Source organism: Vanellus vanellus (assembly GCF_965231255.1).
Source record: "Vanellus vanellus genome assembly, chromosome: 5".
In the NCBI taxonomy this organism is placed as follows: domain Eukaryota; kingdom Metazoa; phylum Chordata; class Aves; order Charadriiformes; family Charadriidae; genus Vanellus; species Vanellus vanellus.
In genome coordinates this window covers 41,914,609-42,482,544 of record NC_138910.1, presented here as the reverse complement: position 1 = coordinate 42,482,544, position 567,936 = coordinate 41,914,609, and the positions used below count along the sequence as shown (strand labels likewise).

The 567,936-nt window shown below is 43.9% G+C and overlaps 10 protein-coding genes across 23 annotated transcripts; 6 read left to right on the top strand and 4 right to left on the bottom strand.

The window, feature by feature from the left end:
- Nucleotides 1–32,814: 32,814 nt before the first annotated feature.
- On the top strand, nt 32,815–60,152 carry MLPH (melanophilin; the record flags this gene model as incomplete). The annotated part of the gene is made up of 17 exons (XM_082484457.1): nt 32,815–32,924; nt 36,891–37,112; nt 37,337–37,473; nt 38,887–38,925; nt 40,029–40,123; nt 41,191–41,319; nt 42,686–42,885; nt 44,190–44,346; nt 49,595–49,678; nt 51,438–51,626; nt 54,638–54,832; nt 57,016–57,171; nt 57,283–57,375; nt 57,879–57,944; nt 58,122–58,179; nt 59,625–59,722; nt 60,126–60,152. 17 exons carry the CDS (start codon nt 32,815–32,817, stop codon nt 60,150–60,152), a joined length of 2,055 nt encoding a protein of 684 aa, XP_082340583.1.
- A 4,559-nt stretch (nt 60,153–64,711) lies between these two features.
- Nucleotides 64,712–65,297, top strand: PRLH (prolactin releasing hormone; the record flags this gene model as incomplete). The annotated part of the gene is made up of 2 exons (XM_082484008.1): nt 64,712–64,847; nt 65,125–65,297. The coding sequence occupies exons 1-2, from the start codon at nt 64,748–64,750 to the stop codon at nt 65,295–65,297; spliced, it is 273 nt and encodes a 90-aa protein (XP_082340134.1). The 5' UTR covers nt 64,712–64,747.
- A 1,959-nt stretch (nt 65,298–67,256) lies between these two features.
- Nucleotides 67,257–74,064, bottom strand: RAB17 (RAB17, member RAS oncogene family). Its single transcript, XM_082483310.1, has 6 exons — nt 73,887–74,064; nt 70,375–70,534; nt 68,830–68,981; nt 68,267–68,392; nt 67,965–68,058; nt 67,257–67,461 (listed from the first exon to the last, which is right to left on the bottom strand). Exons 2-6 carry the CDS (start codon nt 70,529–70,531, stop codon nt 67,349–67,351), a joined length of 642 nt encoding a protein of 213 aa, XP_082339436.1. The 5' UTR covers nt 70,532–70,534; nt 73,887–74,064; the 3' UTR covers nt 67,257–67,348.
- A 16,946-nt stretch (nt 74,065–91,010) lies between these two features.
- On the top strand, nt 91,011–207,077 carry LRRFIP1 (LRR binding FLII interacting protein 1). Of its 11 annotated transcripts, XM_082483247.1 has the most exons (25): nt 91,011–91,182; nt 142,339–142,425; nt 149,864–149,881; nt 153,770–153,817; nt 155,440–155,484; nt 156,011–156,061; nt 158,712–158,744; nt 159,847–159,894; nt 162,981–163,037; nt 167,254–167,334; nt 169,650–169,715; nt 173,464–173,541; nt 182,164–182,196; nt 183,012–183,137; nt 184,488–184,559; nt 186,923–187,093; nt 188,016–188,108; nt 188,575–188,667; nt 189,870–189,962; nt 190,449–190,590; nt 200,390–200,436; nt 201,380–201,497; nt 201,941–202,020; nt 202,688–202,792; nt 204,189–207,077. In XM_082483247.1, the coding sequence occupies exons 1-25, from the start codon at nt 91,093–91,095 to the stop codon at nt 204,297–204,299; spliced, it is 1,986 nt and encodes a 661-aa protein (XP_082339373.1). In that variant the 5' UTR covers nt 91,011–91,092; the 3' UTR covers nt 204,300–207,077. The 11 variants fall into 11 exon arrangements, with proteins under 11 accessions (XP_082339373.1, XP_082339372.1, XP_082339376.1 ...); XM_082483246.1 differs by lacking the exons at nt 200,390–200,436; nt 201,380–201,497; nt 201,941–202,020; nt 202,688–202,792; nt 204,189–207,077 and adding an exon at nt 192,328–195,802; XM_082483249.1 differs by lacking the exons at nt 91,011–91,182; nt 200,390–200,436; nt 201,380–201,497; ... (1 more) ...; nt 202,688–202,792; nt 204,189–207,077 and adding exons at nt 134,305–134,369; nt 192,328–195,802.
- Nucleotides 207,078–207,975: 898 nt separating this feature from the next.
- On the top strand, nt 207,976–219,168 carry RBM44 (RNA binding motif protein 44; the record flags this gene model as incomplete). Its single annotated transcript, XM_082484007.1, has 12 exons — nt 207,976–208,168; nt 210,350–211,953; nt 212,056–212,114; nt 213,325–213,501; nt 214,209–214,383; nt 215,800–215,902; nt 216,224–216,355; nt 217,032–217,105; nt 217,207–217,280; nt 217,584–217,980; nt 218,759–218,910; nt 219,027–219,168. The coding sequence occupies 12 exons, from the start codon at nt 207,976–207,978 to the stop codon at nt 219,166–219,168; spliced, it is 3,282 nt and encodes a 1,093-aa protein (XP_082340133.1).
- Nucleotides 219,169–224,225: 5,057 nt separating this feature from the next.
- RAMP1 (receptor activity modifying protein 1) lies at nt 224,226–256,080 on the top strand. Its single transcript, XM_082483921.1, has 3 exons — nt 224,226–224,406; nt 243,237–243,375; nt 254,620–256,080. Exons 1-3 carry the CDS (start codon nt 224,367–224,369, stop codon nt 254,873–254,875), a joined length of 435 nt encoding a protein of 144 aa, XP_082340047.1. The 5' UTR covers nt 224,226–224,366; the 3' UTR covers nt 254,876–256,080.
- A 1,064-nt stretch (nt 256,081–257,144) lies between these two features.
- UBE2F (ubiquitin conjugating enzyme E2 F (putative)) lies at nt 257,145–350,107 on the bottom strand. 3 transcript variants are annotated; one of them, XM_082483918.1, is made up of 10 exons: nt 350,021–350,107; nt 347,342–347,475; nt 335,872–335,901; nt 331,825–331,890; nt 323,980–324,047; nt 315,268–315,338; nt 309,209–309,266; nt 294,065–294,097; nt 290,463–290,525; nt 257,145–258,567 (listed from the first exon to the last, which is right to left on the bottom strand). In XM_082483918.1, the coding sequence occupies exons 2-10, from the start codon at nt 347,457–347,459 to the stop codon at nt 258,517–258,519; spliced, it is 558 nt and encodes a 185-aa protein (XP_082340044.1). In that variant the 5' UTR covers nt 347,460–347,475; nt 350,021–350,107; the 3' UTR covers nt 257,145–258,516. The 3 variants fall into 3 exon arrangements, with proteins under 3 accessions (XP_082340044.1, XP_082340046.1, XP_082340045.1); XM_082483919.1 differs by lacking the exon at nt 257,145–258,567 and adding an exon at nt 284,737–284,779; XM_082483920.1 differs by lacking the exon at nt 294,065–294,097.
- A 14,747-nt stretch (nt 350,108–364,854) lies between these two features.
- LOC309672477 (interferon lambda-3-like) lies at nt 364,855–366,082 on the bottom strand (the record flags this gene model as incomplete). The annotated part of the gene is made up of 5 exons (XM_082484006.1): nt 364,855–364,950; nt 365,063–365,143; nt 365,255–365,398; nt 365,574–365,651; nt 365,921–366,082. 5 exons carry the CDS (start codon nt 366,080–366,082, stop codon nt 364,855–364,857), a joined length of 561 nt encoding a protein of 186 aa, XP_082340132.1.
- A 5,950-nt stretch (nt 366,083–372,032) lies between these two features.
- LOC309671887 (putative methyltransferase) lies at nt 372,033–376,933 on the bottom strand. 2 transcript variants are annotated; one of them, XM_082483209.1, is made up of 7 exons: nt 376,823–376,933; nt 375,596–375,724; nt 375,194–375,354; nt 374,663–374,876; nt 373,931–374,031; nt 373,045–373,182; nt 372,033–372,452 (listed from the first exon to the last, which is right to left on the bottom strand). In XM_082483209.1, the coding sequence occupies exons 2-7, from the start codon at nt 375,704–375,706 to the stop codon at nt 372,362–372,364; spliced, it is 816 nt and encodes a 271-aa protein (XP_082339335.1). In that variant the 5' UTR covers nt 375,707–375,724; nt 376,823–376,933; the 3' UTR covers nt 372,033–372,361. The 2 variants fall into 2 exon arrangements, with proteins under 2 accessions (XP_082339335.1, XP_082339336.1); XM_082483210.1 differs by lacking the exon at nt 376,823–376,933 and having other exon boundaries at nt 375,596–375,866.
- Nucleotides 376,934–384,971: 8,038 nt separating this feature from the next.
- On the top strand, nt 384,972–400,873 carry MREG (melanoregulin; the record flags this gene model as incomplete). The annotated part of the gene is made up of 5 exons (XM_082483400.1): nt 384,972–385,063; nt 389,590–389,749; nt 398,365–398,455; nt 400,202–400,365; nt 400,739–400,873. 5 exons carry the CDS (start codon nt 384,972–384,974, stop codon nt 400,871–400,873), a joined length of 642 nt encoding a protein of 213 aa, XP_082339526.1.
- Between the last annotated feature and the right edge of the window lie 167,063 nt (nt 400,874–567,936).

Here is a 567,936-nt window from a genome sequence, read left to right as displayed (position 1 = left end):
TTTGGAATAGGAATCGTCACTTACATAATTGGCATTTAATCACCCCTGTGGATTTAGATGTCTTTCTCCTTGCCTATGCTGCCCCACGTAATACCAAATATGTAGGAAAATGGTCAGCCTAGGTTTCTACCACCTATCTTTAAAATATACAATGGCATCTCACTTGTCCTCCTCACCCATCAATGACCACCTGAACATCTTAGCCAACACATTCTCTCTTGCTGTTGCCTCCCCCCAACTTCTTTTTTTTTTTTTAAACAAACACCATAATAATAATTCCCCTGAACATCCCTTATTGCCTCAGATCACCTTTTCAGCTGTCCCAAATATACAAATGGAAATTTAATTACTTGTGAGCCACATGATCTGGCTATACAGCAAAAAGCCCTTGGACTCCCCCAAGTTTGCAGTCCCAGTGGTGGAATAGCCTGAGCTAGCTGATCACATTTGGGAAAGGCACCAAGAATAATATTTTACATGTTGGAGCCAACAATATAATTTATGGAAGTTTCTTATCTGTGATCCACCTGGCAAGTCTTCTGAAGCAATGTCTCCTTCAGGAAAGCTGTGTATCTGTTGTCATAGAGATGGCCAATTTATTATTTAATCTCCATTTCCAAGCCTACAGAGTAGGAACCAGCAAGACTTGCTTAACCAAGAAAATATTCCCCCAAAATGGAATGCAGTGATTTAATACTTTTCGTTCCCCAAAAGGAGCTCAATTACTCAAATGAGCCAAAAGTGATTCAAATACATCAAGTTATTAACTGGATCATCATTAAAAAAAAAAATTTAAAAAAATCAATTTTCTCATAACCATCCTTGCCAAGTCCATCAGTCCAGAAAATTATGACCACTACAAGAGGCTAAGAGGGCCAGGTGGAAGACTCACCCCTCTTTTAGGAAAGCCATGGTAGTTACACAGATGGCCATCGTTGGCACAGCTGGAAACAGAACTAGGTGCCAGAAATTAGAGAAAATTCAGAAATAAACAGCTGATTCCCCTTCCACTGAAGAGACACTCCTTAGGGCTATTAGAAAGGGGTTCAGTGGAAAGGCAGGGACAACCTCCACCTTGTTTCCAGAAACCTGACACTTCCACTGGCTCCCTGTCTGCCAAAGCCAAGTTGGGGTCTGATCCTCCATGAAAAAAGGAGTTTGCTCTTCCAGGTGCTCTACGTGGCATTTATGAATGCTACATAGCATAAGTCAGGCAAAAGCTAGCCCCTGTCCTTCCCCCAAAATTTGTGTATAATAATAACACCAGGTGGAGAGACATTCAATAAGCACCCAGAGCCAGCACCTAACATGCAGCATTAATTAAGACACGACAAGTCTTCCCTGTTACTGGCAACTCCTCGATTCACAGAGGCAGCTGCTGCAGCCCAGAGGTATTGCTATCATTCATAAAAAGACTAAAAAGTCATCCTTGTTAGCTGGAGCTCATCCATCCTCCTGGCTATTGGAGTCCAAACCAAACCTCCCAGTGCCGCCAGTGGGACTGAACCTGCTCTTCTGGTCTGTGTCCCTGATTGCTCCCAGCTTGCTCCCAGAAAACCTAGTTTCACCCAAAGGTCACATGGGGAGGGGAACACTAGGCTCTGCTTCCCCATAGGCACAGAATTAGCCATGGGCATCACTATGGGGTTTGTCCCCTGAGCACGCAAATACAGAAAGGTCCGGAGGTCCCAGAGCTGAGGTTAGCAAAAAGCACAGAGCTTGGGACAGTCACCCATCCAACACCACCAGAGCATCTCCCCTCTGGGAAGAAGAGGTTTCTGGAAGAGCTGCAAGTTTTTTGAGGGCTTGCCTTGCAGCATCCATTAGAGTAAAAATGTTGCTAGCAATGAATGAAAAATATGAAATAAAATGCATGCTATGGAAAAACAACCTGTTAAAATAACGTGTGCTGTAAAAGTGCTAGTCTTTCTTTTCCAAAATGCAGGAGGTTATGCTATCATCCTGTTTATTAGCTGCTGGCATCCTAGCCCTCTGCAGTCACAACAGCTGAGGGTGAACAGAGCATCAAGATAAACCAGTGAAAATTAATGTCTTACCAGCTAATAAATGACAGCACCACGGCAAATATTTGGGGGTTTTGTTTTATTTTGGTTTAATGTTGAGCAGCTGCGAGAGATTTTACAGCCATGAAACATGGCAGAAGGGAAAAGAAAATCTCTCTGGTGTTACGAGAACTCCTCTGCTCACCACATGCCCCATGACCCTCTTGCAGTGGTGGGCAACTGGGCTTTACATCGAATGGGATTTCCATACTCAGTAGTGGATATACACCTACATCTTTAGGGCTGCTTTGGCTTTAAACCCCTTGAAGAACTGCCTTGCCTGTGTTCCAACAAGGAACCTGGGGGAGAGCAAGGGCTGAGCCCACCTCTGTTAGGTCCTTTTGGGTCATGGTTCAGCCCTGGAGCTGTATTTTATGAACCTCTATCCTGACAAACCTGAATGGCCAAAACTCATGAGTCAGCATTTGGGGCACTATGAGATAAACCTGGATATCACAGTGTATTAAAACAACACTCGGTCTCAGCTTTGGTTTATTTGACCTGGCCAGCTGGGAAATAAAACACCTTTTTCAAGCAACAAAAAAATTGGCTGTTCTTTTTAATCATGTTCTTTTTCATTTTAGCCTTTAGGAGGCCTCCAGGTCTATTTCTAGCTTTCTCTGTGACCTCTGTCATGGTATTTTTAGTTACATGAAAACAGAGGGACTTGTTCACCAACAAGAGGTGAGTTTTAGCGCGATGCTTCCCTAAATCCATCCTAAAATCACAGGAGCTGAAATTAGTTTTTAGAAGGAAAAGAAGCAGCAAAGCCTCACAGGAAGAGGTGATTGAAGTTTGTTAGAGACGTACTGACAACTTATGGAAGAGAGGTGCATTTAAGCACAGGTGTTCCTGATCAGGGTTTTTCCTTAATCCCCCCCTCCACAGAACCCTTGTTAGCAGAGGAGGAAGAGTTGGCTGTTTGAAGAAAGAGGTGGGTGAGGAGATAATCTTCCTGTAGGGGATGGTTCTTGAGAAAAAAAAAGCAAGGTCAGCAGTGTTTTTTTGAAGATAATGTGCTTTTTATGGCGTTTGAACTAAAACTCCATTCAGAACTGGTTTGATTAAGCTAACAGCAAGTCTTTGGCTCAGTGAGAAAAGCGGGTTTAAAACAGTAAATGGTGTGATTGTTATTGCTTGGAGGTATGTCTTGCTTGGCTTGCCTTGGTAAGGCACCAGTAGTAACTTGCTTTACTCAACATGTTCTTGCTTTGTGTCTCAAGTTACCACTCGTCACAGAAGCTGGAGGTGGTACCACCTTGAAGGGGGTGGAGCGTAAAACCAGGGATGTGAACTTATGCTAATTTATTTTAATTTTTGATTATGACAAGTATCTATTTTGCAACTTTATTCTCCTGGGTTATTATTATTATTTTCAATAAGGCAATTTCATTCTGGATTTTTTTAAACGCGAAGTTCCTTGTAGTCCTGGGGGGTGAAAGCTCTTGTGGAGCTTTTGATATAACCACTGCAAGCTGGAAAAAAAAATGCTGAAAAACCTGACTTTAGAAAAAGAAAGTATTTTCCTGAACTGTTGAGAATTAGCAACAAAACCTGAGGAGCCAGTCTCTTAATAATTTATGTGCTAAAAGATTAACTCATTTAATCTTCAATAATCTGAAGTTTTTATGTCTGTCTAGAGTTTATATAGTGTGTGGTGACCTCTTAATATTACAGTATGTCCTCCATTTCATCAGAAGTTATACATCTGTTACTAATAATGCTTTCAAAAGGCAATCATTTCTACCACTAACGCAATGAAGTGATTTCCTTAAATATTTTTCCCAGCAGCTATTTTTTGCTTATTGCATACTTCCCTGTGCATAAAATCTGACATTTTAGATTTTTTTTTTTTTTAATTTGAGTGGATGTTTCAAATTCACTTTCTAAGCAATCATTCATTTGCGTGTGTTTTTTCACTACAGTGTAGTTAAAATAAAATCTGTAAAAGTGCAAAGCAGATGAGTAGACTTAAAAAAGCAAAACATAAAAGACAGGAAAAAAATTACTACAGCTGTTACATATCACTTTGATTCATTACATGTGCCTCTCAGCTGGGCTGGCTGGCTTTGAGCGAGGGCGGAAGTATCTATGGCTTTGGTGCGAATAGAAATGTGGTGTGTCACGCGTAGATGTGGATGGCTGCTAGGGCAGATAGAGGGAATAATTAGTGTTGTTGCAAAATACCTCTTAAAACTGAATTCCCAGCTGGGCAGTGCTTCAGGCATTCATGCTATCTATCTTGCTGGACTGGGAGAGAAAGCTCAAGCTGTGCAATCCGATTGCTATCGGAGGGGTTTTCTGTGCTAGTGTTTTGTAGTGGCCTGATGCTTTTCTTCAAGGCTAAAGGGTTGAGCTGGGCAAAACTGACTCTTAGGGTGTGATAACCAGGAAATCGAAACCTAGTGATTTATTTGTGAAATTTGTTCCCGTCGGCTTTCCCTCCCCATGACAGTGTTGTTGCTGAGGGGAGGTGAGCAGTCTTTGGGAAAGGACAGAGGACACAAAGCAACTGTGGTAGGTAGAGCCGTGACTTGCGTGCTCTTATTCTGGGAGCAAACAGCCTGGGTTTGGGCTTGGGCAGCCTATGCAGCTTTGCTAGCTGGTACAGCCAGGGACCTTTGGGATGCTTCACTGCCCTCAACCAAAGTACACGTAGTCCAATTTTCCTGCCCAGCCCCAGGGGCATCCCCCTGCAAATAGCTTTAATTGAAGCCTGCAAAGCAACTGTGGCCCTAAATTCCCTTTGTGTGTAGAGTGTGTCGTCTTGTAGTGGGAGAAAGATGTGGATTTGCACCTGGGTCCCAACAGCTCTTCTGCGAGGGGAACAGGCAGGACCAGACAGAGGGCAAAGTGTTGTCCTGCATACGAGATGCTGTGAGCATCCTTGGAGCGCCCTAAAAGTCTGCTCCATGGGGATGTTGGGGTCAAAACCAAGGGGTGTCTGCCTTTATCTGTGTTTGCTTTGTGGATATTTCCCTGTGCCTCACGGAGTTTCAGAGTTGGAAGGGACCTCTAGAGATCATCTTGTCATCATCACTCTGTTTCCCAACCAAACTGCTCAGCCTGAAATAGCCTTGACTTGGCTGTTCTGTGCTGTATGCATGTCCCTTGGAGGCAGCAGTGAAGCCATGAGGCTGCTCGAAGCCTTGCCAGTGGCTTGAAAGTGGACACCGGCCACGGAGAACAACTATTTGCAGCCCCGACAGTGGGATGGAGTAAGCAGGGAGGAGGAACAGCTCCTGAAATCCTGACGTGGAGCCATGATAGCACGCACTGCCCTCTGGAGGTGGTGCATGCTCCTCTCTTGGCTGGGTGAACCTCACCTTAAGTTTCTCCACACTGTTAAGAGCTCTGAGCTGGGGAAAACATTAGCCAAAAGCCTCTCCTAGCAGTATTTGGACACCTAGGGGCTAAATGCCATGGTTTTTCCCTGTGAAATAGCTCAATCACCTTTGAAAAGCGATGTAAGTCTCCCAAGCCTCTAGGCACCTGGCCACCTCTTCACCATATGGCACCAAATATCACCCGGCCACACAGACTCCAGAGAAGCAAGGCTATTTCTAAAGACTTGAGGTGAGCTGTATGGGACAGATTCTGAATTTATTCACAGCTCCAAGAAGCTGAGTGGAGCCATTTCAATTTGCCCCACCTCTTTTGAAGGATTTCCATTAACGTTGCTGCCATCTGTCATTGATGGCCCCTGGGAAGGTGAGAGTTGTTGAGCTGAGGGCTAATCCTGAAAACATTTCTTCCCGCAAAGGTAGACCTGAGCATTAAAAGCAAACAAGCTTTTAAAAGTGGGAAATTTTCCTGCTTTTGCAAACCACTTGAACTCTGATTTTTTTTTTTTTAAAACTAGCATTCAGCAAAGTGACAGAGTTATGTTGCATTTATATCCTACCTGGACAAGTTCCCTTGGTGCTAGCATTTAATATGAATCACATTCATTTCTGTTCTTATAAGTGCGCTGTTGGCTTAAAATCTGGTTGTTTTCTTCATCTGAAGACTGAGACTAAAATAGTGTAGTTAATAAGAGGAAAGGGAGTATTTGCTAAAAAAAAGGGGAAACTCCCTCGAAGATCAATGACTCTTTATGTATAGTAACCTAAGCCTCCCAGTGCCTCTCCACCCAAACAAATTTGCTCCTTAATGCGGAACACAGATCACTTAAAAAGGTGGAAAAAGTGATGGGCATGTGAGAGCGGTAAGGCTGGCTGTGATTCACAGTGGAGAGCACGCATGCAATGCCACCCGCAGCCAGCCCCGCTGCCGTGCACACCCAACACAGGGCAGCTTCCTCCCTTTGCTGCAAATCAAGTGCATCCAGGCTGGGAAAATACAGCCCAAGGCTGGCAAGACTGTGCAGTTACCCAAGTTTGTACTGATGGAAGGAATAAGATGTTCCCTTCCCTCCTGTTCCCAGACAGGCACGTAGCAGAAGTTTGGAGAGGAACTTTTTTTTTTTTTTTTTTTTTCCTCCTTGACATGCGGGAATACGGTGGGGGCTGGTTTAGCTCACCCCAAAATCAGGGAAGGGAAAGTTAATGCATTTGAATGAAAAATTGCAAAGGTGTTTGAAAACCAGGAAGGGAAGTGGGTAGACTGCTGAAAAATGGAAAGGGAATGAATGACAAGGAGTGGCAGGAGCAAGCGTCTTAGAAATGCAACTGCAGCCCTGGTCATGGTTGAACTCTCTGCAAAGACCAGGGTGGCAAGAGGCTATAAAGTTGGGGATGGAAAGCCCATTTTCCTGAGCTCTGGGAGCTGTGTCCGTATCTCTGGTACTACTAAGTCAAGGGATGGCACCAGGGAGATGCATAGAATTGTTTTGGTTGGAAGAGACCCTTATGATCTTAAAAGTCCAACTGTTAACCTAGCACTGCCAAGTCCACCATTAAACCATATCCCTCAGCACCACATCTGCATGTCTTTGAAATACCTCCAGGGATGGTGACTCACCCACTTCCCTGGGCAGCCTGTTCCAATACTTGATAACCCTTTCAGTGAATAAATTTTTCTAATATCCAATTTAAACCTCCCCTGGTAGGAACTTCAGGCCATTTCCTCTCGTCCTGTTGCCTGTTACGTGGGAGAAGAGACTGACCCCCACCTCGCTAGAACCTCCTTTCAGGTTGTTGCAGAGAGTGATAAGGTCTCCCTTCAGCCTCCTTTTCTCCAGGCGAAACAACCCCAGTTCCCTTAGCTGCCCCTCGTAGGACTTGTTCTCTAGACCCCTCACCACCTGTGTTTCTCTTCTTTGAACATGCTCCAGAAACTCAATGTCTCTCCTGTAGTGAGGGGCCCAAAACTGAACACAGTACTCAAGGTGTGGCCTCACCAGTCCTGAGTACAGGGGGGGCCATCACTTCTCTAGTCCTGCTGGCCACACTATTTCTAATACAAGCCAGGATGCTGTTGGCCTTCTTGGCCATCTGGGCACACTGCTGGCTTATGTTCAGCTGGCTGTTGACCCCCAGGTCCTTCTCCACTGGGCAGCTTTCCAGCCACTCTTCCCCAAGCCTGTAGCACTGCATGGGGTTGCTGTGACCCAAGTGCAGGACCCGGCACTTGGCTGTGTTGATCTTCATATAATTGGCCCTCAGCCTATTGATCCAGCCTGTCCAGATCCCTCTGTAGAGCCTTCCTACCCTCAAACAGATCATTACTCCTGCCTAACTTGCTGTTGTCTGTAAACTGACTGAGGGTGCACTTGATCTCCTCATCCAGGTCGTTAATAAAGATATTAAAGAGAACAGGCCCCAATACTGAGCCCTGGGGAACACCACTTGTGACCGGCCACCAACTGGATTCAAATCCATTCACTACAATGCTTTCGGCCTGGCCATCCAGCAAGATTTTTACCCAGTGAAGCATATGCCCATCCAAGCCTTAAGCAGCCGGTTTCTCCAGGAGAAAGCTGTGGGAAATGGTGTCAAAGGATTTATTAAAGTCTAAGTAGACAACATCCACAGCCTTTCCCTCATTCGCTAAGCATAGTTGTGTCTGTACTCTGCCACTGCATTCCTACATGACCTTGGAGAAGTTCCCCAGCTCCCTGAAACAGCTTCCAGCTGGAGACATTGCTCTGGCCTCAACAAAGCTCCCAAAGTGGGTGGTTGTACCCAAGAAACAGCACTATATAAGCACAGTAGTTATCCAGCCATAAATACTGAATTATTATTTTTTTTAAACCAGTAAGTAATGGTGTAAAGCCAGAAGTTTGAAAAATGTAGCATTCCTCCCCTGAGAGCATATATGAATCATCACAGCAACCAGAAGTGAGCTGAGAGTTTCCCATTGCACCCGCTGGAACCAGACTGGCTTTGGCCACCTCCGCTCCAGACAATTTTGGCCCTTATGCCTGGTCAGGAAACCAATTTGGCTACAACCCTTTCTCACCCTGGGCTCCAGTTGGGAAGGGAGGGCTTTGCTGACCCAAGAGGACAGTGGCAGGGTGTCTCCATGATTAGTCATAGCCACCCGCTCAACAAGAGCATCGCTGCGTGCAAAGCCCTGGGGAGCTGAGGGCAACTGGGGCTATGGAGGGAAAGGGCTGGGAAAGGCAGAAGGGAGTAGGGATGGGGGCTGTGGAGAGGGGAAGTGGCTCCATGCAAGGCTGGAGAGCTCTTGGGGAAAAATATCTGACATTTGGCCCATTTTCCTCTCCACAAATGAGCACGAGAGGATGAGGATTGTCCTTGGAGCCACAACAGTACCGGCCCACCCTGCAGCAGCAGGGACATTCCCAGTAGTGGGACCTGTGTGGGGTGGACAGGCTGACAAGCGTCTCTGACCAGTTCATCCTTCCTCACCTTGAGGAAGGAAGGGTGAGGGCTGCTACCAAACAACTCCCAGCCCTGGGAGCATGCCTCAGGAGCAGGAAAGGAGCAGCGAGTCACCTCCTTAGCCAGGTTCCTTGTAGGGTCCTATTCATGCACCCACCTCCTTGTGCACAAGCAGTTCCACAAACTACTACATGCCCTCCTCGGGGCATCCACCCCAGTGCTTCCCAGGGCATCTCAGTCCCATCCCACCATGCTGTTGCTGCAGTGATTTCAAGGCATCAAAGACAAACGCTGTCCGGCAGCAGCAGGGGAAATACTCTACTCAGTGCTTTTGAATGAATTTAACTCTCTTGCACTGGTGGGGCCAGAAGTGTCCCCGTGCACCTGCGGTGCATGGGCTCGGGGAGGAGGCTCCCGGTGTGAGCAAGCTGGTCGCATCGCTCTGTTTTTCCAAGTGCAATGCAAGCCCGGGGGTAGTTTTCCTCTGAGGACCCCACTCTGCGCATAGGATGGGTTTTGTCCAAAATCCCTTGAAAACTCCCCAAAGACTAACACCCAACTGAGGAAGGGGAACGTAGCACAGTAGCCGCTGAGCCCAGGCTAAGGGCTCCCGTGTGGAAAGCAACACTTACCCCTGAGTGAACCCGCAAAGAAGTTGCTTATTCCAGGATTTTCCACTCCGAAGCACCTCTCACCCTTGCTTCATGGTGTGCCGGCCCTGCTCAGCCTTCCTGGTCTCTGCTCGCCTTGCTGGGTGGGGTGCAAGCACTGGCGGGGCGAGGGAAATGGGGATGTGCTGGTCCCTGCAAGACAGCCGCTGCGGGTCTGAGCGAGGCCAGAGGAGGCGGCTGGCGCGGGAGTGCTGAGGGGCTGGGCGATCCGGCGTCGCAAATGGGATCCAGATGGTTGGTGCTGGCGTTCCCGGGGCTGAGGTCAGAGCTGCTCATCACACGCAGTTCTCCCCCCCCCCCGCCCCCCCCCCCCCCCTTCCCCCAGCTCCGGGGGACGCCTCCGTGCTGTGTGGCTTCCCCTTCCCGTGCTGGCCCCACCATCTCCAAAACGCTTCTCCCTCTTATTGGCAAGAAGAAAAATACATATATAACTGTAAAAGCCCCGCAGGGTCGCAGGAGCTGATTTAACTATGCCTTTTGGTCAGGGAAGGCTGGACTTGGATGTTTGCAGGAGCCAGGATGTGCCAAAGACCATACCACGTTACACAGGGCTTTGGCAAAGGGTCTTTTGGAGATGCTTGAGGCTGCAGAAAGCTCAGCCTCTCCCCCTGAACAGTTACGAGCATCAGTGACGCGGGAAAGAGTCTCTTCTTAATGCAGTTTCCTATTTACATGTAACGGGGTTCTTTTACCTGCCTAGATGGGGATGAAGAAGTGGGGGAATTATGTTGTAGCATAACTTATAAATAAAAGTTAGCTCCTTAGCATAAGGATAAATATCTTAAAATATATGTAGCCTAGTGGAAAGTTTCAAGTAAAAGTCTGAACATTCCTGAACAGTGATTTATTTTTTTTTTTCCCAAAACCTATACACTGCGAAAAAATACCTTTAACCTTTTATTAGGCAGAGCCTATGAGGCAGATCTGGGGGGCTAATTTTATTCCTCTGCCTTGACCAACAGCATGTCACTGCCCAAAGATAAACATTTCAGTCTGGACTGGATTGTGTTTTGCAAGAAATGATGGTATGGAAACATTAATTCTTATCTCTTGCCCTTGTTTGGTTCCATATAAGGCTGGAACTGAGATGGCGTCCCTGGAATCAAATAGTCAAATTCTCTCAATTTCAAATGAGGATTTATTATGTTTGCTCTAGGTTTTGTGCTGTTTGAAAGACTAGCCACATAAAGAAATAGCTGGAATTCTTCAGGAAAGTGCTGAGCCCTGGAACTGATGCAATAGCTCGTTTTAGAAATGGCGCTTGGCTTGGCGTTTGCAGAGACTGAGCGCCGGCCCCACAGAAGGATCCAGCACAAGCATCCCCAGCCGTGTGCCCAAAAGCAAGCAGGATGTCACATCCACCACCCCACCCCACTCCCCAAATCTGGCAAGGTGGAGCTCAAAGGCAGGGTGTTCCCAAATAATAAATGGGCCTGGCAAAGAGAGCTGCAGGTCCTCACTGGGTGTCGGCAGGCAGCTGAATAGGGGATGGAAGAAACGGGGTCCACTGGAAAGCAATGGCAAACACCTAACAGTGGCCAAGATGGGTGAGGGACAGCTGCTAAAGGATAAAATACATATCACGGAGGTGCACTTTGCTGGCAGAAATGTCCAAATTATTTTCCTTCTGAATTTGGTAATGAGGAGAAGAGCCCAACTGGGATGCTGCAGTGGCACCAGGACAACCCCATAAAGCAGCGGCACATGGCCGTGGGTACTCTCACCACATCGTCAGCCTCCTACTGAACAGGCAGGCGCAGGCAATGTGCTGCCCTGCATCTTCTCCGGCCTTTGGGCTTTCAGGCTATAGCCTCTCCTGCACATCTCAGCTCTTCTGTCACCTGTACGACGCACTCAGCAACAATTACATCCACCAAGTGGGGCCCAGCTTGCCCCCATCAGTGGAAATCTGTATGGTTTGGTCATACAAGCTCAAATGCACCCGGGATCTGTATTTCCATTAGTTCACATAACCTTCAAAAACCAGAGTTTTCTGCATGGCAATGAAGGAACATGGGAAACCATTTTCAACTGACTGGCAAAAAAAAAAAGAACAAAACTCAGGAAAGCTCCAGGAACCCCAGAACTGTAGTGAAAAACAGCCAAGATAGAGGATCAGAGATAAATAATGTAACAATATTGGCAAAATGCATATTACCTGCGTTGTATGCCTATCGCAGTTCGATTGAGAACAGATTTAACTTGGAAGTTAGAATTTATTCTTTTTGCAATTCAGAATTTGTCTTAATATGGTTTTAATATTGAAGTGGCTTTTATCAAGAGCTCCGATAATTAAATGAGACTACGAGAGGTCTTAAATTTCCATCTGACTGCCTTTATGACTGTATTAACTAAGCTGAAGGTTTTCTTTTCCAAAAAGGGGGTTTGTAGTGGTGCACAGGGGGGGAGCAGCCAGCCAGGATGCTGAGGGTGTTTCAGGGTGGGGTTATTTTTTTTTTTCTCCTCCTATTTTTGTGTTCATGAGCCCCTGCAAAGCGGTCCCAACCTGCCACGGCAGCAATAAGGAACCCGGAGAACCTCGCTCCAGCTGCTGTGACATTCCGTGTGTGAGTGAAACCCCTGGGGAAGGGGTGACATCTGCAGGGACAGACTTCTTTCCATCCCCAGACACCAAACAAACCCCGTCTGATAATTAGTAAAAGACTGAATCACATCGCATTGGTAATTTCTAGAGACAGCTGGGACTAAGTTTAGCAAGATTTCCTCCCTGGTGTATTAATAACTAGACGTGATTAATGCTATGAGTCAGGAAGAGGATTTTGAGGAATTCACTTTCCACCCACGATACAAAAAGCTCTGTGTGCTCCTTCCTTGCCTGAATGCAAAGGGGACCTTGATGTCCTCTTTTCCTCGGAATAAGGGTCTCAGCTTGGGGCCCTTAAAAAAATTCATTGCAACAGGCAGAGAGTGGTGAGATATTGCATTTCTCTTCTCCGTGTGGATGCACTTCAGCTGGGCCATTTTTACCCCCAATTTAATTTAAATGTTGTGTGGTTTTCCCCTGTGTGTTTCACACAAGCACAGGGAGGCTGGCTCTGGGTCATGTATGGGTGGGGACACCCTGGAACATCCCACCTTGGCTACATCCTTGAGCACCATCTGCTGGCTTTTCCTCCAGGGACTCCTCAGGCATCCACAAAACCCAAGGTCACCTTCTTTCCCTCAGATAAAACCCACTCCTGGAAGATGGGGCAGCTGCTTACTCTGAAATTAGCGGGTACCACCAAAACCAAGGGTTGCTCTGTTATTTTTCCATCACTAGCCTGAGCACAGCAGACTGGAGGTGGGGGGGTCCGGCCACGGCCCTCTCACCCCTATTTCAAAGAACAAGCTCTTTCTCCTGCTGGCAAAGCAAGGCAAAGAGCTGCTCTGCTAGAACAAGGGAAGGGTTGCAGATTGCATTTTCATTTTTCTCGCAATAGATGGTTTTCATTAGTTCCAAAGGATTTGCCGTTGCTTTTGTCCAAATACTTCCTCCACCACCAGCACCCCAGTTAGGAAGCAGGCCAGGAAACATTTTCTGAAGCTTTTCTTTGTTCTGGTTTTCTCCTACACTTTCTGTTTGTCTGTCTGCCTCTGCGCAAATGTGTCCTGATGTATTGGTGCCACATTCGGTACCACCCTCTACTTTGAAACAGCCAGGGCAAATGGGCAGGACCATCTCTAGACCATGCAGAGAGGATGGGGAGAAAGTGGGCTGGGCAAGTCAGGGTGGGAATTAAGGCAAGAGAAGAGCTACCTGGCTCTGCTGTTCCCATCCCACAGTCCTAGCAAAGAAATTAAAACACTGCTGCAAAATCCCCCTCATCCTCAAGGATGAAGTTGTGATAGTGAGTTAAAGGCAAGGTTGCACTTAGAGGGGTCTTGGAAAAGCCTTGGGAATGCTCTAAGCATCCGAAGAACCTGGGAGTAAACTGGGCTTAATTGCAACGAAGGCCACATCCCCTAATTGGCATCAGGGTAAGGAGATTTATACCGCAGGACAGGTCGGTGGAGTGGATATTAGTGTCTTCCCTAACATAGTGCTGCAGATCTCTCTGTCACTGCCTGTATGATTACAGGTAGTTTTGCTGCTCTGTCTCACCTCCTTATGGAGCTGGGCACAGTTTGGAGTCTTTATCTCGGTTCCTACAATCTTGAAAAGCAACAGCAGAAAAAGCCTTAAGAGTGAAACCGAAAATTTCAGCATCTCCCATGTGACTGGAGGAAAAGTCCTTCCTGGGAGGAGAAATGGTTTAAGGCTAATTGAAATGTGGTTTTCTTCCTTTCTTCCCTCTTCTTAAGTGTTATCATTTAAAATCAAAGGTGAAAGAAAAGCTTCACCTAGTGGGACTTATTAGGAGTTATTTTTATTAATTTTGTTTATTAATATATATTATTATCAGAGCTACTGAAATGCATTGCTCTGTGCATCTTTTGTTTCCCCCCCAAATCAAAGCTCTTTAAAATTTCTGTGTATGCTAGAAAACATTTTGCTTTTGATAAATTAGTGATTTCTTAAAAGGTTCCCTGTTTTGCTGCAACGCTTCCAACTGAGGCTAGCACTGCTAATAAATCACAGCAACAGGCTAACCCCAGAAGAAAAAAAAAAGCAAACCTACACCAGGGCTCCATGCATTATCTGAGTGTATATACTCTTAATCTGCATTTGTATGGCCTTTAGTAGGGATCACAACTCAAATGAAGAAACTTGGAACCCCAACCAGCTGCATCCTGCAGAAAGCCCTTCTGCTGAAAGAGCTTTCCAGAGTCTACGATGACAAGGAACAAACTACTCTCAAATATGTAAATAATGTGAATATTTTCCCCTCTAACAAAACACGCAGCTTATAGGTCAGTAAACTAATGTAAACCATGATGCTCAGCTTCTAGGAAAGATGCTAGCTGAGCTCTTTTTCAGAGTAAAAGATAACTTGGGGAGCATGTGTGAGATGCATTTTGGTCAGCTGACCTCGCCAGCCATTGCTTTGTGTTGCTCCTGTTTTCCTGCACTAGATAATTCCAGATGATGCCTTGTACAAGGGGATCAAAAAGTCTTTCAAAGTCTTGGTCTCCAAGTGTAGCGATAGGATGAGGGTTTTAAACTGAAAGAGGGTAGATTTAGAATAGATATTAGGAAGAACTTCTTTACTCTGAAGGTGGTGAGACACTGGCACAGATTGCCCAGGGAAGTTGTGGAGGCCCCATCCCTGGAAGCGTTCAAGGACAGGCTGGATGGAGCTTTGAGCAACCTGGTCTAGTGGGAGGTGTCCCTCCCCGTGGCAGGGGAGTTGGTACTAGATAATCTTTCAGGTCCCTTCCAACTCTAGCCATTCTATGAGCCTATGATTCTATGTGCTGTGGCAACTTCAAAGTCCCGTGCTGCATAAAAAGCCCTTTGAAATGGGCTGAATTTGAATGGTTCAATGAAGTTTCCCATTTTGTGATGGAAATCACTGTTACTAATTACCAGGAAGAGAAGTTAGGTGGCTTAAAAAGAGCTGGAGTTGGAGAAAAGCCAGAAATACTCGCTGCCCACACAGGCGGGATGATGTAACGGCAGATGAGCCAAAGAGGAATTATAAGGAATTATTTATACCCACGAATGAGTATTATGTTAGTCAGGAAAATACAGAGGGGAGAAGACCTAAAGGTTTGCTGTAGCCATTTCACTGGAAACCTGTGGTCATTATGCACCAGTAGTAAAGAGAAAAAATTGTGTGTCATGCTTAGAGGGAGAGGACAGCACTGGAAACCTAAAGCTCTGTATTGATGTAGCACGCAACCCAGTCACCAGGGAGCATGTTTTTGTTAGTGTTACCTATTTAAAGGAATAAGAATATATATTTTTATCTTGCCTGTGTGGGTTTTTCCATGATAAATGGAGCTTTCCACGAGCAGCTCTTGCTTGCAGGTAGGGTGAGAACAAAGCCAGGGGAGCAGCAATGTTGGAGTCTCAAACACGCCGTGGGGATCGTGACCCACACCCCAAACTCACCAGGGCTGCTGCTTCTCCCCTGGGGCAGCAGGTCCTTAATCAGCCCTCATCATGTTTTCCTGCCGGGTGATCTGTGAGAAACACTGCTTCTTTTTAATCTTTGGAGCTGATGCTCAGTTGAACAGGCTTAATTCAGCTGTGAAAATTGGCCCACTCCCCTGTGTTGAAAAGAGCTGTGGATTAAGCGGAGGGGAAAACCCCACATTTTGCTCAAGGTGATCCCATGGATTTGAGGTTGGATCCCTATTCCCCTCTCCATCTCTTACATCATGCAGCTGCTTGGTTTCCTCTCTGGGATTATTTCCTTTGGCTTCATCCCACACCTGATAGTCCCTCTCTGGTCTCTTGGGTCTTAATATACGACATGTATTTTCTTTCCTGAGGGTGTAAGTGACTGCAGGAGCCAGCAGGGTGCTGGCAGCAAAGCCTGGGGAGGGTCGTGGTGGGCAGAGGTGGCTGCTGCTCCCCAGGGCATCACAGATCTGCTGCGACATGGAGGGTGACACCATATTTCCCAGTGGCAACAAAAAGTAGCAGTAGTCACTGAGCATCCTCGCGTTGTGTTGCACCCTGGCAATGCTGTTGCTAAATGTATCCCAGGGGGGGATGCACTTGTTTCTCCTCTTCTCCTCCATGGGGGACTCCTTGCTGTGCCCAGCTGGGTGGCACGGGGCTCTTCGTGCCAGGGAGTCCTGCTGGGCGGGCACAGGGGTCCAGACTGCGTAATCTTGCTCTCTTCCTTATAAACATCCCGTCACTTGATGGAGAGCTGATATAAATAGCGTCTCCACATCATAGCTGTTTTGTTTGGAATCAGCATTGAAAAAAACCCCAGGAAATAGCATGTATGCGGTCAGTATGTATTTATTCCTCAGGGGCTTGTCTGTGATTTGCACCAAGCATATGGAACAACTTGTGCTTGAGATGTTTGCGTCTGAGGCATCTGGATATGCTGAATTTCTAACAAGGAGGTAAAACTGTGTTGTTTCCACAGTGCTATTCACTGCTTTGGGTAGAACTGATGAGGCATCATTTGGGAGATGCTGAATTTTCCCCTGTAAATGGCTAGAAGTCCTTTGGAACCTAATAAGCCAAGGCCTTTGCCCAAATCCACCTAGAAACTCACCCGAAGCATGGGTGCATTTCTGGCTGGCCTTCACAATTTTCAGAGCAATGTATTTTTCTGCATGAGCTGCACCAGAGCTGCAAACACAACCTCAATCATTAATCAGATGTTTTTTCTTTAAGCAAATATCAGTTCCTCAGCGCTGCCAGGTTAGTCACACACAATCAAATGCAAACCAGTAAGTAAGTGTAATTGACTTCAATACTAAATTAAGGTCTGACGGGGTGGAAAAAAACCAAAATTAATCTGATAAAGCTGCACAAATGACTATACACAAGCTCTCACTTAAAATCTGGTTACAATGGGTAAAAGAAAAGCTTTAGAAAGTTATTTGCCTGGGGAAAAGAACGCTGTTTTGCTGAAGTTTGTAAGTTTGGCAAGTGGATTTTTTGTTTGTTGCTTTTTTTTTTTTCCCCCTGAGTAAGCCCTGCGGGTTTTGCAGAGCCAAAGAAGTTGAGTCTTCATCCTGTAGCTCAGTTTTGGGGAGCAAACATTGGCTGCAGAGGCTCAGGAGGTTATTATCCTCCTGGCTGCAGCTGGAAACATCTCCCAGTTACTGAGTTACCGGGCAACCCCTGCAGCAATGAATCTTTCCCCAGATTTAGGCATCTCTTTGGACAACCTGCCGACACCTGCAGCTCCTGCGATGCCGGGACCCCGCTGCAGCCCCTGGGCTGGAGATGTCCCTGGATATGAAAGATCAACCTATCCTGGGGCAGGAAGAGGTGGGGACGGCTTTGCATGGTTACCGTTGCTGTTTATCACCCTTTCCAACCGCTCGTGGCAAAAACGAGTGGAAAAAAAGCCTTCAGCACGCCTTATAAAACCCGGAGCCAGCAGGCTTGCCAGCCTTAATAATGTGGCCTCCTTCAAACGTCTCATTCATTCATTCTGCAGCGGGGACACGTGAAAATAGCATCATTTCCTCCAGGCAGAAGAACAGCATGCTTGTCCCTAAAAATCCCCGCCCTACCTAGCAGCAAGGTACCTGTCAACTACAAGCAAGCTGGAACAGGGCTGATCTTTATAAGACCGAGCATCTATGCAACTAAAATTCTCGAGGAGTGGGCCTGAGTGCCAGCAAAGCCAGATGGGGTTGTTCTGGCTCCCTGTGGTCCGTAAATAATGTGGCCAGGCACTCTGGTCCCTTCCCTCTGGGGCGGCACATCACCACTCCAAGGGAGGAGGCACATGGACAGGGTGAGTCCATGGCAGATGATGCTCTCTCCTAATTTCTTGCTCCCAAAACAGCTGCAAACAGGCACTCTGTGCCATCACCCCAAGGGTTTGCCCGCAAAGGTGAGCTTTCCCCCAACAACAGCAGAGTCCAGCCCAGCGCTGGTCCTTTCATCTGAAAATGCTTTCCAGAGCTCAGATGCTGGAGTTTTTCAGCATATTGGGCCTGATCAGCTTTCACAGGGGATGTTTCATCCTCTTGTGAGCAAATAGTTTAATTCAGCCCCCTCCAAATATATGTAACCTCCATCATCCTGTCCCAATCTCAGGCTGTCTACAGGCTGAGATGGTTTCAGTGTAAATTTTCAAAGTGGGCATGACTTGTAGCTGGATTGAAGGTGCAGCTGGGGGCTGTCCACCTTCCACCAGGTGATGAGTTGTTTCAGTAAAAAGATGGAGCGGTCAAAACCCTGCTTTTCCTGTCTGATAAATGAGGTGGGTTAGCAAACATTCTCAATCTTGAATACCCATTTCTTCACCAAACCTTCTGGTAAATGCTGGATCAGCAGAGGCTTGCTGGGCACAAAAAGCCACTATTTCTTTGTAAAGATGTAAAAAACTGCAGCCCAGCAGTTTTGACAGAGTGCTGCTGCTCAGCAAGGCAGCCACATGCCAGGCCAAGGTCTTATATCTGAGAAAACTGATCGTCCAACTCAAAGCCCAGCTTTAGCTCCACGGCATGCACCAGTATCCATCAGCTCTTGTGAGACTGGAGGCTGCGTACCAATCAGCTCATCTTTCTCGTTGGGGGTAGGGGTAGGTCCCAAAGCTTGGGTCTTCTTGCTTTACTCTGTGTGTATATTTTCCCACTTTATCTAACTCAGGTGTCTCTGGTCCTCCAAACAGAGAGGAGACAGATGCACCATCCACAAATGTCAGCATTTCTTTCATTGGTTTCCTCTCCCAAATCACAGTTAATCTGCATTAGGCTTCTTCCCTGCCTTCAGAGCAATCTAATACTTTTGAAGATTTTTTTGGCCTCTGGCACCGGCAGCTTTGATTCCTCAATCCATCAAGCTTATTGTTCTTGAATTAGAAAGACTCGCATCCAGCCTGGCCACCATTGACATGTGTTTTTGCTTTGTGGGGTCTCGTGCCAGCAGCATCTCTCATGGAGGATGGGTTTTCTCTTGCTGCCTGCCTTCAATGTGGGAGCAACTTTGGCAGGGAGGCGGTGGCAGGCACAGTGGGGAGATGGACCTTCCCAGCTTTTGCTTCGTTTGCAAGGAAAAGATACAGGTCCCGGTGGCGAGTACAAGTGTTTGGTGAATTACTGTTTTGGTCAGTCCCCCCAGGAAAGTGAAATTCTGGTAGGTTGCCAGCTGCCCCAAAATCATTCCTAACGTGAGTCAGATATGAAGGTAAAAGCTAAATGAGTTCATTGCCCTCAAACATTACGTTACCTGGGATGGAAATACAAGAGGAAATTTCCTCTTAGAGCAGCACATACTTGCCGCTAGTTCGAAGAAGCACTATCTGTCTCTTGCTCTGCCAGCGCACCCGCGGTGCCATGGGCTGTGACCCATTCCACTGGCTAACCTTGTCCTAACCTCTCTTCCCCTGAGAAATGGCTTTGGAGATGAGTGGAGCTTGTCCTTATGCCCAACTCTGAGGCAGCCTCATGGCGGGGCCTTCTTTGCTACTCACTCGAGGTGTTTATTTTGGGTTCCTATCGCAAACCTTTCTCGCTGTGCTGATTCGAGGTGAAGTCACCAGCCAGAATATAACTGTGATATATATTAGGTGATCATGATCCTTTTTTGCCCGTAAGGGAAACATTACCCACTGTGAATGCAATGCTGCTGGCAGGCTAGGGCTTAAGCTTCAATGCACGGCCCTTTCTAACCCCAAATCATGTTGAGCACAAACATGGAGAAGACAAAAGCAACTTGCACCTGTCTCTGGGAGGAGGTGAGACAAGCACCCTGCCAATGGGCTGTCAAGGCAGGAGGTTAAACTCCCCCCTACACCTCATCTGCTCCAGCTACTCCTGCTGGTCTCAGCACAACATCCACTGGGCTGCCCTTAACCTTCTGCTTCAGTCAGGGCAGCTTTGCTGGTGACAACAGCATTTTGGGTGCTAACAATGTAAAGATTGACTTAGTGATGTCTGGCCATGCCAGCACCCTCCTGGGGGTGAATGTATTATTAGACTGCAGCTCATAACCTGTCTTTTGCTGGAGACCTCTCTGATGCAGGGCACGCACCTTGGTGGCTCGAGCATGATGGAAAAGGCTGTATCCTGCAAAAGCGCAGCCCAGGCTGCAGCACTGGGGTCCAAGGCTGTCCATCAGCTTCTCCAAATAGCCGTTTCCCCCCAGTTTCTGCATACACACCAGAAGGTGAGCTCTGGCAGGGAATTTACATGATGCCCAGACCAAGGAGGGAACACTGCTGTATGGCAGCTCATGGCCCAGTCTTTGGGCCATGGTGAACCAGAGTGCCACAACAGCCTTGCAGAGCATCCCACTCTCTCTTCAACTCCAAAACCTGGCACAGAACAGGCATAAAAATACCAGCTGGTGCTCCTGGTTTAAGGAAGAGTGCTGGGGCAGAGAGCAACCTGCTGCAGAGCTAACACGGAAGGGTTTTTGTGGATCTGAAGTACCAGTTCAGTAATTTGACCTCCTCCTCTTCTCTGCAGCGGGGAGGCTTTGGTGGAGCAGGAACGTGCAGTGATCTACAGAGTACAGCATGTACGTTGCTCGTGCTGACAGCAGCATGTTCTCACTAATTTCTCCATTGATGTATATTCTCAAGCAGGCTGCCACTAACATCCGTCTCGCTGTGCCACAGAGGAGCGCAAGCCTCCTCAGAAAACATCTGGTCATTTAGTTTTGCCAGTTCTCCGGTTTGCGAGTTCCTGGATCAAATTAGACACTCGCAGGCTGAATGAAAAGCCATTGTATGTGAAATAATCCCCCGCCAAGACTTGTGTCTTGGAGCAGGCAGCGGGGATGTCTGCAGGGCACTGATGCTTCATCTCCTTGGAAGGGCTGATCTGGCCTGTGCCTTAACAGCAGGGGGACCTTTTCTGGTAAGATGACGAAGTAACTGGATACCTGGCAGGGGAATGCTCTCCCTGCACCTATGGCATCATCCTGGAAGCTGGATAAAATCACCATGAAAGGGAACAAGCTCAGATGGTGTTCAGGGACCACCTCTATGTCCAACAGCTCCCAAAGGCTGCTGACTCTTGTGATGTTTGTTGGGCATGGGGTGCAATATATGGCTTTAAGCTGACCTATATGGCTCTAGAGATACGAGGTCTTGTATTGAGGAGTGCCTGCGAAGCAGTGGTTTCCTCCAGCCGTGCTTTGGTGGAGCCCAGGATCACTGTTTTGGGTCAAGGCTGTGCAAGGTGTTGTACAAACATAGGGTGGGAAATTACTTCAGTCCCCAGGGGTTCTCAGTCCAAAGGACAAGACAAAAGAGGTCAATGGCACAAAGAGAAGGGGAAAACACTCCTTTCCCCCCCACAAACTGAGTACTTCCATATCACATACTGGTGGCCCACAGGCATCACAACAAAGTGGGCCATAAGATTTTTAACTGGCGTAGGTTATGGGGTATTTAAAGGAGGATGCTGCAGGGGGGTTTAGATGTATAACAAACAAAGGTCAAATCTTTGGTATTTAACAGCAGGAGCGATTTTTACATAAATGACCTGAAACTCCTCACAGAAATGCTGATTTGGCCTGTATTCAACTAGGATGAGGAATATGAGAGAGAGAGGAGGAGATTTGTTTTTTTTTCACCCCCGTAAGAGGCCAGCCCTGGCCAGGCTTCACCGGTCATGGGATCGCAGTTGGGATTTTCCTTTTCTACCAAGAGAAGGAACAGGGAGGAGAAAAAGGCAATTGTAAGCCCTCCACAGAGGTTGGGAGAACTTTCCAAAGGTAAAAAAAAAATAAGAGGGACTCTTAGAGATGGTGTTTGTTTCTTTTCCATGGCTTCAGCTTTTGGGAGGGTGGGGAGGACACCTCTCCTTTGAGAGTACCTGGCAAGAGAGCTGTGAAAAACTTGTTTATGAAAGAGAAATATGCAGTGTCTTCAGTTATAGACAAAAATCCCAGTGTTTTGTCTCCAAGCCAGGGCAGTGGAGCAGGCAGAATGTGCCTGACCTCAGGAGGCCAGGCTGAGCTGCTCCTGGGCGTCACATTGCCGGAGATCATGGTTGCCAGAGATCATGGTTGCCTGAGGTTGCAAAGGGGGTTTTCTAGACAGGTCATCTAGAAAAGAGGTCCTTGGTCTGGATGATAGGAAGAAGGCAGGCAGAGCTGTTTGGTGGTGTCCAATTTGGGGCATAAAGACCGTGCCCAGAACTTGAGTGATGCTTTGGATGCTTCCACCTTTGGATCATGGCCCAGATTTGCTTTCTCTGAACAGAGTAAGGGGGGTGGCTTCAGCATCCATAGCTGAGGCAAATACCTCCAACCTTGAGGTATCATTCGAGGTGATGGAGGTTTAATATACTCGACAGATAGCTATTCTCACGGCTCAGCTGACAACCAGGAGAGAGTGAATGGAAAGGCATCAAGATGCACATTAGGGATGAAAATTTCTCTCAGGGTTAATGAACAGATCAGAAATGAGAGCGCTTGGCTTGGGAGCAGCAGAGAGAGAGCTGCTTTTGCAAAGCAACAGCCCTTTTTAATATAAATATAAAAAGTCCCTTTTCGTGTGCCGGCTTCCCGTGCTTGCTGCCTGTATTTTTTGCGGGGCTCCACAAGGTGGCACAAGGAAACTGCTCTCTCCAGAGGAGCATCCCTGGGCTGCTCGGGCTCCCCAAACTGCACCTTTCGGCGCTGAGTCTGCACCAGCAACTGTTTGGGGGGGCTTCAGCTCTAGCCTCCATCAGAACTGGAAAAATCCTGCATGGGGATTATTCCTTCCTTAGCTCAAGCAATGTTTTGCTGGATGCCCAGAAAAGACATGCCAAACAGGGTGATGTGCAGCACTTTTGTTGTTTTGGGGAGCTGCAAAACAAGAGAGGATTTGGGGCTGGTCATATTTTGACTGCTGCACCCGTTAGGGGATGCCTCCCCTTCCCCATAACTGTTCACTGGGACCCTTCTGCCATTGGGTACCCACCATGCCCCCAGCCCTGGGTGCACCCCAGGATGAAACCTGAATTACACTGAAGAAGCTGCAAGAAAGCGACCCTGGCTCTGGCTGGAGCTTTATCAGAAATGCCAGCAAAGGAGGAAACCACAGTTACAGACATACAGGAGGTTGGTTTTCTTTTATGAAGTGGAACACACTTTCTGGATGGCATGGGCTAAAAAGTTTCCCTTGTCCTACCAATCCAAGGACCATAGCAAAACAGTTCTGCCTCTCCCACTGCTCGCCGCCTTGGTGCTTATTCTCATGTCTAGAGTCATCTGTGTTGTAGCCTGCCAACTCCGTCATGTCCCACAGACCACCCTTTACCCGTCCAGTCAGAGTATTTCTGGGTGGTAGCTCCCCTTGCCAGACCGAGCAAGTCATGCCCGCTCCCAAGCCACCAGAAGTTAGATGCTTCAATTTTACATCTTCCTTTGAGGAAAAAAACCCCAAACCCAACTAGGCTGCCATTCTGAACCATGCCACAAGTGCCTTTCCTTTGCCAGCCCACTCTCATTTTCACTGTTATTCCCGGGGCAAAGTGGGCTTTGCAGCTCAGATTGGGGGGGGGGGGGGGGGGGGACGGGACCAGGACTCATACAACTCACCCCAAACCACACAAACACAGCCAGGCTTCTGGTTTCCCCTCCAGCTTGCCTGCTCAGACTGCTTCAGCGGCTGGAGGAAAAGCAAAGCAGCTTGTGTTCATTTATTACCGGGTGTAACAAGAGGGTGTTGATAAGCAGATGACTTATCTGAGTTTCTCCAGTGGCCGAGCGAGATGAGCTGTATCCTGTGGAGCCAGCGTGTCACGAGTATTTCGTGCGGTTTAGAGAGTTTTGCTGGGGGGAGTGTTTCATGCTAGCTTGCTTCCATTGCCTGATTGGTACTGTGAAAGTCACCAGGTCCACGTTCACCTCTGCAGAGCCAAGGCCTGGCATTGCTTGTGGCTTTTTTAAGTATGGGGAGGTGATGAGGCTTGCAGAGACTTTGGAGAGGTGCCTGACATTTCACAGACTAGGAAGCACCTAAAATCTGGCAGAGACCAAGGCCTCTTGCCCTGCCCATGTGGCTGGGATGGCAGAGGTGCTACAGAGGACATACACTGGGACCTGAGCTGAGACACCTCGGTGCAAAGCTGCTGCTGAGGTGCCACCAAGGAGCTAGCTTCATGGGTGATGCTCAGATGAATGACCTCATCCCTTGATATTTCCACCACAAAGCCCGCACTGCAGCAGGCTGGTGATCTCAATTGCGAGCTTGCAGAAACAGGAGGGGCAGGCAGAGTCCAGCTTTGCTCCCCAGCACCTCCTGCAGCCACCCTGTGCCCCAGCCAGGTCTCCTTGGGCACAGCCATCCCTGCCCTGGCCAAAAAGCTCTACCCCGCAGTGTGGAGCCTCAGGGCCCAGTAAGTCTCAGAGGACGCTAGGTTGTACTACCACTGGATCATAAATATAAAATATATATGTAACGTTATATAATGTGTGCATCTCACAGTGACGCAAGTGGCTCCGGCTCCACCTGGGCGAGCAGCACCCCAGCGTGGTTGCCTTCAGGGTTAGGCTGTGAGTGATGGAAACAGGACAAGGGCTGATGTTGGCTCGGTGGCTTGGAGAAGCAGACGGGCAGGAATGGTGGCAAGAAGCATAGGAGCCAGATCCTAGCTCGAACCTGCTCATCAGACACTTGTTAGACCAGCAGGGAGCAGCCCTCTGGGCTGTTGCATCCCCAGGGATGGCAGGTGCCTGGGCTCCAGGATGCGCCCTGCCTTCCCCACATCACCCCAGGGAGTAGTGCCAAGCCAAGGTAATGCAAGGAGCTTTCTGGATTCGGGGAGTGGATAATTGCAAGAAGGATTCTTTCCTCACCCTTCCCCCTGTGCAGCCTCTTTGTATTTGGAAGAACAACTCTGCCTTTCCTCCCTGCCTGCCTCCCAGAGCCCTGCCTGCTCTGCACCCTGGCGAGTGGCCACTTCACCCCAGCAAGGCGATGGGAGCCAGCAGCCAGCAGCACGTTCAAAAAAGGATGGGAATAATGGTGCTCACTGGCGGTACAGTGCAGAGACAGACCCATGGAAATTCATTAGAGAACGGATCGACTGGCGAGGCTCTCCTTAGGCGACCTTGCTGGGAGCGCTTGCACGGTGCCGAGGCTGCCGGCTGCCTCCCACCGGTTATTCCCATCCCTCCAGGGTCACATCTGGCAGGGAGAAAAGGAACATGCTCTGCCTTTTCTAGCTGGAAGGCGTCTCACGTCTTGAACAAGGAGGGTGAGGAAGCAGTGGGACAGCCTCAGGAGTGACCAGGGAGCCTCCTGGAAGCTAGAGCTTCAAAACAGAACCTAAGGCAGGTTGGTGGGCTGGAAACAAGCTGCAGCTCAAAACAAATTCCGTGGCTGGTGCCCAAGACACTCAGCTTGAGAGCAAAGAAGGGTGCTGCTGAAGAGCATGGGAAGACTGGCGTGGGGATGGCTGCCAGGGCAGGCACGGCCAGGAGGTGCCCAGGGGCTGGGTGGCAAGCATGGAACAGGTCTCCTTTGAGGGCAAATCATCACAGGGAGCTTCTTCAGGCTCTCTGCTGGTCAGTCCAAAGCCAAGCCACAGCAGGTAATATGGACAGTAGTAAAAAATCATGTGGTTATGGAGGTGATGGGTTTCAGCTAGACATCTGTGGAGTTGCAGGCCACAAGGTTAAGCCAAAGGCACCACATATCCACCTGTCCCTGTGCTCGGGGCCCACCTCCTGGGCTGTGCACCTTCATTTCCATGACTGCACCTGCCTAATCTTATGACTGCTCAAACTTTCTCCAGCCCGAGACATGCCTTCCTGCTCACACCCTTGCTTGGAGTAAAAGCAGAGGCATCTTTGAGCAGAAGGTGCCTGGGCAGGTCTGGGTGTGCCAAAGCACTGCCTCACATTGCAGTAGGTTACTGGGAGGTAACAGAATAAAATATAATTATTTGTTTCAATGTTTGTTGAAAACAAGTAGTCTGAAAACATCCCACAGCATGGGCACACACCTGAAGCCAGTGACTCGGGCACAATGAGTCCACACCAACCTAACAAAGTAGCTCAGAACGACTTTCAGCCTCTACAAAAGACGAAAATAAATAAGGGTAATAGACAGAGTGAGGGAAGGAGAGTTTTGCCATTAGGGCATCTTGGTGAGGTCGGCAGAGGTGTGCCAAGCTGCTCTTCAGCAGCAGTGGCTGGCCCTGATGCCTGCACTCCACCTCCTCTGGGGGGGGAGCCAAGCTCTGGCCCCATTCTCCAATGGTGGCTCTAGGGTCAAATATACTTATTTTCTGCTTAATAGTTCAGAAAGTGATGTCTTCCTCCTGGTCAGGCACCAAGGTTAGCTTATCTCTACCCCTCTGCCACATGACGCTCGTCGGGGTGCTGAGAAATGTGTCGTGTGCAAGGTTTTAGGGTTAAAAGGATTTAAATTTTAGGATTTTCATGTTAGATAGCTCTTTCTGTGGATTTGCAAATGCTTGCTTGATGTTTCCAGTGTTTAAATATTGAAGGCAAAAGGAGATTGACTTTATTTGCAACCCAGTGCCCAGGAGCAGCCCTTGGGGAGCAGAACCCAAGCCAGGCCAGCTCCAATCCTAGTTCTTGTGCGCCCCAAACCCTCCATTCGGTGAGGTAAGGGCACTAGGGGTACACAGGGATTTCCAGAGTGGAAACCATCCCACCTGGCCTTGGAGAGGCTGTGGTTTAGTCTGTGGGGTCTGTGTTGGGGTTCTCTGCCTTTCCGGGGCCTCAGGGCTTTCATTGCAGAAGATGTTGAGCCCCGTTCTGGTCCTTTGTCCTGATTGCCATCTTGGGTGACTTAAAAAGCATAAGCAAGTTTATGATTGCTTGTGTGGGTAGTCAACAAGACCTTCATGAGGGCTTCTGGTTTGGGGTTTCCCTCCGGTGGGAATGGTTTACTTTTCCTTTTCCCAGCTATGAAGTCTTTTCCAAACAGTTTTTAGGGTTGATTTTTCCTCTTTTTGACACCTGTGGATCTCCACTGTCTCCAGAGACTTGCCTCTACTGTCCTTTAAACAAGTTGAGTCCTTCATTATTATCTTTTTCATTACATTGTCTGCCCATCATCACCTCTTAGCAGGCAGGCAGTAGCAAAGGACAGATGTCTGGGGTCTGTCTCTTCTTTGCAGCGATACCAGCCTCTTGTCATGGTAGAGACCCCTCTGGGCTTCAGCAAAGCAGGAATGAGTTCTGTGATGACAGCCTGTGCCTTCAGACAGCCTGGAGCGAGCACCCTAGACATGCACAAGCTGCTTCGGTTCTCAGGTGGTTAGCTCTCTAAAACTGTGTTTGCTTCCGGTTTGACCCTGCTAATTGTCTGAACAGGAACATCCAGTTAGTGCCTTCACCTGATAACTCTGATCTTCACATCTTCACAGATGCTCAGGCTGTTTCCAGTGTAACTGGTGAAGCCTCCAGCCCCTTCCACAGCATTGCTTTCCATATGGATAGTGTTAATCCAAGTCCTCGCTGCAGGCTGAAATCCCAGGCACAGCATAATTACATTTAAGATTTAAAGCGGGGAGGGGGGAATTGAAATTATCAGCATGACCCTCCTGGGCATTTGCTGGGATCGCTTGTGTTGGATGTCTACAGCAAAACTTCCACTTCATCATTGCCAAAATGGTGTGAAAAACTCCAGGTTTTACTGCAAACTAGATGGGACTATCCTACTATATTGCAGCTGGGCCATCCCCTGCCTCGAGACAAGATTCGCATGGCCTATGCTGTGTTTAAGCCGTTTGCAAAGACCTCCACCTCTGCCAGCAACAACTGAGGAGCCCTCAGGCTTCTAGGCTACTGCAGTGGAGGGCATTTGAACACATGGGTTAAAGTCCAGCCCTCTGAGATAGGCTACAACATAGTCTCCAGAAAGAAAGGGTAGAAACCTGATCGTCATGATCTGGTCTGGTCTCCTCGTGGAGCACTGGGAAGGGTAGGGGATCAGCACTCTCATGGCCAGCTTTGGAGGAGTGGGAATGGACTGGCCCGTCTAATGAGCAGTCTCCTCCATCCTAGATCTCATGATCTTTGGAGTATTGAAGTATTCTTGGCCCAATCCACCAGCATTTTGCATTTAAGGTGTATTGAACCACCGGTCTGTGGCTTAACTCCTACATCCGTGTTAAAGCCAGTGATGAACTTTAGCAGGACCCAGATGCTGACCCTGAAGGTGTTTCTCAAATCACATCTCCCAGACTCTGGGTGGGGTTTGTGTGGTCTCCACAGTTCACATAGCCCAAAACAGTCTTTGTTTTTATCCATTGCAGCTGGGTTGCAATAGGACATAATCCATTAAGACACCTGTTTTGGAAGTGACCTTGAATTCATGTTGATTTTGTAGGGATTTACTCGTGTTTGTTCAGCTACTGTTTACCTTAGTAATTCCTATGAGCTGTAGAGGGTGATGGCCTTTACTAACTATTTTACCGCCTGCCCAAAGGCAGATGCTTGAATTATGTTTTTGATCACTGCAAATGATGCATTCCCACAGGACCAAGCTCAACTAGCTTGCTAGGGGAAATCCTGTTCCTGTGAAAAACCTTAATTTCTGGTGGGAACTAGCTTTTTGGTAGGCAAGTGTCTGGGTTTCTCGTATTACTAAAGCAGTAATCAGTGAATAGAAGTTGTGGTATTTGCTCCTTTCCAAAGGCAAGTTGGAAACAGAATAGGAATGGTTCAGTCTCACTCTTGTTAGTAAAACAGGTGAGGAAAGTGCAAATAACTCCCTGATACATGTGAATATAGGGCTGTGAGAGATATGAGGGCAGTATGGTGAACTGGGATCCGGTTTTGTTGCATAGTCCTTTCTGTAAACAATGCAAAGACGCAGTGCTTCTCACATCAGGTTGACAGTAGGCTTGTGGCATAACCCATCAAATATGTGATTAGATCCATGTTAGAAAAATTGGGGTAGATAAGCAAAGGGGGAGATCATTTATCCTGCTGCACCATCATCCAGACATGATCCATAGTGTTCACAAGGTTAGGAAAAATGTCCTTACAGCTTCAACCCTATAAATGATACTCCACGAACTTTGTTTTCAAGTCTTCCCTGACATTAGTTTTCTAATTGCAACAGATGTCACAGCAATATTGTCCATGATAATTAATATTGAATGGCCATTTTCTTTAAGTGAGGCCATTGGGGTCATTCCAAATGAGATGTGTTCATACTGTAACGTAATTAAACAGTTGTATTAATAGATAAAACCCATAACAATCCCTCGTAGGTCACATACAGAAATAGTAGCAGCACTGTACACCCCTTCCCTGTCCTGCTTGTTCTGCTCCAGCATGACGGGGATGATAAGAGGTCTTTGTAAAACTGCCAAGGAGCTGAAGGGAGAAGGAATGCTATACCACCCCTAAGAGATCTCATGACTCAGAGATGATTGCAGGGGGATGGTGGGAGAGGCAGAGGCATCCGTGAAATTGCCTTTGCCAGCAGCAAAGGCTTCCTTAGGGTGAGCACCAATATGTTTGCTGCTGCCTTGTTTGTTGGAGCTGCCCTTGCTATGCTCCTGTGAATAAGGGTCTTGTGTCCTCTCTGCCTGTGGTTTGGATACAGGCTGGAGCTGCCGGCGGATGCTCCTGGTCTGACTCCACCTGGCTTGTTGAAACTCCTCTAGCTTGGCCGGGTGCTTGGGATGACCCTATGCCAATAGGAGTCAAAACACCCATTGGAGTTGTCCATAGAGTGAGGAGCAAAGCTGGAGTTGGCAGCATTGTAAATCAATCCACCCCCCGAGCACTATTTCAGCAGCTTATCCCAATCAGCCTGCTGGTTGTTGCCTGGAAGACCCTGTTTTCCTACCTCTGAGGTTGCAGTTGCACCATGCTGTGCTGCAGTCGCCCCGGCATGGCAATCCACTGCAAAGCACTGCTTGTGTGAGGTGGAAGCAGCATGGCATGTCCTTCTCCTGCATCACCAAGTGCCATTTGACCATCTGGTTTGGGCATAGCTGCCTGCATGTACCAGCACTGGTTTTACCTGTAGGTTGGTGGGAACCTTGCGTAGGCACATCTTCCTTCTGCAGCCCCTGGGGCAGCTGTTTGTAAAACCAGGTTTTGTTATACTTAGAGAAATTGTTGAGTTTTTTCCCTTGGTTTGGCCAAACAGGGCCTTTTGCACCTGGAGATGCCAGGCTCAAAATGAGGATGGGGTAGTAAGAGTATTGGCTGGTTTCACTGTGGTGGCATTTGCTATCTGTAGAAGCGACTGAATTGTATCTTCATCCATCATTTTTGTTGAACTCTGCTTATTGGTTTACTTCCAGTTTATCAGAAAAAACACTGCAAAATGGATGGCTGGAGAAGGTCCAGGCCACTTGTCCTGTGTATCTGTTCACAGTTGTCTTACAAAAGATTACCAAGAACTGCAAAGATAACAGCTCATGTGAATACTATTTTTAAAAGAGTGGCCCTGCATCGAAGAAGGGCATGTTTCTCTTAAAGAAGATACCCCAGAAATGTCATTCTTTTTTTATCTGGCAAGAGTGAAAAATCAGAAATTGAGCCTGAGTTCCATCCGTACCTGGTTTCCCAGAAGAGGCTTAACTTGTAACACATCTCTCTCCCATTTTGACACCCAGGTGCCCAGACCCCCAGCTCAACTGGACTTGAAGTCCAGTTGAGCCTTCAGCTAAGAGGAAACACATAACTTGCCTTGTTCTGTGCGTCCCTGCTCCTAACTTCCACCCCCCACACACGTGGTCACCGCGAGCACTGGTGAACTTTATATAACATCATCTGGTCCTACAACATGTGATAGTGTCTGTGTGAGTGGCTCTAGGTTTGGTTTCTTTTTTTCTTTTGTATGAGTTTATAAGATTTGGAAGCCTCTATTCAGGGTTGGATGATGGGGGAAAGAGTTGTGAGCAGGCGGGGTTAATTGTCCCTCTCAAAGCAGAGGATTTTTGGAAGCTGGTGGTTGCTGGGTCTGAACCGCTAAAAAATTCAACAAACTGCTTTGAAAGAGGGAAAAAAAAGTCTTTCTTTACTGGTACATACACCACCGAGCTTGGGGGGGGGGGAGTTTCCCTGAAGAGATGCAGTTCCCGGGCCAACATAATGCTTGAAATTTATTCTGTGGACCTGCACCTGGGATGTTTCCCACGCAGTGGTGTTCTGGCTACACCAGCACTTTTTGAGGGTATTGGCACTGCTGAGCACTTGTATTTTTCACATTTTCATTGCATGGCAGGCCACATCTTCCTGATTTTATGCAACCTCCTTATCCTTTCAGAGAAAAAAATATTTGGATCTGGGTGGCGCAAACCCCAGCGTTGGAGTTCCTGGCATGATTGTACCCACAGGCCCTGGAACAGGGTCTCGTTGTGATGTTAATTAGTATCTATTGACCCGCTCTGCTGTTCGAATTCGGTAGGGTGCACATGGGCACTCAAATATACTTACGTAAGGAGCAGCTCAACTGATGTCTGGCTCCTGCCAATAAACTAATTGCTTTTGCCGAGACTGCGTCTCCACTGGAAGAGGAGATAGAAATCAATTTCTGGCTTCCAGCAAAGATCATGCATTCCTGATATCCACACTCAATATTGCATCTGTAATCATCACCTTTTCTGCACAAAACTCATCCAAGTTTGGATTCGAAATCCTTTTCTGGCTCTGTTCATAGAGTTTAATCAAATCTTTGTTTCAAGTGAGTTACCAGGGTGTGTAATTCCTTGCACCCGTGGGCAAGCACAATGTCTGAGCAGCAGGGAGGTTAGTCCCACCAGGCAGAATAGTTTTTCTCTCTGGTCTGGCCTTCTGTTTAGATATCTGTCAGGGAAAAAAATTGTGTTTGGTATCGGTATTTGCTCTGATGAAGAAGAGAAACAGGTTTATTTTAATAGCCGAGGTCCAGGGAATTCCTGCTTAGATACACAGGGGGGGTTTTACTGAACAAGAGAAGAGCTTTGATAGTTGGGTTATTGAAATATATATCCCTTTGGGTGTGTGATGTGTTTAACATTTTTCTTAAAGTTCTGTCAAACCATCTTTTCTTGCTAACCGTAAATGAGGGCAGCATTGTGTCCTAATTAAGCTGTTGGCTACAAGCAAAGCTCAGCTTCCCAAATCGCTGCGAGAGTGGTTAGCAAACGCAGGAGGCCAGTCCGCAGCGTGGCAATGCTCTGTGGGGGAAAGACAGATGCTCTTGATTTTTCCTTGCAAAGCTGTTGGCGGGGCAGGGGGGGAAGTGGTTTAATGAGATCAGACAGAGAAGAAAGAGCCGGGGAGCGAGCAGCAGGGGAGCGGAGGCTGGTGGTGGGGCAGGACTCACGGTGACGGAGCTGGTCCCCCTGGGTGTGCTCCTCCCGGGGATGCTCAGCCCCCTCCCAAACCCCGTGGCCTGCCTTCCCCGGGGAGGCGTTTGAAGGTTTCATTTGATTCGCGCACCCCGCATAAAGCAGGCAGCTCCACTGAGAGTAAACGTCTCCTTCAACCCCAGCCAGGCAGACGAGGTCTGGGAGCTGCCTGCAGCTCTGGGCAGGACCCCGGGGGAAGGCAGGGCTGCCCGCCCGGGTGACGGGGAGTCCCCGCAGCCGATAGGCATCGCGCCAGTCCTGCTTGCCGCCTGTCTCTGCGGGCAGGCTCGCCCGGCAGTCCGGCTGCGGCGCTGCCAGGAGCCGGCTGGCCTGCCCGCAGCTCTGCCTCTGCCCGTTTATGTGGGCAGCCACAGAGGTGGGGCTGAGGTCTTCCCCCTCTGTCAGCATCCCAGGGTGCGGGAGAGCGAGCGCTTGGGGTAGCAGGTAACGGGACCGGGTTCGACTTGCTGGGACGAGATGGGGAGGAAGCTGGACCTCTCCAAGCTCACCGATGAGGAGGCCAAGCACGTTTTGGAAGTCGTTCAACGGGACTTTGATCTGCGGAAAAAAGAGGAGGAACGGCTGGAGTGAGTATCTGCTCTCTGGTCCGTGAGGTTGGGTGCAAACAAGCCGTAGCAGCAGATCCCTGTACATCCTGCTGCATATGGTATTGTAGGAATAAAGCAATGCATTGAGGCTGCGGGCGAGGAGGAACAGCCAGGACCTGGCTGTGAAAATCAAACATAATGGTTAATAAATTACGTTATCAGCAGCAAGGTGATGCGTTGGGGCTGCAAAGGTGCAAACTGGCACCGTGCCATCGGTGGTGATGCATATCGATGTCACTACGGCAGTTTATGGGAACAAACATCTGGCCCCTGCTCAGGAAATGCCTTGGCGGGGCTTGACGCTGGCGTGGCTCTCACAGGGAGACTTTACCTTGGAGCAAAGAATGGGATTTGGCTCCCTTGCTTTTGTTTCAGTGGTTCAGCGGGTGCTGGAAGTCTGCAGACTCCTGAAGGATCCTGGAAAAATAACTGAGAGGAGTAGTAAACCTGCTGTAGTCGCCTTAAATATGCTATACGGGGGGCCATGCTGTCCTGGGAAAGTTTTAGGGAGCCACAGATTGAAAATCACTGTAGCAGCAAATGGATGTATCTTCTAAGTCCTTATAAACAGGACATTTGACAAAAGCGCTGTTTAAAAAATGTTCAGACAGATTAGATTAAATTTTGAGCATCATAAATTGTGGGATTTTAGGCCTTGTTCGTTAACTACGTCAAGCATTGAACTTAATAACTTCTTAACTTGATTCCAAGAGGCTACAGTGTCCCTGTTCAGGGTCTGGCCAAGTTCTCCTTATTATCCCGACAGGATGGGCATGCTCCCAGAATGGTTCGGACAGTGCTGCGCTCCCACTGAGCCCTTGTACCCTCCTAGCTCTGAATTTTGTGAGCCAGGGCTGGTGCTGATGGCGCACTAATGCCCCGGGACCAGGAGCTCATTAGTTCCTCTATCAGATCTAAAGGCAAAGGTGAGGGGTGGAAGTCATCCTTCTTCATTTGGGGTATCTGCATCTGAGCTGTTGAAGCATCCCCCAAAAGCTTGCCATCGTGGGTTTCTATGCGAGGCTGTGGGAGCCTCTCAGTTTACACCATTAGTCACGAGAAGCTCTCAGTCTTATATTTTTGAACCTCTGGATTATTTTTTTGCCTAAGAAAAAACAGCCTGTGTGGGAGGCAGAGATAATTCAGTATCATAACTACTGCCTTCCTCTGCTGGTAGCTCTGAAGCGCAGGATGGAGATCAGAGAAGGGTGTTTAAAAAAATTATCACCCTGGAAAGGGTGAATGTCTCCCTTGTGGTGGATCTGAGCTCTGCCTGGAGGAAGGAAGCGGGGAGCCACGTTGCTGTGCCCTGCAGCAAAGAAGTGGGCGAGGTGAATTCCTGACCTTGGCGCCAGACTGGCTTGTCTGGGTCCACTGTGATGCCCAGGAGGCTCCCAGATTGAGTGCCATGGTATGGGAGGTGCAAAACAGGGGGAAGGTCTCAGGATGCTTCTACCCTGGCTGCTGTCTCCATAAGCAGCTTTCCCTCTGTCCCAGCAGTCATGCCTTTTTTTTAAATTTTGTTGTTTAATCCTGCCCCGTGGAGGGCTGGCCTTAACCCAGCGGTGCCTGGCACTGCCCGAGTCTCAGGGGTAGAGCATGATACGTGGACCAAGGCTTGGTTGCCTCTCTCTGCAGGCTCAGTTAAGGCCATATATCAGATATTTCTGTAATACCTGGCATAGACCAGACCACCAGTCTGGGAAAGTCTGCCACGCTCCTGCATGCTGGACACGGAGCTACATGAGCATTTTCTGCCTATAACAAGCTGGGACATGACTCGAGGTTATGGGAGACCCTGCATCCATTCACCCTGTGCTCTGACCATCCTCTTTTGCTTTTCTATTCATTTGTTTTTCTATTCACTGGGCTTGTCTCAACCTGCAAGCCTTGAAGAAATGTTCCCCCCAAGCTTGGTCTTTTTCTTCCCTTTCTGCTGCTTCTCTGCATTTTCTTTGTGGCAGAAGCTATTTGCCAACAATGGACAAAGGCTTCAGCTGGCCAGAAACTGCACAACCATGCGAGGGTAATTAATGCATTGCCCAAGAAATTACATAATGGCCACTTTCTGGGGGCTCTCCTTGCTTCCTTACATAAACACCCCTGCCAGCAACCCCATTTTTGGGGGCCGGCTCCCTGCATCTCTCCTGGAGTTCAGTTGGACCAAACCCACTGCAGTTTGTCATCCCACCACCACTGATTTATTCTGCCATGAACAGAGTGGGGAAAGGGCTGGCTTGTGCTCATGCCAGCAAGAGGAGACAAGAGGCATGTGGTTCCTGCAGGTTTTAAACTGGTTTGGCTGAGACTTGTCCTTCCTTCAGCAGGTCTTGCGGGCAAGGGAGGGGAGGTGAAGGAATCTGACCACTCTCTGGGAACCAGAAAAAGCAGTCCCATGAAAGATCAGATCCTGCTGGAAACAGCCTTAGCACAGGAGTGGAAAAGGAGCACTGAGCCCAACCCAAGGATTTTCTCTTTGGGGGTTTGTTTTCAGTAGCCACATATAAATTTACTGCTGAACGTTTGCACTAGGACATTAGAAAGACTGCTAGGATGGTTGAATAGCTGAATATAAAACATAGGTGCCCAGTTGAGTCTTTGTACCGATTTTTACATGTGCCAGATCCTCGGTTAATGCAAGTTTGTGTCGCTCCAGTGTAAGAGCGAGTGCGGCCTCATGTGCTAGCAGCAAGCTGGTAACAGAAGTCTCCTGCCAAAAAAAAAAAACCAAGAGCTGATCCCTAATGTGCAAACTGATTTGGTTAAACAGAGATTAGCTTGATTTACTTTCATGTCATTCCCACCACCAGCCACATCACTGCTCCCATGGATGTCCTAGTACCACACTGCCACGCCAGCAAGGCTCCTGCTGCGGTCACCCTGGTGTCAGCCCATCTCCCTGGTGGCTAGGGGGCACCAGAAGCATCACCAGAAGCTTCGTGATCCACATTGTGTTCCTGAAGCAGCCTCCAAACCCGATTACTTGAGATTTTTTGGCCCAGGTTGACTTCTGCTCTGGAAAATGCAGCTTCCTAACCCTGCCTAGACAGAAAACAACCTTCTAGGACCTTACCTACAAGTCAAACATTGCCTCTGAGCCATAGCCCAAAAGGCAAACATACCTGAGGTAGTGTGTAGCACGGGGAACAAACAAAAAGCCTTTAGGTAGCTCAGCAGGCCCCCGCCAGCTTGGCAGGTGTTTTGGCTGTCCCTGGCTGTCACCGGGGGTTCGGCCTCACACAGGCACCTTCCTGTGTGGGAACCTGCTCTAACAGCCAGGTCTGGATAGCAAAGGAAGCCTGTAGTGATGGGCTGCCAGAAGAAGGTGCTCTTGGAAAGCACTCGTGTTGGCCGCACTTTCATGGAACCCTTGTGATCATTTCCTCCAGCTGCTGTCCTCTGAATAGCCTCGTTGCACATCACTTCTCAATACGAGTCTGCTGAATTTAGCACTGAAGGACTAGACCAAAGCCCCTTTTAATCCTTTTTACTTTGATTGCTTTTTTTTTTTTAAACTGAGAATTCCAGAAAGCTTTTAATTCCCAGCTGGACTTCAGGCTCAGAGATCGTATTGGGTTGGGATGCAGATCAGACTTCAAGAGTCACTCCCTTAAGGTTCCTGGGACTTATGATCAATACCCTGTGAATTAAATGGGACAGGTTTTGGCACAACCAAATCTAATCCTAAATTTAATGGTGGCAGATACTAGTGTACAGTAAACCTGCACTGAATCTGGAGCCGCTTTCTTTGCTCAGTTCATTTAACTTGTGATATGTTATTTATTAGATTTGGCCTACAGCTGCTTCCACAAACTGAGAGACTCTGTATCTTCCCTAGAAAATTGTTCCTAAAATGATGGAAGCGTGATGGGGTTTGCCACACGAGAGTTTGCAGTGAAATGCTAACAAACCCAAGTTTCTGTGTTTTGGGGATGTTTTCTGCAGGGAGCTGAAATGCAAGATTGACCAGGAGAGCAGCAAGAGAGAGTTTCTGACGAATCAGTCCCACCTCAATGAAACCCACTGCGTCCACTGCCTCCAGCCCTTCAAATTCCTGCTGAACAGCAAGCGCCAGTGCCTGGACTGTCACTTCTACACCTGCAAGAACTGCAGCCGCTACAACAAGAAGGAGCAAGGCTGGGTCTGTGATCCCTGCCGACTCTCCAGGTACCGCTCCTGCGATGGAGGGCGAGGGGTAAGGCGAGCCTTGGGGCTCAGGCTCAAGAAGAGCCACCCAAACTCAACATCCCTGTACGCTGGTTAGAAACCAATTATGCTGGTTAGAAAACAGGCTGTGTTTTTGTTAAGAGACGGTTTTTGCGTGAGGGTCCAGTCACGACGAACCTGGCTGGACTGGCTGACGTGTGTATGTGCATCCTCTCTTTGGCCAGGATCGTGAAGATTGGTTCTCTGGAATGGTACTACGAACATGTGAGATCCCGTTTTAAGAGGTTCGGAAGTGCCAAAGTGCTGCAGTCCCTCTACGGCAGGCTTCAGCCGGGGCAAGCGGTGAACTCCACATTTCTAGGTGAGCAGGAGTGCTGGGGTTTCTCCTGCCCTGCTGTGCACAGGGTGTGCAGGACCGTGGTGGGATGTGCACCAAGGGAGGAACATCAGCATTGATGCTGCTCTGAGTGCCATGTGGTTTCGAGACTGTGCAAAACATTTTGGGGAGGAAGTGGAAGTTCAAAACGGTGTATTCATACTGGGAGCAGCAGAGCAGATGTTCTTGGTGGACTTTTTTTCCTCTGTTAAGGTTTAAGGTTTTACCACACACTTGAGAATATCTCGTGTTTAGTTTTAAAAGTCTCATGTCCTGCAGTCTGTAAGTATGTAAGAGCTACAGCTCTTGTTTTTCTTTCTTTTGGCTCTTTTCGTCACAGGGGAGAAGTTGTGAAATTAACCCAAGTTTAACCTGCAGGTCCAAAACATCCAGCTGGCTGGATAAAGCCAGCACTCATTTTTCCCATGATCTAATGATTTTTACAGCCAATCTGATGATCCTCTGGCACTGACAAAACTGTATCAAAATTAGTGAGTTAGCTGTCATCATAGGTATGTTCTTCAGAGTTTATGGATCTTTGGTATTTCTGAGACTGGTCCAATAGTCCATAAATACATGCTGAAAGCTGTTAATACAGTATTATTTACTGGGTAGCTGCTAGCTGGCACCCATACAGCTCCTGCAGTGCTTTGCCTATTGCCTCGGAAAATCAATGTGGGCTTTATTCCCATCTCGAGGAGCCACAGAAAAGTTTGCACAAATACCATAGCCATGAGCTGATTCAACTGGTCCAATCATTCTTTTATCCAGACCACTCATGGCAGAAATATCAGAAATAGTGTGGAGAGTAGTGGCACTGAATATAAAATTAATGGACCAAGGGACAATTTAGGCAGCATTCAGTCTGAAAATGCATCGGACCACACAGAAAGGACAATCCAAGAGAAAACCAAACCAAGCGTGAGAATAACAGTGCTTTAGGCTTCTTTAAATTGAGATTCTGATCTCTTTTTCAAAAAGAGATGATTTTGTTGTTATTACTTCATTAACACCAGTGAATTGGCTTGACCCTTGAGCAAGCAAGAATCTCCTCCTAGGACATATATCTGGTTGCAGGAGGTACAGCAGAATGACGTGAGACCATTGCATTTTGCGTGGCCATCTGCTGTTGTCTGTGCCATCCTCTGCTGCTGCGCTCCCAGGAGTGTGGCATCAGGACTGTGGAAGCGGTGGCAATAAGCTCTTTGACTTTTAAAAGTCAAGTCCCATCTCTAAGTGCCTGGTTTGTTCTCTCTAAAGAGCCTTTTCAATGATTGTGCCTTGTGATGGCTAGAGAATGAGAACTCCAGTTAACCATAGCTCTGAGGCTTGTTCTCTGTGAGGTACCTGGAGAAAATGTGCTTGCTTATTTTTCCCACTATTTTTCTTTTCATTTAGGTCTTCATGACAGAGTTTACAGCCTGCCAGACATTAACAGTAAGTAAAAAAGAGAATTGCAGAATGCATCTTGCAGTTCAAGAGAGGTTTCCAATGTCTTTTTCTCTTCACACCCCCTGGCTATGGGCACTCCAGCATGATTTGGTGTGGCTGCACCAGGGAGGACATCTCTCCACTGCAGTGGAGGTGGACTGTAACGCTCATCTCTTGCACTGTGGTATGCCTGGGGTCTCCAAGGGTAGGCTTGGATACAACAGGACTCTTAGTTACATGTTCAACTTGAAGCTTGCAAATGCTCATCATCTCAGTGCACCTACACCATACGCTTAAAGCTGGGCATATTCTCACAGAACCCACTGAATCCAGGACTTCAGGTTGTGTTACTTAGGACCCCTTGCAGGAAGGATTCACTGCACCTCATTTTACCTACCTTGACTTCGGACTCAGTCTGGCATTTGTGCTGTTCCCAGTGTACCACTGGGCTTGGCAGGGATCTAGGCACAGAGATGGAGACCCAGAAAGGAATGGGTCACTGATAGATAGTGGAACTGGCTGTGTAGCAGAGGCAGAGCCATGTTGGGCTGAGCTGTAGTGCCTTCAGACACTGGAGTCACCCAGGTAGACCTCGGGGTGCTTTCTGTGGTGCAGGTGTCCTTCATCTTCCTGCAGTGGTCACTTCTACATCTGTGGTGCTGCGCAGCTGGAAGGGGAAGCAATGAGAGGCCAGCCAAGCTTTTGCAAGATCAAGTGCTAAGAGTGGGTGTCTGCAGTGCTGCCTGGGAACTGCACCCCAAAGAGCTTCTACCCTACAGTGTTCACTTTGTGCCAACTGCAGCACTGGGTTACCTTAAGATGCTCCTGTCTGTTTCCCATCTGTTGACCACTTCCCTTTACTTGTGCAACCTACTGACCACAGAGTAGTGCGCAAAAAAAAAAAAAAAAAAAAAAAAAATTAAAAAAAAGAAAGGAAAAAAAAAGTGGGAGGCATTTCTAATCTTCTAATCTGGACCTTTTCACCCCATATAAGAAGCACAGCCTCACCTACAGGTGTACTGGTGTGACCACCGTGGTGGGGACTTACCTCCGCCAAGAACAGGGTACAGGAGCTGCCCATACACAGCATGCCATTGTCTCCCCTCTAGGTGAATGCCAGCTCCTCACTAGCGGTGGCATTGAGCACGACAGCGATGACGAAGATGATGTCCTTCGTGGAGCTGAAGCAGAGTGCTACAGCAGAGTAAGCATTTTGTTCTGGGTTCCCTCCTGCCTCACTCTGTGCCCTCAGCTGCTGCTGGCCTGCCTTGGGTGGTGGTGGCGGTGATGGTGGTGGTTTTCTGTGCCACATTCAAAAGGGGGCCTTTCTCTTTGTTTTCCTTCTCTAAGTCCCTTTCCCAGTTCACATAGAAACAACCAAACCAGTAAAATCACAGATACTTGCCCTCTGGAAAAAAAGACCCGCTCCTGACAGTACAGAAGTCCCTAATTAATAAAAAAGTCCTGGCTCCTACCCATGTATGAGAACCCACCTGTTTTTTTTTACCAGAAGAATAGATATGTGGTAGAGTAGCGAAGCACAGCTGGGTTCATTGATTTATCTCCTATTTGTTTTTTTTTTTTTGTCTGGGACTGTGTGTATGGATTGACATGCAGATTTAGAAGCCTAATAGGAAGTGTATTTGTCCTTGAAGCATCTGTGAAATCTGACGGTGTGTTTGAAATGCTGGTATGGTTACTTACATGCTGTTACACACATACCATCTCAGGCTGCAGCTACAGGTATGTGCGGCATTTCACACGCTTGGTAATTCATTTTGGTCTGCTTCTGAAGTCTTAGAGGCTTGTCCAAGCTGCTCCTGCCCCAAGGCAGATGATGACCTCCCAAATATCTAGTGAGATCTGCACACAGCATCCCTTCTCTGAAGATGGGAAGGTGCCTCAGGACTCAAAAGCATCTTCTGGATCTCCCTCTGAGCTGTAACCTGGCTCAGCTTTCCCATAGTGCCTTTATAAACCAGAAGAAAGCTTCTCACTGTCTGCTCATGGCCACAGTCCTGATCCAGAGACTGTGGAAATCAGGAACCCACTCTTCCTTGACTACAGCATAAGCACACACTGTCCTATATACCTGACTCCATGCAAGCAGGACGTTGGACTCAAATTTTCTCTGCAAATAGCAGGAGCCTTGCTTTAGGCTGTGCAGACTCAGGCAAACTAAGGAGACAAGGGCCCTCCCTCCCCCTTTCTTCAAGGTCAACTGTGTTTTATGGTGAATTTTCCTTTCTTGCACTTCCTACGCTGACTAAGATGCGCAAGACAAAGCGCCTGCTGTCTGTCCATCCCTTTGATTTTGAACTGGACTCAGAGTACTCTGCTCAGTCTCGCCGCCAGTCTGTGCAGCTCTCTCCAGCAGCCAGCAGCCCGGATGCTTTCCAGGTATTGGGAGAGTGCTGGGGGGTACCTTTCCTCTCTTCTTCCTCCTTGTTACCTCTGCTACCTTCAGCTGGTGTTGAGATATGATGGTGCTGATCCTCGATCCCCATAACCCTGCTTGCTATCTCTTTCCCTATTTCAAGTCCTTTGCCTTGTGGTGAGTCAAAAGTAGGACTGAAATGAGGATGAGTGGTGAAATGAGGTAGCAAGAGGCTCTCTGCAGACAACAGTTTTCTTATGTTGCCCCAAGGCTCTGGGACACCCTAATTTCCAGCGAGCATTTGGAGGTTCAATACTCAAGTGGCAAAATGAAACCAGACTCCTCTCCCATCATCCCATCCAGATTGCGGCTGGTTTTGCCATGTGGTGGCACTGGGGATGTAATTAGTCAGGGACACACTACCCTTCTGAGATTGAGAAGATGAATCCTGCAGAGCCAGCATGACTGCAGGGATAGCACCTGAGGGGTGGGGGTCCCCATCAATCAGAGGGGAGAGCACAGGGGGAACAAAACCCGCATGAACACTGGTTATTTCTGTATAGGAAACTATGTATGTCATAGTGTCCGGAGCTCCTGACCAGGAACAGAACCCCCAGGCAGCTCTAGCACCAGTGACTGCAGTGAGCTGCTCCTTGTGATCCCAGCAAGGACTTGGGGTCAACCATCCCCAGCTTCCAGCTCCAGGGAGCAATGCAGACGGGGCTGCCCTGGATGTGGCAAAAGGTCTTCCAGCCTGACATGCTTCAGATCAAGCTTTTTGGGCTGCTCCTGTTTGTCTTTCCTGTTGAAATTTCACTTTAAATAAATTAAGCAACTTTAAACTTTAAACTGTACCCCCGGGTAGAACTAGGGGGGCTGAGATGTGTAGCAAAGGCTTTAAAAAAAAAAGAAAATTCACATCATTACATGTAAATTGATAAGAATTTGGGGCTCACCCAAGCAGATTCATTCTTTTGATATCTAAGCCCGTCATTATGCAGGAGAATTTGACGTGAGCCTAGGGAAGGCTGGCCTCTGCCGAATTAGATTTATCAGTTGCAGATTATCTGAGGGGCAGAAGGTGGCTACTGTTTGAATAAGCGACAGGGTACGGTGTTTTAAAAGACTAGAGCTTTATGGGGCCTAGCTGCAGGGACTTTGTGCCTAGTTCATGTAAAAATTCACAGTGCCCCCTGGCAGTGATGAGAAGTATTGCCCAGGGTTCATGAGCAAAATAAATAAGCCTTTAAAATGGATTATTAGGAACTGGCATTACAAAAGGTCAATCCACGCATGTATTGGAGGATAAAGCTAGGAGCTGTTAGTGAAGATCAGGAGAGGCAGGGAGACCTTGTGGGCAACTGCTCAGCAGCAATCCTTATTTCTCAGTCCTTCACAGATTTCCCCAACTCAGCTGACGATGCCTCCCAGAAGGAGTCCAGGATCACAGAGGCAGATCTGGTCTTCCACCACATCTTGCAGGAACAGGGACCAGGTGTGAGCCCTCCGGAGCAGCACTTCAGCACAGAGGTTCGGCTCACCGTCAATTCACGGAGAAGAAGCCTGGAAAGAAACGCAAAACCTGGTAGGTGTCTCTGGCCAGGTTCCTCTTGTATCTTCGGGAAAAGTGGCTGGAAGACTTTGACCAATATGAAAATGCCTTTGATTTTTTGAACAACCTCAAAGCCACTAAAAAGCTTGAGTGTCAAGACAAAATATCCATCAGCAAAAGTGATTTTTTTTTTTTCTTATGAAGGAATCAGCTGAAGTTACTTGTTTGTAATGGGCTGGTCTTGTTCCCAACAAACTGAATTCTCAAAGCCAGAGGGGTTCTTCGTAAGGTGTCCATCCCTTTCGTATCTGGAGGTCTTGTCCAGGGTAGAAACTAGATACAATCAAATGACACTACTAGAAACAACATGATGTGTTTCCTCCTGCAGGCAGTGACGGATGAGTTGAACTCCTTGCCAAAGGATTGTGTGGGTGCAGAAAGCTTGCAGTATTAAAGGGACTTGAACCGGAGTAAGACTGGGCAAAAACTGGAGGCAAGCACTAGGAATTGCTTAGTAGCATCCTTATAGCTGGGCAGGGGCACCAGCAGGCTACAAGATCTGTGGTTTCGTGAGTCTATAAATACCCTAGCAAATGAGGTGTAGGATTTGCCTTTTACTACTTCTGTTTTTCCTTCTGTGATAGCAGAGCCAGGAGGCTCTGGATAGTGGCTTGTGCACATGCAGCTGTAGAATATATCCTTCTGAGTCTCCAACTGCTTGGTTGCATTTTCAGGGCACTCAGAAACGTTGGGTAAACCTTACCGTGAGCTGTTTAAATTCCCACTGGGATGACACAGCAGCAGGCCCCTCTGGCATGTTAATTCCATTTTCTCTCATTGTTTTTGTCTCATTTGAAATTCTCCTTTAAAAAGGAGACTTTATGGCCTTTTAAATGTTCCATCCTAGACTGGTACCTCTCTAGCCTGAGCTAAACATCTTCCAGCACTTGGATAATGCATGAAGGGTGGTGTCTAAACCTGGGCTCCAATAAAATTGGGAAGGCAATAGCAGTTTTAGGTGAGTGGCCTGGCTGTTTGGGGCATGCAAGAGCAAGGACAATGCTCCCTGTGCCCACCATTATCTCAGTGGTGTTGTGCAGGACCCTGATGAGCTAGCTGCTGTTGTGGCCATAGTGGATGGAGCTGCAGCCTGGCCTAGAGTAGCTATCCATAACCTCAGTCTCTCTTGCAGAAGCATCTCCTGCAAAAGGATAGAAAGTGTGATTTGGATAAGTGTCTCATTATTTGCTTGTCTTAAGGATGGGACCGATGTCTAGGAAGGAACTCAAGGGTGTGAATCTCTTGTGCCTTTGTGCTGAAGCCTTCTCTCTCCAAAGGCAGCCCCAGGAATCAGCAGTCCCAGTCCCGTTACTCTGCAGATATGGATACCTCTGATGAGGATGTGAAGGGAGCCCAGTTCCCCACCTACCCACCCCATCACACGAAACGCCGGAGCAGAGCCTCCTCCCAGGATAATGTCAGCCACTCCGGGAATCAGGTACCAAACAGCTGTTAAACTTCTTTTGAGACCAAGTCTGTGGCCAAGCTTCTCTTGCCGTAAGTGGTGCTTGTTATCTGTCAGGTGCAGGATGGTGCCATCTGGTTGAGAGGAGAAGAAAAGCAGTTACTGGGGTGCAACCACAGTAATCAGTCTCCCAGCCAGGATAGATGTGGAGCATGAGCAGAAAAGCTGGTGTGCTCTAGGTATCCACACAACCATTGCCCTTTCTGTGCAGGGGCAGTTTGGTGCCTATACTTCCCATGTACGGGTCCAAGAGTGAGCAGGGTGGATCCCAGATCTGTGTAGACTCAAGATCCCTCTTCCTCTTCAGCTCAGGAACTGAAAAAGCTGGGAGTGTAGCCATTTTGCACTGCCAGAGCAACTGTGGGATGACCTAGGAGCTGGCTCATCTAGGTGTCGCATCATGGTTGTGTGGCACCAACAAGATGAATGCCCAGGCCACGTCCTGCCCTTCATGTTGTGAGGGACCTGCCAAGGTGGTTGTGAATTGAGACCAGGGCAGAGACCTGGGAAGGTGCATTCAAGTCTCCTTCATTCATTAAGGTGAGGAACAATAGACTTTTCTCTGCACTGTTAGGATAATGCAGAAGTACTCTGTAGCCCTCTGCTCCTTCTCTCAGTTCCTCCTTCCAGTCCTTCCACTTTTACAGCTGTGGCAAAGAGAAAATCAGGCACTGGTGCTTTACTCTGCCCATGCTGCTGTCGCAGTAACAACCCTGCCTTCATTGCTGTTAATTTTCCAGCCTGTCCTTATTAATCTGCAAGTTACCTATGGTTTTCTGTGTCCCCAAAAAGGCTTTCTTCAATTGAATGCACCATTGATTTATGATCAGATCAAGGTTTGGAGAGGGATATTTAACAAGCATCAAGATCCTTTTCTTCCTTTGTAGTGTATAGTGTTCTTGCCCTGGTAGGACTGGGTCGAGATGACCTGTCATGTATGTCTCCTGAATGATGTTAATAGGGGGACAGTCTAGCGAAGGGTGTCAAAAAGGCTGCAAGCTTGTGTTTTAATTGTCAAGCAAGGACCTGCTGTTCCTGATGCCACCTTTGCAAATGGTGGGTGGTGGGAACAGTAAAAAGCATCCATCAGACCTCTCAAGCTGCAAAATTCACGGTGATGTTTGACTACACAGACACACAGGGAGAGCCCGCTGCTTGTTTCTGCTCACAGCTGGTAATTCTGCACATCCTGGACCTCTTTGGGTAATCATTGAGGGGATTTGTAACCAGAACCATCCCTCTGCACCACACTTCATGTGCCTGTGTAGGGAAACCTTCCTTTTGCCTTTTATATCTCTCAGCACATTTTAATTAGTAAATGCCATTCCTTTTTCAGTCAGCAGTAAATGGAAGAACCCTGGACTGGTTATCCTTAATGAGGCCACGGTACGTTAGGCATGAAATGTGCACTGTGCTTTGCAGTGGGGAAATGGGACCAAATTCCCACCAATGCTTCAGATGACTTCCTTCATCAGCCAGGCAAGCTCTCGCTTCAGGGCAGTCCAGCATGCCTTGCGGTTTGCTCCATCACACCAGTATGAAGGCTGCTGTGGAGCCTTGTCACTCTAATGGTTACGAGACATATTCTCACTCCCAATTTAACCCCATTTGCTCTTATGCCAACATTGTTCATTAGGTTAAATAGCTCTTCATCCTTCCTGCCCTTTGTGCTGCTGATGGGTTTACAGCTAGCAACCACCCTCCTGCAGAGCCTTCTCCTCAACCAGCAGGAAGAGACCCAGCTCTCTGCTGGACCATTAACTTCAGAATGATGCACGTGTGCAACATTGTCGCTGTTGGCCAAGGAGAGGCCAGGTACAAGTCCAAAGAAGGTAGAAGGCAAGAATCATAGAATCATAGAATGGTTTAGGTTGGAAGGGACCTTGAAGATCATCAAGTTCCAACTCCCCTGCCATAGGCAGGGACACCTCCCACTAGACCAGGTTGCCCAAGGCCACATCCAGCCTGGCCTTAAACACCTCCAGGGATGGGGCCTCAACAACTTCTCTGGGCAAACTGTTCCAGTGCCTTACCACCCTCAAAGTGAAAAGTTTCTTCCTAATGTTTAATCTAAACCTGCCCTCTTCCAGTTTAAGACCATTCCCCCTTGTCTTATCACTACATGCCCTAGTAAAAAGTCCTTCCCCAGCTCTCCTGTAGGCCCCCTTTAGGTACTGGAAGGCTGCAATAAGATGTCCCCAGAGCCTTCTCTTCTCCAGGATGAACAGCCCCAACTCTTTCAGCCTCTCCTCATAGGAGAGGTGCTCCAGCCCTTAGATCATCCTCGTGGCCCTCCTCTGGACCCACTTCAGTGCTAGCCAACTCTGTTGTATTGGCAGAGCTGGAAGAGTTTCAGAACCGGCTGTTGTCCATCCTCTCATCCTGAGGTTGGAGGAGATGGAGGGGCTGAGGCTGGTAGGAGGGCAAAGGATTTGGGACCGTGAGCAGCAAAGTCTTGTCCTGACCAGCAAAGCGATGGCTCTTGAGCTGCTTACAGGAACTTCCAGGGTATGTCATGTAGCCATCATCAGGGCTTCTGGGGTATCCCAGCCCCTCATGGATCATCCCAGGGCACAGCAAGGATGGCTGAGTACGACTGGTCACCCTGGCACTGCACTTCTCAGAGGCTGTGTCCTTTGGCGATTGAAGATGTTGGCCTGTGGGGTGTAGGGTCCAGAAACATGTTTGCTAACCCTGTTTTGAATCCCATAACCTGGCTTCTAAAGCAATGTTTTCCTGGTAGACACCTTGTTGGCATCTGAAGGTTTTAGGAGTTGGAGAGCTCAGCTCTTTGCCTTGCACCACTTTGACCCCACAGATGAAAACCCTGTTTCCTAAAACTGCCTTAGGTGCAAGTTTGTCAAAATACGTTTGATCTGAAAATCGCTTTTGCTGTAATTCTGGAGAAAATACACTGTTCAGTCCCAAACATAAGGAACAACTTTTCCAGTATAAAAAAAGTGGAGGCTGTTCCCTAGCCCTGTGACTCCAGGAGCTGAAAGTGCTAGAACAAAATTTAGAAGAAAAAAAAAAAACTCTATTAAAAAAAGCTCTTAAACCTGATGAGATATGAAAAGAAGCCCTGAATTGGTAACTGTGCAGGTCTTGGCCTTTAGGTCTTTAGAAGCCAGGTAGGAACAGGACCAAGCCACAGGGAATAGCACCAATTTATGAAGTTTCTCCACAAAAGCTGTTCTGCTGTACCTCAAGGGAGCTCAGTGATTCTGGATTCCTGAAGCTTCGATGCCATCTGGTTTCTCTTCTTTACATAAAGCTTCTGTTAGAAGTCTTGGGTATTTGAGAGGCTGGAGGCAGCACCTCTGCTAGAGTAACCTGTCTTACCTCCCCAGGAGCAAGTGACAGTTTACCCTAACTGATGTCCTCCTTATGGGCTGTGGTTTAAGTTTCTTCACTTTAAATGTTTTAATACAGAGCAGCATTTGCTAGCCTTTGTCTTGTGGAGAGCACTGCAGAGCAGTCCAGCCCCTGATGGGGATGCACCCTAACGGGGAGACCACCGTGCATTAAAACCAGCCTTGCTTGGGAAGAAGAACGAAACCAAGGTCTTCGCCTCCTATCCTTGTAGCCCATCAACAGTGAACTGTGCATTATGCTCTGACCTCTCTGAACCTCTGTGTTATGGTGTCACAGTGGTGCCGAGTGCTCAGCTCGTCACCATCTCTTCCTCTGAAGCTGATGGCCCATCACAGACTTCTCGTTGTCACCAGGAGCGATGCAAGAGTCAAGCCTTAAACAGTGTGGAGAAACCACTTAGAGATGGACTGGATTGCTTCCTGCCTGTGTGTTTAATGCTGCTTAAAGATGCATTCAGTTCAGGACAGTAATTACAGCACTCTGCTCTCAGAAGTGTCAGGTTTTTATATTCATCTTCCCTTAAGCAGATGCAATCTCTCCAAGCTGTTGTGAGGATCTAATTAATTAAACACCAGGAAGCACAAAAACTAAGTGAGAGGATGGAAATGTTATAAAAACAAAGCCAAGCCCTCGCATCTCTGTTAGTGCATTTACTTACTGCATTTGCTGCTCATTCCCCTTTGAATGGGAGGCAGCCACTCAGAACTGAAGTGATGTGAGAGATAGCATTTTATCTGTATAAAATGGGCAATATTTCTCATCATTTGTGTTTTATTTGTTTGGATCAAAGGAGAAAAACTTTTTTTTTTTTTAAGAAAGTAAAACGTCCATCTCTAAAAGAAAAAAAAAAGCTTCCTTTTATGTTTTCAGTGATTTAACCACAAAAGTTTGTCTTGGCTCTTGAGCATAGAAAGCAACTTCTCTTTTATATTCCCTTCCCTTCCCTTCCCTTCCCTTCCCTTCCCTTCCCTTCCCTTCCCTTCCCTTCCCTTCCCTTCCCTTCCCTTCCCTTCCCTTCCCTTCCCTTCCCTTCCCTTCCCTTCCCTTCCCTTCCCTTCCCTTCCCTTCCCTTCCCTTCCCTTCCCTTCCCTTCCCTTCCCTTCCCTTCCCTTCCCTTCCCTTCCCTTCCCTTCCCTTCCCTTCCCTTCCCTTCCCTTCCCTTCCCTTCCCTTCCCTTCCCTTCCCTTCCCTTCCCTTCCCTTTTTCAGTTGGAAGTAAGGGAGAAAGGAGGGGCAAGCATCTAGGCAAATCAGTGCATGGAGAAGTCAGAAAATTTCAAAGTGTGTTGTGGAAAAGACTCAATTTTAGTTTTCCTATCTGGACTTTTTAATGGGAAATTCTTCCTTTCTTCCCTCTTCCTTTCCAGTGCTGTATTAGCAGGGGGGGCGATGGGGCAGTAGCTGCTTGCAAAACATGTTAGTAGTGAGAGAATACTGCTGCTGACTTGAATTTGGGACAGCATGTGAATGATGGCAAGATAGATGGCTTTGTTACAGCCTGATGCTTTTGTCTGGACAAGGGACACAACGGGTCCAGTGATGTGGTTTTATGTTCACTGCATCAAAGCTACCGATGCTGCTTTGGTGGGAATTGCGCTGTACTGAGTACTCAGCATCGCTTTGAGTTTTCCAGATTCAAGGAGTGGCCGTGCACCCCCTGGAGCTCTTCAGGGTATCCAGGGCCATTTTTTTTAAGACATTATTTTTTGATGTCTTTTAACCTAGCCCATGGTGGCAGTGCCTTGCTGCTTGCTTTCTTCTGGTGGTTGCACTGTTTTCTCACTGCCCTGGCAGCGGTGGCTGGTCTGTTCTCTACTCCTTTTCTCTTTCTTTCTCCTTTTCTCTAGATTCATGAGCTCAGCAAACGCATGTCAGCAATTGAACGCATGCTGAACCGCTTGGAGGAAAAAATCCTGGTGCGCTCTGATGAGGTAACCAGGCAAAGCCGGGCACCCTTTCTGCAGGGAGAGAGCATGGGCTGTGCTGGTCCCTTCCCTTTGTCATTGGAGGGGCTGCTCTGAAACAGCCAGCATTGCAGGCAGAAAGCCAGCTAGACAAAATGACTCAGGTTTTTAGATTTTAATCCTCCGTTTTGGCCTTGGAGGCTCTTCTCTAGTTTCAGGTGATGGCGTGCTTTCGAAAACAGTGCTTAGCAGGACAGAAACAGAAACAAGTTTCACCCGTGCATATGGGCCCTCGTGCAAGCTAGTGCCTTCCTTGCCCCTTCTGCGCAAGGAATATTGTGTTCCAATTTAATATTCTATGAAAAGCTAATTTCAAGAGTATTTTTAAGAGGGTGTTGGTACATCTGCAGAACTGTGACGGCTCATTTGAAATCATGGGACAATCAATTAGTACCTATGGGGAAATGATCTGGTTATTGTGAATATGAGATCTGAGTCAAGAGGGATTTCTGTCTCTCTTTTGAGTTGCCCTTGTCTTACCATGCCATCAAGCTTGGAAGAAAACAGCTAAATTAAGTTAGAGATGGACAGCAATGTAGAATCTGTGAATACTTAGGTCGCTTAACATTGATTTGGGGTTTCTAATTTTAGACTAGGTAACCTTCTTTTCCTTCATGTGAACCCATCAACATGAGCTGCTCTGGCGGCTGATGGCTTGGTAGAATGGACAGTGATAATTACAGAGAAGTCCCTTAGGCGTAGATGAAACAATGCAATTTCTTCTTTTTTCTAAAATTTGTAATGGGGATGGCCATGTTTGTAATCATTCAGTGTTTCTGTCAGTAAATCTGACCAAGGGAGTAGGAGATGTGCACGTTTGCAGGTTCCCATGCTTTATTCTTATGGTTAGGGCAGATCAGAGTAGAGGCAACGGGTCTAAACTGCTGCGGGACAGGCTGAGGTTAACTATTAAGCAAAGTTTTCTAGCAGAAAGGATAACAGAGCCCGGGAATAGGTTGCCTGGGAGAAAGATTGCCTGCTGCGGATGCCATTGTTCAAGGTTGTGAAGAACAGCTTAGACAAAAACCCATAAGGTATGACACAAATAATTGTATTCCCTTCTTAACACAAGGGACAGTGAGTTCAGTAACTTCTGGGGATCCCTTCCAGCACCTGGGAGTTTAAAGGATGCTTCTCCAGGTAACATGAATTGTACCTAATAAGAGGGCCAGGTGGAAATATGCCATCTATCCTACAGGAAAATTTGTTGCATGTTTTCTCATCGCAAGGAAGATTACCTAGACGCTACGAAAGCTACCTTGAGGAGCGGTAGTTCATGAGGCTGCTTCCCTTAGCCTGATGGACTGTGTCTTTGGGTTGCTGTGAATTCTGCTCTCAGAGCCACTGTGGTTCTTAATGAAAATGCAGTGATTTTTGGCCCCAAATCTCTGATGCACACTTTTTTAAGGAGGGGGAAAACACAATTTCCCACAGGGAAAAACAAAGAAATTCTGCATGTGGGGAAAATGGATGGCAGATTCTTTAGATCAAGAGTTTGTATTCCTCAGCATGGAGCTGGAGTGCAGCTCACTGGGCTCTGCTGCTTCTCTAGGCAGTCTGACCACCTCTTGTGAAAATGGGTGTGGAGAGGGGTCTCAATGTCCCCTTTGTGAAGTCCATCTCTGGAGCACTCCTCAAGGTCCTCCACTGGCCAGTCTTGGTTAGTGTGTCTGGACCTGTCCACCACAGGGGACTCTTACACCACTCCCTCCTTCTGCTCTTTCAGTCTCCAGCCCCAGAGCCCCAACTTGATCCCGATGCCGAGGAGGAGGAGTTGAAGAGAAAGCTGGAGGAGTTAGCCAGCAATATCAGTGACAAAGAAATCTCTTCTGAAGAAGAGGAGCATGAAGAAAAGAGAGCAAAGAAACCAGAGATTGGTTGCTCCAGTGATGACCTGGCCAGAGATGCTCGAAAGGTAATCTGCGTCCTCCCACCCATACTGTTCTCAGCTCCATCTGCAGTTCCTTCTGTGCTCAATGGCTTATAGCTTACATCATGGTAATGCATCTCTTGTTCTGTCCCACACCTCCACCTCGATGCCTCCCAGGGCTGTCTGACTCGGCTGTCTGCTTAAATGGGGTGTCAAGGGATAGGGAAGTCCCAGGATGTGGGATCTGGACCTCTCTCCTTGTAGGCTCTCCCAGTAGCCTGCAAGTCATGGAGAGGTACACAACCTCCACATCTGCTTAGAAGAGTTGTCTCAGGATCTGGATGTCATTAGGGAGAAGAGAGTCCTGGGGTAGGACAAGAGCTCAGTGATGATTTAGTACTGGCAGCCTTTATCAGACACCTGCTACAGCCTGAAATGTCTCATCCAGACCTGTCAGTGCTCCCCTGCTAAGCAAGGGACTCCCAAAATCCCTGGTCCTGCTTTCACTCTGCTAGTTCAGCACCTCCTGTACTTACAGCACTGTGCTGGCTCCTGTCCCCTACTCAGTGGTGGGTCATCCATGGGGACGTGGGTCAGGGAGAGGAGGAGGGTTCACAGCATCCATGCAGCCCTGTTCCCATCACCCCAGAGGGTCCCTCACCCCCATGGCCCAGCGCAGCTCTGATTTAGCCCCCTGCCTGCTGGGTGCATTTTGGAGATCTACTTTTCCCCCGTGTATCCCCACAGCAGGGATAGAAAGGCATTCGTTTGTGTGTGGCCTTGCAGGGGAGTCACTTCCCTGGCTGGAGAGCGAGAGCAGACAGAGGCACTGGACCGCTTCCCCCTCACCTCGCCTGACAGGTGGTAGGGCTGGGTGACAGTCCTGGGGACGAGCAGCCAATGACAGCCCAGGTGACTCAGACACACATCAAAGAAAGGGAAAACTTGTGTCTCTCCAGTTGCGTGTAGCCTCCTGAGACAGTCCATTAGCACAAAACGGAGAGGTCAGCGTTCCTTGTTGGGTCTCTAATGGCTTATTTGTTCATCTCCTCCCTTCTGCCTTGGCAATGCATGGGGTACACGTGCGTTGGCTCTGACACACCTGCATCTGGCGAGCGCGGTGAAGGGAGCAAGCGGGGGTTGTGCTGCCCCTCTCCTCTCTTGCCAAAGCTCCTTTCATCCAAGGCTGCGGAAACTTTCGTGGTGCCACGAAGCCTCTCCTTAATGTTCTTTTTGTCCTCAGCCTCACAAGGCTGCTGCTGGGCTTGGAGAGTGTGGCTGCATGTACACATTTAGTGAGTCTGCGTGGTGCCTTCAGTGAGTCTGTCTCAGGTACAAGTCTCTGCACGGCTCTATGTAAAATGTCAGGATTAGAGCAAGCGACTGTTCCCAGGACAGCTTCCCTCATGGTTTTGGGTACCATTTGCTGTGCTCTTACTGCCATTCGATCAGCGGTGTGCTGCATCATTACCAAAAGACTCCTTTACTGCCTCCTCTTTCCTAAAAGCTGCTTTTATATGATTGTTGCAGCCAGACTTAACTACTACTCATGGGTTGAATGATGTGCATCTTCTTTGTAACCATTTCCAGCTAATTGCAGCACAGCGGATAAGTGGTAACTCACCAAGCCAAGGTAACTTAATTCCTGTGTCTGATCTGCAGCAGACAGGCTCAAACCCTGACCTGCACTGAGGAACAAGATGTTAGTGGGGTATCGGTGTAAGCATCTTGATTCTCGTAAAATGAAGCCTGGATTCTCTAGATTTGATACTTTCTTTGACCAAAACCCAGGTATGAAGCAGGGAGGATATAAGCATAGTTATTGTTTCTCAGCGGGGTCGTGCAGGCAGGTAACACAGGAGCTGTACGGCAGCTCCTAAGCAAAGAGAGACCCAGCTGGGTTGCAACAACTCAAAACCACAACCAAGCAAAACTGAACCTGAGAAGTGAAGAAAAATTTAGCCTTTTGCATTGCACTAACACTCAAAGTGTCAAATACCTTCTTGCAGTATTGAGTTAGAAATGCCTGCAGTGGTGTGTAGATGGACCACCGTTGGTTAAAGGCTTTGGTGTCTGTGTGGATTTTTTTAACAGCAACTTTCCTCATACTTAGATCAGATCCAGGGTTGGAGTGAGCATGATTCTGAGTTTGTTTTCACGTGAGTCTCCTCTCCAGACAGGAGGAAGTCTTCTCACTAGGGAACATGGCAATAAAATCCCACACTCTTAATGGAAAATGTGAAAGAACTCTGCTGTACCATGAAGGCACCATAAAAAGATAAAAATATCAGCTGGACTGAGTTAGCTGGTTCTCTGCTTGCCTGGAAATACATGCAGTTGTAAACACAACTGTTTGTCGCCAGTGCATACATCACCCCCATCTCCTTGGTTTCTAGGGAACTATCAGTTGAGAGAGAGACGATGAGTTTCTTCAATCTATTTTTACATGGGCTTAGTGCCTTATTAAGTGAAAGGCAGCACTTACAAGCGTTATTGCCATCAGTGCTCCTTGGGGTGGGAAGGGGACATTAGTCCCAAGTTCTGGCAGTGTGGCAATACAATAATTTTATGGGTTGGATTTATAATTTTTTTTTGCCACAAACTTAAGGAGTTATTTGCATCCATGCTCAGGCCTGCTGAAGTGTAAAGCAATATGCTGCAATTAGACCTTAACTGCCGAGGAACTGAGTGGCTTTCAGGTGGCCAGGTGCTGCTGCTGTCAGACAGCTCCGATGGCACCGCTTCCAGCAAGAAACACATCCCTTGATAACCTCTTTTCCAAGCCTTTTGAAATGACTTCTTTTGTCACAGCCATCCTCCAGAAAGCATGGGCTGAGATCAAAGCTCTGCTTTAGCCACGCATCCATCTCCGGTGGAGAGCCCTTCAGGAACAGCGTAAGCGCTTTAATTATCATTTCTCCATCTTTCTCCAGCTCCTGAAGGTCTGATGCCCCTTTCACCCCTGACTTGCGTTGTTTTGTACACCACGTTAAAATAACGTCCTTATTTTTTTCCCCCCTCTCACCCTCCGCTTTGGCTGTGCTGGGCATTTGCAGAGGTCATCGGCTCAGGCTTTGAGCGAAATCACAGCCAAAGTACTGAGAGCCATAAACGCCACGGAGAAAGCGGTGTGTGAGTCGTTGCATGGAGAAAGCCAGTGCAACGGCGGCTGTGCCCCCCCCGCAGGGCAGCTTCCCAGCCTGGGAGACGGGAAAGAGGTGGCCGAAGCATACCGTGAGCTTGAAGAAAACGTAAGGTTCACGAGAGCTTTCTGCAAGCAGGGAGGGCATTGGGGGGGTGGGAATTCAGAGGAAATCCCCCAAAATTTCTTGTTAGTGGGTAGTTCAGCATTAAAGGGATGGCACCACAGAAGGATTAAAGAGTCTGGTCTTGGCTGACAGTGGCCAGGGCTGTCTTACAAGGGAAATGGCACAACAGCAAGTGCAGATGCTGTGTCTTGTGGCTTCCCTTGCCTTGGTCCCCAGTTCCCTCTGGGTGAGCGCCTGGGAAAGAGGACAAGCGTGGTCCCCAGCTTGCTGTAGCATTGCTTTGCTGGACCTCAGCAGTCCTGTGCTCCAGCTGCAGTGAAAGCTTTTGTCCCACTTCTCTCCCGCACTGTGTTTCATCAAGGCTTTTACGAACGAGGATAACGTGACCTATCTGTTCGCTAAGGCTGACTTGTGCCTGGGGCTGATAGGCTTGTGCAGGTGACAAGTTTACATCTAGAGCATAATCCCCTGCTGGGTTTGTGTGACTGTGTGAAGCACCGACAATTTTTTTAGCTACTGTAAACCTGTATGAATCGATTCCCCGTGGGAAATGGATTGTATCCGCAGTGCCATTTACCAAGCTGCAAAGAAACAGTTCAAAGATGGGGCAAAGAGTCGTATCTCCATCTGGGTGGTCAGGTTTCATTGTCAGAAATGTCCTGTGATGGGGAGCAGGTTTTTATAACACTCTCTGTGGCTCATCTCTCATCAGGGAAAGCTCATACATAAAAGCAGGGAGCTGCCGGGAGTAGACTGTGCCCAGAAACTGCACCACCTGGCTGTTTTCCTGCCAAATGCAGCATCCCCGGGAAAGAGGGGTGGCTGGATGAAGGTTTTGAGGTTCCCCCTCTCCCAGGAGAGGGGATGGGACTGGGAAGGATGCGAACTTCAGGCTTAGTGCTGCTGCCGTCAGCAGTGGGGCAGGGGCGAGGCAGTGGGTAGATGATGGCCCCGGGAGCTGCGTGCTCATCCTGCTGTTCCCTCCGGGGCCCTGGCTGAGTCACAGCTGGCTCACCGCTCTGCTCTCTGAGGGATGCCACCAGCCTCAGAGGGCACTGGGAGAGTTTGACAGCCCAACAACAAATTGCGTCCCTGTGACTCACAGGTTGAGTGGCTTCATGGATAGCACCCGCAAATGTTTGCAGTCAGTTACAGCCTTGGGGTTTGCACTGCGATCAGTAGGACTTACGGGATGGTGGGGCTTGTTGCTGTGATTTGGGTGTATGCTCGGTACTTCAGTGCATGCAGGGGGCTCATGCCAGGCAGCTTCATGCAATATCCAGCCCAGGAAAAGTGGTGAGAGCTGGAGAAGCCAGAATTGCATTAGTAGTACCAAGATTTGGGGATCATTCAGCAAAACAGTGGCCACAACCCATCTGATCACCTTATGTGATTGCATACCAACATCGCAAATTGCCTTGCTTGGACTCACATCCTTGTAGTAGCCCAGGAGGAGGCAACTGACAGTAAACCCAGTGGTTTTATTGGGGTAGGTGCTTTTATACTTCTTATCTAGATGGCAAAAGTAACCTGTTGCTTCCCATAGCTACCGTGCATCCCCAGTCAGCACTTCCATGTTCACTCCACTGCTGCACTGGGCTCCATTTGCACAAGTGTTTGCTGGAACTCTCGGCTGGGATCATTCCTGTGTATCCAGAGCAGTTCCTGGACAAAGCTGCCTTTTGCAGGGGTCATGTTGGTTAACTGCCCAGGGCCAAATTCCCAAATCCTGACCCTACTCCCAGGCAACCCAGCAACACAGACTGAGCAGATTTGGCGGGTCAGTCTATCTCCTTCCCAGCTTGCTGCCTCCACGGGACACGGCAGCCTGCAGTTGTTTGCAGGTACCTGCCTCCCCTCTGAGCACACGGCACGAAGCTGCCGATGCTACTCAAGCAGGTCACTGAGTTTTGGTCCTTCCTGTGTTCTCATTGAGCCTTTTGCCACTTCACCCCACTGGTAATTGCTCTCAAAAAGCCTGGGGAAGGGAGGAAATGAGACGAAAAGCCCTGTCAGAGCTGACTGGTACTGTCTGTGCTGCAAGGCAAGGCAGCAGTCATAAAATAGTGGCGGGAGCTGCTGCGTCTGGGGCTGCAGTCACACCAGGAGAGGACTCCAGGGAGATTAATTCTGCAATGTGGTTGGTTTTTTTTCTTGTGTTTCAGGTGTACCTGACTGCTGGGAAGACCTACCAGCTTGAGAAGACACTGAAGGAACTTGAGGAAGGGGCTCAGCACAGCGGCACTACTGACTCGGAGCTGTCAGAGCTGGAGGACAAAGTCGCCTCCACAGCTGCTCAGGTGCAACAGGCAGAGAGCGAGGTGAGGGCTTGGCTCTGAGAGCTGCTTTGCCCAGACCCCTGGCCAGTGATGGCAAACAAAGCTGGTGATCCTTCGGCCTCCATCTGTATGTTTTTTTTCCTCCCTCTAAAGATATCAGACATCGAATCTCGAATTGCGGCTCTGTCGGCTGCAGGGCTGACAGTGAAGTCCGTGGAAAAGGCGAGGAAGAAGTCGAGCGGGCAGGTGAGCATGGAGGACGATGGGTATGAGAGGTCCCAGCCCCAAGATACATGTGCACCCCCCGAGTCATTTCTGCTGTCCCTGGGTGCTGAGAAGGACTGCCTGGCACGCTGAGCTGTGCCCAGCTCCTTCTCTGCTGCCTGGTACTCTGCCCTAAGGCTCTAAGAGTGAATGTCTTACTGAGGATGGGGGACAATGCTGATTCCTTACATGCATCAAGGGAGGATTTTGTATTTGGGCACTGGTGCTCTTCCTGGGGCTGCCAGAAGGGCACGCAGGGCTGCTACATACATCACAGTCTGGACTCAGCTCCTGTGTTCCCATACTGATTTGCGTAATCACAATCCATCGGGCAGAGTTGCTACCATGGCAGTACACTGCCTCTTCTGCTCACCTTAGGATCAGTCCAGGTTAAACAAACGAGGTGAAAATGCAAAGAAAGGCAGACCGAGTCATCTGCCTCCTCTGCACCCCCAGAGAAACCTCTGTCCTTCCTCTGCCCGCAGGCTGCCTGCCTCCGCTCTCCAGGTCCTGCCAGCAGCAGTCCACGGGAGTCTTCAGATGACGTTAAAGTGAGTATATGTTTAAACTGTGTGGGCTAGTGTACCTTTTGGCTGTGCACGTGGCACAGTATTAAGCCTGGGGACAACCAGGGCCTCCAGGGAGCTGCTTTTGAAGTGGTGGCCTCAGAGGGGACCTCCGTCCTCCCATCCCCTTCCCTACAGCAGGCTGCTCCCCTTCTCTTGCAGGCGATGCCCGGACTTCAGGGGTTCAGGAGGAAGTTCAACAGTCCCTTCGAAATCACCAGTAAGGACCGTGGCGCTGTCGGAGGGAGGTGGAGACATGTGGGTGGATGGGCTGGGCTTTGGAGGACACTCAGTCCTCTCTCTTTCTGCATCCACTTGTGTGTCTGCATTGTGGGTCCCCTTCCCTGTGCTCGTGGCCTCCTGTTAGGACAGCCTCAGGGGAAACCTCTTCTGTGGTGGGTAACTTAGAAAGGAGGAGGCAGCTGGCAGGATTGGGGACAGTGATGGGAGAGCAGAGTTCAGGCTGAGTTGGCTCTGTCCGCCAAGAACCAGGACTTTCTCTGCAGCTTGGGCTCCTGCCACCCCAGAGTTCAGGGAGACATCTGCATTACTTCATTTGTGGCAACCTGTTGGGTGGTAGACCTCAAAGCCTTGCCTAAGACCATCATCTCTTCTGATAGCAATTTCTTCCTTGCTTGGCCATCTTGGGGAAGGTATCCTTGACCTTGTTGGGCACCTGCCTCGGCCACTGCCCTCTGGTGGCGGGCAAGAGGCCCTCCACAGCCAAGCTATGACAAATGGCAGCTTGGGAGTGCTTCAAATTAGACGTGACCTGAAACTTGGCACAGCAGCTTGTGTGGCAAGGGGCAATCACTGGAAACGTTTCATCCTGACCGGTATCAGCAAGACCCATTAGGAAATTACTTTTCTATTTCTCTCTTATCTTGCCTCATAAGCTGACAGGCAGAAAGAATGGCTCTCCTTTCAGATAATGGAAGATGAAGGGAGGGAAGGGGGAAAGAGATCATTTAATGCAGAGAAAGAATCGCATTTCCCCTGTGCGTGAAGACAATTAACAGTGCCTTTTCCCAAGGTGAGGCTGGTAGGTGGAAAGGGCCCTTCTTGTGCTGAGGAGGAATCATCTGCTCTCCTTCCTGTGAAGGGCAGGCAGATAAAGGCAGCCCAGGGGACACGTCAGCCCCGCAAGGAGATAGAGGCATGTGCAATCAGGACAGATGTCACCAAGCGAGACTAATTCCCCCTGCCTGGGCTGGGTGATAGGGTGACTTGATCTCCTGACCACCCTCCCCACATGCCAATGACTTGCAAAGCTGGACCTGCAAAGGTTCAGCTAGCGGAGGTTGATGGGAGAGAAGGAGAGATGACTTGGTAGATCAAGAGAGGGTCGAATCCTTTGGGCGTGAGAGGTCCTCACAGTCTAGGCTTTTGCTGTACTATGGAGGTTTCCAGAACAGAGGTCTTGGCAGTTGACCCCTGGCAGGCTGACCCAAGCTCACATGGTGCTCTGGAAAACATGATTAGCAGCATCTTTTGCCTGCCTGTTGTCAAAGGGCTTCCCACCACCGTCCTGGAGAGAGAAGTGCAGTCATGCAACCAAAATCACAGTAAGCGGGGGATAGTAAAACCCAAATGGCTTGGTGGGTAACTGAAACTTCTAGCAAGGTGGATGAGGACCTGCTGCCCATCTCTCTTCTTTCATGACAGGTCTTGATGACTCCTTCGACCGCAACTCTGTTTACCGTGGCTCCCTGACACAGAGAAACCCCAATGGAAAGAACAGGAAAGTGGAGCGGCTCTTTGCGGTATGAAGCCAGCTACTCGAGAGGGTGACTGGCCTGGGCTCCACATGGGACCTGACTCCCTGGGTGTGTGCAGAGACACCTGTCCCTCCCCATACTCCCATTGACCCCGTGGAGCCCCAGGCTCTCAGCGTTGGTCTCACCATGCCAGCTGATGAGGGCAGGCATATATGAGCATCACCCCCTGAGGTCTGGGATGCCCCAGAGTGGGGGGACCAAACAAGATGTACTTTTTTGAATTCCCACTGTCCACATGGCCCGTGGGATGGGGCAGGTCCTTGCTCCATGCAATGGTAGCTGGAGGGGACAGGGAGCATGCTGGCCTCGTCACCTGGGTCAGCAGAGGTAGCTCAGGGTGGTGTGGGCACATCAGTGAGCTGAGGTTTCTCCCTTTGGTGCCTTGCAGAAGCCTGTGATGACCCACCTGTCCTGAGGAGAAGGGGACCCTCCTGCCACTGCATTTCACTGATGATACAAGACCTCAGCACGAAGCCTCGCTGCCTTCCCCCCAACGCTTATGCTTCCTTCTTCCCATGCCCATCTCTCCCTAAAACCCTGGACAGGAGGGAAGCCAAAGGCCATGGGCAGGGGTCTTGCCAGGAGCTGCTGGGGAGAGGAGCGAGGCACTGGGGTGTGGACACATGGCCAGGGGCTCTCATGGGAGGATGAAGGCATGAGACCTCAACTTTGGGCAGTTCTTTGATATTGGGTCAACCAAGGGGACCAGAGGACTGCAGAGCTGGAGCGACCTCCTTGGAGGGAGCTGGACATCAGTGCGGCTTTCCAGCATGAGAACTGGGGGCAGTGACATGGCCCTCGCTTTGCAAAAGCTGGTCCCAGCCCTTGACAAAAGGCCAATGTCATCTTCCACAGTCATCTCATCACTGTCGGGGCCTGTCCCTGCTCTCTCCCAGGCTGGTGCTGAGCAAGGACAGGAGCTGACAGCAGACATGGGATGCCCATGGGGTACCCCAGGCAGAGCAGGGACCCAGTCATTCCAGGCTGGGACTTTCATCTTGGTGCTGGTCCCGGCTCCCTGTGATGTCCCGTGGAGCATCGTTTCCCTTCCCTGAGCAGCAAAGCAGAGTGAGAGCAGCACTGGCTCCCTCCCAGCAAACACTTGGCCAACAGAGCTTTGCATGAAGCTATGTGAACACCCGCTGAGGCTTCTTGCCACCATGCCTGAAGCAGCTGTGACTATCTGGGGACATGGGTGAGGTGAGGCCTGCAGGAAGCAGTGGCAAGAAAGGTGGAAGAAAGGCTGGAGGCCTTGTTGGGAATTGGTTTGTTTTTCCAGCTCTCAAAGATGTCCCCTGTCCCTGTGAGGTTATACCAGCAAATTCAGGAGGACTCCAGTGAGCAGAGTGTAGGTGCTTCTGTGGAGGCTTTCTCCACTCCACAGAGGGGTCAGGCCATGTGGATGAGCATGTGCCACGTCCCTGATGATGAGACTGTAGGATCTGGTAGGACCATCTGATCCTTTGGAGGGGCTGTGGATGGCCTTTGGGCACTGCAGTGGCCCTGGGCTCCTGCCAGGTGACAGCAGCATTGGAAACGCCCTCCTCCAGAACACCCAAAATGTTCGTTTTCCTCCAGCATTTAATTCTCCACATCCACTGATCCCAGTGGATCAGTGCCTGGCCCCATATCCATGGCCAGGATATAGGGATGGAGAGGGGGTCGCTTTCTCTTGCAGAAAACTTTGGAAGAGGTTCATGGTAGAAAATTTCGCTTGGTACCCACTGGTCCCTGTCCTTTATAGCCCCCACCTCCCTCCCTCTGCAGCAGGTGGTGTGGGGAGGATTGCTCACAGCCAGAGTGGGGATGTCAGATTGATGCTGGCAGTTTCCCATCAATGGCCACTCAGACTGGACCATTTTAGGCTATTCCTGTGCATCTGAACTAAAACCACTTTAATTATGCAAGTATTCTCATGCAAGTAACATGTATATTTGGCTTTGGTAGTAGTAGAGACTGCTAACTGCCTAGAAATTGGTCCCGCAGTCATCCCAGAGCAGTCTTGTAAGTCCATAGTCTGGGCTTCTCAGCTGGAAACAAAAGCAGTTTCTTATTTTAAAATGAATTCCTTTTGGCCTGAAGTTGAAAAGGGTAAGTGCAAACCACTGCCATTGTAGAAAGTCTCCCGGACACCGCAGCATTGCCAGGTGCACAGCTTGCTGCTCAGCCAGCCTCGGTGCTAGGCTGGCAGAATGGAGCTCCACCAAGATCTGGGCAACACTATGGGTTTGCACCCACCCTTCTGGTGTCAGCACCTCTTGCTGTAACCAGTTTCAGCTGTAACTCAAGTCCTTCCACGCAACCACCCAGATGCTTGACCCTGTGAAGAAGTCCTTGCAGTGAGCCTCAGCAGTGCAAATTAAGGTGTTGTTCAGGCTGTAGTCACCCATGTTGTTATTTGCTGATTTCCTGCCCCATTTGCCTGTGTAGAGAATATATATATATATATGTACACTAAATCATGCAATAAAGCCATCTTTGTGTCCAGAACCTAGGACCCTTTTTGCAGTGCCTGTTCTTTCAGCTCACTTGAGCAAAAGTTCCTTTCTTTCCCCATCCTCTCCTTTAACCAGCTGGTGCACCCCCTGCTTTAAAACTAGGCAGGTGAAAGCAGACAGGAGCCAAATCAGCAGCACCAAAGCAGCACGGAGAGAGACAGTGATGAATGGGATGGCAGTATGATGTGTCAGATGCTGGTCACAAAGACACAGGTGGGATGAGTGTGGGTCAGTGGTACCCAGTGGTGAGGCCAGCCAGGCAAAAGGGATGCACCGTGTGGGGATAAGGAGGGGCTGACTCTGAAATGTGCTGCTGCAACTTGCATGGAAAACCAGGAGCAAATCTGGGAGCCAAAGCCACCTGAAACACAAGCCCACATCAAGAGGTTGCTTTAAATCTGTAGTAAATAACAGCAATGACCTTGGTGTTGAGAGAGCCCTGCTGAGCCCAGGGTCTGGGTTTCCTTGGCTGATGGGTTTTTTTTTCTCTTCTGTTCATCCCTTTCCCTGCCTTTCATGCCCCTCTGCAGCCACCACCATCTGTCCCATCCTGCTCCTGTGACAATCCCCCAACACTGGCTGTGCTCAGGCATGGGAGCCAACCACAGCATGATATGGAGATCTGTCCCAGGCCAATGCCAGGCCCACAGGGGGTGGCAGACAGACTCTGCCCCTGCCCCTGCCCCCGCCACTAGTGACAGTGTCTTCACCATCCTGCCAACACAGAGATGTCCTTGTTTTGGAACGTTCCTCAAAGTCTCAGAAATTCCAGTTTTGCCTGTGGGTGGACGTGTGTTCAGACCGAGCAGCCCCTTATGCTGAGGATCCGAGCTGGCTCCTCCAGCGTTGCACCTGGCAGAACAAACATCAGCAGAAACCTTTACCTGGGAGTGGTTTAACCCATTTAAAATGGAAGGTTTGAAGCCCTCACAAGGCAGGGATGAACCCGCTCCTGCTAGCCTGTGTGCCCTAGCAAGTCACCTTGCCCTCTTCTCTCTATTTAATTTTCTGGTTTCCTTAAAACAGCTTTTTTGGGGGGGTCAGGGGAGTTGAAGGAGAAAGGGTGGTGGCACCCAGTGTAACTCCTGCAGTGCAGCAGGTTTGTGGCAGCAGGACCCCAGCATTCAGGGCAGCATCACCCACCAACCCCCCGCAGTGCGCTTTGGGCAAGGGGCTCCCTGCAAGTGGGGTGATGGAGCAGAAAACTTCCCCTTGTCCAAAATAACAGGAGGTTGAGGACAGGGATTAACATGTTCCTAAGCTGTCTGCCTCGGCCAGCAGAAGATAAAATGCTGGTCCCTTCTGAGTCATGAAAATCCCTGTGCTGATTTGATGAGAGGGGACGGCAGGGAGGGGAGATGCCCCAGCTCAGTCCCCGCAGGGCCTCGCCTCTGACATCAGCACGAAACCGGCCATAAAAACGGCAACGAGAGGGGACTCCGGCTCAGACGCGGCTGCTCGGTTCAGCGGGACGGCAGCCAGGCACCTCGCCTTGCTGCATCGTGGTAAGTGCAGCCCCAGCGGGGGCGAGCGCCGCTTTTCTCTTCCTCTCATGATGCTTTTGTTGCTGGATAATTTCCCGAGAACCGCTTTGCCTCTGTGTGTGTGTCCTTGTGTCTGTCCAGCTGGCTGGGGGGTTTCCATAAGGGGGTTGTAAAGAGTTGGTGGCCGTAGCAAACCTGAGCACTCCAGGAGCCCAGACTGGCTCCTGCCCAGCACGCTGCAAACTTCTCCTTTGCAAAAGTCCCTGGAAATAAAGCTGCCACCATGTCCCCGCCATGTCCTGCTTAACCTGGCTCTCCTGCTTCTGCCCCTTGCCCTGCTCCCTTGTTGATCAAGCCCAACGCTCAGCCCTCTCTGCATGGTCCTGCTCATTGCCTCGGTGCCATAAAGCATGTTACAGGGGGCTCCCAAGTTATCATTTCAACGGTCGGGTCCAGGGGTGGGTGCCAAGGGTGCAGATGTGGCCACGGTCCATCCGTTACCCTGCATCCAGCGCATATGTGCCTCCAGCCCCACATTTCAGCACTGGCCCCTCTCCCCATCTCCTGGGCTGTGGGGTCCCACCACCGTGAGCACGCTGGGTGTCCTGGCCAGAAAGAGCAATGCCAGTGCCCATGGCCTAAGGCACTAGGCTAGGACTAAAACCTATTTTAATTAACATGAGGTTTGTACAACTCATGTTTGCAGGGGCTATTTTCCCCAGAGGTATCAGCCCCAGCAAACCCCCCAGGTTCTGATCAAGCTGCCCCGTGCTCTTTGCATCACAGCCAGCCTGGGCGTACTGTGGGGAGTCCCATCCCTCCATTGCTGCCTTCCCCTCCCGATGGGGGTGGCTCACTGAGAGCGTTTAACTGAGGAAACCCAAGCAGGGTGTCTCTGAGACAATATGCCTGAAACCACTTTGCTCCTGCAGCCACTTTGGAGACTGCCATCTTCGTGGCACCAGCGGGAAGCGCCCAGGGGCCAGGAAGTTTTGGGGCCAAGCCGCTGCAGCAGGAGGACATCAGGGATGAAGCTGGGGACCGCCTGCCTCTTGTGCCTGCTGCTCACCTGCCTCACCCTGCCCGTCACCCACGGCCACATCCACAAGCACTCCATGGAAATCAGGAGTAAGGAGAGCAGGAGTAAGGGACTCCCCCAGCCAACACCCCCCCATCCCCTTCTGCATCCCCAGACTCAGCTGCATGGGGGGGAGGAGGGGAGTGTCACTATGTAGAAGCAAAGGTTTGCTTCGAAACAGTCTTTCCCACAGCTTTTATACCTCCCCGGCCCCTCTTCCGACTCCCCTGTGGTTCATCATCGCGCTCACCCATGGGTGCAATGCCCTGTCACCCCTCCATGTCCCTCCCATCACCCCTTGACAGTTCCTTGGCTTTTGCCTTGCAGACCCGGACATCGACCCCTCCTGGTACACGGGGCGTGGGATCAGGCCGGTGGGGCGGTTTGGGAGGCGACGAGCCCTGGGCGAAGGCATCCATCCCGGGGGGGCTGGCCGGCGGCAAGCCTGTGCCCCTTCCCGCCCGCACCCCCAGCCCCCCCGGGAAGAGCGGAGCCCCTGAGCTGAAGCCAACAATAAAAGTCCTTCTCCTCTCAGCCCCTGTGTACTAACCTCTCTGCTCCAAAATGCAGTTCTGGGGGTAACAGGGGGATGCAGGGAGTTGCAGGATGGGGGGTGAAACCCCCAAAATTGCTGGTCTTGACGCAGTTCTGCAGCCTGCCCCAGCAGTGTGTGCAGTGCAGCAGCACTTCCCTCCCTGCATGACACGGCATGTTTACCCCTCCCACCCACCCATCCCCCAAAAACACCCTAAAAATAAGCCCTAGAGGCCCCTTTCCCAGTTGCATCCCCTGGGGTCCCCACAGCATGCCGGCACCCATGGGGGACACTGACACCTTCATTTCCATGGTGTTGGGGTCAGAAACCGCCACCCCGTTTGCATGACCTGGGTCAGAAGTGCTCAGGGACCACATGGGACCCCATCCACTACGCTGTGTGTCCCCAAACTTCCCCTCACAAGCTGTGCCCCCAAGGAAGATAATTTTCTCCACTCTCCAGTTTGGGGGCAAAAGGGGCCACAGGGGAGAGTGACCCCCAGCCCTCAGCATCCCTGCCTGCAGCTCCTGGTGCAGCACTGGGAGTCTGAGGCTGTTTGGGAAGAGGAGGGTTAATCTCAGGAGGGAGGGGGCAGATCGGGGGGCATGAGTGGCAATTAGCACCCCTGCCTCCCAGCTGCCCTAAGGAAGGGGATTTAGGCAGGAGGAGGCAGCAGCTTTCCTTTCTTGCTGGGAAGAAGCTTCTGTCCTGACCTGGGACAGCTCAGCCCTGGGGAAACATCACAGGTGGGTGCCTCTGGCTGGTGTGGGGTCCTGGGGAAGTTTGGGGGTCCCTGGGTGGGGCCTGGCCTGGCAAACCTGGGCAACAGGTGCCCTCCTCAATGTGGGGAGTGTCTTCAAGGGTGTCTGCTGCCTCATGGCCAAGCTCAGCCTGGCCAAGCTTTGCACTGGCATTGCTGTCAAGGCATGCCTCAAAAACCCAGTGGCTGCGTTGCCCTGTGGACGGGATGAGTTGGTGCCAAGCTTTGCTTGTGGCCGTGCTGGTGTTGCCACAGCCTGTCCTGGAAAGGACAGAACGTGTCCTGAGCCCAACATCCCCTGGGTTTTACCGGGCACTGACATGGTTTTGGAGACAGCCCAGGTGGTCTGGGGATGGAGGAGGTGAGAAATTATCCTTCCCTGTAAAAGCAAGAGCGCTTTCCTCCTTGCAATCTGGTCAGGTTCCTGCTAGGGCTGTGTTGACACAGCAGCCAGTGAAGACCATGGTAGCCCCATGATGTTTCTCAGCACAGCTCCCACCTTCTCCTTTTCCAGCCAAGGCATGTTCCTGCAGTGTAATCCGTAATGCAGAAAGGGGAGGCCCTGCAAGGCACAGGGTACCGTGGTGCCTGGCATTTGCTTTGGCCCTGCTCTGCCCCCAAACCTGGCTCTTGTAGTGGTGACAAATCAGTGATTTCTCTCGAGGATGGGCTGTGACCCCATCCCACGCTGCAGCTCCAGGCAATCGGGGCTCAAATGGGTCAGGCAATGGGAGCACCAGCTCTGGTCCCTGCTGCCTCTGGGCTTCCTGAAGTCCCTGCTTACGGGCTGACATCCAGGTCAGAGAGGGGAAAAAAAAACAATACCTTTAGGACAATGTTCTCTTTATTTGCAGCTTGGGCATAAAGCCACCGGGATATACCTGCTTTGCTCCAGAAAGTTAAACCCTCCCGTTTTGGATGGGAAGGGACACAGAGGAGCTGAGGGATGGCGGGGGGGGGTGGGGGGTGTCACCAGTCAGGGCTGGTGGCAGCAGCGTCAGAATGTCATGCTTCTCTCTGCAAGCAGAAAGTTGGTGGAAGAAACCCCCAGGATTTACCTTCTGGAGGAAGCCAGTGCTGGAGGGTTTAAGAGGCCCTGTGCCCCCAGGACAGATTCTGACTTTGCTCCAAGGGGGAGGCTGGTTGGGCTGAGCTGCCCCTGCAGTTCTGTGTCTCCCTGCTTTGTCATTTCTCTTCTTGGAGACCTCATCCAGCCACTGCTGGCAGTGCAACCTGGGGTCCAGAGCTGCCCATCCTCAGAGCCGGCAGCACCCCATTTTTGCCTCACTCTCCCCTAGGTCAACTGTTGACCTCCCCCGTGGGGATGTGGTGGATGCCTTCTCTCGTTCCCGTTGCAGGAGCTGTTGGGCTAGGAAGAAACACAAGGTGAGATAGGGCTTAATTCTCCTATCAGTGGGCTGGGATGTGATGGCTGTCCTGTCCCACCCCAGGGGAGACACCAAGGGCCACTGGTACCATCCCACGGTAACCGTGTCAGATGTCCACTGAACAGTTACACCGGGGATGTCATTACACATAGATTGGATACTAAAGCAAAAGAAAATTGTAGGTTTGGGAGAGGGCCTGAAATCCACCTCTGATGTTGGAGCATCCTGGGATGGATCTGTCCATCCTTCTGCCCTAAGAAGTGTGGCACATTTCACAGAAACCATGGACTGCTGTGGCTGTGACCCTTGCAGCTGCTGGGTGTGGCACAGGCTGGACCAGCCAGGAAGATGATCTCAGTGGCAAGCATAAGCAATGAAGGGGGTCAGCTTTGCAGGGGGGAAGGCGTTTACAGCCTTGAAGCAGGGATTTGGGGCCTATGGTTCACCTGCCTCTGCTGTCATCTAGAGCCATCACACAACTCACCTATGGCCATAAAGATATCATTTACTTGGTGGTTGGATTTTGCAGATGTCTCCATGAACAGGAGGCCTTTGGTCCTTGCAAACTCTTCCCCCTCCTAGGCAGAGACAAGCAGAGTTATTCCCTCAGCCCTCTCTGGGGCTGCTTGTTTGGTTATGGTGGCATTTTATGGCAGGTCAATAATTATACAAGAACTTTGGAAGCGTCTAAAAGCCTTTTAAATTCTTGGCTTTGCTAGGACGTATCCAAGTGCTTGCTGGCAAGGGGGTGATGCGGGGACCTGGGAACTCACCACAGATGCTCACCTCAGTGGCGACTTCTCGCTCAGCAGCAAGGTCCGTTTTGTTGCCCACTAAAGCAATGACAATTTCATCGGGAAGGAATTCCTTCTCCAGGTCCCTCAGCCACAGCTTTGCTCGGTTGAGCGTTTCCTGGAGAGGTGGAGACAAAACCAGTCAGTGATCGGGTTTTGATTTAACCCCTTTGTCTCAGGCATAGCAAAGCTGGGCGGGTGGCACCAAACCAAAGGGGGTGAAGAGATGCGGTGGGGAGGCTTTGATTGCCCTCTCTCTCAGGGAAACAGATCACCAGCCTTTAAACACCTTTAGGGATAAATCAGCCTTGGATGGGATGCACCCTTTCTGCACGGCAGCAGAAATCACCCCTGGGGTGGTGGTATTGTCCTGCATGGGCAGGGACAGCCCCTGGCATGTCCCAGGTGGGATTCATCTTAGGCAGTGCTCATGTACTGCTTTGCGCTCTACCAAGGACAAACACCATCATCTGGACACCTCTGCCGGACTAGTAGGTGCTGAGCTGCAGCATGGCATAATTTCAGCACAGATGGGATCAGCATCCTCTGCCTTACCTTGTTGGTGATATCATAAACAAGGAGAGCAGCGTGGGCTCCCCGATAGTAGAGATGGCACACGCTTTGGTACTTCTCCTGGCCTGCTGTGTCCCAGATCTCAAACTTGATGGTGGCTAACTCCAGGTTGAGCGTCTGTGTGAAGAATGAGCCTGCAAGCAAGATGCAGGGTGCATGTTTGCTTGCAGCAAGAGCAGAGAGCTCAGCTCTGCTGCTGTGAGGTCAAACCCATCCTGAGGGCCTGTAACAATGCTTTAATGCACAAAATTAGGTCAAGTTTCTCATAAGCACTGGCACCATTCATGGGACGTCATGTCACAAGGCAGGGCAGCATGTGGCAGGCTGGGAGCCCTTCCTGGCAGCAGATTTGGGTGGATGCACACCAGTTTTGATATTAGACAGCTCCAAGATCTGCAGAATAGCCCCCAGACAGAGATCCACTTCCACCTTGTTGGCGGGTCAGAACTGTGAATAGGAATATCCACCAAAAAGGGCTCCCACTGGTGGGGAGCTTCCATCCCTGCTCCCAGGGAGCAGATGGCTGCTGTGGACCAGCCAGAGCCAAGGCAGAGGGACAAGGGAAGAAGCTTCACAGTGCCTCGCCCTCCTCCACCAGCTACCTCTTCAGGTTCCAGGTGGGACCACAACTTCTGTGCCTGCTGTGCCTTCTTAGGGCAAAGCCCAGGTATAATAATGAAAAATGAACATCTATAATGTCTAAGTGCTGTAGAAAGCTCTCCTGATGTGAATGTACAGGGGAGGCAGCTTGATCCCAGCAGGCACGTTGGCCCGAGGGAGATCATAGAGGGAGCAGGGCTCTCACAGCTCTCCAGGTGGTTTTCATCAAAGCATGAGCATGCATATGGCCTGCCTTTGGGCATGGGTTGTTCAGCGTGGCTTGTCAGGACAGGATGCGCTGGGGCAGATGCTTTCCCTCTTGCCAACACGGCAGAGTGTGGGGTTTGCAGGGTGGAGCGGTCTGCACTCTTGTCTCTGCAGGCAGGCTGGAGGAACTAGACGCTACTGTGAGCCTCCCATTGGGCAATGCTGCGGGGTCATGCCACAGCTGGCCACCACCTCCTGGACTGTCCTACCCACCTGTATCCCAGCCAGAACCTCCTTGCTCCAGCAGGACATTGAGGCTGGGGCAGTACATGTACAGGAAAGACTCCCCTGGGGTGTCTGAATAGCTGTGAGGGCAGCACAGGACCAAGCATGCAGATGAGGTCACACAGTCTGGACCCCGGGTTTCACTCACTCATTTCACTGCTGATCTGCCTCCAAAAAGCAGCACTAAACCAAATTTGTGCAATTTGGATGTGGCTTCGCTTACAGCCTCGAGCTGAGGAAAATGGGCTGCAGAGATCTGAAGGTGACAGTGACGGGGGAGGCCAGGTTCTGGGGCAAGTTTGTATCATGTTCAAAAGTGGGTCTGTGCTACTGCAGGATGTACTAACCTGTTCTGCATCCCACCCCACTGCAAGGAAGCGCATCAGGCCTGGTCTCTTGTCCAGAGCCATCACGCTATTGAAGCCACTCACTCACATCCCACAGTTGGCAGCGACTCCTTGAAGTCATTTTTCACATATCGGTAGGCCAGGCTTGACTTTCCCACTGATGTGCTCCCCAGCAGAACCACCTTGTACATGTAGGTGGGATGAATTCCCTCCAGGGAGGTGTCCGGCATTGCTTTCTGTGCCATGCTCTGCAAGGAAACCAGCTCTGTTCAAAACAAATCTGCAGTGATCCCGGGTCCATCAGCTGAGCCTTCTGCATGAGGTCCTGACCAATGGCAGGTGGGGTTTAACCTCAAAATAGGCTAGAATAAAACCATTGATATCCTGAAATGAATTTAATACATCAAACCATCTGCCACTTTCAGTTATGACCACAGGGTGGAGATCTTTAGGAAGAAACGATGCAAGAAGCCTTCCTGCATGTAGACAAAGAGATTAGACTGGGGGCATCTCCTTTAAAGAAAGAACATGCTGGAGAAAGCTAATGTCAGATACAGATACAGATACAGAGGTATCACTTATAGGCGTGTCTTGCTCTTGAGCATGATTCCTTCCCCAAAGTCCTGGTGAAGAGCTTAGGCTGAAGTTCCACGTTTATTGTGGGTCTTGGTTAGAAGTTATACCAGGGGAGCCTAACTCAGGCTGAAGGTGAGCTCAGGGGTGGAGGTGATGCTGCTACCACCTTGCTAAGGACACTGCCCAGGGAATGGCAGGGCACCTCAAGAGCTGATGGACGTTGTGGTAGCACCTTCAAGTCAGCATGTTGCTCACCCTGGTGAAAAAGCAGGAGTGAGAGGAACTGACTCAAGCACGCTTGAGGGACAGCAGCGCACAAGGCAGATGCCACATGCTCCTGCACTGTGGATTAAGAAACCCCAGGCAGACCAAGATTGTGAAGGCTCACACCCTCGTGACCATTGCACCACAGACTGTGACTCTGCATCACTCAGGGTGGTGCACCACTCCACTGCGCAGTTGACCAGGGACAGTGGGGGAGGACAGCCCAAAATAATGGTGGTTGCCTCAAACCTGACTTGAAACACTGCCTGCAGTGTTGGCCGTACCCTGGGAAGCAAACGGTCAGTGTGAGCCCTCCTGGATGGCATGCGTCCCTTTCTTCCAGCCTTGAGCTCAAGGAAGTAATAATGCCCCACTGTCAGTGGGAACTGTCAGCACAGGGCAGTGAATAATGCTGTCTTGCAGCTAGCCAAAGCTTTGTCCTAGCTCCTCCTTACAGGGCTCCTTCTCCAAAAATACTCAGCTCAAGTGGAGAGCTATGCAGGAGAGAGGGATGTTCATGCAGAGCTTGAAGATGAAGGGTCATGGGGTCTTGAACTGAGCAGGAGAGGGCATGAAATGACGTTGCATGCCCTTATCCCACCTCACGCAGCAGCAAGGTGGAAATATGCCACCAGCAAGCCTGTAACTGCTGTGTGCAGAGATGGGATGTACCTCCTATATAGATCTAATCTTCCAACACCCAAAGGCAGCAAAGGAACCTTGTGAAGGATGCTGAAATGTTCATGTCCTGCTGCTGGTCCCTGCCTGTGTGTCCTGACCCTCTCACTGCTATTGCATGCCAGCTGAAGAGCCCCCCATGCCAGGGTGAACACTGCTGGTGTAGAGCACTTCCTTCCATGTGCTTTTGAAGAAAGCCCTGGTCAGCCAGCGAGCAGGGACCTGCAAGACTTGTAATGAAGATTTGGTGCAATTACTGTAATTTCTACCTGGGGCTCACCAGAGTCTGGAGTGCAGGAGTTGCGGGTGAGCAAGAAGTACCTCTATAAAGACACCTAATGGCAGCACTAGCAATGTAGCTCCCAGCCCAGGAAGGTCTCTGCAGCTCCCTCATCTGACAAAAGCCTCTTGTTCCTGCATGCTGCTCATCCCATGCGTCTCCTTCATTTTGCCTGTCTTCCCCCTGCAATCTGGCAGACTCCAGACCTTTAATTCTCCTGCCTTTCCTGAGCTGTTATCAAAGCAGGCTGTCATTAAGAGCATTCCTTGGTGCTGGCTGAACTGCGTCTGTAGATGCGAGTGATTGTTCTTCTATGTGAGGTGGACTTTCATCCCCTGAAAAGCCAGGGGATCCTGGCTTTTTCACCCCCTTAAAAGTCATCTTCTCCCCCAGCACATACAGCCCTGTGATGAAGAACAGGATCACTGTTTGTGCAGAACAGCTAGTTAGGGGTGGGTTATATTTTTTTTAAGCAGGAAAAACACAAATCCTGTGGCACAATGTAAGAGTGCTCCTTATGGTATTAATTATGTATGTTTGCGTCTTTGTAGGCCTGGAAATAAGAATGCTCTCCTTTCTGGGCAGTTACGTTAGCTACCATAGGTGATATGCCCTAAAACTCTCTAGAGAAGCAAGAAGTTGCACAAAACCACCCAAGATCGTCTGTATTAAACTAAATTTCTCATTATTTCACTCTGCTGCTCTCTCTTTAACCCTAGAAGGCTGCATTGATGCTGGAACAAAGCTCACCTGAGAATTACTCTAATGATAGAAATTTCCTTGCAAATTTTTCATGCTAGCAAGCACCCTCTTAGAGATGGGGAGTTTTGCCAAAGCTCATTTGAAACAATTTCTTTTCTGTTTTAAGAAGCAGAAAGTGAATCTCCCTTTCCACCCAAGGAAAACAGCACGGAAGCAAAACAAGTGGCTTTGTTTTGATTCAATGGAAAATAGGATTTAAAGCAAACTGGTTTGTTTTTCCTTTTTGTTGAAAAAGGACCATACGGAGTAAAACCCTCTGCTCACTGGCTAAGGGGCTATGGGAAAACCCCTCCAGAAATCTCATGTGGCTGGTAGTCACCCTTCTACAGCTGCTCCCTGCCCTGGGAAGAGCCTGTCAGTGAGACCCATCTTAAGGTTACAGTCAGCCCTGCAAATCCAGAATGCTGCTCTGGCAGGTTTATCAATGCCTGCTGTGGGTGCAGATAAGATGCTGCTGCCTGAAGCAGAGGAGGCTCGTTTTTCATCTGGAAAACTCCCTGACTTCCCTGGGCTGGGACTGACTGAACATATCCAGGAGAAACTTTTAAAGCAACTTTCCTGGTGATTTCTGAGTTAAGTCCCAGCACAGTGCACCTGCATGCCAGAAAGCTTCTGTTGACATGACTAGAATAAGTTTGATTTATCTCACTGCAGACTTGAAACTCTGAAGAAGTCACTGAAGCTTCCGTGCAAAACGGCGTTAGCAAATTTTCCCATGCAGGGAAATACCATGAGGTGTAACCTGAACTGGGACTGCTTAGATGTTGGATTTCTGGTAAAGAATAACTCGGCAATTTAGGGAGCAGCCTGGGGAACAGCTGAGGTGCTACAAGTCCTAGAGGCCATGCCAAGGGGCAGGGAAAGCTGAACCTGCTCAGATTCAACATAAAGAGCCAGAGGTTAGTCTAGACAAGCATTTCTCTTCAATCAACTGTAAAAACCCTGTTGGTGGATTCAGTCTCCAGATACAGCTTAATATTTTGTGACAGCTGAGTCTAGCAGCAGATATTTGGGGCAGGCTTGCCTGATCTTACACTTACCTAGAAGGTGAGTACTGAAACGGCCACAACGCAGATCATTTCTCACTTCCTAATGGAGGATTAAGTGTCGTTTCACCCAGGAAATTGTGCTCTCGGCCAGGCATCCCTGTTCCCCCGACTCAATGTCTCCTCTCTCCTTCCAGTGGGCGGATATGTGGAGGCAGCTCTGACCAGCGTTAACCAGTCTCCCCTATGGAGCCCACTGGTTTAATGTAAATCAAGTTAAAGGTAATCTGTTTGCTGGGTGCAGCAGCAGCGCCAGATCGGTGACACTGCACTTGAACCGCCTGCCCTCACTGTTTCCAAGAAGGAACCTGACAAATCTGTTTATGAGGGTGACTCAGTTGTTTATAATTAGCAGGAAAGTAGACTTTATCTAAGGAGCATCCTTTCAAACTCGTGTTTTGTGGGCATAAACACTAGTAAAAAAAACCAGAAACATGCAGTGGCAGAGTAGATATTTGCCCTGGAATGCAACAGTAAGGACTTGGCTTTTGCCACTCAATAAATTAGTATCTCTGCAGTATTTTTAACCTGGGGAGGGGGGATCCTGGTATATTTATTGCCAGGGAATAAGCCTTTTATTTCAAAAGAAAAATAGTAAAAAAAAAGAAAAGAAATGCATACCTTTGGTGATAGAGCTACTGAGAAGTGTTATTTAAGACTCTACTTAACTTCCTGGGAAATTAATGATGTTTAAGTCTAATGATGTCTAACCGATGTCTAAGCTTTTCTAAACCACAAGCTCTAAGAAGATCCTAAAACCATTAAAGTCATTTGCTGAGTTTCTGAAGGGGTGCAGCAGTGAACGAGAACCACAGTTAATAAGCTCCCTGGAAAAAACAGGGCCCTAATGTTACCCATGTAAGTCTGCAGTATCTAGCCCTGCAATTTCTGGACATGATATTTTTAGGTTCTTTCAGATCTAGATTTTTTTTTTTCCCCTCTGGATAGTGGTCATGCACCTACCTCCCTAATTAACTTCTAGTATTCATCTCCAAGCACTCCTCTGCTTTTGGGAGCCTCCTCTTACCCACTAAACCTCTCGCAGCACTGGTGTAAGAGCACGGCTGCTTGGAAAGTTCACTTAAGCCAGGTTTACCTAGGGATACGAAAATCCCAGCTGCGAAGACTTCATCAGTGTTAGATTTACATAGTGCTGATTTCTCAATGCAATCAGCCCTCCTTAAAGCTAAGGGGAACAGAATAAGGGTTATTAACTGTGCAGCTGGAGCAGGTTGGGGAAATACGGCAGCAATAAATGGAGGCTGCCCTGGGCTGTGGATAAGACCAAGCGCTCTGCTAAGAGAAGCTCTTCCGCTTCCCAAGAGGACTGGGTAGGGCAGAGGACTTCCTAAAAATCTCTTCTCTCAGGCAGGGAGTCACTGAGGATGTTGCCACACTCCCTGCTGGATGTCCCTCTGTGGCTGGAATGCGGGGCTGCTTCCCGGTGGGAGGATGACAGTCCCAGGAGCTTGTCTGGGAAAGGCACCTTGGAGATGGTGGGTCAGGGCTGGGGCCTGTCCTGCGGGGAACGCCCCGGCGGAGGATGCCTTTACCTTCCCGAAGCCTTGCTCTCCTCCCAGTGCTCTGGTCTGTGGCGTCAGGGGTGGTGGGGAGACGGCCCCGTCCAGCTGCTCGAGCCTCTCCATGCCGGGGACAGATAAAAGCGAAACCACTCGTCGCTGCCGGGGAGTGGTGTCAAAGGTGAGAGGCGATCGGAGATCAGTGAACCTTAGACCTGGCGGTGAGCCGGGTAAGGCGGGACCACAGGGCTGCCGTCACGCCAAGCAGGGCTGGTGGACATGCCCCCACACTCCCACCATCCATCCGTCCCTCCCTCCTTCCCTGCTCCCCATGCTGGGGTTTGGCGATGGGTTTTGACAGACTGATGAACGGGTGGGTGGGTTTTTCCCCATGCCTTGATGCCCGAGGCCAGCCCGGCTACCAGGGGCACAGGGAGTAAAAGCAGCCCGCACCTTACCACGGGGGGTTTGCAGGCCAGTGAGGGCTGGGTGCAGCACGGGCTGGAGCCATGGCGTACCAGGGATCTGGCCTTCTCCGTGTTTTATAACATGGCAATCTCTGCTGACGCACGTTAGACCTGGCTTTGGTTGAGTGCCAAGGTAAGGACTCGGATAACTTGGGCCTGGGATTGCCAAAGCGATTTGTTTTCAGGAGGGATTCGTTTTCTGGTCTGCGACCAGATGGCACACCCGCTTCTCTTGCAAAGCACTTCAGCAGACAAGCTGGGGAGGTGCAAAGCGAGTAAAAATTGAGCACCCGAGCTTTTACTGCCTTTTAATTAAGGTAATAGCTAGTTACCACAGGCAGCTGGGGCTTGGTGATTTGGAGAAAGCTGCTTTCGTTAGAGGTCTAATACCTTGAGAGAGAAATCACAGTGTATTAATGTATTTGGATACCAGGTCTGGATAGAGAAGAGGAAGATCTGATAATTAAAAATCTAAATTAACATTGGTTTTGTAGTTCTGTTACTCATCTTGTCATAGTGTATTTCAAGTACCAGCTCCCAAAGTTTTCAGGAAGTGAAACTGACTTTACAAAATCTAGTCCTAATAGTTACAGGGAGCAGGGTGAAAAGCAGGAGTCCTACAAGCAAGCTTAAAAAAATATTGCAGTTTTGAAATGAAGAGCATGTCTTGTGATTTCCAAGGCCTGACTACTGCAGCCTGATTACTTCTCATTTCTATAATGAAACAACATTTACAGATGCCCGGCAGTTGCACAGATGTCATACGGGAGTGGTGCCTCCACCAAGTTTAATCACCATGAGAAGTTTTGGTCTGTGACCAAAATGACAGCATATTTCCCTTTGTTTGGGAACGTGTCCATGCACAGATTTGCACCGTCACAGCTAAACTGGCTTGAGTATACATATATCATATAACATATCTCCAGTCTGAGAGTAGATCTTACCCTGCACGCAGCTTTTTTGCCAGAGGAAGGGAAAGCATTACCTTCACAGGTCCCTTCCAATCAGCTCTATAGAGGTTAGGACAGGATTTGGGATCCTTTGAAGATAATCCTCCTAACAACCCTATGAAAACCCAAACTGTCTGAGGCTGGTATAAATTTTCAGCACAGAAGCAGTTTAGGTGTTCCCATTCCTCTTCCATAACTCGTTTCACAAGGCTGTGCTGTGAAATGAGCTGGCTTAAAGCCTTATTTTCTTCTAGGGCTTTGGGTAGATCAGTTCCTCAGTGGGAGTCCCTGTGTGACCCTGGGAACGGTGGCGTTGGCACAGCAGAGGGGTAGAAAGGTGTTTCAGGGTTTGGGAAGGGATTAGGGCATGAATACCTTAGGTTGGGATTGCTGCAGGACACTTCCCATTGTGAATGTAAACCTCTGACAAACCCAGATTATATCAGTACATTTTGGATGCTTATTGGCCCAGGGAATGCAGCTGGCCATCAAAATTCATTTTAATTTTTGGAGGTATATGTACCCCATCTGCAAGGATCTCGTGCTTGTACTGTTTGAGTGTCTTACAGCAGTGAGCAATGCTGAAAGGCAGCCTGCTCCCATTTACCCACTGCTTTGGACTTACAAGCTATGGTTAACATCATGGGCCTAAATTAAGCATCTAATTCTCAGTAGAAAATGAGGCTCTTGGTCTTGGCTGGAAGGCTTTGAAGCCTTATGAAAGGATTGCTTTGTAGCTGCTAAGAGAAACTTCATTTCCAATTTGCACTGCCGCAATAAGCAGCCATCTCCTGCACTGTTGTTTTCATACCTGTCTCATCTGCCTGAGCAGATGTTATGTCTCAGATGCCTTTGTTAACGGCTTTTATAAAAGGAGATGGTGTAAACGAGATGCCTGCTCGAAGCACTATGGGCTGGATGGTGGACGTGCCCTGGAGTCCTCTGGAGCCCAGGGGGGCCAGCCCCTTGTGTGGGCTGGGGCATCTGCCTCCTGGATGGGCCCTTCTCTGGTTCCTGGTGAGCCAGACCCCGCTAGAGGGCACAGCTCATCTACGATTTAAGATAACAGGGATGTCTGCTCCCGAGTCTCATTTCTGAACTGGGCAACTAAATAGACACTAGTCAGTGAGGGTGATGAGAGAGATGGACTGAGATCCTCCTGACTGACTGCTGTGAGGAAGCATTAGCTCATTGATATGAGCACTGTAAATCACCCCTTGCTTAAGGAAGAGCAGTTGGGTGGAAAAGGCAGCAGGGTCCATGAATAAGGGCACTACCCTGAGCTGGAAACAAAGACTAAAACCTCAGCTTTGCCACTTGACTGCCGTCTGCTTGTGGGAAGAGTTATTTTGCCTCTCCTGTCTTGTTTCTCCCACTCCCCCTGGCTTGTCTGCTTGGTCTACATGTGCTCCACGGTGTGTTCTGTGCAGGCAGCCCAGTGCAGGGGTCTGATCCTCCATGGAGGATCTCACACTGCTGAACTGACACTAAGACCTTGTATTCCTCAGAAATTGTTAACTGCTTAGCCACAGCTTTAGCGGTTTTGGACCCCTGAGATCCCTGAATAGCATGAAGTTGTTCCCGATGTGTCAGTTTTCATCTGAAATGCTCCCATTTCTTCTTATTTAGCGTGTTTCAAGAGTACGGATGTGGTCTCAGCAGCCCTGCTCAGCTGAGCGCTGCTTGTGCCGCTTGCTTGGACACCTCCAGGCTCTTGTTTTCTGCTCACATTGCAGTGCCGCTGCACCATTTTACATGGGAACAGGTGGCTGTCATTTCACTCCTGAATTTGGCTGGTCTGATGTATTGGCTTGGCAAGGCAAGGTTTTGGTAGTGGGGGAGCTACAGGGGGTGGCTTCTGTGAGAAGCTGCTAGAAGCTTCCCCTATGTCCAATAGAGCCAACGCCCACCGGCTCCAAGATGGACGCTCCACTGGCCAAGGCTGAGCCCATCAGCGACAGTGGTAGTGCCTCTGTGATAACGTGTAAGAAGGAGGGTGGCGAAACAACTGTGCAATTGCAGCTGGAGAGAAGAGTGAGAATATGTGAGAGAAACAACTCTGCAGATGCTAAAATCAGCGAAGGGGGGGGGGGGGGGTGCTCCAGGCACTGGAGCGGACATTCCCCTGCAGCCCATGGTGAAGACCATGGTAAGGCAGGCTGTGTCCCTGCAGCCCATAGAGGACCCCAAGCTGGAGCAGGCAGATGCACCTGAAGGAAGGAGGCTGTGACCCTGTGGGAAGCCTGTGCTGGAGCAAGCTTCTGGCGGGACCTGTGGAGGGAGGAGCCCACACTGGAGCAGGTTTGCTGGTGGGACTTGTCACCCCATGGGGGACTCGCATTGGAGCAGTCTACTCCTGAAGGGCTGCATCCTGTGGAAAGGACCCATGCTGGAGCAGTTCATGAAGAACTGTTGCCTGTGGGAAGGACTCACATCGGAGAATTTTGTGGACAACTGTCTCCTGTGGGAGGGACCTCATGCTGGAGCAGGGGAAGAATGTGAGGAGTCCTCCCCCTGAGGAGGAAGAAGCGGCAGAAATGTGTGATGAACTGACCACAACCCCCATTCTCCATCCCCCTGCGCCACTGCGAGGGAGGAGGTAGAGAACTCGGGAGTGAAGTTGAGCCTGAGAAGACGGGAGGGGTGGGGAGAAGGTGTTTTAAGATTTGACTTTATTTCTCATTATCCTACTCTGATTTTGATGGGTAATAAATTAAATTAATTTCCCCAAATTGAGTCTGTTTTGCACATGATAGTAATTGCTGAGTAATCTCTCCTTGTCCTTATCTGGACCCATGAGCCTTTCATCATGTGTTCTCTCCCCTGTCCAGCTGAGGAGGGAAGTGATAGAGCAGTTTCGGTGGGCACCTGGCATCCAGCCAGGATCAGCCCACCACATCCAACAAGGAACAGCCACATATACCTGAGCGTGTTTCAGCTACCCAGATTATACTGTGAGCACTGGTGTCCACCTTGTCTCTTGCTCTCTGAAGAAAATGTCTGAAAGTACAAGTGACTTTTTGGTTTGTTTTTTTTTTTTTTTTTTGATCTCCTGCTGCTGGGGGATGTGGAGGAGCAGAAAAAATGTGTTATTTACACTGGAAGGGCTTTGTGAAACTTTTCTGGCCTAAACTGCAGAGCCTGGGTTTGCTAGAGCTGCTTTAAAGTTAGACCTGTACAGACTGAAGCTGCTACAAGAGGGATAGAGCAGTATGAGCTCACTAGATACGGTGGCCTGGAAATCCTTGTTTGCTTTTTCAGAAAGCTGTGCCATCTATAATGCAGGCACATACGTATGCAGGTGTTTTAGAAAGTATGGGGGGTGTAGTTGATAGCGTCTCAATCCTGCTGTTGTCCTGTGCTTTGGTGTGATGGCTTTAGGGCTCTGGGCTGCTCTGAAAGTCCACAGTGGTCACAGGTCACTGCTGACCTGATGTAAAGCCTCTGCTGTTGCAAACTGCCCTATATATAGGCTCTGATGGGCTGCTTCTGTATTGCCAGGCTTTCCGAGAGCGTAACCCGTCATCTTGATGCTGTTGCAAAGCCAACACTGTGTCTATTGTGAGCTCTGGCTAGCTGGACAGAAGTGAGGTTATGGCCAGATTTAGACAGCTGGCGATGGGCATGCAGAGCCCAGAATTAATGATCATAGACATGTGGCTTTCGTTATGACCTTGCCTGAGTGATTTTGGCTCCTGGACCAGCTGTAGGACAGACAACTTGTCTCTCTGCACCACCAACTTCAAAGGAATCAGTCACTTGTGTGCGAGTATATATAGCATGCCTTGCTTTTGGGATATAACTATTTCAGTTTAGCTAGTATTGCTATAAATGAACTCAGGGATCAGAATCCACCTGTAGTCCTGACCCTGCTCTTGCAGAGCAGCTCTCCTCACTATGCTCCTTTGAGTGGGACTCTGAAATGCTGAATGTTGGTCTGGGGAGCCCCCAGCCAGCTTTGAGAGAGGTGGGCATGCTGCCTCTCACTGAGCAAGCCAGTCTGGCCCTTGTCAGTGGCCAGCAGATACAGAGCCTCAGAAATAAGCTTATATAGATACTTTAAATTTTTCAAAGCCGATTTATTTCAAGAAACATCTGAAACCGCAATAAGCAAAATTAATTCAAACTAATTGGTCGATCCAAAGGTCACAACAAATTATATTCTCAAAACTATTTGCCAATCCTGTGCTGTTAAATGTGTAATACCTTTTTTGCATGATGGTTCTCATAGAAAACATGGGTTAATCACAGAGGCCTGGCTTGGAATGGAAATGCTTTTTCTAAGCATCCTGGTCTTTGATGTTTCCCCTTTTTTGTGCATGCAGTAACGTCATGAACTGATGCAATAAGATGAGCTAGAGGCCAGCTTCTGAAGCCTGAAGACCAATGGTAGCCTGAAGACCCACGGTAGCCTGAAGACCCAGGGCAGCCCATTCATGATCATGCAGGCAAGGTTTGTCACCACTGCAATGGAGCCTTAGAAGATAATTTTGTCAGTTTTGAGAGGAGGAAGGGCTGTGCCTTTGTTAATGAAAGAAAAGATTGGGCTCCTCACCGTTGCACTGGTAAAGAGTTAAGACATATTTTGAGGATTGGCAGAGTTGTAATGATGAACAGATCATTTGCACTGAGGTTCGAAACCAAGCCTGCCATGAACTGCTTCAGGCTTCTAAAATGCTGGTCTTCCTGTATTAATTATTAATATCGCTAAAACACTCCAGAGATTGGCTTGGAAACATTAAACAAGCTTAATATTAATGGCTCCCAGATGATAAGTGATGGTGAATATTAGCACGTGTTAAAGACCGAGGAGGGAAAATAACTACTGACTACAATAAACATTTTAAGTATAGTGGGGTTAAATTACAAAAGGAATACAAGTGTGAACCACAAGAAAGGCTTTCTTATAGCATTGCCTTCTACCCGTCTCAAGAGACACCTTTGAAATTACACCTGATGGGCCACAATAAATAGCCTTGAAGCATAGGGATGTGCTGAGGTGGGAAATGTCTGCCACGCACCTTCTTACTCTTGAGAGGAAGCATACTCCAGCTAGAGACTGTTTCAGGCAGCTGCCTACCCATGCTGCTACCTGCTAGCCACAATCCCTTGTGATTTATAGGGGTATTTTCAAAACTTGCGTAAGTGTTGCTATGAACAGCCCCTGCTGCAGGTGCTGGAGGTGGGGTGGAAAGAAATATGAAAAGTAGTCAGTGTTCCCTAGTAGTGCATGGAGTGGTTCTTGCCACGTGTCTAACAAGTAAATTGCAGCTTTAGTGAAGAGTACGTGTGGCTTCCTCTAGTAAAAATATATGCATCTAACATTTTGCTTATCCCAAACTTCATGTTCTATTTTACTCAGCAGACCTGGGCCAGAAGGACCCCTCTCCAGAAGTCCAGCCCACCTTGCCAAAAGAGCTGGAATGCAGAGACCTTTTGGCTCTAGCTTGGGTACCTGACATCAGAGGGAGAGACGGCTCCTGAAGGGTATGGAAAAGAAGGAAACAGTTCTGTGAAATGAGAGACGTCGTTATCTAAAGAGGTGCAGGTCTTGCAGTGTTTTACATGATTAAAGCACTTAAGCACTCTCTTCCACGTGCATGGTTGGGTGCCTACCGTGAGCTCTGTGTGCTGCTTTTTTGCCAGTGGGGATATCACATTTGGGATGGACCTTGACCTCTCCAGTAAACTTGGTGGCAACTTGCCAGCTGGCTGAAGCTACTAGTCTGGGATTGGCGCACACTTACAGAGTGATCACACATGTTCCCTTAGGAAACTAGGCTAAAAATGGCTGTAGGCAGTACCTTTCTACGCAAAGGGCTATAGAGGAGCTCACTGACAGCCAAAAGTTGCTCCCAAGTGCAGTAATCTCCCCCAGAAGTGTTTCATCTGCTGTGTTTGTGAGACAGTTGTAATGAATGCAACTGAAAACAGTTTGCCGGTGCTTGGAAAGAGAAATATTTAAGAAATGCTGTCTAGCACAGAATTGGAAGGCTCATGTGGGTGTGAATATAATTTTATTTTCCCTGAAGCCCCCACCCAGCTTTTGGCTGTATAGCACAGACATGTTCATAGGGCATTTTATGATTTGTTTTGCCTCCCCATGCTTTGCAGCAGGCTGGTGGCCACATTGTAGTCTTGATTTTTAAGGTCACGTCTAAACATCTGGCTGGGTTTCAGCTGGTTCTCAGTCTCATGGACTGGGTGTTATAGGCACGGCCTGTAAAAGCACAAGAATAGAAATTATTTCATCAGTGTAAGCCTAAGCAACCTCATTTTACACCAGCCACTGCTGGAAGAGTAGTAAAGCAGTCAGCATTACACAGAGGTGAAATGAGTCATCTGTTGCCAATAAACTAAGAAGGAACGGAGATGCCTCAGGGGGGAACCATTATCTGCTGCTACTAGAGCAACTCCTTTTATAATTGAAAAAGGTATTAAAAATTATTCTGGGAATTTCTAATTAGTTTAGTTGAGCCATTAATGCGTTCAGGATGTTTCAGAAACTTAAACTAGTAACTGCCCCAAAAGAGGCCACCACAGAGAAGTGTCTTTCCTGCCTTTCCCCTCTGCCACTGCAGCTACAAGGTCAGGGAGGATGAAAACTTCTGTAGAAATTGAGGTTGGGCAACAAAGGTGGTGTCTGTCAATCCCTGGGGAGATGCATCCTTCTAACAGTACCCAGCCCTACAAGGCTTAAGGCTGGAAACCCTGCAATAGTAAGTAGCTGTACATTGAGTAGCTGTCCTTAGGGAAATGCACAGCTAGGAAAGGCAGAAGACAAAAGAAAGGAAAAGCAGGGACTTGTGGCTGAGGCCATTCTGCTCCTGCCTCTGGCATGTATTTCCAGTCTGGTCCTTGACCAGCCATTCAGCCAGCTATGGAAGTTGGTGGTTTCTAGACGCAAGCACACATTTTGCTTTCTGTCCACTTTGGGGTATTCAATGCTTTATTTATTTATTTCTGTTTACATGCAGCTGAAATGAAAGGATTCTGCGGCAACTCATTGTGCTTGGGGGAAAAAAAAAATCTTTCAATTGTTTCTACAACTGGAAAGAAATCTAAACTGGAGAATTTGGCAACACTTGCCTGACTGTTTTGGCTCTGTTGATGGAGAACAGAGGAGCTAATTCCTTCACATTCCTACAGGGGAGGATCAGAAGGGTTTAGGTGTCGTAATAATTAACGCTGCGGAAAAGCCTACAGGAAAATTGCAGCGCACGGTAACCGCTGCAGGGCTGGGATGGGGTGCAGTAACTAACAGATGAATTGGCTTGGGGGTGCACAGTGAGGCGGAGGGCAGGGAAAGCGTGCTGGGCAGATGAGTCAGTTCCACATGCCATTCATCAGTCACTGTGCACGGAAAAACAGGAATGCTAGAGATGCCAGAAAAATGTGTTATGACTTAAAATCAGATGCACCAGCTCTAACACACTGTAATATAGGAAGTGTTTTGTCTCTGTTTCCTCTAATGCTTTGTTACCAGTATCTTCTTTCACTTCCCAGTTTAGGCAAACTTCTTTATTTCAGGAAACTATAATGACCTGCCTTCCTGCCCTCCTAGTGATTATCACAGCTGGAATCTGAAATCCTTTAGCACCAGCATGGCTTATTTTAGGTAAACCAGGAATTATTAGCTGACACCATCAGTTTGCTGCTGTTTTGTGTAGGTGGGTGACCAGAGAGGTGACAGGAGATGGGGTAGCGATGCACAGCTTCAGTTCATAATGCAGAACCATGAGACACCAGACAAAGGTGCTCTTCTGTCTGATGTTGAGTTGTGGGAACTGTTCCCTGAGAACAGACATGACAATTTTTCATTTTGCTAAAAAATAAGTGAGTGGAAGATATCTCTTCCCTGACAAGCATGGAAGATGGTTAGAAGCAGAGCATGGTTAAGTTCTGCTGTGCTTGAGAAAGGGGATGTTTTGCCTCTGATTTGTGCTTTGGATGAATCTGGATGGATTTCCACAGGGACAACAAACAGCACCTCCTTTCCCCTCTTCCGCTCCAGCTCAGGAAGTTAAACTGTGATGTGGTTTCACATAAACTTTTCCAAAATGATGTTCATATGCCATTTTATGGAACAGTATGACTAATTAGTGCAAGCACTTGGTCTGCTACAAACAATTCGTTGTTTTTAGATCATGTGTTGTGGCTATGTTTTATTGCAGTCCAAAACAAGTAGAGTTTAAGAAAACCTGGAGGGCCTGATTGGAAAATGTGGCTCAGCTTAAGTCTCCAACATTTGAGATGGGAGTGGATGAGGCCACACAGCACGGAGCAGACAAACCATGGGGAAAATCAAATAAGCAGGCAGCGTCAAGCCCTTGTACCAAGGCCATGTGATTCCTCACTCTCGTGTCTATGTGCTGTCAGTGCGGCGAGGACACTGCCACAATGGCAGGAGGAATGCTTTGATATATTAATCCCAAAGTGATGCAGAGCCAGTTCCTCAGCTGCTTCAGCTGATGTAATGCATTGTTTTCACCGAAGCCATCCTGATTTTGTCTGGCTGAAGGACTAACTAGTTCAGACTATTTTCTTGGACAGATGTAGAGGCTGTATTCCCAAATTAAATATGTATATTGATCTCTTGTCTGCATTCTGCCCAGGCCTTGGGAAGAAAAGGCGGGCGGTATGCAGGTCTTGGCACTGTAATACCCAAGCGTCCCACAGCCTGGAATGGGTTTTATCCCCATAGCACTTGAGGTAGGAAATGAGGAATGTTTTTAGGCTATGTGGAAGAGATGTATGATGTATCTTCTTCTGAAAATAGCCTGGCCCTCTCTTAAAGCTTAGCTTTTTTTTTTACGCAAGAGGGGAACCCAAAGGCAGAGAAACAGCCAGATTTTGCAGCTCACTGCAGTGCTGTGGCAGGCTGGGAATAGCAGGTAGGAGGACAGATAGCAAAGAGCAGATCATAACAGGCTGCCTTTGTGAGCCAGGTGCAGCAAGCGGTTGCTGTTCAGCAGCCTAGGACAGGTTTGGGTCCGTGCAACTAAGCTGCTGTGAAGCTGGCTTTGCTTTGCTTCACGCTGAAACACTTTGAGCAGTGGCGTGTCTGCTGCTAATTAGATTAGGTCCACAGAGGCAGTTCCCATTTTTAGCCCAAGATGGGCAGTTTTCAGGGAGCTCAGTGACAGTTTGCAAATTGCAGGTAAGTTCCTTGCTTGGCAGGGTAATGGAGAGCTTGCACGACTGCCATGTTGGTCTGGGTGAAGGCTGGCTTACGTCCGCCAAACAGGAGCGTCGGTGGGACCAGGACAACCTCTCTGGGGCTACTGCAGTGTCAGCTGTGATGGACATTCATGTCTCAAATTTAGTGGCAGGGCGGAGAACCCATGTTGTTTGGGTTAGTGCTTGTTAAGGCAGACAGACTGTCAGTATAGTACTTACCACAGACTTAACATACTTCACCCCGGCTGCCCAAAAATTGCTTTTGGATGCATGTCCAGAACTTTGGCAAGAAACCTCTGATTTCCAGACTACAATTATATATGGCCTGTTTAGCTGTATGCTTTTGTGCTAACTTGGCTCTAAGCTTTACATAGCAGCATCCCCACCCCTTTTCTCCAAAGTAGTTTATAGAAAAGAGACGCCTTTGACTAGACGAGCCAACGCCTTCTCATCTCAGGAAAGGTCCTCCTGCTGCTTATCCTAGGAGCTTTTCTCTCCACAGCTATGCAAGTTTGAGTCCTTAACATGGAAAAGCAGACTTGCAGGCACTATTTTAGGCAAGGTCTTGTGGATGTTTGTGCAATGGTATAAATATTTGCACTGGTAGACCCTTACCTGAAGTGCTCTAATATTAAATGTAATTTGTTGGCGTTTGTGTTGTGATGGTGGCACACAACAAACCTGTGATCAGTTTATGACCCCAGAACTTCTTCCTCTTCTCTCATTTACAGTGGATGAGAGCATGAATTTAGTCTTTGACATGATATTTGCTGTCTGCTTGATTTTGTTCCACTTGTTTATCAAGTCCTTAACCTCTTCCCATTCTTGTATCACTTTATCCTCCTTCATTGATAATGCTTCATAATACTGTGTCATCAGTCTATTTCATTAGTGCTGTCCTACTTGTGTCAGGGCACTAATGAAAATATTAAATGAAATCAACCCCAAGATTAACCTTTGAAAAACTCCCTCCAAAGCAAAAGTCTTCCTCAACCTTGAAAGAGTTCAAATTCTGAGACCTCGAGATCCCCAAAGTGGCATCTTCAGTGACCTGTAAAAAATTTACAGATGAGAAACTATCTCTCATGACATGCTAAGGTGGCTAGAGGAGGCCAATAAGTAATTGAGGTGTTTTGGCAAGATGAAGACAACAAATAAACCCTCTTCAGAAAAAAAAACACATCTTTAATATAGCGAGTAAGTTGCTGTTGGTAAACAGGGAACAAGATAACCATCGGCTGCTGTTGTGGGATTTTTTTTTCCAGTCCTCCTAAAGCTTGACTTGGAAGCCCACCACTTTATGGACTGTATTCTCCTTGGTTAATCAAAGCTCATTGATCTCTGGACACCTGGGAAGGCATTTATCAGTTACAGCCTTGCTGTGATGAATCACTGGGTGACTACAAGCCCCAGGCTAGACACGATGAATCTAAGCAAGGTTCCCAGCTTGCCAGAGCTCTATTGATGCAAATAGTGACTCTGCTGACTTCAAGAGATGAAGCAACAGTAATAAATCTCATCCAGACAAAATCTGCGTGGACACTACCAGTCTCCTGAGCCCTGTCTTGACACTGCTCAAATGTGGCAACAACATCTGAAAGCTTTTCCCAGGAGGTCTGATTTGCTGAAGAGCATCATCTTGGGCTCCTTAGGAGGTCTGTTAAGTACAAGTCCTTTAGTTGCACCAGTGGTTTTTTTTTCTGCAGTATTTCAGTGCCAGCACATATTTGTCTGTGATGTAATTTTTTTCCATTAGTAAATTCACAGACCCTGCTGGATACCACTGCTGTTATGTTTGCAAAATGTTAAAATGCTAATGGAGCTCTTCTCGTTTCACGTAACTTGACAATATGAAATATTGGCCTCCTAAGTGTAGATTTTCCAAGGTACTTAAGCCTTCCGCTCTCCTTGGACTAATGGACATCTTGTTCAAGCTGTCAGGCTTCGTTTCTGGTTTGGCAGATGCTGTGATCTTATGGTGAAGGAGAGAGGTGCCCATGTGGTTTCTTTTAACACCATCAGCTAGTCACTGAATTCCCCTAACCCAGGGCTTGCTGCTAATAGAGATGTAATCATATTTTGCTGCACAGAATATAAAACCATCCATTTTATTATGTAAAAGCGGTCTGTTGAGCACACCAGCAGTTTTAACAGCTGATTGCTTGTTCTTATTCTCAAGAGTGAGGTTTTACAAGACGGTTTGGTTTAAGAGCAGCACAGAGAGAAAATTGTATCTTTGAGGTGTGCTCTGCATGAAACGGCCTCCTTGCACACAGGATATTGGAGAATGAGGTACGTACTATGCTCTTAAAATACAGCCCTTTGAAACAGGCACAGAAAACTCAGTCTTGTCTGAGTATCATTAATCACAGTTATGACTCTCGGACAAAACGAGCCTCGACTTCATGTTGCTTGTTAAAATAAGAAATGTACATTTCAATATTTCATTTTCAGCTGCATTCCCTGCACTTCATAGCGTAGCCAAAACTAATGTGTTTGAATCATTTCATATTTATTTGGACAAATTCTGTATGTACAGTATTTTTATAACAAGACGGCTTATTTTGACTCTGTTAAAAGAGAAAAATTACTCTAAGTGTCTGGAATGCAAGAAAAAAGGATTTCTTACACTGCAGCACGTGTTCAACGTGTGATTTGAAATCTGACTGCTGTCACCCAGTGGCTTCTCTTCCAAGTTCTCTGCCTTTTTTTAAAAAAAAATATTATTTATTTCATTCTTTTGTCAAAGCCCTCTCAATAGTAGGTTTTCGGATGTAAACCTGTATAGTACAAGCCTCAGTTTGTCTGCAAGGCCAAGCCTTTGTAAGGCTTTCAGCCAGGAAGTCAAAGAGCACTAATGCAAATCTTACTGCACCACAGAACTGGAAATTCCTTGCATGGGTACAGTGATGCAGCTGCACAGGTGGCTGAAATCCCTGGGTAACATGGGCCTAAAAATAATGCACTGCCCTATGTCTTTGGCCAGAATTCGTCAAAGGGCAGGGCAAATGCAAGGATAAGGGCTCAGGTAACGAGTTATGCAGAGCCTGAAAGGGTGATAGTGCTAAGCCAGGTCTCGGGGAGGTGAGGTTGGAGCTGAGGTGGCTGAAGAAGGGAAGCCTGTAGGATATCTAGGAAAGCCAGACACAGCAAAGCTTTGTCTCTGTAGCAGCACCAGAGCTTACTTTTAAGGCCCCAGCACTGCCTTGCAGAGCAGGTGCTTTTTTTTATGCTTGTGTGGAGTCAAAGTAAGCTTGATGCCAGTAGGGAACTCATCTATCTGCTTCTGCTGACAAAATAATCATTTGTTTCTTGTAAAGATAAATAGTCCCCAGAGGTAAGAAGCAGCATCAATTCAATACCACTACCCAGTCATCGGAAGAGCCATGGTTCACAAAACAACTGTGATGTGAGCGGTGAGTGCATGCACAGCCCAAATGCTGCCTTTAAAAAAAAAAAAAGAGATAGTGTTTGGTTGCTCTGAGAAAGTTGTAGACATTGAAGCACAGCTGGGGTGATGGCAGGTTGAAGGAGAGGGCGGGCTTCGGGTTTCCTCTTGAAAGCAATGCTAAACAGGAGAAAACTGTCAAAAGTGGAGGGATTCCTATTCAGGCTGCAGATCCCAGGGCTGAGAGGAGGGGACCTACCTGTCAGGGTGGCTGATCAGGAGTTTGTTAGGAGCTGTCAATTATGCATCTACTCTAAAGTCAATGGCTGCATCTCAAAGGTCTGCTCAATCTCTTGCCAAGTTCAGACCACAGCATTTCTGCTTGGGGTGCAGGGTGCTGGTGGTCACCATGGCTGCTGAGGAGCAGAGGACAATCACATGGAGACAACCGCTTCAGCACAGGCACCAGCTATAAATAGGCACCTTGAAGTCACTTGTATAAAAAGCAACAAGTGAGAATTAAATAGTTTCACAAGAACAAGTAACAGCTGGGACTGATGGAGGGCATCTATACCCTCTTGGGGAAAGGGGTTCTGCTAAAACCTTTTTTTTTTTTTTTCTTTTCCTAATACAGCCACCAGTTGCTTTATGCTCTGGTACATGCCCTCATGGGAAGGGATGATATATTAAACTGCTTGACACAGTTTTGAATTTGAGGATGACCCAAATCTCAGTTGTCGTACATGAAAAGTGCCAGGTAAACATTGGGCTGACCAGAGCAGGCAGGCGTTGCCTTTTACCTTTATCAAGTTTGAATCCATGGGAAAATTGAGTTGTAAAGATTAAACGTAGCTTGCTGGCCTTTGTCAGGAAGGGGGTGGGTGGGTTTTGCAGCCCTTTTTTCTGTCACACGTCTGTGTAACGCGTCTGGCGTCCTGAGCTTGAGAGACTTAGAATTCATATTTAAGGAATTATTGTGAAAATTGAGGTACAAGGGCCATGACAGGAATCCTGGAGAATACATGCTCCTTGTCAATGTGAATTAATTAAGCACGGATGTATTTGACACTAGAATTAATCACGTCCACTTACACTTAATAGGAAAATTCACGGTTGAAGGGATCCCACAGGGCTACGAGGCCGGGTGAAGGTTTGGGCAACGAGGCGGCGAGTTCCTGGCCGTATTTTTGGCAGAGACACCCACCCCCTTCCCCCCCCCCCCAGGTTTATGGCTGATGAGGTTTTGACGCCCGTTTCCCCGATTTCAGGGAAATTTTCTTCAGTTTTGCGAACAAGAGGCCTCGAGAGGGCAAGTCACCGGCGGGCGGGGGGGGCTGGGAAGGCCGGGGAAGCTGTGCCCGGGCAGGGGCGTGGGTGCCGCGGGATGGAGGTCCCCAACGGGGTTGCTCACGGCTGAGGAAGCCGCTGCAGAAGCGGGGGTGGGCGGGGAGGGGGCGACCCGCCCGCGCCCCGCTTTCGGGGAGGGGAGCGGACGGGGTGTCCATGAGGGGCGTGAGGCGGCGCCCGGCCCATCCCCTCAGGGCGGGGGGCGGCGGCGCATGCGCGGCGGGGGGCGGTGACGGCCCCGCTCTTCACGCCGGCGCCGGCGAGCGGTAGAGGCGGCGGCGGCGGCGGTGGGAGGGTTGGGGCCGGTGGCTGTGGTGGTGGAGGAGGTGGTGGAAGAGCGGGCCCGCCATGGGGACGCAAGGGGCCGGGCGAAAGCGGCTGCCTAACCGGGAGCGCCTGACGGCGGAGGACGATGCGCTCAACCAGATCGCCCGTGAGGTGAGCGGTGAGCGGCGAGCGGCGAACCCCCCCCCCTTCTCCTCCCTCCCCGGCTCCCCCGACCGCCGCGCAGGCGCCCCCGGGCAGCGGGCACCGCGGCCGACCAAGGGCAGGTTGATGAAAGGCGAAATAAAAATCGCGTTCGTCTCAGCGGTGCCGGCCTGTTTCGTGATCCGAGGGCACCGCTTCAGTCTGAGGCGCTTAAAGTGTTCATCGCGGGGGGGGGGCGGGGAGGGAACGGGGTGCGGTGCCGGCCCGGGCAGAAATCCCGCCTTGCTCCAGCCCCTCAGCCAGGGGAAATTAATTGTCTGCTGCTGAGGGTGGTGTTAGTGACCGACAGCCAGAAAATAGGCCGCTTGGTTGGATGTCTTTTTTTTTTTTTTTTATTATGGATACATATAAATCAAAAAACCGAAAACCAGAAGACTGCGGGATGCTGCTAGATGCAGGCATAAGTGTACAATCTGACTTGGAAAGTCACGTATATCTATATTTGATGAGTTAGGCTTGCTGCTCGCTAGACACTGCATTGTGCTTGATCTGACTTTAAACCATTAAAACCAGCTGATGGCTGTTTTCTTTCTACCTCCTTATCCATGCCTGTTCTATAGACTTGCATTGGTTCAATGGTGAATAGGATGACATGAATTTGTGTTTTTTTTATGCTTACTAAAGCTGACACAGGTTGTTCTGCATCCTTCCTCCCACAGTTTTCCAATGGGGGAGATGGGCAACCCCAGCCTGAGATTGGTATAAGTGGCTGTGGGGTTGTTCTTCATTGTGTCTAAGCTGGTCCGATGCTGGCTGCTGCTGAAGGTGGCCATCATCTTCCCCTAGCATGGGTTATGTGTGTCTGCTCCCCACCTTGTGTTGGTCTGACCCTGAGATGGGTTGTAAGATAAATGGCTCTTCTGGAAGAGATTTAAGGCTCTCTTGGTTTCCTCTTGTGAATCACAGTTACAGCAGGATCTGTTAAATGCTAACGTTCATCTTATTTTTGGTGGTAGCTGGCTGTTGGATTGAGTTAGCTGTAACATTGTGAACCTCAGATATTGTCACTAACGGCAGCCCTGACATGGGAAGTCTTTACTAGTCTTGTGTACCATTTTGTAGTGGTTTGTGTAGTGGTTTGGAATACATGCAGTAGACTAATCTCTGTGTGAGTGATAGTCAGATTTTCGTGGCAGTATCATGAGAAGATGGGAAAGTTCCTAGGGATGGAGTTTGAGGTAGGAGGACAAGAATGTGTCATGTCCTGGACATAAGATAGCAAGTAAGAGTGATTGTGCTGTCAGAGTTTGAGTCATGATAATGTCCTAGGAATTGCTTTGGGATGAGGGTTTAAATTCCACAACTGTGCCCTGGCCGTACTGTCATTCGATCAAGGAAAACATCAATCTGTAATAGGGGGCCTAGGTTGTCCTTTAGTGTTCTTTGTTTCTCTCCTGCTTTTGCTGTTCTTTAGCTTATGTACTGCTTTTTACTGTATTGTGAAGTGGTTTGAGGCCTTAAATATTGCGTTGTGTGTTGTGTTTTTTTTTTTCCTGTTTTTTTTTTTTTTTTTTTTTTTCTTCTGGGGATTGTTTAAAGGACAACTCAATTTGGTTAAAAAGCCCAACACAAGCATGTCTTTTATCTTTTCCCTTGAGTGATAAAACTGCGAACTGCCAAGTTCAAAGTTCAGCATTTTCCCATATTATTTTAACTCTTTGCATTACTCTGTCTTGGGTTTTATGCACTTACAGTAGTTTTGTTGTTTAACTGCCTGTTCTCCACACAAGGGTTCACAGATTAATCTTTCCATGTGATCTTAAGAACTCTTAAAATTTAAAGTAAGCCTTTTGTCTCCTCCTGGTAAAGATGCTGAGAGCCTTCATGTTGAGAAGGGTACAAGGGTTACTGAAGTTCTGGCTCTTCCAGCCTTCCTCACAGGTGTATAGGCAAAGCCGAGATATAGACATGTTTCGTTTGTACATAGGTTTTCACTCTTCGCTTTCCTTTGGTCTTCTTTTGTTATCCAGAAGCCACAGGTGCTTGCAAGTTTTTTAGTAGATTCTAAAATCTCATTTTGCCATGTTCAGATGGGAGACTAAAAGAGCATCCAAACTAGATTTATTCATAGAGGTACTTTTACCCTGGGATCTCTGGGAGTAAGTTGAAATGTGTGCATCTTCTCTCCTTTTGGTTTTCTTCCAAAAGGACTGTGTTGCTCTGACACTTACCAGTTGTTGTATTTTGTAATTGTCAGATAATCTTGAAGAATCAACAGTTCTTGCTATGCTGCGTGCTCCTATAAGAACACATTAAAACTTGTAAAGACTCTTAAACTCCTGCTGTTTGAAACAGAATTATTTTTTTTTTAATTTGCAACCAGGATGTCTTGCTGTGTATGTGCAGCCTTGTGTAGACTGAAAGAGAGCCTTGCACAGTGAAGAAGGCAGTCCTCGCCCCTGTGGGATGTGAAAACCATCTTAAAGAGGAAGTAACTAAGCAAGCGGAAGGAAATTGTAAAAGTGAAGCATATTGTAGTGACAGGATTTTAGCAGCAGTATTAGTAATGTTAAGCAGCAGTAGTAAGCTTTAATGTTTGAGGCAGTTTCTGAACTAGATCAGCTACAAGTAGTTTGTCACCTTGTCTAGACCCGTTTAGAGCAGACATAGAAGGTTCAGTTACTGTAAATCACCTTGCCCGTCAGGAGAGAGTGGTATCATACCACTAAATCTGGCTGTTGAGTTTCTGACTTATATGGTAATTAAATGAATGACAAATATGTAATTATGGTTAAAATAAGAACGTGGTGTTCTGAGTTTCTAACAGAGACAGGTGACTGCCACTCAGGATTTGCTGTACACACACCTAGCTTGTATTTCTGAGGTTATTTTTTCCGGGTGTCAGCTCTTAGAGATGAGAGCGAAGCTGATCGATGATAGGCTTCTCCGCTTTCAGACTCATGTTGACGGCAGTAGATTATTCTGTGTTTAGGTCAATGGAAACTTTTGGGCTATTTTATTCCTCTCTGTGAATACATGCCAGCAGCGTTTGCAAAATTTAGCAGTCTGATACTCCTCAAGGTCTGTGCCAGCATGGCCAGCAGTAATCGTGTATGCGTACTGTGCAGTCATCGCTCTGTTCTCTCGAGCTGGTGTGCCCCTGGTTCAGGAAGGCAGAGTCCTGGGCTGCTAAACCTTACAGGGTCTGGCTTCGTGCTTGGGTTAGAGGGGTTTGATGGGATAACTTGAGACGTTGTTTCTTTTTTCCCCTAACTTCTGCTCTGCTCTTTGCTAGCTACAGTAATAATTAAGTGTTGCACAAGCAGAAGGAATTTTGCAAATCCAACGAGGAACTGCCATCTGTGTAAATGAGATATTGCTCTTATAGGCAGATAATACTGGTTACTGGGTTTTATTTTCTTGAATGAGCAAGAACAAGGTCAAGGTAAATTTTTTTGGTTTTATCAGGAAAGTAATTTACACCTTGTTTTGCTAATGTTTTGTAAACAGATGGGTGTTGTACTGCTTAGAAAAACAATCCTGCCTTGTCTCATCTCAGCTAGAAATGTTCTCTTTTTCATTCAGCAAGTTACAGAGTGGGACTCTTTAGCTGGTAGCTAATTTGAAGTTAGTAATTCAAGCAACATAACATTACTGTCTTTAATAGTAAAAATAAAGTTATGAGGGAAGCTTTTCACTCTTTGTACGCTGTATGTCACTTTCAAGGTTTCAAGAACTGTCACATATGTAATTACTATTTTTTTAAATAACTGGCATGATGAAATTTACAGTCCATAAACAGATTTGTTTCACTGAGGATTTCAGTTTTGGCATTTGGCATTGACTTACATTCTTAATGATTCAAAAATTGGGATGTTACACTCCTATGAAGGCACAGAAGTGTAGCTCAAATTGCAGGTGAAGCCAGCCGGCTTTACTGGTTACAGTAAGAAGGCACTTAGTAACTTCAAAAGCCTGAGTCGGAGTTTCAGGACTAGTGAAGAGATGCTATAATTGTTGTATATGGAGTCTAAAGGCCTGGCTTTTAAATTGAGGGATGATTTGGGGGGAGAATTCCCTGGTTTATACAACAATTTGGATGACCTGCATAAATAGAGATAGAAGCAATTTGGTAAAAATTGAAGCTGACACAAGCAGAATGGATATTTATATATGGGAACGCAAGCCATACAAACTTTATTGAACTGTTACGCAAACCAGAGCATTTAAAGCATTGTTTTTCCCTAAGGATGTACTAGGTAATGCCCATGTAGTGTCTGTGTGCCTCGTTAGTATAGCGGTGGAACATTTTAGAGCAGTATTTGGCATTTAAGAGATGCGTGGAGACTTCAGTAAGCCAGATAAATATTCCAAGAGAAGCCCTTAAAAACAGTCTGTTTTATGCAGCACCAGCTGCATGTACTTGACTTATTTTTTAATTTCATTACTTTCTGCCTTTACAAGTGTTCATGTATCAGCCCGAGAGAACAAATGATCTGAAAAAGCATGCCTGGCTGTAGGTCTGTCTTCTAGAAAAGAACTTTATGAAAGGAGGGATGCCCATGGAGGGCTTGACTCAGCCTGGTTGACCTAAATATAGGAAGGAAGGAGGACTTTGTAAGCAATGCTTGCCAGTAGGGTGTGGAGAACTTCCAAAATTGAGATGATTTTATGTAGCAAATGTGCTCTTGTTCATCGAATGCTCCTTTTCCCTAATGTTTTATGTCTATATATCCAACAAATGGCATTGGCTTCACTTACAATCTTTCCCAAAGGAAATGTGTGAAGGAGAAGCTTTGGATGGTTTAAGAAGCAAAACAAAAATCTTAAGACCCATCTCCTTTTAGTTAAATGGGTGATTGTAGCCTATAACCCAGTGTACAGTCTGCCTCACAGTATGCCTATTGCAAATTTAAATAATTAGTTGTCTGTTTTTTGTGTCCATGCCTGGCCTGAGTCCTCTTCAGCTGTTCTCTCGCTATCTGAGGAAACAGCTGTTTAGGAACTGTGATTCCTATTTCAGTCAAGCAAGAGACTACTGGTAGGATTAACAACATGGGAAGCCCAGCCTTTTTCTTTGCAAGCCCAGATGCTGAGCTTGTCTGCAGGATGTAATACTAATCATTACCTCATCCAGAAGGATGTTTTTCCAGGCCTGTTGCTGAATAAAGTTGGAGTTCAAGTGTACTTGCAAGGCTTTCAATGCTGTTTGGGTGTTGGTTTTTTTCATCCTTTGGTTGCAAGGAGCATAATCTGCATAGCATTTTGGGCTTGTGAAACAGGGTATTTGTCCCTCCTGTCAAGACAGCAGGTTGCCAGTGGCAGTGAATCTGTCTAGCAAGACATAAGCACTCATAGGCAAACCTTAAAATAGCAGCTCTGAAAGAGCAGCTGTTGTCTCGCTTGAGTTTAAATACTTTTTGGGGGAGAAGTTGCCCATTGGAATCGGGGAGGGAGGAGGCGAGGAACTGCAGTAAGCCAAAATTTCCTTCAGATAGTCATAAGGTGGCTTTGAGAGTTTTCTTTGGGTTTTGGTTTTTGTGTTGGTGTTTTTTTTTTTTTTTTTTTTTTTTTTACTACAGTAGATGCTTCCGAGAATGGAAAGTGGATATAGTTGCACAGGCATTTAATCTTGGAACTCTCTGGTTCTGGTGTTATCTGGTACTCTCACTCATCGCTAAGTCTACTAGAGATGAATAGCTGGCCTTGCAGATAGTAGAACAATAACTGATGTTTGGGCTTTTGTCACACAATAAAGATGATGTCTTCCCATAAGAAGCATCTGTAACCAGCTACTCCCAAGGCACTCTCCTTTTCTCTTTCAGCTTACGTCAGTTAGGGAACAAGAATTAGGCTGTAGAACTTTCCCAGCTAAAGCTGGAAAAATAACCATTGAAATAATAATATTAAATCAGGCAGAAATACCTTTAAAAAGCATCTGTATGGATGAGCTTGGTCTTCAGTCTTGCAAGTTAGTGTTGGCCAATTCCTGGTGAATGCAATTTTTACACTATGGAGAGCTGAGATGAGTTGTTCTGGTACAGATCGCTGTGGTTTAAGGCTACTGTGATTGCTGGGTTCCAGCCTAGCATCTTTGCCTATAGTTCTCTTTTAAACTTTTAAGAGTAAGATGGTGTAAGGTAAATTGTCCCTGGTGAAGAACTGCTGTATGCTGCTTCATCCTCTGCCCTGTCAGTAGTGTAACTTCTTACAGGAGAATGAAACTAGCAACTGGAGATAGTAATCTCTTAAATTGAGTAGTCTGATGTGCTAGAGCTCATTTGCAGGTACTCTTTGTATTTTGAGGATGGAGAGCCATCAGTGTTGCTGGTTGGTAGCAGGAAATGTAAGGCAACTCTTAAAGGCCTGGTTGTAGAAGCTTTAACTGTTGAAACTGAAGCTTGGTGTGGCGTAATAAATACGAAATAAGGCAATACTTTACTGTTAGTAATTTGATGGTTTTAATTAGCTGGGAGGAATCGAACTAGTTGCCATGCAGTGCCTGCAGTGTGTAAATGGCTTCGGGTAGGTGAATGACCATGTGACATAATTTTCTGTTACAAACGTGTGGAAATTCTGGTCAGGCTGTTTAAAAAGTACTGATGTGTTTGTTTGGTTGTTTGTTTTTTTGATGCCACAGAACTCATGTATTCAGAGGCTGGAAAAAAGCACAGAAGTAATACTTCACATTGACAAGAATGTGCCGTAACTGACTGCTGTACTAGTTTGATAACTGTCCTTACCTAGAGTACTCGCTGGTGAGACCTGAGCACCGAAGACATTTCCTATGCGTATTTGGATGGATTTCTAATTTTGCCTTTAAACAAACTGATCTAAGCAGTATGAAGTGTAGAGGACAGTGTGAAGGGCAAGGCCTGGGAAGTATTTCCTGATGAGCAGAGCTAGGAGCAGTTTTATGACCTAACCAACTGAGAGTTTAGGGCATTGAGAGAGGAGAAGACGCAGACTAACTGACTGATGCTGTTTCCAAAACTGAGGGTTGCTCGTGTTGGGATGTGCATGTATGCCTAAACCAAAAATTGGGCAGAAAGGAGTGTATCCCTGGTTAAATGAAGCAACATCCCCAAGACAGATTTGACTGGCGCTTCAGCATCCAGCCTGCAGTCCGGTTCTCTGTTCCTTCATCCCCTCAGTGTGTCATGTTTTCCTGTAAGTGAATTTTCAATACAGTGTGTACCCCTTTAGGATGTGGAATTCTGGAGAGAGAGTAGTTTTCTTCAAATCCTTTGAAAAAGGTTGGGTTTATTATCAGACACAAAAATTGAAAGTTTTAACAAAACTAGCTATTTCTGGGTTAAGGAAAGATGGATGTTTTGGCATTGAATATAATGGCACAACTGGTGTAAAACTTTGAATGACTAGTTCTGATTAGATTAGATATATAGATTAGATTGAAATATCTTTTGTTAATTTAGGGACTTAAGATACTGTTCAGTGCCAATAAAGATGAGTATCTGCGCTAATTGCTCATTAAAAATTTCTGACCTAGAACTGGAAAGTTGATTGCTTTGTGATGTACTTTCAGTAAAATATCCTGCGTGGGATCTGAAAAGAGGCAGACTTGTTCAGTCGCATCTGCTTTGCCTTTCTGCGTGCTTGCAGCCTGTGAGCCAGCAGCTTGGCACGGGCTGTGGCTTTATCCACCTAAACACTGCTGCAGCATTTAAGAATAGAGCTGGAGACAGCGAACAGGGGAAGTGATCCGATAGTGTCAAATCCGAGCTGTGTTCCAGTCTTGGATGTGGTGAGGAAGCTTTTTCATTTGCTATTGCTTCTAGCTCCTTGCTGGTTTGTCACAGCTCTTCTCCACAGCCCTTTTCTCCTTCCTGCATGCTGCTTTTGTGTGCAAGATGAGAGAATTTCTTTCATGGTACAGCTTAATCCTAACACTATACTTGCAAAAACACTGGATGCCTTCTAGTTCTTCGATGCTTCGTGATCTCCTGTGCCCTTTGAGAAAATATTTAGATTTTGTTTTTATATTATATGTTGCTGTACAAGAAATCAGAGTCTTTGGTAAACCAAAATTGCCAGGTGCATCACCACTGCTGTGTTCCTATTTTTAATACTTGGTAATTAGGTAGGGCAGTGCTTGTTATCATTGGCATGTGAAGAAATGCAAAAACAACAGTTAAGTTTCAGAGCAGCAATTTTCTTTCCTCTTTGCTGTCAAGAGAGTTTATGTGAATGAGAGTGGATTATTCAATTTGTATTCAAACTTCTACCAAAGAAACAAGCAAGATAGCATCTCCAACTGCTTCTGGCTTCCTCAAAAGTACGTTTGCAGAGTTGGGTGTTTCCCACCATAACGTCATTACTTGCAGTTTTTAGATGTAATTAGTGTCAGATTGATTTATCTTTCCCAGAACAGAAATCTTACTGAAAGCGAGTTCCACAAACGCAGTTTATTTGCGTGTTTACTGCTTTAGCTGGTTGGTCAGTGACTTGTGTTTTAATATTGCCTGCAATGAAGTGCTGATGCCTCTGTCCTGAGTGGTCCCACTGGTGGTTCTTTGCAGACTGTTCATGCAGTCCCACAGATGCCTTGAGCACAGATCTCTGCACAGACAGAGAACACAAAGGAATAATGTTTCTTCCCTGTTGGTTTCTGCTCTTACATATCTTGTGATCTTTCCCTTTGCCAGTATCTGATTTAAATTTAGTATTATTTTTTTCTTTTGCCTTCTTCTTTTGAGTGCTTCCTACGTCCCAAAATACCCTTTCTTTAATCCCACATTTGAATACCAAATTTAGTTGAGTCTGTCTCTTCTGTCTGCTTTTGCCAGTCTCTTCCAGTAGACAGAAACAGAATGCAGGAGTATCTGGCACACTAAAAGCTGGGTCAGGTTTTTAAACTTGTTCCCTCAGGTCAGATGGATTTCAGCCATCCCCACTTGGGTCTTCTAATTATGGAGCGTTTATCAGTTAACATACTAGGATGACAGGAGAGCAAGGAAAGGCTCTTGGTGTGCTTCACGTGCAGAAAAGTCCCTGTGTGCCAGTCTCCTATCGGAGTCTTGTCGCTTCACTTTTTTTCCCTTTTAAAACACATCTCTTTAGGTTCAGATATTTCAGATATGGCTGTTTGTGGTGGTGCCAATGTACTACACTCTTCACATGGAAACAAGAAAGCGTATTTGCTTTTGCTGACTATGAACAGTAAAAGATAACAGCCTACTGTGTTTTTTTCATCTGTGTAATAGCTTCTTGTTTCTCTCTCATTGCAAACTTGAAGCTCTTTCAATTGAGTTGCTAGGAAAACAGCAGATAGAACTTTGTGTTTTTTAAAAAATAAGTTAGTTTATATTTTAATTGTCTACAACCCTATTACTTTGTTGTGCAACTGTGCGTTTTCCATAAGCTGTTTTCTTTAAAATGTCTGTTCTCCCATATGAAATGTGTTTGTGCTGGTCTTGATTGTATTCCTTTGAATGTGTTGCTGAGCTCTAAGAGGATTTACATTGACAAATATGTTGAGTTAACATCTGTTGAAAATTGAAGTGGGCTTTTGGGATGTTTTTTTGTGGTACCCAAAGGTCATGCTATTCCATTGTTTATTAAATATGAAACTTAAATCTGCCCTGATGTGAAATGAGTACGTTGAAACAGTGATGTGACCTAACCTTTACATGAACTGTGGAGGAATCTAGGGGCTCTGGGAAATAGTATGATTGTGTGTGGATACAAGGGATAATGTTGGTATATGTAGACAATGTCAGTGTTTTATTTATAGAGGGTTACACAATGTTTTTAGTAATATTTGTGTATTCTTTTCTAATTATCCTGGGGAAAAAAAAATCATTATTTGGTGAACTAGAGCAAGCGAAGAAAAGTTTTCTCTGTGTGCTGGTGAAATGCTTTTGTGTCCCTGATGGAATAAATATATACTGTCAGACTTAGCAACAATTTTCAGGCTAGCAGAAAGGCATCTGGGAATCTGGAACTTCTTGTCTGACCAAACAACCTACACATTTAGCATTAGAAAATAAAGGTTTGTAGTGAGCTATGCTCTCAAAGCAAGCTAGTCTTTTTTTTTTTCTTTTTTTTTTTTTTTTGGGGGGGGGAGGGGGGGGCGCTCATCCTGTTAATACAAAAGAAAGCTTCTTGTAGAGATCTGCATTACCTGGAGTTGTTTCTCTGAGGTCTGCTACCTGGGCTGCTGGCCTGATAAATCTGGTCTTTCAGTCTTCCTGCTATAAAATCAATAGAATGTACCAAAAATATTAGCCTATTATCTTGGATAATGAGCTCTGTGAATACAGCAATCAGGTAAAAAAACCTTATGTGCAACATTTCTAAGATTGCTTGGTGTACCTCAGGAGCTGGTACTAAACCTTATGGGAATTGGGTTTTCATTGTAATTTCTTCGAATAGAATGTGATTCTCGGAGGGCTGAGCTTTTGCCTATGGTTTATCTCTCACCATTTCTTGTTACTTGCCATTTTTCAAACACAGCTGTTCCTGGCATCGAACTAATTGATCAACACAATTTGAGTGTTAAATAGACTGTGAGACTGAGGATAAATTTATAATTGTATCTGCTGGGTGGTAATTGCTGTTGGGGGGGGGGGGGGGGGGGGAGGAGGAGCAAGCAAAGAAGGGACTTGACCAGGGGAGGGCTGCCTCTATGTCTTAAGCTGTTGATATATTCTGACTGGCATTCTTTGATTTCAAGAATTCCAGTAAATAGCTGTGAAGGTCATTTTTGTTGTACAACTAAACAAGGTGTGTGTGGCCTGGTAGCGTATTTCAGACTGAATTCATTTGTTAGTAAGGGTTAGGACACAGATTCTCCAGGTAATCCATTATAGCTCAGACCTAGTTTGGATACAGTAATCCTGTCCCACCCCCACACAAAAGCTGTCCAATCGTTTCTTAAACAATGCTGGTTTTTTTAGCTTTAATCTGAGTTGATGGGTTGTTCAGTGCCGACTCACTTGGGGCCAATTGTCTTGACATGTCCTGGCTCTCTCAGGGAATTCCTCTTCCCATGAGGGAATGGGTTGTGGAATGATAGCAAGCATGAGAAGGTAACTCCTGTCCTCTGGCCAGGTAAGAGTATCTTGTAGATAAAAACAGGAATTTGGAATTGGTTGTAATGGTGAGGTATGGAGAATAGTGTGTTTTTTCTTTTTTTTTTTTTTTTTTTTAGTAATTTATTTATTTTTTGACAGGTCTCTTAAAATTCCTTGAGAACTGTGAATTTGTAAAATGTTTTCTCCGTGAAGTTTCCTCTGTGTGCTTTTTCTGCAAACTGAATGTAGAACTTGGCTCCTCTTCTGAAGAGACACGGTTAGAGTGCTGTTACTAAATGTTTGAAGTTTGATATTGTGCTTAAAGGACAGAAAATGTGGTAGAGCATGATGCAGTAGAAGCTGTTATCCATACTCTGCAGTGTACAGCTGTACTGACAAGAAAAGGCAATTTCACCAGGCTTTTATTTAAGTGGTTTCTCTGGATATTGACACTTTTCCTTAAATCAGATTTGCTTAAGCAGGTTTTGGTATTTCTTTGGTTCACGTTACAAGTCAAGAATTTCAGCTTGTATTTGAAGTGTTGCGACTCTTCTGTCAGAATACAGGTAGCCTGAAGGAGAGCTGTAGGTTATTTGTTATTGCACAATATCTAAGTTAATCAAAAGCACAGTTTCTCGGCAGGAAGGTGATATAACTTGAAGTATTGCATGCAACTCTTTCCCACCTAGCTATCCCCAAAAGCTTTTTACGCACAGGTAGCAAATGTTCCAGTGCTTAACAGAAGTATAAAGTAGTGAGTGGCATGAAAATGGTTTTATTTTATAAATAAAACATATACACACCTTTTCCATATACAAGAGAACTATTGTAAAAATTGTCCTTCTCTGGTGATGTCTCTTGTAGTGTCCTTCATACAATCTAAGTACTAGACTTCTGATCTTCTCCAGTACTTACGATGCCTCTAGGTCCTTTTTTAAAATTTGATATAAGTCAGTGTAGTTGAAGAGGTAATGAAAAACAGTGCCTTGCAACTTGTAACCATTATACTGTAGTGCCACAAAACATCATAATGTAAACACAATAAAATGGTCTATTACCAGATTGCTTTATTAACTCTAATCAGTCTAAAGAGCTAAATTTAATTAAATCTGCTTGTGGATGAGAACATTCCACCCATGGAAAGGTGCACTAAAGGTCATCTCCAGTTTTAAATCTTAATGTTGCATGTAAAAATCTGTTTTGTCTTTCATTTGCTTGAAGCCAGGTAGGAATGTAGCTTTAAGGATTTTTTTATTATTATTAATTATTATTTGAAGGCGTCTGATCTCCCTGACTCTCTGTGACAGAAAACAGAAGTATATCTATGAGGTGTGAGGAAATAATTTTGTGTATTAGATGTGTGTAGCTGTAGGTATTTCTCACTTGTTGAAAGTGTACGTAAACAAAGATTGAGCCCTTTGTTCGGACTTGATACTTGAATGTTTATGTTTTGAGCTCCCACATATTAAAGTACTTAAAAACAAATTACTGTTTACAGTTAAATACCTCGAATTTTAGGTCAGCCCTTTCCAGGTATAAAGGCTCTTAAATGAGGAAGAAGGAGAATGTCTATTTTCAAACACGGGGCTGGAAAAGAAAAATGCCACTGGATACATATGAAAACTTTTTTCACTACTAAAAATTTGTCTTGGACTTATTTTTTTTGAAAGGGTGCTCAAACAGTGGTGAGTGCCCACATTTTTGAGTGACTTCTACAGCATTATCCCTTGTTTTAACAATTATTTTTTTCATTAAGTTTTGGAGGTATACTCTGCACATCTGTCTCACCATGAGATCTTACATTAAATGTCACAACACACTGATTTTCCTCCTGCTGTCAAGGAGCTGTAGGATTGAGGATCAAAACTATTGTTATAAGTGCTTAGTATAGATAACATAATTATTATTTTGACTCCCTAACAATTTAAATAGTACTCATATCAACTGTTAGTGTAGTATCCATATAACTAAGTTTGATTATGCAGCCTGGTAAAGTAAGGCTGACATGAACACTGTCAAGTGTTTTCTTTAAAAGAACATTCTATGTCGCACCTGAGATGAGGAGCAATGCCGTGCTGAACAGTCAGCGCTACCTAATACTGGAGAGAGACATGCTAAAGTAGACAATAAGTATTCTGAAAACTAGGCATGTTAAAAAGCCTTCCTGGACCCTTTGTCAGTAGTCATTATAAAAATTCATTTCACTTGAGTTTTTGATATTAAACTTAGGGAGTTCCAGGAATTTATACCATGGGCATTGCAGGAAATCCTGCCTAGCAGCCTGCAAATCCAAGTGTCGTCTTGGGAAGGCCTGCAGACTTTAATAAACTGTATCATGGGTAACTCTGTTATGCCTAGATGGTGGGTGGAAACCTTAGGTGTATTTATTTCTATGTAGGATGAACTCCACACTTTTCTATTAGTAAATGCATGAAGGTTCCTTGGATGTATTTTTAGTATGTTGCTTTTAAAAAAAGAAAAGATGTGGGGAGATGGAGGGGAAGGAAGCTAAGGCCACCTGAGGGAAAGGTCTGATGGTGGTGCAAAGCAAAGCAGCAGCTGACAAGGTCTGATGCTGAAGCCTAAGACATTAGGCAGGTAAAGGTCTGTGTAGTATAGCTTTGTAACTCCTGAAGTATTTTGTCTACTTCTGTGCTCAAATCTTTATTTCTGCTGCTCTGAGTAATATGCTTTATGAAAGGCTTTTACTAATGTAAAGAAATTAAATAATCAAGTTAATAGTGGTAGGTGTGATGAGTCTGTCCAAAGACTGGATTATATTTTTGTTCCTGTTCTACATGCACTCTTATTCCTTGAGAACATTCTGCCGTGCTTTGGTCATACGAAAGTAAGTTGTCTTCCCACCCAGAACTTGCATCCAGTGTTAAAAAGGCCCCATATTATTCAGACATACTGTGAAGCGGATAGCCAGTTTATATATAGAAACAACACACTTCTAGTACTCTCTTTAATGTGCTAAGCTTGACAGAATTCCATTTGAGATGCAGTAAGTGGTTACTCTGGCTGGATTTGCTTGTTGATGAACACTGAGGAAAAGAGGGAAAGTATTGTATTGCAAATAAGGGCAAACCAGATATTTAACATCATAGACTGAATTGTTTCCTTCAAAATACTATACTTTAGAAAGGGCTAATACAGTAGTTCTGTGATTTGTTTGTTTATTGACAGACTGTCTTCAGTCTGCTTTTGCTTCAGTTCTACAACAGGAATACAGGCACACTGGGTGCGATGGGATGTAATATTCATCCTAATACTGCCAAACCACAATTGTATAAATGGATTTAATTTCTGATTCTGTGGTGTTGCAGTGAGTTCTGTCTGAAGGGTGACCTGATTGTATGGGGAGCACCTTGGAAAGCGCAAAAGTGAGATTTCTTTTTATGTACCATAATGGTCTTGTGGACAGTTTTCTGTTCTCTTAATAGTTAATTTGAAATAACTTTCTTGCACCCAGTTTTTAAACCAGGCTGATTTTTATAGTGCATGAAAATACTTAGGCTGGGTGGGAGTCTGCAATAAATATTTTTATTCCCTAAAGCGTTGGCTCTTGACCAACTTCTGTGTTCTTACTCATCAGCTGCTGGTCTTAATTCTCCTTAATTAAAACTTTGTATCTCTGAAGAGCAGAAATAATTCTTTATGCATGATTCTTGCTGCTGTGTGTTGTCCCATTAATGAGATGCTGAGATTCCTGGGTTCTTGAAGGCAGTTCATTCAGGAGCCTGGCTATGCTGCTGCTGTTTGGCACTGTGCAAAATCAATCAATATAGGTGCTGGCTTCAAAGCGTTCTTGTTTCTTTCTTAAGTTTTATTAGAGCCAGAGACCCTTGAAAGGTTATATGACTGGCAGTGCTCAGAACCACACTTTTTTTTTTCTCCATTAAAAAAAACCCAAACAAATGAAATCAAGCTTTCAGCATAAAGATCGGGTCTCTTGAATAAAAGAGGTCCAAGCTGAGCACTTTTTAGTTTGTCAAGCAGTGCTTATTTTAGAAATGGGCTAGTTCAGGGGCATGAGAGAAAATCATGGTAATGCCATCAAATGTCAATGTCAAAGTGCTTGATATTTGTTTTGCTTGAATGCTTTTTATTGTTACTGCTTTTAGAAGATAATGTTCTGTGCAACTGCTTTCTTGTTTTCATGCATCTCGTGCTCATGTCAGCTGTCTTCGCTATGGAATATTCGAAGCTCATCAAATCAAAAAGTTTTAGCCTTTTTTTGTTACACTTTAGTGAAATACAGAAAACTACAGGAGCTTGTTTTATTCTCTTCTCTGGTGGCTTTTTCTACCACAGCATTGTTCGGAATTCCAAGGGAAAGGGTTAGGGCTGGAATGGAAATGGAGAGTGAACTTTCCTCACTTGGACATTGACTCAAACCAAGAACAAAGTGATCCTGGCAGAGTACCATGGGAAAATCTGTGCCTCTGAGGCAGTCAAATGCCACGTTTTACAACTGCAACGTTTATTCAGAAAGGGGAAAAAAAGAAAAATAAGTTGATCATGCAAAAAGGGGAAGAGAAGGAGGAGGCAGGCATCTTATGCCTTAAAATATCTTTGAAAGAAAAGTGCTGGTGTTGATTTTAACAGCTCCTTGGAAGTTGTGCCATCTTTCAAGGAGCGGGCATGATGCTGTAGGTCCATCCACTGTAGCAGTAAAGCAATTGCCCTTCTGTGAGAGATGGGGAGAAATGGTGCTTAAGTCTTGCCTGACTAGCATAGACATGAGGGCGGAACCCGGTTATGGTACATCTTTATCTGCTGTTTCTTAACTCCCAAGCAGTTGTTTCCCTCACCTTGCTGTTTCCCGTTATTTGAGAGGAGAAGCAATGCCGGCTCTGGCAGAGTGTCTGAGTGATGCCTGTGGTTTAGCTAAGTAGGGTGTCACAGGAATGAGCTTCCTGTCCTTAACGGTTGTGTCTTCTTCCCCTCCTTGCCGCTGACTCACGCTTGCAATCAAATGAAAAAGTTAACCCCTTAAAAGTGAAAAAAGGGAAAAAATAATAACATTTCTGTGAGTGCAGAGTGCAGGAAAACTAGTCTCTTTTTTTTTTTTTTTTTTTTCCCCCTTCTCCTTTGGAGTTTGTATTTGCCTCAGTACTAGAAATGTACTGACCAGTTGTTCAGGATGAAGTAGGTCAAAACGTGAACTGGCTCAGTCTCTGGTTCGGGTGTCACAGGCAGGCGGCAGAGGTTTTCCACATGTATATGTTGCTGGCTAATTTGCAATTCCATTCTGAAATAGATTAGAGATCTGCAGCAGCTTGTTTGAGTCCAGGGTCTTGGACATCAATGATAGCATTATGAGAAAGGCCTTTTTCTTTGTAGAAGACCGGCTTTTTCCTGCCTGAATTTGGCAAGATAGGAAGCCAAAATTGAGGGATTATTATTGAGATGAATTGATTGGGAAGTTAACCTTGATGCAGCCAGTCCTTCACTGATCTCCTTGTCAGGATGGTTTTAATCTAGTATTGGTCTTTAGCATCTGAAATCTATTATAAAGTGATTACATTGGATGCAATTGTACTTTATAAACCACAGCCTGAGTTCAGCAAAAATTGCATTGGACCTACTCATTGTGAGTATAAGCTCCCTAGTGCAATGGATGTTGTATTCCAGAAGACAAGGTATATATTTAGAAGTAATACTGATTTATTAATAAAATTAGACAAAATGAGCTTTTCTGCTCGGCAGTTTTTCTGCTCCTCTAATATATCTCTTTTCCAGTAGACATCTGAGTTCTTCCCCTTCCCCCAAAAAGTTTGGCAAGTTCAAACTATATAATTTTAAGTATTTATCTCAGAGAAAAGAATCATTAGGACATAAGAGTTAATGAATGTGGTGAAAGAGCAGACAGGACAAGCCAAGAGACTCTTAATACTTCTGACTGCTTTTGTATGTAGTGCACCTTTTATCACTGCATTTGGACTGGAGTCATTTCCTCGCGTCCAAGATTTTTGGCATCCTCTTCACTTACTCTAGTTGTAGAGGCCTTAGACCATGACTGTTTAGCAGTAATCTCAAAGAGCTTTTTTGGAAAGAAGAGCTAGGAAAGCATTCTGGTAAAGTTCAGGAACAGAACCATCAGCTTCATCTGTTCCTCCTGCTGTCAGAGTGGCAAAGCTAAATGTGGGAAGTGTGTTTGAGCAAAGGGAGCAAGGTCATAGCTCTGTTGCTGGCAACAAATGGCATACATCTCTGGGTGGACTCTGTGAGTTTGTGTACGTTTACTTCTGGTAAAAAAACTGAGTAACAGTGGAAAAACTAGACTAGAGCTTCGTGCTGTGATCACAGCTAATTTTTTTTTTTTCCTCCATGCAGAAAGGCTGAAAGGTTAGCTAATTTCTCTTATAATATTATGTTGCAGCCACTTGCCATCTGAAGCTAGAGCTTTGTCAAAAAAAGACATTGAAAATGGCAGCTGAGAGCTGAAAAAACTCACACACTTTAAAAGAAGAGGGATTCCTTGTGCCTGTTGCTGTTCAGACGCTGTTTGGGGCTTTTGCAGGATTCTCTGACAACACCTCCCTGCGTTACAGATGTACTATCATTACCATATTGTGGAACCAGGTGGTAGTTTTGCAAGTTTGGTCTGTGAGATAATTTTATGAAATTTGCATGACACAGTAAATCTGTGCACAACAACTGGAGTTGAACCAGTCTCTGTACTACTGGTTTGAGATCTCCCTCTGGTCTCCCTTCTCTGCAGCTGCAATTTCCCCTATTTCTCCTCCTCTTCAAAGGTAACAGCATCTACTGTCCGCTGATGACAGTCCCCCTCTAGGCCCCTGATGCTTGCAGTCATTCAGATGTCACTTGAGGCTAACTCCTTAGCCAAAAGCTAGATTTCCTAATTGCTACAAAATGTGAGTTGAGGTACAAAAACACATCTGGAAGATGATTTATATAAAGGCTTTAAGACTAGCATAAATTCTTTCTGATGCTTTCTCAGAAGTCCATTTTGTGAAGTCCAAGTGAATTTTGGGATTTGCTGGAAAAGGAGGGGAAATATGGACTCGTATTTCGTTGTTAAAGCTTGTCTACAAAGATGTTAATTTGCCTGTTTCAGCTGTTTATTTTATTGAGTGAAGTAGCTCCATCGTGCTGAGCAATTCAGTGTAATAGATTATCAAATGGATTCTTAAAAAAAAAAATCAGAAAAATTGCTCAGGGCTTTAGTTTGTACTGGCAATTACTGTGAAAGACCTTTCTGACTTTTATAATTATAGTTAATAGCCTTATAAATATTCTTCAAATATAATGAAAGGAAATTACATGTTAGAGAAGTAAAGATTAGGTTTCTCTGTTGCTGAGGATTAAATCAGAGTTCTACTAGAGCCTATTAAAAACAAGACCTCACAGAGAAAGTGGCAACTTCCTGGCAAAGATTTTATTGATACCTCTAGTTTAAGGAAATGATATTGTTTATATACCTTGAGTGTCAGATTTAATAATTGTATAGAATATTTTCATAATAGTAAATATGCTAGGTGTACTTAACTTGTGTAGTGTTGAGTTTCTGCAGTGTAAGAAATGATATTCAGATAAACTCTCCTAATCTGTGTAACACTGTAGCTTTATAGTCTCCTAGGGTGTCAAGTCCTCAAAGCTGCTTTTGGTGATAGTGTTTGGCCTTTCAACACTGAATGTTAATGGCATTAAGTTGAAAGTGGCTTTACCTTTCATAAAAGTGAAGGCTTTGTATGTTTGTCAAAAGACAGGGGTTTTAAGATCCCATGCCTTTGGCAAGGCTTCTTGTGGTTCATGGGGTGGGGTGTGGAAACTGGTTTCTAAAATTAAACCAAACTTTCACATAACTTCCCCCCCCCCCCCCCCACTTTCTCCCAGTGGGAATGTGTAACATAGTCTACAGATATGGAAAAGCAAAGAGTCCCCTATTAAAGAATTTTCATACCAGGACTGGTCAACACTAACATCTCCAATCTCTGCTTGTTTTTTTTTGTAGTCTTGAAGGATAAATTACTTGCGTCATTTTGAACCTGATCTACTCTCTTTACCCTTTCGCCTGTTGGATGGGAAGGGTGAGAGTGTTTCCTGCAATCATTCCCTTGCAGGGAGGCGAACAAATAACGAAGGGTTGTGTTACATGCTGTAGTTATGAGAGTTATTTGGAGATGGCAGAGTTGGTCAACAGCTGCAGCCCTCTGCTATCGTGTGAAATGTTTGCTTTTTTGCCACACTGCTTATTTTAATGAACTCCATCTGTACGCAGTGCAGTCCATAATAGAAAGCAGATTGCTGGGCTGATGGTGTCTACAGTGCAATATAGATGCTATGAGTTGCCCAGACTACTGAGTTGCAGATGAAGGTTGAATATGAAAATGAGGCAGATTTTTTTTTTTTTTTTTTTAGTGCAGAAGCACTTTCCAAAATGTTGAAATTTTACCTGAAAAGGAAAGAGATTGAGGGGTGGGAGGAGGGTGAGGCAGCAGTTGCTTACAAAGGAGCTTACACTTTTCTGAGAGTGACAGCTCATAATCTGAAATTTATTTTGTTTATTTTTCCCCCTTCCAAAAGTCATGATGATAGTGGCTTACCATTTGGCATTTCACCGCTATTGAAAGTGATTTTCTTTGTCTCTGGTTTTATTCAGACAGTATATTGGTGTAGAAGCTTGATTTCCTGTCCTTTAAGCTCTTGCGAAGACAAATGTGACAAAGGAAACGCAGAATGGGTTCATTTTAAGATAAATTCCAATGAAAGTCAAAGCACTTTCCTTAATCAAAACGAAATAAGACAAATAACTCCTAGATTAGACATTGTTAATAAGACTTAAATGACATGATTTTTTTTAGCTGCAGCTTATTCAGGTAAAATTGCTTCTGCCTGAGTCTAAATATATGAAGTATGGCATCCAAAGCCATAGTCAGCTTACTGGGAATGTACAATGTAGCATATTTTCCTTTCCCTCTGCCATAGGTTGAATAGAAAGCCTCAAACAGCTTACTATACCAAAAATAAGGCTGTATAAATATCTGAGCACATGGAAAAATAACTCTTCTATTACCACCACATTAGAAATTAAAAGAATTACTCAATTTTAGGCACTCAGCAGGGACCTCTCAAATTAGTAACAAGTCTGTGAACCCAAGCATCCAGATTTTCAGCAGATTTCTGGAAATGAGCAAGGCAGTGCTGGCACATGCACTGAGATGACCATTACTAAGTAGTATTTCAGAGGAAGTGTTTGTCTGACAGCTTGTACTTCCAACAGCTGACATTTTTCAACCAAAAGTGTATGCCAAATTAGGTAACTTTACATTGCTTTTTTTCACAGAATCACAGAATTATCAGAGTTGGAAGGGACCTCTAGAGATTATCTAGTCCAACTCCCCTGCTAGAGCAGGATTGCCTAGAGCACATTACTCAGGACTGCATCCAGGCGGGTCTTGAAAATTTCCAGGGAAGGGGACTCCACCACCTCCCTGGGCAGCCTGTTCCAGTGCTCTGTCACCCTCACTGTAAAGAAGTGTTTCTGTGTATTTGAACGGAACTTCCTGTGTTCTAACTTGTGCCCATTACCCCTCGTCCTGTCACTGGGAACCATTGAAAAGAGCCTGGCTCCATCCTCCTTCAACCCACCCTTTAGATACTTGTACACCATAATAAGGTCTCCCCTCAGCCTTCTCTTCTCCAGGCTAAAGAGTCCCAGCTCTCTCAGCCTTTCCTCATAAGGGAGATGCTCCAAGCCCTTAATCATCTTAGTTGCTCTTCGCTGGACTTGCTCCAGCAGTTCCCTGTCCCTCTTGAACTGGGGAGCCCAAAATTGGACACAGTACTCCAGTTGTGGCCTCACCAGTGCAGACCTCCCTCGACCTACTGGCCACACTCTTCCCTATGCAGCCCAGGATTCCATTGGCCTTTTTGGCAACAAGGGCACATTGCTGGGCCATGGATAATTTACCGTCTACTAGGACCCCCAGATCCTTCTCCTCCAAGCTACTTCCCAGCAGGTCCGTCCCTAACCTGTACTGGTGCCTAGCATTCTTCCTCCCCAGGTGGAGGACCTTGCACTTGGTTTTGTTGAACCTCATTAGGTTCTTCTCTGCCCAGCTCTCCAGTCTGTCCAGGTCACGCTGGATGGCAGCACGGTCCTCTGGGGTGTCAGCCACCCCACCCAGTTTGGTATCATCAGCAAACTTGCTGAGGATACACTCTGTCCCCTCATCCAGGTCATTAATGAATATATTAAACAAAATTGGACCGAGTATTGACCCCTGGGGGACACCACTGGTTACAGGCCTCCAACTAGACTCTGTGCCGCTGATCACAACCCTCTGAGTTCTGTCCCGCAGCCAACTCTCAATCCACCTCACTGTCACCTCATCTAGCCCATACTTCCTCAGCTTCCTAATGAGGATGTCATGGGAGACGGTGTCAAAAGCCTTGCTAAAGTCAAGGTAGATGACATCCATGACTTTCCCCTCATCCAGCCAACCAGTTATAACATCATAGAAAGCTATCAGATTGGTCAAGCATGATTTACTCTTGGTAAATCCATGTTGACCACTTCCAATAACTTCCTGTTCCTCAACGTGTTTGGAGGTGACATCCAGAATGAGTTGCTCCATTACCTTCCCAGGGACAGAGGTGAGACTAACTGGTCTGTAGTTCCCTGGGTCCTCCTTCTTGCCTTTTTTGAAGATTGGAGTGATGTCAGCCTTCCTCCAGTCCTCAGGCACCTCTCCTGTTTTTCTCTTTGTATTCTACCTGCTTCTCCTTAGATTGTGTCATTGATATAAAGAATGCACAGCTTAATCTGTGACTGTCTGAATGCATAAATTAGTCACCTGAGCACTTGTAATAAACTTAAAATGATAGTATGGAAGGGAATTAATGCCTTAGGCTGTTGTTAGTGGGTTCTGTAAACTTTTGTCTCTAGCTGTCAGGCCTGTGTTGATACTAAGGAAGATGCTGTTGCAGTTGGATGCCTGTGAAAACAATTAGGATGGAAGAGATGCGAGTTTCTTTTCTGCCTCTTAATCTTGGGACAGCTTGCCGGTGGAGATTTCTTGGTGGAGTGTAAATTCCTCTCACCTCTCCATGCGGTGTTTACAAGGAGTTCAGGATTGCGGCATGTTGCAGTACTTTTGCTTATGTTAGAATAATCTCAGTCTTCCAGGCAGATTTGTGTGTAGGATGTTTGCTAGCACTTTTCTTAATGAAAAGTTAATCACCACCTACTCACTACAAAGCCTGCATAATGAAGGAAGGGAGAGTATTTTACAACTTCTTCTGATTGACATAATTAAGAAGGTGCTAAAATTCTAGATAGTAAAGCTGTCTTGGTCCTGTTCCTTAGGTATTATTTTCTGTTTTGTCAAAGGTTAAACATGAGTTTGTCTTATTCATCAAAATGCAGGATATTAATTCCTAGATTTTAACCACAAAAATACCCTATGGTTGACATGCTAGGCTAAGTTTGAGGTTTATTTGTCTGCACTATGGAAATATCTCGGTGTCATTGCTGCTAAAGTCACTTTGCCTATATTTCTGTCTTGGTTGCATGAGGGACTATGAAACAGCCAGTCATTCCATTTTTTGCACTGATAAATTCCAGTATTTTCACAATCTGTTTTGTCATCAATAAAACTGTAGCTTCAACTTTTTGCTTACACTTTATGCTTTTGATATTTTAATATTGGCAACTCTTGGGTTTCAAGATGGAATTCATATGTCATTTGCAAAGTTAATAAGTCATCAAGATAAATTGTCATCTCAGTTCTGAGCTTCCCTTTCCACCTCCACTTGGGAGCGTGGTGCAGTCATCCCTGAAAAGTTACTTAGATTCACACAGCGTTGAGGAAGAAGAGCTGAGACTAGCTGCCAGTTAATTCTTGGAGGTGACTGTATCTTCTCATGGGTCTGCGCAAGTCCTGAATCTGCTCTTACTGAACTTGGTGGGAATTACGCAGAATGTGGTAAGGCCTGTGGTGTTGGAGAGCCTATAGATACATCTACAGAAGGGATCAGGGAGACAAGTTGAAAAAGACATTCAGACCCTTGTATTCAGTTGAACTGTTTGTGTCTACTGTGCTTGAGTCTTATTTCTCTGTGAAGGAAATGAAATCGGGCAGTTGCTGTTATTCTCCTAGTGCAAACAAGAATACGTTGCTATGCTTCTGGAAAGCTTTTTGCAGCATGCATGCTTTCCTTGCTTCCAGCCCTGAAGTTGAGAATAAAAACACTTTCAGGTGAAATTAAGTGTTCATGAAGAATTTAGACTGTATAGATTTGCTTTTTAGGACTGAATTTCTTCTGCTGCTCCCAGAGCTACAGATCTTCTCTTCTGCTTAGTTTGGGTGAGAGGCGGACTTTAGCATGTTGGTTGTTTTCATGAGCCTGTCCTCCTTCTGTTTGTTCACATACCTAAGTGGAGTATTTATTTATTTATTACAAACTGATGGTGTCAGTTGACAAATATAAAAACTAATGCTAAACATGGGATGAGAATTAAAGGGGTTTTGACTGGATTAACCAGGATTTTGCTGGAGAAATGGGTTAGAAATTCACTGTATCATGTGTCAAGGTTCCTCTCTTGTTTAATTTGCTGAAGTGGTCTGTTTATAAATTGTTGCAGAAGTAAAACATTATTAGACTCTGCTTTACTAATGATATAGCAGCTGATGGGTATTTCAAATTTTAATATAGGCTGTCACTGACTTTGGTTTAAGTATAGATTTGGAAAAATCAAGATGCTGCCCATTTTTAAATACAATATTCTGTAAATACCTCTGTGTTAATAGAGCTTAATAACTTTTTACTTCAGACAATTTTGCCCATAAGGTCTTCTGGAGCAGCATGAAATGTATCAACTACCGGTGAATTGGATATTGAAAACCTAATGTTCAGATCCATGAAAATATTTTCTTGAGTCTCTAGGTCTCAGTGACTTCAAAACCACCTCGTGCTTGCCTCCATATCTGTAGTTGTCTGTATTTTTTCTCATGTGTTGTGCGGTTAAGGCTCACGTTGGAGACCTTAGAACAGGATGCTTAGGCTGAGTGTCTCTCTCCAGTGTGGCCTCATCCCATTGAGGCTTGCCTCAGTTCAAGAGTCCAATGCCTTGGTTCTTCCTTTCAGTAACCAGAAGTTTAATGATGAGAACATTGCACAGATCCCAATGTTGTGTTCTCTGAAAGCTTTAGGTAATTGACTCTTGCAGGTTTGTGTCCATGAGACTGAAAACCTTCTAGTATGTAACTCCAAGGAAAAAGTTTCATATTTAAAAGGTTGATTCTTGTAATTTCCAGTCTGATCAATGTTTATATTTTAAAATAATAAAAATTAGAACTTATCAACATTTTTTTTTTTTGTATGTGACTATTTCAGTTTCTCTTTGAAACGCTTTCCTAGAAAGCCCAGTAATGTGTATGATGGACCACTGCTTGAGGCGCTGGGACTGAGGATGCCCTGGGGCAGTGTGGTATGAATCTAATGTAATGGTCTGAGTGTTTCAGTGAACGTGTTTAAAGGATAAAAAGCACAAGAACCGTGCTGAACTCAGGATGAAATGCCTCTGTTACAGAAAAGGTTTAAATGACACTGTGAAGAATGAAGGGCTAATATAAGGAGAAAAGATTATTTTTATATACAGCTTGTGCATTAGAAAAAACTTGGTTGCATACTGTCAATTCTGGTGCTTCTTTAACATCAGGAATGTAATATTCTACTTATATTTAGCAGAGCTCTTCTTCTGTAGGGACACAAATATTTGTTTTTATTGTCAAGGCTATAGGCAGTTCTGTTGGATTCAGAACAGTGCTGGTGCTTTGTATCACTGAGGGACTATGAAGCTGGGGACTTTGGTACTATTTATGCTATGGCAAAATTGAAAAGCCCATTAAAAGAACCCTAATAATTATGTTTATGAAGAGCATTAATACCTACTAGACATGAAGAAATCTAGTTTTGGAGGGTGATGTATACTGTGAGGAGCACATGGCTTTCTAGAGTCCTGTTTTGGCTTTCATGTCATCAGAATGGCATTTGCTAGTAGTAAATACATTTAATAAAACTAATTTTAGACCTATAGGTCAGCACTTAGATTTGTTTTCTCCTTGTTAGTCTTACAACTAGATCAGCTTTTAAATTTTATAATAAACAGGACTTTGAAATCTCATTTCTTCCCCATTTGCCAGGTACTGTCACAAAAGTGAGAGAATGTGGTGGTTATCAGTTTTGTAGCTTGTACTCTTTATAAGTCAGACTCCATTTTTTAACACTTGAATCATATTTCCAGCACTAGGGATTTTTTTCCTTTCTTACTCAATTTTCCTTTTGTTCCTGATCTTTTGTGTCTTTTGTTAGCGACAGAAATACTGTTGCTTAAATCAGCTGTGTTGTCATGGGGAAGCTTCACAGCACAAATGTGATGAAAAATGGCCAATTTTTCTTTTTTTTTTTTTCTCTCTTCTTACTGAGATACCACAGCAGAATGAGCAGAGAAATCATTTCTGTAGCACCCTACGGGGCAGCCTGTGGATGGACAAGAACTATCAGGCAGTCTTGGTTCAGCTGTGCCACCGCTACTGGATTTGAAAGCTGAACAAAGGAAAAGGGAACAGTAATCTGTTGTCATATAGGAGTGTCCCTTGGCATCCATCAGCAGTCCAAGTCAGGCTTTTTTCTTAGCGCAACAGACTTGTGAAGCAGTGTATCTCCTGCAGAAAGAAGCACATGGTGAGTACGCTTTTGCCATCTGTCCCTTGTCTCTCCTATCCATCTAGTTAAGACCGGAGCTGTCGTTGCTCCGGAGGATGGAGCGGGACGGGTGGCAGCTGCTGTGTGCTAGCAGTGTGCATTAATGCCCTAAGGAGATCGGATCAAGCGGTGCCTGCCCACGAGTTGCGAAAGGGGAATGGTACAGGAGGTACAGATTCAGCACAAGAGGAAGGCGTGAATTCCTCTTGTAAATGCCAAAGCTTTCACCACGTGAATATTGAGGTTCTGCAACTGCCTCTGTGGGCTGGTATGTGTGTACCTCACTGATCCTCTGGGTAGAGGTTTTTATGGGATTCATGATAATCAGCCTGTTTAGAGTTCTTTCAGATGCAGTGAAATTGATGGAAGAACATGGCAGAAGCTCAATCCTGAACGTCATTAAGGGAAAATAAACCCTTCAGCTGCCTTTGGTGGTGGTGAGGGGTGGCTGTTATTTCAAGTGATGCAATATCATGGAAAAATTTAAAAGGTCAAATAGATATGGTTTCTTATATGGGGAGAATGATCAATATTCCCGACAGCATACTTATGTAAAATTTACAGGACTAACAAAAACTGCACAAGAAGAGAAAGACGATAAATAGTTTCTATATAATTTCTTCACAGGAGCGATAGCTAGAATGAAAGCTGTATGATTGGTTTTTGTAAGGAGGTAGGAGTGTATAACTTTACAGTGACTATGGCAGAAGGCTTTCTTTTTCCAGAGCATTTAAGCCATATGAGTCTGCATGAAAGCGAGGAATGGATTCTAGTAGTAGCATACTAAAGCTGTCACCTACTTTGCTATCTACGTGCCATTTGGAGAACAGAGCCTAAACAGCATGAAACATCTAATATAGGGCAAACATCGTGTTTAATCCTGATCAACTAAGTTTATTTTGTTGTGTATGATGGTATCAGCTGGATCACTTGGGTACTATTGACCTAGTAGTGGTGTCAGCGTTATACTTGGTCTGCATTGTCTGTCACAACTACAGCCTGTTATATGGCATAAATTATTAGACAGGTGAGTTGTGATCTCCCGTAGTCTCTGGATGCCACCAAAACATGAACAGTTAAAAGGATATTTATAAAATAAGAGAGCTGAAATGGATACGTATTTGTGAAGATTAAATACTGCAACAGAGCTGTAATGATAAACCATCCAGATTAAGCGTAATGGAATATCTCTAAAAGTGTTAAACCAGAGCCTGGTGAACAAACTAAGGGCAATTTTGTATCGGTCTTTTAAAATTTGTCAGCCTGCTTGTGTTTTTAGTGTGAAAAATCTTGTTAGAGGAAGTCAGATCATAACAAATAATTTCTGGTTCAAAATTGGCCACTGGAGAGGTGGACTTGTAAGTCTCAGCATGGTAAACTCCTAGTGTGTGCGTTGCATCCTTTGCAGTGGGCATTTGAGTGGCTGGGCTCTCCTTTTAACTCATATTTAAGTGGCACAGCACAAGTCACTCTTGGGTGTGATTTACCTGCAAAGCACGTGTTTGCTTTGCTCTCCATGATAAGCTCAGTGGGATCCTATATCTGATGCAGAAAGTAAAATGCCGTCATTGCGTAGGGGTAGAAGTGCAGGGCTTATTGGATTCAGTGCTTGTGTCCAAGTGTAGCCCCTGCCTGATACTCTGTGTGCGACTCCGGTCTCTGCAGGGAAGAGGGACAGCAGCAGAGCGTGCTGCTGGGCTGGCTGCCAGGGGCCCTGGTTAGAAGCTGCAGTGTCCTCAAGTGGAAGGTGTGCAGCCCCAAGGCATTTCTTAAAGACTGATGTTTTCTGAATCTTCGCTATTGTAACCACCCTGCCTCTCCCCTACTGTTTGGAAATGGGGGAGAGCAGGGGCATCCTTCCCTCCCACCCCTCAAAGCAGTGTTTGGCCAGGGGGGAAATCCTTGTTCCTAGGTTAGAGTGGAAGAACTAGCCAATGAGGAGTACAGATTGCGCTGGGGGCCTCTGTGGCATCTGGCTGTCCTGACTGCTGCTTACCCAGTGTTCAGTATCGGTGCTCAGCATTTAGCCTGCTGTAAAGCAAATTCTGATATGTGCTTAATACGAAGTGACCTGTTACTCCTTCTGAATTAGATATTACCTAAATTCTTCAAAAGCAGGCAATTAGCGAATTCCTGTATAGCTGAAAAGCTGTTTCCATGGACATATCTTTTTATGTAGAGTTTCCTTAGGATGTTACTGTGGACTTATTTGTCTCTTAAATAATCCATGGATGGATTTTCCTCCTGCTGTTCAGATAAAAAATAATATGGGGTATCTGACACACTTAGAAATATTATTTGACATCCTAATTTCTAGCTACTAAGTGTGCCTTTCTTGCTATTCACTCGTTCTTGTGTGTAATGTTTCCTTGTGTCCAGGTAATTGCTAGGATATTAGCTGTAGTGCCTTTGTAGGTGTAGTGTGCCACGTTGTGGTGATCTGATAGATACTCTTGAAGCATGTGAGCATCTCCGAGCACTTTGTTGCAGAAGAATGGTTATAACGGCATTTTTGTCAAAACCTGGACTGTTTATCATGCTTATTTCTAGTATATAGCTGGTTTATGGCAGAGCTTCTCCTATTTGGGAAAAGCAAGACTGAATCTCGTCAGACCTGCTATGGACGCTAGACTGGGTTTGCACAAACTGTAGTTATATATTCCAACGACTTTTCCAGTATTAGTACTATAGGCTTACAATGAAGCGGACTTGGCTGACTGGAGCTCTTGTCGAGCCGTTAACATAACTGGGGAGTGTCCTCTGAACATTCAAGGTTGTTTTCAGATAACCTTAACATTGCCAGAATTTCAAAGCCCTGTATAGTTAGTAATGATATAATTCTACAGGCTCTTTTCCCCCTGTATGAAAGGAGCAGTGATGAGATTTTGAGATATTGCTACCCACTGTGAAGTGACCATTTCATTAACTGTGTAAAATCTTGCAGCTCCACATGTTTTATTTAGAGGGAATCTTAAACCTGCTGTTAACTAATGCATAGTTTACTATCTAAAGAAAAATTACTTACTAATGGATGAATTTTCAACATTTACCTTAAAAATTCAAAGTTCAGGTTTGGATACCTAATTCTGCTTGGGCTAAATGGGCATTTAGCTTCATAATTATTTTACTAAGAAACAAAGAAACATAAGACTACTACAGACTCCTAGGGCCACTGAGGACAGGTTCCTGTTCTTAAAGAGTGGGATCTGTCTCATGAAAATTTGCTGGCCCAATACTCAGCACTTCTACCTTCTTTCTTAGCTTATTTAAATCTGTTTTTCAGAGAAACTGTGCATCGCTCCCTGGATTTACTTTATTCTGCTTGTTCTCTGCTAGCAGCTATATGAAGAACTGGCTGTGTAGCAGGAACACTACATTTCCTAAATAGACTGAGGCTTGATGACCTCAAGGTTTTTTTTAAAACCTTTTTTGGCACCTTTATCTCTACATATAAATAGCCTACAAGTCTGTTCTTCAGCATTGGCTAGACCTAAAGTAGTGTTAAATGCTTTTGCGAGGCGAAAGTAGGCTTTCTCAGTTACATGTAGATGGAACCTATCCAAGCTGTATGCTATATTTACACATTTTCATTCCCTAACAAGTTTTACTCCATAAGGCGCATGCAATATCAGCAGATTCTGTATAGTGTATTTAAAATGCACTCTTAACAAAAGATTTGTGCTGGATTTAAAGACAAGTAAGTTTTTCCATAATTTGGAGCTGTTGACAGTAGCTAGATACAAACTATCTTAAACTTATTCATACAATTTTTTAGGTAATGTTTTGATCAGCAGTAATTCTTAGATCTTTTGAAAAGTTATTTAAAATGGTCAGGTTCACTACTTGCTTCATTGGTGTTTGCTGTGAATAGCTGAATAAGTTTGTCATTCATGCCCTTGAGTCTCAACTGCTTGATTTTTGGAATTGGCTTCGCAAGTGTACTTTTTTTATCAGCAGGCTGCTTGTAATGCAGGAGACAGGAGTGCTTCACAACTGTATAAAGTACACTGGCTCAATATCCTCGTGTAACTGCCAGGGAAGAGCAGGTGGACATTTGGAGTTCAACAGGGACAAACTAATGGATTTATCTGCATTTGCAAAAAGGTCACAAGGAATTCTCAGTGACCTCGAGGAGATGTTTTTCCTTTCAGGCAGCATCTCAAGTTTCAAAGAGCTCTGTTAACTTCCCTGGTTAATTGGTGCTGTTGAGCCATGGAGACTTGCTACCTATTAAAGCGTCATTGCTTCTGGCAACGTGGAAGGCTTTGAGGTCGACTTTCCAAATTTTAGTTGGTTTAAACTCTTGTACTATCTGACTGTGCAAGGTGATATGGCTATAAGCATCATTAAAGCTTTGGATATCATGAATATTTTCTGAAACATTACTATCCATGAAACATGAACTGTTGTCAGAGCTAAGAAAATAAATGGAAGTTATTCTGGTGTATAATTTCCTTATGTGTTGCTTGTTTTCATATGACCCAAAAGCCTGCTCTAGCTTAAGTAGTAAAATATATTGTGGTTATTAAAATATCTGACATTAACATTCTTGAATGATTATACCAGCAAAGCTTGTATTCTCTGTCAGACATATCTCTAAAACCAGTTATGGTTTGTGTGTCTGTGGCTCTGAGTAATTCTGCATCCATAACAGACAGCTTTAAAAAGTCAGGGAAGCATGAGGGGCAATAAGAGCTTTTATTAAAGCCTGTGTTGATGTGACTGATGTGTGCAAGGTCCATTCCCAAAGAAACCCAGAACATGTAAAAATTGAGTGTGGGTTTTGTTTTTTTTTTTGTCTGTGATACTGGCTTGCTATCTAGTGTGCTGCATTTTACAGATTAATTTAAAATCCTCATTTTTGTTATGATCCAAGGCACAGTTTCAATTAAATTCAGATTCCTACTCCCAACCCCCTGTCTTTTTCAGGTGAGTAATGTGTGTGTATAATGAAATACCTGTTGAGGTCACTGTGGCTAAACCCAGAGTGAGAAACCTGGGAAGGGAGAGCAGTAACAACAACTACAGGGGGGATGAGAAGTCGTCCAAGTGCACCCTGCAGAAGCCACGAGAAGAACTAATGATGGGACTCTCCGCAGCCTCGCACCTCAGCCTGACTGCATGAGGCTGGCTGGACTCCACACTGGCAGGCTCAAAGCCGGAGGGAGCTTTTCCCTAATCCTGGCTCCCTAGCACAGGATGGGTTGTAGCTGGCTGATGGAATGGGTCCTGCAGCAGTGACCTGCTCAGCCTCACTTTGTCAGCCCTCCTGGGATCACCTTGAAGCATGAAAAGAAGAAATCATGTCTTGAAGTATTCGTTCAGAAATCTTCATCCGTCTCCCTTCTCTATTGTAATTTATAGTTAAATGTGCTCTCTTTTTACAATTCCCATTTTTAATGAAGAAAAGGCAATAAAATATTAATAGATCCTGAAATACTGGTCTGGGAGATAGGAGACAAAGTGATGCAGGAGGTTCTGCCTCTAAATAAGCATTTAGTTGAGTCCTCAGCTTCTGCTTTGAGCTCTGAGGTGCTCCTACTTAAAAACCATCTAACTGTCAATGAAGCAGGCTGCTGTCTCACGTTTGTAAGTGAAAGAATAGAAACAAATATGACAGCCTTGTTTTGGGGAGCCTGCAAGAAACAATATTGTGAACCTTTCCAAACTTCTTAATGCATTTTTTTTTTCTGCTGTGTTGAAGTGATGCTGAATGCAGAAGCTGTTACCTTTTGAGAGGCTGGTACTTAAAAAAACCCAAACAACTGTGTAGGTTTTGTTGGAGCTCTTCAAAAGCATTGATGAAGAGCGAGGATACAAAACACGAATTACCGGCAAAATAAACTTAGGTAGGATTTGTGGGTTTTTGGGGGATCTGGGGGTTCTGGAAACTTAACACAAACTCTAAGTATCCCCACCCTTTGTTGGTTTGCTTCTTTACATAGGTGGTTGAAATGCATTTGGTAAGAGTAATAATTTAAGGAAGGCTGAATTACCATGTCCTCAGTAGGGATACAGAGGAGTGTATCTTCTGTGGCTTGTTATCCTCTTTGTTATATGCTAATAATAATGCTAATAATTTTCATCCACATCATCAATGACTGAATAGTCAGATAATTTAAACATTCCTATGAACATTCAGGAATACAGATTTGCGTGATGGAAGTACTGTCTTTTTAGGAACACAAAAAATGTTTGCTTTGCTTGATTGCTGCTCCCTCTTGTGGGCTTCAGGCCAGTTTAAACAAGCTTGAAGTTCATTCTTGGTCTTTTAAGATGGAATAATTAATCAGCATTACTCCTGTGATCTACTGGATGGGATATTGACCTTAAGACTTGCTTCACTGCATACCTTTATGAATTAGAACATTCTTTTCTATCAAAAGGACTAAATCTGTAAAAGCATTCAATTCACTTTTAAAATTTAATTTACTGTTTTTCAAGAACTTATACTGTTGTGCTATTAGTCTATAGTATGATTTTCTTTTTTACAAAAGCAGAGAGAAGTCTGTATTGGAACTGTACCAGACTTGGCAAGTGCCTGCTATACAGACAGTATTAAGGTCTTTCTCGTATCTCATCTTCTGTAGTCAGCACTTCTGAGTTGCACTTCACGGGCTATTGCTCTTGTCCATAGAGAGCTGCTATGTTATGCAAGTTGCTCCTGAAAACAAGATTCCAAAAAAGAGGTCTCTTTGCTTCCTGTATGCTCTCCTGTATACCAGATAAATACAAATGCTGTAGCTATGTGGAAATTTGATTTTTTTTTTTTTTGTTTTGTTTTGTTTTTCCTTGTAGTTTCTCAATTGCTCTGCTGGCATAAAATCTCTGCACATAATATGTTGCGTCTGAAGATTTCAAAATACTACTTGCATTTTTTTTCCTCCAGAGGGACACATAATCTCTATTCTCTGGACAAGAAACTAAAGCACTGACGTGGAATTCTGAGTTGCTCCTCATTGATGGCAAAGACCTGTGCAACTTCACTGACTAGTTCTTGGCGTGAAGCTCTTCAAAAATTTCCCACCAAAACTTAAGGGGCAAATTGTTCTGACCTATTGCAAAATGGAAAGGTCACATTAGTGTGACACTGAAATAACAGCAGTTCACATGATCTAATACCAATCTTGCACCATTTCAAAATAATGATACAATTTGTCTTAGCATTGGAAGCTGTTCAGTTTCACTTAACTGATGCTGAACTGTTTGTGTACAGGAGTTGGAATATGGCTATTAAATCTTGGGTCCCCTAGGGTTTGGTGCTCGTTCTCTATGTTTTCATTATGCCTTTTTTATTCTCCTTCCTGATTTTAATTTTTGCTACCATCTTATTTTGCTTCCCTCTTGTGCTCTGTTGTTCTATGTTTATCTGTTTAATCTATGTGCTGTTTTCTGCGTATCCTATGTGCTTTGCTTGGTCTGCAGTTATTTTCAACACCTTTCCCCTTTATCTCTTATTTTCTTTACTTCACACTACCCGTTTGCATAATTTCTCAATACCATATAACTTGTATGGCCAAGAACCTGACATTTCATTAGTGTCTCACCAAGCTGCTTCAGCTATTGGGTATCTGATAACATTTGAAATGTATTACTGCCTCTGTACCTCTTTCAAGAGCATGTAATACGGGGGAGTAATCAGTGGATTAGCTGAAATTTCTGATCGTCATTTTACTTGGCCTTAAAAGAATAAATCAGTCTTGTCTGGATGCAAATACTGCAGTTCTGTGGAGATGCGCAGTGGACTTGGACAAATAATTTCCTGCAAATGTATTTGTTCTTACTGTAATGCTGGTAAAGGTGGGCTTTTGGTTGTGTGTGGTTTTTTTTTGTTTTGTTTTTAAGGTGATTAAACCAGAAAGCAGGTGCACTTGATTTGAGAAACAAAACAGAACTTAGTCTTGTATTTATGCACTTTCTTAAACCTTTATATAACTTCTTGTCACAGATTCGGTAATCACTAAAACAGTACTTTTTTTTTTCAAAATGCGTTATGTTTGTGTGGTGTGGTTTTTTTTTTTGTTTTTTTTTTTTTTTCCTCTCAGCTGGTAGTTTGAGCATTGTTTTAAGCCATTGTGGAGGTCTGTATCCATGTTTTAACGTGCTATAAGTGCAGAGCTGTGTTCAAGATTTGCCAACTTCGATTCAGATGAAACTTGTAGTTCAGTGGAGACCAGAATGTGGTACCCACAGATTACATTGCTTGTAGCAGTCTCTGAATTTCAGTTCCTATTTATATTTCAAATATTTCTACTGGTCAGGAACAAAAAATCTGTTTATGTCTGTGTTCAAAATGATGTTGGCATTTGCCCAGCTCTGGAGCCCTCCCCAACCTGTGTTTATGCTGTAAAGGAGCCGGATGAAATATTGCTGTTTATTGCAGGCTCCAAGTTTGGTTATTGTGCTTACTTTCTCTGTGAGCATGGTCAAGACATGTGTTTGCTCTTCAGCAGTATGTACCAATGGCTGAATTAATTTTGCATGTGTGCTTCCTTACTGAGAGTCTCTCGGCTGACCTCCCCATGTGCTGGGTGCCTGTGGACTGGTCCTGCTGGGAAACACTGGTTACAGCTTTGCTCTGTCACTCAAAGGAAATGGTAGTAGAGCACTAAGAGTCTGAAACAGATTTTTTTTTTTTTTTTTTTTTCCCCATTTGTTGTATCGCACAAAGATATCAAACTAGGAAGAATGCCTGGTCATTAAGGTGGTAATTAATCTTTCATCTTTCACTTTATATTTGATTTAAGCAAAAGTTGCCCAGTTCTGGATGTCACTGATTCATTTGCACTACCGGGATAACCCTAGTGCCTGTATTATAGCAAACATGCTGTTTTTTCTCTCCAAAGAAAGAAATTCAGAAAGCCAAACATACAATTTTTTTTAATAAAGAAATATGTAAAGCCTTTTGAGGTATACATAGATAGCCTTACTGTGGGATGAGTTTTAGGACCTCTTACCTCCCTTAGGTACCCTCTGTTTACATACTACCCCTCTTTATGCCAAATGGCTTTAAGCTCTCCAAAGTCTGCAGTGAACTCTGTGTGACTTTAATTACAAAGGCTGTTCCACAATCAAACAGAAATACAGTATTTAAAAAGTACTATGGAATACAGTCATTCTACTTGTGTGTTTTGAGGTTCAGTTTTATCTAAGTTTTAAACGAGGAAAACAGTCTCTGCGAAACTGCTAATCTAATAGAGGGAGAACTAAAAGGATCAGTGTAGTCACTGTAAAACAGAAATTTCTCTCTTTATAAAAAGAAGTTGGGTAAAACAAGTGTAAGAAACCACTGAATACAGCTTCATGCAAATAAATATTTTGGGAAACAACACTGGGAAGCTTTGTATGCTTTTGTGAAATTCCAGTTCATATTTGTTAATACTGTCAGTTAGCTGGTTTTATTGAATTTTTTCCTTGTAGGAATCATTGTAAACACAACAATTCCGATTCATATACTTGAATAAGTGATCCAGCTGTTTCCAAGGTCAATACTGAGTCCCTCAGAACTATTTTACATGAGTAATAGTATTGATCTAAAGTATGTGAGTGCAGTATTATATATGGTGTATAAAACGTGGTTTTGTTCCTTGAGATGACAGCTGTAGAGTGGTATCCAAATTCTTCTCTGGTGGGAGCAGCCACTTACTGACTAGAGCTATTTTGAGAGGAAACGCCAATTGAAGAAGTGACGTAAATGTGGTTAGTTGATACTGCGTTGGTCCTCTGCCAAATACACTACCTATAGAAAATTGGTTGGGATTTAAAGCTGTAACACGGTTCTGCAGAGCTGCTAGTCAGCATCCTATATTGGAATTGTTCTTTCCTCCCTGTTTTTTTTTTTTTTTTTTTCAGAATATGGAAAGGGAACAAGTAATTTATTGCTAAACAACAGTGCAAGTGGTATGCCCTATATATACATGCTCTGTCAGTTTAGGATCCCTTTCCCATTTGTAAGCAGCAATCTTCCCGTTCTCCAGGCTCTGGAGCTCCAGTGCTTATGAAGATCTCTGTTTTTACAGGTTTCTACAGAACTGATGAGTTGTCATGCTAATTTTCTTCTGAATCTTGCCTCTGAAGCCACTTTGAACTCTCCAGCGTTTTCTCATGGAGCGGGTTGGTTTGAATTGAAGGATGTGTTTTGAGCACTTTTTCTTTCCCACATACCACAGGTCCAGTGCATCTTAAAGTCGAATCCAGTTTGCAGCTAACCCATCTGCAGCAAAGTATGCTTAGTATGCAAAGGGAACCCAACATGGCAACAGAGACCACTCCAGCCACAAGCTGCTGAAGAAGGTGTTAACAAGCTTTTTATTACTAGTGTGCAGGCGAAGGTAGAGAAGGGAAAGAGACCATATTTACCTTCCTAAGTAACTAGTGGATTTTAAAACAGTATCACTTTTAAACCACAGGGGGCGGGGGGGACCATTTACTAAGGGAATAAATGCCTCTAAACCACTGCTAGGATCTATGGAAATGATTACAGGATACCTCACTTTTAACAGTTATTTTGGGATCAGTTCCTTGTGGCAGGGTTTACTTTGGTAACCTATGAAAGCTCATGATGGAGTTCAGTTATTGTTTAGGCTATATTTTTAGCAGGGGCCCCTTGTGACTGCAGGGCAACATAATTTATGAAGCAGGATGCAACTCCCTAATTGTCTTTTACATTGTAGAGCTGTACGTGCTGTTCACTGCAGCCTTCTGCCGAATAAACATTCTCCTTCTTTATGGGGAAAAAAGGTCTGTGTCAACAAGACTTTCCAGCCTCTGGTCACATGCTTAAATTATATCTCTGAGATGGGTTTCCTGGCAAACACATAAGCAAATATTTCTCCAAAGGGGACAACGTTCATGTGTAAATTCCTCATTAGTTGTGGGTCTTGTCCTCTCCTCCTCTTCCCAGTCTTTGGCTCAAAATGTTAAGAAGACCAAGACAAGAATGCTGACCCCTTAAACACAGATAACTCACAACAGTACCATCGGCATGTCAGAGGGGAGCGTGTGCCTGTTCGTACTCCCTGCTCCTGGCGCTTGGGAATTAACAGAAAGAGAAAAACAAAGCTCTGGTATTCTGAGAAACTTTAAAAACAAAATCAGAAAAGAAATCAGTCTTGGAACACCCTTGCAAGAAAAACTTTCCATGAAAAAACTCAATTTAATCTCCCACTAAACTTCAGTCTTGTAGGATTGCATTGTGTGGTCATTGTACATTCAATATGCTGTACTAGTTTATTCTCTGTGGTGAATATAGTTAAACATTTGGGCTGAAACCATAATTATGCTTAGCTGTAAGTCTGAATTTTTGGACTTGGCTTTTACTCTGAATTGGATGTTGGTTGCCTTTTTTGTGTGTCGAGTTGGAGAGTTTGATGAAGTATCTGTGGCACTCCCAGAGTTTTCAAATGCTTCTTGTGTTTCCCCACCTAATGCCCCTAATGGGAGGTAGAACTGAGGTGCAGAACCTCTGCCCTTCTGTGTGGCATTCTTTGAAATTACTGTTGGTTTTCCAATTTACAAAACTTCGGTCATGGTGGAAATAGTTAATGCAGCTTTGAATTCTTTAAAGATTCTTAGGTTTGAGGTAGAGTCTGGGAGATGATAAAGCTGAGTATTTTTTTTTTTTTAAGAGTAAAAGTCTCTTACTGGATCTCTTTTGTGTATGTGGTTTTTGTTGCGTGTGGTTTTTTGTTTTGTTTTTTCTTTTTTTTTTACACAGATGTCTGTATACTCAGGTTTTGTGAGATGCTCCTAACCAAAGCTCATTATTTTTGGTCTGATCTTTTAAAATCTATGGATTTTTTTTCCCCTCATTATTAAGCAAAGAAACAGAGAAGTTTGAGACTGGGTCAGGAATTTATTGGCTTATGGGAACTATTCTTAAATCTCTCTCTTCTGAAATGGAAAGATCATGTAACTTGTCATATGCCTATATTTCAAATTTCTGAGGCTTTCTGATAGTAGCGAGGCATTAATATACCCGATCTCCAAATGTTCATGACAGAGCATTGCTTTTTGAGTTTTGGAGTTGAATGGATTCCCTGAGCTGAATGATAAATACGTCATGTATAGGCTACCTGAGAGTCTTCCAGCTTCCCCACTAGCATGATTCAGTGTGGTGAGAAGCACTTGCGCCTGGTTCAGCAGTTTCCTTCCTCCTTCTTGCTGTGTTGCGTTCTGCCCTCAATAGAAAAGGATCTGTTGATACTGGCAGTACATTTTGGTGATGAAAACCGGACATTGTTTTCCTAAGAAGCACTTAGTTGTGTATACTTTAGTTCATTGCCTTGGTTACGGTTTACAAGGAGGTTTTGTTAACTTTGCCAGCTGAGCTGCAAGAATGCCAGGATGCCCACAGCAGACACGGATGATGAAGTGAGATGCGTGTGTAGTTTCTTATGTCTTTGTGACTTCTGATGGGTGTTACTCCACAGATTTTTTTTTTTTTTAATAGATTTTCTTGAATGTTAGAAGAACAAGATTACGAACTTAAAAAAAGGCTTGAGTAACGAAATTTTTCTTTTAATATGACACACTTTCCAGCCTTTTTCTCCACAAAATGTGACTTGCTTTGTCTCTTCCCACTGTTTGGAAGAACAGTAGTAAGTGTGATATGGAGGTTCATTACTGAAATTCTAAGACATACTACTTGAAGAGTATAAAGGAAATGTACAATAGAATTTCTTTTTTTAGATGTAAATGAAATAAGCTGAGTTAATTAATATTGGGGTGGGCCAAACTGGAGCCAGTGTGCTCTATGTTGCAGGTTTTTTCAGTGTTTAAACCTGTTTGTAAAGGTTTTGACTGCTTTATTCCTACTTCAAGCCCTGCTTTAGTGCCTCTTAAACTGTCTCTGGCACAACAGGCCTTGAAGACAAAAGTAATCAATTAGGTGTGACCTGTGCTGGAGGCCAAGCTTCCTTGGAATTTGTTTGTGTTATCAGTGATTGTAACATACCTCAAAGATGGCTGTATGATCTTTCCCTCTACCTTCTGACGAAGCTCGTTGGTAGTTATGGTTAAAGAGTTGCAGTGAGGTGTGTTCCCCAAGGAGAGATAAGGAGTCTGTGCCATCAGAAACTGAGCTGCTGTCCTAAGTGCAGTAATTGTTTTCTGCTTACAAGTACCTAAGATGAACTTGCAGTTAACCTGTCAGGTTTCTGAAAACGTCAGCCTACTTTTTTTCTTCTAACTCTCTCTGTTACCTGTTTTTCTTATGCTCGATTTATCATTGTACTACATGTAATGCATATTTCCATCATGAAAATTCTTGCTGTTTAGATGTCTCCCTGAATTAATGTAACTCTTGCAATGTCCTGTTTCAAATGGGAAATGCACAGACACAAGAACCACGCACTTGAAGGCATGATATTTAGCAGAGCTTCATATCCTTTCACTATCTTCCTGAGTATGGGGGAGGTATAACTTAGATAGACGCTGCATTTTTGAGGTGGAGAAAATAAAGATAGATAAATACCCACTTTCAGACAGTGTTCACTAGGTGCTGTGAGTACCCCTCTCTCTGCTCCCAAGTTACATGGCAGCGGTTCGAAGGGCAAGGAGTCAGAGCTGACAACTATGAGCTTAAACATGCTATATAGCTTTGGCAAGCAGTCAAGTAAAATGCATCACTGGCTTCCTAGGTTGTGGCTCAGCTCCTGTAGTTACAGAACTGTATGCACTTGCATTTTATTTAGCGGTGTCTGAAGGATCCAGTGGAGTATCAAGCGCCAAGAGGAAGGAGAGATGAGGAAGAGAGTGTATATGTGAGTATACAGAGAATTCCTGTTCTTGATAAATCTGTCAGGCCCTGTTTGGAAATTCAAGGACAGGGCTCGCTTCATATAAAATCAATTCAGACATGCTGAAGTGTGTGTTATGAATGCTGTCAGCTCTGTATTACCGAAAAATGGAAGTTCACTAGTATTAAAAAGACCTCTTGATGCTTCAGTTCCTACCCAGCAGGTCCATAGCACACTGGTGTGTTTGAATTAATCCTGAGGTATGAAGTGCTTCCTCAAGTAAACCAAATAAACCCAAACATCTTGGCTTCTACATTCATTTAGAAAGTAATTAGAAAAAGGTGTGCGGGGGGGGTCCTCAGTAATTTATGCCTTGTATAGGAAGTACTCACATCTCTGGTGTATTTTCCAAGTGACAGATAGTACAAAAACTGTACAGATGTGCCAGTAAATGTAACAGGACGTTAATTCTCATTAACCAAGAAAACCAGAACGAATTGTCTATTTTAAGCTAAGATGAAAATATGCATACTTCTTCATGCTGAGTTGTTACGACGCTTCAGATTTACATGGTTAACATCAATCTCCTTTCCTTCTCTGTTGAAACTTCTACATATAAGGTAAGGCATATTTTTCCTGAAGAATTAACATCAGTGCCTGGCCCCCAGCAACCTTGGAGTGAGTTGCCATAGTCCAGAAGTGACTTCTTCACAGCTGTTCATGATTTTTGGATTTCTGCAATGCTCGATACTGTTTACTGCACCAAAATGAAATGCTGACCAGTCTCTGGGAATGGGGGCGTAACTTCTCTTGGCCTCCAGGCTGTTCACAACAGACAGCCTTGCTTGGCATCGTAGGGCAGAGCGGAGAGGTTGCCAGCCTGAAGGCAGGATCCCCCAGCATTCAGGGTGCATCTCCAGGCAAGCCAGCCAGCTGGGCAGAAGGCACCGCTGCAGGGCACACCAGGGTATTCTTTCAGTTACTGTAGATTGCTGTTGTTCTTTGGTCTTGCTCAAATAGGATAAGGGAAACCTAGCAGACTAGGAACTCAGTCAGCCTTAAATAATGGGCTTAGGGCTGTATGTTATACCACCTGAATGAATAGGAAAGCGTTTCCTCATCATGTTACGTGTGCCTGGTTCCTGATTTCAGTATAAGCCATACCAGGGGACGAAATGGGTCTCTGTTAAAGACAGATTTAAGTTACAGATGTTTTACCTGTACTGAATATCGACTGCCTATGAAGTGTGCTGGGCAGATTATATTGACTGGCTTCCCTTTCGTCTTTGATTTCAAGTATCTTGCTCTGCAGACATACCTGTCATACCTTTCAGCTAGCATGCTTACCAAGAAGAAATTGAACACAAGGCTATAGTGTATCCTTGAATCTCCAGTTATCAACTTTCAGAGTAGCTTAAGCCTGACTTTTTCCTAATTAAAAAAAACAATACCTTTGAGGCACATGATTATGTTCCTACTTCACAGGGACTTATATTAGTTATAGACCTATTAGTTTCTTTATTTTCATACAGACGTTGAAGTGTATTTAAGACAGTTGAGTTGTTTTTTTTAAAGCCAAGTTGGGTCCTTTACCCTGTAATGCAGGAAAATATGAACAAAGAGGAAAAAATAACTTGTAGGCTCAACAGATGGTTTTGTAGTTTAATGAAAGATGGAGACTTTGGAGACCTTGTTGCAATCTTTCCATACTTAAGGGGGGGTGTTATAGGAATGATGAAGAGAGACATTTTACCAGGACCTGTAGTGATAGGGCAAGGGGTAATGGTTTTAAACTGAAGGAGGGAAGACTGAGATAAGATATGAGGGAAGAAATTTTTCAGTATGAGGTTGGTGAGACACCGGAACAGGTTGCCCAGAGAAGGTTGGATGGGGCTCTGAGCAACCTGATCTAGAGGAAGATGTCCCTGCCTGTGGTGGGGCAGTTGGAGTGGATGGTCTTTGAATCTCCCTTGCAGCCCAAACCAGTCTGTGATTCTATGACTTACGTAAAACTAACCCCTGTTCTACAAATGCAAAGCTTCCCCTTACTTAAGCAGGGTTTCTTCCTGGGCCAAGGTGCAAGTTAGACATCCCTAATGCCTTTTATTTGAAGGAAGCCTGTCTGGCCATTCCAGGGACAGTCGGACACAGCTGGGGTCTAGGGCCTGTCGATGACTCCAGTTGAACTATTCCCCCCAAATGTAAAATAGTGCTGGCGCTTCCAAATTAGCTAAAATATTGTCAGCAGCATGGCAGTGTGTGTTCTGCCAGCATGAAAAAACGGATTCTCTCTACCGGGCTGGCAGCTCATGGAAAAACTGAGCTCAGTTGCTGGGTGGAGGCTTTGCAGGGCTCCCCAATCTGCGCCGGCTGACGGGACAGGAGAGCCAGTGCAGGGTATCGTTGCTAAGGAGCAACCTGTTTTGCTTGTCCCTGCAACCGGGGAAAGTCTGGTGCCAGGAAGAGATGACTCTCCATGATTTCTATTGTTGCTGCTGTAAAAGTTGCAATGGATAAAATGCAGCTTAAGCTTCGGTAATTGTCCCTGCCCTGGTGGTTTCCTCCCTGCCCTCTTGTCTTTTCGAGGGGTAGGTGTGTGCACTTCTGATGAAATTGGGGAGGAATCAAGAGATGGTATGGATGAAATCGGGGTGAATCGAGAGATGGCACTGATTTCCATGGAGCCTGGGTTTCTGCTCTGGCTGTGCCTTGAATTGTTCTTGGCCTCTTGTCCCACTTAGTGTCATTTAAAAACACTTGTGTCCTCTAATTCTTCTGACTTTTCCCTTAGTGCCTTTTAGGCTCACCCTGCTCATCACAAGAGACTTTTTGAAATGCAGGATTTCCCTTTTTTGTCCAGTCACTGTTCCTGATTGCTCTTCTGCAATACTCTCAGGCCTCAATTAGGTGCTTCCTCCCTCCCCCCCAACCTTTTATTTTGCTCCTTTTTTCTATTGCTTAGAGTGCAGTGCTGTTTTTTAAAGAATAAAACCAACACCGGCATCGCTCGTTTTAAGCCCAGCTCTACGCAACCCAACCCACCATACTGATATAATTGCAGCAGATTAGCAACAGTTATGCAGTTTATTTCTGCTGTTCAAATGCTGGCTGGTTGTGAATATGTATTTGTAAGCATCTGTTCAAGTGCTTCTGAACGTTCTCTTCCAGCATGCTGCCCGGAGGGCGGACGTAGGCTAAGCAGGGACTCGGTGGCTTGTTGCCGGGGGTATTTATCGCCCTGGAGCACAATAAGGTTATGAGCTTTCAACCCATTCTCACAGTTGCTTTCTCTGGCTTCCGCTTAAGGGAAGCTCGGCGCACGGGTCCAGTGGGGATTTTGGGATCATAATCGGCGGGAGCGGCGGCAAAGCCTGCCGAGAACCGAAGCGAAGCGCGCTCCCTTCTGCCGCCGGGGCGCCCAGAAGCCGGGACCAGCCCCCGCAGCCGGCCCAGCCCGGCGGAGCGCCGAGCACCCGGCCCTCTCCCCCGGCGCGGGGCCGGCCCCGCCAGCGCCCCGCCCCCGGAGCCGCGGGGGGGGGCGGGCCGGGCCGCGCCGCGCCGCTTTCCTGCCGTGCCGTGCGGTGCGGCGGGGGCAGACGGCCGCCGGCGACGGGACGGAGGGGCGGGAGCCATGGAAGAGGCAGGCGGCTGCCTCAGCCCGGCCGCCCGGCAGCAGGTAGGGCGAGGGGCGCTGGCAGCCACCCCACCCGCTGCGGGGGTGCCCGCGGGCGTCGGGGCTTTCCGCCCCAGCGGCGACAGGTGGCCGCACAGCCTGCCGCTCCACGTGGTGGCCGGGCCCGGCGGCGTGTGCCCTTGGGCGGCTGTCACAGCGCTCTGCGCCCGCCCGGCTTCCCGCGGGCTTCCCCCTGTGGCGTGTGCCCGGGCTGCCTGAGCTGGCCGGTGGCGATCCGGGCACCGGGGGAGGGTGCTGGGGCCCGGGGTGGGCTCTGCACGGCCGGAGTTCGGGCTCCTTCTGGGGGGTGTGTGCGGTTCACAGCAGCTCTTGTAGAGGTGGGTGCTAGTGCGGTACTTACTGCTGCCGCTGATTGACAGCTGCGTACAGTAGCTAATTCTTCAAACCGCATGGACTTTTCTAAGGCTTTCTTTTAAAAAATCAGTAGTTAAAATATAAGCTACCTCTCAGTTTGGTACAGGAGCAGATATGCGAACTGAACCTGTTGCGTGTTTTCTAAATAAAGTTTCAAAACAGCCCCTTGTGACCGTAAAATGTTAATGGGTTGATTAGTCATCTATTGACATAAACTGTCACTCTTCGGTTCACCACTGTCACTGTGAATGGGAGAGGAGCTGTTAGGCAAGCCCATAATGGGCCTGTCTGTCTAACCAGCGACGCTGGTACCTGGGTATTAGAAGGGAATCCTTATGTTTATGTGTAGGCTAAGGTTCGCGAACGTGCTGCCTTTTGATGCTAATTTGCATTTAAGGGAAAGGTGAGGCGTCAAGCAGGATGTTGACTGACCGAGCCCTACGTGACTCATAGGCTCATTGTCATATGAGCGAGTGGTGCAAAGTATGTTTATATTTATAACTCAGATGCAAAAAATTTCAGGTAAATATGCTGGTTTGACCTCTAAGCATAGAAGTCATTTATAGATGCTCTTGTTTCAATACTAAGGAGTGGGTGGTAACTCATGGTAAGCTCCTGGAATTAGCTGTTTTAGATCATTTGTTACTCAAGTAGAGATGGGGAAAAACATTGCTGTGGGTTAGCAGGTGTTTTACCTGATAGCTGTATTGGTCAGGTGTATTACAGGAATATTGCAAATCAGGTGCTGCTTGTCTAAATAGACTTTAAATTCGTTAGAAGTATAATGTAACCTTAGCACGTTTCTTTTGTCTGATGAAGCATGTGACTTATGTAAATAGAGTGAACAGTTGTATAACACTTGAGGAAAAGCCTTTATCTGCAGAATATTGGACGGTATCAATCATGAAAAATTATGCTTGTCCCAAAAGCGGCTTACTGGCTGTATCTTAAGCATGTTGGCAAGAAGTTTGAATCAGCCTGAGAACAGTAATTGCAGAAATCCATAATAGTAGTTGCATACAGTGAGCAAGTGTAATTTAGTAGGGCACACTTGTGTTTTAAAGTTTCTCTGGCAGTAGAATTGCAGAGCTTCCTGACTATGGTTTGGTACTGGCAAACTAACGCTTCAGTCCTCCACAAAAAACATGATAGTAACTTTGATTACTAGTCTTAGAAGCAGATAATTTTGACTACATTGGAATTAAGGGATGCTTTGTATAGATCGAAAACTCTTACCTATGTAGCTATGTGGCAAGTCAACGTAGTCATCTTTCACTGCTCAAAAAAGCAGCATAATTTCCTGCCTTTGTTGGCTGTTTCTTGGGGCTTCCAGTTGAACAATGAACTCTTGGACATTTCATAAGGGGAAAAAGCTATGAGAATGCACACCTTCAGGATGTGTGTCATTAGCCTCTACCTAACGAAGTCACCTAAATAATTCTCTCATCAAAATGATAATGAATGTGCAGCTTCCCCGACGCTGTGCTCAGGGCCAGGAAGTCGTTGCTTCCGTAACCATTGTGCATTATATGCTGGCCCCGGCAGTGCTGGGTATGGGTGCAACCAGACCTCGCCTCGTCTTGATGAGTGGTATTTAAAAAGGGTGTATGTGGGAGTAACTCCTTGCCAGTTGCAGATCTCGTACTCCCACTTCTCCCCACTGCCTCATGCTGCAGACAGGAGGAGGAGAAGCTTCTCACCCTTTCTAGCTGATATCAAATGTCTCTTGGCTTTTTTTTTTTTTTTTTCTTTCCCCTCAGATGCAGTTGTACCTCAGTAGTGAACCAGGTTACAACCTGCTTAGTTTTCCCCTGTTCAGAGCTAAACATACTGAACTCCTTAAGGCAGGATAAAGCTCTGCTGCTGCATAGGACTGGATTTTTATTTTAAAATTAGTGACACTTAAGGGGTGTCGAGTGCTGAGCAAGTGGACCAACAAAAGCAATGAATGTTTTGGAGTGCAGCAGTATACTTGTTTTGGGGGTTAGAGGCTGTAAATCATTCAGGGCAACTGCAATAAAATGGCAAAAATGCAGGCTGTGTAGTTGTAGTATTTGAGCAAGTTACATAAATTAAGGCGATTATTTTTCAGCTGGTGTGGATTTCCATGTTCATCTCAGCAGTGTGGTTGCAATCTCCTCTTGTTTTGCCCATGGGGCTTTACAGAGGCCCCTTAGGAGTGTTTTGTTTGGTTGGGGTTTTTTTTTTTGACATGCACAGTATGCTGAAGCTGCCAGTTCTCCTTGTCAGATGAGCAATACTTCATAAAAGGGAAGTTACAAAAGCTTTGTAATGAGTGCAATTAGGCTTCATATTTTTATTCTTCTGTTTTTGCCAGTCATCTGTCACTTTTGATTGAGGCCTGTATTGCTCACTGAGTCACTAGTGAATTTTAGATGATTTTAAGATTACTTCCTTCAATCTTAGTGATTTTTTTTTTTTTTTTTTTAATCTTGAATCTGTTGAATATTTATGCTGGCAACCTTGAGACTTTCATTTTAGCTTTTCTAGTCTGAATTTAAGAAGTCTATATGAATTTATTGATGATTTCATGAATTCAGCTGTGTTTATTGTGGGGTATGGTGTCTGTCTCTGCTACTGCACTTAGAGGTGACTTGGGTCTGGGCTCTGACAAGTGCTTGGGCTGGATGAAGGCCAAAGTCATCCAGGCAGAGCCTGTTTTGGTTTAGTCAGCACAGAGAGAGAAATGTGAAGTTAAAGTTGCTGTTTGCAGGGTGTGCAAGAAATCATGGTATTTATAGCACAGAACTATTAATGTGAAAACAGAATCCAAGACTTTTTCAAAGAGTGTGGTTTGACAAACTCAGACTAGTTTAGTCATGCCCCTGCTTTTGAGGAAGAGGTCCATAATAAATCTGACACTCTTGCGTATTAGTCTAAAAGTCTGTAGATGACAGCGGAGCTTGTATTATGAATGTCCGTGCCATGTGGCTCACTATTGTGAACATGTGGCTACTCCTGTCAGGAGGTGTGCTATGCTTCTGTACAGGAAAATCTGTATGTAATAGTTCCTGTTTCTCTCCCACACTTGCTGCAGAATTTGTTGGATATTAGGGTTGCTACCAGACTTTCAGTTTGACTTTTATGAAATGGTACACAATGAGTGTTAGGTGTGGATTTGTCCCTGCCCTGATTGATTTACTTCCTCCAACCTCGTAAGCAATTCCTGGTTTGTCACCAATGCCACCTACAGAATATCAAAAACATTCACTCGGGTTAAGTCACTGTATTGATTAAAGCATGGTAGGAACAGGATTATGAAGGGCACAGGTTGATCATTTAATGACCAGCCTGATTATAGCATAATACATTTCTGCCATGATAGGGGGCACCCTCCAAAGGTTCGTGTGTAGCATCAGGTGAGCAGGGGTTGGAAACACTGAGATAGGATATTGGTCTTGTGCAGCTGGGGGGCTGTTTTTGCTCTTTGTCAGATGAAGGCTTTCCTGGGGACCTAAGAGTATTCAGGAGCTCTGACTTACCCTCCTGCGGACTCTAGTGGTCCTTTTATGTTAAAGTGGCAAAGGGAGATGGATGATGAGTAAGAGCATGTTAAGTCTTTCTTAACCAACCTTACAAAATAAAATTTATTTGATGGAAGTTTTTGGTTTGTGCTTAATCATTATCTCAATGATGTTTGTATTGCTGATACCATCAGAGACCGTTACTTATCTTGTTGATCAGATCGTTGCACTGAGAACATGTTCTCTTTGTGTGTTTCTTGTCACACGTAGTCTCATTTTGCTGTGGATTTGAAAACCCTTTAGAGAAGGATGGCCTGTATTTTTGTTGGGAACCACAATAGCACCCAGACACCATTGTGAACATGTTTAGAAATATAAGAGCCGGTTTACTTTCAGTATTTGATGCAGAATACCAGAGCTTAAGGTGGGCACTAACAGCAGCCTTCCAACGCACAACATGAGGTTACTGAGAAGCAAAGAGCCAGGCTCTTTGTGGAGGTGCATGGCAGGAGGATGAGACGTTGGGTTTTAACTTGAGAGAGCAGGTCCTGCCATGATACAGGGGTTGGGGAGGAGGGGGAAATAATCACTGTGAGGATGGCCAGGCATTGAAGCAGGAACTCAGAAAGGGTGTGGAGCTGCCAACCTTGGAGGTTTTCAGGAGCCAACTGGACAAAGCCCTGAGCAACATGGTCTGAATTTGATGCTGACCCTGCTTTGAGCAGGAGGGTGGACTGGAGACCTCCTCAGGTCCCTTCCAGCCTGAACAATTGTGTAATTCTTTGATGGGATAAAAATGAATGTTTTAAAATACTAGTGTCCTGGGTGCAGTAACAATTTGTTTTCTTTTTACAGAGGTACCAGTATGTGCTAATGTCAGATTTTTAAATTGAAAAAGGTTAATGGTCCATGGTCATGGAAAGAAAAATTTCAAAAATAAAAAATATGCTTGTTACAAGACGTAAGTCATTGTTAGTCAAAGGTACTAATGGAAAATTTGTTTTTCTTGCATTTCTTAGGCTTTCAAATTGGCTTTGCATGAGCAGGTGGAGGACTGCAAAGCTGGAATAAAATAAAGTAGAGACGTGTCATGGATTCACACTTAAAACTGAAATGTACCATACGTGTAACCTGTCATTTACTAGAATGTTGCACAAAGGAATAGTAATTTAACTTACTGCAGTTGGTATCGGTATCCAGGGAACTGGCAAGCCTTGTTCTCAGGAAGGCTTTAGAATAACTTGCTAGACCTTCTCCCCCTCCCCCCTTCCATGTTTCGTGTTGCTTCGTTTCATTGTATATTGTGCACACTTCTGGAATATAGATAATTCTGCAATTTACCTAGCAAGCACATAAATCCTTTGTCCCTAATGATGCAAGGAAAACTGAAGGGGATATACTTCTGTGTGCGAAGCACAGTATCTGGATTTTACATACAGGCATAGAGTTTTTCTAACATGAAAGCTCAGCTGGTTATAGAAATTCATAAGGACCATATCTGCAGTAATTTCAACATCAAAATAATCTTGTTTCTGTCTTTTTCTGCCAGGTAGGAAGTTAAGATGCACGGTTCGGTGCTGTTTGGTGTGTTTTGCTTGTGGAGGCTTTAGGGTCCTTTGTTTTCCATAGGAGAAAAATATAGCTAATTGTTTGCACTGATGTTGTTCTTCACCCAGATCAGGTGCAGTTTTCAAATGTATGTAAAGAGTTAAGTTTGCTTACTTTCATTTTTGTGGTGTTTCTTGAGACTACTTACAGTTTGTGTGTCAGGGTAAGGGAATGCATCTCTAAACTGTAAAGAATCAAAGGTGGTGTTTAAAGCTGTATCTCCAGTTCCCCCTCTCCCCAAAAAAATCATTAATGAGCTGGAGTCTTTGGAGCAAGATTCCCCTTCCTTGGGGTGTGTGCGTGTTGTGTTTGAACGGCTACTGGCAAAAGGCAGTGGCTGTTACCCAGTATCACATGAATGGCCTGACAGCTTCTTGCGGTGAGTAGCCTGGAGCAGTCCTTGTCTCTGACACAGTCCTTTATTTACAGTGGTACTGACTGTGAGAGAGGCTTATGGTAGTGTTTCTTGAGGTACTGCATTTTATTTTCAGATAAACAGAAATGGGTCATGTAAAGTCAATATAACACTTGTTCCAGTGCTGTGATTTCTTACCTTTAGCATACATCTTACAGCACGTTTATATAGTGGGCATCATAAACGATTTCAAATCATAACAGCAGCAGGCTGTGGGTTTTTTTTTGGTTTGGGTTTTTTTTTTTTTTTTTTTTTTTTTGGACAAGCTGCTTCAGGTTGGTAAGTGCTGTTGAAGCCACAGTCCCTTGAAAACGCTTGTGGTAACACATGCCTACACCCTGGAGCCTGCTGTCATTTGGCTCTGTAAGTAACGGCACCCTGCGATGACAAGAGGAGATGGTTTTCGGGTGTGAGCACAGAGGTCTGCTGTAAGTATGAGACTGTGGGCGCGTTTTGCAATTTCTCTCCATGGTTACCAAGTTACCTCAAAATTCAAGCAATGAACTGAAGAGAGCACGGCGCTCTATACAAAATCAACCCTTCCTGCCGTGGGCATTTTTACCCTCTGAGAAGGTTTTTCTGTTGTTACAAGTAATTTTTCAGGCTGAAATTGTCTGTTGCAAGGATTAAAAACTCATATTTGCACAACAGTGAGCTGCAATAGTCATCAAAAAGAATCTGCCTGCCTACCAGTTCAAGTCTGGGGGCAAAGAAGTAAAACCGGGGAGAATGTCGATAACTGAACGATGGCAGTATTTAGGGATTGGAGCTGTTTGTGGTGGGGTTTTGTAGAAGGTGGATGATGTCAACTTAAATATTGGCCTAGTGACTGTGTGTTTTGGATTTTGTTCTTGTTGGTGAGGATTTAATATCTACAGCACTGCAAGGCTTCTAGTCCTCCCATACACCAGCTTGTGCTTGGTTTTCATTAGCCCTTTTCTGTTAACTGAAAGTTTCAGTCAACCTACTGCTTTTTTTGGTGTTTTGTGTTTTTTTTGTGGTTTTTTTTTTTTTTTCCTTTTTTTAAGATTGTGTCCCTTTTCCACAAGTCTGAGAGGCAAATATACTTAACAGAAGGGAAAGCAAATTGCATCTTTCTTTTTTTATGTTTTTTCTTCTATTTATAAGTGCTGGTGGAAATGCTGGTGTTTTGATTTTCTACATGCTCGACCTTGATATTGCTGCATTTTTTTCATGTTAAATTTGATGCTGTACTTAAAGTAAAAGGTTTCAGAGGCAGAGGAGTTGGGTGTAACACCAGGGTGACTGCTAGTGATGCCTTTTGCTCCCTGCTGAGCTATTCTGAATTATGCTGGGTGAGCCCCTTGCAGTCACGCTGTACCAAGCCAGAGCTAATTTTACATTTTTCTCCGTAAGACTAACTGGTTTTGCTTGGGATTAAAAGCACAATACAAAAAATGTTACTGTATAACATGTTCCAGCACTTCCAACTGGGCTGAAATGAGGAAGCACTGTAGATCTCCCAAGAGGCCCATTCTTGGCAGATTTCCATGCTGGAGAGGTTTGGACTTGAATACGGATGTCTGGAGACTTTAATTGAGTTAGTGCATTTTCTCAGGTTCCCTACTCCCTTGCCTCGATCACTTCAGCCTTAGTTGTTGCGTAGTCATGCTGAACAGTAGCGTTTACCTAACCGCTGTGCCCATGTATGTGAGCGCAATGTCAGTGGTTAAGAAAAATGGCATGTAATATGTTTACTGTTGGTCAAATTAATTCATCAATGAAAAATAATTTGCGCCGCAGGAAAAAAAAAAAGAGCAAAACCTGCCTTTCTTAAATAAATCTTACTGCTTCCTCTCTATCCACACAAATAGTAATTAAAGAAACACAGAGCACTTTTAAACACAGCTGCTAACTGAGGGTAGTGCCTACGCGAGGGTGTATTACCTGCCTGTGAAGCATAACAAGTTATGGAAGGCAGGGCCAGTACTTGTAATAGGGAATTAACTCCTACAGATGTGTTTACAGTCTTGCCGAGTCTCGTCTCCTTACTTTGCACCCTGCTTAACGCTTGTGTTTTACGTTGAATTGTCCAGCTTTTATTTCATTGCTGTGTTCCTGTTTGCAGGCTGAAGCAAGACTCGCAGCAAAGCGAGCGGCGCGGGCAGAGGCACGGGAGATCCGAATGAAAGAACTGGAGAGGCAGCAGAAAGAGGTACGGTCAAGGCTTGGGGAGTGTTTTTATCATCTTCTTTCCTGAATATATATGTATGTAATCTGAGGTCCTGGAACAAAGGGTTAATCTATGTTTGGCTGAAACGTTAATAGTCTGTGTGGAACTAATGCTGCTCAGTTAGTTGATCGTATGATATATCCTGGGAGAAAAACTGGGATTGTAGCAACAATTTTATCTTGGTGAAGCCTGTATAATTATTCACAGAAAACACTGGTGGTTAGTTAGTAATGATTAATAGTAAACTTCGAAGTATGCAGCTTGTTTCTGTGTGTGTTTGGGGGGTTGATTCTTATCACTTCGTTAGAATCTAATGAATATGGAAGACTCTTAGCCCTTGTATAACTCTTCACTTGGAAGTTGTTTTGCTTTGTTGCTGTGAAGCTGGCATTGTGGTCGCCCCCGTTTGTAAATACGATGGTCTGCTGCGGGCAGAAGTAATGATAGAAACTGAATTTGGCAAAACATTACCTTCTCCAAAGCATTGGATTAAATGCTTCGTGTAGTCTCTCCCAAATTCTGGAAGAGCTAGTTGTTTTATACCATCAGCAAAGTTTCTGTGCCTCTGCATGTCAGTGTGTGGGAGATCATGGGCTTCCAGTGTAGGAATGATTGTCAAGACCAAAACTGCTTGTTCTGCTCCTGTTGCGATTGACAAGTAGGAGCTGTACTAAATGTTGTTCTCTCCGCTCCAAGAAACAAAGCAGCATTTGTTTTGAAGCTTTGGAAGCTCAAGCAGTGCCCTCAAGAGTGGGGCTTTAAGCATGGGTTGGCACAGGTGTACCAAAATAGTAATGAGAACAGAAAGGCTTAAAACTTGCATTTGTTGATGTGCATTTGATGGAACAGCAGAGTAGATGTAACAGGGCCAACAGCAATCATAATTTAGTTTTTTCAAATAGACTTTGAAGGAAAGGGAAGAAGTAGGGAGTTTTGGGGCAGGGTGTGGGAACACGTAGTAAGAATAAATGTACATGTGTGCTTTAGGGTGCAGAGAAGGATTCAATTTTGCTTTTAAACAGTAATTGGGATGTGATAGTAGACTAGTGTCAGTGCAGGCTGCAGTAATCAGCCTGCAGAAGAAGCACTTGGGCAGTTTGCCCATGCTCAGCCTTGTGCTGGAGTGTCTCATCTCGTTGAGGCATGTCTGGATGTGTCTTAGCACCCTGTAGCCACAGCTGGGTTAGATGTACACACACCAGGAGTAGGAGCTGTGGAGGAGTGTTGCTGCAAGCACAATACTTGTGGAAGAGAGGAACCGAAGAACCTTTTACTGCTACAGTTGCTGCTTTTTGAAGGATGTTTCTTGCAACGTGGACCACAGTTGAAAGGTCTGGAGTGCAGAGAAGTGTCAGTACTGTCAAGCTTCCTGCTGTGCCTACAGCCTGAGTGATGAGACTTGCCGAGCAGCCTTTGGAAGATCCATGGTAAACAACCACTAGGTGTTTTGTTTGGGCAGCAAAGTAAATATGGGTGTCATGGCACCTGACAGTGGTGTTACCATCTAATTTCCATATAACTTTAATGCAGCTGATGACCCCCTTGAAGATTAAAAGCTAATGCTGCAAAGGGTGTCCTAGTAAATTGAAATTTTGGTATGAAAACTAAAGCTTGTGTGCATGCTTGTGCAGTTAATAACTGAAGAGACAGGGATCTGAAAATCTGTGAAAACTTCTTTGTATAGAGAGAAATCACATGGTACAGGATGTTGCTCTGAAATACCAAATTCAGTGAAAGCTAAGCCAGATATCCACTACAATCTGTTTTGTAATTCACTGGCATAAATTACATTATGTGACTATGCATTTATTTAGTATTTTGCAAATTTGGGTATTCTGTAATTTTTTTCAAGTAGCTTAATCTCAGCCCCCAGATGCAAAGTAGAGCTGGTAAAGATGGCTGCAGGAAGTTTTTCATTGCCACAAGTATCTTGCAGATACAATAAAAGAAAACATAAATACAGAAAATCCCAAGCAGCGATCAACGTGAGAGATTTGGCACCTACTCCTTCCTTGGAGGAGAACATACTGTGATACTGGTGTCTGTACAGCTTGTTGTCTGCTATCTTCGTTTTCCTTTGCAAACTTTTCAGAGAAATAAATAGCACATTCTTACTACTGCCATGGTGAATAACCAGAACTTAAAGCACTTGCTTTACTACTTCAGAAGGCTTTTCACGGCCAGTTTAAGGAGTTAACAAGCAATAAATAAATTTATTGCATGTGTGTGTACTTGTTCATGCTTAAAGCAATGTACATGCTCTTACAGGCTTCTTGTGGAACATGGATTACTTGAGACTATGTTTATGTTGTTGGTCTGGGTTAAAATTTTCCAGATGTTACCATTATAAGCTATAAACATGGTGGTATAGCTCTCGCTGGCAGTGAAATAAGGTGTTTTAATGATTTGGATTTGGACTGGAAATTGGCTCCTCTTCTGCCCACCATATAGTATTAATGACATTTCTTAATGTGCTTCACTTCCCTCATTTTAAAATAATTGGATGAGTTTTGCATTGTGAGTCTACATATGTGTTTTAACTTATGTTCTGCTTGCCATTACAAAAGAAATGTCAACGCATAAGCACCACGTGTCTGAGATTTTTTTTGTTCTGTATCTTATGAATGCTTCTGTAGGTAGAATGAGCAGCCACTTCATGAGCAAGCTATAAAAACGCCCTGTGCTGGTTCTGTAGGCTAGCTGTATGTGAAGAGTGCACCGAAGATTAGTCACAACTGTGTCGTAAAGCTTATCGGTAAATGGTGAGAGCTACACGATGTCATGCCGAGCTCTTCTTTTGGCAGAATTTATTTCATGTAGCACACGTAATTGATGGCAGAAATTGCTGCATAGTCTATTCCTTTGGAAATCTAAAACTGTATTTCTCATCAGCACACTGTTGGTAAGATCCTTTCTTTTCAAAAGAAGCATATGATGAGAAACTCATGGCAGACAGCTTGGCTTTAGATGATGGTGAACGTGTTTGCTGCAGTGTGGGCTCAGCCCTTGCTTAGGCTGCTGTACCTCTTGCCAGTAGTCGCTTCTATTCATCTCATAGTTTGTGTGCTCAGAGGGGTAGCTTTAGTAAACTTGGCTTGAAATATAAGGTGAATCCAAGAATTCTTCTGGAAACTTAATGTCAAGCAACATACTGCTGTAGTAGAGCAATAGTTGGAGAAACAATATAGCAGAAATAGATGGGCTTTTAGAAGAAAACACTCTGAATTGCAGTGTGAGATGTGGGAAAGTTGCTGTGGAAGGCTGCTGCTGCTCGCTGTGGTGGGGCAGGATTGCAGGTGTGTTCTAGAGGCGGTATCATGTCATCACCTGGCATCAGCTCATGCTAGGCAAAAGAAAGAAGGGTAAGTGTGCCAATGTGGGTGGGGTTTTTGGGGGGTTTCTTTTTGTGTTGTGGTTTTTTTTCGTCTCCAAGGAGAGGAAGGTAAGGAGGAGAGCATGACTACAAGTTTAGTAGGAAAGTAATCTAGGTAAATTGTTTTCTGAAGCTGAAGAAAGAAAATTAGCACAAGAATCATGATCTGATTTATGCTGATTTATGAAGATAAGGGTAGTGGTCAATTTTGAATCATATACAGGTGTGTATATTTATATATATAAATATTTATGTTTAGTAGAGAAGGGGTTCCTAGAGATGAGGCTCTAAGAAAGGCACGGGTCTAGTAAATATAACTGCTTGAATGTTTCTGACTTCTTATTCTGTTCTGCTTTGTTGTTGTTATCCACCAAAGATGTAAATAATTAATTTGGAAGTCATGGTAGGCTTTTCTGGTATGCGTCCATGCATAGTAAGTCAGTACAGGAGAGCTCTCATGTGAGGCAATGGCAATGCATGTTCTAAGTGTAAAGGATGATTATATTAAATGATACTTGCTCCCTAGTCTGTTTCCATACCGCTGGTACCCACCCAGCTGGTGGGAGTCAGAGCGGTGATGGGTCCTGTGGTTTTTACCACACCATGCTGCAGTGGTCTTTAAACATCTGGTTTTACAGTTGCAGAGTCTAAAGCCAGTCCATTTGGCTTGTACTGTAGAGATATGTTTGGTACCGAGACAAATGCTTGTGTGCATTCAGATATTTATTTTTAATTCATACAGAAGAGCAAGTCAGGAGTTGTTACTCAGAAAAACTGAGCCAACAAATTGTTAATTCTTGTGGGGCTACCAGGTACAATGGAGAGCAGAATTTTTTTCTTTTTTTTTCTAAAGCCTTTTTTTCCAAGAAATATTTAACAGTAATGTTTCAAGACATGCAAAAGCTGTAGCATTAGGGCTAATTGCAGAGAACGTTTTATGTAGGAGTACCTTCTGTGTGTTTTGCTGGCAAGACTTTAAATGTCTCTTCGAGGACTGACACCTGGAGACCACAATTTAAGATTATATTAGTGTCTGAAATGAAAAGAGAATGATCTCCTCCCACTCCTTAATCTGCAAGACAAGATTCTTGCTTGCCAGTTCACACAGCAGATGAGCCTGTATGTTTAGTTCAAGGCAAGAGCATTGGGCTTGTCTCCTAGCTTCATTTTCAGCTCTCACTTTAAGGACAGCACAAAACTTAGCTTTGCTGGTTTGTAAATACGTTCTTTACCAGCATACTCATTTGCATTTGAATTCATATTTCTTTGGAAGAAAATGTTACCAGGGCTTTCTGTTGTGGGTTTGTTGGTTTGTTTTTTTTTTTTTTTTTTTTCCTATGTCAGTTCCTTGAGCATGTAGTAAATTTATTAAGTGTACTAAAGCCAACTTAATATGGGCAAAAGACTTGCAAACACTCTTGGTCTGCTCACCCATCCTGTTGACTGTGACTTTTGCTCCTTCTTCCCTTCCTAGGGTTTGGTGCCTGCAAGTCTGATCTGAGTTAGCGGGTCCCATGGCACAGCTGGCATTCGAGATTGTTTCAAGGTGTTTAAAATCCCTGGCAGCACAGGAAAAACAAGAGAAAAGCAGAATTCTCATGGCTTGAATGGGAGGGGAGAGGTTGACTATTAAACTTGGTGCTGGGAAGAATTTAAGAAGGTTTGTGATGGTTAATCTGTATCTTTCTTACACAACCGGTGGGAAGATGCACAGAAAAATTTGGAGAGGGACAATGTTGAAGGTGTTTTTAGTAGGATCTTGATTTTTGCCTTTTGCTGCCATCTGACCATGCTTCACTGGCTTGTTCTGTCCTATCCAAAAGTAATTTCTATGAAAAACTTTATTTCTGTGGGAAACCTTATATGATGAGGAAACCAGGAAAGTAGTCTGCCACTAGTAGTGTGGACAAAACCACATTTTTTTTGGTCATATGGTAGTATAGGAAAGTGCTATTTAAGGCATTTGATTGCTTAGATGTCTGTTGACTATGTTAAGGTGTTTGTGGGGGGCATTCCTGCAGTAGAGATTACTGTTAAAGGTGTTTGGTTTTTTTGTGTAACATACTATCTGAGCTGGACAGTACATAGATGAAAGATCAGTTGCTTTGGAGCAGAGCTGTTGTAGTGCTTGTTAGCTGATGGATGACCAGAAAATTCCAGGTTTTATACAAAGTTGGAACAGTTACAATGACGCACTTGGCTTTATCCCTGGCCCCTCTCCACCACCTTCTATGGTGTCTGGCCCTGAACAAGGGCCTTGTTGATATCTTATCCATTGACAATTCAGGTCTTGGACACAAGACCTTTCATGTGTCTCGCTTTGTGCTCAATAGGAATACCTGCTATGCTGAGCCTAAAGCATTGGGGTTTGGAAAATAAGACCTCCATGGTGTTGCCTTGAAGCATGGGTGGAACAATGGCATGGGAAAGTTAAAGCTTAAAGGTTAAACAGCTACATGGTAATTGCCACATCTGAAACAGTGGTGTTTGGCTTCTGTGTATGGATGAAAGGCACTCTGTGTGGAACAGAGAAGCAAAAGGTCAGAGTCAGTATGCAGTCTTGGGAACTGTGGGAGGGTTTAGTTCATTTTCCTCTTCAAGGTTTTCTTAGTAAAAGGTAAGTGAGGTGATTAGCGTGTGGGAATGCTAGCTTCAAATGTGGGTCTCAATTATCCCCCATGCACTTGTAAGGATAGGAATTTATGCTTCTGAGTTATTAAGCTGGGTTCCGCAGTTGTCCTTCATGATTGTGAAGGGGAACCTGATCAGGCCATGGAGGCAAGGACTGACAGAAGTACGCTTTGCCTTCCCAGCATTGGGATGTAGGTTCACCTGAGGTGGCCCAGAAGAGCAATGCATGGCAGGGATCCACTGAATATATCCCCAAACTGACTGCCCTGCCGTCTGCTGACCAGCTGAAGATTGGAGTCAGAGCAATGTACTGTTCCCCTTGGGTTATACTCATAGAGCAGAGGGATGGTGTTGGTGTTTATTCAGCATCAGTGCTTATCTAGGAAGATAAGCAGTAAGGCAGCTGTGGGCTTTTGGACCAGAGCTGTGATACATTTCCTACAGGTACAAAGCTAAGTGTTCAGCAGAGAACTGGGGAGAATGAAGCTGCGGTTTCCTTCTGGATTTGCGTAGCTGGTTACATGTTTTTGAACAAGAAGTGTTTCTTTCTTTAGAAATTCTAGGAGAGTTGCAAGAAAAGAAACCATGTTTTCTGTTTTCACGTGGATTTTACAAAGCTGATCAGTCAAGGGCAGTTCTCCACTTAAGCAAAATTCAGATGTAGTAGAGTGGCTATAATGCTTTTGTGTATTATTAAAATGGTTCAAGACTATGGAACAACTTTGTAGAGTCAGCAGTGCATGTATTAGGGCCTGCAAATGGTGTGAGACTCCATGGAAACATTAAAAATTGAAAAAGCAACCTCGAAAGGCCCTGCAATGCTGGCAACATACGTGCAAGAAATTTGTAGAGACTTCTAACAGGCTGACACTGTGCTGTACATGGATGAGAGATGTATAGCATTGATGCTTTTGTAACTATGCTTCGGCAGTTAAGGACAAAATTTGTCCTTAAAAGAAGAACAGATTTTCTGTAGTTAATACTGTTTGTTTTTATTGTGATGGTAGATGCACAACTGTCATCCTGCGTTAATATTTGGGCATCCATTACTTTGAAGGATGTGGGTTAAAAAAAGGCAAGAGTTCCTACCTTGCAGCTGGGTTAGGCTGTGGTCTGATGCAAAGTCTAGAGAGCAGATGTTGCATGTGCCTCCAAGAGCCTAATGGGTATGTATGAAAACAGGAATGCTGTATTTTAGCTGGGCACATGGAGGAGGCCTAGAAAGTAAATGCTGCTCTCATTCTGCCTAACTCTACAGGACTTCAATGTGAACTTTTTTGGTTTTGTGTTTTGCTGTATATTCTGTATAAATGATTTTTTTTCCACTTTAGAATGAGCTGTGGAACACTGCATTGCTATTTATTCATTTACGCTAGCTTTTGTTTCCTTGTCTCTTTCCTTTCCCTTTTCCCCTAGATCTATCAAGTTCAGAAGGTACGGCTTGCGCTTTTTCATTCTTGTTTGCATGTGTGTGTTCCCATGTCATGAGTCTTGCTAGCATTTCAGAAAAACCTCTTGGGAACAGAAGATGCACATACAGGCTTTGTATTTCCATGCCATTCCCTCCTTCTCTCCCATAGTCTTGTGGGGTGGATAATAAGGGGGAGTGGGGGAAGATGACCTGTGTAAATTGTGTCTGGTGAGGCACTTAATGTAATTTTTTTCTACAGACTTTGGCAAAAAATAAGCAATGAGCAGAAAAGTAATTTGGCAAACCAGCCATCATAGGAGAGTGTGGTTGCTCCATGTGTCACCAAGATCCCTACAGACATGTGTTGAAGGCCAAGAGTATTGCTGAAAGTATTTCAGGCTGGGCAAGCACTTAACGGGTGCCAGCAGGAAGAATGACTTTCAGATGACTTTGTTTGCAGAAAGTCATTGAAGTAAATCAAGGATGCTGTGTTTGAATTTATAATCTTTTGGTAAATAAACTGTATGGCCTTTCTTCCAATGTGACCTAAGCATTATAAATGCTTTTATATTGTTTAATCCTCTCTCACCTTAGTTTGAAGTCAGTCTCCTTTTCATAGTTCTGGATGATGGCGATGATGATGATAATGCTAATAGCTCTAACTGAGGTCACTTGCTATTTAACAACAGAGAGTTTTGGGTTTTGTGTTATGATATTTGGCTGTTTTATACTTCCAGCATGTGAACTGTGTGGTATCTAGAAAGAGAAATAGCTCCAAAGAGATTTTGCAGGGAGGGAGAAAGCTTTCTTCAAGCCTGCCATTTTCTACCTTATTGAATATTTCCTTTTTTTCCTGAGATATTTTTGTTGCTTGCTGAATGATACATGTGTCTTAAAACCACAGCCTGTTTGGTTTTTGTTCTGGCACTCCAGCAGCCTTAACTGCATGTTTCGCTTGCTTGACCTAGCAGTGCGTGTGCTTCTTTGAAATGCTGTTCTCCTCTTTAAGTGCATATGTATATGAAGATAGCTACTCAAATCATGTGTGCTGGTTTTTAATCCTGACCCCATCATTTTGGCAATAAATATATCTTACTCATGTTTTTGTTTGTGGAGTTGACTACATACTGAGTGACTCAAAATTTAACATCTGCCCATGGATCAACAGGCTCGTTATCAATCTCCTTTATAGGAACTAATTTAATCTCCTGGTACAAACGGAGCCCCATAGGAGACAAGGAGGTTGTTTACTGTTGGTGTCCTGACATGGATGAGAAGATAAGTGGGTTAGCCTCACAACATCCTGTAGTGAGTTTGCAAGTCTAGCAGTTTCACTGTCACTTAGTGAGCAAATCTGATCTGGAATTCTCTCTCAATGGTATTAATGTCATTAATTATTTAACTGTAATATCACTTTTCAGGGTAGAAGGGAACTTGAGTCTGGCAATGGCCTCTAACTAAAAACCAAATGAATGGATAAGAAACACTTCTTCCTTTAACCCGTGCGGCCATTCAAACGAAACCCCTCAGGGCAGAACAGAAGAGTCATCATAGAGAAAGAAACAGGACATGGCTGAGGGGGCAAATATACCTGAAGCGTCCAGTGCTGCCAGTTCAGTTCAATATGAGATTTGCCTTTTAAAAGACTATAAATTTAAAATAGTCTCAAGGCAATCTCATTCATTAACATTTTTCTTTTGGGGCTATTAAACATGTAGCTGTGTAATTTTAAATGGTGGAGGAAAAGACAGTAAGTGGAACTTAACTTGTGACATAACAAGTCTTTTAAGGGGTATCTCCTTATCTCCCTTTTGCAAAACTGACTTCAGAAGCCCGTGCCAGAGAGCAGGAAAAGGAAGCAGCAGACCTTACAAAAATTATTAGCATGTTATGGATCCTTCCTGTGTGTGAGAAGATGATTTTCTATTTTCATAGTGTTTTTTCTAAATTGGTTTTAGTGTTAGAAAATGTAATATATACCTGACCTTATTTACTACAAAGCAGATAATCTGCAGATTCTGAATTGTATGCAATCCTGACCAGCTGGAGTTCATATAATTTTCAGGTGTCGTTTTCAGGATGTGATGTATCTAAAACTTAATGTTACTACAGGCTATTGTACGTGTTATGCTTCTGCCTGTAAATAATTAGTCTGAGCATTTGTGAGGAAGTGTGTAATGCTTGAAGAAACAGTGGTTCATGTTATGCGCTCTAATTTCATTTAGTTTAAGGGAGAAATTTCACTTGCATGCCATTTGGCTAGGCATTGTGTAGGGGCATTAGATGTATTTGAGCGCACACTGAGATGCTTTGCAGGGAAAGCAGAAGTGAATGCTTTCCTGTTCTCATAGGGATGTGGTTAAAGAGCTTGTTGAACCGTTGTCTTTTTTCCTTGTTCCAGAGAGATGTTTGCATACTATTTAAATCTGCAATGCAGTAAATTTATTTCCTGTTTGCAAATTACTGGCCTAAAAACTTATTTTCTAATATTTTTTCCTAATAAATGAAATTGCTGTGAGCTCCTTTTTGACCCCAAAACTGACAGAGTTGAAAGGTCCTTGTACAGTTTGGGCTATCCAGGATATGTAATTGAGCACCCTGCTGCCTATTCTACTTCATAACAGACTTTCTTCTCTCCAGAGCTGTTAAGATGAAAATGAAGATGATCTTAACGTGGAGATAATTTTGTTTAATGAGGAAGAACTCTGAAGGGGGAAGAAACTGATACTGTATCAAAGAAGACACAGCTGTTTGTTCTAGTTTATTAATAAATAGCGAATGAGGTTTTAAAGGGTGGAAGTAAAATTACATTAATACCATTGCGCGAGTCCTAAATGCAGAAATGCGGAGTATAATACAGGCAGGTTTTTTTTTGTTTTATTTTTTTGTTATCATTGCCTAAGGTTTTGACTGTTGATACTTCTGCCTCCTTAAGCCTCTAGGAAAGCTGGCAAATGCAGGCTTACTTTTTCCACAAATACATGAACCTCAAAGCACGTAATCTGAATTTTTTCTAAAATACGTATTATGCTTCCTTAAGCAGGATTTCCATTTGCCGATTACTATGCTTTAGGCTGGTGATTTTTCTTCACACAGGAATGTTATGGTCACCATTATAAATGCAAACTTCCCAAGACTAGATTTGAAGTGTGTGTTTGGGGAGGAAGAAAAGTCCTGCTAAACCTGTGGATCGTTGGACAATTTGCTGTCTGGTGGGAATGCAAGTTCATTGGGAAGTTCCCAATGTTGTGCAAATATCTTATGAACTGAGAAACGGTTCAGAAGAGACAGTGTGCTAAGAAAATGCGTGGTGTTTGGTACTGAAATGCAGCGAGCTTTCCAGTCTTGCCTGCTCTTCTATCCTTGTTGGTGATAGCACAGCTGTCAAGATGGTTGAAGTGTAGGCAAAAAGCCTTGTGCTCTGAAAAGGAGCTCTGGGGACTTCTGAATACAGTCAATAAGAACGCACAGAGATTAGTTGCATTGTATTCAACTTGTCTTCCTGGTTTGACAAATCTATACGGTAAACATGATTTGACAGCACTTTTTTTTTATCCCGAAAGTGTTCTTTGTTCGGATCCCTTGTAATGAGACTTGACTTAAGTGGGTCAGGAATTCAAGACTCATTACGTTCCTTGCTCCTGTCCCCACAGCACTGTTTTTTTGCACTGCTGAGAGAGAAGCAGCTGTCGAGTACCCCAGCCATACCCCAAACACCCCTTTCCCCTTGCCAGGCAGCTTTTCCTGGGCACGTGCTGCGGAGGGCTCTGGTGGCACTCAGCGCAGCTTTTCCCTGGCATGTTTGTGTGTGTGGAGCTGTGTGGCTTGGCCGAAACCTGGTAATGCATGTCTAAATGTTCTGTGTTTGCCTTTCTCATCTAAAGTCTGTTTTTTCCCTTTTCTGTCTGTAGAAATATTATGGTCTGGATACTAAATGGGGAGACATCGAGCAATGGATGGTAGGCCTTGATCAACGTAGCTAAACAACTTTTACATGTTGAAGTTTTGTATAGTTCATAGAGTTTGAAATCCACCACAGTAGGTATTTTCATCTATTGGAAACGAGAATTCCACTCTTATCACAAGGATCCTTGCAGTCCACATCAATACATGAAATGTGGCTTGTGATCAGTTTAAAACCGGCAAGGGTTTGATTAGAGCCATCTCTTTTTACAGACCTTTGTCGCCACCCTATTGCTTGAAGATGAGCTTAGCATTATGAAAGCCACTTGTGGTAGAAGGAATAGATGTACTCATTTTACTACTTGTGGATTTTGTTACAATTTGAGTCTTCTCAAATCTGTCTTCAGTTAAATTTTGAGCAAGTTTTATCCATGCTTCTTCAGTTACATTTGTACTTACTGGTCCAGGGGCACTCTTCAGATGCATTGTTGCTGCTACGATGTCAATGCTTGCTTTTTCTGATAATGCAACATCCTGGATTTTATGATTTGCTAAGCCAGTGAAGATGATACCAGATATGCACTTGGCCATTAGCAACATCTGACTGTTTTGACACCCGTAATATAAGATGAAGAAGTTGCTAAAGGGCTGGAAGACATTGGCTTCAAATGTCTTTAAAATATAAGTGAGTTCATAAATATACCAGTGATGCCAGACAAAAACTGTTGTTTGTGGCCTTGCCCTACAAGCTGAGTAGTGCACACTGAAAAAGGCAAAATTGAACAGCTAACTTCCAGTGTGGAAGATAACTTATCGAACTCCCTGACTTCTTTGACCCTTGATAATTAATCGGCATAATTGCTGGTTTGTTGTATGCCTTCTTGAAAGCCTGCTGCCTGCATCTGTCCAGCCAAGATGCTCCAATTTCATGGATAAGCTATTAAGTATCTTCAAATCCTTGCTTGGTGAGCTTAGCTCCACCTTACTAGCAATTCACTTGCTTAGAAATCAGTTCACCTGTAAGAACCATTAACTACAACGTTGAAAATTTTCTATTGCCGTTTCTAAATTCCATGTAAAATCAGTTTGTTAAAATCGGTTTGTTGAAATGTAATATGTCCTAAAGCATTTCCAGGACTAACAATGCCTTTGGTCAGCAAAAGGCAGTGGTGCTGTGTGTCACAGGCAGTAAGCAGAGCACAGATGCTTTTGGTCTGGAAGAAGGGGCCAGACTGTGCCCCTCTGGGATGCTCACTAGAGAGAGACCATTGCCCTGTATTATTTCAAATAGAAGGTTTTTGAGATATATTTTGAAGGACTGCAAAGTGAAAAGCTTAATTACAAAAGCACTGTAAGTATACCAATTCCCAGATGCAGAGAGATGCAATTGAAACATTTTTTTTTAGAGATACAAATAAAGACATCACTGTATACAGTTTTCTGTAAAAGTCATGAAAGCGTGTAGCAGAATAAAACAAAGGGGAAGAAAGTTGGGGTCACAAGTGAGGAGGAAAAAGGGTTTTCTGACTTGACAAGGTGTCACCTTCCATTATTTGCTTTAACCTCACTGAGTCCTAAACATCGCTGAAGCTTCACTGTGTGTTTCTGAAAGCGCTCTGTTGGTGTATCTGTCCTTTCAACACTTCGCTCTTTTTGTTTTTCTCTGCCGCCTTGGTAGGAAGACAGTGAGCGTTATTCCCGTAGAGCCCGAAGAAATGCCTCGGTTAGTATCTACTTTTGCTTTTTATTTATAGCTAGACATTTCAAATTAAGAAAACAGTATATAAGGCAGTTCCTTTTTAAAGGAAAAAAAACAAGCAAGCTTTCCCCATCCCCACCCCAGCCGAGTGAGAACCCCAAAGCCACTTCCTGAATTCTCTGCCCTCTCCCCTGTCATGCTCGGGAGCTTTTGCAAATGTGCTAGAATAAAGGGGGGAAGGGGGTGGAAATAACCTGCTTGGAGCATTTAATGTTCATTTATTCAGACCGTAGGCTGAGAATGTAGAGCAGGGAACACCCAAGCAAGCTTGTCATTCATCGTGTAGTAAAATGCTTGATGGTGTTTCATGGGCAGGATATGATTTCATTTACTTTCCGCTTAGAGTTTTAATGCGGTTCTTTTTTTAAAGACATTTATTTTGTAAGTCTTTTCTTTACTTCTGTTCCATCAGAGCCATCTGCATTTACCTCACTGCCTGTTACTTGTGTTCTTTTCATTGTTTTCTTGTCTTTATACTTTCTTTTGATAGGCTTCGGATGAAGATGAACACATGTCAGTGGGTAGCCGTGGAAGCCTGAGGGTTGGTAAACTGTACAATTTAAGTGTGCATTTGTGTGTTCTGATGTTGCTGTCCCCTATACCACCAGACTGGTTATAGTACTCTGGTAACATCATCCTTCCAAGGTCTTGCCGTATTCCATGTTCAAGGCACATGGGGTTTGGTTTGTTTTCTTTTTTAGAGTACATGGAGGTCAATAATTATTTCAACCAGGGGAATTGTCAGATTTGTATGCACTGTGCAGGAACACCAGCAGAGCACGCGATTTTATAGAAACCTTTCTGGTAAATGCTGTTCACCATTACTGTTGCAGGAAGTACTTAGCCAAAACATTGGTATATGCAGCTATTTCTTGTATGCACCTTGTAAGTTCCCCTATTTCATTACTGATACTGAGAATTTGGGAAGAAGTAGTGCTATCTTACTCCGTGATCAATGTTTACTAGCTCAGGAAACCAAAAGGAAATTATCTGTAGTCTTAAGTGGTTTGGAATTGCAGGTGAACGCTCTCCTCAAAACTGCTTTAGAGATATTTGAAATTCATCTGCAGACTTGCATTTTGTAGAGAGAGGGATTAGTAGAGCACAGAGTGCTCCAATGCAACAGTACTAGTCTGCAGAAAAAGTTCAAACAGTTTTCTCTCAAAATATCCATACAATATTTGTCTAGGTAATACACATGCGTATAAATCTTAACTCCATTCTGGCATAGGCATAATCAGCTTGCGTAATTGTGAAGGTAGTTTAAGCAATTGAGTTATGAACAAGTAATGGTATTGTCTCGGCAAGTGTTGATAGTCTTCAGCAGACGAGCAGAGTGCACAGCTTCTGAGACCTATGGAGAAGCATTGAGCTAACAACAAAACTGAAGCAGCGCTATGGAGGAAATATTCAACAGTCCTGAACTTGAATCAGCTGCGACCAGTTTGTTATGGAGTAATTTGTGCCTAAAACAGTTGTGTTTGAGAATTTGTTCTTCTACTGATGTTGTTCCTAACTTAGCAGTAGTGCTAGTTACGTGGTTAAGATGGATGATCAGGTCTAATTTTATAAAACAAGCAAGACCTGTATCATTCATAGCAAGATCTTTATTTGTAATCCTTGGTTTCTGGCTTCTTTGGAGATTTTGTGTCTTTTTTTTTTTTTCTCCTTAAAAAACTTGCTAATAATTATCTAGGCTAGAGATACTTTGTCAAGAAAAAAAGGTATCCCCCAAAGAACAGAATTGAGTGAAACACCTCATATGCTTCTAGAAGAGTTCTGGGAAAAAAAAATTACCACTGCAAAGCCTGCTCAATGATTTCTAATGGAGTGCACTGTAAGATAGCATAAGATGTACTTAAAATTAGGTGTTGCCTTGTTCCCTTTTTAGTGGAATCCTTATTACTACTCATGAAATGCTGCTAAAATCTGTAAGATTGCAAATTATGCAATTGTTTTTCCAAGTTAGAAGATACCTTAAAGCTCCAAAGATTCAATGAAGAAAAGCATATCTTCACAGCTGAGTGTGAAAACCAATGTTTATTTTACTTACAGTTAAATTTGGACGTGTTTATGAAAGTGTTTTTTGGAGGGGAAAAATTTCTAGGTCAGTTGAAATGTTAGTTCTTTCTATTTAGAAGGTGATTATGATAGAAATAGGTTGTTTAACCGTGGCTACAACTATGTGTCCCTTGATATGGCAAGATGTAAGTACACTGGCATTGTACTTATAGCAGGAAAAAGGGTCTTGCCTCTTTGACACTCAGGCTCACTGCACTGTGAGGGGTTGATGGCTTTAGGGGTGGCTCTTTGAAGCAATGCTTCTTTTCTGTACAGGAAGTTTTCAATGAAATGAGCCAATATCAAATGGTTTTCTCGCTTAAACTTTACCACCCTACTAATCTGTGTGAGTTTTACTCTGGATTTTCTCCTGGAATGTTTTCTAAGTGCGTGTCTGAACTGCAGACACCAGAGATCTGCTGAGCTAGCTTTTGGGGAGCTAGCTTGGATGCTTCTGGCAGAGAAACCATCAATATGAACTGCAAAACCACCTGAGGTGTTGATTAGACCAGGGTAGCAAATTGATTTAAGCTCCACAGCTGTGACTATACTGTATGACTATACTGTAAACAGTGGCCTACTGTGTTGATATAATGCTAGCTTGAGTATATCTCTGCCTCCTGCCAGCAGATCTTCAGCTGTGCTGAAGGAGCACCTTTAATAGCTTTTCTGTGCCTCATCCTGAACCCATCAAAACCATTCTGCCTCTCGTTTCAGTTCTGCAAGCTTGATTCTTTATTACGCGGTTCTTCCTAGGGAAGTTCAGTAGCATCATCCTGTGTTTAAGACACTCGAGCCTCTCTTCAGTCTCTCTTCCGCTGCAAGTGTCCTTGTTCTCCCATTTCTCTAGTCTGAGACTATCCAGCGTGAAATATGGCTGTTATTAATTGCTTGTGATGAAGTCTGTGCATTTTCCTTGTTTTATTTGCTCCCAAGTTCCTGGCTTCTGGCTTTGTGCAAGAAGCACTGCATTATCAAATTCTTTAGTTGGGATTTACCTCTCTGACTGTTGTGGGGTTTTTGTTTGTTTGTTTGGTTTCTTTTGTTTTGAGGGATTCTTCTGATTGCCATAACTGACTTCAGTGTTTTCCTTTGTATTCTGATTTTTCTTTCCTCTCATGCCTTTGCAGTCTCATTTGGAATATGCCAACTCCTACCCAGTGGTGAGAATAGCCTGCAAGTTGCAGTGTGTGTTTAAAAACTAATCATGAAGAAGAAACTAACATCAGTTATGATAGCTGATCTGAGATAAGGGATGATCTAAAACGATCCTGAGGCAGTTTGTCGTCAGTGATGTAAAGATGCTACTTCACTCACCTACCATTCTGATGCAGTTCAGATGAAAAGTGCTGATTAGAGAGATCTAAGCTAGTTCTAGTTCAGTAGTTACTTTAGGAAAGAACAGAATAGCTTTTATTTCCCCTAACTTTCCCACCCTAACTTTCTGTGTTACCTGGTAAAATGATGGACAGACTGTATGTCTGGTTTTATTTTAAGCATAAATCTGGAAAGGAATAAAACTCTCACAAACTCACTCTGGATAGATCTATCATGAATACACTGCCACTTCTGTATCGAGCTGTTACCTTTTCTTTGGAGGATAAAGTCAAACTCTGTGGGTAACAGTAAGATGAGAGCAAGTATTTGCACTGAACACATTGAGATAAAGTGGACTTTTGAACGAACAGAAAGGGCATGGAAGAGAAAATAAGGATTGGGACTTTAAGCTCAGTTTAAAAAATTTCCTGGTACTGCTAGCAGTGCTGTCTTGTGGCAGCACTGTGAAGTAGAGGTGCCTCAATTTCTGCAGAAAGCAAGCTGCAGAGAGCAGTTTTATAGACTCTCTAGCTTTTTCGCTCGCCTTCGTTCCCTGCACTATTTCAAATTAGGAATGCGATGTATCTATTTGTGAGTGACCTATATACAGAAATAGTTCAAACACATTTGGATTTTTGCATGGATGTATTGATGTAGTAAGTATAGACAGCTGGTAGCTCTTCTAATTGACTTAACCCAGCAAGCGTGAATGATTTTAACTGTGGCTACTAAATTTAACAGCGCTATCATCACTTTTAACAATATTCTTTAATAACTAGTCATTTGACTTTGAGATTTGATTTTTCTCATGTGTGCTTACTGAGCCGTGTTGTGTAGAGCTAGAGGAAAATTGGACTGATGTTTTTGCATGTTGATATGCATGCCTGGCTACGGATGGGTGCGCATAACTATTGATCTTTTCATCCTGCATTCTTAATCTCACTGCAGGCTGGATTAGAGAATGAGAGGACCAAAAAGAAGAACTACTCCAAAGCAGTATGTATCTTGACTAACTATCTCGGAGACATTTTTGCATACAAAACCACTGTGATAGGACAAAGGATACGTGCAAATGTGTTGGCTGTAAGAGCTCACCAGCCTAATGTCAAGGATATGGTGTAACTATCAGGACTTGTTGGGTCTGGGACAATACTGAGCATTACTTCATCTGCAAAATGTGGTATAATCCAAACGCGCCAGTGTTGTACATGAAGAGCATCTTGAAAAACTCAAAACCGATCTTGAGGTTTAACATTACACAGAAATAGGTAATACTGATAAAACATATATGTAGTAAATGCTGCGTCTTTCATAAAGGTAGTTCTGCATAGTATCAATGTCTTACTAGCACCTGTACAAATAGGGCACTGCTTAGAGCACTGCAAAGCCAGAACTGGATGGAAGGTAAAGGATAATGTGCTTTTACACAGTCAGGATTTTAGGTGAATCTCATGGGGAGCAATTCCAGGTGGGAAAGAGTCCACAAGAGAGGGCAAAGTGGTGTATTGCTGCTGCAGAGGGAAGGCTGCTCATTGCAGAAAGAGGTTGCCAGGCGGGTTGGGGTTCTTCAGTACATTGGAAATCAGCAGAGAATTTTCTGAGAAGTGGAAGTTGGATATGGGATTGAGAAAGCCTGAAGGAGCAGCACTAGCCACAGTCTAAGGTAAAAAAAAAAAATGTTACCAGTATAAATGGACATAGTGGCAATGAGAAAGTTTTCGGCATCCGTTGAAAGCAAGAGGAAAATACAGAAAAGAATAGGGTCAATTGCACATGAAGGAAGAACAAGTAAAATCTGAATATTTTCACCTCCCCGGTATGCAATTTTATTTGTTCTAGTTTTCATGAAGGTTATGATCAGGTGCTTAGCATGGCAACGTAGCATAGAACAAAGGTCAGTGAGGTCTGATAAAACTGACTCTGCTCTTCAAAAGTTGTCTGGAGCATTTGCCTTCAAAAATACTTTCTGGAGAGGTTGGGTCATAGTGACAAGGGAAGTGACCTGTGCTGTGGGGCTTCGGTTTGAAATCTGAAAGATACAGGGCATATTAAACAAATACGTTTAGAAGTGCCTGAAATATGGAAAATGAATCATCTCAATTTAACTTAATTTCCCTAAGCAGAGTAGTTATTTAAGGGCATAAAGGAAAAGCATTAGGTGTGACTCTAACTCGGCTATGAGGCTCTTGGCATGTCTTTACATTGGGCAAGATCTAGTTCATGTAAAAGAAATGCACAGTTAGTTGAAAGATAACTGTTAGAAAACGAGACTGCTGGAAAGGATCTCATCTGGTCTATTCCTGTGTAAGACAGCATCATCTTTTTCTAAAGGGGAAAACAGTTCTACAGGAGTCTTGCTTAGCTGTCTAAGTACAGGGAGTGAAGGCAGTTTCATGTGAGGTTAGAATAAAAATACTGATGATGAATAGGAGACAACTTGTCAAACCTGAATGACAGTAAAAATAAATGAGGAATACCACATTTAGGAAAAATGAAATACACTGTTAAAAAGTAAGGGATTCTGCATAGGAATGGCTCAGATAATCATCTGAGGTTACATTTAGTCAATATTACATTGCTGAAAAAAGGCAAACTTAATTCCTCAGTGTAGTAATGAAAGGGGCAGTGGAGGTACTTGGTCTGCATAGTGCTGTTGAGGCTGCAGCCCGAGTGTTGGCTTCAGTTGCTGAAGATTTTTTTTTAACCGTTCTTCAGGAAAGTGTTAGAGAAATTCAAGGAGCCTGAAAAAAAAACTAGTAAAAACTGGAAAGAACCCAAGCTATGTGAGAAGGCTATAGCAGTATTTCAAATCAGTTCTTCTTGAAAAAAGAAACTGGATGTTAGCCCTCCATTTGTGGTGATAATATTGCATTTCAGTAGAGAATCTAAGCTTTTCCCAGAAGTTGCTTTACCAGCTTGACTCTAAACTGGTTTCTAAGTTAATTTGTTTAATTTTTGATCGAAGCCACTGTATAGTATATGATAAATATTTTGCCTGGAGATTGATTCAGATTGGATTTAGTGGATTTTCATTTCTGGATTGCATTAAAACTTGGACTTCAAAACTTAATTTGAATAGAAATTCTAATTCAATTTCCACTAGAGAACCCACCACAGAGTGCTTCCTCATTTTCAATGTTAAACTAGGCCTTGTTGTGAAGTGGTGCCTGAATAGTGAATTGCTTGAGAAATCTGAGCTTTTAATGGTATTGACTGAGGTGATTTTGGGGTCTTTCCTCTTTTCTTCAACATCATGTTTCCAGACTAAAAACTGCATTGTAGTGATCGTTTTATTTTATTCCTGACCCTGCTGCCGTAAGGACTTTGAAGCATCTCACCCTGCGTGTGAAATGCTTGTTCTGAGCCTGCTTGTTTTTTTTCCTCCTTTGAGAACAACAAGGCAGGCTATTGAGCATGATGGAGGGCAGCTGAACCAACTGAAATCTCTTACTACTCTTTGGACTGCCACACAAAATGCTGGGATGCGGCAGATGGTCATTGTCTGGGTTTAATTTTGGTGTAACTAGGGGAAAGCTAAAAAGAAGAGATTTCATATAGCATTGCATGTTTGCTAAACTGAATTTCTCAAATATAAACTTAGAATTAAGTCTTCTGCTACAATTTCCTTCTTTTTAATTGCTTAGCTGCCAGAGGTATAAATAACTACAGTGATAAATTTCTTTTATTGTAGTCTCTCATCCTTAGTGTCCCCTTTTTGTCCTGTGTTCCCTTCACAGAGTGTTTGAAGAGACAGGTGGTACAGTGTAGTAATAATAGGGGAAGCAAAAGTGTTTCTTAAAAGCAAAAAAATGGAGTCAGAAAAGGCAAGCAGGAGTATCCTTGACATTTTTGGCTGGTATACAGGTACTGACAGACACAAATGTTCATGTCCTCATGTTTGAAATTATGACCTAATCCTGCACTTCTCCTGTTGCAGGTATGTCTTTGAAGTACTGTCTCTGCTTTTGCTTTTCATAAGTGGTGACTTATGCTAAAAATTCCCTTTTGGGTCTGTGTCAATTTTTTTCTCTCCGTGTTTTTTTTTTTTTTTTTTTTTTTTTTCTCCTTTCCTTCCATAACAGACCAATGGTTATGAGGAAGACGTGTATGGATCATCCCAGAGTAGAAAATCTAGCAGGGTTAGTAGATGATTTATTTTGCTATAAAATCTATTGCTCTATTTAATGGGATTAAAGATAATTAGCAGATTCTTTTCTGTGGTAAAGCAGGTTTTTCCTGTCTTGCATGTTGTGGGTTTTGCAGTTTGTCAGACACGGTGGTGCAGCAATAAGCTGTTTTTAAAAATAAAAAAAAAATAAAAACCCCCAAAATTAGGCCATGAGTGGGAAGGGAAGTCTCCAAATTTGGTACAAGTAGAACTTGGAAGCCAGAACTGCTTAACTTGTAAACAAAATTGGGTAAAAGTTATATTGTGACAAGAAATAGTTTGGTGGGTGGGACCTGGCATGGAGGATTTACATGTGCTTTTCCAACCTGTGTAAATCTGTTCACGTTGTGCTCTTACCCTAAAACTCCCAAGCTTCACCTAGAATTTAGTCCATGTCTTGAGACTTGCATATGTAAAATGGACTTTGGATTTTGAATTTCCCCAAAATGTATGTTGTTTATTTGAAGTTTGCTTAACTAAATGCTTTTTTTCACTTTATGAACTGTATCCTAGGGTTTCTGGAAACTCCCACAGAGGTGAACAGCCAGTGCAAGTGTTACTACTTAACTACTTACCATTGATGTACTTCTATTTCTAGAAATATTCTTGTCAAAAAAAGCTTAATAATTAACTCCATTGTGTGTATGTGGGTCACAATGTTCCCTTCTGTTCCAGCACAAGTGTTTTGTGTAAATTACAGGAATTAATTGTCCAGCTTTGTTAAATATTCAGGGTTGTGCTAATTACTTAAAAGTATTGTCTGAAGTAGAGCCTCTCTGAGGGGTAGGGAGGGGAACTGTTTGAGGTTTTTTTTTGTTTTTTTTTTCCCTTGCCTTTATTTTAACAGAGGCAGACAAAAGCTCAGAGCCTGTTGATCTTTATGCTATCAAGACTTCTAAAGAAATTTAGTGGTATGCAGTCTAAAGCTCTATGTTTAGGGGAAAAATAAACTACTTCTAAGACTCGTTTAGTTAAGTGTTTGAGCAATACATGCTAAACATCACATAGACTTCAGTGAGTTACTTTGTAAGCATGAAGTTAAGCAGGCGCTTGTATAAATAGTGAAATTGGACCTTATATTTTATGTCCATTTTAAAATTTTGTTTCCATATGGTTTTATGCATTTAGCTTGTATATGTGGATAAGAGAAAATGAAATACTGTTGCTTAAACTGTTAAGAAAACAGTATGTCCTGTTGTTGGCACTCTTGCTGATCCATTTGACAAGTTCAAGGAACTTTATTATGTAGTGCTTCTAACAAATGATGTTCTTGTTCTTTAATGACATATTCCAGAGTTCTAAGCACTGCAGGAAGAGCAAAATATCTGTAAGAAAGTCACTTAGGGAAAAGAAGTTGGTTGGTTTCCATTTAAATAATTTAAAATTTTGGTATTAGGGTTCATAGCACGGAGGTTTATGTAGAGCATAATTACGGCAATGTTACTAGTTCCTTGCTAGTTTTGTTATGAAGTGCGGTTTAGATACTTCATTATTTAGAAGGAGGATGAGAGTTTGGGGGTGACTTAGAATAGCTGAAACTCCAAACAAGTTGATGAATGACAGTCTGGATGGCATTTGCTTTTAGGAATACTCTCTTCAAAACCCCAAACCTACCCATAAAAATTGTCAAAGTGACAACAAAAAACTGAGAAGAGGCAGAGTTCTTCAGCTCAGGAAGGAAGTGGTGAGCTTGCTAATAAAATCGTTTTTTCCAAAATAGGTGTCCAATTTTAGGTCACAAAATGGAACAATCTCCACATGGAGATCAGCCTTTGCACATTTTACCTGCAGTGTCATAGGTAGATTCCTTAAAAATGAATAATGCCATGTGCCTAGGTAGTCCACACACAGATTACAAATTCTCTAGGTGGGAATGAAAGTAATTTCTTTAAACTCAGTTCAGTGTGTTCAACTTGCTTTTCAGTTAGTCTTACTTTACTGGCATTCAGGAAGAATGATGCAGAAAGGGTTTGAGATTTTTGAGGTTGGACAATGATTTATCCTTGGTATATACCTGTGAGTGTTGTCTTATCCAGAGATCTGTTTGCCTGCAGTGACAGAAGTCCAGTGTCAAGAACAAACAAGTTTAATTTGCCACAGCTCCCTCATTCGTAAGTGGAGCTAACGCCTATTTAATTTAATGATGCAAGGATTAGTTAGGGCTTGTAAGAAAGTTGAGTAATTGCTGACTACTAAAAGCAGAGTATCTTGGTTGTCTACGCCACCACAAGAAATGACTGGAGAACAGCTGTAAAAGGAGATCTCTGGAGTATAGCAAAAAAGGGAGAGGTGTGGAGGTCTTTCAGAACAACCATTCCCACCAGCGTGCACGCACCCATGGGAAACAGTGCTTAGGAGGCTTTGAAAATACCTTTGCAACTCATGTATTATTGTAGGACTAGTTACAGGAGACTGTGCGAGCACAGAAGTTATTTCACAAGGGTGGGGATGCGGGGAGGTAGCGTTTCCTCTCTTGCCCCTGCATGCTGGCTGCAGCAGGCTGTGCTCCCTCCTAAGCACGCCTTCCTAGGGTGGCTTTGTACGCTGCCCTGCTCGGCTCAGGGCTGCATCTGTCCCTGGCGTGGCAGAGTAACTGTTTTGTCACATTTTAGATGTGCTTTTGGGCTGACGTTTTTCTGTACATGAGGAAAATGCAAAGTCTTCCTAGTATGCCTGTATTTTCTTGATTCCTTTGGCTCTGTGAGATGCATAATGTCTTATGTATGGCTTTCCAATCTGCATTGAGAACAGACCTTGGTTTGCAAATTTAAATATCCCTGCATGTTAAAAACAGCTGTTTATAACAATGTAAGTTGTTCATAATATATTGTTGCATCCTCTTAAAGCTTTTGGGAAGCCAAAATACCTAGATCCACTCAGTATTATAAATATCCTACTGCTGTCAGCCTTCCTGCACCCTGGCAAGCCCTACGTGCCAGCTTTATATTGAAGCGTTTATGCAGCGGAAATTCTCACAGATAATACATGACAGCAGAAAAGCTGAGCTGGCATCCTACACTACAGTACAGGTGCCAGGGGGAATGAATGGAGATGATGTATATCACACTAGATAAATAAAGTAGTGTTTTGGAGGGTAAGGGTGATTTTAAGTCCACTGGAGTTGTCAGTCAGTCACTATTGGTACTTTTAGTGTTTAACTTGAAGTTGAATTAAGATCTCCCCATTCCTGCGGAGACCAAATAGGCAGACCAAAAGTGCCGGGTTGGCTAGATGGTAGGTAGGAAGCTGCATAAAAGAAGGTGTTTAGTTTAGATAGTCTCACTTCTTACAGAAAACTTTTCTTTGCATTGTCTTGCATATCTGACAGTGGGCTGCTCACTTTTCCTGATGGGTGCACCCAACAGTTTTGGTCCCTGGCTTTGCTCTCTGTCTCCCAGCAGAGCTGTCCTGACACCTTCTCCTGCAACTCTTGTGGGTTTAGCTTACAGAGCATAAACTCCTCAAGAATTCCAAAGGAAGCTGACCTACTCTCTGACCAATCTGTTTTTCTGTCCTTGATGGGCAGTGGCAATGCACTCTGTCTGCATCGGTAGGACTACACATGCAAAGAAATAAATCCTTTAAGGCAGGAGACTGGGTTTTTGGGTATGAAGCTATGATGCAGCTATTTATTCTGAGTTCCAGCATGAAAGCTTACGATCTTGTAAAACAGATGTTGTCTGTTTTGTTGGAAGTCCGTTGATAAATACAGCTTCATTTAACTAGAGTTAGGATGAAATTTAGCTGCATGAATTGCATATGTGGTTTTGGAAATGTGGTCCATCTTCTTCCAAGTCCCATGGAAACCATGTCCTTGCAGCATACTGTCACGTTGGATCACAGCAATGAGAAGGGAGGAGACATTGTGAGGGTTTAAAGCCTTTTCAGTGGAAAATAAACCAAACAGGTATTTTGTGCATAAGGTGCTGTAGGAATACAGGAAAGACCTTTTGTTTATTTAAATAAGTCTCTACCTTACAAATGGAAAGGGCACACAATTTTCACACATCCTCATACCTTTAATGCAGTTTCCTTAATGCAGTTAGGTCCTCTTTTTGCATCTGTGACCACTTTGACTCTTTGTAAGCACTTAATCAACTTTTTGCTTCCCGTTTAAAGGAATTTAGAAAGCCCTTCATGTCATGAAGCTGAGTTATCAAGGGTTTTTTTGTTTGTTATTAATGCAGGCTTCATACTACTCTGATATGGGTCTTCACAACAGTGGTTATGCTTCCACATCTCAACCTTCTTCCCAAAATGGAAACTGGGTCTGTTGCTTTCTGGCTTTACCTGGCCTGGACTTGTTCTGACTTCATTTGGATAATACAACCTCTTGTACTTAGGAATGAATTTGGACCAATTCTCAAGAATCTCTGTAGCTCTTTTTAGTGAAACTTAAAAAAAAAAAAAAAAACAAAAAAAAAACTCCAAAACAGACCTCTTAAGATTGGAGTGAGTAATGGAAAGCTGTTTTAAAATGAGCACAATTAGTTTTCCTTTGCTGCTCCTCCCTTTCCTACAGTTATTTTGTTTGCTTTTGGCTTCACTTGGTCTGGAAAAATAAGGGAAATCTTAATTAACTGAAGCTCTCTATTCTATTTGAGGCAACTCTCTGCTGACTTTGTCAGTCTAGCAAGCTTAAGACAGTCCAGGCTGCATAAAATGAAATTACAGGCAAGTAATTCACAGACTGCTACAAGAAAATCGCTGAAGCTTCAAAATCACCCAGGAGGTTGGATTGTCCTCTGCGTGTGGACAGAGCTCAGCCAGGCCGGCTCTAGCAAAGCAGTGCTTGAGCAGTGATCCGCAGCCTGTCCTGCCCGATGGGCAGCAGCACGAGGACATCGCCCGGTGCTTTGTGGTGGCCGGCGATTGGGGACACTGCAGATGAGCGGGGTGGCTTTCAGCAGCACATTGTCTGCAAGCTGTGGGCTGGGGATCACTGCTGGAGTATCTCTTGCACCTAATAATACCGGATACAGTATGTGCTCTATGAACTTAATCTCTGCATCTTGTGAATGATGGTTACTAACAGCAAGTAATTTGCTTTATAATGCTCTGACTTAAGTACTCATAATTTTGTCCTGAATTATTTGGGTTTTCTCTGCATTTCTGTTTAATAATGAAATAGGCAAGAGTTGATCTTATAGCTGTGTGAAACACTCAAAATGTATATCTTAAAACACTTCTGTCTTTGTATGTAGCTCTTTTTCTGGCTTTGGTTGAAGTGAGGAGAAACACCCTTTCTGGCTGCTATACACAAATGTGTGCGAGACAATAACAACTTAACCTAAAATTAAATTATACTGTTTTGCTCTTGCATACTGTCGTGCCCTCCCTTCCTGTAGGAAATGCACGTGTCTGCTTGGTATTCTTAGTCTTTGGGAGTTGAGCTCTAATGCTTTTATGGCACAGATGACTAATATTCTCTACACTGTGTTTCCTTCTGTTGTAGTTCATTATCCTAATGTCTTATCAAGATAGTTAATTCTGCTGTAGGCATCTTTTTTATGTTTCATTTTCTATGCAAAAAAGTTTTGTGCTTGTCTTCCTCAGCCCTCCTTGCTGTACAGTGATGCCCTGCCAGCCAGAAGTTACAGGGTTTGTTGTACTAATGCTCTAAACACAAATACCGAAGCCACTCACCTTCAGCCATGCATATGTTGTCTCTTAGCTCTGTAGTTCCTGTTGGGTCCATTTATTTCACACTCTAGTGTCTGAACCATCTGAATGCATGTGTGCAATGCTGTTTATACAGACCTGGATTTGCTGATCCTTCCTTTTATTCCCATTGGAACTCCGCAACCACTGCTCATGGGGTTGTGATGCTGCCACGTGCTTCTCTCTGGATGGAGATGGTTGTCTTCCTTTTGGTGTAATTAGCTACAGTGTGCAGAAGCAGGCCAGAGAGAGGCAACATCAATTCTTTCTGGTTGTGCAACAGCTAACAAAACTCTGTTTTAAAAATTTTTGCATCCAACTTCCACTCTACTTGTTTAACCTTTAAAATGACCTTCTCTCAGATTTTATTCTCAATGCTTAAAGGTAGAGTTTCCTGTGTTTCCTGAGATTTAGCATGTATATGCTAAACTGGAGCCAGAGTCTTAGAATATGCATCTTTCTCCTTTTTTATTAATTTGGTAAACTGGCTAGTAAGTGAAATCTATCAGGTGTAAGTGTGGGCGTTTTTTTTTGCCCCCCCCATATTATGCCAGCACCAAAAATGAAAGTTAAACAGATTTGAACAACTTAAGAATTGATGTAGCTGTTTTGTTGGAAGGCAACATAAACTGTTGAATTGTTGATTAGGAGAACGGTTAGAAATGCATGACTGTATGATGGACTGGGGGTGGATGTCAGATTCTGCACGTCCCTTGTGGCGTTTCCCAGCTCACTGACTTCAGGTTGTGTTAGATCTTCACTTGCATGTTGCTTGTGGTTGTGTACAGGAGATGTCCCTGTCCTTGCACATACTGTTCATTCCCTTATGTCCCTTGCGCTGCACCTTGTGAACTTGTAATGCTCCAGACTGAAATGAGAAACTAGGTCTGCCAGTCCTGTTCTGACTGTCTTTTAATTGTAGGCGTCTGTGTATGACGAGAGCGTTTACAGTGGGAGTCGTCGGTATAGTGCCTCTAGTTCTCGTGCTGTAAGATATTTTCTGCATTTCCCTGTTGTCTTGTCTCTGTCCTCCAGTAACATGTGTGTACCAGAACACGGCCTTTTCTGGGCTGAGGAACATTTAAGATGGACTGTGTGATTTTCATAGCCTGCTGCCGTAGGCAAAAGTACGAGCACTGTTTCTGTGAGCTTCAATGAAATAATAAGTAGTGATTTAACTGCTGTAGTAACTCCTGGCTTTGTGCAGACCAACTCTGGCTAGCACCAACGCAGCCTGGCGCTAGGCACTCGCCTTCCCTGCGGCAAGGGGAATTCAGCTCTACCTTGCACTTGGTTTGCAGATAAAACACCTTGGAAGGATGGTACATAAAGTCCCTTCCCTCGCTGAGACTTAATTCTTCTTTTGAAAACTGAGAATAAAACAGGGTTTTCTAACAAATAAATAAATAAAATCACTTCCCCATTAGCACTTGTCTGCTAGCATGAAGGAAAGGATTGTTGTGAACGTATGGCTTGCTTGGTTTTGTTTCTTAGATTTATGTTCTGTAGTGATGTCTCAGGCAACTTGTGACAACGTTTTCAAAATACATGCTCCTGTGAGCAGAGGTGTCTGTCATTTATGGGGAAAGACAATATGAGGTATGATAATATAAATTCTTTCCATTCAAAAAAGAGAGGCTGCAGGGTTTGGTTTACAGATTACCTCTTCTCAGATGGGCCCTCTGTGTCATGATGGGTGTTTGCACTAGGCAGTACATCTGCTGCTGTTGTATCTGCCTGGAAAAAATAAATCAGTCTTTTGATTTTTAAATTCTGCTCTGTGGGCCCAGTGCTTATTCTGCCTCTGAACTCCTTTGCTGATTATAAAAAAAAAAAAAAAAAAAAAAAAAAAAAAAAAAAAAAAAACAAAAAAAAAACCCACCCAAACAAACAAAAAAAAACCCCACCCAGAAACAAACCCAACCAATCAAACAAAAAGAAACCCCAGCAAACAAAAAAACACCCAAGACCTGAACAGAAAAAAGCCTCAAGACAAAGCACTGATATTAATTTAATGTTAAAAGTTACAATTTTATTAGCTTGGAGAAGGAAACAAACTTTCAAGAATGCCTGCTAAGCACTTGTTAGCCTTTAAAGGGTTATGCCATCCTCTTGTAATCACACTGATTCACTAGTTGGGCTGTGCATCTTGCTGCTAGTGATGTTAAGCTACTGATGTTAAGCTTCAGATTACTTTGTTTCACATTTGTGCCTTGTTTTCATTTGCCTGCCTCGGAAAACTCATCGGTACTTCTCTGTTTGGTCTGTTGTGGCAGCCTGCAATTCAGTGAAATTGCCACTGAGGCTGTGCTGAGCTGGTTGTTAGCCCTTTGTTTGTATGGGATGTCTTCGTTTGTTTGAGATGAATCTCTCAGAGCTCCAGATGATACACTTCTACTCCTGGGAGAAATTTACAGTGGGCTCTGAGCCCAAACGCTGTTTACAACTCTTTCGGCCACTGTTGATGGCTTGAGCAGGGAACACTGAATAAAATGGTGATGCTTGTTCCCCTTCCTCCATCCCATCCCACCCAGTGCCACAGGTATTTGGAAGCCTGTGTATAGCTCAGCCTTCCCAGTTTCTGTTGCACAGTCACCTGTAGTAATGAGAGAAGTTGAAGTGCAAGGATTTTTGCCTGAAAGGGAATGGCCTTGTCACAGTTGCTGACTTATCTGTGGTTATTTTAACATCTCTGAACCTCGTAGCACTTTTAACATGTAGAGAGTGTGCTGTTTGGGTAGCTGTCCCCAAAGAATGTGTTTGGATGATCAAATGACAGGCGAATGCAGGGGACGAGGCTGAAATGGGCCTTGTCTTGGTCTCAGCTGAACAAGTGGCACTTGCTCCTATATTCTGCCCTGTGATACACAGAGGGCAATTATGGAATAAATAGGTCCTGTGAAACATTAATATGAGATTCATCAGTAGTTAATGCTTTTTCCTTGTCATGTGTTTCACGTTTATTCTACATCCTTGTTATGTTAAAACATAAAACACCAGTGATGGCACAAGGCTTCTCTGCTAGAAATACTTAATAAGAAAACAAAATCTAAGTATTTACTAGAGTGCTTTTTGCTTTAATTTAGAACTTCACGTGGCTGTGATTGCATACAGTTTGCAAGTATCTTCAACGCAGTTCTAAGTTTTACGTATTGTCATATCTGAAATCAAGCTCACTAGTTCAGGTACATGAAGCCAGTGCATGAAGCCAGTGTCACTTAATGTAAGACATCTGAGGACATGGCTTGGTCATGTTCTGCCCTGCTTCAGGGGCTTGCTAATGGCCATGTACCTTGCTATGTACCTTGGATTGTAATGCTTTGTGGTTAGTAACTAAGCTTATGGTTGTACTGTAGCTGAGGTTATTTCCAGCTTACCCTCTTATCATTTACTAGTATTGTAAGCCTAATTTTCATTTAATACTGTGCCACTTTGTTAGCATGACTAATGATGCTGAAACAGTCCTCCAGTAGCTTGGTGAAGACCTGGCTGTCTCTGGAGTCCAGGGGATTCCTGTAGTGGCCAGGTAACTTAATAGAACAAACCTTAAAAAAACACACAACAGAATACATGCATCTCAAAAGTACGATAATTCTTTAGACTTCAGTGTTTTTGTATCTGAGAAACAGTCTTAAGCACCTATAAACTCATGAAGGTCGTTAGCAGCACAGTCTGAGCTGCTGAGAAGAGCAGTTCCTCATGCTTGTTCCTGTCCTGGAACTGCCTCTGCCCTTGTGTCGGTAGAAGCTTTTGCATGTGAAATTTGATGGACTGACATGCCTCTTTAGAAAGGCCGCATTCAATTGCTGTGAGGTAGTAGCAACAGGAAAAATATCATGTCAGGTAAACCTCAAAAACTTCTTTAATTCTAGTCTGTTCTGAATGTATCAAAAACTCCCTTTTATATATGCTTATATATCTTTCTATAAAGTACATCTAAATACAAGCTTGAGTATGAAGTTGCTACTCTGAAATCTGTGAAAATAGATGGAATAATTCTAAAATACGTTTCCAGAATAAGTTTCAGTTCTGTTTCCCTGACACTTCAAATTTTCACTTCCCTTCTCTACTTCTATTCCGTTATTTCCACCTCTGGAAATAAAACAGCATGGACGCATTCTTTGCCCTTGTCAGCAACAGGTCAGCCCTGTCTGTTCTGCATCACTGCTTAGATGTTTGCTTTTAAGAAAGACTGAAATACTTTGGCAGGGGATGAGGACTGCAGGTGCTGGAAGAACAAGAGAGATTCTCAGTCTCTGAGATGGTCTCAGTTTTTATTTTAATCACCACATAGATGGATGTTTCTTGCTTTGGCCTGCAGAGCACGAATTCATATTATATGTGCACAACATTGGAAATATGGGAAGAAAGCTCACCAGAGAACCTCAGAGCTCTTGAAAAGTAGCGGGATTGAGCCTTTTGTATAAAGACTTGAGTTGTTTACTTGTGACTGGTATCTTAAGATATATTAATAAATCAGTAGTATTCTGTCATTCTAAGAATTGTATCAAAACTCTACTTCGTCCATCAGATGAAATTACTGCTTGCCTTAATTTTTAAATGAACAATTGAGGTGTCTGTTCTCTGACTTTCACTGCTATTCCTTTGTCCAGGTGCATGTAACCATTTTTGTAACTAACTTCAGATGTAACACTCTAAATCCTCTCTTGCTTCCCTTCCTAATTCTAATGCTTTTCTTTTTTCTCTGCTTGCTATTCTTGGTTTACCTGCGGCAGCCTTCTGAGTACAGCTGCTACCTTGGTTCAGGATCTCGGGCATCTTCAAGAGCCAGCTCTGCTCGGGCCAGTCCAGTGGTGAGCTCCTATATTTTTCTTTGTCCATAAACTGTTTAATTCCTCTGTTCTTCAAGGTCTTTTTTGTACAGAGGTCACTGTCCCTCGCGAGACAGTTTCTTATGGTATTAATTGGACCCTCTGGGCAATGCTGAAGACAAAGAAGGGGTGAACCAGATGAGAAATTATAAAACCAAAGTAACTTCTATGCGCATGTTTTTATGATAGAAGTACACTTTGGACTCATGTGACAACGCTGAATTTTTTGAGTTGAGTGTAAAGCACATCGGCAAGGGTATTGTGAAAAAGACTGGGTTGTTGATGCTAGTGCTGCATCTCCTTTGGTTATTAAAATCAGGAGTTCCTAAATATTACTGCAGCGTTCCAGTACTTCAGTATCTCTCCATTCAGCAGTATTTTGGTGTTGTGTTGCTGCAAAGCTGCAGGGCTATCCAAAGATTGGATTTGAATTTCTTTGTTCAGACTACAGATTACCAGGTACTGTAGAGTCTTTAGCATGGCGAAGTGCTAGGAGGATTACATGTTCCCGGCATGTCTAGCATCATGAATTCCCAAGCAGTTCTGACTGAACAAGGCTCAAATGCTAAAAGCATGTCCAACCCCTGTGACTGTAGTTGACCAAGACAAAACTTTATATATCGGTAAAAAGCAGGGAAAAAAGTAATTGTCGTCTTTTTTTTCAATGGCATATTGGTGCTTTCTCTTTGAGAGTTTACAACTCTGAATATCTTTCCTGATTGATTTCAGAGCAAGGCCTGATAGTGTGGTGACAGTAGCAGAGTGCAGGAGCGTGTTTCTTAGAGGAAATGTTCAGCTTACAGTAAACTAGTCTATAAAAAAAATTAATCTTCCACGGAGAGTGAGTTTTGAAGTGTTGCACTGAGTTTCAGTAAACTGGCTTTGCTTCATGGAAGCATCCCTCTTTTTTTTTTTTTTTTTTTTCTTTTTTTTCATGCTCTTGTTTGCCTGGGACCTGCCACATATTACCTACCACATCCCCAAGATACAAAGTGATGAAGAGGGTGATACCATAAATTAACGCATACGACGTACTCTTCTAATCATAACATCCTATTGCCTTTGTTGCTTTGCTGATGAGTTAAAACTTAAATGTTGTAAATGTTGCCTTAAGGACTAATTAAAAAGGAGTATTTGGATAGTCAAGCTACCACAGCATGCCACACAGTAAGCTGTAACATGAACATTTGGAGTGTTCCTTTTTAGTAAACACACATAGTCTGCAGTAAGGAATTGCTTTATATCTGATGTCCCCCATCACGCTGGTTCCCTCTTCAGACATAGCCTGCAATTTGAAAACCCGTGTGCTCTGGTGTTTTTCTCCTGTAGTTAGAACTGTGCAGCAGGTCTGCATCCCAGTGGTGAAAGGTGCTTGAACTCTCCCTCAGGGTTGCTTCTTGTCATCAGGCTGGGACTAGGCGAGCCTTTTGATCATCAAGCAAGCCCTTTTCTAAGTGAGAAAGAGCTGAATAAACTGACTGGAACAAAATAAAATGGAACTAATAGAATAGAGCTATGCGCTCTGAAGTGTTGGTGCTCCTTAAAGAGAGTGGTACATCCATGTTTTAAAATGATTATTTCATTTTTTTCATTTAAAAAAAAGATTTTTTGCAGCTATAAATAAATCAGTATTTTAATTAGTCCATGAATCCAAGTCCCTGAGCTATGTGTTTTTGCAGTATATATCTTACATTAGTAATGCTTCTTAAATGGCTTTGCAAACTGAATCGCAATTATCCCCAAAGCAGAAAATAATCAGAATAACTAGGGATTCCATTAAAGTTCTTTAAGAATTGGGTACTCATACATTGAAGTTGGTTTCCATTATGTGTTTTTTCTATGCAGTCTGAGTCATTCACACAAGTTGCTTACAGTCATCACAAAATGCAGTTTGCCTCTCCTGGGAACTAGAGGGGATTTTTTGTCTTCTAATTCTTTGCTTACACTTTGGACTGTTTGTATGCAAGTGGCATGCAAGATGGTTAGCTGTGTCAGCACCGATGCTGGAGAGTTGCCAAGCTGAATCTGTTCTGCAAGGAGACAACAGGCACTTTTTTCTTTTTTTTTTTTTTTTTTTTTTTTAATTAGTGGTTTATTGCAGGGTATGAAGAGCTTCCGTTATTTCCGTGGCCTTGAAGAAGAGCTGAGAATTAACACCATAGTCGGTTGAAAAGGCCCCAATTGCGGGGGCTTTGCTTCTCCTAATGCAAGGTAGTACAAGCCTTGTTAACAGGGTGGCATTCCTCTTACAAGTTGTAATTACTACACTGGGTCAATGCAGCAGCACCTTGTGATTTATTTTTTCTTTTTTTTTTTTCTTTATTAAACAGAGAACACCTTTTCATGTAACTCACAGTAAGGAATCACTTGCCTTGCCTTTTACTAACAGAGGATTCGAAACATTTTGATAACATTTCTAGTTGTGTACTTGATCTTGGCAGTAAAGATGCTGAAATAGAGCCCTGTGTTTCAGTGGGCTTAGCAGTGTATCGCTTCCACTCGTACGTTCCGTAACACTGAAATTAAATGAGAGTTTCTTATGATTATGGGCATTATTGGACAGAAAACCAAATTTGAACTGTTCTCGAGCCTGATTTATCATGAGAAATTATATATTGAGAATGGAGAATGTTTTGATTTAACTTTCTAATTTAAAACATACATTATTTTGTTACTGCAGCCCTTAAAGCTTTTCTCAGAATTTTGTTTCCCCCTTCTATCACTGTTCATTAAACAGTGAGCAAAAAGTGACAGTAGTTTTCCGGCTGCGCACAGCTTTGCCAGCTTGTGTTCTCATTTGTGTTACCGTATTTGTAATGCAGTAAAAGCTAGGAACAGACTTAAACACAACATGTAGATATTTGTCTCTGTATGTATTTTTAAGAATTCAATATGAAGTTTGCCGTTTGATTATTTTTCTTTAACATTTTTCCCACTATCCCCACTAGTGATTATTGTCTGCTGTCCTTGCAGTTACTGCAGGTACGCAAATCTGCTGTTTAATATTAAGGCATTATACTTGATATAAAGTACAGATCTTAAGACTACTGAGAGCAAATATCAGGCCCGTCTGCACAGATGGAGGTAATCTTCTGCCTGAGCTAATGGCATGTTTTGGCTGAGATGGGCTCTTTTAATATGAATTGCTGGCTCTTTTTGTTTGTTTGTTTAAATTAATAAATACTAGTGAAAGCAATTATTTATACATTTGAAATAGAATGCAGTAGTATTTATCTGAATACTTTCTGAGCTAAGGAAGGGAAAATAATAGGAGAGAGCGCATTTTGCTATCCTGAGAAGATGATCTTTCATACTAACTCTCTCCATTCTTGTGGAGTCTCAAACAGTGGGCACAAGCAGTCGGCATGCAGCCTAGCCAGGTGGGCTGGTACAGACAGCAGCATGATCGTACAAAGTGCAAAACTGAAATGCAAGTGTCACTCGGTGAGCATGCAGTCCTCAGGTCACGCATTAACTCATGGTTGCAAATAGCTTTTTTCATTTGAATAATCTTACCATGTTCTCAACGGAAATAAAATGAAGACAGTCAGGCTTAATTTTCATGGAAGCAGTTATCAGTGTGCTCAAGCTTTGCCTTCTTTCCTCTACACATACGGATTTATGGTAGGCTTGTAGCATAGCCCAGCCACTGACAGTCTGGGTGTGCTTTCGGCCCCTCCGGAGTGAGGATTTGCTGCAGTGCTAACTTGCATTTCAGAGACTGATAAGTTTGTTTAAGCAATGACGTTTGGCATAACACTCATTCCTGAGCAAAGATACTTCTGACAAATCCACTTTAGACCTGACAAAGTTCAGCAGTGATTTTCCCCTGCTGACTTTTAAAGGCTTATTGCTAATCGCTAGTGTTAAGGTGCCTCTCATTAGAAAAACACGCAGGAACCTTTTGTGTTACTGCCTGCCCCAGCCCAGCTGTTCAAACTGGTAAGATGGGGATTGTAGGAGGGGTTGTACTGACTGTAGTACTTGTTTTATTAATTCCAGTTTTTGTAGATACCATCCTGTGCTCAGCACTGCCTATTGCAAGATTTTTTTTCAGTGTGGGCCATATTTCCATTTCAAGCTGTGCTGTACTACTTTAAGAGCAGGAAATTATCTTAATTTGATTTGTCACCAAGAAAAAACCCTTGCTTTTATAAGGAAGTTCATCTAAGTGCATGATCTTAGGTGGAGTTGAGCAGTGACAGCCACGTACTGAACGCACTGAAGTTCTCATATCCAAGGGCAGTACGTGGTGCTACCCAACTGCGAACGTTTCATATTTCCCTTCCTCTCTAGCCTTGTTTAGTAGGCTGGAAGCTGGAAATTGTGCCTTAGTCCCCATTCCTCCATTGATTTAAAGATCTGAATAATTTTTTTCTCTTGCAGCTGGTGTGTAATGCTTAACTGTCACAGGGTCTCTGGTCTTTTCAGTAAGTGTTTAAGAGTTGTCTTGTTGGATGCACTGTGGTAGTGCTGTGGGGGCTCTCATTTTGGCTTGGACATTCACTGGTGGCAAAGAGCTTCAAGGGTTAACCTGCTAGCTGACTGTGGAGTAGAGAGAAATACTTTTTCAAGCATTATACTAAAATGTTTTTATTATCTGTGAAAAATAGGCAATATATCCATATATAGACTTGTAGGATGATTTTGCTCTTGTTACGTTTCCAGCTGCGGTAAGCCTCTGATATTGCTGACATTTTTGTAACATGGCTCTGGATTTATTCTGAAATTGCTGTCAGAAGAGGCTGAACTCTGATCCTCTTGTAGTTATTTTGCAGGGAGCAACCTATTCCCCTTGCCAAGACAAAAGATGCATGTGCTGGAGTTACTTGGAAAATTACTTCCTTTTTCTGCTTTTTTTTTATGCAATCAAGTACAAATTGCCCCAATTGTTGGTGAAGAGGAAGGTAATCTGGGATTAGAGACAGACCCATACCCTTGAGAAAATGAAAAATGGTATAATGTTCTAGAAATTAAAGGTCTCGTATCATTTGGTGAATTCCTTTTTAGCTCTCCTCTTCTAGCAAGTATTCTGTTCGTCCTTTATATTTTCAAGTGGGGAAAGTCACAAAGCCACTATATTTGTGCAAAGAGCTATGCTGAGTATAGTACTGTGAAGGTGGAGAGGTTGTTTTCTGTCTGTCTAATCATTACAGTATTCTTTATTGAATGATAATACAGAAGGCAAGAATTTTGTGCTACTTCAAATAAAAATAAACATTTTTTTTCCTGATCTTTCTCTGTTTGATTTCTTACTGGACTTGTAGGGGACCGGGTGAAAGCTGAAAACCTGGAGTTCCCTCTGGTGGCTGAGTGCTGTTGGAAAGCACGATACATCTTTTTAAAGGACTGATACTGCGAATACATTAATCCAAAGATGAGCAGAATTAAAACTCTATAAATATTCTCTAAAATAGACTTCTGTCTTTCTGTAAGACACTTTTTACAGTTTTTTTTGGTGTATCACTGCCACGTAATCATAAAATTAAATGCTGCTAGTTTCAAACTGACTTTTTGCTTAGACAAGTGTTGTGTAGCAGAAGCATCTCTGTAATGAAATGATACTATGTTAAAATGAGGGACTGGCTTTTCTCAAAACAGATTAAATTTTTAAATGTTAATATTCAAATAAATTCGTAGTGGTAATTACTGGCTTTGAGAAGAAAATGCACTGAGTATTCCATTTATGGCACCAAATGGAGGTGTGGATGAGGGCATCACTAGGGAAAATGAAATCTTGTGGGTGTCTTGTTTATTTTGGGGTTGTGTTTTTTTTAACCACCCCAAATTTAGAGGTTATTTAATAGCTTTAATTATTAAAGATTATACTGCCTCAGAGGATTATTAGGTATTGTTTTACCATAAATGTGTAGAAGCTTCACAGGTGTGGTTATGAGTGTGCTGAGTAGAAACGTCCACTGTATGCAAACTCACCACACTGTCTTCAACATTTTCTCCTTTGTAAATGGAAAATCTTATTTGACTCATTTGATTCCTCATTAAAACAGTATGAAGATTTGCTCCCTTCTTTATCTTATTAAAAACTGAGGTTGCACATTTTTTAGAAAATAGAGGACATTCTGAGTGGTGCCCTGAACCCATAAAGTAGACTTTGCAGAAGGTTGTGTATAAGTTTCTGGAGATAGATTTGGGAGGGTGTCTGTATACACTAATCTTTGGTAACACACCAATATTTACACTGCACAGCTGTCTTGATAAACAACAACAGAGTGTTTGGCTGGGCTAGAAGTTTGCCAGTATACCACTTGGAGCTATCTGGTGTGGAAATAATAAACTGACTTTTGCAAACAGCCTATCTCGTTTATTGGGTCTGAACCGAAGTATCTGCCTTCATTAGCAACCTTCTTTTATTGCATACAAATTCAGAGATTTATTCCCCCCCCCTAGTACTTTGTGTATTCAGTGTCTTTGTAAAGTTTATGTCTAGTGCTTTAAGTCTGGCTTATTTTGCTTAGAAGCCTAAGTCTTAAATTTTCTTAATGCTAATCATAAGGAATTTATGATACGAGATGTGTTGTCAGTGTAAAAAGCTGGTTTGTAATAGGTACCTCTCTGTTCTGGGATTTTTTTTTTTTTTCCCTAGGATACCGTGGGTAACATGAAAAATAATGAGTGGGTTCATCCACACATTGCTGTGTGTAATTCAAAGAAAAAAAACCCTATGCCAAATATGAACTGATTGGAAAGAGATGTAGTTTCTTAATGTGTTTTCAATGAAACTTAAAAACTTAACCTCAGCTATCCACTGGCTTACCCTGAATCGGATCTCGTCTGTTTTTTTTTTTTCCCAGTCATTTAAAAAACACTATTCCTTTTAGCTATTAGGCTCTTGATCTAGGGAAGCCATTAATTTTCTAGCAGTCTTTTGGGCAACCATCTTGACTGTGGTGGGGCATGTTCCCAGAAGTTGACATCTTCTGGACTTCCCGAGTTTTGCTGAGTTTTTCCTTTCATTCACTCCTTTTTAAACTTAGTTCCATTTGAGATGGAGATACTTATAAAAAGATTCTGTTGTGAAACGCATTTACCCCCCTTCCCCAGTGAATAATGATGAAACACTTAATTTTAAATTTCCTCTCTTGAGAGCATGTATGTTTTGTTTGGTTTCAGAGCAGGAAAAAGTTGATAGGATAGTTCCTTTCAAGGAATAAAAAAAAATAAGATCTGCTCAGGTTGTATGGGGGTTTTGCTCCGTAACTTTATTTTAAGCATTTAAGCTGTCTGTACACAGGGTAATTTTCTGTACTCCTAAATGCTACTTTGGCTCGATTTTGTTTCTTCTAGACTAGTTTTAGTGCAGGATCTCTTTTCTGAATCAGTAAATTCCAGTGAAGTACTGAAACCAAAAAAGGTCTGTTTACTTAACTTTGAACTGGTCCCTGATATTTGACTTCAGTGTCAGTTTTTGTAGTCTCAACCTCACTTTGATCTTTGCTTGAAGTCACAGTCGCCTTTTGTCTCGAGCAGAGTTTTAAGCTTTAGTTTTGTTTTGGTGTTTGTTTTTTTTCCTTCCCCCGCCCCCGTTTTTCTTCTGGGAGCAGTGCAGACACAATACAGTCCTTCAAGTCTAACTTGATACCTTGCTTTTTGGAATGGGGGAGGATGTGCTGGCAGGGTTCAGGGGTAGCATTTTTTTAGTTAAGGTCCATAAAAAATGTAACTTCAAGAAGCTATCTTGGCCTGCACATCTATTGATCTTTCAATTAAAAAACATAAACTCTCTTCTTAAGTAAATTGCTATTTGGTGTCCATTTGAGGCATATTTTTAAATTGTTCTAAAGTAAATAGGAATAGCTGCGTATGTCAGCACAGCTGTTGCATGCAGCTGTTTTTAAGTCTAGAGAAAGACATCTGGAGCTTTAAGTTCATGGCCATGTAGGCCTTTGTATTCTTCCATTGTTAACTCGTAGATTGAGGGCCATCTTCATGTTTGAAACATTGTGATGTAGAATATGGAAAAAAGTGTTCCTCTGTCTTATTGAATACACTAAATGTTTTTTTTAGTAATAAGTATATCACAGAATCACAGAATTTTCAGAGTTGGAAGGGACCTCTAGAGATCATCTAGTCCAACTCTCCTGCTAAAGCAGGATTGCCTAGAGCACATTACTCAGGACTGCATCCAGGCGGGTCTTGAAAATCTCCAGGGAAGGGGACTCCACAACCTCCCTGGGCAGCCTGTTCCAGTGCTCTGTCACCCTCACCGTAAAGAACTGTTTCCGTGTATTTGAACGGAACTTCCTGTGTTCTAACTTGTGCCCATTGCCCCTCGTCCTGTCACTTGGAACCAATGAAAAGAGCCTGGCTCCATCCTCCTTCAGCCCACCCTTTAGATACTTGTATGCCACTTTAGATACTTGTATTGCACTTAATTATGTACGGCTTAGAAATTTGAGGTGAATTGTCCAGCCTTGTTGCCTCAGATGCCAGCCAGGACAGTGCTGTTCTGAGCTAGCTGCCTTTTGAGTGGGGGGAAATTGCTAATGAAGTCTTTTACTGGTTTAAGAATTCCCTTTCTGATATCATATTGCCTTCACTTCTCCTTTATTATATAATGTTTCCTTTTAAATCTTTGTTTTACAGATTGAGGAAAGGCCAGAAAAAGACTTTGAGAAGGTAAGAAGGATCTTCTGAATTATTTTGCCAATAATGCTTGCTTCACGTTCTTTTTGGTAGGTAGAACTCACAGTGAGTGTACAGAATTCTTCTAGAAAATCCTCTGTGGGACAAAACTTTGAATTAATTTATTACTACATTCTTTTTTAATGACAAACTCCTAAACCTCTGTGGTTATTCAGAGGTTAAGTAGTTGACCTTTAATAACAGTTTGCTGACATTGCTTTAGGCTAAGCCACGTGAATACTGGTTTTCTTTATTAGATTTTAATTATGGTATTATGTAAAAATCAAAGAATAATAAAAAAGAGGTGGATACTGTAGTGGTGACAAATGGCTTAATGCAGAATCCTCACTACACTAAAACAGTTAATGTGGCTACTGCTGCAGAATAGATAAATATCTATGAAAGGAGAGTAGTTTGAGGGATAGTCAAAAGCATCCACAAAATGTATTACTGCAAGTTTTGAAAATATCAGGCAAGATGATACTAGCCCTTAAAGACATTATCTCATTTAGAGTAGTTAGGAGTTCGCATGGCTTCGCTTCTATTTCAGTAGTGATTAAATACATCTAATCAGCCTTTTCTCATTAGTTTCCCTTGTTAAATTTTGATCTTTTGATTTTTCTTAGAAAGTTACATTTTAATCAAATTTGCATAAATTAGAAGTGCAAGGGTTGGTGTAATGTGTGTATTTAAAAAAAAAAAATAAACCAAAACCAACAAAAAAATACCACCCCCAAAACCCCAAACTATACACCCACAAAGTATATTAAAAAAAAAAAATAACCATTTTCAACTGTGTGTAATTGTAGGGAGCACGTACTGTTTCAAGTTTATCAGCAGCTACCTTAGCTTCTCTGGGTGGGACTTCTTCACGAAGAGGCAGTGGGGATACATCTATCTCAGCTGATACGGAGGCATCTATTAGAGAAATTAAGGTAAGAAATACTTAAAACCAGCATAAGTAGTTAGGAATCTGTCTCTTAGCTATGGCTCTTTTGATTAGAATTGTTTTATGCCTTGCATTTGATAAATTAATAAACTAAGATTACTTGAAAGTAGGGCTTACTATAGAAATCGGCAGTAAGAATTGGACTGACAGGCTAATACTAACTAGGACTGTCCCCTGCATTATTATTAAATAGACTAATACTACCTAAAGGATGTTATTAAATATGGTTTAGACTTCTTTCCAAAAAAGAAACTTTCTTGTCTCCTCTTTTGGCAGTTCTGACAAAATTAATTGTGTGCTATAAATGAAAAGTGAATAGTTTTACTACAGAGGTGCTGCTGGGAAGCTAGTGTGTATTGCAGGAATATTTGGGTGAGGTCCTGCGGCATATGATAGCAGATCAGACTGATCATAATAGACACATCTCATACTAACCTAATGAAATAGGAAATGGACACAATATGGCACACTGATAGGAGGATTGAAATAAGGAAAGAAGCACTGCACTTATTGGATGCTGATTTGGGGAGGGGGCTGTATTTTGTAATCTAATTTGTGATTCCATGAAGTTAGACGCCTTTGAATAGCAAATAGCTATGTGATCCAGTGTTCATATCATTGAGTGTTAGTCTGGGTAGTCCGTAGCTAAATTGTTTTTTGTAATCTGTTTTTTAATGCTCCAATCTGAAGACTATTTTAAAATGGGGAATCTTGAGTTCTGCTAACTTTCAGGCATACGATTCACAACTCTTGAAATCACAGCCTGTTTAAAAAAATCTAGAATTTGTATTAGGGCCTCGGATACAAGCAGGTGTGTCCCAGTTTCAGCACTGTAAAATGGCTGAAAGATAGCCATTTGCAGGTGACCAAGGACAAAAGAGGAGAGAGGCTGTGAAATAGGAGTTACAATTAAATTTAGTGTGATGGATGGTTTTCATAAAGTCTTTCCTACATCTCTAGTATAGCCTGTATTTCAGGCTTGCTTTGGGAGCCCTTACCCTTAATAACCAGAATTCCTCAGAGGGTGATAAAGAGGGGGATAGACAAGGGGTGTGTGACTGGGGCATATAATTGTTGGAGGCATTCAAGCTGGGTCTGCATCTTGTCCTTAACGTTGAAGACTTCATTTTTTCCAGTCAAGAAGAGCAAGAATTAGCATAAACTTCCAACCAAGAAATTTAATTGTCTGGCAAGGCTTCACATTAGGATCAGACTGCTAAAGCTATGTGCTAGAAATATTTAAATAAGAACTTTGGATACCTGCTTTTCCCCATCAGCTGCGCTTCTTCCCGTTAGCTTCAGTGGCATCATTCACCTTTCTCACCGTTTCCCCCAGGATATCTATGAGTTAAAGGACCAGATTCAGGATGTAGAAGGCAAATACATGCAGGGACTGAAAGAAATGAAGGTACTGGTTTACTGCAGACTGGGAGTGTGATCATTAACACCAGCTAAACTTTCAGAATCAGTGTGAGACCTAGAACTGACCTTGCATGCTTTCTTCTGGGAGGGTTTGTAAAGTGTGTGAAAAGCGTTTTGCTAACTGGAAAAGTATCTATTCTGATGTCAATTGATTGTGGTGAGAAACGCTTCCGAATGTTAACTGAAAGGTTGATGATTTCTATTGCATGTTGTCTTTGCTGTTTTGAGAAGTTAATCCTTTCCACTAGCAAATTAAAATAATTATGCGTGGGTTTCTTTATAGCTTCCTAATCCAGGAAGCCTCCCAATATTGGAAGATGAACTAATACTCATGTCCTACAGTGCTATGAAAAATCAGAATTTAAAAGCTTGTATATTTTTGTTTTGATAAGGTCCAGCATGCCTTTGGGAAGTGGTGCATATGAGGGTGGTGACTCTCATCTTGGTTTCATATTTAGATCACAGAAGACATCCTCCCAATATTGGAAGATGAACTAATACTCATGTCCTACAGTGCTATGAAAAATCAGAATTTAAAAGCTTGTATATTTTTGTTTTGATAAGGTCCAGCATGCCTTTGGGAAGTGGTGCATATGAGGGTGGTGACTCTCATCTTGGTTTCATATTTAGATCACAGAAGACATCCTTAAACAATTCTTTTAACAAACCTTCATGTAACAAAGTTTGTTATGTGAAGAATGAACGCTCACACCAGTTGGGACAAAGGAAGCGCTTACCACTTTCATGAAGCCATAAATGAATTTTAGTGCAACAACCAACTTACGCATCTGCGTACCACCACTGCATAAGCAAGCAGCAACAGGAGCTGCATTTTTTTTGGAAAAGGCAGTCTTGCAAATATGTATTTAGACATCCAGGCATAAAATGCAACATTTACCAGCATTAATTGCTGATTGCGTCATCGGCTCAATGCTGTGACAGGTGAAGATGATGTCATCTTGAGCGAGTTCTCAATGGAAAAAGAGTAGTTTGGCCCTTTTTCTGTAAAACCTGGTGTGTATTTTTTTCCCTGATCACCGTGTAGCAGGTATAGCAAAATAATCACACTGCATAAAAAATGTAGGTAATTTTTCAGTTTGTTTCCCGTAGACACCCTTTTGTGGTCAATTGTACCTAAGCCAACAAAACGCTGCATGCTGAAGGAGTGGTGCAGCAGCTACCTTAACTTCTTCCTTGCATATATTTCCTTTCCAGCTAATTTCTGGGGTTTAGTCCTACCATTGTTTCCAAATCCTGGCTGCTTTCCTTTGCTTGGTATGTCTCATCCTTGGGCTGGAAAGTGCACCAAAACACAGTTTGTGTGTGAACTGTATAAGTTCGTGTCCTTAAAGACAGATGTCCTTATTTGTCAACAGAAGTGTAAACTAAACTGATTCAACCTTAATTTTGTCGTTATCTCACCACTGCTGTCCCCAGTTCCATTGACTGAATGAAAAGGGAAGTATATGAATCTCACCTGTGCTTTAGATGTAATTCTAATAATTACTTAAGTTCCAAGAGAAATTGCGTGACCTGTAAACTAAAATGTTGACATGAGTGTCTTCCTTGTTTGCATATTTTCACTATTTTCTTGAAGTAACTTGTTTTATTTCTGTATTAAATACTGCAAAATTTGACTGCGCAACATGGAAAAAGATCCTGATCTTTATTTTGCCGTCATCTGTTGTTATAAATACCTCAGTATTTTATATTCAGGTCAAGTTGATAGGAGAGGTTTTTGAGACACTGAGAATTGTCTTGTTGAGCAAATTTGTAAAGAAGGGGTGTGATATACGAAAACTAATGAAAAATGATAGATCAGGTCACAAAAGCTGCAGCTTTTTCATGGCAAGTTCTAATTCCTGAGTCAGTATATTTAGTGGTTCCCACACTGCAAGGATCCACTGAAATTTGTGTGAAGTGACTGTCAAACTGCCTTAATTTAAGGCCTAAGATCATCTAAAATGATCTCAAATCAGGGCCAGTTTACCTTTAAAAAAAAAAAAAATCCAACTTGTCATCTTCAGCAGCTGCTTTAAGCTGCCAATGTGCAGGGGCAGGAGGAGGAGGGAGAAGGAAGAAAACTCTTGAGAAAGCAGAAGCTGAAGCAGCAGAGAACAGGGAACATTTTATCTGAGGTAGGGTTCCTTGCTTGTAAATAGACATCTGATGGGAACACAGGGGAGGTTATCCTCACCTTGGGACAGTTGGTAAGCCTCTCTAGCACGATTAGCACTGGTTTCTGTAGGAGTACTCAGCATGCTTGTGGTTAATGCTTAATTTTCTTGTTGAAGGTATTGATTGGCAGTGTCCTTTATAACTGACTCTGTGGTTGCTCATTCTTTGCAGGACTCTCTAGCCGAAGTTGAAGAGAAATATAAAAAAGCTATGGTGTCAAATGCTCAACTAGACAATGAAAAAACAAATTTCATGTACCAAGTAGATACCCTGAAGGATGCACTCTTAGAGTTAGAAGAACAGCTGGCAGAATCCAGGCGGCAATATGAAGAAAAAAGTAAAGTATGTATATAGCTGTGGCATGTTATTTAACAGGGAAAGTCTGGGGCGGGGGGTGGGGGGGGTGGGTGGGTGGGATGCAGAGACCCTTTGGAGGAGGCAACCAAATTACTATTCAAGATTTTAAATAAGTAATCAGTTTTGTTACTGCTAAAGCAAGTGGAATAGCAGCATACTATGTGGTTGTGATTATACAAATGGGAATCTTCCCGAAGTTTCTATCTTATAAAGCAATTTCTGAAGAACTAAATGAACGTTTTGTATGGTAAGGCTATATTAATATTATCACATGTCCTTTTATATTCCATCTTTAAAGTGAATTCAGGGGGGTTGTTCATAGTGACTTCTGGAGTATTTTTACACACAAAGCTCTCTTCAGAAGGCCTGTGAGAGAGTCGTTTATATAGTTAATGCAGCTACATGGTTGAGTGTTGAATTAAGTTTTACATGAATTTAGCATCAGACAGGTAGTGAGTTGGTGTTAAATAATAAAGCTGTGGCTTGTTTTAGCTTTTCAGATCTGGCTGTTTAGCTTGGGGCATTTGACTTCAAAACACATAGTTCCTGGAAGATACAGTGTGTTTTTTTTAAAGCCTGCAATGTCTAGCTAACTTTTAGTACACGGTTATGTGGAAAGAGTGGGTTAAATTCCCATCCATTCATCTGTGAAGCTGCAGGACTTGAGTCTTGAGTATTCACTGCCAGCCTGCTGCTCAGCTTACAAAACTGGCTAAATAATGTCTGTCACTTCTATATTTGATGAAATAATAGTTTCTTGGAAAAATTGTATTCTTGTGGAAATGTGAGTAGAGGAATATTCAAGAATCGCATTGCAGTAAGCATTTTCTTTGTGTTTGGGCTTATTTTCTCCTTTTTCATGGGATGCTATTTTTGATCAATAAAAATGTCGTTTCGTTATTCATAGGAATTTGAGAGGGAGAAGCATGCTCATAGCATATTGCAGTTTCAGTTCATGGAAATCAAAGAGGCTTTGAAGCAAAGAGAAGAAATGCTTGCAGTAAGTAACTTTTTTTTTTCTTTTAATACTTTCTTTGATTGGTATTTTCCCAGTTAGCAGTAGAAATGTAGAAGGTGAGACATGGAGAATTTTATTCCCTACTCAAGTTTCTCACCTGAAGAAATACTAGTGTTTCAGGCCAAACAGGTTCAGAGCTGACTAATAGAAATAGTACTTTCATAAATATTATCTGAAGTTGGACTTTTTTTTTTTTTGCCTTGTCCGTAATATGAAATAAGCTGTGTTTCGGACAGCTGTTTGTGGAGGTGCAGAAGAAACCAACGAAACTCTCTAACTTTGTCTTCAGGAGTGTAGATTTAGTTGAGATGTCGGAAATTGTGAAACCGTGCACATAGATACTCTTTAGCACCTGACTCTTTTCATTCTTTGGCATCCCTGCAATCTTGAGCTTCTTTGTTAACCTGTTACCTGCTTTCTGTCTTCTTGTTTTGCTCCTGTCTCTCAGGAAATCCAACAGCTGCAAAAGAAACAGCAGAGCTATGTCAGGGAAATTTCTGATCTTCAGGAGACAATAGAATGGAAAGACAAAAAAATAGGGGTAGGACTGTCAACTCCTGAAATGTGTTCAGAGTGGCGCTGTCATTCTCGAGCTGATCCTGCTTTTGCAAAACCTCATGAATAAAATCCTCCTTAGCGACTTTGCTTGGTGTGGCTGTCTTCCTATATTACCAATGAACTATCAAATAGCAGATTTTGTCTTTGGGCACTATCATAAAATCCAAGAAAAATTTATCAGCTGATCTGACTTTGAAACCTAGGGTAATTTATTTGCTGTGGTGCACCATTTGTATTTGCAATATTGAGAAAGGAAGTGCTATTTATAATGCAATTCCATCAGCACTGAGTTTTTGCTTATTCAGGTTTAATCTGCAGACTGAGCAGAAACTCGAGTGTGATACAAAAGCAATAGAGCTATTTATGGGCTATTGGGATGAAAGTCTCCAATTCTCCTTTGCTTCTAATCCCTTCCCAGCACCCTTTATCAAAGCCAAATGGAAACCCACTCTTAAATAAAAGCATGGCTTTCTTCTTTAACAATGAGCACTGAAACACCTGAATATAGAAGGGGAAAGAAATCTGGCAACTTGCCCATGGTTGCAATGTCCAATAATTTGTAGGAATTTGAAATTCAAAATTTTCTGATTTTTTTTTTTTTTTTTTACTGTTCTATTTGTGTATTTATATAGAAATATTGGGGGGGGGGTGAGTAGCAAAATATGCATTTGCACATGGTACATCCCAGTCTAAAGATGATTTATTTGCAGCTTTAAAATTAATTGAAATGTACTGCACCCATGGTGGTAACCCGTGGAATAAAAAGACTAATAAAATCTGCTGGGCCTGCTTTCATGCCATTCTGTTAACACATGGGAACTGCATTATGTCTTCAATGTACACGTTGAAGTAATATGGATACAAATTAACTTGTCTAGCAGATAACAACAAAAAGTGGATCCTCATTTGAAGGATCTCTAATGAAGGATTGGGCTCTGAATGTCTTTAGTATGAATTCCTTGTTATTGAATAAGCTGTGCATTTCTTGGATTTGAAGTTTATCTGTGTGTATGTAAACTCAATCCTTTAATCTGTAAACTTTACCTTTTTCATTCATGCCACTTCCATGAATCTCTGAATATCTTAAATCTGCTCATTCTTGTTTACACTTGCTTTTCATGGTCTTTACTTGTCTCCCTTCCTTTCTTCACATCTCCTCGCTCTCTGTCTGTGTTGGGAACTCAGGCATTAGAGAGGCAGAAAGATTTCTTTGATTCCATAAGGAGTGAGCGGGATGACCTTAGAGATGAAGTGGTTGTGCTGAAGGAGCAACTGAAGGTACGCAAGAGGAATAAAAGAAACTTGTATGCAACTGCTGATTTTTTCCTCCTGTACGTTTTTGCAGAAAATTTGAAAATGGAGTTCTTGCTACTAAGCTAGATTCACATTGCCTATAAGTTGCCATTTCAGGAATTTTCTGTATGAAGTCCTCCCCCCTAATATTGACAGTGAGCCCTTAGCACAGACCGTAGGATTAAGCAGTTGCTTTTGTAGGAGGCGCTTCTCTGAGAACATTTTACGTAGCAGATTTATGTTTTTTTTAAATAAATTAAAAAAAAAAAAAAAGCTGGGATCACACGCTTTCTGGCATAATAGCTAAACTGAGAACAGTAATATTCTGTGCTCTTTTCTAACTTCCAGCCATTTTTAATGGGAGAATTGAAGCAATTGTTTATTCAGACTGTCAAGGATAAGAAGACCTGAATGGTCCTCCCCTTTCTGAGCAGCAGGCTCTAAAGCCTTTTTTTTTTTTCTTCTCCACAGAAACATGGAATAATCCCAGACTCTGACATTGCCACGAATGGGGAAACATCGGACATTCTTGATAACGAAGGACACTTGGATTCTTCCAAAAATGTTCCAGGCACAACACAGGCATTAAAGCCAGGAGGCGATGGGATGCTAGGTAAGTGATGTATATCCTTTCACATCTTTCTGTCTGTCTGTCCATTCATTCATCTTTGCTTGGAGTTTGGGTGTTTGTTAGTGGGACAATTAACATATCACGCAGCATGCTCTTGTCAAGTCACTTCCTATGCATTTTTCTGCTTAATATTTATTATCACTTCAAGTATGTTGTACAGTTTCCTGCAAAGGCAGACTTCCCATTCAAGGCGTCAAAGGATGAGAATACAAATGTTACATTACAGATAAGTAGCAATCATTTAGATTACTATTTAAACCCTGAATTTGAAAATTGTCCCAGAATAATCCTACTGTTGTTCAATATTTTCAGCACGTGTCTTAGAGTCAGAAAAAACTTTTTATTTTCCTATAAAGGAGCTTGTATGTTGGTTCATTTATATACCTGAGAACTGTAGGTGTCTGCTGAACAAGCGCTGGGCACTGATAAAACACACAAACGTATGAATTCATTGTTCTTGGTATTTAGTCCTATGGACCATTTCATTTTAACACCTCAATATTTTTACTCACTATAACAGGATTAACATTGGTAAATTCAAAGAAGATAACTGAGATGGATAGTGTTAGGAAGGAGAAATCTGGTTGGCAAAAAACTTTGTTTTTATGCAGTTGTGATGAATGGCCTCTCAGAGAACTATTACACTAATGGAAGGAAATAAAGTAATAGATTTTTTTTCTGTCAGTTTTGTTCTAAATGAACATACTAATAAGTAGCAACAGGCAACCAACTACTGCAATTGCAAGCTATCTTGCTTTCAGCTGTTGGCTGCTTTTTCCTCACTCAGTTTTTGTGTGGAAACAATATGGAACACCAAAACCAAGGTAAGGGTGTATTTTTAAATGTAACATGTTTTCTATATCTCCTTATTCTGGTGAGGGTTTTCTTTTTGGCTTTGTTTTTTTTTTTTGGAGAGGGGGGTGGTTTTTTGTGGGTGGTTTTTTTTTTGGTGGTGTTTTTTTTTTTTTTTTTTTTTTTTTGGAAATGGGTACAACAGACCCAAAAGCTAACTGTTGAAACCACAAACACTGTTGTTCCAATACCTGTTGCTTCTAAATAAAAGTTGAGGAAAAACTGATAAAGACACCCCCATTTTCCCCATCCCTTTGGCTGGATGAAGTGGCTGTAAGGGGCCCTAAGTGCCTGAGCTTTGGTCTGTGTTGGTAATGTTAAGCAGCTGAACCATTTGCTTGCCAAACAGATTTTACATTCAGTGTTTGTCATATACACTGATGATGCCTGTTTATGACACTTAGGAGGAAAATATTACTGAGTAATTGTTGATTACTTCATTATAATGGCATCAGACACACTCTTGCATGCATAGAGTGGTGTTAGGGCTAGAGTTGTAGATAATACTGCTGAGAAAAAAATAATCTTTGCTGTTAGTGTTACAGCTGCAAGTATTACTGTTAAATCACACTGCTTGAAACAGTCGTGCTCATCTACAAAAGCTGTAATTCACACAGCCAATAGCATAAATGTTTACCTTCACAAAAACACAAGCCAGCACCAGAGACTTCTTGCTTTGAGAGGGTGGTGGTGAATTTCACTGATCAAAACCCTGGACCCTTACTAATTCAATTGCTGCTTTGCCTCACTTCATTGGCAAAAGCTGATCTTTTATTAACCTATTCTTTGACTCATTCTCTTTCGGGTTTTAAATGGGGAGGTAAGTGCTATGGTGTGGTCCGTTCAACTTTCTCAATGGTCTTTTAGGCAAAGCCAATGAAGTGGACATGAAAAATGAGATTTTGGAGGATGTGGGGAAAAAAGAAATCTTGCAGAATACTGAGCATGAGGAACACAAAGAGGAGTCTGAGGAGCAGGAAGTACAGACATTGCATGCTGATGAAAATGCAAAAGCAGAAAAAATGGTTGAAGAATGTGATGCCCTGTCAACAGTGATGTTACCAGATAGTAGATTTACAGAACAAGTTCAAAGCCTTACAGAACATGTATCGGGGAGTGCTTCTTCAAATGATGATAGTGATGCAGATGATTTGGGAAAGGAGACCAAGTCTGCAGGCACCACAGTCCAACACCCTTTTAGTACAGAGGTTGAACACCATGACTTAAATGCAAGGACAAATCAGAACTTGGAGATGGGCTCTCTACAAGGTCATCAGATTTTTGAGACTCCTCAGGAAATGCCTAGTGGCTTGGGTACAGAGCATGAACTGGAAAAAGCTGCACCCAAACAAGAACGAGAGGATCTTGAAACTAGCCATGGCCTGAGTGGTAATGAAATGGATCAGGAAGCCAACGTTGCAATTGAGAGCTGTCATTTGGTTTGTAACCAGGCAGGGCTACCAGAGGTTACAGCAGCAGGCTTGCTTAATGAAGAGACAAATGTGGAGAGTCATGTTGAGGGACTCCAGCACTCAGAAGAAAGTGCTGAAAAGAAGGTTACAAATGTCTTGAAGGAAAAGCTTGTTGAAAGCAAAGACTGCACTGATGGAAGAATTGATAAAACAGGAGGTGATACAGCTGAAGAAGAAAATGAGGTTGGGAACACAGTTCAGGGTCAGACAAGGGAAACACTGTCTGTGGGTTTGGAGGGGACAGAGTTGTGTGAAAGTGGTGTACCAGCAGATATGAGTGAAAAAGAAAGTGGAGGAGATCAGGCACACATCCAACCAGTTTCTTCAGAGGACAGTCCTTCAACATCATCAGAGGAACAAAATATGCAAGATAAATCTCAACTTGAAAAGGCTATGGCTGAGAAGGACGGACAGAAGGAAGCATTAATAGAAGAGTCGGGGATGTGTTCAGGTTCTGCAGAAACAGGGAAGCAAGATAAGGCATCTGTGAAGGCTGTAGGCTGTATTACTGAGGTAAAAGGAAGTGTGCTGCAGCAGGCAGAGCCAGACACAGATGTTGTGAAAGAGGTGACGCCTCAGGAAAACAGTTTAGACCCAGGTCTTTTAGATGACAAAATTAAGGAGTCAGAATTGGAAACAGAGGATGAGTCTGGGAAAGGAAAGGAAAGCAGGACAGAATTGGTAGGAGACTTACAGCCAAAGGTAGAAGTTCAAACAGTTCAGTGTAGTGAAGAAACAACAGGTGATACAGTGGGAGAGAAAAATATTAATTTAGAAGGTGAAGCGCAGAATGTAGTTAAACAAGAGGAAGGTGAATCTAAAGAGGAGATAACTGTAGATGTTAGTGTAACTACTGAAAACAAAGTTGATAAAGAAACACTGAAAGAAAACGAGCAAGGGTTAGAGCTTGCAGACTACCATGGTGGTGGATTTGCTTCTGAGGAAGGTGCAAATAATTCCCTGGCACAGAAAGCTGAGCAGGGTGAAAATGTTAGCGAACAAGTTAAATTGGAGGGTCAAGCAGAGGAAAGACTGGAAGATGATGGTGATGCATTTGATTTTGATGAAGAGTCAAAACAGATACTAGAAACTGATGAAAAATGTGATGGAGGAAAAGCTGATACACAGAAAGAAGAGGGTGATGGAGCAAATGGTGCTGATGGAAAAACTGCCCGAATGGACAAAGCCGGAGAAAGAACAGACAAAATAGAAGCCAAAGATGCCTTGACTGGAGATGACAACTTGCAGCATAAAAAAGGAGATGAGCCTGAAGAAACAGGGTGCTTGCAGGGAGAGGAAGCATCATGGAAAACTGATGAGAAGACTGATGTGATGGAAGATGAAATCAAAGCACCAGATTCTAATAAAGTGGAAAACATACCAGATGAAAATATTTCAGAACAGGATTTGGAAAGTGCTGGCAATAACGGGGATGAAAGCAAGGAGGATTTGCAGGGTGGTAGAAGGGGTAAGGGTAAATCCAGAGATGACTGTACAATATCCTAAGTTCAAAATCTCAAAGCTACACGACTTATATGCCGTTTGATCAGTCCCAATACAGAAGCATGCACTTTGCACAATATATGAGGCCTTAGGAATATTCGTCAAGTTTTTTCTTTATAGGTAGCTCTCATCATAATACAATGTTACATAAGTGGTAATGACGCAAGTATTAAGTTATTCACTGACATACCTAGCCACAATAAATTGTGCGTAGGTTTGGTTTTTGACGTGTCTCAGGTTTAAAGTTCATCACCAAAAAAGCAAGCTTCACAAATCAACTATTCAGACTTGCAATTAGAGTACTCTTAATGTGGATAACTGCTACTGAGGAATTTCTACAGGAAATTCTTTTTTCTAGCCTAGGTGATAGATGTATTGAATGTACTTACGTGCATTGGACCTTTGTGAACTTACACGCATGCTTATATGTGTACTTACATACATTAGATCTACAGTAAGTACATTAACGATTCATGAAGGAACTCAGTAGATCGGCAACACTGATCTGATGTTGGAACTTCTTTCTGAATGATTCAAGCCTAGGAACCAATCTGGGTTTTTTTCTTTACTATGGAAAAAAAAAATACTATCATTCCACCTTGTGTGTATTTCTAATATGGTCATATTGTCATATTCCAAGATGCGGTTAGAACACTGTGAATGTGCTTAGTCTAAACACTTTGGAAGAACAATATACAGTTTGAAGAAAGTACAACATACAGGTCCTAGTTTGCTGAAAGGAATAAATATGTACATGTTTACTTCATCTAGGCACTTTGCACCACAATGGGCCTTTTACACTGTCTCACATGTTTGTGGGTGTTTTTTTTTTCCCCAAAGAAAGTGTCAATACACACTGTAATGTGTGCTTAGGTTTGCTATCAATTACTGTCTAGCTATGAATGTATAAAATATCTATTTTTCCAAGAAGTCTTTTGTTTAAAATTGCATTTCCTTACTGCGTTATTTTTTGCAAGCTATGATTCTGAAGGAATGTTTTTCTCTCTGAAAAATTCTTACCTCTTCCTTTCTGGAAAGAAGACAACTTTGCATGTCTTAATTCTTGTTGGATATTAGACCAAAGATGACTGTTGTTCTGTATACTATCCCCCGTGCCTTTTTGAAAAGCTGGATTGCTTTGAATTGCAGGTATAAATTAGACACTTTGACTCCATTGGTGTATTTCTTCTTGCATCATTGCTAGTGCTTGGGAGGAAAAGGATCTTTTGCGTACTTAAAACTTCATTTAAAGTTGTTTTAAGCAATGAAAGTCCTAAGAGAATGCAAGTTGAGGAGTTGGGGGGGTGGGTGTATGGTTGTATTTGTGTTGATGTTACAAAGTTGATGGAGTACAAACAGACTGCAAAATTTCAAGATATGTATCAAAATGTACTGAGCTGTATATAATTGAAATAAACATATTTTATACTTTAAACTGCCTGTCAAGAGCACTGTTTATAAATCTGCATAAATATTTATTTAAATCTATATAATTTCAAAAAACATTTTTCTGCAGCTTTGTTAAATTTATTGCGTTGTGCTACACAGCTAGAAGAGCTATCTTGTTAGGAATGGGCACCCTTAACTGTAAACCAGTAACTCTTTTCATATGGCTCCTCTCCAATTTACAACAGATCCAGTATGGTTTCTGTAAGTATTAGCAGTTGGTCGTCTTAAGAGTTTACACTAAATGCTAATCTAAAAGTCATAGATCTTAAAAGCATCTCTTCTTACTATGTAGCAGTGTTTATTTAAAGATTTGTCTCTGCTATACTCACAACAGTAATATATGGTTTAATGTTGAAAGTATTTTAAATTTATTTATATTTAAATGTTAAATACACATATATATAATTAAATGTGCTTACCAGGCTTCACCTGTAGATGGATCTATAAACAACTCTGAGTTAAATGAGGCACATGCCAGCATTTCCTGTATTTTTTGTATGAGTTTGTTTCTAATAGAAATCCTTCTGGATGGTTGAAGGAATTAATGGTGAGCTGTCTTTAACTAGCTTTTTCACTTCAGAAAACAAACCATCTGTAACAGGATTCCTTTTTAAAGCCAAGTCACAGAGGAAGAAATAATGACAACTCTAGTCTTAACTAACTGTCCATGTACCAGCTTTTATCCCATAGTAACTAGCCAGCTTTGAGTGAAACTAGGGTAAGAGCAGGAACATGGACAGACAAAGAAGAATAGCTGATGTACTATAAATCCGTTCTTGAACAGTAGCTGCTTGGTACCTCTGGCAGCTGGTCCCTGACTGCTGGAATTGGGCAGGTACCATGGAGGAGAAGGTCCATGGTGTTCTTTACCTCTTTGTTTTTTGCTTGAGTATATGCACATCAAGGGATAAATCATCTTGAAGATAAAGGGAACTGCTAGATATATATTCCAAATTTAATAACTTTAATATTATATGCCAGATAGTATTTGAGTGAAACATGTGCCATAAGAGAGAGGGAGGGGACAGTGTCTCAGGAGGAATTCCCTAGAAAATGCATCTTTTGTAAAGTTAAACAATTGAAAACCGTTTTTTGGCATTTTTTCTGCACTATCTGTAACAGATACAAGAAAAGATCTAGCTTGTCTCTTTCATTCGGTTTGACTTTCAAAGACAGCAAAATATCAAAATCAGTCTTTTCATAATGCCTAACATGAAACCAAGAAATCATGAGATGAACTAACATCAAAATTTGTATTTGCTGCTGTTATGTTACCCATTTTGTTTTGAGCAGGGACAGTCTGCGGATATGTGCTGCAGTAAGCACCACTCTCAGTGTATGACTCTTGTCTCTCAGAATAGCTCCATAGATTCAAATGCTGGCTGGGTTTTCTGTTCAATACATAGTGGCACATGATGCCTGTAGCCCAGGTTTGTGCACTACTGTGAATTCAGAGCTAGCCTTGAAATGCTTTCAAAAGCAGTAGCTGAAGAAAATTACTGTTGTTTTTTGTTTTACTTATTCAGCAAGTAATAGTGAAAGGCCTTGGTCAGTATTTCCTTTATTATGAAAAAGAACGGTCCTCCTGTCATTAGGGGTTGTTAGGTCAACTGTGCCACTGAAGCAACACCCTTTTGAGTCAACTGCATTACCTAAGTAATGAGAATAGTAATTTGATTTACAAACAGACCTGTACAATAGCAGAAGACACTAGTAACCACCACCACTCCCACCACCCCATACAGTCTGTCCTGCTCTCTCTCGGGCCATCCCAGGGCCCAGTTCCTCCATTAGCTCTCTGTTTAGTTCCTTTGCTTATGAAGGCCATGAACTGTTGCAGTGAGTAGCCTGGGAATCATGTTACCAAAGTTAAATTTAAGTGAGATTAATGTCACACTCTCATTATTCATTGCAGTATCTTCCTATGTGAAATAAGGATAATGACTGTAACAGTTGAAAATTGTAATTAGCTGCTTCCTGTCCTAATTCAGTAGATTGCTTTTTTCTGCTCGCCTGTTTCTCAAGGTCCTCAGATCCTTGATTTGTTGGAAGAGCATCTCCTAATGCAAAAATAAGGTGGCTCTGCAGAGATATCAGTTAAAGCTAAAGTAAGTTCTCTGTGTTAGTGTGGGGTTTTAAGATAAGTGAAACCTAAGAGACCTTCATCTATACATGCATAAAACTTTTATACATAAATGGGAATTTTAGCAAACTAATTTTTTCTGTGGTCTTGTAAATCCTGCTGCTGACATGTCATCTGTCCCAGTGGGGTGCACTGATGTCCGTAATGAGGGAAGAGAGAACTGATGGTGAGATCAGATTTGAAGGCTCATCCCAAAATGCTAGCATCCATTTTGCAGGGAAAGGGATTGGGAGAAGCTGATATGCTTCCTTACTGGAGACAAGGAGATCTTTTCTTCAGGCAGGCATATTTCACCCCTCAGCAGTGGTTGTGCTAATGGAAGTTACTTAGCTGTGTGCATGACTAAGTTATTTTCAGGATCAAAGTTGATGATTTGGCCCATTTGGAGTGAGTAAGTTTGGGCTAATTTTGTAGTGGTCTAGAGATTTCCTTCTGCATCAGTCCTTATTCTCTTTCTAATTCTTAGTAACTTCATTTCTTGATCTCTGCTGACCTGTGACTCCCAACTCTGTCTCCGAGTCTGAATATCTCTGACCTTTCTTTTACTGTTTGCTGTCCTTGCTTTCTTGTTGTTTATTTTTCTTCCCTTTCTTTCATTTTTTACAGAATTTCTGTCTTAAGCTTCCTTTCCTTCCCGTATAGATATGTGAAATTGTTTTGTTATTTAGAAGGGGGTTATACTGGTAAATTTTTGTTACTCTTGATAGTTTACAAAAATGTGGTTGGTTTGTTGTTTTTGTTTTATTTTGTTTTTCCATGGTGCTCAGGTGTAACAATGTTGAGTGTGTTACAAATGGCTAAAAAAAGGGGGATAGGACTGGAGGAGGTTCAAAATGAATGCATAGAACTGCTGAACGGGAATGTCACTTTAAGATCTGTATTTGGGTATTGCATCAGAAGCCAAGGTAAAGGTTTTATTCCATGCTCTAGAATGACTGTTGGTATATTGGAGCTTGTATACTTAGGAGGGGAATGACTTACCACATTTTTACTAGGCAATGGACTGTACATGTTTGCCATATAGAGGGACTTTCATTTGAAAACTTCATTTTTCCCCATGATTTGATTCAATATAGATTCTTTATTCCCTTCAGTTCATGCATTAACAAGAAAAAATGGTGAACCACAAGACTTTGGCCTGTTCAGGACTTCACAATGAATGACGACTACAGTGTTGATATTTTTAAAGCTTTTAAAAAATACTTAAGTCTATCTACCTGGTAAAAGCCCACCAGCCTTTTAGCTGCAATTTGTCAATTTCTTTCCTTGCATTTACAAGAAGTCCTTTTTCCTGAGTGACCTATGTATTTTAATCATTTAATTAACAGGCCAGACATTAGATGTGGAGAGCTCAGAACATCCACTGGCTTGCTTCTGCACAGGTGACCGCTTGCTGGGAAGGGAGGCAAACTAAATAAAACGGCAGTAAACGTACATGTCAAATTTGTGGAGTAAGAGGAATAAGACCTGTATGAGGTCAACATATCCTCTTCTAATAAGAATATTTAAATCCTATGTTTCAGTATACTACTGTTGAGGTGTACCTGAACAAACTAAGGTTGTTAATGAGGTAATTGTAGTGATAAGAAAATTCACGAGTACCCGCTAAAAGGCTTTCACATTTTGCCTCCCTTAATAGGGAAGAAAAAAAACAAGTGATTTGGTTATTTATTTCTATTTCTTTTTTCCAGTTGTCTTACTCTGTAGTCTGCACTTTATTAACCAATGCCACACATATCCATGTGCTGATCTGTGGCAATTCCAAGTTCAAGTGTAACACAACAGTTGGTCCGGATTGCCCATCGCCTGCTCAATGTTTGACCAGGGGAATTGACTATGAAGGATTAAAGAGAAAAGAATGTTTTACCAGGCTGCTGTGTTTGAAACAAAAATAAGTCAATGAGCAAATGTTTTTTCTGGTCACAATACTGGAGATAACACAAAATGTTATTGCCATGCTGTTTAGTAAAAGAAGATTTAAAGTGCTGAGAATGTGCTTAGCTATGATTATAGGTGTTTAAAGTATTTTCATTACATTAAACTGTAAAGATTTGTGAGATTTTGTGTTGCAGTTGTGTTTGACCCTAGAGTTCTTGCATGCTAACCTAACGTAGAAGATTAGCCTCTTTGCATGCAGCTGGGTGCTGCTACTGCCGTGACAAGCATGTTCTGTGAGAATGACATAACCTCCCCTGGCTGCAGCCCCTTCCCAGCCCTGTCTGTGGCCTCATTTCCTGTGGTACGTGCATAACTACCTTCATCATTAGTTTCACTAACCTTAATGGTTCAGTCTTATATCAGATGTACTCTGAAATGTGCAGCTCAATCAAATCAACACTGAACTTTCAGTTTTCTCTTTCAGACAGGCTGAAAAAACTCATTGATGAACGAGAATCCTTGCTAGACCAGGTAATCACAGGAAAACTGAAATGCTGTGTGTTTACTAAATGTGTGATAAGAATAGTAGACACTAAAAAAATCAAAATAGCCCTAACGTAAGGCATAGAACAGCAGTGCAGTTGCCTTTCAGAACCTGTGCTGGGTTGCTCTTGCTGAGGACTTAGTGTTGCTTGCCACTTTATTCTTCCTCTGGAACATTTCTCCTGCGTGTTAACTCAGGATGTAGGGGAAGATAGATGGGACCCACTGTGCCTGTTCCATGTTGCTAACCATCACGTTTGGTGCTCAGAGTATTGCAAGTTGCTGTCCTTAGTCACCTAAAACTCCTCCATCACTATTTCTGAAAAGTAATACTTCAAATTGGCCAAGCCCAAGGGAAAAACAAATATGGTCCAGAAGTTGTAGAAACAAACTTTATTGCCAAGAGTAAGCCTTCTGATTGCTGGGCCTGTGGGCAATGGGCCATTTGAAAAGAAATGCTGGAGGAATTGCAGTAGACAAGTAAATATCAATTAAAGTAATTATTGCTGGTACCGTGATATTCCATAGCTTATTCAAAAAAATTTTAGCTGATCTCTTTCTCTGCAGGATGTTCTGTGCTTTCATTGATGGATTATATCCTTGGTCTTGAGACTTCATACACAACCACACACTGTTTTGGGTTTTTAAGAATGTTTTACTTGAATGTGCCTATAGAACTTTTATGGCTTTTCTAATAAAACAGTTGTCTTCCACTCATTTATGGTTGGTCCTGGACTTGTGCATAGGCACCAATACTTAAAATCTGATGAGTCATTTGCCAAAAGAATTTCTAGGAAGTTGTTTTGTAACAAAAGATTTTTTGGAATTTAATGTTTTTTTTAAAAAAATAGTTTTATAATACTTGAGAGAATTTGAGTACTGAGTCACAATTTTCCCTTATTTTAATAACTAATTATTTTGCGTCCTTCAGATTAAAAAATTAAAGGGACAACTGGAAGAAAAGCAAAAGAATGGCAGGATGGAAAATACACAGTCAGAAGATGAAGTTCTAGAAAATGGGACAGATATGCACATGATTGACCTCCAAAGTGAGCTACATTTTGATTTTAAAAGAACTTTTGTGTCCTGCATGTGAGCGAGAAAACGTATCTGTTCAATGACCACATGGCTCTAAGTAAAAATGAGCCCTCTGTTCTAAGGGAGCTTCAAACTGGGAGCCAGCCATGCACCTCTACTAGAGGTGAGGGAACAATTATCCTTTGTTTGAGCAAGATTGCAATTGGAAATCTCCCTTATGTTCCCCAGGAGAGCTGGGTTCAGTTCCTGGTTAATTCTGCTTTCAGAGTGGTCAGAAGGGAATCAGTTGAGACTGGGAATAGTGCCTATCTGCTGAGCACTTTTTTGACAGAAGAGCACTTGCTACTCTACCACTGCCCCGATAGATTCCTGTAGTATGGAAATTTTATGACAGACTTGTTAGACACTGTTAACACTTGTTCTGACATCTCTGATAAATCTGCAATTCTTTTAGGAGATGCCAACAGACAGATCAGTGATCTCAAATTTAAACTAGCAAAGTCTGAGCAAGAGATAACAGCATTGGAGCAGAATGTAAGTTTTTGGCTTGTTCTGTTTGTTTGGGCATGGTGAGAATGCAAAGAGAAAGTGTATTTTATTATATAAGTGAAATCATGATCACTGATTTTCCCTTAAAATAAGAAGCAGGAGTGTTGGAGCATCAAGGCTACCGTACTTAAGTCATAAAGACTAAAATGCTTTCATTGATGTATGGAGAAGAGTGAATATATTATTAATTTTTACTGAAGGAAAAACGATCAAAGACAAAGGTATATTGAGGTATATTACTGAACTATTCAGAATACTTTCTTATGCCTAGCTATTGACAATTTTAAAATGGCTCCTGACATATGATGTAGTATATATGGATTTTATACGAGACACTTCAATTTTGACTGTTTGCTCTTGTCCAGAGTATGTCAGCAATACTCTTGCTAAGATAAATTTAGTCAATGGACTGTATTTTTTTTGTTGCTGGAACCATATTAAATATGGATATGTATAAAAGGTCTAGAGTAAGTTACCATGGCCAGGCTTCCCTGGTATTTTTTTTTTTCCACCCCCTCAGCATGTGCCTTTATTTTAGTAAAGAAAAGTGAGCATCCCTCTGGTTATTTCTTAACTACTTGTGGAAGAGTAAAGCTTCAAAGTAACTTCTTAATACAGCTTTTAATCAAAAAAAAATTGGCCTCCACCTTAGGTAATACGACTGGAAGGTCAGGTAGCCCGATACAAAACTGCTGCTGAAAATGCTGAAAGAGTAGAAGATGAACTGAAAGCAGAGAAACGCAAACTACAGAGAGAGGTAACGCTAAATGCAAAACTGTCATAGGCTGGCAGTCAGCCTGCATTGCACAGGGGAGACCTGTCTGGTGTATTTTAGAGGAGGAACTAGCCTTCTTGGCAGAGCAAAAAATAAACATCTACTTTTAAAATTGCTTTAGTTATTCATTCTAAAAGTTTAACCAAATTTTCAGCACTCAAACTGGAGTAACAGTCACAACTGTGAACTCCCACTGTCTTTTCACCGTTCCTTCCTAAACTGACTTGTAATGCCTTGCTTTGTACCAGAGTTGGTTCTCTGGAGCAAACTCAAGCTCTGTTTGTACAACTTGAATCTAGAAGCAGCCTTCAAATGCTCAGGTTTGCATGCTGCTTTGCAGCTGTGAATGTTCATGTGGTTCAACATTCATCAAGCTGAAGAATGCCTATTTCTACCTCCCTGTCCTTGTCCTTTGTTGTACCTGAAGGTTCGTTACTTTGGGTGTTATAAATTCTGGATTTGTAAATACAAATCACTGGTCTTTTGAGAACATGTGATTTGGAAATTATAGCAGTGGAAAGATGGAAATCCTGCTGTAAGGTTAATTTGGACACTTAATTATTTAAGCACAGTGCCACACCTTACCAGGAATGACAGTCTAAAGTTTCAAGTTTCCAAGTCCAAACTTGAGTGCCAAATGGATGTGAATCATTCTTATTGAGTCTGTTTTTCTTGCTCTGTCAATCTGTTAATGCCTGTTTGCTGTAGTGTGTCCATCTGCAGACTCTGTTCATGTATCTCTCTCTTAGGACACTGCATCTTCAAGCTGCCTGTAACTTTGACCTTATTTGTATTACCAAACTTCATGTTCTCTCCAAGTAGCTGCTACAACCAGCTTAAATGTTTGTCAGCTTCTTTCACACCTGCCTCCTGAGTTTTTTTTTTCAATGTGGCTCTTAGCTTTTTCTAAATACTCCTTCTGCTCTGCTGCCTATAAGTATTGCTTTCTGCAGTCCACCTCTCCTTACTCCCATGACATGGTGAGTTTTATAGAAAACTAAGGCACCAAGGTCAGGGCTGTGGCTGTAGTTCTGGGAACCAGAAACATAAAAGCCAGGCAGCGAGATGGGCATATGTCACCCAGCAGATATACCTGAGCTTCCATGCCTCTGAAGCTGATGCAAACTCTGAGCCATTTGTTCAACATTCTGTAAATACCTTGGATTCTTGGCATTGTGCTTAGAAAATATCAAAGCAACAGCACAGTTACACAACATTTACTTTTAACTCAGCTAGTAGGAGTTTTCAACTTCTTTATCTTGTAAGGAAATTCCAGCAATATGGCCAGTTAGTGTTGGTAACTACAAACCTTGCTTTATCTTTGGAAAGGGAAAACACGAAAGTCATGGGTTTGTTTTTTTCTGCTTCCTTCCTTCAGCTGCGTTCAGCATTGGATAAAACCGAAGAGCTTGAAGTCAGCAATGGTCATCTAGTAAAACGCTTGGAGAAGATGAAAGCCAACCGGAGTGCTTTACTGTCTCAGCAATAACCTCCACTTCTCAATGGAAGCTACTACTACCTGACAGAATCAGAACAAAGTTGCAGATGCTTCTGTCTTTTGCTGTCCGGGATGCTTTGTGTCATGCCTTCTGAGAACAGGCAACCTCAATATTTGCTACGTGCCACCCAGCTGTGGTTCTCTCTACGCAGATTCAAATCTACTGCACTATATACATAGGAGTAGCTGATCCAAATGGCTGTGCCTGCGGGATCCCTTCTACACTGTTCTTTGGGTACATTTGAAGTATAATATCCGCCTACTATATAAGAAGCACATCAGGCGTTGCATTAAGTGCTCCATCCAGAAGGCACAGCAGCCATTTATTGCCATTTAAAATGGTATTCAAAGAAAACACTTTAACTGGACTGGAATTTTGTGTCTTGCTGAAAATTGAAAAAAAAAAACCAACACTAAGTTTTGGACTTTCTCATGACAGTATCTGTAATTTAGTGACTACAGTAGAGTTATTCATAGTAGGTTTTTCATTTACAAATCACTGTGGAACCACAAGCCATTACAAAGCAAAACTCCTTCAGTGGAAATCATGGAAGAAGATGGTCTTGGAAGCAAAAGTGACCTTAAATGACTTTGCCAATAAAACAAAGGTGTTTGGAGGGATTTTTGCACCAGTTAAATCATAAGACTATTTTATTTCAGGGTAAATAGGCAATAGCTTCATTGACTTTTCAACTTTTATTTGTATTATTTAATCCGTGATCTTGGAATTGAAGTAAACTACTTTTAAAGGATGTAAAGTTGCATTAATAAACCAGCATAAGGCCGTGTTTTAAGAAATGGTGGGTTTTGCACTTAAATCTCTCACTCTGGTGCATTTGTCAAAGCAAGAGTCATTTGCTTAAACAAAGTATGTAATGGGTTTTTTACATCAGAAACTATCTACTGATCCATGAACTACTAGGAACTGTGCCGCTACAAAATACAAGTCTAATTTTTAAAAAAGTAACTGATAAGTACAGAAGCACTTTAGAAAATATTCCTGCCTATGGTTTTTCTACAAATACAGAAGCAGCGAATTGTTTCCTTCTAAGGTCATTGTAAAGGTTTTCCACTTTTCATGAAAAATAACATAACCAATAAGAATGTTGCAGGGAGTTTATTATACACAGCTAGCACTACAGCTCTGGTTTATTGGAAATTGTTCTGAATGTACTACTCAAAGGAGAACAGCAGTTATCTGAAGAATAAAGCTGTCCTTCCCCCTTTAGCCCTAACAAAAGCTTGCGAGTAAGGCAGGCGACCAGTCCCTTAGGAACTTGCTCACACTATGAAACAGCATCTCCTGTTTGACAGGAGCAACCTTCTGTTGATGTTGACTGCTTCAATAGATATGGTTCTATCAAGCCAAAGCCAGACCTGGGAGACGGTATCTTTTTAACTTGGTCTTCAGACTCTCTGGTCCAGATCTTTCCCTAGCCTCTTCCTCGCAGACTGGAGTTTAGAGTATAAACCGCTGCTATTTTCAATGTTAAGGGGATCACTGGTATCTTCTTAGAGCACCTTTGCAAATTAACTAAACCAAAAACAGTGTCTGAATGTGTTTCTCTGGTTTGGCTAGAAAATAACACCTTTTGCTTCATCTCTTCTGAGTGCACCGGGAAATTTAGGAATGAATACTAAAATTAATATTCCAGGAAAAGGATGAAGAAGGCTCTTTTTTTTTTTTTTTTTTTTTTTTTTGCGCCCATGGGGAAATAAGTATGTCCTTGTTGATCAACAATGTGATGGAACATGGGGATTAAAGGAATCTTTTAAATGAAATTTCCACTCCAGTTAGGGCTTTGGGTTCTTTTTCTTTTTTTGGTTTTTGAGAGGAACATTCACGTGCAGAGCCAGGTTTCTTGTGGAATACCTCAAAATCGCTGTGGCTACCAATTTACAATTTTCTGTGGCTGACTTGTGTAATTTCTGGTGTGCAAAGCCTCTGGGGTCTAAAAAATGAACTAAAGAGTCTTTCAGAATGCAAACAAACATGCCAAATACAGTATCTTACTAGCTGATGATGTGTGTGTGACTGCTACCGGTCATCATCTTATTTGTGGTAGTGGTGAAAACTCTCTGCTGTGAAGATTGAGGAGAAACAACCTAGCAACTACACTTCGGTCCAAAAGGCTAAAAATAATACTTTGCTCATCAAGAAGTGATGTGTTTATTATTTCAAAGTCAATTGCATCTCACATCCCATAAGCATTAACCTCATGACAGAAATCAGATGTGTATTTCAACCTGGATATGCTCTTAGTAGAAATCTTTGTGTGTGATAAAGTAGCTGAATGTTGAAGCCAGATTTTTTTTGCCCCTAACTTTCAGTATGACTTAGCTTTAGAATAAGGGGACTACTGGTTGGCTTACTACAAACTGTTTTATGTTTTCCTGTGAAGAATGTACCACAACAGGGCTTCAAATAGTAATACTAGCACATGCCCCAATCCTTTTAATTGAGCTCCAAATGGGAGAGTCTCGGTACCTGGCCTGCCGACTGTGAGCGGAGCTGAGGTAGTGGTAGCATGGCAAGGAACAGATCCTGGGGGAACCAGGACAGTTTTTCCTTGAATTTGTATTTTAAATTGCTATTCTTTGTTTTATTTTTTAAATGTTAAATAATTTTATTGTTTGCAAATGGAATGTTACCCAAATTTTTTGTTTTGTTTTGTTTTTTACATCAAAGCTGTTAGGAGATACAAGCGTGGAAAAGGAAATCCATTAGCAGAACTCGCCAATAAAAGTATCACTTGTTTGGGTAGTTTTTATGGAGTGGTCTGTCATTATGCTGTTACTGGTAAAAGTTCTCTTGGAAAATACAGACTTTCTGGATAATGGTGTAATGGGCTCATTTTCCTTTCTAATACATTTCTGTAGACACACAAACGTGAGCAACACCGGTTGTTAAATGTACAGAGGAGCTTGCGAGAGTGAGCACTGGTGTGAGACATACCCCCAAATATTAACATTTTTAATGGCAGAGTTCACAAGGGGGGGGGGGGGGAGGGGGACAGTGTCTCATCAGAAGAAATCTGAATAGTATTGCTAATGGGATTAATCCTTCACTTATGGTGAATGTATAGGTAACCCACACAGTAACGCTCCCTGGAAGAAAACTCCACAACATGAGGCAACTAGGTTCATCAAAAACCTGTCAATTTTGGTATTAAATTTCATCTTGCTTTCATCATGGGCATTGTCACATAGCGATCACTTACCTGATATACGGTGGGGAGGAGGTTAGTGCTTGTCTCTGCTTTTTTAAAAGCTCTAAACAATGAATTATATTGGTATGGGATTTGTTTTAAGCAGCTATGTTTTGCACACTTCATTGGAGAACTTTACTTTAAAAGGAGTAGGGGCCACAACCAACCTTGTAAAAACAATGTGTACGTTTATGATTGGTAACCGCTGTAACAGCATACGTGGTGATGCTCCCCAGTTCGCTGCTTTTGTCTCCACTGCCTGTAATACGCTCCTTCGGACCGAAAGCCTTCCAGCTACTGACAAGTTTTAATAACGCTACGAGAAGACACGCTGCTGTCCCGCCGCAGGCTGCCGTTTGAGCTTTGCGGGCGAAGCGTTGGGAGAACGCCGCGCCGCCGTGAGGGAGGCGGAGAAGAGCCCGCCCGCCGCTGAGGAGACAGGGCCGCCGGTGGTGGCCATGAGGGGGAGCGTGGGAGGGGGAGGGTGGCAGGCAGTTGGCGCAGGCGCCGCGTCGGCCAATCAGACGCTCGAGGGTTCCCGTCGCAGCCAATGGGCTGGAGGCGTGGGCGGGGAGCAGCGGCTGGCGACCGTTGAGCGCGTGCTCCGCCGTGGCTGTTGCCGCGGCGTCGTGGCGGAGGCGCCGGTGCCGGGTGCGGGTCACTGGCTGGGGGCTGGGGGCTTGGTACGGGGTGTTGGGGTGACGGCTTCTTTTGGGCAGCGGGAAGGTTGCTCAGCCATGCCTGTGGCCGAGGTGAGCGCTGTGAGCCGCGGTTCCCCGCCTCGGGGGTTCCCCTCGGGCGAGCGGGGACACTGGGTTGCTCTGAGGACTCCCCCCTCTCCCCCCGAGGGCTCAGCAGCGTCGTTAGTAGCGACTACAAAATTATTGTTATTTATCTAGGGTATACCTAGGGATATTGTGGTTCTTGTTTCTTAACTGTTCTTATGGAACAAAGGGGGAGGGGAAGTCACTTCTGTGTGATAATATGTTGTAATTTCGTATAGGCATCTGAGATGTGCTTTGGCAGTATTACAGCAAGATTTTTAGTTTCACAGATATAATTGCTCAAGACTTCAGTTAGGAGATGAAGGCAAAGTTTAATAAGAAAGCTAACACATGGATCAAGTAACTGGAAGTGCTTAATGAAATCATGGTAGGGTTTTGTTTGGAGGGTGACTGACTTCTGTTGATGAGTTATGTTAAATGATTTAAATTATTTTTATTAAGTGATTTTAAATGGTGTCATTTTAATGATGATCCTTAGTGGAGGAGAATCAGTGGATGCAGGTTCAAGAGACAAGCTGTTTTCCCTGTGAGGAAGTTCTGTCATGAAGTTATCTCTTAGGGGTCCATTCTGCAAACCTTCCTGTGCAGATACAGTGGGTTGCACTGTATATCTGGGGTGGACAAAGCAGTAGCCAAGAAGCAGGCTTGAATTTCCAGTCTCCCCTCATCCTCCCCTAGCAGCTTGTGTCTTGCTGCAGTACATCACTTGGTTCCTTATGGACTGTGTTTCACCAAGCTGGAAGCTTCCTCTGGAGAATGAACCAGTGACTTATGTCTTTAGAAGTGTGTAAAATCCAGTTTATGGGCCTGTTGGTTGGTCTGCATGCCATCGAAGGGCAAAGAGTTACAGTCAGGATTGTGATTTGCTGTGCTTTATGTAACATTATAGTTGGGTTAGAGACTGGTGACTATAAGATAAAATTGTTATATTTCATTTAAGTAGTTTAGAAAGCATACGTAGCTGAGAAATATGTCTAACATTTGTATGTATCTCTCTCTTCATTATAAGCTGGGGGAAAGCAGAGAAGAATTGACAACTATTTGTAAGAAACAAGCTTCGCAAAGAGTGTCTTCCATCCCTACATGCTTTTTCCCTGTATTTCATTCATGTTTGCTATTAAACTTGGTTTGTTGTAAGTCCAGAGCAGGACTGGATTGTGTTTTGCTTTGGTTTGGTGTATTGTCCAGCTTTCTTCTGTTGCTAAAAGAAGCTCTGTGATCCAAGAAGCCATCTTCCTGTTTTCCTTTATGACTTACACTTTCTGGTTGTAAAGATTCTCAGTTTTTTTTACAGTTCTGTGCTTGATAACCATTTCTTCTTGTTTCCATAGAATTAAAAGGAATATGCTTCCATTTCCCCCTTGTCCGACACCTAAAGGTTTTTTAGTTCTTGGGAGGCACAGAGCTCTAAGTTCACCTCTTCACTCACTTAAGTAGTTTTTAAATTTTTTATAGCTCTGGACTGAAGGATGTTCCCTATAGTAAGTATACTGGTAATGGATCAAGAAGCTGTAAGTTTTCAGTGGTAAGGAGTCCTTACAGGCCAGTATACAATCGGGAACGTGAGGTCAGTTTGTGGTCACTGAATCCATGACTATCAGCATCCTGACTCTCAGAGTTAGTACATGCCTTGAAACACCTTGTGTGCTGTTAGGAAGTTAATGTACACCGTACACAGCTTGCTGTTCATCAGTGGGGATTCTGAGGATTCAGACAAGGAATGCTTCAGTGGTAAGAGGATGGAAACTTGGCCAGAAAATAGGAAAGTAAGAAAGAAGCTGTAAGAAAATAGGATTGATTGGTCTCTGAGGATGCTTTTACTCAATTTGCACAGGCAAGAATGGCAAATTCTTTTAACAGCCTTCTGCAAGCTCTTAGGGTTTCTTTGAGAATGTACCATATAATTCCTAGCTTGTCCTGGTTTGAGGTACCACGACACTTCTATAATAGCATGCAGTAGATAAAAATAAGATGGTTAATTTAACATTTTTTTAAACAGTAATGTTGTATACCATGGAGCATCTCAAACCTCTTAATTTTTATTAAGGTGAGAAACTGATAGGAGGAGACAAGCTGATGACTTTGAGAGGTTGCAGTGGAAGTGAGTTGCGGATTACTTCAGAGGAGGAGGACTTAAATGTTTGTACCATGGAATTTGAAAAGAACAGTGATGTTAAAAGCAAAAGATGCTTCAATCAGACCTCACATCTTTTTTCTGATTCTGAAGAAGCTGAGCACACGCTTGTCGGAGACATTGCAGCAAGAGCTAACCACTCTGGTTTCAGCCAGGCACGTTCTGTCAATGTTTCAGAATTAAAGTTGCCAGAGGAAAGCTTACCGTATTTGAATTCATCTTTAGATGCAGATATTGAAATGTATAATAAAAAGAGAACAAGAATTTGCTGTGCATGGGTAGATGAAAGCAAGAAAGAAGCTGATATGTTGGGAAGGGCATGTGACAATACGCACTCTAATTGTGGGGTGTGTGATGATTGCAGACAAAGCCATTTAGGTGAAGATTCACAGCTGGAGTATCTCAGTGCTCATGAGCAAAATTTTGATGATAGGAATAGCTCAAGTGAGTTTTCAGAGCAAAGGGAAACTATAGGAATTGAAACCTTAAAGCTGATGGATCCAGTTCATGAAGTTCCAGGGGGTGGAGTCACAAAGGAACAAAATCTTGTTGATGTGTCAGAATGTTGTTCTCCTGCTTCTGAGTACGGCGTAGGTGACCAAACCTGCCCAGAAGCAGCTATGCCAGAGCTTCCCCACCTGCTTCAGGACTCTCTGTCTCTGCCAGATTGCAATGGTATGACTTGTGATCATCAGGAAGAGCAAACAGAGTATCATAGTGTTGTCTGTGGAAGTATACACGAAAGTTATTCTTGTGGGAGTAAAGAAAGGGTATGTCCAAATCTGCTTGTGTGTGACAGTTTAGGAAATGGAGAGGTGAAAAACATCCCACTGATTGACAGAACACTGCCACCCAAAACAGCTACAAGTTATGGAGTATCTGAAAAGAATGATGGACACATTCGCAGCATCTCAGTGAAGCAAGACAATCCTTTACTGTTGCAAAGGGAAAGGGCACCTGTAGTAGCCATGCAATTTTGCAAACGTGCGGGGGACTCCAGTTTCTACAGTTGTGAAGAATCTGGTGTGCGCGTGCGTGGTGCCAACTGCACCGACTGCACTGCAAAGGATGTTGAAACCCGATTTCCAGTCTCTGAAATTCCCAGTAGCAAGAGTCCCTATTTGGGGATGGAATTTGCAGATAAATGCTCCCATGGAAGTACCAGATGTTTGAACTCAGAACTGGAGCATCATGAAAGCTTTAAAAACGTTGCCTGTGACTCTATGGTTAACCAGGCTGTTGATGCAAGTTCTGATTTTAGAGCTTGCTTTACAACAAGCAGAAGCACCAGTGTTCAAGTCTGTGTCTCGTCCAGGGCTGTTAATACAGAGATAACAATGATGAACAAATCTCGACCCATGGCATGGTGCCGTGAAACCTGTGCAGACGTTGATTGCAATACAGACTGGTCATGTGGAGCTGGTAGTACAGAGGAAGTTCGGTCACAGCTTACTGATACACTGCAAGAACACTCAGATGGCAATACTGCAACAGCTGAAAGAAGTTCAAAAATTCAGGTAATTAAAAAAAACAACAACCAAACAATGTTGAGATACCGACCTTTTTTTAACTTAAAGTTGCTCAGAAATCCGTAACTTTTTAAAATGTTTTCTGTTTAGGAACAGCGGGAATCAAAGAATGAGCTTTGTAGCAGCGATTTAAATATAAGCACTGACAGGTGGGTCATGAATTGTTCTTTTATTCTAGATGCTGGATAAGATCTTTTTCATCATTGAAAGGTTGACAGTGACTTAGCAAAACTGATGATACTTAAAGATTGCTGGGTGGCGGCTCCTATGCTGGGTAGGGCTGCCTTTCAGAGGGACCTGGACAAGTGAAAAGAATGAGCTGAAGTTGAACAAAGACCAAAGCAGTCTTGATCTGCAGTTGCAGACTGGCCAAGAACAAGTTGAGTGTAAGTCAGCAGTGCTCCCATATGGTGAAGAAGGGAAGCTTCATCCTGGGGCTGCATTAGCAAGAGTGCAGCCAGCAGATAGAGGGAAGTGTTCATTCTCAGTGTAGTGCTCGTGAGGTTGTATCTGGAAAGGTATCTCCAACTGTGGGCCTTGTAGTGAAAGAGATTGGCAGACTGGGGAAAGTCTGCCAGAGGACCGTGGAGATGGTGAGGGGAGCTGGTGGAGCACCTGATGTGTGGGGAGAGCTGAGGGAACTGGGTTTGGTCAGTCCAGAAAAGGAAAGGTTGGGAAGGTGGGGAACTTCCCTGCAGTTCTTGGCAATCGGGTGGTGGATTTCCCAGAAGATGGTGTTAAATTCTTTGCAGAGATGCATTTTGAAAGGGCAAGAGCCAGCAGTTACAGTGAGGGGAATTCTAAATGGATGTAAGAAAAAGTTTCTTACAGTGAGATTAGTAGTGGAACAGTGTTGGAGAGGTGGTATTGTTTTCTTTCTTGGAGATTTAAAACAAACAAGAAAACCCCAAATCCAACAACAAAGCTGGACTGGATAAGACCATGAGGTAATTTTGAAGTTAGCCCTGCTTTGAACAGAGGTTTGTACTGCGGACCTCCAGAGATCCCTTCGAACCTAAGATTCTGTGATTCTGGAAACAAAATATTTTTTTCTGTAGATCAGCAGAGTTGCTCAGTTTCTTTTTGTTCTTACAACCACACTTTTTGAATAGAAATTATTATGGTGCTTATGGAGTTTCCATCTCTCAGTTAAGGCTGATTCAAATGTGACAGCTACTGTAAGACACTGTTTTTTCTGTGTAGTAAATAGGAGGAGCTGATTTCATTTTTTTTTCCTTAAATTGTATCAGAAATAGCTTCTGAAAAGCTACTTATTTCAAAATAAAACATAATGAATGTTCAAGGGCTTAAAGTTTTTGTTTATTATTATTATTTATTATTATTATTATTATTTTAAAGGCAGGTACACCTTGAAAAACAAGCTTTGAAGAAATCTGCATCAAGCTACTGTCAAAAAATACTGCAGAGAGCGATTGAAGCAGAATTGCAGATTCTTAACACTCATTATCAGATGTGTTATCAACACTGCTTGAAGATTTACAAACTGGCTTTGGAGGAAAACACATGTTTTAGCAGGCACGTACTTTAATGTTCTTTTAAATGAAATTGATAACTTGGTTAAAAGGCATTAATTGCTAAATGCTACTGATGTATTCTATCCATAGCATGTAATAGTGTTTATAGTTAGCACTGTTGTCCAAAAGAGTTTATGTTCTTGTAACTGCCAAGTCTTATTTCCAGCCTAAAATTGTCTGTAGCACTCACAGACCCAGCAAAAAACAGTTTGTTTCCAGGAATGTCTTTCTGTACAGGAAGTACAGAAGGAATAGTACAGAGAATCTGTTTAAGATTCATAGCGGGGGAGCTGGGAAGGAGACTGTAAAGGAGAAAGAGAGGAGGTGCACAATTGCAAAGAGGTGAGACAGGAGGGGGGTGGCGATTGCAGTCTCTAGCTGATAAAGCATACATCCTGTAACGAACCTGGAATTCCACCAAGAAGTCATGCCCCGGAATGGTTTACTGTGCCACAGGTATGTGTAAAACCTCATTACCGTAGTGTCTGCTCCACAGCTTTGGAAGGGGGTTCAAGAGGGTACTTAGTAATGCTGTGAAGCAGAGTACAGCTCCAGAGAGCTACTGTGTGCATGAGGAGTGAGCTCCTGTTCCTGTGCGACGTGGAGGAATCTTGAAACACTGTAAAATGTTTGGCCAATTCTGGAAGCGGTAAAATAAATTAAATGTCTGTCTACGTTGATCTTATTTTCTTATATGTATTTTAACAGATGTAATGGAAATACTGAATTAGGTTCCTCTCTCATGTTGGTTTTGGAAGAGCTAAAAAAGAATTACAACAGTATGAGAATGAAAATAAAAATGGGTGTACCTTTAAATGCACTTCCACCGCTATCAGTTGAGGTGACGTTGTTCCCAATCTCCTCCTCTTATGTCCCATGCAAGGTAATTTCTTAATTGCTTTTTGGTTTTAATATAAATTGTTTTCTTCAGAAAATTAAGACAAATCTTTTCTTTTTTCACAGTTGTTCAGAAAGGACCTTTGCTATAAGTAAGTAGTCCTCATTTGTGGTATTTACCAAAGTTCAAAATAAATGAGAATTGAGTTGAAAATATGTTAAACTTAGAAAGTCTTTATTTCAGGATGTATCTTGTTGCTCCAAATTGTTTAACTGAAAGACTGGCATAGCACTTTTGGGTACAGTGATTTTTATTTTAAGGAAATTTTTACTCTTCAGTGCTCTAATATGCAAACTATGGAGTTGTATTTTTACTATCTTTATAGCACAAGTTTTCAATCTACAGGTGATTTTCCTGGTTCACAACTTTCACTACTAAAATCTTTGTCTCTAGTCTTAATGCTATCTGTCTTAAAAGAACCCAAATAAACAAAAAACCCACAAAAAAAAAAGACTTTGCTGCCAACAAAGATAATGCGTATAAGCAGCTGTTCTGCTAAAATTGTCATTCAGTTGTGAAGAATGATAGAAAAATAACTTCATGTTTCAGGCAGATGTGTGCTACTGCATGTTCAAGAACCACGTCAAGTTACTTTATGTAAGTGGAGATTAAAACAAATTTGGCAGTAAGTTTTTACTGCATCAGGTAAACAACTAGAGGTCTTTTTCAAATTTCTTGTTAAGCATTAGCAAAATTAATCAAAAATTGCAGAGAGATTTCAAATTGTGAAGACATACGTCGAAACATCACACAGAAAGCCATCTAGGTATAAAGGAAAAACAACCTAACATAAACCTAGAGCATAGTTTTATGTTTCAGTTGCAACCAATGCTTTTATAAAATACAGGTATCAAAAACCTTGGTTCCTATTTTAAGCTAAGGTGTATTAAGCACATTTTATTTATTTTACTGTGAGGTTTTGGAAATATTTAAATCAGTTTTTCAGAGTACTCTGTATCATTGTAGAATTAAAATTGTTGTGTTGTTATCTTGTATAAAATTCTTGGATCCGTTTTAGTTCTGTTTCAGGCACAAGAAAAGCTGACTCTGAAGCACCAAAACTGCAAGAAAGGGAATTTTCTGTCAACATGGTAGGTACTTCTTCTTTACCAAGTTTTCTAGACTTTATGTTGTGAAGCCTAGTCTTCTCCTAGATATAGGCAAATACAATCACTGTCTTCAGGGCTCAAACTGGGATTCTCTGCCAGTAATTGCAAATGCAGCTGATGTGACCAAAATTTTTATTGTCCTTTCAAAACAAAATGACTTGGGAGTTCTTGAAGGTGATCAGTAGGTTAACTTTTTAAAATTCACCTGTTTAATCATTTAATATTCTGAAGCTCAGAAAAATAATGTATAATCAGGTGCAAGTGCTATGACATAACTGAAACGTTTTTATAGGACAATCCACAGACTGTATGTTTAGCTGATGGCGGTCAGCCAAGTGACTCTACTTCCTCCAAGACATTTGAAAAACAAAATAAAGATCAAGATGTAGAACATGGTAAGAGATCTGCTCCTAGTACAAATACTATATTATTCATTAAGTTGCTGGAAAAAAACCCAAACCATACGTAAAACACATGTGGATACTCAACTTTCCTTTCTGTGAAGGACTGCGTAATGTTATATCAGCCCTATCATATCTCAAAAAAAATTTGCTGCTTAAATCAGAAGTGAAAACTAGTATGTGTCACCTCTTCATAATGTAGTACCAAATCATGCAGGTAGCTGGAATCCTCAAGCACACAGAAATTTTCTATTCATTCATATGACATACTGTGGTCTGAATTTTAACACACTGAAATTTATTTCAACTGTCAAGGTTGTGTGAAAAATGAAGAAGGGAATGAATATTGGTTTGATGCTAAAGAGGACTTGATGGTAGCAGATTTTTCAGTAATACCTGAAGAAACAAAAAATCAACAAGTAAAACAAGACACGGTTGACTTCAGAGGTGAGGTCATGTGCTTTGAGCTGCCATACCTAATAATGGTGTTTGTTTATTATTTGAGTATTCTTTTCCTTCTACAAACATAAGTAAACTTGGAAAAATACTAGCTGGGTTTTCAGACTTATTTTTTTATTGACTTGCAGTGAATGCTTGTACGGCTATTCAGCTATTTGCATCCAAATTTTTCCTCGAAAACTTTACCTACAGTGGTTAAACAATTTAGTAAATCATGTAACTGAAAATCACTCTTTTTTTTTCCTTCTTCCTCTTTCTGGTTATTCCCTATTCTGGCTTCTTAAGACTTAACCGGGAATGGTCAGTGTTTGGAAACTTGCGTCCCAGTGATGGGCATGGTTGGAAGTCTCAGTGTGTTGAAAGCAGAGAGCTTGTGTGCTCCGTGATGGGGACTCACAGTACGCTACCCGTGCTTTAGCCCCGGTACCTGTTAGTTCAGACCAGTGTTCTCACTGGTTGTGCCTCTTCAAACCTCAGGAAATACACAGGGAAAAGAGATTTCACAAACCCAGGACACTCTCATTTTTTGTTAGAAGATACTTTTTATTCTCTTAGGTTTTTTAAAGGTTTTCTATCTATGTTTTCTGAAATCTACAGAGAAAATGTTAGCTTGAACTGAAACAAGAATAGTTAGTAACACTTGCTTTCTTACATTTATTACTAGGAGTGAAGGTAATGGAGAGTGGAAATGAGTGTTCTTTTATTCGTGTTGGTGGCCTAAGTTCCTCAGTGTCAGAGGTATGCCTGTTCTTATTTACATAGTAGTATTAATGCCTTGCCACTTTTCTGAATTCTTTCATACTATACATTTGCAACCAAAATACACTTCTATTTTGTAGGGTGATTTAAGATCGCATTTCCAGAAGTATCAGTTTTCTGACATTCTTAACTGTGTGGATTCCGGTAGCCCCAGGTATATTAATATGTTTTACTTGTTTCAGATTTTTTTGCTGTCAAAGTGAATTAAGGGAGAGGCGAGGGAGTTAAACAAAATGAAAATAAATTAACGAATCAGTAATTAATGTTGATAGAGAAAGGTTGACAAAACCTTGTCATTCCAGACAGCTTCTCATCTTATGAGAACTTAAGCAGTCTGAAACTTTCTGTTGAGTTTGAGATACAGTTGATATTTGAAAGATGAGAACCATCATGTGTTCTTACTGATAGTAATTTGTGTTTTACTTAGTTTCCTTTTTTTTGTTATTTTATGTCTTAGATATGCATTTCTTTGCTTTAAAGAGGCTAATAAAGCAAAGTTAGCTGTAGAGGAAATGAACCAGAAAAAAATAAAAGGAAAAACAATAAGTGTTGAACTTGTAAATAATTCATCAGAGAACAAATCTCTAGTTTCCCAAATACTTACAAATAAGCTTTGGCATGAAATCCAACCTGTTGGTAACAGTCAAAGAAATGATGAAGATAAAATGCTTGCTTCAGCCTCTAATCCTGTGAAAGCACCTGATGCTACCTCTGCTTCTGAGAAAATGAATCTCCTTCCCATAACTACTTCAAAAACTTCTTGCTCTACCCAAGCACCTTCAGAAACAAAGTGCCCTGGTCTGAAATCATCTACTGAAGACTCAATACATTTTTTTCTTCAAGTTAATCAAGAGGTAAATAATTATTACTAAGGGTCCTTTATATGTCAGATTAAGAGCCTTAAAACTTGTTGTTCCATAACACGTTACATTTAGTTAGAATGATGTTGGGATAGGAAAACATGTTATTGTGTCAGTAATAAATTTCTGGCATGCTGCAGAAGAGTACCATTTATTTGACCCTGCATCAAATTGTGATATTCCATCTTTTTTTCTTAATCCTAAACCAGTTGGGAACCTAGCCATTTGCACTAGATTTTTCATCTTGCTTTTCTCCTCTTTGGAGTTTCCACTTTTAACACTTTTTTTTATGTGAATGCTTTGTGATTTTTACACAGGAAAGATTTGGGGATATTAGAAGAGAAACTCCTGAGTTTTAAATATAAATCTAAAGAAACATCATATGTATAAATATATTTTTTTGTATTTGCTCAGGTTGGTCCTTGGAGGATAAGGCAAAGTTAGTAATTGCTGGTGTTGCTCTCATAAACTACATAGACATACTGCCTTTGGGGATTTAACTTTAAACAAGCTCATCCTCTGGGAAATATAAATTGGATCTAATTTAATGTAGCAGGAATGTCAGTTACACATAAATGCATGTAGTAGTTTTATTTCTAATTAACAGATTGGATAATATGCCTGGCTGTATTGGAATAACTTATTGATCTGAATCTGTATCTGTAACTCTTTTTCTTTTTCCATAAGTTATGTTTGTTGTAGTAAAGATACATTGTATTACTTGTACAAGACTTAATCCATTCACTTTTTGCTTATTTTGGTGCAATTGTAGGATGCTAGAGAAAATTTCCTGCACAAAACGTCTGCTCCTTTCTCCACTAATTCATATGATGCCTTTATTTCTCCTGATACGTTGAACTTGAGCAGCTTTACCAAATTAATGAAAAAACTTCAAGAAATTCATCCAGAGGCTAGCAGGTCCCAGTATTTGAATTTAATTTCTGATCCCTGATTTCTAATGGATCCAATATCCATGGTAACTAAATGTGTTGCACAAAATGTGATGTAAACAGTTATTTCTTTTATTCATACAGAGATAGAATTGTGGATGCTTTGCTAGAGGTGAGGAAAAATAACAAAGGTATCCTAAGTGGCTTGTCCATCAATTCAATTGTGCAAAGGACCTCTGCAATTTTAAGGAAATCGGTCCCCAGTTGTGGGTGGGAAAAGCAACGTAAATAAGTGAGTATTCTAGCCTACAGAAATACATTAAAATAAAACCACTTGCATTTGTGTAGCTGTATAGCGTGACTAGATTAGTAAGTACCTTAGTATAAAGCTCTGCAACAAGTACCTGAATGAATCCACTGAAACAATAGTTTCTGAGGATTATTTGCTGTTTTGCAGAACATCTGTAAACAGATTAGCTCGCTAGCTACACACACTCTATAAAAATTGGTATTCCGGAGTTTTTATTGTGCAAACTGTTTTATTGATTAACTTAGTGGAGAACACCATTATACATATTCTGGACAAAGGTGACACCTAATGGCCAGTCCTTGTGTAGCCATTCATAAAGAAATAGGAGTGTAGGTTCAATTTTGGTTTAAAAATTGGTTATTTCTGGCAGATGTATGAGATTCTGTTCTGTACTAGAAATCTAACACAGTAAGATTGTATGTCTTTTAGTTTTTTCATGTTAAAGGACCTCTTGTGTGATGACACAGCACTGGATGCTGCAGAAAGCTGCAGCAAGCTGAACTCGCTGAAACCACAGCCTAGAATTCAAGGGGGTGTATGTATACTCTCCTGTAGGAGACATCCTTGAGTTGGCACTTGTTTCAGTCTCCTACTGCTTGCCTGAAGGCTGCTAGCAGTGCCACTACCAGGTTTCCCACACTGTCCTGAACATTTTAGCAGTGCTCCAGCTTCACTTTTGCCCACAAACACAATCTGTCCGTTTGTACGATATTTATTCTTCTGTAGTGTTTCTTCCCAAAACTGCACCAAATTCTTAATGCTCCGATTTTGGTCTCAAAGCTCTTGTTTCAAGGATGTGAAGGAGTTTGGTTTTAATTGATACCACCTATTCCAAGATAAGTAGTATTTATTAGGTATCCAGGTATAGATAAATGTACTCATTGAATGTTGCTTATCAGACTAAATTCTCTTGGTCAGGTGCCTATGCATGTGTTACTGTACTGCACCAGTAAACCATAACACGGCCTTACCTTGAACAGAATTGCTGTGCATTACATAGTAGAGCTGTAACAGGAGTAGAGCAGAAGCCTGGGCTAGGAAAGCTTCCCTAGATGCATTAAATAAATGCTTATAGTCCATTTGTCTCAGTCCTTGTTCTGGGAAGTAATAAGAGTGAACAGAAAAGTCCTTCAGAAAGACTGGCTGTAGATTATGTTAAATGTGCAGAGACATAGGATAGGATTTTACATACAGCATAAGGTTATACCTCCCGTAGTGATGAAGACCATGAAAGAATCCCAACCAATATGCATGTTTGGCTCAGTTCCATTTGAGAGGATTAGTGTAACATAAGTTTGTTAGTTTGGCATTAGACTGACCTGTGAGCTTTTATAGATGCCTCTGTGAATCAAAATAAAATTTTAAAAAAGTTTTTGTATTAATCTACTGACTAACTTCTGCAGGACTGCAGATACAGACATAAACTCACAAAAAATAATCTTACACTTGAAAGTATTTTCAATTAGTAAGGTTTTAACAGCCTCAAATGTGCTGTCCTTTCCTTGTCGAGTGATTTGCTTGCTTGCTTGTTTGTTTGCTTTTAAATGGTGTTTGGGCTTTATATTCGTAATTGTTCCTATGATGGTATTTTTTTCTGTTGCGTCGCTGAAGAGGTGATGATCTATAACCATTTTTACGTTCATCATGAGGGAGCTGTGAAATAGCCAAGTAATTCGTAAGTACTGGGGAAGAAGAATTCTCATCTTTTGATAGTAAGAAACAAGTATGTAATATGTTTTAAGAAAAGCTCATCTATACTAATTCTGGTACGTGTATAGCTTCAGACTTCCCTGAAGGGTTAAGTGTCCACTGAGAAGTACCACATCTGAGACTTTTGTTCTTGCAAGCTGATGAAACATCCAGAGTTGTACAGATAATACTTTTATGTCAAGCTGTATTACATAGTATTTAATGTATAACAACTTAAATTCAGCTTTAAAGTAAAGCAGGATATAATCTTGCTTTTTTTTCTTTGGCTGACTTAACCCACAGTTGGACATTTGAATATTTATAGATCTTTTGTATTTGTTGATTTTTGAAGGAGTAACTTAATTAGAAATTGAAAGTTAGGTTTTGGACTGGAAAGTGCTTTTATTTTCATTAGTGAGCTGCTGTCGTATTTATCTGAACGACACACAACCTTTTTTTCTTCTCTAAACCTAATGGTAGGCAGCATTTAACAGGACTTGGGATGCTACGAAAGTTATTCAGTGCAGCATCAAGAATAAAGGTTTCCTTAAATTTTATCAATACCAAATGTCCACATTTGGAAGCTTTCTGTGAAATGAAAAATTTGCAGGGTAAAAATTTTAGAAACAGACCAGTGGAGATGGGTCATCAAAGCATAACTAAAACAGTGCTTTGAGAAGCATCAAGAAATGCATAGATTCTACATACTTCTAAATGATGATTTGATAACTTAATTTTTAATTGAATTAATAAAAAAATTACCACCAGATGTGATTAGTTGCATAAAGACTATATATTTCACTGTAGTCATTTCTTTCATGCGGTTCTTGAAGCTAGGGCACCTCATCCTTCTGTGTATTTCTGTGGTACACAGCAAAATTATAGCTTCTAGTCATTTTCTGGGGTACTAAAACTGCTGATGTTCCTTTTATTTCAGTTTGAGCATGTACACACAAAATTTACCCACTGCTTTTGTTTGTTTTTTTTCTTTTTATGTAGCTGGCTTTCTGATTATGAAGAACTGATCATCTCCCTTTGGAAGATTTTTGCAAATTCTATACTCCGGCTTGTTCCGAAATCATACTGTGTTTCTTGTTTGATGTATTTCAGCAAATCTTCATGAAAACTCATGTAGCATCACTGTATGATACACATTCTTATCTAAGAGAATATAACCTGAAGGTCAGTTTGGGGTGTTTTTCTGTTTATACAGGTATTACATGGTTCTTTCCAGTTTTTTTGTTCTCTATAGTTGGTTCAAGCGTTTCAGCAGGTTTCTCTAAGGTAGAAAGATCACACTTCAGTGAAGCAAGACTTCTCTAATACCAGCAGGGCTTTTCTAGGCTGCAGTACACAACCCCCAGTTCTTGAGTGCCACTTAATTTTAGGTGTGGTGGTAGCTGCTGAGATGTTAATAAATAGCCAACATGCTTGTGCTTTCCAGATCTGATCCTGAATAGTCTGTAGAAATTCCATGTATCCTATGAATACAAGAGAAGAGCGGGGGAGGCAGCAAGGGTTTCATTTTAGAAAACCAGGCTTCAGAGCCAGCAGTGCTGGTGGATGCGTTTACATAATCCCTTGCTGCAACAGAGTCATCTCAGGTCCGTTTTGACTCAGAAGTGTGTTGCAGACTGCAGAGCACTGATGTGGCCAAATGGTTCCTTCAGGATGAACCCCAGACTTTTATTTTTTTTTTTTTTTTAGAACATGGCATTTTGTTGTCTCATATTCCACTTCTGTTTCTGCTAGCAGAGGGTGGGCTTCTATATCCTTTTTTTTGTGTCCCATGGCCTGGTATAATGGGAAGCACACGTTCCCTGAGACTGTTGGTTTGGGTCAATAGAGGGGGGAGGAGGAAAGTTGGGCATATCTAGTCTTTCATGTTTGTCTGTGTTGTTACTCTATAGAAGAGGTCTAGATTTTAAATCCTCTTCTGGTAAAAGAAGGAAAGGCAGCTTAGGTGTACGTGTCTGGTCAGGGGGTGAGGAGAATTATCCTTGATTGACACGGACAGGCTCATGCTGTGATATTGCATGACAAGACAGTACATTGCTGTTGTCCATCTCTGTCTCTTTGTTGTACTTTGTTCTAGATCCTGGCTGCATTTGCTGCTAAAAATAGCAGCCATACTTACCTGTGAATAAAGGTTAAAATTCCTTTTTCAAAAAGTTGTGCTGGTGTTCTGGTGTGTTCAGATCTCATCCATTCCCTCTACTCTTGGCAGAACCACTGTAGGTAAGGCTTTCGAAGCCCCAGCCTTGTCTTTGACAGCCAGTACTGTAAACTTGGTCCTGAAGCTGCAGGTGAGGCCTCAACTTTGGTTTCTTCCTTGTTCATATCGAGATGAAAGCAGGCGTAGGCTTTGCTCTACCACGTTATTAATAGCAAGTGCTGCCCTTTGTGTTCCCCAGACTGGATTCTGTAATTAGTTGGGTGTTATTAATAGTTTAAGAAAGAACTGGCTTTCTGGCATGCAGGCTGTTCTGTTTCTGTTGGGAAAGCAGAAACAGTTGTGATATGAGACACTAAAGGTAGCACAGTGTGGTATTCGTTCAAGTTTCCCCGATTCTTGTCTTTGAAAGGAAGATCTAACTTAAAATGTAAGAACCAATTTGTGGGGTGATGACCTCCTTGCAGCTGGAGCCCTCCTTCATTGGAATGATACACTCCTAAAAGGATATCCTAATCCTAAATGTGCTCCTGAAGAGCCCAAGCAGGCACTTTCGTGTTCAGACATGGCAAAAAATCAGTTATCAGCTGTAGGTGGAGCTGTATTAGTTCAGTAATGATTTTCCACTCGGTAAGAAAAACCCCACAAAACATTTCTTTTCCTCCGTAGATTGCATTGCATCCTCTATGTTCCCATTCAACACTGTAAAGAGGAAGGGACGGTATGGGTTTTAGCCTTGGGCTAGAGAGGAATGCCTTCGGTGGAGGTGGAAGGATGGCTAAGGAAAAGGCGTGAGGAAAAAAGGATTTCTCGGTGCTTTCCTTCTGAACTGTTCCTGGTGCCTTTCCTGGGTCTCTGGGCACCCACCTGCCCGTTCCACGATGAGGAGATGGACATAACGCTCCTACCCGGGCATGGCTAGAGCCCGCTGAACTCACCACAGCGATCACCTGCCCTCGGCCGTGGCTTCTTATTGACGAAGGCGGCGGCTGTGGACAAGCGATCCCCTCCGGGAGCGAAGCGCGCCGGGGCGCACCGGCGGGGCGGGCTCCCGGGGCAGGGCAGGTGGCGGGCGGGGCGCTGTGCCCACCGGGGCCCGCCCCGCCGCGCAGGGCCGCCAGCTCGGAGCCCTCCCCCCCCAACCTCCCTCCGGCCCCGGGGAGCGGAGCCGCGACGGGCGCGGAGGGGGGGTGTGGGGTGTGGAGGATCCCGCCCCGCCACCCCGCTCCTTCCCAGGGACGGCCGGCAGCCCGCCGCGGCCGGCGAGGCAGCGCCCCGCAGGCGGGCTGGGTGCGCGGGGCAGAGCTCGGCGGCGGAGATGGCCCTGTTCCCGCGGCGATTCCTCTGCTTCGTGCTGGGTAAGTGTGCGCCCCCTCTCCTCCACCCCCCCCGCGGGAGCAAACTTCCCCGGCTGCCGCGGCTGGGTGCCGGTGCCCGGCAGGGCTGGTGGCGTTGGCAGCGTTCCTGCGGGGCGGTGGCAGCGGGAGAAGCTCCCCTGGAAGCCCCGGAGCCGCCGGTGGCGGTGGTGGCTGCGGGGCGGTTGCGGGAAGTCCTGCGCCTTCCAGAGCACCGGCGGGGCGGGAGGTGTGCGCTGCCCCTGCCCGGGGCACGGCTGTGCGGCACCGGCCGCCTCCTCCCTCCCCGGCTTCACCAGCGCCTGCTGACCCGTTCGTTCCTGAAATCTCTGAAGTCTCCGGCTAGGCTTTGCTGGCAGCGCAAAAAGCGGGTGGAAATTAAAAGGAGAAATCATTCCAGAGCGCTGGGACGTAATAAAAATGGCTAATTTGGTTTCTGAATACGTCAGGTGACAATGTTACCGAACACAGCCTGTCTCGTGGGGGATTTCCTGTTTGTTAGGTGAGATTTACTGAAGGTGAGATTCACTCCCAGGCTTGCGCTGGGAGATGTCCTCTGCCATTAGTTTCAAAAGTAGAAATGAATTACTCGGAGACTGGTTTAGGAGCCTCTGTTTTCCTATTTCTGAGCCTCAGGGAGAGGACGCAGCCAGAAGTGCTCGTTCAACCAAGCGGTTCTAAGCTGAGGTCGGATGTTCAGGGTTTTGCAGATGGCCGACTTAAAATTGGGTTGGAAATTCTTGCGTTGCCTGATTATTTTCATGGGGTGCAGCGTGCCCTGGTTTCTTTGATGCTCCTAACATTTCAGTTGCAACAGGTAGAGACTTGTGCAGTGCTTGTAACCCGTGTATCCGCAGCAGAAGGCTCTGAAGGATCAGGTACTGGTACTTAGTATAAGTGTGTTTATTAAGGTTACTTAAAAGGGAAACCCCATGCCCTTGTCCTAATGCTGATCTTCCATGAAATCAAGTGCTCTTTGAGAAAGCGTAGATTTCTCCTTCTTTCCCTTCGTTCTCCATTGCTGGTTTTCTCCTCTGAACCCTGGTGAATAATGGATTGAGCTGTGCTGCATGTAATGGTCTTATCTGTACCACATAATTAACTATTTACTACTCTTTAGCTGGCAGTTATTCACGGTGAGGAGAAAGCTGTGCCGTTACATGAAGCATGTTCTCCGTGCTCACTTGTGGTGAAAGGCTCTGGGTCCCTGGCTGAGGAGGGAGCAGTCCCATGCTGATGTTGCTGCAAGTGAGCATTAATTCCTGCTTAGTTTGGATTTCTGTCTGCTGTCTTTTGCAAGCCCCTTTCCCCTTTGCCTGCCCCTTTCTCCTCTTGGTTTGGGCACTGTAACTTTTGAAAGTGAAGATAGCAGGAGCTGGTGATACTCCAGGCTGCTCTTTTCCATCTCCAGGAGGCTCGGTCAAAGCAGGACATCTGCCTCTGTGCAAGCCACTTAACCATGATAGATGACAGCTAATTGTGGTGTTGAGTGGTTGGATGCATTTGTCTTTTGCTGCATCCCCCTTCTGCAATTATTTGGTTTTTTTACCACATTCTGCACTATGTAAAAAAAAAAAAAAAACAACAAACAAACAAAAACCAACAAACCCCCCAGTTTGTTTCTTTCTGCTTTATGGCCCGGCACACAGACAGGGCTGCGCTGAAATTGCAGGTGACAGCTGAGAGATCCCAGAAGAGTTCACAGTGGAGTTGTGAATTTTGAGGTTGCTAATGCTTCAGAGGAAGCAGGTACTTAAAAATGAAAATAAAAATTTTAAAAAAGAGGAAAGATAAAAGGCGGGGGGGGGGGGGGGGGGGAGGAAGCTGTGCTGGTAGATGTGCCCAGAGCTTGCTAACATGAGCGCTGAGGCAGCAGACAAACCCGGAGTGCCTCTGCTCAACACCGGCTCTTATGTGGGGAGCATCGCCTCTGTTCCTGTAAATCACACCACGCACCACTGCAGAGTTTCTTTGGACAGGCAGCAGGTAGGGAGGAGGAGTTTTTCAACTGCGTGTTGGCATTTTTACTGCCGGCTCGTGAGCCCGGCTGCTGCCTTGGGACATGCTCTCAGACAGCTGTCTGTCGCTAAAGCACCGTCTCTTGCAAATTGTTGAGAGCTTTATGAACAATGAGTGTTGAGCGGTGGCTTATGATGGTCTCCTCCCCAGAGCTGTATTTCTGGAGACGTGTCCACCCCTATAGGCAGCTCACCCTGAGCTCAGGGCCTTCGCCAAGCCTGGTCCTGCTGCAGCTCCTTCTCCCTGTGCTTAGCTGTGGGCTGCCATGGCAAGATGCAGAAGTGGTCTGGGGAGGCCGTCTTTCTCTTTCAGGGGAAATAGATACTGTCCGAGATGCTCGGATGGCATCCAGAATAAAACAGAGGGGGCAAGGTTAAGGCTGATACAGCTTCATTGTGCCTCTGAGTTGGTCATTTCTGCATCAAGTCTGAGTGCAGCAACATCTGCTGCTGGTTGGGAGCACCCTCCCTGTCTTGTGACCAGAGCCTGTGCAGGGCTTCTTGGTGGTGGGGACTACTAAGTCCCTGGCCTAAAGCTGTGAGAGCCATACTGCCCAACTGGAGAGCTTTTCTCTGGCAGCTTAAAGCTGGTGACGCCCAAATTTGCATGGGGACCGGGCCGCGAGAGGATGACAGACCCTCTCCCTGCTACCGTAACTCCCCGGCTGTAGGAAAGCTGGGGTCCAGATCCTGGCAGGATCAGCTGAGCTTTCCTCCTATGCAAGAAAAGCCTTTCTCTTAAAGCTCAAGCTTTAAGTGACTTTGTAACAGCTGTGAAGTTCTTAAAAAACAGTGACGGTCAGCGTACTGACTGCCTAAAAATAACCCCGGTCTCATTCATTGGGCCTGAAATCCAGCTGTATCCCAAGGTAACTGCTTCCATTAGAGGTAAAATTTGGCTTTTTTCTGGTTTTGGGCTGCGGTTCCCTGCAGAGGCTGCTCAGAGAGGAGGGAATGAGGCATGCTCTTGCTCATAGTTACTGGGAGCAGTGATGATTAGCACCACACTCTGCAGCCTTACTTCGGTGTTTAAGGGGTTACCTAAGGTCTGGGTTTCACAAGGAGACTCGTTATTGCTAGTGATGATGGATGAAGCAGGATTATGGCTCGGGAGCCAGGTCAAGGTCGCACAGCTGAGAGTTAACAGGAAAACTCTGTTATTTCTGCTAAACCCTACACGGTTTTGCAGAGTGATGGGTCAGCACCGATGGCACTTCTGCTGCGCCACTTGCTGGAGCGTGGTGCAGGGGTGTGCCAGTAGCATCCGCATGTGTGTCCAGGGATGCTCAGTGCCTCTCACAAACGTAGTAGTGAGTGGCTGGAGATCCTGCGGGGACAGACGTTCCCCATGCTGGCTTTTGCTGTTGCTTCCTGGTCCTGTTTCTGCTGGCACACAGTGCCGTGCTATGCTGCTTTGATTTCCTTGGGGTTTAAATAGCTATATTATTGAAAGAGATAAGAGGGAATTGCAAATAAGGTCAGTAAAACATTAATATCATATTGATTCCCTGCATCTTCTGTCTATGCTGTACAGCACTGTGGTTGCATATTCTACAGAAGATGATGCTTTCTTAAAAAACAAAACAGTTATCGGCCCTATTTATGATCTCTCCTGGAAAATAAGAAATTACGAGTGCCTTTGTATCCTGTGTTCAGCTGCTGGGATGCCTGGAGTTGGGAGAAAAGGTAGCAACTTAAAACATTTGGAGTTCTTTGGAGTGGTTTAAATTGTCTTACCTTTACGTATAAACATCACGGCTTTGATCACCCAGGCTTTGGTCCAAGATGCCTCCAGGAAAGGAGATGGCAGTGCGAGGAGATGCTTTGGGTTTTTGGTATGTGCCTGGGTGCCTGTATATTCCTTTGGCCCTCTAACAATCCTTAAACCATTGTACCTTATACCTTGGTACCATCAATCAAGCTTTGCAGGCTGTCGTCAGCTGATTGCTTGAATTTCCTGGACTCGAAAATAATAGTAAGAAGAAAAGATTAACCCTAAAAGTAACGAGGAGGGAAAACCTCTGCCTGCGAGTGGGTGCAGCTTTGCAAGACAGGCGGCTGCACTGCTACCACAAAATTTTGCCGTGCATTAGGATTATTTGTGTCTTCCCTCACCCCAAAGCGCATTCAGTAGTGCCTGCGCGCTATTTGAGCTCTAGCGCCTCTTTTAGAAAAATACTTAGTCTTGCTTTAAAGACTAATTGAAGGCTACTGCGTCTCTGGGAAAATCCTCCTAAATATTTAGAGCGTGTCGTGTTATAAATCCCTAACAATAAAGTAAAACGTTCCTTCTCCCTTCAGAGCCTCTCTGAGATGGAGAGGACTTGAGGCTTCCTATACATTAAAAGAAAAGCACGTGAGTAGTGAAAAATAAATTACTTCTACCATGTAATTTCACGTTCATATCTGCTAGCTCTATTCCTATAGAAACCGGTGGCATTTGGGTTTGGTCAGCTGGATGCAGGCTGTGTTATCCTGTCAGGAAGCCACTTGGCTTTGAGAAATTTAATTGCATTTATTAACTCTGAAATGCTGTAAAATTAAACAGCCGTTAAGCACCGACACTGTAATCTTGTATTTATAATGACCCGGGAGGTTGTGGGTAATGAAAATATAAATGCCATGACCTGGAATGAAATTAGAGATCTCATAATCACTAAAAATGGGGTTGGCATCCTTCATGTTTTCATAGGGCTGGAAATCAATATCGGGTCATTACAGAGTTGAGGGAGGTCTTGGAAACCTGCGGGTGGAAATCTGGAGTTATTGCTCTGCGCTAGCAAGTTCCCTCTGCCTCCTTAACCCGCTGCAAAGTCTGGTTCCATCGGTATTAGCAGGCGTGTTTTGGGGGTTTTGGCCCTGAAGCGATGGTTGTGATCGCAGCCCCTGCCACCACAGACTGAGTGAGGACTGAAAGCACCGCAGGGCAGCACTGGGTTCAGGGGAAAGGAGCATTAAAAACTGCTTATACAGGGGATGTGCAGCATGTTTGGACTTGGTTAAATAGCTAAATACTTTTTTATCTTCCAAAAGAAAATAATGGCTAGAGTTTGCTGGGCACATTCCTGCTGTGGATGGGCGATTACTGGGGACTTCTGAGCTCTGCTGTGGTGCTGCTGTGGATGCTGCGTACGAGCTTGGTGCTTTTAATCAGCAAATGCAGTGATGAGCCTGCTTAATGGTTTCAGTCCCTTGTCTCTTGTGCTTCTACAACTTGAGCTTTTCAGGATTTAAAACCACAGTCTTGACACCTCGGGAAAGCTTCCCAGCGGGGCTCTGTGCCGGGAAACGGGCAGCAGCCTGGGTGAAAACCTCCGGGAGCGCTGGATTTCAGCCAAGGGCGGGATGCGATCCCTCCAGGCTTCCCTGTATCCTTTAGGTAACGTTTGTTGGGAAAACAGCAGAGCTCTGTGTGGGTGCGTTGCAGAGAAGTGCCATTTCTGTGCGTTATTCAGCTGGAAGGAAAGAAAACCACATTGAGAAACCTCTGTTAAAAAGGAGAATAAATTGTTCCCGGGCTGCTGAAGTGGCTCAGCAACAGATTTTAGTCTGGAAACTCTATACTGAAAGTATTTAGTTACGCTGCTCTTCTTTGCAGCCTGCACTGAATACACCAACAAGACAGTACAGTGATTTATTTTGGTTTTCTTCCTAATGAATTTCTATATTTATTTATTATGTGCTTCTTTTAGGCAGTCTGTTTGAGTGAGTAACATCTTCCTGGGAACCAATGTTTTTATCTCAAAGGCAGTTCAATAAAATGCCTCGTAGTCCCACGTACCAGAATAATCCGCATTTAATACACACAAACCCGTTGAAACCTGAACCAAGGATTGAAGCGTGTTGTCTCCAAACTGGGGCCAGGCACTTTTAACCTTGGTGTTAGTTTCCCTGTTCTTATTATAGCTTCAATCAACTGAAATAGCTGAAGGAAAAAATAGTCTGGGGGTGGGTGGTGGGAGAAGAGCGTGTTTGCCTTTAGCACGTTCTTGAGATCTGGAGCGTGGTGGCCGCTCATTTCTCCCTGGCTTTCTGCAGCAAGACCGAGCCGACATCTGGCCCCTTTTGGCATCCCATGCTTTGTTGACGTTTTAAAAATAACTCTAAAGCACATGTCTAACACCAGAGTAAGGTGTCGGGATGACGGTGCTGGAAACCACTGTACTCCCTTGGTAGGCAGGAGAGATGCATCTGGTTCCCAGGGGTGGTGGCATCCCTTCAGCCCCTGGAAGCTGCTGCCAACTGCACGGGCTGTTTGCAAAAGACAGGCGTGCAGAATTAAAATGAGGATCCCTGGCTCAGTTCATCTGAGTCAGCGAGCGGGTATTTGATGGTGGTAATGGTCAGACCCAGTTTGAACTAGGAATGGGTGAAGCCAGTGAAGTCAGGGCTGTACCGTGCCGAATCTCCAGTGCGTGTCTGAAACCTGCGTTTTTTCCTCCATTAATTTTAATCAAGGCAAATTATTTTTAAAAAGACCCCACTATTCATTAAGATATAATTATCTTTATAACTAACTGCTCCTGGTAGATTTTCCCTCTCCTGATTTGCAGTCAGCCAGCAGTTGGTTTTCACCATGCCTGGGTTTTGATTCACGTTCTCCTTTCCCCCTTCTCAGCTGGTTTTGATTTTATTTTACTTACTAAATGATTATTTTTTTTTTGCAAGGGGAAGAGAAGTATTTGTCATTCTGCCCTATGCAGAGTCTAGGGACATGTAAGATAAGTCCCGTTCCTGGAAATGTGCTTGGCAGCCACTAATGGGTAACGAGGACATACCGTAACTCGTGCTGATACGTGTGGGAAGCTGAGGCAAGGAGAGAAGCTGGACCAGGGTCCTGGCTCTTTGAACAGCCTGTTTCAGTGTATTTAGTTTATTTACCAGCAATACTATATGGCAAAAAGTCAATTCTTTGTGACCCAGGGCTGTCCTGCACCGGGCGATGTGTTGCAAAGTACCAGCATTTAGTTTGCATTTTAATTTTAATCAAATATTCTGCATTTTACAGGAGCCATTATGTGGAAACCTGTATCAGAACTATGTTAAATTAACCTTCATTTGGGGAGGGCTCAGCTGCTTCCTGAAGTGCTCTATAAAATACTGAACTTGGAAGAGGACTAACAGCGCAGCAGTATCTTCTGCCCCAGCATCTCCTGAGCATGGCAGGGATCCAGCCAGAGGGGCTGGAGAAATTGTTTTCTGTGGGATTGTTGAGGCAATCACTTGATACTTCTGTGAGTTGCTGTATCTTGCAGTAATTTAGTGCTTTGGAAGCCTTACACCATCCCAAAGCACTTCCATGTTTCTTAAATCCCTCAAATCCTCAGAAAACTAATCGCTTCCATATTTGGGAGAACTGGAGTTGTCCTTTCCACACAGAACCTAAATGCCTTTAATCTGATTTATTAACTCGGTGTAGAAAAGGAGGACTTCATCCAGTGGGATCCTGCTCCTGGAACAGTTATTCCCCTTCGTCTTATTACAGAAAGCAAAATAAATAGATAGCTTTTTTTTTTTTTTTTCCCCAGCCAGCACTAATGAGACATTTTGCATACAGCTGAACATAATCACCAAACCCAAAAGGGTATCCGAGGTTTTAATTTTGGCATCCTGTTGTGCCTGCGAAGGAATGTAGTGATTTATCCATCAAGCTGATACTTTGATGATTTGTAGTCATTTATTTTTTTTTTGCCAGGATGGGGGTGTTTGAGTTTTTGCTATCATTATCCCAAGTATTACAAGAGGGCACAAAATAAACTGCCTAAAAATAATTGCCAGTGGATTATGTGTTGAAGCTGAGGTAGGAGCCGGCTGCCTGAAAGCAACGCCTGTTTGGGGGCTTTTTTCTTTTTCTTATTTTTTTTTTTTTTTTTAAGCAAGTCCCTTATCAAGCTGATGAGGCAGGAGACTTTCAACCAGCAGATTTGATGGTATTTTTGTTCATTGGTGGTTGGGGTTCCCGCTCAGGCTGAGCCGTGAGTTGGGGGGGGAACAGGGAGAGGGTGGCACGGGTCACCCATGGGCAGGGGGGACAGCAAGGCAGGAGCTCTGCCACGCAGGTGCCGGGCAGCGTTATCGGCAGGAGGCAGGTGAAATCCCGCGTGGGCAGGCTGAAGGCTGCAGTGGTTTTCATTTCAGTCTCCCAAATTGTTTTCCTCCCCGCAGAGCTATCTCCCTGGGTGCTGGAGACCCCATCCCAGGGAGAAGCGTGGACATCTCCCAAAGGCACTTCAGGACGGGCCCCTTGTGCCATGGGAAAGCAACTGCCGGGGCAGGCACAGGTCCCCGGGGGGACGGGCAGGGAAATCTCCGTTATTGTGTGGTGCCTTTGGCAGGCAGCGAGAGCCAGGGTGCGTCGAGGAGGTGTCGCACTGGGAAGAGAGATGAGGGCAAAGGACTCCCGACCCCTGTACCGGCCGGCTTCGTTAGCCCTGCCGCTCACAAAGCAGCCCTAATTAGGGACCTAGCTATAGAGCTGATTGCCGGGTGCAGCAGAGCGTACTGCAGCCCTGCTCCTTGTGGGGCCGTGGAGCGGGGATGGGGCCGCGGAGCTGGGATGGGGCGGCGGGGTCCGGCTGCTGGCGCCGGCAAGCAGGGACCCGAGCTGCAGTTGCTCACCTCTCGCCGCGGCCGGGGGAAAGCAGTTGCAGCGCTCAGCTGCAACATGCTTTGGTAAAAACATGGTGCCCGGTATCGCTTCAGAGGGAGTCATAGGCGCCGTGCTTATGGAACAGCCGTCAGGCTGCCGAAAAAATAGGTAGGGATGTAGTCGATGGTAGGGCTTTGGTGCTGCGCGCCCTGTTTGCAGGTATGACGAGGGGACCGGGGCTGCTGCCGTCGCTGGGTTGGCATTTGTGCCGAGAGCCGCATCCGGCTGCCGGTGTGCAGCTGAGCTGGAGCCGATGCTTATTTGTGATCCACTTGTTTCCGTTTGACCTTCTCCTGTTACTGCCTTTTACTGTAAATAAGTCTTCATGCCCGGTGATGTTTATCCCCAGAAGTGTTTCTGGAGCATCATCGCGCTGCCTCCAGCCTGGCCCTCACGCTGGCTCCTCTCCCGCGTGCATCCGGGCCGTGGCCCCCCAGAAATGGGACCGCTGGGGACACCTCTCTGGAAGCAGTGGTGGAACAGAGCTGGCAGGACCACAGTCTGCTCTTCAGACCCACCACGCGTTGTGCTTCATTCCCAAAGATGTGGAAGCCTTTGGCCTCTTTGGAGGGCATCTGCCACCCAAGCTTCCTGTGTGGCCAGGTCCCTAACAGGGGACTGTCCCCAGCCTGGCCAGCAGGGACTAACTTTCTCTACCAATTCTGCATTCAGGTATCTGCTGTCTCCTAAGCCAATAAGGTTTCATCCAGAACCTCGCCGCTGCTTACATCCCTGGCACAGCACTTACGCCATGGCATCTCCCGCTACGCCGCCATGCGTATTTGGCACAGAGGTCTCATTTGCACAAGCAAAGCCACAATCACGTGCGTGTTTTTCAGAGGAATATCCGATTTCCTAAAATTGAGCTTTCCTAGCCCCTTCTCTTTTCATTTAGCATTTTTTCCCAGCCGTGAGGCCTTTTTTCCCCCCCAGCCTGCGTGACTTCTCTCCCATCCAAATTTCCTGAGTCCTCAAGTCCTTTGAAGGCTTTTGTGGCTTCACAGTAGGGAAGCTCTTGGACAGGTAAAATACAGGATGAGGCCTCCGTCTGCAGACCTCGATGGGGAGCTCAGACTGTGCTTTGTAACTACGTCTGTGCCATTGCTTACAGACTGTTTTGTTCAAGTAGGAGCCGGGTAGTTTCCTTCTGCTGCTCCATCTGCAGCTCCCCAGGGCGGAGAGGCGGCAGGGAGTGGGGTGTGGGGGGTGCCCCTTCTCTTCTCCAAAGCGAGCGGTAGCAGCATGTCCTCCAAGACATCCTGGGATCAGCCTTCCCAGGTGCTGGGAGATGGGCAGATGTTTCCCCCACCTCCCAGCATCTGCTCTGCCTCCGAAATCCTCGCTGTGCAGCAACCCAGCGGTGTGTTGAAAAATCCCTGCTGCCTTGTTCAGCACATGAAAACCCCCGAATCCCGTGGAGTCCCTCTAATTTACGTCCTGAATGGCTGTGTTGGGAAGGAAAATCCTGCAGATTAAGGGACAGTGTCACAACAAGCCAAGTGAACAGGCGTGCAGCGGGCAGGGGAGGGAGAGGCTGCTGGTCTGGGGACCTGAGGATACTCCAGGTGCATCAGGGTTTGGGACAGAGCAGCTCTCTGAATTAATACTGCTGGGATGAGAAATGCCCTTCTCGCATTAAACAAGGTGGTGGGTGACTGCTTTAGGTGGCCAATGAGTCTCTCCTTGTCCTGATGTCCCCCAAGCCTGACCCTGACTCTGGCTGCATGTCCCCAGTGCAGGGGACAGGCTCTTCTCATGGGTTTGCCTGTTGGTTGCCAAACACATGCATCCCTACAGCGATCGGGAAGTAGGAGCATCTCTGCAAGGACTTTAAACACGTCCACCTGTTTTTGAGGTCTCTAAACTGGCTGCAGAGAGCCTGATGCTTTGCTGTGGCAAAAGCAGCAGCAGCTCATCCAGTCGTACATTAATAAATAAAGTTTTTGAGATGCCTGAAGTGCTACATATCATCCATTTTCCTTGACTGAATTTATTTGGTTGGAGGTAGCGGCAGGATATCTCTGGCAGCTGCAGGCCTGGTGGGTAGGTGGCTGTGGGCTCCTTCTCTGCCTGTTAAATAACAATTATGGCTTTTCTGCATCTCCAGATGCTCTACAGAAGAGGCCAAGATGATGGTCCTCGCCTGCAGTTGAGGAAAGGGAGGCGCCTTGAGTTAAAAGCTGGTACTTGGGGCAGGAGAGTGCCTGAGGCAGAGGAGCTGTGCCCGGGGAGGGCAGTGAGGAAAGCCCTGTGCTCTTCTCCCACCGTGTTTGCTGGGCTTGGGAGGAAAAGGTGTCCTGAGCAATGCTCCTCTAACCTGAGCTTGGCAATTACCATGAAGGAGATACTGAAAGCCTCCACGGATGTTCTCCTGTTTCAGGCTGGTAGCGAGAGGGAAAGATGCTGGAGATGAAATATTGCCAAGCTTGGAAGGGAGGAGGGGACCAGCTGCCTGGGGAGAAGTTGGGCTCAGCCTTTGTGGGAAGGGATGGGGATGGGATGATCCTGTGCTGGTGGTGGGGTTTGGGTGGGCTGCTTGAGAAGGGGCCAGGTCTCTGTCTGCCCCACGATCGCCTCCAGGGTTTGGACACCTCCACGCACCTCGCTGTTCCCAAGCTGCTGCACAGCCCCAACAGCCCCGGGAGTCTCTGCTGGATCCCAGCAGCTCAGGGCGGGTACCAGTGCCCCCAGCCTGACCCAGCCGGGCAGGGAGGAGAGGCTTTTGAAATACATTCCCCGTGCAAAACCAGGACAGAAATAGCCCTGCCGGGGCTCGGAGGTTTCGTTTGACTGCGGGGGCGCATCCCAGGCTGTCAGCAAGCAGAGGTGATGGCAGATGGCTCCCTCCTTTCCGACAGAGGAACAGCGTTGAGCCGGCCACCCTGTCGTTCCCCAACACCAACATCTGCAATTTTCTGTCCCCCAGCTCCACCTGAAGCAGGTCACATGTTTGGTAAGCACCAGCTTCATTTTCTCCTGGTGAGCCGAGGGAGCGTTCACAAGCTCTGAAGCCTTCGCTGAGCTGGCAGCTGCCTGAAACAGCCCCACTGGGAGGTATATTTTTAAGCAGAGAGTGCTGGAGCCTTCCCGGGGGTTACAGGGCTGCAGATGCTGGAAGGGGCAGTTGTGCCTTTCCTCCTGCTTCTCCCCAGCTGGCGTGGGGGACTTCCCCTCTCTCTCGTGTTTCTTGGCGTGAGGTTTCTTGCGCAAGGCCAGAGCTTCCTGCTAGGTTGCACAGTGGTTTGGTGTTTCAGCCTTATCCAGAGCTGTACCCTGTGGAGGTCTTCAGAGCCTGGTGCGGAAGGTGCTCCTAGGATGGGTGAGCTGCAGAGGAGGTTGGTGCCCAGTGCCGTGCCACCATCAGGGTTGGCACTTCTGCTGGGGCTTAGCCTGCTTTTTGGAGAAAACATCTGACTTTCTAATATCACCATGGGGGCCAGAGGCTACGTACGAAGCGGCAGGCTGGAAGCGTCCCCCGTGCTCAATCTGGCTGTGTCTGGGAAGGGCGAAATCAGGCTTGGGAGAAGGTGTGGATAGGTACAGGCAGGTGGTCAGGGAGGTCCCCGGGACAGGTTTGCGGTGATGCTGCCAGTTCCCATGTCAACAGTTTGCGGGCGCCAGCCGGAGCGCAGCCCAGCCCTTTACGTGCGAGCGCTCCTGGGAGCAGTGGGTTTATTTTTAGTCCTGTGAGCACTTGCTCCCCCACAAAACCATCTGCTGCCGCCAGCAGGGCTGGGTTTGTTGGCTTTGACTTTACAAAGCAAACACCCACCCCGCCCTCCCAGCCCCCCCAAATTTGCCATTTTTTGGCTGCAAACCAGGGTGTTTTTCACGCTCATCTTCTGCCTCCTGCCCCCATGTCATCTCCCCACCCTCCCAACGAGTGTTTTGGATGAGAAGTTTTGGGCTGGATCTGATCTTTCCTATGGCATCATGCTTCAATCCGGGCAGAGCACTGGGGTGCCGGGAGGGGATCTGCTCCAGTGTGACCCAGGGATGCTCCCAAGGGTGCCCAAGCCCCTTTGGGGGAGGTACCAGATGTTCACCAGGCTTAAGAAGAAAACTGAAGCTTAATTATGTTGAGTTACTAATTAGCAGCGGACGTGGCGGCTCTGCTGAGTGAAAGCAAAGATGCTGAGAAACGCACTCGATGAGAACTGGCTCAGCTGTCTGTTTGGAAATGTGGGTCCCAACATGAAGGGAAGGGTTGAACAGCAAAATGAGGCAGCGTGGGGCTAATGAACGTGTGCTCCCCATGTACAGAGCGGCTTTCAAGGCTTCCCAGGGCTGTGCGTGCAAAATCCTCACACTCAAAACCTGCTTCCCCAGAACCATGTGGTATCTCATATGGGGGGACACAGGGCTGTGGTCCCCACTGGAGGTTTTTGTCACCAGGGTGAGTAGCCCGACAGGGACAGCTGCAAGTCCAAGGTAGCCAGGGGATGTTGGCCACAGGACAGTGGGACAAAATCGGATTTGGGGTTAGCCACAAGCTAAGAGGTCTCCTTCCCAGCATCGTTCCCAGCTGGTGAGTGCCAGGTTTGGCAGCACATCCGTCCAGCTGGGCTTTCCCTAGCTTAATCTCATGGGTTGGTACCTGCCAGGGCAGGAGTCATCCCACTGGATGGGGACGTGGCAAAGGCAGGGCTCGAAACACACTCAGCAAATGAGCTCCAGATTTCCAGCTCTTGTTGGGTTTATTTTGCAACCGGGTCCAAACCGCGAGGTTTGTTCTCAATAAAAGAGCAAACCACCACGCTGAAGAGGAGGGGAAAACAGACTGTTTTCATCTTGGGCTTGTTGAGAGGGCTAATCATTTCACAGGGAGGGTCACAGCATTTGGGAGAAGCCCAGGAGAAGACCTGGGAATGTCTGTTCCTTGAGCTTTGCTGGTGCTTGGGTTTAGCTACATGTGGCTTGTTCATTGACAGCCCTGCTGAGTGTCACTTTGCAATTATTTGGGATCTTTTGGGGTTTAATGAGATCTCTAAGCTTTTGAATGGAATAACTGGCTATTTTCTGCTCTTTGCTGTGAAGCCCTGAATGGTTTCCACCAAGATAAACCTGCCGGTCCAACCGTAGCCAGGATGGTCTGGCTACTACTATTACTAGCTACTACTACTCTGCATGCAAAGTCAAATAGTGGCATTCTTCATCCAGCACCATCAAGGGGTGTCATGGGTTTAGGGGCGTTGAGCTCCCTCATTTGCTGAATAGCAGTGAGCTACAGCCATGCTGGGTGGGTCTGGCAGCCCCTCCAACAGCACCCAGTGGGTGCCACTGAAAGGGTTCACAAATTAGGGTGTCTCCAGTTGCCATCCTGTATAAGAGCCTCCATCGAGAGCCTCATTCTTGGATGAGACTGCAAACTGGGGGTACAGTCTAGGCACTGAGTGAGTAGCTTTCATCTGCAGGAGCCAGGTGGCTGATGGCTTGGTACTGCCCCAGCTGCATCTGGAGAAACCCAGCAAGCCCAGAAGGACGTGGCATGTGAGTCCACCTTGGTGGGATCTCCCCAGAAATGAGACTTGGGACTCACTGCTCCAAAGTCTCCATATATTTCCAGCGTGCACGCGTCATGGGCAGCATCCAGAGGCCAAATGGCAGAGGGCCGGGATGGCGAGGCTTGCAAAAAATGCTGACAGGCTCCGTCATGATGCCTGGGAACTAGGTCCGTTAGCGCTGGCATCGCTTTGACCTCCTGTGCCATGCCAGCCTGAAACGTTCATCTGTTCTCAGGCTCCGCAGTCCTCTCTGACTCCTCCTCCCCCTGGGGTTAGCCACACATCCCAGCAAGATGAGCCCAAGAAGACCCAGAAAACTGAGGAGAAAATGGCCAGGGACTGAAAACTTCTGCAGGGGGACAGTGATGTGAAATGCAACACTTTTCTGACAGAGAAAGCTCAGGGCTTTCTGCTGGTGAACCGTCACCATGGCAAGTGCATGGGCTCTGCAACAGTGGCAGGAGGAGCAGGTGGTGTCCACCAAGTTGTTTTCTAGAGCTGTGAGCCCAGAGCTCTGGCCCAAACCCCAGCTGTAAGTGCAATGGAAGCAAGTCCAGTGATTTTCCTGAAATTTTTGTAACAATTCAGGGCCAACACTGTTTTTCTGCTGAAATACATGAGTGACTTGGGTTTTTTGCAGCTAACCCTCAGGAAGCTGAGCTCTGGTAGACATTTGCTGGGACTCTCCGGGACATCAATCCCAGGGCAATCAAGAGAATCTGGGATGCCTGAAAAAGCCTTCCCTCTAATCACTTCCTCACCGCTGCTGTCCTGACCTTCCCTGTGAGGAGGCAAAATAAGGATCCTTAAAGTTGCCTTTTATCAAACAATCAGTGCTCCACTTGGCAGGGAAGGGCGTTCATCAACAGTCGCGTGCGTCCTTGCTCTGAGGTAACACCATGTCAGATGGTGCCTCCTTCCAGCAGAAGACATCTTTGCATGCAGGAGACAGAGTGCACGTGTGCTGCAAGGCGTAATTTTTGACGGCTCGCAGTGGTATCACCTAGATGGATGGATGGGCTGGGGAGAGGCGGCAAAGACAGAGATAACCCCCTGCTCCATGTCTAGGTGGCACCTAAAGACCAAGCGGGGCTTTGGAGGTACCACATGGTTCCGGTGGGATGTTCCCAGGGGACCACTGTGTTTCTGCAGCTCCCGATGCCGTTTTTCCCAAGGGAAGGGGAGCGCGGGGAAGGGGAGGGAGGAACTCTGAGGGGAACTCTTGGAGGCAGCTCAGCCTCGGTATAGTCGGGTTTTGGAGCTCATTTAAGCAGCTCCATTCAGCCTTCACAAATGGATGCTGTTAAGTACAGAGACGTGACCGCGCTGGAGCTCAGTTACTTACAGCTCCCTGCAGCTGACTTATGCCTCCTCTGTCAGCAGGGCTGAGGGGGGAAGGAAAACCTTCTGGAATGAGAGCCAGGAGGAAAAAAAATCCCTCCCTGCTTTTTTCCCCCCTGTTGTTACAAACCCTGAGCCCGCCCCAGCCTGACGTGTCGATAAACGTGGCTTTGGGGGAAATCTGGGAAGCAGCAGGGAAATATCCGTGGGTTTAAGTGAGGACCGTGTAGAAACGTGGCAGGAGCTTCTCCTCACTTTGACCTTAAAATGTGCATTTAAAGCTAAAGCTAGTTTCCCCCGGCCAGCTGAAAACAAAAGAGCTTTTCGGTCTTGCCATGCCCAGCTTCGTCTTTGCAGCATTTACACAACAGGCTCTGTTGAGCCTTGCTCCTCTTGGATGCTCTTTGCCTCTGATGTGTAAAACAAAAGAGCCCTTCACCATGTTAAAAATCTAATGCCATTGTGAAATGTCTCGGTCACTGGTGGATGGGTCTGGTTTCCCCAGTCCCCCAGGGAAAAGGATTTGCAGACAGACGCCAGATGTAGTTATGGGAGATGTGGTGGGGGAGACGTCTTCCATGAGCACGGTCTCTGCGCTGCCCCTTGGGGTTACCCAGCCAAGCCTTGGCTGTCGGCATCTGCAGTGCTCACCACTGCAGAAGGCAAGTCCTCGTGGGGAAAGCAGAGCTCCTGGAGAACATTGCGAAGAGCTGCCGGGGTGGGGGAGAAGAAAGGTGGTGACGTGCCTGCAAAGGACCTTCAGAGCTGAGACAAGAGGCAGGATCAAAGTGCGTGCGTGCGAGTCACACGCTCAGGGATGACGAAACCCGTGCGCTGGCTCTCTCCTGGCTGCCCACCTGTACTCAGCCCACAGCCGCATCCGAACCAGCAGTGTCTTTTGAGCTGCTTTGATTGGCAAGTGCTTAGAGCTCCCTGGGTTTTTGTTTTCACTTGGTTTGGTTTGTTGGTTGTTTTTTTTTTTTTCTTTTAACAGTTTGGCTCGTTTTCATGCTGACTACCAGATACACATGGCTTGCAGCCACTCAAGCAGGCATTGCAGCCAGTTTGCGGTTCTCAGCTGCTTCGTCCCCGTGGTTTATTTAGTGTTTCTTCTCTCTCCACTCAAGGTGGAGCTGCCTGTTAAGGTGTTTTCCTCTAGGTCTGTTCTGCAGGAGTAGATGGGCGGTCATCAGAAAATCTTTGGGCATCTCTAAGGATAGTTGTTTTTATGGTACCAGTGATGACTTGTCTCTGTGCTCATGCGTGCTGATTGGGAGTGGGGGGGAGTGAAGGCAGGCGAAGGGCAGCCTGGCGGTGCTCAGTTAACTTCTGCTTTTTCTTCTCATGCTGTATCGCTCTTGAATTTCTTAAAGCGGCTTTGTCTTCCTCAATTTCTCTCTGTGCTTTGTGTGTCTCACTCATTTCTGCCTGGCTCCATTTCCTCCTTTTCGCCTCATTCCCCTTGGCTGCTCCTCCGGCTGCTTTTTAATCTGTTCGCCTCCCCTGCTCTCCTTTCTCCCCTCTTGCATCTCTCCCCTGCGCCGCACTCCATGCGTTCGCCGGCGGCGCTTTCTCTGCAAGCTGTTTGTCCGGCCACATGATGGACATAATGTTTGCGGGGTGCTTGTCCTTCGCAGTCTGGTGCACAGTCTTCTCCGAGGGGTGACCCCTCGGGGTGGCACCTGAACCTCCCCCTTGGCTGCTGGTGCTCGCTCAGCCGTGTCACTTGTCCACCTGATTCATCCAGATTTGAAGGGATGGGAAGAGGAGGAAAGCCTCCCAGCCGTCAATCATCCCTGAGCCTGCCCGGACTGAGATTTGCAGTCCAGCTGTCATGTAAAATGATTGCACCTTCCCTCCTCCTCCTCCTTGCTCGGCGCTCTGCTTCAGCATCCCAAACCTTCCCATTTCAGAGCAGGGCTTGTCTCTGGCTGAGGCGGTGTTGCGCAGGTGCTGTAGGGTGAGCCCCCGGGTGGTGTCAGTTGGGGAGAGCTTTAGATTGCGATAAACTCGGTTTTATTACTGCAACAGTGAGGGTTTAACGCTCCTTAACTCCCTTCCCTTGGCTTGATAATTCACAGTGCCTCATCTCGAGCTGGACCGAAGCGGCTGCCGCGGTGGGAGGCAGCGTGGGAGCGCTGCAGCCGTCCAGAAGCTTTGCCCCAGGGTCAGGGGGCCCCTCGGCACCCAAATAGCCCAGCGGGTCCCAAGTTCCTCCCATTGCTGCAGGATGCTGGTACCTAAGCGCTCTGAGGATTTGGGGGCTGCAGAGGTCCGGCTCAAGGAAGGCATCCCCCAGGCAGGAGCCGCCGTCGATGTCCCATGGCTTGCACACGCAGACCGCTAAATAAGGAGCCGATTTCTGTTTTGTTAAAAAATAAGACAAAAATAAAAATAAAGCCCTACTTTTTTTTTTTTCTCAGAGTTATTCGTGTGTAGCAAAAAATAGAGCTGGTATGCGGTGCCTGCCTGCAATGTACTCCAGGAGCTGCAAAGGCATAGCTGGCACTTCGGGACCAAGGGAAAGGTATTATTTATAGCCAGGCTCAGTAAGTCATTCCTCCAAAGTTTTTTTGTCTTCGAGCCTGCTCCCTCTTCGCTTTGTAGCGTTACTGTCATTTTGCCTTTCCATTCGCCACCAGAACTGCACTAATTGGTCACAAACTTGTAGGGACATAAGCAGCGTCTCTTCCCTCTCTGGTCCCAAACCAGAAGGCGCCATGTAGCGGGGACGTGTACCCAGAGATGAATTAAATCAGCGCCATGCAGCCAGAGATGAATGTCACCGCACTTGTCCCTGCTCTCCATCGGAGATGGATACTTGCTTCCAAGTGTGGCACTGCGCAGGTGATTTTTAAGGGGTCCTCTGCTCAGCAGCAGCAGGGATCTGGCTGGGAGCTGTGGGGTTATTCCCCAGCTTCCTCCACACCCTTACTTTTTGTAAACTGAAAAACTGGGAACTTTAAGTCCAAAGATGTGTGTCAGGTGATCAGCAGAGAATAAATCTGCGTCCTTACTTATTTATGACTTACCTGGCATATTTTGAATAATTGATTTGTCTAGCGTCAAGCACTTGAGAGGTTGACGGAGGACGATGCTGCAGGGTCAGAGGGATGTGAAGAGGGAAATAAAACCCTGAGAAGGAGTTTTTGAAGAAGCTGGTTGAGAGTGGGGTTGCTTTGATGGCCAGCTTTGCTTTGGCAGATGTCCTCTGCGTGACAAGCTGCGAGGGGACTGTGTAGTGGGGGTGAAGGCGCTGTCGTTGTGCCATGACCCACTGCGGCAGAGCCTAACCCAGCTCGCCCCTCGTCTGTCTTCCAGCCCATCACTTCATCGCGGCGACAGCGTGCCAGGAGGCGGACTATGGCTGGATGATCCGGCACTACTGCCTGAAGCAGTTCCAGCTCAGCATGGAGGGCATTGGTCAGCGGCTCTGGTGCGACTGGGATGAGACGGTGGGGTAAGTGAGGTCCCTCTGCTCACCCCTCCCTCCCTGGCATCCCTGAACCACCTGGACCCATCTTTGATTTTGGGGTGTAAGGAGGTCAGTGGTGGGTTTTACTTCATGAGGGAGAAACAAATGTGCCGTTTCACTCTGCTTTGCTGCTGATGCTGCCCTGGCTCCATCCCTGCTGGGTCCAGCTGAAAGGGCTTCCTGATCCTCCACAAGCGACCAGGCTTATGGAGGGGCCACGAGGTGGGCTTAGAGGGGGGGAGCAGTGGACATTGTCTACCTGGACTTCAGTGGGGCTTTTGACACTGTCTCCTATAAGATGCTCACAGACAAGTTGATGAAGTGTGGGCTGGATGAGCACACAATGAAAACTGGCTGAACAGCCGGGCCCAGAGGGTGGTGATCATTGGACAAAGACTAATTGGAGGGCAGAAACTAGCGGTGTACCCCAGGGGTCAGTGCTGGATCCAGTCCTGCTTAAACTTCTCCTTAACAGTCTGGGTGATGGGGCAGAGCGTACCCTCAGCAAGTTTGCAGATGACACCAAACTGGGAGGAGCGGCTGACGCACCAGAGGGTTGTGCTGCCATCAAAAGGCACCTCGGCAGGCTAGAGAAATGGGCTGATGTGAACCTCATGAAGTTCAACAAGGGGAAGGGCAAAGTCCTGCACCTGGGGAGGAACAACCCCAGGCACCAGTATATGCTGGGGACTGTCCAGCTGGAAAGCAGCTCAGCAGAAAAGGCTCTGGGGGTCTTGTTGGACGCCAAGTTGAACTTGAGAAACATGCCCTTGTGCCCAAGAATGGTATCTGGGGCTGCATTAGGAGGTTTCCAGCAGGCCAAGGCAGGTGATCCTTCCCCTCTACGCAGCACTGGTGAGGCCATCCCTGGATTTCTGGGTCCAGTGCGAGAGAGATATGGACATACTGGAGAGAGTCCAATGAAGGACCACAAAGATGATGAAGGGACTGGGGTATGTCTCCTGCAAGGAAAGGATGAGAGAGCTGGGGCTGTTCAGCCTGGACAAGAGAAGGCTCAGGGGATCTTGTTAAGGTACATAAATATCTGAAGGGAGAGTGCAAAGAGGACAGCACCAGGCTCTTCTCAGTGGTGCCCAATGACAGGACCAGAGGCAATGGGCACAAACTGAAGCATGGGAGGTTCCATCTGGACATCCGGAAACACTTTTTCACTGTGAGGGTGACCAAGCACTGGCAGTGGTCACCTGGGGACGTTGTGGAGTCTCCATCCTTGGAGATACTCAAAACCCATCTGGACATGGTCATGAGCAGCCAACTCCAGGTGGCCCTGCTTGAGCAGGGGCATTTGCACAAGATGAAGTGACCTCCAGAGGTCCTCTCCAACCTCAGCCATTCTGTGATAAAATGGGCTTTCAAGGAGCCCAACCTAAGCAGTGTATGGAAATAAGGATGGCCGTCTTGCTCCACACAGTTATGTATGTATGAAGAAACCACATACTGCAGTGGTGGAGCTTCAATAGGAGAAGACCACAGCTATCTGCTATATGCTGGCTGCCAAATGTGTTAATAAGGCAGTAGATTGGGATCCCTGTCACGGCTCCATTACCTCTTCTGGTGACTCACTGCTTGATGACATATTTTCCATGAGATTTTTCTCAGCACTCAGGTTCTCCAGACAGTCCAAAATGCCTTAACTCAGCTTGAAAACCCCGTAACTTACTGAGATGCCCTCACACCGTCTCTGAGAAAATCCCAGTCCATCCCACTGGACCTGCTGGCTCACCCGCTACTTCCAAAAGTTGCATGTTGATTTTTGTTAGCAACTAGAGGGAGAGGCTGGCATGGTACAGCATGGCAGTCTTCTGCTAAGTCTCCTGTTTGTAATCAGTGTCAGAGAATTAGCGGTGATTTATGACTTAGGAGAAGCGGACATGTGCTCTGCTTTCCTGGTGGAGCGCCCGGCGGCATCCTTGGGGGGATAATGAGGGTGATAAGAGAACCCTACTTAATGAAGCAGCACCAGGGAGAGCAGGGATGTTGCATTTGGGGAACATGCTGCTCTATGGATTTGCTTTTGGCTTTTTTTTTGTCATTCCTTTTGGGTTCTTTTTATTGCAAACCGCCTGAATTATGCTTTCTTTGGGTTAGCTCTTTCCTAGTTATAATCAGCAGAGCTGAATTTTTCAGTACCATCATGGCATAAATTGTTCTCCTGGCGAGACGGTTTTGACTGAAGTTGCAAAGAGCAGTCAAGGGCGTCTGTATGTTGGCGTGAGGAGCTGAAAAGAGAAAATAAAAACCCATTCTCCACTGTGAGCTGGCTTTCCACATCGTACAGCATTGCTGTGCCATGGCTTTTCTCCGGGAAAATGAAGCAGTGGACAAAAATGAGCTCTTGAGACACAGGAAGGGGATTGAGGTCAGTTGGAAATGGCGAGCAGATGTTGCCGTATGCCATGAGTGTTTTGCACAAAAATTAGAGTTTTTGTAAGATTTTGGTTGATTTCCTGCTTCATGGCCCTTTCTTCTGCGCCAAATTAATATATATATATATTTGTGTATGTAAACAGACATACATATATGGATAGATAGTGTTTGAAAAGGACAGCTTGGGTTTTCCTTCCCCTTTATCAGTGACAAAATGGAGGGGAAGAATAGAGAGTGGAAAGACTGTGGGAGGTTTTCTGGTTCTGAGAAACCTCATCAGGTCCTCAAAAATGTCCAGGGCTGCTGCTGTTGCTCCAGCCCCCAGCTGCTTTGGGGGTCTCCGCGGGACCTGTCCACCTCTGTTGACACTTTTGGAGGCAGCATCCAGATGTGGTGAATGGCAGAAGGGGATAACCACCTCCCTGGGTCTCCTGGCCGTGCTGGGGGTGAGTTCCCAGCCCTGGGGCCATCCCAGCAGAGCTGTCCCCAACCCAGGCTGTCCCTGTGCCGGGGCTGAGTGTGTCCCAGGGGCCGGACTTTGCTTTTGGTCCTGGTTTGATGCTATCTGCGAGCTTGATGAGCTGCAATCCATCCCCTCCTCCAGGCCATCAGTGAAGCCATTGCACAGGAAGCAGAGGTGTATTAAAGAGCTTGTTCTTTATCTCTGCTGTCCTCTTTTTTTTTTTTTTTTCTTTTTTTTTTTTTCTAAATAGCTTCTCCTAAACTTGTTATCCTTGGGGCACTTGGAGGAAATGTTGATAAACTTGCAGTGTTTAATTTGATTGTGTGAGTCCATTTGCTCCGTGCAAACACAAGGCTCGGGTTATTTAAGAGATGACATTCCTCTGATCCTCCTGCGCCCTCAGGACACTGGGAAAATCAGGTAGAAATAGCTCAGCTACTGCTGTAAATGTACTCGCTCTGCAGGGATATGGGTTTCAGGTGGCCACCTTGCTCGACACCCCTGCTCCCTGGGTGTGCATGGGACTCACCATCCCTTTTTAGAAGAAAAAGTACTTTAAGGAGATGTCCCAGCAGGAGCAGACAGGGGGTGGCGTAGGCTGGCTGGTCGCCCCTCTGGCTTTAGTGGAAAGGACTTGATGAAGAAATAGAAATAAAACACCTGCCTAGAGCCTCATCTCCTCTCCGTATCTTCCCCCAAACTGCGGAATTTTGATGCTTAAAACCTGTCTGAAACAAGAATGAGAAATTTTTGAAGAAGGTTTTGCCTCTGACAGCTCCTGTACCGTCAGCAGCATTGGGTTTGGAGCTGTGATTTCTCATCTGCAGCATTTAGCGGAGAAATGCCCATTAGGCCCATCATTTACTGCTCAATTGAGAATGACATGATGGGAACATCTGGATAAATGAATTGTCTCAGCAGAGTTTGTAATTGTGGTTTATTGGTCCTATTTATAGGTTGCAGATTATCCTCCCATCTTACCCTCAGAAGTATTAACCGAGCTCTTGCATCGCAGGTACTGCTGCACTCAGATGTAACGGAGGGGTCTCTCTGGACCAGGAGTGTTTGCTGAGGTTGGGCTTGGACCATGTGAACAAGCACCAACTCTCTGAGAAGGTTCGTCCAACACCATTGAGCTCTGCTGGCTTTCTTAGCCGTACTTATTTGGGGAAAGTTGATGGGTTTTGATATGCAAAATCGTGTAGCAGGAGAACTTGTGTGAGCCACTACACGCTTCAGGAATGAGATGCCAGGTGGTTTTTAATAAAATAATTAGTTCCAGAAGTTCACCATGAATTCTGTCTCCTGGGAGGGGAGAAGGGCTGCTCTGAGAGGTGTTTTCCCTTGGGTCATCTGGTTTCCTTCCCTCCCTTCCTCCCCAAAGGACAAGTGATCTGGCCTGGCCTCCGATGCTCCTGCTGGACCCGTGCGTGCCGGTGCCTGCTGGGTGAGCTGCCCACCTACCCACTCCCATGCTGCAAGCTGGTCTCTACAGCCCCTCCGTGGTGTTGCCCCGTGGATCTCTGACCAGAGAGCAATTCCAACCAAGCACCCTGGTGTTTAGTTTTCCAGGGCTTGCAGCTACCCCGTTATTTAAAGCTGGAGCTGCATCGTGGTCTCCTCGGCTTCGTGGTGGTGGCTGAGCTGCTTTGACTGGGAGCTCAGCTGTGCATAACTAATTATCCCAAAGATCAACTTGGCTATTTTGATTCCAGGTCCAGATTCATCAGCGGGGCAACTATTTTGGGGGATGCAGAGCACTGCTGGCAGAGCTGTGGCAGCTATGGGGGGCCGGGCGGCCGGCTGCTGCCCATGAATGCATCAGCAGGAGCCGATGACTTGTAGATATTTTTCGTGCAAGGTTTTGGCACGCCCGCGGGCCGTGGCCAGGGCATGGCTTGGCACAGCAGTTTTTTGCATGGCATTGGCGCACTGGGCAGCAGCGAGCAGGACGGGGGGATGCTCGCTGTGCTGAGCGGTGCCGCAGCTGCGGGTGTCACTCCAGCTGAGCCAGGCGCCTTCATCCCAAATATATCCGCCCTGTGGCATGCTTAAAAATCTCCGGGGAATGCTTTCCCGTTGCTGTGGGCATCCTGCGGGGAAGGAGCTCACCGGCGTGGCGTTTCGCCGGCCGGTCTGACAGCTGCAGCCGGGTCCAGAACTGTGCGGATGCTGCCAGCGCCCGGCACGCCTGGTACCCTGCCCCGCTGCGGGGCTGCTCTTACAGCTGTGAATACACTCGCAGCGTGGCATGAGGTTATTTATCTGTTATCTCACAGACAACAGATTGATCCGCTATCTTATTATCTCATTATCTACTTATTTATCTTCAGGTTGTCAGATCCCTTCTGGCTACCCCTTTAACATGTTTCCAGGCTCACCCTGCAACCTGGCAGAGGAAGGAATAATTTTTTTCTTTTCATTTCCAGAGCAAAAGGAAAGGAAAGCCTTGTGATGTGTTTTGTTTGGTTTTTTTTTTGTTTTGTTTTCCTTCTGAAGCAAGGGATTTGGGGAGGATTGGAAAAAATCCCGATACTCATGGCAAAAGGGAGAGCTGGTGATCCTGTGAACCCCAACCAGCATCCATAGTGTAACACCATCCATACCAAGGAGCTGGCGAGGAATAAATAGGAGATCAAATTCCAGTCTCGGTTGCAGTGGTAAAAAAACAGAGGCATTGCATAAGATTTACAGGAATGTAAGCATTCAGATCCCATCAAATCATAAATCAGTCCTCGATGGCTTCCCACCTGTGGCTCAGCCCCATCCTCATCCTGCCCACGGGTGTTCGTCCCCACGTGGTCCCCGCGATGCTCGGCCTCCTCCCGCTGCAGCATCTTTGAAACCCAAACCATTTCCATGGCGACGAGGAAAACAGTTTTAATTGCAGTTCACATTGGGTAGGGAAAACAAAATATTTAGAACTAAGCAAAGCCGTACTTTTCAGGGTATGCTGCCTCTCTCCCTGCCGCTCTCCCTGCCTGCAGCCTGTGGTGGTGGGATGGCTTGGGAAAACCTGCCCTGTTCCCGGTGCTATCTGACATCAGCTCAATAATCACAATTTTTTAATATTTATTTTAGTAATTAAATCTAGTATTTTAAGGCATTTTTAAGGATTTTAAATTCAGATGCTGGTATTTAAGGCAAAACCAAGGGAGAGGAGGGGGTGGAAGAAGGAGGTGGAGTGGGCGCAGACTGCTTCTCCTTTCCCTCTCCCTGCCATGTCTAGTGCTCTCTGGGGGACACGCTGACCGTCACGGGGAGCTAAGGTCACCCTCCATGCTCAGCACTCCTCCAGATACGGGCATGTCTCCATCTCAAAGTGCAGGCGAGCCCCCGAGAGCTGCCATTCCCGGGAGAGCCCTTGCTGGGCTGCCAGCAATTTTTGGCACCAGGAAAGATCCCAATTGGGAAAAGGAAGCATGACTTGGAAACACTTCTTCTTGAAGCTGCCGAGCTCTCCTCAGGGTTGGGCAAAACAGGACCAGCCCGAGTACTCTGACCAGGACTTTTTCTGCACATAGAACTGGATGGTCCTTGTGAAAGGCAAAGAGAGATTCCAGATACCTTCCCAGGGGGGCAGAGGCATCTGACGGAGAGGCTTTTGTCATATCCTCCAATTCCAAATATCATCTTAACTAACTAACTCCTCCATTACCAGCCGGGTTTTGCAGCCTGGCTTTCGGCTGTTATTAACAGACCATGGCGCATAGATTTGGGCTGCAGCCATCTATTCATAGCCCCTGGCAAACATCATTAAAAACAGCCGCTCCTTCAGACACCTCTTGCTCCCAGGCAGGTTGGGAAGTCAGGGACAACCATCCTTAGCTATCGCATCCTTAGATCCTCTGGCCGCTCTGCAAAGCCATGGGGACATGCCATGGTGCGGGTTGGTGGCCCAGTGGCTTCTCTCCCTCCTTATTTACTCCGACCTGAGGCATTGCGGAGCTTGTTGGAAGCCTGGCCGGGGTGGTTAGCCCGTCTGCTTTCAGTAATGGCTGTAAGGAGGCCCTGCTCAGCTGTTTGTAGAGAGCAGCCAGCCCCTGGTCTGCAGGGTGAGGGAGGGGAGGATGCATGGCACGAGTATTTTTCAGCACACTCCCACCTCGGGTCTGATTTGGGGTCGGTGACACTCAGGTCTCTTAGGTCCTTCCCTGAAAAAAATCATCCGGGTGTTTTGCCAGGCATTGCAATCCCCAGACACCCCTGATGCCGCCGACTTGAGTTTCTGTCCCTCACCATCCTCTCCAGGGTTGTCCCAGATGCACCGCGGGGGATCCCTAAACACCCAACCCCTCTCTTCCCCCACCGCCTGCCCTGGTGGCTCCCCCCGGTCCAGGGCCGTGGTGGCAGAGCCGGTGGCATGCCATGCCACCCTATTTCTGCAGCTGTGTCGGTCACCAACATTGCATTTTGCTTCAGCTGCAGCGGCAGCATAGGGGTCAGTCCCTCCCTGGGCTGCAGCTGGCAGCAACGCCCTGACCCCGGCACCATCCCCGGCACAGCACATGGTCCTCCATGGCGTTGGACGAGGGAGCTGAAATTTGGCGATGCCTTTCCCCTACTTGCAAGGATATAATCTCCAGAGGCTTTGTTTTGGAAGGTCTGTGCCATCACTCAGCTGGAGGAGATGGTGTTTTGGGAGATGGAGGCTTGCAAATGAGCTGTAGGGTTGTCTGAAAGCCAAAAGCTCGACTCTACCTTCTCTCCAAAGAAAGTTTTCACTCTAAGACTGAGGATTACACCTCTTTTTGGACACCAGAAATAGCGTGATCATCCCTGCAGCTCCTGGAGCTCAGCTCAGCTTTGCCTGGCTGAGCATGGTGGGGGGACATTGTCCTCCTGGGCTGGGCTGTGGGGTGGGAGGTGGGTGGCAAGGGGAGGGCAGAGCATTTGTACTGGGCAGCAAAACAACCTCCCCCAAGAGGTTTCACCATCAGCGTGTGCTGAATTCCCCGGTGGGACCACACTGGTGTAGTGCTGATGTAATAACGTGGCTCTGCTTGTGGAGAGAGAGAACCAGATGCTGCTTTGGAGATGCACTGGGACAAATGTTTGCCACGGCCATGGCAGGGAAGAGCATGCCCAGCCCCGGGCGTCAACACTGCTGCTCTCCAGTGGGATTGTGATCCCTTCTGACAAGGCATCGCAAGCAGCAGCCTGGTTCCAACTGGTCTTGTTTATCCATATCCCAGCAAATGGATCCCTTTGACAGCCCTCTACAGTGCACCTGTAATGAGGAGGTCCTCCATGGCATGTGTCTTGGTGCTCTGCATGTGAGGACAGAATATGGACGGAATCTCGCAGGACTGTTCTCTGAACACCTGAACACTGCGAGACACAGCAGTTCAGGACCTGCGCAGCTGGCAGGGATGGACTCGGCCAGTGATTGGCAGCTCATGTCTACGGATGGCCAAGGGTCTATGAGATAAAGTGGAAGATATTAAAGCATTCAGTTGAGAGTTCAGCTTTGCTTTTAGTTGGCTGGTCAAGTAGTTCTTTGTGTAAGCAAAGGGCAAAAAGTCATCTCTTGAAGGGCATCCAGACTTGCTTTCCCTTGGCCAAGAGCTTAGCAGCGCTCCATGTCACTTCTACACTTCTAGCTGTTGCAGAAGATGTTTTCTTTGCCATCCAGGCCCCTCCTGCTCGCTCCCCACTGGGCACTGGGGGTGTGTGGGGCCAGTGGGTGGCAGTGCCTGCGATGCCACCTGCTCCTGCTGAGGACTCGATCCCATCCAGAGCAGGGTGTCATTAAAGAAGACAGGGGATGTGAAAATAAAAGGGACAAGAGACTTAGGACTCTTAAGCCACAGCTGCAGACCCTCTACAGGATGGGAGGACCTCCTTCACACCTGGACAGACAGTCGTAGCCCCATGGCCACCTCCTTTCCCCCCTATGCTGCTTGTGGGGCTGTAGCCACTTGGCTCCTCTCCTCGGGTCCATCCTCTCCCCAGTCAGTGCGCACAGAGCCATCTGAGCACTGAAATGCGGATGCTGCCTAAGTGCAAAGTGCAATTACAATTTTTCCTTTCATTTGCTGGCAACATTTTGCTCTGGTTACTTGCATGTCTCCACGTATAATGATGGGAGCAACTATTTATCAGCACGAAAGCGCGCTCCGAGGCGGGGAAGGGCTAAGCCAGCTGCTTCAGTTTGAAAAATAGCTTTTATTCACTTCTCTGTTAACTCTTTCCCTCTGGTTCCTGACGATGCTTTAGCTCCCAAGATCTGCTAAGGATGCTGATGGGCGGGAAATGGTAATTTTGCACATTGGGATGCTGAGCAGAAGCTGCTTTTAGTAGCTCCAGGCGCCCCATTAATTAAATCACCAGACTCTGCAGGGCCTCCCTCCGGCGCTGCCATGTGCCGATGGGCACAGCAAGGCGACCGCTGCCTGCCCAAAAACCCAGCTGATGAGATGCAGAGAGGCTGCGGCGAGTAGCTGAGAAGCTGCTTATGAAACATTTCTTCCCCCAGGCGGGTTTTTAATTGAATAGTCGGGTTTTGGTTAGCTCTGCTTCTCTAGGATTAACCATGATCAACTGGGATGGGGGGAAAAAAGAATATATACCTTTTTTTATGCATAGCCAGTTTTAAAGCAGGTAGGATTTGAAATACATGGTAATACCTGTCCTTCCAGAGGGTGGGTGGTTGGACCAGCACAGACAGGGGCTGTCCTCTGCCTGTGGTGATTCTTGCTCAGCGCTGCTCTGTGTTTTCCCAATATTTGAAAAAAAAAAACCAAAACCTCAGAAAATGGACTTGCTGGCTAGTGGGAGGTGGGACGGGTTGTGGTCCTGCAAACCCGCAAAGCGTGACACTGCAAATCGCAGAGAGATGAGCTTCAAAAGCATGCTGTTGGTTCAAAATGCCCTTATTTTTAGGGAATTAAAAGAATTGTTAGTCGATTTAATATACTTATTTCTGTCCCCTATTGGCTGAGCCTGCACAAGCTCAAGGATGGTGCCCTGCAAGCCAGCAGCCAGGCGAGCTGCTCTGTGGCTCACAGTGGGTTTCCTGAAGGTCTTTGCCTAAAGGTGCCACACAGTTATTTGGGTCCAATTGGTGTTTTCTAATAGCACCGGTCTGGCCATGAAATCCTGCAAAAATTAACACAAACCCAAAAAAAACCTTGCTGCTAGTCATTTCCTTCTATAAATGAAAACTCCTTGTTCTTTTGGCTGTGGGTAAGCACTTAAAGTGTGCTCAAAGTGGCAAAACCTGCTGGAAATTAAAATCCCCACGTATATTTTTATACCTATCTACCTAAAATCTCAAAAAAATACCTAAAAAAAATCAAATAACTCAGATAATCTCGAATAACATATCATAGAATCATTGAATGGTTTGGATTGGAAGGGACCGTGAAGATCATCTAGTTCCAACCCCGCTGCCATAGGCAGGGACACCTCCCACTAGACCAGGTTGCTCAAAGCCCCATCCAACCTGGCCTTAAACACCTCCAGGGATGGAGCTCCCACAACTTCTCTGGGCAATCTGTTCCAGTGTCTTACCACCCTCACACTGAAAAATTTCTTCCTAATATCTAATCTAAATCTACCTTCTTCCAGTTTAAAGCTATTCCCCCTCGTCCTATCACTACATGCCCTAGTAAAAAGTCCTTCCCCAGCTCTCCTGTAGGCCCCCTTTAGGTACTGGAAGGCCGCAATAAGGTCTCCCCGGAGCCTTCTCTTCTCCAGGCTGAACAACCCCAACTCTCTCAGCCTGTCCTCATAGGAGAGGTGCTCCAGCCCCCTGATCATCTCTGTGGTCCTCCTCTGGACCCGCTCCAACAGGTCCATGTCTTTCCCGTGTTGGGGGCTGCAGAGCTGCACGCAGTACTCCAGGTGGGGTCTCACAAGAGCAGAGCAAAGGGAAGAATCACCTCCCTTGACCTGCTGGCCACACTTCTTTTGATGCAGCCCAGGATGCGGTTGGCTTTCTGGGCTGCAAGCGCACACTGTTGGCTCACGTTGAGGCTCTCATCAATCAGCACCCCCAAGTCCTTCTCCTCAGGGCTGCTCTTGATCCATCATTCTCTGCCCAGCCTGTATTTGTGCATGGGATTGCCCCGACCCAGATGTAGGACCTTGCACTTGGCCCTGTTGAACTGCATGAGGTTGGCTTGGGCCCACCTCTCCAGCCTGTCCACGTCCTTCTGGATGGCATCCCTCCCCTCCAGTGTGTCTACCTCGCCACACAGCTTGGTGTCATCAGAAAACTTGCTGAGGGTGCACTCAATCCCACTGTCCATGTTACCAACAAACATGTTGAACAGCACCGGTCCCAGTAACGACCACTCGTCACTGATCTCCACAGTGATAAACACATCTATAATAGAAAGTATGTAATGATGGTGCCTTTGTCTGTGTTGCAGCACCTATGGGGAGCTGACGAACTGCACGGCACTGATTGCCGAGAGGCTCGACTGCTACTGGCCCAACCGGCTGGTGGATGAGTTCTTCGTGGCCGTCCACAGGCAGTATTTCAAGAACTGCTCCCCCTCTGGCCGGGCGCTGCATGACCCCCCCAACGGCATCCTCTGCCCCTTCATCCTTCTGCCCATCCTTGTTACCCTGCTGATGACAGCGCTGGTGGTGTGGAGGAGCAAACGCAGCGAAGGCATCGTCTAGGGGCACCCTGTCGCTGGCACAGGGGAGGGATGAGCGGTCCCCACCCCAAAAGCACATGTATTTTTGGGAAGACCTGGGCAAAGAAGCATCCCAGGGGTACCAAGTCTGGGAGGCAGAGACGGTAACGCCACCGCTCCTCCTTTTCCAGTACCCTCCGCACTGCGCACATGCCACTCACCCAGCGGTTTCCAAATAAATACATCATTTAAGACTGGGGTCGTTTGGCGATATGGAATGCCAGTGACTGGTGAGGCTGCTGCTGGCTGTCCCAGTGGCAGGCAGCTCTCTTGGGGTACCAGGGAGCATGGCTCACCTCAGGCATCAGCACTGCCGCCATCTTTCCCACCTGCTTCCCTCCTGGTGCTCCACAGCATCACATTTTGCCAAAAGAGGAAAATTTTTAAAAAATAAAAAAGAAAAGGGGGTGAGGGGTTGAAATCCTGCTGGCCCTGCGGTGCTGGCACAGTGTTCGGGGGGGTGCTGGTGTGCGCAACCACAAGGACAGCAGGTCTGGGTGCAACCCTGGGTGATGAAACCGTCACAGCTTTCTCTTTTTACCTCTCCCTCCCCCCCGGAAAGGCATCTCCTTCCCTGGCCCCCAGCGCAAGGCCAAGGCCTGCATGGGGTGGGTTTTGCCTGGGAGGTGGGGAGCAATGGGTGAAAATCAGCGGTGGCACCGGTGGTGGCCTTGGCAGTACCCTGGGTTAATGAGCAAGGGGAATAAGGTGCTTTTCCTACATAAATAAATAAACACAGAAATAAACCAGGTGCCTATCTCTGGTGCGAATCCTTGGCACTGGCTCTGATAAAAAAGCAAAACCAAAAGCCCACAAGAAAAAAGCAGCAGGTTGTTCCAAAAGCTGCGTGGGAGATAGAGAAGCCAATTCCTGCACAAGCGCTATTTGCTGATCAGCCTCCATCCACTGACTGGCCACAGGAGAAGGTGACGGTTTGGGACGTACAGGATAGTTTGCCTTCAGCCATGGCAGGGGGTCCATGAGAGTGCAGGATAGCGACAAGCTCCCCATGAGATTTCTGTAGGAGTATTTTGGCCATATGCAGTGAACTGTGCCCACCATGGCACCCCAACTTAGTGCTTCAGTGAGAGGTGGAAATTGAGGGTGGCTGGAAAGAGTATAGATTAGTTGCATCTATACAAATATCTATCTATATATAATCTATATAAATACATATGAAAATAAATATACATCTGTATATTGAGAAAAGCTCCCAGCTTCTTATGTTCAGGAAGAAATAATTCAGTTTGTTTTCCTGGACTGTGAGCTAATGGGCAACATGAGGAGCAACATTTTGCCTGCATGTGTTCTGGATGGGAAGAAACTGATGCTTAAGCCTTCTTGTACAGTAGTTAACAGTATCCCAACTTGAATATTCTGCCCATCTCCTCTAGGTAAGCAAAAACACAGCAAAGGGATTATACAGCAGGACTGTACTGGGACGTGGGGACTGGCTTTGATGACTGCAGCTCTAGCTCTGTGCTCACACAGGCTGCTGGTACCCCAAACCTGCTGCACCTTCTGACACAGCTTTTTCCTGGCTCTCTGTAGCAGCAGCCTCTATTTGCTCTGCCCTGGCAGCATCTGCAGTGGCTTCCAGGCAAGACTGGGGAGCCAGGCATGGGTGACAGCCCAAGAAACGGACTTCTACCCCCCTTTGCTGAAGGATGGAAGGTGATAATGGTACCAGGGTGCAACTAAAGCAAGGAGCACTCATCGTTAAAGCAAATGGGTTCAACATTTTCCTCTTGAAAATAACAGAATCCTTCTGATTCAATACACAAAAACTGGACATATTTTCCAGCCTTTCTACTTTCATGAGTGCTTTATTCCTTACCTTCCCCAGCATTACTATTTTGGCAGCAAAGATGCCTCACGGCAGTTGCCTGCTTAAAATAATATCCCAGTCCATGCTTCATTTTAAATATACACAGTGGCAATATTAGCCAAAGATGAGGCTCACGATGGCTCTCCTCCTGCATGCCAATTTCTGCATTTCATGTCCCTGCTTTCCCAGACCATCAGTAATGCCTACAGGAGCCTGCGAAACTGTAAGGGAAAAGGCACAGGGAAAACTTAACAAGCAAGGCTGAACTGTGGTTAAAATTGGCAAGCCAGCTCTGCCATGCTAATGATGGAGGCAATTTTGGTGTCCTTCAGTGTCTGCAGAGGAAGTAACAAAGCATAATCATTCAGGGGGATAAAAAAAACAACAGTCAACGCCTGAGCGTTACACACACACTTGCTCCATATGAAACCACACGAACATTTATTTCTATGGTTTATCTATTTATAAAAGCTTGCATTGGTTCCATTGCACCTCCTCTGCATGATCCCATGAGCAAAACGTCTCTGAGGCTCTGCCAATGCCCCCCAGCTCGGCAGCCCCGGGCGTCCCCAGGGTCAGTGGGCGAGCAGCGGGGAGTTCTGGCACACGACAGGCAGCAGACTTCTCACGGCATTTACTCTGAAGTGATTCCTGAGGTACATGCTATTCTCTTCTGAAGGATCTCTGCTTGCACATACTACGTTTGATATACAGCTACTTACAGAAAAGGCAATTATAGCATCATATCCTTTCAAATTACCAAAAAGCCAGGCACGCACGAGTGTTTAAAAGAGGGTGCAGTGCATTATTATTCTCAGCTGCGTTATTAGTCATCCACTTTCAGTGCAGAAGTTTGAAGAACACAATTAGGCATTCTCCAGGTAACGGTGCTTGAATTTACTTTCATCAGATCGAACAGCGTCTGATGCTCCCTCACCCCATCCAGATCAGAAAGCCAAAGGCAGATTTCTTAAAAAAAAAATCTCCCTTTCATTAAATTTTCACAGAAATATATAATATATATTATATATATATAAATTTACTAATACTACACATTGAATTAAGTTACAGATTAGCCTATATTTCTTTTAACTACTTCACACAATGAATAGAAAAAAAAAATACTGTGGCCCAAACTGGAGCTGAAAATAACAATGTAAAAGTTCCAAACGTGTGACAAAAATGGACTTACATTAAATATCATCAAGAATTTCAATATCAGAAGTAGAATTTCATTTAGCACTTGCATTCTGGCAAGCTCTAAGCCTTAGCTGAATGACTCTTTGAAAAGGCTCGTATTGTTTCTGCTCAAAGGCAACAGTATTGTGATTTGGTTCACAGGAGACCATTTTATTGCCAACTTGAAGTGTTCCAAAAACACGCCACCTTTTCTGTTGTTTTTAGGTTGTTTTTTTTTTTTTTTTCTTCATTCCCCCCTCCAAACTAGGCAAGAGTTAAAAAAAAGTGTAATTACAATTTCAATAGTGATTTCTTTTAACTTCTCAAGCATATCTCATCAACAGGATATACAGTACAGTTCAGAAGAGTAAACATTTTTAAAAGTAAGCAAACAACTTTTTCAACCAACATACACAATTTCTTGCTGTATTTATGCTGAGCTCTCCTTTTAACATGGACAAGTTATGAAGTTAGTTTTCTTCTTCAGTACAACATGGACACAGGACTAGTACAATCCGGGCTGGTTTTTTTGTTGTTGTTGTTGTTGTTGTTGTTGTTGTTGAAGTTAAGGACAACTCTAGTATGGAAGCCATGGTTCTGCCATCCATCTCCCTTCATCATCTCGCATAGCGCTTAATGTAATCTTCAACTTTATTCCGAAAGTCCTCCTAAAGGAAAGCACAGTCAGAATTACCCCAAGCATGTCAGAGTGGGACTCGTGTAGGACTATGGTGGTGGTGGATTCCCAAATTAGCACCAGTAGGGTCAAATTTCCATCTAGTGAAAGGCCTGCTGCTGTCCCTGAGACCCAGCACACGCTTCCAACGCAGCGTATGAGAACTGAGGTGACCGCTTGAGTCCTTGTAAGCAGATGTCTGCACTCCACCAGGTATCTCCTCTGGGGACTGAACTGAACAAAGAGTTTGCCATCGCCAGCTATCAGCATAGGTGCAAACAGAGCGTGTCTGACAGGTCGCCAGTGCTGGGAGGCCAGGCCCCAGCTAGTGGCACATGCTGCACAGTGAAGATCTGGCCATGGTTTTAGAGAAGCAAGGGAAGCTGTCCTTACCAGATAAGGTAAGGTTCCTGCTTCGGCAGGAACTGTTACAAAAGCTGCACACCGTAAGGCAGCTCTGTCCCAAATACTCATTCTGGCCTCCCCCTACTAACTGCACAATATCGCAGCTCGCACATAATTAAGCTAAATCAATCACTGCCTTTTTTTTTTTTGTCATTTATTATAGCCTAGAGAATTAAAAATTCATCATCCAAGTCAGTCATTTTTTAAAGTCGTTCAGAGGGAACACACTTATACCTATAGCCCTCCACAGAAAACCTACGGGACTATTATATAACCTCTATCTATGGAAAAGCACAGATTTCTGATGGTTTATCTCTATAAAGCATGGAGATGCTGAATGAAATCCCAATATACTTTCCTGATTTGATTCTTGTCCAAGCCGGGTTGTCAGCCAGATGCTACACTCCTGCAATGTTATTCTGAGTCTGAACCTTGCCACGCGCGCTTACAGCCTGTTGTTAAATATGTGCAACACACACATGCTCTGAGTGCCCCATGCTCCAGATTCAAGTGGGGGTTTCAAGTGCATCTTGCTTGATTTCCACCTCCCAGTTTTGTGTGCTGGTTAGCGTACAAAAGCAGGAAATTAATGTCCTCATGTCTGTTAAAAAATTAAAATAAAAACAATGCACACAACAGATGAAGAGGTTTTATATGCAGTGTCCTGGTACGCTGGAACTACCTGGAGAGCAGGGGCCATGGAAGCACTGAAATCCTCTGCCCACCAAGCCAAGGCACTGCTTTTACTAGGAAAGGCACAAAGTCTCACTGCCATGACCTGAGGGATCACAGCAAGGCACACTCCCACTTTAAACAACATACCTTGTCACAAAGAGCGACTACAGGTTTGCTGATACATAAAATGATGCCCTTCAAACGCACACTAAGTGTTCTGGTACAGTCCACTCAGCAAAGAGCTAAATAAAATCAAGTTTACAGACAGAGCAGCAGTTCATGAATTTAATGCCCCCTGTAAATAATAGCCTTTCATTGCTCAAGGACTTTAATATCAGGCCTTTTTTGTTAACAGTAGATAAAAGGTGAGCATCGCAATATGCACCATGACTTTGTACCAATACTACTAAGAAGTCTGAAAAGTAGCAATTAGTTGCTTTTAGCTGTGAGCTTGTTTTAAAAACAGGGAGAAAGCTGTCTTCCCAAGCAGGGGCATGCCGTAACCCGTTCTGAATTTTGAAATATACAGTGAGATACTTAAAATAGAAATAGAAATCATCAAAGCTAAAATATCCCCTCCCCAAGCTAACTTTGCCTGCTGCTAGCTTGACTACACCAGCTGTGTGTCCACCTTTTTTTAAAAAAAGATTGTATTTCCCCCCATGTCTTGATCAGCATTTAGCTATACAATGCTACTAAAACTTTTGCTAGACATCACATCACACCAGAATAAAGCAGTAATATAGCCTTTTTGCTATAGTTAGCCTTGGAATGCATTGATATTTCCTTGGCTCCAACACCACACTTTAAACACTTCCTGATCAGCTCCCTTTATGATGGTTTGGTTTTCTGCCACTGGAGTTTTCTACCAGCAAAAGGATAAAGGTTATCTCATGGTTAAAGTCCCAAATCAGGGATCAAAGAAGAACTATAATCCACCAGAAACATTGTCTGTGATTTCATTTTCCAACTGATGAAGTGCATCACAGAGATGTCCATGAACAATACACAAAGTGCTCTGAATCTCAAAGAAGTCTGAAGCACAGTTTAAGGCCAAAAATATCATAGCTGTGAAAACAAAAATATAAATGCACTTTAGGGAAAAAAACACCCACCACTAATGGCTCTTCTCAAGAAGGGTACAGATCTGTGCTTTGGAAGAAATAAAAGCAGAGAGCATAAGTTACAAGCATCCATTACAGGAAATCATTGTAAGATGCTTGACACCTTGGCATTGGGCAGTAGGAGCCCAGGTGTGGAGAGCAGCCCTGCAATGACTGACTGCTAACAGAAACCAACTCTTTAGTTGCAAAAATCCCTTTCCTCCTCAGAGACGGGCTGCCTGCACTTTAGGAGAAAGGAGCAGCTATTTTGGTATAATAGGGCACCTGCAAAAGGCAATATTCTGTGTAGTGACTTTTTAACTCTGCTGCAAACATACCCATTTCCATGCTCCATACAATCCTATGTTAAATGTGCTAAGAAACTAACACTACAGACCTAACACCATCTTCATTTTAAGTAAGATTTCAGATACCAGGCAATGAAAAACTTCAATCCTTTGACAACAGTTCAGGTAGTCAAGTAACACATTAAAGTGTTTACAACATGTCCATTAGAGTGGTTCCTAGATCTCAGGCTGCCTTGGGCAAGAAGATTCTCTAGGTAGCTTGAGCCTGTTAAAATATCACACAAAGAAAAGGGACCTTTCAGATTTCTTTTTGGGTCCGGTGTGTTGTGGACTACCTCAATGCAAACTCGAATAATTACTCCTAATGGCAAACAATGCTGCAAACCTCTTACTGGTTATGGTGGATATTCCCAGTATTATGGACTGATCACTCTCAGCAGCAACACTCACTGTCAGCCTGTTCTTGGGCACACACAACATCAGGGCACATTGGTCACAACACCGCATGTGATACATGAAGCCATTTGGACTCTCCTACTCTTGTGATTCTCTGAGACAGGTCACTAAAAGAAATTGGGCCAAGAAACACCACTGGACATGCAATAGGGCGATCTGCATCTTTGCTGTATCTACAACATCTAAGTACAGTACAGGCAGCTCAGAGCACCCTCCGCTTTTTCACCAGTACCTTCATAAAGTTTTTAAATGGGAAGATGGACTCTCGGCACTGACTTAACTGAAACAGGACGTCAGCAGAGAAGGAAAGCTCCACAAATCCACTCCATCACTGAGGCTGACTTGCCAGATGAAGCAACTGACAGTGTTGGCAAGAATATATTAACACAGTACTCGCTGCATGTGAACCTGGTTGCTGAACAGGAGGCTCTCATCCCATAGCTGTAATATTCCATCTTCACATGCCATATGGCTTAACAGTTCCTGATTAACAGGGGGCACTTTACTGTTGCACATCTGTTTATATGCAGTACTGAATAATCAGAAGTAAAAAAAATTAATCAGAGCAGCACATATTCTGCATTACAAAGAGGCTCATACAAAATCTGTTAGAAATGCCATGGGGAAGGAGGACTCATTTCACAGGGAGTGGAGCTGGAGATGTGTTGTTCACCTGGCACATAGATGCTGTGTGTGTAAGCACCCACCACCATGCAGTACGTACCTGCCCTGATACTCTGCAACACAAACCTGTGCATTTCATGTTCTCTTAACTTACCTTCAAGCACAGATCCTATGTGTAGGGACTATGAGAAAGATAGGCTAGAAGGCAGGTTGTGCAAAAAATTCTACTTTTTTTAAAAAACCCCAAGGTCTACCCACTGGATTGGAGCTTCTTGCTCTGATTCTTTCTGTGGCAGACTCCATGGAACTGTACCCAGCCCCGAGTCTGTGTGAGTGCCCTAAGCCTGAACCATCCTTTGATGCCAAGCCAGACACTGATGAAAAAAAGCATACCGCATCCCATGGCCTTGATGCTGAGAGGGAGAAGAGTCAGGAGGTTTGCTGCTGGAAATCCCCCACTATCAAAGCAGTTCATGTCAATGACCTGCTCATCTAGCTGATGATGGTAGCTGCTTTGCCCAGTGGGGCTCCTGCCACGTCCCTCTGGACCTGGATCACGTCTCACTGCTGGCTTGGCCAGAGGCACAGCTGCCTACCTCTATGCCGAAGTGGTTTCCCACGTCACCAGAGTCATCAGGCCAACAACTGATGAAGGGGGAGAGAATTAACTGTTACTGTGACATTTTACTACAGAAGCACTGATGCTTGAAAACTTCATCAGAAATTACTTGGCCATTAAGTCCTGACACGCCATCAGTAAGTGCTGGCAATACTACCTGGAAGAGCTTTTCAAAGGGGAAATCTAATTTTAAGTTACCATCATTTGCCCTTCATCAACATCACTGTACAGTATTTCATTCACAAACTTCAAGATAGATGGAGTAACAGGCTGGCAAAACTGCCTTTGGGTTCTCTGGAGATGTGCTGGGTGGTGGGGAGGAACGAGGCTTAGGTTTCTATGTGGGACCAGTACCTGCAGCCTTGCTTTGTTTAGGGTGGAGAGGTCTGTGCCTGGTGCTAAGCCAGGAGATAGACACCCTCTGTGCAAAACAGAGTGACGTGATTCAGGGACCTACATTAGACTGAACAGGAAATTGAAGCTCAGTTTCAGTATTCCCTTTGCACAATGACCATCCCATCACACAGCACAGTAACGGGACGCACAGCACAAGTATCAGATTATATGATTCAACAAATGACTTCCCTGTACCATTTAAAGGAAAAAATGGTATATGATGACCAGCTGGGAACAGGAAGCTAAGAAATATGTAAACAAAACAAAATAACTCTAAGCATACCCCAAAATAGCACAACAGGTCCTTTTCCAGCTCCAGTCCGATTTTAAGAGGTGCAGATGAGCCTGGACACAGCTCTGTGGGAACCGAGGGCCTCACCACTCTCACCCACATGCCACCGCTCCCGGGCACCAGGCTGGAGAATGTCCCCCCCTGCAGGTCCCTGCCCTATCCCAGTCCTCAGCCTGGATAAGCAAGATGCTGGTGGAAGTCCAGCTCTGAAGGTGCTCAGTTCTAAAACCCATGTATGAGAAGCAACCATCACAATTTTGGAGCAGCTTTGCCCTGAGCTGCAGGGAGGTGAAAGAGAGAGGACAGCAGTATGTGAGTTGCACTGTGGGAAGCAATTGCTGCATGAGTAATGCTGGCCTAATCACTTTCATTTGATGAAAATCATATGGGGACAATCAATCAAAGGGAAATTCAAAATTCATCAGTAGATTAAGAGTACAGAATATATGAGCCACAAGATATTTCATAATATCATTAGCTGAAAATTGGGTTACAGCACCATAAAGTTAAAACATATATCCCATAGAACTTCTCCTGGGTGCATTTTTGTACTTAAACAAAGAAGCTTTGTTTATACAAAGACATTTAACTAATAACTTTTAAGCAGACAAATATATTTATTTTAGTAAGAACTCTGGCAAAAGACATAAATTTCAAACAACTTATTGATTTAATAATTTTCATTTGTACTGTATGTTCTTACCAGACAGAATGATATGTGCAAAGATTTGCATTAAGAAAATATTAAAAACAATATCTTTATCTCATTAGCTTTTTATAAAAAGTACTGACTGATGTAATATTAGGACAATTCACTTAAGCCTCAACTGCTACTTGTCTTAAAAACATGCCAAAGTAAAATGAGTTTAAAAAATAAGGCAGATTATAAAAAGTTGTTACTACAAGGTATTTTACACTGAAGGCATAAACAACCTGGCCAGAGAGGTAGTTTATCACAAATTACGTATCTTTGAGGAACACTTGGGAGAGGCTATTCAGACAATTATGGAAACCAAAGGAAAACAGCCACCCCAAAACCCCAGAAGAGAATTATGGTCTACAATTTGTAAAAGTATATTGAAGCACGCATTCAGGAATTAGGTACCTTTTTGAAAACCAGAGGTTTACCTGATTTGGCACCTCTAAGAGAGGAGACTTTATTTTTTCAGCAATTTATACTGTGCTGAGTTGTACGATTAACTGCTTGTCTATTATTAAGCTTTTAATTTGAAAAAGAAAGAAGATCTGCTCAGTTATCCAAAGCAAACACAGTACTTCTCTGTAAGTACTGTGACAGCTACCAGAGAAGTTTGGAAAAGTTGTAATGGAAACTATCTCAGCAATCTTGGTGTTTTGTGGTTTTTTGTTTGGTTGGTTGTTGTTGTTGTTTTTTTTTTAATTTAAAACAAATGTATACATAAGAATTACACAAAAAAAAAATTAAAAAAGCTAATTTATCTCATTATCCTTAATATACCCACTACTGGTACCACTTCACATACTGCAGTATTTGGCTAAATTTTTCTTCTTCCTATTCATAATACTGACCTCAGTTTCTGCCCTCAAATATGTTGGAGAACAGAGACCATTCTCCCCTCTTTGGGGGCTGTGTTCACAAGGTTGAAGGCCATACTGGCCAATCCCTGCAGGACAATGCAAGCATCTGTCCCTCGATCGCGACTTCAACAACCCAGATACTGTGACAAACTCTGATCTACCTTCACATCATTTAGATTTACAATTCTGTAAAATTCAAATGGAAACAAAAAAGATCACAGAAATACTCAATTGCAACTGCCGTTCTCTCCTTTGTGTTAAAAAATGAACTAATAACAATAAAAAAGCACTTAACAGAACACTATTTTAATTCAAATTTTATCACCAAGATTAAATTCCAAACAATTTCTGCCGGAACCTTACTTGTGGTTTTACTTGAAGTGTTTAGTAAAGGGGTCTTCACAGCACCAGGAGCCAAGCAACAATCAGATGACATTACTCAGCTCCAGCCAAAGATTTAGGAGGAGTATATAATAACCAGGTAGATTTACCCATTAGACCTATGAATTACATTTAAAGTGACCTTTACTTTCTTTTCCATCTTGCAGGAAATAATGAGTATTCACACCCATCAACCCACACACACCCACTCCCATTTAAAAAGGAGCTGAATGAAACCTTTGAATAATACAAAAATCTCAAGTATGAGGTGTTTTTCCAATTCATGTTCCTACCTTGCTATCATTTCCCTGTCATTGTTTTATTTAGCTCAGCCTCTACATCATTTGAAGAATTTGCCAAGCTCTGTAATTAAATTATAGTTCTATGAAGAAAGAGGCGGGCGGGGGGGTGAAAAACCTATACATAGGTATCTCCCACAGGCTCCTGTGCCTAGCAGGTGCAGTCAAAACTGCTTCGATTTTCACAGCCCGTGTTCTGCACTTCAGATTTTAAACGCCATTTCTAGAGATCAAGCAATTCTGATTTTGCAAAATTATGAGAAAATGCTTTAGTAGATCTCTTTGGTAGCTAAATCCTAAGGGAAAAAAAAAAGGTGGAATCGTTGCTGTGGGGAGGGAATCAAAAAAACACTGCTCTGTTTTTACTGCAACCATTTAGGAAAAAAGTGGCATTATGGGGAGGAAGAAAAACACTAAGTTTTAGATCTCTCTTTCAAAAGTATCTGTACATATAGATAGGTTACAGAATTGATGTGAAAAGTAGTGTCCTGCCTGCCAGGACACTGCAGGAGTCAAAGATACGTTGCAAAGACAAAGTGAAGCATTATCATGCTGAACGTGAAGCTGCACATCCATTGGTTCAAGATGCTCAGACCGTAAGTCAAAACAGTTTCCCTCATGCTTCCAAAAACTTTCTGTTGTTTGCCAGTGAAGCACAGATAAAGGAAAAAAAACACTCTCTGAAGTTATCAGAAGGGGAAACGGTTATGGATAAGGAGGCAGGGTGTGAAAGCTGTCATGACAGCCAGGGATAACTACATCTAAATCCCATTTGTGCAAAGGCGAGGGAACCAAGCCAGCTGAAGAGTGCAAAGCAGCTTCCCAAAGAAAATCGTTCCCTGGATCAAATGCGATGCGGGTCCTGACACTCTTGCCAAAGCTGCCCTTTGGCTTACAGAGCAGCTTGGCTGAAGGCCTCAGATTGTAGAGACTTTTGTGAATCCTCTGGTCATACAGCCCAACGACTCAGCTTTTGCCCTGACTGTGACCATTTTTCTTATGACCTTTTATTATTTCACTCAGGTTGCTGAAAACAAAGGAAACCTTCTGTGAGACTAAACCAGGGTGCATGGAGATTGCTCGGTCACTCAAATGCTTGATGTCAGGTGCTTGTCTCCCTGCGTCTCCAACACTGCTGGGGTCAGCCTGAGGCTGGCGCCAGGCGTACTGGCCATTTTGTCGATACAGTTGTTGAAAAGGGTTATAGAGAGAGCCCTTCAAGAAAATTACCTGAATCATCCCAATTACACTGATGTTAACCTTCCCTGTGCTACAAATGCACTTCCACCCATGAGGATGCCACTCATTCCCAAGAGAGGATATGTTCTCGGGATCTGAGGTCTTAATGGATAAATTACAAGCGCAGAGGAAATAGGAGCTGCCTGGGTCTGGCTAAAGGGTTTCTGCAAGTCATACTCTACTCAAGTCAAATGACGCTCAAATAAACCTGACTGGGCAGGTGAGGCACATGGGGAACTCAGCTCAATGAGGTTAGACTCCTTGTTTGCATTCAACAACCCTCCTGTATGTTTCTGTTTTAAAGCCATGCATTCTGCTAAAGAACGCAAAGCCAAAGCTTTCCTGTTAAGCCACTTATCTGCCTAAAGCACGTAAAACAAAAGCTTTAAAACATCTGCATTTCTTCCACATTTCTATCATTACCTCAGCAAGTCAAACCATCTGCAAAAGCTTAACCAACTTCGCTGAACCTGAAAGAGGCTCTGTCCATAATCAAAGTGTTATGAAAGATGGATATGGTTTCTATAAATACTTTCAGCATTACGAAAGTAATGTTTTTCCTATTTACATCTGTTAGCACAATTAGCAGCTGTGCTGTTGCTCATTTGCACGTGCTGTTTAATGTGCTTTATGCTCACTGGGAAAAGGCTTCAGACACTGTAACAAGGACATAGAACATAAAATGGGGAGGCAACCCAAGCAAAACCCCAGTGCAGTTCTCTACATGCAAGAATACTGCAGAAAACCAAAATATGTATTCTATTGTGGCTGCCACAATTTTGGTGAGAACACCACCAAAGAGGGTTGTTGGGTGTGTAGAGGAAGTGAAGGATTTACTGCAATAAATATGGAGATAAACAAACGCAATGACTCACAGGGCGAATTCTTATGAAAAGATGCTTTTGGACTGGGATGGCACCGTTGGTCTTAAGACAGTTAAGCTGTAATCAAAGAGTAATAAAAACCCCACAACAAAAAAAAAACAGCTTCCAAAAAAACTACATCAAGTTTTAAATCCTTTCAGGGCTAAATTCTTTTCCAGAGTGGTAAAAGCTAGAAAAGCTAAGGTTAGCCTCTAATGCAATAGATCAAGTTCTTCCCTCAAAGAGCTCCTCCTGCCCCTTACTGACTCATAAACCATAAATGTGGCGTCCACAGGCACTTGCAACAGCTGGAGACCCATGGTCCGAAACAAACAGCTTGAAGAGAATTTCAGGACAATGAAGATGCTGGGGCTCTCGCTCTGATTTCTTCCCTAGCCATCCAAATCCAGAGGTCTGGAGGGCTAGGGAAGGCAAAGGCAATGACGCACACACTGACTGTCAGCTATTGCCCTGCTGACGTCTTCAGGTGTCACAGCGATACGCACGCACCCCCATCTTCGGCATGCAATCGAATTGGTGCGTGCAACAGCTGACATCTGAGCAGTGGCAGCGTACGTCAGAAAAGCGAGGCTGCAAGTTCTGGATCAGTTACGAGTACTGTGGGATTCATTACAAATAAGAGGAAAAAAAAGTTTGATTACACAGAGATGACAGTTTTATCTGGCCAAAGGTGAATATATACTTCAATTCCTCAGATACACTTTGTGGGTGCATTTAATTAGAACAATTCTTCAATGTTTCATAACCCCTTTTAGAAGGAATCAGGAAATAGCTACTCAATGCAGTATCCAGGAATAAATGCGGGTTTCTTATTTTACTTGAAGGAGGTTAAAAAAACTCTCACACTTTCATCACGTCACAGTTTTGTACTGTTAGAAATAAAAAGCAGTGTTCTTGAAAATGTTCAGAATCAGCTACTTCCTGTTAGGAAGAAAGATTTCAGGATGTCAAGGGCTGGTGCAGGGCTATCAATTTAAACAAGGGAACGAGGCTAAGTGGAAATCCTCATACTAGAAAATGGACAAAGACAGATCCCAGTCCAAGAGAAGCTCAAACATGAGCAAGTAAACCAGCACAGCAAGGATAAGACTATGCTAATTTAAGCAACACATTGACTCAAATATTCTACAATGCAAACAATGTAAAAAATGAGGGCCTGACAAAGCCAGCCCGAAGCAAACATAATGAGAGCAAGATCTGGGCATGCCTCCCCTTGTCAGCTCTAACGATATCCCTGTCTTGACAAGTACTAAACAGCCTTTCTGTTGCCTACCCTTCCTTGAAGCTAAGAGCCAACTGCATCAACCGAGCTGTTGACAAAGTCCAGCACTGTACAAGTTGAAGATGAAAACATACTAATTTGTATCCTAAATTCTCAGACCTAGATCACAAATCGAAAGTCTGAGGAGTTCCTGGAGGCCCAGATCCTGGTAGCTCTTTCTGAATCTCTCTGGAAGAGCAGTGGGAGAAAACGCACACCAAATGGGTCAAAGGAAGGGAGATGGCTGTCCTGGCTGGACAAATCTGCTGTGTGCTTGCAGTACAAAGGGTAGCACTAAAAAGAAAGGTGAGGTTGGCGCTCCAGTCTGAAACGCTACAAGTCTTACAGAGACCATTTGTAATGATGACCCTGCAAAGCAGTTATGCACACTTTTAAGTATGATGTATCAGTGCTACAAGCACTGGGACAGGCAGCTGAGATCCCGAGTAAAATAAACAGATACCAAGAAGAAACAAAATAGTACAGAAGAGAGAGACGTAGTAAAGAGGTCAAGTTATAACCCAAGAATGTCTTTAGGCATTTCTTTTGTAAAGATTAATTGGATCATTCAATAGAAAGAACTGTCTGGAAAGCTGTCCTGAAATTTCCTGACATACCTCAACTGGAGGTAAACCATCAAGAAACCCAGTAAAAGACCAAGGGATTCTTGAATTATTGTAGCAATCATCAGATTTGGCAAAATATTTCTTATGCTAAGAAGTTTCAATTACAGTATCTTCTTACTGTTTATATGGGTTTATAGAAGCATCTGTATCACCTCAAACTCTTCTCTTCCATAGCCCCAGAAAACTCTTGGGAACCTTCTTTTTCACTATAATTTCTTGTGAAGACTTAGCATCAGAATAATTCCAACATCATGTGGAAGAGTGAAAGTAGAGAAGCAGAAATCCAGCTTACAGACGAACTGAAAACACCTAAAAATGATAAGAAATAATCCAACGAGATGTTCAGACATGACAAAAAGGATAGCAGAACGTATGCAAGCAGAGCAGCTAGTATGAAAGGAGCAGCCTGAAGAATATCAAGGATTATAGAGCCCTGGGAGCAGCAGTCTGGGGCTCTGGGGCACAGGTAGTTTTTTCATCAATCCTCCCAGTCAAAAAGAACGGGGTTGATAGGGCCAATCAAATCTGGCAAATCAACAAATGGCACAGGACTGGTGCCACAGCCCGGGGTTTGGCTACTTAGACCCTGCTTTGAGAACCCTGCTCTACTGGGGCCCGAGAGGGTCCCCTTGTCAAAGAAAGGGAGGAGTATCCTTGGTCAGAGGCTTGCCAAGCTCGTGAAGAAGACTTTAAACTAGAGTTGCCAGGGGAGGGGAACCTCAATCCATCCCACTCCTACCAGTATGACGACAATGCCAGTAATAGATGCCCAGAGCCTGGAGAAGGGTCACAGGTCTGCAGGAAAGCACCTGGAGTGCAGCACAAATTAATACCAGCCACTCCAGCCAGTAAGTCAGCTTCATCAGGGTCTCTATACAAACACACAAAGCATGAGGAATAAACAGGAGTTAGAGACATGTACAGGCCTGCAGGGCTATGATTTTATTGGCCTCATGGAGACATGGTGGGATGGCTCCTGGGATGGGAGTGTTGGAAAGGAAGGATACAGGCTCTTCAGGAAGGACAGGCAGGGGAGATGAGGAGGGGGTGTCACCCTCTATGTCAATGACCATCTGGAGGGCATGGAGCTCCACCTGGGGATGGATGAAGAGTCATCTGAGAGTTTACAGGTCAGGATTAAAGGGAGGGCAGGGACAGGTGATGTTACAGTGGGGGTCTGCTGCAGGCCACCTGACCAGGAAGACCTCATTTTTAAAAAGTGAAAAAAGGAAGACCCAGGGAACTATGGGCCAGTCAGTCTCACATCTGTGCCTGGCAAGGTCATGGAGCAGATCCTTCTGGAAACTGTGCTAAGGCACATGGAAAATAAGGAGGTGATTGGTGACAGCCAACATGGCTTCCCTAAGGGCAAATCATGCCTGACAAATTTGGTGGCTTTCTACAACACCATTACAGCATTGGTGGATAAGGGAAGAGCAGCTGGTGTCATCTACCTGGACTTGTGCAAAGCATTTGACACTGTCCCACACAACATCCTTCTCTCTAAATTGGAGCAACATGGCTTTGACGGGTGAACGATTCAGTGGATAAGGAACTGGATGGATGGCCACAGTCAAAGAGTTGTGGTCAATGGCTTGATGTCCCAGTGACGAGTGACGTTCCTCAGGGGTGGGTACTGGGACTGGTGCTGTTTAACATCTTTGTTGGCAAGATGGACAGTGGGATTGAGTGCACCCTCAGCAAGTCTGCCAACAACAGCAAGCTGAGTGGTGCGGTCAACACACTGGAGGGAAGGGATGCCATCCAGAGGGACCTGGACAGACTGTAGAGATGGGCCTGTGCAAACCTCATGAAATTCAACAAGGCCAAGTGCAAGGTCCTGCACATGGGTCAGGGCAATCCCATGCACAAATACAGGCTGGGCAGAGAATGGATCAAGAGCATCCCTGAAGAGAAGGACTTGGGGGTGTTGGTTGGTGAGAAGCTCAACATGAGCCAGCTATGTGCGCTCACAGCCCAAGCAGCCAACCGTATCCTGGACTGCATCAGAAGAAATGTGGCCAGCACATTGAGGGAGGTGATTCTGCCCCTATACTCTACTGTGGCAAGACCCCACCTGGAGTACTCCACCCAGCTCTGAGGCCGCCAACATAAGAAGGACATGAGCCTGTTGGAACAAATCCAGAGGAGGGTCACCAAGATGATCAGAGGGCTGGAGCACTTCTCCTGTGAAGACAGGCTGAGAGAGTTGGGGTTGTCCAGCCTGGAGAAGGCTCCAGGAAGACCTTATAGTGGCCTTCCAGTACTTAAAGGGGGTTTACAGGAAAGATGGGGAGGGACTCTTTACCAGGAAGTGTAGCAACAGGACAACGGGTAACGATTTTAAACTGGAAGAGGGTAGATTTAGATTAGCTATTATGAAGAAATCCTTTACTGTGAGGGTGGTGAGACACTGGAACAGGTTGCCCAGAGCAGCTGTGGATGCCCCATCCCTGGAGTGTTCAAGGCCAGGCTGGGGCTTTGAGCAATCTAGTCTAGTGGAAGGTGTCCCTGCACACAGGAGGGGCTTGGAACTTTTTTTTTTTTTTTTTTTTAACAAATACCACTCTTTCTATAAACCTTGAGAATTAATAATGCAAGATGAAGAAGCAGCATCTTCAAAGCCTTAACCTCAATTACTTCATAAGCAATCTTAATAGCATATTTCTTTCTATTGTTGGAGTAAGAGCCAGCAGTACTGAAAATGAAAAAAATGAGTTGTGCAAATATCCCCTAAAAATTAATGTATACAGTAGCCTGATTACTAATTACTTCAAATGTGGCTAAATACAGAAGAGGAAGAAAGACAAATGCAAGTAAAAATATGTATATCTCGTGACTACTATGAAGTAACGGAACTCCCCGCAGTGTCTGAATAGCTTGCGGGTAGTTCTCTTTACTAGAATAAAACTTCACTTAGTGTGCAAAAGTCTATTTGCAACCCACACATTTTTACCCATACAGCTACGGAATATCTAGCACAATCAAGAAAGGGCTTTAAAAGACACATTCAGCAAGCAAAGATAGCAAATTCTGACTGCCTACAGATTTGCAGACTATCATTACTACTCTCTCCCCCTTCCCCCACCAATACGGTTTTTATCTGATACTCTTTATCACCTCTTCTCTCCCAGCAAGAACTGCAGTTCCCTCACCCTCCCTGCAGCCCTCCTGGATTGCACCCAGGTCTCCTCGCCACCAGCTGAGGGAAAGACAAAGCACATGGTCTGCTCCAAGCTGCGCATGCCTGCACAGGCCCAATGGTAGCCCACCTGGAGTGGGTTCTGGCTGAGCTTCCACAGGAGACTTTCCTGGTGGCTCACTCACAGACCATACTCTCTTTGCTGCTGCTGCTGACAGTTTTTGTGACAGTTACAGGAACTGGATGTAAAGACTCTGCTGCTCTGTCAAATTTGATGGAAATTGATGTGTTGAAAAGCTACAGGGATTGAGGGGGAGGCTGGGATGAGGGAAGAGGACAGATGGATGGCATCCCTGCATAAGCCTTATTCCTTTGCAAAAAAAGACTAAAAAGCAAAGTAATTGCTAAGGGTTCACTTCAGTGAAGCTCTAAGACAAACAGATGAAGTATGGACTACATAAATGGACAGCGAGGTGGACTGAACCAGCTGAACTGCCAGGCTCAGGGAATCGTGATCAGTGGTACAAATTAGTAGTGGAGTACTTAAGGGGTTGATATTGGGGCCAATACTGTTTAACCTCTTTAATAATGACCTGGATGAAGAGATAGACTTTGCTGGGAGGAAGTTCCGTTCAAATACACGGAAAAACTTCTTTACAGTTAGGGTGACAGAGCACTGGAACAGGCTGCCCAGGGAGGTTGTGGAGTCCCCTTCTCTGGAGGGGGATGGATGCAGTCCTGAGTAATGTGCTCTAGGCAATCCTGCGTTGGGAGTTGGACTAGATGATCTCTAGAGGTCCCTTCCAACTCTGATAATTCTGTGATTCTGTGAGTGGCTGATACACCAGATAGCTGTGCTGCCATTCAGAAGAACCTCGACAGGCTGGAGAATTGGACAGAGAGGCCCTCATGAAGCTCAACAAGGGGAAATGCCAAGTCTTGCCTGTGAATAACACCATCCACCAGTACATACTGGGGGCTTTATGGGTGGCAAGCAACTTTGCAGAGAAAGACCTTGGGGTCCTGTTGGTCACCAAGCTGACCATGAACCAAAGATGCTAGTAGCATCCTGGGCTGTACTATGAAAAGCACTGGCAGCAGGTGAAGGGAGGTGATCCTTTCACTCCACTCAGGCCTGATGAGACACATCTGGAGTGTTGGGCCCAGTTCCAGGCTACCCGGGACTAGAGAGACAGGGACTTACTGGAGCAAGCCTAGCAAAGGGCCACAAAGATGATAAATGAATTGGAGCACCTGCCATGAGGAGAGACTGAGCAACTGACCAGGCCTGTTCAGTCTGGAGAAGAGAAGGCTTGGGGGGACCTCAATGGATATAAATACCTGATGGGAGGGTGTAAAGAAGACAGAGCCAGACTCTTCTCAGTGGTGCACAGTGACAGGGTGAGAGGCAATGAGAATAAATTGAAATACAGGAATTTTCTTTTAAACATTAGAAAAAGTTTACTGTGAGGGCAGTGGAACACAGGAACAGGTTGCCCAGAGAGGTTGCAGAATCTCTGTCCTTGGATATACTCAGAATCTGACTGGACACGGTCCTGGGCAACCTGCTCCAGCTGACTCTACCAGAAGCACAGGTGCTGGATTAGATGATCTCCAGAGGTCCCTGCGAACCTCAGTGACTTCATGATTCTGTGAAATATTTCCTGAAAACATCTCAAGGATGAAGTGCAAGAAAACCCACAGTTAGAGGACAAACAGCCCTCCTAATGTGATTCAGAATCACTTCACTTGGTTACGCCACGAATAAGCAAGAAAGAACAAATAAATGTTTCTATCAAAACCTTTAACTTCCAGTTACATTAAAACACAAGCTTATTTTCATGTAACCTGCCAGCTGCCTAGCCAATTTTTCCAGTGTCTCCTTACTCAATTTCATCTTTATCTATCATTTTATATTTTTTCAGATTATTCTGCTGCTGTTACAAGAATATTACACTGACAGTCTCCAAAACAATATCCAACTTTTATCAGAGAAGTGAAAAGACAGAAAACAGAAATCCTTCAGAAACAGTAGTGGCAATGAGGTTGACACATCTATCTATACCAGAGTGATATACCAAACACAGGAATATTTTGTTAAAAGCATGATTTTTAGTCTTGAGAACGGAGAAGGAAAGTGTTGGGCTTGTCAACTCAGGAATTCCCTTACTCTCAGCTCCACAAACTCTTTTGTTCTACACTTAATCACTATTATCTCATATTCCAATATGTTCAAGACCAGATTGTTTAGTTTATAATACATGGATGAATTCCTCTCCTTCCCCTACCCAATTAGTTTTACAGCCTAGAAAACTTTAATCAAAAAATGACTTTAAACCTTAAGTGCCCTGCTGTTCTGTATCTTTTCCCACTTACAATAATTTACATTAATTATGTTAAATTGATTGCTTCTAATGATCAAGGCAAAAACTTTCTTTTCCTTTCTACCTATTTTAGTAGCTATCTGTACTGTGCTGCCTTATTCAGCAAATTATCCTCCTGATGGCAACCTTTATTTTTAAAAAGATGGCCACTGACTTTAATCACGCACAAGAGAGAATTTCCTTTCAGCCAAGGAATTATAGCTGTGACTGCCTGTAGAAGATAGTAATTTATATCATGGATGAGTAACCACTCGTCATAAGGATGAGTGAATGGTGTGGAGCCACTGCCAAGCCATTAAGAGCAACTCTCCTCTTAGCAGCTCAAGGAGAATGGTTTCAAAAACCCAGGTGAAGCCTCTTTTGGTCAGTGTCACACAGTGCCAAAAAGGGGCTCCTCAAGGGAAAATGGATAGCTGAACCAATTCAGACAGAAGAGTTACTGTTAGGGACTTGATCGTAAGACTCACACCGATTTCCTTGCCAAACATTCTCTACTCTGTTTATCACAAACATAGGCTGATTGTAAGGTTGAAGTTTCTAAGAGGTAAGAAAGAACCCCCAGGACAAGAATCTCAGCTGTGATTGCGGTCAGGGCAGTGCAGTGCTGATTTAAACAACAGTCCAATATCAGTTCTGAAAACCAGAAAAGGGATTTATTTTGCAGGCAGATAAAGTAGAACGTCAAGCTTAGATTACAAAATTGGTTGCTTCTTCCCCTGTGCATTTTAGCTTTTCTATATAATGGGATCCTGTGGCACCTACAAGTTAGAAGGGCATCTGAACAGAGAAGAGTGGTCTGTCTTTACTCCTTCAAAACTGAACTTGCCAAAGCAGAGCTAAAATAGGTGAGAGAAGCTGTCTGTGTAGAAACATTATAGCAAGACTGAGACACATTCAGGCCAAAATTAAGGAAAAGATAAGAAACAGAATGCAATTTAAATACCAGGGTATTAATCCAGGACTAACAGGATCCAAATGAATGCCTAGACCCCCACTGCTTTAACGTCCTACCCAGGGTAAATAATTTCCCTCTCTACATCACTACATTCCCACCTGTAAAGTAGCAAAAACACGATGAGGTCTCCATTGGTGTGCTTTGTTTCCACTGATGAAATACCCTAAATAAGATTATAATCTCAAATTAGGTCTCTAATTTAACAGTGACTTAGAGTGAACTGAGAATGCCCGAACATCTATGGCCCCTCGCCACCTAGGCAGTGAGAGGAGGTAACTATGTCCTCTTACCATGATAACGTGTCCTCATCTGCTTCAGGGCTCTGGCAATTTGTATAACTTTAAGTCACATCTATAAGAAACTACGCTCAAAATTGCAATACTGGATGATCAAACTAAATTCATGAACACCAGATTCTATTATGTTCACACAAAAATAAGCACCAAATGCATCTACAAATTCTACTGTAAACCAACATTAACCAGCTTCATGAAAAAAGCCCACTCTATTTTTCTTTAATAATAAACTGAAGAAGTAGATTTAAAGATATCAAAATGAAATCACTTACAATTACTACTAATCATTACAAGAAAAATCAAGACAAGGTGAAAAGCTTAGCTTGGCTGCAGCCACTGAAGGAAAAAGAAAAAGAAATTTTCAGTGGTGAAACATTAATTTTCATTCCTGATGAAGCAAATAAGAATCTTAAACCAAAGAATTATCTTTGTTGTTGTCTTTTAAATCTTTCAGTTATCTACCTACTTAAGCTTTGCAGACAGACATCTGCAAATTTTCAGACAATATGAAATAAACAGAATATTCAAAATATGTCTAAACCTGGTTTACTGCCTCTTCCTCCTATTAAATGTAATTCCTACTTATTTTTCAAGAGGGATTTCAGCTCGTGGGTTCATATGCTCAACAACACAAAAGAATCAAAAGCAGCTGTTGTCTGCAACAAGCACTGTAAGGACTTTGGAAGTTATAAAGGACTTATTTTTAGTTGAGTGATATGCTAATACCCCAGCAGAGTTAGATCAGTGCTTCACTGCAGTAATGCAAGAAACCCAGCTACCTGCAGCTACAGCATTCATCAGGTATCTTGTCTCTATAGATTTCACTGCTGGTGAGTATGTTCCCCTCCCATCAGGTTCTTTTGGCCAGCAGCACCATTAGAAATTGCTTCTGTTGTCACAGCCAAATAAAACACAGTAAAAGCAATTGCCCGGTCCTCCAGGATAAATATCTGTAATTTAAGCACAAAATTACAGTGCCTGACCATAAGCTGACGTAGTGGAGAGTACTACCTAATCAGAGAAGTCATGTAATAACCAGCATCCTTACGATATCCTCAAATGAGGAAATCCCATGGGATGTTTGATTAAATGACTCTGGATAGACACGGCTCTAAATTGTTCCTATGAAACTCACAGAAAGCCTGCTTTCCAGTGCTAAAAGTAAGTACAAAATCTGCTGAAATTAACGTCAATGTTAACAACTGCTGACTCCAATGGACAGGGCTGGCCACACAACCCATACGTATAAGTATCGTAGCTATGGTCAATCCATACACTCAACAGAAAGCCATGGGTCAAAATTAGTAACTTATTTGTAGCTTCTGCTGAATAATATTACATAGAAAGTAATTCATAGGTTACATGGTAAATGTTTTACGATTGAAATAAAGTTCTTTCAAGACACCAGGAAAAAAAAATACTCTGGCTTTTAGATTGTTACTGAATATTCACTACTGACAAGGTAATTGGTACATGATGACAAGCTGAAGTTTTCAGATAGTTTCCTCCTAAGTCTGCCAACACAGGGCTGGAATCCATAGAAAAGACCCACTCCCTGACAACACTTCATTTGGCTGCTGTAACCAACCCACTTCTCTCCATTTACTTTGCCAAAATGAACGCGAGGCTGAATAAGGTAATATTTGAAGTCAGCACCAGCGTGGTGCTGCAAAGAGGTTCCATAAAAAATTGTTTATTGCTGATCTACCACTTCTTTATGCCACATTCAACAGGCCAAACGAAATTTCAGACTATTTTGACAAACATTCAGTGGACTATCCTCCCTTGACTGACATGTATGTAAACTTGGTTTCATAGCTAAGAACAAAACCAAGCAAGATGCTGTCAGACATTATCCCTTCATGCTGTGTCAAGTGAGCCATCAGCCACCATACTCAAAAGTGCTGGCAGAGGCTCACGCTCTGGATGCAGAAGAGTATGACTGTGGAATCTCTGCCTTTAATCAAGAAATAGCCAGCGCCATCAGGTACTCTACAGAAGGTGGAAGGTGTTTCTTGACTCCATTTTTTGACGTGGTCATACCAAAATTCTCCTGCATTGCTTCTGCGCGACAGGTGTGCCTGCATCTGTCGCTCCTTGAGTCATTTTAGAGCAGGAAGCTACCGTGTCTCAATAAATTATAAAATAAATTGGATGAAGACAGAAATTCAAATAAGCAGCACAGAGCTGTCAATCATTAATTTGAGGTTACTGACAAGCACACAGCAGAAAACAGGCTGGTAACGTGACATGCCAGATCTCGTAACTCTCTGCACAATTTGCAAAATACCAGGCTACCTACATCACACTGGGGCTAGATATTATATTACATCCTTCCAGCAACAGCAAAGTTTTGCTTTTATCTCCATTCATTTATGCAAGATTACATTAGGGTAAGTTAACCCAGCACGTCACTAACAGCTTGCGATCCTTGTCTGTACTGCGATCAGAGACAGGAATGAACAGCAGATAATCTGTATTCGCACTTCATTACACCCCTGGATCTTGCAGGAATAGTTAATACATTTTCATGTGCCATGGAGGAAAGACAGTTAGCTAGTGCTCTTTTGTGGAACAGCTACTACGAGATCAATCCAAAACTAAATACTCATCCTGAAAAGCTCTGAATGATCTCAATTCTTTTTTAATTGAAGGAGAAACTGATGGCACCCAGCACTTTGCACATTTAGATGCACAGTATCACTTACTGTTTTCCAGGCTACCATGAAGTGTCAAACTCCAATGTGAACCTTCTGCCCTGCCAATAATTGATAAAGATGCTTTCCCAATATTCTGAAGAGGCTGTCAAATAATGCTTTGATTGTCTACATTCTCCATTCGGCTGGCTTGACAGATGAAAGTAGGGCTTTATTATCAAAACATTTTCAGTTTTCCGTTTGTTATACCATTATGTTACTGGCCAGGATTTAGGGAACAAACTTTGAAAATTACACAAGAATGTGCCCACACCTTAACACCTTTTAACACCTTAAAAATAATTTAGTAAAACTTCAAACCATCTAACAGTTGGGTGTTTTCAGTGAGGGACTACAGGACAGAGCCTGGCATTCTACTAAGCAAAAGACAAGACAGACACATCTTGAAAGATGAACCATATTCCGACCTGTGTAGGTAAGCTTGTAAAGCTGGAGGGAGGGAGGATCACAAAACCGTACTGACTTTCCCCACTTATGTCCCACAAGTAGGAAAAAGCCTGCGCAGCAATAAAAGAGGTAATAGCTGTGGACTCTGAACTCAGAGCCCTCCACTTGCAAACACGCGTGCTGCAGGGCTGATTTCCAGATTGGACACAGGGTCATTATAAAATGCTTTCTTCTAAACATGAGTACCTAGCTAGATGTTTCCACAACACCCACTGGGTTTCACTTGAACCATGTACGCAGGAAATGCTACTTAGTGAAAAAGCAGCGAGTGCAACACAGAATAGAAGAGCTACCAAGAAACACGACTGCTTCTTTATCCAAGCTGCAAACTCAAAAATTTCCACTTTTATCAAAAGCATTTCCACCCAGCAGAACTGTCAAGGTTATTACAATGAAGTGTAAAAGATAATTTACTGAGAAGGCTCTTCAGCAAAATCTGGTAGAAGGGACTGAAGAGCCTCCCACAAACAGAAAGAACTGTGATACCTAGTTAAGATCTCCTGCTTCCCTGTGGCAACTCTTCCAGTTGCTGGTGTGGGGGAAGGGTACCGCCAGCTCTGGGGAAGCTTTGACTCAGAGGAGCATCTCTTCTCCTCTCTGTGACTTGAAGCTTCAGGGAAGTGGCGCAAAGAAAAACCAGTCAGCCATCAGAAACTACCTTCAGAAACAGGCAAAGCAAAGGTTTTACTTCTGTACTGTGTAATGTGACAACGCAAGTCACTTTCGCACGCTCCATCACTTCTCCCTACTATGTCCTCCTGCAATTAAATAGGTAGTGAGCAGCTGAGAAACAGCTCCTCATCACTTACAAGCATCTAGCACAACCGTCCACATGCATGGCTCTCCTCTAGCACCAGCTCAAACACATTAAGAATAATAAAGATCACCTGAAATGAACTTCAAGTAAATGTTTTCAAAAGAATTCCTCTGTTCGAAGGCTAATTCTCAAGCTGTCTTGAGCCATCACTAAACTTTAGGCATCTGAGCTTAAAAATGAAAATAGTAATGATTAGGATTCTTCAAATATCATCAGCACTGTTTGCATACAAAATTTCATAGGGATAAATTTGGAAAATTTTAACAAAGTGTATGGCTGTGATGGGAAACTGTTGGGAAGGGTGACAAGTCTGACAAAGAGAATTGGGCTAAAAATCATGCATTAATGACTTAAATGAGCATTATTTTTAAAAAGTTCCTTAGGGAAGGCATTAGGCAAAACAGTTTGCCATTAAAAACCTTTGGAGTGCATTGCACAGACCCAATCCAATAAAGAAACAAGTACTCAGAAACAGTATATAAACTTGGGCAATACAGAGCTGGTACTTGACTTTTGACCTACCCACATGCTTTTGACTACTTTGCAAAATAAACCCATTTCAACTGTTTTCCGTTTCTTCAAGGAACACTACCCATCAAAGGAACACAGCTATTTCACATAATTCATAATTACCTGGAAAATAAAGTGCTTGTTTACAGCAATTTTTAGTGCTTTTCTACAAAAAATAGTATCTCCTCTGAAATATACAGCAAAAAGATGCAGCATCCGTGGACCATGAAATTTCATTTATAATATTTTATATAGTATAAGTGATTTATATTGAAGCATCTTTTACAGAGTCTTGGACAATTTTGATGAATACTATCCAAACAAAAACTGTTGGGTGTAAAACACACCCAAATTTGCCAACAGTCACTACAGACCAGATTTCTAATTCTCAGATTTACTTCAAGATATTTAACTGCTAGCTATTACATCTAGCAAGAAGAAAATCCAGTGAAGAACATGCCCAGGAAAACTTTTGCTTGCAAGCCATACAAACCTTATTAACTCAAAGCCAGAAGAAATGTTCTTGCAGGTCATTCAGTCTCCATTTATGAAGAAGTGAACCAACCCAAATGCTTCAGGCAAGAAAAGTGAATGCACTAAATGATGCATTCCCTACAATGGTCACAGTACCTCTGCTCTTGGGCTCTGCAGCCTAAGTCTCAGAGAACTAAGCCACTCTGTTCTTGAGTTTTACACAAAGCCAAAGATAAAAACCAAAAAAGCAGTGTCTAAGCAGTTTGGAGGTAAGAAAAAAAGAAAGCTATTTATTAGAATCCTCCTGCAGATGCTTCATTTCCAATACAGACGTTAGCCAGTGTCTGACTGAAGGGAAATAGTTCACATTACTCAGTTGTTTCAATAAGCAAAGGTGTTGATCTGCATTGAAGATGCTGATCTGTAAAGGAGCCTGTGCTGGCTGGCAGCCACTGCCAGCTGCTCTTTCTGTTTCTGTAAAGTTTGGGATGGTTCTAGAGAAGTGGCAAGGGAAAAGACCTGACCTCTTCTGAACAGGAAGAATAACTGCAGGAGATAAGTGAGTTCAGTACTCAAATGTATACTCAAATGCCCTTGATATAAAAATGGTAACAAAAAAAAAGAGCAGGTATGACAGAGAAAGAAGTTACTGCAAGATCAGTTAAATAAATAAATTTAAACCAGAAGACCTGGGGAAGAAATACAGTTAATGAATATTTTTTCCAGACTTTTCAAGTTTTAATTTTATTTTGTGTTACTGTTTGTCTGCTTATAGGATCCAACATACTTGCGACATGGTAGCATTTATATCATGCTTTTCATTCAGATGTATCAAATAACATTTCACACAGACTAATCTTCTGATATATGAAGTTACATTAATAGAAGTAAACTAACTTCAAAGTGATCAATTACAAGAGATCAAGAAGAATCCAAATTTGAAGACACTATTTAGTTACAAATGCATTTCTTCAGCTACACAGAAAAATGGATTTTTAAAGTAGTCTTAAATCTAAATGTAATTACGCCCTTATTATGTATAAGCACAGAAATAAAAAGCCAGGAGGATGAAAGTACAGCTGGCCATGACATTTTTTTGGAAGAGTCTTTAGAAGGATCAAATCTGAAATGATACACAGGCAGTGAGCTCTGTGACTTTTTAACTGTCTGAAGGCATCAGTCTGAGGACAAAATTACTCTAAATTTCATAGATGAAAGATCCCAAGTCTACCAGTTTCTGTATTTAGCACCCTGCAGGGTAGCTCAGAAAGGAAAGCACAGGGCTCCTGGTCTGTGTGGCAGATTGCTTTATAGTGTTTGATAAAACCTGAGGTGAGACAGAACAGTAAACCCTCTCCACTTTGAGAACGTGCTTCACAAGACAGACTTAGTAGTTTCTGATGTGAAAAAAAAAAACAAACCAAAAACAAACCCACAAACAAAAAAAAAACCCGCAAGCATGATATCACTCTTGGTGAAAAAGAAGCTTTACAGTTCAAAGTTGTTGCTGGTTCTTGGTGGCTCCAGAACTAAAGAGGCTATGCTGGGCAATGACAGTTTTTGATGCAGAGGGACAACGTTGAGGGAAATTCAACTTACTACATTTCCAAAGGGATGCCAAAAGATCTTCTGCAGACATATCTGTATTTGTTTCTTACTTACGATCATTACTTACAGGCAGACTTCTTGCTGACAACTTTCTCATGACTTACCTGTTTTCAGAAGATACATTAATGTCCTCTCCAGAATCTGGTCCCTGGCACTGGCATTTTATCAAGTGATGCTGGTTCTTGCCCAGCTGCCCAAGGAAGGGTTTGAGAAATTAAGATTCTTCTATGAAAATCCTAAATTGTTTGGTCTTTAAGGACTCAAAAAAACAATTATTAAAGGTTATAAAAGCTCTTCAGTGAAATACGTAGTCGGCAACTGTTCCTAATTATCAATGGAATTTCTAATAGAATTAGATTAGTGCTCTCACTTGCAAAGACAAGAAGACAGTCCTCAAATAATTCAAGGAAAATGTTCATCCCAGAAGACTCATTAGAACAACCTCCAAAGACTGCAAGCAATTGAGAGGAGAGATATTTTTTTTTAAGCCTAGTTTCCTAAGCAACTGAGGCTATGTAGGGCAATTAAAATCCTAAGAGGAAACCTTAAGAGGCAGCTTCAGATGCCATAACATCATAAACATTATAAATCCATCTCCACAGAAACAATCCTGAGATAAAAACCATATTTTCTTTATTACCAAGAGAAGTCTTGAATAAAAAAAATTGCAAAAGCCAAGCACTAATGTATTTTCTTGTGTTAAAAAAAAAAAAAAAAAAGAAAAGAAAGAAGATTCAATAGCTGACACAGCAGCATGCAAGTGACACAAGGAAAAGTCTGCTCTAACACTCCTCCTCCCCAATAGCTTCTGGACTCATATGCCACTGGTGCCAGCACTGACTGTGTGACTTCTCAGAGGGTATAGTTCATGAAAATATAGTGTTATACCAGGTGAAATGAGTCTGGAAATACTGTCCCTGGTGTCTTCTGGAGGATTTTTGCTAGTGTGCTAGTATTACTGTGGTGAGGAACCAAACTGACATGATTTGAGCAGAACTAGAAACTGCAACTGTGAGGATCATCTATTAAGACTAAAGACAGCCATAAGAACATTATGAATTGTCCAGACTCATGTTTAACTGCAGCACATTATATACGAATTCCAACTCTCCTGTATTTTCCCCTTAAAATTCTTGTTGTACAATCCCCCCTCCCTTAGAGTAAAAATACAAGGTCTACGAACAACATCGTAACAGCATATAAATCTACCTGAAAACAGATGGACTAGAAACATAGTCAGTGACAACCAGAGCTGCTAAAATTTGGCAGCTATAGTTAAACACCCATGCTTTCTAAAACATGAGCCAGAACCAAACCCCCCCCAACCCTATGCAAAATAATTCATCATTAAAGTATCAAAACAACAGTTACAAGCTTTGCTACTGATCTAGACATGGAAAAGGCAGGGTTTTACATAGGGTTGTTCTGCTGCACGTTCTTTAAGACCAGGCAGACAAATGGGAAATACAACACAGGTACAGATCAGGACGATCAGCACCTGGACTGCCTGTTAGAAGCAGCATGCTGACCCCTCCACATCCAGGAGCAACTGGGCATTCCCAGAAATAATGACATTGAGTCTGCTAACAGCCCTCATTTCCTCTGGATGGGACAAGCAAAGAGAGGGCCACAAAAGCCTGGCATTAATGATTTCTTTTCATGCAATCACCAGTTACCTGGAGGCAGCAAAGAGAGGTGACACTCGTACTATTCAGTGCATTCCTGTGCTCTGTAATGGAAAACATATAACACTGCCTTCCAAGGAAGATGCAAACAAAATCAGGGCTTGCTGAATTAAGTAAAAAGTTTGTGTTTAAGATGAATCCTTGGCAAACGCATACTTATTCCATTTAGATTTCTCAGCTTTGGCACTTCAGAGCTGCTGGTAAAAGTCCCATGAAGAAAGACATGCTAGATTTTCACAAAGGCGGGGTGGGGGGTGAATACAATACAACAGGTGAATACAATTAAAAAAGGACACAACATCAGCATTCTTGATTGGCAGGCCTCGGTGAGGAAGGAAGCCAAGGAATATTTGTAAAAGCATTTCTACTTTAAGCCATGTAAACAGTGTAATGAATTTTCTTGTTGTGTACTGCATGTATGGCTTTGATTTTTTTTTTTTTTCTTGCAAAGGCAATTCCTAGTAGAAAATATAAGGACTTTTAAGGAAGACAGCAAATTGCAATGTCCTGAGATAGTACCTCTAAACAACCATGACAGGTGTACACATGGAAAGTATTTTCTAGATTTCGGCTAACAAACAGCAGACACAGTGCTCATAGCACCTCTGGATAAGGAATATACAAGTCCTGATCTACTAAGCTGATTTGGTTTTGTATTACCAAGGTATATCTCTGTTCTTTCAGTATTCAGCCTACCTGGCTGCCACAGAAAACAAATCAAGAGAGCTCTATTTGTTCACTATACAAACCAGAAAATCCTACCATTTTTAGCACATCATTTTTAAGTGAGTAGTCATTAAAACTTGCTCACTGGTTAGGAATCCATGGAATTGATTCTATTAACAATTAATGGCTCTGGCCATCTACATAATTACTGACAGCGTGACTTCTCTGCTAAATCCAAAGCAGTCCCAGCTAATTAACTAGTAAGCAGTCCTTTAAATTCCACAAGAAAACTCATACTACCAAACTGATTAGATTGTATCAGCGTGAGAAGACTCAATGTTGGGAAACACCTTACTTAGTTTACATAGAGACATCAATCATCTTTTTATTCTGATTTATTGAGCTCTTAAACCAAGACAGGATGGTTGCTTATCTTCCCATCATTGTGACCTAACTGCAGCGCGATGTGGGCACCAGGAATGTTCTAAAAAGTAACGCTACAAAAATGAACAATGCAAACTTTCCCTAAGCTGGAAACAATTATGAGTTAAATAAAGACAAGGGGGTGAAGAAGAGTGAATAGAAACAACAATTTTATCTGAATGCTTTATTAAACATTGAAAGCTACAGTGAAACTTGCAAGAAGGTTTGGGTTTAAAAAATGGCTGTGTGTGGAAGTTTGCATCACATCTACAGAAATATAGTCACTAAAGACGATGCAGGCAACATGCCAGAGGGCAAGTCCACCCTCCAGAGGGACCTACATGGGTTGGATGAAAGGCTGACAGCAACCTCAGGAGGCTCAGCAATGCCAAATGCAAAGCCCTGCCCCTGGGACACACTCAGCCTCTGCATGGGGACAGTCCCAGATGCCCAGCAGGGGACACCTCTGCTGGGAAGGCCTCGGGGCAAGGAGAGGCTGAGGAACAAGGCTTGTTGGTGGAGAGGAGCAGGCTTTGGTGGGACCTAAAAGCAGCCCCCCAACACTGATGAGGAAGTTACCAAGAGGACAGAGACTCCTCAGAGGCGTGCGACAAGAGAACATGAGAGTGAGCTCATAAGCTGAAAGGGAGGATGTCTGACTGCATGTATGGAAAAAGATTACCACACGGGTAAATAAGGTTTGGAGCATCCACCACCACCTGGTGACAATCATAAGATAAACTCACAACTGGCAAAACTGAAGCCTTACAAAATTCATCAAAAAGATGAAATGACTTGAACAGTACCATATAATGCAGGCAAATACAGCAGTCCTATTTCTGAAAAAAATTAAGTCACACAAGGTGGCAGACAGCATTCTCTGTCCCTGAAAAGGTCTTTTGACGAGAACAACCAATTACAACATAGGTCTCCAGATCAATTCTGTAGCTGATAAGAAAGTAGGTTTTGGATACATTAGCAAGCCTGAATATTGCGATAATCTCTTTATCTAGCATTTGTGAAAATGGAGGTTTGAGGACTCCGCCCAAATTATTTTGTACAACCTTCCAAAAAGTTACTGACATCTTGCAAAGTGCGTGGGAAAGAACTGTAGAATTACTCAAGTTTTATAAACAACCGTATGTAATTTAAAAAATAATTTGTTTAAAAGTGACTTGAGGATCACTGGCTGAAGGAAACTGCAAGGGAAGAGGTTCAGTAACTGACAGCTCCTTCCTTGAGCTGAAGGAGGCCCTTGAGCTGAAGGTGGGCTGGAAGCAGAAGCTGCATTCGCTCAGATCTCAGATAAAACACAGTTTTTTAAAGCAATTAATTGAAAAACTTGAGCTCTGAATTTTGTACCATTTTTACATCCTATAACAAGGCTGCTTTCCCAAAAACTACAACTACGTGCTCAGGTATAAGACATAGATTTGATGCAAAAATTAAGAGGTTCCTTATGCAGGAAGAGACCATAACTGTCCCTCACGGCCTGATCTGTAACACAAACATTCACAGCACGGCTGTTTTCCAAGAATCAATAATAAGGATTTGATATCTATGATGTGACTTCTTCCAGCATCTGCAAGGCAGCAGTCATTTTTGATGACTCAATACCAGCCTACGGCAGAACTGAACAAACTCCAGTTTCACATTTTCAATAACCAGAGGCAGGCTCCAGATTAGCTGTTAACCTTTCGGGCAGCCACACTTAGCCTGGAATGTCAGCAAAGGGATCCCAGGATTTGAAATCTGGAATGACATCAGTGAAATACTGAGTCATCTCCTCCAGGAGTATGACAGAAGACAGTTCGATGTACGTTTGTTGTGGCTGTTACAAGCCATATACTCCCACACTGTGAAGTGACCAAAGGCATTCTCTTACAGTATGTTAAGACACAGATGTTTGTATACAAAACTATTTGTAGATAGATATATTTGCACATCTGTTTGTATATAGACTGTGCATGCAGTCAGAGATATTACACATACATTATTTGTATAATTGTATTACATAAAAATGTCTCAAGGAAAATTCATTAGCATTCTCATATTAATCATATCATGCATTGAAAGTATTTTCTTAAGAGACAGGACAAGACTACAGCAGTTTCACTTCACAATAAAGTGCTTATACGCTGCGTGACATCTACGCCTGGGAGAGACAAAAATTAACTCACACTGCAATTGCATCCTTTGAGGCTAATTGTAAAAGCAGCCATTTCTCTCCCTTGAGTAATTTATTCTCTCCAGACAAGCATTACTGGTTTTGTCTTGATGTTTCTGTAAGACAGAAACTATGGAAACAATGGAAAATCCAGCACTACCTGGTGCTCTCACTATGAATGAAATACCTAAACTAAATTCAGATAAATTAACATGGCAGAATGTGAATTTTACAGATACCTGTGGAGACTACTTAGAGTTTACTAAATAAAAAAAAAAAATTGTTCTAAAAATATTTTTAATTTAGGAGACTGTCAAAAACCCCACTCAATTTCCCTTTCATTTCTCCCACAGCTGCTTTTATCTGAAAAAAAAAAAAAAAAAAAAATAAAACCAACCCCAAACTTCCCTGGTATTACTGTAACAGTATGTATTTTGAGTGCTCACCTCTCCGTTTTTGAGGGAGGTGTGCTTTTAAAAGCAGGTAACATTCTTCCTTTGTGTGGATTCCCAAGATTTCCAATTTCTGAATGAGGTTGAGAGATACAGGACAGCGATTTCTTAGCATTTCATTGCTTTTTGGGAAAAGGATGTTACTGGCTGGCTGGTCTGAGGTCTAACAATTTACTTGAAGCACTAACAATTTACTCGAAGCACTGGCAAGGCTCACCTACTACAGCTTCAGTGTCCTGGTTCCAGCAGGGATGGGGTTAACTTCCCCAAGGAGCTGGCAGGGGAGGCAGGTATTCCATACCACATGACCCACGCCCGGGCTATAAGAGGAGCTAGCCGGGGAGGTGGGGCAGTCGCCACGGGGCAGTCAACACTCCAGGCGGGCTGCGGTGGTACCGGTCCGGTTGGTGCGGTGCGCGGCGGTACTGTAAACTGCGTCTTTATGTCCCTTTATCGGTGTCGCTGTTTTTTCTCTTCCCGTTTCCTGTTCTGTTAAACTGCACCATCTCAACCCACGAGTTTTGCCTTTTTCTGCGGATTTCTCCCACGGCTGTGGGAGTCAAGCGAGCGGCCCCGTGGTTCTTTGTTGCTGGCTGAGGCCAAACCACGACACTCAGTACATCTGACACAAGACTGTACTAGTACTATGGCAGCATCTCTCCTTACAAAAACCTACTCAGACACCAGACAAGCAGCTTTCCCTCTGGCAGTGAGAAGAAAGAAATCAAGTGCCAAATCCGACACTCAGAAATAGGTGTGTAGCCTCACCTTTCCCAAAGAGCTACAAATTTCCCTGGCAAGATATTAAAGAATAATTCAGTCTAACAATGCAAACAAAGAAAATGATTCAGCCTGTCACCTTCACTATCCTGGTTTTGTTTCTCCAGCTGTATCCCCTTTGTGATTACTTTCAGTGTTTTATGGCTTGGAAGGCTTGCTGGCAACTCTTTGCCAAAATGATATAACAAAACTATTAAAAAAAAACTCTTCCAGAGTAGGTGTCGACTAAATTTTTCCTCACCTTAGGCTTACAGTCTTGTCCCAGCCTTGCAAACACTGACAAATACCAGAGTAGTTACAAGATCTCATTAAACCAGAAAATAGCTAGAAAAATTAACTTGCAATCCTGATGTTTCCTCTCGAAAAAATGAGATAAATTAGGTGCACTGCCTGACTTTGCATTTTCAATGAACTCTTCAAATCAACATTTACCTGAAAACTTTCTTCAGTCCTTAAGGTTAACTCAACAAAAGTATTAGAAGAGTTTAATTAAAACAAGAGATCTTGAACATGCTAAGTGTAACTTTTCTATGCTTGAGGTATGCATCTATATAATGTAACGTGACATAACTTCAGCAATCCATACAAGGGGGAAGTTAGTACTTTGTTCACCTCTACCTCGGTGCTCAGTTTCAGTTGAGTGGTACATCTCACAGATGTTTAACAGGCCACTAATCAATACCATACTTTGCTTTGCCCAGTCCATAGTACATACAGAACAAATAGGATCAGTAAAAAGAAAATAAAGTTTCCACTCCTGTCTTTCAAACATGTCCAGATTTCTCCTGGCTTAATAAAAGCATGCACCATGTAACAGTAGTGAGGAAAAAAAGTTGCATTTTGAAAGAGACAGAGAAGGATGACATCTTTTCACAGGCCTTTTAAGGTAAAGGCTACTCACGTAATTGCGTCAAACCAATTCACTATCATTTGCTGCACAGAACATGTACAACTTCAAGGAAAATCTCAGGAAAAAAAAAGAAGGACGAGATCCTCTATTTTGGGGATATGACTACATTATGGTCAACAATTCTAGCATATGGTAAGTAACACTACTGTGTAGAGTTTACATTCCCAGACAAAGCACATTTTGTTTGAATAACTGGTTGCTGATACAATGAGTCACTCGACTGCCTGAAGGACCAGCTCAAATGCTTTAAAAGGACTCACTGGGAATCAACAAGTACGGTATGTGTAGTTCTTTAGAAGCAACATGCTTTAAATAAACCGCTGACTCACCTTGTCACGCAAATGATGCTCTGCAGCCTCAATATTCAAAGGATCGTCAAAATTCAAAAGATCCTGGAAAGGAAACAGATAACATTATGGAGTTCCCGCTCACTGCATTATACAAGGAATCAAAAGCCCTACTGAACAAGATAACAAAACAGAGCAAACAAAACCAGCAAGTGTAGTGCCATTTTCTCACTACCTTGATAGGTATGCCTGACAAAGGTAGATGCAAATGAGTTTGATGATTGCACACCATATCACAAGTCAATTAAAGGACAACAGCAGCAAGGCATTCAACCTCCTCTGGTGGCATACCACACAATGCGCCGTGACACTTCTATTGCAGTGATGCATTTCTAATGCAGTGATGCATTTCTATTTGAAAACTGAGATGGTTTTAAATCAAATTTTGAAGGAACATTCAAAGTTTCAGAAGGCACAATTCCTGTTGTTTTTTTTCCCCAAGGGTAAAGTAAACACTAAAAAAAAAAAAAAAAAAAGAGTTCAGACCTGCAAACAGCCTGGTGATAAAGCAAGGAGAGTTTCCTTAATACCATCTCCAACAGCCCAGTAATCTTATACCCTCTAAGAAGAAACTACATAACTGGAGCCTGACAGACAGGAAGGTTTTAGCACAATGGGAAAAACAGGGCCCAGACAAAAGGGAGTGCAAAGACCAAGAGCAAAGGGCACATGGGGGCAGGGAGCAGAAAGAGTCAAAATAAATCTCAGGTTTGTCAGTTTTATCTCAATAAATATCAACTTCGGAAGGAGAAAGGGTCTAGGGTTAAAACCAAAGGAACCTAAGATGCTGATAAAAGGGGAGTCATCATAAAAAAAACCCACAACACTGAACCACAAAGCCCCCTATTCTGCCTGCAGCCCAGATCACTTTCCCCAGTTTAAGGTTAGCCTGTGACAGGGAAATGCTATCATTTCATGAGTGTGAAAGGCTCGTGTCACTCTCCAACTTGTTTTCAAGCAGCAAACCTCCCATTTCATTCAAACCAGGACACCAATCCACCTCATTTTCACTTACTTTTTTCAAGAAAACCCCCAAAGAATCTGCAAGGCCAGTACAACCCAATGCCAGCTTTTCAAAGTCTAATTATTTATAAAACACTCGGTGTGAGGGAAATTTAAGAGGCAAGCTGGGAAGCACAGCTCTTACCAGCCATGACAAATCCCTGTGGTCTCCAATGCGCGACCATCGCTCTTTGCAGTTTTTTGCCCAACAGATTACTTTTACATGCAGTTCTGCCTCTGAAGGCACTTCTTTGTACCTCCAGTGGTTTTCACTTTCTTCCAGTTACTTAGCATGCAGTGGGAGACTAACTGTGAAATGCAATTACTGTTTGTTGAAAAGACAAATGCTCTCCAATCTTCTAAATCAATTTACGAAAGAAGTTGTCGAAACAAATCAAGCCTTTAGATGCCTGGAAAGCTTAGGAGATTGTAGCCAGTGACTGGCTACAGTCTATGCTAGACGTTTTAGAAACGCACCATGATCCTGGTGATAGCGCTGTAAGCACAGTCACTGCTCTGCCCCTCCTCCTATAGGCAGCGGTGGAAGGAATTCCTCTTTCCAAAAACAGGCTGGGGCTAGCAAAGCCTACCGCAATGCTCCTCATCCAAAGCTTTTCACAGCCTCCTCTGTACACCTGGGAGTGGCTCAGGTAGTTCTCTCCAGAGTCAACGATAAATGTGGTGACCAATTAGTGCCTTTCTTTGCTTTGTCTGACCTTCCACAGCAATGGCTGTGGAAGGGGACCATAATCCTGGACTCCTTAAAAAAAGGCAGCTTTTCTACAGTAAAGGCATAGTCTCTCTCAGCTTTTGGGGCAAAAGCAGCTGTTGCATCCTGCCTGCCTCTTGCAGCTTTCTGCCCTCTCCTCCATTTTCAAGTTGCTCCTGTAATTACAAGGCACAGGTTTCTAGCTCCTGTCAATCTAAGAAAAAGGGGGAAAATGGGACCCTGAACAGGGGGTTACAGCGTCAGTGGACAAGGGAAGACCAACTCATGTCATCTACTTGGACTTGTGCAAAGCGTTTGACACTGTCCCACACAATATCCTGGTCTCTAAATTGAAGAGACATGGATTCGACAAATGGACCACTCAGTGGATAAAGAACTGGCTGGATGGTCGCACTCAAAGAGTTGCAGTCAATGGCTTGATGTCTAAGTGGAGAGCAGTCATGAGTGGCATTCCTCAGAGGTCGGTACTGGGACCTGTACTGTTCAACATCCTTGTCGGCGACATGGACAGTGGGGTTGAGTGCACCCTCAGCAAGTTTGCCAATGATACCAAGGTGTTTGGTGAGGTAGACACGCTGGAAAGGAGGGATGCCATCCAGAGGGACCTGGACAGGTGGGAAAGGTGGGCCCAAACCAATCTCATGCAGTTCAACAAGGCCAAGTGCGAGGTCTTACATCTGGGTCGGGGCAAACCCAAGCACAAATACAGGCTCAGCGGGGAATGGCTGGAAAGCAGCCCTGAGAAGAAGGATCTGGGGGTGCCGATTGATGAGAAGCTCAACATGAGCCAGCAATGTGTGCTTGCAGCCCAGAAGACCAACCGCATCCTGGGCTGCATCAAAAGAAGTGTGTCCAGCAGGTCAAAGGAAGTGATTCTGCCCCTCTACTCCACTCTTGTGAGACCCCACCTAGAGTACTGCATCCAGCTCTGGAGTCCCCAACGTAAGAAGGACATGGACCTGCTGGAGTGGGTCCAGAGGAGAGCCACAAGGATGATCCGAGGGCTGGAGCACCTCAGTAGGAGAGGCTGAAAGAGTTGGGGCTGTTCATCCTGGAGAAGAGAAAGCTCCAGGGAGATCTTATTGCAGCCTTCCAGTACCTAAAAGGGGCCTACAGGAGAGCTGGGGAAGGACTTTTTACTAGGGCATGTAATGATAGGACGAGGGGGAATGGCTTTAAACTGGAAGAGGGCAAGTTTAGATTAAACATTAGGAAGATTTTTTTCACTTTGAGGGTGGAAAGGCACTGGAACAGGTTGCCCAGAGAGTCTGTTGAGGCCCCATCCCTGGAGGTGTTCAAGGCCAGGCTGGACGTGGCCTTGGGCAACCTGTTTTAGTGGGAGGTGTCCCTGCCTACGGCAGGGGGGTTGGAACTCGATGATCTTCAAGGTCCTTTCCAACCTAAACCGTTCTAGGATTCTATGAATACAAGTGTTCAAAACAGGAATGAGACTGCAGGGCAGTTATTAATTCCATTAATTAACACCAACACAATTCCTGCTCAGAGCAATATGAATTTCTATTTCCTGTAAACTAGCAGAAGGAATTTCATACTATGACAAAGATCTCAAGTAACTTGTTACCAAAATATCCCAAATAGATTCATAACCAAAAGTAAAAACAACGTACAAAAAACCTCACATATCAGACTGTCTGTATGAGTCTTGCAGTAATTCAAACAAAAGCACAATCTGATTTCATACTTGTACAACACCCACTGAAGCAAATAATTTGCCAAAGCAAATAATGACCTTAAATTTAAGAGGCAACAGACGAGGTTCACATTAGGTGATGCTGAAACCAAAGCAGGCAGGAAAAAGGAAAGTAGATATGTAAAATATTAATTTACTTACAGTAAATAAAGAGTTTAACCCCCAGACAACATCCTGCAAAGGAAAAGCACAGTCAGTAAGGCATGCATTTCAGGTGTTTTGAACACATTCACATACTTTATTTATCTATTAATCCATGAAATTACTGGTAATCAAATCTAGATTAAGGACGATGTTTTACTAATTTAAATCAAAGTATCGAAAAAGCTTTCTCATTTCATGGATGCTTGATATTTAGAAGTCACCAAAAAATAAATACTTCATATTCAAATACAACTTCAGATCTTTCTGTTTGTATAGAAGCCTTATTCCTGTTGCTTCTCTGCTCGAGGATAGGAATAATACCTTAGTACGAGCCACCAACTGACTGCACTGCCTAGTTCAAAGAGTGGATATAAAACTTAAATCAGCAATCCATTCTTAAAATTAAAAAAATGAAATGGTGTCAGACAAATATTTGAAACAAAATATTAGAGAAAAGTGATTTAGGTGTTCTGTGAGTACGGAGAAATATCATTCTTATATGAGCATATGTCTCAAATCATTTTACTGCCTTAAAGTATCTATTTAAGCACAGCTGAATAGAGAGGGTTTGCAATTTGTGCAAATAGGAAGCTTCAGGGTAATCTGCCTCCAAATGGTGTAATCAAACACAGCTTATTTTGGGGTGGGCATCTCCAAAAGGGTTCCACTAGCACTGACCTAAGAGCCCACATCCTCAGTTAAAACCTTCAGAGAATAAGGACATGCACAAGAACTAAATATTACAAGAAGAGACTTAAAAGCATCATCTACCACCAACTCTGAGGCTAAGCTTTTCTACCTAGAGGAAAGACTACTTTCTTTAGTAGCAGCATAACTAAGCTACCCTACTGCAAAATCCCAGTGAAGTCTGGGCACTGGAGCTCACACCTACTAGACAATTAAGATCAGCACTGCACCTCCTGCCCTCACAGCCTGCTAGCACTTGACTGCCTACCCAAGAAAGTCACACTGCCCGATTTCCAGTAGCGGGACAAACACTGCACATTAATCATTTCATGGCTAAAATGTATCTTTCACAATAAAGATAAAGCCTCAAAGTAAAGACTTCCTATTCACAGGAAAGAACTTCTATAAAAGAGTGTATTCGAGTTTGTTTCCTGTTCTGGGCACTCTGCCAACTGTGGTGGACCACAGAAATCCATATCCCTTAAGAACGCTCTCCAGTTATGCCCTAATGAAAAAGACACGATGTCAGCATTATCTGGACAACAGCCTCTCACGATCCAGTTTTCCTTTGATCTTGCACAACCAACCTACTTGGTTTATCTGCTTTTAATAATGTTAATCTGCACAGCAAATCTGATATTGTCAGACAGTGTTTTCAGTTTCAGTATCTTCTCCTAATGGACCTTCTGAAATCATCAGGTGTGGCAAAGACAGCAACTCTTTCAAATGTACTCATCGCCTTCAATGGCAGCACAGATGCAAAAACTGCAAAAACGGACATACCTGAGACACCTAAGAATTATAGTTATCCGTACATTTTTAAGACTGTAGTGCTGAGCAGTCATCCCCAACTCCCAAACAACCATACTGTCAGTTCCTTGACAAGTATGAGAAAATGGACTATTTCAAATAATGGAGGAAAGCCATCATTTTATCCTTTATTTCAATCTTGTGCTGCTTGTTCAACTACAACTACTGTCACAGAAACAGGGCATAGCAGAGGTTATCAAGGAAACCTGTATTAAACAATCCCAGAGATAAGCTGCAATAGTGCTAGAGAAAAAACAAGCCACTGATTAAAGGAGGATTTCAGTGGTGTGGAGAGCCTGAAGAGTAGGAACAGGCATGAAGGTCTCTACCTCCACTTCACTCTCCTGCATTCAGGCATGAGAGGGTGCACAGCACAGGCTGCCATGGTGTGACTGCTCCCAGGGTCTGCTCTGCTCAGGTGCCTCTATGGATGCTGTCCCTGGCATGGATGCAGCTTGAGGACTGACTGATGCAGGGTGTGTAACCAGGGACAGCTGAGAGTGCCTCTGTCTCCAGCCAGCCACTCTGCCCCAGCAGATGCTCTGACCCCTGAAGGTCAGGAGCCCCTTACACTGCTGCCCTCAAAGGCTGTATTGTCCTTCAAGGAGGCAGAGTGAATGTCTTGCAAGTGTTCAGAATTTCTTGCATCTGATTTTAACCCACGGTGTATTTCCCATAACCTTTGATAATGGGATCCGACTAAAGCATGGTGATTTGCTCTATTCCACTTGAACAAGCAGCAATAAATACACGTTTTAAGGATTGTCTTTCATCTACACCATGTGACAGCAGACTGTAGCTACAGAATTACTATATCGAGCGTTAAAAAACCATCCTAAAGAGGTATGAGGAGCTCACACTAGCGCACTGGAGTCTGTCCATTTCCAAATCCTGCCTGAACGCCAAAACAGTATTCACAGGGTTGCAAACTGTTCAACCACTTACCAACATGGCTAAAAAGAAACAAACAAAAGACCAACTCAGTCACATTGATTCTGAAATCCTGAAGAGCTCACCTTTTCTTTACATTTAATAGTGTGCTAAAGCCTCTGGTCTCCCAGAGCCTCCCCACCAAGACACTTGCAGATTGTCACTCCAGACAAAATAGCTTCTGCTCCAATACAAGCACTGACAAGCTCTACCTTACACAAGTAAACGTTGCAACTCAAAAGAGAATTGTAAATCATATCAAATTATTTTCTCATTCCATAAACACTCCCTTTTGAAGTTTACCTAAATTGCTCCCAAATTCTCGTTTACTGAACCCTGGTTTTAAGGCTTTGAGACACTTGACCCATTATTTAATTCAAGCTGGATTTGCACAGAGTTCTATCAAAAAAAAAAAAAAACAAAAACAAACCACCAAAACCAACCAAACCACAAAAACCCAGCTAAAACCTCTGTAAGGCTGTGAGTTTTCAGAGCGTTGTACATTTTCATAGCCATTCTAGACACCAAAAAGCATAAAAGGATTATTATTATTACTGAATAACTTGTGTGAATTTCTTAATATCATTTCTGATCTGTTTCCACCTATTCAAGCTTTATGATTTGCTGGATTCATTTTATACCCTTTCTTGGCTTCATGAAAAATAATGCTGAATTACTACCCGAGGGCAATACTTTTTGTAATGAGTTTTGAGGCTAACCTGGATTTAAACCTATGATATTGAGAAAGGGAAGTGGGATGGAACAGATGAGCAAAAGTGAAGCAAGTATTTCATATCTGAAAAACTGTTGCATTGAAAAAATAATCACTTTGCATTACTGACTTCAGCAGAGCTGCTTGCTGCATGCAGATAAGCACTTGCCGGAACGCTTGCTTCACATTTTCCTGCCGAACTAAAAGGATTCGCAAGCCAATGAAGAACAGATCCTGTCAGATTTAACAGTTCAAAACCTTCAGTTTTCTTTTAATGTAATAAAGCATCATCCTCGGCTTCAAACATTTACTGAACTTCTAGCTTAAGTACTCTGAAAGCAGAAAGTTAACCCTATGTGTAAGAGCTTTTAAAGGTTATCTTCATATGTAGGAGCAGGGCAGATGTCGCCTTAAAATGTTAATAATGCACACCTTTATGCTGCTCCACTTCAATGGGAGAATCTACTCGCAAAAGGAGAATCAGACACAGGGATCTGTCCGCTCTCATGGTGAATACCTGACAAGCCCATTTCCTTTACAATACCTCTTTTTTGTCTACTTTCTTCTACACGCTTAACATCAAAGTTACAGGGTACGAGTACATCCACTACTGAGCAGTAACCTCAGAGCAAAACTCAGGACCTCTTGTGCTTTTTGTAATGAAGCGGCAGTCTGCTTGAGGTGGACACCGCAGAAAAGGCTGCAGAATTCCCCAAACCTCTTTCACTGGTTTCTGCTCCAGCTGTATCCAGGTAGGCCCTCTCTCTGTCAACCTGGTCTCCCAGAGGCTTTGCATCAGCACAGACATCACCCACAAGGTTAGATGCCTTTGCAAGCCAACCGCAGGTCTCAGGTAAGCAAGTGTTTTTAATTCCCCTCTACTATGTTAGTTCAGAAGATTCAAGTATCATACTTGAACCAGTACCTGGTTCAATCCATAGTGGAAGACGCGATAATGAAGGAAATATGCTCTGCTCCTCGACACTGTCACTATTTTGAGCTCAAGCATGGGAAGTCAACACAAGCAAGTCAGAAGATCAACAGACTGTTATAAATAACCCTTTATAATCACCCCTTTTCATTCTTGAGTATTTGTGTTGCATTTGAGTGAAAATTACATTAAACTGCTGCCCACAGATTTATTTATGGCTTCCCAAATGATGAAAAACAGCTGCCTTTGCAGCAATGTTTAAAGTTCAAGAGCAATGAATCAAAATACTAAATACAGCTTTTGAAATAGCCTCTCCTGAGGCTAGAGAGTCTCAAAGTGTTGCATTTGTAGGAGGTCCTAATTCAGTTAGTCACCAAATCTTCCCAAGTGACAGTTCTCACAACTTCACAAAAGCGGTGCCATTGAAACCATGTAACAGACAAGCATTTAGCGATGCATGCCGATGTTTAGAAATGCAACCACACAGCACTTATTCTGAAGAGAGAGTAAACACGTAAATTGTAAATTAAGATTTTCCTTTAACAGGCAAAGTATATTTAATACATTAATTTAAGTAGAGAACAAGCCGGACAAAAGCTGCTAATGAACTTCCAATCAAAGAAACTTCTTTAGAGATCCAAGGAGCATTTCTGATCTAATAGACTGATTAAATTAAAGCTCATTGCTAAGCCATTTTTTAACATACAAACAATTTAACCCATTCAGATCAATGAAACGAGCAGCAGTCGTAGGCATTTATACAAGCTGATGGGGTTTTGGGTTTTTTTTTGTTTGTTTGTTTGGGGGGTTGTTTTTTGCTTGGTTTTTGTTTTGTTTTGTTGCTCTCTGCTGTCCTGTCTGCCTACACACCAGCTCAAGATGGGTTTCCATTTTCATTCTCCTTCTTCAATAATCTCTTACAAACAAGCCTGGCCTCTTTCTCTCTTCATTGCAGCCTAGAAAACCAAGCATCCTTCATCCCACCCAGCCCCACTTTCCCCAGGCTCTGTTGGGCTTCTCTCTCTGCTCCCTCAACACACCTCCACAGACATCTCTGATTTCTTCCCGTGGACTAACCGCCTGTTTGCAACCACTACAATGTAACTGCACAAGACTTATCACTGGTCCAAGAGGGTAAAAAAAAGAAAAAAAGTATGTTTTCATGCCAGAGATGGTAAGCATTTTTTAGCTTACCAAAAAACTGCTTCCCTCCTTAACAGTCTTCTCCCAAATAAAATGTTTTTATATTTCCTCTCCCTGTCCTACTCCTCTCTAATATTGTGTGTAACACTGCTACAGTATCTTGCAAAATTCCTGCAGCAGGTAAAACACCATTTCCACCTGGAACAAGGTGATGAAGAAAACATCAGCTTTCTTTAATCAACCACAAAAGCCATCTCAATTCCCATGTGCCTGCAATCCCAGCTCATGCTTCCCACCCAAACACAACACAACAGTAGCTTATTTAGAGGGCTTTGGGTAATTTAAATGGCATGAACTGCTCCAGTTAGCAAACACAAAAAAAGGAGGAAGGCTGAAAAACGATTTCTTCTCTGCTCAAATATAGTAGAGGGAAGAAAACAGGAACAATTATAGTCTGTTCTTCTCCCAGACTAAGACAGTTGTGAATTGCCAAGTATGCAGGAGCACTCATCTAAAATCCCTTACTTTTGTTACTGACTCCTTGACATTTGTCCCCAAGGTTACTTCAGAGCAAGCAGATAATCTTTTATAAATTGTTCCCAGGGGAATTCTGTGATAGCTTCTTAATGAACTACACTACAGTGATTACGAACACTAAAGCAATCGCCCTCCAGAGACCAGTCTACTCAATTGATTAAAGTTGACACAAATTGCATATTCAACAATTTTGGGAAAACAAGCATGGTTTAATTAGACTTACTGATGTACTCCACCGTTCTACTGAATCAGTCTTTAAAAACACGCTAGTAATAGCAGCTACTGTATTTAAAACAAGAATTAGGCTTTGTTATAGCCATTAGAGAAAGAGAAAATTTTTGCAAATCTTTTATGAAGCAAAGATTATTGCAAGACATTGATTTATGTAAGTATTTTCACCAGCCTGGGCATGTGCAGAGAGGGAAAGAAAAAAAAAAAAAAAAAAAAAAATCACTTCTTACAAAGCTGATAAAGCTGATTCAGAAAATCAAGACACAACACAATATATCCCTGCAGAAAGACTTCCTGAAACTTATTTTAAGAAAAACAGAATAATATCAGATCTACATAGAAGACTGGATTCAGTAGCTTATAACTGCTCTTTACTAAATGCTGGGTCTGAAGTTTTTTTTTTGTCTGCAGCTTATTCAATTTTTAGAGGTGGAAAAGAAAGGCAAAGAAATGACAGCAGTAACAACAGACATTTTAAGCACTTTAGAGTGCAAAGTTATTTAAGAATATAAGTCTTTTGCACTTCCTCCTTCTTCCCCTGCACTTTATATACTGAGCCTGATATCATACAGTATGGATTATCCCTGTGGTCAGTTGGGGTCAGCTGTCCTGGCTGTGTCTCCTCCCAACTTTCTGTGCACTCCCAGCCTACTTGCTGGCAGGGTGGCACGAGAAGCAGAACAGGCCTTGACTGCTTCGCAACAACTGAAACTACCAGTGTGCTATCAACACTATTTCCCATCCCAAATCCAAAACATAGCACTATACCAGCTGCTAGTAAGAAAGTCCACTCTATCCCAGCTGAAACCATGACAGTACTTCTACATTATGGAAAAAGACAAACGGTTCACATCCTTTCATGTTTGCTGACAACCAACAGCTCTCCAATGGTTGTGAATCTCTTGTCCTTCCTCATCTACCTATTTACAGGGTTCAAAACCTCTCTCTTCTGTACCTGCCTCTACCTTCTGCTGCCCCTCCCTACCCTCTTGCTAAATTACTGTTTCTTCTGTATTTAACCCCTTGTGTTTCACTGCTTCCCTTGAGCTGTCTTCTGCAATGCTGACATCCCCTTCAGTATCCCAGAAAATAAAAGATGGCATGCAGCTTAAGCCCTGAGAAAGGGACACTGTAAATCTGAGTTGCAACAGGGTCCAAAGCTTCTCGAGCACCAGGCCCCAGTGGCAGTAACAGGCAGTGGGTGATCTCTTAACTGCCAAGAAGGATCAGGAAAATCAGAGGACATCATCACAGTAGATGAAAGAGCAAGCAAGACCTTGCTCTCAAGCCTCAGGACAACTGCGGGGGTTTGGGGAGGGTGACACAAACACCTCATTACAGAAGATCTGAAAGAGATCTGATTTGGGAGTGCATGATAAAGCTTCTTGATTAGTTATCTGTGCCCTAAGATCACTACATAGGAGAATTTGGAGGAAACCTTAAGCATACTCCTCCTATCCTGCAGAAAATTCCTTCAAGGACACATACAGGGATATACCATCAGCCAGCTCTTCATCCCAGCTAGCATCAGCAACCCCCTTGCATCTCTCCCACTTCTGACTTCAAAAGCACGCCACTTTTCTGTATGCATCTTAGTGTGGCCAAAGAGTAAGTCTTTCAGTAGAAACACGTTAGAAAGATTACATATATACATATGAATGTATGTTAGAGAGAGAGAGAGCATGAGAACAGCCTTGCTCTCTTCAGCAACAATGCTCTGTGCAGCAGCATTGTGGGTTCTGCTCCTGCTGCGCTGGCAAGAACAGAGTGGAGCTTTGGAAGAGTTCACATTATTTGTGACATAAAGCAGTTTGCAGCAGATCAGTGCCCACACCTTCAGGGACATCCAACAGCAAACAGGCTTGCTTTTCTCTCCTTCACAGATTCCTTCGACCAAGACCCACAGTGCTCATCTCACACCCTTTCACAGCAAATAAAGAGTAAGTCTTCAGGAAATAAAGGATAGGACTAAACACTTGCACTGACTTGTTTCTGTTAAGCTATAGGTATAGCTCCCTCCTGCTTTAGTGGCCTTTCCCTAAAACTATCCACTTACAAGCATATGTTTTATTTTGTTACTCGCTTTGCTGAGTGGGGGAAAAAATAAAGATGTTGGCAGCAGGAGACATTGTGCTATGTGGTCCTAGGAGCCTCCCTCTGCATGCGAGGGAGGGAGGGAGTACTGAGAGGTAAGCAGTCACAGTCCTCCTCTGAACAGTGTTTCAGCCAGAAGGTCACCCATAAAAGCTACAGCCAGCCAAACACAGCACAGCTGAGGGGGTGAGGACTCCTAGAAAGTTATGCTGTATGTCTTCCTCCTCAGACAAAGGAAGCCCACATGTCTGGGTGCTAGTTAATTCAGGGTGTCATTCTGGAATTGCTGCTGCAAGCACAGAATTAAGTTCACCCCTCTCCTTCCCTCCCACTGTGCCAAATACTTCTCCAGGTGGGGATCAGACTTGGGTGACAGGCACCACCATGCCTCTTGGAAATGGCACAAGGAGGAATAAGGTGATGCAAAAAGTCTTAAGTGGGCAACAATACAGGGGGGGTGAACACATAGCCTGAAACAACATCCACCTGACTCGGTTCCTGTATGATACCAGAGAAGACAGGTGAAGGCACACCACCTGAAAAAGCAGGTATTGTTCTGATTAATGCAGTATTTGAAACCCATGTGCAGTGACCAATTGAACAAGTTGGGCAATTTGTTCCCCTCAGTGCTCAGAAGCTCTACACTGATTTATAACAGGAGGCAGCAGACACTTTGACAGGAGTCCATCTACCCCTTGAGATCATACATACAATCTTTCAGGTGCTCAGTTTTGTAACTTTGGTGATCATGACCAAGAAGATACCAGGAGATGGATGTAAAATTCCTAAGATCAAGAATATCTTTACTAAGCTATGCTTGACTTCCCAGTAATTTCTCCTCCTGCACAGTAAGTACTGGCATTTGTGCTCTTTGCCACTGCCATTAAGCCTTTAGCTTTCTTCTGATGACTTTCTCCTCCTTTCCTTTACCAGCGGGGGACAAAGATTCCATCCCAGAAGGCAGCTTTTACAAGCATATGCTTCGACATTTCTACATACAGGACGAAGACCCATTCCAACATAGGATTTGAATAATTCAATAGCAGAACAATGTTAATATAATGCTGGCTGAGAAAAAAAATAATTGTATCAGCAGCAAGAATTAATGAGAACAACACAGAAAATACAGTTTTACTTTTTTCCCTTTATCCTGAAGACAGCAACAGTTATTGTCTGTTTAAAATATTCCTCTACGCTAATTACATATAATTTTGACAGCAGACTACCTGTTTTCATTAAGATGATGAATGAAATTTTTATGCTTATATTGAAGTTTTTTAAAAACCACCCGGGTTTATACTTAAACATAACTGGAAAAATTAAGTCAAGACCCTCTTATTTTTTTCTTCAAGAGATTACAGTTTGAAATTTACATGATTTCAAGTAATTTTACTATCTGAAGACAATAGCAGAACCAAGGCAACAAATAAGGCATATTTTCCCATTTAGTATTAAATGCTAATTAAATAAACATGCCTCTTATGGATACACTGCAAATAGCAAGTTTATCATAAATGAATCTTAATTCATTTCAGATTAGATTATCTAATAACAGAGACATATGTCAACCTAGTATCTGAAGTTACGGAAGGGAATTCTTGAAAAAAAAAAAAAATAGTTTTCCTTTAAGTGGGTATAAAAAGCTGTCTGCATATCTACAGTTTAAGACTATCTTGATGTTTTCCGTTGTCGCTCCTTTCTCTCCTGTAGCAGTTAACACAAAAATGACAAAAAACAGCTCTTTAATATATCTCAATGAAGAATTGAAATGCATAGACACCTTACCAGTAAACATGAAGATCCTACAGAAAATAGTTCTCTAATCATCTGAAACTCACTGTAGCTCCATCAGAACAGGGTTACCAAAAAAAAAAAAGGACCAAATATTCCTGTGAACATTAGCACACGTTTTAAAATGCTGGTTTTAACGTTCCTATGCTGAGCCCTGCAGAGTCAGTCAGCAGAGTTGCAGAAGTGTGCTTTGATTATTTTTATGGTTCATAAATCTGGGACTGCCCAATTTCCAGTTGTAGTTTGCTAGAGATAATTGCAGAAGGAACAGCTTGACTTTTAGAACTAATTAGACAATCACAATACACAGATCCACTTCTTCCTTTATTTTTTAAGATCAATCACCCGAGGTAATTTTATAGCAAAGTGAAAACAAGCATTTGAGGGAAAGCTGATGAAGACGAGGGAGGCCTACCTTAACTAGGCAGATGATACTCATGGCGCATAAGGTACGAGGAAGTGCATGTTGAGGAATAACAGGAGCTGCTGAAGCACTTTTGAGTTTGAAATTGGAATTATTAAGGGGGTAGAAGCAGGGTATAAGAGCAACAATAGTGTTATTTCATACTCGGTATTTAAAAGTTAGTATCTTCAGTGACAAAAATCTGGGAACAGTATGGAATTAAAACCACCTATTTGCTGTCCACCTGCAAAACTTCAGTTTTGACCATCACACCTAAAAGTAGGAGAAAAGCAAGCTCAGATAGTCTGAGCAGAGGTCCAAAATAACTTCACTTTATGAATACTCTGTTTTAGAGAGGAAAGAAGTATGCAATAGTGATGCAGAATACAACAGAATGGAGACAGAAAGGTAAATAAGCTCCTGTTGCTAACTCATAGCTAGTTATAAAGAAGTAAAAGTTTACACAAAGATCAGTTAGAAAGCATTGCATCAGTTTTTACACAATCCACGAGCAAACTGCTACCAGAAACTACCTAAGAATTTAGGCTTCAGGAGTATTTCTATGGAGAAGGAAAATGCTTAGAATTGCATCAACAGTGAGCAAAAAACCCAAAGTATATATAGGTTGTTTTAAAACATTAACCTACCAATGATCTGTTTCAGGGTTAAAACCCAACTTTCTTCACAACCTGATTTTAAAAGCATCTAATACAGGAATTCAGAAATAGCACATTATTTAGTGCCTTCACTAGGACACAGACTGCTGTTCACAGCAGTCCACAAAAATGCGTTCAGTAGCAGATAGAAGTAAAGTGGAGAAAAGATAATGCTCAACACTTAGTAACTTAAAGAGGATTCAATTATGGATGAGATGACACCGAGTGCAAAAAAATGCTAGAATATAAAATTGAGTTAGCTTTTTTTATCCCCTTAAGAATTCTTTACACTATTAAAACACATTTTAACAGATAACTTTTAAGGAGTATTTAGGAGATTTTATTTTTTATTTCAGAAAGTTAAAAGGCATAATTTAAATGCCTCTTCAAGTTTCTACCCATTTGATACTAAACAAAGTGTTTAAAAAGGTCACAGCAGTTTGTTTTGAAGGATTTTTCATGTAAGAGCTCTGCTGCCACCACAAGGATATAGAAGATGAGACAATGTAAAACTTCTAAAACTTAAGCCTTTGAAAATGTTAAGCACATGACATGAATGCATGCAGTAGCATGCAGAATTAGCTTGTGCATGTGGTTTTTGAGGTTTTGTTACCTATTTGAATGGTTTTTATAATGCACTCAGAATGGCTGCATCAGTAACACCTATAAATTTTTGTCACTGACATATAGTACATCCCCATTCTCAAATTAAATATTTTAGCAGTGTCTTAGAGTGCTTTATTGGACAAATGTGGGTACGTCTCCTCCAGAAAAACAGGCTGCCATCCTATTGTTGATAAGTGGAATATGAAATACTGACTTTCAAGTCCATCATTGCCCAAGATCAGATGCTACCCATAGCACTATTGTGCAAATTCACACAATGTTCTGTTTGTGGAGATGAGCAGGTTCTCCAAACCATGGCATACTGGAAACAAAGGATTAGTGAGTGCAGGTAGCGTGTTAAGAGATAAAATCAGCCTGGGTCACACCTCATGGCTCTTGTTTGCTACCTGTCACTCACTGTTTCATATAATTCTGTGGTTAACATGTACCTACTACAACTATTAATGCACACTGTGTGGCCACGCTGTTGATAAACCAGCATAATTCCAAATTTTCCATCTCAAAAGCACGTGTAGTCTGGAATCTAAGCAGCTGTGACACTAATCAAGCTTCAAAACACATATGAAGGTACACATGAAGCTTCACAGGTGAAAATAGCCAAAGATGTGAAAGAACACCTGATGGAGCAGCCATCAGGAACCCTAGCTCTGACCAAGACCTTCCTTTCCCAAGTTTATTAGTCCTTTCAAAGAGCGCACTTGGAATGCACGAAGAATATCTTCAACAAAGAACAGACTCACTCTAGGTTCTAGTTACCATCTAAGTACCATATGTATCCCAAGCAAAAATACCATTTGGGCAATAGTGCTTGCAGCTTACCAACATCCCCAACAGCTTTTTCTGCATTTTTTTTTTTTAAGTTCATTTTGTACTAGAGGCACAACTTGGAAGTTAGGACCACCACGTGGTACTTATTTTTTGTGATGACACTTCAAATCACATGAAGTGACAACAGAAGTGAGAGAACACTTACTGAAAGTGCTCATTTATTTAAAATGGAGACTCTGAAGACAAAAAGGAATGAAAACTTTGCAATTTGGGGTGGAGTTTTTTTAAAGCTATAAAATGCAAGCTTGCAATTGTGGTGCTCCAACGCCCATAGCAAAAAACCAAAATCCAAGGGGAAGGCTAGATTTCATTTTATTTTTTTTCCCTTTAAAGTTAAGCTCTCTCATTTTCCCTTGCTCAGTCTTTCATTTCAACACCCACAGACAAAGTCCCTGTTTGTTTTTTTTTGTTTGTTTGTTTGCAGTTGTGGAGGTTTTTTTTCCCCCATCTAACTTACTGAAGGTAAAAACACCCTAAAATCATAGAATGGTTTGGGTTGGAAGGGACTTTGAAGATATTCTAGTTCCAACCCCCCTGCCATAGGCAGGGACACCTCCCATTCAACCAGGTTGCTCAAAGCCCCACCCAGCCTGGCCTTAAACACCTCCAGGGATGGAGCTTCCACAACTTCTCCAGGCAACCTGTGCCCGTGCCTTACCACCCTCACAGTGAAAAATTTCTTCCTAATATCTAATCTAAATCTACCCTCTCCCAGTTTGAAGCCATTCCCCCTCGTCCTATCACTACATGCCCTTGTAAAAAGTCCCTCCCCAGCTCTCCTGGAGGGCCCTTTTAGGTACTGGAAGGCCGCAATAAGCTCTCCCCAAAGCCTTCTCTTCTCTAGGCTGAACAACCCCAACCCTTTCAGCCTGTCCTCATAGGAGAGGTGCTCCAGCCCTCTGATTATCTTTGTGGCCCTCCTCTGGACCCACTTCAACATGTCCATGTCTTTCCTATGTTGGAGGCTCCAGAGCTGGATGCAGCACTCCAGGTGGGGTCTCACCAGAGTAGAGTAGAAGGGAAGAATCACCTCCCTTCACAATATTCAGTAACTTGAGTCTCCTGTTAGTTGAGACTCCAGGATGTTTCATCTATGAAATTAATTACGTGCAATTAGCAAACTGATGCAAGAATAAGATGAAGAAGATTAATACACATCTTCCATCATCAACGAGGATAGGAAGTTAAGCACACATAATGTCAACAGTTATTCCCAGCCACAGTCTTAACATGTGGCCATATTTTAATCTCTATAAGAAAGATACCATGAGCAAAGCTAGGAGAGCAGATAAAAATATATGTACATTCTTGTCTAGTTGCAGTATTGGTGTAATAATTTTCTAATGGCTAAAGCTTAAAACTTGTAGTTCAAATAACTTTCTCTGGGAATGAAATAACTGGTTCTGTCTGTGACCCTGTAACTTAACTACACAGTCAGTGTCTTGATTTAACCTAATACGAAAGCAGAAACACAAGGGCAAGCCAAAATCATACTAGCTGATATAAAAAAAAAAAAAAACAAAAAAAAACCACCAAACAAAAAAAGAGGGACAGGGCATTTAAGAAAACCCACAAAACACACACACACTTCACTTTCAAAAAAGTCAGATGCTCATGAAGAGATTTTACAGATGAAGAAAGTCACAGATTTCATTCATAGTGCCAAAAAGGAAATCAAATATTAGATAAAAGTCATTTTCAATTTGCCTTTTGAAAAGAACAAACATCTGACATGTACCCTTTAACTACCTAATGTAGCTAGCATTCTTCAAGAAACAGTTCTGGCAGGGTTTCTGGTAAAAGCAAAAGGGAGATTATTGCTCAGTGCTCTGCAAGTCTCTTCTGGCAGGAAAGTCACTTAACAGTAAATGGACAACCAACCGCTTCCCATAGCAAGACAAGAGCAGTCGCTGTGCTGAAGCGCCTATCCTTTATGGCAATCTCCCTAAGAGTATTTCATATGAGCACCATGACTCTGAATTCGTTAACACTGCTGAGCTGTGGTGGGACCAACCTCTGAAGTTATTCTGCAATCAGAGTGGTACAACTACCAGCAATTTTAAAAGGGGCCAGATTTCACTTACATTTTAGTGACTTGGGTAAACTGACATTTGAGGCATGGTTAAAGGGAATAGGCAGTTCCCTACTGGAGTGACTAAAACAGTCAAGAGTGTCTTGCTTTATGCAATATTTAAGTGCAGATGCGTTGATCCCCCTTTGAACACTCAGGATGAAACAGTATTCAAGACAGTGCAGTAACTACACCCTGATTCTGTTCCATAGTGTTTCTCCCAATTGCATCTTGCCTTTCACTTTTCCAAGTTCTTCTACTTGGGAGGCAGGGGGCATGGGAGGATGGAGACTAACTATTGGTTTATCAGGAAAGTAATTACAATGGAAACTACAAGGGTTATGGATTACTGTTAGTCCTGCTCACGTCACGCTCTTGTATCTGTTGTCTGGGTAAACAAAAGCAGATCAATCTTACCAAGCATGGTTTCTCAGGGTCACCTGTAGTCATACCATTTTACAAAACCTTTTATCAGTCAAAACAGTATTTGTGCAGCTATGCTAAAACTAGCAAATATTTCTAGAATCGGTTAGCACTGTACTTGTTTCAATATTGCCACCAACACTTGTTGAAAGACAAGAAACTCAGTTGTTTCTGGAGCAAACCGCATTATCTGTCTCTTTCCAAGTCTACAAAGGTATTATAAAAGATGTATCTAGTTCAATGTATGTATCTAAAAGGAAATAGTACCTTTAATGTTCTAGTTGGAGCCCAGCCAGTGCCATCAATTGAATGTTCTCTCAATAAACTGGAAAAGAGACACACATATTATACAGTGCAACTTCTAGTTAAACAACCTTTGTCAGAAAACATTAAGAACTTCGCAAGTAATTGCAACACAAGAATTACCTCTTGCACTATATCTAGATACTGGGATTTTAAAGCACAAAAATTGGTATGTCTTCCTAGAATTACATTCTACTTTGTGTCATTACAGATCTCTTGATCTGATCTCAATCTTTGTCAAAAAATCGGAATTATTTTCATCAAGGAAAATAAGTGTGACAGAAATCCTTGTGAGACAGTATCAACATTGAACCTCTATTTTCCCCTGAGCTAACAGATGCATGTGCTCCAATGTAGAACATGTTCATCTTTGGTGAACAGACAGGCTTGCAGTATGACCCATCTCTCACCAAATCTGACACAATTCAATCCAAAACAGGTATTTTTGGTGGGATATCTAATTAGCAAGAAAAAGGATTATCATCCTCTCTTCTGTGAAAGGACTTCAGCTTTTTAGTGGCAGGGATAGGAAAGTGAAATACTTTGGCTTTGGCTGCTCAGGAAGGTTCTACAACAACCGTAACATGAGTAGATGCATCTCAAGCCTCTGGTGACGCATCACAAGAAAGTCTAGCTGCAGAGCCTTACAGTAGGTGAGCTATATTGCACACAGAATATTTTAAGGCTTTACAAACAAATTCAACACCATACAAACCCAACTGGAAGTCACTATGAGGACTACTCTGGGCAAGAGCGATTGCTTACAGGAGGAAAACATTCCTTATAGTCTATAATACATGCTCCTGAATTTTAATATAAACATATATTAATATTAATATAAATAACTGAGATACAGACATTCCTATATACACACGTACTGTATAGGAATTCTATGTGACCTGCATATTATGCTACATATTAAGTCCAGTAAAACTGTTCCTATTAACAAGTTGAACACATTAAGGTGTATTCAGTTGGTTAGGCATTCCTGGACCTTTCAGCAGTTATGAGAAGTAAAACATAAGAGACCAGAGCATAATTGAGAGATGAGCAATTGAGAAAAAAGCAATTGAGAGAAAAAAAAACCCAAAACCGAACTCCAAAGTGTCTGGTTTTTACCCCAAAATAGGATCGGGGGGGGCAGCCTCACATTGAAGTCTTGCTCACATTTGTGAAAGCAAGAGTAATAACCTGAATGAGAAAGAAAGTCTGGAAAACTCCTCGAATCATCATTTCACAATTGTGCCTTCATCTGTTAAGAAGCAATCTAAAACTGAAAGCTCATACAGCAAAGTTGCAAAGCACAAAAATTCATCACTGCCAGCAGCTTCTACTGCTGGGTTAAAGCAGGATAGGGTGAAAGTAAAATAGTCTTAAACTATTAGGCTTTACCAACTTTCAGGATGATATGTATTAAGTCATTTTTAAATTACAGTAGATGACTGGACCATATAGGCTATCCATAGAGTTATTTATTGAATGTGCCAAGTTTTTAGTCCAAGGAAATATACTACGACTAGCATTACTCCTTGTTCAACATAGAGAGGCTAGGAACAGGACGATCATACTGGACCAGACTATTCCATCTTAACTGTGCTGATAATCTAATTTCTGTGCCTTTAAAAAGATAGAGTATGCCATTACCACTAGTGAACTCAAAACTAATTTCAAGAACATTAAAAATAGCATCTTGTGGCTACAATATTTGTTCATATTACAAAAGTAAAAGCAAAAATGCTGCTTAACAGTCAAGAGCCAGGATTTTCAGATTTTGAGCAAATAAGGTATTTTTTAGCTTACTTTCTGTCTGTTCCTCATAAAATTATGCTCCAGTACTGCCCTTTGCCTCTTTATATACCTCACTGTGAACTTTAGAGCAAGGAATAAGTTAACACATGCAAAAAAACCCATAAAAATATCCACTGGTAGAGGTCAAAGTGCCTAACCGTATCAGCTAAGCCTCATTAAAACCCTTCCAGCTTCCCAAAGCCTCAGAGCTCTCTCTGGTCATTGCCAGCTGAGGACATCAGCAGCCAGGACTTGAGAGGAGACGCTCATAACTCTTACAGAGCCCTGATAGAAAAGCAATGAAGATAGACAAGTGTACCTTTGCCTAGTATTTCTCACTTGCTGATATAATTAATTTTTAGAGCAGCACCCTTCTTCCTACAGATTTGTAACAATCATTAGGCCCCTAATGAAAACCTTTTCCCAGCACAGGGTGTCTAGAGAAATGGCATCTTGTGCTCTCCACAGGGATGACCTAGATATAACTGCCAGGCATTTTGGAGGTCTGAGTGGTGATCTGCTTTCAGAACATCATACACATAAACAGCAGAATGAACGCCTAAATGAGCAGAAATACACAAAAATCATCATGGTTTAGTGGATGAACAAGCTTCTGCATGTAGCTTCTGTTCAAAGACATGTCATCCACAGGTCCTGCTGCCATAGAGGAGCTGGGCTACTAGTGAGTTCTCAAATGGCACAACCAGCAGAATTTTTCTCACCCACTCAATGCTTCAAGAGGCTGCCTTTGATGAGCTGCCAGATATACCATAAAAGCCACCTGTTCTACCAGGGTTTCAGGACACTTGATGGGCAGGAAAACCTGTTTACTTGAAGTGACTATTCTAAAATTGCCAGGAGTCCCAGAAAGCTCATCTTGCATTATTTAGATTGAATAAACATTCAGAAGCTTCCCTTTGTGATGCCTGAGAATGAATTTGCAAAAGTAAAGAGGGGTAAACCAACTGTACAATTTCTGCAGCATTTCAGATTACCAAAGCTCACGAGTGAGGGCATGCCTTGGGGAAGAGGTGGCAGGGCTAACCAGAAGGGTAGTGCTGTGGCGCAAGCAGGAGTTTGTCAGGTGAGGGACTTCACCCAGAATGGGGAAGGACAGTAAAGCAGTATTTCCATATGCTTTGTCTTCAGCTGTAGTAGGATCTGAGAAAAGCCAAGCAGGTCCTCAGTCATGGGGGAACTGGAATTGATAACCGTGCCTTAACATCTGGTGTTTGTATCAAGGGAGACCTCCCAGAATATGATTTCAAATCCTTATATCCGAGTTCCTATGGGAAGACTGCAAAAACATTATTTTTGAAGCTATAGTAACTAAACCAGCCACTGATGCGACCAGCCAGCTGCTCGGCTTTCATTTCCACAAATATCTTCTCATTCTGTGAGTAGTTTCTGCATGGAAAAAAGCTTTGAGGATTTTTTTTTTTTTTTTTTAAATACACAGCATCCTAAAGAGACCTTGCAAAAACATCTACTGAACTGGGAACTGCATGGCTCTAGCAAGCTTAAAACTTCCTGGAAGTCCAGCTGATGTGATTTACAGCTTTAATGAACAGAATTACTGCAATGGGGAGATGAGTCCAGGAGAAAAGTCTGCTTTATGTAAAGATCTCAAACACGTTTATCAACACAAAATGCCAGTTCCAACAAAACTTTTGCCTTCCTTTTACCAGCAGAAAGTACCATTCAAGGTAAGTTTGAATTGACAAATAATCAGGTTTCAAACACTTAGCCTTTAATACTGCATCATGAAGTGACCAAATCTTAACTATCAACACCTACTGGTGAAAGACACATCCAACAACACTGACCACCTCACCACATAGCAAAAAAGCAGTTAAATTTCTGAGTGATTAAACTACTCTAAAAGCTTATGCAATCAAGCAGGAAAAAAAAAACGACCTCAGACAGAGAACACATCAATGATGGGGAGGAAGTAGTCAGTGGCATGCATTACACATCATCAAAAAAGTAGTCAAATGGTGTATGCAATAAGCAAGCATATCCTCTCTAGGTACCTTGATGTTTTCTATCCACATGTGCAGTGGAGGCAATATCCACAAGTATGATCCAGACCTACTTAACTGGGTCCATTATTAACACGGTCCAGAGTAACTGCAATCCATAAAGCACAGAGAAACACCACTTTCCCTGCCCCAAACTAATATACTTGACCACAAGTTTAATCATTTGGTATGTTTTAATTCAGGGATGTGTGAGGTATGCTGGTAAAAGACAGTTGGGAAAAGTACTGGTAAGGATTTTTTTTTCTGCTTTTAAAAATAACTGAAGCTATTTTAATGTAAAGACTCTTGTATAAGTTGATTGCGGGTACTATATATAGAGTGCATTCTCCATTATAAAAGACATAAAGCAATCCAATTTATTTTAGTTTTTCCATCTAAACGGTAAGACATTTCAAAGGTTTGATATGTTAAAGTATCTGACAGTCAAATAAAGCTGACGTTTCACTGCAGATGCTGAAAAAAATGACTTCATTAAGTAGAATTATGATGTTCCAACACTGTGTTCATCTTTCATAATTAAAACCATTTAAATACAAGAAACAGTGAAATATCCTCAAGAATGCGAAGAGGCTTTATTTAACCTCAGAAGACGTAGCACTGTTGACAGAGCTTAAACTTTTAGCTATTGGTTGGTGTCTGGTATTTCTTGTTCCCCGGTTCCAGACAGCTCACTTATTCATTCCTTTCCTTAGACTATTTGACTCAAAGCGTCTAAGCTTTCTCCACTGACTAAGCTGCAAGGACTCCAGTGGAATTTAAATTGTTAAAACATGATCCTTAAATCAGTCTCCCTACTGTCAAGTCACAAGTTCAGCTGTGTAAAATTCAACAGTCCTAGGACACACTAAGAAACACCACAGGGCTAACAGACTTAGTGAAAGTAGCAATACGTATTTCCCAAAACAGCCTTCCTGTATCACCAGCACACAGTTCCAAATAACTCTGGACAACCAGATTTTTAGGTAATCTGAGAACACTTGGTACATTTTCCACCGCTTTTAAATCCTCCAATGCCGAAATGAGGTAAAGTCTATGGACACTAGCCATCGCTGCTTGTACTCCTGCTGCAGTAGTCTCGCACTAACGAGCACCAGGAACTTACTACAGCCTCCCCAGTCTGGTTTCTATCACCCTTTGATGATATGAGCTTCTCAGAAGCATGAAGCAGACCACTGTGGCTAAAAGCACTGACATCAGCTCTTCAGCTGTTTAGCTGTTATTTGCTTATTAACCTGACCTGCCTATGAAGTAACAGATTACCCTGTGAAAACTTCATTTGCACCAGGACCTTGAACACAACATTAAAATTATTTTTAAATCTAGAGGAAAAATTTAGTTGTTTTTTTCCTAAGCACTAATTTGCATGGTGGCAACTGCTTTGGATTTTCAGAACAGCTTTCAATCTCACTTATTTTCATTTCTTCTGCTTCATCTATTTTTTTTCTTTTAAGACCCATTAGCTTGAAAAACAACAGTAATGCTTCTCACTTCAGTTTATGTTTGGTTTCCGGCTAATTTCACCATCAGGTACTCATGATGAAACACTGAAATTACAAAGTTTCAGAAACTGATTTTGAAGAGGGAACATTTACTATCAAGCAAAACCACCCAGCAACATAAGCCTCTCGCTTTGGTAAATTAAAGCTTTTGGGCTTCATATTCTGACTTAAGACTCCTGCAACTCTGTTTTGTTATAATTGGCACGTGTGTCTTATAGTGGATATTAAATGTTAAAATAAACAAACGGCAAATATAGAATAGTTACTGTCAAAGTTTAAGGAATGCCTTTTCCTTCTTTTTTGAAATATAAATGGTTTTCAAGCATTTAACGCATTCAGGCATTAAAACACGTAAAGCCTTAAGCCCTCTCAGGCTCTCAGGGCCTGAGGACTATTCATCTATGGAGGGAGGAAAAGAAAAAACCTAAGTTATGTTAAGGTTGGAGTTTACATTTTTACCCTAAGTAGAACAAATCATTAAATCTTAACCTGAAGAGTTAAGACTCAGAGAGAGCTCTACATGGTCCCTAACACAAGGCAAGAACAATACTCTCTGTAGTTCTAAGTGCCTAAGGGTCACGTGCCAGTGATTTGCAGAATCTGTTGAAAGAGATACTGGCATGAAAATGATATACAATGTTTTATCATGCAAAAAACCTTACAAGGTTAAAAAAAGACAGAATGTTGTTGCTACCTTAGGCAGATTTCTCCCGTCTCTGTAATGTTCGGGTGCCAGATTCTTGTCAAGCATTTTACCTTTGGAGGCTGCCAGGAGAGAAAACAAATTACAACATTATCCTTTAAAACAAAAATGTATCACTGTTACAAGTCACAGAACTCAAAAAGGCAAATATATTAGATATTCACAGCATACGTTTGTATGTTAAAGACACTGATAATATAACCTACAGGAGTTACACTAGCTTTCTCTGCCCTTTTAGCTTCTTGTAAAGAGTTGAGAAAGCTGGGCTGGTATTAGGCTTTTTCTCAGAAAAACATAACTTTAAAGAAAGCCAAAAAAATCCACTCTCTTACCCCGGTTACTTCAGGGAAAGAAAACATTCTGTGTCATTCTGTTTCTCAACACCTAACCAGGAAGACAACAATTTAAACCAGAAAACTACTAAGCATTTTCCCCCCAAGGCTTATCCAAGTCCAGGGTTTGTTAAAAACCAGCAAAGGATGCAATGATAATAACTACATGAAAAGAACAGCTTATTTTAAACGCAGACCTTCCTGTTCACAATTGAATAGGAAGTATCACAAGAAGCATCAAGAGGGCACGTCATACTTGAACTTAAGACACTAACATAAAAAGCCACCAAACTTATCTTCAGGCACGATCACCAGACTTCTGAATTCCATAGTGGGTTTTGAAATACAGATCCTTAAAATACAGTCTCATTAGCTCTAGTTTTGTGAAATAAATAAAGAGCAGGTCATAAAAATTCTGGTAGCTTAGCAACAGCACGTCATTCCATCCATGCTCTCCAAATTACAATTCACAGCTTTCCATCAAGCAGATTATTTCTTTTAGTAAGTGTACTGGAATACATCAGCACAGACCAGTACCTTTCATAACTTCAATTAAATCACATACTATAGATGTGAAGCTATTTTCCTCCACTGCTTCCTATGAAGTCTTCAGTCAAGAGACAAAACAGCTTGAACAGCTGTATTTGCATAGCAGCACGATGTGTTTTGCCTCATCACTTTGTTCTCAACTTCCCAATTATCTTTTCAGTAAATTTTTTTAAGACTCCTTGAAGAGGAGAAAACAAAATATGCATGGTACTGAACTACCTATAATATACCTGCCCAGCACTAAAAGAACACCTATCACCACAACACATTTGCCATTTATAATGTATACGTTGACTTTTCTCCATTCTTATTTCATGTTTGTCCAATAACTCAAGGGATACTGACTGCCCCAGTGCTGAATCACAGCATTACTGAAAATTAAGTGGCATGCAGAAAAAAGTCTCAAACTTTTTACTTTCAAAACAAATGTTCTTAGAAGAAGTTTTCTAACAGCACAGCTTTTCATTAGCTACACCTTCATGTTGTTTTGAAAGATTATGTCTAGTTCTTAAGAAAGGGAAAGCAGCAGTATTTATTCCATGCCAGTAGATCAAGATAGAAGAGTAAGTTTCTACCATACGCACCTTCAAACATGGAATGTATTAAAAAGTAGAAAAAAGTAAGTTTTACACAAACTAAATCTTTTTAAAACAAAAAGCAATCCCCAAATCCTCACAGCCTGAGTGAATTAGCTGATGTGTCCTTTTTTTGTATCCTGAAAACAAAATAATTCCTTTATGGTTTCATCAAAGTGTTTTTAATCGTTAAAAATTAGAAAAACCTTCTCCTGACAGGTTTTCTCTTTCTCTCTTCTTCTTCCTCTGTTAGATAGGCAGGACAACTGCAGCACTATCATAAAATTTATCTTCAGACAAAACTAATCCTTGAGGCTTGTTCCAAGTCATCTTTTGAGTCTTCCTTAGACCAACAAATCCACACAAGATTTCCTCGAGGTGATGTTTCACTTGAATACCTCCAACTGTCTCCAGGTGGTACACGTGACACTTTGCACAACAAAGTTTACAAAATCCATTTATTTCATTGCTCAAAATCATCCTTCACCTTAGATACCGAAAGCTGCAGAGGTAGATCCAGCCTCAGTTGCGGGTCACAACACTGAACAAACTGATTTTCTTCTCCACTTCTAAGCAGCCACTTATCTTTCAGGATATCTCATTAGTTTTGCTAATGAAAACCGTCTGGCTTTCATGTCCATTCTCAGTCCACTTCAACATATCAATGAATACATATAGATGGTACAAGAAAGTGTTGTAAGCATTTGAGAACTACGCATATACCGACCTCGGCTTTGGTAGAAGTTTTGCATAACAAGGTTCAGATAAAGTTTGTCTCATTGTTAGCTGCATTTTTAAAGAAATCTCTCCCCTCCATTATTCTCAGCAAATGAGAGACTGAATATAAAGTGCTAATCAATAAATGAACTCAAGTAACAATTTCAGATCTTGATCAATTTGGCATTCTAACACGATGAGTGTATTAATATAGATACGGTTTATCCATCCTGTAACTGCAGTTTTTTGCTTCACAACCTTTTCCCTGGAAAATTTTTCTCTAGACCCTATAGCCCCAAGGCATGCTTGAAAACTGCCCTGCAACTATGACACCAGTTTTTTTTCTTTATAGTTTCTACAAAACATAATTCCCCAAAAGAATTCAGATCCCAGAGGCCAAACTACAAGCTAGCTTTAAGTTATTTCTTGCCACTGTCCCCTACCAGTTCCTGAAGAACTTCTTGGGATCAACCAAAAGTGAACACCAAACACAGCTAACCACATAGTACAGAAATGAGTCATAGAAAACAAAACCACACTGCCCTGTGCTTTTGATAGAATGGATCAGCCAGCTCAGTAAGTGCAAGAGGAGCTGTCTTACAGTAGGAGTGGGCCTTGAGACAAGAATTGCCCAGGGCAAGCACTTCAGATCTCCGAGCTTCCTTGCACCACCTCAAAATTTCCATATGGAGGCATGAGGGAGCACAAGCCCAATTCCCATTTCATTGGTTCCAATCCAAGACCTGTATAAGGTAGGGTCACCAAAGAGGTAGATGGAAGCCCCTTAATTGTGACATCTGATCCTTCAGGAACCAAAATCCCTTTCAATTTCTTGCTGTTTCCACACCATATTGGCCAGAAAAAGGACTAAGATTAGCAGCTCTGCTGCTAAATTCCTGGCTTTTGACCACTGCTTAAGGCACCTCATGTCAGAAAAACTTTGGTAAACTGCAGAGTCTCCAAGACTGTCTACTTTGACAACATAATATGTCAGAACACAGAAGCTGCAAACAAGGTCTGGCTTGTGGTAGCAGACAGTTTAGTTTTACATAAGCGTTAAACCAGATCCGTACTATTCATCAGGTTCAATTCCTTAAAGCACCAGGTCACTAGTCTTGTAGCATCCGTTATTGCATCAACTGCACCACAAGGCAGAAAAAGTTTGTTTGTTTTTTAAAATCAATTCCCCCCACCGTTAGAGATTTTTTAAAAATTATTATTATAATTAATTTTTTTAATAGCATTTGCTCCCATCTCCCACTGACCTCTATTTCTGGGCAGCTGGTCAACCAAAAAAAAAAAAACCAACGGTACTTGGGGAAAAGATGCTGCAGAAACAAGTCAGGCAGCAGCATTTGGCACTAAAGGCATTTCCTCTGTACACCATGTTTTGCTTCCTCTTTTTCAGCCTCCTCTAATGTCTGTATGGACAGCAAAATTCCCACAAGGTTTTGTAAGCACAAACACTAGCAAACTTCTGTTTGCTCATGAACATGCATCCTGTTTCCCAACAAGAATAATACTTTAAAAAGCCAAGTGACAGATTTACCAACAGATTATAATATTTCTAATGGCATGGTAGTTTGAGGAGACACTACAAAATTAACTAACCCTGCTCCAGTTTTCTTCTCATGATCACTCTGCAACATCTATATCAGTACCAATTGCTTTCTGTTCTGACACAGTATCCCATCACCATCAAAGAAAGCAGTCCACAGGATATCTGGTAAATAATATATTACATTCTTAAAGAAGTCTTTCCTTCACTCTCTATACTTGCTAAGGATATAAAGAACAGCACACTTGGAAAGTATGCAAGATATTAAGGGCAGTTTCATGCACATATGGATAGGCAAGCAGGGATCAGCCATTTTTCTTCCCAAATATCGTGAAATATTAAGTGTTTTGAACTGTGGAGCAGGTACTTCCCACACTCCCTGCCAGGGACAGGAGGGAACCCTCATATACTAGCAGAGACTGACGTGTCTTTTAGTACTTTAGCAGTTGTCTTTACAAAACAATTGAGAAAAAAAAAAAAAAACTTTTACAAGCAATTCAGAACATAAAATTAAGTATTGATCTTCCAAAGACTTTTAATGCCCCCTCCAAAAGTTAAATATAAATACCCCTGCTTTTCTCACCGTAGTATCTTTCCACACAGATTAGCTCCAACTTTAGAGGGAAATAGGACTCTCAGGATTAACTACTTTTTTTTTTGTTTTATACTCAGGATATGGACAGTGCTTATGGGAAGAACTACATTCAGTCCAGAAAACATCAAAAGCTCAAGCCTACTGGTTCCATCTATGGTATGCCCCTAAAACAGTGCTATAAAAATAAATCATCAAGAAAATCTCGGCTGTGAAAGAGTTTGGACCTGAGAAGAGGATTCTGCAGACACAATGCCAGGTTCTCCTGAGGCTCCAAAAGGCAGCCAGCTTGAATCAGATGCTTACACACTGCTTTAGGAGAGGCCTGTGGTAAGCTTTCTTACCTGTCTTCAGCCTTTCTGTAAAGCACAGAGTGAAATGCAGCCCACCACCTGCAGGAGTAGGGTGGTGCAAATTACTACTAGCACTGTAGCACAAATCTATCTGAATCATCCTCATGCCTCCAATGACTGATTAAAATTAGGAAACCTTTCAGCTCTCAAGCTCAGATGCTTCTAAAATTATCCACATCAACAGCTTAAATAGGTTCATTATGGTTATAGGTTTAATTATGGATACAGTGGAAGAATCCTTATAATATTTTATTGCCTTACAGGTAATCATAATAAACATTTCCAATACTCACTACACCAGCTCAATGGTACAGAAGTCTGACTAAACCCTAACTATCTGTGTGCCGGCTCACAAGCAGGAGGCCGCACTTCAGTAGTGCTTGCTCCAATGCATCCATGCTGCAAAGTGTCCCTCCCACATTTTAGGCTCTTGAACCTTTAGCACTAAGGAAGTTTATAGCCCAGGTACCAAAAGACGGTGTACATCTTAGTCAGCCACACCTGAAACACAAGGATACATTACTTCTCTGTATTCACAGACCCACTACTTTCCAGACCAGCTTCCAATACTTTACTCCCTGGGCAGAGTAGTATGCCATGGCTGCAGTACACAACACAAAAACTTCCAAGCTTTTCCTCTTCAATTATATATTCTTACACCCTTCCACTACGCCACCATTCTACGCATTGCTTCTTTTGCCACAGCAGAAGCTGGATGCTTGCTTATGAGGAATGAAGGGTAAAAAAAGAAGAATTCCCCAGAGGAGCAGCAAACATGCAGGATTTTGGTAACAGCATGCTACAGAAATTAAAGGATGCCGTTACAGAAACTATACCGTAAATTATGCATTTTGTAGCTTTAAAAACAGATGTTCTTTATTTCTGCAAGCTAAAAGGATTAGCTAGAAAATGGATGCAAGCTCTGAAGCAGGGCTATATTGACTCGCCAGTCTTGTTTGTGTTGGGAGTAAAAATTACAGACATGTTCAGTACTACTGCAAGGAGTGATGCAGATGTGCAATATCCCAACGCTACCTATGGGCTGAAAGAGCACTGGCAGGACTGAAAAGCTCTGTTAAAAACACTGTCATCACTTGTTTCAGTCCTACTCTGCCTGGCAGAAAACAAACTATAGCCTCAGCATAATTACCTCAATATTTGTGAAAATACACATTTTCATTAACAACTTGACCATTATCCAACATTTAACCTTCTGCATATTTTTCTAAATTGCACAAAGGCAAACTTTATGCTTTTGTATTGAATGAGGGGTGCTCAGAATTTTTAAATCTCTAATTAACATTTGCTTTGGATTTTCTGCCAGTGCTGAGAAGAGAACCATAAGAAATCGGAAGATTTTTTAATTATAGCAATTGAGAATCAAAAAAACGCAGACCAAAATTAACATTTAGCTCTCTTGTTAACACATATTAAATACTTTCCTGCAGCAGTGTTGTTTAAGTGAACACCTTAAACACAAAAATTTAAGAAATTAGAAAGAGTATATGTATTGAGTATGTTCCCCTGTGCCCAGGATTGCCACACTAGTGAAACTGACTAAAAAAAAAAAAATCAGACAGCATAGAACACAACCAGGTTTCCCCCTTTATACTGGTGTAGTCAACCTTAAATGACCACCTTTGTATTTATAGTGTATACGTAACTACACACAAGCTAATAAGGGTGGCCTGTATTACAGTATGAAATTCTTCGGCGAGGTTAAGGGAAACTTAAAAAAAAAAAAAAAAACACAACCAAAACCATACAGCTGCAAACACTATCTATAACACACATACTATGAGAAGCATATCAATAAAGACAGCCAGGATTGTAAATCCTAATAAAACCAGCTTAAGCAGATAACCCTTGAACAGTATTATTATGAAAGTGCAAGACTATCAAAAAAAAAAGAGGGGGAAAATTCAAAGCTGTTTCAGAAACACTATAGTCCTCCACAAGCATGAGCTTTTTATAAGATAGAGTGCACGTCCCAGTAGATAGTGGGACAGTATTAGAAAACTTGTGAAGACATCTTCTGGAACACAGACCAAACTCCTCCAATCTGAGAAACATAACCTTTCTACTCTACTAGCAGTGTTAATGCACTGTTCTCCAAGCTCAGTCTGGGAATTCAAGCTATTATATTCCAGACCACTGCACCTCCTTCATATTTGTATATGAACAATGCTGTTACTGCAACTACTACATATATATATGTATGTAGTATTATACATATATACATATATGTATATATGTGTATTTATATATATATATATATATATATATATATATAATGCTGAACTTAGACTTGGTGCATATGAAAACATGAGCCAAAAGTCTTCCCGGAAACATTTACGTGGTATCCTCCCCTATACATTCTTTGGCCTCTCTAAAAGAAGAGACCTGAACTATCAACACCAAAAGTAAGAAAACAGAAAGTAGAATGGTGGGAGAGTTACAAAAGCAAGCAAAATTATCAAAACCATTAAAACTAAAAGAAAACGAGGCTTCCTTCTTCCTGCAATTCATATACCCAAATGCAAATATCGTACCTCAATTGCTCAAGAGTCTAGTTTCCTTACATATCAAACTATTGGGATACAGAATGGCAGGTGTAACTCACTGAGAACCAGACATGTGCCCCAACTGTTTTCCATTTTTGGAGTCAATCTTGTTCTTTTGACAGCTAAACTCTGAAAACAATGTCTGAAGTTATTTTTACTGTAATTGCACCTCTCCTTCCTTGCAAGGTTCTACAATTTTAGTAAAGTACAATAATGAAATACCAACGTTTCTCATGCTTGAAAAGGCCAAGTTGTCCGGAGCTTTCTATTTCTCTACAATAAGATACCGCAATCATTGGCACATCCATTAAGCAATGGTTATTACTTAATAACCATTGAAATTGTTATTTTTAAAAGACACTTAACTAAACAGCCTGGGAAACAACCAGTGCACTAAAAGAGGCCACTTGTCACCATATCTGTGCTTTCCACGTCCTCCACTGCATGGTCTCAAAAAGGATTAAGCACCTATGTCCAATATCAGAACTATAAGCACCAGTCTGAACGCCCCAGAGACAAAAAAGACTTTTCCTTTCTGTTTACCTATTTTATTCTTTCTCTTATAGATATACCATTTTTTGGTAAGAATAATCATTAAGTGCTGGTCTCAAGAATAATTAAAAGAACAGAGGAGCATGAAACCTCAGGTGCAGGGAAGACTCTCAGGCCTGACTCATCTGCGCTTCTGAGCGGCCTCTGCCAGATAGTTGCAGATACTTACTTTTTCCTTAAGAAATAATATCATTGAGGCAATAAAAGCCTCAAGGCTGTTTGGTTACAAACACCGGACTGCAAAATAATAGCCAGAGAAATGATTATTCCCACTCCCTGGGACTCATGATACTGCATCTGGAATTACTATGTCCCATTTTGAACTCCCCAGTATCAGATACAAGGACAAAGTGGAGTGAGCCCAGCAGCCACCGAGGTGGTGATGAGACCAGAGCACATGCAGTACAAAGAGTTGAGGGACCTGGATTTTTTCAGCCTGGAGAAGAGAAGGCTGAACATGGGGACCCTATTGCTGTCTGTAACTACCTAAAGGGAGGGTACAGAGGAGATGGAGTCAGGCTCTTCTTTGAGGTGCACAGTGATAAAGCAAGAGGCAACAGAGAAGCTGCAAAAAGGGAAATTCTGAATTGATATAGGAAAAAAATTCACAAAAGTGATTAAACATTGGAACAGAAGCTCAGAGAGGCTGCAGAATCTCCATCTTAATTTTGAAATGCCACCTGTCCCAGGCCTTGAGCAGCAAATCCAACTTTTAATACTACCCCAACTTTAAGCAGGAGTTCAGATGACCTCCAAAACTCCACGCAACCAAGATTTTTCTATAAACCTGTGATATTTTAGTAACAGACAGAAGAGCCTTTCTTAGTTTCAATACAAAGTTCCCTCTGCAGTCCTACTACCTGGAAAGGAAATCAAAAGTTACAACTGTTAGATTAATGACTAATACTCACCACCATATTGTAGGCATCGGGAACTTCAATTTCAAACTGAAACTTTCCACCTTGGTAATAGCCCTCATCTAGCAAAAAAAAAAAAAAAAAAAAAAAAAAAGAAAAATAGTCAAATAAGATAAAATAACAGATGCCATATAATACAAAATATCTGTCATTACAAAGATTAAAATAATGGCATGGGTTTATCATCAAATACTTAACCTTGTTACACCAGAACACTAGCTGCATCCTAGTCTAAAGAGAGTGTGAACATTCACTCCCAAAACCTTAACAGCAGAAATTGATTTAAGTCAGAAGAGTCAACAGTCCCAGAGTGACCCCGGAAAAACACCTTCCTGATCAGAGTACCAGGCAATTCCAAGCGAGAGGAACCTTTGATTGAACTTCTTGTGTCTGTATAAACAAAATTTTGCCCCACAACTGCCATATAGCATGCGGTACTACACCTCTGACCCTTGAAATGAGCTGGATACATACTTCATTTGCTAATGTATGCAAAATCCGGCTCCAGGATTTAGCACATCTTCCTAGACTTGTGCTAGCAATCACATATCATGAGTAATATGAATAATGGTGTGCAAGAGCATGCTTCAGAGTGTACTACAATAAAAGAGCAAGGATGATATATATCAGTCAGCAAAATCTGCTTGCCTCTGTCAACCTCAGATTCAGTACTGAATTATTAAGATGGCTAAACCTTAAAATATGAACTCTGAAAATATCTAGTTGCATTTAAACAGAGATAATATGACAATAGTCAGCCTGCAACTCTTGAGATGGCTATGCTTGACAACTGGAATGCTTGGAAGTGACCTGAAATGTGTCTGTCCGGCATTGCCATTATTGAGTTTTTCTCATTAAGAAAGGGAAACAGACAGGTACCCAGCCCACACTGGGGATTTGGGACTCCTGAGGAGTGCTCACGCTCTAACTGCCTCGAGTACTCCAGGTCTCTATCACATGGCACAGCCATGGTGAAGGCTTGAGGGTCAGGAAGGCTGGTTATCATCTCATGACAGTATTTTTTGGTATTATTTTTAAAACCAACATTGCAAAGGAAAGTCCTGGGAAGCAATCCACAGTTTACAGAGAGACCTAAAACAGTTTTCTTATTATCTAGCTTGTTCCAAGACACAAAAAGTTCTAGCTTCTCTACCATATGTCAAAATTCTCTTTCAAGATGGTGTCTTCTGGACCTGCTGCCTTCCCAGTCCCTACACAGATCTAGCATGACCTCTTATTTTCTCCTGCCAGCCAATACACCACATCCACTTGCTCAGGTTTCACTCCATGCTAGTCTTGCCACTGTCAGCACAAGCCTGTAGCTTCCATACTGTAAACGCCATGATCACAAGGCAGCAGTCAGCTCCTACCCTCCTCCTCTTTGCAATCTCTCATCAGCTGACTTGCTGAAAAGGAGAGGGCGTCACTCTGTTAAATAGCGCAAACCCTCAGCTGTAGAGGGAAGTGTCCCAGCAAAAGCAGATGCTGCCGAAGATGAGACTCAACTGCACACTAGGCCCAGCCCACCACTCCAAAAGACCTGTGCCTGCAGAACAGCAAAAGAGTTGCTGGGAAGTACGTCATGGACTGGGTTCTCCCAGGGGCCTGCATAAACCATTGACAGGTTCAGCACATGAATAGCATCAGAAATTTTGGACTGCAATAACAGCATAGGCACAGAGTATGAAAACAGAACATGGCTGCTCTTCCCCACCCCACACAGCAATGTTTACAGCTGCCTCCACATTGAACTGTGCAGTGCAAAGCTGCAAGCCTTAGCCATTGCAAATTTCACTTTAATAACCTGTCCAGAACATACGCTTTTCAAATACATTCTCCACTTCCACTCCAATTCAATTTTGAAGCGTGTTTGATTTATTAAGCAGTCTTCTCAGGCACATTATGCTTTACCAGAAAGTAAATGCACATGCACTGATTTTTATGGAGAAAAAAAAAACAGCAAGATAAAAGCATTTATCTTTTGTATTTAAACATACTGACATAAAAACCAGTAAAGCAATCCATTTCTAAAGAATGAGATATAAAAGGTAAGTTATACCAATACCCTTTTAATGAAACTGCTCCCTGTCAAGTGTGCAAAACACTCAAGGCGAGACACTGACTGTTTCAGGAAGGAACAATTAAGAAATGGTCCCATATCCCCCTAGGAGTTGAAACAGCTCAAGCCCCAACGAATTACCCTACAGGACACAGTTAACTGCACTTTATCCACCATCTACCACATTATAATAGCTTTTTAACCAAGTGTCAGGAATTCTCACTATTTCCAAGTATGATGCCGTTCTTTGTAAAAACCAGTCAAAAATCTCAGGTCTTTTAGTGATCATACTAAAATAAAGAAGCAACACCATAGAGGAATTCAGTATTTGTTATAGTGCAAGCCATGTAGCTCAAAGCCTTCCACAGGCCTCCCCACTACCCTTTGGCTCACAAGCACTTATCGAGCTATCACTTCCCAATATAAGCAATCACATGAAACACCCACGTGTTTGTGCAGAGAAAAGCCTGCTGCCAGTACAGCAAGGTAAGGAGAAACATCATCACTGTTAAGGTTGCTCAGGAAGTCCAGCAGTGGAAAGTTATTTTCCTTGGCTTAATTTCAGTAGTTCCTTGATTTTGTGGAGTTGGAACAAAGTGCACAGCAGCTCTTTGTATTCCACCCCTGCTAATCTGAAATAGATGCCTATTGATGGATGTATGTACATGTGCCTTACGTCAAAGAAAATCCCCAGATTTAATGAATCCTCACTGTAATACAATTGTCCAAAAGAAACATTCAAGAACGGCTCCAAGGGAGGAGAGCTTGCCAAAAGATTGTCAGATTCCTGCCAGTCAAGCAGCAAGAGAAAAGCCATGCTCCACATCTCTCTGCATACTGAAAACTCCAGGCCCACAGCCTCTGCAGTGTTAAGGAACATTAAGGTAGGTCCTTGACTCCAAGCACAGACAGCAAGATCACTCTGACATTGCTCAAGAGGGTGGGGAAAAAAGGGTGAAGAGCTGTTCTTCATTTTCTCTGCTCTTCCTTACTATGCAGACCTACCTCAGGATAGCTCCGCTTCCACTCAGTTATGGAAGAAACTCCCAGTGTCCACGTGCAGGCTGAAATCAGACAAGGTGAGTTCAGCTGGAGGGGACATGCCCAGCTGAGCCTCTCTCACTGTATAAAACCATCACTGCAAGAAGAATGCAAAGTTTCCTGCAGGATTACTGAGATGAACTGACATGCAGAGGGGTTAAATTATTACCAGTGTCAGCAGAAGAGAAGGGGCAGATCCAGATGGTGAAAGAACACCCCTTTTCCTTAGCAAAAACATGTTTTAGATTAGCTCAAGCACTTTCCAACTGCATATTAACACCTCTACAGGCTGTAACAGATTCCTCATATTAATTCACTTTTCTCTTATTTGTTTCTCTGTGTTCTATGTAAGGCAAATAAATCTCCGGAAGATTTAGAGCATTTTACACATTGTGCCTTACACTGCAGGTCATTTCCACATACTTGCATGATCAAGCCTCCTTCAAAGACAATTCAATACTCACCACTGCCTTGCATTACAACTCACTTTATGTTTCAGGTTTACCTTGTCATGAATCCATGCTAGCACTAACCAAAAAATGCACTTACTGCATTCTGGTTCCGTTATAAAATATGCACTTACTGCGTTACTGGTTCCGTTATAAAATATGCAAGGACATATTTACCAATTTAGAAGAGTAAAGCATCTCCCCACCACCTTTTTTTTTTTTTTACAATTTTCCCTGTTTGTAAAACTTCACTAAAGCAACAATACAGCATACTACTCATTACCAATCATTCAAATGTATATTAAAAATTTGTATCTCTGGAGTGCCTCAGAACCCAGCCAGAAATCTCACAATGCATTAGCAAGATAAGCCTTCATGATGAAGTCATCTTATGGCATCTCAAGCAAGTAAATAGGTTCTCCCACATGATTGTTTCCTTCCTTGTGTCCCACAACACCCATATAGACTGGGACAAAGACCCTCAATTTTTTAGGCATGTAACAGCGGTGGGAGAAACTGAAGTTCTGGCAAAGTTAATAATGAGAAGAGTGCTATAAATAAAACAGTCAAATAAAATAGCTTTAGCACATAACTTAGGAAGTTGCCCACTGACGAGACTTTTGCAAAAAGGGAATATGTCTAAGCTCTGGTTTTCCTCCTACTGCTTAAATTTATGTCTTCAAGCTATATTAACAGAGCAAGCATCCCTCCCACTTCAGTCTCAAGCTTCATTATCAACAACCTGACCCTAATCTTAGTTTGTATTTGTAAGGTGTTCCGATGGCTAAAAAGTGATGTGAAAATACTAAACTAGATTATTTTATTGCTTTTAAAGAAAATGCCAGATAATGAGGACAGGCCACAAAGGATGCGCTTTTGATAGTAGCTTCTTGAATCAGCAGTGTTGCAATGCTCAGCCACGCTCACCGACATTTGTCATTTTATGGCATGAAAACAGAAAACAGGCTCTTTATTAATTCCATGAAGAATGGGACTCTAAAATAACCACACTAACCCCAAACTACCCCAACTGCCTGGGAACTGCACAAAAATTGCATTAAACCTACATATTTCCCCAGTTTTCTTCATGTGCAAGCCACCTAAACTCATCTTTTTTTTTCCCAGGTCATTATTATGTTTTAATTTCAGCTTCCAATTTTGTGCCCCAAATATCGGTGCAGCAGGCAGGACTCTGCCTGCGTTATAAGCATCTATCTCCTTATTCTTCCTAGCTTTTGATCCAATATGGTACTGATACAAAAATAAGAACAAAAGCAAGTGGTGGCGTAAGGGCATTTTTCAACAACAGAACACTTGTTTCAGATGACAAAAGGAAGAAGAAGCTTCAGACAGCAGAGGAAGGCAGCGGTATTTGTCTCAGGAACACACCGTTTGTCCATTGTGGCAGTAAAATCTAAATCTTATCCATTTTCTAGTGTGTGCTACTATATATCCACTCATGGTGCACTGCAGAAAGCTATGGCATAAAGGAATCGGAATTTCTTGAGTACAAGTAACTTTTAATGTGAAATAAGCAGTCAAACTCATCAAGATTTTCTACAAATTCATTTTCATTTAAAACTCACTGTCACCAGAATAGTTTTGTGACGTTATATACTTACTAAGAAAGGTTATTTGAGAAGCACAGAGCAAGAGAGCTGAAAATATTTCTGCTTGGTGGTAAAGTTTATTTTCTTATTCAAACTAGCCTTTTTGTGAGAACCTAAAGAAGCTTCTTTCACTGCCCTTTCTAGACCAGCCACATTTGAAATGACTGCATTAAACAAGGCACCTGAAAACAGGCTTTGTCAATAACATCAGGCTAGAATGCTGACCACAAAAGACATTTCTGCATTACAACCCATGTTCAGTCAGTACCTTCATGGTACCCTGGCAGCCAGCTACTTTCAGAAACTGTCTTGGTGTAAGATTCCTTGTAAAATATGGTTACAGAATTCAAGCTCTAATGTTAAGCAGAATGTAAGAGAACTTAAACATAAAATATGAATATAAAATAATTAGCACCCCTTTAACGGATCTGTTATAGAAGCATGAAATCTCCGTAACTGCTGAAAAGCAAACTGAGAACCCTAAGTGAGCCAGCAAGAACCTCTTTGCTGTGCAGATCACTAACCCTATCTTATGCACACTTACTACATAGGTCCTAAGAGCAAGAACTGCAAGGCAGCATTTAGATATTCCCTGGCACCCACAGCTGCACTGAGCCCAGCTCTTGTTCCACAATTGGAAAGCTGCAGAGATATTTGCAACATGCTCCCTTAAGAGCCAGATGCACAAGCACGATTTCTAGAAGTAACTTAGCTCCTCAATGCAAGAGAGAGTTCCAGGCAGGAGGAAGAAAACTGGCTCTTCCCTCTGACTGTCAGGATTCATGCATCATTGTTTAGACACTGCAGAAATAGTTGCCTCCAGCAAAGATTTTGGCCCATCTGAGCCAGAAAAAAATCTGTGACAACCACTTAATTGCTTCTCTGTTACCCTAGAAAAAACTAAGATTTAGCATAGTCTAAAGAAAAAAACTCAATAATAAAGAAAATCAGAAAGCTACAAAGATTTTCCTTGATATGTGTTATGTTCTGTCTTTAAAGAGCTGTGCTAAGCTGCAGCTGATCACAAGATTCTGTACCTGAATTATGCTCAGCTGAAAATAGATGTTTACTTCGGTCAGACTGCAACTGCAGAGACTTCAGCTGTGCAGCTATATTTAGAGTAACAAAATGTTAATTAAGATCATCTCATTCCCCAGATCATTTCAGCAATGAAGCTAGCACAAAATACATGCTCTGCACCCCATGACTGTCTTCTGACTGCAACATCTTGCTGCACAGCAGTTAACAGACAAAAAAATGACTATGTATTTAGACACTTTCAAATTAGTATGAAGAAGCTATCGTTGCTTCATATTAAAGACATCCCTAACTCACTTGGTGATGATCTTGTGAAGCCAACTCATTTCCAAAATATAATAAAGCAGCATCGTATAAACTGAAGGACATTTGGTGCAAGCGGGCTAACACTTCACCAAGTAGACATGAATACATCTCCTACACAGAATGAGAGGTTAAAAGTTCTATAATAGCACTTGCATTTATTTTTGATTACACTGACTAGGGCAAGTCTTACTCATTTTTCTATAACAAAAAGGTGTCATATGAATGGACATGTTAACAAAGACCACCCAAGATTTCTACAGCTGAGGAAGCACTAGTTGATTTTGGCTGTAAGTAGCAACAGTGACATCTAGTGCTTGTTTGACTTCAAGATTCTGGATTATCAGAAAAATTCCTATCACCCTGTTAAGCGTAAACCTTTATTTGTGTAGGTAAGACATCAGGATGACTGCCATCCTGCATCCGAATTCTGTTGTCAATAAGCATCTACAGAAAATGTACATCTACAAGAATCAGTCGGCAGGGAGATCCTGATCTCAGCACATCTAACTCAAACATTTAACTCCATGTACTGAACACATAGATGTTCCATTTAAATAGTTGCACAGAGTCTCAAAGGTAACACACATCAAAAATAAGAAGTGCCTATAAAATTTAAATACTCTTGCATGCAAATTCATCCATAAAACATAAACACAACTTTCTATTCTAAAATGGACAGCCATGTGAGCAAACTCTAATTTCAGATGGCTATTAAGAAATTTAAATGGAAACGATAAATTCTGAAAACTTAGTCCTGAGGTTTTCTTTTTACTGAACAGTATGCCAGCACACGCTTCACAGTGTATTTACATTAGTTTTATTAATAATCAATTATCTAATTTCCACATACTTTAACATTCAAAGACTAAGAGACACCTACTTGTTAAGCATCTTCAGATGCGCATAAATTTGAAGTTTTCCATAGTGTTAACATCAGCCATCTACCTTTTCAACTCTGTAGACTCAAGCAATCAGTATAAAAGAATAAATATGCAACAGGGCTGTAACAGACTAATTTCTCAAGACATAGTCTGAGATATCTCTCAGCAAGTAAAACAAGGTCCTTTGAAATTGGCTGAGAGGAAAAAAAGTGCTTTCAATCAAAGGGACAAAACAAGACCTGAATACTTCCTAGATCTGCTCAATTTTGATGGCCTTTTTGTTGGAACTTAGTTCTCAAAATCCAGCCCAATTTCTCCATTGCCCCTGTAAAATAATCACTGTATTGCAGCTAGCCTTTGACTGGAAAGCTTATAGGATTCTTGAGCAAACTTGGAATTACATTTCCTAAACAACAACACACACTGAAACAAAACATGTTTAAAAAAAAAATTACCTGGGATTACAGTTAGCTGAAAGTAATGAAGCTTGTTTGGGTCAGGAAAATTCACTTTACATGTACCTGTGAAGCAAAACAATAATTTACATCAGACAATTGTTTTTCCACTGTTAGGAAAACAAGTATACCATCTTTCATCACAGAATGGTTAGAGTTGGAACAGACCTTGAAGACCATCTAGTTCCAACAGCCCTGCCATGGGCAGGGACATCTCCCACTACACCAGGTTGCTCAAAGCTCCACCCAGCCTGGCCTTGAACGCTTCCAAGGATGAGGCATCCACAACTTCCCTGGACAACCTGTTCCAGTGCCTCACCACCCTCACAGTAAAGGATTTCTTCCTAATAGCTAACCTAAATCTTCCTAATAGCTAACCTAAATCTACCTTCTTTCAGTTTAAAATGGTTATCCCTCATCCTATTGGTGAAGGGTCTGGAGGACAAACCTTATGAGGAACAACTGAGGGATCTGGGGTTGTTTAGCCTGGAGAAGAGGAGGCTGAGGGGAGACCTTATCACCCTCTACAACTACCTGAAAGGAGGTTTTAGAGAGATGGGAGCTGACCTCTTCTCCCTGGTGACAAGTGATAGGACAAGAGGAAACGGGTTCAAGTTATGTCAGGGCAGGTTTAGATTGGATATTAGGAAGCATTTTTTCACTGAAAGGGTTATTAAACATTGGAATAAGCTGCCCAGAGAGGTGGTGGATTCACCATCCCTGGAGGTGTTTAAGAAAAGGGTAGATGAGGTGCTTAGGGACATGGTTTAGAAGTGGTGGTGTTTTTATCAGGGTAGGTTAATGGTTGGACTTGATGATCTTAAAGGTCCCTTCCAACCTCACTGATTCTATGATTCTATTGCCACACTCCCTGATAAAGAGTCCCTCCCCATCTTTCCTGGAGGCCCCCTTTAGGTACCAGAAGGCCACTATAAGGTGTCCCCAGAGCCTTCTCTTATCCAAGCTGAACAAAAAAGGAGAGGTGCTCCAGCACTCTAGTCATCTTCATGGCTCTCCTCTGGACTCGCTCCAACAGGTCCATGTCCTTCTTATGTTGGGGGCTCCAGAGCTGGACACAGTACTCCAGGTGGGGTCTCACCAGAGCACACTAGAGGGGCAGAATCACCTCCCTCAATGTGCTGACCATGTTTCTTTTGAAGCTTCTTTTGAAGCCCAGGATATGGTTGGCTGCTTGGTCTGTGAGCGCACATAGCTGGCTCATGTTGAGCTTCTCACCAACCAACACCCCCAAGTCCTTCTCCTCAGGGATGCTCTTGATCCACTCTGCCCAGCCAGTATTTGTGCGTGGGATTGCCCTGACCCGTGTACAGGACCTTGCACTTGGCCTTGTTGAACTGCATGAGGTTGGCTTGGGCCCACCTCTCCAGCCTGTCCATGTCCCTCTGGATGGCATCCCTACCCTCCAGTGTGTCGACTGCACCACACAGTTGGTGTCATTGGCAAGCTTGCTGAGGGTGCACTCAATCCCACTGTCCATCTTGCCAACAAAGATGTTAAACAGCACCTTCCCCAGTACCAACCCCTGAGGTGACCCCCTGGTCACCACTTGGACATCCAGCTGTTGACCGTAACTCTTTGAGTGTGGTCATCCAGCCAATTCCTTATCTACCAAGTGGCCTGTCCATCAAATCCATGTTGCTCCAATTTAGAGAGAAGGATGTCGTGTGGGGCACTGTCAAATGCTTTGCACAAGTCCAGGTAGACGACACCAGTTGCTCTTCCCTTATCCAAGGCTGTAACGCTGTCGTAGAAAGTCACCAAATTTGTCAGGCACGATTTTCCCTCAGGGAAGCCATGTTGGCTATCACCAATCACCTTATTTTCCATGTGCCTTAGCACAGTTTCCAGGAGGATCTGCTCCATGATCTTGCTGGGCACAGAGGCAAGACTGACTGGCCTGCAGTTCCCCAAGTCTTCCTTTTTTTTTTTTTTTCCATCCTTTTTAAAAATAGAGATTATGTTTCCCCTTTTCCAGTCAGCAGGAAATATTCCAGTCACATTCTCCGAATTCACTCCCTGATTAATCCTTCCAGTCAAGCGATTTCCTCTTATACTTTTCCTCCTATGTCTTTGAGCACCTCTCACCTATACAGTTACAGGTCACCTTCAGTAATGGATTTTCACTTCTTTGAGCTGTGAGGAAGCTTATTTCCCTTCTGTAAACATGCTGTCTCAAAGACCTTAAAATGTCAAAGGATTTGGTCTTCTGTATATATATGAGCTACATGTTAAGATGACACCATACATAGTGAGCATCTCTTCCTTACAAGTTCTTTAATGGTAACGTGTATCTTAATACTTGATCATATGCTGCAGTCTGCAAGAAGTCATGCCACCATAGTCCTATGCTACCAAAGGATTATTTATTTATACCTGTAAGGTATAACGAGATACAAGCTTTACTGAAAGCCTCGTCCAAAAGCCAGTAATGTCTCTGTTCAGCTGTCCTATTGAACAAGTTTCTTCTGCATAACCAATTACACATATTAACAGCAAAGGTTATGGAGCATTATTACAAACCAAACACTATGTTTTTATTCTCAGACCAGATGAATTTAAGGAGAATAGTAAGAATGAAGAACAAGTGTGGAACAGAAAGATAAAACATCAATCTGATTAAACTAGTCAGTGGTTTCAGTTCAACAGATGCTAGTTCACAGCATAACAGCCCTTTGTTCACATTTGATGACACAAACTAAGTTGCCTTCCCATGCACAAAACTGGTCTTTCTTGACTATGGCAGAGACAAGCTGTCAAGTTGGCACTAGAAGATGCATAATATCCATGGATATATTATTATCCATACTGTGCAGACTTTAGCTTCTTACTCCATCAAGCTGGCTGTTCTTTTTCTGTAGTCAAGAAGCTAAATAGTATCAGAGATATAGACCCTACTTGCCTGAAAAAAATAACTAGAACTGTACACAAACCCTAGTAATGTACTCGCATTGTAGTAACTACAAACCCCGATACACGTTTCTCAGGCATTCACTACCCTACAGAAGAGTCAACACAAAAAAGTTTAACAAAAGTTGAAATTGCTTTCTGTAAAGTCTCTATAATTGCTTTTAAGAAAGAAAAGCACACAGAAAGGAAGAGTTAAATAATGCCGCTTCCTGCCCTCCCTTTTTGCTGCTTCTGTTTTGTATTTTTCCCCCTTGTAATTCCTCCCATCAGGCAGTCTGTACACTGAAAAGCCTGATTTTTGAGATCTGAGCATTGATCCAGATTTAGAATCATTAGCAAATAGAAGATGCTCATCAGAAGCAGCACTCACAAGTTTAACCTTGAGAGAAAAAAATATGGTCAAAGCTTCCCTTAGATGGGTAAAGACTAGAAACATCACGAGCTACCTACCAGCACAATCAGGGAATATTTGCTGCTTTTCTTTGTAAGATAAGCATATGGGCAAAACAGTGTGAATGCACAGCAAGGTAATAACCTGCACATACACTCTCTACCTGCTGCGAACAGCTCATGCCTCTTTCCCTGCAGGGAAAACATCTTGGATTACTCTGACACAGGAACATGCAACACAGGAAGTTATGTGGAGCAAGTAATGGGCTCTGAACGTACCTCAGCACTTACTAGGCAATAACTTGTTGTGCTTGCTTGTATTCCAAGAACTCATGGCAGAATGACGCTGTTCTGGTCAATACTTGAAGGGAAAGGGAGCTCAGCAACAATTCGGCTTCAGTGTCAACACCCACCCTCAGCAACAAATACTGAGCAGTAGGAACTTTACTTCCCTTTATAAAAAGGGCTTTGTGTTTTGCTGTCCATTACAGAACTAGGCTTTCTAAACCTAAAGAGCAGAAAACATTCTTGATTTTTAACTATCTATCCACCTCTTCACAATCCCTTAAGAGTCAGTAACAAGGAAAACCTGTTCAAGCCTGGGTGGCAGATTTTTGCATAGCTTTCCCTAGAGTTAACAAAAATCATTAGCATTCATACTTCAGTCAAAACATTCAGTTCAATAGTCTTTTTCCCCTTAAAATGCATGTCATCAAATGCCATACTTACAAGGTAAATTAGCTTCAAGTTCTGCAACCTCTGTTGAAAGAAAAAAAAAAAAAAAACAAAACAAAACTGTTATTTATGCAAGCATAAAGCCATTCATGAAGTCCAAATTGGCAAATCTAATTTAAACTACTCTGTAAATCAAATTTCACTTAAAAATATAATTAACTTGCACCAGAGGTTTACCTTGAAATTTCTCTTTAAGTCACGCCATTCATTACTAAAAAAGCTCATCTGCCCTGCAGACAATGCAAATGTATCCTACTGTGATTATGAGGTTCAGCTCTGCCAAGACTGAAGCGCCAGGACTTCTAATACAGAGCACTGGCATTTCAGAAGATGGCATTATGCAAACCTCCAAAGTCGTCCACATAAGGCACAAAAATACAGAAGGTCAGAACTCCACAGCCTGCAAACCACAAGAGCAGAAAAACCTCGAGAATCAAGGTGTCAGTGTAGCAATTAAAACAAGCACAGGAGATTCACAGCCTGCATAAGCATCATCATTCTCCAGCACCTAACTGCTAATGCTCTTCCACCATCAGCTATAGACTGCCTCAGGTTACGCACTGCTTTAGTAGGGCAGCCTCCAAGCTCATATACTGCACAACTGAAAACAGCTACTGAAACCTCAATTCAAGGGTACTGTCAAACTAGATGTGGTCCTGCCTGCAGAAACCAGCATTAAGAGCACTAAAAGAACAGAGAAAGACAAACTTTCACTTCAAGCACCTGGCACAGCAACATGCATTGGTTGGTGATAAAAAACAAAAACAAAAAAAAAAAAACCCAAACACTGGCTGGTCATGCAATTACAGAGTTTTCAGAGTTGGAAGGGACCTCTAGAGATCATCTAGTCCAACTCCCCTGCTAAAGCAGGATTGCCTAGAGCGCATTACTCAGGACTGCATCCAGGCGCGTCTTGAAAATCTCCAGAAAAGGGGACTCCACAACCTCTCTGGGCAGCCTGTTCCAGTGCTGTCACCCTCACCATAAAGAAGTTTTTCAGTGTATTTGAACGGAACTGCCTGTGTTCTAATTTGTGCCTATTACCTCTCATCCTGTTACTGGGAACCATTGAAAAGAGCCTGGCTCCATCCTCCTTCAACCCACCCTTTAGATACTTGTATGCCATAATAAGGTCTCCCCTCAGCCTTCTCTTCTCCAGGCTAAAGAGTCCCAGCTCTCTCAGCCTTTCCTCATAAGGGAGATGCTCCAAGCCCTTAATCATCTTGGTTGCCCTTCGCTGGACTCGCTTCAGCAGTTCCCTGTCCCCCTTGAACTGGGGAGCCCAAAACTGGACAGAATATTCCAGTTGTGGCCTCACTAGTGCAGAGTAGAGGGGGAGAATGACCTCCCTCCACCTACTGGTCACACTCTTCCCTATGCAGCCCAGGATCGCATTGGCCTTTTTGGCAACAAGGGCACATTGCTGGGTCATGGATAATTTACTGTCTACTAGGACCCCCAGATCCTTCTCCTCCAAGCTACTTCCCAGCAGGTCCGCCCCTAACCTATACTGGTGCCTAGCATTCTTCCTCCCCAGCTCCAGGACCTTGCACTTGCTTTTGTTGAACCTCATTAGGTTCTTCTCTCCCCAGCTCTCCAGCCTGTCCAGGTCATGCTGGATGGCAGCACGGTCCTCTGGGGTGTCAGCCACCCCACCCAGTTTGGTATCATCAGCAAACTTGCTGAGGATATACTCTGCCCCCTCATCCAGGTCATTAATGAATATATTAAACAAAATTGGACCAAGTATTGACCCCTGGGGGACACCACTGGTTACAGGCCTCCAACTAGACTCTGTGCCGCTGATCACAACCTTCTGAGTTCTGTCCCGCAGCCAGTTCTCAGTCCACCTCACTGTCACCTCATCTAGCCCATACTTCCTCAGCTTCCTAATGAGGATGTTATGGGAGACAGTGTCAAAAGCCTTGCTAAAGTCAAGGTAGATGACATCTACGACTCTCCCCTCATCCAGTTAACCAGTTATAACATCATAGAAAGCTATCAGATTGGTCAAGCATAATTTATCCTTGGTAAATCCATGTTGACCACTTCCAGTAACTTCCTATTCCTCAACGTGTTTGGAGATGACATCCAGAATGAGTCGCTCTATTACCTTCCCAGGGACAGAGGTGAGACTAACTGGTCTGTAGTTCCCTGGGTCCTCCTTCTTGCCTTTTTTGAAGATCAGAGTGATGTCAGCCTTCCTCCAGTCCTCAGGCACCTCTCCTGTTCTCCATGACCTTTCAAAGACGATGGAGAGTGGTCTAGCAATAACATCTGCCAGCTCTCTCAGACCTCACGGGTGCATCCCATCAGGGCCCACGGACTTATGAATGTCCAGCTCTGACCCGGTCCTCCTCAACTGTGGGAAAATCTTCCTCTCTCCAGACCTTCTCCTTTGCCTTCAGAGTATGGGATTCATGAGGGACAGCTTTAGCAGTGAAGACCGAAGAAAAGAAGGCATTCAGTAACTCTGCCTTCTCTGTGTCCACTAGGGCACCCGTCTCATTCACCAGTGGGCCTACATTTTCCTTAGTCTTCCTTTTTCTATTGATATACTGAAAGAATCTCTTCAAGCAAGCATGATCCTTGTTTGACTCCCACCTCCCACTTGCTTGGCATGGCCCCGGTATCCCTGCATCTGCAGCCTAGTATACCAAGAGAGAAAATTCCACCAAAACAGAAACAGTGTGTTTCACACTTACCTAAAAAGTTCACAACTGCACTCTTTAAAATCCCACATTCCACAGCATCTGAGCAGCCACAGCTGATTTAACTAAGGTTGTGCACTGGAAGACAGACTACACTGGGGGCATACTTTTGCAAAAAGTTTTCAAAGGGTACTGTCTTTACAATATACCAAAACTGTAATTTCAGCTACAATCAAGGACTTTGTTTTTACTTTACCTTTCTGGTTAAAAAAAAAAAAAAAAAAGACAAGACATAACCAACTACTGAAGGCTGCAGCTACACAATCCCAAGTAAGAATGTTCCTCAACCCCTTTCTCTTTAAACTCACCACCCTTTCAGAGTGGAAGGCACTATCAGTCTTCACTAGAGGGTAGAGTTTACGATGGGACCCTTATTTTAAGGTGTTGACTGCTTTCCTTATTGCTTTCTGTGCTTGTGTGTTGTTCAGCTTAATGAATCCTGTCCACCCTTTGCTTCGATTCCGAGAAAAGGAAGAAACCAGGACAGAGCACATTCAAACCCAGCAATGGCTGGGCTGCAGCAGCTCTGCTGAGCTGGGGCCTCACTTCTGCCTCCTACAAGGTTCAGTAGAGAGTTTACTGATCACCACAGCTCCTTTGAAGTGTGAAAAATTTCCTGTAATGTATTCACACTTCTGTGTTTCCCTTTGTCTTGGCACAAGAATGAGCAGTTTTTCTTGTGAAAACATAAAAATGACGGTGCTCACAGAACAGCATGATCTTTCTTTGAAGGTGTGCAAACACATGGTAAGGCTATAATAACTAATCCACATGACAGCTTTGTGAACTAAGGCAACTTCCCCAAAATTAAGGTTTCTAAACAACTCTGCAACAAACCACTGAAGTTAAGAAGTAAACAACTATATAAAGATAAAAAGAGACCTGCATCAATAATCTAAACTTTTAAAGTAACACCAAGTACAGAAACAGATGTTACTATTAACTGTGCCATATTAACATTGGTGATTAACTAGCACATTTAATAGCCCAAAGCTACAGAATTTGCAAGTTTGCGAAATTCTATGAATCTGTGGTAGTAAGTCTTGATGCTTAAATCATTTTTGTATTTTGCTGCTTGGAAAACAAATATTTTGACCACATAATTCAAGTTCCATTAAGATTCTGATGTTTTATCTTACGTATTTTCTACTTAAAGCAATACCACTGACAAGAACATTCTTCATACAAGAATGCCCCTTGTGGAGTCTGCCTCCTTGCTGGCATGGTTTAACAGATTTGTAAATAAGCAAAACATAGAAGCAGCAATTATAACACCAATGCATTGAACTTCCAAGAACTCTAAAAGCCTCACTAAAGAATGAACTTAGTCTCACAATCTTTCTGAACTCCTCTTTCAAAAAATGACTGTAACTACAGCTGAACAGTAAAGAAAACCAAATTCGTCTGCTTTTCATAATGTTTTATGGATAATCAGTACCTGTGTCTCAATTCATAGCCAGGCACCTTATCGTTCCTTAAGACACAGAGACAAACAACTAGATAACCCAAGTCTCAAGAAATACTGTGCGAAAGCACTCCAGAAGTTCCATGGGAAACCACTGCTCGTGGATGCCTGCTCAGCGGGGGTGCAGAAACACTGCAGAACATCTGAATTCCCCTTGCAATCACGAGGACTGATTGCCAAGAAGCAGCAAACCCAGGAGCACCCACTCTGATAAGCCATTCTGGGTAGGTCTGAAAGGCTGTAAGTGCAGACACACCCCAGAGCTTCTGCAGGGAAAAAAAAGCGGGTGCAGTCAGCCCAGACCAGCTCCTGACCAGCCAGTCTGGTGTTTCTGAAATGTTATTTGATCTGGTGCAGGAGCACACCCAAGTGGTAGGTACATTTGCAGAGTCCTGCTCTTGACCCAGAATGCACTTGCTTGAACAGTTCAAATGCTATTTTAAACCGTAAAAAGAGTTAAAAGGCAAGGGTTAAAACCTACCACAGACTTTAGAAGAGTTGAATGCAAACTAATTTTGTCTCACAAACAGCTTAGGAATTTTACAAAACAGGGGGATATTAAGCCTAACACAAGCAACCAGAGCTATTTATAAGTGATCTCACAAACAGTAATTCTCCCTACCCATAACAATTCTCAGGCCAGAAATAGGAACACACACTCTTGACGTGTGCACAGACATATGCTTTATGAGACACCCCCCCTCCTCTCCCCATGACTGTTGTATTCAGTAATGCATGGACCATAATCACCTTGTTCTGTTCCCTCCCCTTCCCCCACCTCAACACAGGTCAGAATATAGAAACGCTTTGTTTGCTAGCCTTGCCCCAAAGAGTCAGGCCATATGCTTCCCACTGGAGTTTGCTTTTAAGTACACAAAATGAAAGCATTATTTCCTTAACTGAAATTTATGTCCTCATCCACAGCAATACTTACTTTTCTCTGGTTTTGTCCAAAAAGCCCCCACTCCTGGTTAGGTCCCTCTTTAATGTACATCTTTAACACTGCTAGAGATCAAGATAAATACCATTTGCCAGTATGTCAATACAGACCGGCATCAGAAGTCAAACAAGCCACTTAATACTGCTAGTTTTTCAATAGAGTAAGAGATGTATATTTTCCTTCCACTGCTGAACTTTTATTTTAAACAAAAGACTATCAAATCACATGCTTCAGCTTCTATACACTTACAAAACTTACCCTGATATCAAAAACTAGAAAAAGCCACTGTGATTGGAAATCTCTAACTCTGCAACATATCACTTCAGGTATGCTGAAAATCAGAGGCATAAGCGAAGCAATACATTGAACCAGGCCTTCCTTTGTCAGTAAAGCTCTAGAAAAAGTCTCAGTAATCATTTTTCAAATTAGCTTTAATTCTTGTTACATCTTTTTGGCTTTACAATATCTATAAAAATTACACTGCAAGCATTTTAGTGTAAAATACTAGTTTCCTCTTTAATAAATACAAATCACTCATTTATTAAGCAACTTTCCACTGCTGTCTTCCAATTTCATTTGGGGAGGGGATAAGAAGCATCACTGAAAAAGAAATGCTTTTATGATTCATGTGCAATGTGCAGAAGTTAATGCAACATTTTCAAAACAATGCCTCACGTAATCTCAAGAGTGTTAATGAAGGAAGGGTTTTCTTTAATTCTCAGAAGAACAGTATTTTCTCCCTTCTCAATTTTCCTCACCTGTTACTGTGAGGAGGGATATTACTGTACTTGAAGGCTTGAAGAAAGCAAATATATAGATTCTCATTTTTATTTACAATGCATGTACACCTCACTTTTATAATCAGTTTCACACTTCCATTCTCTCAGGCTTATACAAATGCACACCTAAAACATTTTCCAGTTATATAAATCTGCTTGTAAAAGCCACAAGTGTTGAAGACAACTGAGGAATAAACCACGCTAACTCTTTTTCTAAGATATGAAGTTATTTCAAGCTGTCACAATCAAACTGAGCAGTACTGGTAACATAAAACTGAAAGATGATGTTTAGGTGCACTACAAAAAGCAGTTCAAGGGACAACCTTGGTGATCAATAAGTGATACACATTGCTACCACTGATATGCTAGCATGTTCTTTAATTCAATTTAGTAGTCACATTTATTATACAATGTTGAACTTAAATAGTACTTTGGCTTGTCCTCAGCCCCTTTCAAATTTTTAGAAAGGATCTGCCTTTCAAGTTCAGCACTGCATGGCCCAGAGCATCCTGCAGAAGCAATCATGTGGCCTCTATTCCTAACTTAAGTTTCCCCTTAGAGATTAATTTAAAGGTCTTTTAACATCAAAAATTGCCTCTGCAGCACAGAAAAAAAAAATTAAAGTTGCTAAAGCAAGCGTACTTCTTGCTCTATTTTAATTGGTGTACTAGGCAGACAGATTAGGGCCCTGCTTTCCAACTGAGCCTATACTGAAAATCCAGTGAAAATAGAAATGCAAGAATGAGTTATACTGAACTTTTAACAAAGTTGTGCTTTATTAGAGTCTCTCCCTGCCAGAGAGGCAGCAGAGCCCCTTGAAGCACTGTCTCCTCCTCCTCCACACATCAGCATTTGCTTTCTACCTTCGCCAGTTGTCCACATTCCCTCTATTTGATACATCTAGAAACATGTTAGCTGCTGCTTGGTCTCTCTCCAGTCCACCCCTTCTTGGCCAGAAAGCTCCTCTGCAAGAACTGGCAGCCTGAATTAATATTTCTTGCCCTCCCATACCCTCAGGCTCTTCTGCCCTCAGTGATTTCCAAGTGGAAAAGTGATTTTCTCGTGCAACTTCCCAGGGTTTCAGATCAGAACTACTGCAGTGATGCTCACCCCAGACATGCATGCCCTGCTAACCTCCCAAACATGCTCCATTAGCTGCTGAGATAATCAGCAGGGTACAGGCTACCAAATCCTGTTTAGCAGCCCTGACTAACACCCCAGAGGAAAAACAGCTGGAAGAGAATATCCAGCTGTCTCAGAATTACTTCTTACATAAAACTTTAGCGAGAAAGATTTGCCTTTCATAGTATGTCCATGAAATAACCCAACAAAACAGTGCCCTGAGCCATGACTGATATCTGAATATATAACAATACCGAGGGACAGCTTAGAAAAAATAACAAAGGGCACCAGTATTTTAGGAGTAACTTTTTCACGTAAGTGGAAAAAAAAGCCTGTCGAACTTGTACCCATCACTAAATCCAAGGACAGCAGCATCTGACGACACACTACTGATAGATCACATACTTCCAATTTTACTAAAAATATTTCAAATGCCAACTTTGAACTTTCTTCTCATTCATATGGTACAAATAGCTAACATCATACTTAAATTAACACTTTTTTCCCCTATTTTAAGGTGGTATCAGTTAGCAGAAATAGGTAGTTGGTCTATGTCAAGTTTTTAAAAGTTTGCAGGCCTCGTCTACACTTATCAGTGGCTGAGGTCATGGCCATCTACCCCATAATCAAAGTGGCATTGATCTGTTTACCAGTCAGTGTACACAATACATTTGAGGACTGCAGGGTTATCAGTGTGACAACACATGCTTCAAAGAGATCCTATAATGCCTCCCTGGACTGGACCTCCTATGAACACAAACAGATAAAAACCAGACACTATCTGCATCTGGGCAATACCTCTAGTAAAACTAGCAGACATCTGCCTGCAGAATTTATTAGACTATCACCAATTTACTGTGGATCAAGAATAGAAGAGCATCTCTCCTGCACATCATCACTTGAGCAGACAAACAGCTATCTGACCTTGGTTCATACACCATCTCCAGCTTTCAGGGCAAGGCAGGATTTAGGGTACTGTGCCGAAAATCACCCTCAGCGAAGCTTCCAGGACAGCCCACCATGTGGGTAAGCTGCTGTGGAGGACACTGCACAGATCAGTCACCTGCTGTGTTGTTGACTCAGAAGCTACAGACTTAACTGAGGCCAAAAAGGATCCGTACGTGCTACAGAAAAGAGCACAGCCATCACTGAGCTTTCTAATGTATGTGACCACAGTTCCTTGTTCTTTCAACTTAGAAAGTTTCAACTCTTTTTCAACTCAACAGAGGCTTTGTACAGTAGAATAAACCCACCAGTTCTAACACCATTAATAGGTACAACTGAACCAGTACCAATCTCAGCACAACTGCTGGGACAAACAAGGACAGCACATGCTGGGCCTTTTCTCATCTCCTCCTCCTCCTTCCTTACTTATGGTCAGGATTATTATTTGTGTGTGTGTAGAACAGATTATTTTTTAATTCAGTTGCCAGGAGATTGACCCATTCTGCAACTGTCACCTCTATGTTTTATACCTCCAGTCTAAACAAACATCAGCAACAACTTCTACTTATAACTACTCTTACAGTCTCCCACCAACTTTGTTTCAAGTCTAATACAACAGCCTGAAGTTGAGCATACACCAGGCTATTACAGTTCCATACACTCAAGCGATGGAAGGCACCAGCACTGGTCCAGATGCAATAGCATCCTTGCTGTATACACACCTTTAGCAGTCAGCTCTTCGCTCCCTATCAAACTCATTCCTGCGAATCTAGACAACGTGACCTAAAAAAACCCCATCAACATCAGAAATCCATCTTCACTCAGGCTCTCAACATTGTAGATGCTTCTTCAGCTGATCTAGCTTTAAGAGCTGGAGCAAGTTCTGAAAACTTTTGTAATTGAATGGTCTACATTTAAAGAGTAGCTTAAAAGAGAATATCTCCAACAAATCTTTTTCAGACTAGCTACTGTATTTTCCCCTCACTTTCAATGTGGTTATACTGAAGTGATCCATTTCTGCTGTCAGTTCCCATTTCAGTCCAGAAACCATTCTAACCACTGTTACAGCCACTCCTACAACTCTTTTGGGAGAGCCACGTGATACAACTTTCACACACAATCAGATCAAAATCCAACACTCACACTTGTCAGAAGGATGTCAGCAGTGACCCGCTTTTAACATTTGTCAGTTTGGGACTCAACTCATTCAATACTTGGTCTGTGCTGGTTTGCTAATAGTAGCCATAGCAATTACAATGTCAACACTAATTTTCTATAGCTTACATTCTTTTCTTCCCCTGCAGACATAGGTAAGGTTTTAGTCATAAAAGTGAAAAACATGATTGCTCTTACTAAGGGTACAGTAAAATTTCTTATGCCACCTCACACTATAGCAGGCATTGTAGTTGAAGTGTATTTATATTACACTGCTATTTTCCCCTCAAGTTTACACTTGTAGGTTAGTGAAAATATCAGATTATATATATTTAGTAATTTGGCTTTGTAGCTTAGCCTGGTTAAAGAGCTTATTCCTCCTGCCTGATATCCTTCCCCCTCAGAATTGGCGTTAACTGAGGATTGCCAAACTGGAAGCCTAAAGCAAACTCTTTGCAAGAGTTATCACATCAGGGTTTAAAGCAAATTAAAACTTCCCATCTTTAGAACAATGCCATGAGAGAAAACTGTGAACATAACATTCCTACAATCTGCTTGAGGCACTCCCGATGCACTGAGGCAGTAGCATTTGCAATGAAACCTTGCTCCAGTATACAGTTTTATGGCAGAATCTACCCTTATTAGAAAATGCCATATGTAACACTCTACTTAGACAATATCGTTCAGGCAAATAGACCAGTGTCAGTCTCAAGTCACTCTGAAATAAGACCAGGAAATGTGAGCATTTCATTTGACTGACATGAATCCTAACCATGACAGCTTACACATCAACAATAGTATACTTGCTATTGACAATTTTTAGTGGAAACATCAACCTAAACAATGTATTCCTTGCCACTAGATTAAGGTGCACAGCTGAAGCATTGAAACACCCAACTATTACCAGAGAGAGGAAACCAGAGTTTAAGTGCACAGTAGCTGCAGAGTACCAGCACCTATGGATTTTTAAATACAAGATTATCTGTGCTACAGAAAAACTGAAAAGCAAGTAAGAGGTGTCCCCAATTTTACTATAAAAAGCTTAATTATTGTCTCACAAACTACCTCATTTACCCAGAACTGCCACAAAGAAAAAGTTGGTTGTTTTTTTTTTTCCACCAATGGAGAACCAGCTAGTAACAACCTACAGTAACCTTTCTAGAACAGACGACACAGTGCTACAAAAATTAGGGTGTTGGGTTTTATTTACTACTTCATACTCAACTTCCAGTGACTCCATACCTACAAAAAATATCTCTTTGCATTCCTTTTTTAAGCTTTTTAAAGTTTATTGCCTCTGATGTGTACCATTAGAGACCACCGGGACACTAACGTTACTTTTAGGACCTTCTTTCCTGTCACAGGCAGTTATGGTTTTGCTCAAAAAAAAAAACTTTCTATCAATTCTAATCTGACATTCTCCTTCTATATATTTAGCAAGACTTATGTGACAATTTTTTTATCATAATGCTTTAATTGATGACACAGTTTCCAACGATGGATTAATTTTTCAGCAGAGTAAGGAAGAGGTGGTTTATGTCTTGCATTATTCAATGAAAACATGTGTCTGTCATGGTTTCAGCTGGGATAGAGCTGACTTTCTTACTAGCAGCTGGTATAGTACTGTTTTAGATTTGGGATGAGGACAGCATTGGTAAAACACCGATGGTTTTGGTTGTTACTAAGCAGCCAAGGCCTCTTCCGCTCCTCATACCACCCCACCAGCAAGTAGGCTGGAAGCACACAAAAAGTTAGGAGAGGACACAGCCGGGACAGCTGACCCCAACTGACCAAAGGAATATTCCCGATCATATGACGTCATGCTCAGCATTTAAAGCTGAGGGAAGGAGGAGGAAGGGGGGACCTTTGGAGTTATGGCACTTGTTCCTAAGTAACCATTACACACGATGGAACCCTGCTTTCCTGGAGACAGCTGAACACCTGCCTGCAAATGGGAAGCAGTGAATTAATTTATTGTTTTGCTTTGCTTGCATGCACAGCTTTTGCTTTACCTATTAAACTGTCTTTATCTCAACCCACAAGTTTTTCTCACTTTTACCCTTCTGATTCTCTCCCCCTTCCTGCCATGAGCGGAGTGAGTGAGCAGCTGCATGGGTCTTAGTTGCCAGCTGAGGTTACGCCGCAACAGTGTCCTACAGGGAAAGAACTGTTGGAGATGTGATGTATGCCTATATATACACCATATGGTATAAATCCTGAGGTAAGTCACAAGCAATTTTAAAGATACTTCTGGAAATCATTTTGCATGCAATTTAATATTGTGCAGTGGCAACACACCTGCAAACTGTAAATCCCCAAAATATATTTAAATATAAGCTTCTTTCACCTTTAACAAGTAATTTATCTCGAACAGACACCCTCCGAGTTGAATCAGAAGCTGGATTGGATGCACGGGGTCCTCTGACACCATCATCCCGCTTCAACTTGCTTGCCAGAGTTAGCATTACTGCTGCCTTCAATCTAGAACACAAATATTCAAACAAAGTCAATTACCAAAACTAAAGCACTGGGGAGAAGTAAAAAAAGTTAGTTCCTTATTTGACAACTATTACCATATTCTTCGCAGTCAAGCATATACAGTGAGCATGGCTGTGAATAAAGATAAGGATGGCCTAGAGTACTTGAAGAATGAGAGTTTGTTTCAGACGTGAATGCTGACTTACAGCATGTTAGGTGAAGAGGAAGTTCAGTTTTGCTGGAGAAAGGTCAGATGTTCACTACTGTTTAAATGCAATTTCACTGCACCATCTACCACAGTATACCACAGCTTAACATCGCTCCTTTGAAAGAACTGCTGTGAAAATAGCCCTGCCACATCCCTAGCCAGACAACCTGTTTTGACCATTCTCATCCACAGTTCACATGACAATATTCAGGGCTACGTTTTGGCTGGCAAAAAATAAATAAATAAATAAATAAATAAATAAAAGGAGAAAAGGAAGGGGAGGGGTTAATTCTCTAACACTAGGAAGTGAGCTTTGAGTCAGCTACCAGGACACAGGAAAGGAAATGGATTTAAGCTGCACAACACCTTTACACTGCAGAGCAATGGTGGAAAAAGTTACATACAGAGATTTGGTAACTGAAATGAAGAGATTTTTTGCTGTGTCAGTCCTCCACTATAGAAGATAACGGGACTGATAAATAAATTACAATAAAAGGTGGACAGAATGCCAAAGTCATAAAACCAAAACATTCAGTCTGTCATGGCTTAATACATTTTGACACTACACCTAGTTGAAGGAAATTCATCCTTCTTAACAGGTTGGCCAAAACCAACATAATGCTGACAAGATCCATACCCTTTAGGCCCCACCACCACTAGAATGGTAGGATAAATGTTTATCCTTTAGTCACAGAAGTTAATTCAAGCAAATAAAGTAAAAAGTCAGCATATAGGCCTTACATAAACTAGTTTGCATAGAAGACTAGACAAGTATGATACAGCAGTTACCAAGACATTAAACGGATGCTCAGGTAACATCAGCTCTCAGATTATAAAATGGAGAATCAGCAGAGATATTCATAAGGCAAATGATAATGTCCAGTAAACCACTGAGACGAGGAGGATCACACTATAAAATTACAAGAGTTGATACAAGATTTATGTCTGTCGGCTTCAGCTCTGTCTGGATGTTCCTTCGCTTCTTGTAAGCAAGCCCTGAAGTGAAGTTTAACAGGTCCATTGCAACAGCAGTTACTTCACTGGTTCATTTTGTTTGTTCTTTCTCCAGAGAGAAGAGGAGATAAAGCCTATGGCCTGCCAATCTAGTCACTACATCTGTAAAAGACATCCCTATTGCTTTCCCAAAGTTGTGAGAAAGCTGACAGATTTATACCAAACACCAAGCCAACACAAGTACACGTGAAGGGGCAAGAAGGAGAAACAAAACAACTGACATGAAACTTGGATGTTGAGAAGAATGTAACAGACAAGTGAATAACAAGGTTTAAAAAACTGAAAGCATGTATTTCACAATAGTACCTAACAGTATGAAACTCTGGTAAGATCTACAAGGTGGTCAAGTTCTCTGAAGTTGACAAGTATGTGTGTTATCTTCAAGATCCAGAAAAAAAAAAAAAGTAAAATTCAATGCAAATTAAATCCCGCTTGCTCAACTGAAGCATTCAGTAGTTTTTTTTTCATCCCACTACTCCAGAGAAAGAAAGAATAAGCAGACAAAACAGTCCTTTCTTCCTTCGAGAAGAAAGACAACAGTTGGTTTTAAAAAAAAATAATTAAAAAAAGGAACGGGGGAGTAGGGGAGTCTAGGAAGCAGTGACACAGGGTCCTAAAAAAAAAAGAAAAGAAAAACTGTAAACTACAGGCAACACCCCACCCCCAGAAAAAAATAAACCTTTTACGTGCCAAGTCCAAATGAAGTCAACTTCAATGGGAATTAAATGTCTAAATAACTTTATAGATCTGTTTCCTCACTGCTTGTCATAGAAAACTAGGAAACCAGAGAGAAGCGTGACCAGTGTGGAAAAGAGATGATTTGCTCCAGCTATACCCCAAATTTCATCAATGAAGCACAGCGAGGAAGCACCCAAAACTTGCTAACCGCACGGGGAAAGTAAGGCTTTACCACTGCACGACACCGGGGAGGCAGGGGAGGGAGGGGTGCTGTACTTATTTACAGGAAAGGGCAAGATTGCTACAGCTCCCTTGGAAGCGGAGGCAGCGAGGGCCGCCCTGCCCCGCACCGCCGCCGCCGCTACCGGGAGGCCCCTCCGCAGGGGACAGGGGTGATCGCCAGGCCCCTGCGGTGGGGCTACGACCCTGCTGGGCCAGGGGAGTAGTTCCAGGGGGCCAGCAGGGTCCTCCCGTTCCCTCGCCGGGGCCCCGAGGCCTGGCGGGCCGGGGCCGCCGCAGGAGCCGTGGGGGCACCGCGGGGGTAAGGGAAGGGGGCGGGCCTGAGGCGGGGCGGGAGGGGCCAGGCCCGGGCTGAGGGGGCTAGCCCCCGGCCCAGGGCGGGGAGGAAGCGGGGCAGCCCGCACGTACCTGAGCGCGGCGTCAGGGCCCGGCTCCCGCGGCCAACACCATCCCCGGGGCTGGCCCGGGGCAAGGGGGTGGAGGGAAGGGGCGGTGCTGCTCCTCCCTCCCTCCCTCAGCGGCGGCGCCGGAAATGGGTAGCGCTAGAGGCGGGGCCACTGCCGCTGCGGGACGCGCGCCCTTCAACAACAGCTTGACTGGCGATCTCGCGAGAGCTGCGGGGGGGAGGGGAGGGGGGGCTGTCTAGATCTCGCGAGAGTTAGGGTGGCGGCGGGGGTCGGGGAGGCTGTGTGCTCCCGGCAGGGCGGCGCCATTTTGTGGGGCAGCAGCTCCGTCAGCGGGGGGGGCTGGTGCGTCCTGGCCTCCGTGGCCAGGGGTGTCGCTGTGCCCGAGGAAAATCAGCCCCCTGCCAGCAGGGAGGGCCCAATTCCGGCCCGGGGCACGGCCTTTCCCCAGCACCAATGTCGTCTTTTAACGTCCTAAATGCGGGTTGATTCAGCTACAGTGTTAATTACACTGAGTCACCGGGGAGGTGGGGAAAGTTGCAACGTCATGATGAGGGGAAAAAGAAACAAATCGTCAGCGTGATTTCGGAAGGGAAGCTTGAACTTGCTATAGGCTTGCTATAGTTTTTGCATTAGTGCTTGCTTTAATTAATTCAGTTAATCTGTACATCTCAGCACCAGATTCGTGGAAGCAATAGTCAATCAGGTTAAGTGAGTGTAAAAAAACTGAGCATGAGTGTATTTAATAATGGAGAGTGTATTACTTTGATACCATGTGTCGACTAATGTGACCAGTTGAATCTCTAGAAACTTTCACAATCAGGTTAGATCAGACTGTTGACCTTTAAAACTCAAATATGTGCATAAACTTAACAAATTCTTTCATTCAGTAGCTTCCAATAAATGAGGGAACCACAATTAATCAATTAGAAAAGTATCCAGGTTAGAAAGCAAACTAAGCAAAGTTGAGAGACCAGACACAAGGTAAGTTTGGCCGACAGCTATTGAAATAGTCACTGGACTATTCACTATTCACCTAAACATTCACTGGAATGGTATCCCTTCCCCTTCACTAAAAAAAAATTGGAATTTAGCTTAGTCCAATCTAGTTAAGCCAGTGCTGAACTGCAACTCGGAGGCCTTAAATTATCTTAACCTTTCACAGTAGTTGGACTAGATGATCATTGTAGGTCCCTTCCAACTGAAATTATTTTATTCTATTCCATTCTATTCATGCAGGAGACGAGTAGCCTGTTGAATCAGCTTTTCCACAGTTTTTAGTAACAGCCTGTTCGCTTGCAATTGCTCATGCTTTGCTTTTCAGCTGGAAAGAACTGTAACCGAAAGATGAAGAAAGTATGTGTGTAGAAAAGCCTGCTTTCCACTTTCTGGCTTCAGCAGGGTAGAAGGCAAGAGAGGAATTAAAAACCAAACCCAATGTGTGTATATATGCCAACAATGGCTAGAAACAGTGAGCGTCGTATTCCTCCTTTTCCTGCCCTGGCTCCATGGCTATGCCACATGGATACACCAGCTGGGACATTTAAAAATGGCCAACTTTAAGAGGAACATAATCTCAAAAGTTATCCGAAACGCTAAATCCTAGGAGTTGTTTTCTGATTACAGTTTAATCCAAGTGCAAATTGATCCAAAATGAGGTCATCGGCTAGCTGTAGGGATGCAGGAGACAGCCAGGACCCTGACAAGGCACCTTGCACCAGAAGGTACCTCTGTTCAGACATCACTGCTTGCCTCCTCCCTGGCCATGCCATGGCAGCAGGTCCCTTCTCCTTTGCCAGGAGGGTGGGGACTGTGTTTGTGAGCAGCTCAGATGCCAAGTGTCTTAGAAAGGTCTCTGTGTGATTCTGGTACCAGATTCCCATGCTGGTGCAGCTAGGAACCAAGAAGATGGCCTGAGGACAGCTTGTGACACTGTGCTCCCCCTGCCCACGACCCTGACCTTTATCTCCCTTACCCTGCCAAGCGATAACCACCCCTGGTGGTCATAACAGGTGCGTCTGGTTGTGATCACTTCATCCGCTCAAAGTGGATTTGGGGGAGGCAGATAACAACACAATGGCCAAGAGCTAACTTGATCAACATGCCCACCTAACCACAATACTGGTACTGTGGTTGATATGTAAATATGACTGTAAGTCACCCATCTTACCCCTATAAATAGTGAACAGCCCAAGAGCCCTTGGAGCTCTCCTGCAAGGTAGCCGGCTGCATGCCAGGATCTCCCCTTGAGTATGTTACTCCTTGAGGTTGAGAGATTTGTCTCTAGGTCCCTCTCAAGGTTACTCCTTGAGGTTGACAGATTCTTCGCTGCAACAGATCCTCAAATAGCATGCTAAACTTTGAAGCTTCACTAAGATTATATCTTTGATTGTGCATATATAATCCTTTAGACATAAACCATTGATGAAGTTTGGGACTAGGACTGGATCCAGCTGCACCTAGACTCCTCTCTGAGAAGCGGTTTAGAAAGCAAGGGTGTCCTCTCTGAACCTCAACTCAATGGGAGGGTCTGCCTGACAGTTTGTCTGACCCTGTCCTCTATGCAGTAAATAACCAAGTGTACCTTGCCACTAAATCTTGTTAAACTAAAACTGTTGCATTTACTATCACACTCCATTGAATCGCTGTTTTATATCAATAAATATATTGCTGCTTCTCTCTTACAAGTGAAGTGCATCACCCCATCCACAACATAGCTGTACTTTCAACAGCAGTAAGCTGAAGCTGTTCCACACTCTGCAGACCCTAAAACACAGTTTCATGATCCCATTATAAAGCCTGCTGGGGCATATGGGGCCAAACAAAGGTTGCAAAGTCAACCTCAGCACTGGTATTTCCTGGCTCGTTTGCCTTCTAATAGCAACATCTTGGAAATACAAGTTGGAATATTCAAGATACAGTTGTATCTTCTACTTTTGCTGATATTTTTTTCTCTCCTGAAGGGCACTGCCTGCTACTTACATCCAAAATTCAATGAACAGGCCAGAGTCACAACAGCATTATTATTAGTTAGGTTTAAAATGCCCTACCTTAACAACAACTAAGCTGGTCTTCAGAAAAGTCAAGAAATCTGCTTCTATTTTATCTTCAGGTATCGCCAGCTGTCCTCCCCTTTTCTGTGGTACAGCAGTTCAGTTAATATCTGGTCACTGTGACCTGTACTGGGATTAATAAAATGTTTTTATGAGCCAATTCATAAAGATGCTGTCAACAAACTGCTGCCTCCTCTAAAGACTAATTAAAGCCGAGCCGATACTGGCCAGCGCAGGCTGTAACTGTGTCAGGACTCCTTGCACCTTCTGCCAGTTCCTTTTATTAGTGATGAATGAAATTCAGCATCCGATGTTCAGTGACTTTCTGGAACTACTTAACAATTTCAATTTACAAAGGCGGGAAGAAAAGTCTTTGAAAATCAGATTAATCTAAACCCATGGCCCGGTTATTCTTTTTCTTCAGACAGTGTTGTTGTAAGTCTAAACAGAGAGACGGCAGTGCTGTTTACTGGAAGCAAAACTCTCCTATTTTTACTGTGATCCCTCCCTACCCACACAACATCTAGTCTGGGAAAAATAAAGTGAATGTGTTGTATATACACAAAATCTGTCTCGTAAGGGATACATGGCGGGTGCACACACTTCCCACTTCCATGTTTTCTCAACTCATGTTTATTCATTCTTTCATTTTGTGTCTGAGAAGATGTTTTTCTTATTCTCTCATCTCCTTTAATCACTTAGGCTCGAGGAGTGTAGTGTAAGCTACTCCTGAATCTGATCTCTCAATCACTCAAGAGTGAGGACGCCAGGATCTTGAGAAATACTATTTGCTCACAGAGAGCCTTGGTTTTCACAAGCACCAGCTGATCAGGGGCAAATTCAGTCGAAGTACTCCAGTGAAAACTTTCCTGGTGAATACCCCAAATCAGACACTGTGCTGTGTGTTTGAGGCATCAAAACAAGATTTTTCCAGAGGTGCTGCTGAAGAGGTAAAAGTCTCAGAGGATCATGATCTAAGGAAATAACCACTGTTGAGAGTAGTTATAAAGTAATTTCATAATGTTATAGCTATACCTCTGTATCCGTTAGCACTTTAAAACATTAATGACTGGTTGAAAACTGTTAATAGTTAAAACCCACTTTCCATTGATGTACACATAATGGAGTGTTTTGTTTTCCCATCACTCTGTCTATGACCTGGCAAGTATTTCATGTTTCACATAGCAAGAATTTGAGCAGTTGCAGACATCACCTGGTGCAGCAAACAAAACCAAGATTTCTCCTCTGTTGGATTTCAGGCAATTACCCAAGCGTTTTCAATTACCCAGCTGTGACTGTTTTTAAAGCGAGAGAAGACGCATTTAAACTATGCCACCATTTAAACAGTATTTGTGTCTTCTTGTGTCCTTTTTCATGCTTTTATTTAACATGTACATCTCTGCTGGGGATGAAACAGAGGAAGTTGCTTTTTATTAAACTATCAGCTCCTGCCTTAATGAGCAATTGTGGAAGTTTTCATATTGTCAGGAACAACGGAAACCAACCATTATCCTAAATCCCTCATGGGTTCTCTAAACACAGCTTTTCTGTGCTCTTACTTTAAAAAGGCTAGCCCTGTATCCAGACACATTCCATCTGCTGAAAAATAAAGTAGAAGTCCCTGCTGCTCTTGTTTTGGTCCCAGAGTCTGTGATCTCTGAAGAGATGCTAGTTCTGCATTTGTACTCAAGTGCTTAGTAGGCCAGGACAGCTGGGATCACAGATTTTGCCTACAGAAAAGCAGGAGAGAAGACCTTAATGTATCAGGCCACATGGGTTTAGGCCTTAAAACAGAGGCAGGTTAAAGATGTATCCGTTTTTTAAGAGTCTTTTTAGATAAGGGATCTGATTTTAAGTACAAAAATAAAAGCAACATGGTATCACACAATTTGCAGTATTTAAACAGTGAAGGAAGCCAGTGAGCAAGCAGGACTTTCTGGTGTGGCAGAGAATGTGCTCACTAATAGCCTTTGCTTTCCACCACCTTGTTTGCTTCTTTGGGTTCAACCTGTGTTAGCTTTCTCCCTTCCCTCTCTTAAACAAGAGCATTCTGCTTTTAGAGTGAAATCATTAGGGACTGACCTGTCACACCAGACCTGAAACTGGCTTTGGCTTATCAGAAGGAAGAGGATGTGCGACAGTAACTGGCAATGGCGCTTACAGTAACACAGCTGTTAGTTCATATTCATGTGGTGCGTTAAGAGGCAAAGGAGTTCTGGCAGAAAATAACCCCCCTTGCATTCTAACACTCCTTACCGAGGTGGGAGGCTAGGTGCAGCTAGGTTTAAATTCTGAGTGATGACCAATTCACCACTGCATTTAATATATTAAACTGTTACAATTCCAGATACACTAATAGTACACTGCACCTTCAGTCTAGTCTTGCTCATGAACTAGCACGGCCGCTCTTTGGTTGCGTTCAATGAGAAACCAAAATGACTAGCTACTTAAACAGTGCGGTTTATTTAAGCAACAGGTATATAGGTTCTTATGGGTTGCCGGTGATAAATACACTGTTTGCAAAGCACATGCAAATAAAAGTATTGTTAATTATACAAAATGCGTGACAAAGTTATAAACAATACAGCCTGGCTATAAATGTAGGAAAGAGACTCTCTAGAGAGATTTCTAAGTTTCCCAAGGAAGCACTTGGTATAGTCTAAGTCTTACCCAAAGACGTCCCTCTGGGGGGGAGGAGAGGCTCAGCCCATCGACTGGTCCCAGAAGTCAAAGGCAGTCGTTGATGGAGTCCTCCTTGACTTGTTCACAATGGTGTCTTCCCTGATATTCCCCCTTTCTTGGACTATTTTCATACTATTTTTTAACTTCAAGGCAGAGTTTGAGTGACTCTAGTCATAAATACCTTTATTATGATTGGTGTAAAATTCTCACATTTAAAGGTATAGTTTATGAAAAATTCAGGGTGCAGACTCAAGGAGGAGTGGTTGCACCTTGGAGGCAGGTAGCCTTTGGGATGGAGGTGTGTTTAGGTATTATCATGACATTATAATGAGCAAAGTTCACACAAAGGACAGCATTTCGTCAAAATTTGACAAACTGTTGGCTCAGGGTAGTAAGTATGCAGCTTATCGTTTCCGTAGGACCATCTCATTCCCCTATCTGCTGTATTATCACAGGGCTTGGCCGTAGGATCTCTACCCCACTCCACCCCCATGTTGCTTTGCAAGCAATATTGTACAGGGAATCACAGATGTAGTGGATTCTTTGCATACCAGCTGCGGCTGTTTTCTACCCTAGAAACCTTTTGATTTTATAACTTTCCTTAATGTGCGAGCAATGCTGTATTTTTGATCATTTTAGTAATTATTCCACACCATGAAAAAAAGTAAATATCACTGATGTGAGGCACATGAGTTCATTGCCATGTGTAACACCTTGCCTCCTGCACGTTTCAACTCACATCTGCTGCAAGCCATTGGGAAGATGAGCAGATCACTGTAATTTCATTGTGGTCATGATGGCAATATCTGACCATTTTTCCACACACAGCTTTATTAAAGTCATATGAAAAGGGGATCTCGAGAGTTCTTGCAGTAACAGCTGGCTTCCCGTTAGTTGGTAACTGTGCATCATCAGTGGACAATTTGTAAGCAGAGTGCTGAAGGAGAAACATGCCAAGAGCGAAACGGCCCCATGGGCTCTGTCTCATGGTGGTTACCAAGCAGCTGAGATTTAATGTATACTTTATGTACAATCATGCAACCCTCTGATTAAAATAAGTGTACGTGTTTGACTGCTGATACCTATCAGAGACTGCACTGACCTGGAATTCAGCTGCTGCTTTCCCTGGGCACCAGAGAACAAAACACCAGAGCAAGATTAGAGTCAGATCAGAAAACCAGGTTTCGCCTGCAGGTCAAGGAAAAAAAAACAAAGCCAAAATCCCCACGGTGATTTTGTTTCTTTTTTTTTTAAAGTTTGGGTTTCTTGCCTAGACAGTCATTTGACTTGTTTTTCTTGAACAGAGTAATCTTCTCTTTCCATCTCCTGAAGCGTAGTCTGCCTGCAGGACTTCATGTCCACGGTGGTCAAAGCCCCCAGTAACAACCTGGACTTTGGAGCTGGGGTTAAACTATGGAGGAGCCAGCATGGCACCATGACAAGGTGTTACATTTTCATCTTGTGGTTCTCATGATGATTAACCCAGAACCTCTTTTCCTCCTTGAAAAAGAGATTCTGCTTTGTTTTTAGCAGGCTGTGCCTGCCAGTAACAATGCCAGAGCCTGGGTACCTGCTCAGCTGTGAAGCAGACCTTAAGGTTTTTAGTCCATCCCCTAATCTGTTACCCATAAACATCCTAATGGCCCCTATCTCTGTGCAGACATGGTGTGACACATTGCCTACAGCTGTGAATCAGTTAAGATGGTCAAAACAGGTGACTGACACTGCAGTCTAGTGAGACAACAGCAAGTGGTAGGCAGCATTTTACAGGGATGGAAAGCCAAGCAATTTGAGCACGCAGGCATACCTGGTAGCACTGGTGTGCAGATAGGGTGTTTTGGATTAACCCTGACTTGTTCTTGCACCTACACAGCTACACTATGACAGACTGTGATCTGGGAAGCCCCCAGCTCATTAGCTTTTAGGGAGAGAAACAGCCTTTAGAAATGTAAGGAGCAATGGACAGCACAGGGACTGAGAGCTCCTTCACTCCGTTGGGTTGTGGATCTCTCTTTTGCTACGTAAAATGATCCTCCCAGATAAGAACCATGGGGTAAACTAGGAGCCAGGAATGACTTGGAGAAATATTTATGAAGCATATCTGAACTTTTGTCCTTCCTCTTTTTTCATTCCAGCATTTAGGCATGGGACCATTGTCTTGGACCTGTGAAGGCCAATGCCTTTTCTCTGAGCTTTCCCATAAACCATCTGGAATTCCCTTATTATTTTGATGGCTTACAGTCATACTCTAGCAGATGCAAGAGGCTGTTCCTTAAAAACTGAGCCTTTAAATGCCTGCACCAAAGGTATTTCAGTTACTATATTTTCCTGACACACCTTCTCCCATTTCTGGCAGGTTTAGCATAAATCTCAGCTCTCTGTTTTGCAAATCTACAGTTTTTGCTTCTCAAAGGCTGTTACATTTACCTGTCAAGTCTGTCCATGCTGGGCACAAAGGTTTCAGGCTTTTATCTGAAGCAACTGGAGACAGAAGGGTTTGTGCAGCGGAAGGGGTGATTGTGCACAGAGAACCATGCACACCTGCTACCCCCTCCCCGCGGGCTCGGGGCACTAAGGAGCAGCTTTCTGAGGAGAACGTAGAAATGAAAAAGATTTGTTTAATGAAAAAGAAAGTGAAGAATACCCTGAGACAGGGGTGTCTTCCCTGTAGCTGGAAAGCTGTCCCAGCCCAAACTGCAAGCACTTCTACCAGACCACGAGTGCAAAGGCAGAGTCAGGGGACCTGGGTTGCTTGGGGAGATTCTACAGAGATGAAGGAAATGGTTCAATCATAGAATCATAGAATGGTTTAGGTTTGAAGGGACCTTGAAGATCATCAAGTTCCAACTCCCCTGCCATAGGCAGGGACACCTCCCACTAGACCAGGTTGCCCATGGCCGCATCCAGCCTGGCTTTGAACACCTCCAGGGATGGGGCCTCAGCAACTTCTCTGGGCAATCTGTTCCAGTGCCTCACCACCCTCAAAGTGAAAAATTTCTTCCTAAAATGTTTAATCTAAACCTGCCCCCTTCCAGTTTAAAGCCATTCCCCCTTGTCCTATCACTACACACCCTAGTAAAAAGTCCTTCCCCAGCTCTCCTGTAGGCCCCCTTTAGGTACTGGAAGGCCACAATAAGATCTCCCCAGAGCCTTCTCTTCTCCAGGCTGAACAGCCCCAACTGTCTCAGCCCCTCACAAATCACAGCAACAGAGGTGACAGCCAAAATGAGACTTCTGGAGTGCGGAGCAAGAAAATCATTACTAATTCAAGCAGCAGTGTGGCATCCCAAGAGCCTTCAACAGCTATCTTTTGGCCTGTTCCTCTAGTCCAAAGTCCTGGTTTTTGCATTAAAATGAGTAACCCATCAGCCACTCATACATGTGCAGCTGAAGTCATTTGCAGTTCAAAGTGAAGGTTATTTTTCAAATAACCTTTTTTTGTCAGAGCAAATCAAAAGCAGGAGGATCTCACTGAACATTCTCTTCCTGGATGGCAACACGGGAACATCACAAAATGATTCCCAGTATGATTGCTGAGAGACAGGAATTATTATTTTGAATTATGAACAGCACCAAACGGGGGGAGAAATTACAACATCAAGAGCACCAGTACTTAGCGTATTAGCAAATAGTACGTTCCCATAACACCAACAGCAACTCATTTTCCTATTCCTCAGAGTGCCAAGCATGCCCGAAAAATGCTCTTACTAACAGGTGAGAACACACTCATTCCTTACATATTATCAACCTGGATTCAGAGGGTTTGGAGCAGAAAATTATGACCCAGGAGCGTATAACATGATCCATCAATAAAATTCAGCTGTCAGTTTTCTTGATTTGCCAGCAGGAATGTCACCTCCAGCGTGTTAGGCAACACTGCCTGTGAAGCTGCAGAGTTTTTGCCACTTGGGATCAGTGTAAAGAAGGCTGAACTGAAAAACTCCCAAACTCCACTGCTTTTTCTGTAATTTGGTAGACCTTTATTCTCCTTATTCAATAAAAGCACAAAGCTGTGTATATACATGAAATAAAAATGACCCTGCCAAAATAAAACTCCACTGCATAAACAGTTCTTGGAGGGAGAAAATGAAACAGGGTCTCACCAGTACATCTTAGCCATGTCGCCCATCGCAGGACCCGGATTTTTAGATGATGTTGAAAGTGGTACAAAACACGCGTCAGAAAGGGGCAGAAATCAGGTAGTTTGTTACTGCCTTACCTTAGCCAGACACATGCTAAATCCTAAAGGACCTTATCGTATTCCACTTACATCCTGTGGGATTCCAGGAGGTTGCCTAAGCCAGCGTAGGTGCCCAGGCTGGAGGCAACAAGGGCAGAGTTTAATGCAAACAAGATTTTGACACCTTCTGTGCATCAATCACTAGAGGGGAGCCACAATCACCGCTGCCACAGGGTGTTTTGTGCTCTGCAACCACAGAGCTGTTTTCTCATGATTGCCTTTATGTTTCACCCTCCAACAGTTCAGTCCCTTCCACAACACCCATATTTTCCCCACAATGCTACAAATCACAAACAAGCAGCTGGCCTGGGGTGACATTTCCAGGGGTCGCATCCTTGCCCTCATCCTCCTTTCCAACCATTTGGTCTACCTCAATGCTTTCCCAATCATTTTCCAGCAGAGCTTCACACCAAAAGCTCCCCTCCACTGCAGTTTAAACATGCACCTGTCTACCCACCCCTTCGGGTTTCTTTCCAGTAAATTTTGCCCTTGGGGCTAGAGATCGGAGTGTGCATGGGAACTACAGTAGGTGTCTCCCAAACACCGGGGCCATACAGAGACACGGCAAAAACAAGGCTTTCTGCCATTCCTTCTGCTGTTTCTGTGCCTGAACTGAAACCATCGCAAGGAAGAGCATGTATGTCCATGTCCCTGGGGAGGATCGGAAACTGCCATTAACATCCCTCTGCGTTAACAAGCCGGCTGCTCGGTGATGTTCAGAAAGGCTGTGACTCCCCAGTGTCGCCCTCCCAGGACCCCTCGTCTGAACTGCGGGGAAGCTAAAGCACTTTTTGCCCACCTGTGAGCACCCTCCAGAAGAAACAGAGGGGCTCGTGCTGAGCTACAAAAAGCTGGCAGGGGCATTAGGCTGGTGCTGACCAGCTGTGGCATTTGCAGCTCCATCCCCAACCCCATCAGCCCCGCTCCCAACACCCCGAGGAGCCTGGCCGCCCCGTTGCTGAAACCTAGGCCATCTGGCAACAGAACAAAAGTAGTCTCCCCAGCCTTAATTTGCAGAGAACTATGCTTTGCGTGGGAGATACTGGGATGTTAACCTGCCAAAGGCAGCTGTGCAGGGGGAGCAGAGCAGGTATCAGCACATCTTTTATTTCCTGCCCTTGCAGGACATGCGAAGCAAGGAGCAGCGCAACGGACATGATGCCTCGTGAACACAGTGGAGAGATGAAGAGGGACTGCTGTTCCGCAGGAGTGATTTCTGCCCTCGCCTTCTGCTCAGGAGAGCCATGCTGCGGCCCTGCTGCTGCTCGGGGAATAGAGAGGATTTCCTTCCCTGGAGACAGACGCACGGGCAGCCCTGCACCTTCTCCCAGGTGCCATGCCATCACATGCCATTTCACAACAGCTGCTACCTCTATTTTGGGGGATGAATAAACACCTTTTGCCCTCATTAGGTTTTCCTCTCCAGATCTGTATCTCATTTGGATATTGCAGCGTAGCACTTTTGGCCAGAAACGTTTTAAAAGCAACCTCCCCACATAAATGTTGGCTATATTTAGGCCCCTTAGAGAGGGATTTCTTGCAAGACCTCAAAACCGAGGGGTTAAACAGCGAGCGGGGCTGGGAGGAGGGGACACTGAGGTGGACCCCTCCGAAGCAGGCCCTGATGGCATCTGCCTTTTCCTGGGAACGTACAGCTAGACAGGCAAAGTATTGCTGCAGCCTTTTTTTTTGAGAGAGAGATGAGCTGTGCCTTGTTTTAACAAAAAAACAGGAGCCGATGTGCAATACCGGACACACCGCCGGGGCTCTCTGGCTTCTCCCAACGAAGCCTCTCCACATAGTGTGGAAACACCTCTTGCCCCAGTGTTTCTGGTCTGAGGGTGGCGTGCGTTGGTGTGCCCGCAGTGGGACAGGCTTCCCTTGCCCCTCAGGGCACGCTTTCCTCCCCACTTGAAGTTGTAAGGCCCAAGCGTGCAGGCGTCTGCTTCAAGGCGTGTGCTTGGGGGTGTCTCAAGCGGCCAGAGCCCATCACTCCTGCATAAGCAGGTTACATCCAGCTGCAAAAGACAAGGACAACAGCATTTCCCCACTTTAGTGCCCAGCTACCTTAGTATAAAGCATTATTTGGAAACGGAACAGAAAATAAAGCTTTTTTGCCTCCCTATCAGCAGCAAGGTGTCATTTTGACAGTGTCCTTGCAAAGCCTGAGCAGGATGAGTGGGAGGTACCTGGGACACGCTTTGTGACAAGCATTTATGGCTCACGTCCCCAGCTGTCTCTTTGTGGGACACTGTGGCTGTGCTGCAGCTTGGCCACTGGCAGCTCAGTCCCCAACCCTGCAACCTAAAAGCAGCAACCATAGAATTACCCCAGCCTCAGCCACCTGATGGCTACCCTAAGCTCCTCTCCTTCCTGCCACCAAAACCTGCACCTTTTGGGTCCCCAGGCCTTGGGTGGTCCCCAGGTGTCGTGGTTTAGGCCAAACCCACCACTGGGGACCCGAGGGACCCCAGACGGGACCGACAGATACTCCCCTCTACCCCTCTACAAAGAGAGAGGCAGAGGAGGAAAAAGAGACTTACGAGTTTAGAAGAAACAGAACCAATTTTGTTCAGTAACTTCGCTTCTTAGCTGGGCCTCTTCTAACTACTGAAATTAACTGCATATTGTGCAGACAATGTTCACTCTCTCTGAGTGATAAGACCAATTGTTTATAGCTGATGCCCTTGCATGGTATGCAGAGAGGCTCCTGCTTATACTTATTGTCATAACAGCCAAGGCCAACCAACTTTGTTATTTGCCACGTTGGAGGGTCGGAAGCGGAAAAGCATAGTGGGGTCCCACCTGCAGGGAGGAGCGGACAGGACAGGTGACCCAAAACTGACCAACAGGGTATTCCATCCCATCTGCCTCATGCTCAGTATAAAAGCTGAGGGATCAAAGGGTCACGGGCTCTTCCTTCAATGGCCGACGTCTGAGGAGGACTCTGTCTGCCTGTGATCCCAATCCTGACTCCAGATCCGGAATCCAGTTCCCGTCCGTCACTGAGTCCAGCCTGGGACTGCCCCAGTGCCAGCCGGTGACGTGATTGTCATCTCGGGAGCTTGATACGGTTTTGTATATATTTTTCATTATTTCTTTTTATTTTATTATTAATGTTTCATTAAAGTAGTTTAGTTTCTTCTAAACTCGTAAGTCTCTTTTTCCTCCTCTGCCTCTCTCTTTGTAGAGGGGTAGAGGGGAGCATCTATCGGTCCCGTCTGGGGTCCCTCGGGTCCCCAGTGGTGGATTTGGCCTAAACCACGACAGATTAATTGGCGCCCAACGTGGGGCTCGAACAGTGCTCCACCAGAGCTGTGATAAATTGTCCAAATAGTTTGAATTCCAACTTGCTCAGAGATTAGAACAGACAGCTTGCATCATGTCGTTCTTAGACACCCCCCCCACCGCAACAACACCTGCCCCTCCGCCGCCCGTCCTGGCACAAGCCGTGCCCCCTCCTGCAGCGGCACAAGCCACGCCGCCGCCTGTCCCAGCACAAGCTACTGCAGCCACTACAACCAGTACCAAAACTACTCAAACTCCATCAAAATCGGTACAAGCTGCCCCGGTAACCAGGAGGAAGAAGAAGAGGTCAACTCCTTCCCCTACCCCTTACGACAAAGACCACCTCAAGTCAGATAGCTTGGGGGAGACTTCTGAAGAAGATCCAGGGGAGGGTCCTTCAAGACCAGATAAGGGAAAGAGACCTTTGAAAACAGACAAAGGCGAGAGTCCTTCTAGAGCAGATGCTGGAGAGGCCCCTTCTAGGGCAGCCTTCTTCTGTTTAGAAGCGAAGTTACTGAACAAAATTGGTTCTGTTTTACCTCAAACCAGGACACCAGGTTTGGGTAATTGCTCACCCCAGGTGTGGCCATCACATGTACACGCAGCCACCATTGCTGGCAGCCCTCCCCTGGCAACCTGTCTCCAAAGAACCATCTCCCTGACCTGAGGAAATAGAGATTAAATGAGGGTTGCATCTGCTCATGGGTCCTTTTCTTCCTCTCCCCACTGGGTGTCTGCCCTCCCCGTCTCCTCACTTGTCCTGGTTGGTGCACACCAGGGCATGAAGCCTGGAGGCTTGCCCAGCCTGTACCAGGATGTGAGCATCACGTTAGGCTGTGGGATCCTCCAGGCTTCATGCCCTGGTGTGCACCAACCAACGCAGGCTTCCATCCTGGAAACAGGTCGCCTGCAGGCTCCTGTCCCTGAGCGGGCAGGGACACCCCCGGCTGCAACAGCATCCATCTGTCCCTGAGAGTAAACCCCAGGGAGTCGGTCAGGGTACACCCCCAGACAGCTGGGGATGAACACGAGTGCCAAAGGTTTGCTAATTTTCTAATGCTCAAAATTCACCTCAATGTCTTCCTTCACCCCCCCACCATAACTCGCTTTTCTGAAGGGATGACATTATAACAAAATGTAGTAAAAACAGATGACAGCATCTTGTCTGTTTATGGTATCTATTTTATTTTTCATATTAAATAGCACATAAAAAAATAATTTATGCAGGCAAATATACATTATATATTCTGTAATAAATAGCAGGTAAATAAAATATATATTTCCTTAAAAATAGTCAATGTTTTGAAAACCAGCAAAACAAAGCTATCCAATAAATACATTCATCCCTACTCAACAGCATTTCTTTACATCCTCCTGAGCCATTTATAAATACACAATAAACCCCAATAATTTTAAAAACTGCGAAAAAAATTGCTCCCTGAGTTCACATAAATAAAAAAATGCTTAATAGGAAATACAATCCAGCGATGCAATAAATATCATTTTTCCCAGTCCTTGGGGCACCCTTAGGGGCCGGTGAGTGCCGTGCCATGCCGGCCACGCTGCCAGCAGGGGCTAAGTGCATTGGTCCCGGAGGGCTGCGCACCGCAGGTCATTCAGCACTTGGAAGAGGTGGAGGATGGCAGAGGCTTCCAGGCAGCCAGCGGTCTCCTGTGGTGGGGAGAAGGGGCAGGTTAGCACTGGAGACGAGGTGCCGCAGGCCCTGTGCAGCCATGCCGTCTCTAACACCCCGAAACCCCCTCACCATGCTGCCCTGACTTACTGTTTTCTTGGCCGTCTGCAGCTTCTGCAGCCAGTGCCTCAGTTTCCTGGAGGGCTGATGTGAAGGAGCCTCCATGGCCATCTGAAAGGAAAGCGGCTGTGTAAGGATTGGCAGTGCCCAGCAGCACTGACACCAGCACCGGGGCCGGTGAGCCAGCACAGGGCCAGGGGGTTCTGGGGGTTTGCCACTCACGCAGCCTCGCAGGTCCTCCTGGGCTTGGGTGAGGAAGGCCAGGGGCTGCTGGCGCATCTCGGTGAAGCTGGGGTTGGCAGGGAGTGCCAGCATGGCGGTGGTGAGATCCAGCTCGGCTTCCACCAGCATCACTCGGTCGGGCACCTGTGAGTGGGAGCATACTGGTTAGGGACCCAAAGCGCCAGGGCTGGCCACAGGCTGGAGGATGGGGGTCTTGAAGACCTGCCCGGTGGTGTGGATGGAGGTGGAACCAGCTGATGGGGGGTCCCAGCTGGAGGGGTGGGTGTACCCCCTTTTTACAGCATTGTCTTGCTCTTACCGACAGCTCTGCTGGGCTCCATTTCCGATGGAAGACCCTGGTGTTGCATTTGCGGTCTGACAGCAGCATGATGTCCTCCTGCAGGCATAAACCAAGAGGGAGAATGAAAAACTGTCGTCTTGACTTTTGGTGATGTTGGGCAACCCCGGTCAGCCTTGAGAGGTTTGAAACCAGGATGAAATTTGGCCCAGCATCCTTCTTGTCCCCCAACTCCCTTGGAAAACATCCTCCTCATCCCCCAAACTGCCTGGGAAAACTTCCACCTCGTCAATCACGGTCTTGAATTTGGCATCCCCTCTGCCTTGCCCCCTGCCAGCCCACAGTCCCTCATTGCCAGCAATACTCACAAATTGCTCCTTCATCTTCTGCATGGCCTTCAGCTCGTGGGGCACAAGGAACTGGTACTTGAACAGGCTGCAGCTCTTCTTCAGGGCATCCTGGGGGAAGGCAGCCCCAAGGGTGGCCACCAGCAGCAGCACAAGCAGTGGGAAGAAGCTGAGGTGCAGCATTTTGCCAATGAGAGCTCGGTGGTGAGCAGGCTATGATGGGGTGAGGCAGCTGCAAGTCCAAGAAACGAGAGAGGATGAACTGGAGTGCTCCGGGATGGATCTGCTAAATCCTCGATGTAGAGATGCCTGACCGTTGTCGTGGATGGCTCGTTCGGCTGTAGAGCTGCTGGGCTGGTGACCAGTCCCAGAGAACAGCTTTGGCTCCCTTGCTGTGGCTGCCTTGCTGCCCCATCTCCCTGGCTTTTATTTTGCCTGCCCGGCACGATTGCGCTTTCAGGTTGACAGGAAAATCCGTAGTCTGGCAGCTCTGGAAAGAGGAAAGTGAAAGCAACATCAGAGGGAATCCCGCTGCCGCAGGTGTGGCAGGTGTGGGCAAACACCGTCTCCTGCTACTGGCCCCGCCACCAGCCCCACCACTAGCCCCGCCACTTGCCCTGCCGCCCACCTCCATGGGGCAAGCACACCCAGCGCCCCGGGGATGCAGGGGGATGCTCGGGCTGCCTTCAGCGTGCGCCCCTCCGAGGGAGCAGCCGGGGGACACTGCTACCATATCGAGCGGCGCAGAGATGCCAGCAAGCGCGGGGAAACCTGGGCACCACCCACCCAGCCCGGCACCACGCCGAAAGCTGCAGGAGACCCCCACGGAGACGCGCAGCCCCACGGGGACAGCTGGCTCGGGGTGGCTGGGAGGGTTTCAGCGCCGCAGTTTCCCCACGGAAAGCGCAGCGCAACAGCCACGGCAGGGAGGGCGGGGAAAGCAGCAGCCAGGCACGGGCACTGACTGCTCAGTGCAGGCTGCAGGCATGATCTTCAGGTATGTATTATCCTCAGGGACCGGACTCACTACAAAAGCAGGAAAAAGGGTGAAAGCAGAAGCACTTCCACCTAGCATCTTCCAGGTGGGATGTAGGGTTGTGCAGGGAGGTTGCTGCTGGAGCTGGCTGGGGTTTCCTCCCTGTTTGGCCTGGAAACACAAATATCATGTACTGACATCTCTCCCCTGACAGCTGGAGTGATGCCCCATTCAGCAAAACCCATCCTTCCCCCAAGGTAACCTCCTGCGCCGTGAACCCATCATCACTGTGCTTTGAGTTTCATGCATTCATCAAGCATTAAATATAGAAAATTAGGGCAATACCTGTATCTCAAAGGGAAATACACAGTAAGGCAGCAACAGGCATAAATGCACTTTACAGTGCCTCATGCGGTGGCCATAGAAGAACACTGCTCCAGAAGGACCCAATTTTTAATGTTCATATTTGGAAATAAACTGCTGACTTCAAGAAGTCCAAGCAAACGAGAAAAGTTCTTGCACAAGGTTGTGGAAAGATACACCTATGAGTAGGCAGACCAGCATGGACATGCTGTGCTGAGTGGTGGAGGTGGGCTGGGACCTCTGGATGTTGTCCAGTCCAATCCCTGCTCAACCAGGGTCAGCTGGAGCAGGTTGCCCAGGACGTTGTCCAGTTTTCACTGTCTCCAAGGATGGAAACTCCACAGCCTTTCTGGTCAACCTGTTCCAGTGTTTGACCATCCTCACAGTAAAAAAGTGTTTTCTTGCGGACAGATGGACTTTGACGTGTTTCGGGTTGTGCCCTTATCTGCTCTCCTGTCAGCAGGCATCACCAAAAGTCCCTGAGCCATCCTCTTCTCCAGGCTGAACAGCCACAGCTCTCTCAGCCTTTCTTCATAGGAGAGATGCTCCAGTCCTTTCATCATCTTCATAGCCCTTTGTTGGACTCATCAATATTTCCATGTCTCTCACACTGGGGAGCCCAGAACTGAACCCAGCACTCCAGGGGTGGCCTCACCAGTGCTGAGTTAGAGGGGAAGGATCACCTCCCTCGGCCTGCTGGAAACTCTCCTCCTAACGCAGCCCCAGATACCATTCACCTCCTTTGGCACAAGGGCACATTTCTGGCTCATGTTCAACTTGGTCCACCAGGACCAGCAGGGCCTTTCTACTGAGCTGCTTTCTATCTGGGCAGCCCCAAGCATGTCCTGATGCCTGGGGTTGTTCCTCCCCCGGTGCAGGATTTTGCCCTTCTCCTTGTTGAACTTCATGAGGTTCACATCAGCCCATTTCTCCAGCCTGTTGAGGTCCCTCTAGATGGCAGCACGACCCTCTGGTGTGTCACCCTCTCCTCCCAGTCTGGAGTCATCTGTGAACCTGGTATGCTGTGGGTACACTCTGCCTCATCATCCAGATCATCAATGAAGAGGTTAAGCAGGACTGGTTGTTGACCTGCAGGATCTGTCCAACCCTCCTTGAGCCCTTCCCCTGCCCCAGCAGCATCTCAGAGAGCTCAAGTCTTTCCTGGAAAACCACGGTGGACGTGAAGAGGAGTGGAGACAGCGGGCAGGGAGCAGTGTGGCTTGGGCAGTGGCTTTCTCAGCTTTGATGAACCAGATGGAGATACAGCTTGGAGAAAAGTCAGGACAGCAAAATACAGTACTAAAGCCTGATAGCATGATGGGCACAGGGTTTTCCTTCACAGCAAGTCACGGGCGTTGCTGCTGGACTGGGCTGCCACCCAGGGCTCCTGTGCCAGCCTCCCCTGCTGCAGCAGGTTGTGCGTGGTTGGTAATTAAAAGCCTAAGCCCTGACCAGGGGTCAGGTCCTTCATCTGTGCTCTCAGTGAACAGGACAACGGTGCTGTCTTTCCTTTGTCTCCCATTAAAGAAATGCACAGATATAGAAGAATAATTTTTATTCAATGCAACAGGTTCATAATCAATACCACTATGAAATAAAAGCCCAAGCCAGCATAAATAACTTCACATATGTTGCCCAAGCGAGGCACAGCTCAGCTGTAATAGATGGCACCTTCCCAGAAAATCCCAACAGATGTGGAAATAAATGTGGCCCCTGGTGAGGGAGGGGGAGCAGCGGTCCTGGTGCCGCCTTGGGGTAGAGCCCAGCCACTTCACGGAACAGGCACCATGGGATGTTTCCTCCTCCAGACCAAGGTACGAGCCAGGTCTTTTGGCACCCATTTTGGGATCTCCAGTGGCTGCCAGCAGTGCTGGAGTAGGGTCCCCAGCACCCAGACAGTGGCGTCCAGCACCAAGACGGCGATGTCCAGTGCCTGCTGTGCCGGAATGGCCCCATCCACAGCCTGTGCTCCCAGAGCGGGGCTGGAAGATTGCCCTGCGTGAGGCTGGCCCCAGCCAAGGACAGCGCTGGGAACACTCTCAGGTCACCCGTCAGGTCCCGGAGCAGCATCACATCCCTGCAGGGCCCACCTCCTTTGGCTCCTCTTCCCTGTCGCTATGGCTTTTATCTCCAGGGTGTCATTTCTTGTTGGAGAAGTAAAGCAAAGCCTCATCTCTTCGCACAGGCGAAAGGAGATCCCAAGGTACCAAAGGAAAAGTGAAAGCTGAGTCGGGGAGCCAGGGCCACACACTTAGGACGGCAGTGATGAAGGCTTGAAAATCTCCTGGGCGCCTTGCTCCTGGGGGCCTCACTTGCCACCAGCCATAGCCAAGCCCGTTGGCCTCTGGCTGAGCAGCAGCAAGGGCTTTTTCCTGACGGGATGTGGTCTTGTCATCCTGGGCATCGGCATGCTGGCAAGTCTCTCACACGGCAGTGCCACGCACCACCATACCCTGGTCCGCAGCTGGCCAGCAAAACCTGGCTGCACTCGGCATGGCTCTTCCAAACCACACTAGTGCCAGCTCCTGCCACAACAGCGGAGGGTCCCCTAAAGTCGGCACTGGCTGGGGATGCTGAGCTGTGCCCAGCAGAGTCTGCAGAGCACTGGCGACCCACTGCAGTCATCGCTCCAGCCCCGGCGGGTCCCAGCCCTGATCTGGGAATGTGGCGCAGCTGACGACGACAGAGCCCCCTCCTCGGATTCACATGGCTCAGCGAGTTGGAGCAACTTGAACTCGCTTGGAGCAAAAAATCCCAGGTGTGTGGGAAGCCCTGGGTGTGAGAAGGAAAGCGAAAATGGCAGGGCAGGGTTGTCACCAATACCAGGTGAGGCAATCACCTCATGACTCATCAGCCACCACGTGGCACAAGCATGGAGGAGCCTTGGCCACAAGCCATGCCACGGGAGTGGGTAAGGACGAGCCCAGATTACACCTTCCCGACCCCTTTTGGAGCTGGTGGGCTCCTCTGGGAGGAACTGGCTCCTGCTAAAGTAGCTGGTCTTGGAAAAGAAGATAGAAAGAACCAAAAAATTGCCCCTCAAAAAATGGCTTTAAAAAGTCCTGGGTTATGTGCGGGAGCCCTGCCCATCGCCCAGTGGCGCTGGGGCAGGGGATACCAAGTGGTCTTCACTTGGCAGTGTCACCAGACCCCTCCCCACCATCTTGGTGTGTCCATGTCACCGAAGTGCTGCCAGCCCCAGAACTCTCCACCGCCTCTCGGCACGCGCAAGCTGCAGCAGCCGCCGCTGCGGTGCCGAGCTGGTTTGTGCCACTCTGCATGCCTCGTGCTGCCAGCACTGCGCCCAAACATGTCGGTGATGCAATCCCCGGTGTTACATCACAGCTGGTCACCCACTGCATCATCCCAGGGGATACACTGAGCATCCTGCTGACACCGGGGATGGAAGGGCCACTAATTGCAAAGTTAATTACTAAGCAGATTTAAATAAACTTTTAATTTTGAAGTAAGGAAATAAAACAGACAAGCACTTTTTCCCCAGAGCCTTTGTGCTGGTACATGGGGTGTCCCCTCCCTGGAGACATCTCCCTGCCCAGGGCATAGCTGTGGGGATGCACCTCGATGGGACAAGCCCTGCCAGTTGAGCTGGAGCTTCCCCAGCCGAGGCAGCTGTACAGGCCACCCACCTCTCAGTTGCACCCAGCTGTGTCACCTGATGCAGTCCCAGGCAGGGAGAGACCTCTAGTGCTCCTTCAGGAGATGACAAGCCACCAGCCCTGTCCTCACCCAGCAAGGGAGGTTTTCATGGGTGCTGCTCACCCAACCACAACCTGCACCCAGTGCACCTTCTTCACCAGTGACCTCCAGCAGGGCTTGATCCAGCATCACCACTTGATGAGGTCTTCTCCATCACATGGCCATGGATACAGAGACCAGCCTAGCATCAGCGCTGAGCTTTCCTCCTCATAGCTGTCCTTCTGCAATCCCACCACCCTCCTGGGACCCACCAAGCAGGGTCAAAGGCTTTGCTCCCCACCCTGGGCAAGCTGAGCCAGCGCTCAGTGACCCCAATGCCCGGGACCAAGCACCTCTGCTAGGTCAAGGATGCTGTCTCTGCACCCATGGCAGGACCATACCCAAGAACCCCAGCTGAAGCACCTCCAGCTCCTATAAGCCTCCTTCCAGGTGCTCTCTCTATGGTGGGTTGCATAGGCATTGCTTCAGTCTTCTTTAATAATACACCAAGGTGTAACAGAGTGAGGACACAGCCTTCTTGCCAGGGCAGAGAATTACAGGAAAGGGAAAGGTTCCTGCAGAGGCTACACCTGGACTTAAAAAAAGTCAGGCACCTTTGCTGGCTTACACCTGACTTCAAATCCCTTTGCCTCCATCTGCCCTAGCCCAAGACACAGCCATTAATGTTGCCTCTGTAGGACAGGTGAGCAATAGCAGGCTGGGACCAAGGGGAGCACAAACCTGCCCTGCTGCTGCACCGATCCCAGAAAGGCTCCTGAGCTGGGCTGGGGGCAAGTAACCTTGGGAAGGCCAAAGCAGCAGCGTTGCCACAAGCCTGGGCAAACCTGGGGTAGATAAATTGCCAGTGCACCTATGCCAGCCAGCAAAGCACCTGGGGTGGGGTCAGATGGTGGGCACGAACAGCCCCTTTCCCTCTTGGCCTTCACAGACAGCACACAGCTCCCACCTTTCCCTGCCCAGGGAAAGGGGCAAAATCCACCCCATGAAACATAAGGCCACGTGGAACCCAGGCGAGCAACATCCATGAAGAGCAGGTGCCCTGCAGCCTGTCTTAAAAGAGGAACCACAAGCAACTTTTTATCAGCTTTTATTATTGTGTAAGAAATGCAAAGTTTCTCAGCTGTTACTGCGATTCTCATCCTCACATGCAATCCAACCACCATCCGTGTGAAACTGGACCCTTCCAGTGCTGAGGGCACAGCACTGAGCAGATTGGGGGACCAATGCAGACAGGAACCCAAGAGCAGCCATAAACCCATGTCCGCTTTCCACAGAAGATCAAAATTTTAATCACCAAAATCAGCATCAATCTTCTCAAGGAATAAAAATGGTTACAAGTGGGGTATTAGGAGACAACCCACTTTTTCCTTCCCTTCCAGCACCAGATCAGGAGAAGGCTTTTCCTCTCACCGTCCCTTGCACCCCATTACACAGACATGCCTCACCCAGAACTCCACTGGGGTTTCACGAGAAGAAACTCCCATCGTCTCCAGCATCCTGGAACAAAAAGCAGAGGAAAGGTCTTGCTCTGCCCAGCCAGCTCCCACCAGTGTGGGGCAACATCCATAACCAGAGACACGTCTCTTCCACCCAAAGCACCAAGGTCTTGATGGCAGATGTTTCCAACACACACACAACAGTTGTTCTGGTCAATGAAGAATTTGGCAGGCACAGGGATGTTTCCCCCTCATGGCTTTGCAGCTGGCCCTTGTTGTGGTCCAAAATGGCTTGGTTAAGATGCAACTATTAATATCAATATTATGCTCTGCTAATCAAGAGCAAGGCAGAGAAACTCAAGAGACCTTTGACAGGAGACTTGCATGGATACATCAGTGCAAGAACTCTATACAGCTACATGGACTTAATGTTTAAGTCAACTAACACAGGCTGAGGTCAGTCATGCTGTGAGCAGCTGAGGACCTGCTGTTTAACCTCTCTGACAAGTATCCCCCCATCCACACCTGGTGGGAACATATCACTGCACAGCTCACTTCTAGCTTGAAGAGTGAGGTTGTGGAGACCTCTTCAATTTACTGCGTAAAAGGGGTCTCTTCCATGTCCTACTTGTTTTCCCAAGCGGTTTTCTTACCTCTTTTCAGTGTCTTGGAGGAGGGATTTTGCAGCTTCAGGGTCATTCTTCATAAAAGCTTGATATGGAGAGACAGACTCCAAGTAACCAACCACACCAGCAACAGTCATGGGAATTTTGTCAAAGATATCAGTGATTCTAGAAGGGAGATGGGGAAAAAAGGAGCATTGCAAGTTAAATCTTAAAGGTAGTGGAACAAGGACAACAGACTGAGGTGGTAGAGAATAAGATACCTGACACCAAATGTCCAGCAGATGGAAACAACATCCGATTGTACCATTTGGTGCGTCAGGAGCTCTAATTGATGCACTACTAGAGAAGCAGAGATAGTCACAGTGACCATTAACATAGTCTGTGACTTGAACAGCCCTTTTGATACCTGCAAAGTCCATCTCCCCCCTCCAGCATTTGGGACACCAACAGCTCTGCAACACTACTGCCAACACATCCCTTTTGCCTGTGGAGTCAGCCGCTGCCCCATGCCCTGGTGGGAAGGCAGGCACTAGCTCCCTGGAGGTCTGGGGCAGGTTCTCCCTCTCACTCCATTCTTCCCCTTCATCCACTAAGTGATGTGCCCAGAAGCTTCAAACTATTACAAACCACCAACTAAAATAAATAAAAATCTAACCCAAACCTGCCTCAAGCAGGAAGGGTCCTTGCAGCCTTTAGACCACGCTTGCTGGGCCAGTGGAGAGCTACATTAAATCCAACAGGACTGGAAGTGCAGCCACACGGCTCTGCCACCATGCAAAGGCATTTGCTGAAACCTGGCGGCTACATGCTCCGGCAAGCCCGGCCCCCTTGGGTCCTCACTGGGCCAGTGGCAGAGCAGCGGAGACACCGCCTTTATCCGCTCCTGGTGCTGCACCAAGGGGTTTCTGCTCACCTCTTCTTGTCTGGAAATGGCAAGGCCTCAAAGATCTCTTTGTAGTCTTCCAAGACATGTTTTACTCTATTATGCGAGTATTTTAAAAGCAGGTCCCAGGCCTGTAAAGACAGCAGATTAACAAACACAAAAGCACTTGAAACTTTCTATTTCCACTAAACTCAGGTTTACGTGGCCCTAGATCTGATGCATTCATACACGTACTATTTTTTTTTTTTTAAATACTCCAAAAACCTTGCTCAGTGTCAAGAATTCAAGCATCCTATTTTATTATAGATATAAGGGTCCTGTCCTCTTCCCTACACTGCTGTTACTCATAGTGGAAGTTCTCCTTTTAGCAAGTTGGTAAAACACTCTTTGTCAAGAAACATCACTAAGAAAGCCTCTTCCCAAAGTTTCTACTTCCTGTTATTTTCACTGTGATCAGGGTGACAGGAAGAGTCGCTTCCAGCCCCCCACATCTGCTCCACAGCTCTTCTCTCCACAGCAGAGCCTGCCCTGTTAATCCTAACGTTGCTCCTCTTCTCATTCAGCCAGCCCTAGCACTGCACGGGAGCCGCTAAACCCCATCTCAACCTTGTCCCTGTACTTAACCATCCCTCTGCCCCATCCTCTCATAGGAGTCCTCTAGTTGTACTGCCCAATCCCATTGCTTTCCTCTCTGTATCCAAGTACGTCCCCCCTGCCCGGACCAGGGGGGGAAGCCCCTAGGTTTAGGTTTCACCACCTCACCTCTCTGAAGACTTTGGTCAGCTTCTCAGAGCAATTTCCGTAGCGCAGACTCATGTCCACAGTGTAGGTGCTGATGACCACACAGCCACCCGGCTTAACCACCCGGTTTACTTCCCTCATGAACTTATCCATATCAAACCAGTGCGCAGCTGTAAATGAAGTCAGGAGGTCCACCGAGGCATCCTCGAATGGCAGCTCCTCCGCAGGGCACACACTGGAGGGGGGAGAAGGAAAAAAAGACAGTGTGTAATATGGGAATTAGAGAGTAGGATGTGAAGTCAGTAGGTATTTTTCAAAGTCGATGATGACTGTTCAGGATGCAAGACCACAGCTACTAAATGTCTAAGATAATGTCCAGACACACCAGGCATACCATCAAATGGGATTTTCTTTTGTGCCAGCTGGCTCTTACTCCATACTCATACTTACTCCATACTCATACTTACTCCATACAACCATACTCACAAAACACCACCTCCATGTGAGGACCCGAATTTTTCCTTTGGCTGAGCTTGCTCCCTGGACACTCACAGGTAGGAGACGCTGGGCAGGGAAGGGGCGTCCCTGGCCTCCTGGATCTGCGCTTCGCTGATGTCTGTTCCCACCACCTTCTTGAAGTGGTCTGCAAGGAAGCGGGTGCCTTGTCCAGACCCACAGCCAACATCCACCACCAGCTCAGCGGGGTCTACTCCCTGCAGGGAGGAGTGGATGCATCTCAGTGGGCAGCCACCCAATTTCTGTGCTTTTACCCCATTCCTTCCCCCAGCATCCACACAGCCTCTGTATGGCACAACCTATGCAAGTTTTTCTGTGCCCACATCTTTCCCTGAGCCCTACTGATTTATTCTTCCCCATGGCACCAAGGTAACACTCCCAGCAGGGTAAACACTACTATCTTGGTTTTTCTCTACAGCCTGGTCATACCCCACTCACCTTTTCCTGCAGGTAGGCGAGGATGGTTTGCTGCAGCTCTTTGCCTGGCGCAAACCTGTATTTCTGGTAGACGGCCGCATGCCCTCTCCCTTCAAACATCTGGGTGGCCATGCTTGGGTGACCTGGCACCTAGGGGGAGGCAGCAAGCCAGGGATTGTCACCATGGGATCAAACTCCTCCTTAGCCTGTGCTTGCAGGTGCTAAAGTCCCCAGTTGCTGGAAGTGGCCTGGGGAGGACTTTGCCCGTGAGGCTCTAATGTGTGAGGCTCCAGGAGTGCCAACCTGCTCTCCAGGCATCCCTCCCGCAGGTATAAGCTAGTTACAGAAGCAAACCAGTGGTGCCCAACAGGTAAATGTTTTTAAATCCTTTTTTCTCCTTAGTCCTTTGCTTTCCCACCCACCTGGGTACCTTCTGAAAACCAAATCACCATTACAGTTAGAATATCTGTGAATTTGGGGGCACCGCCCTGAGTATCAGAAAAACAAAGAGGAGAAAAGTTTGCCTTTTTAAGTGAAGTTTTTGTTTAAGGTGTTAGCAATACAACCACAGCACCCCCACCCTGCGCCTCCTGAACCACCCGAAGGATGTCCTCCTGCCTGCCCCAGAAACCTTCAAAGTCTCTTTTTAAACCCAGAACGCCGCTAAAGCCCTCGCCCGGAGCGGGGCCCGGTGGTCCCCCCCCAAAGCCGCTCTCACACACACAGCGTTCCCCCCCCCCCCCACCCAGCGGTTCGACACCCCCACGTACGGCCGGTATAAACCCCACAGTCTCTGCTTCACCCCGTCCCCGGCCGAGCCCCGGCGGCTGCCGGCCCGATCCGGGTCATGGCGGGGCCCGAGCGGGCACCGCCCGGGAGGGAGCGGCGGCTCCGTGGCCCTGACGGCAGAGCCCTCCCCTCCCTTTTCCCACCCCCCCCAAGCCTGCCATAAGGACGTCCCTGCCCGGTTTGAGCGAGGCGGGCGGCGGGATGCGACAGCAGCGCGTTTCCCGAGTGACACCCCAATACGCAGCGCCGGCAGTAAGGGGCTGTCGCACCGCCTGACGCGCCGGGAGGCGCTGAGCCGGGCACCGGCTTCGCCACGGCACACTCCCGGCGGGGAACCGCAGCACTGCCAAAGCCCTTTTTTTGGGGGGGAGCAGAGTCCTCCAGATGCTTTGCATACGCTCAGAGAAGCCTTCCGCACCCAGCGAGCTGCCCCCGCTGCCGCATCGCCCCTCCTCTTACCGACTACAGCCCGCGCCCGGAGCTGCTCCCAGCACCAGTGCTCCCAGCGCCTCCCAGTCCGCAGCTCCGGGGCGCTGTCGGCGCCGTGGCCGGGCGGCGGGGCCGGCTCCAGCGCGGCGCCGGGACAAAGCGGAAGACAGGCGCCGCCCCCCCGTATAGCCCGCCCCGGGCAGCGCGGCCGGCGGGGCCCCGGCTGCTCCCCCCGCCGCCCGGTCGGAGCGGGGGAGGCAAAAGCTGGAAGGCAGCCTCCAGAGCCTCCGTTCCACCGAGATGCTGAGGCCCCAGAGCCGAGCCTTCACCCTTACACGGTTTCTGTGGTTAATAAGGAAGGACAGCTTTCAAACTGCCCACGAATTGAGGGCTCAGCAGCCCCGCCCGTACCGGGAAGCGGACGTGGAGGCCAGCAGATACCGCGAGGTGGCAGGAAAACAGGATTCAAATGCTACAGGCGCCCCAAGCCATACTCACAGGGGTCTGGCTGGGCTGAAGTCGCCTCCTGTCGTCCAGCAGAAAGAAGAAAAGGCACAAATAGGACCTGTATAACCCCAGCGCCAACTTTAAGAGCACAGAGTGTTGGCATTTAAGGATGGGGCAAAGCCCCTCCCCTGATTTGGGGCAGGGTTTTGCCCCTTCATGCAGGTGAGTAGTGCAGATTACATACAGCTGAAGCCAGCAGAGCCATGGTTCCCCTGAAGCACATTCACTTCAGTTTGTATTTTGCACAGCACCTGTGAACCTACACTAATTAGCACGGCCTTTAAGCCCATCCTAATTTGAAGAGAAATCAGTGGAACTTATCCAGGGGCTGAAGATGGAGTCCACCTTGAAGCTGTTTGCTGAATCAAAGCATGGGTTGAGGTTACTGGGCTTGTGTCCTGATTATTTAATTTGGGTCACCTGCTGCTTAATTGTACCAGGGTACAACTCTGCACCAAGAGGAAATACAACACAAGCACCAAAGATCCCCATGTTTTCATAACCCATAATGTCCTGCAGCATTTGGCAAGACTTTGGCCTGTTTGGGGTTTAGATATCCTAATTTTGCCTGTATTTTACTGGGAGCATCTGTAGGCTTTAAGGAATACCAAAGTGCCCTGGGGTCTTCCCAACTTGTTGCCCAAACCTACAGGCCCTGCAGATTTAAATTATATAGTGGGGTCCTGAATCAATAGATCTCCAAACCCTAACCTTAGTCCAGAAAAGGAGAACATAAGATACTGGTATCCCCCCACACCTACCCTCCTGAAGTCTTATCCCTGTTGGCTCTGCCTCCTCCCCACCTTTGTGCCTCTGTAGGATCACAGAATCACAGAATGGTCAAAGCTGGAAGGGACCTCTGGAGATCATCTAGTCCAACCCCCCTGCCAGAGCAGGGTCACCTACAGCAGGTTGCACAGGACGGCATCCAGGTGGGTTTTGAATGTCTCCAGAGTCAGAGACTCCACAACCTCTCTGGGCAGCCTGTTCCAGTGCTCTGCCACCCTCAAAGTAAAGAAGTTCCTCCTCATGTTAAGATGGAACTTCCTATGTTCAAGTTTGTGCCCATTGCCTCTTGCCCTATCACTGGGCGCCACTGAAAAAAGACTGTTCCCATCCCCCTGACACCCTCCCTTTAAGTATTTATAAGCATTAATAAGATCCCCACAGGATGCTGTGGCAAAGTGGCTCCCAGAGCTTTACTTTTCCAAACAGCATCAGCACACAAAGCCCTAACCTCATCTATGGCCAGGAGATCAATTCCCGTTCTTGGGAAATAGAGAGGTACTTGCCTGAGTGCTTCTGACACCTCCCCATGCTCCTCTGCCACCGGCAGTCCCAGCCCACACCGTGTCCTCACCTTCTCGCAGCAGTCTGCGTACACAGTGTCATCCTCCCCACTCGGCCGCTGGGGTTTCACTGCAGCCACTCGCACTGTTTCCAGAGAGGTTTGGTTTGTTGGTGTTTTGTGGGTTTTTTTGTTTGGTTTTTTTTTTTTTTTTTTTCATTAGGAATTCATTTCACCCTGAAATGTATTAAAAATAAATAATTAATCTATTTTGGGGAAAAAATCCCAAATGAGACTCCTGCCAGTCTTCCTGCGTCACTTGTCGGTGTTTTTCACCAACAGCACTGTCATTTCCGCAGCACCAAAATGTCTCATCCTGGTATGGAAAAAGCCATTTTGTTTCTATTATTGTGGTTTATTTCATTGCACGTCAGTAAATATTATACCAAATTCTTTTTCTCAGGGTAATGACCTGACATCCAAGGGAAACAGTGCTGCCTCGTGAAAACAAAACATCTGGCGTCATCTTATCCACACGCTTTGATATTTCTGAAGATTTCCTTTCCCTTCTTCCCTTGTTTTGGTGCCGGTGGGGAAGAGCTGCTTCATTTTATCCAGAATACAAATGTCGCTCTCGGAGCAAGCCTGGCTCTGTAATTGCATTCACGCTGTCCCCAGCAATAACTTTCTGGCAGAAAAATCTTCCCTAATTTCACTCGGAGACCTCTTAACCAGCTTCTTTTCCTGCAGCTACAAAACACGTGTTGCAAAACTCATAAACACCTTCTAATTAATTACACCTATTTCTCAAATGGAAAATGAATTTTCATTTATTTTCTTCATGACTTTATTTTAAGACCAGCCACTGCAACTGTGAGCCCTTCGGTTTTCTACCTGGGCCTCTTAAAGAATTGTAATGAGTTTTCTCTTCTCCTAATGATGTGTCAGTTAACCGTCCTTCCACCCTCCTCTGCAATGAAGTCAGTGTCCCACCCATCCGCAGGTTACACCACTCCTACGCCAGCCTCTGCCCATAGTATCCTGCCCATGGAGTTCAAATGCTGCCAGATACACCGAGCTACACCTTTCGGAGGCTCTCCCTAGAGGCTCCAAGTGCTAAAATAATTACAAAATATCTTGCTCAGAGGGTTCAATTCTCCACTTTCTCTGTGGATAATCCCCTACATGGAAAACACTCCAGGTCACCTTCCCACACCTGCCTAAAGGAATTTGAGGGAAAACCCCACCTCTGGCCAGCTGCATCCTCATGAGTGGATTTTGCTGTAGTTGCTTCTAGGTATGGATGGAAAGGGACACCACTTAACCAGATCTCGCTATACTCAAGGTGCCAAGAAGACACGTGGCACCTGAAGGGGTTTGGGATACCCATAGTTTTCTTGTTTCTTTCCTTTCTTCGGGTTGGACATCTCTGCCGCTGCTTCTGGCAGTTGTGTAGAGGTGATGCTGCAGGACTTGGCCTCTCGTAGATGCAGGGAGTCCTGAATCTTCTTGCCCCGGTAGCAAAGGTGCCCTTTTGACCACATCTTTAAACATAGACCTTAAAACCACAGCAATTCTGTAGCCCACAGCCAAGTCACGGGCTTGCTGCTTTTAATTCAGTACCACCACTGTGTCCTGCCCTGCCTGTGGGAAGAAGATGAAGGAGGGGATACACCGACCTTCAGATCTGGGCAAAGCAGCGCTGTGGCATGAAATAAGCAGCCTTGTTTTTAGAGATTTTGAACACCAGGCAATTCCCCAAGAGCAACTGGGACAAGTTACAGAGCTGCCCTGGGAGGCTCAGGGCTGAGGCAGGCACAGTCGGGTGGCATCTCACCCCACTAGGCCTCGAAGATGGACATGGACATGGACATGGACATGGACATGGACATGGACATGGTCCAGACATGGACCTGTTGGAGCAGGTCCAGAGGAGGGACACGAGGATGGTCAGAGGGCTGGAGCACCTCTCCTATGAAGAGAGGCTGAGAGATTTGGGGTTATTTAGCCTGGAGAAAGAAGGCTACGGGGAGACCTTATTACTGCCTTTCAATATACAAAGAGGGATTGTAAGAAAGACTGAGACTTTTTCTCAGGCCCTGTAATGACAGCACAAGGGGCAACAGTTTTAAACTGAAAGAGGGTAGGTTTAGATTGGGCATAAGGAAGACATTTTTTACATTGAGGGTAGTGAGACCCTGGCACAGGTTGCCTGGAGAAGCTGTGCATGCCCCATCCCTGGAGGTGTTCAAGGCCAGACTGGATGGGGCTTTGAGCAACCTGGTCTAGTAGGTTGTGTCCCTGACAATGGCAGGGGGGTTGGAACTAGATGATCTTTAAGGTCCCTTCCAACCCAAATCACTCTATGATTGTAAGCAGGGTCACAACGCCCATGCTGGCACCATTGTTACTGCTTGTAATGAGCTCCAAGACATTATCCTGGGAAAAGAAATCTGGACCCAGTGCATGTATCAAGAATTGCACTGTGTCCACCCCAATGGGATCCCAGGGGATGTCCAGGGACATATTTCACCTTACATCACTCTGACTCCTCAGCACGATCTGTGGAAGATGCCCAGCCCTATCCTATGCAGTGCTGGCCTGGTGGCACTGAACCCTGCAAATGGATTGCGTGTAGCATGGAGCTAAAGGAAGAGGAGGCAAATTGCCTCGTCATGGTCCTGCATTTCATTTACAAATTTAATTGCCTTAGACTTGATTACAGCTTCGACTGACATGGCAGCTCTTTGCTGGATCATGCTGGAGGGGTGATACCCAGAAGGTGGGCAGAAATGGTGAGCAGCCACCATGGGAGGGCTGGGGGGGGCTGGGACCAACCTCCCCATCACCAGGATACTGATCCAGGATGGGGCTGACACGGTTCTCCTTCCTACCCAGCAGCCTTGGAGCTTGGGGGACATATGTTTAGGTGATAACTACACCGAGGAGTGAAAAGAGTCTGTAACCAGCAGGCTTTTGCTCATGAGGAACAAATAAACACGGTGCCAATGTTGCCACCCCAGAATCCCTCCCCACCAAGAAGGTAGCGGTGATATGAAAATGTAATGGGATCCCAGTGCCAGAGGGGGAATGGGCAAAACGCTGAGGGCATGCTGCTCCCCAGAGCATTGCTTCTGGCTCTATCGTCCGAGTTATTTACAACACTGTGAAGAAGCCGGCGATATTTCTCTTACCTTGTGAAGAAAATTATTTGCTTTTAAGACCCCAGTAAAGCTTTGGCTCTTGGGAGAATTTTCCTTGTTTATTTGTTCTCTGATAGAAAAGGAACAAGTTTTATTATCACAACGAGGAATAAAGGGATTGGAAAACACTTGGTATTTCTACAAGGCTCTTTTTAAACCTAGAGGGCTCAGACTTTAAATTAATGAAGAACATAATTCTCTTGGCTTAAAAGCAGCGGGGCTAAAATCTTGTAGGGAAGGGAGTTAGCTGCAAATCAAGGATATCTCAGCTGATGGCATGGCTGTGTGTGTTATAGCTGTGCCTTGAGGTCTCAGCTGGGAGCAGGGCTGTCCCTGCTCACTCCCTGGCATCTGCAGTCCAGAAAAAATCAATGCTTGTGTGAAAGGAGAGCGAAGATGAAAGAGAAACCCAGTGGATGAGCCATGAGGGAGAGGGGAAAGAGAAGGGAATTTCTGCAGTAGCGACTATTTTGGGGAGCAGGTATCCGCGCTCATGCAAGTAAGCGTCACGGCCAATTGCCGGATCCTTTTAATAGCAGCCAGCACATCCTCTGGTTATTCTTGTGCTTAAGCACACAAAAGGTTGGAGGAGAAATAAAGGCGGGCAAGGGCAAGCTCAAGGTCAGAGGAGGAAGCCTGCAGAGGCAGAGCGCCCTTGACTTTGAAATGCTGCCTCCCCCCTTAGCTCATCCTGCTGTAAATCATCCTTCCGTATGAATGACTGATACACAGCGTGTGGCAGAGCTGGAAGCTCTGTCTGGAAGCAAAGCCCCAGCACTGGGATCTTCTGGAAACAATAAGAAACAAGTCCGTCTCCTATAATTTCAGTTTTTAATTAAGGCATATGGGAAGACTGATTGTGGGCCTGATGAATGAAATTAAATTAAGAACTCAAGTGAGAATTCGTGGCGGAGCATGCTGAGATCTCCCGTTTCCCACACAGGGACCGGAGGCTCCTCCATGCTTCCTGGCTCATCTTACATCTTTATTTGCTGACGAGAGCGACACCAACAGCTTATCATTGCCTCCAATTCATTTGTAACTGTAGAGCCATTGATCTCTTCTTACTTGATGGCCTTAAAAAGACTCAAATGTCTCAACTCACCTTGGTGGCACTGCAATATAGCTCTGCAGCACTCTTGGCTGAGTGGGTTCCCAAAGTGGCCTATGTGAAAGTACCAGCTGGTAATTTTGGTGTTTGCGGGCACAGCCGGTTCCCGAGGGGATCCCAGCAGTCCCATCAGGTTTGCGTCGCTGTCGGCTTTTGCTGCTAAAATTTGTCACTGTCTGCAGCACCCAATGCAGCAACTTGGAGAGAGGGCTGGACCTGGGTTGGAGAAGCAGCCCGCTCATATTTTGGCAGCGGGCTTTCTCTTCTCCTTACCAGCAATGTTTATTTTTAGACACTTGGGAGCAAACAAGATCTCAGAGACAGATGGAGGCCTCTTGGGCTCCAGTGCTTTTCAGAGAGCATCAGCTGTGAAGACTGAGGTTAAACACCTTAGACAGTCCTTCTGCAACAGCTGAGAAGGACCACATACCTCTACCTTCAGCTTCAACCCCTGCATTTCAGGTGCCCAGATGTTTCCCACCTCCTGTCTCCTCTGGTGGATACAGAATTGGAGAGGGGAGGTGAGTCCACGGGGGAAGCCACCACTGATGATGCTGCCTGGGTTTGTGTGTGATGGTTGCGGTGTCCATGCAGCTTAGTGGACTCTTCCTAAATGTGCTCTGGCTGAATTCCCCCTTCTGCCCCTGGCTCCTTCTGCAGCCTGACACGGGTCTGTGAGCCTCCACACTTGATCCCCCTATGTGAAATACAGTCAGGAAAACCTCACTAGTGCTGGATTTGGATGCCATGAGGTCCCTGAGCAGAGTATGTTCCTTTAGGGCATTTTGCAGCACTGTTACAAAATGGTTGTGCCCTGTCTAGCACAGAGCTTCACTTTCCAGGGCTCTTGGGCATCCAAGGGGCCATAAATTCACTGGTGATGAATTAACAAGGCCTGGAATTAAAAAGAGGGAGAGAAATGTGAGTGCAAATTGGTTTTATTTCACCTTTCCTTGTGTTCATGTGCTGGGCATGAGGATATAGTAGATTTTATTATTATATGTGCTGGGATAAGCAAAAAATTCAGTGGTGTCAGGAAGCTGTTGTACTAGAATGAAATTGTTCTTTGGGGTGCCTGTGGCCAACCACACTTAAAGCAATTGCTTTGGGGACTAGCTGATGCTTGATAGTCTGTTCTGAAATGCAATCAAATCTGTGGTGATTAAACGAGATCCAGGACCATCTTAATTCAGTGCTTAAGCTTTTTTCTTCTTCCTTGGGGCCTGAGCTAGGCACGTGATAGGAATATTCATTGGAAGAAAGGGAGAAATAAAGGGGAAGGAAGTGATCTTTTAGATTCTTCTCTCCTTCCTCCAAAACCCCCTGCACCAGCAGACGGCCAAGTCCATCACCCCCAGTGCATTTCCCATTGCTGTTCCCAGGATCACAGCCCTGTGTCCTGAACACCAAGTGGGAACAAGCCTGGAGGTGTAGTGCACCACTACGGAGGATGGGAAAGGGGGGGATTTCTTGATTTCTGACCATGCTATGAAGGCCACTGGTGGCCCATTTCAGCTGGGGTACGAGGGCCCCAATGCATCGCGTTGCATTTGCAGCTTCCAGCCCTTGTGCCCCGGCTGAAACAGGCAGCAAAGGAGGGTGCAGGAGGATGTGGGAGGGGGCAGGATGGTGTAGAGGGATGCAGGGGGGTGCAAGAGGGTGCAGTAGGATGCAGGAGGGCATAGGAGGGTGCAGGGGGGTGCAGTAGGATGCAGGAGCATGCGAAGATGCAGGGGGGTGCAGCAGGGTGCAGAAGGGCGCAGGAGGATGCAGGAGGGTGTGTGAAGATGCAGGAGGGTGCAGCAGGATGCCGGAGGGTGCAGGTGGTTGCAGGAGGGTGCGTGGGGATGCATCAGAGAGCAGGAGGGCGCAAGGAGGGCGCAGGAGGGCGCCGGGGGTCCGGCGCTGAGTCAACCCGCCCCGAGCCGCGGCGGGAGCGGGCGCCGCCGGCGGGGGAGGGCGGCGGGGCGGGCGGGGAGCCCGGCACTGCCTCGCTCCTTCGGCGGCGGCGCTGCGGGGCCGGGGGAGGGCTCAGCCCGGCCCGCCCAGCGCGGCTCTCCGGCGGCGCCGATGGGGCTGGGGGCCTGGCTGCGCTCGCTGGGCGGCTGCTGCGGCTGCTGCGGAGGGGAGGCGGCGGCGCCCGAGAAGGAGCCCTTGATCAGGTGAGACCTCCCTCCGTCCCCCGTCCCCTTCCCTATCCCCCAGCCCCCTCGGAGGGATGGCGCTGAGCCCCCCTCCATTGCGCAGGAGGAGGGATGCTCCCACCGGAGATGGGTCGCTTGGTCCACAGCCACGCGTGAGCCCTTCTTCACCTCCACGCCCGCACCGTCCGGACCCCAGAGCCCTTTCCCAGAGGTTGGCTGCCCCAGCGCGTCAAGCCGTGCCCCGATTTCCCCCCAAACAGTTTCCAGTGGTTTTACAGCCGTTGCTCTCCGGGAGGAGTTGGCCGTCCCCTGCGAGAGCCGGACGGGGAACTCCAAAGGGACTGTCTCCCGGCGGTACCAGGCTGCTTTGGATTCCCTTTCCACCCGGCTTGGCTTGCCATAGGGGCCGGCTTCTTTCTGACACTTTGTGGCGCGATGCACGCCGGACTGCTGCGTGTCATGGGGGTTTTTTTATGGTTAAGTTTTAGCAAGTGAACCGAGAAAGGCGTCTTTTCGGTGTTTCCCGTGCACCCCTCCCCATGGGAACCGTTCAGTTTTTGTCTTTCCACGGTGAGATTTCAATAGAGGAGGCTGAGCAAAAAAGGAGGTACCCACATCACTATGCAGGGGGTCAGGTCCCGCCGTTGGGCAGCTCTGTGCTGCGTAGAGCTCTGTTCCCAGGCTGGGGATGCTGCAAAGGAGATACTGCGGTATTGCTGGAGCCAGTTTTATGTGAAAGCAGCATGCGTGCTGATTTCTTGAGAACAGGCTTTTCTCTCCTGTCAGTCGCGTGTGTGTTGCGCATGGAGCTGTGAGGTTGGGGAGGGGGATTTTCATACAAAAAGGTGAAGCCCTGAGTCGTGGAGGAGAGCTGTGAGCTGTGTGAGCACGTAAGCAGGTTTTGCATGTTGCAAAACATCTGTGTGCTGGGTGTAGGGCACCGCTCCCTCCTTCCCCAGCTGCCAGCCGGGGTCCTGGCAACCGCCAGAGCCCGCGGTGGGTGCCCCAGCCCTGGGAGTGTGCCCTCCCGCTGACATCGGTGGGACAGAGGCATTTCAGGAAGCGGGATGGGATGCTCCTGGTGTGGCCTACATAGAGATCAGGTAATAGCAGAGCTGGCAACGTAGCTTGAAATGTCCTGATTTCGCGCTGTTGAAGCAGTTACCTAAATAATAGCCCAGATAATCCTGAGCATGGGGCCTCCAGCTCAGGAAATTGGCATTAACCTAATGAGAGTCGAGCACACGTGCGGAGAGGCTCCTTCCTGCTGCCTTGCCGGCTGGGGTGGCTGTCCCTCGCCGGGCACCTTTCTTTAGTAACATGCCTTCTGCTGGCGATCCAATTAATGCTGCCTATAAGTAGGAAAGCCTGTATAAATGCCGGGCATTCGAAAGGCACCTGTTCTTGCACAAGAGTGCCAGCGTAATTAAGCTAACAGCCTAATCGCTGGCTTGTCCCTCTTTGGGAGGCTTTGGGGTTTTATTCCGAAGCAGGGCTCTTGCAAGAGCAAGCTTGCTGTATTTTTATTTTTATCACAGTGTTGTTTAAAATGAATAACTTGCTTGCGATTTCAGATCTTTTAGCTGGATTTTAGTTTTGGGGAGCTGGTATTGCTACCGAAATGTTGACATTATGACTTTTCACCTTACTTTCCCCAAGCAGAGTGGTTGTGGCCTCAAAAATTTGGCGTGTCAAAGAATGAAGCGGTGAGAAGGAGGTAATATGTGTATAACTAGGTGCATATGTTACCTGAGCATATACAAGGCTGCCTGTAACCTGTGACGAGGCCAGTGAGAGCAGCCAGCGCTGTGCGTGGAGGTGGGGATGGAGCACAGATGTAGGCACAGTGCTAGTGCAGGGCTGGGAAAAGAAACTTCAGCCAAAGTCAGGGAGCCAGGCTGCTGCAGCAAAGCATCCAGGCTGCCTGGCAGTCTCCCGATGCAGGAAGGTGGGATCTGGCTCGGATGGTGTCCTCAGGATGCAAATAAACCAAGAATTTGGGTTCTGAATCCCAAAAGGAGTTTAATGAGGACTGAAAGCCCCCCAGAGCAGAAATTTGTTGACGAAGCATTAGTGCTCAGCATTTTCTGGATAAAGCCCAGAGTGTGAAATGATCCAAGTCCCCTCTGGTCCCATGGAGACTCCTGTAACCTGCAAAGCAGGCTGCTGTTCATGTGCTCCTTTTTTTCCCTCCCATTTCTTTTTAAATGTTGCTTGGAAGTCCAGCATGATCTGGGGGTGCTCACTGTTGGCAGGGGTCTCCACGCTCGTATGGATTTGCTGACTCCTGGGCACTGCCTGCATCCCTTACGGGCTGCTGGATGCTCCGTGCTGCGGTTTAGAAATAGAAATGCGTTGGGAATTGCCTTGCAAGCTGTGAGGGAGTGGCTCGTAAAAGCTAAGGCGTGTTAGTATTATTGCCAAATACGGCTTTTTAAAGTAAATCAAGTCAGATGTTAAGGGTACCAGTAAGTCACTGAGTGGGAAGAAGCCTGTTGAAGGCAGGATGGGATTGAACTCATGCTGATAGCACGGCTGGCTCCTGAGTGATCTCTTTCAGGCTGGGGTCCTGCCTGCTCCACATTTGAAAAATGGTTTGAGTGAACCCATACTGGCTCTGGTGTAGGAATGGCTGAGTTATGCCATCCACACCCTCCAAGTTACGTTTGTTTGCTGGTCTTTAATGAGAGATTATAAGAGATTATCTTTTCCCTTATTACCTGTTGCTCAGGTTTTTGGTTTGTTGAAAGTCTAATTAACCTTCCTGCAGGAATGCTGATGTGAATGATTTTTTTTTTCTATTTTATCTATGTGCTGGAGCTCCTTTAGCATCTTTTTTATGGCTTGGCATCATGACTAGAACTCCTGCAGTGTTATCTGAGGTTTCGCTGGATGGGTTCCTTGTGAAAGGAATGGAGTTTGAGTGGTAAATAGAATAAACAGTGGGTTGTTCTAACAAGAAGTCAGCAGGGATTGCCACAGGATGGCTGATGAGACTATTGGGTAAGGCTGAAAATATTTCTCCATTTGTGTTGTTCTGCTCAAGTGTCTGGACATCTTGATTAGAAACATTATGGAAATCCTCTGCTAAAAGTTGCCCTGAGAGAATTAAATAACCCTATAAAAAAATGCACATCCTAGTAGCCACATGAAGCCATAAAACACAGAACTGCTGCCAGTGCAGAGAAAATCTCAGTGGGGACAACCTTCCCAGAAGATGATGCTCTGCTTTGCTGACCGATAAACAAATAAAGCCCAGAGTTCACAGGCAGGCTAAGAACATTTCCATCCCCAAAATAAAGATGGGGCTACAAGTCCTCTCTGCATCTTGGCACACAGGTTCTCGTGCTGCTCAGTGGAGTGATGTATCTCCCAGGCAGGAGCTGCTAGGGTGGGTTTTCCCCTATGGGGATTGCCTCCTTGACTCGGTAGGGTTTGGCTGCTGGGGAGAAAACAGAGGTCACACAGAAACATGGTTGCGGAGGTGGGACCTCTGGAGAGCATCCAGTCCAACCCTTGCTCGAGCAGGGTCAGCTGGAGCAGGTTGCCCAGGACCGTGTCCTGATGGGTTTTGAGTGTCTCCAAGAATGGAGACTCTACAACCTCTCTGGGCAACCTGTGCCAGTGTTCACCCACCCTCACAGTAGAATGTTTTATTCTTATGATTAAAGAGAATTTCCTGTATTTCAATGTGTGTTCTGTCATGGGGCACCACTGAGAAGGGTCTGGCTCTGTCTCCTTCACTCCCTCCCATCAGGTACATGTACACATAGATAAGATCCCTTCGAGCCATCTCTTCCCCAGGCTAACCAGTCCCAGCTCCCTCAGCAGAGGTGGTGTGTGTTTTGTCCAAAATAAAACCATGCCCAACGGCACTGCCTTTGAGGAGAAGATGGGCAGAAGCTGCTTCTTTGGCCAAGAGGCAAGGGAGAGGCTTTGCACGCAGCTGTCCCCTTGCTTGCTGCTCAGGGCATACCCCTCTGCACGTGAAGTCTCCCTGGGGACAGATCGTGCCTCTGGGATCTTGGCACAGCTGCAGGGTTAGCCGGGCAGAGAGAAAATACACTCTGGAGCCACTGGGATTTTTGAGTCTTAGTTAATTAGAACTGTTCCCACGTTAAGCTTGGAGAGGTTGGGGGTGCTTGCACGGTGTTTGGGGTGGGAAGGCACAATGGGCATCAAGGCAGGGGGCTGTAGGAGCGATTGGGAGATGCCACCTTTCATCCTCGCAGATGAGTGCTCACAGTTCCTCCATCTTAGCTGCTCACATAATATCTGATGTCTTAAGCAAATTTGTGCATCTGATGTCTTTCATGGAAGCACTGTCTGGTTTGAACTGTGGCTTGCGTGGTCAGGATGTGTGCTAACGTAAAAAACTGTCTGTCTTCCCATTCCTCACTCCTCCTCTTCCTTCCCTTTCCCAGGCAGGACATTGGGCTGCGAAAGGGGATGCCACAGCAATGGGCACTTTACCCTGGGAAGGTAAAAGGAGACAGCATGATGCTGCAGTAGCTAACGCTGCCTCACCTCTCCCCTCTCTGCAGTAACAACAACCCCTACGCCTCCTTTGGAGCCACACTGGCACGAGACGAGGAGCAGAACCTGTGGAGCACCCCGCATGACGTGACCCACACAGAGGCGGATGATGACCGGGTGCTGTACAACATGATCGTGGTCAGGAACCAGCTGGACAAGGACTCAGAGGTGAGGCAGTGCCATTCCTCACACTCAGTTACACTGTGGACCAAGGTTTGGTACTTTTGTCAGCTGCTTAGGGAGTGCCTTTATTTAAGCACCCGTTAAGCTGCTAGAAGGACCCCCAAGTCTCCCAGCGTGGCTCATCGGGTCCTCCCATCTGCTCCATCACCCTCCAGATTTTATCCTATATCTGGTGTGGCTGCATCTGTAGCCATCTCATCCCTGGGAAGCTCAAGGATGTCTCTGGCGGCTGAGCCAGGAGAGCCGCCCTGAACTGGGGTGCATGATGCCCTACAAGCACCTCTACCACCACCACCTGCAAACGTGTAGCACTGGGACCCCCAGCGCAATTTCCTGACTTGACAGGCTGCTTTTTTTATCCCCGATTTTGCCTTTCTGTGATCAGACTGGCATTAGCCCTGCCTGCAGTGGCTTTTGCCTGGCAATGGCAGCACCTGAAGCTGAGCTGCCGAGCTGCCGCTCCAGTGACACGTCAAGTTAAATACTCCTCTAATGGGCTGTACGGCAATTACCAAGAAGCGGAGAACTGGCACAGCTCTTAGCACAGAAGGGAAAAATCATTGCTCTTATGTAAAGGCTGTTTCACAGCCCTGATTTCTTTCGCTAAAGCACTTCTGCGCAAAGGAGATTTCAGTGGCCTGATTAGGAGCAGGCTGTAGCAAATAGTGACACATTTCCCCCTCTCTGATTGCTTTTAAGACTTCAAAATGTTTACAGGAAAGCGTGGAGGCTTCACATTTAATTTCAACATGATCCCATTTCATCCAAGAGACTGCAAGACTATAACTCTTCCTCCTGTGATAATCCCCTTAAACCACAAGCTAGCTCAGCTTTCACGAGAAGCCTTAAACTCCAAAGGTACAGCTGAGATCAAAATTACAATTTTTAGAATTTAAAATGAGATAATGCAATCCTAATGTATCCTTGTTGGACAGAATCCCCATTTAATTGGTTTTTTTTTTTTGGTGGGGATTGAATTAATCAGGGTGTTTGCAATGGATGGGTTTGTAACAACATTTTCATGGCTGCATGTAACCTTTACAGCTGTTGCAGCTGTAACTGCAGATATCCTCTTCCCTCCCCACCACTGCTTTCTCTATCTTGCGATTGCTTGTCTTAGAGAAGACAGGGAGCTTCATCCAGCCCAGATTGGCTGAAGGAAATGAGGACAACTCCATTTAGGGGGCTGTACCTGTCCTGGGCTCTTCAGAGCTGGGTGTACTTCACAGCATAACGAGCTTGTAACGAGCCCTTTCTTCAGTGGAAGCTCATCATTTTAGCCTGCGCCCAGTCAAGTGGCCTTTTAACTTGATTTAGGGCTCATTATGAGGCAGGCCTTCTAAAAGCTATTATTATTTATCAAACAGTATCATAAGTGGACGGGATGCCAAAAGGTGGCTCCTTGGGCAAGGGAGCATTGTGCGTCAGCCTTGCTCAGGGTGCAGAGGAGAGCATCAGTGATGGGTGAGCAAGAGAGCGCTCCTGCGCCTGCTTCTCCTAAACCCAGTGTTCCCGCTTGTCCTAAATCCAGTGCTTTTTCTCTGCCTTCAGCATGCCTGTAGGGTATTTAGTGGGTCTGTGCCATTGCCATGCCTGCCAGTGAAAAAGGAAAGTATGGGGCATGGGGCTTCCTCTCCACAATGAATGCAAGATCACATACCCTGTTGTTTTTTTTTTTTTCAACGCAGTGCAATTAATGAAAAAGCCTGAGGAGTACAACATTGGGCTGACTTTGCAGAAAGCCAACGCATGATACGCTTGATTTGAATTATGGCAGAGTGCCCTTTGCAGCTATTGATTTCCAGCCTCCCTGCTGCCTCTCTTTTACAGCTAGGGAAACTGAGGCATATAAGCCTGGCCAGCTGCTGCGGTCTCCAGCTGCAGCTCCTTCTGGGTGGCAGGACAGAGAAGGACTTGGCTGGCAAAGCCAACATTCCTGCATTCGGCCCTGGGTGCCGAAATCTCTTCTTACTCCAGTGAGTGATTTAAAACCAGGCCAGATTGCATTGCCCTCCCCTCCTAATGAGGCTTCAGCCCTGAGAGAGAAAAAAAAGTTCAATTGCAAAAAAGCACTGGGCTGCAAAAGCCATAATCTGCTTTGGGAACTGCTCTGCTGCCAAAGTCCCCGGGGAGACTACGCGGATACTGTCGCACAGGGAACAGAGGAACGGTTTCTTGCTTATGCAGTAGACAAGCGTTATGAGACCATAGGTCCTTTTTTTCTCTTGGTTAAAATTGGACAGAAGGAGAACTACTCCCTGTATCTCTGCTCCTTCATTTAGCAAAGAAATTTTGGCGTGCTGTATGCTTTGCCATTCCCACCTTTATCTTCTTGATTTCCTAGCACAGGACTTTGGAAGGACCCAAGAGCAGGTCGCTCTGCATCACGTGTGCTTTATTGGTATGGCACCTCGTCCTCAATTCAGTGTCGCATTTTTCATCTGCCTAACATACTTCTGCTTTCCTAGGTATTTTCTTTGTTTTTTTTTTTTTTTTAAATGGTTGTTCACATAGTGACAAGGTGCTGTGAGCTAGGACAGGAGAAGTGCTGGGCCAGGATGCAGTGGTGACATCAGGACAGTGCTGGAGGTCAGTGGGCATTGTCCATGATGACTCTCTTCTGGCCTGGTCACCTCTGTGCCATGGATCGCTGTGTATAAATAAACCAAACTGTATGCGAAGGGCCAGACACTCCAACACCAAACGCACCCTGTAGCTCAGTCAATTTTCTGCATGTTAGTTCATTCATGGTGAAGCTGCCGGCAGTTCACAGTGTTGGTGTCCTCCCTCGGGGTCAAGTCCCTTGCTCCCACCATGGGGCTGGACCCACACCCAATCCCTGCAGAGCCATTTCTTCTCCCTGCCCCCTCCCAATTGCCGTGCTCTGGGAAATTTGGCAGCATCAGCCCAAACTTGGTGTGACCTTAGCTTGTGTAAGGATGGCAGGGCTGCTCCACCCTGCTCCTCGCTGAACCAGGGCAGCAAGCTCTTCAAAGCAAGCACCGTGACATCCCGGGTGTGCCCTGTTTTGTTCCCACTTGCTCGTCCTGCTCGGTGCTGTGTGCTGGGAGTGACGGCTCAGGGGGCCATTGGCCGTGGTGGAGCTCGCTGGAGCACCCAGCAGTTGCAAAACCCACTGTGCAATAGGTAGATAAGGCAAGATTTGCTGGAGCCTCCTAAAACTGTGAGGACTGAGCAACTTGCAGCTCCGCGTTTCTCTCTGCTTGGGGCCGATGAGCGTGGTGTGCTTGGATGCACTTTTGGAAGTGAAAGGGGAGGGTGTGCTCAGAGAAAACCAGAAAAGCCGTAGCTGAAGGGCAGGCTGAAGGGGGCTGGTAAAGCTGATGCAGCCTTTGGAGATCAAAGCTGTCGGCAAAGCTTTTGAAGGCTGTGGTCAACTTTTCAAATACGGAAAAAATGTTTTTTTTTTCCCTGCACCTGTCCTGAAGCATCATCGAACCTGTTGTAGTGTAAAGTAAAACCCCAAATCTGGAGGTGAAGTGAGGACCTCTAGGAAAACAGGATGTTATTTAAGACGCTCCATAGATAGAGGCCAAGTCACTGTTCCTGCACGTACCCTGCTAATGCGGAGAAAAGGGGAAGGCGGACCACAGTGCCTCCAATGTTAACAGCAAGAGCTGGGCTTATTTGGCTTATGTAGATGCTGTGGCAGATGCCCCTCTCCACGAGGACCAGTTTGTGGTGGCCTTGGTGCCTCAGTGTCTTCTGATGGGGTGCATGGAGTTACCCAGCCGTGGGCAGAGAGCCTGAGCTGTTGCACCAATACTGGCTTCAGAGAAGGAGCCAGGTTGAGGGCAGCTGTGCCATGGCTCTGTGAACAGAAACTAAAGGTGGGTTTTTGCATTGGGATCGAGGAAAAAACACTGTTCTTATGGCTTGTTGTAAATGCAGTGTTTCTTATTCCCTTGGGGAAGGTGGGATCATAAACCCCACTAGCAAAGGCAATTCCTCAGCCTGCATCTCTGCTGAGGGCCTGGCTAGCAGAGCTGTACTTGGCACGATCCTCCTGGCAAGCCCATTAACGAGCTGACAAGGCCTATTTTTCTGCTTCCTCCTGCTCTCTTACAGGATTATTCTTTTTTAAACATGTTACAGAGAAGGTCAGTATTGTGACACACTGTTGCTGGGGCACAGAGAGGTGATGGGATTTGCCCAGGGTTGGGGATTGTGGTCGGGGAGCCCAGAACTGTCCCACTTAATACATATGGAAAATTATTTCTGAACTCCCGCATGCTTCTCTTAAAACTGAATCCAATTGTTAGTTGATGGTTCCACGTGTGTGCGTGGATCTAGAGTTTGTATTTGCTCCACTAATCCCAGTGCGCCCAGTCGCTGAGCCAGAGTGGGAGCATCCCTGGATGTGGCGTGGTACCTGCCTGCACTGGTATTTTGCAGTTTTTCCCCGATAACTCTGTTTTGACCTCATTTCCAAAATAACTCTTGAACAGAACGGTGACACCAATTGCTTTCAAGGGAATAAAGGAGAAGGTTTTGGTAGATGATTGCTTTGGCAAGATGAGGGAAGCCACCTACTAATTAGGAAATTTCCATATGAGCAGGGATGAAAAGTTGGACAGCGCTTGCCTGTTCTTTTGGCGTATTTTTTCCCAGAGCTCTCGGTTATGTGCCAGCCTGGCTTATATTTCATGCCCAGCATTTCCTCACTTCCATTTGGCATTTGCAGATTTAGCATAGCACAGTAGAGAGTCCAGGAAGGTTTTCCAGGTAAATATTTGAAGAGCTGAGTGCTCAGAGGAGAGAGGCAGAAGGGTTTCCCTGCTGCTCACAGGATATTCTTGACTCATGCATAAAGGGTTTTCTCAAGCGCCCCCTGGTATATGTTGTGCCCTGCTGCATAGGTTTAAAAGGGCAAAACTGATTGCATAAAAAAGGGCCGGGAACTGCAACCTGCTTTGGCTTCCTGTGATTAATTCAGATTTTGGCAAAAGGGTATTTTTTCTTAAAGGATTGATTTTGAATGCATCACTGGGATGTCCCAGACCTGTGGAAACACCAAGGGGTTTGGTGAACAGCAGAATCCTGCAGTACTTTCTCAGTACTGTGTGCAAGAAGGCTCCTCACCACTCCAGCAGTTACATCTTAACTTTGCAAGAGAGAACAGGGAACGGAGGTGCGCAGAAGATGTAAAAAGAAGCTAAGTTTTGGGAGCGAGCTGCTTGTCCCAGGCCAGCATACGGGCTCGGACATCTCGCAGGAAGGGGGTCCAGCGGGGAGCCAGCCCAGGGTGCAGCGCAGAGGGCAGCCTGCTCCGGCCTCACTCTGCCCAGGGCTGCCCAAGGACCGGCGTGCCCCGTCCTGTGGCTGGCTGGTGCCCAGGTATGCCGCAGTGGTCCCTATCAGAGCAGCAGCAAGAGCTGAGGGAGAGCGGGGTTTGGTGTGGAGTCCCGGCTGCCTGCCCTGGGGCTGCCCGGCAGCGGGTGCTGAGCCTCGTGATGCTGCCCTGCTCCCTCCACGGGTCACATCTTCGTGACTCATGGGATGCACATGGGGAACACCCTCCCCAAAGCCTCTGATGTTGCCCATTCCTATGCAGTGCAGAGGCACAGGCAGGACTAGCTTTGCTCTTCCTCTGCTGTGTAGTTAAAGGGAGATGCTTTTTAGATTAATTTCTGGGATGGAAGGATGCTCTTAATTTTATTTTCCTCATTAAAGCAACACAGAGGACAACCCCCTGCCCACAGCATTTAGGATATCTCTGCTACCAAGGAATCACTGGGGAAAACTCGGTGTTTTCTGAGGCTGATGGAGAACAGGGCATGAGTCCCTTCAAGAGCTCTGCCCGGAACTGCTCATCCTCACCCTGATAATGTCTAGTCTCTAGTTTCTTTTCAATGACTGGCACCACGTGCAGCATCCTCCTCCCAGCTTTCTCTGGAGAATACATCCAGCTCCACGCTCAGGCAAAAGAAATATCACTAAAACAAGAGGTCCCCCCCAGGCACCACTGTTAAGCATAATTTTCTGTACCAAAGCTGCTCCTTTGCACACCTCTGAATTCTTCAACAACAGGGCACTGTTAGATGTCCTCTGGGACTAAATATGTACTGTATTCGCTTCCATAATGCAACTCATTAACTATGACATACAAGAAAGCCATAACCTAGATTCCCTTAAAACAAAAATAGACAAGGGAAAACACGCTGCTGTTAATCCAGAGAAAATCAGGAGCAGCTTCCCTGCGTGCTAAGCACTGCTCGCCACTTAGCTTAGCAAGGAGTCTGGCTCGCTACCACAGGGGGTAAATCCACGCAGCCCTGGAAGCTGCTGCCAGGTGCCAGCAAGCCACATTTTGGGGAGAGGAGCATCTTTCCCACCCCCCCTGGCTTGCTAATTCAGGAGTTTGAAGCACGCCTGGAATCACAGTGGCTGTGTTGATCGATCGTGTGCATTAAAGCACTTGTTTATCTCCACAGGAGGGCAGAGACACGCAGTTTATTTCCCCACCAGCATGCCCAGACTGATTTGCTCTCCTTTCTGCTTATACCATGGGGTCACGAGCAGGCTGAGATGTTTCCGAGGGATCCCTGCCAGCAGGGACCAAGGCATCATGCAGCCTTTATTCTCTTTGTTTAAAACTCTCAAGGTTGCAATAAACTTCCCACAAAGCTATCAAACGATAATATGCTTCTTTTCTTATTCACTGTGTCATGGTTTGGGCCGGACTGGCCACTGAAACGAACTCAGTTCCTAGCTACAAGCCGTTGTCACGAGGGAGAGTAGTTTTGTCCCTGCCTCCTTTTTCTAGGGAAGGGCTGAAGAGGCGATTTGATGCCTCACGCTGGCAGCCAGGTGCCCTCCTGTGCCAACTGTAAAACTGCAGGCAAGAGAGAAAGGGGGCTCTAACCGGCAAAGCTAGCTTGTTGCGAGCAGCAACACAAAGCTAAAAACGAAGAGGATTTTGCTCTCCGGGAGGATGAGCGGTTCAGCGCGAGCGGCTGCAGACGGAGCTGTGTTTCCCCTGCTCTCCTGACCTGAATCGACCAGTGTCTTAACCCTGCCGGCTGCTTCTTCCAAAGCGTAATCTCCAAGGGTTTCCTGCAGATATCGCTGAACAACAAAAAAACAGGCTTGCCATTTAATTCTCTGCAGCGGTGGCATGTTGGCCAGGCTCAGGAAAAAAAAACACTAAGAAATCTCCAACTCTTTATCACATTAAGTCAACTCTTTAAGGCACCAGGTATCAGAAAACCAGTGGGATTTCTAAAGCACAGCCTACTTTCATGAATATTGTTTAACCCCTTTGAACCCAGCACATCACGTAGGAAAATCCCAGGGAGATGGCACAGATTAACACCTGTTTATTCTACAAGGGTCCATCTATGTAATCTGTTGCGGAGAAATTAGATTAATTAAGGTTGTTAGTGCAGAGAAATTATCTGAGTGATGTTCTGACCTACTGTGTGGATGCCTCTGTAAATGCATCCCTTTCAGTGTGTGCATCGATTAAACTCAGCTAGGAAACATACTCCTGTTGGTTTTTTTTGCAGAATACGTGCATTTCCACAGGAATGCATACTTGTATGGATGTGTTTAATTGTGCTGGTATGACTTTAATAAATAACCTCAAAACCTTCCCCTTTAGACAGTGTCCCATTATGCAGATATAAAGCTTGAGGTAAAGTGCAAGGATTTAAACTGTATTGTTAAGTGAGGCATTAACTACTGCACTGGCATCACAAAAAATAGTTATTACATTAAATGGCTCCAGCTCAGCCCTCAATCATTCACGTGCATCCCTCTTCTCTGCTATTTACAAAAGGGTACTCCAGCCTTTAAAAAAAGTCTATTTTTCTTGTTTTCCAGTACTTTTGAAAACCTGCCTACTCCAGTTAAATGCCAAGCAGAGGGCTGAGCAGTTTGGAGAAGCCACTGTATGTGTGACCAAACTGAGAGCAGTAACTTTTTTTTCAAACTTTTAGTTTCCCTTGGGCTATCACCCACTGTAAGAAAATGTGCCGTGCCAGTTTAACTGCAAGGATATGAAAATAAGGTGTTGCAATAGTTTATAGAAGGTAATTATTAATATGTGGTCATGCTTTCTCAAGCTGTTAAAGTATAAGGTATTCACACAACCTCAGGTTTTGATACTAGCAGGGGTGTCAAGGTTTCGAGTAAAGGGCTTTGAACCAAAGAGACTGAAGTCTCTCAAATGAACTACGTTTGGAAGTTCATGTTGTTCTCCAGCCTAGGACAGCGTTATAATTTCCAGCACAGAGCTGGAATTATATTCTCCCTGGCTGACCGAGGAGACCACATCGGTCATCCCCAATGCCTAAGATAAATTCTGTAATCCAGTTTCAAGGTAACTTGAGCCTGTTTTGTACATGCAGAGAAGATACAGAGATGCTGTATCAAACATCACGTTAAAATATTTCACCCTGGTCAGTGTAATTTCTTCCAGGGGCAACAGCAGCCTGGCCATCGACCTTCACACCGATCCCTCAGTGCCAACATCAACAGTTCAACTTTGGCTCCATTTCTAAAAGCTGAAATTCCTAGAAAAGCAGCAGAGACCTCCCTACATGCAACTGACTGAGTATTATCCCTTTGCTTTGCAGGAATGGCAAAAGCTCAACTATGATATTTATACCTTACGGCAGACACGGAAAGAAGTGAGAAGCAGGTGGAAACACATTTTGGAGGATTTAGGTAAGCTAGAGGACAAAAGGATGCCATTTGTGTGGTACCAAATGAGAAGTCCCATGACGGTTGAAAATGGGAACGGCTCCACAAAATCAGGCTGGTAGAGGAGAAAGGGAGGAAAACAAAACAAGATTGCTGAGCAATGCTGTCAGGTAGCCCACATGGCAGCTGAGAGCCCGCAGGAGACTCCTGAGAGCTCAGGCACTGCTGGGAGGAGACAGAGCCACTGTGTCTGCAGCCACATCAAAAAGCCCATGAACTATGACCGGTGGGAGAGCCTTTCAAGCCCATAGCATGCACGATGATCCTTGTCAAGCTTTCTTGTGGAAACTTAGCAGGCATGCCTGGGAATTCACCCTGTTTTTTTTTTCTAAGGACGGTAAATCGGGAGAAATGAATATTCCTTTCAGATTTGAAACACAGGTACATCTCTTTTCCCTCCTTAGCCCGTGACAGCTGATCAGAGCTAAACCACCCACTTTGTCTGCTCCCACGTGAATTTGAAATATTCTTTTATGAAATGAAGTTGCTCAACAGTGACCCTCCCACTCCTGCTATTTCCTAGCCTACGAACCGTGAACTGCACCCACTGGTCCTGTGTGCTTGGCTGCTGCTCCTCTGGACAAGGCAGTGGCAGGTGTGACTTGGTTTTCCCAATTGCCCTGAACACAGCATGTGACACTCAAGCCAAGGAGGTGTGCCGTGCTGGCACATCAGCTTGGTGACTTGCATCATGTTCTGGAGGTGGTTGGCAGCTAATGAGAGGAGGATGTGCGAGTCGAGCGCACTTGGGCTGTTCAAGGATATTATCACTGGGAGCAAAAGAGATGGGTATCTCAGCTGCTCCTGCCCTACCCGCCATTCTGGCATCTGGATGGGAGGAACGTTTTAAATTCATAAATAGATATCAGCGTTCATCTTCACCCAGGTGCTTGTGCAGCCTATACAGACCAAACACGGGAGGGATCACTTGAGCTCCTTACATCTGTTACTGCACGTTCACAAAGGGTCTCCCACATCTCCCTCATGTCCACAATGGCTCTGGAGCTGTTTTGCAAAGGGTGGGGAAGCTGAAGGCCAGGGATCATTTAGCCTTAGCAAAGCTAGATGTGCAACCAGATGTGAAACCTGCTATATTTTGTTATCTAAACCTCTGCTTTAATGATAAGACCACTACTCTTTCCCCTGTGTTTTCAGGTAAGACGCAGCACCCTGGAGCTGAAAAAAGAGTTAATGGCAGCAATTACATTTAAAGATCCCTGCATTCATTCTCCTGCCCTGTTCCTTTCCTGGATCCTCTTCCTATAAGAGGTGCTGACTGCTACAGGAACAACTACCTATGCATCCATTACTGCCACAGTTTTTTTACCACAGTTACCTCCCAACAACATATAGGTGTAGGTTGCTGGGGTGCTCAGGAAGTCCCATGAGCCCCAAAAGCTCTGGCAGCCTCAGGAATGAGCAAGAGCTGAAGCAACACCCTGGGTGCGGATGTTCATATGCCTTCTCTGGAAAACTAGCAACAAACTTGCTCTGAATGGGTGTATGTTTTTTTTTCCCACCAGCAAGCTCATACCTGCCCCAAGTGCAGACATGGAGCGTGCCTCAAGGAAATGCTAGTCTGTTTTAGCAAGTAGGGAATGCAGCAGCCCAAGGTGGAGGGCAAATAAGGAACCTTGCAAGAGCCTGGAGGACTCAGGGATAACCCTGTCTGCGTGTTCAACTTGTTTCTGTAACACATCTCTTTCCCAGGTTTCCAGAAGGAAGCAGACTCCCTCTTGTCGGTGACAAAACTCAGCATCATCAGCGACTCTCAGAACATGGGCAAAGCCCGGGACATCCTGTTAAAGCTCTCCGAAGAGACAAACATCTTCCCGACCAGCTGGGAGCTTTCTGAGCGCTACCTCTTTGTGGTGGTGAGTAGCTCCGAGCGTGCCTTCCTCTCCATGGCCCCCATCTCTGCAAGTGAGCTCAAATGAAGGGGAGTGGATAGGTGAAATGCACCAGAGGATGCTCAAATACGTGGTGGCATCTGGGGCATCCCCGTCAAATGTTGCACTTGTATCTTGGCTGGTCAGCTTCTTTGGAAATGTCAGTGCTGTAGCACCATAAATTTGGCCTCTGAAGTTCCTTTAAGCCTGTGCAACTGGTTGCTCTCGCAGCCTGTTAATGATGTGGGAAAGGATTAGACCTAATGCTTAACCTGAGAACAGGCATGGAGGGAGGACTCTGACCAGGGAGCTGCCCAAAGCAGCCTGTAGTAACTGTAAAACCCCGTTGCTTTGGCAGGATCGGCTCATAGCTCTGGATGCTGCGGATGAGTTCTTCAAGATGGCCAGCGTGGTGTATCCGAAGAGAGCCAGCGGGGAAAGAGTGGACGATAGCCAGAAGGCCCCGCAGTGCATCTCTGTTGCGATACCCTGAGGACTGTACCTTGCTGACGCAAGATGGACAGAGGGTTTCCTTCCCTCTGGGACCGGGCTCCTCTGCCGAGGGATTAGCACGAGTAGTGCTACTCCGTGTTTTCAGGCAGAGAAGCGAGTGGGCGGGCTGGAACAGAAGAGGGGGTCAGCAAGCTGTGCCCCACCGGAGGGCACGGGAAGGTGGATGCTGGCCCCAAGGTTCTCCCAAGCAGAGGGGAGCAAGAACTGCTGTAGCGTAGCCCCAGTGGGAGACCGCTAGCCTAGTAGTGTATGCAATAGGCACGAGAGGAACCTGCTGCACAAGGCGTCGCTACCAATAGCTGCAAAAGTTGAGATGCCTCTAGTTACAAGCGCTGTGAGGAGATCCGCGTTTCCACCTCCTGCTGTCCCCTCCCTCAACCCTGCTAGCTGGGAGGACCAGCAAGGGAGGAAAAATACCTCAGTCGTCTACAACTCCTTGTCGCTTCTCGGTGCACAGGTCCTCTTCTTCATCCCCAGCCCATGGCAGCCCCGCCGGGCAGGTCCCAGTGGATTCGGCAAAGAGGCAGGAGCAGTGCATAGCTGGGAGAGGAGTTAGCACCGGGTTGCAAAGCCTTGGAGCAGTGTCGCAGTTGGGTGCTGTGTCCCCTGCCATTAGTGGTTTGGAGGTATTTATGTTGGGGGTGCTTAGCCCAAGATCTTAAAAGAAGGTAGATTTTAGGAAGGTGCCAAGGTCAGACCTGCTAAGAATTTGGCTCCTGTAATATCCTCAGATTGGTTGCCCAACATCTTAATTAATTTCTGAAAGTTTGGTCTTAATTGCATAAAACCCCCGACTATAAAGCTGCATGTACTGTCAATATATACCTTCCCTGCTGTTAATGGGGATTTTTAATGAACATCCTTTATATCTTGGGTTTTTGCCTGGTAATGAGCAATAATTTTAAAACACTGCGTTTGATCATTTAAAAACAAGTGGAAGTTCTTCACTGGTTAACACGTGCTGCTAATTGGCCAGTTGAAAATGCTGGTTACACAGGACCTCCCAAAATAGCAAACCGGAGCTTTTATTTGTTTATACCTACAGTGTTTGATATATATATATATTTATGAATTGTTTCTGTTTGTCAGTCTTCCTGGGAAATGTTTTTGTCAACTCAGGACATCAGTGAAAACTGAGTTTAATAAACAAGACACATTATAAAACTAACTTTTCTTACTCTCTCTGTAACCCTGTTTAGACAGCAACGTTATCTTGAGTGCTGACAGCAAAAGGTTGGGATATTTGTAGAGCATAGACCTCTGTGGCCTGTTCTCCACACACAATTGCCCGTTGACTTGCAAGAGTAGGGTCATTTGCCAGCCTAGAACTGAAGTCTTTGTAGGAGATGATGGGGATTGAATTTAATTTCAGTGGGATTTGGAGTTAGGTGCACAGTTCCCATTGATTATTTTTTTTAGCAGAAGTTCAGCTGTACTTTGGAAAACTTCCCATGTTTTTATAGAAAATAAACTTCAGTGCATGGCAACTCCAGGGTTTGATTTGAACAAACTGTTGCAGAACACAGAGATCTGGCGATCCAAGGAACACCGTGCCAAAGTACATGACACCACCCAAAAGTCAGCCCTTGGGATCTTATCACTTTATAGTACTACGTGTTATGTAAAACCACCTGATGAGTTCCAAAATCTCATGGGTGAGAAGAGATTTCTTGTTAGCTGTGGTGCTGTTTGTTTTGGCGACAGAGGTTGGCATTAAGCAGCACCTTTGCAGAACCCCCCTTGCTGTCACTTGTAGCTGTGAAACTGGTTCCGATGTCAACAAAATTCAGTTTGTTGTAGCTTAATAGGACAGAAACTGCCTAAAAGGGACAATAATTAGGCTCTCTGAATGACAGAATTAAGGCTCTGTGCAGGGGAAGTGCTGAGTTTCTGAGCACAGCCACAGGGAGGAGCAGGAATTAACAGCAGCATCAGATCAGAGGGGAGCTGCTTGCTTCTGTGCAGCGGGAGGAGTAACCAGGCTTTGGGACTTGAGCGTCCAATTATGTACCAGTCTCAACATGAACAGAAAAAGGCCTGTCAATCCCAGCACGCGGATAAAAATGGTCATCGGGGAATCTGCAAATATTGCAAATAGCCTTTGGCTAAGCATAAGGATGCAGAACTTGTAAAAATCTGCAACTTGAAAAATTATGGAAACCAGCAGAAATTGTTTCCCTAGAGGCCCAAGTTCAAGTCTGTCATTCTGTTCATCTCAGTAGGAAGTGCCCTGTCTTTTGTGCAGTTGAGGCAAAAGACTCATAAACTGAATTTCAGTTAGTAAAATAGAGGAATTTGCCTTTCCTAATTTGCATAGAAATTACCCGGGAGACGCAAATCTTTACCTTTTGTTTTGCTCAGGTTTGGGCGTCCTCTGCTGACAGGAGAAGGAAACACAGTTTAGTTTGTCCACTAACAAGCCTTTGGTTGTGTCTCTGGGACCAGCAGTAGAGGACCCTCCACCTGGAACTCAGAGGCAACACATACTCACCATAAAGTTCAGCTACTGCCCAGTTGCCTGTTGATACTGGCCTGCCAGTGGTGTTTAAAAGATGTACTTAGGCTCTGTCACAGGAAAAGTTACCCACGTCTGTACAGCAGATACGGTGGGACTATCCTGTTTAAGGGCAAGAACAAAGATGGGGAAAGAAGCACAAACAAACATCTCCCAATTAAACTCATTCCAGGTTTTGGGCAAGTTAAAAACCCCTGTCATTGTGGGTCTCAAACTGAGAACATGAGATTAAACTGAGGAGACGTTCAGATGGTAAAATCAAGTCAGACATACAGAGCTGAGCTCTGGAGCTGCCGCAGCGCAGACTGAGTGTCATAGGCCTCTGGGTGGACAGACTGCCTCAACAAATGGACCAGGGCACCTCATTGGGAGTAAATTCCTCTCTATTGAAAAAGTTGGAATAAAGGTTTCATAAAATATATAAATCTCAAACAGCATCCAAGTCAGAGGCTCCCTGGTGATGCTGCATCACTGTCCCAGTCCTGGGTTGGGGGGAATTAATTCTCCAACAAGAGCAATTACCTTCCTCACTAGAAGCAAGTTTGAGTTTCTCTCGTTTGATGCCTGATCCAGACTTCAAGCTGCCATTCAGGTGGGCTTGAGTCTCCCCTATGGCCTGTATCATGCCTGGATAATTGTACAGATGTCTTTGACAGCCTACAGGTCTCAAGTGCCGCTAGATACCTGCACATGGGAAGCAAAGCCTGCCTGCACCCGCCTGGGAAGCGGTGGCTGTAGCAGAGCTCAGCGAACACCAGATGCCACTGTTCCCTTAGCCATGCCGAGGGAAATCATGTTTACAATGCAGGGGAAATTTTCCCAACCTTTTCTTGCATGCATCAAGTCTCTCAAGGCTGCAAGAACTGGCTTTCTGTTAAAGGTTGGGTTTTAGATATTTAATAGTTGCTCTGGCACTCTCTGGGAGACAGTGGTGAGCCCATCTCTCTTTCAAAGGTTTGCAGGTCTGGGGCCAGGGACTCTGCTCCTGCTTGGAACTGCTGCTCGCTGTGGGGCTGGCTGCTGCAGGAATTAGCATGTTTACGAAGAACATTTATTTTCCTAAATAGAGGGTGACTTTGTCCCCCCTTCCTTAGCCAGGAAAGGAAAAACACCAATAATTCTTTTAAATGAGCAACATGAGAGGATTTAAAGTACATCTGGGTTCACTCAGCTTTCAGATACTTTTCTTTTTTTCCTCAAATTGACTTTGCGTTTAACTAATATTTTAACTGGAAAAAAAGAAAAAATAAAAAAAGAGACTAAGTTCATCCATAAGCCATAGACATGCACCACTTGCATTTCCTTTTCCTTTGCCGCAGTGGAATAAGACACAAGCAGCACAATTCATGTGATAACTTGAAATAGATAACCGTTGGGTATGAGTCAGAGTAGCTTCTCCAAAGTCAAGTAGAAAATCCTGATTTATACCAACTGATGGTCTAAGCTTTGTCTTCTACAGGTACCCATTTGGTTATTTCAGATGCTGCCTGTATCAACCAGGCTGTTGAGCAAACCTGTCAAAACGCTTGTGGCTTATTACTGGCCACTATATTGGCTTAACAGTGGCTGAACAAAATTTTTTAGGTTATGGGGAGCAACAGTATAGGGTTTCTTTCCTCTAAATCCAAGCTGGAATTACGTACAGGTCAATTGCCATCTGTAATAGAGACCAGCTAGAAACAAAAATCAATTTACAGATCATTTTGACATGTGTGCACATGCTTTATTCTTCGTATTCCAAGTTTTCATAGGACATACATGATGAATTTGGCAGGATGAGAAAAAAAAAATCATGGTGGATATTCAGCTGTGATCTGTAAGACAGGCAGAAGATGGCAGTGCAGGTTTTTGGTAAAGGCTGGAACAGCAGCAGGCGAAGGAGATGGGAGGCAGTGGCCTGAAAGGAGTCAGGCTTTCCATTTTACTTGCTATGGATGTAAATCACACCATAAGTTCTGATAAATAATGAGAATGGACATGGGAAAGAAAACTGTCATCTTTTAAATGTCGGCTATAAGAAAAATTACCATTTCAAACCGTTCAGTTTCAATCATTTCTAACGCTAGAAATCCCAACACTTACATACACTTCCTGGAGGGAAAGCATGTACTTTTCTAATCTAATGAGGATCAGTAATGCTGAGTGACTTCCCACAAAATAGCTCTCCAAAAGCATTTCTTTGAAGACAAACAACAATTTTTGCACGGGGAGTCCTTACTGGGCAAGTTATGGATTATCAGAAACATTTCTTTGGCTTACAAATTGCAGACCTTGAGGACACATCTGTAGGAGAGCTGCACTTGCCCAGGGGAGGCCATGGAGAAATCCGCTCACTGGCCACTCCCAAATGCCCCAAGCAGAGACTTGCATAGACAAAAGCTTGTCTGTTTTTCCTATCAGTTGGACAAACGAAACATACCGCATCTCCCCATAAGCCTTATCCTTACACTTTAAAGGAGAACAGTCATTTTTCAAAGTGGTAATAAATTCAAGTGACTTTTTTGTCTTACTTGGATTAGGAAAGGAAGACGCCAGGGAGGCTGTGGGCACCCTTGCCATGATAGCATCCCAGCAGCACTGAAATAAACAGGTTTAGGCAGCCAAACTAGCAAACAGCCAAAGAGTTAGAGCCATACAAAAGCAAAGACAAGGGGGCAGCAAACAGAGGCAAATAGGCACAGCCCAGCCACTGCCCGGGAAAAGAAAAGGATATTTGGCAGGTGGAGAAGGTTGTGTGCAACTGGTTGTGTGCTGCTGCCAAAATATGTTGTGATGGTGCTGCAGAGTGCGTCATCTGGGTAGCACCAGCAGGATGAAATGTGTTTGTGTATGCTTGAATAACCATCGTTAAAAACCCAGTTTGATGATAGCTCACCAGCAGATCAGAAAGAAGAGATATTTATGAAACGATGTGTTACCAAAAGTTTATCCTTTCAAGAGTGGCAACTTTATATCTGTTAAACTGCTGGGATTCTTTCCATTGGCTTGAACTGGGTTTGAGTCAGACGTTGGAGACGCAAATACCAGGGCAAGTCCAGACACCACTGAAGTCAAAAACAAAACTTCTGCCAGCTGCCCATCTATTCCTCTTCTGCATCAAAGTCTCAAAAATAACAAATATGGTTTCTGAAAAGATTTCTACAAGTGACGAGACAATTTACCTGTACTCGTCTGGAGGAAGAAAATAAAGCCCAAACCATTTCTCATGGCCAAGGGATCACAGGGAAAATTCAGACTGGACAAGAACTCAGGAGGTCATCTCAGCCAACTTCCTCGTTGCTTGAAATAATCTCTCTTATTTTGAAAATGGCGCAAGCAATCTGTATGGAAAACATTATTGGCATACACAATATTTCACCTACTTCAAAGACATAGTGGTTGGTACAAAGGAAATATATTAAACTTTTTTTTTTTAATTAAAAAAGTGAAATAGATTTGTGAACCTCAGCTGGAAGGCAGGTTTGGAATGAATGAATCCATCTATGAAATACTCCTTTGATACCTCTAACTCAAGTGACCAGGGTTAGCTTTAAACGTGCATTTTCATTCTTCCTTAGGTGAAGGAGCCAGATAGAGGAGTGATGGGAGCCTGGAGCCATGCGGGGTGATTCACCCTGCCTGGGATGTGCCCAGCAGGGTGATCTGGTTAGCAGGGAGACAGCAGCACCCATGGAGTCAGCAGTTCCCAGCAAGCCATTTGGGGATAAAGGGGGAGGGAGAGAAGGGAACGGTGTTATCTTGGTGGTAGGGAGTTGGCCTAGGATTTGGAAACACACTTTCCATTCCCAGAGCTGACCCATCCCTGTCCGCCATTCAGGTCATCCGTGTGCAGGATGGGGAGGTTGTACCTACTAGAGCTGACGGCAAGATGGTCTTCTTGCTCTGGAGGGATTGTCAAGGTCTTGATATGTCTGCATCTGTCTTCAAGCAAAACTTTGTATCTCTAAAACGTTCACAAGCCTATTATCTAAAAGACTCTGCTATAATAATTTCAAGATGTTTTGCTTCAATTTTGACTTTTTTTAATGGTCTCCAGCTTTTTGGTATAAACCAAATAAAGCATTGTTTCTATCCAGAAAATAAAACTTCAAATTTAGATCACAGCAGTGCCTTTTAAAGCAGTACTAAAACAGTTGTTTTTTTTTTTTTTTTAATTCAGGGGAATACCTATTCCCACAAATAGTTTCAGTTCTGATAAATCAGCATTTCCAGACAGAAAATCGGTTAGCTTAGTTTTGTTTTAAATCCTAACCCTGCCTAATACTTAACTCCTTGTTGTGAACTGCTTTGGAATCTACTAACAAAGTGTACTGCATGGTAGTAAGTTATATTGTGATTAGTATTCAAGCGAAAATTACGTTTCAAAACATAAGGGAAGGGCATCTTTTAATCATTTTGACTATGTTTAAGTGAGATCACCAAGAGGGACTATAGCTCTGCAAAGGACATGTGCAGGCATGCCTAGGAATTTGGCTTGCCTGCAGTTTATCTGTCCCAATTAAAGGCAGATGCAGCCTTTCACTTCCATGAACGTTTATGAACTGGCAGATCTGCTGAACAGGGAGACAGTTAATATATAGCAACTGGTCCTGAACTAATCAGACACACACTTTTACAGTGTTGTTTGGCTTTAGCTTGCCCAATTGCATGAAGGAGATATTCAGTTTTCCTTCCTACCTCCTTGGACAAGATGCAGCACAGAAATTACCCAAGTTTGGGAAACCACTTAGTTTGCAATTTGTGTCACTTCTCCAAAGTCTATGACGAAAGAGGGGAATTACAGGACGCGCAAAGTATCAAAGTGGCTTATGCTCTAATACTGCTTTGCAGAAGAGAAGGAGCTTCCCTGAAGTACATCCAAACATACTGGGAATGGTGAATGGTTTGGAAAGCCCAACAGCTACTTAAATCTGCCTCTTGCTTAAATATCCAAGGAGTTGCACTGCACCTGAACGCCACCATTCCTGTGCTGAGGTGCTTAGTGATATCCTACTGATGAACACATCAGATGCCCAGTGAAGCTGCAGCTCGGTCTCCACCATGGCAGCTCTGATGAAATGGGTGTACCTATGTACCTGGGTCATTGCGAGAGGAGAAAGCGAGACCTTGCAGCCCTGATGTCTCCCATAAGCTCAATTCATCCTGGACACACTTCAGAGGTCAAACATGGTCATGAACGCAGCATTCTCTCACTATTACTTGCTCCTCGTACAGGAGCGGCACACAGAAAGCTCAGTTTCAAAATGCTGTATGGGCAATCGGACCAGCTGCACGGATCCAGCCCCCCAGGTTGCAAGCCAACACAAACCCTGCTAGACAGACAACAGACAAGCAAGATGTTCAAAGGTAAGCTCAATGCACTTTTATCTCCTGTTTCTCTTGAAATTATGAGTATGTGCTATCTAAAATCTCAAGAAGTTTAACAGCAATGTGCCTCACGCTACTGCAGAGCATCATCTGCTGGATCAGAGCAGCAATTTCTTTCCTTCCCAGCTTTTATTATTCTTAACACTGACAATTTATATTACTAGTTATAAATACCAAGGCTCGTTTTTCAACCCATAGCCTGTTTTCAGATTCTTTCCTTACATTTTATTATTCTTATTTCGTCTTAGGTTTGCCGTTACATGTTTTCTACCTTTGAGCCTTACCTTTCACACCTCCCTATTTCCTAGTTTTTATTATTGTAAACCTGCACATATTAAAAGTTAATGAGGTGGTAGGGGGCCTGACTGGGAACAGGACCGCCTGACGTCAGTGATTACCAGGCTTTTCCTATATTTAGCGCAAGATGTAACCATGAAACTATGTGAACTGACAGTCGGCAAACCTACAGCTATACTGTGAAATATGTGGTACAGACATAACCACCAGCCTGGGACTGAGTCTCCCACCCACCGCACTAAGCAGAAAGACTTGCTAGAGATAACAAAGCTCTTTCCTTTTTTAATGATTCATGCAAATACAAGCATTGGCTTCAGTGGACAGAGCTTGAGGCTTAAATTTGGAAGGTCTGGTAATCACTGTGCAGTTTCTAGGTAAAAACAAACACATTTCTCAGCATTGAAGAAGGCTCATCCAGAAGAGGACAGTGGTCCACACCACCCAGCTTTTCAGTCCTGTGTTTGCAGCTTTTTTTTTTTGGAGATGCTATTCTCCATTTTTTCCATTTCTTTTACATTAAAGACTAGCTGCACTTGGTGAACTAGTGTTGGATAAAAAGGTAGTCTTCAAGGAGAGGAAAAATGAAGATGAGCAAGCTGGAGAGGGATGGCAACAATCCTCATGTTGTGAACAGTTTAATATTGGTTTTTCCCTTGCTAAGCTACAACTATGAGAACTAGCACTCTCCTCCAAATACACAAAAGGACATAATACATCCATTTAATCTTAGTCTTGCATGGTTTTACGTGCAGGGAACAGTGAATTGTGGGTAAAGAAGAGGTCAGTGTGGATGTCTGTGACTAAGTTGTAAACACACCCAGTTGAAGCAGTTTGTCTTCTTCCTTTAAGTGCACCAAATGCTATTTTTCACTTGGATTCCTTTCTCAAAGCCCTCCCTGGTTCAGCAGGATGTCAGCCTGTGTCCCCAGGCCAATGGAGCACCATCACTCATGGTCGGCAGCACCCTCGAGATGTTTCTGTAGCTTCAAAGGTTGTTGAGCAGCAACAGGATGTGAAGATACCAAAGCATTCGTGTACCAGGGTTCCCAGGATGCCATCCCATCAGACTCCTTCCTATCCTGCAGTGAAGATGGATATTGCTCAGGACACAGCCCTCTCTCGATGGCTTTGGCAAGCTCTCCTGGATGAGGTAAACTCTCCAGCTGATGCACAAGTGCAGAGGTCTGTGCCCTAGAGTATGCTCACATAAATCACCGCAGCTCTGACAATTCCAGGTGTCTCAGGAACTGGTCCCAAACACTGTATTTGTACAATTTCTTCCATCCCCACCTACCTTTGAATGATTTGTGTCTTCTGAAGATGCAGAACTGATTTCATCCTGAGACAGGGCAGTGGCTCCCTCCGAGAGCTGGTGACCTGTTGCCTGCGCTGATACATGATCTATGACAGCGAGGAGCTAAGGGCATTTGCTCTGACTCTCAGATATAAGTCTTCAGCAAACAAGGGGCTGGAAGCAAACATGCACTTTCCTAACTATTAACTTTTCCGTTTGAATTTACAGCACTTGTTACAGCTTTTTTGAACGATTTTCCACCCCAGGAAAAGGCAGATCAGATCTTTTCACAGGCTGCATGTACTTTTTGCTTGCTTTGTACTGCACAGGTTGGCACCTTGCATGGCTAGAGCATGTGGGGCTGGAGAACATCAGTGGGTACAACCAGTTTCTACCATTTCAGTTGAGGTTTTTACTTAGTTTTAGCTTTCTTTAGGACCACATGCCTGCTCTGAGAGGAAAGGATTCCTTGCCAGTCAGAGGTAAGCATTTAAGCAAAATAGTACGATGGGAGAGCTGAAAAAAACCGCAGGACCCTACATTTTCCCACCCTGGAGCCCAGCAGTGTCTCCACAAAAGACTTTGGGAAGAGGAGGAGGTAGCAGACAGCTGTCTCCTTCTACCCTTACAGGCACCAACCCCTCCTGAGCTGATATTATTCTCTGTGAAAGACCCTATAAAAGATTAAATTCAGGCTATCTGTTCCTATTTGTATTCCTCCTGTGTACTCCTTTGAAGCATATTTTAATTCTCCCTGTTCCCCAACCTCATTTGAGCTGGTGGTGCTGGAAGGTATTTAAAGTTATAGCCATACTCCCATGGGTCACCATGAAAGAAATTAGGGGGGAAAAAAAAAAGGAAAAAACCCAGAAAGAAAGCCTGAGTCTGTCTGATGCACAGCAATGCTTATATTTCAATTACAGACTGAGAGGCCAGACTCAACAGAGTCTGAGACAGGGAAGGGAAGAAGTATGTTGGAAAACCAGACACCGAAGCTATAAAAGAGCAACTGCCTGTAAATGGCTAATCCAGTTAACAAAGCAGGCAGGTGGCAACCATGCTTTCGATCTGAATCCTGCGCCAACATGGCAGGGCACACTTATTTACACCACCTGAGGGTCTGACCTGCAGCTGTGCTGTTCCTGCAGGGCAGGAATGATCCACAGGCCTGTGTGTGATGATATTAAAAAAACAACACACCAAAAAATTGCTCAGCCATCCCTCCTCCATCTCAGACAGAGCTGATTCAGAGCAGGCAGCTTCCCAGCTCCTCAACGCCGTTTCCTTGCTCCTTCCTTCCTCAAGACATTGGTAGCGGGGGATTTCTATCCTACCTGCTGGGGGTTGGTGCTTGCCTCCTGCAAACAGCATTTAGGGCAGGCCTGATCCTGCTGCTGCCAAACCTTGTATGCGCACACTGCAAGGGGAGGCAGAGGCACATGCCCCAGCTGAGCTGGTATGAATCCCATCAGGGGGCATAAAGGAACTCTCCGTGCTTTCACACCAGGCACAGCCCCACACTGATAAGCGGACTTGCCTGCGCTGAATCCCAGCCCAGCCTGGGCAGGGCTCCCTTCACAAACATAGGGCTTTTGTCGGATTTTGTGAATGAGGCAGGGCAGGGATTTGCATGATGGAGGTGACACAGTGCAGCTGCCTTCCCAGGGGAGGCTGAAGGCGAGATAAACAGCCCAACTGGCTCCTTGAGGCCACTTCTCCGATTACCCAATATTTTCCTCTGGGTTCTGGTCTCCATGTCTCATAAATCCCCTTGCTGTTTGGCCCCTGAGCAGCAATGGGGGCTGTGAACGTGCATCTAAGCAATGCACCCTGTTCCTGGGCTAACAAGGGACTTTTTGAAAGAAACTCCGAGCAGGATGACGTCAAGCCAGAAACCTCTCAGAGGATGTTGCAAGCTGGGCTTTGAAGGCAGGGTTTGTTTAGGCACATCAGGTTTCAGCTGGATCCGCTGATACTGGACATGCCAATAAGAAATCCCAGTTACCAGGCAAAACTGAGTAAGAGGCTTTCAAGCTGCGGGTACCTTTAGCTGAGCAGCACATAAACATCCTGCCGTCCTTGGCAGGGAGGGAAGGAGAAACCACTCTGCCTTGTGTGTCCTGTCTGAATTAAATCAGAGCTCTCAGACTTCCCCATAAGCACTGCCATCAGCACCTCTTCCTTCACTGTGCACCCAGCAATAACAAACCAGGGCTAACAGAAAGCTGGCAGAGGCTCAGAATAGATGGTATGTGTTGAAGAGGGTTTTGCCATACTCCCCATCACCCCCTGCATGCACAGATTCGCTTCAGCAATGGTGTAAGCTTCATCCTCATCTGGTCAAATCCACATGCAGAAGCTTTTCTTGAAAAATGAGAATCACCTGAGACATTATGCATCTTTCTTTAGAAATGCCATGCAAAATACACAGTCTAAGTTTTGAGAAGGGGCTAGTAGCTTTTGTTGAATTTTGAAGGGCTACAAGGAGACAGCAGGGCAAGGACAGCTGTTTCATGCTCCTAATCCTTAGGCACTGCTGAGGTTTCTGGGGTTAGAGACCCAGCATAACTCTGTAGGTCATTTAGGGGCAGGATGGTGTAGTAGGACTGTGCTACACTGTTCCAAATTAGTGCAAAGGAGAATTGCACCCGAGACATGTTAGATTACACTGTGATCCTACAGAGATGGTCAGTCTATGCTTATTAAAGTCACCAGGACAGCTGTGAACACACAATGCTTCAACTTTATAAATAAATAAAACAGTAAGTAAGAAATCCCGCTTGACATCAGGGACAACCAGAGAATGGGACATGGCCTTCTGATTTCCCAAATCATAGAATCATAGAATGGTTTAGGTTGGAAATGACCTTGAAAATCATCAATTTCCAACCGCCCTGCCATAGACAGGGACACCTCCCATTAGACCAGGCTGCCCAAGGCCATGTCCAGCCTGGCCTTGAACACCTCCAGGGATGGGGCCTCAACAATCTCTCTGGACAACAGAATCCTGTTAAAAATAGGGTTTCGGTGAGAGTTTAATTCTTTCTGCTCCTGCCTGCCTTTGCCCAAGCTTTTCCAATAGGAGATGGGGCCATCTTGGTCTTTGCCCAGAAGTTGTCAAAGTGGGGGATGCTTTATTTCCTCTGGTTCATTGCTCTCGGTTGGGTCGCATCAGAAGTCCCACATCCGGGAAGCTGTATCAAACACCTTTGTGCTTGTAGGAGATGCAACAGATGCAGTCAGGCTTTTATCTTCCAAGGCCTCCAAATTTCTGGATCTATATTTTATTTCAATGATCTCTCAATTGCTAGTTATTACATTGAACAAGAGAACAGACCCATTTGGATAACTTTTTGCTTGGTCAAAGCCTGTATTTAATGACAATTTCTGGCTCCCTTTCCAACAGTCCATGATAGGGCTTATTTTCTAGCCTGCACCTGAACACCCAAAAGTCCTCAAGGAATCAAGTAGAGCTGGAAACGGTGCATGCCAACCTCCCTGTCAAGAGCCGAGACCAGCGTTTCTAATTGCTCTGAGCTTCCTCTACCCATCAGTGAATCACCAGCCTGTAAAAGTGAAAACAGAGAGCTCCTGCACCCAGCTCTCCCTGTGAACAGTGTCAGCTGCCGATAGCCTCTCCAAACAGTTTCATTTCATGCTGTAGGCTGCCCATCTGCAGCTGTATTCCACCAAGTCACTCTTTGGGAGCTTGCTGACCTTCTGAAGCATGATTTGGTTTTGTTTAAAGCAACAAAACTGACTGCCTGCAGGATACTTTGATCTTAAACAGTATTTTTAAGTAATGGAGCTGGGTGAGGCTATGAAACGGTCTGCTGGTGAGTCACGACACCACTTTCTGCAGTGATCCTCTTTGTCAAACAGCATACCTGATTTTTCTTGCTCAGTGTCAAATATTTGCTGTCTGTCTGATTATAAAGGGTATTTCACAGCAAAACCAAATGTCTGTCTTTACAGTGGTTCATCCTTTCACTGCTGGCTATTCTCTCACACATGTGTACACTCAGTTGTGCAGAGGAGCCAGACATAAAGCCAAGGTAAAAAAGCTGTAATCAAAGCTGTACACAGAGCAAAAGAGACGACCCCAAAATGCCATTAGCTTCCAGGAAACAGCAAGCTTTCAGAGTCCAAATCACCCTTGGTGAGAGCAAGCCCAGCGCTATTAAATTCAACAGACACTGTTACACTTCACTGAAGTAGGTCTTTTAGGGTTTATTTGAGGTTAACTGCCCAAATCCCTGGCTTACAGACCTCTTTATGTCCAAGATAACAAATGCAAAAGCAAATAGGAGCTAAGAAAGAAGCTGTGCTAGCGGCTGGTTCCCTGCCCTCTGGATCACTGTGTTTGCTGACAGTGCAACTATGCAAAGCATTTGGCTCAACACACATTGTGGCCGTCCCGCGCTTTTATTTCAGCAGTTCCTGATACAGCCCTGTTCTCCTCTGTTTACTCTTCAGGGGCTTTGCGTTACAGCCAGGTAGGGAAACCCACATAAAGTAAACGAGTCCTATCTGCGCTTTTCCTTGATTATTGACAACAATTATAAAGAGGGCCTAGCCATCCTCGACACAAAAGCTGGGCTTTGCCCCCACCTGGAGGATGCTGCAGCAAGAAAAGCCCAGCAGTGGTCAAACTGGGACAAAACCCTTTGTATCGCATGGCCAAGGGTGCTGTTTGCAGGTGCTCTACCAAACTGAGATGCTGTCTGGGGCTGATGGAGGTGGGGGGTAGGACTATGAAAGCCACACTGAGTGCCCCCCTGTGTGCAGGGGTACCCTTGGGAGCAGCTGCCTGGCCACTGCCCTGCCTAGAAAGTGGGTCGACAAATGAACCAGGCCTTGAATAAGGAGCATCTGTTTGAGCACAACCCTGTCTGCTGTTTCATCTCTAAATGGGGTTCATAGTGCTGTTATACCCAGCTCCTGAAGGCAGTGAGTTGTCCTGTGCCAAGGGCATAAAATGGTGCCTTTTCTATCGCCACTGAACCAGCACTATGCACAAAAGGAAAAAACAGAAAGCCACCCAAACCCAGACCCCGCTCCCCCCCTTTTCTTTATCATACTTATCTTTCAATAAGGTGTTCCTAGCAGAAACAACAGAACATCTGAAAATGCCTATTTCTAGAAGTAAAGCTATGGAGTAACCTAAGGTATTACCCTAGCAATGGTGAAGAGCTTACTTTTTATCTTGGTATTTTTTCCTCAAAGAACATCTTACCAAGTCAGCCTTACGTTGCAAGTGGCAAGAACTGCCACATAGGACACATGCTCCCAGAGCAAGGACAGTAAGACAACTGGCCATGCCTTTGCTGCACCATAGTGGAGTTTTCCACCACTGCTCAACTCCTTGCAAAGTAAACACAGATTCAGATCAGCATCAGGCAAAATTCTTGGTGCCTGGTATCATGCAATATCTCGGTATCATGCTGTTTTCTCATGCACGAGCACATCTGTCCTCTATATGCAAGTCAAGCGATTAAGGTCATGTTCAACTGTCTCTGTGATCCAGACATCAGATCCATTAACCATACAGTGAAACATCAAACCAGTCTTTTTTTAATGCATACCTATCTCACAGATCAATAATGGACAGGTTGGGGCCAGGGCAGGGGGGAGAAGGAAAATGCCATTAAAGATGAGGAGCTGGACAAAATGGTCCTATGATTTTATTAGTCATGCCCCTGGGGTCAGCAGCAAAACAGATCTGATCTCAAAAGAATACACACGTTGGGCGCAAGCTGTTATGAAGCAGAAATCATGTGTTAATAAGACAGGGATGTCAGCACACATGCAATCTGATCAAGAGGCCAGTTTGTATTGCTATGGAACATGCTGCTTCTGGGCTGCCATTCAGACAGCACCTCCCTACTGGGACTTCTGCTCTCTGTTTCAGCAACCAACATCCCCGGATCCAGTGCCGGTTAACATATTATGAATAATGTGCTTGCACACCCTTTCTTGATACTTTCATTTTCCAAATTTACATACCACTGTCCCCACATTTGCCTCTGGTAACCCCAAACCTTCACTTTTACCCAGCAGATTCACAAATGCAGGCTGCAATTTCACATCAAAGAGGAAGCTGGGAATGTGGTGACCGGTCCCAAGCACTGAGCTCAGAGATGTGAATTAACACAGGGGAAAGTCCAAAAGGGAACAGCAAGAAGGGCCAGAAAACATGATTTATGAGAAAAAAAGTGAAAGAATGAGGGTTGTTTAGTCTAGAAGACAGATGATAATGACCTTCAAATACATGCAAGGCAAAGAAGAACGGACTAATCCTTTCTTAGTGGTTATGGTGGACAGTAGAAGTAGTAATGGGCTTAAATTGCATCAAGGGTGATTTTGGTTACATATTAAGCAATACTTTCATAATTTCCTATGCTTGCTCTCCAAGCTTGCCTGTGGAATCTTCCTCCTTGGATTTTTAAGAACGGGATTTTTTTTTTTTTTTAAAATTTGCATCTAGGAGTGATGGGCCTTTCTTTCTCCTTTTCACAATTTTTTTTTTTTTTTTAATAGAACCAGCGCAGTCCTCACTTACTAATCTGCCTGTTGTTATGGAAAGAGTCCCCATGTGGAAAGGATTTTGGGATCAGAGACTATTATTATCCTGGGGCAAAATAGAGTCCTTCATGAGATAAGAAAAAGCCCCAAACTGCCAGACACCTCAGGGGAGATGCTGTGATGCCTCTCCTCAAAGACAGTGCACAAAGTTGCAGCTGTGATTAGGGCTCAAGCACCATTTCTTGCACTACCGAAACATAAGGATCTCCCTGGACTCCTGTAGAGCTTCAGGAAGACCGGAGCACTGGTGCTTGTATTCCCAGCATTTTTCCACTTGCTCTGTTTTGGGATCATCTGCCTTCATCATTCAGTTCCTCTCCTTGCCCTCAGAGCCTCTTGCAGCTATTTACACTTTCAGGAGAAGCATAACTACCAACAGTTGCTGGCAGCAGCTCAGTCTTTCCAGGATGAGGCAGGGAGCACCGTTTGATTTACTCGCTGCAAATAAACGCTCCTTCCTTGTAATTCCCAGAACCATGCAGGGGTGCAGAGCCAGCCTTGCTGGTCTTTCACACTGTGGCTGCAAACACCTGAGAAGTGGAAGGTGTGGGAGAAATGCACAGTTCCTTGCAACCACTCATGCCCACAGCCTTGGGGAGCTGAGGTGTTGTGGCAATTAAAGACAACCACCTATTTCCTAGCTGCTCTTTCCTCTCCCACAGTGTCTGTGGCCACAGCCCACAGGTTGGGACATGCTCCACTGACTGTTTTATTCAGGACAGAAGGGCCTTAGTGAAGACACCACCTATCACACACCTTGTAGAACGAAGTTTGTTAGCAATTGTAATTAGACTTGGCATTGGCGCATACTTGCAGCAAATTGTTAAATTGTTCCACTTACTGCCTTGTGTCTTAGCTTTGCCGACATGTTTAATCAACTACCAATGTCTGACTGATGTCTTCGGTACCCAGCAATAACCAATGGGATCCGAGCTGCGCTGCAGCTAATGTGAATTAGCAAAGCTTTGCTCTCAGGCCTCCACCAAGCAACATCCCCAAAATTGCCTTGGGTGATTACAGTCAGCTAAGTGTCCTATTGGATGGGGTTTTTTTGTTGTGTTTTTTTGTTTGTTTGTTTGTTTGTTTTTAATTGCAACATTTGGTGAAAAGCTGTCACCAGCTTTCCTATCAATTTATGAACATCGCATCTGCACCCCTGTATACCATACTAACATTGCTTGGGACTCAGTGGTTTGGGGTAGTTTTTTTTTCTTTTGGCAAATAGATTTTTTCCCCCCCTCCCTGCCACACCAGAGACACCCTCATTTCCTGCTCCTCCCATTTTAACCACTGGTCAAAACTGTTCATGAATACAAATACTGTCCAAGTCTCTGAGACCTGAGAAGAGATCTGTTATACCAGGCAATATATAAAAATAGCTACTGATGTGAAAAGCTGACAAGAGAAAGCTTTCACAGGATGAGCTCATGTGATCATATTTAAGTGTAAAACAGAGGAGTTCAATGGACATTATTCCCAGCAGCACCCAAAGAGTTTGCTTGCCCCCGTGCAGCACATCAACAGCTAAACCCCATTATCCTGACAGCATCTGATCCCCAAATTAGTATCATCTCTGATTAGTGTCATCAGTGTCATTAGTGTCATCAGACACCGACAACACATGGAAATTTACCAACTCGCAGCATCAAGTCTACAAGTTGCCTTGGAACCTCTGCAAGTTGCTTCAACCCAGACACCAGTACTAGTAACTCTAGTCCTTCTAACACTAGCTTTTTAAAAGTGTCCATAAACTCTTCTGAGAGTTGAGAGGAAAATCATGCACCTGCACCAGAGTCTCACCTTTTCTAACCAGGCTGTTGTCACTCACTTGCAACAGAGCTTAAAGCCAGCAGGCCTAACCCAGGCTGCAGTCCTACCTCGGACCACCATGTTGGTTATCCATGGGCTGCAGCAGCCCTTGAAACCACAAACCAACATTTTGCTGTTTTGGGGGTGGTTTCTAGAGCACTGGACATGGAGGCAAGGACATCCCTATGCTTAGTAAATTGGGACCCCAATCACCCATTTGAGCTTCTTCATAGAATCATAGAATGGTTTAGGTTGGAAGGGACCTTGAAGATCATATAGTGCAAATCCCCCTGCCATGGGCAGGAACACCTCCCACTAGACCAGCCTGGCCTTGAACACCTCCAGGGATGGAACTTCCACAACGTCTCTGGGCAACCTGTTCCAGTGCCTTACCACCCTCAGAGTGAATTTTTTTTTCCTAATATCTAATCCAAATCTACCCTCTTCCAGTTTAAAGCCATTGTCCCCCATGCTATCACTACATGCCCTTGTAAAAAGTCCCTCCACAGCTTTCCTGTAGGACCACTTTAGGTACTGGAAGGCCACTATAAAGCCTTCCCAGAGCCTTCTCTTCTCCAGGCTGAACAACCCCAACTCAGCCTGTCTTCATAGGAGAGGTGCTCCAGCCCCTTGGTCATCTTTGTGGCCTTCCTCTGGACCCACTCCAACAGGTCGATGTCTTTCCTGTGCGGGGGGCTGCAGAGCTGCACGAAGTACTCCAAGTGGGGTCTCATAAGAGCAGAGCAGAAGGGAAGAATCGCCTCCCTTGACCTGCTGACCACACTTCTTTTGATGCAGCCCAGGATGCAGTTGGCTTTCTGGGCTGCAAGCGTGCATTGCCTGCTCATGTTGAGCTTCTTGTCAATCAGCACCTCCAGGTCCTTCTCAGGGATGCTCTCGATCCATTCTCTACCCAGCCTGTATTTGTGCTTGGGATTGCCCTGACCCAGATGTAGGACCTTGCACTTGGCCTTTTTGAACTTCATGAGGTTGACATGGGCCCACCTCTCCAGCCTGTCCAGGTCCTTCTGGATGGCATCCCTCCCCTCCAGTGTGTCTACCTCACCACACAGCTTGGTATCATCAGCAAACTTGCTGGGGGCGCACTCAATCCCACTGTCCATGTCACCAACAAAGATGTTGAACAGCACTGGTCCCAGTACCGACCCCTGAGGAACACCACTTGTAACTGGCAAGTGCTGCCCTTGTGCCTCGGCAGGAGGGGATGGTGGGATGTTTTATCTCAGGACTGCCGGCATGGCTGGGATGGAGGAGTTCCCAAGGGATGCTCTGGTCGAGGGAAGGCAGCTGGGAAGATGGTGGGAAGGGAAAGAGGCAGCGGGGAAGAGGAAGAACAATAGTTATTTATTTTGTTTTTAAAACCCAAAATTTCTAGTTTGTTTATTCTGTGCTCTGAGGGGAGGGCGCAGATTCCCAGAAAAAGTGTCTGGGAAAAATAGGTTCCCATGTCCTTCAGCGCATCAAAGAACAGGACCACAATGTTTATTTTAATAAAAAAAACAAACCCAACTTCCCCCCCCCAAACAAAGCCAAGTAACATCCCCACTACAGCCTCTGCCCTCAGCACAGGCACACATGGATGCTGGCACATGCTTGCCCAAATTGCCACCTTGGTCTTCTCTAAGCCTCCTTTGGTCCCAGGGAAGACCTTCTCAAGTGGGTTTTATGTTCTGAACAGGCATCTCCATCCCCCACAGCACTGATCCCTTCATCTTATATTCAGCACCATAAGATTTTGGAGGTAGCAGGGAAACAAATGAACAAGTATCTTAACTGACAATCCCAGTGGTTCAGTTCACATAAATCCACAATTTAGGAGTTAAAGAGGACGTCTCTCCTCAGCCACTCAATCACTTCTGTCGCTTATGCGAATTCTTTCAATTTTCAGGACAGCTCACTCTCGCCCCAAGGCTGACAGCCTGTCTCAGGATATGATTACATACCTGAAGCACATACCAGGACTTACTACTTTACTACCCACCATTTTGCCAACTGCAAAGCACTACAAGTAATCCTGAAGCAAACCTTGAGAAGTGAGGCACGTGGCTGACCAAGTAGTAATACTTGGGTTCTTTTGATCTCAGTTTGACAGACAGTGGGGTTATATTTTCAGGCTTTGAATCTAGATTTATGATAGCTAGGGTTTTATTAACTTTTGTCACCTCTTCAGTTTATCTCAAGGTCCTCAAGCACAAAATGACACAAGTGTTGCATGAGCTGGTGACACTGCCAGAGGGCAAATTTTGCATCCTGCTGGCCTCTGCCCTTAGAATTGCAAAGGGACATGCATTCAAAAAAAAAAAAAAAAAAAAAAATCAGAGCATCTTGCAGTCTGAGTCCCAGCTCCTTTTGCAACAAAACTCTCGCCTCTGCCTGCTGCATGGTGTGAGATGAAGCTGCTCTGCAAGAGTGGACCCTGTGAGCTGCAGTGGACCTTGATAAATCAGAGAAAGAGCTTTGCAGTCCCAAAAAGCACATATGTGTCAGAAAGAGAAGAGCACCAAATTCCCAGGATGACTGGGGGGAGGGAGGGGAGAGAAAAGGGGGAAGTCTATTAAAAAACCATCCAAATATTAGAATAAAATGTAAGAAAATGCACTGCACATGTTTGTACTTACTGCAAATAATTCAAAACGTACGGCAGACATCAGTCTGGACAAGCACTGAATGGCTGCATAGCACAATACCTCATGCCATTAGACCCATCATAGAGTCCAGATATAGCAGAATTAAATTTATTACATTTCTCCTGGATACGTTTTAGCCAAAGCAACAGCTTAACTCCTTGGTGTCCTGTAGCAGGCACTATGAAATATTACACATCAGTCTGATGTGTGAACTAAAAGACAAAGAGCCTTTTTTTGCTTAGAGCTCAGACTGGAGAAATCTGATCTGGCAGTGCTTCAGTAGGAGAAGAGAGCTCACGTTCAGCAGAAAAACACCCTTGAAAGCAGCCTTATTGCAAATGTTGGTGAAGCAACCTTGCCTGCAATTATTCATGAGCAGGTATCTGGCACATCAGGCTCATGGGAGCAAAAAGTGTATCCATAAGCCCACCTGGGGACAGTAGTTCACATGCTGGTGGAGCAGAGGCTGAAATTCCCAGCTGCTGCCCAGGAGAGGTGTGTTTCCACAGGGAATGACAGCAGGGAACAAAGTCAGCCACAGCACATGACCCAGCGCCTCAGTGGCTTTGGGATAACCCAGGTCAACTGGCCAAGGTGAGATCAGAGATTCCACAGCTTTGCACAGGGAACGGGAGAGGTGCAAGCAATGCTGTCCCGGCTCGGGGAGACACGTGTAGGAGAAAGTCTGGCACCAAGAGATCTGGCATGGAAAATACGTCAAGGAAAAAAACTTCATGGAAAACCACCTCAAATACACACAGGTCTTGGGGACTGCATAGGTTAACTCCTGAATCAGCAAGGGGGTTCAAAGCACATCTATCTGCCTGGCCGGAATCAGCGCAGAAGCCATTTTCACTAAATTGCAAGAATTAGAGACAGATGGTGAGGTCTGAGTTTCTCTCATCTATCACAAGTACTGCAGGCATATTCCCCAGACATGTTTTGCAATATTCACTTGCTGCAATATTCCCTGGATGTGGTTTATCTCCACACTTCAGAGAGACTTCCTGGACTCCCCCCTTCAGCTACACAGGAGGGAGATGACTGCAATTCCCTGTCACTTCCACTCCTCTGCAGAACATACTTTGGTGGACATTGGATATCTTGATGATGCTTTCTCAAGCCTAGTCACTAACCAACCCTATTCTAACTTTGCTCTTCTCACTGTTTCTCTGGCATATTTGCAGGCTTCAGAGTTACTGGGGCTCAGGGGGTGTCGGTTGACATCAGAGCCCTATTTCCAGTCTCTATTTGTGGTAGGCAAGACAGTATTTGGTCAAATTTTGGTTCTCACCAGGGGGTGAAGGAAGGCAGAGAATTGCACACCAAGAGCTGCAAAAGGCTATTTTTATCCTGTCTGCGTTTACACCCACATGTGTGGGTTTGTTGCATGAGCCACTTCTCAGCTGGTTTGTTGATAAAAGCAAGGAACTACTCTTTTCTGAATGGAAACACCCTGATTTAAAACAATGAGTGATCTGGCCTCTAAGATCTACTGTAATAATAAAAGTATGCATTTCTTGCTAATAAGTTGTGGAGGAAATAAGCTGACAATGAACTCATTTCAGTTATTAATTTGTAAATACATTTAACCTTGCAAAAGGAGGCTATTGAAAGAATTTCTGGTATGTAAAATGCTGTTGAGTAGAAAAGGAACATACTAAAATTTGGTATCTGGTAGTCATCTCAGAATACATGAGAGAGTAAACTGGACCAAAGATGCAGACACAGCCTTTGGGCTTCAGAGGTTCCCAGGCTGGACTGGTGGATGTTGGGTGGATAAGCCTGTGGATACTTCACTCTGTATTGTACTATTTTTGCATTCTTCCCTTCTGCACCCATACTAGTCACTTGTGGAGGAAGGATATTGAGAAAAATGAACGTTTGCTCTGAGCAACTGGAGATGTCCCTACTTTGGTAAATAATGATGATTAGGCTGATCTTTTATTCTCTTCTTGTAACTTCCCATGTTTCCTTTCTAATAAAGTAACTATTACAGAAACTACTTCAGGAAATAAAGTGCAAGGAGCAGCCTTGTCTTGTTTTCTAGCAGCAAGAACATGGAAGAAAGCACAAGAAAATACTCTGGCTTTACAATTCTGTGTATCTTTCAAAATGCTTCTCCCACTGCAAGCAGTCCTTGAGATTGACCGTGAGCACTTCCCAGCCCATGGAAGTGTTGCAGCTAGCAGGATTTACCTTGTGAACTTTCCTTTCTTCCTACCTCCTCCCCACGATACACTTACACACTGATGCCTACCTACATCCAGAAGATCTCTGTGGAAGCAGAAGCTAGAGGCTTCTCCTTTTGGGAAAGTGGGGGTTGTTTTCTTTCTTTTTTTTTTAAATGATGAACTTACCCTTTTTCTATCAGTGACATTTCACATCCTGCTGACTAGACCCTTCGCACTCCAGTTCAAGCCAAAGAGACATCCCTGACCACATCTGAACAATGACAGCACAAATTCAAGATTGTGTACATATGCACCCCCCAAAAAAGTTTCTATCCAGTGTGATTGATCAAATATTTACTTTTCTCAGAGCAGATAACATTTGTGAACTTACAAACTTCAGCCACAAACCCTTATCCCCCTGTGCTATTTATCTCAAGAGTACAAAGGCCAATTGATTTCTTCCATGACAGCCAGACCCAGGCTCTCAGCTTTCATTCCTGCTGCAGTTCCTGGTTGTAGTCCTTGGTTTGGACTCATTTGATTTAGAGAACAAGGGAGAATAATAGGGAGAAGAGGGTCAGTAAGGAACAAAAATGAACCTAAAATAGAGTTAACCAGTCATCTGAGTACAAAGAAACCATTCACCTCCTCTCCACAATGAAGGACTAATTTAGCCCATAGTCCTTTAAGGCAGTCACAGCAATTTGTGGCACTCTGAATGGAGGCGGACACTCACAAAAGGCAGCTCCAGCCTCCTAAACGAGTTGGCGAAAATACACACCCAGCTTCCAGTGGCTAAAGTTACCCAAGTAGAGTCTTCAGTCAGGGAGTGAATACCATCCTGCCAGGTGCTCTGCAGACCCTGAGATATCAAATATGGTTATGGTATCTCAGGATTAACTTCTGAACCTTGAAACATGAGGTCAAATCTCCATCTTCAGCTGAGAATCAGAAGCAAAATGCTAGTCTGCAAGCCCCAAAGCACAGAAGGAGATAGCTGGAGATACTGGCAATAATAAGAAAAGCACAGTTTGGCACAGGGACAAGCTATCACTGCTTCTTAGTTTCCCTAATAATTTTCAGATGCAGGCCCACTGGGCCAGGGAGGCCACTGGAAGAGTGATACCATGAGGATCCACAGCCTTAGGATGACCTTGAGAAATGGAATCGCTTCAGGAAATGGAACTATGAGAAAAAGATCCACTAAAAAAAAACCACCCCACAGTGGAAAAAATGCATCACTTGGCTTAGTTTTACTTTTGAAAGTAGGGGAAAAGCCTTAAGTTTCTCACTCCTGCATTTTGTTTTTCTTAAGCCTTCGCTACACAGGAAAGATCAGTTCTGCCTGTGACTTGTAGCTATTGCTCAAATGCATGGACAGCTGCATCCACCATTAGTGGAGGTCTCCCTTATTACTCCAAAGGGCTTGAGAGCCAGTCCTTTAGGTCTTCCTTATGTCTGGCTTTAAAGTGCCAGGGAACTACTCCACTGGTTTCTTTGCTGCCCTTGTAACAATACTTTTCACTCTTCATCTGAAGTACCTAGCAGAACAGCTGGACACCTTGATCGTTCAGTTCAAAGAAGGTCTAAGGCCTAGTGGCAAGTTCTTCTCCCCTTTAACCTACTTGAAGTTGTCCTTTCTTGGGCACTGATACCGTGAATGGAAAGGAGACAATAAGAATTAATCCTTTCCAGGCATGCCATGTGCAAGAGGAGGAAGAACAAGGGCTGGACCTTCATCAGGGAGGACAAGATAAGGAGCACGCAGAAGGCTGATGTATAAAAGCAGATGGGGTGGACAAGTTAGTAGAAAAAGTCAGAGAGTAAAGAAGCAGTCTCCATATTCATAGACAGGCAGGGAAATTCCTCTGGGGAAAGCAGATGTCTTGCCAGCAGCCTTTTGTGATATTAAATTTGGCACCCTGAAGTTCAGCACGCCTAGGACCTTTCTTTCCTCCCCCACATACCCCTCTGCGTTTCCATCATGCTTTGGAAGACTCCTTTAAACCAGTGCTCTCATTCAGGTTTCTCTTGTTTCAGAGAAAGCTGCTGGGGAGAAAATATACAACTTGGGAGATGCTTTTTGCTTCTGAGAACTGCTCATGAGTCCTGTACCCACAACATGAATGTCTGAGGTGTTGTTGAGCAGCTATTCAGCCAATTTTCCCCCACTACATCCGTTCCTAGAATTAGTCATCATCGGAATAACGGTAAGAGTGGGTATTGTTGGAAGCCAGTTTCAGTGTTGAGGACCATGAAATCCAAAAAAATCCAAAAGCTCACTAAGGCCCGCCTGGCATTGAGGGGGAGACACATGATTTCCTACTCAACTGACTAAGTTTTTCCTTGCATTCTCTCATTTAATCGCAAATAGCGTCATCTGCATAGCATAGATACAAGAGCAAAAAACACAAAGCAAGAGCTGCATGCTGGAAACAGAACATGAGAATCAGCCAAGAACAATAATTTATGATAAGACTTCTCACTTCAGACTCTTTACCCAATTGTTTGAAAAGCATGGTGAAAAAGGAGACCTTACATTGTTTCCCTCCTATAAAATCCCTTAGTTTTGCAAAGAGCACTGAGAATCCTGGCTGTAGGTAGATATGCCCTGTAGAAAGCTTTCAGTATCCTCAATATGGGAACCTACTGTTTGCAGCTTGGTTTTCTGTCTTCCAAAAGACTGAAATAGAGCAAATACTGTCAGCCGCTACTACCCCGAGGAGTACCTAGGTGTGCTGGCAAGGCATGAGTTGCTACACCACTTCTTCCAGAAGCATAGCTGTTTTTCCAACTTCCCTCACCCAGACATGCCCTTGAACATCTCACATGATTGAATGAGATCATTAGACACAAAGAACATAATTCAGAGCCTGTCCTCCAGCTTTTTTGCTTTTTGTTATATATTCCAACCCCACTGACCCCTTCATCTGATGTGTTAAAGGATGCCATGAGATGTTATCTCTCCACAAACCAGAGGTGTTCTTCATTGTTCTCCTCTAGATATACAGAACGTTTACTTTTTTTAAGGAATCTGATAGAAAAAAAAGAGGGCAACAAGATACTCTAGAAACAGGCACAGCTCTGTTGAAATTGCCATGGTTAAATCAACATACAGAAAGCCAGAGTCAGGAGAAATCTCATTAATTTCAGTTTACATCAGTTCAGAACATGCCCCTCAAAGTTTTAGGGTCACTTAGCCTAACTTTAAGGAGCTATGTATTACAGGATCCCATTCACTTTGTCACCATGAAATAACATATCTGGTATTTGGGTTGTTTGTACATGAACTCAATAGCAAAGATAAATGAAGTGGGAACTGCCCACATCTCTTGCATATGGAAATCTGTGTTTAAAAACAAGAACACCCACACAGATAATCATCATGAGATGAGTTTCTTGTTGTTTTGTGGTTGTGCTCACAATAGAAACACTGTCCTGGGATACAGTATTTTCAGACTCAGGGCTTGTGATTCTCATGGCACTTTTATTTGCATGTCCAGTCTCACTGAAGCCTGAAAAGTAAATATCAAATGGATATTAACAGCTTATTCATTCACATTAAAGTTCTTGATGACACTCTTATCAGAACTAGAGAATCAAAGATGGGAAGAAGAAAGTAGCTAGGCTTTACAGGATGTAAGAAGAGCCCTGCGTCAGATCCACATTGCACCAGTGGCAGAACTAAGTGGTTGTTTTTAATATCTAACCTCTCTCATCGAGAAAGGTTGCTTACCCCTGTTTTAACTCCTCATTTTAAGAGCTTGCTAGGAGCTGCCACAACCATTCCTTGTGTGAATTTTGTCAGATGCAGCTCGTGCCAAGTCCAAAGGCCCCACAAGCATGGCAGCCAGTCATGTTCTGCTTCCCAGGTCAGTGCCATTTCTGGTTCCACTAGGATTGGTCTGGAAAAAGCTTCTTGGAGTAGGGACCTGTCACCACATGCAGCAGCTGATTGTCACAGCCCCTCATTACCAGTAACATCTACTGGCATGGACCTTTACAGTCTCTGCAGGAGTACAAAGCTTTTATCATTCTTTTATAGGGGAAGAAGAACTGAGCAGATTTACCCAGGAAAGCTGTGATTAAAAAAAAAAAAGAAAATCAACATGATCTCCCCAGTTTATGCTATTCCTAAATCAGAGCCACGCCTAAAAATGCTGCATGGGGCCAGGTTCTTAGAAAGGATTTCACATTAAAAAGAAGTTTTTAAGAAGTATTTTGTAAGCTATTTCATTTGCTCTTACATACTGCAGTAGCACATGAGGAAACATAGGGTCTCACCTATTAGCGGTTGTGGACTGAAATGCAAGTCTCTGTCTCCAGTGCCTCTTTAATTAAGGGAAGGCAGCAGTGAACATAGACAGTGTCTCCTGAAGTTGTACCTTGAGCTTAGCCTGCATGCTTGGATCACAGTCACTTAGAAATGGTCTCTCTAAGAAGACATTATTAGAAACAGGTGTAGGATCAGCCCACCATTTGCTGGTGTGCTTTCAGCTGTGCTCAGCTAAGACCAGAGCAAGCACTGTGGAGCTCCAAGGAAGCAAGGCATTGCTCTTGAAGGTGGGCCAAGGCAATAATGTTTGACAACTGGGTTTGATACAGGGAGAGCAGCCACGGCCCCTCCCCAGGCACACACTGAACCACTTTAGCAGAATGTGATAAAAAAGCCCATCCTCACTTCTTTCTCCAGACTTGAGCCTTGCCCACAGCCACGTTCCTCCACAGGAAGGAGAGGGCGGTAATATCAGCATTCATACTTGTCGACAGCTCTTCACACTCAGCCTTCCCTGGAGAGCAGCTAAATACTGCTTTCAGGAAGCAAAGTGCATTTTTTCCACAGTGATGAATGGGAGAGGTTCTTCTCAGCCAACTGCAAGAATGACCCCCCCAAGCCCCTGTAGTATGCATGCGCCCCACACACAGCTCAAGAGCTTTGCAGCAGGTTGCAGCTGGCTGGATTAGTGCTGCCCACAAGGGACAGCAGCATTGGGTCAACATGAAGCACTGAATATCACCTGGGACTCCCTATAAAAATCCTTATGTCCTGCATAAGCTACTGGGAAGCTTGCATTAGACACAAGGGGATAGGTGAAGATGTGTTTTTCATGCCCTCTTAATTGGGGAATAGGGGATCTGCTCTCAACAGACCAAATTACACAGTAGCAAGCATTGGCTCCAGTGACCACTGTTTTGATTGATCCAAAGCATCGTGCAAAAACCACTGCAGACCCTGTGTCTGGGACCAAAAGACTCCTATCATCAGGGCCTCAGGCACAGTAGGGAACACACTTTATGCTACTGGACTGGTTGTGTTAATATTCACTGGTGGTTTATAGCCTCAGGCTGGAGCAAAGACAGGGTTTAAGGGGGAGTGGGACGAAGTGGCAGCTGAGAAAGGGTATCGGTAGCTGCTGTGCAGCTCCCAGGACTTCTGCATTCAAGGACTCATAATCAGATGTCGAGTTTGGCAACATGCACACCTCTTACAGAGGACAGCTAGGTCACAACCTCTGCACGAGTGGCTCAGTACCTCTGCCAAGAGATATGTGAGACAGAAGAAGAAAAAAACATCCTGAACACATGGCTTATCAATTCTCTAAAATACTCCTCCATCCCCCACACAGAGGAGAGTCAGTGGCCTTTGGACCTCTGGGGCTGTAGAAGCTCTCGATAATGCTTTCAATGGCTTGGTCCTTTTGGCTAGCATGATCCCACACTCAGGTAGTGAAGCCAGCATTAACATTTCACAGGGTGGGTTTAAAGCCAGGAAGAAGATGCAGAGATGCTGACGTAGCTTGCTAAGCCCACAGGGAGCTCTGAGTCAAACAAACTAGAAGGAGCTAAACAGAGCAGAGGAGTCTTTTTGTTTTGCAAGTCGTGACAGTTTCCAGCTCTCCCTTACCTGCTAAACGCATCTCAAGCATGTGGAAAAGCATTTGGGAATGAATCATGACATCAGCTGATGCTGGTGTAATCTTCTTGCCTAAAGGGCCAAGCTGCAATCAACCCTCTTGGGAGCAGAGCGTGCTTGGAGCCATGAGAAGGAAGGAGGACTCATGCCTGCAGGGAAACTAAGCCCAGGCATGATGGGCTGATAGTCTCCTATCAGCAAGATTTCCATAGCTAGTAGTTGGTAGAGTCTCAAATCTGCTTGGACTGCTGCCCGACTCAGCCCCACAGTCCCCCCTTGCTACCCAAAACTTCCTCTGGTCCCAGCAACCTCTCAGTGCTCCTCCCCTGCAGCCCTACCAGGCACTGTCCCAGGCACAGCCCCCTCATTGTTTCCATCCAAACATCTCTGGAGGGCTGTACACCCTGGTGCAAAGGCTGGATCTTTCAGTGGGAGGTATAGAGAAAGGAGGACTTCACTCTTTGAGTCACACCAAGGATCACACAAATCATACATGGTGACAACCAGACATGTCTCACTTCTTTCAGCCTGTCAATTCTTGGAGCATACAAAAAAAAACCCCACAAACCTACCCCAAAACCCTACAACAAAAAGGACCCAGTGGACATGCGAGCAAGCAAGTGCTAGATTCTGATATATGTCTCGGATGGCTGCTGATGCGGGGCTTGCACCACATTTAGCAAAGTGTCAAAAGATCTACGGTTATAAAGGGCCAGAGGAGACATACTAGAAGTGGGAAGGAAGAAGGATTTGTTCCTGTTTGCACTGGATGGATTTATCTGACATGCAGTACACCTGGGCATAACAAATCCTTCAGAGACTGGCAGCAAGGGAGAAGGGAGCTGTCTTTCAGCCCATCATCTACAGCACTAGAATCAGATCACACTTTGTCATGTGGAAAGAAAAAGAAAACAAAATAAAACACATCACAAAACAAATAAACCCACCACATTTTTCAGTATAACAAACAAAAAGGGGACATGAAGGTCCAGGACAGACAGAAAAGAGCCATACAGGGAGGTTTGGAGCAGGGGTCTGGAAAGAATTATTGGTGGAAGTCAGGATCCCTCCTTCCTCTTCATCCAATTTCCTCCCCTTCACTGCCCTCATGCTACCACCCTTCCACAACACAAGCAGCAGCCCAACACACCCTATGACTCCCATCGTTATTCAGTGAACTGCACTAGTATGGCTGTGTGTGGACCAGATGTGTCCCTGGACCCAAAGCTTGTCATGGCCCCAGGAACACTGCATGATGCTCCATGAAGAGCAAGCCACAAAAACAGCACTAAAATACTCAATGCTGGTCACACAAGTGGGATTTTGACAAGTTTCAATGGCCTGCTGAATCTTCAAGTACCACTGCTTAAAGCACAGAATTAAGTAGGCCTTAAAATAGAGGCTAAAGCCAGGAAAGAACCCCAAATAATTCCACTTTGGGGACAACGAGAGAAAGAAAGAGGAGAGGTTAGACCAAAGAAAGGAAACAAAAAAGTGTTTTACATATAGTTCTCAGCCTAGACTCATCTGAGGAAACTAGTTCTTCTTGTGTTATAGGAACAAGTTGACAAGGGCTGAAACAAAAAAGCACCAGAAACAAAACCCAGTGCATTACCCTCAAATACCAGAAATTCTGTTGCTACAGGACATCACCTGCAGTCAAGCACTCGCAAGATCTCAACTACACACTGCTATGAAAAGTGAGGGCACCCAGCGGTGTTACATAGGATTTAAGAGGTTACAGATCTCCTACTTCAGAGCAGGAGCCAGGCTGAGGGGTTGGGAATTAGCCTCATCTATGACCATCTTATCATTCACACTCTGGTTTTTACCATGCTACCCGGAGGCAGCCAGACAAACCTGTCAAAGACTCTCACTCATGTCCAGCTAAGATTAGTAGTACTGTGGATTTTAATGTCACCCAGCAGAGATGCTGCCATCCCCACAGAGTGGTCACAGGGTAAAATATTGGATGTGTAATCCCTATAAACAGGTTGCTACCGCCTATTCTCCCTGGTACTCCTTTTAGGGATCACCAGACTACTTGGTATTAAATCTATGGCTCTTTGTGCTGTTAGGCTACGGGGGACGCATATTTCCCTAGGACACATAACATAACAGGGTGGTAGCACATTGTTTCTTGGCCACATGACAGAGTGGTGGTTAATGTTTCTGCCAGGACAGGGCCGTACTTGGCCTGGAACCACCTGCCCAAAGGTAACTTTGGAAGACTTTGGAGGAAACTGAACGAGGCACACATGGAGGGAGGAAGGACATAATGAAACAACAGCAGGGATCTGATGAAAATCTGGTAAAGTCACATCTCTTAAAATAGGTGTCTGAACTTTCCTGGGCTGCCCAGCTACTCTGGTCAGACTGAACGGATTACCCATGCCCATCAATGGCCCAGACTGGCCAAGAGTTTCAGAAGAATGACAAGCATTTGTCCCCAAAACACACAGAGCAATTTGGAATAATCGAGGCAGTTTTACCACTTCGATAAAGGAAACGAACAGATTTTTTTTTTTCACTTTGAATTTGTCAGGTTGCCATTTGGTTTGAGGGAAAAAAAATTATGCATTTTTAATGTGCTGTTAAAAAGGCATGAGGTGAGCTACTAAGTGATGCTGTGAAGGATGGAATAGGTTTGTAGATTCTGTCTGCTTTAGCACGGGTCTTCACCATTACAAGTTTGGTGAAGGAATCTGGCAGAGGGATGCGTTCCTGGAAGTTACTATGCTTGTTGTCTGTGCAGCACATCTCATTCATTGCTGCTATCAGGTTACTGAAACTAAGTTCTAAGGACAAACAATGGCACCTGATTCAGAGCACGTGTCAACAGGTCATTGATGGGAGAGACAGGAGCCAAGCACAAGGAGACAAAGCTAAGCACTAAATTGGCTTCCCAGAAAGAGGACTGGCACTCCCAAGCTGGCTTGGCTTTTCTTTCTTCGCTGCTTGTTTACTAGGAGCATCTCCATCAAAGAATAAGGTCTATTTAATTTGAGGACATATGAAGTTTTGTGTCCTCTTTCAGCAGCTTGAAATATGTACATAAACGTTTCCGCAATAAACTGTCCACAGCCCCATCAGAAATGTCTTCTTGGTAATTAAGCGAACAAACCATTTATTTAGCCACCAAATACAACAAAGCAATTGTCAGAAGTTTCAGTCCATAAACTCAGCATTGAAATTCCCATCCCAAGATCACAGCATGGCTCATGGTGGGCAGGGCAGGCTGGGATCCAACCTTCAAGAAAAAACAAGGCCCCCTTTTGTAAACCCAGCCCTTGGGGCTTCTCTTTGTCATACAAGATGAATTATTTTGCATATCTCATTCTTGCTTGATGGTTGCATTCCTTTACCTCCCAGGCACAGGTGTGTACCAGGCTTTAGGGAGAGCTGATCCTGAGTGGGGCAAAGAGAGCTGGATATTGAGAGATTATTAATATGAATACACTACTAGTAAGAACATTGAAGATAAAACAAATATGGCCCCTTTAATTATGCCCAGGCAGTAATTAATTCATGTTATTAACTAATTAACGACTCACTTCAAGGACAAGGGAAAAATAGTCTGTTTATAGCTTAAAATGATGTTATTGCTGCTTAGAAAACAAAAACAAAACATCAATTGAAGATCAAACAGCTCTGTCAAGGCCTGAATTTGTTTCCAGGAAATCCTGTGTTCTTCTCACCAAGGAGCAGTGATTCATAGTCGTGCCTTGCTAAACAGACTGAAGTTGGGTGCTCTCATTTGCTCCACATTGACAAGTTTTTACATTTTTTGTCCAAATTCGCAGATTCCCAGAGCCAAAATAAGCTGCAGAGTGACAGACAATAAAAAAAATAATTAGATTTATTACCGGGTTAGTATTATTTTAGCACTTAAGAGACCTGGTAGAGAGCCAAGACACCCTTCTTTACTCTTTGCCAAGTATTGTATGAAACAGAACAAAACAATATGGTGCCTGCCCTCAAACACTCGTGTCCCAGCACAAGGGAACAAACACAGGCAGATGGCAAACGCTCCAGGTCATGCAAAAACAGTGATTTTCCTGGGAGGCTGTGATTGCAGTGCATCACACTGTCCCACACATGGGCTTGGTGCACCCAAATGTTGGAGAAATGGATGGTGATCTTGCAGTCCTATTGCTCTTCTGCATCCAGTACAGACCAGCCTAAAAAGGCAGAGTCTCTGATGGGAACACAGAGACTTAAGAGATGTTTCTACTCTCTCTCAGTCCATTTCAGTGTCCTATAAAGCTGGCTCCCTTTAAAATGGTTATAAGAAGCCAACTGTTTTGTACAGAGAGAGCAAGCTCATATGGCTGCTCCTTGACTGAAAAAGCAGTAGCATCTTAAACTAAACAAGTGTGTCTCTTCCCATGCAAGATGAATGCTGAAGGAGATTGGTTGTTGCCACTCTAGAAATAAGAAATCTGAGGCCAGAATCTCAACTATCCAAACCTGTATGAACTGGAATAACTCTGCTGATTAGCTTATGGATGATCAGGTTGTAAACTGCAGTTCTGGCCCACTTTGGTTTTCTTCCAAATTTCTCATGAGAAGCCTTTCTGAGACAAGGCAGAAGACAGTTTCAGTCAATTGCTTCTTGCTGATTCTTCTTCTTTCTATTAGGATGTGAATTTAGTCACCAAGGTAAGCAGAAGCAGATGGGGGAAAAAGCCAAGTAAGCCTATAGCATTGTAAATCTCAACTACCCCAGAAAAAAAAAAAACCACAACCCCCCCCCCCCCAACAACTCCCCCCCAAACCCCTAAGCTCCCCCTACCCTCATTATTTCAGTTACACTAAGAGACAAATTGGTCTATACCGAGCTTCGTACAAGAAATACAACCACTCTCTAGATATCCTATAATTTCCAGCTCCTAATGAAAGGATCATCTCAGGAAAGAAATAGGGGCAAATTACAGCACCAAAGAGCATGCGTGAACATTTCCAATGGGCTTGTCAGTAGATATGCTAGTACTTGACTCCCCAAAATGCTATGGAGAGCATAACTTTCCTCTTTTCAGCTGAATTCATGGACTCATCGCACTTCTAACAGAAGAAACTCACAATAGTCAAGTAAGCAAGTAGAAGTTTGTTAAATCAGTAAATAGTCTGTTCAACTCAGTCTCTAGCCATTATTAGAAGAAAATATGTGAAGGATTTTTATTGGCAACACTGGGCTTTAAAGACATTGATTTTTCAGCCTAATCACACAACTAAGTGTATTTAATTTGCTTTTGCATTTGTCACGACTTTCTCTGCAACACTGAGGACAAAGCTTTTCTTTTGTTAAAAGAAAAGAAAACCCCCTCAGAATCACAAGTAGTTATACCACTCTGAGCTAGCAAACAGAAGGGGAAACTTAGAAATATGGCTAGGTACACAACAGATACAGAAAAACTTAGTAACAGCATGAGAGCGGCCAACACTCCTTCACATTTGACCTGCTATTCCTGGGAAAAACATAGGATTATATTCTCCTCCTCCTCCAAATCCCAATGCACATTATGCTTTCAACTCAGCTTTCTGAACTAATCACTACAATCACAAAAGCCAAAATTACCCAGATGGTCTGTCATTATGATTATGAAAATAATAATTGCTGTTATTATAACAATAATCACAGTGACAACAACAATGAACTGAAAAAGGGTTTTTAAAGGTGGGAGGGATCAACTTGAAACTGTCATAAGTATCGGATGCTAAGCAGCAACTAGCGGATGAGTAAAAAGAATCTAAAAAAGGGCAAAGTAATCATGGTAAAATTACAATGGTAAGTTAGTTTTTATTGTGGCCTTCTCATTTATATTTGTTTAATATTTTAAAAAAAAAAAGTCGCCCAAACATTATTATTGTTACATGTTTAAGGGTCCTCCACCACCACTTATCCACCCTGCTGCTGCTCAGCAGAGATGCTTGAGGCCACCAAGTCAGAATGGGAATTCCTGACTGCTGAGCGGTTTCCTATTTTGGAAACAGCAGTCAATGACTAGAATAGACATTGAAGACCAGGCTGAAAAGAGATGATGGATACGAGGACTCTGGAAACACAACTTGTTTCTGAAACCCTTTTCTGCCCTGAGCAATCCACGTTCCAAGGATGCTCAAAGCACTTTCCACATTAGCTCACACTGAGAACACAGAAAAAGAAAAAAAAAAACCTTTCAAAGGGGAAAAATATCAGAGGTCTTGATTTGGCAACTGCTAGAACAGATTAGCCTTCATCTTACAAACACATCCCAAGTAAAAACATCAGTTCAATGGGAAAAAAAACACTCCAAAATAGTATTGTTTAGGAAAAATAGCAACTGAATGCTTTAAATTGTAATGTTTTCCAGAAAGCTTTGAAATTAAAGTAGTTTTGAAACATTCACAGTTCCCACCCTATCTCTTTTCAAGTTGCTTTACAGGAGTAATTTGGAAAAAAAACATTCATATCTGCCTTCCATATGGCTAGATGTGTGCAAGACAACGGTATGTGGGCAGCTATAGATACTGTAGCATTTTTTCCAGCCACACTGGCATGCTTTTCTGTAATCTTCCATCTGTTCCCAATAGGATTAGAGGAGACAAAACACTGCCTTCAACAAGCTATACTCTTTTGGATGTAGCTTGGGTTTAAAAAAAAAAAAAAAAATCGGAAAACTGCTGTCAAGGAAAAAAATGCCAAGGGTGGAGGGTGGAAAGGAAGGAGATTGCCAAGAGGGCTACAGTTTCCAGAGAGCAGAGCATGAGTCAGCAGAGAGAGTGATTTTTTTTTTTTAGTTTTTTTTTAATATTACAGAGCACAGTGATGCCCTGAAGACCGCAACAGATGAAACTTCTTTACTCCAAGCCTGCGTGTTTTATCAATCAGGCAGCAAGATCTCATTACTTCCTGACAGAGAAACTCCCTGCAAAAACAGCTGTGATGCTTTTTTTTTTAAAAAAAAAAAAAAGAAGAAAACCACACCAACATTTATTTTTTCAAAGAGAGCTTGGGCAATCTGTGTGCACTTGAAGGGCTTGCCAGTATGAGCAATTTCTTCCATCTCCCTAGATCTGATTTGTCACCACAACATACATGAACTTGCTTTTCTCTCTCACTGAGGTCACAGCTTTGTAGGATTTGGGTGTTCTCATGGGCTCCTTTTATTTGCTCTTAAATCCTGCTGAAAACTTTCCCTTTCAGAAAAATTCCCATCTCCCAGTGGCTAGCTATCATTAACATCTAACACAGCAGTCAGCCCCTTTTGCTAGTGTTTACTCGACCTCATTGGTACCTATATATACCTCAGCAAGTTCGCTGATGATACCAAACTGGGAGGGGTGGCTGACACCCCAGAGGGCCGTGCTGCCATCCAGCGTGACCTAGACAGGCTGGAGAGCTGGGCAGAGAAGAACCTAATGAGGTTCAACAAAAGCAAGTGCAAGGTCCTGGAGCTGGGGAGGAAGAATGCAAAGCACCAGTATAGGTTAGAGGTGGACATGCTGGGAAGTAGCTCTGAGGAAAAGGATCTGGGGGTCCTAGTAGACAGTAAACTATCCATGACCCATCAATGTGCCCTTGTTGCCAAAAAGGCCAATGGAATCCTGGGCTGCATAGGGAAGAGTATGGCCAGTAGGTCGAAGGAGGTCATTCTCCCCCTCTACTCTGCACTGGTGAGGCCACAACTGGAATACCGTGTCCAGTTTTGGGCTCCCCAGTTCAAGAGGGACGGGGAACTGCTGGAGTGAGTCCAGTGAAGGGCAACTAAGATGATTAAGGGCTTGGAGCACCTCCCTTATGAGGAAAGGCTGAAAGAGCTGGGACTCTTTAGCCTGGAGAAGAGAAGGCTGAGGGGAGACCTTATTATGGCATACAAGTATCTAAAGGGTGGGTTGAAGGAAGATGGAGCCAGGCTCTTTTCAATGGTTCCCAGTGACAGGATGAGGGGCAATGGGCACAAGTTAGAACATAGGAAGTTCCATTCAAATACACAGAAAAACTTCTTTACAGTGAGGGTGACAGAGCACTGGACCAGGCTGCCCAGGGAAGTTGTGGAATCCCCTTTTCTGGAGATTTTCAAGATGCGCCTGGATGCAGTCCTGAGTAATGTGCTCTAGGCAATCCTGCTTTAGCAGGGGAGTTGGACTAGATGATCTCTAGAGGTCCCTTCCAACTCTGAAACTCCATGATTCTGTGATATATGCCACCACATTTGACCGACGCTACACCTCTGCATGGAGGACATGCGAAAGCTGCACCATACAAAGTCACATACCAACTTTGTTTTACCGTAGAGACTAAAAGATACAAACAGACAAAACCCTAGGAGTCATACATGGCTGCACACCCCAGTATCACCACTCAAGCCTTCTTTCAGGTCAGGTCCAGGTGCTCCAAGACCCCTTAGTCCCCTAAACACCTCTGAGCTCTCATACAGCCTATCAAAATTGCTTTTGTTTTGCTCCCAGTAACATTATCATTTCCAGTCCTCTGTCATGTAACCTCCTGAGCAGCCTCATTATACCACCCGAGTGCCTAATTAGGACATTTGCCACTTGGTTACCAACAACTTGCTGTCAAACTAAAGGCTGGCTGGCAAACCCCTGCAAAAAGGATAGCGGAAAAAACGGTTCAGTACTTGCACATCAGCTGCTGAGCCCCAGCACAACAAAAGGAAAACCAACATCATAAAATGGTAAATACATGTTATAAATTACAGCTCCTAGAGCATCCCAGTGATACCTGTGCAATTGCCAATGGCTGCAACACTGGGCACAGTTATTTCCTCCCTCTGCTCCTGGGAACAGGCAGGATCCACAGGTCAGGGTGCAGAACTCACCCTATAGGAAGAGCTGCCAAATTGGGTGGTGGACCAGAGATGACGGGAAGAGTTAGAGCTACTGCAGCTGAATCAATTACCTATTTAGCAGCCAGGGCAGGTGTCCTCAGCCAGACTGCCACTCTTCACAGCTTTGGCCCAAAGTGCAAAAGGACTTTTACCAAGCTACCTCATAAAGTGTCTCAGAAGTGTTGCATTTGTGGTGTCTGCCTTTCTGGGACTGTCCCAGGCCCCTACTTGCCTTCAGAGCTGGACCAGGGCAATCACAAGCACATTGCCCATGGAGATAGACACTTTGGGGGCAGTCTGACTCAGAGTTTGGGTCAGGGCGGCCCTGAACTTTCTACGTACTGCAGACAGTTTGCTGGTCCTTCATGTCACTGGAAGGGATAATTAGAGCTTTTCAAATGCAACCAGACTTTCATCAAAATGACCCCAAATTGTGACACACTAGAAAATGCAAAAGTGGCCATGTCTCCTTGGTAATTTCCCTAGACCACCAATGCTCCCAGCACTACCCATGCTGGGAGCACCTCTGAGTTGTTTTTATCTAGGTGTCAGGAACAAGCTTGTCACTTCTCAGTATTGCAGGTCCCACCTGCACAGGCCAAGGAAGAGCATTATTATGCTCAAGACTTGATAACACAAGCAGGCTTTAGGAGAAGCGACTCGTTTCCGTCCCTTCTGCGTGAGCACATGTCTTTCTCGGGAGAGCTGGGCTTTTATTCTGAAGCAAGAGCTGTAACAGCTCATCCAGCCTGGGCTGTGTCTTGCATCTTGCGAAGCATTCCTTCCCACCGTCTGTGAAACATCAGATGCTTTCTCTTCAAGCACATGTGGGCTCTTGCCCAGCTCATCCTCTCCTCTCCCTTGTCTCTGAGTAGGGCCAAATACTTTTCTGCTCTATTTCTCCTGACCGAAATGAGTTTTGACCTCAGTGCTTTCAGACCTGGGGGCCTGAATCTGTGACCTTACCACTCATTTAGTATGAAAACAGGCCATGATATCACAGACAGAAGAGCAAGGAGACCCAGCATTGATCCAAAACCTATAGGCGTCAGTGGGAATGCACTCAGAGATGTCATCAGGCTTTGCATATCGCTGTGGATGCCAAGTTCAGGTGCTAAAGCACTAAGCTCAAAAGAAGACAGTGGAGGGGTTCTGCTCTTGGCACTTGGCTGCTGGGTCCCTCTGTATTTCACCATACTGCTTCCATAAAACAACTTCATCATGATACAGGCCCCCTTGAAACATTTGGATGGAGTGAGTTAAGAGTCATTAAAAAACAGCCCACTTTTCAGATGGCTGAAATGGAACCTTCTCAAATGAGCTGTGCCACCGAAATTAGTTACCAAGTAGTTCTGAATTATGAATGTATCAGGGAAAGTCAAGGTCAATTTGCAAACAGACTGAATGGGAGGAAATCCGATGCATAAATAATCTGTCATGAACTATTCACCCGTTGCTATTCCTATTACATCCTCAATAAGCTAATAAGCAGTACTGTTGCTCAGTGAAAGATTGACAGTATATTTGCCTTCTGTGTTGTGATGTGATCGCTTCTAACTGATTTTGGCCACTGACTCATAGTACGTGGTGGATATCTGGGAAGAGCAATAACTTTAACATGCAATCATCCTGGTCAGTGACCAAGACAAGCTATTCTCCAACAATCACTGGATAACTTCCTGCGTGCAGCTTCAGTGCTCCAGCTTAGCTCATAATTTGGGTGTCTTTCCTTTGCAGCCCTGACGCACCTGCTTTCTGGAAACTAGGCCACTCACTCGTGGCCATTGAACCTTGTATTTCAGGACTTCAGTCATTTATGGTGAAATGTTGTATGTTTTTCTTTGGAAAAGCTAAACTCCTCTGTTAAAAGGACTAGAAAATCTCTGTAAAATGGTAACTATGTGACAGACTTTGGAGGTATGCAGGGACACAGCTGAGCTGCTGTGAACACCGGTGTAGGTGACCAAGAACAAAACCAGCTCAAATCCTAGCAGAAAGATAGCCTTCTCCTCTGGTACTGTGTATCGTTAGTATGTCCACCCCCATTACAACCTCTCCCTCATCATCAAATACTCTTTCATCTGGCCAGATCTCCTTTCACGATCTACTGCTTGCCTTGTTGGTCTTTCACAGTGAGATTGGTCACAAAAGATGTTTCATTTATTGCTCTAAAAACAATCACCCTCAGTTCATGGCATAGGTTCATCTGCCACCAGATTTTAGGATTTCTGAGGAAAAGTTTCCCACCAGGACCTTGGACCAGAGTGTAAACTGTTGCAGTTAAGAACAAGGGTATATTTCCTTACCTAGCTTGAATGGATTGTTTTGTAAATCAAAAGTAAGTACTAACTGGGCACCAATTTAAATAAACCCAAAACTTCTTTACCAGAATGACAGCTTCCAGCCAAGAGGTGTACTGATTTATAAACCAATGCAGGTTCATACACCTGCTCCTGGGAAGTCTCTTCCATCCTGTAGCTGTACATAAAAAGGCATCAGTGCTTTTAGCGTCTCATGACCTTCCTTTTAGCAGAGGTCGCTTGCTGATTCCAAAAAGCATTTCATGGCCCTTTAGCTTAAGCGCTTTAAATAAAGAGACTTCACTAACACATATGGCTTTGACTGAGAAGGACCAAGGGCAATCTGTGATGGAAAAGGGGAGGATTATCTTCAGGAGATGGTCATGGCAAGCTGCTGGAGCAGGCCAGCATTGTAACGTCTTCAGCTAGAAAAGAGCATATGACTAGACCCTTATGTCAGCTAAAGATATAGCATAGGGTAGAAACTATCATAGGAACAACTCTTTTTGAGGTCTAATCAAAGGCACATCAAACATAGTACACTCACCACAACAAGGAGTGAGGGCAAGAAGAGGAGAGCCTGCAGGGATCCTTCCCTTCTCATGCCCTGCTTGCAGCCACCAGTGGGCCAGGGACCTCCAGCGGCATGGATAGACACCTCCTCCCTGAACCTGACCTGCACTGTGGTGAATCCTCTTACGTTTTCAGTCCCTGACAAGGTGTTACTATGTTGAATTCTCCATGCCACATGTGATTGAAAGCTCTCTATCATTTCCCTTCCAGGCTCTCATTCCTTTACTTGTTGTCCTCCTCCATGTCTAATCCTTCATGAGACAAGATGAATAGGACCGCACACAGAATCCCTACACCAGGGATTTATATGATCACAAAGAGTATTTTCTGTGCTGTTTGCTATTTGTCTGTGATAAGTCCTACCTTTTGGTCTCTAGTGAACACTAAGCTGATGTTTGTACAGGACAATCTTTCTGGAAAACTTTCTGGAGCAGTGGTAACTGGGTGCACTTGTGGTTGGGGTCCCTGCGTGCTTTACCTTGCATTTGGCAAAATCAAATCTCATCTGCCATTTTACTGAATATCCCCTCAGTACTGGGAGATCCTTCTGCATCTCTTTGCAGTCAGCTTTAGTTCTAAATAATTATGTATTGTTATAAAACATGATCACCTTCCCTGCCACACTCCTGAGTGTTTGTAAAGCATTTCACTGTAAAATCTGAAGATTTAATCCTGACCTTTTTTTTTTGCTATTATTACAAGTTTGTAACTGATGAAAAGTCTTTCCCTCATGGTGAGGGGGTCTTGTTAAAAGCTTTCTGACTCTGTCAGCTAGCTCAGCCTTAGCTAAGGGTGGTTCGACACTTCAAATAGTTGTAATAGATTTGTGAAGTGTGATTTCTCCCTACAAATGCCACACTAACTCCTTCCCGATCTATTAGTTTTATCCAAGTGTCTACTAATTCTAAAATTTCTGCCAGCATGTTTGACATAGAAGTCAGGCTTCCTGGTATATGGGTCCCGGGAGATGTTTTAAGAACTGGTGACATATTTACCACGCTCCAAACTTCAGGCACAGAGACTGATTTAAGCAAGAGGCTTCACACTACAGCAAGCGGTGCTGTAGATTCCTATCCAAGCAACACCAGAGTTTTCGGGAGAACAGGATCTCATTCTAACAATTTATTGCTGTTCATTCTTTCAGCTTGATCTGACCAAGTTATCATGGGTTAATGAGCCATCACCCACGAGGCAAGCTGACAGCATTCACGACCCATTACAAAGACAGGGAATTTTAAGCTACTGCATTTTACTTCACAACAGAATTGGTTGAAGAAGATGCATTTATTCCAGTTTTTCTGACAGGTGGTAACTAATTAGGTAGGACAATTCCACTGCTTGCAATTGTAAATCACTGCCCTTGGCACACACGATGTTCATATTCAAACTAGCTGGAAACTCCCACAAAATATCCACCAGTTTTATCAGCCACCAAAGGACTTTCACCCTAAGGACAGGACGGGCACAGGTTGCAGGTGTTTTCTGAGGATGGGGGAGCTCTGTGCAAACCCTTGTCTGCTGTAGAGCCTAGCTTAGAACCCCAGTCGCTCCAAGAAAATTGTGCTGTGGTAGGATAAGCCGGGACTAAGGCTGCAGGGGTGAGAGGTTAAACAACTCTTGAGCTACATACTAGCTGAAAATATATGAAGAGAACTGTTGCCAGGTTAACTCCTAGAAAAATCAGCCTCAGCACAAAGGGCAGATAATAAATCGGTGTATAAGCTAAACAAAGTGCTGATGCAGCCTTCACTGGAGCAGCACTCCCAGCGCCGCTGTAATACAGGGCCAGGATGAAATTCCACTGTGATTGACACTCTGCCATCACATCGTTTGTTACCGATCCCATTTTTCCTCCCTTCCTCTGCTTTTCACTTCAAGGGACAGGACCTGCAGCAGCACAGCCTGCAGAGCCCTCCTTCGATCTGTTTTCCATTTCAGCGTTCTCCTCTGAGGATTGACTCATGCTTCTTGACATAAAGCACCGCCTATTTGGGCTCTTATAATGAAAGAGCATGAGAGAATTGTCTAATTCAGACTTTTTGGCAGACTTCATATACTATGCATTATAGTGTACATTTCTAGCCAATGCCTTTGCCCTTTTGTGGTCAATTCAGAACAAATCAAGCTGCTTCTCTCAACATTTTGGGTACTTTTGCAAACTTGTAATGCCTTAGACCAAACAGAGGTTTGGAGTAAATCAAACTTTGGTGGAATTATTTTAACATATGAACAATAAACCCTCATCTTCTATTTCTGCTTTGCTACTAATTCACATCACAGTTACTCCAGGATTTTGCTACAGGGAAATACATTTCAGCATCAGATACCACAAATGAGATGCTCAAGTATTATCATGGTTATTGCCTGTGTTTACGGGAGCCCTGTATCTGTCCCACGCTCAGGTCTTTAAAACTTGAGCTGTAAAAAAATGTCTGTAGTGAAATGTGAAACCAAATAAGACTGACCTGGACTGGGATTTGGTTATACGTGGGAAAGTCAGGCTAAGTTCACCTAGAGAGTTGTGAAGGTTCATGAACCTTGTGAATGAGTGAAGGTCCAGTTCTGAACAAGCCTAGCCAAATGTTTTCCAGCAATTTTAAACAGGGAGATCCTGTAAAATAAACAGTTTTGATAGAAAATCCATTGGAGACAGACCTGGTGGCTTCAACAAAGTTTAACATTAATGTGTTGAATGAATTGAAAGTTCAGGCTCACATAGAGGCTGAGAAGTGTTAAATGAGTAAGACTGAACCACGACCCCCTTGTTTCTGGGCTCCAATTATGAATGTGTCATTTGCAGCTCTAGAGTTAAGGAGAGTTGTATTTTGCTTTATTGGATATATGCACTGTGTCTGAAATATGGATGTCTGTAGCTGGCTGACACCTTCACACATTGAAAGCATCTTCTCATTTTCTCCTGAAAAGTCTCTCAGGAAAAGTTTTTTACTGTAAACTACCAACCTGCCATTTATGCACCTTCTTTTGGCCATGCTCAGCAAAATACTTCACAAACATGGATGCAAGCTAACTGAAGGTTCAGTAAGCACTACTGTTAACAGAGAAGGTATTCTGAAAATCACAAATATTTCTGTGAACAGAACCTTAGAGACGGGTCCTCTGATTATCAGTATTATGATACCCTAAAATAAAATCTGGGAATTAACCAACATAACAGAGTTTCTCTGAGGCAAAGAAGTATGCCATCAACTTGACAGCAGCTGGGGATTTTGTTTTGGGGTCACGACTCCAGCTTTTCTTTCCAGATTTGGCCAGAAGAAATGGAAAAAGATTTACAGTACAGCTAAAGACCAGCCACCAAATCTCTTGGCTGGTATCTAATCTTTAAATTAGAAAGGAACCGAAGCCATGGCTTCAGACTTTCATTACCACTAGCAGGTTCCTAGAGCTGGGGAAAAAAATATGATAAGGTTTTTAAATGCCAGATTGCTAATCCACAGTCTTATTAACATGCTGCCATGTAGCAGACAAGCTGGTCTCCAAGTGCTTCTTTTGTCCCTTACTTTGTAGGTCTGAGTAGCAGTGGTGATGCACAAAAACATTTGTATCCTGCCCTGAGGTCCAAACAGGAGTCATGTTGATGGTCTTGGCCTTATGACCATGTGGTATTGTCAGCAGAAGAGGAGAGTGAGTGTCAGGGCATCAAGCTATTTTGATGATGAACCTAACCCTGAAACATCTGGCTCATACCCCACCTGATACACTCACTCCAGAATTGAACAGAGACAGGCAGGACAGAGCAGTCAGCTCATCTGGCAGCTTAAAAAAAACAAAGGAGGAAAACTTCACAGCCAGTTGTGTTTGTTTGGTTGGTTTTTTTCCTCAACAGTAAGCCTAGAAATTAGCCTTGTTTTCCTCTAAGAAAACTACCAACCATACTGTGATGGGCAAAGGATTAAGAATTAAGAGACAGAACGGTGGTGCAAATGCCATAAACATCACTTCCGTGTGCGCTCCATTGCCAGAGTACACATAATAAAGCTTAATTTCCTGATGCTGTGCCCTGACTGTAATACACTGCCCAGATCTTCCTCCTGCTCGTAGCTGAGAGCCAAGCCATTCTATAGGATTATTTTGTTAAGAGCAAAGCTATTTGATCTGAAGAGAGTTAGCACCAGATTATGGACACAGCTTTTTCCGGATCAGCGGCTGCAGAGGAAGAGGGCAGGAGTTGTCTGGTGATTTGAGCGGGAGCCTGGAGCTTGGGAGACCCAAGTTCAGTCCTTACAGCAAGTTCCCCATATGTCCAGAGATAAGATACCATCTGCTGCTGTTTCCACACTGAAATGTAGGGTTTGAGGAAGGTGATTATGTTAAACACAGTGAGATGCTCACCTATTATGACAGGGATGGACAAAAGCTTTGATGCCAACATACCCATGGCCAAGCACCTCCACCCTGAAATCAGCGCTGGCACTGTACAGGCTACCAGAGAGAACCAGCCCCATGCCAGGCTTCGAAAAGAACTGCGGTTTCTTTTCTGCTTAGCCAGAGGTGCACATGCCACTGATATGGCCTCACCTCACACCTCTCCTCTGTCATGGGGCTGGCACCTTCCTTGTCCTAGTGCACCAGAAAAAAACAGGTTTTAATAGACCTGGCAATTTAGGGAGAATCCCTGTTTTTCATTGCTGTCCTTCATTTCATGAACTGTTTAATGAAAACAAATTCTCCCCTGGGGACTCTTTAAACCGCAAATACATTGGGTTTTTTGCACATAAATATTCACTTTACATACAAACAAGTCTGACTTGAACAGGGAGTGGGAATAGTCTTACAAATGTCATAGTGCCAGCTTCCCAAATCAGCCAGTTCCAGCCCAGGGGGTTTATGAAAACTTCTTTTGGACTCTCACACTGTTGGAAAGTCTTACCTGAATATTTCTAGTAAAACACATGTATGAACACCTCTCTAAAAGGTGTACAAAAGTGACTGTACAGATGGGTGCCATAGCTTTATGCATAGACACACTCTGCTTTTAAAAGTACTCTGTGACAACTCCTTGTGTATAAGAAATGACTGTTGTTACCATATCATCCCCCAGAAATGCTTTTCTGCCACACACTGGCATCTCTGGGCGAAGAATGTGTCTTGGGGCTCTCAGTTTGGTTGACACCAACATAATCATCATTGCTACCACCATGAATAAGTCTTTCTGTAGTAAATGCAAGTTATTGTATAGAGGGAAGACCTCTTCAGAATTTCAGATTAGTTCTGCAGTGGGGGAAATAAGAGGTACCATACAGCCTTTCCACCCCATGGGCCCAAATTGCACCTGGAGTACCCATCCCATCCACCTCCATTTCCCCAGCCTGTCTCTATTTCATACACAAAAAACATGACTTTTCAAATTTTATGCACCTGGAACAATCTGCGACTCAAAGAACAGCAACAGAAACCATAATCATAACTCCCATAACCCAAAGCAGCCATCACGGGATGCTCTGAATCTCTTCCAACTTCATAAAACAATGGCAAAACCTCCTTTGATTGCTATGGGAGCAGATTTTAGCTGTTTCTGAACCAATTAAATACTTCTTTCTCAAGGGTCATGCCTTAGGGTTAATTCTATGTAAAATACTGACAAAGCCATATCCCTTTGAGAGTAAGAATATAGTAGGTAAGTAGTTCCAAAATCTGGTTTAATTTTTGTGTGTGCAGAACTACTAAGCAGCAACAGAGCTCACCACATACCAGGATATGCATATACCATGCCAAGCCCTGTGGCAGTGGGACATAAAGCTTCATGTCAGCTAGTGGGGTGTCTCTTTAAACCTCCAGCTTGGTGCAACTCATCGACTGGCTGTGGGACAGTCAGCCTGCAGGATTCTGTGGACCTTACTTTAGAAACCACAGGACTACATCATAAAAATAATATAGCAACATTACTTAGACTGGAGAAGAAAAAAAGTCAATTTAAATAAACCATCATGGAATATAACTATAATTACAATATTACCAACTGTCTCTCCACTTACACAGCCCTACCAGTTACTGGAAATACCGATCAACTTAAAAATCTGAAAAAAATACTCTTAGAATTGCATATACTACTGAATCTTTCTTCCCAGCTCCATGATGAATCCCTGAATGGCTAAACAAGAAATGAGTATTGGACACTGCATACATGCTATAGGTACGAAAAACTAATGGTAATGACGGTAAGCGATGGAGATGATTTTAAGCCTTGGTTAAAGGCACCCTATTCATTTGATGGACTTGATAATAGTTTTTGCCAATTGATTACATTTTTACTGTTAATTGGATTAGCTCTTATATTCCACTTACAGATTAACTTCACTGATGTAAGGATGACCCCAGGTCTTCAGCTTCCTTACTGCAAGAACAAAGCTGGCCAGTGCTATAGTTGTAAGGTTTGATAAGTTGAGAAACACGGCACAGAGAAACATGGTCACAGAGATACTGAAGAACAAGTTCCAAACTATTACTCCTGAGACATGTAAGAAGACATAGACTAGTGGTCCTGAGCCTTCACCATCCCTTGGGAAAAGGTGGTACTGAAAAGACTGTGTGTAGGAGCCATCACAGAGGCCCTTCCTGTCCGCTCAGCTGTAGAAGTCTTGACCTCTTTAAACTACAAGCAATGCCACAGGGATTGTGGACATCATGGTGCTTAAAAGCTTGATGCTAAAGACTCTGGCTGAGGCAATGTATTACCTTTCACAGGGGAAATGAGTACAAATTTAGCTAGGGACATAAATAAATAGATCATTTTCTTAGTGATGACTTATGTGAGGACGGATTCGTGTTTAACTGTTTCCACCATACGTTGTTCAAATCCTAGAGGTAGTGTCCTCCTGAAATCAACAGGAGCTGCAGATGCTCTTCACCTCAAAAAAAAGTGTTTCTTAGAACCAAAATAAGCACCAAGCACTTTTCAACTCTCTCTTCATGGATTTTGTATTTGCAGCATTTGTTACCAAAAAATCAAACTATTCTGTGTTAAAGCCATGAGACAAATCATGACTTGCCGTTTTCACATTTCCATCTAGGCCATTTTTTACACTTATTTCATTCTAAAATGCTTACCAAGTCTAAGAGTTTTGCACCAGATTTTGTTTTGTGCATCTCTATATTGAAAGAAACATTTAAAATTAACAGATTGTAGAAGAAACATCAGTATGATTTCAACTGTTTGAAATTCTGATTATTCAAAATTTTATCACAATGCCCAGATCCCAATATTCACCCTTGTGTGCAGAGTTCTGACTGAAAGGATGTGACTTTAGAGGCATGATTATGCACATAGCATTATTAAAATGTAGAACATGGCTATATATAGTGCTATAAATCAGAGTTTGCACTGGTACCCAATTAAGCACTTCAAGTATAAAGTTTGGTTTCTACCATCAAAGCAGTCTGTGAACAATAGGAGTCTGCACTGAAATAGCTGCATGTTTCTGTCCTCAGATGGAGGGAAGATGTGGATGGCCTGGGGGGAGGCTGAAAGGAGGAAAGCTCTGAGCTCCCACAGATTTGCTTTTGTTAGAGGAAGCACGAAGTTTAGCATAAATCTGTGCAGCATCCTTCATGCAACTGAAGACACATTACCAAAAACCTTTTGAGCTAGAGACAATGTACAAGCCATGAAGGGAAAATTTCCAGGTCAAAAAATTAGAGGTTTTGACTGCCCTGGGAATAGCTGCAGTAGTATTATAAGCTGGAGGAAATGTGTGCTCTGGGCTTCTACGTTCTTAAGGTGAGATATATCATGTAATCAACCCCTGCAATATCTTGGACTTTTGAGTGTTTTACTTGAAGCTTCAGTTCATCAAGTCATATACCAAAGACCCATGGAAGGCAGAGTGGGGCTCAGTGGAGCATTTTAAAACTCCTTCATACTGCCAGACAGCTCCTGCGGCCCTTGCTGGGGATGCTCTTATGGGGATGCTACCTGCCTCGGGTCCAAGAAGTTAAAAGAGAACAGCTTCCACTCTTGATTCAGGTCTTGGTGAAACCTTCTCCCCATCCCAGTCCCTGAATTTCTAGGCATAATCTATACATATTCTGGCAGCAGCTAGGGAATCACAGGTTATTCCTCCATACATCTGCAATGTTTGTTTCACCAGCCCTTGAGAATTGAGGTCCCTGGAGAAAACTCAGGTAAAACAGACCAACCACACCATCATATCTTGTTATCCCATGGTGCTTTCCTGAGTTGATCCTGTTCTGTTTCATATCTCTTTAGACCTGACTGCAGCCAACTTGACTAAACCACAAAGAGCTGTGAGGCGTCTCTGCTAGTACTCTAGGGCCATTGCACTCTGGAGCGTAATGTGTTTCTTGCAAGTAGCTCTCTGTGCACAGTCTGGGGAAGAAAAACAGACCTAGAAATGGTTACCCCCATCCTCCTAATGTCCGCCTATACTCGGGTCTTTAAAAAAAAAAAGTTGTTGTTACAAGCACCTTGCTGACAATAAATCCTTTCTCATACATCCTTTTAATGCTAGCGCCCTCAGGCAATACCGACTGGAAAGAGTAAGGTTTCAGGCTCTACACCAAGGAATTCCTGTTTTCAAAAGGTCAGACACAACAGCTGGGAAATTTTTGGTTATTGCTGCTTTGTGTCAGCTCTTAGCCGTTCCTGGAGGGGGGTGCAATTTCTGAAGCCTAACAGCATTTGAACTAGGACAAGCAATCTTTGAACTATTTTTTGGCTGACATTTCACAGAGGCAGGAGTGTGTGTACTAACACATAACTACATGTGTATTTTATGTCTGTATATACACACACATGCCTTGGGGGAAGGAAGATGGGTAACTCAGCATGTCTAGCCTTCGAAATGCTGATTCAGGAGACTGGAAGTTTCACCCAGGTTGCTGCTCTACCAGACCCTGCCTACCTTTAAGCCAAGATAGTCCAGGGGTGCCTGAGATTATCTGTTTAGGGAGAGAGTCCAGCCTCAAAAGCAGCGGCTGCTAGCAGCACTGCTCGCCTGTAATTATTAACAGATTTGCTTTTGTGCTATTCACATTCCCAATGCTTCCCCTGCCTTACCCCCTCTCAGGGAGCTGTCTCCTCCTCCTCATATATACGCCAAGCCCCTGCAGGGTCATACATTTCCCCAGGCAGCAGCAGTGGAGAAACCATAGTGCCAGCCCAGTCGTCTCCTGGAAGCTGCCCCTTGCTCTCTCCAGCACCTCATTTCCATTACAGCATGAGGGGGCTTTTCTGTCCTCTTACAGGTGCCTTTGCTCTTGGATCCTGCCAGTAGCAGCAAAAAGGTGTCATTTTTGCTATCGTCTACAGTGGTAGTGTGGCTGCCCACACACATACACACATGCCCACAATCATTTCTTTCCCCAGTCCCTTTTTCCAGACACACATGTGTACAGAAGAAGAAGGAATCTCCTCATTTCCAGGAAAGGCAAACAAAGCTGTATGAGCATTTAGCCCCAAAAACTTCTGGACAGGAAGTAAGACCTTCAACATGTAGGACAGAGTGGTACTGGAGACTTGAGACTAATCAGACAGAGCTCTGAGTGTTTGATCAGTCCTTCCCTTCACTGCCCTCCTGTACATATACACTGTTAGGGATTTTGTCCTGGCTTTGCCATCCCAGGCACGCTCTGCCATGGGCAGGGAGTATCCAGCTGCACCAGCAGCGCCAAGACATGGAGTAGGGGAAGAGACCTGCTAACCCTTAAGTCTCATCTCCTGATAATGTCTGAGGCATTTCTAAGCCACGACCATCTTTTCTAGCAGACACTTTATGCCCCAAATATTTTGTTTTCACAAGTTCTTTGGGCCTGAGCACAGAGAAGAATACCTCCTCCTCTTCCTCCCACCCGCCTGGACCGACAAATGCAGGCAGTGGGGCCATTTGTCAGTGCTTGCCTGCGGGATCTTGAAGGGGATCTGCAGCAAGTCACCGTTGCTGGGTCTGCCGGTCTGCCTGTCTGTCTGCCTCTCTCATGTGGGGATCAGGACTCTGCTGAGAAAAAGCAGATAGGGTTTCACACAATCCAAAGCACATGTACAGTAACTAAAGCTGCATAAGCACTTTTCTTTCCTAGGGAATTTTTCCAATGTATGTTTCAAAAGAATGTGAAAATATTCCCCCTCCTTTCTCGCCTGCTTCCTATAAATCCAGCCTCATGTGGATGATCCCCTCCGATGCTCTTCCCCAAGTGGGATTTAAGGCTTGGGAAGAGGCAGGGATGACAGCACTAGGAATTCTTGCCCTGAACAGTCAGTGCAAAGCAGGCCCTTAGAAAAGGATTTATCAGTCATGGAAATCACTTAAGGTTAATCATACATTACTGCTGTGAGAAAACATGCTTGAGCAATCAAGTCCAGTGAAAATGGACGTGTTTGGTTTTTTTCCTCCGTTTAAGCATCATCAGATGTTTGCATCCTCCACAGGCAATTCAGCATTTTGGGCATGCCCTCCTCCTTCAGGAATGTCCATGCAAAAAGAATTTTCTTGATGGGAAATAGTTTGTCTAAAAGTCATTTTTCATGGGGGAGGGGAAGAGAAAAGCTTTGACCAAACAAACATTTCTGACCAGCTGCTTTGTGCACGTATAGGCTGCAGTGACCAGTTGCTGCAAAGAGCTGCCCAAAACAGAGCTCAAGGGGGAGAAGGCAAAGATAAAGCATGATAGGCAGCATCCACTGTCTACAGATAGCCTTTTTGTGGCCAACAACTCCAGTTGCAGGAGCCAAGCTGCGGAATGAGCCTTCAGGATGGTCCTCCACGAACATGGGACCACCATGCCCAGCTGATCCCGTGATGGCTGACCCCAGATCATATGTCCTCCACTTGCTATGCAAGAAAAACAGATCTGCCTGAGCTTAAGTGGGTATGTCCATGTATACTAACACATGAGCATGTACATGGCTCCTACAGATTCCTGCTTCTCCAACCTGTCCCTGAGGGATGAGAGAAGGATGCCGGCTATGAGTGAGGACCTGCAGAGCCATGTGGGAAGCAGCTATCCCTTGAAATACGGCTAAGAAACACCTTCATATACTTGTTTCTGCACTGCAGATCCCCAATGCAGAGCTGAGTCATTCAAGACAGACTTATGGGAGATGATTTCCCCTTTAACTCTAAAAACATTTGCTGGGTTATAATTATTCTTCTTTTAAATAAACAGAAGAAAAACCAAAAACCCCCAAACCAGAAAAAGCCTCCTCCTCCAAACACTGAATACATAAAGTCATGAAGAAGGAATGATAAACCTCTAGCGTTTCTGGTGGGTCACCACATTAATTTGCAGACTTTTGTATTCTTGCAAATTGCCATGTAAAAATGCCACCAAAGGTCTGCACACAGTTCCTGTTATGACCATTTTATTTCATATATAGATTTAACCAATAAACCTAGATCAGTTTACACAGTAGAAGGAAAGCTATAGGTTTTGCAGGAGATTAAGTTCCAAAAACCTTTCCAGTGTCTCGGTGTGTAAAAGTGTGCATGTGGGTATGTATGTGTGTCTGCTGTGTTCTAAAGACAGAGAGCAGAGGTGAAGAGAAGGAATAAATGTTTGGGCCTTATTCCCAGCTAATGTCAGTCAGCCTAACTACATTGTGTCTATTTATACCCACTGAGGATCTAAAATTACAGCTTTAAGCAGGAAGCTAAACATAGAGTTTTTAACAAGTCTAAGCAGTTGAATTTAATGCTCGGGAGCAGGAGGGACAGTTGTGGTACTAACTGTGAAGAGGGCTAGTCTTGAGAAATAGTAATAGGAGACAATTTTCACCTTATTATCCACCTTATGAAAACCAAGCCTTTTTAAATATGCCTCAGGATAGAAGCCACAAAATGTTATTAATGTTGGAAAAGACTTTCTGGAACTTACAGCAGCTTTCAGTCACAGCAAGGCAAAAATACACCCAGATCCTTTTTTCTTTCAAACCGCTCCAAATCAGAAAGTCCTGACACCAAACCTGCCAAAATTGTCCAAACTTGCTCAAAATCGCAAACAGAAATGGACTGCAGTCCCAGAAATGTGAAAGGTCAGAAGCCACTAACCAGGAATCTAATTTTGTAACCAGGACCTTTCTTTGATCTATTTTACAGGTAACTTGGTCCCTGGATAGACCTCACGCTCAGCATCGCTTAGAGAGCAGTGAGAGATAGGCATGAGTTAACTAATCCTGAGAAATTCACTGCATGGGGGAAACTAAGGCGGGCAGCTGTGAAATGGCTTCTTACAGTCACCCCGTGGGCCAGGAGCAGGGCTGAAAAGGGAATCTGCATCTCCTGGGTCCGAAGGGCCCACAAATTCCGAAACTGAGATTAAGCATGGCCTTCAGGAAGAGCGTGAGCTGGAGTGAGGCAAAAGGCCTGACTTGTCATTGGCTTTCCCTCCATGCTCCATCATAAAGCAGCAAAAAGCAGATGATAGGAGAGTCACCCAATCCTTCCCATCCCTCCTGGATGCAGCTGGGGCTGAGGACCCCTCTTATCAGCCCGCAAAGCCCATTGCCCAGCTGTGCTGGCCACTGCTCTGAAGATCAGGTGCAGGGTGGAGCAGGTGAAGACAGGAGTTGTCCAACTCCAAGCAAGGAGGTAGATTCCACTTCAAAGGGAAAATAGTACAGAGGGAGCTACACGGTCCCACCCCCAGCAGCCACTGCATCAGCCAGAGCTGCTTGCCATGATAGCATCATTTTTATAATCACTTTTTTAGCTGGAAGCAGTCTTCCCTCTGCTACAGCTCTGTCCCTCCAAGCTTGTTTTAGGGGAGTCTGGTGAGGGTTTGTCTGTATCTGAACTCAGCATACAACCCTCGGGCACAGACGAAAAAAAGCTTTCTTCCGTAGCTTGCAACATGATTTCAGTCTCAATTTAGTTATTATTCACGACAGCTCTGCCCAGAAATGACTACAAACACAGGCAAAAAGTACCAGACTGTGGGGATGACCATGCAAGCAAATTTCCAGGACAAGATTTCTGTCTGTCCTGTTCTTTTTGGGAGAGGCTGAAAAAGCACAGGAGGCCTTTTCTCACTGTGGCCCAACAGTGTGATCCTAAAGCACCCAGAACCTCAAGCATGAGATTTTCTTTAATACATGGCCTCTTATATTTGCCTTTTCAGCAGTCTCTGCAGCAACTGAGTGCACTTCACAGCACAGTCTGATTTCTAAGCGATGCATAGAGTTCATAAATGGTCAATAGAGCTCCTTGAGCACATTACAGACAGGAAAATTATACGCTACTGACAGCAAGATGCTGGGTGCTACCCATTGATTACTCATTTATTAAAACACAAGCCCCTTTCCAACTGCTTATAAATAAAAGACTTGCTATAAAATGCAACTCTCTTGAAAGCACAGAAGTGCATGAATATGAAATTCCTTCCCAGACATGGAGGTGACCTGTATTTACTGTAAACATTATCCCACATTTAAATTTGGAAATGAAACAAGGGTGAGGCAAGGAGTCCGGATTCCGGTCAGAGCTTCCCTGCAGTCAGAGGTGAGCTCCGCTGCCAAGGCTTGCTCGAGACCTCCTGCCTGCCCGTTTTCACAGAAAACCTCTACTTTCTTTGGACGACTTTGTATGTGTTTCAGACTGGGTGGGGGAAAGGTTCATTTGCACAGACATCTGATGAGGCTTACTCACAAGTGTTACTCACCAGCCACTTGCTTGTGGGGAAGGAGAAGTTCAAGCCCCATTCTTTGCTCAGACCCAAGAAACAGCCACAAATTACCTTAAAGCGAAAGGGCTGGGTTTGATTCAAGATCATGTACCCTGTGGTTTGTATAAAAAAGCAACATCAGTTGGAAGGAATTTCTCTCAGCTGAAAGTCAGGAAAAACATTTATAACTATTGAATGGTCTGGGTATTTCTTGAATGCCAGAGCACAAAGACAGTTCTCCATGGTCAGGAACAGGGGGAATCCTTCCTTGCTGTCAGTTGTTTTCTATATGGCCAGCAAACCCTGTTCAGCAAACCACCTCAACAACATGCTCAACCTCAGACAACCGCGTAACCTCTTTGACTGCTGAATGTAGCAGCAAAAGGCGAAGTGATGCCTCAGGGAATTAGGAACATAGCAAGTAAATTCTCTGTGAAGGAGTTACTAACGCATTGCTAACTATAGTTTGCTATGTGTGTTGTACCGAGTGTGTTTTTTCATCTGTGAAAAACAGGAAAGGGAGGTATTTTCAATAAAGGTATGGAAACCCCTTTTCAAGAACAGCCCTAACTTTCCACCTGCCTTTTCTGAAACTCAGTGTAAGTGAGGAGTCAGAAGTCTGACACGCAGATTTAACCAGTGTCCCATTCCCTTTATGTGAGGTTGCAATTCCAAGTCGGGCTTTTGCATCCTACACTCATATTCTAGATGAACAAAAGCAGAAGCTGCCAACTTGAAGTTTAAAGGAAGCCCCATTCCAAGAGGGGCTGAACAGGAAACACACCTTCCTTAGACCTAACGTTTAGGAGGTCCCAGTGACGTTGAAAAATGCCCAGATCTAGATTCAGCTCCAAGTTGCATCTATACAAGAACTGAATATCTAAAAACACAAAGCTGAAGCCTGACGGCGCTCATTAGACAGGTTTTTCTGCTGGGCTTTTTGGCCCAGCACCGCAGCTTTGAGACAACTGGAGTGAGGATCCAGTTAGCTTGTAGAGCATAACAGGCTGTCCTTGTGACTGTCATGCCTCGTCCTGCACAGCTTTTCCTTGAATCCAGCAGTGTCCCTTGAATCCGGTTCACTAAATTAAAAATTATCTAAAATCAGTTTTAATTAAAAAAAAAAAGCAAAGAAAAGAAAGGGAAAGAATATTTTATATATTTCTCCACCACTGCATAGACTCTGTTTCCTATTAAAGGCAACTGTGTGCAGCATTTCTATTAAGATTCTGCTTCCTGTTGTGTAATATGGAATGTTAAAAATCCCAATATCGCTTAAGAAGTTATCACAAACTACAGAGAGTTTTCTATTCCCAAGAAATCTCTCCCAGTGGGAAGCTGGAAAAGTTCCTGTTGAATTTACAGTAAATGCCTCAGACCCTATGTAATATTTATGGTGTCCCTCTCATCTTATCCAGGCTGGTTTGCTGTTTTGCTGCTGTGAAAGAAAAGCCTATTTCAATGGTTAAGAGCTGTGACATTCACTTTGAAGGATATTGAAGTGGATATGATAGCCACAGGAAATGTTCCAGTCTCGCTGAGGTACCTCAGAAAGGTATTTGGTCAAATGAGAATTCACTAATCTGATTCCCAGGAAAAAGTTGCAGTAACTTAATGAAGAAAGAGAAAGAAATGTGACAGATCTGCATTCATGGCTTGCCAGATCTGGATTCTGTGAAAGCCAGAGGAAAAATTCCCATTCGCTTTCACGGGAATAAGATTTTGACCCCATAGAACTTCCATTCAAATACAATTATGCTGCATTTTTAAATGCTGTGAGAATTAGGTGGTGTCCATTTCCATTAAAAAGAAGTCACTGTATGATATGATGCGGATGTATATTTGCATGGCCACAGACTACAGATACTACAGCCCTTCTTATTAGTAGGTCTTAGAAATGTCTAATAGGGGCAGCAAAACAACCTAGGTAGGGTTGTCTACCATTTCACTAGCTGAGCCAGGAGCAGAGACGCCACCTCCACAGTGGCAGTCCAATATTGCTCTACACATAAAAGTGCCTGGGCTGTAACGACTGCAGAATAAATGTTTTCTCAAAAGTTGTTCCAACTTTGCTGTCTGCAGAATACATGAACACACAGCGGAAACACTTTTGTATCCAAACCTGTCAGAGAGCATGAAGATAAAGGGAGGATGCCTCCTTTGGGTTGAGCTTGGTACAATATATAAATGATATAAATGATGATGTATGCGTACTGACAACTCCTTTGGTGAATTCTTTTGCAGTCCTACATTTTAGCCCAGACTTTCAGAACTAGAGGTTAGGGCTTAAAGTCCATGTTTAAGTATCTAGAATAGACCGTGATTCACACGTGCTAAGTACTCAACAGCTTTCATTGATCCTTAGGGGAGATGCTGGGTGCACAATATTTTTTAAAATATGGGCATTTTCTGAGGAGATGTGAAGCTTGTAACTGGAGACAGCTTGCCCCAGAGGTGCTGGAGGCATCAGACAAACTGAAAGGTGAGGAAACAGGATGTGGCACCTGGATGAAGGGGATGAAATGAGCAAATCCTGGCTGTAAAATCTGCTAGATGGTAGTATCAGTTCTCACAAGGAACAGCCTGAGCTTGAGTCATTGCAAGGTGATCTGAGCAAAGTCCTGTAAAACACTGCCAAGACCAACCTGCCCTGTTCTTCGTGCATGGGCGACACAGCCCAACCAGTCAGCCCACGTCTCCTGCCTTCTCCATAAACAGAGAAAGATTATGTGGGAAGGAGGAACCCACATTAGCTGTGTCCTTGAGGGCAAATTATAACTCAGGAGACAAACAGTACTATGAGCAAGAAACAGCAGGGGGGCTAAGCCTATATGCTCATTTTTAGTCTCCTTTGCGTATTCACACATATGAAGGAGGAGAACTCATCTCTCCAAATAAACCACAACCCTAGTTTAGACATGGACAAATAGTCCTGAACAAAATGGAAGATGTTGTTGCAGTGAAAGGAATAAAACTTTTAGCATGATGTCTCAAGAGACATTTAGAGTGGAGAAGATGTGAAATCCTTCATCCAGATAGTAAACTGATGGAAGAACCATAGAACAAGAAGAAATAGTAGCTGTTCCATACTGAAAAGCAGAGATACTGAGGGGAGCGGTAAAAAGATTAAAATTGGTGTCTGGTTTTACTTAACAACCTCATTAATTCCTTGAGAATAAAAAGGAGAAAGTACATTCACATCTGAAATGACTTTGAAACGTGCAGCCAATATCCGTGTTGCACTAAGCAGTTAGAAATATGAGGAGGAAACAGTGAAATGAGACTCAGTTTAGGACAGTGAATACCAGGGATGGAGAGTAATCCAAAATGCAGATATTCAGTGGAAGAAATACAATTTGAAAGCAGGGATCGGGGTCGAGGTTATCATCTGATACACAGATTTATAAAACAGTAAGGCAAGATAGCTATAATAAACTTGTATGTAACTGTGCTACATGCATTAGAGATGGCACATCTCAGGCAAAGGGATCACGAATGAGACTGTGGAAATTACTGGTGATTCCAACCCTAAATAGAAAACAGGAGAAAAATCAGGCAAGAACAATAGGAATGATTAAGGGATAAATGCACATAATTTTAAGACATACTGAAATAGCCAAATTTAGAAAACCCTTACGAGAATATAAAGTTACCCTTCGAGACTTGTGATACCACTACTCCGAAAACACTTACAAGCCCCCACTGTACTAGGTATTTGTTCAGAAAATGATTCAAAAAATTGTTCAAAATCTCAGACTTTCGTAAACCTAGTAAGAGACCTAGGATGTGGGACAAGTCAATTAATCTTTGTGTGAAATGGCAACAACTGCAGTGCAGAGATACAGTCATCTAAGTATTGAAGACATGTATCAGCTCTCTGGTATGCAAAACTAATCTCTAGGCAGGATATATGCTTGTTTACCTATTAACTAGATTTTAAGATCCCATCTGTGAATTTACTGTTTGGGGGATATGGGGAGAAGCTACATTTAAGGAGATATATCTCTGCATATGAGATCTACTCCTGACTTGTTTATACATTTCTTTCCTGGGGTGATTTCAAATGAGCTTTGCTCATGGCTGTTGGTTACAGTCAGAGTGTGAAATGAGGAGGAACTGATGAAAATTCTGTTTAGGATATTCATGCTAAATATCAGAACACTCCCTTTCAGTCCAACAGCCCGATTAGACTATATGAAGCACTTGAAGAACGGAAGTTTAACGCAGCAGGAAGCAAGACTGTGTGGAAGAAGGCAAAGACAGGCATGGTTCACAGCACTGGCAAATCCTGTACCCCCAGGAATCCTGGAATTCTAAGCCTCTCCATGGAAGCAGGAGCTGGGCTTGGGTCTGGGCTCTCTCAGCAGTAAACACCACACGGTCGAGGCCGCTTGGACAACATGGTATAAGGGAGCCTATCTTTCATGCACAATGTTTGGGAATCTCTTGTGGGGCTAATGGCTTGATAGTTAGCCAGCAAAGTGCTGAATTCAACATACATTCCTCTCACCACCTCATTACCTCCCAGCCATTCCCCCGTCTGTGTCTGTTTGTTTAAACGGAGCTCCTTAAGACAGAGGATGCTCGTTAGGAGCCTGGTATGATAAACATGGCACTTGTGCACTTGCCTAATTTGATACATCTGATGAGCCAGAACTTAATAAATGCAAACTGCTACCCAAATTACTTAGATTTTTTTCAGTCACTTTCTGTCTTCCTCAGCATATTCTATGGGCTGATCTCATGACATTCTCCTCCATGCCAGGTTTTTTTGTCTATCCGAACTTTCTTTTTCCACTAGAAGCCTCCAAGCTGGGCTCCTCTCAGGCACTTTGCATATATTATTTCACCGCTTCAATGGAATGGTTCAAATTATAATTTTCCAGCTGAGATACAAAGACTAATTCATTCAAGACCACTTTTTTTTGTGTGTGACAATGTGGATTCCTCTGTGGCCCTTGAGGAGATAAAACGCACCCAAAGTGCTGTGGGAAAACCAGAGTGCTAGGAGCAAGCATTTAGACAGAGGAAGCAATTTGTGCTCTGTAAGCAGAGCAAAGTTGTGTGCTTTCAAGTGTATCCCATGTACTCTTTGGGGATGAGCTGATTGCCATCTTGGGATAATGGGAGAGAGCACAAGATATTAGACACTGAGTAGGAATAATGAATGGCAGACATAAATCTGAGCTGAAATCCTCTGCTGATACTAAACAACTGAAACCAACAGCAGTAGTCAATGCCAAGAAATTGGCTGCTGATTTTTGTGGCTAACCAGCACGGCTGCCCTCAAAACTGCTCCAGCAATGACAATTGGTGCTACATCGGGAAGCTCAGGAAGTCATGTGCATCCTTAGCCTTGAAAACCGTCTGCTTGTGAATCTTGTTATTGTTGATTAGGGCCTGGGGTGACATGGATGTCCTACCTTCAGCCGCTTTCTCTGGAGGGAAGATGAAATGGGTGGCCCAGCCTGCTGCTCAGGATGGGATGCACTCAGGAGACAGGAGACTGAAACAGAAGCTTTCCTGGGCGAGCCATCCTGGAGTCTTAGGTGCTTCTGATCTTTCCTGAGATGGACAAACCAGACAGAGAGGCGTGGGGCTGGTGACAAGCCAGGAGGCTTCTGCATGCAGCACAGTGCATCATCATCTGGCGTCAGCACGCAAGCTTTACAGCTCCAGAGACTGTTTCATGGCTGTAATCCCAGAGAAGTTCAGGGCAACTGAGAGATGCGCCAGGGAGATGCCTAAAATTTAATGCAGTGAATGCGGTCCTTAATGACAGCCCAGCAGAGCAAAAGCAAGCAGCTGGGTCTCTCAGCAATGTGCAACCCTTTCTTCTCCTACTGGTAAAGCGTGGCTGATGCTGGTCTGCCCTCCCAACACTGACCTGCGTGTCTTAACAAACGTCCATGCATAATTTTGCTGGTACACTGATGCAAGCATATCTCATCATCATGGCCCCATGATCACTGTGAGGAAAGCAGGCTGGCCTTGAGCTGGCCTGGAGGACACCAGAGAGATCATCTGTGAAAGCGCATTTGGCAAAAAACAAATCAGTATGGGCAGTGGGATCTCACAGTGCAAGGGGTAACACATGGAAAAGGCTGAATTCAGGTTTATTTCCACCACTCAAGAAAGAAAAAAAGGACCGTTTCATGGCTGTAAACCTGATATTTGACAAGTAGCTTAAATTCACTTACAAAGTAATCTCATAAAGTAAATAGCTTTGATCCAGTGTGTTTAATTTAAAGCATTGATGTTTTATTTATTCTTTTACTGTGAGGAACAGATTGCATTTTCTTTAATAATGTCTAATTAATAAGGGTTTCCTCACACAGAGGAAAATTCATACAAGCAATACAACTGTGAAAACTGATTTCCTTGAGCCTGTTCTCATGGAGAAGAAAAAATTCTAGTGCCTTAGGAACTGATGTGACCATGTATTGAAGTGCAATGTGGCAAATACTTGGATGGATAGTTTGAAAATTAACTCACGGGTGATTTGAGAAGTTGATAAGTGCTCAATCACAGAAACAGCAAAGAACAGATATGGTGATAAAAATCACAGTCTGCCCTGGACAATTTATTAAGGGCCTCAGGAAAAAAAAAAAAGAAAAAAAGAAGAAAAAAAGACAAGAAGGAATCAGTTTGCAAAATATGATTGTTTTTGAAATGTTAGCCTAGCAACACACCAACAAATGCTCCAACTATGGCTTTATTTCATATTCTCACAGCAATACCACATAGTGTTTCAACACAAGCCAGCTCGCACTCTGAAATCCACCCTGGTGACCTCAGCTGCCCTGCTCTGACGCTCGGGCATCTTGCGGCTCTCACCGCACACCCTTCCCAACCCGCAACCGACTGCAGCGCCAGCGGACAAGAAAGTGCATCTGTTTCCGCTTTCCTACGTTGCAACAACCTATTCCCCCCAATTGCTCTTGTTTGGCACGAAGGAAGAAAACAACTTGATGTGCCAATTTCCTTCTCTCAGCTTCTGGTGTCGCACTGGTGCTACCCACCTCTGCACACTCAGAGCCGCGTGACCTCACTTTCCCAATATGCCATCTGACCTCACTTATGGGGAAGTCAAATTTAGGTCATATTCTTACATCCTTTCTTGTTGGATACAGAAAAGAAATCAAAGCCCAGGTAACATCCCTTCCCCACGGAGCTCTGTTTACTTTTCCCATCCTCTCACACACAGCAGTCCCCAGGCTTTGTGAACACAGCTTTGCTTTTCAGAGCAGACTCAAAAATTTTGGTCCAACAGCAGAAAAAGATCAGGGAATTTAAACAAAGTCCACTGGACTGCTGGGAAAAGAAAGGTGCCAGTCCCACGGAAATTTAGCCTGAAATAAGTTTCAGAACCATTTGTACCCCTGCTTTGCCATGGAGCTCAAATATAAGAGCAGACTGAGTTGACAGCATAACTGGTGGCTATGCTGCGAGAAGCACACAGTTGTATGCATGGTGGAGAGGTATGGGATGGCACACCACTTCCTTGACTTCTTATTTTGCTATTGAGATAGGTATACCACCATTTTCAAAAAGGGGGTGGATTTAGGTGCCCCTGCCTCTCACAGTGGCAATGATATTTGCCTCTGAGGGAAACTGCAGGCTTCCAGATAGCCTACTAAGCTCTGTGCTCAGCAGGAGCTGCGAGACCCTGATGTTGCAGAGGCAGTATCTTGGGAGAACAGCCGTATCTCAGAGCCCCTGCTGAGCTCTGAACTCAGAGGAAGTTGTGATCCAGCAGCTGCTGTAGCCCGTGTCCAAAGACACTTCTCCTATCTACTTGCTTGTTTGCTTTGCCAGTAGAATAGCAGGTCTCATGGAAGGCAGCAGAGCATGGAGGGTAGGGACAATTCAGCCGTTAAGAACCAAGGCTTCTTGCCTTGGTGCCTCACTGCCCTGTTTGTTAACAGGGACAGTAGCACAATGCTATCTCACAAAGGTATAGTCTAGCCAGCAGTTTAAAGGCTGGATATTCTGGTGATGGATATATTAATGCATGTTAGATAAAGATGCCACTGGAGACAAATTGCTGGTCAGAAGCATTTTGTGGGTCATCTCTAAATGTGCCCCATCAGCAAAGAAGAGGTGTGTGGCCAGGCAACAGCTGGTGTGTCTGGCGTGAAAGCCCAGCAAGGCAGATGTGAGGACATGCTTGTTGCATTAACATACATATGTACGTACTGTGTGGAATCAGATCTCGGTGACATTGTGAATTGGGCTGTGCTGGCTGAAGACATCCTCATCCCTGACACAGCTTCAACATCCCTTAAACTAAGACAAGCAAATTCTGCTAATGTTGCTCTGGAATCTCTGGCAGAGGGATGAGGCAGCCAGGCAGATATAGCTTTAAGTCTGACTAGTTTTGAGGCAAGATACATTAATTTCATGGGGTTTTGTTACAGGTTAATGGACATTGCCACTTTGCAATTTGGGCAGGCTTGGAGCACACAAGTAGGCAGTAAGTGCAGGGCAGCTGACAGGTACCTACTAAGCCTCAGCAGCTCTGCTGTATTGATTAGTGCACCTGAGCACTTATTTCAGCTGGAGATCTTCTGCCTGTGTGAATTTTGTCCACAGCAGGAGGGCCGGTGAGTGCAATTAGACCATCTAACCTTTAAAACATGGACAAAGCCAAAGCCAAGGCCACCCAGAAGCAATTTTGAAGCAAGAGGCTCAGCAGCCTCTTGGGTGGCCAAAACCTGCTTTTATGAGTGCAGTTGCAGGGAGTTGGGACTGCAAATCGTCGCCTCTGTTCTCTGGGTCTGGGTCCTGCAGACCTCAGTTCCATCGCAGCTGGAACCAGGTCTATGTACTTGCATTGTGGATGTAACCCTCAACACACCAGCTCACACGATTGCATTTTTGACAAATTATCCAGAGTACATGAAATGGAATTTAGCCTGGCTTCACACTTTTATGCTAGCTTTGGCCTGACTGTCAGAAATCAGACAATTCCTAATGTGGCATAACATTTGCCGGCGCAGAGTTCACCTGGCTGCATTTTGTAGCACATTTTTGAGGTAGAAAAGTCCCTTTACACTGGATCATCTTGTTTTGCATCATACTGCCATCATGCTTTGATCTAGTGCTCGGAACCTGAGAGCTGGATTTACTGTACCACTGAATCACCATTTTCATATCCCTATCACAAATCGAAGGCAGAGGGATCAATGGCTAATTAGTTGCTATCTACAAGGCACCCTGAAGCCCACAGAGAAAAGCACGTCAGTAAGTGACAAGTGTTACTTATTATTCTCTGAGTTAATAGCCCTTTACTTTGTAGTATATCTTTGACCTTAGCTATAATACCCTTCCTACCTCCCCACTCCAAACCACAGAGGGTGACGATACAGAATACATCTGTTTCCTGTTTCATAAATTGCAATTGCACATTCCCAACAGGCACTCTCCTCTGAGATTTAGAGCAATTTTATTTACAAGTAGTATGTGCTCCTGAACCTATCTGGCTCCTTCGCATTGCACTGCCTGCTGAAAATCAAGAATAGCCAAATACAGTAGAAACTATATTTGGAGAAGTTCACATCATCCCCTTTTTCTCTAACAGCTATTAAAAGTAAATAGGTATCTGAGATGTTCTGATATATTTAACAGAAATACATAATTTAAACAACACAGAGAAAAGACATGCAGCAATTACTTAATCTTGTCATAAATATTCCTTAATAAGTTATTATTAATATTGTTCTTGTTTGTCATGAGAATCTGTGGGCCAAGTAAGAGTATGTGCTGGAGTCATTACTTCGCTGAAGTGAGGTCAGTGGGTAAAATCCTGGCCAAAAGAATTTAGTGGTTAGAAGGCCCCGGTGACTTGGCTACAGACTACATCACACGTTTCTGCAGAAATGTCTCGTGAGCATCATCTTTCACGTATCTAGAAGTGTAATGAAACTTGAAACTCAAATACCCTTTATGTATACCGTTATGCATTATGTCTTTACAGACTTTGGGATGAGACCTGGGGTTGTGTATGGCAGTGTAACGAGTCACCTCTGTTGTCTGCTGAGCCACAGCAATTGACTGTCCAGTGGGGAAGCAGCATGGTCCCATTTTCTGGAGATTTTGGCCCAGTTCCTTTCCCTCCCAGGTGGGGAGGCTGTAAGCACACCCTGCCAGTATCTGCGCCTCAGATGATGAGTGGTAACATATTACGCTGCTGAAAATCAGTTCTGTATCTGGGCTCGTAAGCTGACATACACTTGATGAGGTTACCCTTGACTGGAGAATGAGCCAACATGGTGCAAACCAGGCAACACCTTCAGAAAAGGGCACACTGTGTAACACACTGTACACTGAGGCAGGGGCTGCTTCCAGCAGGGTTAGAAACAGAAAGGTTTTGTGCAATACAGCTATTCAGGTCCATCCAAGATGCTTTGGGACAAACCCTGGTCATCCCCAATTTAGGCTTTCTATCACCTTCTGCTAGCACTTTGGATGCAGACTGGAAGCTCTCTCCTGCCATGATGGTAGCCAGTGAGGCTGAGAGAAATGCATACATTTGACCACTCCTCTCCCTCTGCCTTTTCTATGCTCTGGTGGTGTTTAAAGGAGGGCTCTCTCCAAACCAACCACAGCTCCCCGCTGTTTCAAGTTAAGCAGCCTGAAACTGATGGGCCCAAACATGTGCTTACAGATAAACGTTGTGCAAATATTTGCAGACGTAGGATCCTAATCTAGAGACTAGTGTCTATCCCAGATATCATTTGTTTATAAGTGTCAATCCTGGGGCATTACCAAAAGCCCAAGAGAAAATCGTTTCAAGATGCTTACAGTACAGTCTTATCCTACAGCCTGTCTCAAGCGAGCAGCCTTTACTTGCCAGAACAATCAGTATCTACTACACAACTAAAATCACAAGCAGGCATAGGATGGATATATTTTGCAAACAGAATTGGAAGTTGAAAACATGTAGACGTGCAAAAGTATTGGCACTCTGCAAGACAAGAATTTGCAAATGCTTTGGCCAGCTCTAAGTCCATCCACAGGAAAAGCGTAAGTGCCTGCGTATGGAGAGAGGAGAGAGAAAAAAAAAAGAATGGCCGCATAGCCCTGCTGTTGTTTCAGAAAGAGAAATATCCATCTCATTAACTTCGTGCTCATTACTTGGCATATTCCTTTCTCCTTGCTGATGCACCAAATGCAAACATCTCAATCACCAGAGCCTCCGTGTTGCATTGATCTGCAGAGTATCAGCTCTCTGCTACAAGTTCTTGTCTCTCCAGTTCTTTCTTCCAGCTCCTGAGCTGCAACAAGGTCTTCCAAAATAGTTGGTGCTGCCCAAATGTGAGATAGGAACCAAACGTGTGAACCTGAGGTGCACACTGTATATAAACCCTCCTTTTCTCTCTCCAGTGAGTACACGCAGCGGTTCCTCTTTGTGCCAAACAAAAGCTACAGCACCTTAGCTTTTAGCTTGGAAAATAGCAGCCTGGGCTTTCAGTTTGGCTTAAGCCTCAGCACACAGATCAATGTGATGGCCAGCGTGCACAGCTTCATGCCAGAGTCCAGTCTTTTTCTAGAGGTAATTTTAACAGGCATTTTCCAGACTCAGAGTCACGGTGCTGCAATAGTGACAAACCTGTCAAGGGAAGGGAGATCTGGAGGTATTCCTGAATTGCAAGCGAACGCCTAGCTGTTCGTGGGGCAGAAACCAGTGTTTGGGAGCTACAAAGCTGGTTTTATGTGTTTACAAGAGGATCTGCTGTGCACACAATTTGCTGATGTTTCCCAGGCAGCTTCGCAGACGTGATGGGGATAAGGATAGGCCCCTTGAGACCCAAGTTGCTTATAAACAACACTTGTATTTGCAGTGGCTCTTTTCCTGTGAGATCTGAACCCAGCTTGTCTAAAAGGTTTTCTGCAAAGAGTAAATCAATTAATGCCCTTAAACCAGTGAGCACCATTTACCGTGTTTCTGTAGTGAGAAGCTACCCTGCACTGACACTGTGATGCCCTCTTACAGCAATGTGCCAGCTTCTGAAGAAACTTTTGGACAAGATCTCTGCTAGATACGTAGCTGTGAATATGATATTATGACAGGCAATAGGCTCTTTTTCTTGGACACTTGATGTGGTGGTAATGATTTTGCAAGAGAGTAATATTTTTATTTATCTCCTTTTTTTTCCTAAACATAACAGACTTTTTTTTTTGTTATTTCTTCTTTTTATAGCCTAAATTTCCTCTCAAAGGAAGCTTTGATTCCACTGTGTACATAGCCATAGTCACTGGTAGATGATGGAGGCTGGAGAACTGTAAAGATTCTACTTTTACAGACTAACCAGACTTTAAGCTGTATTTCAAGAGGCCATAACAGATTTAGGGGGAGGGAAAGAGAAAACATTGTGTCAGATCAGCATTAATTTCAAGAGAAGAAAGGGGGGAATCCTTATGTGTGTTTTGTCTATCACAATCAGGAAATGCAGCAGACACATCTCTTCAGCATCATCTGCTGTCCTTATTCGTTATCCTAGGTTGAGGCACGCTGGAGAGAAAAGATTTTGCAGCCCCAGCAGAAATGTTTGTGAAATGTTTATCTGATCAGCTAAAGACTTTGAAGGCTTGCTTTGGGAAAGAGTTCTAACACTTCATAATTCAGATGCAACTGAGAGGCTTGGTGTCTCCTTTTTCGCAAGAGAGGCTTTTTTTTTAGGGCAGCCAACTGGTGTTTGTACCAGCAGCAAGAGTTAGTATGAAGTCAGGGTGCCACACTTCACTGAATATATATATATATTTTTCCGGCCAAAGCTAGACATGGGGTTACATGCTATTTCATGTTATCACACACACCGTACTCTTCACCACACAAGCCATCCCTAGAGGGAAAAAAACCCCCAAACCCCAGATATTGCTGCTAACTGCAGAAACCATCTGCAAATGCACCATGAGATGTGCGCTCTCTCCCTCTGCTCTGCATGGAAAGAAAACCTCATACTAGCCCTTATTATTCCTTTCTGTGTCAAGAAGGAGACTGCCCAGTAGGGACAAAGCACTGTATGCACCTCTGCGCTAAGAGTAAGAGTACTGCCTTTTCTACATGGAAAAAATGATGCAACCATCAGAGACACACAAGCAGCTTGGAAAGAGCCAGTTTACTGACCTGCTGCATAGCTTATCAAACTTCAGGGCAGCCAGGCTCTGCTTCCTTCTCTATTGCATGTGATAAGGGTGAAGCTTAGGAAAAGCAATCCCTGTTATCATCTTTTTACACTACCCAGCACATCCTAACTTCAAGGTCAGACTACCAGAAGGATATATGGAAAGGATTGTGTGACTAGTCTCCAAGCCAGACAGTGATGGCTGACATCAGGCAGAACTGTGTGGGTCTACAGAGTCGTGTTATCTGGTCAGGGTTACAATTGCAACCGTATTGCCCATTGTTTTCTCTACTACTTGATGCATTTCAATGGACAAAGGCTTCTGACTTTCCATATGATGCTCAGTATGGACACTCAAGACATCTTAAATGGCAGCTGTACAGAGCTCAACTACTGACGACTGTTTCAGAAGTTTTCAGCTTACTCCCCAAGCTAGATCTTTGACTGCTACATTTTTGCCTGCAGGTGCTATGTATTCATTCATGTAATCTCGAAGACCATGATCTCAGACATGTCTGAATTTCCAGCTTCAAAGGAAAAAACCCCTCATAGAGACTATAATGTGCCTGCTCCCACTTCAGACCACTTGTAGAAATACCATTTTGTCATAAGACATCAGCTCACCATGCAATTCCTGAGCTGCGTCAGATTCACATTTAAAGTACATCTACCCTTCAGTCCATTTTTGTCCAGGAAATGTATGCTGTTCTGAGCTCAGCATTGCAGTGGTGGGGCCATATCAATATTTCAGCTAGTAGTTTAAAGCCAGCTCTTTTTAAAGCTAAATATTGAAGTACTAGAACTGCAGTAGAGACTTAATCTAGGCTGAGTCCAACCTAGCAATGCCTGAATTGTCAGAAGAGAAATGTATACCAAGCATACTCAAGACTCATGGTGGGAAAGTCTCCCAAGAACGAGTGATGGTCCCTGTAACTTCCATTAGCAATAACTTGCTTAGATGCAATTAATTCCTGCAGATCTCCTGATGATACCAATTATCTCCTACAGATACTGCTGTAATGTTCTATAATCGGCTTCAATTCAGAAAGAATTCTTTCTTTATAACTTGCAGATTCTCTATAGACAATGTTATAGTTTCTGCTTTCTTACTTTTCAGTGTCACAGAGTTGTTTTGGACCTTCTCCCAATTCTCTTTCCCTTCACATTGCCTTTTAAAAAATATTTTCTTTATTTCCTTTTTTCTTTTTCTTTTTCTTTAAGTGGGCTGTAATTTGATTATATTGTTCCTGGTATTGCTTCATCTATGCAACTTTTGTTGCCGGAGCTTAAGCAATATAAGTTAAGACCAACAAATGAGATAACTGAGGCAGGAATGAGACAATATGATGCTGTGCTGTTGTGAAAGGGAAATATAAATTACTGAGGTTGTAAACAAGCGCTTCCTGGTGGATCAAAACTACAACATTACAGGCAGCAGCAAAGGATGGTCTCAACATTTTCAAGGCTGTGGTGTTTAGGGTTAATTCAGCATATTTTGCTTTTGCCATGATTTGAAATCTTTCATATCTACACAAGGCAATGAGTAAGCACTATGTATTTTAATCTTTACAGTTCCTCAAAGATATTGAAATACTTAAAACTTGTTGCACTCCATGGGATCCTTGAAAATATTCCTTCAAAAGGAAATTATAGTTGAAATATCATTTTTGTAAGTTCTGCTAGCTACAAAGACAACATTTATTTTGATGTTTCCTTCTATGATTTGTTGAATGTACTGAGCAGTATAAATGTTTCTAGCAAAAATTATTGTTTATTTACAAGTTTTATTAGCACTGTATCAGATGACTAGACGTTAATGAATAGGTTGGTGCAAATATTATTGAGTGTGACTATGACATTCACACCCAAAGGGAAAAAAACCCAAACCTATAGAGAGGCAAAAATGTCCTGCTTTGAGGAGAATAAAATATAAATGGGCAAATCAAGAAAACTATAACTTTGACGATGATCTGAGGCACAGAGAAATGGAGGGACCTGCCCAAGGTCACCTAAGGAAGTCACAGAGACCCAGATGATCCTACATTTCCTCATTCTTACTCTGACTGATGTCCAGGGTGACAATCATAGATATTTCACAGAGAAAACTTTGGCCCCTATTAGCTGCTCCTAGAGCTGTATCATTATTCATGTTCCTTTTCTTTGTGAGCCCAAATCCCAGCTGGGATTAATTTAGGACAAGGTGCAGCTAGGCATTGCAGTGCCATGCCTACAGTGAGCTGACGATTAAATCCCACCCTAAATTTGACTCGCTTAAAACCAGCAAAATATGTTGTCAGGTGTCAGACCCATCTGCACTGATTTTCTTCGGTAATGCTTCAGGCTTCATCCTACATTTGTCTATACAGGGAGATCTGGCTTGCAACCGAGGCAGAAGAATTCGCTTGATCCTATGTAGTAGGAAGAGGTACAAAATAAATAGCTTCCTGGGGCAATGTCAGCAGAAGACTGACAGAAGTTTTGGAGGTTAATATCAGAGAGTTTAGAAAATCTCAGGCTATACTAATTAATTAATTGCTTCTGTGGTATTACATGTGAAACAGGACATGCTGATAGGCTGCTCTTCCCCGATGAAAAGCCATCGAAACGCACACAGTCTGCATTTCTTTTCTTTGGTTACGTGTTTGCAGTACCTGTCAGAAACACTAGAGAAGAGGAGTACCTTCTGATTTCTAGTTTTGTGCTGGGCTACATTCGTCTCTGCTCTAAGATGTAACAAGAGAATGAAATCTACACTGGCACTGCATTTGTTCAACATCACTTTTCCTTGTGAGCACAATACAGGAATTAATATATGACTACGAACTTCCCAAATTCACTTACAATCTGGATCTCTGCTAAACAGATCCCTACAGGTAACCGTTTCTTCTTAAAAGCTACATTCCAAGTTTCCTAACAAAAATGTATCAAGGAAATCCAGAACAAAAATAATAAAAAATGTTTTCTAACTTCTATCCAATTTATATTTTTAGTTTATACATTGAGTTTTAGCTGAATAGCTTTGTTTCATTCAGTACAATTTTCCATTTGATTTGACCTTTGAGTAAAAAGTCTGTGTCCTTGTGTTCTGATTTTCTTCACTGCAAAGGAAAATAAATATAAATATTAATACTTCTACCTCTTGTGCAGTGATATAGGTGAACGTCCAAATGAGTAATGCAGATATGGAGAACGTGTTTGCCCTGTAAGGAGCAGCTTAGGAAGGAAATGGAGAACAACCAGCACTTGTGAGTGGGTGATTTGAACTCAAGTGAAATACAGCATCCTTTTCTTATCTATACCCCCTGCTGAATTCACTTTGGCTTAAACCACCCCCACGGAGGCTTCTCTGTGTGGACAGGCTGAAGTCAGGGTTCAAACTCAGGCTAAAAGTGCAGTGGAAACTCACCCTGTGTCAAGGAACAGTTCAAAATCTTTATATTTTTGGTGTCCACATTTCTGAGATTTGTAAGCTATCCCAGTCTTGCGGGGGGACAAAAAAGGAAAAAAGTGTTTCCGGTATTGCCAGTACTGGAGACCCAGCAGAAAATATTTTTTTCTGATGGAAGAAAAACACTTGGCTGCATTGTTTTCAGAGAAAATACTGTTCTCTGCTGTTGGGGAGGAAAAAGATAGTATTTTGGTGCACTGTAGTGCTAGCCTTTTTCCACCGGACTCAAAATAAGCTTTCCACAAAGTATCTTGATAGACCTACAGGTAGAAGTATGAGCCTCATATTCCTATGCAGGCATCTCTGCCCCGAGAATATCCCACACAGGATTAGCGAACTGCTCACAGTTTGCCTGCAAACAGAAAAGATACTCGAGACTTTCATTTCAAGCAGCTAATCACCACATCTGAGGAATCAGCCCTCGCCTCACTTTTCCTATGCAGTGCACGGCTAGTCCCTGCCACTGAAGAACATGAGCCTGACAGCTTAGCAGGGACATAAAGAAATTATGGATGGCAACTATATCCAGAGTTATCTAAATCAATCAGAGGTACTTGGAAAAGTTATAATATATATTTCAGGTTGAAGCTGACCTTTAACTACTGCAGGCTAAAATATTTTTCTGAAGCAGAATATCTTGAGAACTGGTTCATAAAGGGCTTTCTACACATTCCTCCAAAGCACTGAGCAACGACCACTCTTGTAAACAAGAAACCAGCTACGTGAACTGGTGGGTCTGATCTGGGCCTGCCCGGTTCTTAAAGGTTTCAGGTGTGTGTAAATGTATGCATATGCATATAAACGTGTGTGTGTGTAGTTTAGCAGAAAAAATGAAGGACAGATGCTTCTGAAGACTGATAGGCAATCAGGATATTGTTACCAGAGTTGTACTCAAGCTAAGCTGTTACTATTCTCAGTTTTATTTGGATTTCACTTTAATTCAGAAGAATCATATAAAATATACCTTCCTGGAAAATATAATGCAAATGAATCCTATTGAAGCACTCACTGTCCTTGCCAATGAGCTGTAAAAAAGGGAAAGACATTTGGAAACTAGTGTTCAGAAACTGGGCAGGAGGACTGGAAACTTTGCAGAGATGCTGTTCTGTTGTCCTGTCCTGTTTATCTTCTTTCCCTCTTCTTGCTCAGCTGGCCAGTGGTTAAGGAGAAATATTTTGACTCTTGTGAGTCATACTTACCAGAAACATTTTGCTTTGGGCATTTCCTTGTTGCCACAATCCTGGTCCCCCTTATTTCTGTCTTTCCTATTTAAATGGAAAGACACTAACTACTATGTGGAAATATTACATGTTCTTGTATGAAGAGCACTGCATTGGTCATGTCCAAATCTTTCCATTACAGCAATCCAGGAACAACTGCAAATAACATTTGTGATCAGAGTAGGACCTGTATGATGAGCCACTGATATCTGAGAGATTCCTGTCTATGGCTTAAGTAGCTCCCAATGCATGGGAAGGGCGTGGTTAAAAAGCGGGTGAAAACAAGGTTTGGCTCTAGGCCAGACTCATATCTGTGCTGGAAGTGTGGAAGAAAAAAAAATCTCCAAAAACACCACATGGGAAAACACCTATTGTTTCCTCCAATCTTCTCTCTTATCCTATGGGGTAGTGCAGTTTCCTTACGAGATGAACTTTCATCACATATGAGCAGCTGCTCCAGCAGTTTCTAAGAGGATGCAAAGATTACGCTTCCAGTGAAGTGTTGTGGAGAGGGAAGAAAGACCCACACTGCCCTGTCTCTGCACTGTGGGACCTCCTTGAGAAGGGTGTGCCCTGCCTCTTTCTTCGGGTGCTGAAATCAGCAGAAAGTCCCTCAGGACTTCAAGCTACAGTGAATCACAGTCCCTTTTCAATTTTGAATCACAAAGAAAAAAAACTCAATATGAAGGAGTTATCTGCAGGCCTGCTCTGTACAGGAGGTTCAGAGCCCCTGTCCCATCTGATGAAGGCCATGGCCCTGCACCAACAGTCAGAGAAGAGGCACCAGTTTACAGCTGGTGACAGCCATGGCTAAAATAGCTAGTTAAGCTTTCATGCCTACCTCTGCCCTCTCCTGGATGCATGATGAGAAGTGTGGCATCCCTCCAGACAGGCAAGTATTTCAGTTTCAGTTTTTGGTTATAAGCAAGGTTTACCTCATTTCTGTTATTCAATACCAAGAACTTCATTATAGTCAATGGAGATCCACCAAATAGGCATGGTGAGAATGGCCCCAAGTTAATTCTGATCCACCAATATAAACATTTTGCCAGATACCCTGACTATCTGAGAAGTTATGAAATTCAGGCTGATTGCCTAGCTGAGAAATGGGTGAACACAGCAGCCGTCCCCTAAGTTTCTACAATGTTCCACTTCATTCTTCTCAGTACCGAGTCCTTAACCAAGGCCAAGCACATCCTTCTTGGTGTCTACTCTTTGCCAATGTTGCAGTGTAGTGGATCCCAAACATTCCTGAGGAAGAAGCCCCTCCCTGTCCTCAACATTGCGCATTTTTTTTAACAGATGTGTAAGTGAAGGATGGTGTCTTGAAGGTCACTTTACAGGGTCTAGCAGACAGCCAGCAATCTTCAAAGAATATCTGGAACCACCGTGCAAGTGGAAAGTATTAATAAGCACATGTTGCAAATCCACACGACTCCACCCAAAGGGGTTATCCTTCCTTTCTCCAACAGCCTGCCTCAGCCTCTGAGCTATGGTAACTATTGGAAAGAGCTGGAGGTCTGGATCATAACTGCTGCTTTTTGCAGGGCATGTTATAAGTTATAATAATATGATACAAAACCAACCCTTTCCATGGCTTCTGGTTCCTGTAATAACTTGTCTCTCACCCTCACACACAACTGCATTTCGCCTGTTGTGCTGCTACTGCTCTGACTGCTCAAATTGCCTAGCTGCTCCAGTAAGATCCTAAAGTTTTCTGGCCCTCAGAACTTTATCTTGGTCCATGGAGTCCAACAGAGGATCTCCATACCAGAAATTTTCCTATTTTTGCTCAACAATCTTGTGCTAAATGTCCATTCTCCTACCTCCTGAAATTAATAAAGAAAGCATTCCTGCGTTATTCCTTTCCTGTCTATCAGCAAGTGATCTAAGACATGCAGATCTGTTCAAATCCTTATTTTAATTTGTCTGGACTAGGATGTGAAGTTCAGACCTCTATTGAGACTTGACTCTGCTATATTTAACTTCACATCTGATTTAACCCTCAGATTTTCCAGAAGGAGCCCAGATGAGATTTTTCAACTATGCACCATTCACAACCGAGATCAGTGGACCACTCACACCCCTTTAAACACTGACATATGCAACAACATTTCCAAGACACACTCGGCATCCAGTACTTTGACACCCAGCTGAAGCCAAACTTGGTTTAAGGAACAATAATTCTCACCCAGGAGGGCCGGGTGTGTTTCCTTGTTAGAATAGGAAAAAAGTTTTTGTAACGCTCAGTGGCCTCACACCTGGCTCGAGTGTATGAGTCTGGTTTAAGTCCTGGAGTCAGTCCCTGGCCATCTTTGGTACAAATTTAAACCAAACCTCAGGCTGCTCTAATTTACGCTATGAGTCAGGATGAATGCCAAGTCAACTCACGATGCAGAGATTCAAAAAGTGACTGAGAGTCATGTTCTCTCCTTGTAACGATGAATCCATTGCTGCAGATCTGAGCTACAGAATGAATACTGCAGGAAGGCAACAGAAAGTGAAATCATCTTGTGACATGCCTTAATTACTTACCTGTGGTTTCAGCAACATGCCTAGTGATAATTTAAACTTTGGGGCAGAAATCTGTAGTCTTGACTACTTCAGCTAAAACTAACATCAGTCGCACTCAGGGAAACTTCTGAAGTGCAGAATCTCTGGTTTGGCTGATGACCACTATTTCCCGTTATCCTCTGTAAGCCAAGTGCCTCCCATGGTACATCAGCACCCTACCACAAGCAAAGACATGATGGGAAGGCATCCTGGGAAATGCTGCACAGCTGAGGAAGGTTGGAGCTATAAGGCGTCTGTGCTAGAGCTCCTATGAATTAGCACAGCATTCTCTCCAGATAAAAAAAAAAAAAAGTGGTTTGGAGTGCAAACCAGAAACGTTCCTGGATTTCTTGAGTGCTCATCTTAAAGGTAAAAGTTTTCCGTGGGTATTTTTCCATAGTTCACAATCTTTTCATTAAAAAAGCAACATTTACATTTTAAAAAGTCTGAGTCCTTGACAAAAAAGCTAATGGCCAGAGCATTTCTCATCAACTACATATGCTACAAAGTTATCTGAGTTATCACTGAAGGATCCTTAGCAGCTGATGTTCCACCTCAGCTAAGGAAATGATGTTTTGGGGAGGTGCAAGGCATAGTGTAAAGCAAAAGGAAAGTGGAGGGAATGAATTGCTGGTCTGTGGGCTGTTTATCAGCTCTACTCTCACTTTTCTCACGCAGCTCTGTGGGAGGCATTTCTGTAGGACATGATAATAAAAGCTGGGATGTTTTTCCACCCAATTTTTTTCATGCTTTCTTTGCTTTTGCTGTAGATCCCAGAGACCAGATGTCTCATATTAAAGAAAGAATAACTTACTTAAATTCTCTTTGGGGACATATTTGGGGAAGGAAGGGAGAAAGAGTTTGTTCTTTTTGAAATGACCGTTAAATTTACACACGGTAGATAAATGGCAGGCAGATGCCAGGCACATTGTTGACAGAAAAGAGGATAAACTTGAACAGTAAGGCTGATCACCACAAGAGCTGAAGGTATTTTCGGAAAATAACTTTCATCAGGACAATCTTCCCTGTAATGCCTACAACTAAGTACCTACACTTACAAATTCCCCTCCAACAGCTCCCACTTGACACCTCCTATTAAAATACACTCTCAGCTTACTTAGTCCATTAATGAGATTTTTATATATCTTTTAAGTTTCCTCTGCATATATCAAATTAAAACGTATCCCATGTGCTGCAGTCAACTGATGAGGAGAGCTGGAGAGCCAGGAGGGCAATGCTGCCTTGACCCTGCCCCGAGTGCAGCTAGTCACGATGCAGATGGGGACTGGAAAATCACACTTCACCTTGTTGCCCCTGTGGCTCCTACCTACCCCGGGCTGCTTCTGCATCCCCCAGCTCTGGTACGCATGAGCACCAGCCTGCCCATGCTCCATGAAACTCCTTTGACCATCCTATACCTAAGAGTGACCTGCGCACTTGGGCATTGTGAGGACCTTTGTTTCACAGGGGATCCTTCCCAACTCCTGCATTTGGGCAGACCCTGCTCCAACCCAGCGTTGCATCAAGTGGGGCAAGGTTGTGAGGGATGACATAACTTCTTCATCTATGCAGCTGCCTCAGCTCTGACAGCAATGAATGATGGCGGTGTGCTGTGGTGCCTGCTGATTACAAACACGTTAGTCATCCTCCCACTGTTATTTGGGCTTCTGTGTCTGGCTGGGTTCATCTGCTAGTCCTTGTAACACACTGACAACATAAGCCATTGCCTTGGACAATGAATCCCTATGCTCAGTAAATTGGGAGCCCAATCCCCCATTTGAGCTTCTTGCTGATACTTTGTGCAAATGTCATCATTTGTGAAAGAAGCTGGACTCAGTAAACCATTCCCTTGACACTGCTTTGAGAATGGGATACGGACGTCACTTATCTCCACTGGACTGGAGACCAGCTGGGACACTGAGATCACTCCCCACAAATCCTAGAGAATCACAGCAGAGGTGTTTAGTCCAGTTAAAATCCACAGCACATCTATTCCGCACCCACAGCAACCACAAGACAGACATAACAAAATAAGGCTGTTAGCAGAAAAGACCAAAACCCTCAAAAACTATAACACATTTCTGGAAAAGAATGAGATACCACAGGCATTTTGGTGTTCTGAGGTCTTGCAATGCTAGAGAACTGGCATGTCTTTAAGAAACAGACTACAGCTCATTTCTGCCAATGCAAATGCAAGGGCATTTCAGTGTCAGGTGGCACCAACACACGGTAAAGCAAACAGAGATTGCTGCATTGTCTACAGCTACAGATGTGCAGAACAGCTGAAGGATCACCATATGTTCCTCAACTCTTCTGAGCTTCCTTCAGTCTTCTGACTTTTGTGTCCTCTATCCACCTAGCAGAGTGTGTCCTAGCAGAGCTCACTTCCTCCATCTTTCCTAGAGCTATAAAGTGGCAGCTACTCCATCAGGATTTATTCGTTCTCACTGGGAGAGACCAACAGAGATTCACATGAGTCATTAAGTTTAAGTCCTGCCGGCAGGGTGACCATGAAAAATGATATTTTAGAAGGGTTTTCATTGGCACTGCTTACCCAGTTAAATGCTTATAGCATAATTGCTAAGGGGAAAAGGATGTTTTCAGAAAAAAAAAAAAAAAACAAAAAACAAAACACAACCCAAACACAGAAATACTCCACAGTACCCAAACAAACTATGCACATTTCTGCAAATTATTTCTGGTGGAATTGGCTGTTCTGCTCAAACAAGTTACAGGGATCATGTCGTCTGTGTCCACAAAAGCAAGATCCTGCCCAGAAGCTTGATTTTATTTTAAGGGTGAGCAACAGAAAGAACAACTGTCTGCTGCAGAGGTCATTAGCATAAAAATAGACCTGGTCAGAAATTATTCTCATAATATCTTTTCCTTTTGTGTGGCATAAAAGGACAAACTCAAAAGTATGCTTGCACTCAAGCTTGCTTTTTACTTTCAGTCAATGCTAAGAAACCCGAAACTTTTAGCCAAAAAGCATTCATGCAATCCATGCAAGTGTCTGAATGATTATTTTTTTCTTTCTGATATTTTGACTAGATTTAATGAAAGTATATCATAACTGCAGATAACTATTAGCAAAAATCACCATCAGCAAGCTCTTTAAATCTCTTTGTCTCCCCTCAACAGAATTTTCCCCTCCTACAATTTCAGTATTACCACCATAATTAGCCCAACTTCCCAAACACTGGAATTTGAATTATCTAGCTGCCTCTGCACTGACTCACAGGGAAGCTGTGGACAGCAACTTACAGACAATACTTTCCATCTGTCCATAACATCCCTGTCACTGAACATGACATAACACTGGAGCAGCGCAATGACACCTACATGCTGTACCTGCAAGGTGAGCTGGTCAGATCAACACATGGCTGCCTTGTCACACTCTTCTCTTTGTGTTTGAGAATGCACTTATTTCTCTTCCTAGTCCTCCAGCAAGGCTCCTTCTCCCTCTCATGCACTATTCAGTTCCTTCTTACCAGTTTAGCAAAGTCTGCTGACACAGTGATGGGGACTAAGGAATGAGCTTCAGCACCTGAACCCACTGCTACGGTACAACGTGTAGCTAGAAACCATCCTGCCATACAAGTATTGTTTTGTAACATATTGAGAAATACAGGTTTCTTGGAATTTGGCTCAGCCAGAAGCATCAGCTCCTGATGACCACCTAAGGGATCCCAACAGGGCAACAGGAGGAATTGATTGTATTGAGAAAACATGCTATAATTAGAAATGGGTTAAAAACAGATGGACAGACCTCATCACTTGTTTTTTGTTTGCTTTTGCAAAACCAATACCAAGAATGGTTTGGCTGCAGGCCTTATTTCTGAGCTCATAATATTCATGGGTGGATCCGGGGACCAGAGAAATGGTTTCTGTCAAGAGCTGTCAGCAAAAAAAGAACAAACTATTAAACATTTCAGTATGCTCCCACATTTGTATAGCTGAACCCACTCTGACCATCACCACATCTGTCACTATGGTTTTGGAAATTAAATGACTGAATGAATCTGTGAAGCTGCTTTGCTGCACTTCAGTGCTGGAGTATCACCTCCATATCCACAATGGGACTCTGCAGAGGATGCACTTGTTCCTCAGCCTGGATCATCAGCTCTGTAAGGTGTTCATAGCATGGCCCAGTGCAAACTAATATTGTAGACTCTGCTTGAGTGTGAACAAGGGGCTTTGAACAAGGGTCATGCAGGAGAGAGTCCCCTGCCTATTCAGATAGCTCCTGAAGTCCCAGAGCATGGGGCTTATAGATACTGTAACATCTCTGGAGGGAGGTACTGCCAGAAACACCTAATTTCCCAGAAGTGAGGCAGGACAACAGGAAAAAAAAATCTAGGGCAGTGCTAATTCCCCTTCTGTCTCCCTCTCTCCTTCCTTCTACTTACATCTATGCAAGTCAATGTGTACATGAGTATCTGACCAAAGTCTTGTCAAGTGCTACCCAAAGGTAATCTATGAAGTTCAAAGGCATTGTTTGAGCTGCAGCTATGTGACCTGACAGTTGCATGAGCCCCTCCATTTTAGGAGCCTAATAAATCTCTAGTTAATGTGGAATAAGACAGGTTTAAGTGCTGTTACAGCTCTAGAATTTCTTATGGGTCCTACAATATCAACCTAATCCAGGAAGACACTTAAACAAAATCTATCTTCCACACCACTGACACCCATTGGACTACATCTGCATTAACACACTGCTTTATAAAGCATTGATCAGTAGAAAGCCCCATTATTTTTCGGATATTAACTTTTATGGAAAATAACTTCTCAGCTGTTTGCCATTTTACCATTCCAGTATCAAGTGGTGGAATATTATTATACGTGTTTCCTTAGGCCTTATCACTCTCATAATCCCATATCAGCTGCCTTTTGTAATAGGTTCTTTGTTTGTAAGGAAACATTAAAGCCTTACTGCTCAAAAGGGCTCATTCTTAGTCATAGAATCATAGAATCAGTGAGGTTGGAAGGGACCTTTAAGATCATCAAGTCCAACCATTAACCTACCCTGATAAAAACACCACCACTCCTAAACCATGTCCCTAAGCACCTCATCTACCCTTTTCTTAAACACCTCCAGGGATGGTGAATCCACCACCTCTCTGGGCAGCTTTTTCCAATGTTTAATAACCCTTTCAGTGAAAAAATGCTTCCTAATATCCAATCTAAACCTGCCCTGACATAACTTGAACCCATTTCCTCTTGTCCTATCACTAGTCGCCAGGGAGAAGAGGTCAGCTCCCATCTCTCTAAAACCTCCTTTCAGGTAGTTGTAGAGGGTGATAAGGTCTCCCCTCAGCCTCCTCTTCTCCAGGCTAAACAACCCCAGATCCCTCAGTCGTTCCTCATAAGGTTTGTCCTCCAGACCAGTCATTTGTTGTTCTTCCCAAACATTAAAGTTCTCCAGTTAAAGGATCTTTTGCTCCCTACAATGCACTGCACAGACTGATCTGCAGACAGAAATACTCTTATCAGAACAGCTACTGCTGCAGAGGAGTAGCAGTGCAAACCCCTGTACATATTTCAGTCATCAAGACTGTATCTAGATCTGTGGGGACCGTGCCCCAGTATGAGAAGTTGTTCAAGCCTCTGAGCCAATCATTCCTATGTGGTCCTTTCAGCCAGGGTGTGAATTTTTGCCAAATGAAGTGATTTGCCGTCCTACATCCTCTCCACAGCATTGCAGCAAACCAACTTACTTTGCACAGATGTCTGAACAGGCTGTCGTAGGATCATTGGCTTTGGTAAAGATGGGAGATCCACTGCCAATTAACTTCCCTTTGCATGAAGCAAAGTGTTTCAACCTTGGCAGGAAAGAGAGAGCTGAAACTCATTGAAGCAGTGACCGTTATCAATATTCTGCTCGTTTTTGCCTCACTGTTCACAGTGCATTTTACTTGGTTTCTAGAAGCGATAGTGATCTTTTTGTAATTATAACAAGCAAGCAGGTCTTCAGCTCTTCTCCTTTCCTCCCATTTAATCAGGAGACGTGCTATTAATGGTGTTAGACCAATTGTTTGCAGTTGCAACTCAGCCAGAGTTATACTGATTTTTATTAACCGAGGATCTGATTTAATACCTCTGAATTCCTCTGCTTGTTCAAGCAAAGCTACAAAGCCTGTACTGTGATTCTGCCAGCTTTCATCGGCTAAGTTGGTCAAGCCTGAACTCTTTCTGGATGGGAGTTTTCCAAGAAAAATCCAGCAACAAGCCAGCTCTCCAGCACAGGGTTCTCGGGCACTGTGCTGTCAGAGAAGCCATATTTCAGATGTGGTCATACCCAGGCATGGATTCAGGACTGACTTAAAGGGAAGAATACCACCCCCTGAATCACCAAGCACAGCTTCCTGCAAACCTTGAGGTTTCCTGGCCATACATCAGAAGAGGTTTCTGTTCCTTTTGACATTTTGTTTACCCTCGGTAATTTTCCACTATGCCAGACTTCCATGGATTTTTCTCATTGGAGCAAGACAGACAGTGACCCAATCAGTTTCCTTGGTTTATGATATACCAAAGACCCAGCATCCCACCACCACACCCTCATGTGAGGAGCTGGGGCTTTGCAGCAGCTCTGCTCAGCCATGCCTAGGTGGGCACTCTCACCAAAAGTCTCACATGGGAGCTTGGTACCTCTGGCTGATCTTCTCTAGAGCTTCTCCAAGGTTACTGAGAGGAAAAAGAAAGAAAAAAAAAGGAAAACACAGAGGGAAAGGGAACAAAATCACCATTCCCAACTACTTCTTATTTCCTCCAGAGGCTGTGCCTGGCCAAGCATCATTCATCAGCAGGTCCTTTTGCAGCAAAAGCTCCGCATCTAGCCTGGCACCTTGCCAGAAACACTGTACAAGACCAAAAGCAAGGCTTCCTCCACGTAGACCCTCACAGGGACCTCAAATACAGATTTATACTTTCTCTGGGACTACTCCCCAGTTCAGTACTGGGCTTTGCAGCTCTATGCTTGTGGGTGGCATGAAACTCCATCAGTTAATAATAGCTCTTTCACTTCCCCCTGTGATATAGAAACAACTTTCTGACAAATTGCTGAGGGTTTGAAATGTACCTGATGAGGCCAAGCACAGACCCAATGGCAAGGAGCTGTGCTCTCTGGCTCTTTGCAAAGGTCTTCTTTTGCAGCTTCTTTCCACTACAGTTTAATAAAATATCTTCCCACATCAAAAAAACGATTAAGATACTCAAAACCTGACTGGATGTGGTCATGGACAACCAGTGCTAGCTTGAGCTGGGGGTTTGGACTAGATGATCAGAGGGCTGGAGCACCTCTTCTATGAGGACAGGCGTGGGATTGTTCAGCCTGGAGAAGAGAAGGCTCTGGGGAGACCTTCCCGTCCTTCCGTCTCTGGGCGGCCTTCAGTACCTAAAAGGGGCCTCCAGGAGAGCTGGGGAAGGACTTTTACAAGGGCATGTAGTGATAGGATGAGGGGGAATGGCTTCAAACTGGAAGAAGGTAGATTTAGATTAGATATTAGGAAGAAATTTTTCACTTTGAGGGTGGTAAGGCACTGAAACAGGTTGCCCAGAAAAGTTGCAGGAGCTCCATCCCTGGAGGTGTTTAAGGCCAGGCTGGATGGGGCTTTGAGAAACCTGGTCTCGTGGGAGGTGTCCCTGCCTATGGCAGAGGGCTTGGAACTAGATGATCTTCAAGGTCCCTTCCAACCTAAACCATTCTATGATTCTATGATCTCCAGAGTATCTTTCCAACACCATGATTCTGAATTTCTTAAGCACACAAACCAATTGACACTTGATGAAAAGAGAGAGAGAGAAGTATGAGATCTTCCTCTTATCATATTTCATCCTGGAAATGAACATACGTGGGTAAACAATGCTTTTCCCCTGGGAAAACAGTTGATATTTCTTTTGAGGTTGTGGGCTTTTTAGTGGGTTTTTGTCAGGGGACTCAGGAGAGGGGGAGGTGCTTATAATTAAGGAAAAATATGTAGGCTTTCATAAATTCAGAGTGTGAGAGAATCTGAATTCATTCATTACACTCCCTGTTGTTCTTTTCCATTCAATGTGATGCTGCAACAGCCCCAGAGTCCCAGAAGCTTAATAGCATTCAGAGGTGGTCCTAAAGAGACATAAAAATCCCTCCAGAAGCCTGAAGCTGAGATCAAAAAGCCTGCACATCTTTCTACACATGCCCTGGACTTCATAATTATGTTCAAGGCATTAAACTGAGCTCCTTTATTAATCTTTACCTGAAACTGATACTTCCCCTGACCATACAGTTGGAATACAGGTCCCAACCTTTATTCCAGGACATGGGTTTGAGCTCATATTTGGTGGGCTTCTAGGAGTCTGGATATTTATGCAACACAGTGCAAATTCCTCCCACCTAGAAGCCATTAACAAAGGCCTCTTTAGCCAGACTCTAGTGCTGGATGTTCATGACTCAAGGGTGACTCATCAAGTCTCTTGCCTTTGCTGATGCTGCAAGACCATTTACGGGTGACCTCATGACGCTGTACTGTTTGTCCTCTTCTTGTTGCAAGAATGGGGATGGTGGGAGATGCCTTGTCTGCATATAGCTAGGGAAGGACTGGCTTTCAGAGAAACGCAAAAGAAGCAATTTTTAGGTGTCCTAACTTCAAGGAGAAAACATAAAGGGATCAAAATCAGAAACTGTGTCTGATCTGCACGGTGCCTGAGAGAGAACACAGGCTGGTTAGCCAGCCCTATGAAAGGGGCAGTGTGAAATACTCACAGCATAGGTAATAAAGCAGGGAATCATTTAGGAGGAGGAAAGTGGAAATTACATGGCAAGGCACCTTAATAGAAAATTTCCCAGCCTTGATAAGGACTCAGAAAAAAAGCAAACAAGATTTTTTAATCTGTTGGCCTATCCTGGGTGCTTACTGTTGGAAAACACTATACCAATGAAGGAAAAAGTGACAGTGCAAGCACAGGCAAAGGAATGACAAAAGTTGGTTGTCCTAAAGCTAGAAAAAGGAGGAGAGTTTCTTGATGTAGAAATCTAGACTCCCTGAGACAATTCCTCTGCTGATTTGAGAAGTATATCCCTTCACTAAATATTTTTTCAAGGAAGGCGTGCCTTTGCATATGCTTCTAGTTAGCTTAAAAGAACAAACACTAGCAAACCTATTGTATTCCTCAAGCTGTCTAAAAATACTTCTTTGAAGGGAGTAGAAGCACAGTGACATGGTTTTAATTAACGAGATCACCTGGTAAGGTAGACAGCAAATCTGGTCTGCTTGCCAGCTGAACTATTCCTGTGCTGGAGAGATCTGCAAGACTAGGGCATATTTAATCAGGAAGCCATTTTGCTTTCATGCTGTTTCTTACTGCATCTACTTACTACAAAACATAATGCAGCCAACTTTTGCATGCTTCAGCTCTTCCTCAGTTCAGTGAGAGCTTTGCTCAACTCAGAGGATTCATACATTCATACATTTTGCTAAGGCCAGAAGGGACCCCTTTGCTTGTACATCCTCACCTCTTCCATCACCCTGGCCAGTGAGCCTCTGTTATAACTTCTCTGTGGGTGGGAAATACCTTTTCTACCTAAGCCACCACTAACAAGCCCAATAGCTTGTGACTGACTTGGGACATATTTTTCAAGAATATATTCTTGAACTAAGGGAGGAACATGAACCCTGATGTAAATGATTGTACCTGAACATGCACGTTTATTCTGCAGCCTTTCTGCTCTGTCTCTTTGTTTTAACAGCAAAGTAATGTGATGTTGCCATGATTTGCAATGAAATGGTATTTAGTGTCATCAGTGCAGAAGGAATGCAACAACATAGTTCCTCTTCCCTGTTCTCACTGTGCAAAATTCACAGATCGTTCAGATAAAGAGGCAGACTCAGATTCCTGTTCAAATGCTTAGCTCTACTTCACCTGGATTTTTGGAAGAGGAGACTTCTGCATACAAATATCAACTTGGCTGGTTTATGATTTTCTCCTTACACCCAATGTCTGCTCAGCTAGAATCAACCTGATGCACTTTTGACAAAAAGAAAAATGCAATCCATTTACTCCATCCAGTGGAAAGTGACCCAAGGCATTTATTAGACTCAGGTGCTTGTTTGGTGTTCCTTGGTCATAAACTCCTGAGAACAGTCAGAAATATTTCCTATTACTTTACCAACCTCCACACAGATCTCCACATTCACACAGAAATCCTGGAGGGAGGGAATGAGAGGAGAACTCTCATTCTTGGTGAGCATATGGGCAGATGCTCAAACACAAGCACACCCACTTGAAGATGGGAAGCAGAGCTTTGCGCTTGAGGAGGGACCCTGAGCAGCTCACACTTCTGGCAGCAACAGAGCACACGGCTTCTGCAGCTTACCCGGCCCTGCCATCAAAGGTAAACCTTCTCAGAGAGCAGGCAGGCTTGGGAGGCATTCAGTGGCTGCTGGGGAGATTGGCCTCCATAGCAAAAGTGCCCTCCCCTCCCTGACCACAGTTTAATCATGACACCCAGAGAGACCTCTCCCTATCCTCTCATGCCCACTATGCTTCCAGACATTACTATATTCAAAAAGCAAATTAATAGATTCTCCTACTTTTTATTCCTTGCGTAAAACACAAATATGTAGAAGCCACACAGGTATAAAGTTACTCGTGGAAAAACAAAATCACTGCTGGAAAACAGTAACACAGATATAGAGGACCCTCAGACAACCACAGCTGTAGCCACAGATCCTCACAGTGTTGTGCAATAGAAATGTGCCCAAATAACAGAGGCAGCTACCCTTAATCCCTGTGTGTTTCTGGCTAAGCCAGGGTCTCCCCGAGGCCAGAGCCGTCCCCATGCCAGGCACAGCAGAGCCCCATCTCCTGATGGGACTCCTGGGCTGGCTAGTGGTTGCAACTAAAAACACTTGCCTGGGAGGCGGTGGTGTCTGGGCATCTCTCAAACTGTGTTGATTTATTCTCCTCACAACCTTACGAGGTGAGAAAACACTGCTGTCTGCACTTTCTGCACAGGAAAATTCAGGCACAGAGAGGTCACTGAGTAGCTTTGTACATCCCAGTTAAGCCACTTACGCAGGAGGGCTTCCTCTTTCACTAGAGGCATGCTGCACTGGTTACAGCTGGCCTGGGTGAAACAGTTACTGCTCCAGCCCTTTCCCACCCGTGTGACGGCACCCCACATTAGAGCTTACTGGCTCATTAGTTTTGCTGTTTCTTAACTGCTCCACATAAAATCACCCTGCTTAGCTTTCCCAAATTCTTTTCTTCCCCTCCCAACCCCCACCGCACCCCAGGTCATCATTCTGAGAAGGGACTATATGAGAAAAAGGAACTGAAATACTCATGTGGCTATAGTTTCTGAATACGATTTGGGGGATTTTTAAAAAAATGCCTAAATTATTAAGGACCCACTGAAGACAAGAGACTCCAGTTGTCCAAGTCCTGCTTTCACGCCACTCATACTTACAAACGTTGCAGCAAAAATTTCAAAGACAGCACAAGGAGGACATAAATGCACTTCTCCTCCCTTCTCCGACTCCCCTTGCAGGGCCTCCTGTTTCTTTTGCAAAGCCTTGAATGGCTGATGTGACTTTGACTGGAGGCTTTGCAGAGCCCAACAGGTCTGGTGCAGGCATTAGTAATCCTAGAGCCTCTGCATCCTCCAGCAGGCAGGAGCTGGCAGGTACTGAAATGATGTAAGAAAACTTTGCTAAAAATCAGAGCACCTTTTTTTTTTTTTTTGCGTAGCCCTAGCTTTACAGACCTCCCCTCCTCTTCTCTTAGCTGACATCTGTCTCTGCAGGACAACGCATGTCACTGTTTGGGGGAGCTGGATGAACAAGGAGGAGGTTTGGGGGAACAAGGACACATGTATAGGCAGGGAGACACAGCCAACAACTTCTGAAGAGGCTGGACGAGCCAGCCTTAACTGCAAGTGCTTATTTAGTGTAACTGTATGTATGTAGTCAAGCATATGCATGTGCATTTGCATGTATTACATTCTCTAGCATCTATATCCAACAAAGGCATATAAAGCTGCATTTTCACATACTTCTGCTATATCCTTTCATGTACTCAAGTGTTTCCAAATTTTATGTGCTAAAGAACAGGGCAAGACTCAATGCTGGAGACTGCTTTAAAAAACATAGCCTACAAACAAAGCCAATTTGTATTTCTAGTGCTTTAGAGGTGCCAGAACAAGAAAATGAGCTCACAGACTCATACCCAACTGAGCATTCAGGCATCTCCAGCTGATTCTGGCAATTTTGCACTGCTCCAACATATAATCAGCCTTGTCCATAAGCCATAAAGAAATAAATTCTGCATTTTCCCCCTAAGATTACGACACTGAAATTCCCCCCCCCCCCCTTTTTTTCCTTTCAGCGGCTTCTGCATCTGTTAAACAAAATATTTCATAATGGATGCAGACACAAAAAGAAATTAAGCAGTGCCCTCCCACTTTAGTATAACTAGCTGCTGCTTGAAGAATTATATATTAATATGCAGTAAAAGAAATGCTTGCTGAAAATTAAAGTTTTTCATAAAGCCCCTTTACTTTTGTTCAGTGGAAACTCATTTAAACTTGATTTATTGCACCTTGGAATTTAAAGCTTTGGATGAGATTAATGGGCTGTTTTCTGGTTACATCATCTTCATGGATTGTCAAGACAAGCCTACACTGAAATCACAAAGGAAAGTTTGGTTATACTCCCCTGTTAAAACACTGGAGCAACTGCTGTTCCTAAGTAACTCAATTGGATAACATAACAGATAGGCTTCATGAGAAATAAATATGGAATTTCCACTGTATTAGAACAGTGAGCTGTCGCAATGTTTTACATTACAGGAACAGGCCATATATTTTTAAATACATCAGACATGACTCATTCTTTAGTCCAACTTCTGATTGGCTGAGAGAACATTTTTTTCCCCTTTTGGACTGTATTTTTTTGTGAATTTGAGTACTGTACTTACCCTTTCTAGTATGGTTAGGCTGTAAGTCAATAGCGATAGTGGGTAGGCTGGAGGGGGAGGATTTTCAAAGGCAGAAAAGATTGCCACATATCCTCCTGCTCCAATCTAAAGCCAAAGTGTAGGGACAAGCAGCACTTGCCAAAGTGTTTATTTATATTGCAGTGGCACCTACAGACACCTTGGAGTTTGAATCCCATAGGTTCAAAGCCAGCAGCAAACCCATCCTCCTTACCCTCCAAGTGAAACAGTATTCTTAATTGCTGTTGTGAAAACAATGAAGGTTCAGTCCACAACCATGTTTGTAGAAGAAATGTCAGAATTGTCCAGCATTACAGCTTTGACACATTTTGTTGTTACTCTGAGATTTCCTTAGGGCTAGACAGTGATTTCCATCAGACATCCATATCGGCACGTAAAGAACAGTGAAAATCAACTGCAAGTCACACTGCCAGTCAGCAAAGCCTTAGGACCACATCACAAGCGGCACTTGAGGGCTCAACTGCCCACCCAGAAGGGCTGGGAGGAAGAAGGGCAGCAGATGGGATTTCCCTCTGCACCAGCTGGCAAGGAGAAATTATCAAGGGGATATGAGACAGGTCCTTGCAAAAAGCCATGTCCTCTCCTCAGCCAGTAACGCAGCTGCCTGTTTAAGGTGGGAGCCTTCCCCGTAGCTCTCTGACAGGCTCCATGCGTTTTAGCAGCTTGACAGGCTTCCAGGCATGCAGCCTGAAGCCAATAAATAAATAGCTTAGTAAATATAAGATGCAAAGAATGATACTGTTTGTTAATGTACATCCAACCAATACAGATAGCCAAACAATTGGGTTTGGCTTTCTTTCCACACAATTTCAATCCCTAGGGGTATCTAGTTTAGAAAGCAAATTTCTTTACAATGAAATGGATTTGGCAGCCCCACCGCAAATGAAGTTCATCTTCAGGGCAAAGAAAAAAAAAAAATCACCCTGCAAACCCTGCTAAGCAGTTGCTGTGCAATTTATTTCAAATTATTGGTTGCTAGGAGGAATAGATCCAGATTTGCCCACAGTTACTACAGAAAAGGGATTATAGATCTTTCATTCAGCCCATCAGAAGCATTACCAGAGCTGCTACTTATTCTGCCAAATGTCTGATAAATGACCTTTGAAGGGTTTTGTCTTTAGAGGTTTCATTTCTTTAACAGCCTTGTTTAAACCATGGAGAAGAACATCAGCTGACTATAAGGTTGAGCCATACATGGAGCTCTTGGAGGACCAATAAAATCAGAGTATTTGAGCCTATAAACATCTCCAATACATCTCTGATTTTTAAATCTCCAGAGGGTAAGGTGTGAGAAAGTGTAATAAAACCAGAAAAGCAGATACTTCTCAAAGATACAAACCAAACAGGGAAAAAAAAAAAAAAAAGAAATGAAAACAGACTTTAAAATACACTCTTCCCTAAAAAAAGATATATTAACTTTTTAGACTTCTTTTTGGGTTTATAGTGAACCAGCTTTACTTCCTATCCTGCTGTAAAGACTTCATATTCAAGCAGGAGCCAGAATTAATCAGAAATTAATAACATTGCAATTTTCTTCACAAAGTTACACCTACAGAAGTGTTCACGCTTGGTCTCAGATTTGATCTGAAGGAATTATAGGTCCTACCAAAAAAATGAAAGCCAGCTATCAACACAAGCCTGTCTGTTCAGAACTATTAAATATATATTTTTCCAAAAGGACAAATCTTTTGACATGTGAGCAGCTGTTATATCTAGCTCTGATGTATTTCTTTGCATGGGTTGGAAGTATATACTAAAGCAGCACGCAGGGTAATTAAGACTAAGACTGAAAGCCAGCACATTTATGGGCCCTCATAGAAATTTCTCAGTAGTTCATAGGGTTTACCATAAATTTACATGTTTGTTTAACTGAGACTATTTGCTGGATGGGGTTTTTCTTCTGCTTTTATAGATAATTTTTCTAATGTAAGAAAATATATTTTATGTAAAACTAACATGCCGCAGTGTAGGATTCTGCAGCTCTGCTCTGGCAGAAGTTCTGGGACAGGCAGAAATTCAATTTAGCTACCTATTGCTGTTGACCAAAGATTTCTAGATTGTGGTCCATGACCTGATCCATGGTTTGCAAAGCAGTAGCCTGTGGTCTGGGCCCAGGTGAACTGAAACAGGGTCCTTAATTCTTCTCATTTGTGTCTACCTGCTCCCTCCCGTTAAACTGGGGCTCAAATTGTGCTCAGTCCAAAGGTGCTTATTGGTCCTTATGATGGAAAGACCAAAGACCATTGCTCCGGTTGCTGAAAAGAGGCCACCTAATCACTGGTGGAAGCGGAGGTGGTCCTTACCCTGTGAATTTACCTTGGAGTCATGCGTGATTGTCAATGAGACCTGTCATGGACTGGTTGTTACAGGATGAAAGTTGAGGTTCTGCAACATCAGCTGGGATAATTATGTGATTCACCTCACACTGGCTGTCTCCCTTCCTCCCTAGAGCAAGATGCCTTGTAACTTCAGCCTTCTGACACGCCTGGTCCTTCATGCTCAAGCTGGCTTCTTGGTCATTGCAAGCACTGAAGCTACCAGAGTAGGAGCATGCTGGAGCTATCAGGGTGCAAGTCAATTCTGATCCACATGCAGCAACATCACCTTTGCAAGACTTATTTGTGCACTGTATGGTGCAAAACACAGTAGCATTGCTTTTGAATTGAGTGTGCATCCACATACTCTGCAAGTATGGGGGCCTCTGCAAGCAAGGGGAATCAGTTTTACAGTACGGAAATTCCTTTTGTCTTAGGCCCTTCTAGAGGATCTAATCAGCTTGGTAGGAGCTGAGAAACACCACAGGAATCTGCATCTGCATTTATCAGTACAGCAGCCTATGTAACTGCCTCTACCACCCAAGCATAAAAGGTCACCTGCTCCCCAACACAAGTGGACAACGGGGCAATGTCCCATTGAGCAGGAGTAAGTTTGCTTTTGGGTAACCATTTACAGGAGCTCAGTGTACAGACAAACAACTTCTCTTTCTGCCTACTCCTCTAAACCCCACAGAGGGGCAATCCCCAGTGGTGAGTTTGGTTACAGTGCTCTGTGTGGCCGGTGTGCCTTTTATAGTCTTCCCTTTGAACTTTATTTTGCCCAGGGTACAGCCTTGTTCAGTAGTATTACTTAATACCTCTAACACCACCCCTGTTTTCTCATGGGGAGACACAGCCCTGTGAGAATAAGTGTAAAGCTGGCTTTTGCTTTATCATAATTCATAATTAGTTTTTCCTTTGACTCAGGAAATCAAATGTATTTGACTACAGAGGCTGTATAGACTAAGGATGAATCTGATGAATATACAGAGTCAAGAACTTGAGAGCCTTATTCTGGACTCTGGTCACTTCTGTCTGATCTTGTACATGCTATTTAATCATAAACCCTAAAGATGTTCTTAAGTGCTTTGTGGATCTGAAGACTTCTGTCAAATAACACACAGGACAAATATAACATCCAAGATACATGTACAGGTCTACTAGGCTGTGTAAAGATGGTCGGGTGATACTTTGCAAAATTTGGCCACTCTTATTTTGGTCAAGAAAAATGCAGCTAAGGCTGCAGCTTGTTTAAACCAAAATCACTGTTGAAATGTACAGAGCTACACTGATTTGGCAGCATTTCTGGTCTTTGATATTCTTAAAATACATATTGCGAACATATAATTGCTAATAACCAGGTGCTTTCATTGTACCTGTTAACTGCACCTGAGTGAAATGCCTTTTAAAAAACTTATGGAGAAAGAAACCCTTTTCTATTCTATATATTCAGAGACCTTGCTTGCAGGGGCTTCTTGTCTTCAGCAAAACACCATCATGAATCACAGGTACTGGCTTTTTTTTGTTACTCATAATATTTTATCCTTGAAATGACTGCAATTTCACTAATATTAATGAAAACACAATTAAGAAAACTTCATATTAGCCCACCATGAACTCCTTGATAACCATTTCAGTGCACATACACGTGACTGCTTATGCCATCTATGCATGCTGTTTGCAAAGTATACCATAGTAACCGGGAGAATTTTGAGGGATGAATCACCTCAATACAAGTTCTGTTACAGGTCAGCAAAGGAAGGGCACGGAAAAGCCAACCTAAACAGCACAGGTAATTGATCTCAAATTCTTCTGTTTATACACCCAGCGCCCTAAAGGCATATTGCGAGTCCCTCCAGATTGCTAGAAACGTCATCTCTTCCCCATGTTTCCTTAGAGACAGGGGTGATTCCGCCTGGAGAAAAGCAGCTGGAGCCGATAAAAATTCCAGAGGGATAACCTGGCCCCTCTGCCTCTTTGCCTAAGACTCCAGAGCAGGACTCTGCTTTCTCCTGTTTCTTCAACTCAGGGACTTCAGTTTTAAGGGAGGAATGCAACACCATCACATTAAAACTGCAGGGATCTCAGGGGGTTCCTTTTTCTCTCTGACATTTCAGCTGTTTCGCTATTTTCCCATGCTTTGTTTATCCTCCAGTATCTGTTGTTAAGCGAATGGCTCAGGCAGTCCTGTCTGTTCCTGCAGCTTCATTAACGTACAATTTGAGCTCCTCAATCAATTAATTCATTTCCTCTGTCCTTATGACATATAGAATTATTAATATCCTGGCAAAGCACTTAGGGACCAAATATTACAGGCATCATTTGCAGCCCATTGGATCAGAGGTAAACTCTCATTGCACTGGATCAGGACCAGGAACTGTGCAGCAGAGCTGAAATTTTATTCCCTGGCCCAGCCTCTTTGCCTGCAGTGCATCTCCCCTCTAGCTGTAAGTTTGGGGTTACTTAGGTGATAAAAGGTAATCCTGTTCATATCCCCTGTCTTCCAAGCTCATAATTTCTGAAGAGATGCTCTGCTTGGTGTAAAATGCCCTAAATGAGCAATGAAGGACATGAGATGCAGTCATCCTTGAAAGGCACGATAAAATATTCATCTGAAAGCTGCACAGTTTCTGAACCTGTGGGCTTTTTTCTAAATGCCATCCAAATTACTTAACAGGTTAGTTTATTCAGAAAGCAGAAGAATCACAGAAAGGTCAGGATATGTAAATAAATACAGTTAAAACCAAAATAAACAGATGCTTTTAAAAGAAATGACATATTTGTTATCATTTATTTCTTGGGTTAGAAGTAGTGATCTGTGCCCAGAGAAATATTTTCGGTTGTCTCAGACAATCCTTTTAAAGTGATTTCTTGTGTGCTTTAATTTTTATGTTACCTTTACCTCTTTAATGAAATTAATAAAATTTACTGACTTTTTTTTTATTCTAAATTCTAAGCCTCTAAGCTACTACTACACAGCTCCAGACAGCGCAGGTGTATATTTAACATATTAATATGTAACAGGTTCCATTCATAAGCCTCAATATATTCTGTAGCATAACATGGCCAGAGTAAGATCTGCTGTAATGAGCTGAGGCTCCATTCAGGCAGAATGAAACTCAGCCTTCTTGTGAGTGTCTCTTTCTGGGGAAAGCCTTCGAAATCCATAGCAGACCGGAAAAAATGAGAAGTTCCCTCCTACTCCTTCCAATTTCAACAAGTTGCATTTTTTTTTTTTCATTCATGAGCGTAGAAGCTATTAATAAAATTGCTGAATGAGAATGGTTAACCCCCAAAAGTGACACATACCTTATGCTTTGCAAGCCAACATGACAACAGTCAAAACAGAAATCAGCCTTTCAATACCTCAGCACATAACGCTGTCTGCAGCTTAAAAAAAACGTATCAGACGACATCGTATCAGTTGCAGACAGATGAGTCACTAGAAAGCCTGAGACAAGCAGACCTAGAGTCACCTCCAGCCTGCAAAACACTTCCTGTCTTTAATAAAAAGCGGTGGAGGATTCTGTCAATGAAGCGAAACGCCTGGCCGACAGATGCGCGTGGCGAGAGCCCTGCGCTTCCTGTCCCCTCCCGGGGAAGGGGAGACCAAGGACAAAGAGGAGCAGCAGGGGGAAAGGGAGAATGAGTTTCTGTCCACCAGGGCTGCAGTTGGTAGAGCAAAAAGATTTGCCCCTGAGCAAAGGAATGCGAAAACAGCCCTCGCAAAAGAGAAATGTGGGATGAGGCACAGACATTTTGGGCTGGAAGGTAATAAAAGCTTTGGCTGGTTGGATTTCTTACTCCGGTTTCATCAAGCAAACCTGATGTTTTGCTTTCCCCCTCTATCCCAAGGCTTTGTGCCAGCAAGCACTAGTGTCTAACAAAGTAACTAGTTGTCTAACAAAGTAACTAGTTGTCTAACAGCAAGCAGTCCTAGAGGGCTTACAGCAAGATTTGGGCATCTCTCTGCCTTTAGCAGCATCAGTCTATAAATGTAAATGCCTTCTCCTCTCTCCCCTGGCATCTCTGTTAAAAAAACAACAGAAGACCCAATTTCCAGGTCCTGTAGTGTCTCTGAGATCAGTGCAAAGAAGAGGGAATGTTGGTCTCCTCAGCTAAAGTGATCCTCCCCTTTCCTGGTGCTGGAGACCTCCCAGGTGGGATTCCTATCACAGCCTTCCTAAGGCAGTGTGGGTCTACCTACATCAGGAACAGCTTGGGTTAAAATCTTCTCCTCTCTTGATTCATCAAGTTTATTTACATGGTCCCTCTGATGACCAAATCTTTACCAGTCCTCCCATTCCAGGTTTTCAGCAGAGAAAGGAGAAATACAGACAAAATTTTTGCAATCGAACTTCTCTAGCTTAGTCCTCATGAAAAAAAATAATCAGAAAAACAACTCCCATCACTAACTCCCCTTGCACTTCTTGGACCCTGGTTTTAAAGAAAAAAGGGGCTGCACGGCCTGAGATATGTTCTTTGCTGCCAAGGCCGTTAGACCCATGGCCCCCCTCATGTCCTGCCATGTGTTACCATATTCCCTTGGCAGCTCTGCCCCACAGCAGTGAGCCTGCCATTAAATGCTTTCAGGCTGGAGCAGGTAGGGCAGAGCTCCCAGCCCCTGGAAAAACATCTCCGAAGGTTTGGCTTGCTAGTTTTCCAATAGATCCACACCCATCACAAAGCAGCTCTTGAGGGCAACCAAGTGCTCAGCCCAGGGAGGGAGGGAGGGAGGGAGGGGGAAAGGGATGGATGGGCTTAAATCAGGGCAGTTTGATGGGCAAGAAGAGATATCAAGCACCTGCATTGCAGTCAGGTGAGGCCCTGGCTGATATACGCATCTTCATGATTCTCATACACAACCATGCAGCTGTGGTATAGGCTTGAATTTCTGTTGGGCCTTTGACGTTAAAATTATTTCTTTTGGACAGCTTGCTGCGGTCAGAAACAGCATTTACTGCCTTTGCTACCAGGGCAGCTGCAGAGGGAAGACGGTCAGTCTGAGAGTGCCTCTGTCTTTGGAAGCCAGTCGAGGTGCTGGACACAGGCTACAGCCTGTCCAGGCAGGGGAAGAACACCCAGGCAGGTGAGGAGTGACACACTGAGCCAGAGTGGACTTGCGAGCTGTATTAGGGCAGGTGAGAGGGAAAGCAGAGGTCAGCAGCCTGAGCAAGTGACTTTCCAGCCTGAGGAAGGAGAGGGAGAAGTTACGTACAGAAAGAGGAATGTGTGTTAACTTTCATTTAAAGCTAGAGACACAAGGAGGCATTTTTCTCACCCACGGATGATTCTGAATTTAAAAAAAGCCAGATGCAACCACTAGATTTAAAAAGAAAACAAAAAATCAAAAATCTGAGCACAAGCGCAGGACCTCTTTTGATAAATAATGCACCAAAGGGTGGTTCAGCCCTAGCTCAGGCAGCGTCCCTTATCTGACCCTAAGGAAGTCTCTAATTGCCTTATGTTTCTCTCCCACCTGAAAAATAAAGAAGAAAGCTTTCTTATCACCCAGAGGTGAGGGGACAAGAGGAACAAAATGAAAATGAATGACAATGAGAGATGGAGAAGAGGGTCAGACACTTGGGAAGAACAGTACAGCATCCATCCACTGTCCCACACGATATCCTGGTCTCTAAATTGAAGAGATATGGATTCGACAAATGATAAAGAACTGGCTGGACGGTCACATTAAAATTGTTGTGGTCAACTGCTCAATGTCCAAGTGGAGAGCAGTCACAAGTGGTGTTCCTCAACGGTCGGTACTGGGGCCTGTACTGTTCAACATCTTTGTCGTCGACATGGACAGTGGGGTCGAGTGCACCCTCAGCAAGTTTGCCAATGATACGAAGCTGTTTGGTGAGGTAGACACACTGGAGGGGAGGGATGCCATCCAGAGGGACCTGGACAGGCTGGAGAGGTGAGCCCAAGCCAACCTCATGCAGTTCAACAGGGCCAAGTGCAAGGTCCTGCACATGGTCAGGGGCAATCCCAAGCACAAATACAGGCTTTAAACTAGAAGAGGGCAGGTTCAGATTGAACATTAGGAAGAAGCTTCTCACTTTAAGGGTGGTAAGGCACTGGAACAGGTTGCCCAGAGAGTTTGTTGAGGCCCCATCCCTGGAGGTGTTCAAGGCCAGGCTGGACGTGGCCCTGGGCAACCTGGTCTAGTGGGAGGTGTCCCTGCCTATGGCAGGGGGGTTGGAACTCGATGATCTTCAAGGTCCTTTCCAACCTAAACCATTCTATGATTCTATGATTTGCTCTCAATGGGATAAATGAAATAGCTTGGCTCTGAGCAACCATAATGCTTTAAAAACCCAAATGTTTATCAGTGTGAGCCCTGCTTTGTTATTGCTTCCCCCCAACTTTGGGGTTTTTTTGGGGGGGGCATTTTGCTTCTGGTTTACCCCTTACCAAGATCAGGCCCAGTGTGCTAGGCATGGTGCGGCTTTATATCAAGACATAGCTCCTGAATATCGCGAGCTTAAAACAAGCACAGAGGGGAGGAAAACACACCAATACACTACACAAAGCCTACGAGTTTTCTAACACCGTGTAACTGGAAAGCGTTTGTCCAGTAAAGTACCTGCCTCAAATACTCTGTGGTTGATTTGCCTTTTTTTTAAAGCCCGATGAAGAGCAGTGAATGGCTAAGGTCTGTATCAACAGAGCGAAGGAATTCACAGCTATCTGTTGCTAATTGTAGAAAGAGTGTTCAAGTTCAGGTGGCCAGGCTTGGGAACTTGAGTCCTTTAAGATTTTCCATGTTTTAAAACATCTCTTGAAATTTTGCTGTTGCTGACAGTTTTGTACGTTAGCTGGGTAGCCATCCAGGCTCCTGTTATTCAGCACATCACCCTATCTCTAAGCCAGCCCATTGCAGGCACTTTCTTTCTGTCCAAGGAAAACAGGACTTTCTGACCCTCACGGTTATCACTGATTAGCCTGACAGCCTGCTCTCAACTGACTTTCCCACGGAGGATTTGTGCTTCACCACTCCCTGGCCTGTCAAGTGTTCCCATCTAGGAGTGAGAAACTTGCCTTAAACGTGGAAACAGACTCTTAAGTTACACTTCAATTAGTTATTGTTTAGTCACCAAACTATCACCTGAAAAGTTTATTGTAATAAGAAAACACAGCTTCCTAAATCTTTTTAGCTACATGGGATAAAGCAGCCCAAACCAATTTCCTTTATGGACATCTGTAAAATGTATCATTTTTTAGGATGGGGAGGGTGGCTTTTTGCCATTGTTTGAGTGGAGCTGGGCAGGCTCCCCATCCCCAGCAAGGTTTCCTGACCACCAGCTAACTATTTCCCTGCCATCTTCCAGCTGCTCAGGCTCTCAGCTGAGCTAGAAACAAAATTTAATGTGCATTCAAAGCACTCTACAGATAGTAGTTAAATTGCTCAGCATACAAAATAGAGTTGTTATTGTTCTCCTTTCAGCTGAAGGGATTTCCCCATAAAACTCAGGTTCCAAATGAATAAGGAGCAGAGTACCCAGTGCTGTTTCCTTGGGGACTCCCAGCCATGCACCAGAGGGAATAGCTCTGGCTACACTACACTCTGCAGCAGAAGATGGGGCAAAAAAATTACTGCATGTTATCTCCAATACCATAGAGTCATAGAATGATTAGAGTTGAAAGGGACCTTAAAGATCATGTAGTTCCAACACCACTGCCATGGGCAGAGACACCTCCCACTACACCAGGTTGCTCAAAGCCCCATCTAACCTGGCCTTAAACACCTCCAGGGATGGGGCATCCACAACTTCCCTGGGAAACCTGTTCCAGTGCCTCACCACCCTCACAGTAAAGAATTTCTTCCTAATATCTAACCTAAATCTACCCTCTTCCTGTTTAAAATCATTACCCCTTGTCCTATCACTACACCCCCCTGATGAAGGGTCCTTCCACATCTTTTCTGTAGGCACCTTTTAAGTACTGGAAGGCCACTATAAGGTCTCCCTGGAGCCTTCTCTTCTCCAGGCTGAACAGCCCCAACTCCTTCAGCCTGTCATCAGACGAGAGGTGCTCCAGCCCTCTGATGATCCTGGTGGCCCTTCTCTGGACTTGTTCCAGCAGGTCCATGTCCTTCTTATGTTGGGGGCTCCAGAGCTGGACACAGTATTCCAGGTGGGGTCTCACCAGAGCAGACCAGAGGGACAGAATCACCTCTCTTGACCTGTTGGCCATGCTTCTTCTGATGCAGTCCAGGATATGGTTGGTTTTTTGGGCTGCGAGTGCACATTGCTGGCTCATGTTGAGCTTCTCATCAACCAACACCCCCAAGTCCTTCTCCTCAGGGATGCTCTGAATCCATTCTCTGCCCAGCCCGTATTTGTGCTTGGGTTTGCCCTGGCCTACTTGCACCACTGATTCCCCCCACAATCACAAGCACCCTCCTTTCCAAATGTTAAGTTCCAAAGAAAAAAATATCCTTTTTTTTCCTATGAGAAGCATCACCTCAAAAAATTGTGTTTATTCATAATCTATTTTCTGGCAAAAAAAGCAAATGCTGCTGATGTTTGTTTGTTTGTTTTTTTATCCTTATGAGAAAAGATTCCTTTGCAAAGGACAGCAAAGAATTGAGTTAAGACAGGGAATCTTCTTTGCACAGCAAAGGACTAGCCCATCCAAAACGTTAGCAGTGGTGATACACACACTATCCAACACCTCTACTTTCTGCTCACACAAATACCTTGAGAGCTATAATGGTCATCTCTGTAATTTCAATAGGATCTGAAGAAAAACGATACAGAGGAAGAGAGGTGGGGAATACTAATGGTGTAAAGTTTTAAGTGTGGATGCAAGTGCTTTATTAAATATTGTCTGCCAAATGCTCTAACACTGGAGGAACCTTGCCAAGCAGGAATTTGGCTCTGTGCACTCCTTTGTTCATTTATCGTGTTTCTTTAAGTCTTATTCCATCCCTCATTTCAAGGTATTCAGCGTGCATAAGTAGGCCTAAGATAGTGATGTCTCTATTAAATATTTATGAATTAAGGCCATTAGGGTTTAAAGAAATTCATATGCTGGGCCCAATCCAGCAAAACACTTAAGCAGAATTTAACTTTTCAGTAAACAGGTAGTCCTACTACTCTGTGCAATGGTTACACTTATGCCTGTGCTAAAGAGGTTACGGTGTTGTTGCAAAGATACTCTAGAAGTCCTAACTTCATTTTCTGACAATCATGAATATAAAAATCATTACTTCTTTCTTCATTCATTGACTGTTATTTATATTAGCTGATTCCTTCCTTTCTATAGCTCCAAATCATAAAATCTCCTTGTTTGACTAGATAATGAGCTAACAGCAAATGATGTATCTTTAAAGCATCTTCAAAGACCCTCACACTCAACAGGACCTAAAGCTACTCCATACAATCTGCTTGCCTGTTTATGAAACTGCAAAGCAAACCAGCATTTTTATGTGCTTATTTAAGATAAAACATATGTTGAAAGAGACCAGTCTGGTAGCTCGGGTATTTTGAACACTGTATATAACAACAGTGACAGATATCTTGATTGAGATGAAAAGACAGTTCAGAACTGTCCCTGCTGGGACTGGCTGCCAGAGATGCTGCCCGCACAGACAGACTGACACAAGCAGACCATAGATAACAGTAACAAACATGAGCCGAGGAAAAAGGAGAGATTAAAGAATGAACAGCTCAGCCATGAGAAGACCTTCTACCTGTTAAAAGCAAAATAGCTGGGTTAGATGAAATCCAGCTATTCAGCTAAAAGATCAGATCCAACAAGACTCAAGTAGGGTAATTTAGCTCTGAGAAAGGTTCTAGGCCCACACATGGCCATGCTCAGTGGGGAGAATTGGCTGTGCCCACAGGCTTCCTGGGCTCCCCGCTCACCACTTCACTCACTAGCAAAGATGTCACACATGAGTTGGAACAAGCTTTTAGTCTTTCCACTCATTGGCTGCTCCTATTTGCCGCTGGAGTTAAGGACTGATGCCGAATGTATGAAGTCATTAGTATCCTTCATATGCCTTTCATGCCAAAGCCCTTGGATTCCCTCTTTGTTTTCCTCCCCGGCAATAAGTAAGGCCACCACTGTTTGCTACAAGCCAGGCGTGATTCTCATAAAGTGGTTTTCAACAGCAAATTTCAAGAAGTTGTAGAAACACTTCAGGGTAAAAAAGACCTTTCTGGAGCAGGAGGATCAATCACAAACAGGCCATTGGCTCTGAGCATAGTTGAAGGCTGGCATTTCCTGTAACTAATAGCATATATTTAAGAACATAATCACCCCTCACTAACCTGGAGTGCTGTTTCACCGACTGAAAATCAAGCATCCAAGTTAGATGCACTGCAAAATGCATGGGCAGACTTACTGCCACAGAACAGGAATTGCCCTGTCTTGGGAACTGCACCTGAGTAGTTCCTACATCTCATCTTCTCACAACTCTGGCACCTAACCCTAAATTGCAAACAATTCCTTCCACTTGTGATTCCCAGCCTAAAAGCTCTCCTGGGAGCTTATCTTTTAAAGGCTGAAGAAGTGGTTGTATGGTCCCCTGCTTTACCTGACAGTTCAGTGCTTGGTGGCAATTGCAAAGGGGTTCAGCTCGTTGCTGGAGGGACTTAAACCTGCAGATCCTGCTTTGCAGTAAACTGTCCTTGCGTCCAGGTTTTTGTGAAGGTGGTGCTCTCATTCCCTCCATTTCCCAGCATCCCATAGCCATTTAGGCTTGGAGAAGTGAGCTGAGAATTAGAACAACTCTGTTGCTTAGTGTTTTGGGCAGCGACCTGGAAACAGAGAGCGTTTGAGTGCCAGACTCTAAGCTTGCAAAGAATTTGACACTTGTATGGTGTCCTGCTCCATCCCACCATCCACATTTTACAAGCTAGTAGCCAAAATAACCATTGGAGAGGTAGGGGGATGATGTGCTGTGTTTGACTCACGTTGAGAAGACCTGAAGTTCAGCGTAGCTCATCCTTTGAGTGTGCTATAGCCATAATTTCTTGTGCAGGGGCAAACGCCACAGTTACCCTGAGCTATGCTAGGCATCCAGCCTGTCTCTGCCTGATCTGAGAAGGTGCACTAGTTTGAACCCTGTGCATAAGACGACCCGGAGGATAGCTAATTTATGGATGAGAATTAAGTAAGAATGGAAATGTCTGGCTCTGTCCAGACCACAGGCATATCTAACCACGAGCAGGATTTTAAGTGGTTGGCAAAGTCAGCCCGTGTTAGTCTCAGCAGCTGTGTCAGCTTAAACAGCTCCCACCTTTGCCTGTCTCCCATCAATGACCCCCTCTGCTTTGACAGCCCAGTTGATCTCAGGGCTGCCCAGGGCAAAGCATTAGTGAACAGATCAGGTTACACTTTTCCTCTAAGATTATTTTATAGCCTGGAGCAGTTCACTGACCTAATTTACCATGCTGGTTTACCAAACTGGCAAACCAGGCACTGGGTCAGAAACAAGCAGGTAAAGGGAGGGACATAGGGGACATTTTAGGCTACTGTTGCTACTGAGGAAAGGAGCAGTGGGTCTGCCTCTGGGATCAGGCAGCAGCTGACTGAGGATGTGGGGATTCCCTTTCTGGATTCAGGTGCTTTCAGTCTCCTCTGGGGTAATTCCCTCATTTTGAACTAGGGAATCACTGCCAGACAGACTCTTTAGTGTTGCTAAGCTAAGTTACTCATAATTAACATTTAAACCTTCCCTGTGACAATGCCTCTGTGCCAGCCTTCTAGATGCACTGTTCCCTAAAATCCCACTAATTTGCCAGCATCATGCTGTTGATGAGTTGCTCAAAACTGAACACATGTTGCTAAGGGCCATAAACACAGTGCCTGTTACCTCCTTGTCTCAGAAAACAGTGCTTCAAGGCACTGAGCCTGCCATTTAATTAACAGTTATCAGCGATGGGAATTGTATATATTGCAGAAGCAGCCACTGTAGAAAGACCATCTGGGCAGATGTGTCAGAAAAGGGGATCTCTGTCATCCTTGCACCCTGTGTAGCACAGGCCGTCTTTGGGTTAGACCTCTATTGCTGTTTTAACCAACACACTTGTAAATGCAAGGCTAATTCCAGGACACAAAATATCTGTGGTTTAAGGCTAGGACACAGCTCTAGGTAAGCCACAAATGTTTGTGTCCCAGAGCAAGCATTTCCAGGGTGTCCAGACAATCCAGGAGAATGAATTTGATTGAGCTTTCAAACAGATGCACAGACTCCTGTCTAGACGTACAAAGCACACGTCAGGACAGGGCAGGTGGACGGGACACACGTATGAGGAGAACGTGGGTGGCAGCAGGAGGTAGCGAAGGGAGCAGTGTTTGACAGCATAGCAGATGTCTCGGCTTTCCGTTTGTCTAACCAACACCAGACAGCCTTACAGGGATTTTATTTGGCAGACAAACCTCTTCCTTGGTCTTCCTTGAGGCCACATCCTATCACAAGCCTGCATATGATTTGGTATTTGCTATCGTACTTAAGAATGCAGCACCACAAATACAGGCACATAAAGACAAATGAATTCTAGCAGAAAAGATAATATGGGGATAAATGCAGCTTTTAAACATTTGCTCCCAAATTATAACTTGTTTCCTTGAAGGAAAACCTGTGGACATTTAACTCTCGTAACAACTGGAGCCTCAGCTCTTGTTGGGGATTCATCTCTGTCTTTTGGGGAACTAAAGTGGAAAGAGGCTATAGACACAGATGGCCAGGACATGGCATGTTAGTTGTTCAACTCCCAGGGGACACAGCAATGTTAAATTTCTCAAAGGATTTAACCACCTCATGTTATTCGAGGGTCTTTGATCACAGAAATAGAATCAAGATAGCAATTGGGCTGCAATGCAAGAGGACTTTTTGCTCTTGCCCCAGATTTAAGAGGGACAAAGGGTCCCAAACAATGCCCAAAGCTTAGGCTGCGCAGACCTCAAACTACCGCTGAGCAGGATTTGCCAGTTGAAATACAGCTTACCAATAAAACTTTCCTGGATTGCTCCAGAAAAGTATCAATACATCCAGCTGGACATCTGACCAGACCACAGAGCTGTTAAAACAGCCTTCCTGGAGAAGCAAGCACCCCAGAAGTCTTGTCTGCTTTAACAAACTCCTGCTAAAGCTGGAGTCTCCCAAAAGCTTTAATAAAATAAAATTTTAAAATAAATAAATAAATAAATCTCTGCACCCAGTCATTAAAAAGAGGCAACACTGTGTCAGTGACCAAAGGAAATGGCAGGTCCCTCAATAGTTAAGAAAGTAATTACATACTTTATTTGTAAAACTGTTCCCCTGCCAATGGAAACATAAGTTTTAATAATTTTTTAAGAGACTTTTTAAAATAACCACTCTATTAAGCAAGCTGGGAATAAATACCCATTAAAATCAGATATAGAACTCAGTATTAAAGAAAAAAAATGCACTGGGTTTAAGTTGGTAAACTCTCATTCATGTTCCTGGGCTCTGCAGAGCTGCCTCACTGTGCGACCTCTTGTCAATCTGTTCAGTAATTCCCCTAACTCCACTAAAAGCCAGTTGCAGGCATAAACTGGACAGGCCAAACTCTCCAATGATATCGAGCCACGTGACTTTTGGCCAGATTATCTGACCCTTTGGCCTCTGTCCCCTTTTCCTTATTTTTCCCAGCCCCCTTCTTTCTCATTTTCATCTGAAAGGAACATAACAAGACACAGTCCTTATACACAAACTCTGCGAAAAACAGGTACCATACACCACAGCACTTTGGGCAGAATAGATTATGACAGAGTTACAAAGAAGAAAAATGTCAAAAAACCTGCATATTTTTACACTCACATATCAAGCAAGTCTCTAAGCATGAGCACTAAAATACAGCCTGCACTTGAGAACTCTTTTTTAAAATTTATTTTATTTTTTATTTTTTAAATAAAGATGATTAAGGTCCAGACAGAATAGAAGAAACTTCCACCTTGCCACATGAGCAGTGCTGGCCCAAGATGGCTTAGTGCCCACATCCCTTGGGACACTAACTCAAACCTGAAGTATGAGGAAGCGAAAGAGACAATCTGGTTAAATAATATAAATCTATTTTTTCTGGGGTAAAAATAAACAGAAATGTTAATTATTTTTGTTCTGAAAGCACTTAAAACAGGCATTATTTTTTCAAACCTTCCCAAGGTTTTCAAGAAGGTTCCCCCAAGTTTTTAATGCAAATATCAAGAGCATATTTTGACTACGAGGAGATGAAAATATTTTGATAAACAGTTTTGCTGGAAGTTTCATAACTTTAAAAAAAATGTTGACATGAGAAATACTTTCAGAGACATCTTTTTGTGGAAAATTTTGTTTTAAAAAACCCATCGATTTTTACACAGTTTTTTGGACAGCTGCTAATGGCATGAAAGCTGCTCCTATTTATTTATAAACAGGAATTCATAGGCAGAAGTTCTGAGGCCCATGCAGGTGTGCACACGTAAGTGCAGTCTCATCCTTGCCTTCAGCTCCACACAGCCTTGTCTGGCTGCATCTTGATGCTGCTTAGGTTTTTAACTGAGAAGAGGATTATGTTGATGGAGTTGTAAGGACAAGGTCAGCACCATGTTAACACAGCACAGCAGCCCATATCAAAGGAGGGGCTGCATTTGCTGAAGAAATAATTTAGACATACCTTGAGTTTCCTACTGTAAAATGCAACCCATTAGTGGGGATGCTACAGTGGTCATCAAAATAATGGGGCAGTGGTCCTGCATTTCCACGGGTGCAGAGGGGAGGGATGCAGAGCTTGTGACAGGGACTGGAGTGCCCTCTCCATGCACCTGGGTCTCCAGGAGGAGTCATGTCTCCTTTGAAGTACGATTACAGCTGTGCAAATAATTGTGTTTTGGTTCCCTGGCTGAACTTGAAAACACAGTATTTTGTTTCAGACCCATCCAAAATAATTTAAAAATTTTGAGTGCACCAAAAAAATAGAATTCATCCACCTCCCACCTGGGATCAAATGAAACATTGCATTCAGCCCAGAAGGAAAAAGTTAAAATATTATTTTAAATACGCATTTTTAGTCAGCGACACTACCCTCAGCATGCTACAAAATACATGACAGAAGTAAAACATTCATTTGAAAGGCTTGCAAACTGGCACAGCAAATAAATAGCATCTTTCAGAAGGCATGAAGGATTCACACAGGGCCACATCGGCACAGACAAGACAGGCAGCAGGTATAATAAAGTGGCCTCGTGCCTACTTTGCCTGGGTACCACCCAGATGCTTTACTGCACATTCCTATTTCTCATGCCCATGCCTGTAGCAGCCCCAGCCACTGACAATTAGAGGACAAGATTACTTGAGGTGCCCATCTGAGAAGCCCTGAACCAGCCTGAGATAGACACATTTCCTAACCCAAACACTTGAGTTCACACATTGCTGGTGTGCTCGCCAGTGCTGCAGCTTGAGTGCACCAGGGTAGACCCCATTTCAGCCTAATTCAGCTATGACCTGCATTCAGTAAATGGGTTCCACATTTACACACAGGATAAGGCACATGAAAAACATATGGTCCTTGAAGAAGTTACTCCTGCTGGAATTGGAGTACATATCCCCTTTTGGAGAAGAGCCTGGACAAATACAGAGCTAGTGATCTCTTTCCAGAAAGGCAACACATTTATGCGTTAACTTGAAGGTGTGAAAACCTCTCTAACACACTTTATTCCCACCTGGAAGATCTAGAGCTACCTCCATATTTCCACTATAGAAGGAGAGGATCTGGATCAGCTAGACACATGCCGATTCCCCCATCCTGGCTGAGGGCACAGGAGAATTGCAGCTTGTTCACCCACTGGGAAGATTCAGCATGTGTCCAGGGCCAAGGAGGATCCTGGCTGCATGTAAGTCCGCTGTCCATTGGGAGGACAAGAATTGCTGATTCCAGTGGCTCCTGCCCTTTTTTCCTAGAACAGAAAGCTGGGATGAAGGCTGCAGAGGAACATGCCTATCATACTCCCCTTGCCTGTGATTGCTCTCATGCTACTAAAACCGCTCCATCCACATGCTGAATCCCTCACTGCAGGCAATAGCTGTGAGGTTAGTTCTTGCCTGGTGTTGCCCTCCTTCACAGGAAGGATTTGCAAAAGAGACTATATCAAGCCCCTGCAGTTTGTGGAGAAGGAAAGGCGCATGTAAGCGATGTTGAATGCTAAAAAGCAAAATATTAGACCCTAGAAGGCCAAATTCAGCAAGTCTGACAGTACTGTACAAAGGGAAGCACTGATCCCAACCGTACAATATTTCCAAACATGTTTGGAAAACAAAGTTTGCTACTTACCTTTTTACTACCAGTATCATCTTAAGATAATCTGGAAAGCGATTTTGTCTTATTAAAATCAACTTTCTAACAAGTTGGTGTTTATCACCTCCCATAAAGGTGGAAGAAGCCATCAACAGCACTGCCATCACTTGCTCTACAACCACACATGAAATGCCAGCTTGGACTTGCACAGAACAGAGCAGCCAGTGCCCTGAAAGGCCTCAGCACTTTGAGCTCAGTTTGGAGAAGGCCCTCCATGCCAGAAGAGCCCCACAGAAGTCAGTAGAAGTCCATATGACTGGGATTTTGTGGCCAGATCTGGGCTTACGTAGATGGGGTGGATGAAAGATGACAGAAATAACAGAGGAGCTTGTGTTTACATTGCCTGACATAGCAAATGCCAGTTCTCATCCCCTGGGTACAGCTATCCTGGCCTGACTGTGGCAGTGCAGCTCCTGAGATTATCATGAATATAATTCTGCACATAAGTCTCCTTAAAATAGTTTGCATATAAAGTGAAACTGGCATACTTTGGCACATAATATTGTATTTAATGAAGGACTGGTTTAAAAATGCTTGGTAGTTGCCAAGAATATTTCACCAAATCAGAATAGGCACTTGGCCAGGCTCTTGCTGTTCCAGATGCATTAACGTTAGGTTCCTATTCTGAGAGGCTGGATGACTCAACTACAAAAATGCACTCCAGCCCCAGGCTCAGTGCAGAGGGTGGAGGAAACAGTCTGGTCCAACATGAAGACAGAGTCAGTGGGAGACTGTGTATTGCCTTTAGTGGCCTTGGATCAGGACCTGATGTGTTTGTACTCCCAGCACATATTTCCCTACCAATATCCCAGCACTGCATAAGCAGACTCGGACACCTTCCTCAAATCTTCCTCTGCCATCTCCCCAGATCGTATTTTGTTGACCAGAAGTCAAACCTCTGCTGTATTTTTTCAGGTTCATTTTCTGTTTCATAGCACGTAATAACCCCTCTCAAAAAATCACATCCAGTGTTCTTCAGTCCCTGAAGACTTAAGTCCAACAGTAAGAATAAAACAGTTTAATTGCTTACCTTTCACTCATTTAAGTCAAAGCTGTAATATTATATTGGGAAGCACTCTTCCCTTATTAATCGTTAAATCAGATTTATAACAGACTTAAGCTAATTGATATTTACCTACCTTGCATGTACAACAGAGTGGAAAAAGTGACATTGTAAAAGTCCATAATATAACTCTTGGGGGCAAAGCTGTTTGGAAATTTGTGATTTAAGGTCTGGATTTGCCATCCAACTCCTGACTGCAGTTGAAGATTGAACAGAAATGGTCTTATATTCAACAGCTTTAACAAGATACAAGAAAAGGACCTGAGGAAAAGATGATGGATTGGAGAAGTAGAAGGCACAAGATGGAGGATCAGTCATAGGTGAAAGGGGTCCTCTGTGTCTGAAGATTGCTTGCATCCAACCTAATTCAAACTGGAATAGATTCCCTGTCCTCAGCTACCAGATTGAGGATAAAAAAAATGAAGACACAATATGAATTAAATGGGCCAGGTCCTCAGTTAACACATGGAAGTCCATTCCTGGTCTGACATGACTGTGTAGCAGTAAATTATTTCAGACAGTGGTTCAGTCATTCTTCAGGCAGGAGTTATCTTGGTTTACAACACCAGCAGCCACCTGGCCAGCAGCCACTCTAAGGCTGAATCCTGCACTGCTGAAGGGGTGCAAGGCTCCTTTTGCACTCAGTAGGTTTCCAGCCTTACAGTCCATGTATTACAGATTGATCGTGTCATAATCATGATGTATAGCGGAGTATACTTCACTCCTTGTACTGATGCTCTAACCAAAGTTTCGCAGCAATGCACACACCCCAAAAAAGTACCACAAGCCTGTGGTTCTTGGAAGCCTAAAGTTAAACTTCTTAATAGCATAACAAAAACAACTGAGAGATTATTCAGTGCATCATCCATGGCATTTATTAATATTAGATCACCCATGCTCATTGGCTGCTTTTCTCTTTGAGTAGCCATCAGCAGAGATTTATTTCCTTCTAAATGATTTCTTCCTTCTTGAGTCAAAATAGACCTATGTGAAAGTCATCTTTTGGAAAAATACAGCAAAATAAAAAAAATCTATCCCTAAATTTCTCCTTTCCAACACAGTCTGAATTACAGTAGCTTTTAACAGAGTAGCAGAATAGCTCAACATACAAAGCTTCCTTTCTGTTGCAGAAGAGGCTAAGACAGAAAGTTAAAACTTAATGTTTACATCCTTTTCTAGACAGATGGTTGTTTTTCTTCTCTAACCAAATATGTATATCTGGTCTGTCTCCAGTGCCCTACTGGTGGTTCTGTCATACTTTTTACTCTGTCTCCCAAAAAAAAAAACCACACCAGCCATGCTTTTCCTAACATACCAAGCTAGACACTGTATTTTCCCAAGTCTACCACTTGAGCAGTCATTGCTTACCCTTTCAAATTCCTGGAAATGCAAATGACAGCATCTGAGCACTCATTACTAGCACTGTTGCCTCTTCTCATGGATCATAACGTCTTCGGCAGTGAAACTGCTGCAGATTAATCTTCCGTAGCTCCTTCTCCTAAACAGAGTGAAAGATGTAAACTGCCCATTTACAGCTTTCTCCATAAATCCTGTTTCTCTGAGGGCTCAGAACCTTGCTGATGAAGAACTCGAGCAAAGGGCTTTCCATTGACATCAGTAAGAGTTGGATCAGGCCTTAAACAGCTATAAACACAAGCTTTCTTTGCCTCCAACAAAACTTGTAAGCTTCTGTGCTTGGAATTTTGCACTTTTCGGTCCAAGCTCATCAGACTCTCACTCCACTTCTGGAAGTTTTCAAAAACATGCCAGGGAGCACTTTCTTCAGGCTTGCAATCATATAAGGTATCTTTACATCCAGCCACTAAAGAAGTGAAGGCAATAAATAAATAAATCTGCAAATTCTACCTTTCTTCAGCATGTAATTCATTTTTAAGTGGCTCAGACAGCACAAGGTTATAATCACAATTATGCTGTACTTTCCTGAACTGAGAGATTGAAGTTCTGATTTTTATTAGGTTGACTGAGCCATTTGCAAGGGATTTTACCATAAGTGAGAAAATCTGCCAGCATGTCTGTGTTCACATTCAGTCAAAGCACCATATTCATGTCATGTATTTTCTTGGGCCCTGTGAGCATATCCTAAACCTGGTAAAATATAAAAAGAAGCCTTTCCAAAGACTTCATGGATATTGATTTAGGCAAAAAATACTACCATTAATGTTGCTTTTGGAACATCTCTTTTCCTTCATATCAATCGCAGAGAAAGAGTTATTTGGCTTATGCCATCTGCAGTTCTCTAGTTGAAGTTCATCATCACCTTCCTGACAGCTTCCTTCTAAACTAGTGGCGATTACATGAATGTAATTAAGACATCTTAATCCTCTAAAGTTTAATTAACACCTTTCATAAAGCAACAGTTCTACCACAGATTCCAAATCAAGGGGAACTTCATTTCAAGCACCCAAGTGAGTTTGGGCTGGTGTTCAAAGAGCTCATCCATGCCACTGTATTATCTATTTCCGTTAGGCAAGAATAAACTGATTATGGTAGTGCAATGTTTTCCTAGGGAATTCCCTGTGTCCCTTCCCCACCACCACAAAGGAAGAATCATTTGTAAAATGAGACAATATAGTACAGACACAGGAAGCTTTTTTGAAGATGAATGGAAGGGCCATATATACACTGCACAGATAAAATGAGTGTGTATTAATCAGAGAGATACTTTTCACAGGCAGACAATTTCACCTTACTGTAATATAAATGCCTGGCAAACTTCATGTGAAGAGCAGGTATGTCTATTAAGGTAAATGTTTGTAGAACATGATCCTATATTTAGTATTTACATTAAGCGGAGCTGTGTCAAAGAGTGATTTTTCTCCATTTGAAATTATTAATCAATCCTATCACAAGTTCAAAAATCAGAACTCCCTAAATACTGAAATTGGGACTCTCGCCTTCATTGAAAAGGTAATTGTGTAAGTGTAAACAAGCAGAAGGATAAAAGGGGAGATATGTCATTGGATCCATTGGTTAGGTATGAGAAGAAAATGGTACACTGGTTCAGACTAAGACTGGACACTGGATTCTCAGAGAAATAAAAATCAGTTCATATTTTTAGTGAGGAGCAGAGAAGAAGATACCAAAGAATATTCTCTGCTTCCCACTGACAAAAGCACTAAAAGGAAACATAAAGCCTTTGGGTTTGGCTGCTGTTTCTCTAGACCTAAAGAGCAGAAGCTGAGCATTCAACAGGCAGTTGAAAGAAGTTGTCAAGCCGGAACCCACACTGAAAGGTAACTTTTGGGAAGAGGAATGTAGAGTGGAAACAAAGATATGGAAATACATACACTGGTAACAGCAGCAGACCACCAGAAGGTAATGTGTAAGCTAGCAGGAGAGTGTACCACAGTCAAGAAGTGTTACAACTCCCTTTACATCCTTCCTTTCCCTTTTCTTTATAGCCCAGGAAAGGGCGGGAAAAACAGCAAAACTGGGAAGCCATCTGCAGGGATTAAGTCCAGCCAGCTATTGATTCAAAATCAGAGCTCTTCTGCTTTGTGGAAGCACAGGTCCTGTTGATGTCCTGAACTGTTCATGGGGATAGGGTGACGAATCTAGAGGGCAACAGGCAACAAGAGGCCACAGACTCACAGTTAGCTGTATAGGCAAGTTGTCTGCAGGTTTTTATATTAACCACCCTGAGGGCTGCTACAAAGAAAGCAAGCTAGAGCAAGATTTCAGATGCCTTTAAATCTTAAAGCGTGAGAGCTCTGAACAATAAACAGATCATATCCTTTATGCTCTCCCATGGGAAGGACGAATCATGAAGTTGCATCAACCCAAAGATAATGAATTTGTGTTGTTATGTGATGCCTTTGCAACGGGAATGTAGAGACAGTCCTTTGGTTTCTCACTGTACATCAGCACAATGTCAGCTCATTTTCAAGTGTTTACATAGCTATCCCCATGTTGCTTAGTAGTTTCATGAGGACACTGTCAAACTATCTGTAAAACAGCAGAAGCTCCCAGTGCTTTTGGATCAGTGAGCCATGGTTTCATGCTGTATCTCAGCAACTTCTGTATACCGTTACCATTAAGCTTTAAATAGAAAATGCCAGAAAGTTGATGTAGTTCCATGGAGGTGAAACTAAACTTTTCCCTGTCGACCAGGTATTGTCATTTCTCCCCTCTTCAAGATCTCTGGTGCCAACCTTCCCAAGTTTTCATAACAGCAAGGGTCTGGATTCACAGTTAATAGTTCCCATTGATCCCTCAAATAGATTACAGAACTCAGGATATACAGGATCTTAGTGTATGTATTTAAGTTGAAAGACTGTTAACTTACAAGCAGCAGCTGAGTCAAACAACTTTAGGCAGCTACTAGGTAGGGATAAAGTGTGCACTAATATACTCATGCATGCTTTGTTAATCAGGACATCCCAAATTATATATTGCCTTGATGATTGACTAATAGGGACTCAAGACCTCTTTTTAATCTATTGATTTACAGACCTGCAGAAACATCGTGTCCCCACTTCCATAAGAGACATATCTTGAAAGTGTTGCACGTCAGGATATCTTGATAGGCAAGAGGGAATATTTTTGGGAAGGAATCATAATTCTTTCCTGACTGCTAACATCTGTTTGCTAAAGCCTACAGAACTTCCCTGGAGTTTTGAGGTTTAAAAACATTGCTTGAAGATGACATACTAAATATTACGAAAATGTGCCTTACAATCCACACCCAAAACCCCCCAAAGAACATTTAATATTTTCAGACTTTGGTCAACAAAACTTTTTGGGACTGTTTTAGTTCCTTTAATGATGGGTGTTTAATTAAAAATGAGCCCATGTACCAGAACTGAGAGGGAACTAGACAGCCATAAACCCACAAGACCAACTTTGAAGTAGACTATGATGGGAAAATATTGGTTATACCCAACAATATCATTTTATTGGGAACTGGAATTATTTGCAAACACAGTCATTGAGCCACCATGTGAAGGTAAACAAATGGTAGATGTATATTTCCCATCTCACGCATCCTCAAAAGGTCCGCAATTGTGTAGTATACTCCAGTAAACTGTCACCATTCAGAAAGGTGCCTAGTTCATCTTTCAGCATAGTTGTGACTTGATAGCACATTGCTGACCTTCTGCAGCCATCTTCCTGGGGCAACATTCATTGACACTGTTCTTCCACAGTCTGCTTTTTCTGCACTAAATTTGCTAAGCTTTTTCTCAGTCTTCCCTTTCTCCTAAAATCAATCCTGTACACATTTGTGATCTGTGAAGCTTCTCCCTCCGATCCCTCATTTGCTTTGTGTCACTGGATGACTTGCTCAGGTGGACCAGCCATTTTTAAGCTCCAAGTAGAATTACACATGTGTACAAATTCAGGAATGGGCAAAGCCTGGTGAAGAAAGGGGCCTTTACCAGTGCAAGTAGCTAGAGAAAGGTACTCCTTTCTGCTGATAAAACAGAGCATAAAAGAACTAGGCATATAGGTCTAATTAAATATAGGTGACCTCTATTTTTTTTTGAAGGATCCAAAAGGATACAGATTTCTCCTTAAAATACACGGGAGTAAACTGCCCAAGTATTTTTAAAGAGCTAGCCCTCATTGCCTTTTGAAAAAAATCAAGCCCAGAATACTAGTTCCTCAAAGGAAAGAGGGTAGAAATCCAAATGGTGGCTCAGGGGATATAATGTCTCTTAGGTTAGTTCTGCAACACTGCAGCCAGCCTTTCAATTTCAGCCTATTCAATCAAGAAGGTTTTACCTGTCTTGGAGGACTTACATACCGTGGGTTAGACTACAGGGCCATCCAAGCCCAGTAACCTCCCTCCAACTTCTACAGACAACTGTATAAGGAAGCATGTGAGGACACACATTTAGCAATGCCTTGCATTATTCTATCAGTTTTTGGTGATGTGCAGCTTAGAATTCTCGAACCGGAGTCTGCATGCTTAAACAGACCTTTGTGTTTAATAATCCCCAAGAAAACATCTTTCCACTAATTTCTCTAAAGCCTTTTTTGGATTTCAGCAGTTGCTTGGCAACTTCTGGCAATGACTTCTACACCTGAATCATATGTTGTGTGACAAAGTACCTCCTCTCGTTCATTTTGAAGACTTCACCTAGTAATTTAGTTTGACGCCTCTGTTTTTTAAACCATGAGTGAATAAGCCTTCTCCGCTGACCTTCTCCCTGCAAGTCATGAAGTTAAAGACAGTTCCTTCTTGTTCATCTCTTCCATGCTGAAACAAATAACACTTTCAGTCACCTCTCGTACAAAAGCCATTCCACACCCTTCAGCTATTTTTGTCCTTCTCTGTATACCTTATTATTTTATTTTTGAGTATCAAATACCATATGCAGTTCTTAAGGGAAGGATGTGCTGAGGATGTACATTACTACAAGTTTGTTTTATTCTTTTTCTGTCCTGGTAATTCTTAATATCATTTGATCTTTTTCTTACCCCAGCTGAATTGACATTTTTGTACAATCACCTATTACAGCCTTGACTGAAGAAGGTGGGTTTCAAAATATTCCCACTTACTAGAAGTTAAAACTTGCATATGCATGATGAAATGCCAGCCTGGGTCCAGAGAGCATACAACCATATTAACCGAGGCAATAGGGTGCTCTGAAGTGAGTCCCTCTTCAAGCTCAGGAACTAGCTTCAATCTCAACACTGAGGCAAACCAAACTTGTCACCTCAAGACCTGGATGTGAACACAGTTCTTGCAATCTGACACTGTCCACCAGCAAAGGACAGAGCAGGACTTCATCCTTTCAGCAGGCAATGGGCAAACATCAGCTTGGCCATAATGTGTGTTTATGTATGTATAAATATATATGTTTATATAGGTATACATATAGAGAGATTTTTAATAAAGTCAGTTTGAACTTTATTTTTAGGCCAGCAGAAAGCCACAGATGAGGAGGCCTGCTCTTTGGCAGTGATCCAGATGTGCAAAATTTCAGCATCTGGAATGCTAATGAGTCCGGCTCTATTAAAATGAGCTCCTTACCACTTTGCTTGTACCAGCTCCCTGAAACAGCAGCCAAAGAGCACTTAGCATAACACTTTTCATAAAAGATGAAAGGACAGTGCAAATATCTGTTAAAGCTTCTCTCCAAGGTCACTTTCAGGATCTGATTTGCTTTCAGGATCAGATATGCTTGGAGCTAGAGTATCCAAAACTGGCAGTAGGGAGTTGCTAAAACTTGTAGGTAGTGAAGAGAGATCAGAATCAGACCATTAATGAAATCAGCTCTTTGTCTGGTATGGCCTATCATCAACTCTCGTACTCTGCTGGGTTTCTCTCATAATGATGTCTCAGTGGTCTTCATACTAGACTTAAGTAGTATGGAATACTGAGAAAGGGCATCCAGTTAAGTACTAGACTGAAATTTTTGTTCAGCTCTCGACTCTGCCGTAAGGCATGACCTGCCAGCACTGATCTTTGCAGGTGTTTTGCACCCTTTTTCTCTTCCAGTTAAAGAGTTGGAGACCGCAAGTCTGGATCTTAGATTTGCCTGGGGTTTCCCTTCAGCTAAAAGGAACTAATTTCTCCCATTCTCAACTTTACCTGTTTAAAGCAACACCATTGGAAGTTGGAAGTGTCCCCAACTCAGAGTTCAATATTGGCTAGGTTGAAAAAGGTAAATTACTATCTAATATGTTCAGAAGTTAATTAATACAGCAACAGGCAGCACTAAGTTAATACCACGTTTTATATTGATTATCTGTGTTAGTTTATGAGTAAATAGCCATGACCTTTCTCTTACTCCTTTTTTGAAAGCTCTGAAATCAACCCTATTAAGTGCAACATTAGGAGATATGTTTCTTATTGCCATATTATTTTTCCTAAAAATATTCATTTGGTAGATGCCACCATAAGCCATCATGCGTCTTTATTCACCTGTAAAGTCTGAGCATAAAGCCTGAGTATTTTCAGTCTGGACTCTTAACATTTTACTCAGCAGTTTAACAGATATTACAATAGTTAAAAAATGAAAAGGAGGCAGGGATAGGTTCCCTCTTTTTTATACCCCCATGGAGAAGAGCATGTTCCTTCCACTAAGCTACAGCAAAAGGTAAGGCCATTTTGCTAATACTTTCCCAAAGTCCCTTTCCAATCATATTGACATTAATTCACAAAACCTCACCCCAGCAACAAGACAGCCATTGAACATGATAAGTATTAATTTTTAAAATGAAATCTAAAAACTAGGTCTGTCTAGACAGGAAAGGATGAGTAATCAAGCTCTCCAATCAATCCAGCTGCACAGGTTTATAAGGATATTTGGTTTAGCCAGCATTTCACTTCTTACTGGCAAGTTCTGCCTTATGCTAATACTCCTATTATGCCTTAGCTTAATTTTCTAACCCCAGGCTTATGAGGCCTCTAATGAGAAGTATCCCTTTGCTTACAACTGGCAAGGCCTTCCAGCTTTGCACAGCTCCTGTTTCTCCTGGACTAGAGAAAGAGAAAACTTTTTTATGCATAGCTAAACTCTGATTTTTGTGAGTTATGTAAACATATGCCTAACACACAGGTAATCTCATTGAAGTCAATAGGGCAGTCACATGCATAAACCTAAGTATGTATTTAAATACTTTAACTGCAAATCTAAGATATCATAGAATCATAGAATGGTTTAGGTTGGAAAGGACCTTGAAGATCATCGAGTTCCAATATATAACTACTACATATAACTATGAAGGACACTTTAAAAAATAGTGATCTTTAACCGCCATCTACAAATGAGAAGATCAGTGGTAGGGACCTGTGGTGGTAGGAGAAGTCACTAGTGAAGTTCACAAGATTAGTAAAATCATGAGGCTGGTCTAAAGTAGCAAATTTAGTTGTTTTGAATAATTGGTGATCAAAGGTCCCAGCCTGCTGACTGAATGGCAAAGTGTTGTCAGCTGACACCAGCTCATTATCAAGGTCTTCCCAATTTTAAAAAATCCATTGACTTCTGTTGAAAACTATTTAGTATCTTCACTGTATTATAACATAAAAGCTGTACTTTGAATAGACAAGGGGAAAAAGTGACTTTTGTAAGAGGTAGCCACATTATATCAGGATTGTATAACAAAGCTGTGCTCTTCCTTCCCACTAGTTCAAATTCTTAAGGGCATTCAGTGTGACTACTACAACCGTTGAAATATAACAGAAAAACAGACAGAGCAAATGCAGGGACCCAAGTGAACACAAAAGATGCAATGGTCCTGACTTTGTAATGAAAACAAGAACTTGAGATAGTTACTGAATGCCTCAGACTATGTTTACTGCTGCAGTCAGGAACATGCTCCAGTAGGAATCCCATGGGAGAAGATTCTGCACATAGGATTCCACATTTGAGATCAGCCAGTTCACCCAGCATGATTAACTGCTCTTCGTTTTGGGCATGATTTTTCAAAACTCAGCAAAAAGTAATAATATTCTCTGGAGGAGAGGGGAACCTCAGCCTTCAAAATGCTTAAACAAGGATATTCTCATTGTAATGAGATTTTGATCCTTCCTTTGCTTTCTAATATAACAGAACATCAGTCAGCAAAGGTTTACAGAGGCTGTTCAAACCTTTAGAATTTTAAGAGAGCTTAGCACTAACTACTGGTCTCAAGGAATACACTGCACAAGAGGTTTCAATCTGCTCGGCACTGTTTCATGGAATCGTAGAGTGATCTGGGGTGGAAGGGACCTTAAAGATCATGTAGTTCCAACACCACTGCCATGGGCAGAGACACCTCCTGCTACACCAGGTTGCTCAAAGCCCCATCCAACCTGGCCTTAAACACCTCCAGGGATGGGGCATCCACAACTTCCCTGGGAAACCTGTTCCAGTGCCTCACCACCCTCACAGTAAAGAATTTCTTCCTAATATCTGACCTAAATCTACTCTCTTTCTGTTTAAAATCGTTACCCCTCATCCTATCACTACACTTCCTGATGAAGGGTCCCTCTCCACCTTTTCTGTAAGGCGCCCTTTAAGTACTGGAAGGCTACTATAAGGTCTCCCTGGAGCCTTCTCTTCTCCAGGCTGAACAACCCCAACTGTCGCAGCCTGTCTTCAGAGGAGAGGTGCTCCAGCCCTCTGATCCTGGTGGCCCTCCTCTGGACTCACTCCAACAGGTCCATGTCCTTCTTATGTTGGGGGCTCCAGAGCTGGACACAGTACTCCAGGTGGGGTCTCACCAGAGCAGACTAGAGGGGCAGAATCACCTCTCTTGACCTGCTGGCCATGCTTCTTCTGATGCAGCCCAGGATACAGTTGGCTTTTTGGGCTGCGAGCACGCATTGCCAGCTCATGCTGAGCTTCTCGTCCACCAACACCCCCAAGTCCTTCTCCTCAGGGCTGCTCTCAATCCATTCTCTGCCAGGCCTGTATTTGTGCTTGGGATTGCCCCTGACCATGTGCAGGACCTTGCACTTGGCCTTGTTGAACTTTTGAAGTTTGAACAGGTCCACCTCTCCAGCCTGTCCAGGTCCCTCTGGATGGCATCCCTTCCCTCCAGTGTGTCAACCACACCACAGAGCTTGGTGTCATCAGCAAAATTCTGAGGGTGCACTCAATCCCACTGTCCATGTCACCAAGAAAGATATGAAACAGCACCGGTCAGAGTACCGATCCCTGAGGAATGCCACTCATCACTGGTTGCCACTTGGACATCAAGCCATTGACTGCAACTCTTTCACTGCAGCCATCCAGCTAATTCCTTACCCACCAAGCGGTCTATCCATCAAATCCATGTCTCTCCAATTTAGAGACAAGGATGCCATGCGGGACAGTGTCAAATGCTTTGCACAAGTCCAGGTAGATGACACCCGTTGTTCTTCCCTTATCCACTAATGCTGTAACCCCATCATGGAAGGCCACAAAATTTGTCAGGCACGACTTGCCCTTAGTGAAGCCACGCTGGCTGTCACCAGTCACCACCTTATTTTCCATGGGCCTTAGCATGGTTTCCAGGAGGATGTGCTCCATGGTCTTGCTGGGTAGAGAGGTGAGACTGACCGTCCTGTAAAAAAAACCCTTTTTAAAAATGAGGGTTATGTTTCCCCTTTTCAGGTTGGTGGGAACTTCACTGGACTGCCACAACTTCTCATATATGATGTATAGTGGCTGGAAGCTGTTTCATCTTCAGCTGCTTATGGATTCACCCATCTCTATTATCCCCATTCACAACCCTGGATTTCAGAGGTGACCCCACTTATGGCCATCTTTGTTGGCTCCCTACAAATACAGAAAGACGACATTGGTCTGAAAGAAGCAGGTCATGTTTCCGAGACTGCTAAAAGAGCTCCCCAGATCAAAAGATTCAGCTTCCAAGAGCTTTGGTTCTCAGAAAGGGACTGGCTCAGAGTGGGTGGCCGCTTAGTAGAACTGCTCAAAAATTAAAACCATTGTGATTTTTTTTTTTTTCATATAAGTATGTGTATAGATGTGTATTCTAAAAGAGTTACAAAGTTTTTCTTGTATTATTTGTGGAACCAGCATATTCAGTATCTTCAGATATTGGACAACAGCCCAATTCCCCAAAGTTTCACTACAACAGACCCTTTGTCTGAGAACTCATTACAAAGTTTGTTATTAATTGCTCTGTGCTCTTACTCAGAGGTGTCAGTCATTCAGCTGAAGTGTAGACACAAATGCTAATGGCAGAGGTAACTAATTACAGCTCCCTTCCCTCTCTCACTTCCAAACTGTCTGAAATAAAGCAAGAACAGCCCACAAGCAAACTCACATTTGCATACCTATCTGTTTGGTAGGTGGGCTTCATCACACTACATGATTTTTTGCTTACCTATACCAATGGTGAAAACCTACACATTTGTGCAGAAAGCAACCAGCCAATAATCCATATTCTCCTTTTAGTTCATTTGGATTAGTTCAACTTGTTAGAAAAGCACTTTTGGCTCTGATAAGCAGAGGAAATGGAAAAGCCCAGCTCTGCTTTTATCCAAGACTTGTTTGTCTTGATCTGCGGTAGGTTTGAAACTAGTAAGTTGTTTTGGATAGCAGAGTGGTTGGCTTTTTCAGCTATGGCAGGTTTAGACTCAACTTGAGAGGGATTCAAGATGAGAACAGCTAGTAGAAATGAATGGTCAGATAAAAAGCTTTCTCTGGAGAGTTTCCAATACTGCCACCTATGCAGACTGAACTCTGGCACAAAATCTGGAAAAATTGTTGGCTTGGATTTGTCATATGTTTCCTTAGTACTGTGGGAAGCCTATAACTATAGCAAGTACTATTATCATCTCTGATTAAATATAGCATCTAGCCCAATATATTTTTGTCAACACTGATAAATGACAGCTGAAAAATGTACGTTTATACACCAACTTTGGCAAGGACATCTGTGTTAGATCTAAAGGATCCTATGTCATATCATACACACGCTAATGAGCAATACTAGCACCAACACTCAGCTGGCATCCCTAACGCAGTCAGCAGCTCCCAAAGCTAACAAAGTTATGATATACATTAGCCTATAAACATCTCTGCTTCTGATGTCTTCCCAGATAAATTGAGTAATTTTGCCCATTGAGCCTGATACTCATACTGTAGCATTTTCTTAAGAACTGTTGCTACATCTAATACTGTTTCTGCTCATTTCCACCCCACATATACATCCCTGTGCAGCCTCCTTTCAAGAGATCCTCTTCAAAAAACAATTGGCAATATGGGAAGCGGTTTATTCCTCACCCAGTCAGAGCAGGGGACTTACTTGATAAGCATTGTGCCAACTAGTCTCTGGTTTGATCTTTTTTGGAAGTTCCAGTGGTTTCTCAGGCAGAGGCTTCTTCATGCAATGTATCCATGTAGCGCTGGCATCAAGGGATGACTGATACCCTGCCTACTATAAGAAATAGATATTGTCCTCTTTGCTGCTTTGAACATCTTATCCATAGTCTTCTGTGAGCATGAGCTTTGTTACTTTAAGATAAAAGCTATAGCAATAGAAAAGAGAAATTTTCAAGGTAACTTAAAAGAACTAAAAGGGCCTATGTTGGGAATGGGACATGTGGCTCTTCTGGGCTCTGTTGAGCACACCAAGCTTTTTTAAGTAGCAGAAAACACACATCTGCTTTTCCCATGGAAACTGCAACAGGATAGGTAGTTACATGAATAAGTAAATTAATAAGTGCTGTTTGCATGACAGCATAGATTAATGTGAAATGATATTTTAAAAAGGGCCCTGAAGTGTTCAAACACAGCATTAGGGAGAAATATTGCTGTGCTGCCACTGCTGGACCACCAGTGGTGGCCTGAAGATGAGCTGGGGAGAGGAGAATACAAAGCCATCCTCCCCTTAACGCTCTGAATATAAGCACGATTAATATTATTTTATTAGGAGACTATCCTGAGAACTATGGGAAATGAAAAATGCCTAGAAGAGATGCACAATTTCCACCTCTTAAGCCACACATTTCAAACTACGTGTTTAAAATAGGCAGTTCCTACCCACACATATCTAGCTCCAGAGTTAGATGAATTTGAGACACAGGGGAAGCTGGAGGTTTTCAGTTCAGTTCACTATAACTTAGAGTATGTATCTCAGTGGATTTTGAGGTTATTGAGAAAGCAAGGTATTATTTATATAAACAGGTTTGGTTCAACCACTCCCTTCCCAAGTTTAAACGTGAAGAACTGAATGCCAGCTTAGACTAACAGCTCTTTGCATGGCACTGGTAGCAGAAAAGAGATCTGTTCAATAATCTCTCCCAGAGTCATGCAGAAAGACTTAGTATGTCATTAAACCTCAAAAGGTTCCTGGTTTCAATGTGTGCATGACAGTAATATATTGATAAATTGAGACTTTTACCAAGTATTTCATTTTTCCCCAAAAACACACCATGAAAGTGATTACATGTTACGAAATGTTCCTATCACCTTTTCAACAGCACAGTCATAGCCAACATTTTTATCCATACTATGTTTGAATACGCAGAGCAATGCTTACTAGTAGATTCTGATAACTTTGTGCTCCTCTGGTACTGCAGGACTGTTAATAACACTGTGATAGCACCTATTCATTAATGGAGTAGAGAAAACAGTCAAAATACACTAGCAAATTCCTTGCTAAGATTATAATAAAAATACCATACCTTGCTGAAAAATGAAAAAAGTATTCATGATTAATAGAAAAAGCAATCAAGAATGAATGTTTAGACAGGCAACTGAATCAACTACAGAACTGTTCTGGTTCTAGAGAAATCAATAATTATTTACCCACTATAGGAAAAATAACAATAGAATAAACTTCTGGAGATTAGTGGTTGGGCAACTATGATTTCTACCACAGCATCTGGCTAAAAGGTTATATTTCAGTAAGTACCATTTGATTTGGGACCCTAAGTCTCATTTTTCTAGATTACATTAGTCACCTGAAAGCAGGGGCAGACACCTTAAAGACTCTGGGGCACAGGACCAAGTTAAGAGCTACTCTAGGCACTTAAAGATGAAGGCTGACACTGATTAAAAAAGGCAACTTTTTTTTAAAAAACACTATCTTGTTGAAAGTACATGTAATTTTTGAAGAACCTCAGTGTCTTGGAGAACTAAGTGATTCTTAGTACATTCGATGTATTTTAGTTTGTGTATTGCATGCACAAAGAAAAAGATACTTAGTTCATTCAGCTCATCAGTATATTGTGGTTTTCATTGAAAGAACATGATTACTTTTGAATTCCGCATGTGTTGTAGTTTAAACTTCAGGGAATAATAGGCATATAATTGTAGCTAAAAACTTATTCTAAATACAGTGTGCAGATTGTACAACTTAACAGCTCCACTTACAAACTCAGTCCCTATCAGAATTTGGCACACCGATACCCCAAAAAAACTGCAGACAGCAGACTGGAGAGAGAACAAGCCCTACATGCATAGCACTGGCTACATGCAGAGACAGGGCATGGTGCTGCAGAGGTACCACCTGGAGAGTCTCCAGCTTGTCTTCTTCCCCACCAACAATACAGATAGAGCTGTATACTTCCACACACCCAGCTGCATCCTTTCCTAAGTAAGGACAAACATAAGATAACAAAACCTGATCAGTTCTTGGCTAATGAGACCTTTCAGCTGCTCACAACCAATATCTTGCACCACCCCAAGTGCATTACAGCAAATGCAGAACATGAGTGGAAATGACATCTGTAACATCTGCAGCAAAAGAAACCAAGACCACTTCCATTTACTGCCTCCTGCTTCAATCTTCAGTATGAGCTGGCCATTCATCTCATATGTTGCTGGTCATCAGGATTCACAGATATTTTACACCTCCTTAATTTGTAAAAAGCTCAGTGAGATGTGAATGGGTCAAGGATTTATCAACTGCTTATATGGTAACCTTTCATCAGCCTCTCAACTTCACAGCTATTTTTAGATCTAATATATATGTATGTATGTATGGCCTGAAGCAAAATATGTCACGTTCAGTAATAGGCATGTTCTGAAATAATTTTTGCCAGATCAGCCGTTACATAGATTTCCACCGAAGATGTAGTTCCCATGCTACTGTTCACTTTGAATAGGATCTCAGTGAGGAGACAATCCTGTTGATTATAGATGGTGACCTCTATACTTCACTGCCTGAGGCTTTTAGAAAGCGCTTAGCTAGATGGTAGAGGAGCACCACCACACCACCTGCTCCCTCTGGGTAGAGACACCAGGGGATACAACAGAGGCCTCTTTGAAACTCCTTAAATTCCATTGAAGTTATTGTCTGACAAAAAGAGCAGCCTCAACATTGGTGGATATGACCAACTCAAGTCCTATGCACTACCAGAGGGACAGGGTGTTGAAAGCTCCCAATTCCCCTTGACATATTCTGCAGGTTTCACTTATTTTTCAAGACCCCTTTCCCCATCTGAGCACAGCCAGGTACATGTTGCACAGGAACGGGCAAGGTCCAAGACACTGTCTGTATCCTACGCCAGTTGTCAGACAGGGAGTGGTGGCAGAGTTTCTCCCCTTGGGCATCCATACAAACGCAGCCACATCACCGTCTGCAGCACAGGGAGGAAATGACTGGAGGCTCTGGACTGAGACGTGGGGCATTTCTGCCTGGTCTACAGTGGCAGCGCTTTCACAGGAGTCAATTATTCAGCCTGTGTATTTAAAGACTTAGTAAATAACTACTAAAGGGATGGTTTTTTCAAACATACTAATGATATTTTCATCAAAAGACCCTTTTTACAGAAATAGACGAAGGAGAAAATATTTATTCAGAGTGTGTTTCATGGAAGCTCCATTGGCTTGTGTTTTATGGTAAATGATTACGGTGTTCTGGGGACAAACAGACCTGGTGGGCCAGACTTATACCCGTTCTGAAACTAGCACAGGTGCAAGAGAAATAGCTTGTTCCTTGCCTACTCAGAGTCTGCTGAAGGAGAAGGGATTTTTCCCTCCAGTCTGCTTGAGAATAGCCCTTTAGTGCACAGACCCACTGGAGCATAACATCATCCCCATCATCATGCCTCTTCCTTCTCCATTTCTTACTGAAGCTTACCAAAAAGATGGACAGATTGGGAAGTGATGGGTTCACCCCTGTACCCTCAAGGCTTTCTGGGCTGCTCAGTCACACAAATATTGAGTTCCTTGAACAACTTGCAGAAGATCCTGCAGACACATATGCCTCCAGTATTTGGTTAAATATTCTAGTCCCCCAACAGAAGTACCTTTTACCAACATAACCAGAAAAGTTTCCAATAAAGGAGAAGAATAACCTTGTTCTAAGCAGCAGTAGGCCATAATCTTTTTTTCTCATCTACAGAAGGGTTCATCCCTAATTACTATCTTTGGGCAGGAATTTTGGGTGGTCTCTCTTTTAGGAGCACTTAGGAGATTTCCCTCTAGCTCTGCAGTCAGATCCTCTTAAGTTTGTCTGCAACAGCAGACAATGAGAAACAGCATGAAAGGATGGATACAGTCAGGCTAGCGCTCAGAAAACTGTTTGTACCAGGATCTTTCTCACAGTTGTTCAGACAGCTTGGAATATTATTATTATTAAGTGACTCATATGATGGCGTATTTTCAGTAAGTCTGTGGCCTTTTGTACAGACCCACAAGTCCATGTTGTGCCTCTGTCCAAAGCAGGGAGAGATGCCACAACTGTTCCACATCTAGTAAGTAAGCAGAGATGTGCTGCCAGTTGTGCAAAAAGGGACATTTGAACTGGCCAACAACTCAGTTTGTTCTCAGGAAGATATGCAGTCAAACAGCCTGATATTTGCAACAAGGTCTGAAAGCTGCAGAAATGGAAGGAATCTTTCCCCCCTCTCCAATACAACATATTTTGGTGGATCCCAACACCCAAATTTTGATCTGTGCTTTAGGATTAGAGAAAGACTCCTGCATTGTAATCTGCTATAAAGTAGGGGCTCCAAAGAAGTCAGATTTGTGCAGACGTTTGTATGCACTGGAGATCACGTACTGCTTGTGACCCACTCATTTTGGAGTGGGGATGCAGGTTTAACCGCCTGCAATTCCCTCTGTTACTCCAAGAACAGAAGTGTTCTCCCTCACTGTGACTCAGTCCAAGTGGTTCACCTTATTCAGTGACGAGCACCCTGTCCTGTAATAAGCTACAGAAGGAGGAATACTGGCTCAAGCAAAATGCAATAACATGGGTCTGGCTTCATGGTTTGGCTAATCACACATGGCTAAGTGCTCAGAGCTTGGTAAGTTATACCACTTTACAATGAAGGACCACAAATATTTATATTGTATAGATATTCCAGCACTTGTGGATTAAAGTTGCAAGCAGGGCAAGACTTTTCTACTCTGCAAGTGTCCAACAACAACAATACATCATGCAAGCTCCTACATTTTGGGGCAGATTTAGACAAAGGTGCCTCCAAATTGTCCATAACAAAATGATACTTTTCCAACAAGATGCATAAGTGTCTGGAAATCACTTACACCAGTAACAAATACCAGCCAGTGGCTTCATAGTTCACCCTACTCATGACAAAACATGATCTTTTTAATATGTTTAAGTATATCATACCTGAGCTGAAGTAAGCTACTGCACAATGAGCACCTGCTTCTTTCTTCAGCTCATTCATTGTGGGCCAGATTTAACTTCACTATATCTAAATGGGAAACCCTCTTACTACTTGATTTGGTCCTGTGATATGCAAGATGTTGTTTTATGTACTCAAAAGTTGCAGGGGAAGAAGAGAGACAGATTCAGGTACAGACAAATGACTAACAGCTCCTTAAAACTAGATGAAGATGGAAGAGTTATTATTGACTGTTTCACGCACTATAAAACCTGTTAAGTGAATTGAATGTGAGATAGCCTTCACTCCCATATATGCACTTTGCCATGCGGTTCTTGCATTTACAAACTTGCCTGGATTAATACATTAAGTGGAGCTAGCCTTCCTATGGGAAACAATACAAATCTGCTCAGAAAAGCATTTCTGAGAAACGTAGACAAACGGTGGGCCAAAGCCTCTGCTGGCCCAACTCCACTGAAATCAGAGCAGCAGCAGCAGCAAATTCAGCCATACATGCTTAGAGCGTTACTGCTTGAAAATCCCTCCCAGAGGGGAACAAAAAAACAAACAAGAGAAATATTGTCATTAACAAGAAATTAGAGACATTTATTTAATCACAGATAGAAACATTCAACTCCCTCCTACCTCTATAAAGAATTTCCCAAATGACCATCACTTCAGACTGAAGTGTCTGAACTTCAGAGGGACTAGGAAAGAGAAACAAACAGAAATGGAAGGGAGGTGCTGTTAAGGGGAAAATAATTTATTGTTTTCCTCAAAGCTAATGTTTCTTTTTAGGAGACCAAAGTGATCATTGCTTCATTCAGCTTAAGCAAACAAAGCACCAGATCCAAACAAAGGATTTTAAACAGTAAGTAAAGTTCCATTAAGAAATTGCTTAACACTCTCAAATTGGCATAACTAGATAATTGCAATAAACAAAATGCTTTAGAATTAGTGCTGCCACTGAGGACACAACACCCTCTTAGTCAAGGTGCAACAAAATAACCATGCAAGTTGTGCTAGTCTCGTTTGATACAAATCAAAAAGGGGGACATGAATTCATCTCTCCTGCTCAAGCAGAGAAAATAGTGTCATTCCCAGACAGGGTAGCAAGACATTCCTAGCACTAGCATAAGCATTTCCAATGATTGGCTCATACCTCAAATGACTGATACCACAATACCATAGCTAATCTACTCTTCTGTAATTAAGTCATGATATATCTCCTAGAGGAGAAAGTGCATAATATTCAACCATGTAAAACTTCCCCAAGACTTGCAAACTACTGACATCCCTTTCAAGTCCACTGGAGTAAATGTTCATGGCATCTAGTAGAAGCCAACCTGCCATTTCCCTAATGAAAACATAGGATTGAGAAATAGAAAATATTCCAACACTCCAACACCATCTCCTTTCCCGGTCCACACAGGGCTTGTCCACTCCCAACCCAGATTCTGCAAAACATCTGTCACCCTCTGAAAACATTCTTTACATTAAAGAAAGTTAATACCTTGCCATTGGTACACTGCTAAGAGATGCTAGTAGCTACAAGAATTAGGAAGCTTTAGTATGTCTAAGAGGGCTAAAAGATATATTGAAGTTAGGTTAATTCTTGTGTTTGCTGTTTCACAAGTACCCAGAATATTCTCTCCCCTGGCACAATTGACCAGATGTGCTCAAACTGTGCATTGCTCCTACTTAAACAGCATCATACATGCACTTTGTGAGATATTTAATAGAGAAGAGAACATATCTGAGGCACCTCAGTTTGTGAGCTGCACAATAGCTTCTGGCTGCAGCCATCTGCAATGCTGTAGCCTCAAGGTTTTGCTGGAAGACCCATGGATTATGACACCTCATTCTTCAAATTGGTGATATCTTTCAAAGGAAAGGGCTCCAGACACAGATGCAACTGGAAACAAAATATCATCACAGGGAAGAAATGTAGACCGAGAATATCCAAGCCAAAAGATTTGAACTTATTTCAGTCTAAATTAGTTCTGAATCCTTTGGTGCCTTTCAAAACTTTTGCAATACTGGCCTAAGTTTCTGGTACTGATGGAGTTTTTTTACTACCAGTTTTTCCAGTGCCAAAATTCAGTTCCAGTTAGGATATTACCCCTTCCTTCAAGATGCTGCAAACTGGTCATTCAAAAAAAAAAAAAAAAACAAACCAAAAACAAAAAAAACCCAACCAAAACAATGCAGACATCTAAAAAATGTAGGTCTCTCAGCTTTAGTGATAGCTCAGCGCTGCAAAAGATAGTTGGACTAACCTTTCTGTGGCTCCAAACAAGTACCTGACACCCACACCAGAGAGCGACTTTTTCTTCCCTTCTGTATTTGATGGGACAGATTTCCCCTCTTTTTTCTTTTGTTTTGTTTTGTTTTGCACAGAATCCCCGTGATAGAAAATAATCAGAACAGTCTCAAAGTGGTTATCAAGTTCATATATAAAGAGATGACAGAAGTCAAACAGTTCCCAACACCCACTACTCATTGTATTATATTCCATCTTCTGATTTAATAAGCATTTGTAGCTTATCAAAGCTACAAATTTTATCAGTGCTCAAATTTTATCACTACTCAATCAGCTTGTACTGAGCACTGTTGCTTACTTTATTCAACAGCTCTTGTAAGGCAGGAAAGAAGTTTGACATGGAAAAATATCCACTCATCAGTCCTTGTGTTTGTCAAGTGTTATGTGGGGGTTACATTATATACCTTGGAGGGAGTTAGAATTAGAGATTTGATTAATTTGCCAAATATGATCTACATAAGCAGTTCACTCACTTTCTCTTGAAAATTGTTCCTAAGCTCATGTTTTTCCATCAAGAGATACTTGTGAAGGGCAAGCAAGGCAATCTATTCTGCTCGAATTATGAAGTAAAAATATTTTTATTTATACCTAAGATGAGCGAGGGAAGAGATATTAAAATAAACCAAATGTTCTTATGGGTTAAGATTTTTACTGCTAAGTATGTTTGTTCACATCCCAGTTGTGGGAAACAATTTGCCTCTTCTAGTAAGCAGTGAATTTCCAGCATTAGAAGCCAAAAGAAGTGGATGAATTCAATTTAGCCATCCCTCCCCAAAGCTGGTTTTGCTCCACATGCATCCAGATTTCTTGAGGAAGTCTCTCACCCCACAACACCCATCTCTGCAATGTATCCAATACAATCCTATAGCTTTCTTCTCCATTTCAAAACGGGTGCACTTGTATTTGCACAGAGGCTAAGCAGGATGAGATTCATGTCTTGATTCAGAGCTAAGCTCTTCTGATGAAACTATGATGTATTTGTTCAGATTCAAACTACTCCATATATCCTCTAACAGATGGGCAAATCACTTTCACCTGCTACAGCATCTTTTACTCCTGAGGAGTGGCCTTCTGTGTAAAATAAAAGCAGAACTGAGCACTAAAGAAATCAATTCACTCACTGTTCTCCTGGCCAGCTGGGATTTATATTTTAACCTTTTTTGTTATTGTCATTTTGTTTTTACACAAAGTGAAGCTTCCCTGGAGAGGTGTTTCATCGAGTTTCACCCTGCTGAGGTCTTCTGTTGTGGCATGCGAACTGGATACACCAGGATCTCCCGAATAAAATTTTATTCCAATCCCATCTTCTCCAGCAATGCAAGCTTTTAGATTTTAGCTAGTCTTCTGTTTTCTCCACAGAAGTGGAATTCAGCTCAAAAACCAAAAAATAAGGAAAGTTAAAATCCCAAGCCTTATCTTTAATCTGATACTGCAGTCAGTGGGTATGGCATTTGACATTACTAAGAACTGTCAGACTTAACCCTGACCTCTTGGCCACATTTTATCACAACTGAAATCAAAGCTGCTGAGAGCTGATGCCAGTCTGGAAATTCTCCCAATAGAGTTGATGTGGTTTCAGAGACTCTAACAATGATTCTGCAATTTATTTCATTTATTATTTCCTATTGATTGCTTTGTTTCTTCACACATGACGCCAGATCATACCCTGGGGCACCCTGCAGTTCGGTATTTTTTACTAATTTGTACCCAAGGGTTTTGCAAGCAGATGGGCTAGAAAGAAACGGGTGCCTGAGAACCAGATGAGATCATCCAATATCATGTGTGAGCTCTCACCCTCCCAGATTCAGACCAATTAAAAGGCAGTTACCAGATAATACCCTATAGACTTTAAATGTACCCATGTTATGCAAGTGTACTATCACAACAGTTCTTCTCAGAAATGCAGGAATCTGGAACATTTACCCTTTTCTTGCACTCAGACTGTTGCTATCTAGTTGAAAAAGGACATGGTGAGGAGAGACATGCTGCTTTGCAAGTGGAGGGGTGTAACAGCTGTATGGTATCCCTGCATATCCAAACATTTAGGAACAGCGTAAACCAAAGCCAGAAAAAAAGTCATGATTGCAGTGCATTTAGAAACCCCCAAGGCAGAGCTGTCAGGATGGTACAGAAGTCTCTGCCATCCTCATCCCTGTTTCATCAAGATCTGATGCAACTGATGCTTTCAAATGTTAAGTTGCCTGTGCCATGATGGTATAGAAAGCCTCCCTGCAGTGGTACAAAACAGCACTGGTCCTTTTCAGTATCCCAGGCAGCAGAGAAACTTGAAGGTTAGAAGAACAAAACAGAGCTATTTGGCCCACCCACCCACTGTCAAAGCTTTCTTTGCATGAAGTATAGCTAGGCAGCCACTCTGACAGCATTTACTGAAAAAGAATGCTGTTTTCCTTCTTAATTAAGAGTTAAGCAGCAACAAGGGATTTATTGGTACATAGCTACTGTAAATAAAGACTACATGCTTAGAATATAGCACAATTTTTCTACCATGAGTGCCGAAAAAAAAAAAAGGACACCTCCCTGTAACATATTCAATAAATAGAACACAAATATTAGTACAAAAAGTATAGCGCAGAAGAGGTGGACTCAAGGAGCCAGCACAGCTACTAGTAGCAGTAAGAGTGCAGATGCATGGGCTTTAGCCCATGGAAATAACCCACTAGGTGGCCCAGGGATTTTGCATCATTCTTCTTGAAGTATGATCTATAGTCCTTCCCTGATTACTTATATATTAGCTAGATTGACAATATGATCAGAGGGCTGGAGCACCTCTCCTGTGAAGACAGGCTGAGAGAGTTGGAGTTGTTCAGCCTGGAGAAGAGAAGGCTCCAGGGAGACCTTATAGCAGCTTTCCAGTATCTGAAGGCGGCCTACAAAAAGGCTGGAGAGGGACTTTTTACGAGGGCATGCAGTGATAGGACGAGTGGTAATGACTTCACATTGGAAGAGGGTAGATTTAGAATGGATATTAAGAAAAAAAAATTCACTATGAGGGTGGTGAGGCACTGGAACAGGTTGCCCAGGGAAGTTGTGGATGCCCCATCCCTGGAGGTGTTCAAGGCCAGGCTGGGTGGGGCTTTGAGTAACCTGGTCTAGTGGGAAGTGTCCCTGCTTATGGCAGGGGGGTTGTAATCAGATGATATTTAAGGTCCCTTCCAACCTAAACCATTCTTATTCTCTTTGGACTTACCCATACTAGTGACCACAGTATGGAACTGACCTTCTTAATTTTTAGAAAAGCAAACCAAGCATTTCTAAGAGCACTCAAAAAATGGTGAAGTTGTTCATGTTACAAGCATATCTGGCTGCACTAACTGTCCTCAGGTGTGTTCAGGAGCATTCTCACATGTGATTAGCTTTGGAATCTAAAAATCAAAAGTGCAAGCTTCTCCTTAGTTTGGAACGTTTACAAAAAGCTCTCCCTGGTGGGGACTCCCAAATATCCTCCGAGTATGAGGTTACAGTTCATAGCTCAGTTGCTCCACATATGTTGAGTAATATTCAAAACTTTAATTTAAAGTAAGAACAATCAAATATCAGAGACTTGATTATTTCATAATTATACAGTTTTAGAACTGAGATTTCTTTAATGATTTAAGCACCCAATAAAAGAGGCAGTTTACTTAATATCTAGGTTAAAAAGCAAAAACATTTGGAGATCAGGAAAGAAAAAATATAAACTTATGAATTGGATAAGAAGGGCTTTCTGCAGAAAATGAAAGCATTCAAGAGAAACACTGGCTGGCAGAAAGCAAGGAGAAATGCTTGGAAGAGACGAAACTACACATCAGTTTACCAGTCTCCTAAGACCATCCGTACTGGAAATTCACTGCTCATCTGCAAGAACAAGGGACTATTTGACCATAGCTGGATAGAAACCAAAATCCTCAGGAACACATTCTAAAAAGCAAGACAACTTAGTTCTTGATAGTTTTCTGTTTTGCTCCTTACGTAATGATAACATCAGAAAGACTGGACCAACTGTGTCTCTGGACTACTTATTGAAAACAGACTATTCTGTAAGCATTTGGAACCATAGAAATGCTTGAAACAACAGCTGGAATCATATTTAATGACAAGTTAGGGAATGAACACCCTGATACATAAAATAAAGAGGAGAGCTGCATCAATGCGACATGCAGCAACAGCACAAGGTCTCAAGTAAAGTCACTCGAAGGCTTGCAAAACAGGACAAAACTGAAGAAGTCATGACATGCACAGGTCCAGGTACAACCCTGGAAGCACAGGTAGAGGCAGGAGCTGGCTATATTTGAAGAGACAGGGCTAGGAGAGGCTAAACGTTGTGTGGGGCTTGCCTTACATCAGCAAGTTTCTCACTGCTGCAGGGGAAATAGGAGAAACCCAGAATTTATTTTAAAGTGTCTCTAACTGGTCCTTCATGAGGACCATATGCTTTGTTAGCAAAAGACAATCAGAATTTGTGTACTTTTATTTATACGAAAACAATAGTAAAAGCCTTTATACATAAATGTTTAGATAAAAGTTTGTTAGTCTTAGAGTCGTAAGTGATGACTAAACCCAGATGAGAAGTTCTGGCAGAAAGAAGCAGCTAGGACATAAGGAAGCTTTTTACCAAAAAGACAATAATAAGCATTCTTGTTTTCTTTAGCTTAGTGGATAAGGCATTCAGGGATACTTGAAATCTTTATTCACGTCCCTACTCTACTTCGCTATGACCTACATGCCAGTCTCAACTACAGGATTGTTGATTCTGATACAGATCTTGTTATAAACTTCTAAAGCAGAACCTTAATTGTGGCGGTTTAGGATAAACTTTTCATCAAGATAGGTATGTTGACAGTGAAGTTGCCTTTTTTCCCCTCTATTTTAAATCATTGCCTAAAAGTAGAAAATTATAAATATCTGAAACACAGCAAAAGTAGCAAGAATGTTTGTGAACTGTATGGTTATGTTTGTTGTGTCTTAGAGTGCATTGTGTCTGCAACTCAGGACAGGGTTGGTTTTTGTTTTATGTTTTCTATTTTTGCGAAGTGTTCTTTTGATGGTTTTCAGCGAGAGTTTCAGAAGCATTTTATGGAAAAGCTGAAGAAAAATTCTTTAAATCCTTTATTTTAGTTATAAAACTCTATTATACCTGATCTGAACAAAATCCAGCTGAATCAAAATTACTAATTTGGAATGCATATTGACATAAATCGGTAGTGTCTGTCATTGCATATTTGGGAGAACAATATGCTGCTGTTATAGATGATTTTTGCACGTGCATATTTGTTAGTTACATTTAGAAGACATTCCATACACGCTCCTTCGTATTATACACACATTTGAAGTCACTGTAAAATTACTATCTCCTCAGTGATGCTGCAGGGCCAGGCTCTGCCAATGCTCTCTTTTAGAAGCTAACCCCTTGCACTAAATACCGTAGTCTCCAAATTAAGGACAACCCCCAGTAAAAACGCATGTAGTTTTCCATGCTAGAGAAACGCCCTCGCATTGATGGTCTTCCTTTCATTTCCTTACATGCACAGTTTACAGCTGTTCTGACAACTTCCTGTTCGCACCTGAATTTATTAATATTCCCACACTATCAACAATTTTGCCTATTTCTGTGCACCTTTGATAAGCCACTAAGATAATTCACATTTCTTGCTTGTCGGATACGTTGGGGATATAAAAGCAACCATGTTAGTATCTACCCTCTAACCACAGCTGACAGCAGATTCAGGGAGGAGAGAAGAGTGAGGCCATAGGAATATCTCCCACTATACCATCGTGGCTTTTGGAGAACAGTGGTTTACAAACCCTTTAATCACACTTGCATCTCTGTAGTGCATCTTGGTAAACTGAGTTACACAGATATCATACCTCGAAACGTTGCATATATTTTGGATCCAAAAGTACCCAGCATTAACTCAAGTCTTTTCACAGGCCACATGAACAAGTTCTCACTTGCACTTGTGGGTGGGGTGAGGTAGAGGGGACCATTCTGACTCTCTAACTTCAAGCTCCCTATCAATAAAATTCAGCATACAGGCTCTCTGCCTCCCAAGGGCATCTGTACATTGCACAGCTTAGTGCTCATGCACTGCTTCCAGATTTTACCAGTTCAAATGTGCACACAGAAATGCACAGCCACTCCCATACGTAAGCACACCTAATGTTCTATGCCCACAGAAGTACATGCACGTGTGCATGCAGTACATAGAATCATAGAATGGTTTAGGTTGGAAGGGACCTTGAAGTTCCACCCCCCCGCCATAGGCAGGGACACCTCCCACTAGACCAGGTTGCTCAAAGCCCCATCCAATCTGACCTTGAACACCTCCAGGGATGGGGCATCTACAACTTCCCTGGGCAACCTGTGCCAGTGCCTCAACACCCTCATAGTGAAAAATTTCTTCCTGATATCTAATCTAGATCTACCCTCTTCTTACAACACTTTCATGTACACTCACTTCATTAAACTAACATTTTTCCTTTTATCTTCAGTTTTTACATTATTTTCTTGAGGGCTCCTCTTACACCCTCCAAGTTTTCAAGGTTTCATGTTTTTAATCCTTTTATTTTTAAAAAGGATAGAAATTTCAAAGCACCAAGTATTTCCACATGAAGAGCCCTCACTGTTGACTACCAAGATCTAACACTGAAGCAAACAAAATCCAGATAAAAGCCACATTACAGATAACACAACATTCCCCCAAACCCTTAGGACTGTATTACTTGAAAAGATGACAGCCTGCAATGTAATTGAAGACAATGGGGTGGGTGACTTTTTTTGTGTGTGCATTTCAAACTTATAATAACTTTTGCTTATGTTTATTTATGGCAACATTCATAAGAACGGCATTGTGGATGTGTACAAATACAACACTGTCATAGCTGAAATAGTATCCAAGATAAAATAATAAAACCTGGGATATGGTTTTGAACATACAGAGTTGATTTAAAGCTGCACAGCTCTGCACTCACACCATTTTCTGAGGCATGTATTAAGTGTGAAGCTTCACAATTGCAATTTATCATTGCCTTAAAGTGCATAGTCTTCATTATGCTCCTGCCCAAAAATCTTACTCACTATTGCTCTGTGAAATATATATGTACTGCAAATGAAAAAATTAAGAGAATGGGTTTTACATTTAATGTAGCTTTCTCATGAATAGTTAAATTGACTGTATTTAGTTTGCTTTGCTGTTTGTGTGTTTTTCTCTTAGCAGCAAGGAGAAAAACAGGTTTTTAACTATAGGAAACTGCAACTGTAAGATCATAAAAATTGGCATAGAAAATAGGATATTTGAAACTACCTATAACAAATCTTTTACACTGTTTAAGCTACAAATTGAAGGTATTTGTTTAACTCTGAAGGAATGTAGTTTTGTGTAAATACAAAAAAAACCTTTTAGAACTGTATTTTGTCCAGAAACTTTGTTCCCAAAAAGCTTTACATGTGGAAGCCATTCAAAACCCAGGCAACCCCTGAGGACTTTTGTTCACAGAAATATTCCCAACTCAGCAAGATTATTCATTTATTTAAAATTAGTCACCACTTTATGTATTTGCAGAAGTGCATTTACATGAAATATGTTGTATATACCACTGAAATACAGACACCTCTGAAGCAAGATAAAGTTGTTCAGCAGCTCTATACCACAGAAGGCAACACTACATAAAGCCATTAGGTTTGAATAAGGTTTCAAAGAAGAGACAGAAAGACAGAACTAACAGACTAAGATAAAACTTGACCAAGACTGGAATTTACATCATTTCTCTAAACCAAAAGCATACAGAAAGGTATGCAAAAAGCAATGTTTTCACAAGTCAAACCCTTGCCTCTGTATCTCATGAAAAATCTAGCCTCTGCCAGAGGTGGTTTATCCTAATTTAGCAAACGCCAGAGGAGAGTGCCACTGGTTTAAGCACCATTAGCATCACCTGCAAGATATGAGCTATTGCACAGCAAAGCTTAAAGAGAGCTAGAGGGGAATACACTCCAAAATTTCACAGCCTGAAGGCTGCAGAATATCTACTGAGTAACTGGAGGGGGTAAGTTTTACTAAAGGAAAAGTATTAGCATACAGCTGACAAAAAACCCTTCAGGATCTGTTATCATCCTGTAAATCTCAGGCTGGGAGTGACTGCCATTGCCTGTTAGGCATGTCCCACACAGCTTTAAGGTCTTCCAAATACCTCACTGCAGATTGGTGTGATGAGAAGCTCCAAGCCAGTGAGCGGTCCTGGTCTCTGCTTTTCACAAAAATATTCCAAACACAAATATTTGTTGTCAGTAAAACACTAAGAGAAATATGCTCACCTTTGCACCTTTCAGCATGGTGCCTGTTCTCTTTAATATCTTTATCAATGATCTGGATGAGGGGATCAAATGCACCCTCAGTAAGTTCACAGATGACACTAAGCTAGGCGGGCGTGTTGATCTGCTTGAGGGTAGGATGGCTCTGCAGAGGGATCTGGACAGGCTGGACTGATGGGCCGAGGACAATGGTATGAGGTTCAACATGGCCAAGTGCTGGGTCCTGCACTTGGGTCACAGCAACCCCATGCAGCGCTACAGGATTGGGGCGGAGTGGCTCGAAAGCTGCCCAGCAGAAAGGGACTTGGGGGTGTTGGTGGACAGCCGGCTGAATATGAGCTGGTAGTGTGCCCAGGTGGCCAAGAAGGCCAACAACATCCTAGCCTGTATCAGGAATAGTGTGGTGAGCAGGACTAGGGAAGTGATCATCCCCCTGTACTCGGCGCTGGTGAGGCCCACCTCAAGTACTGTGTTCAGTTTTGGGCCCCTCGCTACAAGAAGGACACTGAGGTGTTGGAGCATGTCCAGAGAAGGGCTACAAAGCTGGTGAAGGGTCTGGAGGACAAGTCTTATGAGGAACGACTGAGGGAACTGGGGTTGTTTAGCCTGGAGGAGGCTGAGGGGAGACCTTATCACCCTCTACAACTACCTGAAAGGAGGTTGTAGAGAGGTGGGGGCTGACCTCTTCTCCCTGGTGACAAGTGATCGGACGAGAGGAAATGGCTTCAAGTTTACATCAGGGGAGGTTTAGATTGGATATTAGGAAACATTTTTTCACTGAAAGGGTTATTAAACATTGGAATAGGCTGCCCAAGGAGGTGGTGGATTCGCCATCCCTGGAGGTGTTTAAAAAAAGGGTAGATGTGGTACTTAGGGACGTGGTTGAGAAGTGGTTTTGTCAGGGTAGGTTAATGGTTGGACTTGATGATCTTAAAGGTCCCTTCCAACCTCAGCAATTCTATGATTCTATGACCCACGAGTTAGCATCACACCTTCTCCTTCCATGGGCTTGCAATAACTCAAGTAAACTACAATAGCAAAATGCAAAACAGGGTTTAAACAAGAGACTTCCCAGAGTGTTGTGGTCTTCAGCAAATTCCTTTTTCTTAATCTCCATTACTGTATAACCAGCTGATGTTTGTGAGTTTTCTGTGGAAGGGGGAAGCTATCTCTTATCAGGTGGGGGAAATTAGGATCAGAACAAGAGCTGGGCACTGCTTAAGCCTCCCTCAGGTTTTCTTTCCTCCATCATCATGCTAATCTCAGCCTGAATATTGCCCACAGGTAAAAGCCAAGGCCCCCTGCAGTTAGGAGAACAAAAAGGCAAAAAAGATTGTGATCTTAAAACAAGATGGGGAAAGCAGGTGTTATTTGCTCCAATGTTTTTGAGGGTCAGCATGACTCTAGTGAGACTAGTCATATGCTAAGTGATTTAGCTGTCAGCAGGGATGATGTCCTCACTCCGTCTTTTTCTGAATAATACCAGGTATATTGGGCAGTGTCGAACTTCAGCAGGCTCTTTGAACACTGCAGTATTACCAGTACTTGTGCTGCTCTTAAGTAACTACAATGTTCAAGACCTAAGGCTGCAAGCTAGTTCTGTATACTTAGCATTAAAATGCACAAGGCAAGTGCTCCAGCTTTAAAGGTATCCCTGCAGAAGTTTCTTGTAAAGCCAGAAAGACTGAGACGAGCAGATGCACCTGTACTGTCTCAGGTTTGGTAGTCAGATGTATTTAACTATTTGTGCATTGTGTAACACACTGGCTGTGTCCACCAAGTATTATTCACACTGACAACTGCTTGCTCTGGGCTGACCCAGAGACTCTGGGAGCTTAGTGCTAACTTCAAGCTAATTGCTAAGCTCAAGCTAATAACCCTGTAGCTTTTGCTCCACTCAGTAAGCTAAACCTGCATCTGATATACTGCAGATTTTCCCCAGGACTCCTTGCAAAGCTGCAGCACACCCTCCAAAGGTACAGTTGTGGCTTACCACGTTGCATTCCTACCAAAGCTGCCACACAAATGAGCTGGTGGCACACAAACACGCACTGCTCCTGAGTAACATCTTATCAAAAAAGCACCTTTTTGGTAGGAAGTGTTGAACTCCCACAGCATACAGCAGCTTTCTCTAAGCAGTTGCACAGACTGAACTACACTAGCGGTCTTGGTGGAGAGACATTACTGTAGAAATGTGTTTCCTTTTAGCAAACGCAATGTCTCTTGTCCAATTTCAAAGTGGAATTAGTTGCTTTCATTCTGGTTTTCCATTTTAACTTAATCCCACAATTAAACTGTACGTAGATTTGAGCTGCGTGCGCTCATTGGAAGTGGCAGACTGTGAATGACTGACTGGCATGCCTCCAAGCTTCTGAAATAATTACATTCACTTCAGTCCTCCTACATCCAGGGGAGCTTGAAAGCAAGTCTCACCAGTTCCTATGACCTAAAGTATGCTCACACTGTGTTTAGGCAAGCCCAAAAGAGTCAATGGTACCTGTGGAGATCAAGGGGACATCAGTAAACAGTATCAGCTGATCCAGAATACTGGAGTTTACGTTTGCCAGAGAGGATTTGAACAACAATCTGACTGCATATTCTGTTTACAGAAAATAAAGACTAGATCCTTGTTAATGTACTGCTGCCCATGCTACATTCCCAAAGAGGAGCTGCAGCAGCTGAGTATAGTCCATTTGGAAACCAGCTCAGCATCATCTCCTCTAATGCATCCTGGAAATGATCCTATCAAAGAAGAATTCAAGACAGGTAGGCAAAGAGGTGGCTACATGAGAACAGAGTCAGTAGGCTTCAGCCATAGCCACAATCTCTTTGGGTTCAGTTTTGGGACCTACAGAATAGGGGAATATAGTGGAAATCCTGAATGCCCCATGAAAGCATCATCACTGGATATAGCATCATAGAACAGTTAGAGTGAAAAAGGACAATCAGGACTCCGTTGTCCGACTCAATTCTTTCTGGGGTGTCATGTCGCCATAAGATTTGCTTTTCAATCCTTTGAACCAGGACAGGAAGGGACCTTAAAGGTCATCTAGTTCCAACTCCCCTGCCATGGGCAGGGACACCTCCCACTATACCAGATTGCTAAAAGCCCCATCTAACCTGGCCCTGAACACTTCCAGGGATGGGGCATCCACAACTTCCCTGGGAAACCTGTTCCAGTGCCCCACCACCCTCACAGTAAAGAATTTCTTCCTAATGTCTCAGCTAAATCTACCCTCTTTCTGTATAAAACCATTAGCCCTCATCCTATCACTGCACTCGCTCATAAAGAGTTCCTCCCCACCTTTTCTGTAAGGCCCCCTTTAAGTACTGGAAGGCCACTATAAGGTGGCCCCGAACCCTTCACTTCTCCATGATGAACAACCCCAGCTCTCTCAGCCTGTCTTCAGAGGAGAGGTGCTCCAGCCCTCTGATGATCCTGGTGGCCCTCCTCCGGACTCACTCCAGCAGGTCCATAGAATCATAGAATCATAGAATGGTTTAGGTTGGAAAGGAGCTTGAAGATCATCGAGTTCCAACCCCCCTGCCATAGGCAGGGACACCTCTCACTAGACCAGGTTGCCCAGGGCCATGTCCAGCCTGGCCTTGAACACCTCCAGGGATGGGGCCTCAACAGTCTCTCTGGGCAACCTGTTCCAGTGCCTTACCACCTTTAAATGAAAAACTTCTTCCTAATGTTCAATCTGAACCTGCCCTCTTCTAGTTTAAAGCCATTCCCCCTCATCCTAGAGCTACATACTCTACTAAAAAGTCCTTCCCCGGCTCTTCTGGAGGCCCCCTTTAGGTACTGGAAAGCAGTGATAAGATCTCCTCGGAGCCTTCTCTTCTCCAGGCTGAACAGCCCCAACTCTTTCAGCCTCTCCTCATAGGAGAGGTGCTCTAGCCCTCGGATCATCCTCGTGGCTCTCCTCTGGACACGATCCAGCAGGTCCATGTCCTTCTTATGTTGGGGACTCCAGAGCTGGATGCAGTACTCCAGGTGGGGTCTCACGAGAGTGGAGTAGAGGGGCAGAATCACCTCCTTTGACTTGCTGGCCACATTTCTTTTAATGCAGCCCAGGATACGGTTGGCCTTCTGGGCTGCGATTGCACACTGCTGGCTCATGTTGAGCTTCTCCTCAATCAGCATCCCCAGGTCCTTCTCCTCAGGGCTGCTCTCCAGCCATTCCCCGCTGAGCCTGTATTTGTACTTGGGATTGTCCCAACGCAGATGTAAGACCTTGCACTTGGCCTTGTTGAACTGCATGAGGTTGGCTTGGGCTCACCTCTCCAGCCTGTCCAGGTCCCTCTGGATGGCATCCCTCCCCTCCAGCGTGTCTACCTTGCCAAACAGCTTCGTATCATTGGCAAACTTGCTGAGGGTGCACTTGACCCCACTGTCCATGTCACCGTCAAAGATGTTGAACAGTACAGGCCCCGGTACAGCCCCCGGAGGAACGCCACTCGTCACTGCTCTCCACTTGGACATCGAGCCGTTGACCTCAACTCTTTGAGTGCGACCGTCTAGCCAGTTCTTTATCCACTGAGTGGTCCATTTGTCTCTTCAATTTAGAGACCAGGATATCATGTGGGACAGTGTCAAACACTTTGCACAAATCCAAGTAGATGACATCAGTTGGTCTTCTTATGTCCTTCTTATGTTGAGGTCTCCAGAGCTGGACACAGTACTCCAGGTGGGGTCTCACCAGAGCAGACTAGAGGGGCAGAATCACCTCTCTCGACCTGCTGGCCATGCTTCTTCTGATGCAGCCCAGGATACAGTTGGCTTTCTGGGCTGCGAGCACGCATTGCCAGCTCATGCTGAGCTTCTCATCAACCAATACCCCCAAGTCCTTCTCCTCAGGGCTGCTCTCAACCAGCCTGTATTTGTGCTTGGGATTGCCTCTGACCATGTGCAGGACCTTGTACTTGGCCTTGTTGAACCTCATGAGGTTGACATGGGCCCACCTCTCCAGCCTGTCCAGGTCCCTCTGGATGGCATCCCTTCCCTCCAGTGTGTCAACCACACCACACAGCTTGGTGTCATCAGCAAAATTCTGAGGGTGCACTCAATCCCACTGTCCATGTCACCAAGAAAGATATGAAACAGCACCGGTCAGAGTACCGATCCCTGAGGAATGCCACTCATCACTGGTTGCCACTTGGACATCAAGCCATTGACTGCAACTCTCACTGCAGCCATCCAGCTAATTCCTTACCCACCAAGCGGTCTATCCATCAAATCCATGTCTCTCCAATTTAGAGACAAGGATGCCATGCGGGACAGTGTCAAATGCTTTGCACAAGTCCAGGTAGATGACACCCGTTGTTCTTCCCTTATCCACCAATGCTGTAACCCCATCATAGAAGGCCACAAAATTTGTCAGGCACGACTTGCCCTTAGTGAAGCCACGCTGGCTGTCACCAGTCACCACCTTATTTTCCATGGGCCTTAGCATGGTTTCTAGGAGGATGTGCTCCATGGTCTTGCTGGGTAGAGAGGTGAGACTGACAGGCCTGTAGTTCCCTGGGTCTTCCTTTTTTCTCCCTTTCTAAAATGAGGGTTATGTTTCCCCTTTTCAAGTTGGTGGGATCTTCACCAGACTGCCACAACTTCTCAAATATGATGGATAGTGGCTTAGCAACTTCATCCACCATTTCTCTCAGGACCAGCGGATGCATCTCATCAGGTCCCATGGACTTGTGCACCTTCAGGTTCCTTAAATGGTCTTGAACCTGATCTTCTCCTACAGCAAGCATTTTCTCATTCTCCCAGTCCCAGCCTTGCCTTCTGTGACTTCGGTTGTGTGGCTAGAGCCCTTGCCCAAATTTTAGAAGGGCATATATATAATAATTTCCATATATAATGGAAAATGATACAAGACAGCCTCATAAGTGCTGGGGTTCCTACCATTCCAAGCTTTGCCTGCAGTAGGACTGTATATACAAACCTTTGTGTCAACAGGAATATAGCTAAACTAGTCCTTAAATTAGTTGAATAGCCTGAGTTCCTTACATACGGAAGCCAAAAGCAGTTTAAGGAAAAGTTCTGAGCAAAAAGTATTATGTTTGGACAGACTGACAGAGCACCAATATAAATATACTGGTGCCACTTAAACCTCTTCATTACAAAAATGTAAGCTGTAAGTATGTGCAGGAGCACTCTTTTTAGCACGAAACATGAAACTAAAACCAAACTGTTTACATATATATATTAGATACGTGAAAGAAAACTGGCAGGATGAATCAGAGAGGTGGTTTTAAAAATGCTTCCAGGACTTGCCTTTAACAAGGCTGACAGAATTTTGGTTTCTTAAATGATTGCGCAGAGAGCTTTGAGGAAATAAAGAACACTATAAAAACACTTCACAGAGCAAAGTAAACACTCCACCCTAATAGGAAGTCTCTCTCCCCCCTTCAGATCAGATATTTTGTTATGTTTTTGAGCCTGAATTTCATATCCAGCCTCAGAAGAAGCCCCAGTCTGATGGCTATTGGACAAAAACCCAGTACCATGCAGTGAGGCACCTTATTTCAGACAGTGTCCTCAAAAAAAAAAAATAAAAATAATAACAATAATAAAAAAATTAGCACTCTGGGTTTATGTTTTCCTGTGCAACACATCTTGGTTCAAGCTACACAGGAAAATCCAGGCTCTTAAGCTAATTATAAACAGCAACTTAAAAGCTATTAGGAACTCTAAACTGAAAACAAGGCTTCAAAAGTCAGCATCAGACTTCAAGTGATTTTAATCCTTTGGGTTTTGTGACAAACTCAAGCCAATGCAGTACACGATCAGCTGCTTTTAGTGTCCAAGGCAAAACACATCAACTCTAGTCGACAAACTTCCATCAACTTATTCCAGCTCCTTTAGATTAGTCTATTTTGTATTAAATGCAACTGAACTGAAGCTTTTTTGCATTATCCCATTGAACATTTTCCAATGCTGTTTAACTCCTTTTGCGCATCTCTGGCTCGCGCTGTACCTATCATTTCCTTTCACTGTCAGGCTTGCGTCAGGTCTCAGGGCTCACTGTATGTTCAAAACCAGAATTAACTGCACTAAAGTAAGAGATGAGGACCCATTTACAAGTACAATAACAATATTTTTTTTTTCCCCCAGAAGTGCTCAAAAGAGATCACTTTAGGATGAATACTGCAGTGACAAGAAACAACAAACACTTGTAACAGTCATTAGATTGCTTCCTCACCTCAAATATTAGCCATGTCTAGAGCAGAACATGAGCCAAACCATTTGGAGGTTCAAAAAGCACTCAATTTGAATGCTTTTTCCATTTGCCCATTTGGAATAAGCAGGATTACTTTTGGCTTGTAGAGTGTGAGAAAGTTCCTTCTCAAAGCTTTTCCCAAAAGAATAGGAGCAAAAAGCACCTTCATTCAAAATTATTCTTTTCCAGAACATTACAGCAGTAGTTTGTAGAGGCTGTGAAATACTGGATGAGCGTTAGCTCTCCTACAAGCAGAATCAAACTCTGGATTTTCTGAAATGAGTTCATCTTCAATCATTAGCACAACTGGTTTTTGCACAATGAGTTATTTTACACTTTCAGTAGCCAGCTCCACACATGCTTGAAAATAGAATCCTGAAAGTTTCAGAAACTTAAAAAGACTTTCCACTATTTCAGCTAGTAGACCAGTATGTGTAGCCTGAATGTTAGGATAACAAACCACCATTACACCACTTAGAAATAATATTTATCTACTGAAGTTGTGTCTGCTGCAACAAAGTAATCAATTTTGAGCAGTTTAAAAAAAGGCACTAAATTACGGAGTGGAAGTGATTAAACACGCAGCTTTATCTGCAAGGAATTGCATGACAGTTTTGCTCTTTTTATGAAGAACTGGCAAACAAGGATTTAGCATGATTTTATGATCCTGGCATAGAGCGGATTGTGGCTGATGTGACCATTTAAGTCCTGATCCAAATGCTTACAAACTTTTGCCATTTATTGACTCCATTCAGTACAGACATTTACATCTAGTCTTGCAAAAGTGGTCCCATCAGCCCTGGTCCCAGTAGGACTGATTTTTTTTTTGGTGACCTAAACTCCACCCAGAGCCAGCCAAGTGCCAATCCTTTGGATGTGGGGGAACATTTTATTGTAGAACTGGCATCAGTACCTACTCCACCCTCTTCACAGCACTCAGAGTACAGGGCACAGCCAGGGCAAAATGAAGTAGACAATGCTGTTTCTAGGTGAGTATCATTAGGAGTATTGGAGGGCACCCAGATATTATTTTTGTAGCCCAAAACCAACATAAAGCTTTATGGCAGATAGACAGGACATAGACTTGTAAACCAAGATTTCGGAGGTCTGTTCCTGGGGTGCCACCTGCTTTGTGACAAACATCTTTGTCCCTCTGCCTCAAAGGGTTTCTTATCTATTTCAAGCTCCTTTGGAGAAATCAAGGACAGGAAAGGGAAGATACAGCTCATGGTTTATTCATATGACCCAGAGGTAGAAGATTCCTCCCACATTGTGACTGACAAAACATCAGAAAGATGTATTAGTGTTACTTTCCAGTTATATCTGAAAAGCTCAACATCAGCAAGAAAGCAATACTCATCTCATGCTTTAGGTGAAAAACTTCCGAGGTAACACATTCTTCTCACAACATGCACTATTCCTTGTGCATCACAGAGCTCTGATCTTAACTTGGCTTTCTGGGAAATACAGTGAAGAGCAAGAACTGTCTCAGAGCTCCTCAAATTTGCCCTAGCAACCAAACTACCTCATCTATTACTGTCTCTTCTGTGATAAGTCTGACATAAGGACATCCTAACTCAGAGGGCAGAGACCCTTTTATTCAACAAACACAGAAAATCTCTTCTGACTTTACTTTTTCAAACTCTTCACATTTTTCTGTTACTACTACTAAGCAACTGTTTCTTGTCTGGGGGTAGTTAAAAGATTCAGTCTGCTGCAAAAGCATCCTGCCTAAATAGGCTTTATTCCCCCAAAGCAAATAGTGATCATTTAAGAACCAGCAAAGGCCCTTGCTCTCCTCACTATCAAACACTACAGCTGACCGCTTGGAGAAAGCAGTCCAAAGGGGAAGAAGTCTTTCCACTCAAGACAAGCACAGAACAGGCCAGACAGCTGGCCAAGGAGACAGATATCTACTATAGAATATTCTAAGTAAGGGAATTATCTTCTTAGCGCTAACTCACAATACTTAGAGGGCAGCAGGAGGCTAGTTTACAAAGCCAGGCCCCCATGTCTCCTTCCATGCTTTGATGATGAGTCAGCAGTTTGATTTTCAGTCAACTTAATGGAAGTGTTTCTTCTTTGCTGCCCCCTATGATGCTCTGGAAGAGAGTCAGTCAGCTGCTCTGGGATGGGGCAACAGCCAGCAGCTGTTGTGTCGCATCCTACAGCTGGGGAAGGAAGAAGTCACACAGCATCAGCTTCAATTAGCATCATTCCTAACAGGCAGGTTTGGCCATGCCTCAGGGAGGACTGGTTTGATAGCACAGCTCCTGAGGCAACAGGCTATGGACACAAGGGAGGGCCACAGGGAGCAGTACTCAGTCATACTTGACAGCAACAGAGGTTTTCAGCCGGGACGTTTCTCACTTCAGGTGTCTGCCCTTTTTGTTCACCTTTGTGGACTCCCTCATAGCTCCTAAAGAGGCAGACTTTACTAAAAAAGGTCATCCCCATAGGACTTCCTACCTTCGTAACCCCATGCCAGCAGTATCTTAAACTGTTTCCTTCTATGGATGTTTTCTTCACAGCCACAGCCTCCATTCAAAGTTAAATATATGCCCAGCTTCGGCCACACAGGACCTCAACTGAAAAGCTAACTCCTATTCACAGCATTGACAATATTTTGAGGAGTGTTTGAGCTAGTCTCCACACTACCTTCCCTAGCACAGGAGTCCCCAGCCCACTCCTACGGTAAGCAAACCACTTTCTCTGTACTCCACTCCCCCCAGTGTTTTCACAGTTACTTAATTCTCCATTGCAGTTTGGAAATGTAGCCTGCTACAAAAGTTAGAATAAGCTTTAAAGATTCAAATCAGTATATTACCTTATCAGGTATGCACCTAAGGATCTCCGAAGGCAGCAGACTACAGTTCCTCTTCCACCACCAATTTCTAATGAGGTTCTGTGAACTACTCCCAGCATCATGGTACATATTCATTGTTTACACAGGATTTAATTCATGAAAGTCACATTCCTGGCAGTATTAATTTAAAACAGGGTTTGCCATTTCCCCCACCCTGCCATTCAAAGTTTCCTTCCATATGTTGGACATACTCAGAACTCCCAATTAGAGACATAGGAACTGACATTTCAATTTTGCTGAAAACCTCCAAGTCGGTTTTCATCCCAAATTAGAGAAGTTTCATGTTTCAACAATTAAATTACCATCTTAGAAAAACGTCTGTTGGAGTAAAAAAATCATTCTATTTCAATAAAATTGAGAAGGCTTATTCAAACAATGGTGTTTTGAAGTTTGATAATACTATAATCCAACACATTTTCAGTGAAAGCATTATTCTGAAAGGAAATCCTTCTTCTTCATTTGCTTATATGACTGAGCTACACCAATGCCAGCATTTTAACTTAAAAAACTTTGAATTTGATAAAACAAATTTTCTTTCTGTGGAAACTCTGTCAGAAGGCTTCCTACCACATCTGCTCACAAAAGCCTGCCTGCCTCCCTAGCTGTCATCACAAGCCTCTGTTGAGCAATATACCCTGTGAAGAGGAGTCAGTAGATTACAGACATGACTGCTAGTGATCAGCATCTTCTTACTGCTAAGACAGCACTGTTTACATGTCAACAAATATTCAGCAATGTGCTTTATATTCCTTAAAACTGACCCCAGCTTCTCTTCCTTGCCTATTGCTTCAGCCCACTTTTGCATGGTTTCCCCACGTCATAATGATTTTAGATCAACAAATGAAGGAAAAGAACTTAAGACTGTAAATATATAATTTATAAAGCTATCAATCTCAGTTTCTACTAGCGATACTTCGGGGTGGTAATTATCCGGGCAACACCTCCACTGCAGCCACCAATTTGCTGCCCTGAGGGTTTCAGCCCCATGAGGAATATTCTGTCTATGTATGCATGAATTATATTTTCACCCAGCCTTTTGAGAGAGATGTTTAACATTTAATAAATGGTTGACTTTTTGTAACTTAGGACTAGAACTAGCAAAAGGTTCACACATATAAGCAGTTCCCATTTAGTAAACCATTGGCACTATGCACATGAATAGTAACAGCTCCTGTAACCAATGCTCTTCCACATGGACCAGGGAATCGGTGGTAAAATGTATTTGCATGACAGCAGGCACAAAACCCACACCCTGAGACGAGTCCTTAAAACAAATGTGTTCAAAGAAGTTATGGCAGATACCAATGTTCTACTCACCTGCATTTATAGAGAACGAAATGCTTCCAAGAGGTAGATTTCAGACACATACACTAAATAAATTAATTGCACTGGTAACTTTCCAGTGAGTGGAATTTGTTATATTTGTTCAAAAGTAGCAATCCAGTGGAGAAAATGTAGCCTTGATATTTTACTTGCATAATCAGCAAATGAGCTGGAAAGAACGTCAAAGTGAAAAACAAAGGGCTGACCAGGAGAAAAGTTATACACAAATTTAGTGACAGTAATGTTCAGGTTGGGAAAATCCAAAAAGTGCAAGGAAAATGAGGAACATTGGGCCACAGTTTCCAGCTTTTCTGCCTGTGCAGAAGGAAGGAAGATGGATTTCAGCCACTGTGATGGAAGGAAGATGGATTTCAGCCACTCTTTGGAAAATGAGATATCTACCGTATGTTAAGCCAGACGCAGCAGTAGGAAGAAGGGATAATATGTTGGATCACAATGGTCCAATCTCCCAACTTCCTGAGGGTAGGAAGATTTTACAGTTTACCATTGCTGCAGAAATAGTGCAAGTTCTAATTCTGTCTTATTCTAGACAACTGTCTGGGCTCAAGACACTCTAAACTGACTCTCAACACAGACTGGGCTCTCAGCCACTTAAAAAAAGGTAGCACTTAGTTATATCAAGCTTTTAACCTCCCCAAGCTGTGAGCTAAATGCTGCTTTAGACAGTGTAAAGCTGATAACCCACCACCACCATCCTGGCATCAGGTCAAAGGATGTATTTTATCACAGGAGAGAACTGCAGGGTGAAGCCCAAAGGCATTGATGGTTGCAGTTGACTTAAGTGCAAAAATTTGGATTTGTGCGTGCTATAATAAAACCAACATGATATTTCAGTTTGAATAGGTGAAACTCAACATGACAACGTTTCACACTTCACTTTCTTAAGCACTCCAGCAGCCAGCCTTTCCAGAGTTGTATGAGCCAGGAGTAAGGCAGGGAGACGCCAGAAGTCTCCAGGAGGAATCCTACACCTTTGTAATAGACAGGAGGTATCAGAGTTGGTGTTTCAGGTTGGACTATAGCACTTCCCCACAACCTGTTAGTTTCGAGGTAAACTTCCCATCAACTTATGACTACAAACATCAGCAAATACAGCACCAGAAGACACTCATTAAATTGGACGAGACTTTGCACCACAACTACTTGTTCACAGAGACTCCAAATGGAGATTATCCAGTTCATCCCACACTCAAAACATGCCTTGTAGCCTGATAACATACCTTAGAAGAGCAATGCTGCTCTTTCACTGGGACAAGTGGGATGGACAAGAGGTAGGAGCACCAGATGCATGAGGAAAGGATACAATGCCTTTCTTTGCACCCTTCTCTTACACTTAAAGGAGAGTGGCTGTTTCTGACAACTGGCCAACCACCATTTGTTTCAAAGGCATCAGCAAAAGGCTGAGGAACAGGCTTGCCTCAAATGAACATCTGTTTCTAACAAAAGCTGAAAGAAGTTGGTTGACAGAAATCCAAGCGCCCTCAAGACCAAAGTAGTACCTGGCTTTTAGAAACTGGCATCAGAAAGCCTTCCTACTTTCCTTGGTTGTAAAACTATCCAAACAAGGAGAGAAACTTTTAAGGGCTTTTAGAGAATTAGCAGTACCAGTACTATCCACATTTTAAAGAGAGTATTCACAAGTACTGCCTTCCCAGACCATTATCTATTTAAGTTTAACATTTACTGCTCCCCAAACAGATTGTTGTTAACAGGAATAAGAAGAAATAGTGTTTTACATTAATACCTTACTCTGCCTGTTCCCCAGGGACTAGGAGTGTAAGAAATGGGTGGGTCTGCATGGGGAAGACAGCAGCTATGAAAGGATTCCTCAAACCCTTAACTGCTTGCAGCTGCTATCTGTGCCACACTCCATAAACAAGCCAGGCTTTGTCTCAGGCTGTGTTTCTGTGCATTGCTCAGCAAAGAGGGAAATATCACTCTGTCTAGATCTCCTTACAAAAGCATTTTCAATATTTCCTGCAGAAATATTCACACTTCCCCAAATAAAAAACCAAGACCTTTACCATTTTCATATGAGAACAAAGAAGTGGTTTTAAAATGAAAAAAAAACCACTAGAAATGGTATAATTTACAAAATACAGTAAATTCTTATTTACACCCTACAAATTTTTTTCTTAAAAGAAATTTGTTTCCCTGTCATAAAGATCACAAAAATGAAGCAAAATTTATTTTTTAGGACAAAAAGTAGATTTTATTTTTCTTCTGTTTGCTAACAGGAAGTTTTTGAACACTGTCTGAAGTGTACAGAGAGAATACTACTCCATTACCTTGGCCAGGGAAAAAAGCAAGAAAAAAACCCAGTATTCGTTATATTATTTCTCAATAACATCACGGGTGATGTCTCAGGTGAATCAGTATCTCTTCATCATGGTGAATCATTCATTGTGTATTTGTTCATTTTCTCCACACATGAAGAGATGCTGTCGTTAGGCTTCTGTACTGTGAGTGGCCCCAATTTCTCCTCATGACTATATGGAGAGCCATTTCAGAATAAGCGTATATTTCTACTTCCACATCTTCTTTTTCACTCATTTGCACATCAGCACAAAGAACAGTTGTCTTACCTGTAAAACTCAGTGAACCAGACTGGAAAAAAAACAACACAACAAATACCCACAACTTGGTAAATGAAAGGCATTACCTGCTGCACATATTGAGGCTGTTATCTCCACTCAATCACACAGCTGCATCAGACCACCTGCTGGCATTAAAGGTAAGGTCATCCACAGAAAAGCACAATGCTGAAAGAAAGCACACAGAAAAAACCCAAAACCGCTTTAAGTCATCTTCATTCTTGGTCTTTCATTGGGTTTTCTAGTTAGTCTCACACTTTAGAGCTACTCAAAGCACACGGGGGCAAAGGAATACGAGGGTTCATTCCAGTCACCATTGGTTAGTAGGAGCACAAAGCACAAGCAGCATTGAAAGCAGCAAGATACTGACTATTCCTCACTTTAAACATCTTCCTGTGCAAAGGGGAGATTTAAGATAGCTCAACCATCCATAAGGCTCCTTAACTTTTAAGCATAGTGGGGCATAATTAGAGTGGAACAAATTTGTCAGCATCTAGAAGCCCCCTTTCACACACAAACACAGCACCCTTCTAACAGAAGATTTCTTTTTCGGAAGACAGTCCAATATGACAAATTTTCACCCTTTTGAGCTTGGAGGAGGCTTCACGCAAAGCTGAGTCAAGCAACAGAAAACTGAGTAAAAGGGACAATACTGCATAATCCAGGAATACCTCTTCCAAACAGCAGAGAGCCAATACCCACTGCAAGTTTTACCCCTTCAGGATACCTAGTAGAGATTCTCCCTTATAAAGCACCACCCAAAGAACTTCTGCTCCAGTTAAATGGATACAAGTAGCAATGACTTGGTGCATACCATGGCACCCTGCTGCAGTCCTCCCCTTCCTCCCCTCCAGTTACGATCCCAGTAATAATCTTGCTCTGCTAACAACCTTCAGCTTTCTGCTGCAGCTGGTCACAAATGCTGGGCTCATGGCTGATGGGATGGTACTGAGGTTACTTTGTGTTCCCCCTTCTTTCTCAAACAACTAAAAAGATCCTGTAAAATCAAAGCTTAATTTGGTTCAAATCTTGCTCAGTACATGCTAAAATTATGTATTCCTGAGGAAAGGAGTCTTGCACTCCTCTTGCTCTGCCCTCTCTTCAGCTCTACCCCTCAAGGCCCTGCCATGCACAGAGCCCTGCCTCACTGCTGCACAGGATTTTGTCCACCTAAAGTGTACAATGTGGGCTTGATAAAAATTGGCATTTTCCATCAAAACTCTGCTTTGACCAGAAATTTCCAGCCAGTTTTCCTTTACCGTGAATATATTAGCAGCAAATGATCATAACAGGAAGGGGCTTTCAGTTTCAAATCACACTCCTCCCCCAATTCAACAATTCTGTTTACCAAACCATCCTATTTATTTTTTAATCTTATTTATTTATTTATTCCTAAACCAACCCTTTAGAAACAACAGTGTTTCTTTTATTTCTATTACAGGTCATTTTTAATTTTATTTTAATTATTACTCAGTTACAGGAAGCGTGTGGCCAAATTAAATTGTAATTTGTGAACTGATATCCCTCACTTATGACAGAAAACAGCTGTTATAGCCAGCTTATTCACTATCGCCCCACTAAGAAAATCTGGAAAAGAGAAATCCACCAGGAAAATGTATGCCAAACAGCTTAATTAGCTCTGTGCTGCGTGCTAATTAGCTGCGTGCTTCTAACCATCACTCTTTAAGCAGCATGTCCTGCTCATAGGGAGGTGAATGGCAAAACTCACCTTGGTTCAGTGGAGTAGAGGGTGATTACACGGCTGGAAGGGAACTACTGACAATAGTTCCAGGTTACTGGTCCAGGACCATCCCACATCATCTGCTACACAGTTGTGTCCAGATGTGGAGATGTCAGCCTTCTGTTTGAGGGCAGTCACATCTTACACAAAGACAGCTCCCAGAGAGGGCAGGCTATGGCAGCAGACCCTAGCTCCTCAGCTTGGGAACACCAAACAAGGACCACTCTCTCCTCCATTGGCAACTATATCATGATCTTTTTTTATACAGCTTCAGGGGGAAGCATTAGCATTTTGACCAAAGCAGCAGCTACCTTTGAAGAGCAATAGCTCAAGAGAACCCACACAATTCATGACTGTGGCCTCTGTAGCAGTGAAGGTATCTACGCCTCACCTTTTTCTCACGTAACCCCAAAGTATCCCATTGCCATCAGGAAAAGGTCAGATGGTAGGGTACGGAGGAGGTAAAGCCTAGGTATCTGTAGATTTTCCAGGGTCAATGGATCATGGAAGCTGTATAAGGGTTTGTGGTTTTTTTTTTGTTTTGTTTTTAATCTACAGACAAAAATAATACTCTACCAGAATGCGCTATAAGAATGGCCAAATGAAGGTTGCACACAGCACTCATCCCATGCCTGTATGTACAGAAGAGCTTGAAAGAAAAATGAATCTGCAGACCTGTAGTAATGATTGTTTCCAGAAGAATGTAGGAAATCCTCACCAGAGGGAGGACTGAGGCAGTGACTCATTTGGTGCAAGGCAAAATGACTACTTCAACATCAATTAAATTATGCTGATTTACAGATGCTGATGCTTTGTGTCTAACAAAGTTGCACAGACCAGTTTTCTCAGTCAGCATTTTTCCTCAGTCACCAAGAATTTGCATATGTCCTCTCCACCCTGTCCCTCCTCATTTTGATTGGAGGGTATATTATTTTACTAACACCCACCACCACCCCATGGAAGAGAGTTGAAGTTTATCTTGGAAATAGGCATTTACTCTCAGTTATAACTAAAACATCAGAGGCCCTGGTCAGACAAAGAGACGCTCTGGAGCCCCATTTGTCACATTTCTCACAGACAGTCCTCACCAGCAAAATAGAGAATCAAATGCCTGAAAAAAATATGTTATAATTTCTTGCCATTTTTAATGGGTTACTTTGGTTATTTTTACATTTTTTATTTACATATATATTTACAGTTGGTTATTTTCCTCAATGCCCCAGCTTCTGCGTAACATTTTCAGACTCACAATACTTAGGAAGTTCCTGCTCCTGTTGGTAAAATACTAGGCCCGTTGTTAAATTCCTGTTGTTAAGATACATAAGAAAACTTGAGTCTAATGTACCATCTTTAAATACATCACCTGAAAACACCTGGTAGGGGGCAAGAACAGGATTTATTGTGTACAAAAACCTCGTGATAGCTAATCCAGCTTTGTGGTTTGAAGTTGCCTGATTCATGAGTTGGTTGGCTGAGAGGCACAACTCTGACTTCTTCTAAGGCCCATCTCATTTCTAGTTTTCTCTTTATGGGCCTTGTTTAAATTTTCAGGATAAAAAAGAGAGATTTGGATAGGAAACACTTGTGTGAAGCCTCCAGGTCTCTTTTTTCCCTCTGAAACTTGAAAAGCTTGTTTTCCTATCCATGTGGAACAAGGGAACAAATCATGGACGGAGAGGAAAAGGCCTGCTGTTACTGAAGATTCTTGCGTCCTTCAAAAGCCAAACCCTATGCATCCCCATCTCCTCTTCAGCAGAAATAACAGTCTCAGCTATTCGCTTTTTGGGACTCTGGCATAAGGAAGTGGGTAGCAGGACCATGATTTTTTGGGGCACTTCCAGCAGGCTTCTGCTCTCAGCAACTTTACCTGCACCCAGACCTTGTTCTGGAAGAACCTGTTGTCCTCAATTTCATAGAATCATAGAATGGTTTGGGTTGGGAGGAACCTTGAAGATCATCTCGTTCCAACACCCCTGCCATGGGCAAAGACACTTCCCACTAGACCAAGTTGCTCAAAGCCCCATCCAGCCTGGCCTTGAACACTTCCAGGGGTGGGACCTCCACAACTTCCCTGGGCAACCTGTTCCAGTGCCTCACCACCCTCATAGTGAAAAATTTCTTCCTAATATCTGATCTAAATCTACCCTCTCTCTGTATAAAACCATTACTCCTCATCCCATCACTACATGCCCTTGTAAAAAGTCCCTCTCCAGCTTTCTTGTAGGCCCCCTTCAGATACTGGAAAGCTGCTATAAGGAGTCCCTGGAGACTTCTCTTCTCCAGGCTGAACAGTCCCAACTCTCTCAGCCTGTCTTCAGAGGAGGAGTGCACTAACCCTCTGATCATCTTCATGGCCCTCCTCTGGACCCGCTGTTCCCTCAAGCTGTCCAAGCCTTCTAGCTGCAGGGCATCAGGTGTCTGCAAGTCAGATTGCATACATCAGCTCAAGTCTTCAGCCTTATTTCTGCTTGTCTTTCAACAGATTGACACAGAGCAGAAAAAAAGAGGATCCTCAACACTGGATTGCTTTACCAGTAATAGTTGACTTTCCCTTTGGTGACTGGATAGCTTGCAAACATCTTCAAACGGTGTTTCACAACGAGCCAGCAATGTCACAAGAGTTGTAGCATCAGACTCACAGGCCAGTATGGGTTTGAAGGGACTTCTGTAGGTCATCTGGTGAAACCTGTCCCCTCTTCAGAGGGACAGCTTTGATCAGGTTGCTCAACGCCTTGTCTAGCCACATTTTTAATATCTCTAAAGCTACTTGAGCTATTTCAGGAAGCAGAAAGAGATCTCAGAGTTAATCCAGGGAGGCAGTGGAATAAGTCAATTGATGGGAAGTTATGGGTAAATGGAGTTAAGTGTATATAAGGAAGCACATTTTTTCTATCAGTCCTACCCAGCACAATGGCCATGAAACTGTTTCCTGAGAGTTCATAGATTCATGGAGTTCCTGTGGCACATCACCTCTGGGCCTCCATACCATTATAATCCAAGATTCTCCAAAGACCTCTGCTGTGCCATCAACACCTTTTATTTTACCATTAATCTCAATTTATTTGGCATTTTTCTTAACAGCTCAGCTTCTAAAGACATAAAGCTGTAGAACAATGTCGACTTTCATGGTAAAAAAAAACATGCTAGATTGTAGAGGAAAGCAGAACAGAGAACCTTACAATTTCAAAGGCCACAAGTCAAAAGCACCCCCAATTAATTTTACTAGTTCAACATGCAGTGAAAGCTGGTTTGCTACTGAGCCCCATCGGATGTGTGGATTCTCAATCATTTTCCCATTAGTGGAGCTTTCATAACATCTCTCCTGGGCACATTCAGACCTACTCACACTTCAATCTTTCCTTTCAGTCACAAGATCTCTCTCTCTCCTACTCAACAATTTATTGCCGACACTTACAGAAACAAAATTATCTTTGACATTTCTAACCTTCTGGTGAAGTTGGTTGACACTAGTCAGTGGATTCAGAAGTTGAGGGGAGAGGAGTATGATCATGTAAGGAAAAAAAATGAAGGCAACACAGCTAAAACAATCTCGCAGTTTGTAAACCAACCTCATCTTTCTCAGGGATCTTTAAATGCCTGTCCTTGCAAGGTAGAAAAACTCAACGCAAGGCTAAATCTGAAAGCACAATTTATCACAAGGAGGCTGAAATGTGAAATGTGCTATATTTTTGTATTATGGTATGGGTATATACACAGATAATATCATGTTTTATGCTAGGAAATGGAAGGCATGAAAAACAGCTGCTGAGAGCATGACCACTTATTTAATACATTAAGTACAGACATACTATAAAAGCAGATTGCCCCATGTATTATTGAATTAAAAATAAATATTGCAATGATTTATATACTAGTTTCCTGTTGCTGATGAGACACTTGTGACTAGCTTCCAAGGAAGCAGCATTTCACAAGCAGCTGTCTAATTCTAGCTGATGTGCCATGTTTTAAAATGACACTTTTTTTCAGAGCACGGGGCTCACCACCCATTTGTTTCAACAATATTCCCTACAAATCTTCCCCCCTTTTTGTTCTCTGCTACCGATACTGCCCTTTGTGTCTGAGTGATGTTTCTCTATGAAGAATGACAAACCCAATCGGTTCTCTGATCACCTTACTCTTTTTGTAATAAAACCCTACTTGCTTCTGTTAGTCACCAGCTACCTAATTAAGCATTCTGTTTAATGTCCTGTGGTTGGAAAGGAAGATATTATTGCTTGGGGTTTTATTCCCTCCTTCACCTATGGAAAGTGTTTAGCATTTGTCCTTACCTTGACCCTGCCTTTTGAAATTATTTCTGCCTTGTAAAACAGAAATTCTCAAATCCCTGCTCTCAGAAACGTGTGAGAATCCAAAGCCCATCTACAGAACAATCTCTTGCTGCAAGAAATGGGAATAAATCTCCCTCATTTTTAGACACATTGAGTGGTTTTATACTCCTAACTATTCATCCAGCATTTAATCCAATTAATAGTCATTCCTGGGATTTTAAAGAGCTCCAATGTGCTCATCTCATCCTACAGCTCTGATCTCATGTTAACTTAGTGCCCCAGAGGCTCATCTTAGTACTTTCATTTGTAGTTCTGCTCTGCCTAATTCTCCCCGGTGGAGGATTGTTGTTTCATTTGTGTGAGTCCACCTCTTCGGGATTCTTTCCCCTGTTATTGAATCACTTCCTCTACAACAAACACTTTTTTAAAAATTAGGCTGTGTAAGAACTTATGGTAAAGCATTTTACAACATGCTCTTAAAAAGACCTGTAGTGGAAAAAAAATTTTGTATGACACTATTTCTGAACGCGAGCTGCTTGTGAGCCATTCAGCAAGGACTCTGTTTAGAAATCATGTTAATGAAACCACCCAACTTCATAAAACCAGTTTTTGAGGAATTAAGTATATCTTTGGTGGTCAAGACCAGATGAATGTATTCCAGCCCTAGAATGGTGAGTAGGCTGTACAAATGGCCTCTGAACTGCTAAATTACATGGCATTGTTTTTACTGTTGAATGATGAAAACACTCCAACACCCACAAAGAACTTCCAAAACAGCAGAGCAAATGCTTTCAGAGGGTGTCACACTTTTTCCTTTCCATATTTGAGACATGCCCTTTTCCATAAGCACACTGTTGTAAATAAAAATGGTTGAACAGATGTTTGGGGAAAACAAAGAAAAGGGGTAACAAAACCCATCAAATCAAAATCAGCCCTGTTTTGAGCTGGAGAAATGGCTCATAGTTTCTCTTAAAAAATAAACACAGATTCATCCATCTTTATCAGCAAGTCGTAACCTGTGTTCATTGTACACTGCCTTCTGAGCAGAGTAAAGTACGATGTAGTAACCATGCAGCACTGAGCCATCACCCAGAGAAGGAAGAGTACAGAGAAAAGAATAACACAAGAATAGAAAGGCCAGAAATCCTTCTAAAAACGAAGCACATCATTAAAGATGAAAAAAGTTTTGTTAAACACATTCTCTAATACCTGAGACAGCAATGTTCACTTTTATCTTATGCTAGCACCACAAAGCCTAAAATGATGATCAAGAACTCTAATCCATGATGTTTTGTAAAACAAACTGTAAGAGAATCCTTGCCTTGAAGTATTTACTGCTTGAGCATGGAAGACAAGAGGCAGAGAAAAGAAAATCAAGGCATCAAAGATTTGTAGCAGAGTGAATGGGAACAGCACATACTTTCCCCTGACACCAGTTAAATGTTCAGCCCAGCAGCTCCCTAGTATCTTATTTTTCTGGAGGAAGAATAAATCTCTTGTCATTTAAGAACTGTTCATAATTTTAAACTATTTTTACTATGAAGTCTGAAGTGCTATTTTTAAACCCATCAGCCCCAGTCTCTCACCAGTGATGCCTTCATATCAATAAGGACTGTAAGAAAGGTAGCAGGAAAGAAGTAAGGAGAGGCTATCCTAGTGCACAGGAGTGGCCTGATGAAGCTGCATTCCTGTGGTCACAGGGACTAAGGCCTTCCAAAATGATCAGGTCTAAGGATCAGAACAAGATTGCCAGCTGAGCTATCCTGAGATGGGAATCAGTGCCACAATGAAATGACCTTGTTCATGTCACAACACAGTTGTAGTTCTCAGCTATCTTTCATCCCCATTTACAACCTGACATCAGGGCAGGGCTTTCCATACCTGACTGTTACTGGAAACACTTTGCATTCATGCAGCACTCAAAACAGGGCTACAGAGGAGAGTGGGGAAATTTCAGAAAAAATAAATCAAGTTTCAAGTCACTCCAGGACACAATATATGCCTCAATATAGGATACATAAACAGTCCTCTTCCTTAACCCAACAAGAGGATATGAATAATCTGCTGTCGCAGCACTGCATCATGTTGTTGTGATACGTGTTGGGCAATAGGACACCCATGTAAAAGGAACCTTTCAAAGTTATGATGCCAGCTTTCACTGGGGTCAGTCTAGGGGGTGAACACAGATCACTTCAGAGAAGGCAGGTCCCAGCTGCAAATGGGAAAAATTAATTCATATGGTGTCAGTCGCCTCCATCAACTCCAACTGGTGCCTACTAGAATAGCTCTGTGAAAGCAAACTCGCACCAGTTGAACATCTTGACACTAAATACCTGACTTTGAAGAAACAGAAGTGAAGGGAAACTTGGTATTCACATGCCAAGCATGAAAATAACCCCTTTTTACCTATATGCAGCAACAATGTCCCACTCTAACAACCAGGGCCAACACTGAGTTGTGTCAACATATGACTCAGAAGAGGAGGAGGAGAAGATGGAAAAACAGGCCAAAGAAAGGCAAGACTGCTGGAAGAAAAGCAAACAAAAAACAGCAGTGAAAGCAGCTGTGTTCTGAAGGGAGAGTGCGCAACTCGGAAATATGTTAAATTAAGGGGAAATTCACCTTTCATACTTCCTAATGCTTATAACAAGCCCATCTCACATTCTCAGAGGGGGCAGGGGAATGAAAGACATGCTTTGGGATAATTAAGCAAACAAGGGATGATTAAGAAGGTAAAGTTCTCTCCTTTCAATCCAAACCACCATTACCACCACCTCAGCTCAGAGCACATTCCATCCTTATTTTTCAAATCAGCCCACTCCTGAACTGCCAGCTGCTTCCCTAAGCAGAGAATATAGGAGGTTTTGTAAGCAAGTGGGACAGAAGTCCATAAATACATCAGGAGCTGATAAACCCCATACAGGTATTTACAACAAAATGTTTCAAGGGAAGCAGCGCCATCCTACATTTTACAACTGCTATGTAATAGAACAGGGCAAAAAATCCCAGAGGAGCTCATGTTTGTGCCACTCCAAAGGTCCTGAAAAAAATAGAGGAAAGAGGCAGTTGCTTTTATTTGGTGGCCTCCCCAAGACTGTAATGCAGCTGAAGCATTTAACAGACATCAGGAACATACCCGTGCAGGAAGGTGAAGTTAGCCCTAACTCATTGGAATTTCTTGCATATCAATGAGGCTTAGTACAGACCTGTGTTCGAACTAATAAACCAGCAATCTGACTTTCTGATCAGAGCAGACTCGCATCCAAGGCATTTCAGAAGTCCTGCAATTTCAGCATTTATTTTCATTCTAAATTAATCAGGAATATTACTTTTCAAGACTCTGAACAAAACAGAAGTAATCTCACCCATGTTTCACTTTTATACCAGCTTTTAAAAGAAAACTCTCTTTAAAATTTTGAAATCAGTATAAAATTTTAAAAAGCCAATTTTCTGCAATTTTGGGGGTATTTGATATTATCATAAATACTGGATCTGATAGTTTATCAATTTTTGTGGAGATTTTGTTTATATTTCCAAAGTTTTCACTTTGAGGATACAGTACCTTCCAAAAGAAAAATATTCTATCAGGGCATTTGAATCCCATGAGTTCTCACCCAGGAGCGGACTTAACACCCAAGCACACTTGGATCATGAAAGAATTAAAAGTAATAGCTATTAAGCTAAAGAAAAACAAAGATACATATGCCTAAGAGACATACGAGACATTGCACAGCACTTTTGATGACTGTCACCTAATGACAAGGACATAGGATAAACTCCACTGAGGAGGCAGAAAATGTCAGTGGAAAGGGATCCTCCTGCTTCTCAGAGGAATCATCACTCTACATCATTGACTGTATCTCATCATTAAAAACCCCATCGCACTTGCCACAAGAGTAGGAGTGATAGCCCACATCCCTGGCTCAGTTTCAAAAGGGATTTCGCCTGCTTATAATTTCACTTGTGGTTTCAACCAGGAAAGATGCTGTTTCCCTCTTGTTTTTGTAAATGCTGTTATGCACAGATGGTGCGTGGATACACTGCTTCATTCCTTCCATCATGGCTACTTTGTCCTGAGTAATTATTTCCCTTGAATAAGTGTTTCCACTGAATAATTATTCTAGTGAATAATTAAAAGAACTTCAGGATCTTACAGGATGGAGCTGTCTCTGATCAAAAATATATTGTGGATCACATCTCCCATCCCGACTGTGAGACAGCTTCAATAACTGTACCTTTGGTCCCTATCCTGAACCTTTCATTTCGAGCCTGTTTCAGAGTTGCTTATGGTAAAAATAAAGCTCCGTATAAGACAGCTTATGAATAGCTAGGTCCTCAGAGCAAGCCTTTCTGAGGATTTCCACCCACACTGTGTCAGGGAGAGTGGCTCCTCTGGAATCAATTAAATTATGCCAAACTGCACCAGCTAAATATCTGTAGAGGTTATTCTTGTTCCCCCACCTTGCCCCAGCTCTGCAGCAAGAGGAATTCATGCCTCCACAAATGTCCTTCATCACACACTCTGCAACTGTTTTGCCCTGCTTTGTCTACACAACGTGCTGGCTGCTATAATATCGAGGTATTTGTATTACCAGGAAAAGTCTTGGGTGTGAAAGGAAATTTTAATTTCCTCTTTAGCTGAGCACTTCACTATATGTGTTTTAATAAAACAGAGAGAGTCAAATTATTTGCTTGTAAATGCCAATGCGCAGGAGAGTTAATTAGGGCAGCAGCAGCCTGGCTGTTGAGCCTCTCTTGAGGGGTTTCACGTGCTCAGGAGAGCCAAAGCATGGATTCCCTGAATAAATATCTTCTAAAATTGCATGCCTATATGTTTAATCTCTATGCAAAAATTGCTGCTTTTGAAATCAGGCTCATGATACACCGAGGGCCAAGTTTATCTCTGTTCCTACAGTATCATCCATCGGTCCTGAAGTCAATGAAGATCCTGATATCAGGGAGGCATGACTGCCAATGTGTCCAACATATTCTGTAACCTGGAGATTACACAATATTTTTTATAGCTCCCAGCAGGAATAAATCTTAAGGGGTATTAGGCAAGATGGCATAATAGTCCTGCTAATCTGCTCCTCCAGAGATTGGGTTTAGGCCAGTGAGTAATGGTTTAGTAAAAAAAATAAAAAATGTAGAGGACAATCAGCCGCTATAAGCTTAGATACAATAAATACCCTGTTTAATTGTGTTTAATTGTGCATCATTTTACATGTTGTAATTCCTCCACCAACACCTCTGTGCAGCTCAAAATGCTGTCAGTCACCTTAAGCTTTCACAAATCCTTCAGCTGACTGTAGGAGTGAGACATACTTTCTTTGTCTCTCAGAGCTCAGTATAACCTCTGGCATATCCTCCAAAATTGAAAGTCAGGATACAAAATTAGGAGAGAGGGTGGGACAGTATGATAGGCAGGATAAGTGTGGCTCCAGAGAAGGGAATGGGAACAAGGAGGATCTCATGCTCAAAGATGTGGGGGTGGGTCAGAGGACAGAAGATGTATCCCTGGGGGCAGCCTGGGTGCACAAGAAGAACCTGTGGGGTTCCAAGAGGCTGAACATGCTCATCAGAAAAAGCACCACCACTACAAGACCTGCAATTTCCATCACACCAAGGTAGCAAAAAACTGAGCAAATGATGCAATAGCTTCACTCCATGCAAACCCTCTCTGAGTCAGCTTTTCTATCAAAGGCAGGCTGGAGTGCTCCTCTTGCAGCAGCCTCCTACCCAGTGAATGCAACAATCTTGGCAATATCTTGATTTTTGTCAATATTAATTCCCTGCAAAGTCATTAGAAGAAGTCACATACTCAGTGTTATTGGTGGCTGTGGGTACTGGAAAAGTCTAGTCTCTGTAATGGAAAAGACTGGTAGAAACTCCGGCAAGTGAAAGTTACCCCACTGAATACCTACCAAATAATCTCTAATTTTTCATGGGCTGCAATATAGAGAGTGCAGTTAAACCAGCAGCACAGCTGGATCTATGTTTAAAAGCTTATTGAAGAGAGAACAACTTCAGTCCTAAGTATACTGATGGGAATGCAGAAACACACAACTGGTTAGGAATATAAAGCAAAGGTAATAAGAAAACCCACCTCCTTCTGATTCATGCAAGTGAGAACACAATTGCCTTCCCTACCTGCCTGCCGGCAACAGATTTTTCGGCGAGACTGCTATTCTAGGCTCTGCCAACAACGCAAGTCTGTGAAGCTCTTCCAATATGATTCACCCCTGTTTGTTTTCAAAAGACGCACATATACACAAACACATGTACATAAGGCACGTAAACTGCAGTTTGCATTAGGAGCAGAATAGCTGTTTTTATACAGCTCAGCCAGAAAGAAAGGAATTTTTGTTGAAAGTTGTTCTTTCTGTTACTCTGTATGCAAACTTTACATATTTATTTGGATGCTACATCCACAGCAAGAAATCGGAATGCATGGAAAAAAGAAACATTTGCCACATAATCCAGTTTCCACTTCTCTTTTGCTGCTGCATGTTATTGGCACATTGAACATACCTGCTAGTGCTCACTTACAAAGGCCATGAATAAATCACTTTTTTGATCTCTTTCAAAAATCAAAAGAAAGAAGAGATAAGGTAAGGTAAGGATTGCATTAAATACAATTATGTTTAGAATGTCTTCAGTCCTGAATGCTCTTTTTTCAGGGACTAACTTTAAGCTAAAAATTCAAATTATTCCAATTAAAACATAGTTCCCTCAAGAATAAATAGAAGGTAACTAGGACATTTGTCTGTGGCCAAAAGTCACCAAAACTTCCATAAATTTCAAGGACATATTGTCAGATTCCAAAATGACCTTGATGTCACCTCTGAAATCAATTACATGAAATCTGATAGAGATAAGTGGAGGTTGTCCAGAGATAAAAGGAGCTTATGTGGTTCAGCAGCAGAACTCTAACAAAGAATTAAGGGATAAGGAAAACTTCAGATTATAAAAAAATTGGTGAGGTGCTGTTGCCAAAATTTACAATTCTCATTTTGGGTTGTAGAAATGGCAAAAAGCAATAGAATAGTGTAGGCAAGACTCAGAGGATGCTTCCCATGCTCTGCCTGATCGATGCCACTTCTGTTATTCTGGTGCTCCAGCCTTTCAACAAGTTCACTAGGGACAAATTGGAAACAGTCTAGAAGGCTATAAAAGGTGATCAGATATGAACTATGAACTGGGAAAAAAGGAAGGAAGGAAGGAAGGAAGGAAGGAAGGAAGGAAGGAAGGAAGGAAGGAAGGAAGGAAGGAAGGAAGGAAGGAAGGAAGGAAGGAAGGAAGGAAGGAAGGAAGGAAGGAAGGGGAAGAAAGGAAGGAAGGAAAGGGAAGAAAGAAAGAAAGAAAGAAAGAAAGAAAAGAAAGAAAGAAAGAAATCACCAAGTCAGTGCACTAAAGTATGCACACAGACACGTTTAAAAAAAGGTTGCTGGGGAACATTAACAAAGAGAAGAACTTTGTATAGTTTTCACCTGTGGTGGTTTAAGAAAAACTTTCTGAACTCGGAAGGTGTAGCCCTGAGAAGGATTACTGAAGCAATCTCCTTCATAGGAGGGGCTAGAGTCAAGGTCAGGCCAATGTCTGCTGGAATAGTCTACACCTCTGGCATATTTGAGCCCAGGATTGGAGCATGCGATCTTTTGAGTCCTGTAACCTTACTTTCCAATGATTACAAGTCTATGTCCAATTCCTCTCTGCAGTCAACATGATTAATAACTGAAATCTTGAACTTCTTAGAACTGATGGAGTTCTGCCATGGAGTTGAAAGTAGCCCAGATCTCCAACTTTGAATGCTAGCATCTTCAGTGTGAAGTTGAAGGACAATAACCAGTGAAATTTGTGGGCTTAAGTTTTCTCTGCTACAGCCTTGCTAGGTACTTAGGTCCATCACATTGCATGCCAGTTGTTCTTCTCAGATATGGTTCACCTATATATGTCTGGTATTAAACACAAGCTGTGACTCTTGTCCACCTATACACGCCTGCATTTCACCAGTGAAGCCCAGCATATGTTTAAATGGAGACAGAAATAATGGCTCTTGAAAAATAATATATTTTTTTTGGAAATGCAGTGAGTTATTTTGAAGACTGCATTCATCTTCTGTGTTTGTTCTCAGGGTAAGTTTTTTATAAATCTAAATATACTAGAGACACTGAACATTCTTTATCTTCTGTACATTAATACTTTCAAAACAAACTAGCATGCCTTTGCATACACACAGACACATTAGCAGACTAAGTGGTTGACATTAGGATCTGCAGAGCAGAGTTCTCCATCTTTTCTTTCATTTATTGTACCTTATGTCATTTCCACTTATGACATCCAAATCAGACAGATGGTTTTATGGCCCTTTAATATACTTTGCAGGAAACAATCCTTACACTAACATCTTTCCTTCCTGAATTCCCTCGGTATTGTTTTTCAAGTTGGTATCAGGATAAATAGAAACTTTCATGGACATCAAACTGGTTTATTTTTTCATTTATTATTGGAATTTGCCATGACATTTAAGTTGAAACATTTATCTGACTTTTACTTTATGTAAATGATACATTTAGTTTCTTTCAAAATAAAGACTTTTTTCCCTACAAAGACGAACTTGAAAACTGATTTTCTCCCTGTAAACTTTAAGTTTTTTGAAGCAGGGGGCTCCCAAAGTTTTCTGACTTGAAAAGAATTTGAGCATAAAAAAGAGCATAGTTAGCATCATGCTATTCCATGTAGAACCTGACCAGAGAAAACCCTAGGGAAAAGCAGTCAGTGATTATTTGAGATGCATTTGTTTCAGAAAAGGAAACAAGCTTTCAGAAGCATCTGGCCACATGTGAATTCCTTTTAAACACAGGGGAACCATTTCTTGCAATCAGAATATTTCAGTTCTTTAAAAAAATGAAACATATTTCTTAATATTGCAGTTGAGTTGGGGACAATCTGTGTGTATGAGAGATGTGGTTAAGGGAGTGTATTCCTGGAAGAGGTATTTGTGATGATTTGTGATTCAGGGATGACTGACAATACAAAATAGAGGAGTCAAGGTATTTTACTGTAGTGGTAGTGGAGATGATTTAAGATAGATATGTGCAAGCCAAGGTTTGCACGTAAAGGCGTTTGGTCTTTTAAACAAAATGAAAACAGGTTGTGGCACCAGCATAAAAGATGGTTATTACTGTAGTCATAATAGACCCATTATAAATTCACTTTTTGTCTAGCTTGGTCCTCTGCCATAACGTGTTCCAAACCACCACAATGCCTCATAGCCTTCCTTGACATAGCATCCAAAAATATCTTCCTTTGGAAGTATGCCTCAAAATTTCCATGCGTATACTCTTATTTAATTTCTCAGGTCATCTTGACACCCTACAGTATTTTTCAGATGTCAAATAGCTGCATATAGGTAAGTATATGCAAATCTATAGACTATATGCAAGTCTATATGCCAGTCTATATGTAAGTCTATGTTAGGAGAAATCAGAGTTGTTCTCTGGAAAATAGTTTTTCCAAGATCCAGCTGTCTACAAATATTAAATACAAGCCATGTTAGAAACTGTCCACCAGAGCACCACAGAGCAATAATTCCACTGTTAGCAGATAAGAATAAACACCTTCTGTCTGTGTTTCACTGTCATAAAATCTACTGCTTCCTGCTCTGAGTCCACGGCAGCAAAAGGGAACATTTGCTAAAAATGTCACAACCTTAATTTTAAAAGAAGTTTTGCAATCCAATATAGCAGCAATTTTATTTCAAGAAGCATCTGGATTTTATTAGATGCAAACACAGTTGGTCGAAGTCTGGAAGAGAAAAGAGATAAAAAATGTTCTCTCTGGAATATTTTAAACCAGAAGCATTCATCATGCTCAGCATACTCTTATAATATAACATGGGGGCTTAGGGTGACTGTGCAGTTCACTGCAAAGCTATTGCTACTGCAGTGAGTTACTGTATTTATACTTTCATTGCCTCTGGCAACTTGCAAATGGTGACAGGTGAAAAGTTTCCTTTCTTCTTTGCAGGATACAGCAGTTGCTTGCAGCCTCACTCAGATTCCCTTGCAGGAGGATAACTTTTATGGGACAGGAGGTGCACAGGGCTGCTTTCTCAGCCCTACTCTATCTGTCTGTGGTCCCTAGTCCAGGCAGCATGTCAGATCAAATAGGCAAGGAAACAACATGGGGAAAGTCACATTCATTACAGCAGCCTACAGCAGCTCTAAATCTCCTTCTCATACTTGGAAACTTTTCTCATCAGGGAAGTATGTGGACTGGCAGTTTACAAAGCTCCTTCTTGCCTTAAACCCCATAGTAGAAAGGATAAAAAGACACTTATCAATTATAAGCATCATGCAAACTCGCTTGTTTCAAAGGTACCAGTCTCTCTTCCACTTTCTAAAGCTCACATGGTAGGGAACGCAAACTTCAGTAACATTTATTGAAGCACCCATGAGGGAAGCCCTGAGCGCTCCCTTCGTTCCTGGGGGACCTCGTTCTGCCAGCTGGATTTCTGCCCTGGGGGTCCCATTCACCTAACACACCCCCACCACTTCCATGTGTGAACACACCATTCTGACCCCATCCTGTCCCCAGGATGGATAATTTATCTGGGGAAGGAGGTGAGTGTAGTTCACCATTTTATTTATGTTCTGTCTACCATTTAGGAGAGAATTTGACCTAACAGGACTTAAAGTTGTAAGCAGTCACCCTTAGCTGAGGCATGTGTGCAGTGTCACTGTGCATTCATAAAAAGAAATGGTGCACATAGCACTGAACACACTATGGGACATGTTTTTGAAATTAATTACATCCACATATGATTTCTGATTTAAAGTGCCCTGATTTGGGAAATTTTTCAGGTGTCTGCCCCACTAGCAAGGTAAGTGTGCCCTGAATACAATGGCATATTCTTCCATTCTTAAAAAAATGCAGTAATGTATGTAGCAGTAATAAATAAAAATATTTCTGGAAAAACTCAGTAGTAGTGAAACCTGCTGTGTGGCACTTGAGGACAGCCGCAAATTAATCATTTTAAGATTGTCTTGAGGATGGATTAAGCTCGGGCCATTTCCTATTCCCTCTAGCAGCTTGGATATAAGCAGCAGTGTTGGAAGGCACATTTGGTGTATCTGAGGACCGGATCTAAAAAGCCATTTAGTACCACTCATAAAAGCCAGCTAAGAGCATAAGCACACAAATATTAACTCATGAGGTCTCAGTGACTCATGGTGTAAGCCTACGCAGACAGCAGCAGCTCTCCAGGGAGGGGACTTTGGCCAATATGCTTAAATAATGGGAGGGACTTTTACAGATGCCAGAAGGATTAGGATGCTCCATGTTCATTATTAATCAGGCATCATGTAAGGACCCACAATGTCTTTGA

Coding starts and splice junctions, on each gene's coding strand:
- RAB17 (XM_082483310.1), bottom strand. CDS start 70,531: ATGGCACAGAAAGCAATGCCGGACACCTCCCTGGAGGGAATTCATCCC. Junction 68,059..68,266: donor AGCGAGAAGTCGCCACTGAG/GTGAGCATCTGT, acceptor GTCTCTGCCTAG/GAGGGGGAAGAGTTTGCAAG. Junction 67,462..67,964: donor TGATATCTTTATGGCCATAG/GTGAGTTGTGTG, acceptor GTTTCTTCCTAG/CCCAACAGCTCCTGCAACGG.
- LRRFIP1 (XM_082483246.1), top strand. CDS start 91,093: ATGGGGACGCAAGGGGCCGGGCGAAAGCGGCTGCCTAACCGGGAGCGC. Junction 167,335..169,649: donor CTTCCCAAAATGGAAACTGG/GTCTGTTGCTTT, acceptor TTTTAATTGTAG/GCGTCTGTGTATGACGAGAG. Junction 169,716..173,463: donor GTGCCTCTAGTTCTCGTGCT/GTAAGATATTTT, acceptor TACCTGCGGCAG/CCTTCTGAGTACAGCTGCTA.
- RAMP1 (XM_082483921.1), top strand. CDS start 224,367: ATGGCCCTGTTCCCGCGGCGATTCCTCTGCTTCGTGCTGG. Junction 224,407..243,236: donor ATTCCTCTGCTTCGTGCTGG/GTAAGTGTGCGC, acceptor TCTGTCTTCCAG/CCCATCACTTCATCGCGGCG. Junction 243,376..254,619: donor GACTGGGATGAGACGGTGGG/GTAAGTGAGGTC, acceptor TCTGTGTTGCAG/CACCTATGGGGAGCTGACGA.
- UBE2F (XM_082483918.1), bottom strand. CDS start 347,459: ATGCTAACTCTGGCAAGCAAGTTGAAGCGGGATGATGGTGTCAGAGGA. Junction 315,339..323,979: donor CCGATGCCTACAATATGGTG/GTGAGTATTAGT, acceptor CTCTCCTGGCAG/CCTCCAAAGGTAAAATGCTT. Junction 258,568..290,462: donor AGCATCATTTGCGTGACAAG/GTGAGTCAGCGG, acceptor GCTTTCCTTTAG/GAGGACTTTCGGAATAAAGT.
- LOC309671887 (XM_082483209.1), bottom strand. CDS start 375,706: ATGGCCACCCAGATGTTTGAAGGGAGAGGGCATGCGGCCGTCTACCAG. Junction 375,355..375,595: donor TCGCCTACCTGCAGGAAAAG/GTGAGTGGGGTA, acceptor TCCTCCCTGCAG/GGAGTAGACCCCGCTGAGCT. Junction 374,877..375,193: donor CTGCCCAGCGTCTCCTACCT/GTGAGTGTCCAG, acceptor TCCCCCCTCCAG/TGTGTGCCCTGCGGAGGAGC.